Genomic DNA, 576716 nt, shown 5'->3' with positions numbered 1-576716 from the left:
AAATACCTCAAGGGATGATGACTCATCAACTTCCCTGGGCAGCCTGTTCCAATGCTTTATAACCCTTTCAGTGAACAATTTTTTCCTAATATCCAATCTAAACATCGCCTGGCACAACTTGAGGCTGTTTTCTCTTGTCCTATCACTTGTTACTTGGGAGGAGAGGCCGACCCCCACCTTGCTACACCATCCTTTCAGGGAGTTGTAGAGTGATAAGGTCTCTCCTTAGCTTCCTTTTCTCCAGGCTGAACAACCTCAGCTCCCTCAGACACTCCTAATAAGACATAGAGTGAGATGGAACCAAAGGGACAAGTAGAAACCTGCAGACACAAGAAACTACTTGGTATTCTTTCCATATTGAAAACAATATTTTCAATATTGTTACTATTCTTATTGTTTTCATTACTATCTCAACACATTCTGTAGGGCATTACAACTAAGAATTCCATTGCATATATAACACTGGATCTGAAGTATTGCAGGTAAGAGCTATATCACATCAAACAATTCTGAGTCTATTTCTTACAGGCATCATTTAAAATGTATAGTTCCATTACTTCCAACTGGGTTTGCAGATTGAGTACTAGTTTATGAAGTATTAATTCTTGTTTTATTTTTAAAAATACTGCTTTCTTATTTTAAAAAAAAATCAATATATAAATAGCAAACATTTTCCCACTAGGTTACAAGCAATTAGAATCCACCAAGAGAAAAGTCATCTATCAATTGCAAACATTGTGCTTAAAAACAAATCCTCAATGCTGTCTGACTAAGCCAATGTTTAAGCAAACAAATATATTCAAATATTCAAAGATATAGTTGATGTAGTAACACTTTTTGCTGAGCTTAATTCAAAAATCATTGCAGTGTAGTAAACAGAACACCCCCTAAAACAGAGATTAAAACAAGCGATGATAGAACTGCATATAAATGACAAAATAACCACAGGTATATGAATCTTTATTGCTGAAGGAGACCACATTTCACAGTAAACACAAGAGGTGGAGGTGGGATGACAGAAAAAATAACCATTTAAATAAAAAATAATAGAATATTATCAATCTCTGGCATGATCACAGAGTTTGACAATGTTCAGATCATGCACCAGACCAACAGCGTCTCATTCTTATGGACATATATTATATTATAAATATATATTATATACAGACATAATATTATGCATTTGGCTGCATCTTATTGATCATAAGATCATAAGACAAAGCATAAGATTTACTTTTTCATTGTTTTTTGAGTCTATAGGGCACACTTGCGTCACATTTTCATGCTTTTCTTCAAGGTATTATGGGCCTGAAAATTCATAGTTTTAATAAAAGATGAGGGTTTTTTCTGTTTTCATGCAACTCACATTAAATCACAGGACTTGGGAACATTGCTATAAATTTCTAGGCATGCATAAAAAAGATTAGAAGGCGGCACCCTGAATTTGTTGTCTTTGAACATATCTTTGACTTTCAAGGTACACACTTTTATTTAGGGATCTCTGCATTAAGCTTTAACCTCTTATTTCTTTTCTTCTTTTTCTTTTTCTTTTTTTTTTTCTATGAAACTGTAAAGCCCAAGGATCCTGTTCTCTGGACTGGTGTTAAGTGCCCGATGTTAAAAACTGTACTGAACGGTCAGCAGCAAACCTGCCTCCCATAATTTGTATGCAAAGCTGCAGCTCGTTCAGCAACGGCAACGAGAGGTTACAGTGCCCACTGCTTGGTTTAATTGGAGTTAAGTAGATCTATTATGTCGGTGTGCCCCATACACTAGCTGTTTATTTTGATTAATGCATGCATTCCTATGAGTGAAATGTGTGTGAGAGAGAAAAACTTTTAGAAAAAGTAAGTGAACAGTAAAAAGAAGTTATACAGACTAACTTCCTCAAGAGATACGTGTATTTTTAATGTTTCCCCTGGCTGCAGTAAACAACTTCAGACTCTTTGATTTGCTGCTTAGGATGAGAAGTACTCAGCAATTTTTATATTTCCCAAGTTGGGACCCTGAAAATTTAGACACTCAAAATCACCAGTCTTGCTTAAATGTTGTTATTTCTAATTTGTGACAAAAATAATAGTGAGTAAACTATGAGTGGGGCTCTGGCCAAAAGGGATGTATGAGCCTTCAAATGGGCAGTTTAAAAATAAGATTTTAAATAAGACAGGGAAAAAAGCAGCTGGGAAGAAACTTCTTAAATTTCCTTATAAGCAAAGGATATACAGCCTGCAAAGGTACTGTGACAGGGGAAAGAGCAAAAATTAAGGCATTAAATAAAGAAAGGAGGAGAAAGCTACTGTCTATAGGTATCAGATAGTAAGTTTGAGGGCTGTCATCTTCCTGGACTATAACCAAAAAAAAGTGGGTTTACTTTGATAAGCTCGCAGGAGACAAGATGACTCTCCTGCAGAACACAAAGGGTAGATGAACCTAATTGAAAAGAAAATGTGAGAACTGGGACAAATTCTTTCCAGACAAACTCCACGAAGGTCGGGTAATTTCAAGTCCCTTTCAACATCAGCTGAATCTTCCTGGTGGTCACAAAGGGAACCTAAATTACTCGTTTATGTTAAATGTCTAAAACCAAGGCATCAACCCTGTATCATCTGTGAATGTTACCAGTCATGTGTGCTGCAGGAAACGTCTGTACTGTGGCCTCGGACTGAAGGTTATTTAGAGAAAGTCCTTTTGTGATCTTATTTACTGCACTGAAAAACTCAGGAAAATGTAGTGCCCTCAGCAGCCAGAACCTGCTCAGAACCTCACAGAGTCACACCAGCCACATCTTGTGGAGGGAAACAAGGACAGAGAGATTACCTGGAAGAGATTTCTCAGGAGGAGAAAGAGATTTCTCAGGACCAAAAAAGAAAAAGATTCCTGAGGAAAAGATTTCTCAGGACCAAAGAGACAAGTGCTTATTAGAAAATAAGAATAATGGCCCAAGTTGGGATAATAACTCATAAGCTTCAAAAGTTTCTAGATGCTTATCCTAATGAAAATTGAACCCCTGAACCTTCTGAGGTTAACTTGTCTCCACTTATAACATCATTAGGAGATAATGTCAATGAAATGGAACGTTGTCACAGGACAGCAGTTTCCCACTGCTAAATAAATGCTGAGCCAAAGCCAAGGTATTTATTTTCAAAGTGGGAGATATTTACCCTGTAAACATGTTCTGTTCCAGTGACTTTATGTCTCTTACACCAAACTGCTAATGAGGTAGATACTGCCTGATGCATGTGGTTAAACTAATAAGAGTTTCTCCATGTGCTCCTATTGAAAATATGTATTTTTATTAGATTAGAGAACAGATTAGCTCAGCATTTCAGATAATCTGGAAAACAGTTGATTCACTCCAGTGCAATTTCTGATATACACCATACTTCAGTGGCTCCTCAGTGTAAACAGCTGGAAAGCCCTGTTGCCATTCAGCAGCTATAGAGCTGTAAATTAATTGTCTTCCTAAACTAACAACTTGACAGATACAATGCAGCACTAGCACTGTAGATATCACAGGAACCAAAATTGCAGAATCCCATTAATTTCAACAGGAAAGGAATATCATCAGTTTCTGGAGATATGGAAAAGGGGGAGGAAGTCTGGACCAAGAAGCTGCTCTCTGCACGCACCTAAGAATTTCCAGGTCAAACCCCAAGCAGATGCAGGAATTTGGAGAAAAGCATATCTGCTCAATGAAGCATGGATAGTATGGGTCCCAGAAGAAGGGGATGGATATAGGGGCAGGAAGTATAGACTGTTTTAGTAGCCACTTCTATTAAACCAAAGCTGTATCTGATCTATAGACTGATTTCTCTACTGCTTTGGCCCTCTCAGTCCTTGACTGCTGACCACCTGGGGGAAAAAGAAAAACTTTGTAAAAAAGACCTTTATTTTTAATTATTGCTTATATTAAGAGAAACCAAAGCTTAAATTAGAAGTTCTAAAACTCAGGAAGTTCTTCCTTTCTGGCCATTTATATTAAGCAAAGGTCTAAAAGTATGACTTAAAAAATAAATTTCTAGAGAGAAAAGAATTCCATTAAAGACACTCTCTTTCCCAAGGGCACTGAGTTCCTAAGTCATACCGATATTAGCAGGATATTTGTTATTTCAGAGGTTTAATGCTCCTTAGTACTTTTGTGGATCTGGATCCTTATGCCTTAAGCTTATCAAATCAGTTTCTTCAATAGTGAGAGTTGAATACTGCATATTGTATAGGCCTGAACTGGAAGTTGATACAAGTTGTAAAAAGCACTGACTGTTAAGGAATACATATATATTCCAATGAAGCATCTCTTATTATTTACATTTTATTATTTCACTCTTATTATTTACATATATTGTCCTTATTACTTTTACCTTGTGGGCTTTTCCTTAGGCAAGGAATTTGGTTAGAATCACCTAATAAAACCATTAAACCATTGCCTAGTAGTTTGTAGTAAGGTATTCCCAGTGCTTCCAGTGAGCACTTTCTCTGCTCCTCAGTGAGGCCAGGATATTTTAGTGCTTCAGAACTAAAACCTGCCTCAGAACGTTAACCACAAGGGCACACCTTTATGACTTACTGTAGTCCATTTTCTTGCTTTTGTTATGAACTCTCTCAGTGCTTTATTCTGTTCTGAAAATTATTTTTTAAAAAAGGAATGTATTTTCCAGGAGAAATCCTAGGCAAACCCAAAATGTGTTTGAGTTTGCATATTGAGAAACCTTGCATTTCTGCATATATCCATAGCTCCACAAAACTCCTTCCTTGGACCACATATGTCAAGCTCTACAGCTTCCTCCATATTCAGGTTGCCTCAACATGTTTTTTCTGTAGGTTTATTTCAATTCATTTTAATATAGGCTCAGAGCAGATGTCATCAGGATCCAATAATCACAGTTTATTGGGTGGACAGAAAGCAGGCAGTGAAGTCTCTATTGGGACCTTCAGCATCAATTTATGAGGTGCATTGCAAAACTAAAATCCATCTGATTTCCATCAGCTTAGCTATAAATGTAGGCATAATGATTCTGTCCACTTATTTTCAAATCAATTTAACATAACTATCTCCCAGAATTAGGAGACATGGATCACTGCACAGTTTAGGCACTAATATAGTGGTTTCTACTCACCAATGTCCAATAGCACAGATTAGTTTAGCGTCCCACTCCTGTATTCGCTCCACATCTTTAACAACTATTGGAAACTAGATTTGTGTTGTTTGGGCTTTCCTACACAATCCATGCAATTCAGAGAGCAGAAAATGCAAAAAGTTTTAATATCAATTGTTGCAACTGATAAGTGCTTAGTGCACCAGAATGCTTAAAATGATTTGGTGCTTTGGGGATAAAAATGTCAATAACTTTAAATTTGGAAATTTGGACTGACACGTTCATGGAAAACTTGGACTGAATAAAAATGTCCATTTTAGAAGCAAAATTGAACTTTTTTCATTTATGTTTTCTTCCACTTTTCAGCTGTCTGATCAGCTTTGCTAGAATACAAGTGGTTTACATCAGTGTAGTAATGCTGATGGCTGAAATGGGGGCAAATCCTAAGATAGACAACCTATTAATGGAATTTATATGAGTATGTAAATATGCATAGCAACATTTCAGTGTACACATTATTCCAGAGAAAAATTCAATTCACCACATGTAAAGAAAGAATTGAGACATTAGTTTGGACGCATTTTAACGTGGAAGTTTAATTTGTATTTTCTATGTTTATTTATAGGGAAGGCTTTATTATGAACAGGATGTTCATCTGATCAAATGAAATGATGCAATTAAATTGCTGCTCGTTACAGGTTTTATGGTGCTTATTAAAAGTAAATATAAATAAATGTTTGAAGATCTGTGTGATCAGAAATGCCTTTTGATATTAGATGGAAATACATCAGTGCATGAAATGCCTTAACTCTTTAAAAGTGGCAGATGAGTGTTTTTAACATCATCGCACCAGACTACTATAAACACAACTGACACAACTCATTTGGTTTTTTCAAAAGCTTTTGTAAGAAACCTCATGGGAGGCTATTAAAAAAACAACACAAAGTAATCACGGGCTACATCAGAAATATCCAGGTCAAAGACAGAATCCAGTATGAGAATACACTTCCAGAAAGTTGGGCAATTCAAGAAAAACAAGAAAAGACTTGTTCTGCTACCAAACAGAGTGGGAAATCTATGGACAGAAACAGCCAAACAAGCCATAGTGTCTCTTTTGCTTCTGCCTTCACTAAAGAGATTGAAGTGATGAAATGGCTAAAGCAATTAAAGGCATGAACAAATGAGAAAATCTGAGACTAAGATAAGTGCTTATATTAGTTATCTATTTTCATGGTCACCGAGCCTCAGGAAATCCACCCCAAGGTGAGCACTATCAGAGAAAAAGAGCTGTCAGGACAATCATCTCAGAGCTGTCACTGGTTATCTTGGGGAGCTTATGGGGGGGTTCCAGAACACTGGAAAAGTGCAATTATTGAGCCTATCTTTATAAAAGGGGGAAAGGAGGATAGATTTGTCAGCTTAACTTCAATTCCTAGAAAAATCCTGGAGCAAATAACCAAGCAAACAATTTGTAAGCCCCTAGAAGATAACAAAAAGATGAGTGACAGCCAACATGGATTTGTCAGAAACAAATCTTGTCAAACCAACTTCATTTCCTCCTGTGACAGGGTAACAGGCTTTGTAGATAGGGCAGAAGCAGTAGATGCTATATGTCTTGACTTCAGTGAGGTTTCTGACAATGTTTCACCTGATGCTGTCATAGTAAGGGAAACATTGGCCAGAATAAACTACTATAGGATGGGCAGAGAAATGGCTGGAAACTTGTACAAAAGCCATACTGAGGAAAATAAAGTGTATTTATTAAGAAGAAGACACCAAGTAACTGAAAAGAGGTCCAACCACTTGGGAGGATGAGAATTCAGAATGAGCTTGACAATTTGTAGGAACGGTCTGAAACATCTAAGATGACTTCAGGGAACAACTGGCTAATCAGCAGCTCTGCAGAAGAGAACAATGTTGGAGAACAAGGTAAGTGAGGATCCCTGAAATTAATATTATCAGCAAAATGACACTTTTGCAGAAAAGCCAAACACTATTATGGGATGTACAAGCAGGAATAATCTCTCCAAAATACATGACATGATCTTTCTGCTCTATTTAGTATGAATGAAGCCGTAGTTGAAGCACAGTGTTGCCTCTGCAGTTTGTGTTTCAAGAAATATTTGGGTCAGCTGAAGGCAGAGCAGAGTGATTAGGGGTGTAGAAACTTGACCTATTAGAAATCAAAGAATTGAGGTTGCTTCCTCAAGAGAAAAGACCAAGTAGAGACAGCATTAGGAGTCTTCAAATACATAAAATATTGCTGTAGAGAGGAAAAGAATGAGTTGTCCCACATACCCATTTTGTATGACAAGAAATAATATGTTCTAAATTGCAGAAAGGGATATTTATGTTAGGCACCGGAAAAAAAAAGTAATGGTAAGAATGATTAAGCACAGAAGTACATTGCCTGAGCAGATTGTGAATCTCCATCACTGGAGACCTTAAGAGCAGTTTAGATAAATATATGTTAGGAATAGTTCAGAGAGAGCTGATCCTGCCTGGGGTGAAAGAATGACCCCTTGATGTTCCTTCCACCCGTTTAACAGGATGGCGCACAAAGGTTCACCGTTAGAGTTGCGGAGCTGAATGCGTTTGCTAATGATGTGCACAATGGATAAGCAGGACATTGGCAGATGATAGAATATTTTCTCTAGTTCAAGTTTACTCAGAGGAACTTTTGAGAGTACTAAATGGTAAGAATGACAGCAAAGACAGCTTGAAATACTTATTCACAGTGCTGGCTAGGCTAGTTAGCAAGCCAGAAGATCTAGGTGACTTTGTGCATAAGACACAAGAAGGGCCTGTTCAGTCCTCCCCAACGGTGAAACCGAGCATGAAAGAAAGGAGTCCACACTAACACTCATAATGCTGTTATGTAAAGTCAAAGGATTTTATTTTTTTTTAACCTGGATTATTATAGGAATTTGGGTCACTCTTTAGCAGAAACAGAAGTCCAAGTTTGCATGGTTTCCTTATTACAGAGGAACTGAATGACTAGATTGGTTGGAGATGTGGGGAATATTAAAAAGCTAACAAGAATAATTATATACTAGAGTGTATTCCATTTTATAATTCAAGATCACATGAGCACCAATGATTACCTGTCATTTAGAGTAGTCTGGCTTGGAGACAGGAGTGTATTCATCAGAACAGCAATAGAGAAAGCCTCATAAATAGGTGGCATGTTTTGAACTTCATAAGACCACTTCAGCTCTCTGGACAATAGAGGTTTGTATTCTGGTAAAGGGTTTCCTCCTTGGTTAATAACTGTGCACCATTATTAGCCTCCAGAGTCTACACTGGGCCATTCTTCCCTTGCAAACATGTAATCTATTTTAATTTGCCTCTTTGTAACTGGTAACTCTTTGTTGAAGCGCGCTTATATGGGCAGGTTTTACCTAATGGCAGTACATACCACTTCTCAGGGAGATGCACAGCATTGGATACAAGTCTACCATATCTTTTAAATTAACCAAGGTGTTACCTGGAGTCTTTACCATGATGACACACCAAAGAAAATCTATGTGCACCAAGATGCCAGTGATTCCTTGTAAGGAATGTTGTCTTCCAAGTACCAAAGAACAAATCCATTCTTCTAAATTCACAAAACATAACACAACAGCACTAGGTTTTCTTGATTTTTTAAGATGAAGAAACAAGATCTTCCTATCTTCCTAGAGTGTCAAGGAGAGAAACTTCACTGTTTGTGTTTCCTATTTAAATATATTTGTCTCATATTAATATAAAATGATTGTCATATTTCCCCCAGCTGCAGTTGTCTTCACAAAGTGGATAATTGTGCCTCAGAGTCTCTAAACTGTGTTGGTGTTCTTCAGGATATAAACTGCTAGACAGATAACCAAAAAATCATCTACTTTCATGGCTTAGGTTTGATCATAAAGGAAAGACGATTGTTTGCAAAACAATTAGAGGAGGAAAAGTTATTAGCAGAGTTTAAAGGTGTTACTTGTTGGAATACAGCAATGCAGACTAGACAATTTGAAATTACTATAAGCGTCACTAAATAAAGTAATGGGGTCAAATCTCATGTGTCTCTAAACTGGTACAGGTCCATGGAGTTTAACAGCGCTGTGCTAATTACATCAGCAGAGAATTTGCCCTCTAGTTTCCTAAGGCCTGTCACAGACAAAAATGCTTTGTACACAGGACTTTATTCTCACTCTGATATCCTTGGATGTGCTTGTTTGTGTTTATACAGATGCAGAGACTGATGCAGGAATGAATCTGTGCAGTTCTCTGGCTCTGGCATGGCTACCAGCAATCTGTACACTTTCATTTTGAACTCTGGCACCTCAGAATAAGCTGGAGAAGAACTAATAACTTTGCCTGGTGTCTCCAGGTCTAGAGAGATCTGAAACGCTTTTATTGATAGATGATGAACTGTGTTTGTGACTGAGGAGTATGGGGAGAGTTGGAAGGGGGGTTCTGCTTCTGAAAAATATAACTATTGAACTACTTTTACTGAGGAAGGGGGAAAAAGCGGGCAAACAAAACAACTTTATGTACTGTGTATTAGGCCTGAATTCACCTTAGGCCCCTTTATCTACTTTTTTCATCCTGTTTTCTCTCTGCTTTATTCCCTGCTCCAGCCTATGAGGATTTGACAGCACTGCTGCCCTTTAGCAATGCTTGCTCTACATGGGAGGGCAGCAAAATATTCGCTAGTTTAATGACACTCTCTGGCTCCCTAGAAGAGCAGCATTCATCATCATCACTTAAGAAAACACCTTATCTCAAGTAGACAAGCTCAAACAGGTTATTGCATCCACATCCATTACAAGGTTGCAACATCTACACTGAGGTTACCAAGAGTCAACATATGTTTTACTACTATTTCAGAGAGAATTAATGTATTGAACCACAGTGCTAGCTAATTATCTATATCATTGACCCCGACACCTTAATGGAAAATATTGTTCGCCTATTGAACAGCAGCTTACACGGAATTAGTGTTGTATTGAGCATATTGTAATTAAGGCCTGAAAGTACATACACGGTTAGAAAGAGGAAAAGAGGCCACTCTTGGTCTGCCTTACTCCCTCTCTCCTACTCCTCCTTTAGGTGCAACTCTAAGTGGACTTTGAATTCATTTATGTGTGTTGCAACCTTGTGCCACACAGTAATATTCAAGCCGGTTTTGTCTTGGGATCCTAGGATCATAGGCTCCTTGGTTAATGCAGACTAGAAAGGACCTCATCTAGTCCAACCTTCTGCTCACAACAGGGGCAGCAAGAGGGGCAGCAAGGAGGTCAAAGCAGGCCCCCTGGGGCTTCCCCAGCTTTGGGTAACAGAAGCAATGCAGAGTGTGAGAACAGTGCTCCACCTCTTGACTGGCTTGCTCTTGCTGATCACTGAGGCCACTGCACTGCTCTGAGGACCACAGCTATCTCTGTTTTCCCATGTAGCACTAACTCCACCATGCAGAACGCTTGACTAGCTATGCCTACTTCCTTTTAATTGTACTCCTTACTAACACCCCATCACTTCTCCACCATACTTATAACACTGAGGTAGTAAGTTCCAGAAAGGAGTTCTAAATATATAACTATTTGTGGTTTCTCAGTCGATACCCATTTTCTAGTTTCTTGTCCATTATTAATTTGCTTCCTCTTTGCTTACTAGTCAGTTGTCTTAAACATTATTCTTTTAAGTCTCCTTGGTGTCCGATGAAAAAGAATTAGGCTTCTGAGTGTGTTGTCAGACTTAATCTTGCAATTATCATATTGTTCATGACTCTTTCTTTAGGAAGGTTATTTGGCCTGAATAAACACGTTCACGGTTTGAAGACTCAGTTTCAATAAAGTTTACAGAGGCTTTCATCTTTATTGACATTAAGAAAGCCTGCAGTGTGATTTTTAAATTTAGTGGCATAGAGTCTTCCTTGGGCTCATAAAAATACTTAAGACTCAGGAAAACCATAGTAACCACCTTTTCAGTATTTTGATTTTTGTCTTTCTTACTGGACTCAGAAAGTGGATTTTAGGGTATAAAGATATGGAAAATGCTAAGACATGGGAAGATCAATGTATAAGACTGAAAAGCGGGGATCCAAAGATTATATAGCACAGTTCAGATGGCTACAGATCACTCACAAAAGATTTGTTGCCCTGACCTTAAGTTTTTGGTGTATTAACTGTGGTAACATCTGTCTTTATGCAAAGTAATTTCAGGTAACTATCAAACTTTTAGAAGTGCTCACAATTTTTAAATCCTTAAAAATGAAGTTCCCCTGAAATGAGTAAAAAAACCACCATCTCACAGCAAAACTTTCATGAAGCAGTCAGAGACATAACAAGACCTTCAGAAACTGAGATCCCTTAGGAAACACGCCATCATTTCAAAGCACCAATGCACAGATTTGCTCAGGATGCAGCTGGCTGTTGAGAACACGAGTCCAGTTTTGAACCTTTAACCGAATATCAACATGAAGGTTTAGGCACCAAAACCAAGACATTGTCCATGGAAAAGTAAGCCTGATGTTGACTGAGCTGGAGGATGGACTAGATGACCTCCCTGGGTCCCTTCCAACTTGTGATCCTATAAACCATGAAAAAGAGCTTTTATTATTATTTTTTTTTTTTAGGATATATTCTTACCTATTTAATTGTCAACTTTATTATTGATTGTTTAAAACTAGGAATTTTCTGAAGCAATTAACTAAAAAAACCCCCAGCAACAGCAAAGAAGCTGTAAAATTAAATTACACATCATTTTTAATATCTAGGCCCGAAAATACAAAGTTTGTAAAGTAAACACAGTAAATCTATGTACATATTTTAATGGATTAGAAGTATAATACACGTGGATGACTGTCCTATGTTATGTTTTATTTGCTACACTAAATGCATCATATATTACAGACCACAGAGAATTGTGCTGCTGTATTAATTACATTTTTAAGTGATTTTCTAATCTTTGGACCATTTTAATCTGACTGTTGCAGAGAGGGTGTATTAGAATTTCACACAGCACTACTGTTTGAAAGAATTTAAATAGTAAGCACAAGCTCTCATTTTTTTGTGTTCTTTCAGCCATTTATTTCTATTAGTATCAACATGGCTGTTTTACATTATGCAAACATTCATTGCAAGAGCAAGTTGGATAGTAGCTTAACTCTTAGAGAAGAAATATATGCTATGATAACATTACCCAGTGTGGATGTGTTATACTTAAGACATTAACTTCAGTATAAATCATTTTTCATATGAAATAAAAGTGCTTTATTGCATTACAGTAAGACCCTAAAACACAGTAGATGGATGTTGTAGGATGTATTCTGGGTGCTGCGAGTCAATTGCTGCTCTTTTTAAAGTAAAGAATGGAATTGTAGACAATGGTATCCAGAAGAACATAAAATTCTGATGTATACCCACAAAATCAATGACTATTTAGAATGAAGCTTGAAAACTTGGTATAAAACACTATCTTTATCTCATCAAGCTAGGCCTACATCTTGTCCCATTCAGGGGATTTATGGAGGCAGTACAGCAGTATCTTTAAATGAATGTGAATTCCCTTGCTCCTTCAGGTCTAAGACACACAGTGGAACATTATGACCTGTTGAGATTTTTCTGAGCAGCAGCAAAGGTAATAACAGCTTCACTTAGAGGGATATGGGAAATCAACCAGTCTTTCCTTTTAAGATTCTCTTTGCTTGTGAATAATATAACCATAATATAAAAGTATGTTTAGCAAAATAAGGAATTAATTTGTTTTCAGAGCTTGCTGGAATTTTTCCATCTATGTTTTTTCAGTAGAAAAAAAAATGTTCTAAAAGTGAAAATTTCATCTGGAAATGTCATTTTTCGGAGAAAGGCATTTTTCCTGCCTTAAAAACATGTAGTATACATTTGGACTAAAAAGCATATTTACCGTTATTTTTTTTTTTCCAAGAATTTTCTTTCTACATTACTAACTAATGTTTAAGTAGCAGTTTTCATCAGTAGCTTTCAAATCAGTACAAAGGAGAAAAATGTCATTGTTCCTCCTGAACCTAAGGCACAGCAAGGGGGAGGAAGGAGATGCTAAGTGGCATGCATTAATCACCCAGCATGCCAGTGCAGCAAAACCCACCTCCCAAACCCTAGGACAGTTTTCTACCTACTTTTGCACAACCAGCCAGCACTCCCTTTATGCCCGCTCTTTTGGCAAGAATCCCACTGAATTCCTCAGCCCAAAATACCTTTAAGTATGGCAGAATATGGATTTAACCTTCATATTTGAGCAGCTCGTCTGCTGAAGAAGGAACTCAAGGCTTAATTAGAAAAAAATCTTTCCTTCCTTCTCAGTTCATCAGCTCCTGAGTACTGGAAGCCAAATCACATGAATTTTTGTGCCTTGAATGTTTATTGTTTTACTTTGTAGCTCAGCAGACAAAGAAGAAGAGAGCAGGTGTGGAAGGCAGGGAAGAACAGTGGGGCTCCTTCAAGACAGGAAAAAATACTCTCAGGCATGGGGAGAAAAAGAAAGAATAAGTTGCTTTGTGCTACCAATGCCTACAGTGGAGGAGCTAAACTACATTCCCAACAGCAGTTCTGCCTCTTTCTCTGTACACCTCATTTTTTGCATAATAAGAGAAAATGATACTTTGTCATGCTGTATTAAAGATAATTATCTCCCGCAGCCCTTGCAGTTTTCTACAGTTCTATAGTTAACCCAGTTATAGTCCTTGATATTTGCGCAGCAACTGGTTGTTATTGCCTCAAACCAGAAATTCTTTGTTTGCTCCTGAAGAACTCCTTATCAGTCCAGATGTTGACCTTCATCTCTGGTCACTCCATCAGCAACAGCATGGCTAAACTCAAGGAGGGCTTCAGTCGACCCTTTGACTAGTTTTCATTCTTGAGAGCCTCTGAAAAAGGTCTGCATGGTTATGACACATCTTTGACCTCTGTCCCTATTAGAGAAAATGACCCACGCCATGGGCCATCAGGGCACAAGAGGGGACAAATATTCACAGAAGTTTTACTGACTTCCACATAGCTGTGGGAGTGGAAAAAAAGGCTGAATCTTTTGGGGCTTGATTTACTGATGGCGACCAGTCTCTGAAGAAGATGTCCAGAGGACCTATTCTGGAGGTCCTGTAGGTCTGTACATTCACAAAGCCTGGAAACCTTCTGATGTCCTTGAGCATATCATGGGGCTCTTCATGTACTCTGATGCAGCTGAATGGATGGCTTACAGACAGATAGATGTGAGTCACAACTGTGAGAAGAGACCAAATAGATGAAAACTGGACCAATAAAAGAGATTTCCTGACTGAGGGTGAGAGATAGCTATAAGTCTATCATTGAACGTCATGTGCCTACCAGTGAATATCTTCGGAAAGCCAACAAGATGAAGCCAGTATTGGAATACCTGAGACATTCCAATGCATTAAAAGGCTTGCAGATTGGGAAATATAAAACCTCATACTCCAGTATTTAAGCACCCAAAGGTTTGGCTTTGCCTACAAGCCAACACTGTCCTCCTTGGCTCAGGGCTTTCATTCTCGGACTTGCAGGAGGGCAGAGTCACAAAACAGAGCAGCATACCTAGATCCCTAATAAGTATTTTTACCTTATGGTATTATATAAAAGCATCAGCTGAAATAACTGCTCTGTGCTGTACACTGTATATCACTATAAAAGACAGTAGGATTCTCAAGCCACCTATCATTTAAATAGACAAAAGAATGGGGGAATGTAAATATTATCATTCCCTTTGAGCAAACAAAGCACTGGTATCACTCAGGGGGGTCAGGCGGATTAAGGAAGAAAACCCAGATCTTGCGACTCCCAGGCCAGCATCTGAACCACACAACCACAGTTCCGCTCTCGACAGAGCTGCCGTCTCTGAGTTTTGATCAGCACATATTGCTTCCAGCAGTTACCCTGTCTCATTTCCATATCCCTATTAAATTTTCTATAAATGATGTAAAAGGTCAAGGGAAAAAAAAAAAAGCACATGCAAACGTGTCGAGAAAAACGCCTTCCCTTTTCTAAAGCTTATTGTAAAATAAATAAATAAAATAGTATTAAAGAATGGAAAAATTACCAAGGGAGTCATAAAAAGTTAGCTTTAGGCCAGAGAAATGTTGCTTTTCATTTCTATATAGTACATGAGAATATTTTGTGGACTAACAGCGCATGAATAATGTTTTATTAAAATGTATATCTTTACAGCTTTATTTTATCAGGTCCTTCAAGGCTTGGCATAAAAAAGGTTTAACAAGTTTGACACATGCTGATTTAGCATTTATACCACAAACTGAATCTGCTGCTTTGTGAGCGAAAATAGGCCAGCTTTCAAAATACAAACACTGTGAAGTATTCAAAGTGAAACAAAACAAAAGTAAGAAGTGGGAAGAAAAAAAAGAAAAAAAAAAAAAAAAAGAAGAAGAAAAATGCAAACCATGATCATTCCAAACCTGCTGTGGAAAGATTTTGGACCAACTTAGAAAATATATTGCATTAAATGTTGCAGCACTTCTGGTGTCAGCATCCTAGTTTCTTTATAGAATGTGCAAGTCTGATCTGTAGAATTCAACTAAAAGTAGCCAGTGAGGTTTTTTTCTCTTTTCTTCTTTCAAATGAACATTTGATCAGGCCCTTCCTGAGCAATCTTAACACTTTCAGCTACTAAACATATTAGCCAAAAGAAAATATTTCTGAGAATGTAAAAGAGTTTTAAAATTTTAAGTTAATGTCACACCATCAGTTGCAGAAGGAGGTATTTTAGAAATCTCCTTGTTCAGCCTTAGTCTCTAACCCAGAAGAAAGCTGCCCTAATGTTCATTAGGGCTGTTATTTGCAAGCTAGTTTACAGGACAATAATTATGTATTGCTGTAAACCCCAACACTTAGGAGAAAAAGGGCTTTTCCTGTGCTACGTGAAACTGTGACCTAGATTCCTGTGATACCGAAGTTAGCTAAACCCTAGCTAAACTCTTAGCTAACCTGTCTTGTACAGGAATTTTTTGTAATGTTTTTAATCACAATTTTTCTTTTTGTACAAACCCTAGATATCTGGCACGTTTTGTAACTTTGCATTTCCATTATTAAAATTGCCAGATGGAGACCAGTTAAAATGATTTTTATTTCTATTGCTTTGATATTTTGGTACTTCTGCTTTTAAAGTAACCAGATGGGCGTTAGCTAAATCCTCTGAGCTACTTGTTTATACAAATGGACTGTAGAAACAAGTATATAAATCTATATACTAATCTTGCTGGAATTGCTACAACACTGCAATAGGCAGAAGATGGGTAACATATCCTTTTTGTTAACAGGTCATCATCTTTATAGAGTTAATCAATAAACTAATTAAGATTTGGAGCTGTAGCGTCGCCCAACTTCACAGTAAGGCTTTTATGTTCTACCTACATTTCTTCCACATTTCCTCCATTTCTGCCAAATTAGAGACAACAGAAATTTGCCTCTCTCATGACACATATCTGAACTTTTATTTTGTGGTATATTGAACAGCAGGGACCCACTCTACATCATAATTTAACACGTATGTTAGAAGGAAAGCTAGTTATATATGCAGCTGCTAATGTTTTCTCTGATAAACACATTCTTATGACATTCATTTTATCTAAAGATGATTTTCCTGACCTCTGTGTTCTCTTTGTTTTAAAACTTCCAAGCTTTCTAGTAGCCTAAAATCCTTTCAGTAGCAATCATTCCAGGGGTAATTAAATTATTTTTTATTTGTATAGCAATTTTCCTACCATTAATTTTTGAACTTCAGGAGATTCCAAAGCTACTTGTAAGGGATATTTCATTTTCCAGCAGTGTAAGTGGACACAGCCACTTTCTGCAACAATCCAGGAGAAGGAAACAGTGATGGTTGTCACATTCCATTGCAATTTCCGAAACATATATGTCAAAAAGTAAAATTAACAGATATGTAAATTTAACACATCAAGATTTTGATGAAACTTACAGTACTTTACTTACATGCATCTGCTTGAAACAAATGAATATGGAAAGTATATATCAGAAATCCTGTAATTTATTAAGTTTTGTGGAACCATCCTTTGATCCTCTAGAAACAGAGTACTTTATAGTTTTAGCCAATTTTTCTCTTAACTGTGTCAGCTAGAAAAAAATCTTTCCTTAACAGTCTTCATAGGCAATACAATACTGGGGGGGGAGGGAAGGGAATATGTCTCTTGTGGAAACAGGTGTGGTAACATTAACAGAAATTTTAAGCCAATTTTTGCCTTTTTAGGGTATATTTAGTATGAGACAGGCTCATACTTTCCTGAATAAATAGCATAACTCTGTACAACAATTGCCAATTTCTCTCCATTGTATGTTTTATTGCTGGGTGATTCAAAACTGAAAAAATGCTGAAATTGTCCTAGGGAAAAAATAGTTAGGTTGGGTAATAGGGCTAATGGAAAGTGATAATTGGGGAAGCTATAAAAATTGGAAATTTTTTAGGCTAATAATAAAGGAACAAATGTTAATTTTGACTGCTTTGCAGTAATCTGCACAAGAGAAGATTTGTATAGCAATAGAAATCTGATCAATGAAGAAATTGTCTTGGGATTTTCATACAAATTCACAAGCTCTGTAAATCTACATTTTCTGATGACGTATTATCCTGTTTGTTCAGTTGCCTCTCCTATGAATTTCCATTTCAAATTTAACTCCTAAACCCTTTGTGAATGCAGTAAGGTAGAGTGACAACAGAGCACTCAGAATCCTTACAGCACTTTCTACGCTGCAAATTCTGTGGCAAATTTCTTTTAGCTTCAACAGCAATGACTCTGAAAAAGTCTCACAGATTTAGTTTAACGTCATCCTCTTCATAATATCAGCTTCTTTATAGCACAGTCTCCTTCATAGTATTTTCTTCTTTAGTTTAATCTTTTTTTCCCCATTTGGAACATGGAAATAAGGGTTAATCATTGCAAACGCTCATTGATATAAAATCAGCCGATAGCTGCTGATGAGCGTATTTGAGGAAGGTCTGTAGAGAAAGTTGTTTTGCTTTGTTTCCTGCTAAGCATTGCAGGCAGCCCAATCCTCTCTGCAGGCCTCTTCTCCCACAGAGTTGTCCAGATGGTCTGGCTCTGACCCTCTTTCCTTTCATGTGAAGGTGGGGAGGTGGTGGGGAAAGTTTGTGTCTGGCTTAAATGACTCATCCCCCAGATCCCCGGGCCTCAGCTGCTATACAATCCTCAGAAGATCCCAACATGTGCCTTACACCATTGTTTTGGGTTTTTTTTTTTAATAATCTCATCACCACCTCTTGCTCCTTGAGCCCTGGAAGGATAGAGGGGAGCAGATGTTGCCCCCCCATATTAGCTCTACGTTGTAAGGCAAGCTGGAGAGTGAAAGGCAGGGCACGTCAGGGTGGCTCTGGCTGGGTACAGCAACAGTAGAGTAGAAATTTCAGTGCTTTTGCCATGTTGGAAAAAGGCCAGTTTTCCAGGTTTGTGGAAGACACAACCTGGTTGAGACGTGTTGAAGATCGGTCTCACCCTGTTCCCCGCTTGACAGCTGGTCCTAGCTGTGCTCAGGGCTGGCTGGAAGCTGTGCTAAGCACAGCCTGACCCTCAGCCGATGAACCATACAGCACAATACTATCGTTTCAGTCAAATTATAGCTGGAGCAGCCAAGAGGTCTTTAAACTAGGTTTTTTTAGTAGGGTATTGTGAGGGTCCAGGCAGTACAAACTCAAAGTGAAACCTGTGCAGCAATGAACATGAAATAAATACATTTTCTTCCTGCTTACATGTGAGTGCCAGTCCTATGAATTAAAATCAAGGGAACTGGGAATTTATATAGAAAAATCTGATATAGTTATCTTGTTGAAAGACTGCTGATTTGAATAAACAGATTTAGTAGGAGAAAAATTCTGAATGAAACTGATTGGAAAATAGAAAGTTGTTTATTCATGGTTTTATTAGATTATCATAATTCCACAGTGAGGAAAGAGAATACCTTTAGCTAAAAGCTTATGCCATCTCAGTGGTATGAACAGCAATTACAGATTTATAGAAATACAGCAAGAGAAAATGAGGAAAAAAAGGGGAAATAGGGGTAAATGAAAAGTTATGATATATGTCAGGTTGTAATAGAGAAACCAAAGGCATAGCAGGGGGTAGGGGGTGGTTTTCAAGACTAAGACCAAGTGGGAGAAGCTGAAGGTGCGCCAGGAGCAAACAGCAGTGCTATAGCTCAGGGGACTGTGAACATTTATTGCCACATACTGGTATTGTTGTTGGTAAGGCAGTAACAGTTTTTGGCTCCAGGACAGACTATTTACTTGAAAGTGGTTCTTATATCACTCTTTAATTTGGGAATTCCTGCCTTTAGGAGCCTTTTTCTTGTATTATTGAAAACGACATAATTTCTAAAAATCCAATGTATTTTTCATTCACTGGGTTATTTTCTTAATTATATTTGCTGGAGATAGTTTCAATTGCAGTTTTGTTCACCTTCAATTTATTTTCTTATTTCTAAAGCCTTTGGCAGTCTTTCAAAGAGTATCCATACACACTGAATTTTGTCTCTCAGCTTTAGATGATAGCTCTCAATAAATCCATGAGCAGCGCTTGCAGAAGGGAGAGCACCTTCCCTTCTCTCCTCCCCTGAGCAGAGCTCCAGAATAAATCATGATCTGCAACACTTCATTGATCTTGGTAAAGCTCTCCTTTCTGCCAAATTCAATGGCTGATGAAGTTGCAGCTACTATTTCTCCAGTCTTGTGCCAGGTTTTACAGCAGTTAAAGCAGAAATTAAAGAATCTGTAGTATATTAACGCTTAAGTGTTGTTTTTCTATTCCAGGTATCCAAAAGCTGTCCTGTTGCCTATGTCAAGACAGCTTTCCATGATAGTTACTTTGCTTAGACATGAGTTTGGACTATGATAGGCGTATCAGTTCAGGTGGTTTCACTAAAACTGTTGTCACCTCTGACGGCGGGAGGGAGTGGCCAGATGGGAGCTGGGAAGCAGGAATTTGCTTCCACAAGAGCTGGCAAACTTTGAACATGTATGGGTGGCATTGCTCTCCTGTACTGGGCTGCACACTCTTTTACAAACACTTTCTTTTAAAACAGTTTCATAACACCTTCTGTATATGATCTCTTGGTCATTGCTAGCCAGAGATAAAAGTTGTTAATAGCACTGCAGGAAAGACAGAGGTGGGCAATAGGGTTTGGACGCCCACAGTGATAAATATGTCCATTTTGTATTTGAAACGTAGCAGGATGATTTGCTCACATCATCTAAGGATAATGAAATTTGTTTCAAATTTACAGAAAATTTAGGTAGCTAGAAACATCTCTTGGGAATGGACCATTTTAAATGCGCAGACTGGGTTAATCCGCACTGAAAGGGAAATTTTAATTTGCCATACCATGGCCACATTAAAGTTATGCAGTTTCAAAAAGGGCAGGTGGGCTGCCCCACACACCCACAGGCTGCTCAGTCTGTCCACAAAGGGAAATACCAGAAAGGATACAAAACATTTGGCTGAAAAATATTTGGCTAATAGGAATGTAACTAACGAAAACCAGGAATTCCTTCAAAAATACCCATTTCATTCCTTTATGACACTACAATTGAAAAGTAATAACACTCCTAGGCTCTTTACTTTGCATCCCTTGGCAGTCTAGGGTAGATTATGGCTATTCATTACCAGCAGAGAACAGGTTAACTGTATCAAACACAGGCCAATTAACATCTCAAAGCAGGCCTCATCTGGATGGTTGTATTTTGGGAGACATATTACGCCCAGTTTTGTCAACAATAATGTCAACATGAAGCCTGACCTCACTACTGCAGTCATGAAATGAACATGAATTTTAGATCCAGCATCCATAATTTGAAAAGAAGGTTATCTGGAAGCAACCTTTGAGTGCAATTCAGGATCTTGAGGGCAGGGAGAAGGGTGAAAAGCAAGCTCAAACCCTGGACTTCAAGAGAACAGACTTTGGCATCTTCAAAGATAGGATAAGGCGCTGGAAGGAAGGGTGGCCAAGAGAGCTGGTTCATATTCAAGGCTCACCTCCTCCAAACTCAAGAATGTTCCATCCCAACAAACATAAAATCAGACAAAAATGTCAGGAGGCCAGTGTGGATGAAAAAAGGAGCTCTGGGCCAAACTTGATGGTGACTAGGAGAAGTGGAAGAAAGCAAATGTCACTCCTTTCTTCAAGAAGGGCAAGGAGGAGGACCCAAGGAACTACAGGCCAGTCAGACTCAATCCCTGGGAACATGATGGAACAACTAATCCTGAGAATCATCTCCAGGCATGTCGAGGACAAGAAAGTCATCAGGAGTAGCCAGCTTGTGTTCACCAAGGGGAAATCATGCTTGACCAACTTGATAAACTTCTATGATTATGTGACTGGCCTGGTAGGTGACAGAAGAGCAGCGGATGTTGTCTACCTGGACTTCAGTAAGGCCTTTTACACTGTCTCCCATAAGATGCTCATAGACAAGCTCTTGATGTGTGGGCTGGAGGAGCAGACAGTGAGGTAAACTGAAAACTGGCTGAACATCCAGGTCCAGGGGATGGTGATCAACCAGCAGTGCAAAGTCTAGCTGGAGGCCAGTAACTATGGATGTACTCCAGGGGTCTGGACTAGGAACAGTCCTGCCAAATATCTTCATTAATGATCAGGATGATGGGGCAGAGCGTACCCTCAGAAAGTTTGCCAGTGAAACAAAACTAGGAGGAGTGGTTGATACATGTTGATACATGAGAGAGTCATGCTGCCATCCGGAGGGACCTCAACAGGCTGCAGAAACGGGCTGACAGGAATCTCATGGAGTTCAATAAGGAGAAGTGCAAAATCCTGTGCCTGAGGAGGAACAACCCCATCCACCAGTACATGCTGGGGGCCACCCAGCTGGAAAGCAGCTTGGCAGAAAAGGACCTGGGGGTCCTGGTGGTCACCAAGTTGAACATGAGTCAGCAAGGTGCCCTTGCTGCAAAGAAGGAGAATGCTACCCTGGACTATATTAGATAAAGTATCGCCAGCAGGTCCCCTCTACTCAGCACTGGTGAGGTCACACTTGGAGTACTGTGTCGTTCTGGGCTCCTCGGTACAAGAGATGTGGACATACCAGAGAGAGTCCAATAAAGGGCCACAAATGTGATTGAGGTTCTGGAGCATCTATCCTATGAGGAAAAGCTGAGAGAGCTGGGACTGTTCAGCCTGGAGAAGAGAAGGATCAAGGGGATCTTACCAATGTATATAGATACCTGAGTGGAGGGTACAAAGAGGATGGAGCCAGGCTCTTTTTGGTGGTGCCCGGTGACAGGACCAAAGGCAGTGGGCACAAACTGAAACACTAGAGGTTACCTCTGAACGTCAGGAAACAGTTTGTCACTGTGAGGGTGACCAAGCACTGGCACAGGTTACCCAGGGATGTTGTGGAGTCTCCAGCCTTGGAGATATTTGAAAACCATTTGGACATGGTCCTGAGCAACTGGCTGTAGGTGACCCTGCTCAAGAATGGGGTTTGGACTGGATGATCTCCAGAGGTCAATCCCTTCCAACCTCAACTACTCCGTGATTCTGTGGGAATCAAATGATCAGAATCAGAATCAGAATCAGAATCGTAGTGGTTGGAAGGGACCTCAGAGATCATCGAGTCCAACCAACAGTAAAAAAAAAAAAAAAAAAAAAAACAAACAAAAAACAAAAAACAAACCACCACAAACAAAACCACCACCCACCACCTGAACACACAACAACAACAACCAAACCAAAAACCATCACCCACCCACACAGCACCCCACCACAAACCAGTAATCTTGGACACTAGAGCATGCCCTGAAGAACCATGTCTATTTCTTAAATACCTCCAGGGATGGTGACTCCACCACCTCCCTGGGCAGCCCATTCCAATGCCTGATAACCCTTTCAGTAAAGAAATGTTTCCTAATATCCAACCTGAACTTCCCCTGGCGCAACTTGAAGCCATTACCCCTTGTCCTATCATCTGTGACTTGGGAGAAGAGACCGACCCCCGTCTCTCTACAGCCTCCTTTCAGGTACTTGTACAGAACAATAAGGTCTCCCCTCAGTCTCCTCTTCCCCAGACTGAACAACCCCAGCTCCCTCAGCCTCTCCTCGTAAGACTTGTGCTCCAGACCCCTCACCAGCTTCGTTGCCCTTCTCTGGACCCGCTCCAGCACCTCAATGTCCCTCTTGTGGTAGGGGGCCCAAAACTGGACACAGTACTCGAGGTGGGGTCTCACCAGAGCCGAGTACAGGGGGACGATCACCTCTCGGTCCCTACTTGCCACACTGTTCTTGACACAGGCCAGGATGCTGTTGGCCTTCTTAGCCACCTGGGCACACTGCCGGCTCATGTTCAGCCGACAGTCGACCAACACCCCCAGGTCCTTTTCTGCCAGGCAGCTCTCCAGCCACTCTGCCCCCAGCCTATAGCGCTGCCTGGGGTTGTTGTGACCGAAGTGCAGGACCTGGCACTTGGCCTTGTTAAACCTCATCCCGTTGGTCTCGGCCCATCGATCCAGCCTGTCGAGATCTCTCTGCAGAGCCTCTCTACCCTCCAGCAGATCAACACTGCCACCCAGCTTGGTGTCGTCTGCGAACTTACTGAGGGTGCACTCGATCCCCTCGTCCAGATCATTGATAAAGATGTTGAAGAGAATTGGCCCCAGTACCGAGCCCTGCGGGACACCACTCGTGACTGGACGCCAGCTGGATTTAACTCCATTCACCACCACTCTCTGGGTCCGGCCCTCCAGCCAGTTTTTAACCCAGCAGAGGGTATTCCCATCCAAGCCGTGGGCAGCCAGTTTCTCCAGGAGGATACTGTGGGAGACTGTATCAAAGGGTTTGCTGAAGTCCAGATAAACAACGTCCACTGCCTTTCCTTCATCCAGCAAGCGGGTCACTTTGTCATAGAAGGAGATCAGGTTTGTCAAGCAGGACCTGCCCCTCGTGAACCCGTGCTGGCTGGGCCAGATCGCATGGGTGTCCCTCATGCGTTGCATGATGGCACCCAGGATGATCTGCTCCATGATCTTCCCAGGCACCGAGGTCAGACTGACAGGCCTGTAGTTCTCTGTGATTCAAGTACTGAAGAAAACGCCTTAAGTTAGCAGTATGGAGTTCAATCTGTTCCAGAGGATTTTAACGTCTTTTTTTTTTTTTTTCATTTGTGGAGCCATGGGAGGTAAAAAACCCAACCTTTCCGAGGTAATTTAGGTCTGTTCATGATTTCTTCACTTTCTGTTTACTTTCTAAGGAGCTGGTATCTAAAAGAAAAATTAAAAAGGAAGACTTAGGGGTATCTAAAAGCGGGCTGGTAAGTGACTACACACTTATTTCTGCAAGAGAAAAGAGTTTTCTCAAACTACTGGATAAAGAATAATTAGCAGCAGCTGGAACTTCTCATTTGCAGACAAGCTACAAACTAAAACAGAGAAATACAACTTATTTGAAGAAACTGTTATGAGAAGCTGCAGCATCTTCCCCTCCTGATTTCCTCAGACAGAGACTGAACTCCTTCCTGGCTGATGAGGAAAAAGCATAATTCGGTCCTCTAAAAATTCTGTCAGACCAGGGGAGCAGTGAAACCTAAGGCACCCATACAGGATGATCTACTGAACTCTTCTTGCCAGACACACCAGGAATCTGTGAAAAGAAGTAAGATTCCCATGGACACCCCATAGGTTATTAGCAACCAACCCAATCCCAGCTTGGGGGACCCAGCCCACGGTAGGTCCTGCAACTTCCAGAGAAGCAGGGATTTGCTGAGGTTATAACAATTGACCATCCAAATGAGAAAACAGAGGTATTTCCCTTGCTCCCCTATGGGCCAAACCATGCAATATGCAATTTTTAAGACATCCAATGTCTAGAGGGCAGTGTAATGTTCTAGAAAGTTGGTTCTATTAAACTAACTCTTTTTGCAGTTTTTGTTGGTGGGCTTTTGTCAGAAGCAGCAATGAATGTTTATGCCCGAGGTTTAAAAAGTAATAAAAATGTTTTATTTTCAACATGGGGACTTGTGCTTGTCTTTATTGGAATCACAGCCTAGGCCTTGTCTGGGAGAAAAATCACTACAGTGCTTGGGCTTTTGTAAATGAGGTCAGCAAGAACGAAAGTGTATGACATGAGATTTTGAATATTTTTGAATGGGAGGAAAGGATCTCTTGTAAACAAACTGCATGTGTGAATATGACCTGTGTATATAAATAATGTAATCCGGGCTACAGTAACTATTAATGCTTTGAAAGGTATAAAACTTTCATGAAGAGATGTGGGAAGTAATGGAATCACTGACATGGGAATGAACAAACACTTACATGATGTTTTTTTTTTGAAACGAATAGTCCTTAGGAGTAGAAAAAGCATGGTACAGCTTTTTCACATGTAAAATAAGTTTCTTTAGGCAAGTAATTGCACTCAATAATTAAGCAAAAATAAAGTTTTCTCTGATTTCCTTTGCATTAGAACAAAGTCCTTTTTAGTGTGTTTTTTATATAGGTAAGTTACATTTTAGAACTTAATTTAATTCCAGCCTTCTATTGATGAAGTATGCTGTTATGAAACTCTCTCCTGTAGTGTTTTCACAGGGATGGCATTTTTTTTTTCCTCAGGAGAGCAACAGATTATTTGAGTGTGCTCCATGGTGCTTTGTTTAGATGTACACATACACCTGTACATGGATTTGTAGATGCTTGTGCCTAAGCAAGCAGATAAGCACTTCTAAACAAAGGCTCCAGGGGAGTTACATGCCCAGAATCAGGACACTTAATTGTTTTTTGTGCCTATAAAAATCTCCTGCCAGCTGTTATGGCAAAAAAGTAGTCTTTCCATTTCGTCAGCTCTCCCTGCCTTTGTAAGAGGAAGGGAAGATGAAACAGTGTTATCTCTAGTGAGTCCAGCAAATCTTGAATCCTGAGCAGTGTCAGCCTGTGCTGGCACAGTTCATACACAGGCTAAAAGGATGCTTCTTCATGCCTTTAGATGAAATATGTATGTGATTGCTCTGGCATCTAAGCTATTTTCTCTTTTCCTACTTGCATGTCATCATCTTTAGGTCAATAGCAAAGCACACTGTCACAGGAGACCTTGTGTGTCTCTCTCTCTGTTTAAAGGATATAAGCTCCATGTACAAGATAGGTGCTTGTGGTTGGTACTTTCAAAATCATGTGCCTGGATGTAGCTTGATAAAAATGAATCTCAGAAATGGAAGATTTATTTCACCGTTTTCTTAATTTCATAACTATTCCCTTCTGCTACTTTCCCTTTATTTCCCTCTAGGACTTTGGAGCTTTTAAATTACTTTCATTTTAAAGTCTATGGTGTAGGTGACCATTTTTCGAAGCTTCAGGGGTTCGTTGCTTTACTACAGCAACTCTTAAATTTTTGAAGTGGTAGAAGCCATCTGTCTCAACAGATCATGTTCTTTTACACTGAATGATGAACCAGCATTTCAGTTGATTCAGACTTGAAACAATCTTGGAAAGGAGGGAATTTCATAAAGCTGCCAAATTTTCTGTCTTCTACTCAGTTCCTGGTGTTCTTCTTTGTAGATTGCTAGGGTGGTATCTATCCCTCCCAGATGGGAAAGTAGGACACAGATAAAAAAATAGTTTTCGCAATGTTGAGAAGAAAGACTGAGAAGAATTCACTCAATATCTCCATCTAGTCCCTTACAAATAATCATCCTATCCTCTGGACTTCTGCGATGGATAGAAAACCGGAGGTAAATATTTGAAGAGTCTATTAAAGATGCATATGGCTATGAGACCACTGGTTTTCCTTTGTCTCTTTGGAAATATTTTCCTAAACATTTTACAGTATGCATTCAACATAATCTAATTACTTTTAGATTTATACTTCATTGCTGCATGAGATGGCATTCAGACCGTGTAAATGCAGCTGTGGTCCAAGTGAAAACATGGCCTTCACAACAAAGCACTTATTAAGGTCATTACCAATGTTTTTATTTTCTGGACTATTTTACGGAGGCAGCCTGAACAATAACCTTTTCATAAGGATTCATAAGGACCTCTTGGTGTTCACTGTATGACCTGACATGAAAAGAATGGAAATGAAAAGACAGTGTCAGCTTTGGCTTTTCAGTCTGCTCCAGCGCCAGAACAGTTAACGGCTGCTATTTTCCTCTCTCCCAAATTTGACCCATGACTCTCCCGAATGGAATGAAAGAAGCAGATTGGGGTGTGCAAGTAGCTCTTTTTGAACATGTCTGGCAAAAACAAGGAGCTTTTCTTTCCTTTCATTCTTTCATTTGGGTTAGGAAGGGCAAGCCCTGCTTAGGACTACAGAAGTGTTCTCACTCTGACAATGCTGCAGAATGAAGAAACCCTCCTGATAGCCAATAAAGAGAAATTTAGCACAGGACGTAAATGTTTGGCTTATATGCTGGCTAAAGTAAACCACAAACACCTTAAAAACAATTAGGATGATGGGAGTTTGGGGAAGATTGTCATTTCAGAGAGGCTGGAAAGCATTTCTCCCATAATAAAGTATGCCGTAATAGTAATTTTCTGCTAGGTGAATAGGCACAAAACACATCTTTGTTCATAAGGCTTTTTATTGTAGCAGTTGTCATGAGTAAAACCTGAAAGTACTTGAAAATCCATTAAAATCACAATCCATATAAAAAAAAAAATACCATCTCTTGAAAGTTTGTCTCTACAGACTTCGTAAAAGTGAGGAGTCGATAAGTATGAGACACATTTATGTAATTTAAGATTAATGATTAACTGTTAAAGTGCAGGCTTTGTACAATCAGGCCTGCTGTTTAGCAAAGAAACAAAACCTTTAAATCTCTGCAGCTGCTGGATGAAGCCAACTTCTAAGTCTCTGTGTGTGATAAGATGCGCTGAATCCCAGACTGGTTGGCCATTGACCGGCCATGAATCAGCGATTACTGACTGTCTCCGGGGTGGTGTGGTTACAGTACTCTTTCCCAAAGGGTAATTGTCATTTGGATTTATGCCTGCTTGTAACTGTTTTTTCTCTGGTTGTGTTTTTTTCTCTGGTTGTGCACTGGTGCACGACTTTGTGCATTTCTTAAATTTAGGACTTATAATTTCTTGTCTCCCAGATCACGTATTTCACAAAGAGAGAATGGATTCGCTGTACAGATTCGTAATACTTGGGTTTACTCATCCCAGTTCTAGAAGTGAGATTTTTAATTATTTTTTTCCAGGAGAATTATTGAATTCAGCCAGATTTTTTTTCACACATCCAGACCATGAACAAGTGCCTGAGTTCCCAAGTTAAAACAGCATCTTGCCAACTTTAAAACATTTGGCTGGTCAGCAGGAAAGAAAAAGCTGCTTGTAAAGCACTGGAATGCATTTTCAATTAGTCACTCCATTGCTTAAAAGGCGAGGCAGTAGGCACTGGGAGGAGAGGCGGGGGGGTGGAAACGATGGCGAGGAGGGACAGCATGAGACAGTCTGGAGAAGAACTTTTATCAGCCCACAACAGCAGCCCTGAAGTTGGAGGCCACTCTTTAATAGATAAGCTTTTGTTTAACAAGAGGCTCCCTAGGGAGACTGAGGTTTTCCTGGTAAAAGACCAGGATTTCTTTCAAATAACTTAATATTGCTTTGCATGAAAAAGTGGTGGAAAATATGTGTTGGGAAGATGTTAGAAGGTTATTTATTCCCCTACTATTGCCTGATAACCAGGCTGTTGGGCATCCTGACTAAACAGTTGTGCTTTGGCAGACCTTCCTTGGCTCCTAAAATATTTTGAATGAGATAACACCCTTGAAAGAAGATTAAATAACCAACCCAAACTGCTTAGTATACTTGGTTTATTTTCCTGCCCAACTCTATGAAGTCCTCAGTCCAATAGGTTTCTGGTAAAGAAACAGTTGGGGAAAAAAAATCTCATGACATAAAACCATCTTTCTAATACTCAGTAGCCATCATTGCTTATGCCTTTTTAAATGCTTTGTCCTGTACTTGACCTTCAAATGTTTGTAACTGGCTGATCTGGAACTTTTTTGACTCCACAGCTGTCTAAACTAAAGAGGATGATATTGCTTAGAGATCCTTTTGTGTATGTGTGTGTATATACAAATACTGTTTTCAAGAGTATATATATATTTATTTTAACGTGACTTAAAATCTTGAAAAGCTTGTACTTCTTTATCATGTTAACTGAGAACTGCTAAGCTCTCGCTGGTGGGAGACGTTATGGCATGAAAGACCCAAATTATACAATAGGCTGGATTTCAGCAGGTAGAGGAAACTTTCAGGGCTGTTGCCTTCTGGCTAACCGTAATAAATTTGCTTAGGTAATATTTCACAGATGTGCTGGCTGTTTCTTGGCAAACAAGCTGAAGATCATAGGATATTTCTTCACTTAAGGTATAAAAATAAAAGTTTTGAAGACAAAGTCCTTAACCGCAACAGAGAAAACATTTAGCTAAAAGATGGGCTGGAGTGCCGCTATCCAAGAACAAGAGGTAAAATAATCTTACAGTGGGTTCCTGTTTCTCTTTTATTTGTTTTCTCCTACTATAGCTACATGCTGTATGAAATACGTGAGGCTGTTTTGGAAAATCCATTGCCTGTTGCAAGTTTCTCTGTGCTAAACTTAATCTTCTAGTTTTATTTTTAGAAATCTTATAGTTGCTTTCTTCAGTGTTGTGGGAAAAGCTGGCAAAATGCCAGCCACGTCCAGCAAAATGGAGACATGGCTTTCTTTCCAGACAAGAAAAATTTAAGACGAAAATAATAAGAATGACTGTAAATAATTGCAAATAGGAAAGGAATAAGAATCTTTGCTCCTATGGTATAGTTTTCATGTGGATATGTTGGAGGAAATAAAGGGGTGTTTTCTGTGGGAAGGCAGTGAAAAACGTGTCTATGGAAAGTATAAAATATACTTGTTAGAGACAAAATTCTTGAAATGGAGATAGTTTGTGAGTTTGTGGAACTTCTGGATGAACAGAGTAAGAAATGCTCAGCATCTTGGTGCAGTGGAGCTCTGGGTTGGTTTGGCACTGACCTAAAGTTGGGGATGGGCTATGTTTTTTCTCTTGGCCTTGGTTTTTCCATCTACACCAAGGGAAACTATGGTCCTCCACCTTGTGTTTCTAGTCCTTAAAGTTAAAGGATATAAACAGCATCCAACATTTATGTAAAGGTCTCTTACCTTGTAGCTCTCATTCAATCCTGACCCACACAGAAACTGGAACCAGTTAGTTCTCTAAATGAGGTATAAAGGCAGAGCATCATTGCCTCTTTCTCATCTTGATGTGCAACAGCAGATGGATAGGATATGACAATGACTCAAGCAGGGCTTGCCAAGGAGACACAGAGATGTAGAACAGTTTGAGTTGGAAGAGACCTTTAAAGGTCCAAGCCCCTAGGACGAGAAGGGACATCTTCAACTAGATCAGGTTTTTGAGATCCCCATCCAACCTGACCTTGAATGTTTCCGGGTATGGGACACCTCCCACCTCTCTCGGCAACCTGTGCCAGTGTTTCACCACCCTCATGGTAAATTTTTTTTTCCTTATATCTAGTCTGAATCTACCCTCTTTTAGTTTAAAATCACTACCCTTTGTCTTATTGCAACAGGCCCTACTAAAATCTTTCTCCCCATCTTTCTTATAAGCCCCCTTTAAGTACAGAAAAGGCTGTAATAAGACCTCTCCAGTTCTCCACGCTGAACAACCCCAGCTGTCCCAGCTTTTCCTTATAGGAGAGGTGCTCCAGCCCTCTGATCATTTTGGTGGCCTCCTCTGGACCTGATCCAATAGATCCATGTCTTTCCTGTGCTGAGGGCCCCAGAGCTGGACACAGTACTCCAGGTGGAGTCTCACAAGAGTGGAGTAGAGGGGCAGAATCACCTCCCTCGACCTGCTGGCCACGCTTCTTTTGATGCAGCCCAGCATGCCATTGGCTTTCTGGGCTGCGAGCACACATTTCCAGCTCATATCCAGCTCTTCATCCACCAGTACTCCCAAATCCTTCTTGGCAGGGCTGTTCTCAATCCCTTCATCCCCCAGCCTGTATTGAGACTGGAGATTGCCCCAACCTGCACAGGACCCTGCACTTGGCCTTGTTGAACCTCATGAGGTTCACACAGACCCACTTGTTGAGCTTGTCCAGGTCCCTCTGGATGGCATCAGGCATGTCAAGTGCACCACTCAGCTTGGTGTCATCCACAAACTTGCCGAGCGTGCACTCAATCCCACTGTCTACGTCATTGATGAAGATATCAAACAGTATTGGTCCCAATTCGGACCCCTGAGGGATGCCACTTATCACTGATCTCCATCCAGATGTGACAGAACAGGGTATTTTGAAGTTTTTTGTTTGCAGACTAAGCTTGAAGCCTTTCTTACTTTGAGCCTGATCATTTATATAAAACATTCAGTGAGAAGTTTACATGGGAAATTATGTGAATATAGCTCTAAAACAAGCAAATGTGACAGTAAGTTAGAAAGGAAAGAGAAAAGTTGGAGAAGGGGAGATTTAGATTGGATATTAGGAAAAAGTTCTTTACCATGAGGGTGGTGGAACACTGGAACAGGTTGCCCAGGGAGGTGGTTGAGGCCCCTTCCCTTGAGATATTCAAGGTGAAGCTCGACGAGGCCCTGGGCAACCTCGTCTAGTTGGGGGTGTCCCTGCTGACTGCGGGGAGGTCGGACTAGATGACCTTTGGAGGTCCCTTCCGGCCTGGACCAATCTATGAATCTATGAAAAGGCAGTGTAATGTAACCACTTATGTCCTCCCCAGCTTCAAGTGAGGGCTTAACCTGTGTAACAGTGGTTTACAAACTTTTGGGAAGAAAGGACGAGACACTAGCCAATCTCTTTTTGATTGCTTACCACACTAAAAATGAAGGTTTCCTCAGCTCTACAAAGAAACATCTGACAAGTGGCAATTGAATTTCACTTTTTGTGGCAAGCATCTAACCCTTCTCCTGTCCCAAAGTCTCCAGAGGTGGATATATCCCTTATTTACAAAGAAGTGCTCAGAAATATGTGTGTATCAGGTGAGAAGCACCCTGTACCACAAGGGCATTAAGAGGAAGGTGGAGCATCTGTAACCCCCAGCTGTCCTCCACCCTCTTCCCCCAGATCTGCACCTGCAGGCTCTGATGTGTTTATCCTTGTTACACCCCTCAGAGACAAAGCAGAGCTTTTGGAGCCATGTTCCAGGGGAGGATGTAAAATCCGGGGATCTGACTTGCTAAAATGATCAACTGGTGTGGCCCCACATGCTGACCCAGGAGCTTCAGAACGTTGAGAGGTGGAAAAAGAGGCAGGAGAGGACTTAATATACATTTCTCCCAAATGAGGGGTCAACAATATGCTGGCCTTTGAACAAAGGAGGCATTTTGTATCTAAGTAGTTTAAAACTGGTTGTTTCCATCTGACCACTGTCTCCTGGCAGACAAAAGGGTCACAAAATCTTTTTGGGGCCGTGGGAAGCCTCACTGCCACCTTCCGGCAAGGGCAAGACTCTGCTGCCTTTGTACCACAGGGCCACCAGAAGGGGAAGCTCAGGCTGCCCAAAACCAACCTACGGCGTAAAAGGGAGCTCCTAAACCAGTTTAGACATAGCTTGAGTTTTATCTCACCAAAGGAGGAGGTGGTGGAAGACTTCAACCAGACTCAAAAGTTTAGTAAGCCTTATTTTTACCCTTTATTATGTTTCCAGGAGTGTGTGATGTCACACCACCACATCTCTACGTGACCATCATATAACTGCTTATTTTTAATATACAAGAGCTGATCTTAACTTTTCTTCTTTTTTTTTTTTTTTGAGAACTGGTGACAGAGAGAAACTCAGAGCATATGCCTGTGGTATAAATAGCAAAGTGGAAGTATCTGTCATTTGTGATAGTTTTGCTTTCCCTCCCCTCCAACCCCCCTAGAATTTTAATTTGGGAATTTCCAGAATTCCCAATGAATCCATGGAGCTCAAGGAGAGGGTAGTCATTCTCAGGATGAGTGGAAAACATTTAGAGGGAGGGGAAAAACAATGCAGAAGAGAAATATTTAAATGCAAGGAAATCAATGTCAAAAAGTGTTACAGAAACACAAAAGAAGCCAATCATCTAGGTTTTCCTAAATAAACATACACTAACAGCAGTTACACAACTTTTCATATCACCATAGTGATCTGGAGCATGCTTTACTATTTATTTTTTAAGTAGCAACAAAAAGAAGAAATGGATTTAATGGAATTCTATAGACACCTTTTCCTCTTTCAAGCATCCAAAGGGTTACATCTGCCTTTGCATCATTAGGCTTTTTATTATTCTACATTATTATTATTATTATTATTATTATTATTATTATTATTATTATTATTATTTGACCATAATAGCAGTCTTGCTATAAATCAGACTGCTTTCAGTCACAGCTTCAGCTTACAAGTCTACCAAGTATAATAGATTTTTAAAAAAATAAATAAATAAAGGGGAAAGAAAGATGGTTCTGTATTCAAAAGGTTGGGAACTGTTTTTAATATGTGTGTGTCTGTCTCTATGAGGGTGAAGGGAGGAGGGAAGGGTGTGAGAGGAGTTGCATTAGAAAGTCCCTCCTTTAAAAGCATCAAACTCCAACCTGCATGGAATAGGGAAAGGGAGACCCCCAACAACCTTCAGAAAATAATATAAAAGCAAACCTCAGAGGTAGAAGAAAATACCCAAAAGGAGAAGACTGCAGCTTGCAGTAATCTGTAAATGATTGCTGGCAAAGACTGGAGGCTTCAAGCTTGAGCTGTGTTTGTTCCAAAAGAAAGCCAAGAAGGACGGTGTTAATAAAGAGAGATTTAACTGAGGGCTGTGCTTGGAATAAAGTGGGCTACAAAAAGGTCAAATTTGATCAGTTGGAGCAGATTACAAGGGCTTTAAAAGGTAGTGGTGAAGAAATGAAACTGGGACTGTGAAGCAATATAGCACAAGATTGATTTTGGGGGTGGAGAGAAGCTGGGACAAGTGCTTATCAGCTTGAGAAGGAGGAAGAGCTGTGCTGGGTTTGTTGTCATTCCCACACCGAGTAGAGTACTTGCTGCTTTTGTGGTTAGGCTTCCCTGCCGCGGGCTTTTTTTCTTTTTTTTTTTTTAAATATATATATATTATCGTTATTATTACTACAATGGTGTCTATAATCTCTGACTTGGATCCTCTGAAAAGCTGGAAAGTTTTAAGGTAGGCCTATGTTTTCTTCTGTTTGGTACAGGCATTTCTGGTTTAGCCCTAAATTAACTGGAGCTTGAGTTATAATCGAAATGTGAGCCCTGGGCTTAAGTAAGAGAGGAGTTTCTGGTAATTAGAGCCCTTTTAAGATACAGCAAACCTTTAAGCAGATGTTTAGAGAGACCCGAGGGAGATTTTTAAAATATACTTCTCAGTGTTACAGTGCAGGGAGGAATTTTTTTTTTTTTTTTTTTTTAAGGAGAGATTGCTCCGTAAATTTAAGTTAATAGTAAAGGCTCACACCAGTTGAAACTGCAGGATTAACTCTCTGCTTTCCTTGCTGTGCTTTGCAGGGGAATGGGTGGGAAACTTCAGAAGAGCAAAAAAACATACTGAAAGTTGATCAAGAAGTGGAAAATAATCTTGGGGGAAGGAAGGGGGGCAAATGTGCTTGTTTTGTTTTGTTGTTGAAACTTCCACAGTTTGTTGTCCCTCTAAGGCATGTATTTAATACTTAAGAGTTGCTACTGATTTTTACCTTCAGCACTGCTATTTTTTTCTTTGAATGGTAAAAAATAGTAACTCAAACTGCTAAAAAGAAGGAGGGGGGGGTGGAGGGAGAGAATCACTGTTAATGCCTGCTGCAGATATTAAAACTCCACAATGTTAAATGTCCATGTTTAATGCTGCTGTAAGTGCCTCGTTTATGCCTATTGAGAATCCGGACGTGTAAAAAGTTTGCAGATGGTTTGCAGAAACTTCACTAAAACATTGGAACCATCTGGGAATGTAGATGGCAAAATTATACAATTAGTTATATATAAAGTTTATTTTCCTCAGCTGTTAAGCAAAACATGAAGCTGTAGCCAATACAGTATTATTTTTTTTTTTAAGGGAGTAAATTATAGGGATTTTGAGGGGGTGTGTAGATTGGGATATTATTGTTATTAATATTAATATAATAATAAATATTTTAAAGTATACTTTAGCTTCTTGCTACAATGTTTTAAAGTATACTTTAGCTTCTTGCTACAATGTTTTAAAGAACTTAACGTGTCCTGAGCTAAAAGAGGAAAAACAACCCTTCAGAAGTCAAACTATAAAGTCTACTTACATGACTAAGGGGTTTTTTCCTCATATTTGCAGAGAGCTGAACTTTCTTTTTCAAAAGTTTAAGTTTCTCTGACCATCTTCTGAGCCTGTATGTAGAAATGTGGACTAAGATCCTTTATCCTTGTCTGTGGTATGAGATTTGGCATAGCAGTCTTACTGCAAGTTTATTTTATTTTATTTTTTGGAGTCACTTAGGACTGTCAGCACAGAATGATGAGTTTCTATTTGACTTCCAAAACTTCAGTGCGGATGTTAGCTCCAAAGTAGTGTTGTGCAGGCTGGGGGAGTGCAGGGTTGTGATTGGCAATCTGGGGTGGGTGGTCACGCTACATCGGACCAGAGCTGGGGTGACTTCTGTGAGTCATCACCAACGAATGCCAGTAAAGTGCTTTTGCAGAGCTCCATATGTGTTGTCTTACAGCGTGTGTGCCCCAGAAAAGATATTCTAGGAATTATTTTAAAAGTTTATCTATCTCTGTGAGACTACTTCTGATTCCTCTGTCAGGTGATGCCTGCTTTTGCTGACACAGAGGACTTGAAAGTCGAAGATTTGAAAAGGAGACACTGTTGCCCTCTCGAAGAATCTTGTTTTCTTAGAAAAATGGCTTGTTTACATGACTATAGAAGAAATATTTTCCTGGCACTTTTCCTCTAAGGCATGACTGAACTTTCCCAACTTCGTGTGTGAATCTGGAGATTAAAACTGTATGAGCACAGAGTAGGTCAAAGATGTGATTAAGTCCATTTTACTGGGCTTTTCTTCATGTAGTTACCATGTACGATTACACCAGCGACATTGTGCAGATCAACTGCAGGATGCAGAGGGTTAAAAGGTGGGGAAAGGCAGTATGTAATACAAGTGCAATGATCACCAAAAGTTAAAAAAAAAAAAAAAAAAGCAGCTATAAGCCAACATGCAACTTGTGAGACTTGTTAAACTGCAATGCCACTTCCACCTTTTCTTGTAAATTTTAGTTCCTCTTCTGCAGGCCAGTTTCCAGCATGTTTGATGCCTCTGAGCTTACTGGTTTTCAGTGTGTCCCCTCCCATGTACCAAGGGAGCCTGTAGCTACTATTTATGAGAAATAGAGCGAGTGTTTCTGTGTGTGTCTCTTAGGTGGCACAAAGCAATTCTTTAAGACCCAGATGAAACGCTGTAGCAAGTGCTACCATCAGCTTGAAGGTGGTGTCCCGTGGTGGCAAATTCGAAATGTTGGTTTCCTTGTGCACCTCCTGTAATTTATTCTTTGACTACCTCACTGTTTGAGAGTGAGCTAGTTTAAGAGTAGCTGGGAAAAGACCGAAGGACACAGATCTCATGGAGGCGAGGGGAATAATTGCATTGGAGCTTAATAATTCCCAGGGGATCGGGGCAGCTATGGGCTGCCTTGGTGCTGGTTAGCCCCGTCTGGCTCCTCTGCCCTGCTCCCCAAATCTCCTGGAAGTACATCCTCTGCCCCCTGAATAAAGGTAATAATAAAGGAAAAGGTACAATATAACAACAGACAAGGCTGTGGCTGGTGGTGGAGCCTAATGGGTGGGAGGATGGCAGGGTATTTTGCTGAACTTCACCCAGCAGGGCTGGGAGAGCTAACGGAGCTATTAAAATAAATAAATGGCAATATGGTGCGTGTATATATATAATATTACATCAAGCCTCCTTCTTTCGCTGTGTCTGTCTGGGGTAGGACAGCGAGAGTTGTGATACTTTCTGGCAAGTCTCAGCGCCCCCTGGGTTCACGTTACAGCAAGGGGGGGAGGATTTCAGGGTTTCTGAACACAGTTTAATGTCCTGAACAAAACCCACTTCAGAAAATATTTTCATTCACTGGGTTTCTTGATAGTGATCTGAATATCAAAGTTATTGGAAAGTAATCTGTCAGAGCTCGTGGATTGATTTTTATTTTTTTCACCTCCTGTTGTCTCTTCTCAGATAAGCTCCCAGTGTAAGATCTGTGCTTTGACATTAACACACTGCTGCCTGAGCCTCCCTTATAGATGCCTTCTCACTTTTCATAGTGTGGCTAGAATAAGTCCCGTGTCTGCTGTACTCCTTGGAGCCAGGAGACTGGCAAAACTTCAGGCCAATTTAAAATCCTTCGGAGCCTTAACCAGCAAATGGGGCTTGCCCAGCCCTCCGCGGACACAGAAATCCTATTTACCTGTCTCCAGAATTATATGGGAATTGGAATCTAGCCCCTCTAGTACATAAGGGAGACCAAGATCAGCTGCTGTGACTCTAGAGAGATCTCTAATCCTTGTTCAAAACTTTTCCTGTGCTTCTGGGACGTGGTTTTTTTCCTCATATGTGACAGGGACAGCTTTGGTTGCTGTTTCTGAAGGCAGAGCCTGTTCTCTGGGCCCCTACAACAGCAACAGCAGAGCAGTAACCTGGCAAGGAGAGGCACAAAAATGAGGGGGGGAGGGGAGGAAAATATATCCCTGAAGGCCACATCTCCTCTGTTTCTTTTCTCCCTTAATTTGGCTCCAACAAGGCTAAATACAGCCTTATAAATCATATGAGTTACCTATACAGGGAAGACCTTGTACCCCTTTGCATTCCTGTCTGAAGAAGTATGTGACCTTTCTGTGGCTTATTGCTAGGAAAAAAAGTTGTTTTTAGCTTGACTTCCCAACCTCAAGGTGAAATCCAAGCAAAGAGTAGGAGTTTTCACTCAGATGAGAGGTCAGCTTACAACCTGTGAAGCAGTGAATATGGATGCAGAGCAGTCCAGCAAGATGACCCAAATTTCCAAAGTCCTGTCGCACTGGCCCCTATGACTTGGCTGGTGGAGCTGGGAACATCTTGTTTGGAACACGGCATGTGTCAGGCGGATGTACCAATTCAAATGTTCTCTCCAGAATGCCTTTTCCCACCACGCATCCCATCCAAACAGCCTGTAAATGGTTTGGCTTTTCAGTAAAAAAAAAAAAAAAAAAGTGTTTTTCATGCTTGGCAAGTCAGTCCAGGAGGAGCAATTTCAGCCTTGTTGGTGTTGGTATTCTGAGCTATTTTGGGCTAATAGTCCTATCCCCACACCCCAATCTTGCTATTGCTTGTGAATTTAGATGTGTTAAATAGCTTCAAGGTGTTCAAATTGGGGAGGAGAGGAGGAAAATATGCACATACACACAACAACTCAAATTCAGTTGGTGGTACAGAGCAATGAACTGAGGCAACTGTTGTGGTGCAAGTTGTTCTTGATTTGGCTTTTGCCTTTCCATCTTAGCAAAGCTTTAGGTAAGGCATCCTGTGCTGTACTTGGTATCTGAACAGAATAGTTTAGTACGTGGACCCGCAACAGAGAACTACTGTTCAGAAAAGGGGGTAAAAAATGTCATTTCACATGTGCTTTACTCTGAGGACCTGAAGAATGTTGTCTCCACCCACTCCTCAAAAACAAAACAAGCCCTGAAAGTCTGGCCCAGGGACATAACACTGGACTCCATCACCACCATAAAATACAGATAATGGAATTTCAGCTGTCAGCAGAGAATACTAATTCCCCCATAATTGCCACAATATGATCCCTTAAAAAAAAAAAAAGCATGAAAAGAGGGTGTGTGTATCTTACAATAACTAACAGCACATTTCAGAAATGGTTTTTCAGTTAACCCCTCCAAAAATACCAACCGTGTCAGAGATGACACTAAAAGGGATGGTACTGAGGGTCACAGAAGTCCCAAGTGGTGATGCAGATAAGTATCACTGGGGGATGAAGGTTGTTACTAAGCTCCGATATGTAAAATATGAGCAGCAAAACATCATCTGGATTCTTCTGCTTTCAGGTTGAATGTGTAACTCTACAGTCCCTCGCGTGAGTAATACTGGGATGAAAAATTAGGGCCAGATACATTAAAGTAAGAGTTCTTAATCATTTTTTTCGTCTTTTGTGCCTGCTTCCTCTGCACTTTGTAGAGGACAATACTGGCAGGTTTTTCTTGTTTAGTTTGTTGTGGGTTTTTTTCTTAAAAAGGCAGGATATACGGGGTGATTGAAAAAGTAAAAATAACAGAAAATAGCAGATTAGGATGTAACACACTCCTGCATCCATTGTTGATGGCTGAGAAAGTCATCTAGTCCTTCTCTAAGCCTGTGCAGATTTATTCTTGCATCTTTATTTTCCCCTGATTAAAATTCAATGTCACTCTTTTCAATAAGAGGTTATTCTCCACTGTTTTACTAAAAACAATCCACTTTTCATATCAAGCCTGTATACAAGCTTATTACATCTTATTCATTTGGACATGAGTTGTTAAATCTTCCAGGTGCTTTATGGTGGATTTAACCATCCGATTCAAATGAATGCTCTGTCACAAAGAGGTTTACTTACCATTGCTGCTATGTTCCTTTGCCTAATTGTTTAAATTGCCCTAACCCCTAAAATGTAATATAAAATTAGTGCACCAGCGACACAGATGACAAGCAAGAGTCTAAGATGGTAAGTTTATAGTAATTCTCCACCAGCCACCAGTGATTTGCAGTTCAGGGACTTCCTGTGCCGGCATTGATGTTTTTTTCTTGATGAATGTTTCCTTCATAAATTTATCTGCTTGGTTTTGCAGTTTTAACTTGAGTCCACAGTGTCTTGCAGTGAAGAAATTCAGTAGTTGCATCTATGCTAACAAAGCAGTGCGCTGGAAGGGCTCTTTATATAAAAAAAAACTTGTCTTTTGTCTGTGTTTGGGGACATGTGGTAGCTGTTTGGAGTGGTTTCCCTGCTAAAGCCTTGAGATGTTGAGTTCAGGTTCCTTTCTTTTGAAGGGAGGGAGAGGTTGGGTTGTTTCTGCATCTATTGTATCCCAGAGTTTCATTCCTGGGTGGTGATTAGTGACACCCAGTTACATGGATGTGCGTGTTGCAGGATGCAGGTAAAAACAGGATCTTCCTTTCCTACACACATTGCTTAATCCTACTGACTTTCATCTACCACTTCACCATCTTCATCTCTTTCATTGATTCATTCATTGATTGATTTCATGATTGATTTCATTGATTTAACGAAAGTCCTAATGTTCTTCTGCAGATCTCTGCAGCTCTTTCACAACTATCCCACTGCAGATTTTAAGTTTTGTCTAGTTCTACACTCGCTCAGTGGAACTGAAATAAGGAGGAAATTGCCTGTAGAAAGGAAAGGTAACTGGGCAGTGGCAGCGCTACATTGTGCCTTGAGAGATAAGGTTATAATTTCAAGCTTTTCCCAGGCTTTCTGTGTCAGTTTGGATGAGTTACTTAATCTCTGTGTGCCTCAGTTCCCACCAGTAAAATGGAGTTGTTAATACCTGTCTTATCTACTTTGGCTATAAACTTTTCATGGCTATAGAGATGTATGGCTCTGTCTGCACAGAGCCCACAGCAGTGAGGGCTCAGCCTTGGGCTGGGTTTTTTACCACCTGCCCTCATAAAAATAATTTGGTTAAATGAAACTAGAATTTAACTCTTCTCACTTATTTACTAAAACCCTTTCTTCAGTATTTCTGCCTTTGCAAGGCAGCTCTGCAGATGAGTTGCTCAAATTCCTTTCACGCACCAACTCTTTTTCCAAGAAGTTTCCAGGTTGAAGCTGGTTGAAGCCCAGAACCCAGAGCTGAATGGTCTGGCTGAGCTTTGCCTAATGACAAATTACATAGCTTGGGAGTTTGAGTTTCTTATTCTTCCTCTTTGGGGCTGGGGTTTTTTGTGGGTGTTTTGGGGTGTTTTTTGGTTTTGTGTTTGTGTGATGCTTCTGTTCAATAACCCTCTATAAAAATTTGTAAGCTTAGTTACTGTTCTGCTCTATTAATCCCCGCCCCCTACCCCCTTTCCCCAAGCTTAGTCTCCCCTTTGGTATGCAGTTCTTCTTCTGCATAGCTGCTCTTCTCATGTCTCGTAGCTGCATATGTGAATATTTCTTTTCACAGGCTCACTTCTTGCTCTCCTTCATTTTTTCTAATCCCCTCCCCAGTTGACATGCAACTTCACTCAGCCATGTTTCACCACCTTCGTTCAGCGACACCTGTGCCACATGGCAATTTCCCAGCCATTGATGGCATACCCTGCTGTCCCCATGGTGAGGTGTAATTAGAGGAATGAAACTCTTCTAGTAGTTATTATTCCAGCAGTCGTTATTACAGCATTGCCTGTGTAACAGGCTGTGTTTTGTTCAAGAGAGTGCCATTAAAGATCTCTTGCACCCCTGCTAATCTCAAGATGCCACATCAGGTATGGAGCAGAGGAAGGTGAAACCAGGGAGATTTGTAGTGTCCCCTGCTGGGCCTTACAATCCAGAAGATTTTTGCTTTGCTTGACCTGAGCAGGAGCTGAATTTCTCATCCATAGGGAAAATGCTCTAACTGTTCCCAAAGGGTGTTGTCTGGTGGGTACCACTGTCTCCCAAAGAGCCTGTTCAGACTTCAGGAGCTCTAATACTTCTGAAGAATGTTTTGTGGTACTAAAAAAATTCTAAGCATAACTTAAATGTTACTATCCAACCTCTTTTATATAAACAGCTAAACATTCTTATATTGATTATAGTCTACTTTTCCTTAATAATAATAATAATAGCCAACCAAACTCATATGAGTTGTGTTTCTATATAGCTTTCCCAGATGTTTTTTTCCTTGATTGTGTTTCATCTCCAGTGGAAGAGGTTCCTCAGTTTCTTATTCCTCATCTGGGAAAGTCTATGCATCCCTTGCATACAGAGTTTGTTCTGACAATTCATTACAGGATACTTGTTTTTGAATTGGTCCGGAGCTGATATTAATGGGCCACTTTGTTTACTGGACTCCTGTTGATCTGCAGATACTGTTTTTTTGTTGTTGTTTGGTTGGGTTTTTTCCAACTGAGATTTAAAACAGAATTATTTTCTAAAGGTAGAAATATTTATTATAACAATAATTGTACGGTCTCTCTTTTGTTGAATGTGTGGATTTCAGATTATTGGAAAAATCTGTTGTGTCAGTTGTGCTGGATTTTTTTCTTTTCTTTTTCAGATGTCAAGTTAAATTGTCTGTAGCCAGTTATCTTCAAGAAATGCTTTATATAGATAATTTGTATCTGAGAAAAAAAAAATAATTTACCTGTTCAGGTAACTTTTCAAGAGTCTTCAGTAGTGGAAGGCTGATTCTCAGTTAACATACCTGAATTGCAGATTACATTTATATATTAAATTAGTAGATCAGTAGAGCCAGAATTTCGTTGGGGTTGAAAATCTTGGTATGACTTTTGAGTGGCTTGATTAAGCATATTCCTTCCAAGAATTTGTAAGATACTATGGAAAGCTTTAAAGTAAAAGGTGAGAGAGGATAACTTTTTCTTTAATTTTAAGTCTTAGTTTTAAATAGGGTTCGTGGTTTCCAGGTCCCAAAGAAAACAGTGATGTATTATAGAAAGGACTTCAAGTGAGTTTTTGAAGCTGTGGACGTTCGACTTCTGAGAAATATGTGGACTTAATAATCTTTCTTCATGAAGAATAGGTTATAAATTTACAAGTGAGTTAATCTAGATGTGTAACTCCAGCACTACTTTTCCCATTACACTCATCCTGAAGCAGGAGGCACTGGCAAATTTGAAGCTGAGACTACCTAATTCTACAAATAGTAACTAAATTCACCTTCAAGCATTCTGTAGGATGAATTTCACTTCTCAGTCTCTTAGGCTGTAATTAATCTTTGCTTTAAGCAAGCCAGAGGTTACTGCACATTAATCAGAGGTGGTTTCTAGTCGCTGGTCGTTTTGCATGACTTTCCATGCAACTTCCTTCAAGAAGTACCAAGTCTGTAATCCATGTTATGTACTTGAGCCTTAATTTTTGTGTGCCCTGTCTGTAGAGCTCCTGGGAATCTTTGCTAACTTGGCACTCCAGCTGGACATTCTTTCTGCCTGTGGTCCTAGGGGAGAATTTCAGTCCCACCAGTAGCTGGCACTGCTGAGGCTGGTGGGTGTCCCTGGATCCCTTGGACTTCCTCCTTGTTGGAAAAACTGACTTTGCCAAGAGTTGCAAAACGTTGTTGTTGACTGGGGTCAAGTTTCAGCTGGACGTGCCAAAATAAAGGATTTATGTAGCCTGGGAAGAATTACGGGCTTGGAAGGGGGAAATAGGTATTAAAGGTCTCAAATGGGGTGATGGGGAGAAAAGTATTTAAACACTGATGTAAACTTTCATTGACTCCAACAGGAATTAATTGGCAGGGTCTCTTATGTGACTTTTGGGGTTAGATTTCCAGCTGACATAAACTGACAAAGCTCCGTTGAGCAAGATCTACTGACTTAGAGTAACTGAGAGTTGGACCCCATGTGTTTTGCAGAAGACTTGATATCTTTCTTTTTCTACATAAAGTTTCTGGATCTAATAGGAGAAAAAATGTCTTGGTCAGAGCACTTACTGTATGAATTACTTCCAGCCTGCTGATGCTCAGTTTTACCCTGTCTGAAGTCTGGGCTCTAAAAGCTCTTGGGAATAAGGCTACATTAAGTTTTAATTTTCTAGTTATTTTTCCTGTATTTAAAAGAAACAGATGATCTAGCTCTTTGCTCTTTAGTCAGCATTCAAGTCGACCAATAAATTTAGCATAATCTATTAACAAACCTAAACTTATCCTAGGTTGGAGACAAGCTGTGTAAACCAGCTATGTAAGTTGCATATTGACTTTAAATCATTGGCAAGTGGTGATAGGAGAAACCAAACTTGCCATATTGTAGAGTAACTTTGGGGGTTTTTCTGCCCATTTCACTGAATTTCACTGAATTTTTTAGAGTTGGAAGGGACCATAAAGATCATCTACTCCAACTCTCCTGCTGAAGCAGGATTGCCCAGAGCATGTCAGAGCATGTTACTCAGGACTGCATCCAGGCGGGTCTGGAAAATCTCCAAAGGGGACTCCACAACCTCCCTGGGCAGCCTCTTCCAGGGCTCTGTCACCCTCACCGTGAAGAAGTTTCTTCTCATATTTGAATGGAACTTCCTATGTTCCAGCTCGTGCCCGTTGCTCCTCGTCCTCTCACTGGCAACCACTGAAAAGAGTCTGGCTCCTTCCTCCTTCAACCCACCCTTCAGATACTTATAAGCATTGATAAGCTCTCCCCTCAGCCTTCTCTTCTCCAGGCTAAAGAGTCCCAGCTCTCTCAGCCTTTCCTCATAAGGGAGATCCTCCAATCCTTGAATCATCCTCGTTGCCCTTCGCTGGACTCTTTCCAGTAGTTCCCTGTCCCTCTTGAATTGGGGAGCCCAGAACTGGATGCAGTATTCCATTTGAGCTGAAAGTTTTCTGATTTTTGTGAAGAGACTTTTTTTTTTTTTTTTTAAAGTATTCCTGCAAAAGCAGGTTGTATTTTTAACCCAGAACAACGTGGTTCCCACATATAGCTCTGGGACTGCTCAAACTGAGTTCAGATCTCCCTGCTGTTCGCTGAGAGTTGCAGCTACATCTGTGGGCAGTAAGTTGCTGTTTGCCATGATATTCATTAAAATCTGTGCTTAATGAGAGCTTACATCATACACGCAGGTCTAACAAGTGCAACTGCAGAGTCTTGTTACACAATGCCTCAAAACTGGCGAGTTGGCTATTCTATGTGGACTTTGAGGTCTTTTCTTGCATCTTTACTCATTTTTCTCATGAGAAAAATTTAAAAGCAGTCACAGTTCTCCACCCTGACGTCCCAGAGAAAAAAGCAGACTGCTCTCTTATTAAGAGGTCCCCTAATTCAAAAGTACCCTCTGTATCAATATTTTCTATTCTAAACTACAATCGGAATTTTTCTATTGGTATGAGTCTGGGATGCACTTTACATCCTTTCTTCTCTATCTTATCTAGAGATACTGTACAACCATGCACAGCAGAGTGCCCAACAACAAAAACAGGTAATTATTCTTACAGTGACAAAATAGCGCAAAGACTTTGATCCGCTGCAAAGAAAATACATGTTGTTCACATTGGTGTCGTTGCGTAAAAGCAACAAGAAGAATGATTATGGATCCAATTCCAGGTCCAATTCCGGAAGGCATAACTACCCTATTTACATGCAGATAAGAAGTTACCTTTGCCAGAATTATTTTTGCTACAGTTACAGATGTTTACTGGGCAGGCATCATAGCAGAAAAGTCCTGGGAAAAGACTTCAGTTAATTTTCAGAAAAAACATCGTAGTCGCTGTTTAAGAAAAATAAAACACCCTAAAAAAAAAAAAAAAGCAAACAAAAAAAAAGTCCTGTAATGTACAGAATCCTAGCTTGAATGTACTGTGTACCTGTAATAATTTGACTGCACTCATCATTGCCTTGTTTTCCTATTATGCTCTCTGCAAGTTATTACAGGGTTGATTGTACATCATGTATTGGCAATTCAGGTTAAGGATTAAATTTAAGCAGATATTATGAAAATGCAGTCTATAACAACAGGGGGAAAACAAGCTCGGTTGATGAAAATGAGCTGTGTATGGAGTAAGCTTGTGATTTGGACATGAAAGAATGTTGGGCTCCAGGTTGCAACACCACAAAACATGACAATTTGGAGGAAATTGTCTGCATTTATTTATTTATATTTTTTTTTTGTTTCCCCCCATTTGTTCTTATAATACACAAGAGCAGTCAGACCACACAGGAAGTTTGCACAAATCTACATGGTGAAAGTGGGGTGGGAAAGCAGAACCAGCTCAGCAGCAAAGGGCTGGGCATTTTTTATTTCTTCAGCAGCTGGAAGCTTAGTGTGGAACTACTGAATAGAATCAGCTTTGCAGGGAGGAAGCTGTATAATCAGTATGTATGACGGTTTCTTAAGATGTGATGGTCTGAAACAGAGCAGTTACCTATATATGGTATCTTTGTATCTTCTCAGTAGTAGCAGCCAGTTTTTAATTCCTTCAGGAGGATGATAAAAAAATGTGCTTTAACCGAGGGGTTCCAGCAATAGTTAGCTAATAATTTCAGACCTAGAAGGACTTCCTTATGAGGAGTGTTTAATTACAGAGGCAAAGAGTTGTACAGAATAACAAGCACTTCTCAGAAATGGTCATTTAGGCTTTTGTTGTTTGAATTTTGTCATAATACAAAGGGGGGGAAAAAATCTTGCAATAGATTTGAAACCAATAACCCACATGACAATTAACTCGCAGGATACTGTGCCAGTAGATACCAGGGAGGCTAAATACTTAGAATTGGAAAAAAAAAATATTTTTATGGATGATGGGAACATCTACAATTAGATGGGATTAAAATGGATGGGCAAGGATGTAAGTCCTCACGCTTTGGCCAACTATTATCTGAGGCTGAGAAGAATCTTTCCTTATTTGGCAACATATCCCTATCCATGTAGGCTTTTTGTACCTCTGAGGGATGGAAGGTCATATAAAACAAACTCCCGTCTGATCCCATGAGACAATTCCTGTGTTATACAAGAGTGTTAAAATCCTACTAATTGAATTTTCCTTCCTAATGCTGAATTCTAACAGCATTTACTTTATTGATGCAATGCATGAGTCAAAAGACAGAACAAATCTTTCAAGCTTTGTTTTACTAAAGAATATACCTTTATTTAACAGTATTATATATATATATATATCTCTTGACCACTTCCTGGACCGATGAGTTCCATGGGGCAATTTTGCATTGCATTAAAATAACTGTCCATTACCATTTGAACTTTATGTACTCTCAGACAGGTAAATTGTATACTTTAGCAACCCAGTATGCATTCCAAAATTATTATGGGAAAGATTTGTATTGGGAAAATGTAGAATTTCTCCCCTTCCTTCCCATGATAAAAAAAAATACTCTCTGTACACAATAGCTGTACTGCCACATGTCATGGGGACATTGTGTAAATTGCAGAGTTACAAATTTGTCAGCCTAACCAAATGCCTGAAAGAATAATGTCATATTAGTTATATTTCAGCTGTAAGCCTGGCCTGTTTTAACCTTGATTTGTGTGGCAGCTAGCCATACCAACAGCTTGTGCATGGTTGATTATAAACAACTTTGTTTTAATGTAACAAGATTCTCATTTAATTCCTGGGAGCTTGATGCAATGGTGATCAAAGATAAATTCAGACATATCCCTGAGGTAAAGGATTAGATTAGACTGACCAGAAAAAACAGGGTCCTGAAGATTTCAAGATCATAAGATCTTTTGTATGTTGTAATTCAAATTTTCTGAAGTTGGATAGTGCACCTGAAAATATATAGATGGAGAATTGCATTATGTGCATAACAGGCCTTGATATAATTTGGACCAGTTCTGATTTTCACTTAATTCTACTTTTGTGTGGAAGGACCTGTATGTTCAACTTGGATTTCTTTTTTTTTTTTTTTTTTATATATACAGTTGTTTTTTTTAAGAAAAGCTTTATTCATTTGGGTTTGCAAGTTATTTTTCGTTTACATTATCTTTACACATTAAGGATGAAAAAATTATTCTGGAAGATCTGGAACCCTTGAAATCTGGTTGTTTTTTTTGTTTGGGATTTTTGTGTGGGTCTTGGTTGGATCCTCTTGTGCTAAACCAGACACAGATTCAGACTTGGGGAGGGGCAGGTCCTGCTCTGGGTTTTTTGATATTGCTGGTGGTTTCAGTGTTGATGGAGGTCAGTTTCTTTCCTATTTTTCTCTTTATTTAATTTGTTTTGGGGTGGATTTTATTTTAGTTTGGGAGTGTTTTGGTTTGGTTTTTTTGTTTGTTTGTGGTGATTTTTTTCGATTGCTGAGGATTAAAAGTGTCCTTGTCTGAAGAAGTGTACCTGAGAGGCTCTCTGTCTTTACTTGACTGCCTATTTTCAGGAGGCTTAGGACAATTTAGTATTTTTGAGATTACCACCTCCTTGCCAAACATCTCAGAAGCTGGGCAAGAAGTTCAAAAAAGGTGGGAGGGGTTAAGCTAACATTTGTATGTGACTGTACTTACACATCTGCTTCCTAAAGAGGGTGGGAATGAATTATGATGTTCACTTTATTTTGAAATCAGCAATAGTCAACTTAGGTCTGTAAATGTCAAATTTGAGGGGTTTGGTTACATGAGCATCAGAACCTGCACTGAACCTTTGAGTGGTTCTTAAGCTTGTGGAGAACTAAATCAAATTGCAGGAATGATCCTTAACTTAATCATCCCAATAAACTCCTGCTACTTTGCAGCTTTATGTTCTTTCTCTGTAAAAAGCTGATTTTGAACATTCCCTCTTTCCCTCCTGCAGAAAAAATACGACTCTTGCCTTCAAACAGAATCAAACCTTTATAAAAACATGGTTGGTAAGGTTGTGAAAAATTTTGTCTTTTCCTCTCCCCTCCCACCCCTCAAGTCTTCAATGAAGGTTTTTGTTTGGCTGTTTGGTTGTTTGGGTTTTTTTTTGGTTTGAGGGAGCAACAATATAAACCATGAGCTTTAATTTTCTGTGCAGTGTTGTCAATGGTAAGGGAGGGAAAACAGGAGCAATGACCTAAGGTCCTTCATTATGAATGTATTTGTATCTTAGGGCAATATGGTGTTGCCCATCCTGGATTGGGGAATCTTTAGGATTAAAGATAATGAATCCAGTGCTACCAGTTGTCATAGTTACAAATTTCCTTGGCTCCGGGAAACATGAATATATGAATGGGGATTTCTAGTCTAGAAACACACAGGTACAGATGCTCGCAGGTACACAAAGACTTTGAAGGTCAATAACCTTTTGTTCAGTCAGAAAGTAAAAATGCACAAATTTCCTAGTTTTTTTTTTAAATAAAAATCATAAATAAAATCATATAGTGGGGTTTTCTTTTCTCTGAGATAATTGCATAATCTTTGGACTTGCTTTGAGACCCACGCTTTTTTTGGTGGTTGTCAGTCCATGGGTTTTTGAAACAGGAACTTCACAAAGATTTCTGACCTCACAAGATAACAGAAATTACTCTTCTAAATTCTGCATGAACTTACAACCAAACGTTCACTTCTGCTTCAACTATGATATTGCCCCCTGAGTCCAGACTGCTTGTACTACAAATGTTTCTTGACTCCAAATGGAAGCATCAGTCCTGTTCCTGGGGCAAATTTTCATGGTTCTTTTAAATTCCTACTATAGAAATGAAGTAAAACTCCTGCCCAACATCCACAGAAGACATCAGCTTGTGAAAGTTTCTGACAGTGTGCTTGAGGGAAAGGTTTTAAGTAATTTTAAAATAGTTTAACTGTAGTTCTCCTATATTCTCATGCTTATGGATTGCTGTTTTAAAGACCTGTTATTTTTAAGACTTCATACCAGTACTAATCAATCTTAGCTGCATGTCCCCAGATTACATATGAAGACAATGTATTTATGTTTTTATTTGTCAAAGACGACTCTACGCCAAACCAAAGGCTTAATAATCAGTGAGTGCTGGGTGGGGAACTTTTTTGTTTAGCTGTGTTTGTCCTGGAGATTGTTAGGCTGAACTATTTGTTTAAAAGAAACAAAATGAAAATGAGAGTCCTATAGCCAAGTTTTCAAATGATCCTCTTGCTCACTGGCACTTGCTGAGACAGGAAAAGTGATGGCTAATGCTTCAAAAATCTTCTGTGCTCTCATTTTTTAGGATTTGAGCTCCTAAGAGAGTCTGGCCTTTTGCCTGTATCCTGAGACTAGCCTGAGCACCAGGGGTTTTTTTTCCAATCTGCACAGTTTAAAATTAAGACATCGGTTGGGAAGTATTTAAGCCAGTTCTTGTTAAAGCATCTCCTTCGAGGTACTGGCCACTTTTAACTGGTCTTGACTTCAAAGGGTGTCGATGATTGGATTCCATGCTGGCATATCAAATATTTGAAGCAGACCTCCAGCCTGGGAAGATATGCTTTTGTAAGGTTTCTGAACCTCTCTTACCATTTCTTCTCTGTGAATCTCAGTTGTTCCTAATACTGTGTTTAACTTTACCGTGAACTTTTGTTTGGCAAAGAAGCATGTTTGCTTGTTTGGGGCAGGCTGAGTTTTACTGCTTTGCTTGAATTTCCTAGGGTTCTCCAAAATCACAGTGGTTTGCTTGGGAATCTTGCCAGAGTTTTAGACTTCAAATAGTGATAGTAAGATAGTGTGCTCATTTGAGGCTTACATAAGACTAAAGCTAATATTTGTGGGCATGATTAAATGTGTTTGGTATTTTGGGGGAGAGGGATGTATCTAGCTTATGAGTTATGCTTCCTACCTTGTGGGGGATTCATATGAAATGTAGCAGCAACTCAACAGGTTCTCTAGGCAAGGGAGAGCTAGTGCATAGTGCTGATACTCGTAAATCAGTAGATTAGTGCCTGCCTTACACCTCTTAATAAAAATAGCAGAGAACAACAATCTTATCAATATACACGTAATCAGTAAACAAGTGTCGTATTCCTATACAAAACAGAATTTTTATCATTCTTCTGCTTCAAAGCACATGACTGTGCAGTGAAGCACTTGCAGGAGATGAGTTAATACATGTTTGATGACAGTTACAGCCAAAAAAACCCCAAAACAAAACAGAAAATCATGAATGCTAACATAAGGCAGATAATTAGGATGTGGGGGGATGAATGTCCACATTTGAACTTTTGACCCGTCGAGCACAAAAGCCTAAAAGCCGGCTGCTTCCTCTCTGCAACTGGTAACAGGGCTATTGGAAATCTTGTGAACACCTGGACTAAACAAAAGTGATGTGTGCCAAGTCTTCCAATTAATAAAGAGATGACACTAGTCAAAAAATTAGCAGACTGATCCCTTGTTGTCTTTCTGCACATAGACTGTTTTGATTGGTAAATGGGAAGTTTGGGGGCCCAGAAAGGAGGCTGAAAAGATGTGTTCCTAGGAAGAAGTGGTCTTAGAGAGGAGGAGAAAAAGAAGGTTTAGAAAGAAGATGAAGATCACAACTGGAGGAAAGATCTGGGAAGTGAAGCAAGTCCTGGAGACGAGGAAAATAGGTAGAGATGAATGTTGGGGATGCCTGGAGACCTTGGCTGATGATGCCCAAGATGGGTAACCACAAGCAGTGGCACAGTATGGACCAACACAACATCCTACCCAGCCTTCCCGGAGCAGGGATGTTGATTCATTGTGAACGTAGCATGAATGTAGTATGTGAGGTGTTCAGGTAAGGTAAAATTGAATGTCCTTGGCTCCTAAATAACTCCTTGCATTGCCATGAATGGTCTGCTGAAACATTAACAGATCTTCAAGCACACATATATAGGGGGCGCTCCTTAGGGTATGTAGCACTTTCCAAGGCCCAAAACAAATTGTTGGGCTTAGATTTAACAGATCATGCATATATATGCATGCACATGATATACAGGCTCAAAGATGATGTGGAATTACAGTAATTCCATAAATGGTATGTATAGTAGGTTGCGAGACTGTAAGCAGCAACGTAATCGTACATATTGTTGTTGCCATTTCAATGCCAGTCCACTTCCAAAAGGCATAAATAAGCTTGAAATATTTTAAATTAAATGGTGTTCTGTGAAGAGTGGGTAGGATTCATTACACACCTTCCTAATTAGGTCTTTGAATATAAATGATTTTATATAGTATTAGATAACATATTTTGCTTTGAACTCTCAAACCTCACTCTAATCACCTTCTAGTTTTCTTAGATACTCTTGGGTAGAAACTACCCCCCTCTCTCTTTCCCATAATAATCCATCAAGGGTTGTTAGCTGTGGGAAGAGGGTCCTCAGAGAAGGGAGTAAGTCAGTGACATAATTGGTTTCCTCTCAAAACTGTGTGTGAATGAAGATAGTCGCATCTGTTAGCGAGTACAGAGATAAACTTTCCACGCTTTGATTAAGAGACTTTTGATACAAATTATTACTGTATACATTTTGCAGCTAACCCATTTTAAGGAAAAATTTGAATAAATATGGTATCTGTGCTTCTTAAAAAATGAGCCCTTAGTAAAAGTGAAGGAAATGATAAAACCGTTTTAAATGGCTTAACTTTGCCCAGGAAAGACATGGAAAAGTAGGTGTAAAACCCTGGTCTGTGTCTTGAAGCTGGAATAAAGGCTGACAGGCATAGTTATTATTTTAATATCTTCCTACATAAAGCTAATAAACCATTATTTATTTATTTTTTTAAACTCCTCCTAGCATAGATGCCTCTCCTACAGCAGGTCCTCTTTATAGCCTTCGTCACTGACGGTTTAGAAATTTAGTCTCCTGCCCCTATCTCCTCACCATCCTTAGTCTATCTTCTTCTCCAAACATTAATTGAAATTAACAATGAAACATAAATCTGAGCAGAACAGACACCAAAATCTCATCCTTTAGGTTAGCTTGAATATACAGTAACTGTATTAGCCCAAGCAGAGGAAAGAAATCAATCCTATAAAGACAGTTTAGGCACTGAGCAGAAACAATTGGTCTCTAGACATACATAGGGAGCTCTCAAACTATCTTATGAGAAGGAGAGTCACAAATTGTTATAGCTTCATATGCTTATGCTTGATGGAGTTGAAAGAGGTTGGATCGTGTGTAGTCAAATTCCAGTGGTGATTGAGACTCCTAATGCCCAAACCAATGCTGCCATTAAAAGCAGACCAATGTTGGCTCTGACGCAACTAAGACTAGGTTAGATTTTAAAATATATTAATATGTCTATCAACAAAGACCTTTTAAATTATGTCAAGTGAAGTTACTCTGTAACCACAAGCATGGTTCTAGTGCAATATAGGGTTATTTTTTTCCTTTATGCAAGTCTCTGTCTTAGAGATTTGTACTCATGTAACTGCTGGCCAAATGCCTGACTACAATCTCTTTCTGTCAAATGAAGACACAAATACAAGAACAATTTAATTTATATGGCATTTGTGTGTGTGTGTGTGATTTACAGTGATTTTAGAGAGGTGCCCAAGCAGACAGTGGCCCAACTAAGTTCAATGTGGCTTTCAGAATCTGCCAGAAACACTGGCAAATACTTGAGCAGATTTTCAAGGCTCAGTTCTTTGCTGCTTAAAAAATATGTAAACACATATACTGTTATCCTTTTTCAAGTAAGTTGGGTACATTAGGATCTATGAGCTGGACTCAACTCATGAAGGACTAAAGGATTCGGTGTGTCTTTAGTTTCTGTGCTGCAGCTATAAAAGGAGTTCGGCAGGCATGATGTCTAGGTAGGTGTATTATTAAACTGGGGGGGCAGATGCATGTGTGGAAATAATGTGCTGCACACAAGGATTGTTTTCCACTACTACCTGAAATTGGTGAAGGCATAAAGTGTTTGAATTTTCTTGTATTATTGCGATGGTTGTACCACATCTCCTTTCCACTGATTGCTGGCTGAAAAAAATAAAATATTTGCTGTCACAACTGCTGGGTTCACAAAATGCTTCACTCAGCGAGTCACACCATATGCATAGTATAGTTATCATCTGTCGGGGTTAATTGATAGAGAACTCTTCAGAAACAGAAATGGATTCTTAACTCTTCTGTTTCTCTCTTATACAGAGATGACAGGAAAGGAAGAAAATCTTCATGAAGAATCTCATTGAATTGATAAGCTTATACAAAACAGTAACAGATACAATGTATGGGTTAATGTTCATAAAATATGTTGTAAAACCTGACAATTCACACGTGCATATTTGGGATATCCAACATAAATTCCAGAGGGTACATGTAACAAAAACCCTGTGTGTGCTCTCCCTAACCCCTTCCTCCCCTGGGCTATGCCCTGCTGTTGAGTTGAAGCCTTTTTTCATCACATCTTGATTAATACTAAGTGCTAAAAGCAAATTGGTGATAACTGCTGGTCATGACAGCTATTGTGCAAGCTCTTGCCAATGGCTGTGCTAGTCCTCTCCTGTTCTTACCTGCAGCAGCCTTCAGATTTTAGTCATGGGCCCCAAGCAGAAATTGTCAATTAGATTGAGCCTTGTGGTTGTCTTTGAATAAATGTTCTTTAGCAGATAGATTTAGTGCCTTGCTACTCTATTCCCCTGGTTTCTATGTGCAATATACCTTCCATATACACTAAAATGAAGTATCTTCCTGGGGAGAAAAAAAATCTATCCAATCACATACCAGATAAAGTGGCTACTCCGCTGAACTCAAGAAAGAAATGAGAGGGCTTGATGAATGCCTTGAGGCCAAAACAATGATTCTCTTGCTGCTTTCTCTTGGAAAAAAAAAATTGTAAGATGGAAAATCTGAGTTATTTCAATTTAAACAGTACAGAGAATTGTGGTAAAAGAGGCAAAGTCACTTCTTTTATCCTGTCTACATTTGATCAATATTTCTTGAACAGTTTTGTCCCAACTGGGATAAAGGAAACTGGGATCTTCTATGTAGCTGGATACAAATTATTGATAAATGGGGCAGGGCCTGTGAAGATGCAGGGTGAGTTTCTCCACTGACTCATGAGAGCTCTGGGGGGTGCTGGATGCAAACGCAGCTCAGTTGTGCTTCAAAGGATGATTGCATAATCAGAAACTTGCCCCTCTTAAAAAATCACAGACAATTTGAACATAATTATATCAGTTGGACTTGAGTGGGCTGTGAAAGGGAAAGATGATAGAGTCTGGTTATGTCTAAGAAAAGTCTAGCCTAAGATTGGGAGGGACAGAACGTCATCTTGTAACAAACTTAAGATTTTTTGAGTTTGATTGGGTTTTTTTCTTAGTTATCTTTTATAGTGGAAATGACTATATATGTAAGACACTCATACACTGGACGAGTGAATGAGAGAAAACATCCCACTTGACGGGAGTGTGGTGGGTACTAGCAGGGCATCGAGACGTGTCCAACATCCTACAGCGCTCCATGGTGCTGGGCCAGGATATGGCCATATCAGCTATAGGAGACATGGGGAGGACTTCAGGAGACATTAGGGCCAAGAATATGATCAGAGGGCTGGAGCACCTCTGCTATGAGGGCAGGCTGAGAGAGTTGGTGTCGTTCAGCCTGGAGAAGAGAAGGCTCCAGGGAGACCTTAGAGCCCCTTCCAGTACCTAAAGGGGCTACAGGAAAGATGGGGAGAGACTCTGTATCAGGGAGTGGAGCGATATGATGAGGGGTAATGGTTTTAAACTAAAAGAGGGGAGATTTAGATTAGATATTAGGAAGAAATTCTTTACTGTGACGGTGGTGAGGCACTGAAACAGGTGGCCCAGAGAAGCTGTGGATGCCCCATCCCTGGAGGTGTTCAAGGCCAGGCTGGACGGGTCTTGAGCAACCTGGTCTAATGGGAGTTGTCCCTGCCCATGGCAGGGGGGTTGGAACTATGAGCATGTTTAGTTTGGAGAAGAGGAGGCTGAGGGGGGACCTCATTGTCCTCTACAACTACCTGAAAGGAGGTTGTAGAGAGGTGGGTGTTGGCCTCTTCTCCCAAGGGAATAATGACAGGACCAGAGGAAATGGTCTGAAGTTGCGGCAGGGGAGGTTTAGATTAGATATTAGGAAGAATTTCTTTACCGAGAAGGTGGTCAGGCACTGGAACAGCCTGCCCAGGGAGGTGGTGGAGTCACCATCCCTGGAGGTATTTAAGAAACGTGTAGACATGGAACTTCAGGGCATGCTCTAGTACCCAAGACTGTTGGTTTGTGTCTGTTTGTGGGTGGGGTGGGGTGTGGTTGTGGGTGTTTGTTTTGTGTGGTTTTCTTTTTTGTTTTGGTGTTTGGTTTTTTGTGTTTTGGTTGTTTTTTTTCTTTCAGGTTTTTGGTTGGTTGGTTTTTTTGTGGTTGGACTCGATGATCTCAAAGGTCCCTTCCAACCAAGAAGATTGTGATTCTGTAACTAGGTGATCTATAAGGTTCCTTCCAACCCGAAACATTCTATGATTCTGTGACTGCTATTATTTACCTAATAGGTGGAGTCCAGAACTGAGACTAGTGACTGGAAACTGTGGTTGAAATTTTCACAATAATTGTTTGTTCTTTTTGGGTTTGTCTTTTTTTTGTGTTTGTTTTTTTTTTTTTTACTAGGTTTGTTGTTTTTTTTAATTTGATTTTTATTTCTTCATTCCACCAAAGAAGTAAAAAAAGAAAAAAAAGAAAAAAAAAAAAGAGAAAGAAGAAAAAGAACGCCAGAATAAAAGAACCACAGGAAGAAGTTTATCTTACATATATTTCAGCAGTTGTCCTGACTGGCCCTGAGTGCACACACAGATGCGAGTTGCTGACCAAATGAATGAAGTTCGGGATTGGAGGTGGACAACAGGATTTGTTGTGCTTGGCAGTGTACGTGCCTGCTCTAACACATGCTTTTCTGTGAGAGCGTATGGCTGGAGGAGGCAGAAGAGGAAGGGAATAGTTGCTGCCGTGATATGAATGGGTATAATTAGGTGCCTTGCCCAAGGTGACATGGAAATCCTCTGTCAAAAATGAAAATGGTAATCCAGGTCTTGTGGAGAAAAGCCCGCTGCAATAAACACAGTTATCCTTCCTCTTCTAGCTGCTGCTTTCCAGCTAAGCCCTCTCCTCCAGGGCCGTGGGCTTTGGTTTTACCTCTAGTAACATAATGATTGGGGGAAAAAAAAAAAGGTGCTTGGGCAAAAAGGATTAGTAACTCTAAGCTTCTGACCATGGGCAGTGCGTAGAACAAATGCCTCTTACTGGCAATTAGTTTAAAAGTCCATCTTAGGTTGTGGGGTTTTTTGGTGGTTTTACTATTAATTAATTTTTTAATAAATATTTAAACTTCTTTAGAAGGGAAAATGCTCCCGTACAGTGCAAACTCTAGCAATTTTGCACTGAATAAAATGGAGGCAGCATTTCCCTGTGCTTCCCCTTGCAATTACAAAGCAACTCTCTTGTTTTGTTTGAATTTCCTTTGTCGTTATGAAACACAACAGGCTGACGGCTTGATATTAAAAGCAATTGTGTTTCCATTCATGCAGATGCCAGCCTGTTTAGGTGAATTTACTAAGTCCCTAGACGTACATTTTTATATTATTGCTGTCTGTGGGCCGTGCTGAGCATTTTAATTCTCTGAAAATAACCTCTGTTTTCCTTTCATCTCTTCATTAGCTCTTTCATCATGAGGACATGAATTTAAAATATATATATATCTTTAAATTGTATGTAATAAAGATGTTTTTATCATTCCAATTTGTTGAGCTGTGCTTTTAAAGTTGCACGGCTTTCACAACCATAAAATGGCACAATTATTTTTGTGTTGTATTGCTTTGTACCCTGAGGTTCCATTTAAAGCAAAGCAGAGAGATGTGTTTATAGGCAGTATTGAAAGCAATGTATATGGATCTTGATGTCAAGCATATTTTATTGAAGTAAGATTAGAAAGGGATCTGATGACAAGTTCTGCACTACTGAAGTGAAATCAGAATGAGGTTTTGTGCCAAGCTGCACACTGTTAAATCAAAATTAAAGTAATACCAAGCTCCGTTGTTATTTTTGTGGTTTTTTGATGGTGTTTTTTAAAGATGAACTTTATAGCCAATTATGAGTATTTTAAAGTAAATATTCTGAGCTTTTTGGACATGTTGGTACATCGCAGCCAGCGCTCGTGCTATCCCAACCAGGCCTTTGGCTTGGGGGGAATTTCTGTAGGTGTATCAGATATCTGAAGATTGTAGTTTCCTGCTATATATTGTGCATGTATACTTGGATTAAATCGTTACAAGGAAAAGTAATTTCCTTTCTATATAAAATTGCACCATTAAGTACATTTCAGGTGAAAAACCCTTTTTATTTGATCTCTTCATCTATTTTGTTAATGTTCTGAAAACGGGCTGAGAAGGTTTGGGTTTGTTTTTTTTCAAGAGGGATAGGCTTAAATTCGGTCTGTTTTTAAGTCAAATGCCTGGGGTTGGCTGTAGTTAATATCTGCAGTACAGGAAGGAAAATTAGCAAAACTGTGGATTTTCTTTCTGTATACAATTTTGCATTGTGCTGGGAGTGGATTCCATACAAAACGTAGTTTTGCTTTCAAAGTTGCATTTTGGATTCATACAGGGAGTCCTTTTCTGATTAATAGAGGGGACACATTATTTGTGCTTCAGGATGTGAAGGAGTCACCTCTTAAAGGATGGTCAAATTATATATCTTGCTTCAGTGTTTTATGATGAGTTGCTCTGCAGGAACACCTTGTGGCTTGCATGAGCAGTAAAATTTTTTGTGATGCTACAGTATTAGTGTCTGGAAAATACAGTTACTTGAGTTTTTTGAAGCTATGAAGTACTATGGCTCAAACTTCTTAGTGTGCTTTTGCAAGAACTTGAGTATGTAAGGGAACACCAGGTTCTTATTTTAACTGCCAGCTTTGCATGTTCAGCCTGGGCTCTGAATGTCAAGCTGGAGTTGTTTTGTTTTTTTTTTTAATCATCACTGGCGTTATTACGTCTCTCACCTCTCCTTCCCATGAGACAGTAATCTTAGCAATATATGAGCTAATAAATATAGATGACTTAAAATCCCATCTGCCTTTACTCCATCTAGTCATGGTTTAGCCAGTGCCTGGTATGTGTCACGTAGTAACTGTCTTCACCTTTTTTTTGGCTGTTTCCCTTCCAAGTTTTTGCTGCTTTTATGTTGAAATTGCAAAGGATAGAGACTCTCCTGCAATGTGTTTTATGCAGCATTCAACACAATCAGATCTGGTTCCCATTTTAGGCCTGGCATTCCAAACATATTCCTACTTGCTATTATTATTTCTTTAACATGTGGGATTTTATAGCTCAGTCTCAGACTCCCTTCACCCACAAGGGTGAATAACTTGGAGCTACTGTGCAAAATATACTTCTTTGGTCAGGTGGGATTTCTAGTTCCAATACTTCTGTTTTAATCATTGGGCGATGATTCTATATAATAACGTATAACATGATTATATAGAGGGAATCATATAGAATATGATTCTATATAATAACCAGATCTGTGGTACAGAAATATGACTTTTGCTTGTGCACTGAAAGACTATGGATTTGGTTTTGGTTTTGTTTGTTTAATATTAACAAAATCCATCTACAGATTAAATCCAATTTGTAGGACTACTACTAGGTGAGAATTAGTAATCTTTAAAAGCTAGTTTTCTCAAAACATGTTTAACCAGGAAGAGGAAGGAAGAAAAGTTGCTTTAATTTAGTTTTACATTTCCAGTCATTTGGGTGGCACAGTAAAATCTCTTTTGCTAAGCTCAGAGGGGGAAGATAGTAAATGAGTTGTTTTAAATTTCTGGCTGTTACAACTTGAGTATGCTAGGCCCATGGATTTTTAGTTAATTTTTGGAATTTTTCCTTTTGTTTCAGTTTTTATGGAGAAATTTGATATGTGGAGAAATTGAGGAATTTACCACCCAGTGAAAAAAAAACAAGCTGAATGTATTAGTTAATACCAACTCCACAGTTGTCTTGCACATTTTAAAAGGGGTACATACTGCTTGGGCTTGAAGAATGAATCAAAAGGAAAGACCAGTATGATATATTTTGGGGAAAACTTTGCAGACAATCATGTTTCTGCAAGTTTGCCCAAATGGGCAGGACCATGTCCTGGGATGCATCAAGCACAGCATCGCGAGGTGGTCGAGGGGGTGATTGTCCCACTCGACACCCCACCTCGAGGTCTGTGTGCAGTTTTGGGTGCCTCAGTAGAAGGAGAACTATTGGTGTGTCCAGAGGGCGACCAAGATGGTGAAAGGTCTCGAGGGCAAGGCAGAGGAGGAGCAGCTGAGGTGGCTTGTTCAGCCTGGAGAAGATTGAGGGGTGACATCCCAGTCTGCACCATTCTCACGAGGGGCAGCAGAGGGGAAGATCCTGATCTCCTCTGTCTGGTGACCAGCAACAGGACACATGGTTGAACTCGATCTGAAAGGTCCCCTTCCAACCTGGACCATCCTATGATTCTATGACTGGGGAAATTTGTAGCAATGACCTTCTCTGTCTAAAAGGCACTGCTCTTGTGTTGCTCTGGTGTTGTTCACTGTTAATAAAAGAATAAGAACTGGGGGAAGCTACCGTCCTGCAAATAATGGATGTTAGTGAACGGTTGGGGAAACGCACAGGACACTCTCTGAGATCAAATTACCAGCTTTAGCAGAGCTGTCTGTCACCCGCTGCAGGTAATACACAGAGAAGGATGTCTTGAGGGAAATGATGTTATCCATTTTTGCTTGCTTTTCTTCTGACGTTGGTATGAAAGAAAACAGGCTTCATAAGATCTGGGGGCTTCTGGCTCCTTGTTTGCTTTTTAGTGCCAGGAGACCTCTACCCTCAACGCTCAGTGCCATTCTCAGCCAGGTACGCGGGTGCAATACGTGTCAGCAGTTGCACTGCTTATATTTTTTTTATTATTATTTATTTTTTAATTTTTTTTTTTTTTTTATTTATCCTTGGGACATGCACGGTGAAAGACTTCTCGAGCCCCTGCTGAAATGCAGCATGTCAATTTGGCAGCCTTGTTTACACAGGCGCTCGGCCTCTTCCCTTGCTCGCCCATTCAAACACTCTGTTTTGGCAAGTGTGTCAACAAGTGTGACCAGGTGTAAAGAAGCATTGCGGCACAGAAGTGACGTAGCTGTCACATAGGATGGACTTCCCGCGGTGGAGACGGCACCTCCTGTGGAATCGTGCCGGCTGCCCGTACGCAGCCCATTGTCACCCGTTGCCCCCATAAGAACCGCTTCACCAGCGAGGGGGTAGCCTTTATGTCTTCTAGTAAATGTTCATGTTTCGACCCTGGCGTTGCGGTGCCACCGCTGCGATAGCTCAGCGGTTTCCTTGTTTTCCCCTCTTCTCGGCGTGGGAATGTGCTGTCGTTCATCCCTGCTCCTATTTCGGAGCCATTTGGAAGCCAGCCAGCCAGAGGTGACTTGATTCCGGTTGTCAGCATCAAAATCTGCAGACAAGGAGACATCGCCGCTTTATTGGTTACTGCCGGGAAATCATCCCGGTAGAACAGACCCTGAAAGTAATTTAATGGGACTGCTACATTTCAGACTGTTTCGAGGCCTCCGCTGAAGGCAGGTCTTGGTTAAAGAGAAACTTCATAAAACACGGAGCAAAGTTAACTGCAGCAAGTACTGCATGTTGTGTTGGCCTTCCCAGCAGATGAGGAAGCAGTACAAAAGTGCTAAATACTGCTGGAAGAATTTATCAGAGACGAATGAAAACATGATTTGGTTAGTAGGAGTTAATGAAACATTTGGTTTCAAACACTTAATTGTCCAACAGCAATGTTTTGAAAAATAGTGTACAGTTGTATTTTGGTGTTTTGAGGAGATTGATAGCAAAAGGTGGTTTAATTCAACGACCTTCCTTTGCACCTAGCACAAACCAAACCAGCTGGAGAGGTTTAGCCATCAGAGGTTTGACAAGCTGGTAGGATCTGAGACAACTTCACAGAGGCTTTGATGAGAACCCAGGCTGGATGTAATGCCCTTGTGAAACACGTCAAGTCTCAGCCCTGTCTCGGAGGTTGATAATCACAAAAAAAATTTTCCCTACCTCAGAAGAGAGACCAAGGATGGGTTATTCCAAAAATCAAGGCTTTTAGCTGCTTGTTGAGCATCGGCATTTCTCTGCTGCCTGCCCATGATGTGCCAGCACTGGACTCCACCAGTAACTTCCAGCTGTAGAGCTGTCAGTCTTTCACTAGCTCAAATTCAACTTTAAAATAAAGCCAGGGCTCCTCCGTAGCTATGCAGGTTATTTTTGATGGCTTCTACCATGGCTGAGAAGCAGGCAGGTGTCTGTACTGTTTTGCAGTGGTTGGGACAAAGCTTTGTGAGTAATATGGAAGAAGGAAATGAAGAGGTGTCACGACAGGGTTGCTTTTTGCTGGGCTTGCCTGTCCCCTCTCAGAAGTTACCCTCCCTCTGCCAAACACAATTCTTTCTGACTTCCGTGAAGTTATAAGTAATTAAGGGTAGGAATCTAGAAATCCCAGAGCGTGAGAGCTCAAAGCGTTCAGATCAAACAGGGCATGGTGACAAAAATGTAGGCAAAGGACGCGGAGCAAAATTCCAACTGTAATTGCAGTTCTGCTGTATCAAGCAGTTATTCAGACAATGAACAATTGAAAAGCTATTCACATCACTTCACATTTGCTTGGCCTTGTGGCTAACGTGGCATTTTGGCTATTGTTTGATGGCAACCAAAAGCAGTGAATAGTACCTACTACTTGGGAAAGACTTTAAAAATCTGAGTAAATGAATAACTCCTTCTTGGATGCCTCTTATTGCCCTAAGTTAGACATGGAAGCGTCAGGTGAAATCGACCTGTTCTCTGCAAGTGCCTGTCCATGGTATATGTGGAAAGCCAGGGGAAAATTGATTGGAAAGGATGCATCTAATTTTTACACAGTGAAAGCTAAGTAAAGCAGATTCATGCATGACAACAATAAGGTACAAGGAGACATCTCTTGACAGGACTCTGTGTCTGCTTGCTTCAGAGATTTTCTCCCAACATGAATACAGTTCTTTTATTTCTGACTTTGGATGAAACTGAAAGAAAGGCTCCCTTTGCAGTACCTATCTGAAGCCTGAACAAGAGCTAAATCAAACTTCTTTAATCTAAAGAAAGCATCTGGTTCAACTACTGGCTTTGAATTTGGCTGCTGCTTCTTCTACAGATGCTATTAGACCTTCTCCAAGTCTGACCTGGGGCTGCCAAAATCTGAGGGTTTTTTCTCTTTGGATTGCCAGTGGCAATTCCTCTTAACTGTTATGTTTAAAAAAACAAATAAGCAAAAACCCTCACAACAACTGAAACACTCTGATGTCTTAAGTCCGTGCTACAGAGAAATGACGTGTTATGTCTTTGTGAAGCAGTATAGGGGAAACCAGCTACGCAGGAAAGACCTTTGTTAGCCACTGAGACTTGCAAGGACATCAGAATAAAACTGAAATTAATATTAATCAGTGCCAACGCTATTATTTGGGTTAACATTTTACTTGATGCAGAACAAGCACAGACAAATGAAAGAAACCTGTTCATGACAAGGAAAACTCTCCCAAATGCCCTAGCCAAGAAGAATCAAGCCTGTTTGCCCAAATTCTTGAGATGCAGCATACTTTAATTGTGATTATTTTTTTTTTTAACTATATTTCCACTTTTCTGCTGAGTGAAAATCAGGCAATGCCATGGAGTTGCTTTTTCTATGACTGTTAAGGGGTCCTTCTGGATGTATTAATGTGTGGCCTGACACAGTGGTTAGTATGAGACAGAAGCAATGTCCCAAACCTTCCTTTTACAGTTTCCAGCTTTCATGAGTTTTCTAGAACATACATCAAAAGCACTAACCAAATAGGGTTGGCTGGTTCGATTGTTTTTAAATGGCATTCAGTTCCTTGCATTGTTAAGCACCAGAGCTTAATTGCTTATCTGTCTAATAAAAACAAAGGTGCATAGTTAATAAATAGATCAAAAGAGGTCAAGATGTAGGACTTGGGAGTCCACAGGGATTGGGGATCCCATCCCAGGATGGCAGTAGGCATCTTGCTTGACCCTGGAGAAACCTTTTAATATCTAGGGGCCCTCTGTTCAGTATTAGTTAGAATCATCCTGTTTTTCTTAAGTATTATGAGGATATAACTCATTAGCACTTGCATGGGGCTTGGGCATTGAAAAGATGAAAGCACTTTCCTGATGTGCCCTTAACTTCAGTTAGAGTAGATTCAGTCAAAATCCAGTCTGTCCTCCAAAATACGACAAAGTCCAGTTCTTTGTGCTCTAAGGGTAAGAATAGACTTGGAGTTTTCTTTTGTTTTGTTTTGTTTTGTTTTGTTTTTTTCCATGGTTCTGCCAGTTCCATTGACAAGGTAGGAGTGAAAAACCTTTTGGAAATAAGGGATGCTGTGCTTGGACTGAATGAAACACTGTATCATGCAAGCTAAATTACTTCATACAAATAACTAACTCGATTATGTTTTTATATTAAAAACAGTAATTCATAGTCACAAAAGTCCATTCCCTGAAGACAGCTTAATACAAAGAGGCTGATTTGGCGGTTGTGTGTTCTGCCAAACCTTTTTTAAATTAGATATTTATTTTGTAATTTTTTTTTTTTTTTTTTTTTTTTTTTTGCATAAGTGTTCTTCAGAAAAACAGTACAGGGAAATATAAATGGGTGTCTCCTTCTATAAATTATTGTGTAAACAGCTAAACCCAGACAGGCCTGTCTGCCACTGTGCTAGACTCTGTACAAATGCAGCTAAATCCAGTCCATATTACAATTTAATTAAAATAAACTGCAATGAGTACAAGGAAATCATTGAAAAGCAAAAGGCAAGAGTCTTTGGATATAAATCACATTTGTCACTTAGAAGCACTTTCAGCACAAGTAGGGGGTTTCATGTCTTCAAAAATCAGTAAATGTATGTAGCTTGGGAAGCTGCTAACATCTTCCAATTAAGAAGTGATAGTTTCTATATCAGAAGTGATGTTACAGGAGGGATCTTTGTAGCTGGAAGGAGTTTCCTAGGAATCTGAGCTGGCTATAAAAAGAGTCCACTTAACCTGTTACAGGTAGTTATGTCCCTTCCTGGAGGACTAGTTTCAGGCAGATACTCAATTTTGAAGAAGTGAGATACTGTAATACCTATATGAGTGAGCAATGAACATCACTTCTGACAGAATGGAAATAGTATATGATGCTTTAAAATGAAAACAAAGCTTTCTTCATATGAGAGTTGGGCCAAAGTCATTAAGCAGCACAGGAGTTTTAATATTAAATAATATTTGCTCTCATTTCCTGAACTGTTCACAGCTCAGTTGTAAAAAATCCACTAATTCTTAATATTGTGTTGTTTATGTTTTTCAGGAAAAAGTTCCTTTTAGTATAAATTCTTACTCTTGGCAGGGGCAGAGGGTGTTAAAGAGAGTACTTTAATGTAGCATTTATTAATAGCTAATCCTTTTTTGCTTTTACCTGCAGATTGTTTTCTGTTCAGAGAGGAATTCATAGTTACGTCATCTAAGAGAGGAAAATTAAATTCCTTATTAGAGATTTTTTTTTTTAACTTTTTAGGTCTAACTTCATGAGTGTTGATGTATTGGAAAAGCAAAAGTAGAACTACTGAAGTTGCTTGCAGAGATAGATATCAGCAGGCTTGTAGCCTCTGTTTATCAGGGTTATCCTGTGCGGCTGCATTTATAACATCGAGCATTTATGAACAGGCCACAGGGCAAATAGTTTAAAATGTGTTGTAATTTGAGAGGCTGTTTCTTCTTTATCCTCTCTCTAAAACGGAATTGTAATGGTAGGTCCCAAACAATCTGAAGAAATGTGTGGTTTTATTATTTTTCTTTAACTTGTCTTTCTTGGACTCAATATAAAGGTTCACTTTAAGTTCTGTGATGAGTCTTAGAAACTCAAAGTAGCAAGTCCCTCCAAGAAAAGAACATCATCACAACTATCTATGCAAAAGAGAAGCTGAAGTGGAATCTATGTCATCCAGACAATCTCAAGCCCTGAAACCTAATTTTAGTCTTTCAGGGAGTGGAGAGGGATGCACAGATCTACTGACTCCAACATTAGACCAGCCAGAAAAGGGCACATGTCATTTGAGACCTGAGCCTGTAGAAACAATTTGGAATGAAAATGTAGGAGGAAACTGCTTGCTTAATCATCATCTTTCCACATCTTCACTGAAGAAGAAGAGGGAAGTCAGATAAATCCAAACCGCATCAGATTTTCATGCATGCAGCTCCTGCTACGAAGTAGAAAAACATTTCCTCTGTGTTTGGAGAAGCCATGGTACCGGCCAGTGGCTAGTTTAACACCTGTAAGCCCACCCGACTCTTAACCAAGTCCTGCAAATCCAAGCAGATAAAACAATCTTATTTGAAATATAGTAAGTTCAAATCTAGCGGCTGCACATACTCTTTTATCTTCCATGCCCAATCTATTACTGTGTTTTCAGCAGTTATTTATCATATATCATACCTAAATAGTCTAAATTGAGATAAGTTTCACTATAGAGGAACTTGCCTGAGTAGTAGGAATAGCTTATTAAATTAAACACATTATTGCTATCAGTGTAGAGGGTTGCTTAAATACTGTCACTTAGCATATTCCAAAGGAGAAGGTATGATAATACCTGTTTTTAATTAATGATTTCACTAGCTGTTGCGTGATTTAATAGTTTTTCCAAATAAAGCCCCTCAAGGGCTTTCTAACATTGTTAGAATTTTGGGGAGGCAAAAGGGCAGGAGTGCGCGTTTTGCATTGAAGCTTTCTCATCCTCTCATCCTTTAGCTTTGCCTGCCTTTGTGATTAAGGTGCATAGCATATCATGTAAACCTTCTTCTGTTTTCCTTTTCCAGAGCTTGTTTGAATTCATAACTTAGTGGATTGCTCCAAATAGAGTTGGTTTAGCCAAGGAGTGTTATTACACCCTGGAAGAGCTGGAGTTTGGCAAAGTTGCAATCAATTGGTCATGATGGGAGCTGCTAAGGGAGTCTTAATTCCAATTAATTTTGAGGTACGGCATGGGGACAGTCATTAATCTTGTTGTTCCATGTCAAAACAAATACTGATAAGGAAGCTTCTTCTACTGATGGGAGAGGGAGGCCTATGTGATGTAAGGGGATGGTTGGTGCATATTTTCCAAAGATAAGGAAATGTGTACTATTTAAAGTCCTTGAAATACTGCTTCAAATTCTGGAAAAAACACCCTGGATGTCACTAATATATCTAGAAAAGCCAAGCACATGGGAACTTAAGTATGTAAAGGTGTGGTGTTGCTTCCCGTGTGGTCAGCAAGAGCAGAGGACCTATCCCACCCTGGAAACTCCTGAAACCTTTTCTCAAACAGTAAACTAATAGATACTGGCGAGTGATAATTTTCTCTGAATAAACCTTCCAAGAGATGTAATATGGAAAAGCACAAGCCCTCCACATGACTTCATCTAGCAATGAGAAAATGTTATTATCTGGAAGTGAAAAAATTGAACTTTGGGAACTTTGTTTAACAATCATTTCTCTTCCTGATTGAAATAAATGAGCCCAAAGATTTAGCCCCATGTTCACTCTTCAGAGAAAGGGCTTTTACATTGATTTCTTTCAATGAGCATAATTTTTTATTTTGATGTGCAATTAGGGCAAATTCAACTTATTTTTTTCCAGCTCTTACTTCCACACAATGCCCCTTAATTAAACGCACTATGCAGAGATGGCAGGTGACTTGACGTGCAGGGCTGAGACTCTGCTGTGATCAGAATTAGAGCCACAGTTCACACCAGCCAGAGGCACTTTCAGGAACAGAAAGCCGCAAAATTGAGAGTAAGAAAGCCAAATCCCATAATGGCTCACTACAGAGCCAGTGAAAGCCGAGCACGGGCTGGCCCTCCGCTGTACCTACGAGTTGGTGTGTACAGCAGCATGTTGACTAGCTAGTGGTCAGATTTAGCAAAGGGCATGTCTGAACCCCTAATTTGCTTTCAACTTGCTGTTCAACAACAAACCCTAATAAGTAAAAGGAGCCCCCACTTGTCAGTGAGGGCTGCGCTAATGGTGTTTAATGGGATTCGGTTCCTTGCCCTGAATCCTGGGCTGAAAACCAGGGGGACCTTCAGCTCCTCCTCTGGCTTTGGGCATTCTCAGTTTCTATTGCCCTAATACGTGAGTAATTCTTCCGTCCCGTACCAGCGTGTTAATTCTGCAGAGCACACTGCAAATCCCTGTGTGGCCAGTTCCAGCTGGCTGCTGTAGAAGCACGATGATTTGGATGTCTACATGTGGACACTTACATGCCTAAGCAATGCTCGAAATTTATCATGCAAACTGCGTCCCAAAGTATCTTCTGATGATAAATGTTATTTTAGAGCAAAGCAGGTGTGAGAGAGTATGGAAGATACAAAGAAATAACTGATTTTTTGACTGTGGTCAAAAGGTGGAGAATTGAGAAAGCAAGAGTATCTGAGGAGACTTGTCCAGGTGGGTAAAGGACCATCTAAAGTGACTTTCCTGCCAAATTCTTTCAGACTTGTAAGGATTTCAGTTTTTCAGACTTTGTGATTTTGGTTTCTTTCTATAATATGCACTGAAGATTCTTGACACTTAAAATCAAGAACATACTCAAAAGCTTAAAAAGGAGATCAGTGTTAGACCAAGGGGAGACAGGGAAGTGACCTGAGCCTTTGAAAATGGGCTTGAAGACAAAAACTGGGCAAATCCCAGATTCTGAGATCTGCTGGTATTCCAGCAATAACCCGTTTTCAGATGCTACGTGTTTTGCTGAATATGTGACAAGGATAGGTATGACACAGAGACTTGAGGATCCTAGGAGAAAAACATAGTTAGAAATACTTCTGGGTTTGCAGGACTTTTTTTTTTTTTTTTTTTTTTCCTCTCTCCTTTTTAATATATCCTGACTGCCACAGTCCATATTTTCTTTGTTCGAAACTGTATAGTAGCTGTCTACAAACTGCTGTAAAGTGCAGTTACCTGTTATTGCCCTGTAAATAATTGAATAACCTCTTCCAGGCAACATGGTCAAGATGCAGATTTAATTTACTTACAGGCCAGGAGTAAAGATGGTTGAATCCGTTCGGTTCACTGTCTGTGTCTGGAGGTGTTGCGTTCAGGTACATAAATAGTTTACTGAACCTGTCAAATTCTCTGCCAGGAATGAGCATGCCCTCTGGTCTGTTACATGTGCTTATATGAAACAGTTCCCCTTCAGTTCTCAAGCAGTAGGGAGTAATATATATTCCAATACTTTTGTGGAAGTAGGTAAAAGACATAATGAATCATACATATAGTAGTAGAAATGGACACAGGGTTTGGGTTTGTGGGGGGTTTTTTGGTGGTGGTGGGTTTTTTTTGCAGGGGGAAGCATGGTCTGAGTTTGTTTTTTTTTCTTTTTGTCTCTCTGCTCTCGTGAAATGATATAACGTAATTGGAAAGGTGATGTTTAATTGTCTCTGCCAACATTTTGATGGTGATAGACAGTAGGGCTGAAATGCTTCCTAATGGAATGTTCGGGTTGTGAAATGAAGTGGAGGAAAATCAAAATTCGAAATAGTCGCCATAAAGATGCAATCAGATGTGCATGGCCTGCAGCTTGCTGTGGCTCTTTGAGCTGTGACACTGGGGACGAGCCAGTTGCTTCATACCCAAGTCAGGCTTCCAGAAACACTCAAGGGGCTGCTCCCCATCACCAAGGCATAGGTTTGTCACATCTCTAATAAGGATGTCGCATTAAAACTGCTTTTTGGAGAATTAGTACCATGGTAAGGAGTGTGATCAAAACAAGAGACCAGCTTATATTTTCACTTGAAGCCAAGATCCAAAGTCAGTAATATCTGCTGGCTAGTTACTTGAGCCTTTCAGAATCTTTCATGTCTAATTTTCAAAGATTTTATATTGCTTTCTGTTTAAAGGAAAAAAAAAATGCTTTTGACTGTGATCTGCACTCATTAGATAAAACTTTAATTGATATAATTTCTTCCTCAGGTTAGTATGTTTTGAATTCTTTAGTCACTACCATATTTTAAAAAAATTAAAAGACAGATGAAGAGAAAAGTGATTTTTTAGGGGTGGGAGACACTGAAGGGAATAGAAGAGAGAAACCTTCCTTTTATGAAGAAAGTCATGGTAAGATGGTGAGTGTCTAACTCACACACACACACACACACGCTTGCAATGTCCTGGCGATGTTCCAGAATGGATAATGATTTCCCTGTCTCAGTTCCCTTACAGTTTGGATTAGATACAGTATTTTTCTACTCTTGCTGTTGTAAACTCTTTCTGTATCGCATGGCTGTGCACTGTTAAACAGCTGTTACCGTCCTCTCTAGAGGCGGACGCATGAAGCCGTGCTGTTTGCAGTAATACTTTAAGTCCTTTTTTAATGAAAAGTATAGAGGTGGGGAGCCACTGTCCAAAACAATGATATTTTCTTGGGAACTGCCTCTCTTTGAAGGTCACTGAAGATATTCTATTGTTTTGGATGGGTGGTCTATAGTCTTTCAACAGTCCGTGTGTCCCGTTTGTGGTTGCCCTCCATCCAAGGACAGTGTGGTGGTGCCTTCCTTCAAAGTGACCAAAAAGCGACTGTCCCCAGCGTGTAACCAGTTGTGTAGCCATCACGGAAGTAGTTTTCCATAGCCCTGACCAATAAAGACAGTACCAGACAAGACAAAGTGAAGCCAGAGCTGGTATCACAAAGATGACCTGCCCAGTGGCAATACTGGTGCCCAATGATTCTGCTACTGCATGACCTCAGAGTTTCAGGAGTTGCTTTCACTGCCATGGCAAGGCAGCAACTCCTGACTTGAAGTCTGTTAGTTTTGAAAATAACCTTATTGTACAGATAGATATAAGCAAAGGTGTTATATCTGTATATAATAACGTGCAGCTTATATTTATAGAAGTGCTCCATGCTGCTTAATAGTTTGTCACTTTTGTTGCGAGCTTACATAAAATCTATGGCTGCTGTAGGGCAAAGGTATAAAACTTTCATGAGTAATATAAAATATACAAAATGTTGTTGTTAATATTTAATACAATTTGCAGCAGTCAATGAGCACAATCAATGTTTATTAATTAAGTTGTTCTGTTGCAATAGCAATTTCTTCTTTTCTGTGTATATGTGTCTGCGGGGAGAATTTAGCAAGCTTTTTTGACCCTTTCGGGGAAAAAAATGGCGTGTTTAACAATAGTGTTGGCAATGTCTTACATTACTTGTTTGCCTTTTTTTCATCAAGTAAACACCACTCTTTTAGTGACATCTATTTAAACACACTACATGATAAGAGAACTGGGTTCTGGCCAGCGTGTTTAATAAGTTGTGTCACAATTCAGGCTGTTTGTAGCAGCCATACTGACGCACTGCAGATAATCTAGCATTTGGAGGGGTAGCGTTTTTTTGTTTTAACCCTGTTTCCTATATGTTCCTGGGGGTTGCAGACAACAGTATGCAGAGTAGGAGCTGAATTAATTCAGCTGATACCCGTAAGAGCACAGCATGGTTTGGGTTGGAAGGGACCTTAAAGATCATCGAGTTCCAACCCCCCTGCCATGGGCAGGGACACCTCCCAATAGACCAGGTTACTCAAAGTCCCATCCAGCCTGGCCTTGAACACCTCCAGGGATGGGGCATTAATCATCAGATAACTTGGTGTGTGTCTTGCTGTACCTGCTGAATCTGGCCATGTACTGTGTTGTCCCAAAGGGACAGCTTTGGCCCCAGGCACAGACATGCCCATGTTGGGGATGCTCCCCTTGGAGCCTACAACACCATGGGGTGCTTCGTCTGAAATCACAGGAGGAAGGTAATTCCCTGACCCAAATGTTCTTGCAGGGTTGAACTGGTCAGCAGCAGGATTTTAAGTAACCCTTCCATAGCTCAGGTTACTCTGGTTTATCAAGATGGCATGAAAAACATTAGCTTTAAGGTCTTCATATTACCAAAGACGCTGGTTGTGATGGAGAACCACCAAGGGCTAGGGCTTGTTTCAGCAGCAGATGAGTGTTTGATTCAAGTGGATCCAGGAGATTATTTCTGTCACCTGAAGTAGGTGGTTAATACCTCACTGCAGTTTTAATCTGTTTTCTCCATTTTTTCCGTGTTATGTCTCTCTTAAATAAAACTAAGCCATTTTAAGATGACTTCTACATACTAAAAAATGACTCAATCCACCTATCAAAAAAGTTTTTTGTGATAGTGCTTAATGCCATATCCAAAAATTTTGTGTAGTCTGTGAAGTCCATTCTTTCATTTTCATCCATGGGCTGTACTGGTTGAGAATTGCTCAAGTATATTTTATTTCTATTTTTTTTTCCCCTAGACCATATTGAACTTTCCAACTGCATTAGAACTGAAGCATGTCATGGTTTGGGCTTTGGTGGTATTTTGGCTTCTTCAGAAGCAAAAACATTTTACAAGATAGTCTAGAGCAGTGCAAGAAGTGGTTCTGCAGCAGCTGTGAAGTGGTTAAGTCATTAATTTATTTGTCTAAAATCAACCCTAAAGTAAACATAAAAGCCATGATACTTTATTTAATTTGTCCTCTGGGCTAAAAATGTCTTGAGATTACCAATGATCTTAGTTGTAATAACTTTCATATATATATATAAATAAAACTATGCCACATTATTTTGAACTATACTGCTAGGGGTTTATTGAAATATATCAACCTTATTGCTAATATTTCACAGACGGTTCTTCGTTTCAGCAATATAGAATTCAATTTAGCAGAAATGTGATATTCCTTCTGAAATTTTAAATTCCCAGCAGATGTATAATTCAATTAAGTCCAGAAGATTAAAAAAATTGAAGTCATTCTCTATACATACACTCTTTCTGCTCAGTTCCAAAATAATGAAAAACTACAGCTGTTCAGTTTTGGTTCATCTATCGCTTTGTACAATTTTTATGGGTTTTATGTGTAATCACATTTGCAGAGAGAATTTTTATACAGCCTGCTCCATTTTGCACAGTTATTATCTTTCCACATTAAAAACAGATTGTAAAAACTGATACACAAGCCTTGGGCCCACTCCTTAAGGGAAGTAAAGCACGGTCATTAATCATGGATGCATGGTGGGGGATGCAGGGGAAAAAGGAGCTTGTAAAACTTAATTGTTCTGTTTCCCTGTGCTTTGGGATGGCCTTTGTCTCCTTTTCTTCCTTTCATCAACACACACTTTTTCTTTGATATTTATTTTAAACTCTTTCCACTCTGTGTGTGGAACTAAAGGGGTCATTTATTTGTGTGTGACCGACTGCGGCAGAAATTGGACACACACATTACTGAAAACAGTAATTCTCCTCCAAAGGTAAGGAGGTCCTTTTATGTAAGTACCTGCTTGCTGAGAGCCTCACCGAACCCTCCCGAAGTTCTTGCCTTCTCTTCCTAGGCCAGTGCTTGAGGTCAGGGTTCCATCTCAAATGTCACGGCAGTACCTGTGATCTCTGCAGAATAACTTAATTTCCTGTGCCTCAATTTGTCTGGTTTTGAATGCAGCTGCAACACAGACCGTTTTCAGAGGGTGCTACTTATACCTAAGCAATAGCTTGGTTTGTTAAACTGGGATGCCTGCAACCTTGCTACTCTATGGGTATATGTGAGGTAAACCTTGAATATATTCAAATAACTTCTGCCTTGGAGTTTGCCCATTTCTTTTTCTTCTAATCACATCAGTCTATTAAAATATTACCTCTCTCTGAATTCCTGGTCCAGAGGGGAATGAAAATCTCTTTCATCTTGGCATTTCAAGCATAAGACATTTTTATTCAAAGTTCCAAGTGTAGGGTGTCAGAGGGTATTTTTAAAAAAGTTTACCCTATGATTCCTTCCAACAAGAGAGCATTTGCAACTCTCCCTAAGCAGTCACTCAAAGGTAAATAGCTTAAGCATTAGTGATCACCACTGCATCTAATCAACTACCTGATTGCCTATACGAATCCTACGCTGCTCAGTATTGACCTCCATGAAGAAAAAATTGATTCACTGACCTGTCAGTAGATCGTTTTCCAGAAAGTATAAGGGACTTACCCATGCTAGTTGAAGGTGCTTCTTATCTGTAAGGTGTCTTGCCTTCAGCAGATAACAGCAGGTTTTTTTCCTTTCCTCCTTCCCCAGCAAAACTGGAATGTACAGCTGTTGAAACAGGAGAACAAGATGATTTCACTTTGATTCTGTTTTAGCTAAAGGATCTGGCTTTGGGGTGAATAAATCAGCTGAGGGAAAATAACTGGCAAAAAATTAATGTTGGCAGGAGAGCAGTATTGGATGGAACTGTGAACAATCACACTAGGTGAAATATGATGTATCTACTTGCCAATGCATGTGCAATAACACAGCTGTCCTGTCCATGGTTACTATTTCAGCAGCCATGACAAGGTTTTCAGATCAGACCACACTCATCTGTGTTACAAATTGATAATCAGACCACCTTAATAATCATGGAAGGAGAAAAACTTATTTACTGTTGACCTGTGGTTCTTATGTATCTGGCAGCATGTTAAGACCGATCTCAGTCATCATTTGGGTATTATGCATTCCTCTTCCTCCTCCTCTTAATCTATATTTTCGCCTATGAAGTTTGTAGAGAGTTTGTTTGCAGCATTGTAGAGATCAGCTTGCAGGTTTGTAGTTTTCTCAATGGCCAAAAATGCCAGTGCCATCATGAAGCAAAAGGTATTAGTACACACTGTAACTTTTCACCTCCTTCTGAATCGTGTTCTATAAAACATGAAAATCTTTGAGCTGAAGTTGACTAATTACTTCTTCCCTTCGTCTTGCAGTCTGTCTTCATCACAGATGCCTCCCTACTAGATGCCCCCTAATAAGCCACTAAACCTAAACACTGTCCTCTTCTGATGTTGACTCTTTTATAGTAGAGCAGTAGCAGCTCTAGTATAGTAGCAGCCTTTCTTCGGACTGTAAGATTTGACTTCATACTTCTACATATGAACTGGAGCTACAGGAGATACTCTAAGGGACCATAAGGAAATTCAGTGTTTACTGTGATCTGACCTCTGTGCTTACCTATGACACATGTAACATGCAAGTCGGACATCTACCATTAAATAAGTCTAGTTATGTCAATTCTGGATTCCTCTCACTCTGGACATGGGAAACATATCATGCTCCTCTTTTTGCAGCATTCTTTTCTGCATTTGCAGATATTGAAGCTCTCCTCAGCCATCTGCTCTCCAGATCATCCCAACTCCAGTTCTTCCTCCTTTTGCTACTTGTAGGTCATAGCATCTGGAACTTACAGTATTCTTGTTGTTCTCCTCTGGGCTCTCTCAAGTTGGCTCATAACTTTGTGGTAATTTGGTGGCTGAAACCTCAGCAGCGCCAGGTAGAGTGTGTTTTGATCAAAGTTACTTTGGAACAAAAATTCCCATTTCCCATTGGACTGTGTAAATGGTAGTGGCACTGGCTTTATGTTTACCTTTCCTGTGATCAAGGTGGTCTTCCCACCCTTCTCTTCACATCTCTGTATGTTCCTTTCAAGACAAAACACCTTCTTCCCACTATGTCCACATTGCACTGGTGTATGAGGACCTAACTGCCTGCAGAAAGAACTCCTTAAGCTTGGCCAGTCTAAGCTGTAACAAAAACAAATAAATATTGTCCAGTTGCATGATAAATTATCTTCAATGTTTTCTCATTGAATTTGTTGTATTGCAAAACTTTGAGTCGTGTGCCTGGAGCCTATGTTTTGGAAGCTGAGCCTGTTGATGTAGGAAAGGCTCAAGAAGAGCATCCAGAACAGAAGATGTTGAGAGATCCTATTCATCTGGCTGACTGATGGGACAATAAAAGAAGGTCAATTTGGGCTTTTTGCTGTTGCCCAATCTGTGCTCAGACGTTATCTGCATATCCAGACACATTCCCTTTTTCACAAGAAATCAACATGTGAGAATTTTTTCATAGTTCTCCCATTGCACTGAAAATTTAGTGTCCAGTAGATGGGATGGCATTACTGAGATACTGCATCTATACATAAGAAGTTCCTTGAATGAATATGTAACACTTGTCAGTAAACACTTCTGGGGTTTTTGTGCAAAATCTGTATTTTCTTCATAAATGGGTTTCCTTCTCTTAGATTATGACATGAAACAGCCATTTAAATTTGCCATTTAATTTGACTGGGCAATAGGTTATATGACAGAGGCCAGGAAGGAAATGGAGCTGGTTTTCTCACCTTACCATTTTACTCTTTTTATTGCAGTGAGTATGTTTTGTTGTCAGCTTATATAGGTTTTCATGGCTAATGCCCCACAGCAGTTCATATATAATTTACAATTCATCAGGGTCTTAATGTAATTTCCTTTGTAAAAACTTGATGAAAGTCTTGAAAAGCTTGTGAATTTACCCTTTCTCAGGTTCAGGCATGAGTCTCCACTTATCCTGCCTGAGCTGCAAGCGAGCAAGAGTCTGGATTGAGCTTTGAAGTATTTTTTTTTTTTTTTTGCAACTTGCCTATGGTTAAACACGACTCTGTTGTCCTGCGAATGATGGACTGATTCAGGCAGACTCAAGAACATAATGCCAAATTGGTGACTTACATCACCCCCAATTTGTAAGATAATTTCTCCTTTGTTTTAAAATGTTAAATCCTTTATCTCTGGTAACTGGACAGAATAAGACTGGCTAAAGTGTTCGGCTACAGGCTAGGTTTTGGGGTTTTTTTGGTGTTCTTGGTTTTCTTACTGCTGGGTGCACATTAGGCTTTCAATTACTTTCTTGTTTACATCAAGAGAGGAAAACAATGCTGATTGTACCCACAGGTGGTCAGCCTTTAGGTAATCAAATGAAAGCAATTAATTCCTTCCATGCACAGCAATGTGCTTCCTCCTAATGGAAAATAAACACTGCCAGTTCCCATAACGCAGCCAAACACCAGGAGAAGGACCTGGGGACACAGGCCTTTCTCAGCGGCCATGGTGCTTTCCTTTCCCCCCTGAGAGGGGAGAGGTGAGGAGTCGGACTTAAGGCAGGGAGGATCTCTAAATGGATGTTTTATTTCCCAGCTGCTCCCTTTTGGGGGAAACGGATCAAAATACTCAAATCCTGGATGTGGAAAACATTGGAGTAATCCATATCCCATAAACTCCAAGGAAGGAGTGTTTTCAGGGGCGACTTGTGGTTTACTGGACTCCCAAACTCTTAAACAAGCAGCAAATACATGGGGGAAGTGATTGAATTCCCGCAAGCAGTGCCTGTTCTGCAGTGAGCTGGGGTCCGAGTACCCCGTGACTCAGATCCAGGGTTGGTGGCATCACAGGGTGCACCCTGCGATCCTGTCCAATTGAAAACCAGCTGCTGTCTTTAATTTGGTGTCAAAGAAAAGCATCTCTTTTTACCCAAGTGATGGCACAGCAAAAATCGAGATGAGTAAAGTAGGCGTTATCTGGATGAGGATAGGAATCCATCCATCCCAGCACAGGTAACCAGGTATTTAAGAGATCCTCGTCAAAACATTATGGCATGGGCCTGCAGAAAAAACAAGGAAGATGGTCTTTCAAATGCTTGAAGGTATACAAAGCTGTTAAATTGTTACTTTGGTTTGTGGCTGTTCATCGTTGTTGTTTTTTAATCTCCATTAAAATGAGGCTTAGAAACTTGCTTGTAAGACAAACCAAAAAAAAAAAAAGCATCCTGCTAAGAAAATTGCTACAGTGGGATTTGCAATAAAAGTGAAGGAACAGCTAATCCTGTATCCCATCTTTCCAAAACATACATTTGAGAATTTTCTGACTTTGACCTGGGTAAGCATGAAATCTTACTCACCCCTAGCTTGAAACTCTTGTGGTTTTTGTCTTGAATTGCAGTATGGGTGAGCTGACAGTTCAAATTTAGGTATAGTTAATGTTTTGTTTTGGTTTTATCATCTTGAAATTAAAATGTTTAGTATTCCATTATCTACAAAATGTTTCCTTATGAACTGAAAATGAGGGGAAAAAAACCCTCTGTAGTTCATTTTTATTTATTCTGTTTATATGCATAATTGGTCAGAGTGATACTCATAAGAGATCCCAGCCTAAGTGTGTCCTAATCCAAAACAAATTTGGAGAAAACTCAGCAATGGACAGGGCAGTGTTTTGTTTTATTAGGGGTTGATTTTATTATTTTTTTTTCCTGATTAGTTTATGCTGGTTTAAGGCAGGATGAGTGACAGAAGGAAGACGCTGTAAGGGACATGAATTTAATGTTATACCTAGTTTAGCAGACAATGATTACTTAAAGCATTTTTTTTAAACTTTATTTAGGAGTTACTAGATTTAAAAATTTAAAAAGAAACACATCAAGAACAATTGTTGCAAAAGGGAAAAAAGGCAGCCATCACAGTTCTCTGAATTTATCAGACCCACCTCTCCTGTGCTATGGCAAGTTCAGTCCTATTCAGCTTCTTATGCAAATAAATACACTTGAGTAACGTGAGCTTGATAATACAAAGACTATTAGTGCTAATCACTTGGAAGCTTGTGTGGCCCTCTGTCGCGTTTATCTTTTTCACATACATCAGAATGAAGTTTACCTCTTTTTCTTAATCTCTCAACATTTAATCTCTGTGGTTGGACAATCTCTACTCCCACTGTCCCCCAAGATGTTGCACAATAACTAATATCTGCATTCAACAGCCTGTTCGTCCACAACAATCTCAAGAAAACAAGCTTTCTTTTTTTTTTTTTTTTTTCCCCCCATACAAGTGTTAGTGAGACCTTCAAACATCACCTTTTCTGTTCAGTTTTGTATAAAGGGCATAATTGTCCTGGTGCTTCAAGTGCCCATAGGAGCAACCAAAGCCTTGAAGTCCATTTCCTCTCTTGAGCGGGAAGACCTGTGGTTTGTGCGCATCAGCTTGGCCTCCTGCTACCTAACACGTGAGTTGTAAATGTGAAGTGTCATGACTCCTTCAAATGGCTCGAGTGCTGGGAAGCTGCCTTGAAAGCTGTCAAACCAGCCAAAGCGTTGCTCCTCAGACATGATCTGTCACTAAAAAAATCCATTCAGCCAGAAGTTGCCTCAAATCGCAAACTTGCTGCGTGGGCTACCTGACCAATTTCTATTCATAGAGTGGGAGAACAGGAATGTACAATACTGGGAAGATTACTTGCTGGTAATTTTTTGTTGTTATCCTGTTCATTTCCCAGTCTGCTTTCCTTCTTTTTCGCCTGTCTGGGATGTTGCTTGACAGATGTTTCCTTCTTATCTCACTCTTTATTGCTCTGCCAGTAGTATCTGATTGATAGAAAGTGGGCAGGCTGGTACTTACAATACCATCCTTCGCTGATAGCTCTTTTGCCACCTTTTTTAAGAGGGCTGGAGTCATTGCTCTGTTTTGACTGACTTCTGCTAATAGAGCAGGAAAAAGAAAGTAGGATATATTGCCCTGTGGTAATTATTATTCTTATTTTGCAAGGAATTTTAGTAAAGCCTGAATAAATTTGAGCAAATCCTTGAGTTTTAAGGATCTGAGTGATCCATTTTACTTTAAACATTTAGCTGGGCTGGGACCTGGATTGAGCTCAGACAATGATGTAAAAAGATTTAGGGCAAAAGTTTAAGACCTTCCATCATCTCTGTGTAAATAAGCCCTACTGAATAAATTGCTGGTCATATCGGATGTGTCACCCTTTTGTCTGACTCCTTCATTCAGTTCATGTGAGGCTTATCCTAGCACTGAATATCTCTTGTCCTGGTCTTAGTTCAGTAAAACATCATGGAAGTCGACAGCACCGTTTGCGCGAAGTAGGACTATTAGTGGGGGTATGGAGGAGACCTAATGGTCCTCCTAGGCATAGGGGAAGCATATTTATTGCTTTCGTTGCAATTTAGTAGACAATTTTTGTCTTGATGGCTCTTTAAACTATCTGGAACCTATAAAACCACTTATGTGGGGAAATTTTGCCGAGTAAGAAATGGAGACCAATCCAAATTGCTACAGTGCCTAATGCATTAGGAGTGATCTCTGTGAGGATTTTTGTCACTGTATTTCTCTTTTATCACTTTATTTACTATATGTCATTGCCAGTACACCCCATTCATCTGTGATTAATAGGATAATTTCATTCTTGACTTAACTGGGACTCTGCATAGTAAGAAAAATGTGGTGGTTGTATTGCTTTATGCGATAAGAGTTGTGTCATGTAAGCAATTGGGGAAACAGTCTGCCTGCATGTGTTTATTAAAGTGCAGTACTTTGTAAAGTCCATTTGAATTGAACAAGGCTTTTGAACTATCGATTTAGCTGGCACTTTGTGCATTGAGAATAATAAACAGTTGTAGTATGTAGGCAGCAGTCCATAAGAGGTATGAGTCTGTCTGCTGGCATATGTAATGCAATAACTGATGTCAGCTGCACTGATGGGAAGCAGTAATGAATATGGCAAAGCATAAGTTAAAAAAAAAAAAAAAAAAAAAAAAAAGAGCTTAAATTCAAACTGTCTGAGCAGGAACATACAGGGCATTTTGTCCTGAGGCCGGCTTTAAGTATACCGGAAATCCCATAATGTGTTTTGCAACGATGTATACTTTGCTGAAATAATTTACACTGTTCAAACAGACTTAGAAATTGATCTAATAGGAGAATAGCATATGTATTTATATTGGGTAGATAGATGTTTGTATGGTCTAACCTTCTCCTTCAGAGAGATTTACCTGGAAATAAAGAAATATAAAACACAATGTCTGGAAATTTTCTAGCCAGTTTAAGTATTTGTAGATTATTTACGAAGTTTGCAGCATGATGATAGAGCTTCACATCTTAAATCTTTCTGTTTACTAATGTTTCTGAATTGACTTTTCCCCTCTGACAGTGAATGGAAGAGAGGGTTGCACCCAATAAGATGAAGCAGACATAAGAGACGGTAATGCAAAGCTTATGTGGGGATAGGTCAAAATTGCTGCGGAGTTATGGAGTGTCTTGATTTCAGCTGGGACAGAGTTAATTTTCTTTCTAGTGATTGCTGTGTTTCAGATTTAGTATGAAAGGAATGTCATTAATACATATTGTTTTAGTTGTTGCTAGGTGATGTTTATACTATTCAAGGACTTTTTTCAGCTTCCCGTAGAAGCTGAGAAGGAGCATAGAGAAAACAGTGGAATTGCCAATGGAATATTCCATACCATAGACATCATGCTCAGTATATAAACAGGGGTTGGCTGGGGGGGCAGGAGTCCACGATCACTGCTCGGGATGGGCTGGCAGACCAGCTCCCCGGTGGAGAGGGTGACTTGTGTTGTATTACTTTATCTTGTATGTTCTTTTACCATTATTATTATTATTATTTGTTATTGTTCTATTAAACTGTCTTTATCTTAACCCACAAGGTTTTGTTCTTTCCTTTCTCCTCCTTTTCTCCCTCTTCTCCCTGCCCTTCTTGGGGGTGGGGAGCAGGGGCGGGAAGGGGGAGCACTACACGAGCGGCTGCATGGTCTGAGATGCCAGCTGGGGTTAAACCATGACTTGGGCAGAATCTTTTTGTCTTTGGGAACTTGGATGAACACAGATCAAATCCTCAGCTCTGCATTCACCTAGTTGGTTTGTGGGGTTTTTTTTCTTTTTTGTTTTACCTCAAATGCCTCCCTGAAACTACACCTATTAAAAGTGTAGACGCCAGCTTTGTAGAGGACGATGGGCCACATCATGCTGTCACTTTGGAGGCAGAACTCCCACGGACCTCAGCAAGCGCTGCTGGGAGCCAGATGGCGTGTCTTGGCCCAGCTGAAGCGTACGACACCGATTCAAGGCACGAGCAGCCTGTTCGGCAAATCCTTTTGGAATTGGGGTAAATTCTCGCAGCTTTCTATGATCTAGCCTGGATTTCAAATAGTGGGATTTTTTTTTTTTTTCTCCTTTTATTCTGTAGCGTCCTGCCAATCCGCTGTGATCAAAACTGGTGCTCAAGCCTCACTGCTGGTGGGAGGTTTCATATGGTACCTCCACACACAGAGTGGATCCTCTGCTTAAACCTGCAGCAGGTGGAGGGAATAAAGCGGTGTGTTCACCTGGTGTACGTTTTCATATATTTAAACATAATGGTTTATGACAGAATTCAAAGTAACCAACTTTATATTCATAGAGAAGCTCGGAATTAAGACTGGTGAGGTTTTTTTCCTTTCAGATTTTGTTTCTCCCCTCCACAAAGGCCCAGAGGCAGCAGCAAGATTAACACATCGGGAGCTTTTAAGTGCATGAGCATTTTTTTTTCTTTTTCTTTTTCCCCTTCATTTGCGTTCACCACGTGTCTAAAGTTAACCACATGCTTAAGAGCTTTGCTGGATCAGGGGTGAAATCCAGCATGTCTGACTATCATTTCTGGCACAAGTGAACAGAAGTTAAGGACTGTCGGTGGAGTTTTGGTAGCCATGATTGTTTGGGGCTCTGGAGTCCCTGGGTAAAATTACTGGACCATATTGGGTGTGCAGAGTTCACAGTGAACCTGCAGTAGCTGCTCTAATCTTTTTTTCATTTGATGATATACTCTCCAGAGTCTGCCTGAATCATTGACCACAGACTGATCGGTCGCCACCTTGACCCAAAGCGTGTCGGCTGTGGGCCATGGAAGAGTTCTGGGTTTTCCTGTGGCATTTGAAAGCTGGTTCTGGTTTGTTTTGGCACTCCTCTTTGTATTTGGGTTGGCTTTGTTGCCCTCGTTTGCTATAAGACGCTCTGTATCCTTTGACCCTTCCAATGAAGGGTTTGCTATAAATGACTGACCACACAGGAAAAATGTGCTGTGTGGTTTTTCCTGTTGTTTTGTGGGAGCCAGGTTTTAGTTTGCTGCTCCTTATTTTTTTTTTCCTTTTTTTCTTCCCTTTGTTTCACCGAAGAAGCAAGGATTATATAGCTGAATTGTCTGTCAGCCCTTATTTTTTGTCTTCTTGTCTCTGTGGCTTTTTACTCCAGTGAATACATTTTAACCAAATTTGACAGGCACATAGGTCTCAGATATATTTAATTTCTGCCAGTTTCATGAAAATATCAGGCATTACAGAGGAGAAAAAGTAGTCTCTACAAGGGAAAGTCAGGAGATCAACCCTTATTAGGTATTCAAAAATTCGCGTGGGAGGGCAACTTTGAGACATAAATCAATAGGCAACGAGGCCCCTTTGGTTCTGCCGCTCACGAAACCCCTCGTCTTTCTCCCACCTCTACATTTAGCTGAATCATTAGGAGCAGATCCGGCATAATTCTCTGTCTGAGCACACTGTGGGGTGACATAAGATGAACGTGAGCTGTGATAGCGTTACACTGAACGCAAAAGGCAGTTGGAAAACTAAATTTCAGATTCACTTATTATTTGTGGATGGACTTTGCCGCCAGGGAGGGCAAGGAAAGGGCCGCACTTAAACGGTCCGTGCGGTTAAAGTGGTGGAGCACGGGAGCAGGTCGGGCAGGCTGCTGCTGCCCGTCTGTGTGTGTTTGCGGTGCCAATTAATTACACTTCTTTGTAGCCTGGTAGCGATTTCATTCAGGGGAAATGAAAGGATGTGCAGTTAAATGATGCTGTGTGTGTATATGTAATTTCTGGAGCTGCCTGTGAATGCTAATATTGTTACTCGACAAGTTATTTCTCGGCTCTTGCAGCCGCCTGGCAGAGCACGAGTCGAAGTTTTGTGAACTTCCAGGTGATTTGCCCAGTGAAAACACAGCAGGTTGGTGAAGGCACAATCTGCTTTTGTCTGTCTCCTCAGTTCCTAATCACAGGATAAAAGTCTTCATTTATTTTAGGGAAATAATAGGGAAAACCATGATCTACAACTTGGTGGGGTTTTTTTTCTTAAAAAAAAAATCTAAAGGAATAAATTATTCATGTATATGAATTCAACTCTAAAAGCCAATCTAAGCCAAGGAAAATTTTTTTCAGTCTGAAATCTGTGGATTTGCTTTTTTGTTGTTCTCTACTTCTGCCTGCTGTTCTGTGAGATGGCGCCTGTTTGGAGGTGTTAATCTATACATAATGAAATTTCAGAGAACACACGTACTATATCTGTAGTGCCCCAACTGTTCTTTAAGAACCCTGCAAATGCATCTCACATAATAACTAAAGAAAATAGCGGAAAGCCTGCGATTAGAAACCTAACAAGTAGAGCTTATATAGCAATAGCTGAAAAAGCTACCATTCACACAAGCCGGTTTTCTTTATGCAGCTCAACGAGACGTATCTGTGCCTTTGCCGGGGTAGAAAACACTTTAAAACAGAGTACAGGAATTTATGATTTCCATGGCTTACTTTGAAAATCAATCTTTTTCCACTGTTTTTTCTTTTTTTTTTTTTTAATACTGAAAGCTCTTTTTGAAGTTGCAAGACCTGTTACACTAGCCAGCCTAATCTTTTTTCCCCACGCTGTAAGTCAGTAACGTGAGAACCTTTGAGGTGAACAGCACTGAAAGATTAGTACCATTAAAAGCATCGCTAGTACCTGTGTTGAGTCAATAACGGAGCATCTTACATAAAATCACTGACCGTTCCTTATGTACCAGCTTCATGCTTAGTTTTATTTTCTGGGACATTGTGTGTTTGTTGCTCACTAATTAGGAGAGAATGTGCAGTCTAGGTCATAATAACTTGTACCTAAGTAGTCTGTGGCATAGAGACATGAATAAGAGCATAGTAAGAAGTAATTGAAGTGGCAATTGGCTATAGCTAAATATTGCAACATATCGGTAACTTGGGTGATAGGTTGTTATGTATATTCCAGGTTCACTACTCTATGTGGTCTGGGGAAAATTTTGGCTTTTTGAAAGAGGCCTGATGTACTAAAAAAGTTTTGTGTAATGGATAAAATACTTGTGTTTGAATGTTATTGATTGATAGTAGAGGAGGTGAAATAGGAGACTGTATTTCTGGAGGCAAGGGTATGCAAACAGATCAGAATTGCCAGAATAAAGTAAGCTGGGGCAGAGGAAGGTGAGGTAAAAAGGGAGTGAAAAGCAGGAGGAGGTGACTGTGAACTGAATGCAGTAAACCAGCCTAGAAGAGACTTATAAAAATAGAAGTTAAATTGACACATTACTGGCAGTGAAATAATGAAGGGTCACTGAGACTTTTGTGAGGAAAATATGTGGAGTAAACCTCAGCAGTGGAAGGGAAAAAGCAAGAACATCAGTCAGCTTGCCACTTTTTGTCTTTTTTTTCTTTTATAAAAAAAAGATGCATAAAATCTCATGCATGTTCATAGTATTGGAGTATGAAGGGAGACCTTCAATAGCTGACAGATGATAATGTCGCTGTCACTGTTGTGCATGTGGGGAAATGTCCCCAGAGCTTATAAAAGTGTTTCTAATTTCTAGTCCTTCCTATTTAAAATTCAAAGCTTTCAGGAACCTAGTAGTCTTAGTGTCACTGTGGGGTGTGGACTTGGTGTTAACTCAAGGAGCGTTACTTGTGAGAGGCACCACCAAGAACTTCCTGAGGCATCTGGGGTTCCCTCAGAGGTGTCTCCAACTGTACCAGCTAGACCTGGCCCCGTTTCACTTATGAGATCTGACGAGATCATTGCCCGGGGTGGGAATGGCTCCTGCAAAGAGCTCCATAGATTTGGGGAATAGGACGGATTGGGGTCAGGCTGACAAGATTGAAGTTGACACACGTTTCGTGAAATGAAAAGGTCATGTTTCAATGAAAGAGGAGTGGGGGTTTTGTTTGTGGGATTTGTCTTTTGGGTTGAATTTCACTGATGGTAATCTGGTCCACAAACACAAGTGAACGTGGGCAACCCTTGAGTATCAGAGCTTTGGTAAGGATTTCAGGTGATTACAACTCAGTCAACTGATATGTCCCAGTTGTTTGAATATGCCAATTCACTCCACACCTCCCACACCCTCAGTATTTCAAGAGCCTTGCCCATGGCTTCATAAACTAATAATATCCAAGAAAGCTTTGCACTTCTCAGTGGGGTGGCAGAGCTGCTCTGATACCCCTCCTTCTCAAGGGATTCAGCTAGGGAGAAATGTTGAGATCTCTGCCTGGCTGAGAAAACTCTCCTTTTGTCCCTGCCATAAAGTTTTAAACCTAAACAAGCAAGGATTTTAAATGGGCTAAAACTTCAATAAGGAAATTTTTTCTTGTATTGAAACACTCCTGTTTTTTTGTCTATTGAAACACTTAATGACATTACCTCAAAGCCCTAACTGTGCTCTGTGCTGTCTGTAAATGCAACAAAAAAGTTGCTTCTGGCTCAAAGAGAATGTAATATATATATAATATAATGCAACTAGAGGGAGTTCTCACTAATATGGGCTCCCCAGCTGGAAATAAACAGTTGAAGATATCTCTACTGTGGACAGGAGGGTTGGAGGTTTCTGTTTTCTGCATTTGGGACTGCTTTTAAAGGCCTTCTGCCGATAGCTATTTTTATTCTTCTCAGTACTTTTCTCTTTCGCATTGATTTGTTTACAGCTTTTGTGGTTGCACCCAATTTCCACCTGTCATGGAGGTGCGATGACTTTAGTTGGATCTCGTAGGTAGGGACTCCCTAATACCAGTTTGAAACACAGTACCCCCTAAGGTGTATGTGTTAAGACCCTTAACACTTTCATTCACTGGTCATACTTTTTCCCTTGTGCAGTTGATGTGGTCGCCCTGAGCAGTTGGTACCAGAAAGATAAATCTTCAATTTTCCTAAGCACACCTGCATTACAATGCTACTGGAAGCTGTTTGCCCAAACGGTATTATTGATTAATGTGACAATATGTTCTTCCACCTACGCTGCAGGACTCCTCCCTGGAGGGGCACCTCCATTTTTGCCTTCTTTGAGCAGAGCTATCAGCATGCCAGTAGCATCTAAAGACGAGTACTTCCCTACTCAAATGAATGTGATAGCAGCCAATCTCTACTCCATGGGCAAATTAGTTGTGCCAGGCATTTTAATGATGAGGTAGGTTAGCCAGGTTATAATAGTCTTTAATTTGCACTTGCAGAAGCTGTAACATTTACCGGAACATGATTGGCACTGGGAGAAGTAGAAAATTCTGTCACACTTTTGAAAAAAAAAATAATCAAAGAAACAACTTCAGATCTCATATTTGAAACAGAATATCCTGCTGATTGACCACGCATGTTGGTATCAGTAGGATTTTTTGATCCGTAGTGCTGAATGATCACTGCAAGTAGTGAACACAAAAAATCAGTTCCATGGTGGAAAGCATGTAGTTTTGCTTTTATTTTATCTTTTTTTTTTTTTCTTTCCCAGAGCATTTCAAAACGCTCAGCCTTTTTCCCTGCTGAATGGCACGTTCAATTCTTGTTCTTCACTTTGCTGTCCTCAAAGACTTGGAAAATTTTTTAACTGAGGTTATCTGGGGTTTTGTCTAGTTTAGTTATTTTTAATAATGGAAAGAAGAGGCTGTCCTTCCCATCCCACCCACTATTGCACCTTTTTACTGTACAATATAATTTCCCTCATGAGTGAGAAATGAGTGATGAACATAACTACTGCAGGCCTGTGCACCAGTCCTGGTGCTTCTCATGAACTTGTAAACCAAGGTTGCGTTTTCTTATTCTGTTGTGTCCTGCAAACTTCCCCTCTTTCTTTGCAGAAGTTCTTGCAGGAAATACCCGTAGGCTTTGATTTCATACTTACTGCTGCATTTTTTGTTATTTTTCAACTTCTGTGGTGAATGGTTTTTGCTTTCAGTGTTTCTGTTCTGTAGGAGGGAACTGTGGGTGGTTACAGCTGTAACGTGCGCTCCATAATCTTGAAGCATTTGTTCAAAAATTTCCCATTTGCTCTGTTTCAATTTTTAACCAGTTGAGTGGCGTATGCCAGTGCCCTGAGGGAGCCTGGCTGCTCCAGCATCGCAGGCTCAGTTGCATCCCACCAACACTTGGAGCACTTGGCAATTGCGACAGGACCCTACAGGACCCCCAGCCTCCAAAGAGAGGATAAGATGAGGGATGAAGGTTGTATTGTAAGCCTAGCAGTTGCTGCAGGTTGGAACTGAGGGGAGAGGCTTCTGAAGACTTTACTTTGTGTCTGGCTTAGATTTTTCCCATAAGTTTGTGGCCAGCCAGTCTACAACCTACATTTCTGCCGAGGTCCCTGGGGGAAGAAGGCATGAGGACATACTAGGGAACAGTGTCTTGTTGGCAGCCAACAGCAGAAGGGCCAAAGTATTGATTGGGAAACATGTGAGAAAAGGATACTGCTTCCTAAGAGGGAGCAGAAGGTTTGAACAGCAGGTGGTTTGGATGGGAAGAGGGATTTTGGGTTAGGGGCAAGGAGGAAAGGGACCGCAGCTTGCCTTGGTTTTCATCCATCCTGACTATTTGGGAGCAGGTGGATATTACGTCCTCATGTTAACACTCTCCACAAACATGTTCTTTTTTTATTCTTTTTTTTTCTTTTTTTTTTCTTTTTTCTCCTTGTTGTGATGACGTGATATTTGCAGTGCAAGTTTCCTTGATACTGTTGGGGACATTTCTCCCCTCCTTGTGCCAACTATTAAGAGCCATCATGTGCAATAGCATTTGAGCTTATTCTTCTCTTGGCATTAGCAGAGAGATTTCTTCTCTTTGTAAATGTTGAAATGTTTTGCAGCTTAGTTATAAATATAGCAAAATCATGTTGCTTTAGTTCCAGCATCTGGTAGGATCACTTTAAAATATAATTGAGTAAAAATTAGAATTTAAACAGCAATTTTATCCCTATTTTGCTACTTTAAAATAAAAAAATCCAACTTTTTTGTTATTATATATATAAACAAATGTCTTCTTTCTTTCATGAAACTAAAAATAACTACAAATGCAGTCTCTTTCTCAAATTGCCTGCAATTTATATTAGCAGTGGCTTCAAGATTTGAAGCGTGGATCTGCCTATTGAATAGTCCCTGAACTGATGGATATAAGATTGTGGGCTTAGTCAGGGAGACAGCCAGACGTGAAACCCTGGTTGCCTCTTGTTTACTGTTATGTATGTTCACTTTTTATAATTTTGTAAAGAAATGAAAGCCAAGTGAAATGTGTGAATCTCACTGGTGTTCATACAGGTTCCTGCAATGTGTAGGGTGTGCACCAGGGATTAGGGCGCCAGTTCTCTGTGCTGCTAGAATGAAGTATTCAACCTCTCTTGGGAAGTATATGGTAGGTTTGTGGTGGGGTCAAAACTTGAAATAAATGATCTATTGATTCTCTTCCTAATTTGGGGGGTTTTTTTCTTTTCTTTTTTTTCTCTTTTTTTCTCCTTTTTTTTTTTTTTTTCCCCTTTCTCTCATTTTTTTCACTGTTTTGTTTTTTTTGGAAAAGCCTTTGGACCAAAAAGTCTTTGAAATTCTGTCTCAGGTTTTGCTTTTTCAAGTCTTGTTTTTAGTGAAGAAGTTTTGCTCAGCACTAGTGGTAGGTACAAACCTCTGTTGAGGAAGAGGAGGCTGCTTGGAAGTAAGTTGCAAGCCTCACATTTTTCAGAACTTTTCTGTGAGCCAATTGTGAGTTTAGTCCCTCAGCCTAACCTCCTCCTGAACATAAAGTGGAGTAATCTTCCCTTTTACAAGGTAATTCAAACCTCTAAATCCTCCATTTATTTTTAAATCAGTTGATGAAACTTCTCTGATTCTCTGCAAAAGAGTTTGTTTATACATACAGAGCGAGCCCACCACTTCACTACAGAGCTGGAAAAGGGAAATGCCTCTTTCTTTCTCAGAGCTCCTCATTCATTATGTTCATCTTTGCAATACTGAAATATCTTCATTAGCCCTGTTTTGCAGTTTCTATTTCTGTGTAAAAGTAGTAAGACTATTGCTTGGCAAAATAGCTAATCCTTGAGTAATTTCACTATTTTTTTTTCTCCTGGTCACTTGAAGAAGATTGAAAACATTCTTGGAGAATCGTGGCTGTGTCTTGAAATGCATTTCTTTAGTCCCTGTTGCTACTTGAGCTACTTTGGGGGAGGCTCTTGGCGAACAATATCTGTGCTATAGAGGTTTGTGGCTGTAGTCAGGAACCCGTTGCATCTCTTAAAAACATGTAAAAGATGGACCCTGCCACAAAAGCTTCTTCTAAACCTAATCAAAGCAGATGAAGCAGGCAAAGGATGGATATGGAAACAGTTCAACTGTGATCCCGCTCCAGGTTTCCCAGTTCCTATTAATTCAATTACACTGTTCTTAATCTGTTCAACAGCCTCACCCCTTGGAAGACATGGCCAGTAGAAAAAGAAAACTTAACATGACTTCGTGGTTGTAGTTTGCTATCTTTGCATCACAACACTTATTTTGCAGTGTTCGGAAAAGATGCATTACAGAGTGAGAGAATGTTACATGCCATATCTTCATTTAAAAGCTGTGGCATGCATTAAATTTAATTACTCCCCTTCTATGGCTTAAATTGAGGGCAGCTTCATAAAATGAGGGTGGCTTCTATTAAACTTAATTACTTTTCCCTGCAGTCTGCATGGTTAGTAATCGCGGGTAGATTCTAAACAAAGATACAGTAGAGAGATTCTTTTATGAGAATAGGGCTGGAAAGTAGCCTGTAAAATATAGAGAGATGCCAAATACCTTTTATGCCCAACTTTAATTTATTATTGTTATAGTTAACTAATATAATAATAATAATAATGTTTCAGTGTGATTAAGAAGGTATTCCTGGGGAAGGGGTGTTAGTTGAATTTGGCCTTTAAATGTTTAAGCAATGAATTCTTCAATTTCTTCAAGTTCTTTTGCAGATTTATGGGGTGAAAAAAGGTTAATGATAGAATTTTTTTTACAATGTGTTCTATTGACTATAGATGGCAGATCTGACAGTTAAAATGAAAATTGTTCCAGAAGAAACTTGAGTCAAACTAATTATTGTAGATGTTATAGGGATGTATAATTATATTCACCTTTAAAAAAAAAAAAAAAAGAGGGGGAAAAAAAGTTTTATTACAACTGTGCTTTTTAAAGAACAAGTGGAGAAATAAAAGCTGTAATTGTTCTTAATTATAGCTAACTGTAATTGCACATGACTGCAATATGCAGCACATCAGCAGCAGATTAAGAGATCCTGGCATATGTGTAGTGTACAGAGCAACTTTGAGCAGAGGTGTAGTTTTATGAATATAGTTATGTATAATTTACATCTCCTACTTTGGATTCCATCCGTGTTGATTTTATTTTATTTTTATGGCCATTGTGGCAAGATAATTGTCACTCAGAAAGTGCTGCTGCAGTGATTTATCTGTTCCAAACGAGTCAAAAACCTTCAAAAGGAAAACTTGTTTTCTTTTGCACCAATGATGTGATGTGACCAGGAGAGACTTGCTCAAATGCCCTTGTGTATCTGCTGATGCAGATAAATGGCTAGCAGGATTTTTTTTTAAGCATCTCACTATAATCAACACTGAGCTCCCAAGGATTTTGCAGCATGGTTGAAAATCTTTGTTAGCCATCTACCCACAAGTTTTTTACATTCAAACCCCTCGAAAATGTAACCCATCAGTCTTCAGCCCATGTGAAAATGCTGCTTTGAACAAAATCTAGGGATGCAAATGCCTAAAGGTAGACTCTGATTCCTCTTCTTTGCACCTGATTCACAGTCTGACTTCTTTTTTTTCAGCTGCATGCACACAGCTCCCGTTTCTGAGTGCAATTTTGCCTCTAAAATTCTAAGCTGTTGTTACATAGTGAACTAAAGAGGGAACACAGGTGCTTAAAGGAGGCTGTTGAGCTTCAAAACTACTGGTGATATTTCCTACTGCAAAACAGATCGTTGCTGAAAGAGTGAGGGTCAGTGGGCACTGTATTATAGATGAACACATGCATGTTCTTGTGATGGTAATTTCTGCATTTCTTGAGTACTTCAGATGCACTCAGTCTTTGTCTTGATGTGCCAGGATACTCTCTGATGTTCCCAACCTCTTTTAAGCTGTTCCTTTTACCCAAAAGTAAATAAAATCCATCTGTCGCTGAATGCCTTCCTTCCAAAACATAGTTTTGCAAAATGTTTCAGTCTTGGATCAGCAGCAGAGTTGATTCAGCCTAAACTTTGTGGACCAGAAGGGGTGTTTGAGGCTGCTGGGGTAGGGTTGGGTTTTTGCCCTGTTTGCTGGCACAAACTGAAGCTGTATTTCTAAGTTTGTTCGACTTTGGGAGAAGTGTTTATGCCTACCCCAAAGCAGTAGAGAAGGCTTTAAGAAAGAACTGCGTGTTTCTAAAAAAGGACAGTGATGCACAAGAAGTGTAAGGCAGATTTCCGAAAGTAAGAAGCAGCATCAAGAAGCTAGGAGAAATCACTCGCAGCAAAAAGAAGAGGTAAAATGGATGGCTCATTACACAAGCAGGCACGCAAAGATATAGGCATAATAGAAGTTAAAGCTCATTCTTGCAGGTACCAATGAGAAATCAAAACTTGTTGTTTCAAAAGATTTACTGCATGGAGAGTCTCCTGATAACCGGCATGTTCTAAATAAAGCATTCGCTTCAAATGGCAGCACCGTAGCAAAAATGTGTCTATTACAGGACTGCTAATAAGCAAATGTGAGCAATATTTCTTGACAGCAGGCTGTGGGTGTTTTTTAATAAATCTGTGTTAAGTAGAAAAGGAATAAAAGCTGAAACCCAAATAGCAAACCACTTTGGCTAGTGTTTTCTCACTCCCAGTATAGATGGATGCATTGACCCCAATCAGAAATTCTCAAAGGATAATTCTGGTTAGTAGAAGCTAATGTGGAATTAAATGTGTATACATTTGTGTATGCGTTCCCAGAAAAACTAATGATACGATTCCAAATGCTGAACATGTTCCCCACTCCTCTTTGTTAATAGTGTTGCTTATGCTCGGCAATAAACTATTATTTCTGTGCTACTTCTGTAATTACATTTAATAATCAGCTCTCACAGTCCAATAGTATTAAACGTAGGAGTCTTTTCAACAAACTATGATAAATAGCTCCTTGCAGAACTGTTGTACTTGAGGAAGCTTTATGGCTCTCTTTGTAAGATTTGTCATTTTCTTAATGCAGCTTCAAAAAGCTTCTGAGCTTCGTTATGGACCATCACTGTATTTTTCCCTTCCCCCTCTGCCTGTGAGTGTAGCTGGGTAAATGAAGCTTAATGTGCCATTTCCAAGCACTGTGACACTCCTCCAGGGCTGGTTACATTTACCATTGCTAAAGTCTAAATAAGTGAGTTTTAATGAGCAGGAATGCTTGCTAATAGCTGATTCAGGTACTTAGTAGTCCATGTTATTTAACTGTGGTAGAATTACAGAACATAAATGGTCTGATGATTAATAGATGTACCTGCTATATGTTGCAGCCTAATAGTTTTTGCCATTAAAGAACTATCTTAACATCTTCTGGTTTGGATGTGGTTGGGGGGAAAAGGAGTTGCTGGTAGATTTATATCACTGGTAACTCACACCTTAAAACACTTTATATAATAATTTCACAACACCATCAATATACTGTTCAGTAACATTAATGAACTCGTTACAGAATGGTGATACTTGTGTGCTTCAGCTTCCCGAGGTGGCCAGCTCAGCAGATTTGGTGACTCTAAAAATAAATTCAACCTAACCTTTTAAGGTCAGAAATATGAGAGTGAATTAGATCTTTATCTCCTTTCTTCTCTTGTCCCGTTAATTTTGGGCAGTGGTAGAGGGACCAGTAAGAACAGAGCTTGACTGTGTTGTTTTAAACACTTCTGATTTGTGGATGAGCAGGTGGCAAGAGGCAAAAAAAAAAGGCAAAAAATAACAGATGAACAACAAATGAACAAGAATGAAGAAATAATAGCGTCCAACATCTGTTGCGGTTTGCGCTGAGATACTCCAGAAGACGCTGCAGTATTTATGGAAATAGTATAAGGACTGTTTTGAACTGCAGCTAGTGGGACACAGACTGCTGCCTGCCAGGCTTGTTCACAGAGTCCCTTCTGCCTTTTTCCTATTCCATCCCACGTTTCAACCTGACATCGCTGGTTTTTGGATCATAAGGAGAAGATGTCAGGACAGAAAGGAGCTAAGTAGTGACTTTATCCCTTACTAAGAGGGAGAGGCAGTAACTATTTCAGCAGGTGGATTAAAAGATAATACATGACGTCTGAAGGAGATGTTGGCACCACCAGTGTTCCAGGTAGAGATGAGCTGTTTTCAGTAGTTCCTGTACATATCCGATGAAACCTCTGATAGAGAAAAGCATCCAAAATGTAGGCAGGATTTTCCAAAGTCATGGAATGCTTCCTCAGAGTTGGGTTAAGGTAGCTGCAGTGTTTATCAAAGCTGCTTTCTGTTTCCATAGCTGTGGGGTGTAGACAGAGGAGCTTGCATCTGCCTGCAGTACAGCATGTGGTCATGCCCAGCATCCCTCCTACTGCGTGACACTTCAGCAAGAGCTGTCCTTGTGAGATTTCTGGTATTTGAGAGTTCACTGCTCTCAAAACTGGAAGTAGGAAGCCCCCAAAGCCTGGAAAGCTGTGGGGTTTTGGGGGGAGTTGTTGTTTTTTGATTTTTATTTTTTTTCCTCTGGTAGCTGCCAAGGCAGTTCCTGTAGAAAACAATTTGTTTGCATATTGAATTGGGCAAGCAAGGCCATGCCCTTCCTCAAGAATGTTAATTCTTCCAAGGTGCCCACATTTTAGCATCTAACTTTGTTCCAGAAGCTCCCTCAGCTTCACAAACCTTCAGAGATTCCCAAATGCAGGTGTCTGCCTGGTCTGCATTGGGTAAGAAAATGAATAAGTATTTGAATACATAATAGCTGAAGTATCCAAGTTGTTCTGATTCAGTAAAGTATTTTAAGACCAGGATGAGATGCCATTCCAAGCTTGGCGTTTCTTTGTGGAGAATCAAGAGTTAGTTCTCTGAAATAAGTTTAAATAAAGCCTCAAAATTCTTTGAGTGTCTTCAAGTCTGTGTATTTTACTGAAAACATCCAACACCGGGGAATACCAAAGTTTTGAACTGTTAGCACTGGTGGGAAGGACGGGGGGCAGGGAGGGTAGAGGGAGGTGTGGGCGTTCAATGGAAAACAGTTGTTAGCGTGGCTTTTCCTTTTTGGCATTCATCACCTAAGACATCAACATTTGACCCAACCAACAGCTGCTACATGATAAAAGACACTTGTGTAGATGGTACATATAACTGCTCCCCACACCCTACACAAATATGAGAAAGTCTTAAATATCAGCAGACATTTACTGCAGCCCTGTACAAAACATCCTAGAAACTAAGGAAAGAACCTAGGCCATCACTGTCTATAGTACTTGAATAATTCCCATGTTTTTCTTCATATATTTTATGCATCCTTGTGATTATGACTTCTTTTGTAGAATTAACACACGACTCGGAGTTCTCCTTCAGTTCTACATTTCCTCAAATTACTGCTGAGACTTCAGGTGGGATTCCCCTCCTTTCCTTTGTGCAGCAGAAAAGAGATGGTGGCAAAGTAAAACATTGCAACCAACAGAAACAGTAGCATGAGCAACATGTCAATCAAATACTAAGTGTGCAAAATTTTCTACGCAGTGAGGTTACAGTAGGTTTAATGAACATATGGGGAGGAATGTCTGCTCTGTTTTGGATGGTCTTTATTCTCATCTTGGAGAGAGATGGCAGGTATTTTCCTCCCACTGAGCTCATACAGCTCCCTGAGGCAGAAGCCTGTGCATCACTTTTTTTCTCCCTGCACTAACAGGGTCAGGACGTTGGAGTTGGTACCATGGTGGATTCCCCTACATGCTCTTCCTGCTGCTGGCTGTGCCCCAGAGAGCCAGATTCTGTACCCATGGTGCTTCCATCCTTCGTTTCTGAGTCATTACCTTTCACAATGAGACACTTCCGTGAGAAAAAACAGGGCAACAGCGGTCCGGGCGCTGCCACAGCTGGATCTGCATATGCACGATGCCAGGGAACACCCTGGAGTGTAGCCTTGGAGCAGAACACCAAAGTGGAATCTTTCTTCATTTCCCCTCTATGCTCTGGCATTTCCCCCTGCTGACCCTGGCTAAATTACACCCTATCTGTGTCCCCATTTGGCAATCTATAAAACGGACACACTGCTGTGTTTCTTCCACCTATTCATTTTTATCTTGGTCTTTAACACTAGAACAGAAGATATAAGAGAGAAGCTTTCATCTGATGTCCTTGGTGGGTACTTAGACAAGAGGCCAACATCTTAGCTGGGTTTTGTAAGTAAATTGCAAGGAGGGAGAATTTGGCCTGAATTATGCTTTAACGTACTTACAATATTGCTGCCTTCAAAGATGTTGGAGGAGGGGGGTAAAATGAAACTTAAATTTTTATGAAATATATAAAATAGTCAAAATGAAGAGGGCATGTTTTGTGTGGGGTATTATTTGTATACCGGTTGTACACTGGACTTACTGTTTTGGTGGCGGGTGCTCATCACAGAACACACAGATTTCTTTCCTTCTTACATAAGGAGGAACAAAAAATTCAGAAGTAGCAAATTTAGAATAGTGAAAAATGCAGCTTTTAAAAATAATCATGGGAGAAAACAACAGGCATGTTTGCTCATGTCCTTTATCTCAGTCAGCTAATCTTGCAGAATGTCAGCTTGTATAGAAATAGATTTTTACATATGAACTTGTTACATCACTTCCTAAAAAAAGAGTATTTAGCTTGTACTTAAATAGCACATTCAGAGGCTGTTTATGCAGTATTTCTGCTGCAAATGTGTGATCCTTGTTAGGTAGCTAAGCTCTGTGTGAAGTTTTAAAACTGCAATGTATTTATTTGTTGCTTACTGTGTGAAAGATAAAATACTAACAAAAGAATCACTTTGAAATCTTGATTGTTTTTTTTATAAATTAATTTTTTTTACAGATGAAATTGTTTACTACCATTTTTATGTTTAATGGTCATAGGGAACAATTATAAAATAAAGGATATGCTAAAAGTATGTGATGTAGAGAAAGAAAGCCTTCTGTGAAATCCATCAAATTAGTCATAGCAAAACTGAATTCAAAATTTAAACCCCATATTTTATCCAAACGTAGCTTGTTTATTGTGCTGCACTCTAACAAAGCTGAGAAACTATCCAATTTAAAACCAGTGAAATATCTTGTGTCTCACAATGGTATTTCAATACATGCTATTAATTCCTCCAAGTCAACTCGGATGTAGCCCCCCCATGTAATTTTAGGAAGAGCAGAGACAACAATGTGTCTTTGGAGGTGCCGTTTTTCAGCTGAAATGTGAAATCAATGTCCTGACCATTTGTGGTCATTAAAAATCCCATGGCACTTTTCTGCAAGAGTAGAGGCATTGAATCCCAAGTCTCAGTGAAATTCCAAGGAAGTAATTATATTCCTCCTGATACAACCTTCCTTTTAAAGCTAATTTAATGTTCCTCTTCAGCTGTTCTCCCTTGCTTTAAGTGGAAAATTCTTCATTTCCCTTTGTAAACTTTTCTTTAGTTCTGCTTTATACTGACAATTAGTAGCCGTCTTTTCTCTTGCCACATCACTGATGCGTGTCTATGCAGTAGCAGTGAGCGTGTGTGCAAGCACACACCCCTACAATTTAAAAAGCTGTTTATTGATGGTCTGGTTAAAAGCCATTGAAATTAAGGGGATGTGTCCCTTTGAGTTGGTGGTCACGGGAACCATCAACGCTGTAGCTGAGAGCTGTTGCCCAACTAGGTGTTTTGGACCCCTCTCTGCCTTGATTTTCCTGTGTAGCAGAGTCTAGTGTGGAGAAACTCTTGGTGGCAGGATCTCTGCTCCCCATCTGCCTGTAGGCAGACCCAGGAAAGAGCAGTCAAAAGCATCAGGTGCGTTGTTTGTTCTGGCAAGCCCAATTTGCCCCTGGGGCAAAACAAAGAACAACTTCACGGTTATGCAATATTTGGAAATATTTCAAGGTAGAACTTCCTAGTTATCAACATGATTTCAATTTGTTACACACACTTTATCTGCACAATTGGCATATCCAGTTATGCACACAGTGGATGTTCCTGGAAAATGCATCACTTTTCAAGCGGTCCTCTCAAATACCTAATTTCTCTTCAACTTCTACTTATTTCTGTTCACAAATATATCCCTTCTGGTATGATTGATGCTTGTGCCAGGTGTAGGACTCTGTTTAGTAAAGGGTTGAATGTTTCACCCAAATCAGAAATATCAGCTTAACCTTTGGAGGTTTTTTTGTGCTTCGTGGAAAATGAGCAGAAGTGATAGAACTAAATGCTGCTACATGTCCCATGGAATCAAATGGGTCACGGTCTCTTGCCCTGGAGATGACAGGACCTTCTAACCCTCCTGGCTGAAATCACAGCTGCTGGCTCTGATGCCTACAACCATGACCCCAGGGTTTGGACACTTCTCTTCACAGGTTGGAAGAGTCTCATATTCTGCATCATAAGGGTTTTCAGCTTGAATTTGTGTTACTTTCTGAATAGCACACCATACAGATCTCTTCTTCAGCTTCATCCTTATCCTTATGTCCTTATCCTCATGTGCCTCATGCGCTGTGGGCGGGCTTTATCCTCTCCCCAAAGTGTGAGATAGGAAAAGGAAGAACAGTGACACGATTGCAGGAATGTGTTGCTGCCTTTCTTTTCGCATCTTCCCTAGCACCCCAATGGATTCCTTCGTTTGCATCCATATGCTTTTCTTTTCAGAACAAAACTTGTTCTTGATGGAGACCTATGGCTTTCCAAATCACTAATGGCCATGATCCTGCAGAAGCAAAAATTTTTCCTAAGCATAGTCTTGACTCACATGGTTTCAACTCGGTTCTTGCTAAGTTTCCTGGCATGCATCCAGCAGAATACACACAAAATTACCTCAGTCGCCCTTTAAACCTCTGCCCTGTCTCTTGTGCCTCAGTTTACATCACTGCAGAAGCACAGCACAGAGTATTAAACTGGACAAAAATGTTGCACAGTTAAACCTCAGAGCTGTCTTGTGCCAAACCCTGCTCGTAGGTGGGCAACAACAGCTGCCAGTCAGCCTCCGAGGGAAGAGCACCATATGATCTCTCAGCGAACAAAACATTTAATACAAACACAACACTCTCCAAATATTCTGAAGAGTTTTCCTGAACAACTTTCTTTAAACAAAACTAATAGGCAGGAAAGTCTGTTTGCTGATCTTTATGCAGATCTTCCCACTTCCACTACACTATAAGGTTTTGACTAAAATATTTATACTTTTCTGCTTTGGTACACATCCTACTTCGATCCTATGGGAAGGATTTCTCAGCCTGCAGAGAGAAATGACAAAATGTGTGTGTGGTGCTTGGCTCGCCCACACTGGCTTTCTGGGTTTTGAGAAGATCTATATAGTCCTCTCTGGAGGGTGCAGAGCCTCGTCAGTAGGTTAAAGCTCCTCACAGGCCTAGTGAATAATTTGCAAACCTGCAGTTTGATTTTTTTTGGGGGGGGGAGACCTCCCACCCAGCACCCTCCTGCCCTCAACAGCACCTTCACCTTCCATATGTACAGACCACGCTGCCCCAGATCCATCCTGTGCTGCTGAACACACAACACTGGGAAAATCGACCTTCCTGGGAATGCTGCGACTGCACTTCGTAATGTCACCCTCCACCTAACAGCTTCTCCAGGGTCTTGGCCTTGTCCTCTTCTGCCCTTAGCGTTGTTGTGCATTAGCTTATCCCATTTGCATTGGCACTGATTTCAGTGGAATTCGGGGCAGCCCTGATGAAGCATTTACGTTTCCATCCTTACTCTTTTTCAAGCTCATACTTTCATATCATAGGTAGGACGTGAAAATACATGGTCTTATAGTCATTTTCCCTTTGACTATTGTCCTTCTCTTGTTTTTATCCCTGAAAAAATAAAAATACATTTTTGCTGTAGATACATTAAATTATGAGGTATGTTTATTGTATATGTCATTTGGGAGTACTAGGGATCTGAAAATTGGTTGTGTAAGTCTAGCTTCAGTTTCTTGAAATACTGCAGAATGAGAATCCATTATCTTTAAATAAACTTTAAGGGTTTTCTTGATGAGTAATTTGCTCCATAAGATTTTCCTTTTTAAACTCCCATGAAGTATATTTATAGAGCAGTGTTTCAATTCCTGATATTTATAGGACACTTACAGTGGACATTAACCATCTTCAGCAGTCCATGTACCATTTATTTTGAGTGTCATTGCAGGGATAATTGTGTTTGTTTTCTAGGAAAATGGTATTTTTAGTTTAACAATCTAAAGGGGTTTTTGAGGTTTTTTTAAGGGTTTAGATGTTTAGTGAGTTAATGAGAAAGTGATATCTTTGGATAGCTGGGAAGTAATCAGACTTCTACTTGTGAGTTTTACAGTTTTATTTGAGTTTGATCTATATTGCAGAAATCGTTACCTTACACGTTTGTTTTTTTTTTAAATTGGAATTTGATCTGACCAAATGTGAAACTGGCAACACAATTAATTACATTAAAAATGTATATGTTAAAGGCCTGCAGCATCTTTGTTTAAGATTCTGAAGACATTCCGATTTTTTACCACTGTATCGACTACTTAATAATTGTTTTCATAAGGCCAGCATCTCTTGTAGGGAGGGTTATTTAACAAAAATGAAAATCTTTAGAAATCTAGATGCACCAATCACTCATTGCTCTGCTTAGAAGCTGACAGTGTGTTTCCAGTTTAACGTTCTCTTTTAAACATAGCTTCTTCTGCTTCTTGATGCTTCCTGAAATACCCATCTGTGATTTGCCTGATTGTCTCTTTAAGTTGGATGAGCAACTGCTATTTTATAAAATGTGCTCCCTAAATAATATATATAAAAACTAAATACCCTAAAGCAACAAAGTTTATGCTATTATGTCATTAGAGCGATAATAGATAGCTAAAGACTAGGGAGTCTCTTTAGAAGAAGAAACAAAGAAGTGTCCAGCCTGACTTTTTCATCCAGGTTCTTTCCCCAAAAAAGCACTTCAATGAAATGAAATGGTGCCTATGATTAGTGGTGGAAGGGAAAAATTTCCTGACTGTTGGAACCATTTAGTCATCCAGTTCTTTGATAGGTTACAGAAAATATCATATTAATTCTCTGAGCTGTATAAGTTATGAGTAGGGCTTGGAAAATAAGGTGGCATGACACCAATGTGCAGGAGAGTTTAATGAAAATAAAATATCTAAAATGTACAGCTGTATCAAATTACCCCATAGAAACCAAGTCTGTATTGCTCCACTACAGTTTTCTTATCTCTTTCCGTTCTCTTCCTCCTGCTCCTGGCTCTCACCTTTGATGTCATTTATATCATGGACTTTGTTCATCACAAGCACTTGTGAAATGCGTACCTGTCTGCCTTTGCTGGGGTGGGAACTGGCTTTTCCGAGAGGGCATATATATCTGTTGGTCTGGTGCCGAACGGTGTGCGCAAGAAAAGGGTGTGAGACATCTCTTTTATTTTTTGCTTATTCCTCTTTGCAACAACTGAACACGGTTCTGCTCTGTGCCTTTTGAAGCAAAGCACTGGGAGGTATAAGGCAACTTTCCATGACTGGCAAACTGCACAGCTTGAAGAGAGAGACTCAAGGAAAATGCAAAGCCATGCGTGTTTAGCGGGACCATTTTATCTTCTCTGACACTGTAATGGAGTCTACAATTGCCAGCGTCACCATTAAGGAAAATGCCTGGGTGTCACTGTGGGGTGCTCAATAAAAAAAAAATTAACAATTAAAAAACCAACACCCTTGTAGCTACTCATAGTTCATAAAGTGCCAAAAAGCGTAAGGGATCTACAACTAAAGAGGAGCTCTGAATTATTGTGGTTTTAATATAACTCTGTAGTTGGCCCATCAAAAAAAAAAAAAAAAAAGTGGCTTCAGAACATGGTAAAGCTCTAAAAAAGCCTTCAAAAATATTTTTCTTTTTTCTTTTTTTCTTGGGATTCATAAAGAAATTAGGCTTGGGGGTTCAATCTGTATTTATAAGGTGTATACCCTCGCAACAAAAATGTGTAGGCTTGGTTCCATTCTTAGAGATCGCTAGATTCATGGGTTTGAGAATTGCTAAGGCAAGGAAGATTTTGGGACCTGTCTTAACTATCACCACCCCCCAAATAAAAGATTAGATTTCCTTCTCGACCCATATGTAAAAATGGGTGGAAGTATTTTCTGTTCCTCAGCTGTTAACAAATAGAGAGAATTATATTGAGAATTGTCCCATACCACAAGTTCAAGCTACAGATGTGAAATTTTGCACTTTGGATCTCGGCTGAATTAAACAGGGTATGACCCGAACAGCTTTCTTTCATGTAGTGAATTTAAGCATAGGGCATAGATTTCATAACTGGATGAGCAAAGTGTGCAATGAGATGGACCTCTGGTCAAGTGTAGGACAACGAACCCCTTTATGCCTCCTTGTTGGCTTTTTTAAGGTCTTATACATGGGAGAGAAAGGAGAAATGGCACTATCCAGCTGTTTTCCTGATGTTTAGATGAGGTCTAACCAAATGCATTCGGGAGGGGAGCAAGGATACACAGTGGTGGTAGATCTGGGATGTGTTTTAAGGATTATGTACATCGGTACTATTAATGTATTTAATCACGCTTTAATGTGATGTACAGGTCACATTAGCCCACTTTCACTCTCTCACACTGAGTTTCCCTCAAACAAGGTGCAAACCCACAAAACAGATTTAAACGAGTAAATTGGATCAAAAATCACATATTTGAAAAATAACTATTGCCTAAAAGCCAATATAAGAAGATTTAACAGTACCATGGTATTTTTTCAGTGCATGACATAGTTACAAATCTGTCTGATGTCTTGCTTTTGCCGCAGCACTGGAAAAGGGGAACTTCTCCTGCTGGAAAATTGGCCCAGTGCTACGTTTTGGCTATGTAGGATCACGCAGTGCTGGCATTTGAAATGGTGATAATTTTATGCTGAAAAGATGAGTAATTGAACCATTGAGAACTTTATTCTGATGAAATCCTTAGATCACACTCCATCATCTGTTTTCCACATTCTTGTGTATATGATCATGCAGACATTGCATCTGCAAATGACGCATTTGCGTATAAAGCTTTGTATGTGTGTCTACGCTCTTACAAAATATAAGCAGAATAAAGGCATCTTTAAAACTTTATAGCTTCTTTAAACGCAAGCTAATTTTTCCTTACTTTGTGTCTTTCAGAGAGACTGCCACAGAGTTATCTGGATCATTACCCAGGTAAGCAAGTTGCTCTAAACTGCATCTGTGTATCAGTGTCTGGAAGGTGCTGAAAGAAGCACGACCTTTTGAGCTGGAACACGATCCTTTTCCTAAAGAAAACCGCTGGGATATTGAGATCTGGGGGTACAGAGAGGAGAACACACACTGCGCGCCGTAGACAGACTAATGACTATGAAATACTGATGCAACCCAAACTCCCCAGCTTCAAGCGACACGTTGAAGTTGCTTTGAGGCTTAGCACGGTTGTGCACCTGATGAGAAAAAAATCCCAGATGTGGCTTTCCTCCAGCTGTGCAATTATACCCATTCCAGGTGGTTTGGCTTTTGCTTTAAATTTCACCTGAGGGGTGAGGGGAGGGAAACTTGGAAGTAGGAGGAAAAACCACTGTGATCTTAAGGCATTTTCATGTGGAAAGCAGCTTAGACCAAATTCTTCTATGCTGAGAAAGCTTTTCATAAAATAATAGAACTAGACAAGACTCCCAGGCTGCAATAGAAGCTTTTGAAGAGAAACCTGCCTACGTATTGTCAGAGGATGCAATAAAATGCTATAATCATGCAGATAGAGAAAAGGGTGGAGAGAAGGGAAACAAAAAAAACCTGATATGGTAACCTGTCACTTAGGAGAGATGCCTGGTGAGCAAAAAAAAAAGTTGCATCTTCTCTTGCATCTTCTGCCACCAGTTTCGCTCCTTGAGGTGCAGGGATTTTAATGAGATTGTGGTTTGGGGTATGTTGTAGTTCATACAATAGATAATGTTAAAAGGGCATTTCAACAAGAAAATCAGTTTTCTTTAAGCATAGTAATACATACAAGTTATTTCTGCTTCTAAGGATGAGAAAAAATATCCGCCTTTTTTTGTGGTACGTGTGGAGTATATTCGTTGGCTTGACTGTGTTGTTAAGCTGTAAAAATGTAGATTTTCATGTATGTGATGGTTTTTCCCCCTTTGTAATGCATCACCTTGTTTTGTAGGTACAAACTAGTACAATTTATATCAGTTGTTCGTTTATTAGATACCTTTCTTCTTATGACTCACCATCCTCAGTTGTGCAATCAAATATGCTGGTGAATGTTTGCCAAGCATTTGAAGTGCTGACCAATGATCAGCCTACCTGACACGTAAAAAGATTTTATTAATCTTTATTGCAAAAGAGTTACACTTCATACATACAAAAAAGAAAAAAAAATAAAGGAAATAGAGATTTAACAGGATAGCTCTCTCCTTGATTAGGAATGTCAATAACACTGGTTAGCTGTATATTTTACTGGTTTCATTGCTAAAATATTTCCAGTTTGACTGCATGCCCCTAATTGGGTAGGTATTACATGACTAATATACTGGAAACATGAAGTCCTTGTACTGCAGAAATGAATTCCACTTTAAATTAAAGTTAAAATGAGAGATATAGGTGCTTGAGTAAACACCCACTTTTGTACTTGCCATTAATGATTGCCTAAATGTCTTTTTTGAATTATTACCACAAGGCTTTAATTTCAGCTGTGGCAAGTTGTTGCAAGTAAAAATCAGATTATACAAGCAGTGTGCACAAGGCATTGTAATTGTGTTATAAATATTAAAACCAATGATCTTGTCTTGATTTAAAACAAATGTTTACAGCTGTGTGCAGGTTGGCTAGTCCTCCAGCCTTCGCAGGTGTTCACCTGCTCCTGCACTCCTCTAAACAAGCAGTTCCTTGGGGTTTTTAGTCTTATGTTGTGATGTATTAATCTAATATTTTTGGTTCTTCTCTCGCACTTCAAGTGAACCATTTTGCTATTATTAATTCATAACAGTGAAACAGTCTAATTTCCCCACCAACACCACATCTTCTTCCACTCTCACCCTGCAACTACTTTAGAGCATACACAATTTTAGGTGTTGCACCTTGAAATGATGAAACTAATAACCACTTTCCCATAATCACTGTGCTCATTGCATTGTGTCTGATGGGGCAGAAAAAGCTCTCTGTAATACTAGAAATCTCTCATTTGTGCAGGCAAACACGATGCCTTTTCTCAGGGCAATAATGACTTGTGGATATATTTGAGCCAGGACTGACTAAATCCATTTCAAGCTTTCACAAACCTGGTGAAAGGGTTTTCGCTGCAAGTGATGTAAGTGTGAGCAGTTGTATCTGTACTTGGAATATTTTGTCTGACTCTCAGGAAGGCTTATGCACTAGTGGCACTATTTTTTGTTGCCATTAGAAAAAAAAAACTGATGAAAAAATATTCCCCAAAACCCCTTCTGAATTTTACGCAGTTGAATTAAAGAAGTTAGAGATTTGTTTCCCAAAAGCCCTGTAAATAGTGAGAAGTTACAGAAGAGAATATTTTGAATATTTTCTTCTCCTATAGTAACCAGGAGAGGTTACTTATGTGCATTTTTAAAAGAGAAAATATAACAAAGTATCTTGGTAAATGCTGAATTTTTAATATAGTAATTTCCCTTTAAATGCTGCTGATTGATCTCTAATGATTGTATTTAAAAGGAGGAAGAAATTGTCTTACTTCTTGCCACTGAAGAATACATATCATTGATAGGCAAAAGTAGAAATATCTGAGTTGGTGGACATCATTTAGTAGGAAAGCTAATATATTAACTTTGCCTGTAGAAAGATATAAAAATATTCAGCACGATTATATTGTGTCAGTTCTAATTTACCAGTTATTTCTGATGATTTGGGGAAGCCCAGGCTAGAGAAGGAATTGAAAATTTAAACTTAAAATATGATAAAGAAGATTAACAATTTTTATATTAAATGACATTATTATATCTATGAATGTATATTGTTTTTTTCGACGAAAGGCTTTCTGTATGCAACAGCACATCAAAGAACGGATCTTCACAAGGAAAACTTTGTAATAATATTAAGTTGTTCATTGCATGACCTATTTAGAGTACTCGGATACTTCTTGTTGTAGACTACATAATTAAATTTTAAATGGAACATGATAAAGAAATTATACTGGTGATCTCTAGAGATTTGAATACCCTATTTGGATCTTTACAAGACTGTAGTGAAGGCATTCTTTAAAATTTAATAAAGGTCTGGCCTATTTTTTTTTCCTTTTAGAAGTTCTATAGCTGCTATGGCAGTCCTATTTCAAACTGTATTTGTTCTCAACATTACGTAGATGGTACCTGCGATAACAGACCAGACTAAAAGTACTAGAAGAAATATAGCTTAACTTGAGAATTCCACCATTTAAATATGATACAGAACAATTAATGAATGAAGATATGCTCCTAAAATCTTGTGGTACCAAAGCTTGTAACCACCCTTCCACAGAGCACTGTCTGAGCTAAGTGGTGGAGGGGAGCAGTAAATCAGCGAGGTGGAGCGTTGGAGCACAGTGCAAAGCCCCGTGGGCACGAGGGAGATGATGTTTGGAGCTTAAACGAGAAAATGCTCAGCTTCAATATCAAAGGAGTGATTTCAGTCTCTAGCCACTTCTGTTTGTTTCTGTGAAAGTTACTTTATATTTAAAGAAGAACAAATATTTTAAATATAGACTAACCACATGGATTATTTATTTGCTTAATACTAGGTTAGTAATGGTAACAGAAGTAAAATTTGAGCTACTTTTCCACTTTTATGTAGTGGCTCAATTTTACATTTCACTCAGGGATGGGCGTAAACTTTGACTGGTCACTCCTCTAAGCTGTTCTTCTTTACCGTTAAAAAATTAAAGAGAATAATTTGCTTAGATATTTTTTGGAGAAACTATTGTAGAAAGATCTCTGCAGCCCTTGTTTAAATCATGAGCATAACTCAGGAAAACTTGTATTTTCAGGTAAAGGCCATCTTAAAACTGACATTTAGAAATCTTTTTAGGAGGGTGGGAGGAAATCTGCAGTGAAATATAATGGCATTGGATACATTGATGTGAAAACTATCAAGTATGTTCAAAATGGAAATTTAAATCTTTAGCTTTTCTTAGAATTGTAGTAATTTGCAAACTTTATATATTTGAAACCGCTGGTCTGGAGTAGGGTACAAATTTTAAGCCCTCCTGAGTTGGTGTTTTATTCTCCACCTTTCCATAAATTTCTTTAATAGTGTCTAAGTTCCATTTACTGTAGAGACTTACGTTCTTGCATGTCTACGGCATTTTGAAAATAGAATTTAAGTACTGAAGTCACTTTGGTACTTTTGAAAAATGTTAACCTGCAACTTCACCATTATTTAAATCTAATGCAACTAAGCTTTTATCTAAAGGGAAAAGAAGAATTGACAACCCACCATATGACAAGCAAAATGAAATCTCTTGATCACTAACTGTCAGCAGTCTTTCTAATACCATTGTGTTAGGGAATGATATGTCTTCCAAGGAGCTAAGTACACAAGGTTTTGAATCATTTCTGTCTTGACAGCCTAACCCAAGTAACTACTTGTAAGTGCTTGGATGAATTATAAAATCTATGTGGCTCTGTGGAGTGAGTTAATAAAACATCTGTGAGCATTTTAATTACTATAAAATGAAAAGGATTTTTTCCTGACAGTAATAGGGGCATGGACTAAAGACCAACTTGACATCTCAATTTCTGTCTTCAGTGGCTTTGCATGGATGGTGGGAGCTGGGGTTAGCTTCTGTCTTTGCTCCTCTGGTCCCCTTCAGGTCTTCTGCCAAGCAATTTCTCTCACTCTGAGAACATGAGGTTATACCTTTCCCCCCTCATGCTTCATATACTGTTGATGTTCTCTCACGTCACTGGTGCTGCTTTGCCAGTTGTGTCAGGCTTGAAGACCCATCCACCTACACCATACGCATCTGCCAATCTATGACAGAATTTTCCTTACCTTGATATAACATTTACTGAAGTTTTATTCTCCCTTAAATAAAGCAGGGATTTGGTGTAGTCCATTTGTGACCCTCTCTTCTAGTGCAGAAGTTCCGCTTTTCACTTCTAAATCCTTTCTCAAAACTCACTTTCCTTTAGAGTCATATAAATAATAGGTCAAGAAAATGTTGTGCATCCCGGGTGGCAGGCAGTGTTGGCTGATAACATTAAAATCTCTTGAATGTCAAACTATATGCAGCTAACCAGAGTTAGTATTTGGAAATGATATCATCTTGTATCTTTTCTGAAACCACATCTTTAAAAAGAAAAGAAAAAGATTCCAGCCCTCGATATTTAAATGTTCTCAAGTCAACTGTCTTAAAGAGCAGGTTTTCTGTAATTTGGATGCCTGCCATTTTCTGAATAAAATAATTATTTTAAATTGAGACTTGAATTTAACTAATCACTCCCTTAAAAAAATATGCTTGACCTTTGTCTATGCCTCAGATGCCTATTTCTAAGTACTGTTTTCTTTCATCTAACCTTTGAGCTGTTTTTCTGTACCGCAAGCAGGATTGCCTGTTACCCATTGTATGTATTGTATAGGAATGCCTCGATGCTGTTTGGTCTTTCTGAGGCGCTGTAATATAAATTACAGTAATTATTTGGAACAGTAAAGGGTTTGATGTTATTGTAAGTAAATCTGGGGTTTTTTGAGGAAATAATACACTAGTTGCCTCTGCATTATTCTGATTTTTGTTTTTTTCTAAGTAAAGCTTGGATATCATTAAAATGTGACATGGAGTTATTCCTTCTAGTAGCTGTCAGCATTTTTTTTGTTGTTTTACATCCATTTTGAAATATGTTTTTTACAGCTAATGTTAATCTTAAAACACACTTATGTGTGTTCTGATCCCTTTCTGAAGAGATATTTTTAAAATCTTAAGAGGAGCCTAAGAAGTATAGAGGTGATTATCCATATGTGGTTACTGATGACTTGCATTCAAAAATTACTACGATACCAATGACAGGATGCACATTGCCTAAATTTAGCTATCACAAAAGTCCTCGGTCTAAAGAACCAGGGGAGAAATGAAGAGAAATAGGTGCCTTATCTCAGGACAGGGTGAATAACCTTGGGGAATTGTTTTTCTTTCTCCATTGCCTGAAAGTGGAGCCTGCAGGAATAGCATAGACTAGATGTTTCACCTGATGATAGCTTTAATTTAAGGTGAGTCCTAGCAGCCTGAGTTTTATAAGTGTTAAAGTGGCAAGTGACGTAAGCCGATGCCTACTAGAGTTTTGAGGACATTGGCATGCTTAACCTCAAAAAAAACTTTCAATATTTGGTACTTAAGTGCTAAATATAGACCCTGGGAAGGAGGGAGGAAAGTCGAACAAAAATGATTGTTGGACTTGATATGACTCTGACCCAGAAGGCAGTAACTCTTCGCACAGTGCAGAGCCCTCCGAAATCACAGCTCGCGGTCTTGAAACGGCTCCTAACTATATGGAGCCCCTGAATCTTAAAATGAGTGTAAGTGATTTTACTCAGTGACCCGGGTTTTGAACCCACAACATTTTTCACCAGCAATTGTTAGCATCTCTCACAAACGCTAATGAATTTGACAGCAGACCTTTATCTTAAAAGTCTGGTAGGCTTTTATTTTTATTCCCTATTGTAAAACTCTAAAACTAGAGACATATTCCCTTCTCTTTTTTTCTGTTATTCTGCTTTACCAGACTTCCAAGCATCTTTTTAACTTGTCTTACAAAGCGTTGCCATCCAAACGTGCCCGATGAGGATAACGTGCAGCAGAAATGAAAGGACTCAGATCTCTTCATTTCCATTCCTGAAGGTGAATTCCAAGATCGTGATTATTTTTATTTATACAGTGCCTAAAGAGTGCTAAATACTTTATGGAACAAATAAAAGACCTCTTGTAAAAAGCACGCATTCCTATAATCTAATTTTAGTCTCAAATCAGGCAGTATGAATGCTAAGCAGCAGGGCTTGAAGAAAAACGGAAGGTATATGAGGGCTGCACTAATAAGATTGAGCAGTTATTTAGGTTCATTATCTGTTCCACTTAATAGCGCTAGAATGTCTTACTGGTTTAAGTTAAATTTACATTGGTCTGCAGAGAACAGTTGACTGATGCAGGAATGGTATTTCTTGGTTTTGCTCAAAAAAATGAGCCTTTCAACAGCAGTTTAAATGAAGATGGAGAAATAGACCATCGCAGGTGGATTTTGAGAGGCCATTCCCATGCAAGAAACAACAAAGGAAAACCTTTTTTTCCCCTCCTCGCTTCATTTCCCAGTGTGGCTGAAATATTGGTGTTCCAAGTTAGGCATTGGTGTGTATCCTTTGCTTAAGTGTTGTTTTAGCACTTAAGATCATCAGAAAAAAGGGTGAAACTTGTTGTGGGCGTAACTTCAGATGGGAATATGCATTTGGGGTATTCACAAGTGCCTCTGGAGAAGCAGCCCAGCACCTGTGGTCAAGGAGAACTTTGTTAACATGACAGAGTTGAGCAGCTCTCTCTTAGTACCGTTGCTAAAGCATAGGCAAGGCATGTATCATATATTCTGATATAACACAGAGTATTATATCATATGTTTTATAAATATGCAGAAGTGAACTGCAGATACACAGGATTTTTTGTGTGTTGTCCTTACCATGGGTCCCAGAAGAGCAGTAGCAAGAGACACGCACGGGACAGTGTCAGGAAAACCACACCGATACCCTAGAACAGCAGTGTTCACTTTAGTGCTCTCTTCAACGTTCTCTGCCATCTGAGCATCACTTTTATTTATGAAATAATAGCTAGTGTATCATCTACAGAAATTGCAACTATTTGAATGATTCAACAAGATTTGCTATGAATTACAAGCAAATCGTAGACAATTCTTAGTAAATTATTTAAGGAGGTTAAAAAAACCCCAAGAACCTAACACGTTCCCTAGTGTTCAAGGTTAACAGTTTATACTTCATCTACATTGTATTAAAAACATTTTTACTGAAGTCCATAAATGTAACACCGTTTTAAAAGGCAATGATCACAGTGGGACTAGATAGGTTACATAAAGCCAGACACGAGATCTGCAAGCAGTAATTGGTGACTGTTTTTTATTTTTTGAGGGTGCTGACTTGAGATTCCTCCTGTGAGACGAGGCAAGTTTTCTCATCTGTGCCTCACCATCAGAAGCAGGCAGCCCCCAAAGCTTGTCTGTGGTCAGCAAAGGAGACTGTGAGCCCCAAACTCACGTGTTGGGAGCAGCATCTCATAGCGGTGCTGTAACTCTCTCACTCACGATGATGTTTTGCTGGTTTGGAGCCACTGAGGACCTACCCCACTTTCTGTGTATGTTCTCCCAGTATATTTTGCAAGTTGTGCCCTACACAGCACTTCTACAACAGCAAAGTGCAAGCGCAGCGCTTCTCTTAGCTGGGCTGTAATGGAAAATATTTTTCATTCAGACCCTTGGAATTTTTAGAGCTTTCGCATCATTTTCTGCAGGGAACATTTAAGCCTCAGCAAAGGCATGATGTTGTAGAGCGGATGCAAATCATGTCTGTTTGCCATAATCTAACCTTAATGAATGCCCATGGAGAAGAACGAGGGGAAACAAGATGCCAGGCTTCACCTAACACAAAAAAAAATAGAGCGCTGACTCTCAGCCCTTTCTGATTATTTTACTTCTGAACTTTTAGATGCTCATCTCACAACAGTTCACGTGCTTAATTTTAGAGAATAGTCCTGCTGCTATCAAAGTGATTGCACAAGTCAGTGCAATTTTAGCATGAGTATTGCTGCTTACTCATTGCTGTAAAATGAGTATCATCTGATTTGATCCTGACATTGTCACTAAGACTATAGACAGCTCTACTTGATTAAGAAAGAAGAATATACACATAGAAACTCAGTTTTGGTAGCATCCTCTTGAAACGTGAACAGAGATTCATAAAATGGAAGCCTAAAATAAGGGCTGAAATAGTTCCCAATGCTATTTAGATGTAGGGTCTGGGTTAATCAAAAGTACTGGAGAACTGCAGGTGCCACTGACTTCTGTTCAAAGGCCAAGTGCGCTTTTCTGAATCAGGCCATTGATTCGAGCTCTTAAAAGGCGGCTGTGACATTTAAGAAATCTGCTAAGGCTTGGAGCTCAGGAGCCCATCTTTTAACTAGATGCTCAAAAATTATTTTCTATATTAAGATTTTTCTGTTGGGGGTACAGATGCCAAAGACACTTTGGTTTGTCGTGTCTCAGTGGCCGGTAGCTTTCCTTCCAGGATAGCATGGTGAAGTAAGCAGAAGTCCCTGCAACTAAAAAGTTTTATTTAACAAAAATGAAATGTTATTATTCATGTCATGAGTAATTGAATCCCCAGATGTTCTCATTCTGTATCAATGGCTGGGGACAATATGACTCTAGATAGACTATGACAACATGAATTGATTTCTTCTTTCTCTTTTTTCTTTCTTTTTTTTTTTTTTTTTTAAACCTGCAAAGTGACTGTAGGGGTTTTTTTTAGCTGATTGCCTGGAGCTGACATTACAGGCTGTGCAGCTGTAAAAAAGACCTTCTCATTTTCATTGAGAGTAAATAAAATAAAATATTGCAGAAATAGCATTGCTTTTCCCCGGTCCTGCCCCTGCAGAAACAAACAAAGATAACTTGGATAAAGCAATTGAATTTGGAAAGGCATTCACAGGAAGAGATGGTTGCTGCTAACACTGAATATTCAGAATGTAATAATAAAAGTAATCTGCTACTAAAAAGCCACCTGTTACTTTCTTCAGTTTTTATCTAAAGCTTAGAGTTCACTTTTTTGTTTCTGAATTTATATCAGAAAGGGAAGTCCAGCTCTTTAGAAACCTTATTATATGCAAGGCAGTAATTCCTTATTGAAGTTAAGTAGAAGAAGAAACCACACTCGCTAACATTTCTAAAGCTGTTAAAGATGGATGTTTCCATGAGGGAACAGAAGTAGAAAAACTTTTAAGTGCTTGTTAAGGCGTGCACACACAGTGCGTACAAGCAATAAGTCCATTTTGCTGAACTGTGAAATTGCACTGAGTAATTTCTCTAATAACAGAATAGATATTGCACCTCTGACCCCAGAGGAGCTCCAGGCTCGGTGCAGCCACTGGCCCTGGAATCAGCAGAAAGTCGTGCAACCAAAGCACAGGCTGTGTGCCGGGCAGTGGAGAGACAAGGAAAAAGGTGGCAACAAAAGAAACTTGACATACAACTTGTAAATGTTCTGGCTGATCTGAAAATTCAGAAAATGATTAATGATGAAGGTACTTTATTTATTGATTTCTTTCCCCTTGTGACCTATTCTTCAGAGGAGCTGCACAATTGTGTCCAGAGCTGTGTGTTTGACAGCTGCCTCCTGTTTCCAACGAAAGTATTCAATCCACTATGAGCACACAGTAGCAGAAACTTTTAACTGGCATTTCGTGTTAGCTTTCTTTTATAGAAATGATGCAGTGGTGATGTTTTTCCTCCCTGTTATGGAGAATGCCTGTGAAAATAGCAGTTCAGTAGCTGGAGCAGGGGAAAAAAACACAGTATCCCTCAGGATAATACTGCACGAGTGGAAACAGGAAAAGAAATCACATAAGAAAAACATTCAGTTAAAGCAGCAACTTATATCTTCTACTTCAAAACTTGCAAGGTGAAAAAGAGTGATGTGGTTTAAAGGGGATATTGATTTAGCTGAGCTACGCATGAACTCGTGCCACAACCCCAGTACTTCTCCAGTCTCTGAACCTCTCAGAATTAATGCAAGGGGTTTAGATTGATTGCTTGAAGTTTTTCTGTAAAAACAGTGAGTCTGATGAATGGCAAGTACTCGAGGTGATTAATAAATAAATAAATAAATAAAAAGTTACTCTAAGGACTGAGAAAGATTTTGTCAGTTGTACTTTCTTGTAGTGCTGTAGAGTTAGAGCAAGGCAGTGAGAGACTCCACCTCATTTTTTCTGCCTTCCATTTTATCTTGTGAGTGATTGACTTTCTTCAGCAGCTCCACAGGTAATGAAACACATAAATGGGAAATAAATTCCCATCATGAATTTGTCTCACGGTGCCAGGGACATAACAGACATTTTTAGATACTCACCTGTTGGGAAAAAATTCAGAGCACAGGCAGATGTTGAAAATCTGGCAGTCAAGTTTGGCTTGCTACTCTAATGCAGGTTTTCAAATTTTGATCTTAACTTGGTGATATTTATTAACTTGTGAACCACTGTGGGGCCTTGGTAGTGGGTAAAGGACAATAGAAAACATGTGGCAGGAGCTGTTTGTCTTTGCAGCACCATAAGAGTTGCTGTTCAAGAGGAAGCCAGTGGTTCATCTCTTCATCTGGTATTACCTAACAGCTGGTTTGAAAGACAGACTGGCAAAGTCAAGAAGAGGCAGCTATGGAAAGAAGTATCTGCAGGAAAATCTTCTCAGTCCCTAACCCAACCTCTTTTCACCCCAATAAGAAGATGCTTTATATCATTGTTTTCTATCGGGCTTAGGGATTTTATAACTCCTGGTATTCTACCTTTTCAAGAGACACAGATGTCCATTTTTCTTCTGACTTTCACTGTGATGCTGTCTTTAGATGAACCAAAACCAAAAACTTGTTTTCTTTTGTAAATTCAACTTTGAATTAACTTCATTCTGTGAGACAAGGCACAGCTTTAAAGAATTATGGCTAGAGTTCACAAAACCAATATATAAGGAAACAAGGATTACCAATAAATAAGGAAAAGCCCCAAATTCCTTTTTTTTCTCCTGCTTCCCTGTATTTTGCATGCATCGAAGCTTGTCTCTTCTGACCTTCTAGACGCTTATGAGATTTATAGTCTCTATAAATATTAAGGTGAAGCGTCAAGTCTAATATAAGAAAAAACAATCTGTCCAAAGCAAAAAGAAACATAAAACAAAAGCCCAAACGCTCCACCAAGCCCACCCTGATATTAATCTTTCTGTGTAAGAACCTCTTAGAATAGCTGAAGGCAGGTGCACATGACTTTGCTGCATCCAGTATTGCCTGTGCTCACCAGCGGGCTGCTGCTCTCAGACATAGAATCATAGAATCACAGTTTGGGCTGGAAGGGACCTTTAAAGGCCATCTAGTTCAACCATCTTGACATCTTCAACTAGATCATGTTGCTCAGAGCCCCATCCAACCTGGCTTTGAATGTTTCTGGGGATGGGGCATCTGCCACCTCTCTGGGCAATGTGATGCATCAGTCATTTTTTGCTTCTCTCACCAAGTTTTTTAGTCTTCCTTACATTCAGAAATTCTCAAAATGTGCTCTCAAAAAAAAAACCTGCTCCAACCACCAGTCTCTCTTACTGGTATTTCGTGATTGAAAAAAAAAAAAAGGGCTTTTATCACATATCCCATATGTGCTTTATGGTGCTGAGACTTGATAACTGAGATATGATTTTATAATGAAAAATCCCCCAGGGAGGCGTGCAGATGTACTGTAGAAAGATATTGACACTTTGTGCTTTATTTGTAGGAAGGGTATGAACACTCTCTCCCCTTCTTTTTAACAGAACAGAACATTAAATTAAAAAATAAACTTTTGTCTCTTGTAAAACTCCTGAAGATATGTCCAAGTGGTGGCTGAACGATGTACACATGTTAAAATCATATTCTGCAATGCATCAGGCTAGAATTTGGAAAAGATAACTGATCATTGATGATATCACTGTCTCCTTTATTTCAAGTAAATGTGGAGCCTTTTGAATTTGAAGTGAATGCTGCAGCTAGGGAAATTCAGCAAGATGCTAGTAAAGGGGGCTATTGATGGCATGCTCCATACTGGAAAGCTGTCTTGTTATTGAATGCAAATGTGACTTAGATATGTAAATTATATTCAAAATTTCATCAGTAAGGCTTTAATATATCTAGAAACTATCTTAAAGCATTTAAATAAAATGTTAATTGAAAGTATGGAATAGTGTTAGCAAGCTCTTTCAAAGAAAGCTTCAATTCCAGGCACGTAACAAGGAAGCAAGCACTCTGATCTATTCAAACAGAACCTCCCATGGTAAAAACCTATAATTGTTTTAAAGTTCTCTAAAAACCTACATCTCTGTTCTCATCTCATCCCACACACTGTGATATTCCTTATGTTCCTCACTCTTATCTCTCAGTGCTGACTTTCTTTGTAGCCTTCTCCCACTCCCAGCGTGCTGCCTTCTCTCACCTCCTACGCTTGGAGCTGCCTCCTGCTGCCCATACAACAAGCACTTTTCTACACATCCCAGCTCTTTCCTTTCCTTGAGCTTGTCTGCGCTGAATTCCCCACGAAGCCATTGGGATGTCTTGCCCTGCATCAAAATCCAGAGGGTGAATTTTGTTTCCAAACTCTCAGGAAAGCTCAGTAATCTGCCAAGCAGTGAATTTAGTTCTTTTGAGGGTGAACATCAGATGGAGTAAATGACTGATCTTTGTATTTAAAAATAAAACCAAACCTTTTTTAAAGAATAAAGAGAGAGTGGTTGAGCTAGACTGCATCCCACTGATGCTTATGGAAATGCTTTCACAAGTGGTAAGGCAGCTCTCAGCAACATTGACTTCAGTGGCTCAACTTCAACCAACCCAGCTCCAACTCATCAACAAAAGCTTGAAATTAATCCTAAGAGCTAGAAGCGTGGGAACGCAGAAGCATGAGCATCTCTTGCTGCAGCTCTAGTTTTTATTGTCACTCCTTACCTACTCATTAAGCAGAGGGATTTTGGAGGTATTTGCTAAGATACCTTCCTATCTGCAGATGGTCTGCAACAGTGACAGCAGCTGTTCCAAAAGCGAGCATGAAGGGAGGTATTATTGCTGCTTAGCTATGTTTACAAATTTGTAACAAGACTACTATTTAAAGTATGTTCTTTTGTGACTGCATGCAATATGTTATCCTCTAAATGTTGCTGGATTGATGGAGGGCATCAAAGGAATGCGGCACAGAGAGTTTTCTGTGCTTTGGAGTGGTTTCTTTCTTCCAGAGCTTGTGGTAGTTTTGGGCAGAGGTTGCATGGATTAATTTTATAATCTGTGACTTGCGCTCCCATGATCAGGGGTAAAGCAGGGCAGCCACATGATAGTGTTCAGCTGACAGGAGTTTGCTGGGGAAGGCTGGGGAAGTATTTGAGTTCAGGAAAGACATAATTCTACACTGAAAGGCAAAAAATAAGTACAAATAAAGCACGTTTAATTTTTGCATGTTGAATGCACTTTTGATGGTAGAGGAAAATTGCCAGCTAGGAATGATTTTTATGGTCTTTTTTCACAAACCACTACATCCACAGACTGAAGGAACCCGGCTGTGTGCTGTGCCTCAGGGAGGCCATTGGATGTCTGGAGTGCTGTTGAGTGGCTCCCAACCACCTCTCCAAGCAGCAGCAACTCGGGCGGGCTGTGCTGCTTTAACCACGATGCTCCACGGGTATGACCAAAGTCCACAACCCATGCAGGCAGGACCCAGCTCCTGAAGCTGTCAGGACCTTATCGACCCCAATCATACATGAGGGGTGAAAGCTAAGGTCCTGCCTGTGCTCTTCTAGTAGAAGCTTTTTAGTTTCAGTGTACCCTTTCTGTTGAGCTTTGTATAAAATGGTTGTCATTGAAAATGTGGAGGTTTTTTCTTTGCAGTTTATCTATGAATGGAGGTTTCTGACTGTGTTTTTCTATGGGAAGTGTTCACAGAAAAAGGAAGAGGGGAAATGCATGTAATCGAAAATTTAAATAAAAATTCTAAACTTTTCAGAAGGGAAGTGAAAATCCAAACTGCCTCATTTCCATTGGAAACATGTTGAGTTTCCATGTGGCTCCCCACTTGCGTGACTCAGTGCTGGTGTTTGTGTTATTCCCACTTGGCTTTGAAATGGTTCTCCACCTTCTCAGGTGAAGGGATTCATCCCACAGCCCTTTACAGATCCATATTGGAGAGAGATGAATCATTCCTGTCTGTTTTCACTCCTGACTTGAAGGACACCTACACAACAGGGTACCCATGGAAAAGTCCATGTTGGAGACAGGTGAAGTTACAGGGAAAAAGTTTTGCTGTTGTCTTTGCCATCATTTTAGTAAGACTGGGATTATAATTCTCATTTTGTTGAAATAATATGTGGTTGAGGGGAACTGTAGTGATGTATAGGTTCCACTGCATGGTGCCTTTTAGCAAACCACACAAATTAGGCTGATTGAAGACTATGGTAAAGTTAGAATATGTTGTGTGGTTTTGAGCATTAAACGTTAACAAATAGATTATGTGAAATATAATTAGTGAATATATTTAGTGAATATATGAAAGTGAAATATAGTTAGTGAAATAGCTAGTGAAATATATTTCATTATCTTTCTAGGAGTAAGTGATCATAACTTCTTGATATTGTTTGCATGTTGGGAAGAAAAACTAGAAAAATGCATTTAAAAATTTCACCTTGCTGAACTGGTTTAATTAGAGGTCAGTAAAATGTAAATGGGAGGAAAAGAGCTCATGCAGATGTTTTGAGTTTGTTTAGATTGGGCGTAAATACAGAAGGTTCTTTAATGTAGAGCTGAAGGTTGTACTTGGGTTCACTCAAAGGGGAAGTTGAGTGTACTGTGGCTATTACCTATTAGAGGAGGTAGAAGAAAAGATCGTCATTCTCTGCAAAGCCAAAAAGCCAATATTTGCAAGACTATTCCTGCATGTATTGTAGTTTACAACTGCTCTGTGTAAGTTTTCCTGTGTTCCAGTCTGCTGTCATCCCCCTAACCTTTGAATACACCTGTGTAATCATATCAGAAAGTAAAGGTCTATCATTTACTTCTATTAATACCCTTGGACAGATTGCTGTCTCATTAGAAAGACTCAGCAAAGTAATTCAAGAACTGTAAGACGCTAATAAGACGCTGTCTTTATAAATGGATTGGCTGAGTGGAAAGTCTGGCAGGTCCCCAGAATGAATATCTGGCCACAGGCTGGAATTATGTCTGTGCTAATCTGCTCGGTGTGTTCAGAGGATCCACATGCATCTTGTGGAGTGGGAGGTTTGGAGGTTGCTGACCCATGAAGAGCTCCCATATGTGGATCCAGTTTGCTGCAACGATGTCTGGCGGTGGCTGAAGGGTTTGTTGTTTTCTGCAGCTACAGTCCATGGGCCAGGGCACACTCTACGAGCAAAGGCATATTCTGAATATGCCCAGCCCTAAACCGTATTTCCATTTTGCTAGGGTGGTGTATAGGCTTTATGTAGCTCTGTTTGCTGCCCTGAAGTGAGCTGTCAGAGCTTATCACTGTAAATTTATTTTTTCTACGCATACTTGGGAGAGAGAGCTTTGGATTTTAGAAAGGGAATGGCAAAGAGAGAGCTGACAAAATCAGAAACTGTGCACTTCACTGAAAAGTGACTGGGCACAGCTCTTTAAAATACAGGATTTGCAGTTGTACAGAATTGATCTGGAAGAGATGCAAATTCCATCCAGACTAAATTCAGATTTAGATTTAAAATGCAACTCGCATGGGCACCAGCTAATACACCAGCCAAATTCACTCCATTATTAAGTTAAGAGACTATCAGGTGACCCCCATGAAATGTATTAACATAATGTCAATAATGAGCCTTTTTATAGGAAGGTGTTGAGGAACCGCAAGCAGAGTTTATTATATGGTACCACGCTTCCAGCCTGGCTCATTTCTCGTTTCACAAAGCTTTATGTGATGGATCCATCTGTTCCCAGGAGATGAGAGTGTGTTGATGCCACTTTCATGGGAGACTTTGTTTCTAGGTTGAAGCTTTCTGAATTCTCTGGAAGTTGCCCGAGACTTGGTATTCGTTGCCTGGGGCTAGCTGTTGCCAAGCCTCAGCACAGCCAGCAGAGATTGCCTTCACAGGCTGGGTGGGGCCTTTACTTAAGTCGATCAAGGCTCATTAAAGCTTCAAATCTCTGAATGCACATTCGAAATTGAGTGACAGGAACTTCTGGGAAAGTTTTGTTGAAAAGCCTGGCATAACTGAGTAATTATAATACAGCAGTAGTTCATATGCAACTTGATTGTCACAGCCTGTGTCAAGAGAACTCATAATTTTTGAAGGATAAGACCATATGTTCCAAAAAGAGCTTTCAGAATGTGGGATACTTGTTTTGCAAGTTATTTTTTTCCTCTTCATAAAAAACAAAGTGTTATGAAATGAGATTAAAAAATCCCCCACACTTAATTAAACTGATTCTCCAAGAAGAGGCCTCAAACCTGTTGGATAAGCATGTCCTGATAGCTGTGGTTTCTGATTTACTTCTGGGTGTAGCTGAAATAAATTGCTGCAAAGATAGTCGAAAGGACCCTGTTATCCTAAATATAAATCTGACAACGTATAAGAATTTTTCTTTAAATTTGTTTTTCCACTTACACAGTCTAATGCACTAATTAAGGACCTCATCGCGTAAGATAACAATCACCTTCCTGGTTATAACTGGCCCCTGAAACAAAGTATGGCCAGGAAAGTCTACCAAATGTCCAGACAGATTTGTGTGTAGCAACTGGAAATGTTACATGCTGTGGTTTACATCAGCATCGAATATAAATGTAGGTGACTTCATCATCTTCCATTTTAAGCTGTACCTAAATCACCTGTATTGTCCTGAAAACTTCTTGCTTCTTGACTGTAAAGGTACCTTGGGCATCACTCGTGTTTAAAAGTCAGAACTGAACCCAAACTGACATTTCTGAGAACGTAAGAATTATACAGAATTCTGCTCCAACAGGAAGGAATTATATTGACTAACAAGGTCTCGGTCTGTTTTTGGAGACCCTGAATATACACTGTGGTTATATTTTTAGAATTTAGGTTTTATTTTCATTAGCAATAATATCCCAATAATGGAGTGGTGAAAACCAACTAGGGTCAGGTCGGTGGGCTGGGATATTTTTATTCCCACTAACGGACAAGCGCACAGGGAGATATGATTATTGCTCCAAGAGACTGTAATATCCATAGTCACAAGCACAACTTTATTGGCTAATTAAGGATATCCCAATAAGATTTCCTAATAGATTTTTTTTCTGCATGTCATATTGAAGAAAAGTGCCATACAGCAAGCAACGTTTGGTTGCCTTGCTAGGGAGAAGTCTTACTTACATTGTTGTGATAAAGTGGGATAAAAATCACTCTTGTAAATATTTCCTTGACCTAGCTGGAAGACAGTCACATCATCTTAGCTCTACTTGCTCAACCTCTTCATTTTACTCTTAGCTTCCTTTAAATAAGGGTAGCATCATGTAAAGTCTGTCTGTAAATTAACTCACTTTAAATACTTGACATTTTCTAAATGTTTTATGTGTATTTAGTTTTTCCTGTTTTCCTAACATTACATATTTCAAATGTCCTCTCCTCACTAGGTTCCCAGTGGATACTTACTAAATAAGTGACAGATACCTGCACTGGAAAGGATCTATGCAGATTTGGCATTTGTTAGGCTTGTAATGTTTGAGGTTTGGGGAACGATGTTCCCCATCAAGTAGTGGTTGAGATATTAGATGAATCCTAAAAAATATGTTGTAATTGCATATGAAAAACCAACTTTGTGGATGTACTTATCTGGGCTGGCCATTCAGTGCTTCCTTTATGGTCAGTAGAGAAAAGCAGGAACTTTTCCAAATAACTTTTCCCAAGGTAGCTATTTAAAATAGGTTGTATAGATTGCTTCCTCCTCAATGGGAAAAAACAGGCATTACTACACAGGGAGTCTGAGTTAGTGGTTCAGGTGTGGACACCTTCTCCAAAAAGGTCTAAAGTCATATGAAATGGCTTGTACCAGTTTGCCTCTTGTCTCGTTAAGGGGAGGAAAAAAAAATTCCTTCCATAAATCCTTTCCATTATACTGTCTCACAGAATAGCTTACAATGGACTGACAGATGCTAAAAAGATCACCCATTTTCCATGATCTGTCAAGTTAATTAGACAGATTCTGCCTAAATTCTTTTTATGTTCCAAATCCCAATGATTTGGTTGCCTGCGTTTTGGCTGGCCGACTTGCAGTGTCTGCAGCAGACCATCTTGTCTGTAAAGGCTTGGCTGACTGGTGTTGAGAACAAACTGATTCTGTGGAGTGTAGCCTCCATCAGGCAGCTCTCTGGTAAATGCTAATGAGTGAGTAGAAAGAGGTGTTCCAGAAGTGATGTGAGCTGCCTCCGCTTAACAAAATACCCACCTTTTTCCTAGTTTTAGCTTGTCCCAGTCCTCATTTCCTAATCTAGGCAAACCACAAGAGAACTGTTTAGCTAATGAATGATTGAAAAGTATGAACACCAGATTCAATAAGTCAAGAAGAAAACAAACATAAAACCCCACAGAGATAACAAAATGTATGCTTAAATGCATCATTCAATTACTCTGCTCACTCTTTGCTTCCTATTACACTCTCCTTTGTCAGTGCACAGTGTATCTAAATGGCAATCTCTTTGTGACAAGAAACTTTTCTTCATGCCTTTACCTGCTGGTGCAGAACACTGTTGGTACTTTGCAAATATCAAACAATAAAAAGAATTGATTGCAAGCAACATATGAATTGCATGATGGTTAGTGAAGCTTCTCAGAATTTTCGCTATCCAGTACTAAGGTAGCCACCAAACTTTGCAGATTTGGACTGTACTTGTCTCTATGAATGAGAAGGGCAGTTTCAGGTCAGCTGCCACCAGGCAATTTTAGTTTCTTAAGTTACCAAGGGCCATACAAGTCACAGAATGATAGAGATCGATACAGCATTATTCTTTGGTTTTTCTTTCAGTATAAGTCATCCAGGAATGGTACTGCCATTATGTCCTTAAAATTGTTCATCCCCAAGGATGTAAGTTGTATCAGGTTTTCTACTCAAGCTCTTCTTTCTTGAATGTTCCTAGAAAGTTGGTTCATCATCCTGGTCCAAATGGAGCAAACCAGCTTTTCTGCTCAGAGGCCACCCTTACTGTGGAATACAGAAATTCCCTTGCCTCAAAGAACCGAGCCAACTGCTTTGTCTTGCACCATTCTTAGCAGGTCTTTTTAACTGCCTGTGATGTGAATAAGTGCCAGGCAGAGCTAACGTTTGTTTTATTTGGCTGCATGGCATTAACACTTCTTGGGATCTCAAAATCCTCATTTTCAGTGTACTAGCATCTGAAAATGATTGTATGATTCTCCAGAGACTTCACTTGGATATTGCAAGCAGATGGTAGAAAAAACTTGAAATGGATAGTGGTATTGATGAGTCCCATCATAAAAAGATAAAATAAAAATGTCATTACCTTTGCATTGCTGTGTAGCTTAAGATGATGAAATGCAGCAGTTATTATGGAAGAAATGGTCTTTTTGCATCCTCCAGCTATAATCTATTGCACATTATTAACACCAAGAGTCTTTACTAATTAGCTTTTATGGTCAAACATTTTTCATGAAGTTGGTTTCAAAGAAATCAAAATTAAACTCCTTATAGCTCTGAAAGATAGAATTATGGAATATGAATGCATAGATAATCTTTACAAGCTGGAGGAAAATGATTGTTGGGCAACAAAAGCTACATAAAAAGACCCAATAATATCTCAGGTATTGCAATATAGTGTGTACGGGTAAGTGATGACGCTAGGATTTTATAAATACAATCTGAGTAGATTGGGGGATACACAGGGTTATCTTTGGTATGATCACAAGTATTGATGAAACTTTACATGTTGACGCTGTGAATGCAAGTGGTATAGAATCGATCAGCGCAGGATGCAAAACTTCACTCTTTACTCATCCTTGTAAAATTATCAAAGATAAGCATAGGATGTGGTGGGCTGACTTTATCCCATCAGAAGAACAGTTGCAAATCAAAATGAGTAAATTCTCCCTCCACCATTTTGCTCCTTAGTTTCTCTTCGTCTTGTTTTGTTAGTTTGCCCTACCTTCAAAATAAAACACTGCTTCGACTGACTGCATCCCGCAGTGTTGCGCTGTGCCTTCTATTTGTAAGTGTAATGACGAAAGAGCTTTTAAAAGATGCTTACACTGAAACGTGGTGGTTCTTTTCCAAGTCAAACCGCCTTAATTTACCTGCGTGTTTGTGCAGATAAGCTTTACTAAACTGTGGCCCAGAAAATATCCTCTCTTCAGTGAGCCTGTAGCAATTACATTTCACAGAAGGAAGGGGAAGCACTGGATTTAGTACAGTTTTCAAAACAACTTAGTTTTATAGCAGAAAGACATATAAACATTTAGAGGCTTGTATCCCAGTCACAATCAGTGAATTTCTTGCTCCCAGAAAATTTAGCAACCCAAGTACTTTTGAAAAATCTATCTTTTGCTCACTGAATTTCGTAGATGAAACAGAACCGTTTAATTCTTTTATGGAAGGGAGGCCTTAACTCTTTTTTGGGCTTCATCCTGAAATCAAGACCTGGAGACAAAAACATACTACTCCAAAAGGGCTGGATCTCATAATTAGTTTCATGACATTTGCTCGATTTGTGTATCATTGATCCCTTTGACAGATGACAACTTTATGTCAGAGGTACTTAAACAATTATTAAACATTGGAGACATAAACAAAAGAAGAAGTTCTCATAGGTTGTCTTTTTTTCAGGATGGCTTCACAGGAAGGTTTTTTTTTTTCTAGCTGTATTGTGGAGCCTTACAACAGAGATTTTTGCAGTTCTGATATTGTTTACATATTTGAGATTTCCCCAAACACTGCTTGCTTTGGTCCTATTGTTAATGTTTGCCTAATTAAATAACAGGGTGAAGTTGAGGATGATTCTGCCCTAGGCTACATTATTCCAGTTCTGAGAACCTGCAAATATTTAGTGTTCTCCTGAAGTAGCATAGGATGACCACGAGATCCTCTCATTTGAGTTTTGTCCTCTTGTGCCAGGGTTTGGGGGGGGCGAGGGGGGTTGTTGCTTTTTTTTATATGGTTTGGGGGGTGGGTTGTACCTAGTCATACAAATTCCCAGTAGCATTGTTAAGAAATAAAGCATGTATATAATGGTAGAATCTTACCCATTCAGAGAAGCATCAGACTGAAGGCATTGGAGGCAATAAGGTACATACAGGCAATTGATGTTTTCAAAGTGTCTTACCAATTCCATTTCAAACTCTGAGGATGAGGCAATCCCCATAGTCCATCTTGGCTTCTTTTTTTTTTTTTTTTTTTTGACGTTGTGAATATAGACCCATAAATGTAAAACTTGTCTTGATTTTGAGATGCACTCTCTGTCCTAAAGATACACTGATGGCTGTCATTTCCTGTTAAAGACCGCACTGTCCGGGAATAAATGCATCTACTACTACACCAGATTAAAGGATGTAAAGCCTTGGAAATTCAACAAAGGGTTAAATTATGAAGTGGCCCAGATGCACTCCATTAATAAAAGAAACAAACCTACTATTCCAAATGTTGGGAAGTTTCTTTAGTGGTTGTAAAATAGGTTCTATTGCTCAATAGATTTAATACAAGAAAAGGAGGTGGCCCTATTATATCATTAAGAGAATCCCCTTCTTATTTACAAGTTACGATTAATTTTTACTGAGCCTTAAATGCTATAAACCCTGTTGTGTGGTGGAGACTGTGACATTCTGTTACAGGTTAATTTCTTTCCTTGCAAATTAGAAAATAGTGTGACTTACAAAACAGGGGGAGGAAAAGGGGAAATACGCCAGCAGCTGTGCTTAGACTTTTTTGCCTTTTGGCTTCTTCTTTCATTTTCTAGTCTGCTGCACTTCTTCTTTCAGTGATTTGGATGCTGGATGCCAATTTAAATTTCCAGTGCATTTAGCGTCCTACAACACCATGGGATTGAAAATAGAATTAAGAATGTACACGGCATAAAAAGAAGATGATATATTTTTTTCTTCAAAGTCCTTTTTATCTTTTTGCCTCTCTGTGATTGCAGTGGTAACAGAATCCAGCAAACTACAGCCACAAAAACCCCAGTAGCATGTTTATTTGCAAAGGTGTGTTTGTAACGGGACTAGACGTGGCTCGCCCGTCGCTCACAATCTGTAGAGGGCTCTTTCACAGATCAACAGACTATAAGATTGCTTTCCTGGATATGAGCCACTGATGGACCCATACAGGCTAGTAAGAGTCATGTAAGAGTCTTTTATCCTGTCTCAGCAGGGACATCTTCCTCATGGGCTTCACGAGACAGTGTTTTCCTAGCAGTGGATTTAATGGGGGGAGAGAAGGGAAGGAAAGAAGATTAATGCTTCTGCCAGTTCCTCGCAAGTTCACAGAAAATATTGGCTAGAGCAGGAGTGGCCCGACTCCGTTGTGCTCCAGCCTTTTCTGTGTACTCAGAGTGGCATGTTTTTAATCAAATGTGAAATACAGCTTTAGCAGGTCGAATGGATTAGCCTTCCTTGTAAGTAACTCTGTCTGCTTTAGTCAAGAGTGTAACTTTTTTTTTTTTCAAATGTTTCGCACTTAAGGTTGTCGTCTTTAACTTCCTCAGTTTAATGGGTCTTTGGAGTTTTGATTGTTAAAGGTGGGAGCTATTTAATAACCATATCCAACTGAGCTTCGAATTATGCGCAGTGAAGACAGAAAGGTAAGAAACTTCTCAGCCAGTCTGCTGTAAAAGCTTGGAAATGCTTGAGACAAATGGGGAGCAATCTTTTCCTTTTCTAATAACATATCCAGATTACAGCACTTGTAAATATTTAAGTTTTTCTTTATTTGGGCTTTCAAATCTGCCTACGTTTAGAAAGCTAATATCCTCGTATTCAAAAGCTGGAAAATCTGTTCATGACAATGTACATAACTGATTTCCTTCCTCTAACGCCAGTTGTTATTTACCAGCATCTCATCAGTCTCCTGTTCTTATACAGCGTTGAAGTTATCAAAGAACTGGGGGGATTTTCAGCTGCCTTATTTCTGGGCCTCTGAATCAGCTGAGCTGCTAATAAAGTTAGGCTGTTCGTATCAAACCATCCCTTATCAGTAATGTACTTTGAAAGCTGTTCTATCTGATTAAATCCATGTGAAATAATAGACCTCGTACCTGTCACACCCTCAGGCTGCTGCAAAGTGTTGTTGCTCCGCTAAAATAAATAGTTTAGGTGATTTCCATGTGCAAAGAAATTGATGTAAATATTAGAAATAATTTTTAAAATAGTTTGATTTTCAGAGTAGCTGAGGATTTTTTAGATGTATTTCATCTAAATACATCTATTTTCACTAACTAATTTAGATGTATTTCAGTGCCAGATATGGTGTAAAATTGCTCTCAATTCTTCTTGCAACACAGACTTTGAAAATTTTCATTTTTCTTTCTGGTAGTATTTGTAATTATTTTTTACATTTTTGACCTGTGTTTTAATGTGTTGTTTAGACAAGTTTCTAGGGACTTGTTCATTTTACTAAGTACAGTTATAAAAAAGTAAGGTAAAAAAACCACCACAAACAGAACAAAACCTAAAAACTTTTACAGCTGTCTTTGTAGGAATTCATGAGATTTGAAGACTAAGGAGAGTCTGCAAAATAAAAATATATGCAAACATTCATGGGCTGAACCAGGTCTCTGCAATACTCTTAAGACCAGTTTAATTCTGTTCGCATTGAAGCAGCTGGGGAATTCTAACATTCTGGTTAGTTGAAATCAACACCGACTTCTCTGAAGACCCCATCCTAGATGACCACCTTCTCGTCATTGCAGTCATGTTGAAAATCCTCCTCCTGTGCTGCAACAGCCAGCAATACAAATGCAGACAGCAAAAACTCCAGTAGTCAAGATGTTCTGCAAAAATTTCAGAGAGCAGAGAACAGGAGAACACGATGGCTCAACCGTATTCCATTGTATTGAAAATGTAAGACATAGTCCTTGAATTTCTATGAGGATCATCTTCCAGTCATTGCAGTGTGACAGAATTCATTACTTAGTATAATAGATTTATATATTTTCTTAAAAAAAAATAATAATATTATTGTAGCCCCCAGTAGTATTACAAAACACATTGGGACCAGATCCTCTGGTTCATATTCCCAACTCCTTGCATGTTCCAATCTCATATCTTTTCTGTTCCTGCGCCTCTCTGTCCGTTAAGTAGGAATAAAACTCAAAGGGTGCCGGCTGTCTTCTGTACATTTTTTTTTCTTTTTTAATTTGAATGTTGGTTCAAGGCCATGTTCCAGTAAAGCATGTCAGCATTTGTTTAAGTCTTGCTGACATTAGGGATGAGAGCAGTGTTTTGAGAAACCGAGGCCTCTAAAGTTATGCAAAAACAGTGCGTCCTCACTATAAATAAAATCTCTTGTTTTATCTGATTAGCGATGGGCTATGCCTTTTTTTGCTTTTTAAAACAAGCGCCTCCATTTATCACCATCCAGGGACCTATTTGGATAGTCAGTGGACAGAAAACAAGGCGTGAATCTGTTGGAAAAATCATTTGGCTTGTGTAGTCCTTTCTAAATATAACTCTCTGATCAAAGCGCAGAGTGTCTTTTGTCCTACCCAAAACGGATATTAGATGAAGAATATGGTGAAGCCTTCTGATTTTTGACGGTGCCTTTTCAAAGGCATGCCATCCTGAATGTAGCATCATGTGATGTTGTTTGAACTGAGCAAACATTTTACCTTCAACTTCTTTCTCTTGCATTTGTGCCACTCTACAGAGATAATTGTATATACGACTTAAAATAAAAAAAAAAATCTCCAATTAAATTGCTGGGGATTTTTGAAGGCTGCTGGAGAAAAGCGGTTGCAGTGTTATGTCTTAGAAGTCTTTTTTTTTTTATTTATAGCAACTTCTGGACATAAATAAACATAAATTGTTTCAGGGTTTTGTAGTACGTTCATAAACATAAGGGTCCTTGCAGCTGAAATGGTATCCTTCTGAAATGACAGTTAATAAAAGCTATTTTTGATTTAGCTTCTAACCCATTAATATTGTAACTGCCTTTCAGGTGACTCTTATTGTCTTAGCAGGAGATGCAGGTGTAGGCATAAGCACAATATGAATAAACCCTGGTGAATATTCACCAATTACTAGTTGAGCACTGAAATTTCATTGCATTGCTTTTCCAATGCTGTGGTTTTCTAAACCGAAATTGTTATCTGTTCTGAGGGTGCAGTCACAGGAGAGAGGGATGGGCAGAGACATGAGTCTTCCCTGCTAGCGCACGTTGTAGGAAAGGGGGCCAGGGAGAGAAAGCTGTTGTTCCTGTGAAACTGCCACAAACAGCGCTAATTAATACACTGATTTTACAAGTGATGTAGGGAATTTATATAGACAGAATTAATTATTAAAATCTGTTTCTTCAAAACACTGTTTCTAAGGTGCTTTGCATGATTTAGAATATGAACCTGCCCTACAAAGAAGTTGCAGATCTAAGATCGGATTCAGACAGCAGTCATGTACTTCATCAACAGTTGGAAGATGAATGAATGTATGCACACCTCTGGTAAAATTAGGGAGCCTGGTTCTGAGCGACGCCATCAGGATCAAAGCCTGGGGAGTGCGACACAGTGAGTGAAGTCAACACTCGTCAGGGGAAAATAAGACTTTACTAAGTCAGTCACAATTATGGGACTGCTCCCTCGCTTGCTAGTTTTTAAAGTATTAAGTTTTTTGATAGTTTTATGAACTTTATTGTGTCATTTTCATCTGAATGCAGAAGGGGACGTAGTAAACAAATCCAGCTGTGATTATGCTGGAATTGCACTCTCTTGGTGCTGGATTTACTCCTAAACTACCTACACTAATCAGCAGTAGCTATTCTGTAGAGATCTGGGGGGTTTTTTTGCAACTATCTAATTGGGGTACATGCTTCAGGGACCTATTTTTAGAGTTTTAGTGAAAATCAGACTTGCAGTGGAGAAGAGTTTGCAACAGAGCAAAGGCCAAATTGTTATTTCTAATGCTGGTTTTATTCTTAGCCCTGCATAGTGATGCGCCTCATGTCTGAAGCACAGATAAAAATGAGATATTGACGACTTTCAGAGTCCAAAACCCTTTTGCTTGTCTAGAATGCAATTATATAAGTGGCAGTAAGTGATGCCTGAATGAGATTAATATAGGCTGCCTTGCTTCTCATTGCTACAGGTAGGAATGAGAAGATCTGGGGAATGACTATTGAAAGTATTAAGCAATTAAGGTGGGTAGTAAAAAGGGGAGACTGGCGGTTTTTTTTTTCTTCTTTAACTTCATGAAAATCTGAAGTAATGAGTAGCTCCGTAACATAAACCATCATGTATGATGATGCATTACATATATTTTTCTTATTTCACTTAAGAATAGCTTCAAAATATATAATGCACCTTCTCAACCTGATTTTAAGCAATTGGAGAATATTTAATGGTGCCAATCTCTCTTTCAAGCCTAAATGTTTATATCCATCTAAATTAGTAACATTAAAACCAGAGTTTGTGCAATTCGAAAGCAATTTAGTCTACCAAATAACAATAGTGTACAGAAAGAGGCTGAGCCTCCACTGATAGAATCATGTCTTTGTACTGGTTAAGTTTTGGGGCAGAATCTGTTCTCTTTTACACCTCTATAAACTGATTTCATTAGTGCCATTATACTTAATCTGTGTAATTCAAGTAAGAATTGAGACCCTGGAGGTTGAAAAGCACAATGTCAAATTGCAATAACTATGAAGTCAATCACTGTATAATTTCCGTTAGGTTTCATGGGTAGTGAGGTCTCTGGATACCTGGATAAACTTTGAATAATTGGGGGAACATAGATTCAAGGGGTGGTGTTGAGGAACTGAGCTTTCAGGGAGGGAGATGTTTGTTCAGTTGGGTTTTTCCTTTTTTCCAGAGAAGGTGAAAAGATTACATTGATTACATTGCTGTAATTGATGTGTGGCAGCCCATTTACTGAAAAATAAAACACATCAGAAGAAAAAGAGTTGGTCCCTTCTTGAAAGTATAACATTAAAATCTATTGAACTTAAATAAATCCATTGAATTTCATTGCAGAAGAATCACTTGCTTGAAAAGTTACCTAAACTGACACTAACTGTGTGCTGGGAAATGAAGCAACAGAACCAAATTCTGATCTCATTTATACTGATATAATTAAGGAAAATTGTAGGCCCTTTGGTCTTTGAGGTGATCCTTGTGCATGAGTAGGGCCAAGAGGGGCTACAGTAATAAAACTAATATATCCAAGAAAATTGCTGACACTGGTGTAAAACTGCTTTGTGGCAAGAGTAAAGCTGATCAACACATAAAGCATCCACAACACTTTTTTCTCAGGAGGTTGTTCACATAATACACAGGCAAGCGTGGGAATGAGGAGGGTGATTATCTTTTACATTAAAGTCTTTTTCTGTCTCTCTGGAATATAAAGCAACTGTAGGAAAGAATTTACACCTAGGTTCAGTTCCTTGCATACGATGTCTGCAGCATAGAGGGGATATATGTGTGAGTGGGAACAAGGCCCATATATTATATATCTTGGTCCTGAAAAGGGTTTTGTGCTTTGCAACTCTCATAGGACAGTTCGAGCACAGGACTTTGCCCATGTGACCCCCAAATTGTTCTGCTGCCTTTCTTAGGAGTGAGTTTGTCCAAGGCAACATGAGATAACATCCAGTAGCCTTGTCCCCACTGCAGACGGAGGAGGGAAGGTGGCCTCCCTTTCTTCTTGCAAGCTATTCAGCTCTGCAAAGAGAAATCTGGGGTGTTGAGCTACCAGCTGCTGCTGCCGCAGGTGCATCCGAGGATGCTGCGGGGGAAGGACTCCGATTGGGGCCAGGCGACATGGATCAAGCAAAATATCTGCTGCAAACCCTTGTGTGGGCCATGTAGGGCAGCTGGTGTCACCGGTCCCTTTTTGCTTTTGTGCCTGTTAGGGCTCTGTGGAAAATCCCATCTATTATGTTAACAAAAAAATGGATGGGTATATGTCTGCAGCTCTTATATCCAGAGCAGCATTCTGATAGCCGTTTCATCCCTAACTTCTCTAGTGTGGATAAAGCTGCTGCTTCTCCTCTACTAAAAAAATAAAAAGGAAAAAAAGATATGTTTTTTTTTAAGTGTGGCAACCGTGCAGCACGTGGTTCCTGTGAAACTCTTTTGAAACGCCCAATATGTCAGAAGTATCCACTAATTAGGGCTGCCCAATTGGTCCTGATTTTTCAGATCTTCTGAGTGATTGTTGCTTTCATTGATCTTTAACAGGAGTGGACGGTCAGAGCATCAGAAAATCTGCGAGGCAGGCGGGTGAATGTTGATGAACCAGAGGGGGAGTGTGGAAAGAAAATGCTTTGTTTGATATTGCTAATTGTTTTGTTTTGGCAATTAAGTATTTTTTGAAGCAAGTGATTGATTTGGTGGGAGATGAAAAGGGATTAAGTGTGACCCACTGAAACTCATTTCTAGCCCTAGCTGCTTATTACGAAATTAGTTTTTGTTTCAGAATAAAACACGCAGACAGACTTGGTGGTATGGAAACTATCAATTAGCTGAATATACAGAGAAGTCCCTTTCTGTAAGATGTCATCTTCTTATATGACAATCTCCTAAACATATTCTTTTGAGAGTTTGAATTATTTGGTGATGCTTTTAAAAGTAGCAGTAATAAAGAAAATAAACAGATTGTGATGGAGAACAACTGAAAATACTTGTTTATTCTTTTATTTCCCAAAAAAACATCCAGAACAAATTCTTTTGGCAATCTTAAAATACTGCTGCTGGTTTGGTCAAGGGGAGTATAACCCTTTGTCAAGAATTGTTTGATACTGTTATCATGAAATATTGATTTTAGTGCCTTTGAGTTAAAATAATAATAATAGTACCATGTTGTTTGCTTCATTTTTTTCCTCAGCTGAGGAGCAATTTCTATGAAGTTAGGTGGTAGACACAGACTCAAGCAGGAAAGTGTTTGTGTTACTGTGATTATCAAGAGCACAGACACTCTATAGAATGAGCTTAAGAAGACTCTGCAGTATTTTGGACATCTTCTTTCCAGACCTTTTCTGCAACAAACATATAGTTGAAATGCAATCTGATATACTTCCAAGGATTTGGGAATTAATTTTCCACGCAAAACAAAATTCAACAAAAAAATCAATCTGATCTTACAAAGTAGTTACTTTAAAGGAATGATGGGGCTTCCCAAATACTAAAATCACTTTATAAAACATACAAGAGAGAAAAAAAAAATCTAAGATCCCCAAAATTTTGCACCTGTTTTTAGGAACGTGGAAGGATTTCACAGGGGGTTCAGCATGGCTGGTGTAGCCCCTTCCACAAGGTTGATTCTTGGCCGTCCTTGGGTCCCCAGCCAACCACCAGCTCCATCTCTGTGACTTTGTAGATGATCTTCCTTTGTAGCTGCAGCTCTCAATGCAGAGAGGAGCAGCAGAAGAGCAAACACAGAAGGAAGCAAAGAAGAAAGAAGAGGGAGGAATAGAACGGGGCTCTTAACAGAACAGCTTGATTTGATGTTTTGCCTGAATCTTCACAAGTGTAAATATTTGACTGCAGTTTTGGTGCTTTTTTTATTCCCCTTCAGGTAGAGTATTTGTTTACACAGTATAACATTTCCTCCTTCCTCTCTTCTGTTCTTTCACTCCACGAGTGAAAATCTGCAGCTTTTTTTGGCAAGGGCTTAAAGGTAATAACAACAGTGAGTGAAAGCTCTGCTTTTTCTTGAGACTGTATAAATCGCTTCTTTTACTAAAGGCTCCCATGGGAAGGGGCATTTGAGTTTTGACCCATTTTTTTGCAGTATCCACCCCATTGAGCATCAAAATGGACCTGGAAACCTTGGTTAACAAAGCCATCAGATTTTTTAGCATGAACATCCTCGTTTCACATCCTTGCTCAGGTGAGACCTTCCTTACAAAGTGGAGGGCAATTTTGGAGCTAATGCTGGAAGTCTTGTGCTTGAATGAATACTAGGACTTATATACAGGGAATATTGTCTTCTTTTACATAAGAATAGTCAGCACAAGAGCCCTATTCCCAAGAAAAAAAAAACCAACACATGGATATGTCCCTACTTCTAGGAATCACATTCATTTGTTATTGTTTCATCCAGGCACCGTTGCCTCCAGCACATGCCATTACACGTGCACGTGGTAGGATTGTTCATGTTTGGGAGGGTTTACCTTCTTTTCGGAAGTTTTTTTTGCAAATAAGTGAGGAACTCTACCATAGGTTTTTATTTATGTTGTTTGTTTAGCGGGGGGCAACAAACAACTAAACATATGTTCTTTCAGATGTGTAGATGTAGAGACATTTGATTATAAACCTTGTCTGATGCTATATGAAGGTCGCTTTTAAATGTCATAAAAGCAAAAAAAAAATAATAATTTTACCCTTAAAAATCCATAAACAAGAACACGTGTTGACATTTGGCAGATTCATACCCCATTTCTGGGATCCTGCACAACAAAACAGTCACAAAGGAGATTTAACATTGCAGCATCTCTGGCATTAAAAATCTCTTTCGAGTGACTTTGCTCAAGTAAAGTATATAGTTGTAAGATTTAGGAGTAGCTTAATTTAAGCATATTGAAACCTAATGATTGAGTGAAACAGCTTTTCCTAATGAGTACCTTGCTCCCAAGGTAGAGAAGATGACTTGCAATTTTTTTTCTTAATGAAAATGGAATAGGAAGGAATTAGGTTTCATATGCCTGTTTCAGAAGTGCTAATGCAAGAAGAAAATCAGTAATGAAAGTACAGATTTTTTTTTATGTCATGTAAAGGAAAGTTACTGAACCTGTAATGACTGACAATGGCCGATTTTCACATTACTAACAATTTTCTCTGTGCATTTTATTATGAAATTATTTGACACTTAAATACCTTAATAAAATTATCAGGTTAAAAAGACCAGCATGGGAGAGTGTGGAAGATGTCATGCTGTCTCTGTGCTGTTTCCCATAAAGGATTCAATCTTATTTATTTTAATTTATGAGTTAGGAAAGAAAGTCTTTTCTAGAATAATATGCAAACACCTTGCAATTAGTTGTTCACACTCATGACATCTCCAGGACAGAAGGTACCAGCTAGGTCAATCACAGAATGGTTTGGGTTGGAGGGGACCTTAAAGAACATCTGGTTCCAACCCCCCTGCCATGGGCAGGGACACCTCCACTAGAGTACGTTACTCAAAGCCCCATCCAGCCTGGCCTTGAACACCTCCAGGGATGGGGCATCCCTCTGGGGAACCTGTGCCAGTGCCTCATCATCCTCACAGTAAAGAATTTCTTCCTGATATCTAGTCTAAATCTCCCCTCTTTCAGTTTAAAACTGTTACCCCTTGTTCTATCACCACAGTCCCTGATAAAGAGTCCCTCCCATCTTTCCTGTAGGCCCCCTTTAGGCACTGGAAGGCTGCTATAAGATCTTCCTGGAGCCTTCTCTTCTCCAGGCTGAACAACCCTAACTCTCTGAGTCTGTCCGCATAGCAGAGATGCTCCAGCCCTCTGATCATCTTCTTGGCCCTCCTCTGGACTCTCTCCAACTGGTCTATATCCTTCTTATATTGCGGACTCCAGAGCTGGATGCAGTACTGCAGGTGGGGTACCACAAAAGCTGAGTAGAGGGGCAGAATCACCTCCCTCGACCTGCTGGCCACACTTCTTTTGATGCAGTCCAGGATGCGGTTGGCTTTCTGGGCTGCAAGTACACATTGCCAGCTCATGTTAAGCTTCTCATCAACCAACACCCCCAAGTCCTTCTCTTCAAGGCTTCTTTCAATCCAGTCTCCACCTAGTCTAATGATTTTTCTGAATTAAATTGGTCATATTACTTCACTTATGGGACAACAGATGAGTCAACTGTAGAAGACTGTTGAAGAACTATTACAGAAGACTGTAATATTCTTTTAAATCACAGAAGACTCTCAAAATCTACTCATTTGGATGGAGAGGGAGTAGATATGTGTTGAAGAGTGTAGCAGAGCAATTGAAGTAAATGGAAATTATTTGGGGGTGGAATTTCTGTCACCCAAAAATATTTTCCTGATCTTAGCTGTAGATGTTTTGAATGCTATTAAAATGTTTTAAGCTATATTTGGCCTCTATAGGGTCAACTATCTATGAAACTATCTTTCTCTGTCTGTGGAGACAGGAATCCTTGAAAACCATATATAATGTCTCCTTGGTTTTTTATACTGAATTAATCCTTTGGGAATGTCATTCTCTTTTCAGTTCAGCCATTTCAGTCTTTGGGAATGATTTCATACTGTTTGAAGAATTGAATTCAACTTCTCTTAACACTGACATACTCAATACTGTGTGATCTTATATAAGTGCTGCCTGGAAAGTAGTGTGTAGCTAGACTGAAATATGGACAGTGTGGGTTCCCATTAGCTGAAATACCTAAAGAATTTGTTATATTTAGAATTTTGTTCACTTATGCTTAATACAGCTCCGCTTTAAGTTGGGGAAAATTGGTTTCATTTTCTTTTCCTACCATTAATAGCTATTAGAGTTGAAAATAAGGCTTTAAACACATCATTAAAGTACACTTAAGTAACTTGGAATTGACAATTAACTCAGCATGGTAATACATTATCATAACATTTTCCTTTGATAGGTTTGTCTCTTAAAAGATACAAGGAAAGACAAAGGATGCCTTTGTAAGATTCATATTGAAGTTATCTCTGTTTTAATTGTGCACATTGTATGTGTTTAATCAGTTAAATGTGTTCCATCATGTATGTTCAAAAAACCTTTATTTGGTGTTTGATATTGAGCAGTTGTAACGGACTGTGGTGATGAGGTTTCTGGGGTTTGTTGATTTGTTTCTCTGAGTACAGTGGTCAGGCAGGATGGATACAGAAGAAAATTTGCTGCACACTTCATGGACCTCAAAGTTTGGGAGTTTACTTTAGTAACCGAAGGAAGATACAGGCAGAATTCAGGTCTACATTCCAGCATGTTCGGCTTTCAGGTTTTATTAAAATCCTCTTCAGCAGAAGGCATGATAAGTTCTAGGAAAAAACCTCTGATTACCAACACCTCAGCATAACGTAACATGTTTTCCCTTTCAGGACAACAGTAAAATATAGTACCGCACTTAAATTGAAAGCACTGTTTGTCCTGTCTTAAGATAGAGTTAACAATGAACATGTGAGCGTGCAGCTCTTCTGCACGGTGACCACGGAGTGCCACCTCCCAAAGCCGAGTTGGAACGTTACTATGACAATGGCAACACCGATGACATTCTCTGTTCCTTGCACAGCCAATGGGCATTGACCTTATCCTGTCAAAGCATGTAAAAAGCGGTGGGCAACACTGGCTTTGTGAAAATTGGACACATTTATCTAGGACATTTCACCACATTACCATATATTGAGTTGTAGAAGTGTAGCTAAAATAGCTGCTGTATTGTAAGTTTTTTGCAGTGAAGCTAGAAACGCAACAAAGGCAACTGTAATCTGAGCGAATGTTTTTTCTAATGCTTTAAAAGCAAAACCACCGGTGCCAGGCATGCAAAATCCCGTCAGTTCTATGCCCCAGATCTTCTCTTCTCCTGTTTTCTTGTAAATCCACTCTCAAACGTACAGGTTTGGAAATTGTACATCTTAGGGCTCTGTTGCCTGGCAGTCTGAGTAGTATGTTTTATCTTGAACACTTTCACTATGCTTAAGTCTGCAGAACTTAAAGAAATCATACTGTTTGCATACATCCTGCTTAAGTCAATAGCGGCACAGCGTTCAAGTGTAGTATTTCCTAGCTCACTCTCCTCCCTTTTCCTCCTCAATCATTTCTTGAAAATTCCTTCATAATAACCTTATCCAAACCATAAATATGAAAGTCAAATAAGCCCAAAGGAGATTTATCATCCTCTGACTCGGCACTCCTTTTATGATTAATAATGACATTGATTCCTTTAGAAATGAAACAAAAATTAATTTAAAGGTTCTGATTGGTTTTAGTATTAGGTAAACTTAACATATTGAATGAGCGTAAAACAATTATCAGTCTTATTAACAAAATTAGCTACAGCAAATTTACCAGAAGGAAACTGTTGCTATTTAGCTCCCTAATTATGTCACCATTCTTTGTGACCAAATGATATAATGAAAATAATTTGATCTACTGGTGCTGCATAGAGAATTTCCAAGGAGTAGCTGAATATCATAGCTGAATATCATAATCTGTTTTGAACGTATGTTTTCCTACTCTTCTTCTGTTTCAGAAAGTAGAGGTCAAGGGCTTCAAAGAACTTTTCAGTAAAGCGAAGTTGAACTGTGCTGGGCAGAATATGGAATAGATTCTTTACTATTATAAAATGTTAGATAACCCTTTCCTCGAGGCCAGGATCCTTTGACTTCTCCAACTGATTCATGGTGTATGAATTTCAGGCTCTGGAAAAGCATAGGATGTCTTTTATTCTGCTTGGCACAGAGGCCAAGAACTGGACTTTCTGTGCTGTGCTGTTGTCTACATATTTCGTTGTACTGTGCCTCAGTCCAGGCACTTAAACTTGGCAAGTTTTCCTTTTCAGCCCTGAGAGTTGATAATGCAGAGAGCAGTTGGATGCCCTCTAGCCGTAGGCATTTCAGCCCAGAGGGAGAGTCACCTGGCCAACTTTGAAGGCTACCCAAGCATTGGTGATATGAAGAATTTGGGTTTAGGTGCCAGCTTTCATCTATTCTGTGCGAGTATCGTGTGCTCGTGGGTTAGCAGTGCAGTGAGGTAGAAGCAATGAGAGCTGACAAAGGTAATGAGACAAATCATACATGGTCTTGGAAAACTTCTTGGAAAATATCTCTAGTGGCACTACTGTACTCCTACCCCAGCAAGCATCTAAATGGTGGGGTCTCAGAGTGTTCCCTTCCTCCCAGATCTGTCTGCTTGTCCTGGCTGCATCCTGACTTTGTGAGGATATGACCCTCACAGTATGTGTTCTCATTTCTTTCTTCCACTTGCCACCTGTCTTCCCTGGATTGCCATCAGTGGGCAACTTGGGTTTAGGCACATTTCCTAGTGCCATTCCTGTAACAGCTGCTTTGGGGAAATGGTATCGTTTGTAAGTAGAATCTTTCCCTCTCTCCCTCCCAGTGTAGCTTTATGAACTGGAAATAAGGAGATGAAGACATTTTGGTACAGTAAGAACTCTGCAGCACGAGTGTAAAGTGTAAGGTGCAGTAAGAACTCTGCAGCACCTGCTTATTGTAACACTGCCTTAGATTGGAACAATGAGCTTCAACATGATCAACTCTCATATCAAACTACACTGAAGAAGTGAATGGGAAAGCTCCCGTGGAACAGAAACCCCTTGGGTCCGTCCTCTGGCTGCTTGCTTAATGCTTATGAAGATGCTCTGAACTACACAACTTGTTTTCTTGCTCACTCTACAACTTTACAACTTTACAGTTTGCACCCTCTGGGAAACATTTTTATTTTTGTTTCATTATTTAAAGCAAACCTAATATTAATGATGGGTCTGCTGTGCATTAAAGCACTGTGCTACCAATCCACATCAGCGCATAACTTTTGGTGAGGCTTTCTGCATAATTTATGTCCAAAGGAGAGTATGCTGACACAAAATTGAGGATTTAATCATGTTTACTCCTGCTTGCAATAATTAGATCACTTCATACTGGAACTCCTAAGCAAGTGTAACAGGGTGGGCTTCTGAGTAACTGTTAAATTGACAATCTTATTTGTAACTGGTCAAACATAAAGAACTTGAAATAAGTTTTGTAGCCTGCTCTTTATCTAGCATTACCAGAAAACCCAGACGCTTTAAATAAGATACTTGGGTGTCATCAGATAGATCACTGCAACCACTGGTAAGCAAAAATCATGTCCAAATCACTGGATTTGCCCAATCATCCCTAAATTGCTTGGGTTTATAAAACTTCATATGGTATTTCTTGGAAGAGTTGGGTAAGAGCTGTGTTAAGTTCCAAATATCACAATTTGTTGACAGTTTCAACACTTCTAAACATGACTGGAACATAAAGGGCTTTAGATGAGAAATCAAATCCACACGTGTGTGCTTCTGTTAACCTCTACTTTGGCACATTTTAAATCTGTGTGCTGTCTCTTCAGCCATGCTCTGGTATCTGGTTAAAAGTGTGTACCAAATGTAAGAAATAAATATATGATGTGTGTGGTGTCAATGTGAGAAATACCTAGAAGACTGAATAGGCACCTAGTTCAAATGGAGCACAGAAAGATGATTTGAGGAAAAAAAACCCCACATTTTACAATTATTTTAAGTGGAAAACAAGCATTTTTTTTCATACTGATGGATTATGATAGAATTATAAGAAAAGTAAATTCAGAGTCGTGCAGCCATCTAAAGAGAGTTACATCCAACAGCACTAAAATCTTTACTGTCTGGCACAGGGAGACTGTAGGAATACTTAATCCTTTGCTTTGAAAGGCATTTTCCATCAGTCACTTACTCTTATGGCTCCTTCTCACCTTCCTGTTCTGCCGTCTGATGTTTGACATCCCGACTGAAGGGGAAGACTTATATTCAGAGTGGTCCCATCCATCCATTGATAGCACTGAAGGATTTAGGTAGCAGAATGGTACCCTTCATTTAGTTTATATTTTCTTTTCTATCTAATTGACTTCTGCAGATTGGGGTGTGGAGGAGAATCAAGCAAAGCAAAAATCTGTCTTCACAGGTTGGGAAGAGTTGGGCTGGATCAAACTGCTACATGCAATCAAGTCAGGCTGTTTTGAGACATCAGGTGGTTGCTAACCTCTGCCTCACAGAGGACACTTTAAATTATTAGACCCCACAGATCAGAAGGGAGAAGGAGGTTCCCATACAATCTAAGGGTTAAGTTTGGGTGCTCCTTGCCACATTTCAGAGAGCTCTTTTGATTTCCTAATGGTCACTTGTTTCTTTCCTGAATCAGACAATACCTGTTATTATTTTTGGAGCCTTTCTAGCAGCTCACCTTGTTTCTCTTTAGATATCCTGAAGTGACATGTAAGGGAGGTGGACTCTTGCTACGGTGCTCTGTTACATGTGAATGTATGTTGGGTTGTCCCTGAGATGACAAGAGGTCATCTAGACCTCTAGACATCATCCTGATTAGTTTTGGATGGTTCTTCTGAAAGATGGGTGTTCACTGGTGTATATATATTACAGATTTCAGAAAAGGCATCCAAACCCAAGCACTCCACAGTATATACCAGTGAAGATCCATCTCTCACTCACACGAGGGCATGGAGACTGCAAGAGAAGCCATGACTTGGTTTTTGTGTGGGCTTAATACAAGCTCCCCAATTTGCACCCTTTGCTGGGAAAACAGAAACTGTTCTTCCCCAACTCCAGATTCAGTTGGGCTGAGCTACATCTTTTTCAGTGGGTCAGAGTGCGCCTTGCTTCAATCTTAACACAGAAATTTCTGTTTACAAATCCAGTTTTCCAGCCCCTGATGCAAAGTGATTAAGAAAAACACAGTTCCCGCATACGTTACTCCTGCACTTCATTTCTTCAGTCATATCCACGAGTGAAATGCATTCAAATGCCAAAAATACGTAGCACTTCTGAAGCTGATTGTTATTAATATTGTTTTGTTTGGGGTTTTTTAGCTGTAAAACCTTTTTGAAGTGCCTAGCGAACAGTGAGAGGAGCAGCTTTGGAGGGGGGAGACAACTTTGAAATCCACAGAGCAGAAGCTTTAATCTCCAGTTGTGACTGACATCAAACAAAAGTGCAAAAACTCCCTTTGTTCTTGAGCACAAAGGGTGTGTTTGTTGTTTGTTCAGGGTAAGTGAAAGGCCCCCATGAAGTCCTACTGAAGATGTTTAATGAATCTGGCAGCCTGCAAGCTGTCTCTTCTACAGAGTAATCCTAAGGACAGACCCATCACACGTAATTTAGCAGAGTGTGACACGACAATGTCTGCTCAGGAGAGACTTTGGAGGGGGAATACTTTTATTTCTCAACAGCACAGGCCCCTTAGGTTTGGTGTTGTGGAGCAGAACTCATGTTGGTGGTGGTCACACTTTGGTCTCTGAATTGAGGAGATTTACGCACTCAGGTATCGGTTATTAAGCTCCCTAAATACTGACTTTGAACTCATGGTTAAAACCAAATGAATTTTACTATCCCTAGTGCAGAGGGCCTGGGATTTTGGCAGCCTCAGTTTGTAGTAGAAGTCAAAGTCAGGAATATCTAAGAAAGAAGGTCTGCTACCAAAATCAGGCCAAACAGGGACATGGATATTAGAGGAGGAGGGAAGAAACAGCATCAATTAAGAGTGGAACAATAATGGAAAAGACTATAAAAAACCCAAACTGAACATTTCTTAAGCATCAGGTCAGTTAAGGGTAAACATATGTATATATGCGATCTTTTTATCAGTTCATCTTACTTGATCAGTCTTTGGATGACTAGAATAGGAGTAACAGTGGTGTGTGAGTTCAACCTCGATTGTCCTTTCTGTGGTCTGTAGATGTTGGTATTGCGGAAGCTGGGTTGTTTGCTGCCAGGTCGCATGTTTTGTTGGCAGAGTAGGAATGTTTTGTGTGTCTGGGAGCATGGGGAGTAGGTGGTGTGTGCCTTTTTGGTCTAGGCATCTGTTGCCCATGGATGAGGGAGATAGGACTCAGATCCTCTCTAGACTTCAGTACTCAGGTGGAAGTAATATCTGAGCACATTGTTCTCTCAGCAAAATCTGTTTTCAGCTCTGCCTCATGCTGCCTGTGTAAATTTGGGCAATTCACTTAACTTTTCTGTGACACCGCTTGTCCTATAAAATGGGCATAATCTTGTTTACCTACTTGGGGATAAGGTATGGCGTGGAGCGTGACTACCTAGGGCAGCAGAGCATGTGAAGAAGAAACAACTGTTCTCTTGCAAAACACCATGTTTGGCGTTCTTTTTTTCCCTAGCTTCCTCATGACATAAATCAAATTTCATCCCCACTGTTGGACAGAAATGCAAAATGCATTTGTACTGTAAATGTCAGCTGCTCCAGGGACAGCTGAAAAGCTAAGCACTACCTACTGTTGCATTTGATCCCCATGGCAATTGCCAACCAAAGCCCCAGCAAACCATCACAGATCAGGTCTGATGGCTGGGATTCAGACTCAGTGCCAAAATAATACTGATATCCTGAAACACAATACAGAGTCCCTTTCTCAGAGCTTCTCTGCCAGGAATCACTGTTTGAAATAATTCCTTGTTCTCTCCTGAATTGCAAGAATATTGTAGGATCTATCTAAAATAGCAATCCCTGTTTCCCTCCCTTTTTCTCCCACCCCTTATCAAATCAGACGTCCAAAATCAAGTGCCTGTGTACTCTGCTGACAAGCACAAGGGGATTAGGGAGTGACGGGTTTAACAAAACTGGCTCAAGGTTTTGTAAAATGCATCTTGGAGCTTGAGCTCTGAACGAGCCATAAAATTCCTCCCATGAGGTAGAAGAGAGGTTTCTGCAAGACTGGATCAGAACTTAATAATGCTTTTTTTTTTTTTTTTTTTAGGTTATTTTTTCTTGCTTTCTAAAAGGGGCTACAAAAACATCTGATTTTTTAAGATGCTACAAGGCTAGCAATGACCTAATGTAACCATTGCGTAAAAAAATCACAAATGTGTTTTACCACCGGCAAAAAGAACTGATTTCTGGGCTGCATGCAAACCATTTGGGGCAATTAGCATGTAATTTAATTTGCATTAATCAGCAGAAGGTCAGCAAGAAATTAACTTTGGGTGTAGATTTTACATATAACAGCGTATGAGAAGAAGGGAGGAACTGTTTTTACGGGGTGTTAATTTGGAGTTAAGTTTTGCAGGGCTTGGCCTTGCAGAAGAAAGATGAATGATGTGGATTCGGGAACACACAAAAGGATGTGGCGATTTACCAAGCATTTAACGTTGCAATATGTGAACGCTTTGAACAGACTTCTTGGCACTTGTAAAGATCAGAGCACAGGTTTTGCTGAAGCGTCGACCACGCTGAAGGGCTGCGTCTGGCTGAACATGGACGGGGTCCCACGAGGCTGTGTGCGCTGACCATGTGTTGCGCCAAATCATTCAAGAGCACAGGCAGATATCCCAAAAGCATAGACCAGCTCCACAGTATTACCTTACTCAGCTCTGAAGTGGGAAGAATTTAGGCAAATGACTCATTTCCTCATGCACTCCTTTGGCCTCCCAGCCTTTCCCTCCACTGCCATTTTATTTCACAGTCTTCTGGGGCTCCATGAGCCTTCGGTGCCAACAACATGGTAAGTGTTGCAAGAAATCCACTGCTGGAGACAAAGAAATTGGTTTTGACAAGTGGTGTCTGAGCATCTGGTTATGGGAAGTGAGATACTGAGAAGTCTGGTGGTGTTTGGCTATGGTAAGGGGGTAGATAAAATGTATATGGCTGTTCTTTTTCTCTGAATGGAAGGCATTTGTCAGTTATGGGGCATGGAAGGTGTCTGAAAGTGAGTCTCTTTTGTTACCTGCTTTTTTCCAAAAGATATTCTTAAGGCGTGTTGGAGGTGCCACACGTACATCTGTAGTCCACGTACATCTTTGTTATACCACGGTTAGAGAGAATCATGAGCAGCATTGCACAGCCCATTTCAAGAGAGGATGCCATTGCCAGGTCTGCACCCATTGCCTAAATACTCTTCTGGGAACAGAATCTGTGGGCAGAGTAGACATGGAGACCTCTCATCCAGTTACTTATGCTTAACTGAGATGCTGAGGTTGACCCCATTTCACCTCTGCTTCTTGCCTAGTCTAAGGGAGATCCATGATGGGTTGAACTGTAATTGTTAGGGGGAAAATCTGACTTTCTCCATTGACTGTTAGAGGAAGCGAAAGGTGACTGTGCTCATGGGCTGCTTTGTTAAGGACCCAAAGTTAGGTGGCATTAATCAGGCCAAAGCATGTCGGAAAGAATTGACTATACAAAAAGTTTGGTCATGCAAAGTGTGGTCACTTTGGGACTTAGGACCCAATTTGTTCACAAACTGAGATCATATCTTTATGAGATAGTTTGATTTTGCTTGAGCCCTCCTCTCTTTGTGGCTTAGGATTTGCTCACATCATCCATTAAAACCATGCAACCTAGTGGGAACAGTCTGCCTGCCATGCACGGCAAGAAGATGTTTCCAAGTGGACTTACCCTACCTCTCATGCTCCTTCCTTTGCTTTACTAAGATTTAGGTAGCTCGACACTCTGAAATGTCAAGATATCCTTAAACAACATTTTCCCTAGTTAGCTCACTGTTTTTAAAAAAAAAAAAAAAAAAAGTGTGTTTAATTTTTGAGTTATGTGACAGATTAATAAAAGCAAATTCAAACTTGGTATCTTTCTCTTCAAAAACTTGTGCTGTGACATTTTAAGGAATCCCTTAGCCTTGAACTTCAGTTTGGCCAAGTTTTTATCATGCTTTTTTTTTCAAATGCCACCATCTTCTGGATGGTTCTCACAGGGTCTGATTTATCTCTTTCTCCACACAAATCAACATCCTAACTCAGAACTACAGGCCCTATGAAACTGTGAATTTGGGCACTAGAATCACCAAAACTGTCTAGCCATTTTTTAACAACTTGCACAAAATTGTCAAGTGTCAGATGACATGAGAAAGGTCAAAGAAAAACGTTTTGTGTAGTAAATTTAACTGAAGATTTATATCCCAGCTCTTTCTTTTTAATCAATGTTAATAGATTTTTAAAGACAAAAAAAAAATAAAAGGGAGAAAGGAAGAGTATCCCTTGGATAAAAAATGCTAGGTAGAGAGTTTAAAGTATTAAAAAAGAGACATGATTTTTTTTTCTATCATGCAATAAAATTAATTAGGGAGGGTAAAAGCTGCTAAAACAAGTGTGTGCTAATTCATTTATAAAATAATAATTTTTTTTGTAGTTATTAGGGGTTTTTATGGCAAGTGTATAGAAATTGATCCATTTCCTTCCCTTCATAGCATATGTAAGAGGAAATATATATTCTGTAAATACTCCTTTCTTCAAAGTCTGACTCAGTATTATCAGATAATGAATCAAGAGTTCGCAACCAGTATTTGCAACCAAAGATCACTTCATCTGATTTGAATTATATGATGCTCAGTTTGTTTCCCTTCCATATAGGACAATCATAGAATCATAGAGTGGTTAGAGTTGGAAGGGACTTTAAAGATCATCAAGTTCCAACCCCCCTGCCATGGGCAGGGACACCTCCACTAGAGCAGGTTGCTCAAAGCCCCATCCAGCCTGGCCTTCAACACTTCCAGGGATGGGGCATCCACAACTTCCCTGGGCAACCTGTTCCAGTGCTTCACTACCCTTACAGTAAAGAATTTCCTCCTAATATCTAATCTAAATCTCCCCTCTTCCAATTTAAAACCATTACCCCTTGTCCTGTCACTACATACCTTTTCAGGCAACTTAATGGGTGATGAGTTGTTCTAATGAGCCTACATTTCATGCTGAACAGTGTAGGAGTAAGGTCCACTTATCACATCACGTTCATTGCTAAAGGTTCTCTTGGTAGATGCATCACTCATCTAGATGCCATATCCGAGAAATTAAACTGCTTCCTTATTTTCACTTGTACATGAGTTTCTTTTGAACATAACTCTCTCTGGTGATATGTTGTTTTTAAATAGCAACGTTTATGCCTAGTGTTGGATACACTTCATGGATGTGTGAGATGAACCTTCTGTGTAAGGCACCATAAGTTCATTTTAAAATAGGCTCGATAGAACTGTTAAATGTGGTTCTAATTCTAATTTTAACTTAAGAGGATGAGTAGCCATTAAATTCTTAACTGAAATTATTAACATTTTTCACATTCATTCATATGTGTTAATGTACACAGTTTATACGTTTCTATGTATTGCTTAAGTTCACTTTCTTTAGATTGTGCTCACAAGACCACAAGGTCTTTGATATTCCACATGGCACGTCTAAAAGTGATGATCTTGGCATAACTACAAGTGTAAAATAAAGACATTCCTGTTTAGACAGAGTAGGTTCTACTTATACCCTAAATAGACTTTAAATTAAAGCAGAAAAGAAATTATTCTATAACCAGCTGTGTTTGTTCTCTCTCTCCCTTCTTTTCTCTCTCTCTCTCTCAGATCTGGTGCTCTGTTGCCTCCTCTCTTTCTTGTTGCTCTTTTGATCAGCTTTCTCCTCCTTCCCTTTAGTTGCAGGCCAGATGTTCTTATGACATGTAGATCTTTCCATATAAATTATTTGCTTTGTAGAGTAGCCATGTCTGCAATCACAACCTGGCCAGTTGTAAGCTGTTTCAAGGGATGTATTGTCTTCTAAAAAGCACACCGATGTGTGTTTATGTGTTAGAACTTGTGATTTGCACAAGCTGCAGTTCTTGCCCCTGCCCTGTTGAGGGTCGGGGAAGCACCAGACCATATCGTTTAAGTAAATCAGGGGGAAGTTGTTCCTTCTGGTGCCTCTGCCTTCCAGATGCTGAGACGCACTGAGTCAGCACTGCTGAATGCAAGAGAGAGGCAGCGCACACCTTTGCTAACCGAGAGAAGCAGTGGATACCAGTCTTGCTTTAAATACGAAACTTCTTGTTCCGCCGCTGCCCAAATATTAATCTTCAGCATTTTCGCAACATTTTGTACTTTTGTATTTTCTGTCTGTGCCATTTAATTTTCATGATGCTCCTTGGATGCTCCCAGGTGAAAAAGTATAGCTAGGAAAGACCTTTTGCATCATCCAGACTGACCTGTAGGTCTGGAAGTAATTGCCATCCCCATGACTCAGATAGGGAAGGTAGGCATATAATCTAAAAGATCTACCAAAACAGACAAAAGAAGATGCAGGCAAATGTTAAACTGTTTTTCTTTCCCACTTAAACAAAAAAAAAACCCTGTGATTTGCTGCATCTCTACTGCAGGAGATTGAAAATAATTTGCCTTTCCCTGCACACAAAGATGACACCCGCAGATACTGGGGGTATGATTAACGCACACAACGCGTACAGAGGTAGTATCTGTCCTGAAGACAGCATGGTCTACACAAGTGCAACTGCCTCTAAACCTGATTTATATGGTTTTACCATGAAATTATATTACGATACATAGTGGTGAGGAACTGTGTCTCTACGTCTTGTGTTTTCATAGCCTCTAACAGGAAAGAAACTTTTCCACCTGCATGGAGATCCATAATACAAATAGCAAATGTGGGACAGTCTAATACCACATGGATGCTGCTCTCCTGATAAAAGTAGTATCTTAGATGTCAGATTGCTGGATTTCGGGACCAAAATTGATCTCCCATGTGCAGCTATCTTAAAGGCTGTATAAAGAAGAAAACCAAATCAATAGAGGAAACAGAGACAAAAATGCAATAATTTGTTCTGGATAAAAACAAACAAAAGCCTCAGTAAGAGCAGAGATAAAGCCTAATGAGATACAGCCTGTTGAGTTATAGCCCATTTCTTGCTATTCACATTCACCAGTGAAGTGGTTCAGAGCACTCTGGTTCTAGTAACACCTGGTCTCCTGTTCCACAATTTCTAATAACATAAGAGTTCCAGGTGATGAGTTGTTCATTTTTCTAGGAGATTTTAGGAGGAGATACCTAAATGAATGTCTGCTTTCTCAAAGCACGCTGGAAAGGCTTCACATGCCGTGCTTCTGAAGCTGATGCTGATTTCTTTTCTACCTCAAACTTTGCATAGGTTGTATCGTATAGGTCTGCTTCAGCCCTGGAAGTCTTGCCTAGCTCTGACATAATTGGTATAGACGTCCTGCAGGCAGTTGATGGCTACATCTGGAAGTGCCTTTGCTTTAGGCACATAGGTGGGATTCATCTTGCCTAATATATGTATCTAAAAGTTAGGGATCTAATCCCTTTGTAGTCAATGGAGAGAGATGGTAATGCTCTTTAGTATAACTAATCTCTCCTCACTGACAATAGGGAAACCCTAGATGACTAGCTTAGACTAATTGCTCAACTTCAAAGGTGGGATTTATCCGTCTGAAACAGTACAATGCTATCAGATTAAAGAGTAGCTTTTCACACCTATACAAAACAAATGTGATTTCAGCCAAAATAACTGCACAGAACAGCAGATAACCGAGACTTAGACTGCAAGTCCCTCTGGTGAGGAGAAGACATATTTTAGATGTTTGTGCGACTCACAATAATACACTTTTATATAGCTTTTAGTGTTCTGCATTATTGTCACACTGCTCTGGAGTTTATTGGGTTTTTCCATTTTAAAGATGGAGATGTGAGCAAGAGGTTAATTGGCTTGCATAAGATCTGACACGGGGACGTGTGGTGAAATGGGAAAATGAATCAAGGCTTTCTCTTCCTCTCATGATTGCACTCATGATTTTTGGGCTGTTGTTCTGGACACTTGTCTAACATTTCTCTGTCATTATATGTAGTTCATTGCTTGACTGGTAGTATTGCTTTAGGGTAGCAAAATGTCATCGTATTTTGGGCTTCTGAGTATTTAAAAAATGCCATAAGCAAATGGAATGGTCAAAGAATACTCTGAAGTAGAAGTAGAGAGCAGAAGGCATATTTTTAATTGATATAAATTGCTAATTGTTACTGGTTTTCCACGGAAGTTTTGATCATTTTGCTTCTGCAAATGACTGGTATTCCTGTGGCCTTTCAAGGATTTGCAACATCACATAATTAGTGTAGCAAACACATAGGCCACATGTAGAAGGATTGGGTTTACATTAAATGCAGGGCAATGAAACTATTACACTTCTACCGTGTGTAATTTGTGCAGAACATTCTGCAACATATACATATGAGTTATGAATCTACAATCAATTTTCATGTTAGATGTTGAATTTAAACTCCACAGCTGGACTTTCATCTTGAAAGAAGCCAGATAGCCCTGTGCATCTGGTTTAATCTTCCCTTTAGCTGTATTATTTTAAAGGCACTCCTGCTTAGTACATCTTACAATTGAAAGATAATACTCATATTCCCTCTCATGCTCAGCAGCTGTGATCCCTCTGCAGATGTTGTTCTGTCAGACGTTTCATTATGTGTGATAAAAAGCATAGGTTCTTTTTGTCTGTCTGTGTTACCGCTTTGTGGATTTTATTTTCTTTTTCTTTATTTATTCCTTTGGCCATAGATGAGTCCTTCCATAATGCTTCACTTTATTTCCTATTGCTGCTGCTTCGCCTTCTTTCTAAGTACAGAAATGATCAAGAACTTGCAACTGCACGGAGCCGCCCAACAGAAGCCCATTGATTCCCCACCAAGGGGCTCTGTGTGAGCCATTCTACTCCAGCCTGAAAAGAAAGCTTTGTTCCCTCAGCTGGTAGTGTCTTAAGATGCTGATCCTTGCCATATTTTTGGAAAACTGTAGCAGTTCATCAGACTGCTTGACACTTCCCGTTCAGCTGTATATTCTGTAGCATACTCTGGTATTTGCCTCTTCTCATCCATCAGTCTCACGAGCGCGAGACTGGTCTTGGAGCAGCCCAGGCGTCACGGTGAGTTATGCTGGGCAAAAGTCATTTGGAGGCAAACAGTGCAGGAGGAGGAATCTGGAGTGCTGGTGGCCATGCCCGAAATGGTAGTAATGGATTTAGTATTTGGGGCAGGAGGTATGGGATTTGTCATGTTGGCTGAGTATTTTCCTGGCCGCCTTCCATGACTGTTCAGATATTTTTAGCATGAAGTACAAGCTATGTTGTCTCAGTTGACCTTGGAGCATGACATTTTAACATGGAATTGGTTTGAATTGCTAATCATTAAAATGATTTATTATTTTTTATTGCAAGAGCAACTAGAATCCCAGTCATGTTTTGCAGATGAAAAGGGAAGCAAATTGAAACCTGTCTTCTCTTGACTTGCAGTCCTTCATGATATCCATGTTTCCAAAACTACCGTCTTCAGTTCTTTCTCTCTGCATCATTAAAAGTAGATTATGCCTAGGTTTGGGGTTTAACTTCTCTTTTGGTCATTTGACAAATATTATATCAGAATGGATGAAACTAATCCCAGGGTCTCAAAATGCTCAATGAGAAGCGTAGAACAAAAGGATCGTTTCTGTTGCAAACAATTTATGGCCTTAATAGAAGTTTACAGCTGCTATCAGAAAGGCAAGATCTTGCTATCAGTATATTTATACTGGTGATTGCTCCCTCTTTGCCTTCATTCCCAGCAAAAAGACCAAGCCCCTAAATGCCAACTTCTATTAAGGAATTAGAAGCAGTAGCACTGCATCAGAATATTGTAGCAGTATATTTTAAGGCAGTAATATATAACGTAGGGAAAGACGTTCAGAGACAGACATACCCAGAAGCCTATGAAAGTTTGAATCCAAGTTTGGAGGTCCAGATCTATTTCTAGCTCAGTGTATTTGACTCCTACTGGGCTTTTTTACTAGTTGTCAATTTTGGATGATTCGTGTTTATTGAGTTTTACATGTTCTTATGTTAACAGGACCTCAGAGGAAATTGCAATCATTTTTAAGATGCGTTTTTACTGCCACAGTGGTGCAGAGAAGCCTTTGACTGAAAAAAGTATCAAGGTCTTGTTGACTTTTTCAGTCTGCCAAATAAGCACCTATTTAAATATCTGATATAGAACTTTTAAAAAATAAATAAAAATTAAATTTTAAAAAAATAAACCAAGCCTCCTCCTGCCTCAAAAGTAGCTGCATGGTTTAAAGATTTGCTCAGCAGAAGTTGAAACCAAGATATGAAAATAAACCTCTCTGACTACCTTGGCAACTGGGAAGACCACAACCTGTTTCTACAAAGTACATGGCAGATCTCCCAAGTAGGGCCGAAGAGGCTGTTTCCCTGAAATCAGTGTCACACTGGAGTTCCTTTCGTACGTAGGAAGTGAGTAAATCATTGAATAATGCAACGCCCTTTCCAGTCTGCGAGAACTCTGCCAAAGCCAAGCCTAAGGGTCTGGGTTAAAGCAAACTCAGTTACTTGGTGACTGTTTCGTGTTTTGGAGGGGTTAAAATTGGAGGGATTTGGACTTGTGTTTTGGAGGGCTTAAAATCGCCAAGAAAAACTGCAAACTTGGAGAAGATCCCCAGGTGCCAGCATTAATACTCCCCAGTCTCTCTGATGTGAGCTGGCAGGTCCCATAAAGCCACTCAGCCTTGAAAAGGGAAGAGAAGGAGGGACAGAGCAAGAGCTCCAGCTGCGACTCCAGAGCCCCAGAAAGAGCCTCTAACCCAATTCCCTTAAAGTGCACGAGCCTTACGAGCCACGGCATCTGTTTGCCACTGTATTCACCGAGTTCGCAGGGCAAACAAAAGATCCATATCAAGCATGCATCATTCCAGAGGGGGAAAGCCTTCCCTCATTTGCCCATAGATTTTTTTCCCCCCTTTTCTTTCAGTTATATACATTTTGTTTTGTTGTTTTTTTTTTTTCAGAGGGGAGGTGGGGGGGATGCTGCTAATTTTTTTTTTTTTTTTTTTTTTTTTTTGGATGGTAATTAAGAGAGCTAACACCAGCCAGGCTGGAGTGAACGCAAACAAGACCCCTATAGGCAGCACAGTGCATTAATGTAAAATATGCCCAGACAACATAACTTGTCAGAGAGGATTATTTCTGCTTAGTGAATCTGCAGGGGCCCCTTTGCTCCACCACTCAGCGTCTGACTAGAGAGAGAAAGAGAGAAAGAGTAGCCATTAGTGAGTAGCTACTGTGGCATTGATGTTTGAGCGCACTTCTGAACTGGCTTTTGTTGAGAATATCGGTGCAGAAAGCATGCGCTGTCCCAAATCCGCTGTTACTATGAGAAATGAGGAGCTGCTTTTAAGGTATGTTGTCTCCTTTGTTTTAACGCGTGCTTTCGAGTTGCCTGGGCCCGCCGCAAGTATAACCGTGTTGTGTATTAAGTAGTTTCCCTATTTAAAGGAAAAGACGGGCATTGCTGTGTGCAAGTAGCGTTTGCCACTAGTTAGAATCGCACATTTCATGTATGACGACAAATGTACGGAGAGGGCAAGGAGGAAAAAAAATAAATATATATGTCCTTTTTTTTTTTTTCCTAAATGAGAGCTGATATTTCTTTTATCACCTCCTTTGCAATATTTCTGCCTGCTTCATTATTATGCACTGGGCATGGAATAAGCATGGAAAAAGCTCAGGGAGACTCCATATTAGAGCTAGTGCCCTAAATACCACTTTAATTTTCACTTAGCCTATGTAAATAGTTACTAATGCTCTACCTGGTCTTTACCCCTTGAAGACGTTTTACAAATACCTAAATACTCCCCTATGTGGGATTACACATATATTCTTAATGTTCCAAGGTTTAGCGGGGGGCCGGCACAGACTACTCTTTTCAGAGAGAGACACACACACACACGCAGACACACACGCACACACGCACATACACAGACAGAGAATTATGCTAGAATTGGCACCCCGCTTTGAAAAATGTAGTCTTTTGTTTATTTGCTAGCAGACATTGTAGCATTGAATACATCTTTTGGTCTGACAATGGGACAGCTGAACAATGGTGCTGTCAAACTAGCTTAATGTATGTCTGGCGGTGGGGTGGTTTGGGTTTGGTTTTTTTTTTTTTCTTTCCTTTTCTCAACCCCTTTTTCATTTCCCTTAATCTTTTTGTCTGTACGGTAGAATATGAAGTGTATCGCCTATTTTGTGACGGTTGCTTCATTTGATATCTGCTGCTAATAGTGCAGGGAGGGGGAGGTTTGCATCTTAACAATTATGCCTATTGCATTAAGTTGGAGATTTATTACTAACCTCGCCTTTAACTGTGGTGAGAAAACTTACTGATTCTGAAAGCTTACAATACTGCTGTCAATTTGGCAAATACATAGTTGCCAAATGTGCCCTTGCCTGATTTTATGCCTGTTCATATCAACTTTAACTGCTGTTTTGAAGATACTGTTTCTAATTTTGTTTAGGTAATGAAAATGCAATAAAAATGATAAATCAGATCTCAAAGTGGGAGCCCATGCTACTTTCCATTTTTATAATCCAGCTATTAGCATACGTTAGAATTTTTAAGGTCAGGCAGAATAATTTACCTGGATGATTCCTATCCCAAAATCTAACAAATTATTCATATGACATTTCCTGAATTATCTTTCTGTTTAGACAGCCATAGTTTAGCACTAGAACAGTTAACATTTTGGGGTTTGAATTTGGCAAAATGCTCATGTACCTTATGCATAACGAAAAGAAATTGTTACAAAGCTTTTGAAAAATTCTCAGTTACTACTTGGACAGCAGCTTGTGTCTTAAATGAAATGAATTGTCATCAGTCTGTGGAGTTTCTGAAACTGTTTAAAGTCTTTAACTACTTCACATGATAAATAAATATATTACTTTTAGTAATAATTTTAATCATTTTCTGAGAGAAAAGAGAGATATTTATCAGTGGTTACTATTTTTTTCTTAGATCAATTAATTGTAGGGGTTTCGTGCTTTTTTTTAAACTGGTTTCTAGTGCATTATTTATATGGGTTGAGGGGTCTCTTTGACCCCTTAATTAAAAAAAAAAAAAAGACATTAAAGATTTATTGGTAGTCGTCAGAGCTCTCTAAAGCATGTATTTTCAACAAAAAAAATGTTTGGGGGGGGGGTCTGAGTTCTTGCTATGCTTTTTTGCATTTTTTTTATTGTTGTTGCATCTCCTTCCCTTGTGTGTTGAGGTGGTATAAATCAATAGGAAAGAGTTTACGTGAACAAAAAGGCAATTTCTCATAAAATATGCTAGAAGCCTAGAGGTTATGGATTACCAGGTAGTACTTGTGTGCTGTGTGTTGTGCATAAACATGAAGAAAGCGAGGATGGTGTTTAATATAATGGGACCATGCTATAATTCACTTTCTTGGAAGAACTTCTTTCGAGACAAGCATTAACTCATTCACAGCTGCTCTGCTCTGACAGAACTAGAGTTTTTGGTTGGTTTTTTTTGTTTGTTTTGTTTTTTATCAAGTTATCCTCCTTCAGCCTGGGCTTTCTAGCAGCTGCTGCCCTTTGTGAGTGGCAATAAAGTGAATCCCTCGCTCTCAGTGACAGGGAAATGCCCCTTTAGTGATTGCCCAGAGTAGGGTGAATGCCACTTTTGTAGCAGCCACCACCAGGCACCTGGGCAGCAAACCCAACTGCCACTTTTAAGGACTATCCAATACTAAACCTGTTCCCTAAGCGGTCTTCTCTCACAGGTGAGTTCATGCTAAACTTATAGCAGTTCCTATGTTTTCAGATAAAATGCTGCATAAAATACATATACTACAGACTTTTGTCTTGGATTGCCAGCTACTTTGTTCTTTTCCAAGGGTATTTTCTGACATTGCATTCACTTCAAAGACTAATTTTTGAATTATTCTGTGTGAACCCTACTCTAAGAAAAAATGAAAAAAAAAAAAAAGAATATTCTTTGTATGCATATTTACTGAGATATTGCTTTTTTGAGCCATAACAATTATTATTAACATCAAAGAAGGTGAAGCAAATCTGTAACACAAGCCATTTCTCAGCATGCTTTAACAAAAGTGTCGGCTTTTGAGAAGACTGTATAGGTTTAGAGATCCTGTGCATGAGCATCGCAGGTGTAACTTGGCGCTACCTGCTTTGCATCGCACCCATTCACAGAGCAATGTGGTGCCTTGCAGTTGTCAAACTTGGCAACATCTGTTGCCACAACATTAGCTAAGAGAGCTAATTCTGACTCCGCGTGAGTTGTTATTTGCTCTTGCGATGACCAGGTGTAATGCCAAAAAGAAAGAAGGTCCTCAGTCCCACCTGTCAGAGCAAGAGCAGGATGGGTCTTACCCTGGGAACTGGCTTTCCATGCTGCCGTAGGAGATGGAAGTGAATGATATTTATTTATTAGCCTGGAGTCTTCGTCTATATATATTTTTATTGTTATTATTTTCAGATTCATGAACCACAATCTCTAACATCAACATGTTAATATTCTCTTTGTTAAATGAGAATAAAACTGAAGTGTTTCTGTTATCAAATTTAAGTATATAAGATTGCAAACTATACCTTTGGGGCTGAAAAACAAAGGAGAGCATTCAATTAATATTCATATCTAGAAGTTTTACTGCAAGTGTAGATTGTGCTTGAATACTTAAGAAGTCATTCAGGAGTGAATCAATACTAATTATTGTAATCAGGAGGGTTAATTAGCTGAAGATGCTGCTGATGGAAAGTTCACTGCTTACAGCCCTGAAAACACCTAAGTTGATGAAATCTGAAAGCAAGATGTCTAAGAGGACTTTGTGTGCAGAGAAAAGCTCGGCTTTCCTTTGGCATTTCAAGAGCCAGTTGTTCCAAAGGGGAAACAGAGCTTGTACTTTGTGTTTTGCATGCTATTAATTCAGGGGGTATTAGAAGATGCAACTAAATCTGTCTTGAAGATATTTTGTGGTAGTTTCTCATTAAATGCAAGTACCATTTTGGATAACCTGTACTGTCTCTGCAGCATTCATTTGTAGATTACCATAAATTAATATGGATAATCTTATGCATTTGAAATCTTGTTCCAGCACTGTTATTGGGAACAGTTATTTTATTAATTATTTCTTTTTTACCATTTGTGTGCAGACATGGGGGCTTTATGTACATAAATTACACGTGCTCTGCATCTAATATGCAGGTATACATCTGTGTGCATATGTACACACATACACATGTGCACATAAGTTTAAACGTCTTTTGCACTGAGGGTGTTTATTTCTATAGTCCTGTGCCCTCAGAACTCCCACTCAGCTTCCATCTGCAAAAAAGTATTCAACCACATATAATTCAGAGGACAGGTATTGAACAAGTAGTTCATGAAATTTAAGTTAGATGATAAGGAATAAAGACTGAAAAGAAACCATCGAAGAAAATCCTTTTCTTTGCCCTTAATTAGAGCAGTTGTGTTTCTTAAAGTGAGCATTACTGAATTCAAGCTAAATCTCGCTAGACAAAATCTTTTCTCACAAGTGAATTGCAAGAAGATTTTTTCTTTAACGCTGACTGTTTTGTGGGTATTTTTTCCCCTTTTTCCCTGGTTATATCTATTAAGGTTAGAACCATGACGAATGTCTGGATGTTTGTTTGAGGGGAAAAAAAAAACAAAACACACGCCAAAAAACCTCCTCGCAGTCACACACACACTCACACAAACCCCCCCAAAGTCAAGCAATGCTTTCAGAAGAAAGAAATTCTGTTCCAAAACACATCCCTCTTTCCTCTCTAATGACATTAGAGATTATCACGTGCAGGTGCTATTTATCTTTGCAACTGCTTTCCTATGACTGTTTTACTGCTTCCAACACATTTACTTGTATGTCAGCCATAGAAAAGGTAACTGAAAATGGCAGCTGTTGAGAAAGCATGTCGCCATGCCTGGAATGACATGCATTATCGGGGCAGCAGGAGTTGCTGGCTCCACAGCCCATTTCTACTTGACCTGCGGAATGATTGGCTGCCTGGGATGGTGATGAATCACTGGAGTTTATGAAACAGGACTGCTGGCATCCTCACAGAGGAAATAAAAACGGGATTTTTTTTTTTTCCCCTCTCTGTCTCTAACACTCTTGCCGTGGCAAAAAGCGCTTTTTGTGTGTGTTTTGTTTTGCTTTTGTGTTATTTCACCCTGCAGCGGAAGCAAATGTGTCAATTAAAGTCGCTTTAATACTGTTCTTGGCAAGTTAATGATGCACGGAAGGTTAACTATCTTTATTGGATGGAAGGGGACAGGAATTTCCCCAAATTTTGTGTAAATCTTGATCTGGACCCTAATTTTCTCATCTCTCACTCCGGTCTTGAGACTAAGATAGCACAACTAGTAATCAGCTCGAGCAGGATGTAAAAAGGATTTTAGCTGTTGTCACACACAACTTTATTTTCTCTGATAGTCTAAGGATCAGGGACCATTTCATGGGCTAACATCAGACAGATCCATCTTCAGGGTTTCTGAACTAATGGCTAAACTGACGTTTCTGGAAAGCATCGGCTCCCAAATTTGCACTCCATTTCTAGGTGGTTCGTGAAATTATATTGTGCATTAAGCCTACATTACCGGATTAGGCTCTTAGAAGTCGGTGCTTGTAGGCAAGTATCGTAGGTCTGTAAACCTGCCAGTGCGCCGACAAGACTGACACAGTGTGGATCACAAGCTGCCCTGCAAAATGCAGCCAAGTAAAAATGATCCTTCTATTTCAATTAAAACCCCCCAAATTGTGTTTGGGGGTGGGGAAGGGAGAGAATTACTTGCTCGTCTCTCCATGTAGCACACTCGGTGGCTGATGTGTTAGCCTGTGTCCCTTGCTCCAGTAGAATAACCTAATTTTGAGTTAACTCTCTCTCATTCAAAGGAATAGGGTTACACATGAAATTGGTTGGGAAGTTTTAAATATGGCACTTACACGAAGATAATGCTTTCTGCCATTACATTAGAGAGGGTTTTTCTCGAGTCTCATGCTTTGCTGCCTAAGCTTTTTTCTCCACTAGTTTTGAAAAGCAATTTGCATGCTCACATATCCCATTAGACTTTTTCACCTTCCTCCGAATTATTCAGCAGGGGCTGCTGCTGGACGCTGGAGAGGCTGCAGGACTCCTGTTCTTTAAGGCACAGCCTTCCGATGTCCCTTGCAAGGCGTCTGAAATAGAGGAGGGCAAACTTTTACCCGTGAGAGGGGTGGCACAGGGAACTGTTGCTGGCACCCTTTGGTGTGTGAGGGGTAAACGCTGTCCTCGCACTGGAGTTCCCATGGCAGCAAATCAGCAGGTCATCTTCAAGAGCAGCCTTTGAGGATGCCAGACAACAGTCTGCCACCGGGAGGAAGACAGAGCAGAGGGTTGAAGGGAGGGGGAAAAAACCTGATAAAAAATCAGAGAGAGGATACGGGAATTTAGTGTCCCTTTTAGACAAATAGAGAAGTGAAGAGAAAAGCAAGGGCACCGGAAAGTAGATCATCTGGAAATTGAACCTTGCAAGTGTAGATAGCTGTGGATGATACGATAGCTGTGCTACGGAGTGAATTTAAGATTCAAATCCTGCACCTGCTCTCCCTGGAAGCTGCAGGTCAGCATCTGAAGAATTGAGGCCCTCTAGAAAGGAAATGGTGAATTATCAGAAAACTTAAATTCTTAGAGACTCAATTTTCAACTGTAACAACCTCTTGGTTTCATTTTCGTTCTCTCCTGCCTAAAAATCATCTATTTTCAGGCTAAACTGCAATGAAGAAGCTCACTCTAAAGCTTGAGAATTTGCCTGCATCATTTCAGCCCACATTTAATTTTAATGAGAGAGTTATATAACCCCCTTTAAAAATAACAAAACACTAACAGAACTGCATCGGCAACATCAGGTGTTCTGCAGTGCTGCTCCAATGAATCATATGGAGATTTGTCTGTGCACGGCTGATGAACATACATTTAACTCACTTAACCCCCACCCCCGAATATAGCAATCCAGAGTGACCAAAATTTTCCCTAAAGAGCCTTTCTCACAAAAGGATGCCAGACTAACTGCCTGCCCTAGGAACCTCACGGTTTCAGCATTTTTTCCCTTACAAAATTGTGTTATCAGTGGGTTGGGTTTCTTTAAAAAGTTGCAGATGAATTATTGTGGCTCTACTGAAGCGAAACATTCTACGTTAAAAACTAAGTTTGGTTTAACGTTTTGCTTTAGAAAAGAAAGCCAATGTTTCTATTAGTTGTACTGAGCCCCAAATCTCTGAAGTTAAGAACAGCCCATTTAAGAGGCAGCTCTGGGAGTAATAAATATATGACTTCATCAATGTCCCTTTCAGAGGGAGAATTTGGGGGAAAAATTGAATCAGCAGTTTTGAGCCTGTTAAACATCTTGGTTCGGGTGCAGTCCTTGACTTTAGGAAGCCCCTCAGCCATGGATTGCTGGGAGGCGGGAAGGATCATGATACACTTGCCACACTCTTTCTCTTTGCATCCATTACAAGCCCTGATCAGAGTGAAGGTCATGGACTAGCTGGACCTTTTGATCTGACCTACATGGCAATTCTTACACTGTCCATTTAGGGGAAGAAAAAAACCCAAAACCAGGCACGGTGCAGTTTCCTGCATGTCCAAATGCCTTACAGTTACTGCAGGAGCCTTTTCTTTCTGTTCTTCATGTCTGAGGTTTAATGGGTTCTGTCTGCAGGAAATAATGTTGTCAAACAAAGACAGTTACTTTACATATTATCAAGGTGATTGTTTGTTATTTTTGAGGACCGAGATGTATGCTGGGCACTTCACGAACAAATTAAAAAAAAAGACCTGTGAAATTTCCTACCTTAAAGATTTCCTACCTTAAATTTCCTTTTACCTTAAGTGTAAGGTGAAATCCAGTCATTTCCAGTGAAAAGGAATGAGAAACGTGGCAGAACTGAATGAGAGGGAAGATGGTGGTTAACAGTTGCAGTTAGTCAGAAGTTAGTCAGAAGTGCAGTAGGTTAGTTCAGAAATTGTAATAAAGGCCTCAGATTTCTTTATAATTTGTTTTTAAAAAGAAATCTTCTTTTGGCTTCCTGTCCCTTTCCATGTCCCTTACCCATCCTCTTGCCTTGCTGATGCCATGTTAGAACTTCACGTTTGCCTGTGCCCATTGCTTTTGGAGTTGGAGCTGCCCTCCAGCATCACCTCCTGATCCAGCCTTTTGCCGTGTTCAGCCCATCCTCACCATCCCCTTCCCTGGTCCTTCATCTCTCTCATTAACCAGACACCCTACTGGGCAAAAATCTGCAGAAATCTCAAATTTCTATAAAATGACGGAGGATTTTGTGTCTCCTAGTAGTTGTTCCTGTGGGTTTGGGTGGGGGGAGGAGGGTTTTTTGGTTACAGTGGGCTTTTTCCCCTGCCCTGTGAAGGCATAAGTGGGGCTTTTGCACATTGGGAGGATGGAGCAACACAGACAAGAGCACCAGAGGTGCGATTCCCTCTATCCCAAGTAATACAAGATTATACTTTTTCACGTGAAGATAATATAATAGCCAAATCCAACAATATTAAGTTCCCTCTTCTAGGGTTGTTTGGAAAGGTGCTCTTTTTGACCACAAGTAATGTGCCTGCTGTCTGGTAGGAAATCAGGTCTGTCCAGTGCATGCAGTGCCCCAGTTTCTCTTCTGGTTGGGTAGTGGTTGCTGATGGAATCAGTCAGTGGGTGAGAAGATAAGGTAGTTCATAAAAGAAAAAAAAAAGGAAAAAGAAAGAAAAAAGGGAAAAAAAAAAAAAAAAGAGGAAAAACCAGTCAATGCCTGTTGTCAAGTTGAGATAGGACAGGGTTGACAAAAGCCTTGGTCTTGTGTCTATATGGACAAGGCACTACACAAAGGCAACACCTTCAGATCAATAGCAATGCTCTTCAATAGGGCTGTAAATAAATAACCGGACAGTAAGACTTGGTTTTGCAAATATTTACTTGTTACTCCTTTAGTATTTGCTAAATACAGTGCTGAGGGCTGTGGATAGCCCAACCGGAGCGAATGGTACTGGGCAGGTCCTTCTCAGCACTAGCACTGTGCAGGATTGGACCCGAGGGTCGTGATTGACTGTCCCAAGTATTTGCATGCTATTAACAAAGTAGGGTGCTCCTCCAAATTAAAGGCCTTGCCTAAAAGCCCTCCATCACATGTAGCGTCTGCCTTGCGCCATAAAATCTTGCCTAATTGTTTTCGGAAAGATTGAGTTATTACCCGCAAAATGGAACAAAGGCTTTATACCCACAGTGGGATGAAATCACCTCTTCAGTGGTATAAAATAGGAAGGGAAAAAAAAAAAAGAAAGTGAGTGGGAAGTTTTACTATAGCAACCAAGTTTACATAATATCAATGTGCTTCAAGTGAAAGCTCTAGAAATGCTTAATTTGAGGTACCTTTTCACAAGGCTAATTTTAAATGACGTTTCTTTCTGAAAATTACTGATTAGCTCAAATAGCCTACGGAATTGGGGGGGAGCTTCACAAGCAGCTAAGACTTCAATCCTTAAAATTCATTGATCAGCTTTAACCAAAAATTTAATTTTCTTTTTAAAAGGATTTTGGTTCTACGCAAATTTTTTCATGTCTTAAAATAAGATAAAGGGAAGACTGTTGTGTGTTTTGTTTCGTAAATAAAAAAATCCTTACTGAAAAGTTACGTAATGCAAAACTTTATTCCGATGTTAGATCTAACTGGCAAAGGTGGATTTGTTAAAAGTAATACAAATCTTCACAAATGGCAAAACGGTGCAGAATCAGATCCACTACTTTTTGCCACTCAAAGAAATGCGCTACTTTTTGCTTTTAATTGCTTACGGTGCTTACACCGTCCTTCAGCTCTGCCCAAATGCTTTGTGCAACTTGTGCTCATGTGCTCTTTTTTTCTTTTTTTCTCTTTTTTTTTCTCCCCCTTTTCTTGTCCCTCCAGAAGTCTCCTAATAAAAGTTAAGCTGATGGGCTTCCTCGTTCCCTTATAGGCAGGTAGGCTCACGTCCCGCCGCACAAACCAAAATGCTGTATTTTCTGCTGTTAGCCCTGCTACTACTTTCAGGCTCATGGTTTGCCTGGAAGGTTATTTCTTTGTGAAAGATAGCGAACACCTCATTTGCATTCAGGAACACTGCCTGGACCAGATTCCTTTTTCCCCTCGCATTAGTGGAAGATCCTGAGTGATTCCGCTGAAGTCATTTGAGCCCGCTCCAAATTTACACCGCCGTCGCCGAGCTCTGCTTCTGCCGCCTCTGTTAGAAACTTGCTTTGATGCCAGAGATAAGCTGAATCCCGAGCATGTTCATTGGCTTAGGGGGGAATAAAGCAGAGGATTTGAACTCTCTTCATGCTGCCTTGCAGCCTTGGGAGAGAGTGAAGTCATTCGGAAACTTTCCCTTGAAGTGCTTCCAACAGTAGCATTTCCTTGGCCCAATCCTGGGCGGAGGGGGGGGGGGGGGGGGGGGCAAGTTGATTAAAGGGATGGCAATTAAGGAAAGGGTGAGGAGGGGGTCCGGAGAGGGGCCATGATGTGAGCTCCACGCTGGATTTGGCTGTGGGATCTGGAAGGGAAGGGGGTGTCTGCTCTCTTTGTCACTCGCCGGATGAAAGCCACGGGCAGTGATGTCAGAGTGAGCTCATACAGCTCGACAGCAACCCACCGCTCAACCCCGGTCTTTCTCCGGCTGAACTTTTTTGCAGGTTTGGGGGTTTGTTCTATTTTTTTTTATTTTTTTTTTTGCTCCGAAGAGGTGTTCGGTTTTCAAAGGTTGAGTTGTTTGGAGAAATTGCACGTAGCTCTGTGTTCGAAAAGCCGCTTGAACGGTGACTAATCGGCAAACGTGAGGTGGAATTGCTTCATCTGCCCTGCTTAGACATCTGGAGAAACCGAGGCACAAAGAGTAAATGATGCGACTGCGGGGGCAAGCGGGGTCTGGGCCTCTAAAACGAGGAAAGGATGGATAGGAGGCGACATTTGTAGCCGGAATAGGATTAAAGCCTGAGAATTGCTGATTCCAAATTCCAGGTTCCTTCCTCAAAACTGCCATATGCTCCACCAGCTGAAAAAGCTTAGTATCGGCAGGCAGAGACAGCGCAGCAATAACGCAGCTCCTCTAAGCCAGTGTTTACATCTATTGTCTGATTTATGCCGTGAAAATTAATGCAGCTCCATTTGCCATTCCCCCTCCCCGTTTCCCTCTGTACTACAGTAACGGACCAAAGCTTCCATTTTTCCTTCATTTTTAATAAAAGTTGCTAATTTGCGCACATGTGCCAGTCGAGGAACTGGCATTAACATTACAAACAACAGAGCTGAGCCTGTAGCAGTGTGAAACATTCAGGGTTGGTTTGGGGTTTTTTTTGTGGTTTTGTTTTTCACCACTTACCCTCTGCGTTCAAGGGTTAATTCATACGTAGGCGCTACGTAATTTATGTTTGAGAACCAAATTATTCGAATGCGGTTTCTCCCCATAAGCTCTCCTTGAGTCACATCTCGATATCTTTTATAGAGAGGGTTTCTTTTTGCATTTGACCCTGTCCCTGCCTCTAACTTTTAAATGGCAAATGCAAATGTGCTTTGAAAAGTGTGTTACACTGTAGTTGTTAAATAAAGCAATAACCTATGCACTTGTAATGCTTTCTCTATGACCTACTTACATACTACTTCACCCTCCTTATAGTATGATTAAAAGCTGCTTTGAATCCACTATTCCCTCAAGGGATTTGAGGCTAGAATTTAACAAACTGCTGAGAAGGCTTAAGTCAGTAAGAGGGCTTCCCTACAGCTTCTTCCAGCTAATTCACATGTAATTAAAAGGAAAATAAATATTTCAAAAGAACATACGTTTTAATGAAGCATTTTTAAGCACTTACACCTTGTGAAATGGGGCAAATTTATAAAGATCTCACTGTTCCATATGCAGATTTTAAGCAAAATTATTTGTGATCCTCTTCTCCTTCCACCTTCGCATCCTGTGCAAAGCGTGGATTTACTTTTCAGGCAGCAGCAGTGGGACCGTGGTCCTTAAAAGCGACAAGCTGGGGAGACTGAAGTCCCTCAGATTAAGCATGTACCAAAAAAAAAATGATGATGAAGAGGTATGGATCCAGCCGCACAGGGTGAAGTGGGGGTGGAGACTTCTTACTTAAAAGAATATCTTCATCCTCACTGAGCTGCCTGTATTTCTTCTGAGCTAAAACCTGCCCCTTCTGCAGTGGCAAGATTTTGAAATTGAAAGTTAATCCAACTCTGCTCTGGGCTGGATTAACCACCATGGAGGCCTCAGATCAAAACCCAGGTGGCTGCATCCAGCTGGAGAAAGTTGTGCTGGTTTCTCCTTTTATTGCGACTTTGCACTTATTTTTTTATCCGCTGTACAGCCTTATGCTGCAATGGATGGGTGGCGTAGAGGAATTGCCATTAATTTAGTAAAGAGGAGCCATAGCTTTGCTTTGTGCATTTCTATGTGGATGTTTAGGTGCCATGGTGATGAGGACAGTATGTGAACATATAGAACAGAGCAGATTAATAACACTATAGATATCTGTTCAGGATTGCAGCTGTCCTACGGGGATTATGCTGAGGGCCAAGTGAACCTTTTCTTTCTTTAGACTTGCAAAGTGGGCAAAAATTTTAGCAGCCTGAGGGGTTTTTCTTCCTTTTAGCTGTTTAAAATGGAAAAGTGTCTTGGTGCAATAAACCGGACACTGAAAATTTGCCTGGTCTGTATTTTTATTATCAAATAGAAGATGGTCAAAATTTAAATAAAACTTGGCCTGAGCGACAGCATATTTATTTATGGGTCAATTTAATTTTATTTTAGAATACTCTTTGAGAAGTTGAAGTGTAGTAGTTCTAAATTCGCGTTTGTTACTATTTTCAAGTGCTGATTATCCAGAACAAATCAAATTATAAAACCTGGAGAGAGCTTCAGAAGGAGAAGCACACACAACGCAGAGAGACGTTTTCTCTGTCTAGACTGCTCAGATCACCCACTAATCTTCGTAAATATGTTAATATTCTTTCGCCTGGAGCTGCTTTGTATTGAAGCAAGTAGGTTTGGGAGATGCAAAGGAAAAATTATACAGATTTTCAGGGGGCGGTAGTGTGGAAGGGGGGTGGCTCCAGCTATTTGTATGTGTGGAATTTTGTGTGGGTCTTGGTGGTGTGGCTGGTTGTGGCCGGCTCCGGGGTTGGGAAGGGGTTTTGGGCCGGTTACAGGCGTGAAGGGAGGATTTACCATCGTTACTTACTTAAATCCCAGTTTTTAAATCCCAGTTGAGAGTTACAACCAAGTCCCTCCCGAGCCGGGAACATCCCTTGGAGGGCTCCAGGGGTGACGAGGTCCGAACGGCAGGAACCTGGGTAGAGACACCCTCTCCCGAGCGACCTGCCTGAACATTCCCAGCGCTCCCAGTACGGCAGCGGCGACTTGCGCCTCCCGCCCGTACTGGGAAGAACTGGGTATGCGCAAACCACTGGTAGAAACCGAAGCGGGGGGCTCTCCGCCGCTGCCTGGCTCTTCGCTCCGCGGGGAGGAAGGCTCCCCCTCATCACCCTCCCTTTCCCCTCATCCCGCCGTGGGCGCCCACCCGAGCCGTGAGCGTGGGGCGGCGGGGGAGATGTTGAGGGGTCTCGGCCGGCTCTTACCTCCCTCCCACGCCGCCACCCTCAAAGTTTGGCCCTGCGGGGAGCCCCGGGAGGGGTGCGCCCCCCCATCCCAGCGATGCTAGGCCTCTCCCCGGGGCCGGAGGGGTTAACGGGGAGCCGCAGCGGGGAGATGGCTCCGCCTCCCCGCTCAGCACCTGGCGCTCCACCGACGGTTGCCTCAGCAGTCGATTTCGGAGGGGATTGGCGGAAAATAAAAAAAAAAAAAAATAAAAAAAAAATAATAAAAAAAAAATAACCCACACCAAGAGAGAGGGAGGGGGGGAGGGAAAGAGAAATGTGACAACTGCCGGGGCTGGCGGCTGCCGCGGGGAGGCCTCCGCACCTGTGCCTGCCTCTCCGCCGCCCGGCGCAGTTGTGGGATCCGCCGAGCCCCGCCGCATCCTCCCGGGAGCCAGACCGCCGCGGCGCCCCCGGAGCCCAGCATGACTTCTTCGTTCAAGCTGGATTTCCTTCCGGAGATGATGGTCGACGGCCGCTTGCTGGTCTCTGACAGAATGTGAGTGGTGGCGGGGCTGCTGCCGAGTAAACCCCCCACCTCCCCCTTCCTTCCCTCCCTCCCTCCCTCCCTTCCTCCTCGGTACCCCCCGCCGCCGGGCGCGGGGCTTCGGCCGCCCCTCCGCGGCAGGAGAAGGGGGTCCCTCCCCGGCTCTGTTTTTCCCCCCCACCTCCTTCTCAAGTCACTTGGTGGTCTCCGTGCTGTGTGTCCCCCCCCCTCTCCCGAAACGGCGGCAGCCGGGTGTGTGGCGTTCCGGCGGGTCGGTGAAGGCGGAGGGGCGGCGGGGTGAGGGTGAGGGGAAGGGGGGGGGGGTGTCTACACGCTGCCCTTCCTCGGCAGAACAAAAATCCCCTTGCAAAACCTTCCTCAGTTTTCAAATGAAACGCTGAGCATCCGCCGGGAGTAAGACCAGGCAGAGAGCAGGGATTTTTTTTCTTTATTATTATTTTTTTTTCATCCTGTTCCCGATAGCTGCCTGGTACGGAGAGTGTTAATTAGGGTGAGGTGGTTGTTTTACGTGCGGTTGAACTGGGGATAAGATTTATCGGAAGGCGCTGAATGCTGGAATTTCAGAAAGAGAAGTATTCCCCTAGCCCATCTCTGCTCCATTAATCTCGATCTGAAAGTTTCTATTATCATCCTCTTGGGCATTGCCAATTGACAGGGATTTTCAGGTAACCTAAGCCTTTTATGAAAAAAATAAAAGCGAGAAACAAGGCAGTAGCCACTTGCTGAAAGCTCCGAGAGGCTGAGGGCTGTGCTGCGTTTTTACAGTATCCAAAACGTCTTTTATTTTGTTGCTTTTTCTTCTTTCATCGGGGTGACAAATGTGGTTTGAGTTACATTAGAATGAAGCGAGAGGCTTTGGCATTGACTCTGTACTGGAGCTATTCCGGTTGAGGCAGCGCTTAAGTTACAAGTGTAAATAAACCCGTGTGTGCAGCAGAGACTGTCACCTGCGATTTGCACAAATCAGGTTGCATACTGTGCCCCCATCTGAGACTATTCAGACTTTTATTACCTTCTTTACTGGCAAGCAAACTTTCTCCTAAGGCGGAGGGCTCTCCCTTGCACCAGCGATGCTCGGCGTGGAGATATTTGGGTGGTGGGCAGCTGAGATTTATAAAGTGTGTGGGAGAAGGGAGAGGGGCAGGGGGAGAAGCTACTTGGTGCCGATGACTTAAACTATTTTTACAGTCCTTGAAGGACAGCAAAGCGTTTGCATAAATGCTGCCCCGTGTCTCGGTTTCGCGATCTTAAATTCAAACAAGTTCTCTGCTGTGTTTTGTTTTTCCCATTGTAAGATCCCTGTTTTTATTGGCACGGGTCAGTTTTGGAAGAGGTGCTGTATTTCTCGCCTTTTGCATAAAAATGGCCCAGGTTTGACTATCAGGGTACAAAGTTGCAGCTGAGCATTGGTATCGCTTGCTTTGCAGCCCTCTGTAGGGACTTGCCACGGCCGAGCTTCCCCTCGTGTTCATCCTCTCAGCTTTGATTAGACTTTCTACCTGCTGTCCTTCCAGGCAGTCGGAAAAGATACTGCTAACAAACATCTCCAAGCTCAAAGGCACTATTAACTGTGGCTGACGATGCCCTGTTGTCACTTAGGCTTATATAACTTTATCTCCAACTTGCCCCTCGAGGGGGGAGTACCATGTCAAACTCTTCCTTCTGCCTTGCTATCTTTGTACTCCTCTTCTCTGGGAAGTGTCCGTAATATATTTTAACACAGCTTGAAACGCAGTCAGCGTTCATCAGACACAGATCTTAATGTGTGTCCAAAGAAACCAAAATTATTCTAGAGATACTCCAGCTTCTAAGCGGATCTCTAAATACGGAAGGTTAATAATGGAATTGTTAAATACGCACATCCTTGTAGGATTTGATGCTGGTTCTTCATATATTTGGGGGGGGAGGGGGGAAACTTTGTAATCTCTTGAAGAAAAAAAAGTTTACCTCCTGCATTGTCAGTGTTGTGATGTGCTTCCTTGTATTAACCAAGCTTTGCTTTGCTGCTGATCTAAGTAATTGTGAAGATGTATGTTTTCGAGGGATCGTGTGTCATGCATGCAAATTAATATTGAGCCTAAATTGCTATTAACTAAGGGAGCTTCTCCTAAAAAAAAAAAATAAATATTGAAACTAGATGCTGTCTGTGGAAGCTTTGCTACCCTGCCTTTCTAAAACTCTGTAATTTGCTATTTCAAAACATATTTATTTTGTCCTTCTAGCCAAGTGGTGACATAACATTTATTTGCAAGTCCCCAACTCTCTGGACTAATCAGCGCTGACGAGGATGCAGTTTGATTACGCGTAGGGGGTCACGGGCACGTATGCACCTTCCCCTTATACTGGCCCAGCCCAGCCGTGCAGCGAGCCGCCAGCAGCGTTCAGTGGGGTGGCACAGCGCGGCGCGGAGCCTGCTCCCAGTTACGACGCTGCACAAAACTTTTAACCTCGCCATCTGGTCGAGCCATTGAGTATAGCTCCGTCCAGTCTTTAGCATTCCTATTTTAGAGTGAGGCAATTAGCAAGACGTACATAAAAATATTTCACAATGAAAATTTGCAGAACTGGATTTTTTTTTTAATTTTTATTTTTTTATGTCGGTGGCATATCAGATGTTTTAGGAAAACAGCACCATACAGTATCGCTTCTGCTTCCGTTGTTTACACATTTAAAAGTTCTTTGTAAATGGATTTCTTTTCACTGTGATCCATTCTTTCAACAAGCAACCGAGAAGGAGAATTTTCAAGGAATAACTTTCAGTGCATACCTATTGTGAAAGTTAACTGCCAGCTTGATAATTGTCAAAGTTAAAGCACTCTTATCTCTGTGAGACTGTTAATTGCTCTTAAATGTTGCTTGCTTCCAAATTTTGCTGCTGTTGTTATCTAGCTAAATATAAGTGAAATAGAACATCAGCTACTTTGAGTATGACTATTTAGTTACTTAAACTGTATGCATGGCATGGGTGTACCTGGTTAGTAACTGAATGGCAATTTCAGTAATAAAAATTCATTAATGACATGGCATTGGAAAATAGGCCCTCGAGGATATGCAGCATGATTGTTCTTCAGGGCGGATGGCAAGTTGGATGCTTTAGCCCTCGTCAGTGCTTGCAAAGGGGCCACTTGGTTAGTGCTATGGTTACAGGACCAGAAATTGTTTGACTGATGTTCTGCGTAGCCCGTGTGTGCTAATTGTGTGGAAGAAGCAATTGTGAAGAGAAGATGTAAGTGGAAACTGTGTGTGGCTTTGGGCAGGGTAGGAGAGGGTTAATGGTTACTAAGTGCGGTTATAAAATGTGAGTTCAATGTAATTTGCTTAGTAATTTCACTGCCTTACATGTACATGCCAACTGGATGGTTGTAAAGTGGTTGCTTTGAGGATTAAATACTCACCGTAGTTACCCCCCACGTTGATTTCTGCAATACCACCAAAGATTTTTCTGTTCCATGATACACATTCCGCTGCCTGGGATTACCTTTAATGTAAATGAGTAATAGTGTGTGTTACTATCGAGACGAACTCAAAATTTAACTTTAATTTTTGATAGCTGTGTATGATGCCAATTAAATATGTGATGCTTAAAGCACCGCACATGCGATTGCATGGGTTCCATGGCAATTACGTGTAAAAGTATTTAGTCTTTGAATTGCTGCCTCTTCTTATCCAAGATGAGTCAAAATCGGATATATGTGTAATATGCTGATTAAAAAGGCAGTGAAGATCAGTTTTCAATACTCTTTGTTTGTTTGGATTTATTGCTTAATAAATAAGGGATGTCATCATTCACAGGCATTCTTGCACTTTACAAAACCAAAGCTGCCCTTTCTGCACTAAACCTGCAAAATAGGACTTTTTCCAGTGTAAAGTGGAGGTAATAAAAATAACTTTTTTTTTTTTTAAACTTCACCACAGGGAAAACTCAACGTGCTGCCAAAAATAATTTCTCAACTATTTTTTTTTTTTTTAAATATATGTAGAATATCAAATGATGAATTGCTAACTGCAAATTGATAGTTGGGTATCAGCTGTTTTTTAAGTCCATAGTCTCATCCTTATACTGGCATTTTGTTCTAACTTTGATTTAGTAATACCTTTATTTTAAATATTATGATTTGTTACTTGCATGACAGATTGCTTGGGCCACTACTGAGGGAAAGCAAAGCAAAAGAAGAAAATTCTTGACTCTTGACAGCTGCAGAAAGGAAAATAAATCTTTGGATGTTGATTAAGTAATATGATTTCATGGTGTCTTTCTCCCCATCATCTTTTCTAGTAGCTTCCTAGAACCCCATCCAGTATTTAACCTACGATAACTCTCAGCACATTAATATTTAAATATATCTTCCACTTCCTATGATGTGATCTCACAAGTTTTTAAGCCTCCCCCACATGTATTCATCATTCAAATTAATCATCAGTTATGATTGCTTTAAAAACTTTGATAACTCTAAATATTTCATTGGCATTTTCAGATGTTTGATATCTTATGAGCATTTTGACTATTCAAATTTCATAATTAATTCATAGATTAATATAAAAAATATTTGACCCAACTGGTATAGGAGAGAGGTGTACAAAATCTTTCAGATTTTAGAAGTTCCTGGAATGTAAAGAATACACTTTGGCAAGACATAACTGTCTAGAGAAAAGGTATTGTCTTACAGTTTAAGCATATAAAAATCTCTCCCCTTTTAAAGCGGAGAGGTGATTTTTATATTTTATTTTTTTATTTCTACAAACAGTGTTTCCTACAGTGTGTTTGTATAACTGTGAAGTATGTTGCATCTCCTGACACAGTTTCCTTTGATTAAAACAAACTTGTGGCAGGTCAAGGTTAACCAGAGGCTAAAGTCACAAAATAGAGAATACACGTAGGGAGTGAGGCTGAGCTTTCCTTCGCGAAGAAGTGGGAGAACAGGAAAAACCTTCATAGGTGCAAGAAAAATGCAGGAAACAAGAATGCCTATTTGGAAAATAAAAACTAATTAGAGCAATAAATGTAATGTTCTCGAGTAATTGTGAAATAATTATTCCCCTTTAGAATCATCATACTTTAATTGCTTTCCCCCCGCATTCCCGCATTCTGCATGCCTATGGAAAGGGAGAGAAGTGCTTGTGTTCCCTCCAGGATTTCATTTTTCATTTGCAGTAAGCTGCTGGCTTTATCGTAAAGGTTTTCAGAAATATGTTGCCTTAAACGCTGTTGTGTTCTTCCATATGGTGTTAAATAGAAAAGGTGAATGGCAGATGCTGAAGCTGTAAATTCACTCCTATCGTCCAGACAAAGCACCTTGAGATTTAGTTGTGCTGTTTATCCAGCCTCTGTATCACAGATTTATAATCAATCTCTCATTTTCATTGAGACTGTGTTACGTAAATAGGACACACTTCAGCAGAGTATTCTCTTTGCTCACAGCTTGATCCTTGAAAAATCATCTGACAATAGTTTAAAATTATAATATTAATAAAGAGGAGATCATCTGGCCTTCAAAATGACATCTGAAAGCAACTTCTGTTTTGTGTTAAATCTTAATTACTGTATTTAAATGAATGCCTAAATGAGCCAATTCACAAAGGAGTTGCCTACTGTACCAATAGTGCCTGTTTGGTGATTTTTTTTTTTAATATTTTTTTTTTCCTGTGGGTTTACACAAATATAAAAACTGGTTTATACTGAAGAGAACAGCTATGTTCTCTTGCCTCTTAGAACTCAGCTGAGGAAGACTGAGTATCTTGCATCTGGTCTCTGCCCCACGACAGCTTCTCCCTTGTCCTTCAAGTGGTGGCAATACTTGAAGCCAAGTTCAAAAGCAACGTTCCAGAGGAAAGATGGGTGGGAAGGACTCCGTGCTGGCCTCCTGAGTGTTATTTTGCGACTTTACCCATCACTTACTATCCGGGGCAGCATATTATCACAGCTGAGGGAAAGAGTCGTGGGAAAGAGTTATGGGGAGAGACTTAACACCGTGCCTGTAAATGCACCAGCCCTGCTGGAAGGGATGCGCCCGTGGTCCAGCTGTGCCCAGGTGACTCTGGAAAGGATGGGCTCGTGCCCGGCTCATCCCGCTCCCTGCTGCTATCTGGGATGCACTCATCCTCTGCAAAGGAATATGTAGGAAATTTATGTCCTTTCTTTCCCTGTCAGCCAATATGAGTTGAGCCACTTCAGGTTTCCCAGGAAAACAACAGCAACCTGAGTGTTTTGTTTTATGATTTTCATGTCCTTGTTAATTTCTTAAATTGTTCTGTGGATCTTACTCTGGGGTTTTAAAGTTTATGACTGTGGTTATTTCAGAGATGCAGTCATTGATCTTTCATGAAAATGACACTAGTGATCTGCTGATTTTTATTATTAGTAGTATTATTATTTTCCTTTTTCCATGTACATTAGCATCATAAAGCAAATATAGTCCTGACAGAAAGGCCTAACACTGACTGTCTCCCAGCAGTGGTGGTAATTCATTGCAACGCTAATTTACAACTTTTTTTGGTTTCTTTTCACTCAAATATACTGGACCCCAGACAACAGTGGAGTTGCTGTATGGGTAAGAGAGAGATGTCCAGGTTCACACCCCCTTTAGCTGGTGCGTGTAGCTGGATATCTCTACGATGGGAGGACAGACAGTTCCTTTTGAACCAGCTAAGACCCTTTCTGTCCCAGACTATACTGTGCTTTTTCTTGTGCTCTGTTCCTACATCCTATATCCTTTGAAGCAGTTCCAGTCTGATTGCAAGTCACAGCTGACAAGAGCTATCTTTTGTTTCATAACTCTGAATAATAATGAAGATCCTTCATCTTATTCCAAAGGCGTGACGCTGTCGTCTTGTTTAATATGCACGTGCTCTTCCCATTTCTTGCTTCCCTATAGCTTCACATCACTAACTTGCTCAGAGATGCAAAAAAAATAAAATAGAAAAAATACAGCTTGCTTGACCCACCACTTGTTGTGTCACTGACTCCAGAGCTCAGTGGCGCCTGGTCTGGTGGCAGCAACGGTGCCTGGTGTGAGATAAGTACACTTCATTTGCCTGAAACAGACCCAGGTAATTGAAAGTTATTAAGTTCTGGCAGAGGATAACTGTATTTGAAAATCTGTAAAATCAAGTGATCTATTCCTTTCTATTTAATTTTTTTTTTTTTCTTTTTTTGGCTCATTCAATTGCTTGGATCTGTCAGCCTTCACCTCCAATTCATTGCTAGTGAGAGAGACATCTGGCTATGCCCTTTATCAATAAACGCTTGGTTTTTTAAATATTTTACCACAGATGGATCGTAGAACAAGCATTATGAGTCTGAAACGTTGTCAAACACACTCTATGCCCAGTGGCTATCTCTTAGAGAAAACCCTGTTTGCTACCTGGCTTTCATACAAAACGCTGTAGAAATTGCACGTTAGATGGCTGCGGTTTTGCGTGATTTCACCCTGTGTTTTAGTAAACTTGATTCCCTTGTCATGTCTTTCAGGAGGAAAAAACAATCTAGCATTTTGTTTGCAATGTTCCTATATAAGCATATAGAAAAAGTTGATCGTTTCATTAGCCAGTAAATGAACTTTCAATTTTTTTTTTAATTCAGTGTAATTTCTTCTTCCAAAATCTTATTGCTTAGAAACCTTGTTTTTGTACTTTAGCTCCCTTATCCAAACTACTCTTATACCCTGCTGTCCAAAAAACAAAAGACAAGGGAGAGAGAAAAAAAGTTCAGGAAATTACAGTGACTGTTACTCTAAATACAAATTTTATTGTGAAAATTCCTAGTGCTTTTGGATTGTTTAGTCTTTAAAATTGATTTTTGAAAATATCCTGATTGGGGGCTGCTTCAGAGATTTTACCACACAACCATAAATGCCCAGTTAAGGGATGGCCACAGGTGGAGATGATCTCTCCAGAGAAAAAATTGCAAACGTTGTTCCCCTTGTCCTAATCTGACCCATGTAACGTAACTTCTTCCTTGAAGCACTGAAATTTTAGGATTGCAAGGTGAATGCTGGGTTTCTCTGGCAGGTTCAGAATTGCCAGCTCCTTCTGGAGATTGGTGTTGAGTGGGAGGGGACCAGGGGGAAGAGGAAGAAATAAAATTAGCATTTAATTTTGCAGGATGTCGAAATTAGATGACAAGTGAAGCAATTCTTAGAGAAAGAGAACGTCCCTGGACACGTAAAGCACTATTATCTGATATTTTATTACCAACTGTAGCCTGCAGTCCGTGTTCGAGCCAAACTTCCAATGGGTTTACAGCAGCTTGGCTTGAATGAGGAATGCATAATGCTGGGCTTTGCATCCCGTGCCAGGCTGTCTCGCTCTGAACTATGAATTGCAATCATATAAATGTTTTTTGTAGTCTATTTTTTTTTTTTTTTGGTCGCTCACTTCAGAGTGAACTTCAACATGGAAACAAGAGGCAACTAACTTTTCAGATACCATTCTACCTGGCTGGCCAAGTAGGATGCTATCTTGATGGTGGAGTGGAAGATAAATCAATTTTAATTTGGCATGTATTCTTTTGAGGGATCTTCACACATCTCAGGTTGGGGCAGGGGGTTTCTTTTGTTCTTGATGAACCTTTTCCCCTTTGCCAGAAAGGAGGATTCATCTTGATGCCTGAGGGCTCTCAGCTTTCACTGACATTCATCTCTATCGGTTGGCTGCAGAAGATAGAGTACAACTTCTCCACAGAGAGCAAGCTAACTTAAAAGGAAAAAACAGTAAATGCAGCAGCTTCGTAGCAGTACTCAGATGTAGTCAAAGAAAGCCCAACAGTATATTACAGATTTTTAAAACAATTGTGTTTGCCTGATTTCATTGTTGTTTAAGTGTAGCCTAGTATCTCACGTGCTAGACCACATTTATTTATCTTCAAGACAAGGCTGTGTAGAATAGGAAAACCTCAGAGTTTTAATATCTTCTAACCAAGGTCAACGCCTGTGCTGTTCCTGGGGTATTTCACTGGAATGGAACAAAGCTTTGTATGCTGTGTTATATATCGTAGAGCATAATGACTTTGAGGCAGATTCTGTGTATTTTTAAGCTTTCTTTTTCTGCAGTGGCCGTTACAGCATGGCCCTATAGGTGTTGTTGTACAGTTCCTAGCTGTCATTGTAAAGTAAAACGGAAGCAACTCTTCAACGTCCTATGCAAACCCTTCCTTTGAAACAACCACGCAGCAATTCATAGAGGAGTCAGATCTGTTTTCCAGCCGGAAATATTGTTTACAAGGCTTAGTTTGGCCCAAGCAGCCTTCAACAGCACTGGCTGATCCCTGTGTTTTCTAACTATTATTCCAGACTTCTTTAGGTCATTTCTTCTTCCCCCTGAGTGTACAGTTTATCGGATTTGGGAAGAGGTCCTGCAGCAGCAGCATTGTTGCCTGAGTATCTTTGTCAAGGAACAGCAGGCTACTTATAGCAAGAGATACACGCCGGGATTCAGAAAGGAACAATTTTCAGCTTGCTAAGATGCCTGTATTGCTACCTGGAAGCTCTGCAGGAGCTAGAGACTTTTTGGCTGTTTCTGTGCCTCTTTGCTCCCTCTGTCCTCACCTCCACATCAGGGGATACTTAGACTTCTTTACTTTGCTGGCCTGCAGAGGATTTGAAGGTCTCTGAGCTTCCCCGGGCTCTCAGTTTCTGCTCAAGTGGGAAGGGAAATGGAGAGGACTGCTGCTGACTTTGGCCAGTCGGGTCTCGGATTTTCCTGTTCAGTTTGAAGCCACAGATACAGAGTGAATTTGGAGTTGAGATGCCAGGCCCCTGGGTAAGATGAATATTGTGGAAGGGAGATGTGCAGAAGAAAATGGGGGGAGAAAGGTGTGTATTTAGGCAGACTTTCATAAAAGATGCAAATTCAGGATTACTTAGCAGAGACAATAATAATTTAAAATTAATGTTATATTTAAAAAGTGGAGCGTCATTTGTGTTAACAGGAACAAAGATTGTATTTTTAAGCCCAGAAAAGCCTCAAATCCCAGAAAATGCAAAATTGCTGCTGATAATTTCTGAATGCAAACCTGGAAGGCTTTGTGGAAACTTAGAAGGAAATAAATCAACTTCCTTCTCCTTCCCCAAAACTCTTTGGGCAAAAAAAATCTGTAAATATTTAACAGCAAATAATCACATTGCCAAGAACCAGCAAACAAAGCCCTTTTATCCAATCCTATAATATGCTGTAAATAATGAAAACCCTCATAGATCTAGCTGAAAAACCTTTTTTTTTTTCCATCAGTGAAGAAGCTTAGCATCTAGTACTTTAAAAATCCATTAACAAAGCTAAAACTTTTTTTTCCAGTCTCTTACCGCTTCGTGTCATATTTTTCTCTGTCCTTGACATATGCAATTTGCCCTGCTCATGTCTGTTTAAAATGCTGGGAGCCTGCAGCATGCTCTGCTCCATGTTAACATGCCTGGAAGAACCTTCTCCCATGTCCTACCTTGCCGTGTAGGATCTACCCTGCTGTGCTATCTCCACTTCGCCACCACTGAAAGGTCTCTTTGATTGCTGGGTCATCCCCTTATCCTATGTTTAGACAACTCTGTGATTCCTCCTCAGCTTATCTGGTGGAAGAAGTTCCTATAAATATCTGCAAAACACGTAGTTTATGTTCCTCCATCTTTGATAAGATGGGCAAGAGAAACCTATTGATCTTGGAGAACCAACTATAATTTAGATCTGAACTGCTTAATGATTTTATATTCTTACTATCTAGCTTGTGTCTTGAAAGTTCCTGGAAGTCTGACCATCCTTTTTTTGGTCTGTGCTCGCTGACCCAGCATATTGGAATTATCAGCCCTGCCTGTGATTTTTCTAGGTCTTCTGGGAATCTGTTGTTTAATAAATATGTTGACTAACAAAATATGGTAGGTTTTCTTGTGGTTTTTTGTAGTGGATGTTTTATTAGGTAGCTCTGTTTTTTTTAAACAGCCTCATACAACAGTTGTGAACCAAATACAATACTATCATGTTGTTTTGTGGTTCGTTTTTTTTTCCACAACCACAAGTTGCCCTACTTACCCAATGCAAATCACTGTGGATCTACGTAATATGCCTTTCTCAAGGGCATCTGTTAATTCCACGTGATAAGCTGGGAGTTTCAGCTAGGAATGTTGAGTATTGAAAGAAGACCTGGTTAAACTCAGTAGGACTTAAATTTAATCAAATATTAAGCAATTCTCCCACACTGTAGCTTTGACAGACTTTGTGTCTGAGCAGTTGCTTCAATGTTGACATGTTTAGGTGAAATTTTTATCATTAAGGGGAATGGTATTCCCCTATACAGTAAGTATATGCAGCTGCAAGTTGGATGATGCAGCAGGAAAATAGATACAGGCTTCAGCACAATATAGTCCTTTCTTTAAACGCTTGACTCTATACACACTGAAACTGGTGGTGAAGTTCAACTAACATGAGTGGTTTAGAATCAGCTTGGAGATTCCAATTCCAGAAAGACTGGTTTTTCTGAATAAATTAAGGGCTGAATCCAAGGCTTGTTGAGTCAATGGGCAGACTCCCTTTGATTTCAAAGCGCTCTGTATCTGTGATCCAAATGCACCGCGAACAAATAAAAACAAAGAATTTATGTTGATTGGACATATTCAGTGTGACAAGAGCTTAAGTCTGATTCTCCTCTTTGCTTATGAAACACAACTGTGTGCTTCTCCCCGGGGTTGCTGGAAGATGAGTATTTTGGTAGCTGCATGCTAGGACTCCCAATTAGTGTAAGCGCTGGCTCCTGCTCCTAGTGCTGAGAATCACAATGCTCTGTGAATGGAGAGGAAGTTATGGTTGATAACAACATATTTTTGGGGTTATACTGATTTACCTTCAGGGTTTTAAGGCATTCATTTTACCTTTTTTTGTTTGTTTGTTTGTTTTCTTCCTTTTAAAAAGAAGTCATCGCGATCTTTTATGGCAGTAAGTTTAATGGCATCACAAGACTTGCAGTTAAATTGTGGTCTTTAGCGAGATGAGGTTCTCTGCTTGCTGACCGCCCTCTGTTCTCATCTCTTTGTGCTGTTTGGGGAATATTTCGTGGCATCAAGCTCTGGGTCTGCCTGCCCCTCACGCCTAATTGCCTGTGAGATTTTGGGAAGCTGTGTAGGTTCTTTGTTCTGACGTGCAAACATGCATCCTCTTCTGTGTGAAGCGCTGTTTTCTTTAGAAAGCAGGTTAATTTTGTTAGTCAAGGAGCTCAATGCACTCCAAGGGATGGATATGTTCAAAGTTGCACCAAAGCAGCGTCAAGATCACTTATGCCTGAGGCTGATTCTGGTTTACTACTGAGGCAGACGAGTAGTTACACTGAATATAGAAGTAAAAACCACTTTTACATAGGATATGACTAGCTTATATGAAGCGGAACTCCTCTGATGTGGATTTCATTTTTAATATCAGATACATGCATTTTGTTTTACCCTAAAATAATTTACTCTGGGTGGATCTTCTGACCAAATCAAATGCTTGATTTCTCTTCCTGAAATTGATGACCATGTTATCTTTGAAGCAGCCTTCAGTCTTACTTCTAAACCGAACCTGGTTAGTTTGTCTCGATGTGACTTCCCCTCTTGAGACATCAATAGCTTTTCACCTGCTATCTTTTTGGGTTGAACTTGATTTACTTTTGCAGCTGCAAAATGCATGGTCATTTGAACAATGTGTGCTGATATATCTCTATATTTTTAGTTACTGTATTCTAAATTCTTTATAGACATCAGACTTTCAAAGTAACTCTGATAAATCTTTATTCTGGTTTATGTAGGTTCCCCTATGCAAAGAGTAGAATAATAGAAAAAGTAAAAGCAGAATGTATGTATGGGTTAGTATAAACCACAATCCTTTTCATAGTGAACGTTAGCTTGTTGAAATGCCTCCACTCTTGGCAGAAGACAAGCTTCGTAACCTAAGAGGATGTGATTTGAGTGGAGTTTTCATGCCCCATGTGCTCATTGTGTTCTTGCCACTGATGCAAACATTATCTATAATTACATTTTCAAGAGACTGAAAATTGCAGTCTTTGTGGAACAAAAATGCAGCTGAAGAATGGAATGTATATCCTCTCCACCCTCATTAAAAGGCTTATAAAAATCAAACTATAAGGCCCAGTACCGTAGCTTTCAGATACAGGAAACCGGCACCATTAGCCTGTGTTAGAGTATTTTTCACTGAAAATTATGGCCTTTTGATGATCAAGCTAGTGCTGTTATTTCCAATAGTTTGCACTTGAAACTCGTAGAACTAAAATTTGTAATTTAGATCAGTATAAATAAAGTTGGAGTAATTACTCTGTTTGCTTATTTATAATATTATTTTCATGGATTTGAGATTTTATTCCCAATTGGTGGTAATGTCAAAGATTTATTACACAGGTCATAACATGGGTGTTGAAACTTCCTACCACACCATGCTGTGGAACAGCCATGTTTTTCAGGAGGAAAACAATAGTACTGAAAATGCTGATTTTTATGATGTTCTCCTGGACACCAAGGGCTTTTAGTGTTGCAGCTCGAACTCTGCACATCTAACTAAAGCACCTCTTCCCCACAGCAAAATCTTACCGTTTTCCGTTCCAGTGGCTGAAGTACCAGAAGTAGAGAGGAGAGAGGTATCCTTGACTTCCTAATTGTGTAAAACAAGCACTGGAAACTTAGACAAAAACTCCTAGATGGAGACAGCTAATCCTGAACTTTTCTAGTATGCTTTTTAGAGTAGAAATTCATAGAATCACAGTATATCAATCACCTGTTCATACCACCCAGGCGTTCTTTTTCCTCTCATGAGCTTTAGGTTTAAGTGTTGGCTTTTTTCCCCCCAATAAGTGGGGCATTTGAGTTCTCTTGGAAAGTGGAATTTGACTCTCTAGGGATGAGCCCAGGGAGATAAATGCATTTGAGAAAAGCACGTGCAGTTATCGGTTCTGTGATTTACTGCATTGAGGAGTGTGGGTAGAGGTGTTGAATGAGCACATGAATGCTAATAAATAAATGAGGGATGGTCCTGAATGCCTATACATCCATGAGCAATTAGTAAGCGCGTGCATGTAGGTCAGTGAATTTATTGCTAGAAGCACAAATAGTCTGGACTAAAATCAGTGTGTGTCCACCACTTTCCTTTCAGTCTGGCTGTTCTTTTTAATTCTAAAGAAAGTGATAACTTGGATGATCTTCATAGCTCTTGGTAGGTTCACAGTTATTTTTAAAAGCAATTTTAAAAATAATTTAAATGAAATAATATGAATCTTAGTACATATCTGTTTATGACCATCTAGCTTTCTGTAGAAGGGGCTCTGGGCAACTTCATATTGCAGCCAGGTGACAATAAGGGCAATTAGATCCACGTGCTTTATGCAGTTGCTGCCCAAGTTGGTAATTCTGCCTCCAAATTCTGCTGCCTGATTGCTGCAAGTTATGCACAGGAACACCACGGTGATTGAGTGCTGGAGTTCCCAGGACGGCATCTATTCTTAGTGGTCCAGCAAAACTTATTAAGAAAAGTAATTAGAACAAAGCTCAAGTACATTAGCCTCTTTAATGCTCCTGAATTCTCAGAGCTATCTTCAACATTGGCAAAGGCTGTGTTTCCAGTAGAGAAATTGAAGCAACTTTCTTTGCTGAAGTTAAACCCACTTTGGTTTTTAGCATCGTGATGGGAGTTTCTTCTTACATAATAGTATCAGGACCCAGACAGATAAAAGGGCAGTGATATGTCAACTAGTGAAAATAACCCACCTTTGATTTTATTTTTATGGTTAATTTCTATTGAGATGCAAGGTTCTGTGCTTCTGCCTGCCGCTTATGCGTGATGTTCTTCTGTGCCGTGTCACCTTACACCTTTCTGTCAGCTCCTGAGGCCCGAGAACTGTAACATGGCTATATAGCTAACTTTTTCCCTTTCAAGAATCTCTTTTTTTTTTTCTTCCTCATCGGTTAACTCTGGTAAGCTAGAAATGTATTTTCTTTCTCTGCTTGCAACATCACCCGCCATTACGTTTGCTCAACAAATCATCTCCACCATCCTCCTGAATATTTGTTTCTCCATTGGAATCCAAAAAGCAGACTCAAGCCTATTCAGTCTTGTCTGGTGAATCAAAGCTATGTTTCCGTAGGCCTTCAGGATCTCTTTTGGGAGATGTCTCTGGTCTTCAAGCCGTGCAGAAATGAGACCGGAACACCCATCTTCCTGGTATGGGAATGTTCAATGAATTTGAAGACCTTCAGTACAGGGAGAGACGTGTTCTATTGAGTGGGCTGCAAGGAGAGCTGCTCTTCATTTTTCTTATTGCATACTATATATTCATATATATTGTATATTATATATTCAGCTTGGATAATTACCCCCTTCCCCAGGCATCCCCCTCCCTGCTAATGCTGATACAGATGGACAAGAGTTAGCAAAGTGTCCTTTGCACTGCAGGATGTCCAGTTAGGTAGGTATGGAGAGTTCAAACCAGGCAGGAAAGTTGATTTCTAGGTTTTACAGGTCCAGACTACTCACATTCACTTACCGAACAAACAGTCTTTTTATAAAAGGAACTACAAGTTATTTTTTCTTCCCTTATGCCAGTTAGTGACAATTTTTAGGTCTTCTCTTCTTCCACACTTAGATTTTTATTTTTTTTTTTGGTCTTTATTCTTCAGTCGCCTTAGAGAGGTCTTTTGATGCTTTCTCTACTGTTGCCTTTTAGGCCAGATAGTCGTGTCTGGTGTCGCTCCTGGCAATGTGCAATCTGTAGAGTAAATTTAATAGCATAGCACTCACTTGTTCTTTTTCTTAAAAATTAATTCCTTGTTCAGGAGAAGTTGCTGAATTGCAAGGATTGCACGGCAGCTTGTGTTTCTGTGAACACCTACAGGACCGTTGAGAAGACCCATCTCTGTGACCACACCAGTACTCTGGCATTTGGTTTTCCTTCCTGGCAACCTTTAGACCTATGGAGGAGGGAAACAGAGTTTTCAGTAAATGGCTTGTTCCTGTGTTGAATCAAGCTTGGGACATTTCAGCTCTTCGTGTCTTAAATTTCCAGTGGCACTGAAAATATCACTTTTGTTAATTTTAGAAGAATTTCAAGATGTTCCCGAGGATGGAGAAGTATGTCCCGTAACTCCCAAGGAGGCTGACTTTTACCTGGCACTGCAGACAGGACTGATGTTAGTTTCACAACCAACTTTTTAATAAAAATACACTGTTTGAATATAAATATTGCAGTAGTCAAAAAAAGAGTCTGCCGTTACCTGCCTTAAAGTGGCTGCTTCCCCACGCTGAGGAGTTGGATGCCGATCCTCAGGCTATTTTATTCTGTGATGCTAATAGCGCTAATACAGTATCATTGTGTTTGAGGCTTCAAAGATACTATACAAGCATTTTCTTATGATTCCCTGATCTTTGCATTTATACCCAGCTGTTTGTTATTCAGTTCAGCCATCAGCATCTAAGTCTCAATGGACCATGTAATATGCAGCTGTAGCCAGATGTAATGCTTCCTATTCCTAAATGTTTCTGTTAGAAGCTAAGAGTGGCAGGCTAAAGACTACTGATAACAGTGTTGCTTGCATTAATTTAAACTCTAGAGCTACACTGATTCTGTTTGGCAAATTTATTCCACGGCCAACAAGCAGAGCAATATTTCCAATCTCCATCGTTGCTAGCAGTGTTGACATTAAATACATCGAGTATGTCTACACTGATACAGAATGTACTTATAGCGCTAATTCAAATAGGAGAAGGATGTCCAATTTGCATAAACAAATATATTTTCTGATACAGTTCCATTTAAGAGAGAGATAAAGACAGAAAGGAGCCTGTTCTAAACAATGACTCGCAATCATTTAGAATAGTTCAACAAATCTTCACGTTCTTTAATTTTTCGTTTTCTATGGATAGATGGGAAGCCTTTACAATATCTTGTTCAAGCTGCAGGCAGGTCTTGTTCTGCTCAGCTCTCCTGGCTTGGGTGCTGATACCAAAGAGAATCGCAGTGTTTGAGTTTTCTGCCATAGATCGCTCCGAAGCATTTGGCAAATCACTTCAGCAGGTGACTGGGATTGCACACATGCTCGGGGGGCAGGGGAGGGGCGGGTGTTAAGCCCTTCACTAGAAGTTGATGCCAACACGTGGTTCGAGACGTCTGAGAAACTTTTGACAGGAGACTTCTTCACAACTACAAAATGCCCTGTCAGTGGGGACTCAGCATACTACAAAATCTTTCTGAAAATTAACTTCTCTCGAGGGATTTTCATTTTTCATTGGCACTGCATCTTTATAACACATGCTTTAGGTTCTTCTTTGTCGTTTCCAGATGTATAGTTTAACTCAATGTAAAAATGAAAACAAAATTAGATGTATAGTGGTGGCTCCTCATTTCTTCTCTTGCTCAGTCTCTGTCCCCACCCCCAGCCTGTTTTGTCTTGTTTATATTTTTGTTATTACTCTGCACATTGAGTAATCCTAATCCATGAAGGGTGCTCAGATTATGAGCAGTGCCTTGCTCTCAGCTCCTCCCTCTGCTCTGTGCACGCCCAGGGCAGTTAGTGCTGGAGAGCAGCAAAGGTTCTGCCCCACGTGCTGGGCAATATGGGCTGGTGTTTTGATTCCAGAGCGAACAGCATTACAGGAAGGATGTGATGCGATCGTAATGAATTGCAGAGGGGGAAGGGCTTGTTTGAAATCAACTCCATTAACTCTGAGCACAAACCATTGCAAAGTCAACAGTTTTTCTGAGTGGCTACCGCCAGCCATCTCTTTTGAAAACACTAATGGGCTGTTTAATTAGGTGATGAAAATTGTTTACAGTTGGTGATCCCAAGTTTTGTCATTTTAATAATGGTTAAATTCAATCTCTTGTTTGATTCTTGGCAACTCTCTCATTGTTTCATAACCTGCTTATGTCTAGTTTAATTCATTTGCGTGTATTAAAACCGAACCTCTCTCATGCAGCAGTGGTGTTTAGTTAACTGCACTGTGTCTTTATGATAGGTGGGGGATGACTAATATACAGCAGTGGATGTTAAACAAGTGTAGCATCGCAAGAGTATATTTACATTTGTGGAAGATATATTCCTTTTGAGCTAACTGTATATGAGACCTAAAGATCATCCTGCCAATACCATCTAAATTTTATTCCCATGCATCTGTTACTCCTGGGGTGTGCTGGCTTCTCTTCTCGAGAGCTTAATAATATCTGTCACTTTGAGAATCTAAGAAGGGACAACTTACAGAAGTGTCCTTATGTGCTTGGTTTTTGGCTTCGGTTGTTGCTTTAGAGCAACCAAGAGCAGAAGTTTTCTTTTTCTCTTAATTTTGTGATGTTGATCCTTAGAGAAGGTGGACTGGAATTTTGGGAGGCACTGAACTGACTCGTAATTTTTTTGAATGTTGATAGCCATGTGATGCCTATGGGCTCTTTTTTCTCTTCAAAGACCCCGCCAAAGACCCGTAAGTCCCTGTTTTAACAAGCATGCAGTGTAAACAACATGAAAAAAAAAAAATGGTTGGGAAGTGAAAAATGAAGTGGAAGTACACCTGAATTACAGGAAGTGCCTCCAGACTCATTGGATGGCACAGGCAGAGGCCAGGAGATGCCTGGTTCCCTGTCTCTTGGTCCTATGCCCTCTCAATGGCCTTGGATTTTGGTTTGGTTTGTGATACCATTAGTTATGTGCCACATATTTTGCAGATACTTTCTGCCAAGGAGCTTAAGCACGGGCAGATAGACAAACTGGCAGATGCTGGGGGAGGAAATATCTTTTGTGTTTTGGGTTTTTTCCCCTTTCTATTTCAAAAGCATGTCACATATGGTTCTTTGAATTCAGAAGGGGTAACAGCCTTTCGGATGAGTTTTGGATGCCACCAGGAAGGAAACACAGAGTGGGTTTTTTTGTTTGGAGCTGGTGACTAGTCTGTTCAGAAATCACACTGTTGTTGGGTTGATACTGTGATACGAAATCCAACAGTATTTCTAAACCTCTCTGCACATCCTATTTTTGTGTTGCAGATGTGAACACATCATTAATATAAGCTATGCTGCATGGGTAATTAAAGCATTCCTGCATAGCTTTCCCTTACAAAGTAATATCAAAAGTAACAACCATATGTGACCGCACCTAGATAAAGGTTGTGCTTCCTGGAGCTCCGAAACTATGTAGGAAACCCAATCCCATCTTCAGAAGGCACTTGATGGCTTCTGAGTCCCAGTTACTTTCAGCAAGTCCTAGTTTCCTAAGATGTTTTCAGAGAAAGTCCTCCTGCAGATCAACTGGCTCAAGCGTTCTTTAACCCTAAAAGTCCACAAAAAAGGACAAAATCTTAGCTCTAATTTTAGAGCAGGTGTTACCATGGCAGTTGTACATGAGTGAGCAGCTAAGCATGTAAGAACCGGAATGGTAAGAAGGCTGTACACAACAGGATAGGCATCTTCACACATGCCGGTACTCACTTAAGGTGTTTTCCACTGCCATCGTGTGTACTCAGCTTTCTGAAATCAAGGTAAATAGGCAAGTTGTGGATTGTCATACTCCTGTGTCTCTGACATTACTGGACTTGTGGAAAGTATTGTGATGTTGCTGTACTATAACAGGTGGTCTATTATATAAATAAGAATGGCTAAGGAAGAAAATGTTTATGTTCAAGGAGTAGAACTACATAAATAATTCAAAGGAAATGTGATTTCTCCCATTTTCAGGCTGCTGTATTCTTAGGAAGTTCTCTAAATATGCATAGAAAATGCCAGCAAAATAGGTTTTTTTTAAAATTTCTAATTGTGTATACTATTTTCTCTCCAGGGAGCACACAGATGAACCAAAATAAATAAAGTTTATGCTACAGCTTTAGTGAGAAAGATGCTTGACCTGAATAATGGTGGAAAGTAATGAATGCAAACGTTTGCAAGAATCTGTCATGTATCTTTATTATGTAATCAATACATAATAGTTGGGAATACGTTCACGTAGCACACCCTATTAAAATATTATGGTTCACCACAAATGTAATTTCAAGACCACCACTCAAAACCGCTACATATAAGGGGTGTTCTTAACAACTTTTTCCTCCTTACCCTTGTGTATTAGTTACACGTTCAGAAAAGTCTCTCCTTTGCTTCAAACTTTGTATAGCAAACTGCACAAGAAAGCAGTTTGATGAAAAAACCCCAAATAAACCTCAAAGTTGTATTAGCTTGGCTATTTTCAAAGGTAGAAAGCAAAGGGTTAAAAGGAGACTTTGTATTTCTCTATTCCCAAACCAACATTTAAATTGAAACATAATTTTATAAACATTACGTCTGAACACCATTTCTCTTTACAGGATCTTTTACCTCTGGGACACTGGCTTGGATCAGGATTTTTTTTTTTCCTCTTGCAACAGCTGTTCAGTGCATGAAATAAGCCAGTGGATGTGGTCCAGTTTATAGTGGGAAAGTGTCCATCTCAAAACCACCATCTCAGTTGGCACTGAGTAACATCCTTCTCTCAGCAAAACGGCCAGAAATTGAATGAGCATGAATAATGCACCCTTTGCAATTGTCCAGGTCAGGTTGACAGCAATTTTGCCTCTGCGTATTGATAAACTTGGCAAAGGTTCTGCATTTCCAGGCGTGCAGAGGCCTTTCTTAATGATTAATTCTTTAAAATAAAATGCACGGAGTTTAAAGTCGCTGTAGTTCTTACTGCTGGTTAATACGATGATGTAGTTTTGAGAACATTTTAATACAGAGATCTACTTCTTACTCTGAACAGTTTTCATTTTAAAATCACAACTAGAGGAACGATACAAGGTGGCTTCGTGTTGCAGTAATCCAGGATATGAGATTTAAATAGTATAGATTGTCACATGACCTACATTTTCAAATTTGGGTATCTAAAGTTAGACACTGAAAATCAGGCCAATTATTTTAGTCTTCCTACCCATTTTTGCAAGCACAGAAATATATTGTAAAGCCTCATATTCATTTTCTATGGAAGTAATGATGGTTTAGTTTTAAGTTAGTGCTTTTTCTCTGAGGAGCGCTGAACATTTTTATGAAGTATGTCAATGTCTTGGTAAAGAAAATTTGATATTGAAACACAGGGAAGTTGAATCTGTGTTCTCATCTTAATACACAACTGTCCTTTCAACCTAGCCTGGAGCCTTTGGAGGTATTTGCAAGGAGGATCGTCTTTCTTGGCTTCCTCCATAATCAGTGGAGAATGAGAGGCTCCGATTCTGAAATGTCCTGTTGCAGCCAAGCGTTGGTGCTTTGCGTCATCCGTCTGAGGAGCTTTTTGTTTCGTGTCTGTGAGGGATCCCAGGGCACTGCATTCCTATGCCTAAAACTAGCTTTGTGAGTGCCTTCTTTTGGGGGATTAGTGCTGTATACAAAGATAGCGATTCTTCCATGGTTGCCACATGGAGGACTTTTGTCCTTTCAGGTCCTGCTTTTTCTTATCGTTGCGAGATCCACAGATAAAACCCTATAAAATGCATGTGTGGGGCTGATTAATCTTGGTGTTGTCAAGTATTTACTCAAGAATAAGCCTTTGCCTTTGAAGGGCCTGGTGGGACACCCTTTTGTTGCACAAAAATGAGACCAGATTTTTCCATGAGGTTTGTCTTTATGTAGTCCATCTTGATGTGAGGCAGGTTAGGTCTTGCCAATTGTCTGATCGATTTGTCCTGGGTGAGCCCTAGAGCTGCTTTCAGCAGCTCCATCCAAGCCAGCTAGAAAGCGGTAGGCTCAGAGAAAGCAAAAGCAGCATCCCAAATGCAGGCTTGTCTCAAAAGTTCTTCATCAAACTCTGAAAGCGACTTGGAAATTTAGGTTTATGTGGTTTGGGAAACTTCCAGTGAAAATATTCTCTTTGCAAAATGTCAAGTCTTTGTTATCACAGTTGGTTTTGTAGAAGTATGCCAGCTTTCTGTCAAGGAGTAGTCCTTTGCTCAAGAGTGGAAGTGGGTAAAAGAGAGATTGATTTAGATGATGTAGCAAGCTACCAAGTGGGCCACTGTCTAGACTGACCTGGTTTGAACCTCAGTGTCTTTATATCAGCTGAGTTCCCTACCTGCCAAATTGTTTGGTGATTTCCTGTGCAACAGTGGAAGAAGTAGGGCCTTTCCCTCCCTCCTGTTCAAAGCTACGCAGACGGTGCAAGACAGATCTAGTCTTCAAAATTCAATGTTTTCTGGCCTGTAGATATCATAGCAATTCTTATGTGTAAGTCTCATCCCATGTCATTGCTGCTGTCCCTCCCCAAGATGGACTGTAATAGAACATCCAGTTGATCTACGCATGCCTTTTCTAATCTTAAAGTAAATATTGTTCCTTTAAAGGAAGGCTATAGAGCTAGGTCTGCATTTCTGTGGTGATTAGTAGAGTAATCTAACTATTTATTAATGTGCTATACAGCTCAAAGGCTGCTTTGCAGTGTAAAAGCTATAGAAGATGGTCCACAAACTGACCACTTACAATCAAGAGCTCACCTCTGTCCCGAACTCCTTTTACTGAACAAATTTGCTTCTCATTTCAGACTCATTTGAGACCTTAGGCTGTGTGAGGTCTTCAGAGAAAAGACCATTTCCTTGTGCTGTGTTCATATAAAACCCAATTCTAGGGACCCTGATCCATGAAAGATCTGAACAGCTCCTACAGTGCAAATAATCATTTGGGAAATATAGGCTTAACCCCTGCAAAAACAAATGTATTTGCTGGTTGTTGAAGGGTGGAAGAAAAAAAAAAATAGTGTGCATAAAGAAAATGGCATCTGGTGCGCTGCCGGAAAATGGACCGGTCTATTAGGAATTAGTGCTAACAGGGCTCTAAGTTTCTTTCATCAAAATTACTGCAGTCAAAAAAAAAAAAAACCAACAAAAAAAACCACTTCACATTTGTGCTTAATTTCACCTCTGTTTATTCTCCTCTCCTGTTCCCTGAAGAATGTAGATGAGGTTTAAGTTAGTCTTAATAGTAATAGGTTTGGAATCTAGCACACTTTCACAAAATTAACTTTGCTTCTGTTGATTTGGGAATTAAAATGCTTCATTAATTTAGCGAGTCCTGGTTTGACAGCCAAATAATGCATTTTGTGACTTGTACTCTTTAAGTCTAAAATTCTTATCTGCAGTTCTCCCTGGATGTCTCTGACATTCAGGGCAGCTTGGAGATCTGCACGGCCTGGAAAGGAGGAAAATGTGCGTGAACATATACACATATAAGCACTTTAATACAGTTTATATGAGTGACTATTCTGTGTCCAAGCATGTCTTTAAACGTGCTTAAACCTACTGTGTGAGTAGGTAACTATCAAGAATCCTGTTTCTCTCCTTCTTTACAATATGCACTTGATTTTTTCCTTTGTTTTTTCTTCTCCTTTACCAATGCAACTCAACACAAGGATGTTTCTGGTGAAGGTAAAAAGGCTTAGAGGCATGATGGATTGCTGTGCTGTATGCTGGGGCTAGGGAGCAAAAAAACCCCAACATGTCTATATTAAAGGAAGAAATTTGTCATCTCTCTTCTATACATTGGCACGAGGTGCTAACAACTCCTGGGAAACCGAAGAGATGCCTATACGTATTCTATAGTCGTATATTAGAGAGGCTGGTGACTATTTAGAGTGTTCTCATGTTGCTGGTTCCAGTCATTCTGCAAATGTTCTTTATACTATAGGTGTTTTACACTAAAAACGTCCAGGAGCTACGTGAACCATGCTATGATCACGTAGCAGGCTTGGGGACTGTGCTATTGCATGATACACACGTGCAGAGGATTTGTATGGTGCTTTTGGTGTTTTCCCCATCAGAGAAAACCAGTCTCTTCTTCACATCTCTTATAAACGTATGTGATGCCCCCAAATCACATCTATTTGTCTTGTGGTATATCTCAAGTCTGGTTCTGGACTGTAAGACTGTGCACTCAAATTGCATGGGCACAACCCAGGCAAACAGCCACAGAACACAACTACAATAAGACCCCAGGATCCTCAAGGCTCCATAAAACTAATGGTAAAGCACTGAAATACAAAAGAAGTTGAAATAGTTTTGCTGTATTGGTGTCTAAGAATGCTTTTTCCCCTTTGGTGTCACCTCAGAGTGGTGCAGTCCAACAGCTTTGCAAGGAAATAATATAAAAGCCAGGGGCAGGTTCCCCAGCATGAGGCATCCCTGGATTCCAGGTTATTAAAGGTGAAGAGATTCATCCAGCCCAGTAATCCCGCCAGCCGAATACCCTCAGTGTATTGTAGCACACTAAAAACCAACGCAGTAGATGCAGATTAACACGTGCTTTGTTTTTTTGCATACTCCCAAGATTTATGTTGTATCGGTGCCCACTGAAATGTTGCGCAAGGACGATCAACTGCAAAATTCTGTTTGTGTGCCCCGCTGAAAAAGCAGGGATTTTTACCCACACTAGATGAGTGAAATTTTTTAGATTTCTTTTCTCTGCTTTAATTATCATAAGAGGAGTCTGTAGATTCTGTAGCTAATTGTGTTTTGTTTGGTAAAGGATGTGGAGTGAAAAGCAAAGTATGTTTTTGTGACATAGTGGTATGACACTTTCTTTTTTAGCCATGCATTGCTATATAACGTTGGTTATTTTAGTGGTAGCTCTTCCTTAATATGGTTCAGATAGCAAAATTCACTATTTCTGCTTCTCTTTTGGGAGGGGTGGGGGAAGAGTTAATTTTGCTCTTCTGTTGTCTAGGAAACAGTGGTTGTACTTACTTCCCTTTTGAAAATAGATAGTGAATTCCACATACAGGGAGCAATGAATAAGATAAAAAGCCACAGATTAGAAGCTTGAATTAGACACCATTTGAGAGAGCAGAGATAAGTTCATGGGCGATGGAAACTTTTAGGTTGCACTGAAGTTAATAGGAGTGGGGCTAAGATCGGCTTTTAAAGAAGGTGCTCAGGGCTTTAAGGCTCTGGATGTGTTGGCGCTGGTTCAGCAAAGCATTTAACTAAGTGCCTAATTTTAATGATATGGGGCCCCACTGAGTCCACGGTTAAGGACATGGTCCGGTTTGTACATTAAGTACTTTGTCTCCCACCACTTTGACAATTCAACCCTGTGCATGTAGTGCTAAAAATGAAGAGAGAGAGACACCGACAACTGCAATTTGGGTCTCTGTGCTGAAAACAAGCTATCCATCCAATTTAGGGCTGTAAATAAATACTAAAATTGGAGACGGAGTTAATGACTGAGAACAACAGAACAGGGAACAGGATTAAAAAAAAATAAAATCCAACAACAAAACCTTAACAGTTGACACAATGGGCAGTAAATGACAATTGCCTTTCAGTGCAAGCTGAAGATGATTATACTTGGAAGAAGGAACTAAAATATAAAGCAAGGGCTGGATGCAACACTGCACGTTCAACTGGAAATGTAGGTTATGTACTTGGTACTAATTCATGTCCCAGCGAACAGAAAAAAAAAAATCTCTCTTCAGTTCAAATGGGACTTGAGCTGTAGATTTTTCTGCCTAAAAAGCTCTGGATAATTCTCTTCTTATGTATTATTAATAGTTCTATTACATTAAATCTTAGGTGCTCAGAATGATCCTCCGGAGGTGTTTTCTCCCCCTCTCTTTCTCTCTATTGTTCCCAGCTGAAGTCTGGGGTAACAGTGCTCCTGGGTAGGTGAATCTGGGTTTGGAGAGCAGGAACGCAGATGCATATAAAGAGAGACACAATTTGCAGGACTAATTTCTTGCAAGCAATTCAGCAGATGTATTTTTCAGGAGGGATTTTATTGTAGTCAAGGAGGTGCTGCCCTCCAAAAGGAACAGTTTGAAAAATCATGGAGTCCTGGGAAAGAAATACTAAAACAAATGAGCAGGAAGGGGGAGGGAGTGATAAAAAAAGGAACATGTTGGAAGTGGTGAAGCAGAAAGATCCTGGCAGGGAGTGAATAAGGGGTGTTCTGGATGTGTTTGAGGGTGCAAAGAAGGGCAGTGTCAGAGACAGTAATGCAGATACTAAATCTCCTCTCAGGATTTGTGACTACTGTATTGTGATTAAAGAAAAAAAAACCAACAAACAAACACAAAAACACTCAAAGTCAAGACACGCAAAAAAAGTCACATGGAAAATTCTCCTGGCTCTTCTTTTGTGTTATTGATCACAGGTGGTCCCTTGTGAAAGCGGTCAGTATTACTGTACAAATATGCATGCCGTGCTTCTGACCAGCAAATTCCAGCCCCCCTTGAGGGGAGTTTTGAAAGAGGTTTTGGAAATATAAATACAAAATCCAAAAACCGAGAAGGAATATGAAAAATGGAGAATGCTCAGGAGGATTTGTGACGGCTTGGCAGAGGGGAAAGTAGGATGCGAACTCCCAGGTTGGAAGAAGTTTCTGAAATGGCAGTCAATTAAAATTATATGTGATAGGGGGTTGACAGTCTGCATGTTTTCAAATGATCCAGTCATAGCTTGCAGTGCGGTGGGTAAGGTGCAGAGCTTAGTTGGATGTCCTCCTATGGTAGTCATTAGTCACCTTTTCCTTCCTATAGAGCAGAGAGAGCCCTAATGACAGTTGGATATAACGATGCCTTCAGGGATGCTTAAGGAGTAACACAGCTGCTATAGCAAGGTGTAGCCTGATTCCCTTCATCTCCTCTGTTTCACCAGCATGTGGAGGAGTCGAGGACATGCCTCAGAGGGGTTGTCAGCCCCCTCGTCACCCATCCTCCCCCTTGAACATCCCAGAGCCGATAGAGAATCAGCAGCTGCTTTCTGCGCTTGGCCATAAGTCAAAAGGGAGCTCCACCTGCCTTGCTTAGGGCCAGCAGTCGTTTGGCCTCCGCTGTAGAGAGCTGGGAGATGCGAGTTTCCCGCTCAGCCTGAGCTGTGCATTTCACCGTAAAGGGTTACCTAGCGAGTCCTCTGCGAGGGGCATCCGTGTCTCCTGACGAGCTTTCCTGGTGCTGCTCTCACCTCATCCCTCTCCGACATCAACTTTCCCGGGCTGCTGCAGCCTTATGTAACTGCCCCAGCTCTCCCAGTAGCCTTTCTTTTTGGGGGGGAAAAGCTGCTGATTCACCCTGCGGCTTTGGTTGCAGCTTTTGGGTCAGGCAGCACCAAACTCCTCTCCTGAGCAGAGCTGGGGGAGATGTAAAGAGAGGGGAAAAAGTTGGAGCTTGAGGAAGGTCACCCTACAGCATCCATGTTTCTAGCTCTCCCATAGAGATGCTTGCAGGGAAAAGACAAGACAAACCTGATGGATGGTTGTATTTGCAAGAGGAGGGAATACAAAGCAGGTGGTACTGGCACTTAATAGACCCAGGGTTGTGTCCATGCTGCTTTCGGAGATGCCTCCAGCAGGCTTTAATCCTGGCTGCTGTGGGTTGTGCTAACAAAAAAGACACAATGGCAGAGACCACAGGGTGAATGACCCACGTGCCAGGCCCCAGCAGAGTGGTGCATGATGCTGAATGCCAGTATTAGTGCCTCTTTGCTGTCACGGTTGATATTGTGGTGATAATTAGCAGAAGTCAGCGTAGCATCGGTGCATCTTCCCCAGCCACGACACCATCTCCCTGCAGTGGTGTCATGGTAGCATGCAGTGGTAGCAGCATTCACCCTGTGCGGTGCTAGGTTGTGCTACAGAATTGGTTTTCTACTTATGGATCCTCTCAAGGCTGTAATCTCGGGTTCTTCTGTGCTCCTTGGTGGAGGAGTAGAGGTATCCTGGGATGTTCATCTCTTCCTGAGCTGCGGCTGCATGGCAGACCAACCAAATGGCCTTGGAGGGCCAGTTTCTGTCCATTGATGAGAGAAGGAGACAATCCTGTGACCTACAGAGCCACAGATATCAGGACTTCGTGCATCTGAGAGGGACAAGGTGATGTGCAGAGAGATCTAGGGACATGAGGAGAAACCATGGAAGGGAGGCATTTAAAGATTGTGCTGTTTTAATGAGTGTTTTCAAAGCAAAGCAAAGTTGAAGTCCTGGCATAAGGCAGTCTACAAAGATGCCTGACTTCAAAAGCCAAAAAGGAGGAGATACCTGGTTTTCAGTGTACAGAATACACAGTATATAAATATATATATTTGGAAGGCTTTTAAAAATTCAGAAATTGGTCACAAAAGAAAGGGAAGAAGAAAAGAAAAGGTGAGTTGAAACAGAACAAAGAGGGGTTTCAGGGTTTTCTTTGTTGTCTCAGGTTTGGGTTTTTTTAACCATTCATCAAAGCGGGAACTCTTCATCAGTTGGCTCTAAGAAACTGTCCAATGAAGTGTCTCATCTCACAGGGATTAGCTGCTTGTTGTGAGTGTACTAATTTCTGATGATAGCCCTGAAAGTGTGTTTTCTTTCCTTGCTGATAGAGACCGTATTAGCCAATAAAAATAATTAAATTTATATTATCTAGATGTAATTGGTGATTATGCCCTCTAGGTGGGAAAAAAATGCTTTCAGATGAGCAGAAGCCTATATCCTCTGTTCAAATGACTAAACTTCTTTAATTTCCACAGAAGTGGACTGCAGGGAGAGTGATATCCCCCAAGCCTGCACAGAGAGGGTATTAGCAGCCATTTCCTAAAGTAATTTATAGTATGGTTCGCTGTATTACGCCAACTCTAACAAACTCTCTCCTCCTTTACTGCTAGCATGGCTGTAATTCCGGTTACTCTGCTGGGAATTTGAATCTTGGAAAGCTAAGTGATTTATAAATTTTTAAGGAGTGATGCATACACCTAATCTAAAGGAAAATGGGCTCTTGCAGCCTGTGCACCTGCTGTCTGGGAGGGGAGAGGCTTGCACGCAGGATTCCTCTGTCAAAATGGGAAAACGCTGATGATCTTTAAGGTGGCTTGTTTTAACTTAGCGTTGATGAAAGGTCATTGCCCCTTGAGCCTACGGTCATTGGTTTACCCCAAACCAGTTAAAATTAAAGATGAGGATTTTGCAGCAGTGCTTAGTCTTGGCTTGTAAGTATGAATTTCCAAAATACTGGCTACTTTGCTGTTGATGTGGGGATGCAGTTGGTTCCGAAATCATGGTGGCATTTAGGTAGCTCAAACTTGAGTCTCTTCTCCTCACATCCCTCCCCAACAAACCTTCAGAGTGGAAAACAATGTCTTGCTAGGAAATAATCTCTGAAAAGCCTCTTTTTCTTCCATCTAGGACTTATGGGCAGTGGAGAACAGAATTGAGGTGCCAGGAGGGTTGCGAGGCAGGGAGCCTGAGAAGAAGTCCTCCTCGGTGAATTCATACTGTAGTAATTTGATATTTGATTTCTGGAAGGCTACAGTTAGTCGTGAAGTTTGGGAATTGCCTCTGAAAGACTTCATGTATGGATACTCAAGATAAACATACGCTTCAAAATGTGACTTAAAAGAATTTAATGCTAATCCATTTTCCCTTAGTCCTCACCAAGGTCCAGGTCAAAAGTTGCATGGTGTTTCTGCTCCCCCGACGTAGTAGACAGATGGAGAAGCTGCTGTCTGCCCCTCTTCAGTTGTTAGTGTGTCATTGTTGCTAGAGAAACACAAAACCTTAGACTGGGATTCTGGCAGAATAAAAGCTTTTCAATTCATATTTGATCACATTTAAAGGAGGGGGAAGGAGGGACCTTGTAAAACCCCTGTTCATCCACTAGAGAGCATATAGGCAGTGCTTCTCCTTGGAGAAAATAGAAATGTCAAGCTCCTATCATACACAATAATGCAATGCAGTTTAAATGTTTACTGCAGTTCTACCTGTCGTGGTTATATATGGAGAGGAGAGTAAGTGTAAACTGGAAGAAGACTTTCAAATATATAATTTTCATGTTTAAAAGCCTCTTACCTCCTTGTTAGTGTTTAATATCCTCTTGTTCTTAAAGAGTGTTCCTATTTTCCCCATGGAAATATTAAATTATTTACAAAATTCCTGAGAAATCCAGGAGTGGACTGGAGAAGGTGCAGAGCAGATCTCTGCAAGGGCATTTTATGGCTTTTAGAGAATTCAAGTGTTTCATTTCTAGCTGATGTGGTTGGGAAGAAGCTTCTGCAAACAAACTGGTGTGCGACTGCTCGTTCCACAGATGATCAATGCCAGAAGCTGGTGCTGAGAAGGTGATATCCTTTGAAGTCTAATGATATTAATGTTGACTCTTAAATATTTAATAGCTGCTACTCTTTTGTAGTGATTTTAGTGCTTGAGTTATGGAGCACACTTTTTTCCCCCAATCTAATTTCCATTTTTAACCTCTAAACAGACTCCTGCGTGTATACAATACACCTACGTAACTTCAAATGTAAACCACAGGGATTTGCATGTGCTAAATGAATGGTGGTAGACTCCACTAATTAATTAATTAAACTTTTTTTCCCCCCGTGGGTATCAAATTTACTTTTTCCAAAGGCAATGCTACTGTGTGTTAATATGGTGTGTGTTAGAGGCACTTTCTTCCAGTGGAATAAGTCACCAACTTTTTCTGCTGCCCTAGTTAACCTTATTCCCTCCATCTGTAGGTTACAGATCATTCAACTCACACTCGTAACCTGCTGTGAGAGCTAGGTGTGAAAAATAGTATGTAAACCCCAGGTAACTCTTGTGATACGTATCTTTTCCTCTGGTTTCTTTCTCTATGCTTGTCTTACTCTGTGGGCACTAAAATCCTTCATCGCTATGTTCAAATAGAGCAATGTGGTTTTGGTGCAGCTCGGATGTGGATTCATTACGTGGCATTTCCAAGCACTTGGTAAAATGGTATATTTTTACTTTTTGTGAGCCACAAATCTTACTTAATAGTTGGCAAAATCTTTGTGTAGCACTTAGACACTGGATGGATTTCCATGGAGAATAATGGACAATCTGGTCAGGATTTAATTTGCCCTCAGCATCAAGCAAAACTTTCTTTTTGTTGCCTTTTGCAAGTGATCAATGGATCCACTTACATTATAACCTGGAGTTAGGAGCAGAATTGTATGTTAATATCTCTCATTGCAATAAAACGACTGTTAAAGTCCATTACTTTTCTGGGAAAAAAAATGGGATGTATTTAATTTTAACTGCCTCAGTAGTGTACTGGTGCATATATAAATCCTGATGAATGAAATCAAGCAATTAGGATTAGAAATGAATAACACAAGGCATCTAGTCATTTCAGTGTGTTTGCATTTTGATTCTGATTGATTTTTCTAATATTTGCTAAGTGCATATGTAACAGCAAAGACCCTGTATCCATATGTTGTATTTTTAACATGCTGTCATGTTGACTTCTGGGACCTAGATCTGTTATTTGACAGCATATTCTGATTTCATCTCAGTTATCTGAAAAACTGCACCATTAAAATAGCTGACGCAGAATTTAAGCACGTCTGTTCATTGTTATCTTTTTCAAGGTTTTTTGAAAATTGCACTTGATGCCTAACACTGCGGAGTCAGTTTGCATTTCAGGCAAGGTTACTTTCCCTCTTTGAATGACAGCAAGTATTTGTGTGCATGTGCGCAAGGGTGACATGAAAATATGAAGATAGCTGCCTTACAGTTTTGTTTTTGCTTTTTAATTGATATTTGGATGATATAAAGCAAGCAACTGCCATATGACAATAAAGCAGACTAACTTTCCCAGCTGGATGTCATATTTTACAAAGTATGTAACCAGAGAAACTGTGAATTATGTAAACTCCTAAATAGGATTCTGGGTGTAACTTATTACCCCGCTGGCTGGAAGATACTGCTTGTTACTTGCACTTTCTGAAGCAATATTGTTCTGGCTGTTTCTCAGAAGTGCTCAACTTTGTTATTGGGGAAAAAAAAAAATATAAAAAATTTCAAGGAGTGAGAGTCTGGTTTCCTATAGTGAAGGAGTGGGAGGTTTTGGAAGGCTGGAAGTAACTAGTATTGAGTACGACTTCGGAACAGTTGGCTGCCGTGCCTCGCATGCGCCTGATCCGCTGCCTCCAGGTAGGGACCGGGATGAGCTAGATCGCCTGATATCTCCTGACAAGGATGGATGCTGTTGTCTGGGTTGGCCGAGATAAGCGTTCAGTGAGCCAGTTTAGGGTGGTGGGTTTGTTTTATATTCTGTGTTACTTCACCAAGGGATGTTTTATTTGCTTGTCGGTTGTGTCCCTTTGTATTTTTATTCCTGTCTTTTTTCAATTAAACTGAATCATGTCATGTTTTTACATGTAGTTCTTGAAATACCCCTTTCCTGGCATCATGCATGTGTTTTGCTGCATGAACCTAATGCAACTTCACCAAAACAGGTATTTTAAATTTTATCCTCAATATAAAACTTGCTACTTTATTTTTTCTGCCTTTCAACTTTGCTGCTTTTCATGCGGTGTCTGCTGTTCTTGCTCAGGGTCCCTGGATTTGCTGTTGGACCCTGTGGAGCACATTCTTATTTATCAGCCACCATGAGTGTAGTAGGTGGAGGCAGCCAAACTTTTTACAGTAGCATTCGAGTTCTGTCAGGAGGTTGTATCTATGCAAGGGTGTGCAAGTCGGTTTGGTTTTAGGAGGAAAAACTCTTTGGAAGGACCAGATTTGGAGAGGAGCTTTGCTGTTGTGCTAAAAATTGTGTTGCTCCATGGTAATTGGGCTGGGCTTGTACAAAAACTCACTTCTCAGAGCAGAAAACTGGAGTCATAGTAGGTGTGAGATTAGCATTTGTGGAAGGTTTGCATGTCAGAAAAATGTTCACATCCATATGTAGTTGGGTTTTTTTCTTAAAATGAGACAATGTTTGCTGCTGGCATGACCTAAGTTTCTTATTCAAAGGCACCTTACGATTCAGGGTCACCTCTTGAATGAAGAACAGTCCAAGAAGACTGTGTGAAGAGGTACAGGATGTGATGTTGAACTTATCAGGCCTGCTGTTTGGATTTTAATGTTAACTTTCTTTACCTCCTCCAAAAGGCCTGATGTGTCAGGCCTAATGAAACATTTTGAGGAAATCCCCCACAGCTTCTTTTCCTGTTCACCTTGCTGTCAATTAGAGCTCAGGCTACAGGCAAAATTGAGGTAATAGGCAGCAGGATCAGGCCCCAGGGCCATGATCCTCTCTGCTTTTCTGGCCCTGGAGGTGAGGGGACAGTCCAGGGGACTTGCCATGTTTCCATCTGCAGGTAGAGACAGCTCGTCTTGCATGTCTCTTCATTAACTGGAGGAGACAAAAGTTGGTAAGGCAAGTGGTGCTTTAAATATTAAAGTTTTGAAATGAATACTTGAGTTTTAAAATAAATATTTTCATGTTTCTTCCCTTTTTTTTTTTTTTTATTTTTTACTTCTGAGCTTTTAGGTTTTCTCTTTTTTTGTTAATGGTGGGGTTTTTTGAGTCTTCCAAAATTGACAATTCTGTGCAATGGGAGAGATGAAAGTTCTCTCCTCTTCAAACCTTTAAAGCATTTCTTTCTAGGACATGGTTTCCCACACTCTTACATGTGAACATTGTGCAGGGTGAAGAAAGTACAGGGAGAGGCAGCAGTGCGGCTGGGAGAGGCAGCCATACTCTTGCCTTGACCTCTACCGAATGGCAAACCTCCTCGTTCCTAAAGAGATGGCCAGAGACTTTCTTGCTCTTGTAGCTAGCAAAAGGCACTCACTTTTTAAAAATCCCACTGAAAGAACAGGAAAATACCAAAAACTAGAAAACGCTGGCATTTTTCCCCTCTTACAGAACCTTCCCAACTTGTTGGCAGATGAAGGAAAGACCTGGTGCATGCCTCCAGAAAGTGTTAGGTTTCAATTCATGGGTATTTTGCTGGGTAAAACCTTGTTTGAGATACGTCGGATCAGCTTATAGAGTGGGCCTGTTGGGTACAATACACTGGGAACTGCTCTTTCCCGTAGTCCTGAAGGTTTTGGGGGCTAAAAGGAGTGTCGTTGTGGTGCTGAGTCACAAGAGTCTCGTGGTGCTGCGTGCCGTGACCTTCATGCAGGAAGCTCCGTTACAGCATGGAGACTGAGTGCGCCGTGGTACAGGTGTATGCAACCATGTGCATGCCCCTTCCTCGGTGTTCGTTCTTGTTTTGAGCTGTAAGGTCTGCAAAGCTGTGCAAAAATGACAAGAGAAAATCGGTTTATATTGCTGTAGGGGGAAGGTCTTACAGAACCTCTGCAAAATGCCAAATTTTGCATCAAAACCTTAGGAAGCTAAAAATACGTAGACAACTCATCCTTCTCCAACCTTCCCCAAAATATTTTATTTTTACATAAATTCCACATTCTTCCTGTTAATACAGCCCAATTACAATTCTGTGATTTTCCACTCCCCATACAAACCTAAATCTCAGTTTAATATACTAGGCAAACTGGTAATATGCCTAAAGTTTTTGAGAATGCAGAAATTTAAAAATTGGTGTTTAAACTTAGGTTGATCTGTCAGGATTCAGGAAATGATGTGTCAGTCGTTGCCCAGCGATTCCTATTGTACAATGCAAAACTATCAGGCTTAGCGAGAAGGTATGAAAAATGCAACAAAAATGAACTTTCATTTTCTTTCATGGTTTTAGCTTTTAGATTCAAACTACAGTGTGAATGTAAAACTTCCTGTCTAGGTCTCATATTTAAAAACTAAATGCGATAACATATTTCCACTTACTCACATCACTGTAAGATCATAGGCTTTTAGAAAAAACTCAAACAAGTAACAAATGGGAGACTCAAGAAAAAAGTGAGACTGATGTTACATGTATTTATTGCATATGCATAAGCTTAATGAAGAAATTAACTGTAACATTTCCCAGTCAAATGTCTTGGGCTGAAAATTGGAAAATTTTATAGACTTCAGTACTCTGTATTCAAATGCTGCTTTTAAAACCTCAAGGTAGGAGTTCTTAAAAAGTCAATTTGCTGATTTCCAGTAGGTTCCCGTTCCCGGTCCCAAAGATCCTGTTTTTGTAAGGTTTTTTGAATCTTTTCCTTTTATTATAGTTGATCTTTGTGTTCTGTATGCAATTTGTCAGTTATGGGGAAGAATCACCAATATAATTCTCTACCAACTCCAGTAGTATCTCTGCCCTTCACAAAATAATGCAGAGAGCTCAGCCTCATCCCAGGTCCTTTTTAAAGAACTGGTTCTGCTGGCTGTGAGGATACTCAATAATCTCACTTTTGTACTACTTTTTTTTGTGTGTGTGTCTTGCAGTCCTCATGCATCCTCATGCTTTCAGTTTGCAGTTTGAATTTTAAGTCCGAGTGATTTTTTTTTTTTTTTTTTTTTGTTTCCAACATTTGGTCTGTACCGAAAATGCAGCCTTTTCAACTTTTCCAAATTTCTTTTCCCAACTGTCTTCTGCAGTGAGTTCAGTCCCACTTTTCTGTATTAGTTAACCTTTTGCCCTATAAATATTTGTTGATGGAAATTTTTCTCGGTTGGCTTAGGGTTGTGATAGTCAGCGAGGGGAGGCTGATAACGAACCCCTGCTGCCGGCGTGCCGAGGAAAGCATTAAACCCCAGCTGTACTCCTTCCTGCTCCTGTCTTTACCTGCCCCTAGCGCATACCATTACACTTGATTTATCCAATGTAACGTGATCCTTATGCAAAGCCAAACTTGGTTGTCATAAGACCGTCCGTTTTTATGCCTTTCTTGTCTCTTTTCCAGCTGCCTTTTCCCCAGTTCAACAAATAGCTCTGATACAAAACTTCCAGAGTGAAAGGAGCCAGGACTAAATTTGGGCAACCTGGATTTGCATGGGACTCTGAGGGATGAATGTGTAATTTATTTTTTTTTTTTTTATTTTTTTATCCTTCCCACTTTCAGATTCTTTTTTTTTTTTTTTTTTGTGATTTCTTTTATGTGATATTAACTATCTTGGTTATCTCAGTACCCAAGAAAGTCAGCAGTGAGATGCAGCGCTGCGTAGCATATCCCGTTGTCTACGTGTTTTCTCGGTCTGTGTGTAGTTGCCTCGGGAGCCCAACTGCAGCCATCTCAGGTTGGCTTTAGGGGGATGCAGGGGGCAATTTTGCATTTCCATGAAGCTGAGTGCTTAAAAGCTAGATAAAGTAGTCTGGGCAAAACAGGCACAATTCTTCCATATTAAGTCCCTCTAGGACACCTTCCTCTTCGGCCATGGACATAAAACAGCTCTTAGTGCTAATCTTTGTGTTGGATTCAGCTTACAGTGAATTAAGCAAAGAAAACATTTATTCATGTCTCCTTGCAAATTTAAAACAGTCAAAAGCCTTAGAGTAAGATAAAACAAATTGCAAAATTGGGAGGTATTGCTAAATTCAGGTCATTAAAAATAATATCATGCCTTTGGAAATCTTTAAATTGACTGAAAAATGAAAGATTTCTGTGAAATAACAAAATCCTACCTAGATACATATTTCTCTATCTCTAGGATACTCTTGTTTCATGTTTTAAATTTTTTTTGTTTGTAACCACGTTGTCCGTTTTTTAAAAGTGGAACCTGAGCATCCGCAGTGATGTAAAAGATTGTGTTCTTTCAGTTTTGATTTTGATTTGTACTGAGTGTTTTGGATGCATCAAAAACATGACTTGCAATCAGAATATGAGCGTCCTTGTCAACGTTTCAATAAACAGAGGTCAAACTGGAACATGAGAATATAACTTACATATTCATAATTGCATAAATTGTCCCAAAAGGTCTTTTATTATACACTGTCCATTTGTGTGCTTAGTTAATAGTTTAGTGGGCACCATGAAGATGTCAGCTGCTCCTTTACTCATATATTTTATTTTATTTTGCATAAGCCTACATACTTTTTCAGACAAGAGTGTTAGTGTAATTTCTTTCTTTGTGTTAGGGACATGAGTTCAATGCCTAAAAGAAGGGATGGTAGCATTGTATATCTCTTAAAAAGGAAGATATATTCCATTCACCTATGCAGATAAATTGCCTAGAGATTCAAACAGTCCTTAAAACACTGAGGCAACTTCACTGTATCATCTAGAAGTCTATGAGGACCTGCCTCCAAAAAAAACCCTAAAAAAAACTGGCAGAAAAGAGAAAGTTAGTAAGTATGAGGAGCGATTTGGGGGTATTTGAAAAGATGAAGCAACTACAAACAGTTACTGTACTGAAGGTAAGGCACTTTTTAAAAAGTATGGAGAAGGGAGTTGGGGCAAGCAAATCATGTGAAAACTAATGTAAACTTCAATGAAAACTGATGTGTTTTCCATTATCAGTTTTAAGGTTTTGGTGAAAAAGCCATATAGTGAAGGGGGGAAAAAAAAAAAAAAAAAACCCACAACATAATTAATGGTGGTGAAGCCCATAGATACAGCCATCTGAAGATGAAGAAAACAGAAAACCAGGTGTGATCCACTGATGCCTTGGTTCAGTACCTGGTGAGATCTTTGTCATTGCTGACTGTGCTACAGGAATGTTTGAGGGTGTCAGCTTGGATCAGCTCCATACCACCCTCAGCACAGTGGAAAAATGCCCTAAACTGCTTAGTCAAAGGACAGCCCAGCTACACCTGCCTTCAGTTGGGGCAGCTGCAATGGTGAATCAGGCCAACACCTGAGAAGAGGTGACAGAGTTGCAGGGAAAACAAAATACCAGGGGTGGAACAGAAAACCCACCTGATTACTTGGTTTCCCCTTTTTTTTTCGCGAGGATGTGGCTTAGCAAAATTGCCACCATGTCCCTGTAGAGGTGATGAGCCCCAACAGAAACTGCAGGACTTGGAAACAGGGGGGCTGCACAGAGCATGGTATCATCTGGGCAGCATCATATGAGGTATGATAGCTCTGGGGGGCAAAAAAAAAAAAAAAAAAAAAAAAAAAAAATCAATCCGAGAGGCAGCATCTACGTACTGAGAAACACAGGGTCTCCGCCAAAGCCCTGCGTGGGTCAAACGCATTTGCGCTTGTAGGAAACAAGAGGCGAGTCAAAACCAGAGCAAGGGCAGCGGCAGAGGCCCGGGATGGGTTTGTCCTCGGGCAGCTCCGAATTTCAGGTCTGCTGCCCTGTGACGGTGCCTCCTCCCTCTCCCAGCGCAACCTCATGCCAAATGGGACTGTAATTTTTATGAATGCCTTGAATTGCAGCCAGGTAATTACCTTCAGGAAATTTTCATTTTGCTAAATGTTAATCTATAGAGATTGAGTGAGGAAGAGGGGGGGAGGGGAAAGCTACAATTTAATTGCATGATAAACAACCATCTCGATTTAGAAGCTCTAGGTGTGATCTTCAGGGAAATACTCCATTTCTGTAAGTCCTAATCCCAGGAGGACACTTTGCCTTTGGTGGGTATAAACAATGTCCGATCCAGGGCCCAACATGTTGAATTTTGTTCCTGACCTACCCTAAATTAGCTTTGAGCAGCATCGGCCTGCTGTCACAGTGCTCAGTGTCAGATTGTTGCTTGTGACTTTCCAAAAATCAAAAAATAACATCTCTGCTGAAGAGGCTGTTTCCTCAAGCTGTCTTTCAGATTTATTTTTATTTTTTCACTTCTTCTATTAATTTATTTCCTGCATTCCATTAAAAATGGCATTTACAGGTCAAGGAGCATTCAAATGATTTCATTTGCAAAAGAAAAAAAAAACACAAAAACAAAAACAACAGCAGCAAGAACCTCTTTGCCTTTGTTGATTGTGCACTTTACCAAAGATTTACATTTTTCACATCTGTTGACTTCCCATTATAGTTTTCTTCTTCCATGTAAAATTGATACAGCAAGATAAACATTCTCCCAGTGGCTGGAGTAGGGGATTTTAATAATGGCTCTGATTATTTTTTTTTTTTTTTTCCAAAAGAATACTAAAACAGCCTGTATTTTTTATGATGTCACAACTAGTGGAGAGTTTGACATTATCACATTAACTGCTAATGTATAAATGCAACACTAATGTACTAGAATTAAAACATTGTATAATGACCTCCCCTTGGTTCAGCCATTAAAAATACATTAATACTCTTTCTTGCAAATTGGGCTTGGCGCAATTTATTCATTGATAACTGGTTTGTGGGTTTGGGGTTTTTTTTGTATGGATATCTGTGTTTATTTTCTGAAAACTTCTTCTGACTTTGTCTTCGTAAAAGCCGTCAACATCTCTGGTGCACTTAACACAGCTTTTATTTTATTTAGAAGAATGGTAGCCAGAACAGGGAAACTCGGTCTCCCTCCTTCTAGCTTGTTTTCCAGTACTCGTGTTGGCTAGCTTTATCCAGCCTTGTGTGCTTCAACATACCCATTTGTAAAATTAGTATATTACCCTTCTCACATGCAAATTGAGACTTAATTAACAGATGTTTGTGACTGCTTTCACATCCTCCTAAGAATGACACTACGTGAGTGCAGAGCAGTTGTTGCTGGGAGATGGGAACAACACCGGAGCAAAGGCTTTATTGGAGATGGGGTGAGGGTTAGATAGGGCTTATTTTTGGCTAATATTGTTTTAAAGCTACTTTGGTCTCTTTTTAAAAATCCCTGTTTTGAAGTAGGTGGGGCACAAGACAGCAAAAGATAACTCCCATGTAGTAGATGCGACTTCCCACATCCCCCTTCTACATCCCGCGTGCATCGAGGTTTTAAAGCTTTAAAAAGCAAGCTCGGAGCTGAACAAAAAGACTGCTGGGACAGCAGTGGGCTTGTTGCAGCACACTTGAAGATAACAGCTGTCAGGACACAGGAGATGAAAATGCAACCAAGTATACAGGCTACAGGAAAACTTGGCCTCGGGCATTTTGCTTTCATGGCAGTAGTTTTAACCCTTTGCACACCAGAAGCCATTTTTAAAGTTGGGGGGGAGCACAAAGGAGGAGAAAATCCTTTATGAGTTGTTTCTGAAAATTGAAAATACGCAAGTAACTAGTAAATAGCTGCTGGGTCACAGTTATAAAGTACAGGCAGTGCTACAGTTAGACAGCTTGGCTTTTATCTGATTGTGAGCCACGTGTTTCCTCATATGGGAACTACTGCCGACCCAATTTTAATCAGTTACAATTTTGCTTTTACATCTAAATTAGAATAGTTTGGATTGAACGGGGAGGGAAAAGAAATGTCTGATCGGAAGTGTTTCTATAAAGCAATACCTCTCTCACTTCAGTTTCATCGAGCGCCTCCGGTCTGATATTCTTCATTTTACCCAAATATTATCAGGGCTGTAACTTGAATGTATTTTACATCAGCCTTCTGGTTGCAAAGTTAAATAAACAGTTCATGAACCATATGGGAAAGTCTCCCTGAAGACCTCGTTCTTTAAAATGTGTGAGTACAAGTATGACTCAGGAGATTGGCGACGAAGAACGGAAACTTTCAGTTCTGTTGTTGTCTCCAATCCACCTTGATTTGGGAGCAACCAAAAATACTCCTTCCTGATGGGTGTCCGGGGGCCTGCGTGAAAGGAGTCGGTGGTATCAGTTACTGCAAGTAAGCAGATGCGTATTTGGCACATGCCTCAGCAGAGAGCAATATAACCTCCCGGCCAAGCCGAGGTTCGTTAGCGGGACAGCGCTTGATTTGTGGCTAAAATCTGGTCTGTGACCCAACAAAGCCTCTCTCCACCGAGCCTGTTGCTCCTGCCCTTCCCACCTGTATTAAATCCGGTTAAAACAAAACCAGCTACAAACAAGCTTCTGCTAGATTCTGTTTCCATGCTTGTTGTCTGAAACAAAGCCTAATTATCACAACCCCTTCCTTGATATTTTCTTTTGACTCGGCCAATTGTCTACAGCCTTGATATCTAGAGCATAAACGCCAAGGCTGAAACATGCATTCAATTAGAAGATGACTCTTGACTGACCTACATAACAGTTCATTCATGAGATAATGTGACCTGGAGTCATGGAGATAGAAGTCAGTTGATTGAGCTGGGTTGGCTGTGTACACTGCAAACTCTCCAGTGATTGAGAAATCATCTAAAATTAGACATACGCTGTACGTTATCCAGAGCCTTTCAGATCCGGCTCTGTTGCGGTGATATTTCTTTTATGAGATGGGCGTATAATTTGGCACATTGTAATCCTTTAATTCTGAACTTTATTAGCATGAAGTACTTAGGTATCAAATAAAATGAGCAATTAAGTGATTTATATTGAAGGTCTGCTCTCAGTTCAGGGCTTAGGTGGGCAGCCTCCCATGAAGCGGCGAGGGCGAGCGCAGTATTTACCACTTCCTTCGGAGAGCTACAAGATGGTGCTTTTTGAAGATGAACCTGGTTGTGCATGTAAACCCCAACTGACTATTACTGCGCCTCAAGTTAATACATATATTTATATTAAGGGTTATTGTGTGTTTGTAGTGAACTACAGGATATTTTTCCTCGCTCTCACCTATAAAATTTACAAATGGGTGAACTCGCAGCGTTCAGCTGCAGGGGGAGGGGGGGAGGAGAAGAAAGTTAACCAGCCAGCGAATGGTTTAAGCGACACTTTTTGTATTACTAAGCCACAAAGGAAGCTCAGATAAAGGTTGTAGGTCGGAAAGAAACCTTCAGGAGCATGCTCGCGAGGCGAGGCGGTTCAAGAGAGGCTGCAGCTGTCACTTCCAGGTCTAAAGGGCTGTGAGGTATTTCAACGATTTTCTTCTCCTATCTTGTCTTAGAGATTCATTAACAGAATAATGCGAAATTATCTTGGGTTCTCTAGGGTATAAGTTCTCCTTTTTTTCTTTTTTTTTTTTTTTTTTTTAATTTTTTTTCCCCTGGGCTGTAAGGGCGGTAGGAGAAGTCTCTGTCACATCCAGCCCCGGTTCCTCTCGGCCGAAGGCGCCTCGGCACTGACTGACGTTGTGAGGAGGAAGGGGAGGGGGGGTACATTTTGTGCAGGGAGGCTCTGTCCTCTTCGAAACACATCTGGGGCACGGCACTCCGGTTTTTAAGGCTTTCCCAATTAGTAGGTGCATCTCGTGGTTTTTACATGTGTGTTTAAGAAGCAGGTTGCGTGCTCTTCCCTTCGTGTGGTGTTTAACTCCGTGCTGGCGGTTACAATCCTCTCGAGGGGAGGGCGAAGATTAATCGGAAGCGCAGGAGTTTGCTGTCAATCTGTCTGGCAGGAGGGTGCCGGAGAGGCTTTTGTGAGCTTCTTAGTTTGTTTTGGAGTTTTATTTTTGCTTTACGTTGTATAAGGAAATAATTAAGGAAGCGACTACCTGGACAGGAGTAAAAAGGCGTTTAACTTGATCTTTCACTTTGTATGCTCTGCAATGCTTTCGGGCGATCCATTTTTTTTTTATGCTGCATACCTGTGGTTCGGCTTTGAGTGAAGGAGTTGTTGGGGGGGCTGGCAGAGGGCAGCAGGAGAGAAATTTTTTTTTTTGGGGGGGGGGGGCGCGATTTTTTTTTGGTTTAGGGGGACCACTCTGGCTGCAGGCTGAGGCTGAAATTGCACAGGGCCCAATTAGCGCCTGGTACGTGTTCTGTTTGCTCTTGATTGGTTGCAGAGTCAGAGGTTTAATTAAGAAGAAATGGGGATGTAGAGTTAATGTTCATTATAACTAAAATCGAAACAGCTGTTTACCTTGCCGAAGCCTTGTGTTAATGTCCATAAATCTCCCCCCGAGGAGAGCTTGGAGGAACCATCCCCGGTGAAACACTCCCTTCCAGATATCGTGTTATATCATTTTTGCAACATTTCCTAATCATATTAATTAACACATTAGGGTATAATTCTCATTGTCTACAGAATTACTTCAATTAAAACTATTAACATATTATCATGATTGATATATTATTACAACTCTCTTTGTTACTACTCAAAAACTAGCAAACACGAATGTTTGAAATTAGCATAAACTGCCATCTTTGTGCTTTTTCTCTTAACCGTAAACTCCCTGAATCATCTCTGGTTCTGTGCTGGGGTTTCTACAGCAAGAAAAGATGTGAGGGGCCATGGCTGTCCTACAAGATAAGGCTAAAAGAGTTTGTCTTCATTAGCCTCAGCAGTGCCTACCAGGTTTGTGACCACTGTGCAGGACCATATGGAAAGAGTAAATGCTACAGGGAAGCACAAGACAGTAATGGATATAAATTAGCCATATTCGTGCTAAAAAATGAGTAGGGTGTTTGTTTTGTTAGGTGGTTTTTTTTTGGTGAGGGCTGTGAGTTTTTGCATTGGCTGTCTTGTAGGAGGAATGAAGGCAAGAGGCATAACTAGTTTTAATATTGATCATTGTTACACTCAAAATCTTTGTACAAGCAAGACTAAATGTGCCCTCTGTATAAAGGCAAAAATTTATTGTTAGCGTAATTGAAATCTTAATGGCCTAATCAAATAATTATTATTAGTCCAGATCTACTTAGTAACTGAAAAGAAAGAATACTGTTATGGGGGAGAAAAGCTTCAATAATGATGCAGTTTTAAATGGCTATACACACATTTCCGAGTTTCTACCCCTTTCTGTGGTGTTTTGCTCACCCTTTCTCCATGGGTCATGAGTCTGTTGGCTTTAATTTTTTGGAGCTGGGGAGCAGTTATGGCAAGTTGTCGGGTACCGAGGCCTTCACTGAGAGGGGCGGGGGGGTATGTTGATAGCGGGGGTTTCTTCTTCCTCTTTGCCAGGAAGACCACAATGCTGGTCTTGATGATTTCTTCCTCTTTACTCTGAGCTCTGCTTCTGGCTATTTTTATGGTTTCTAATTTGCTTTTACACCTAGCTCTTTCTTCATTGGGTTGCAACACCACCTTACCCCTGAATTCAGTATGTATGCCATGTCTTACATAGGTGGGATGCTTGCTTTCTTATGCCTAAACCCACAGGTTTGCATTTCTTTAGGCAGCTGTGGGTGAGTTTTTATAGCCCTGGGGTCTTGGGGAGTCACTCTGTGCCCCGTCTGATATCAGCTCGTGCTTCCACTCCTCTGCACTGCATCGTGTGTTGCCTCTTCCGAGGCCTCTGCTGTGATCCCATGTCTGTGCTCCTCTGCGCTCTGTCATTATCCTGGGATCATAAATATTTCATCCGATGCAGAGTAACTACTTGTTACTACTGCCCGTATAAATATTACACTTAAACCACATCGTTATGCGAAGATAAGCAAAAGTAAAATAAATTAGGCGATAGCCACCTGGTCATTAGGAAAATCGCTGCTGCAGCTAAAGCAGCTGAAACGAAGCTCCGGGCTGGGCAACGCAAGTGTAGGCAAGCCTGAAACGCTTGCTTCCTGCGGCCGTGCAGACTCAGCACAAAGTTCGTGGCCTATTAGTGGCACCAGCAACGCCGTGTTTACTGGACTACGAGGCTCAAATGTGATGAATGAGATCATTATTTGGATTTACCCATGTTGGCTGGAGACCAAGCCTGGTGACGCGGGGTGTCCGTTCTGGTTTTAGGATCCTAGCAACACCTTTAAGTGTCGAAATAGGAAAAGAAATACTTTGCCTTTACAGAGGAGATCTACATTGGTGTACTATTAGCAGGAAAGTTGAACAGAAAATAAGTTGATCTAACTGAAGTAGATAATTGCTGTCATTATTCTAAGCCATATGTATTCTATTCATCTTCGTGATAGTGCTGTGAAAAAGCTGTTGTCCTCCTTTACAGATAGATACTATTTACCTACAGTTGCCCTCTGATTCCTCTGTAGTCAATGGAAAGACATTGCTACCTCCATTTTACTCCACCTGAAGCCTGAATTGCCCTCTAAAATGATTATTTCTCTTCACGGACTAAATAGGAAATCCTGCACACATAAATTTAATAAATCTGAGCCAAAGAGATTAGAGATTTGTCTGCAGCAGATGAGTTTCCGAGCCTGTGCTTTCACAGCTGTTACTAGTAACTAGCTTAGCTTAAATTTATTTTGTATATGGTCTATATAGGCGGCTGCCGTAATTTAGATTGTGCTGTTACTATACCCCAAATGAGACATGTCCACAGAAAGCCCATGACTAAGTGTGGAATTCCGTTCTCATATTTCAGGTGAGAAGATAATGCCCTAATCAGTTCTCATCCATGTAATGCGGTCAGTGGCACTACTCAATTCTTTTCAGTTTGGCTGCCACTCCAGACTGTTAAACCATCTGCTGGCGGCAGCCGAAAACGTGACAGTATAATAATAAATTACTAGAAAAAGTTAAGATGCCTCACATCTGCTCTCCACCAAGCTTGAGCATCTTCCCTGTATTGCTGTTGTGTCATCTCGTGACATAGTAAGAGAAGATGCCTGCTCTGAAGTTCTTGCAAATTCAAATCATTTGCAGCTGGACCTGCATTCCAGGCATCCATCCTCTTGTGAATTTTAGGCCTAAATAGGGAATAACAATAGAGAAGGGAGAAGACAAGCACAGGAGAACAAATAGCTTCTTAAAATACTCTAAGAAGTTCCTGGCACACGTAAAGGCCTGCATCTCCTCATTGTTCGTTATGATTGATGAAGAAATACCTAATGATGGCAAGCAGAATTTTGCAAGACAGAAATAGAAACTGCTACCTTTTAAGAGCCACATGTCTCTGTGTCCTGGATTTATGTTCTGCATAACGTTTTAATCAAATAACAGTTTGCTTTGTAGCATGGACCTCGTTGGTTAGTGCAAACAGTATGCAAACATATTCTAGATAAGATTATGCAGCTCTGAAGGTGCTTGTAGGCAGACACTGTTGAGAAAATATACACATAATATTTACTTAATACATTCCTGGAGCCTCCTTTTGGTGTTATTAGTCTGTCATGAAAATCTGCAAACATACACTTATCAAAAACTCTCTGCAAAACATTAGGCAGTTGGTGAAGTCAAATACAGAGGGGTGGATGCCATAGCAGAGCACAGTTACTGGTTGAGCTGTGACTTAACTTATAGCCAAGTGCAAACATAATTAGATTAGAAAAAGTCCTGAACCAGACGCAGGAGGTGTAGCTTGCTTGGAATGCAAAGACAAACCTGGATCCTATCCTACTGCTTCAGTCTCCTGAAGTAAACCCGTAGGAGACAGAATTCCAGAGCTGAATCCAGGTTAAAAGGTGTAAAGTGGCCTAGTCATTGCCACAATGTTCTGCTCGGTATTTCCATACAAACTTGCACAAAATGACATGATCTAAGAGAAAAGACTTCTGGAACACAGGGCTCGTGGAGGTTGGTATGGCACTAATTTGGGGGATTTCTAAGTTTTTCTCTAAGTTGATTTCTAATTTACTTTTCTAACTTTGAGTCTAAAAATCTCCTCTTAAGACATGATTTCTCTAAGCATAATAATTGATTTCTTCTACATTCTTAATTTCTCTCACGTACATGGCCCCAGCAGTTTATTACACTGTGAAGAGGTGAGGGAGGAGCAGTCAGCACAGATCCCTCTGTAGCAGATCTCCCATGATTTTAAGCCAGCTCAGTGAAATTCCACTGGATCTGAGTCCACCTTGAGCAGAAATATGATCCTTGTAAATAAACATGAAATAATATAATGTAGTTATAATTACTAAAAGAGTACAAACATAATAGCAAAGAGTGTAAATACCTAAATACTCCAGTAGCCATCACTATATAGTAAACCAACTGGATTTGATCCTGGGGAGTATCTTCCAGAATGTATTCCTATGAGTCTTGTTCTGCCACAAATCTCTCATCCATCCATCCATGAAAATCTATTCTTGCAGATCTAGAATTAGAAGACATTTCTCCCTGTTTTCTCCTTGCAACAGTAGTGTTCATCGTTCACTCTGCTGCTTCTCCTCATCTCTTTCTATCTCCTGATTAGACCTTGGGGCTGCTGGTTTGTGTTCCCTAGGACCAGCAATATTTTTCCTGAGCTAGCCCCAGTAGAAGTGGTAAGCAAGCTGTATTTTAGCTTATTTAAATTGGCAAGCACCAGCTATGACATGGTGACAGCTGAAATAAGGAGCCAGTGGGCTAGCAGTGGAAACCTAATTAAAAGAGAGCATCATGGTGGTAGCTAAACTGGGATACCTGCCATGAAAGCACCTGGACGTCTGTCTAGGAATGGGCGCTCAGGTTTATGTCATACTGTACCAGCCTGGAGAATTTCTGAGGGGTTACTTGGATGAGCTGGGGTGGTTTGTATGGACCAGTGCTGTTCGGAAAAGATGGGAGAGTAAAAGACTGTGTGCCTGTCCCCAGCTGACATGTTTAACCTAATGCAGAAAACTGAATTAAACCTGTAGCTGTCACTGTCTCATCCCAGCATGGTGACCAGCTGTGACTGACTGATTATAACAGGCTGTTTCCCCTTTTTAAAGGTATTATTTATAGCGTTATCTTTTAGAGGAAGGTGTGAGACTGGTGTATTTGGCTGGATAGCAGTGTCAGTGTGTTCGTCTACTACAGGGTAGAGGTGATGTTTCTAATCAAGCTAGGGCTGAATGGACTTTCCAAGAGGAGTAAGGTGAGGTTTCTAAACAACTTAAAGGATTTGGTTCAGAGCAGTGATTAATCAGTCATTAAAAAGCAATTGCAAATGCCATTACTTTCTGTCCATCTCTAGTGTTTCTCAAGCATGCCCCCAAAAGCTCGACACCATTCTGCAGGTTTAGCAGTAATTTGAATGCAACAAATTGTACCTGCAAAGCACAGATGTTGAAAGCTGAAAAATCTGAAGGTGCCGTATGTTTCCTGTAATTGAAAGCAGGTGCCCTGAAGGAAGCAGAGATTCTGTTTCACTTTATGAAGTATCTAGTTGGCAGAGCAGGCAAAAAATACCCTCTAAAGCTTCATTCGCTAGGACTGGATAAAACAGATTAAAGCTGTTGTTTTATGATAGCTCTAAGGGGCTCCAACAAGGGATCGGGGTCCTGTTGTGTTGGGCACCATAGACAAAAGGAATTAAGTCGCGGAACTGCATGCATTTAAATGATGGGATGAAGGGGAAGGCCGTAGTAACCCTGCTTTGCTCGGCACTGAAAACCAGGCCTGGCATCTCCAGCACTTTGGGTCTATCCCACTCTGCCTTGGGATGGATGTTGCATCCCAGGTCTGCGTCTCCCAGTTGCCCCAATTCTGAACACTTCTGTCGTTGCTTCGGTGAGTGCTCAGTATGGTGGGCTACCAATCTACTGCCTCCGTTGTTGTATACAAAGAATCCAGGCCTAAAAATGCATAAAAGCTATGAAAAAGTATGCTTTCAAGGATGACTTTTTGGGAAATGGTCTGTAATGTGAATCCTGCAGGATGATGATTGGGAAGAGAAGTGCCCGGTGTGTTCTAGCTGTGGTTCCACCTGCAGATTTCACAAGGCTTTCGGGAGGGCATTTTTGTGTGTCTGTGCCTCAGTTTACTCATGGACAGTGGTAAAAGCCCCAAGGGTCCTCAGAGAATTATTCAGTTGATGTTTGTGGGGCTTTTTGTGTGTTTTGTGGTACTTTTAAGACATGTAAAAGCCAAATGTTATTGCCCCATGGAATTTAGCTGCATTCAAGCTGAGCATAGCTTGTGGGTGTGGGTAGTATTTGATACTTAGAAAAACAACATAACAGAAAAGCACCCCAAAGCGTCAAAAACTTACTAATGCTGCCAGCCAGCTTTGCAGTGCTGCAGGTTTGAGCAAGCCAGGACTATTTCCCCTTCCGTTCTGTGTTTCGGTAACTGTAGCAAGTGTAGAAAGAGGAAACAACTTTGATCAAAACAGTTTGCAGCTCTAATGAAACAGATAGCGCCCAGCACAGAGCATCGCCGTGCAGTTATTTCATCTCCCCCAAAATACTTTTGTCAAGTTCTGAAGGTGCTGACTGACCTGTGTGCACCAGGCTCAAGGCTCTTCCTCTGAGTCTTCAACTGCCCGTTAGAGACTCTGTAGCACTTTCACAGTACTCTCTCTTTCTCTTTGGATTGCCCGTGATTGTTTTTTTTTTTCTCCTTCAGTAGTAGGCAGACATTTTCTAGGAATTTTTCTCCTTTAGCCTGTCGAACCACTTGAAAGAAAGAAGAAATATCTTTTGTCCAAGTTGTGACAGAGATCATAGATTTGCCTAGAAAATTGAGATTTATGTTTACCGCCTTTCACTAATGGCCAGGAATAGATAGGAAAATCTGCATTCCCAGCAAGTGGAAGAAAAGGCCTAATTTTCAATAGGTATTAGTCAGGTTTTCATTCTTTTTGACAATCTTATTTAACTGATTTAATATTGGATCTCAGTTCCAGCCAAAATTTTAAAAACTAGGAATTTAATGACTGTCCCCATCATTTCTCTCCGTATGGCTTCCTATACATGAAAGGTCAATGTCAGTCAGACTGTACCATTTGGCATGAAGATGAATATAGAAGCTAAAGAGGATTTAAAAAATACATGATCTGGCATTTGAAGCTGAAGTCTGGGAGTTGAGTCCCGCTTTTATTCCTTTATCTGCTAGTGACCTAGCAGTTTGTCTCTTATGGGGTGTGTTTACAGATTTAATAGTCTTCTTGTCCTAACGTATGACAGTGGAGAAAGTCCTGCAGGGGTTGAGTCAGATTTTAGGTAGGTGGGAGAAGTGTCTGGGTGATGCTACCACTCTCCCTAGAGGCATCTATGTGCAGCAAGTACAGAACACGGAGTTAATGCTCTCCATACCTCACAGAACCCAAAAGAGGAATCCATTTACCTAAAAATCCTTGGCAAGGCTGTCTGGTCCCCTTGTTTCTTATTATTGACTGTAGAAAGAAGGGAAAGTGGCTGGGTTACTAATGTGGTACTTACTCAGGCTTCTGTAGCTCAGTGAAATCAGGCTGACTGTTAGTGTCCTAATTTTCCCATCTGTGAAACGTAGGCTATGTCTCACAGTGGAATCGTGATCCTTACTAATTCTGTGTTCAAAATATGTGGAGAAAGAAGGCAAACTTAAAAGAAAATGTGGTATACCGATCAGTGTGGTGTTTGCTCTATAAAGGCAATATACAGCCTGAAAGTATAGCGCAGATACATATTATAGAATCATGGAATGGTTAGAGTTGGAAGGGACCTTAAAGATCATCAAGTTCCAACCCCCTGCCATGGGCAGGGACACCTCCACTAGAGCAGGTTGCTCAAAGCCCCATCCAGCCTGGCCTTGAACACCTCCAGGGATGGGGCATCCACAACTTCCCTGGGCAACCTGGGCCAGTGCTTCACCACCCTCACAGGAAAGAATTTCCTCCTAATATCTAATCTAAATCTCCCCTCTTCCAATTTAAAACCATTACTCCTTGTCCTGTCACTACATCTCCTGACAAAGAGTCCCTCTCCGCCTCTCCTGTAGGCTCCCTTCAGATATTGGAAGGCTGCTATGAGGTCTCCCCGGAGCCTTCTCTTCTCCAGGTTGAACAACCCCAGCTCTCTCAGCCTGTCTTCATAGGGGAGGTGCTCCATCCCTCTGATCATCTTCATGGCCCTCCACTGGACTCATTCCAACAGGTCCATGTCCTTCCTGTGTTGAGGACTCCAAAGCTGGACACAGTACTCCAGGTGGGGTCTCACGAGCGCAGAGTAGAGGGGTAGAATCACCTCCCACGACCTGCTGGCCACACTTCACTTGATGCAGCCCAGGATGCGGTTGGCTTTCTGGGCTGCCAGTGCACACTGCCTGCTCATGTTGAGCTTATATGTGGACATAAACAGTATGAAAGTGTAGTACAGAAAAAGAAAGGAGTGCTAGATGTCTTATGAGCCATATTTCTTTGTGCAGTAATGCTTTTAGGTGTTACTGTTAGACATGTCTGGAAAGCAGTTAAATATTTCCAATCTTCGAAATACCCATTTTAATGTATCAGCAAAGGTGGGACACCTTTAGTTATGATTTGAATATTTGCAAGCAGTTTGGGCTCTGCGTAGTCCCTCTGCACCTGCTGACTTGCTCTTCTTTGTCTTTAGCTTCTCACTTTTGTTAATTGCATGAAACTTTCAATTGAGAAATACATATATATATACACACATATGTAACCTTATTAGGCATCGTTAAACAGTCAGCAGGCAGCCAGTCTGCAGAATCGACCACTAGTTGTTCTTACAAACATCATAACAAATGACAAATTTCCAAACTTCACAGCTTTGTATGAAATTAAGCCTGTCTAGATAAGCCACATCTTCATGTCATCCATTTGTCTTTCTCTGGAATCACACAAAACTCTCTTTGGACACGTATGAGCCTTTTACTCTTCTAGTGCCACGTGTTGTACGTTTTCCTCTGTCCATCTTGCCAGTTATGTGGCTCCAGCATAGGGTTTGAATTGTAGTGAAAGTATTAAGATAGTTAAAAAGATCGAGAGTATCACAGTAATTAGATTTTGGGAAAATGTCTGTCTTAGAGGATATAAAAAAATATTTTTTTTCTTTATTGACTCATATAGCTTGGAGATGATTTGTAAGTTTGAGCTGTTAACTGATGGTTCTTGGACTTTGAAGCACATTGTTATTTAGATAGTCTGGTGGTGTCTCACCATCTTATCTGTTTTTTAAGGTGCTTAAAAAGTTAAGTTGAACCTTTGGAATCAAACAGGCCAACAGCTACAAGTTAGTAGCTTTTGTCTCAGGTTGTTTGTAATTTAGTCTCTGTCTTTCAAGTTGTTTCAGTGAGAAGTGGTTCCAAACTACACATTTAGCATTCACTTGTGGGGTTTTTCTTTCTTTGGAAGCAGAGCTATAAAGGGTTTCTGAAAGGTTGACCTGATTGGTGCTCATGGATCCTACACTGAATACCAAATAACTCTAACAGCACTTCCTTAGGGGCTGCTAAAAGTTTTCTGTACTTCAACCACTGCGATGTGGTGTTCTGGATGACTGCCACTCTTATACCTGCATGTTTAATTGCATAGCTTAGGGAGTGGAGGGTGCTACTGTGTAGGAATGTTTCCCTTCAAATGTATGTTACCTTGCATTATTTTTCTCTTTTATGGTTTTGTCATGCATATATAATATCAGTTCTTCTAGACTAACTTTCCTGTGTTTATAGTATGAGCTGATTTTGCAATTTTATATAAACTACATAGAGCTTTCTCTTCTGTTTTCAGGTACAGAGAAATCAAGTATCTACTTTCTTAGGATGCCTAGGTTATCAGGTGCTATAAAATATCCATCGCTCATTCCTACGTGGTATGTTGTCATATGCAGAGAGCAAAAATCTCAATCCCTAATTGCCACAAATCACCATTTGTCACAAAGGACAGGTTTTCTGAACGAAATCTCAGATGATCTGGTGATGTTTAGCCTCTGCAAGAAAGTTGTTCTTTGCTAGTAAGTGGCTCATAATTTATCAAAACCAAAATACTTTGATACTCCCTCTCCTGTCACATAAGACTGAGCTGCTGCTGTGGTGCACGAGATAAGGTTATGCTGCCCCGGAAAAAGAATTCACTTTTTTTTTCATACTCTCTGATATTTCTGTTTCATCCCTTCATGATGTGATGGCTTTCTGTTGTCACTTCTCATTTCTGTAAGGTATTATTAATTGCTCCTGCTGCTGGTAGTAACAAGATCATGTGATAACTCAGGTTGGAAGGTCCCTCAGGAGATCTCTAGTCCAACCTCCTGCTAAGAGCTGGATCAGCTGTGAGGTCAGACTGGGTTGCTCAGGGCTTGATCAAGTTGGGTCTTGAAGATCTCCCAAATGGAGATTGCATAGTGTTTCCGGGCAGCCTGTTCTAATGGTTGACTGTCCTCATGGGGAAAATGCTGTTCTTTATATACAATAAGATACTTGTAGCTTATATCTGTTGCTTCTTGTCTTCCCACCTTTGTGCCATGCAAGGGAACTTGTCTTGTTCAACCTGGAGAGCAGAAGGTTTCAGAGAAACCTTCGCATACTTATGGGAGGCTATTGAAAAGGGAGGGCCAAGCTCTTATGTTGGTAGATTTTCCCATACCATTTTATCAATGAAGCTTGATCACTCTTTGAGAACAATTTGGGAGAAGGTGTTTTAAAGAAAAGTGATATAATTTCTGCCAATTGGCCACATGTGTGAATTTAAGGGATTCTGTCCCTCCTAGGGACTGTCTTTGACTTTTAAGTCTTCCTCCTAAGTCTTTGACCTCAGGAATTTATTCTTCATCGCATGACATGTTGCCTGTCTCACGACTGAAGCTACATACCATTGCTTTATTCTTTGAGCATCCATAATCCATTGGCAATCTGCTAATAGATGCAGTGAGACTTGTTCTGCTCCAGGTTTTCTAAACAGGTATAACAGGTTTCCCCCCTCGATTGCCAGCACTTGTGTATGCAAAAATAAGAATGGCTATCTCAATTTTTGCATATTTTCTCTCCAAAAGAATGTTAACTTACTCGCATGTTAACTTACTGCCTGAAGTTATACAAATTACTGCTACAAATGGTTAACACTTAAGGAAATGGGGAAATTGTTTGTTGTTCAGACGGTACCTATCAGTCTGGGTAGCAAGTATACAAAAACTTGTTGCATTGTAAGGCAGAGTAGCACCCAAAGGCAAATTATTGCATCCGTGTTCTCTCGCTATTTAATAACACGGTTTCTTTTTTTCTTAAGTCTGCCAATAAATACACATCTATTTGAGCTGATTTTTAAAAAACCATTTGGGACTATGCTGTTATTTCCTTGTTGTATATTTCCAGGTTTTTGCATTTTTTCCGTAATGTTAAGAGAGAAATAAATGCAGATTTCTAGTCAGAGATGACTCTCTAATTTGTATTTCTAAATCTTACATGACCCTGTTCCCCCAGCATGGCAAATTACCTTAGTCCTAACTGCAGACCTAAATGAAAGAAACTTCTATTGTATTTTATTTCTGATCAGAAGAAAAATGAGTGCATGTAGTTATTTAATGAAAAGAATATCCTTCTCAGTCCTTTCAAAGGACTTGCCACTTTTCTCATTTTTGAATGTTTGTTACTATTGCTAATGCTACTTGCAGTGTCTCCAGAGCACGCCTGCGGATTTCACAAAGACAGAACAACTTCTTAACCCAAAAAAAGTTTGTCTTCTGTATCTGGAGAGTCATGAAAGTAAGGAATGGGGAATAGAGAAAGGAGAGGGTTTGAGTTTTTATGGTAAATTATTTTCCAGGAGAGAGACAGGGGGCTTCTGTTCCTGGAGCAATGCTTGGTAGCTAGACTATCATGCAGTTTAACTTAAGATATGACTGAAAAAGAGGATTAAATCTTTTTTAAAAGCTCTTTAAACTTCAGCACTAGCTATGTAAAAAGCACATGAACAGCTTTACCAAACTAAATGTTGACTTAGCCTAGTAGCCTGTCTTCCACAGGCACCCATAGAACCTGTACTAGTAAAAATAAACAAAATAATAAAAATAAACAAAGTAATGCTCAAGGATTATTTTTTTCTTCTGTAGGCTCTCCCAGATGTTTTCAAAGTGAAACATGGTAACTTCCAAACCTGAAGTTGCACCTACATGTTTGTCTTAAATAGCTTTTGTTTGGTTTCTTTTCCACCAGGGAAGAATTCAGTAGGTCCTTCCAGGTCCTCATCTACTGTGCTATTTTGAGAGAGAAGAGCTAGATATATTTTCATGATATCACTGTTTGCTGCTACATTATTATACCTCCTGTACATTAATAGTGCTGAGCTATTAGCATCATCCCACACATTCTGTGTTTGCGCCAGCATGGTGAATCAGAAAAACATCTGCCTGGGAGGTAGAAATGTGTTTTTTTGTACGAATGCATAAACACAAACACTGTACACCTTATGATTTGAACTCACACCAGAGTGCACAGGAGACACCTGTGAATGTCTGTGGTTGGAAACTGGCCCTTGTGAAAATCCCGTGTGAGAGGGTTGGAAGGGGTAAGGTGTCTGTCCACATCCATGTTAATGAAGAAGAAAACTGGCAGAGTGGCGGCTTCCTTGGAGAGTAAAGCTACAGACGTCGTGACACTGAGATACACATGCTGTTATTTCATTAGCATTCGTCATTAATTTAGGTCAGTGTTGCATTGCCTGAACTTAAGAATCAGTGCAGGGGATATTTGAGGTAACATCGATCCTTCCATGTTAATTTTTTTTTTCCAATGGCCTTTTTTTTTAATTTTTGAAGTATTTTAATTTTGTCCGTTCAGGATGAATGGTATATGCTAAGCATGGCGACTCCTGATCCGTGTTCAGCTCAATGATATTGGTGAAGAGACTCAATACGGGGAAAAGATTACTTAAAATAAAGGAGGAAGTCTTCTTGCACATTTGTGCATTCAGAGAAGTGCGGCTACCTAAAGTTCCCAGGACACACTGAGCTTTTAGTAAATAACTTAATAGGCTCAGGGGTCACAGTGATCCTCCTGTTGATACTATGGAGTTTGCTGGGAGCTGACACCTCCACGGAAAAGCAGGAATGTCAGCAGATGAAAGCAGCATTAGCATCTTGACAGGTGCATGTAACAATGGCATCTTTGGACAGGTTTGGAAGTAAACCAGGCTCGTGTGTTTCTTAAACTTATTTTATGCCACAATTACTGGAGTTTTTAAAGTCCCAGAGCTGGCTGCCCGGACTTTCAGGAAAAGCCCAGGGCTCTGTCACTCAGTTCTGCCCAGAGGTTGCATTATTAAGACTAAGCTGGGCACAGATTCCCCTTCCCTCTTTAGTCTCAACCCTTTTATTGTTTTAGGCATTTTTTAAAATTGCATTATATACCAAAATAGAAAGTTCATCAGAAACCTTGCAGATAAGAAATCTTATAGCCGGTGAAGATGCTGTACAAACAGCAGAGTCGTAAGTATTTAGCAACATCACAGTAGCCTAGTTCCACATTTGCAATTAATACACGTCTGTGTTTGCATTTGTTATAGGACTCTTGACAGCACCAACATAACAAGAAAAACGAACAACCTGAGTAATAAATCTCTGGAGGCATTCAGCAAGTGCCATAGGGCTCATTAATCTTGATTATTCCCTGTAATAGATAACTTCACAAATCATCTATTCTCCCCAATCATGCACATAAGGATAATGTATATATTATAGCCTTCTGTACAGTAAAACCCCAAATAGAATTTCATTTCTTAAATATAAGTCTTGACAAATGCAAGACAAATATTTATAGAAAAGGGATGGGTATGAATAACAATGAACTGGACTGAAACAAGTCAGGCAGAGACTGTTGTGAAAAGAAGGGAACACCTTTTCTGGGTTTTGGGTTTGGTTCTGCACACAAACACTTCATGATGTCTTTATTTGAATCAAGGAATTCATTTATTTATAGCCTGAAGTAGATGGGATTTTCTTTCTGAGAGTTTTGGCCGGGGAGATAAAGGAGTCTGCAGCTGCAGCCTTCATGCATGCTCTTTAAGTAATGTAGACAGAGCGAAATAGGAGCCGCTGAGAAATATCCTGAATTCCAAACAATTTTGTATTTATAATTTATACTACTGATTCTTTCTTTTTCTTGTACTCTTCCCAAAGCCTTCCTTTGAAAAGCACCAAAGTTAGAGAAAACGACAGTTCTGATTTGACGTGGTCTTTACCTGTTTGTCAGGTTTTCTCAACTGCAACTTAAATACGCCAGTGCAGCATAAGAGATCTGTGAAAGACATCACATTTAGAGTAAAACTATACAGGATCCTTTTGGTACGAGAAATAGAGATGCTGTAATACCCATAGTTGACACTGGACTGCAAGCTGTGCTCCAGCTCAGAAATACCTTGGTTATCTTAAAGCTAATTATGAAAAGAAAAGAAAATATAGGAGACACGTTAATTTTTTAAAAAATGTAGAAAATATTCTGGGTTTAATGCAATTGGTGCTAAAGAAGGACAAGCAAGTGGAGTAAGGAGGAAAATAGAACTTTTTTTCTTTTTCTTTTGCGTAGAAGTGAACCAGTACCTTTTCTATCTTCATAATTGTAGTGACCTTAACCTGATGCTTAAAGAGTAAGTTCTGCTGATTGAAGTTTCAAAAGTGCAAGGCTGTATTCACAGCTGATCCTTCCTCTTATACAGTATGAAGCATGAGATCTGATTGCCCTCATCTTTGCCTGCAACCCCATTTTGCCACCTTTCTTCTCCCTCCCTCCATGTGTCCAAATGCTCTCAAAACCTCAGGATTTTGTTCTGTGACCTGGGGCACTAAAATAGCAGTTTTGTGTGAGTGGAAAGGAATTAAAAGAGTAACAACTGAACCGCTTTAAGGGAGGGTTTCCTCTTCTTGTTCACTGTCCCTCCTCCATCCTTTGTACCGAGTACTCAGGTTTCATTTTCCTTAAAATTCGATAGAAAAGAGAATATGTGTATAATCTTTCAGAGCTGAAATAAGAACAAACTGAGTTTTGGATCCATTACTTTTTCTAAAATCTGCTGTGCACATCACTTGAGCAATTCTGCCGCTTTAATTCTTTTGCCTGTGAATGCAGTACACATCTATAAAATATCTTGGTCCTTTAATAGCCTACATTGTGCCCCTGTTCCTAAATACGTACACATTAATCATATCCACAGGCAAAATACCTTCTGGCACTGAGGTGAAGAATGGGTCTTACCTCTAAGAAGTTTTAAAAAGGGGAGAAAAAAAATGGAAAATGTTCACTATCTTATAAGTTTGATTAGATTGATTCAGAATCTTGTAGATTTGGTTTTTGCGTTTAGACCCATTTTTCTTCAGACCTCTGCAAAGAACTTTCTAAGACAGTGTCAAACAGCAGTGCATTTTGGTTTGAAATTTTTCTTTGATATCAGCACACTCTGGTAGTTTGAAGCACAGTTTCAGAATCAGGATAAATGAGTTGTATTCCTAGCTGTCTGAGAAAAATTCAGGTAACTCCCTTATTCTCTCTTGGCCTCAGTTTCTCCCTGTATAAAACTATATTAATAATGCTTCACCATCTTTGTAAAATGTTCCACAGTCCTCTGATGAAAGGAATTATTTTAAGTTCAAAGTGTTACTCTTAATGAAAGAATGAACTTGCTTATTCTTGAAGAAATACATTGCATAAACATCAAAGAGCTGTTTGTACCAAGTGTTAGTCTGCCATAAGGTGCTCCTGTGTCTCAATTAGCAGTATCGTCTCTTTCACTTTTCCATGAAAAGGAATTTATTTGGTGATCTGGGTGGCATGTGATACAATTCCATGAATGTCAACGTGTGCAGTAGAACTAAGTGTGGTGATTGGCATTAGCCATAATTTCCTATTCTGTCAAAAAATTAGCATGCCAATGGATGCAAAGTGATGTGCAGTCACTTGTAATCGTTTTCCTTCCACTGCCCTGCCTGGTTGATTTCTCCAAAGAGCCAGGAGTCAGCACTGGAGAGCAGCTTGAGTTCTGCAGTTCAGGTTGTGCCTGAAAGGCTTACTGGACTCATCCTTAGGTAACGCCACTTGCAATCACGTCCAAAAGTGGCAGTATCCTCATCTTTTGTTGGGGGAGATTATCAAAATGTAGGGGTTGTTTCTTTAGAAGCTAATGCAGGTTACCTGTTCAGGTAACAAATTATAGTGGCTGACCACCAACAAAAAGGCATCAAGCAAGTGGGAAAACATGATACATTCTTTAATGGATTAACACACATTTTAATATTTTTCGTGCTTGTTGAATTTTTCTACCTCCGGCTAGTCTCAGCTCAGCCACATGAACTTGGTTACTTCTCTGGCTCTTCTCTCTTTGATAAAATGCAGAGCGACAGCAGCCCGTCTGCTTTCTGCATTTACCCAGTGCAGCAAGTTATGGGTTAATACCTCTTCTCAAAGAAGTGCTTTTTTAGGAGGCAGCTGGAAGATGAGGAGGGAGAAGGATAACACAGTAGAGTAGAAAGTGGCCCTGGTGTAACTTGCACCTCATCTGGGTTAAAGGAACAAAAACCAAGAGGGTTCATAGTGACCCTGAACAACGTAAGTCCTGAACGTTCATGTTGCTTGAACAGCACCAGTTCTGACTCTGATACTCTTGGGTTTTTTGCATCTTGAAAAGGCATTAGAAAGCCTTCTCTTCTTTTTTTATTTATTTTGTTGACATAGTGGTACAAAAGGGGATAGTGACCCTTCTGGTTTAAACGGGGATAACTGGGCTTAAAACGGCAAAGAATTGAGTTCAACAAGGCCAGAATATGAATATCGGGATGACTTTGCATCTCTTTAACTGATGATGGAAAGAGAGAGGACAGTACTGTATTAAGACACTTCAGTTCAAGTACATGAAGGGTTACAAGGAGAAGCCGGTCCCTCTCCAGGCCTTGTTGAGATGGAACTATAAATACAAATAAATAAGTGGCCAGGGCATTGCTGGAGGGGTCATTTCCATTTTCCAAGATGACATCTAGTATTGTGAGGAGGCAGGACTTAAAAACACTTACACTGGTGTCTCCTTTTACCTGAGAAAACGTCTCCGTAAGCACTTTGCCAATAGTCCCATGCTTGCTTCAGTGAGATCAAGTGACCAAAAACCTGTTCCCAGTGTAAACAGAAAAATACATTAGCTGGCTTATTTTTAAGTTGTTTGGAAACTTGACAAGTGAAAGCAGCTCTAAATGACATCCAGATTCAAAAATATGTTACTCTGAGTATTGGAAATAGAAGTTGTAGTTGTGACAGACTCCCAGTGCTCACATCTCCAGAGCTTAAAAGATGAGAAACACATGTTTAAACTCAGATGTCCAATTTAGAAATAAATTCATACAGGCTCTCAATCACTAGACTAGGACCTGTGTTATGGAAAAAAAAAAAGTTTATGTAATGCTGTTTCCATTATAAATAGAGACTAATTTTCTTGAAAAGACTCTTAATACTAAGCAAACAAGTAAGTTTAGTACTAAAAAAATTCTCAGTGCTTCATTGCCTTGGGTTTACAATATCATTTGCACGTCAAATTATATTTCATCTTATGATTTAGTAATGCCAGAAGAATAGATCTAATTCTGTGTCTCATGATACCCTTAAAGATGGAAGATTGCTTTCCATGGAGTGTAAAACTCAATTTGTAGTCATGTGTATAAAACATGACTTTATGGCAGATTAGCTTGCTGTAGATTTAGTTCTCTCTGACAGTGAATTGAAAAATATTAGCATTTCACTGAACACAATATTAATGGCAAGAAGAGAGCATTATTATAACATAGAAAGTAGAATGGGAATTTTGAAAGTAGAACCAATAAGCAGAAGAAAATGTATTTAGAGATTTGCAAGGAGTTTAGATAGAGTTGGTTTAACTTTTTTCTTTTCTTCCTCTTTTGGTTTGTTTTTTTTTCGCTTCTCTGTGAGTCATTTTAAGAAACAAAAGAATATTTGCAGTTCATAGACTGACCTGCCACTGATTTTAAAGAAAACAATGATTACAATGCTGGAAAACGCCTTTGACCCATGTCTGTTTCAGATGACTGTAGTAAATCTGAATTTTAAAAATTTTTTTAGAGGGTTCCTTTTTTTGATTTGCAAATGTCTTGCTTAGGGGTCAGATGTGGTGTTTGCTTTTTCCGGTGCAAGGAGAAGGTATAAGCAGAAGATGAGAGTGATGGTTTCGATGCAGTTGTTATTTATGGTAGTGTGATGGTGGTGTCAGTTGGCTGAAGCGGGTAGGCATCACCTCCCGGCTGTGACCAGGCTGTCCCTTGGCGTGAGGAGTATATGTGTTAAAAATGGGCCCGAGCCAATTAACGTACCACTAAAATCATTACATCCATTTGTTACACTGAGGACTTTAGTTGAAGAGATGGAAGAAGGAAAGAAACAGAAAAAGAAACCCAGTAGACACTATAATTAAATGGTGTTCAAGAGGAGAGTGTTTCATGGAGAGTGCTTCATACTATTCCGTATCCCACTCTTGAATTTTTCCAGCATATCTTATATGGATCTTCCAGAGAGATCCAACGTGTTTATACAGAGTCTGCTTCTATAATGTGACTGATAGTAATGCAATTCTTTATGCCTAACTCAAAGTCAATATATTCCAGATATAAATGATATCTGAGGGCATAAAAAGCACTGCAACAATTTAGCTGCAGTTGTAGAAAGGTTCCCCATGCGTCTATTTTAACAGGATACTTTTTATTTATTAATTGTATTCATTTTAATTCCATAGAAAGTCAAATAAAAATGTGTGAAAATGGCATAATTATGCTTTGATATTTCTGCAAAAATAATAACTGAATTCGATCTGCTTTTAATCTTTCAAGCTTTTCATTGTATCTGTGCCTTATTCCTATAGTTATCTTTTTCCTTATTCAGTTCTCTTTGATTAACAGGCAGTGGGGGTCTACCTGCTTTCTTGGGTTAGGCAGAAGCTCTGCTTTCTTTTAAAATAGCTTTCAGTGTGATTACAGTTCCTTTGTTTCCATTTAGGAAAGCATTTAAGATTGTAAATGATGTGCTAAATTGTACCATTCTCTACAGAATATTTTCCACATATTCCAAAGGTTGAAAATTATGACAGTGTGCTTGTTCTTAATTATGCACGCTTATATTAATTCATATTTTCACTAATTTTCTTTCATTTTTAGCTACAGCTTATACTGTGTGGACCCAGTCCTGCAAATACGCATGCAATTAATTTTTCTTGCCAGAATTGGTTTTGTTGCTACTGCTTTTTGCAGTCTCCATAGAATCATAGAATGGTTAGAGTTGGAAGGGACCTTAAAGATCATCAAGTTCCACCCCCCCTGCCATGGGCAGGGACACCTCCCACTAGACCAGGTTGCTCAAAGCCCCATCCAGCCTGGCCTTGAACACCTCCAGGGATGGGGCATCCACAACTTCCCTGGGCAACCTGGGCCAGTGCTTCACCACCCTCACAGGAAAGAATTTCCTCCTAATATCTAATCTAAATCTCCCCTCTTCCAATTTAAAACCACTACCCCTTGTCCTGTCACTACATCTCCTGACAAAGAGTCCCTCTCTGCCTCTCCTGTAGGCTCCCTTCAGATATTGGAAGGCTGCTATGAGGTCTCCCCGGAGCCTTCTCTTCTCCAGGTTGAACAACCCCAGCTCTCTCAGCCTGTCTTCATAGGGGAGGTGCTCCATCCCTCTGATCATCTTCATGGCCCTCCGCTGGACCCGTTCCAACCGGTCCATGTCCTTCCTGTGTTGAGGACTCCAAAGCTGGACACAGTATTCCAGGTGGGGTCTCATGAGCGCAGAGTAGAGGGGTAGAATCACCTCCCACGACCTGCTGGCCACACTTCTCTTGATGCAGCCCAGGATGCGGTTGGCATTCTGGGCTGCCAGTGTGCACTGCCATCTCATGTTGAGCTTCTCATCCACGAGCACTCCCAAGTTCTTCTCCTCAGGGCTGCTCTCCAGCCATTCTCCGCCCAACCTGTGTTTGTGCCTGGGATTGCCACATCCCGGGTGCAGCACCGTGTCCTTGGCTTGGTTGAATTTCATGCGATTTGCACGAGCCCACCTCTCAAGCCTGTCCAGGTCTGAGAGGATGTGCTTTGCAACATATACCACATACAGCAACGTGCACTTGCTGTGGGACGAAGCTTTGTTTAGAGTCAGAATAGGGCCAGAAGTGATGGAAGGGGAAACTGGTTGCAGCCCCCTAATGTTGACTGGTTTGTAACTGGGCGATTGGGAAGAGCAGACCTGGCAACACAAAGGCTGGCTCAGATGGCCGGGCGGTCTCAGGAAGCTGAGATGCTTCTTCCCAGATCTGCAAGTAGCTGCTGAGCTCAGAGTTACCACAACCACATTGCTAGCAATACCTGAGCTCCCCAGTGGAAACCAGTCACCATGGTGGTGGAGCCTCAGATGAGCAAAGTGAGTTGTACGGGAAGACAACAGGGGCACACGACTCCTCTTTCCCAAGCCATCCTGCTGTGATGCTTATTTTACAAGCTGTCATAAAAAATATTTCTAATCTATACAAGATGGACTATGTTGTTCTTTAATCTCATGGTGGTATCCTTGTCTTTGGTGGTAGCATAGGAGGTTAAGTGGGTTTACTTGGAGGTAGAGTCTATCTAGACTGAGAGTTTGGCCCTAAAATTTTGTCTTTAAAATAGTTTCTTCATTGCCAACAGACTTCTGCTTACCATTGCAATGAAGCAGAGATTTCAAGGAGGAGACAGAGGGACCTGTCTAGTGTGACTTTCTTTCTCTGTCCACTTATGTCCCCTACCTCAGGCAGAGGTGGGGGGTGCACACAACTTTTCCTCTATGAAAACCTCAAAAGTAAAATAAACTTTTACAGTTTGGCATGTGAGTTGTACACAGTTGGGTGCGTGCCCCACGCAACCCATCACTCACGTTTGCAGTGCACACATGTGCATCACGGCCCTGTGGTTGCTCTTTGGCTCCGTGACCCAAGTGCAGCTGATATCATCACAGCCCTCAAAACCAACCTGCTCGACATCGTGTTTCCCAGCTGGGGTTTGTCTCCTCCTTCTTTGTGCCCAACACAGCCGCTCCCTTTGCACATCCCCAACTATTTAAGTGGCACCGTCTGCTGTGGCAGTGGTAAAAATGCATTTCTAGAATAAACAGGGACAAAAAAGATGGGGTTGCTCTAGAAATCCCAAGGAAATAGAGACTTAATGACATCTTAGCCTTGATGGGACCATAGTGATACCAGTTGTTAACCCTCTGAAGCAAAGTATTTATTGAAATGTTGAAATTTATTTTAAGTTGAACAGGCCAGTACAAATACTGAGGGTTTCCTGTGGTTTATCTGGCTTACTGACGTGCTAAAACTGAATCAGCCAAGCACACCTGAGAGCTGTAAATAGGTCGGGTCTTCAAAAATACGTCTTATTCCATTGCAAGAGCAGTGTCTTTTTGCCTCAGCTTTTAGAAAAGCTCGTATCACTAAACATGGTTTTCTGTCTTGCATAGTTAACAAAAAGATGCCTGGAAAAGACGTCTTCAGTTTGTGGTGTGTGCTCTGTGGTACAGGAAAAGAATATCAGCGATGGTTTGTCTCTTAGCCAGGGCAAGGAAACCACCCTTAGCCATGCGGTGCTATTAATAAGAGCTAAGATGTTGTTACTGCATGGTACAACTTAGATATTTTTACTGTGTAGTGCAACAGAAGTTTCTTCTTTATATGCAAGAATCAAATTTTTCAGTTTTAAGTATTTAGAAATACATGCATGTATGCGTTTTTAAGGGCTCTCAACAAGCCTGACACAAGCACATTTTGTCCTAACACTTAATGAAATTTTGGCAGTTTTGTTAAGCACCTACGAATCACTTGAGGCTTTAAAGGTTATTTGTAGGAATTGCAAGAGGCATTCCAAATACTAAAAAAAAAAAAATAGATGTGGGCTTTAAATAGTTAATGAATGCACATCATTTACCTAAACAGTGTTTTTATAGATCTTTGCAAATATGACATTAATTAAGGAAAGTAACTAAAGCTGAAGTGCCACAGAATGTTAATCCTCAGCATCAGTAATTAGCTGTGGATGAGGATTTTTAAAAATATTTCCAGTTTATATCATTTTGTTTTGGAAGAAACACAAATATGTGGGTTGAATTATTAAGAAAACAAATGAGCCCTGAAAAAAAAAAAAAACAAACTCTTAAAGAGTGGATGAACGTAACAGTGCTATTGCAACGAGCCTCTGTGGGTGTGTGGTGGTAGTGACTCTGTAATGGAAGATAAATCTGAGATAACCCTGAGACATCCCCTTCCCCCTCTCTCTCTCCCCTGAGCCCACGCAGGGGGTGCTCTGTGTCCTTTGCTCCGCACCAGGAGAAGCGGGCGTCCATCAGCCCGGCCGAGGATACCGTCCCATCCTTGTGTTTGCAAACAGCCAGTGAGACCAGGTAGCGCAGGCAGCTCCTCGGTCATTAATTTGATTGTGTTTTTAACAAACTGGTAAAGGCAGATCTTTGAATCTCTCCCTCCTGCACACCCTGATAATTGTTTTGTTTATCTGCACAATTTTACTCGCCGCAGCGGGCAGTGGAAGGGCTGTCTGTATTGTTTGTTGTCTTAAATTGTTAAATGAAATGACTCAGAAGATTCAGGAAATTAATTTTTGTAGTCTAGATATATGGCGAAAAAAGAAAGCTTTGAAGTGGCTATGTCAGCGTAGCCCCTCTGAAATTCATGAATTGGCCTTTGCAAGATTTTCAGAGGCTTAAAAAGTGAGAATATTTTAGAATAGTTGCATCCTTTTTAGTTACCTATTGATATCTGAACCCTAACAATTCGTGTCACTCCAAGCTTTATTCAATGCACATTTTGTATGAAAATGAAAGCCAAGATACCCATATAAATACGACTTCAAGAGTCAGAGCTTTTAAAACAAAGCATAGCGTTATTATTAGACTCATATTAAAATTGTGATAATAGCCACTGTTACCTATTCTTTTTTCTCTCTCTTTTTTGTTTTTTTTAGGATGATTAATTTAACAGCTACTATTGAAATAGCCATAAACAATTTAATAAACCTAGTAAAACTTCAGATGCTTCTTTATTATGCATTCAAATAGGATTCTCAGCCTCTTGAGTCCTACTCTACACCCTTGAATGCTGCTAAGTAGTGCCATTAAAACAGCAATACGAGGAGACCATTCTCATTTATGTCGATTGTGAAATTGGGCTAAGGCACTGGTTTGGATTTAGTTTGAAAGAGATATGTTTCAATAATAAATGCTAAAGAAAATACAGAACAAACTGCAGCGTCTCTGGTACCAAAAGGTTCACTTTGTCCTGTTGACATGTGTTAATGCTGTCTCTGAATTTCCTGTGTTCAGCTTGAATGTGTGTTAGCAAATGGTAAAACTGGATCTTCCTACCTAGAAGACAGTCAGAATTGTGGCTAAAGAATGGTTTTGTCGTACTGAAATATCATTAATTTTTTATAGGTTGATTTCTTTCGAGATCTAACAGGTTTTGTTAGTTGAGGATGTTTAAGGGGAAAAAGTTAATAAAATAAAATATTTTGTATTGCATGCTTGTGAAGGAATAGTTTTTCAAGGTATTTGATAAAAAATTATATTTTGTCTAATCTCTTGAAATTCAGGCCTTAAAGACATTTCATTAGTTGAAACACGTTATGCAGGATCTTACATATTTTCCCCTCATTTTTGTGCTATATATTTACAGCTAATAGCTCAAGCTGCATGACAGCCAGGTGAAATGTGAGCCTGGGGTGTTCTCCCCGGGTGAAAAAAGTTGAAGCCATCAGCCTTTGATTTCTTGGTTATTTGAATATACAGATACGGGTGTATCGTTCAGAGGCGTAGTCAGGAGTCATCTTTGCAGTTGTAGAGATATGCAAGAATTGCACAGGAAGTGTCCTTTGGCTTAAATTTGTAAGGAGTCTTCTCTGGGGACTATGGGCAGAGGTTACTGATGAGGAGCAAGTGGACAATCTGGTGCACTGCTCCTGCCTCCAAGAAGTCAGCTTGCCATTCCTTTCTGACACCTATAGTGTTGCTTTGCATTTTTCAGGGGTTTTCTGCTTCAGTGATGAAGCTGGAAAACAGAGTTCACAATCAGTGATTGCAACAGACCCACTGCCTTTCTCTTTCTGAATAAGACGGTCAGGAGTTGCCGAGTTCTTCATCCATTTGGTTGAGAAAGTGGATTTTCAGAGATGGCTGCAGAACAGCGCTCGTGTCTCTGATAGACCCCTCCTTTGCTGATGAAATTTGTTGTTCTGCACAGTGACAAGCTGATTAAGAGCAATTTTCTAGAGAGGAAATAAAGCTACCTACAGTAGATGGAGAAGAGAAAAATATTAGGCTCTTGCGTGAACGTCCTTATATCAGTGGTTGTGCTCCAGTAATTAAATTCTCACAAACAGATGAACAAACAATCTCCAGGGGTAATGAGGCTCAGTCAATGAACCACAAGTGTTCACAAGTACTAACAATAAGAGAAAATACAATTGAAACCCCTGCATATGTGTTACTCAAAAAGCAAGTTAAGAACTAATTAAAGGGATTTCTGTTTTCCTCTGCATGCTCTGCATTTAGAAATAGATTTACAGAGCATATTCTCCACATTCCAGTATTCCAGGATTCTTAGATAGAAGCATGAAAGTTGAATTTAAACTTGTTTATTTTAAAAAGGAAACTTAATAAATTCAGTAACCCCCTTGACCAAAAGTTAGCACTAGCATTATGGGCTTCTTTTCAACAAACTTGAAAACCTGTAACCAGAGAAGTGAAATCCTTGAAATGCAACGTGCTCACCCTTTGCTTAGGATGCATGAAGTGCAGGCTCATGAAAACGTGGTCGTAGAAATTGAATACAGTTTCTCCCAACCTGCTTGGTGATAGCATATTTCACAGGCCAAAATGTAAGTACCTTTTCTGCTCTTCAGGAAAAATGATAACATATGCCATCACCTTAACTGTGCAATAAAGTAACTCAAATTGGTCATCTCTGTATAAAAGTGCTTTATGTCATGTTATATAAATATCTAGATTTTTTTTTAATGTCCTTTTTCTTATCACCTGTGACAGAGGGCTGTCCTCACCACTGTCAGAATTGATTTTTTCCCTTTGAAGTATTGTTTCTCAGTTCTTCAAAATATTTTTTCCAGCAAAAAAAGATTGGCAAAATGACCATTTCATATGACAAGTATAGATGGGAAGTTGACAGTAAATGGAATATCAGCTTTCCCCTTTGCTGCCGCTGTTGGGCTGAGAGAGTTAATCCCATCAATAATGACAGTCACGTTAGTTTTATTGATATTTTGAAATCTGTCTTTCCTTTCTCTCCGTGGTTCACTGCAACCCGCTCTTGGTTAGTGACCTGCCACATGCTACTTGGTATTTAAGTGCTGCATGTGTTACTTTTTTCATTTAAAATTGTGCTTTTAAGGATCGGGTGAAGTATCTTGATGAACACTGTCAACTGGTTAGATATAAATTATTTTTTCCCCTCTCTCCCTCAATGGATCCTGTGTTTAAACTGTATTCATCGGGGTGCTCTTTGGCTGCTGTAGATAGTGGAGATCACCAGTGGCTGATGCTTTCAACTGCTTCCAGAGCAATGGACAGAGGACCTTTTGGAGAGATTCAGTAATGCATCCGTAGCTGCAGAGAAGTCATGGTGGTTTGGATTGGGCCAACTGATAGCATAGTATTAGGTCCATGATAACCTTCTATCACCAACAAAGAGTCTGCTCATCATCTGTGGAGCCTGCAGCTATAATGTTTTTTTTTTTTTATTCCTCTATGGCAGAGCCAGCCATAATGAGTACCAAGGTCTTTAGCACAGTAAGGGAAAGTCCTAATGGTTCAAAAAAACAAGAGCTGAACTGCAGTTAATATGCAAAATGTCAAATGTGGTTCTGACATCCCAGTCCAGAAAAAGATTTCTTTCTGGGATTTAGTTTCATACTCATTCTCTCTCTGTAAACAGGAAGAGTAATTTGAAAGCGAAGGGAAGGTGCGTGAAGGTTCATCTCCGTGCACAGGGGCACGTGGAACTTGTACTGTTCGGCAAAAATGGGGTAAAGCAGGGGTTTGGTCTTTCGTTTTTGCGTTTGTTTTTTTTTTTTCCTGTCTTTTATTTTATTATCTGTGTCAAAATGAAATGTCTGAGTTCCTTGGGTGTAAGACAGACAAGTTTCTATCTGTCCTCTTGAAGATGCAGCCACACTGTCCTTAATACCATGGGAACTTTCATGTACTTCTCTTGATTGGGTTGGCACTATCTTTGGCAGAAACGAGGGGCTGAAGGACAGTATGATCAGGACATTGCTGTTTCCTCTACTGGCACCCAAAGATGGGCAACAATAGAAAAGAAAATTTAAGAGTTTCCTTCTCAAATGAGATGCTTTTTCCTACTCTCCATATTAGGCCTTTTTTAGATAGAAAGGGAAGAAAAAAATCATACTAATTTTTATAGCTAATCTATTTGCAAATTTAATTTTTACTATTTAGGTAATACTTGCTGGTGAGATGGCCTGGTGTGGCCACTGATGTGACCACTGATGATGATGTATTTTACGTCTAGAATACAGTGCTATCCTTAACCTTAGATTAAAATCTCCATCGTGGGCTATGGATATAGTAAAAAGGACAGAGAGACTGAATTGGTAAGGCACAGAGATTTCAGAATTGCAAAACACATTTTAAGAATCTAGTATTCATTGATCCAGTCACTTAAAGAGGCTTTCTGCAGCATGGAACATTGCCATAAAATGAATTTTTATGTATAACTGGTAATAATGGCCTAAAATCTGGCAAATTTAATTAGTGAATTTTTACTAATATCTTACATTTTAAAACAGTGAACTTGAGTAACTTATAAACTTGTCAGTAGATATCATTGAATAAAAAATAGTAAGTATAGTTGCATGAAGGTCATAATTCAGCCATATAAAAATTGTCCTTTATTTTTAATAATACTAGTTGCTGTTGTGGTGGTGTTCACACAAGAATCTCAAACTCTTCCTTAAATGTTAGGTAAGCCTCAAAATTCCCTTATGCAGTTCTGTAGTCATTTTTCACATTCTTCTGTTGTGGCACAGGGAAGTGAAGTAATTTTCCTTCTGCAAGAGCCAGAAATAGAACGAAGATTCCCCAACCAGTGACCCCGTTACTCACTCTCTTTGTGCTCATCAGTTACGACATAGTCGCTTATTGTCTTTGTATATTCTAAATGTTTTAAGTCTTTTCTGAACTGTTTGCTGTCTGGGGATTATATTATCGGGTGTATGGTATAGCTATGAGTGGGTATTTCATGGTCTGTAGGGAGTTTCTTCCCCTTGTATTTATATTTCCTTTTTTTGTTGTCCCCTTTTCTGCCCCCCCTCCCCTGAAAACAAGTTTCTAAGCATAAATAAGGCCTATGTGTTTTGTCCTCTTGACTGATGTACAAAGATGTTACGTGCTTAGTATTTTAATTTAACAGAATTAATTAAAAAATAAGTATTTTCATGACTTCTCCCTCCTATGAAGGAAATCCCCTAACCTGATACCTTTTTATCTTCCCTTGGAGATAGCCACCCTGACATCTTACTATATTGCTAAATATACCATTTTTGACAGCTAGAGGAAAATTTCGACTGTAACTGAGAGGTTATTTATGTACAAATAGGCGCCTCCGTCCTACCCGTCTGTGCACGCAGGCGCGTGGGCATGAGCTCTTTTACTCTCCCATCCTCCCACAGCATTCTTCCCTTGAAGAGCTCTCTATCTCTGAGAAATTAAGCCTCATTACATATCCAGCTCCAGTCAATCCTGTTATCATTAAACTCTTCTTGTGGGATGCCTAAACGAGCTAACTTGCATATAGCGTGCTGTTTTCCCAGCATTAAGCAGTCCCCATTTGTGTGGGTTTTCTTCTGCCGTGGAGCCGTAGCCAAGAAAGACAAACTTCCCTCCCACAGCACAAGAACAAAGCATTGTTTCCACTTTGCCTGAGATTATTTTTCTTGAGATAGTCCTACAGGGACCAAAGCCATTTTGCCATTACCCCATAGTGCTACTTTATGTGGGATTTATAATGAAATTGCCTCAACAATTTGGATAATGATGGAGCAACGCAATAATTGATGGAACATTTTGGGGTAGAACAATTTCCTTTGGGAGACATCAACTTTTGTATTAAAATTGTAGTCCTAACATAATACACTGAAACTTTAAATAATAATAATTAAAAAAAAAAAAAAATCATCTTTGACTGCATTACTTAGTGTCTCTCACTGATTTTAGTTTCTGGTAGTACTTAGAGCAAAATTGAAAAGGGCTCCAGATCAGGAAAAGCCATAGCTAAAGGTTTCTATCTCTGCTCATCAAATAATCAAGGAATTACGCTGTTTGTATAAGTTCCAAGATGGACATTAATAACATAAGTAATAGTTTTCTGTACTTTTCACTAAGCCAAGTTAAATGAGCTTGGTGAGACAGCTTTACATTATGCTAACAGAGAGAGGGAGAGTGTTTTATTGTGGTTTTTAGTAATTTCCCTCAAATTCTTAATTTAAAGCCTATTCCCTAAGATAGTAATATGTTTTACAGTGTCTATTTTTTTTTTATTGTCCAGCTAATGCTTTTTTATTTAAAGATCTCGGAACATCTGACTTCAGTTAGCTTATTAACAAGTAGTCTCAAAGAGCACTTAATGTAGATCAGATAATTATATTTACTACTTCTGGAATATGGTTTTCTTCATGTGTAGATCCAAAGGACCTAATGAAAGTGGATCGCCCTTCGTATCTCCAATTTGCAAACAGGAAAAGTGAAATTTAGAGACCTTGAGTGCCTCAGCCAAGACCATAAAGCAAGCCAATGACCTGATTCATATATGCTGTATACATTAAACCCTGTCTGAGTACTCAGGCTTGTTTAGCAGAACAGTCAATCTCTTTCCATTACAAACATAGGACTATTTGCATGAATGGATTTTTGTCATGCTAATTTCCAACACTTAAATTCTTTCAGGTAAAGCAGTCAGATCAATTGCTAACAAAGGAAAAAAACCAACAAACTCTTCTGAGAAAAAAAAAAAATTTACAGCTGAGCTGTGAATTCCTGGAAAGGGAAACTGAAATCCTTGAAAGCAGAGCTCCGCAGCCCTGGAGAACTCCTCGAGAGCGCTGCGTCGGGTAGATTTATCTACTAATCAGAGCAGGTTTTTTGCCGTGAATGCTGTAAAAAAACCTGAACTTCAGCTGTGGCTCTGACGCTTGTAAAAGAGATGTTGAGTTAAAACATGTGACATTACACCAAACAGATATGTTAAAAATTGTACTTAAAGGTTAATATAATAAAAGTGTAGTTCATGTGAGAGTGATAGAAATATTGATCATAAAAATAAGTAGTGGCCCAGAAATTCAACTGAAAAGAGGGGGAAAAAACCTACTTGATATATGAAGAATTTGAGTTGTGACACTAAGATCAATGGCTGTATTTTCACCCAGTGAAGCATGAGAGCTTCAGATAAGGGCAGTTAGTCAGTGAAATACTGACTGACATACCCTTTTACTGTTGGCATTTGGTCTGCAATATTGATCTCGCCTGTCACTGCCAACAAAGTATACTGAGGCTGTATTTATGTTCAGATAATGTTGTGTTCGGTGCTTTGTGAATGATTTCTAAAAGCTCAAGGTCTATAAGGAGTTAATTCTAGCATCTGCCTTCATTTATTTGATTGCATCTTTTATATTGCTACAAGCCATTATAATCTTCTGCCGATCAGTCAGAAAACAGATAACATGGTATAATCTGCACAGGTTCTTTAAATCTGAAGATTTCCCATTCCTCTGCTGAGAAACGGTGTACTGTAAACAACAATTATATAGCGCAGTCATTCTTTGACTGTCAGTGGTGGGAACACTGTTCCTGAGTGTACAGAAGGTAGCAACTAAACTGGTTAAAGAATAAATCTTTAGGAGGAAGGCCATTATTTCTTCTGTCGGTTTGGTAGAGCTGGAAGAGTTAAATTCAGAGCTTTTGGAAATAGTAGTGATATTACAGCAAAACATGTTTACTGAGAGACATACATCAAAAAGTTTTGACGTTTTATTTTCCTTTATTTTTTTCTGCTGGCTCCAGCTGAAAATCATAAATGAACAAAAATTTTGGTTCCACACCTGGAAAATTAACACTTGAGTCAGAAAGGCTGAGAGAATTGTGTGCTTGGTTCCCAAGTGTGGTGGCTTTCAGCTTTGCTTCAGCCACCTTGGCCAGACTGAGGGTCAAGCTCTCGCTCCATTGCAGTCAGGAGCTTTTGCATGTTACGAGTTATCTGTTGGCTGCTTCAAAAAGACAAAAGGATTTATCTAGAGAAGAGTAGCTCCATCCAAATCAAACTATTTTTCTGCCTTTCTGAGAGCATCATCCACAGAGCTGTAATTTGTTGTTCATTTTTCTCATGTTTGGTCATACCTACAGGACCCCCTATGGTTATCGTAGTCAGCAGACCCAACGTGGTTTTTATTGTAGCCTGGCAAACCTTAAACTTCAAGGGAAGAAGAGACAAGGAAAGAAAGTCAAGCCCAAGCAATGGGTTCCCTGCCTGCTGTGAAGGTCTGGTGTGCCCTGCTTAAAGGTAGACTGGGGTGGGTGAGGTGGCTCTATCTACACAGTGACTACTTATTTCTGGAGAAATAGTCAGGTGAAGTTGAGTTTTGTCATTTACCCAAAACAGCTTATGTCAGTCTTAGCCTTTGACCTCTCATTCAAGTTCATTTGCTTTCTTACAGCCAAGTAACTCTCTGGGTTAATCCTAGCCAGCAGAAGAAACATCACAAGAATGAGTAATGAACTTAGAGGCTAGAGACTTGGGAGCGATGTCAGGAGCAAACTGAGAAATTGCATCAGGTTTTAAGAAGAATGAGCAGTTATCATAACAGTAATTTAAGAACATAACAGTTAAGACAAAGTATTTGCATGCAAAATTCTGTACCAGAAGCAAATAATACTGGAGAATCACTTAATCTGACTGTGCTGCATCCCATACTGGTAATGAAGCAGTGGTTAAGCCACTGTGAACTACCAGCCAGCCAGCTTCACTTGTTTCTCCACAGCCAGTTAGGAAAAACCTGCAATTCAAGAACAGAAGTTTGATCTCATTTCTACCTGTCTTTGCTTCAGATTTTGTTTTCCACACCCCATAAAGTTTTGCGGTGAATACCAGATAGTGCCATCACGGGTGCTGAGTTTTATGATTACCCACTGAGCTGCATGCAAACACGAGCTGGTTTTTGAGTTATAACTGGGTGTTTCTCTGATGGGATATTTGAAGTTATGACAATACTTCAGCTTCTTTAAAACTCTAGAGTTACACTGTACATGTCGATTCTAGAGATACTGAAAGTGCTAAATGCATAGCAATGATATATTTTTTTTAAAGTAATGAGCATTTTATTTAAGCAGAGTGAGGAGCCACGGTTGAGGTACAGATCTACAGTATTACTCAGCTTCTCAGATTGGATTGTAGTGGTGCACCTCTTAATATGGATTTCGCTGGAGTTACTGAGGGAAGTGTGACCTGTGACCACCTTTTAGCTCAAAGATGGTGAATGAATATGGTCGTGAAATGTAATACAGCATATTGAAGAGAAGAAGCATTCCCAGGTGTTGGATGAAACCAGCTGATGTTCTTTTTGCATTCTCACCTCAGGGATGGGGATAAGAAAGTTAAAATTGGGAATTATGATGCTTTACTTATTAAGGCTTTTACAGTACAGATGAGTATGGGGCTAGAAGGGGTGTCTTCTGGATCGTAAAAAGCAATTCTTAGCACTTTGAGATTTCACCTTTTCCTGAAATGGGGAAATCGTTTATGCATATTACCAGTTGCTTCCTAAAAGACAAGGTATTTTTCTGCAATAAGCTTGAAAAATGAGACATTTTCAAACTTTTTGTTTCAGTCAATCAGCTTTGATTTTAAATCATGAAATTGCTTAGATGTGGGTGAGCAAAACCAAACACCTGTGAAATACATCAGTACTGAGCTAATGCCTCTCTGATATGAGCCCAAGTCAATCAGGATCTGGTGGTTGTCTAAAGCAAGCATTCAAAACTTTGAATTTGATATTCAAAAACCATGTTTTATTAGAATATATATTAAATGTCTTTTTTTTCCCTTTTTTTTTTCTTTTTTTTCCTTCTTTTCTTGAATGGCATAAGCAAACAAGATGGACTGGAAACCAAAAGTGGATATAAACTAAGCTCCACTTTTCACCATGAGTCTTGCGGGCTGAGACCTTGTAGTCAGCAGAGTAGCTCTCTGGGTTGTTGGAAAATTTCCAGAATCCCTTTCATTCTCAGTGTGTCTGTCCTTCCATCATGTCTGTAGCCTGCTCTTCCCTGTTGTTTTCTGCTGGCCCTCTTGTCCCTTGCTGCTTCTATCATGCTCTTGCCACAGTGGCTAGAAGCATCTCTCCCAAATGCGCTTTTTTTCACCCAGAGAGCTCTGTCTACCTGTTTACAGGAGCAGGGGAGCAGCCTGAGAGCAGAGATGTAGCCTGTTGCAGACACCAATCATGTGCCAAGAATCGACCCCTTGGCTCCTTGAACATGTCAGGAATTTGTCAGGGGCTCTTGCTCCAGCCACAGCGTGACCCCCAGGTACCCTGTAGCCAGTGATCACACGTTGACTTGACTCTTTCTTTCTTCTTGGGTGAGGGTTTGCAGCACTCTGCAAAGCCTATAAATTATTGGGAAGCCCCGTACCACAGATTTCAAAGTTTTTTCAGGAAGCACTTTCTGTTTTCAGAGACAGAAAAGGGGAGCAAGGGGGTATTTATGGGGCTTCAATGTATTCGTTTTTGCAGTTAAGGGTCCTTTGCGAATGCTCTCTTCGACACTCTTTGGGGATCTGATGCAGCAGGTGTGTCTTTGGACTTTGTTTCATTTTCCCTCAATCCATCTTTGTCATGATTTACGAAGAGAACAAAGGTGGTCAAGGCTGAATGAAACCAGATATCCAAAAAGAAAAAAGGTAGAGCACACTTCAGTAGCATTTTACGATGATATGATCAAACAAACTCATACACTACTACTGACATTAACGTGACGGCAATTTAAGAGCATTAATGATCTGTATCAGCATCTTCAGCAGCCTGCAGAAAATAGGCAAAAGGAAATATTAACATAGCTTGTTACAGGCTGACTTCTTTTCCCATTTCACTTTATTTTGACATTCTATGTATCCTGCCCACCGTGACTGTTCACCTTCTCACCATCATCTTTCCAGCTTCACTTAAATTTCAATTCTTCATTAAATGTTGCACTAAAAAGAATAATGCTGTTAAGTGTTTGGAGGGATTAAAGGTTGTTTTCAGTATCTAAGGTAGATCGAGCTAGTACTATAACCAAGACTAATGACTTTATTTTTTCTTTGTTTCTTTTTTTTTTTTTATATCCCTCTGATATATTTTGATGACTGTAATTTTAGAGGGCAATTTTATTGTCATAATTTAGAACCTGGGTCCTGATGTAAATATATATGCATACACACACATATGTAATATATATGTTAGTGTGTATATATATATACACATTTTTGCATGTGCATAAACATAGAAATACACAGAGTAATCCATGTCTCCCCTTCTAAGTGGATCTCTAGATATACTCTTGAGTTCAGAACCCATCATTTCTATTCTCCTAGGCACTGTAAAATTCATTAAGCTAAGTAAAATGGCAAATTATTTGCTGCTGTTGAAGGACATAGAAGCATGCTTGTTTGATTTTTGGGCTCTTGTCTATGTTGCTTACCGAGCAACGTTGCCTCTTATTAGAAGGGTCGTGATTTCAAAAGACTCTAATAAAGGCAGTCATATTATGTGTGTGTATTAGAGTGTAGCAAAAAGCCTTTGTTCATTTTGACTGCAGTGGAGCTGACTTAATGCCCTGTTTTGCAGCTGTTCTCTAACTACCACTCACTCCAGTAGTTTTTCCTTGCAAAGACCAGTTTTGTCCATCCCATGGGTTCATTCAAGAGTGTTTGCCGTGATGTCTTTTGAGGGTTTGCTGGCCTGTGACACGCCTAATGAAACAACTGGATATTTGCTAGTATAGAAAGCTGAGGAATATTTTCTGCACATCAATTTAAGAGAACAGCAGTAGTTTTACATTGGGGTTTGATAGGTCGGAGTATCTGTGCAAATCAGCCCTCAGCACATTTAGAGAGCAGAAGCATTCATGAGTTTACTCTTTGCATCTTGAGCTCCCTTGTTACAACTAAAGATATGCCAAATCATTTATTTAAGGGTTTAGGGAATGATACTCAAAGGGCTCAACTTCAAAAGAGCCTGTCATTTGATGGTTTGTATTTTGGCACCTAAAGAAGCAACCCTAGTATTGCAGATCATTCAGCATTCAACAAACTCAATTGATCTTGTTCGAATTGTTTGCGGTGAACACTTCTGATAACCTGACTGTGTCTTTCAGATGGCTAATTGGGTGCTGAGCAGGTTGGATCTAGCTTGGGCTGGTGAGCTTATGACCAGTGAAAACCCATTCTGGGATCTCTTGTTTTCCAAATGCAGCTTGTTGGTACCCGTGTCAGTGCACTTGGCAGGCTTCTAGGCTTTGCACGTCATCCTTTTCTCCATCGGTCTGCTCAGCAGGTAGTCCTTGCTCAATAGCTGATGGCAGACGCTAAAGGTGAGAATATGCTTAGACCTCCTCCCTACCCATACGCTAAGTATAAGCAGCTGGCAAGGAATCTATCATTCGTCCTGGGTTTGAAAGCTATAAATAGCCAGATCACTAAAGGTGTCACTTACAATAAGCCTTTGTCCCCGAAGCTATTTATGGTGTGGGCTTTGGCTCTGTACAGGTTTCTAGGATTGCCAGAAGCAATGTTAATCTACCTGTGGCAGTCAGGCTGGCAGAGCTGGTAGTGATTGCCTCTTCTCTTTCGTGTGTTCTTCAGTCTCCTCAAATCTTGAAACCTGTGGGGTTACTAGAAATTCATCTGAGTGTAAAGGAGAGCAAAATTTGGCCTCATGTTTTTGTCACCAAATAAAAAAGAAAACAAAATGATCCAGTAACTGCCAAAAATTTTCACAGAAGTATTTTACATAGCGAACTAAAAATATTCCCCAAATCCTTAGTGCCCTTCAAGGGAAAGGAAGGAAATGCACTTTTTATTTTAAAGATTTCATTGGGTTCCTGCTTGCTGTCTGGGGAACAGAGAATGCCACAGTCCAAAGCCGAATACATACGCTCAAGATGAGTTGTAATGAAAAGATACAGGGATAGAGTGGTCGGTAGTTACGGGGCTATTAAGAAACTCGGCAGACCCAGAATGATTTCCCTCCTTTGCCATGGGCTTACGTTATTACCTTGGTCAGGTCACTCAGTCTGTAAAGTGAGAATTATGCTTGCCTGTCTCTAAGGGTAATGTCAAGATAAATGTATCAAGCTTATGAGTCACCCAAATACTGCTCTAACGAAGGCCATTCAGTATGGATGTGTGCAAATGTTTCGGGGATGTAAGCACCAAAGGAAAAATAGTAACAGAAAACTCAGGGCACATATCTTTAAGAGTGAACACTGCAGTTTTTTAGGATGGTGTTTCAGTTCAGGAGGCCCCCAGATATGCTGGAATCCTTAATTTTGTGCTGGGAGGATTATGGATTAGGTGCTGCTATTATTTCCCTAGTTTTCTTCTGTAATTCCAGTGTTAACAGCAAGCAACACGATTTGATTTCACATCAGCGAGGTCTTTTCCATTAGCCAAAGCCATTCAAATCATGAAGACTTTTTTCTTTTAAAAAACACAGAAGCAATTGTTACTCAAATCAATTATTACTGAAAAATGCTTTGCTAATCGAGTTAGGAGAGACTGTGCCCATTCCATTGTTTCGGTGATTCATTGAATATGACAGATTGGTTTGACTGAAGTCAGGCAGCGTATATATGTAAAAATATATGTGTGTGTGTGCGCACGCCCATGCTTGTGTGTAGCACAGCTGATGCTTGCTGAAAGCTTCTGTGCAGTGAACTGTGACATATTAATAGTGAAATCAGGGTTCGCTGGCTGACAGACATCAATTTGCCAGGGGCCAGCCCTCTTCTCCACCCTCCCTGGCACATTTGTGCACTCATACACACGCTCGGACGTATATAATCTCATCCGCTGTTTTCTGGCAAATCCTATGGATACTTGGAATGTCTTTTCTCAAGAAATTTGCCAGCCAGCCTCTCATTCATAATGTCTTGTGTGCATTCCTGCAGGCTAAAAAAAAAAAAAAAAAAAAAAAAAAAAAAAAAAAAAAAAGGAAGAAGAAGAATTACAGATGATTCAATTAAACTGATATTGTACACAACAAAACTGAGAGCAAATGCAATTTGGGTCCTGTTCATATGACTTAATTATCTCTTACCTCCCTGCTCCACCCCCTTTTTTAGAATTTAAAAACAATTATGACATAATTGCCAATCTGGAGATCCCTAGATATGCAGTAAATACCCTTTGTCTCATCGAATGCTCTTTTCCTCTATTCAGAAATGGGACCTTATTAAAAATGCACATAGACAAAAAAAATCATATAAAGTCATCAAATGACCTTCAGGAGATAAAATTCTATAATGCTGTATACCCAGAAAAGACATACCCGTGTATTATGTGAGCAAATCAGCTAAAGTCATTGAAGATAATTAGCTGTGCGCATTTATAAGATGCGCACACTTTCAACACTCGAGGCAAATCCCTAGAAGTCAATTGAGGCCTTCTCTGATAGAAGCTTGGAGGTGCATTTGAAGACCAAACATGCCTTTTTTGCTTGAATTAGTAACATGTTTCAAAATTTACTAACAGCTTTTTAATGTGTAATCAGCTTGACTTAATGGGGAAGAAAAAAATCACGATCATTAAGCAGCCCATACTGAGTGTATATATTCACACGGTGGGAAAGTGCCTCGCAGTATATGGTAGTTTGGAGTAAGTAGGATCCATTACCCATATCTGCTGAAGGGCTGTCAGATATGAAGTAAATTTAGAGACCTGCTTGTCCCTTTAGCTATTCATCACCACTGAGTGGCTCTAGCGGCAGCCGGTGGTATTTTTAGCGAGGGGAATGATACGGAATTTCTCCATGTGCCGAACATTAGCTGATCCCATTACTCAGAGCTCCTCGGAAAGTCACAGCTGACACTTCAGGTTGGTGGCAGAGAAGAGCAATTGGCTTAGAAGGGAAAACACAGAGGAAATGTCTGAGGAGAGTATGTTTGTGGGGACACTGCCACGTTGGGGCTCTCGTCAACGGCGGCCTGGTGTTACTCGGAGTCAGCAGCAAAGTGCAAAGATAATTTTTGAAATGTACGTTTTCCCAAGATGCAGAGCAATATTGCTGAGGCACCTTTTCACATCATATATCTAACAGTTTGAATAATAAGAATAACAACTCTTTGTTAACTCCATAAAGCATCTAGCTGTCGAAAAAAGGTTTGTCCTGAGCTTGGGGATATTTTCAAAACAATGTGGGCAACTGGCTATGAATAAGCTATTTTGCAAACAACCAAAGTCATCTGTGTTATTATTTATCATTATTTCATCAAAGAAAATCCATTTAGTTTAATGTTCATTTGAATTGCTTCTCTTTAAGACCTCCAAATCCTAATAATGCGTCGAACGCACTCCAGAATGTCAAAATAGTAAATTGTATGTAATTTTCTTTGACAGTAAGTGGATGAGTCCTTGCCAGAATGGTTCGTCTTTACACCCGGTGTGAAGTCATTGCTTTTTTTGTTTTCTTTTTTTCCTTCCCGTCAAGTGATATTTGACTTCTTAAAACCCACTAACAAGAACACCGCTGACCTTCTCGTAACCAATTCGGTGGTGCTGGATGGGACGGGGAGGAGTGGGCAGTTGTCTTCTCCCCGCTCTGCTGCAGCCCTGGCTCCACGCCGCTGAGAACCGAAGGTGGGCTTGTGTGCCAAACATTTAAAAACCGGACGATTCTTTAAAGAATGTACTTTTTTTTAATAGCTCTGGTACTGACCCCCAAGCACTGCGATACTGAACTTCCAAAGCTTTGGGCTTACAATGAATAGCATTCATCTTCGCTTCTGGTTCTGATCTTGTAAAAGCTAACTCATGCATGCACAACATGATAGACCATGTTACGCCTCAGAGCCTTTTTCAGAGCTATCATCTAATACATTTTTTATAAGCCAGAGTGCATTCACAGAATTCTGCCTCAAAAGGCATTCTGCTTTAATGGCTGCACTGAAATGTCTAGTCTGGGTACTTGTGCCTTTTGGAACAAAAGGGTAATGAAAATGTTGAAAATTTTTATAGTAGTCTTTAAATTTCAGGGTTTTTTTTTATTAAAGATATGATGTGTAAAGGTGGACGAATGTCTAGAGAAAAGCTGCTTTCTGCTGGTCCTAAATGAAAAGGGTCAGAATTTTGGCTGTCAAGAAGGCGTATGCTCTTTCTGGAAATAGCTGTTTGTGTATATTTTATAAAATGTATGCACACATGCATACTCAGACTGAGCTTGAAACAAATTAGATTAGGAAAAGTATTAGGAACAGCTTTCGGTTGTCAGTCCTGAGACTTAGCTCAGGTTAGCTGCTGACAACAGAAGTGAAAAGCAGAAATGGTTCACAGATTTAATTTTGTAATGTGCATCAAAGTGTGTGTGTGCTACTAAAATTTCCATTGAGAAAGGAATATTTCAAAATATGTATTTACACTTGTTGGATACATTAGTAGATGGACAGTTTTGTACTCTGAGAAATTAATTTTCTGAAGGAAGTTAGTATTGAAGTAAACAACAGTGCTCTTGAAGTTTTCTAGTGTTCCTCAGGCAGGAGTCCATTCATTTGGCTTTCTTTGACGCATTTTGAAGATTATTTTCCTATTGATCAGAAATTTGATTTAGCAACTAGAGTTATTCTTGGGTTTGTCTGTAATTGGAAGGCTTGTTTGTCTTCAAAATTGGGAAGAAATCTGTCTATAGCAGTAGAAAAACTGAGATTTTACATTATAAAGCTTTCTTGGAGTCTCAAGATAAAATTTCTGTTGAAGTAATTTAGAAAATACTTTGTCTTTTTTTAAGATATTTTTGAAAGGCTTCAAGATAAAAATTCTGTGAACTGTTTGCTGTGTATGAATGACTTGTAAAAGCTGAGCTTGGCTCTGTGTTTTTGAAAATCTGCAAAGATGGAGAGTGTGTCACAATCTGGGGCTTTGACTGACTTCTGTGTAAGAGATGGAGAGTGTCTTTTGCTTTGTCTTAAGACAGAATAATTTGTTCTGACACTATTGTCCTCAACTGAATTTAAAAAAACAGAATGTATGTATTTCTGAGTCAAATTAGAGTTAAAGACAAGATAATTGAAAAGTGTCTTTTGTGTGCAAATTTGCTGCAAAAATTGTCCAGATCTTTTTTAAAATATTTTTTTAATGATCTAGAGCCTTTGTAGAGGTTGCCACACTTTTGCTTAGTATCTTCTGCCCTTGGTCTCATCATACAGCCATTTAGCCACTATGCTTGTAGGTTTATTTTGATTCCAGCAGTGATTGCAAGCAGTCTGACCATTTGTGCACAGATGTCTTTCCATGGGACTTGAGTATCATTTGCTTTGCAGAAAAGACCCTGGGGGACGCTCTGGCTGGACAGCAAGTTGTGTGGGAGTCAGCATCGCACCCTGGCAGCACAGAAGGGCAACCGCATCTCAGGGTGTTCTACCAAAAGGGTAGACAACAGGCAATGAAAGGTGGTTACTTCTCTATTTGGTACCTGTGAGTCCACATCTAGACACTGTGTCCAGTTTTGGGCTCCCCAGTGCAAGACATTGGCATACTGGGAGGAGTTGGATGGAGGGATGCCAAGATGATTGAGGATCTGGAATACGTGATGTACAATGAGGGGCTCAAAGAGTGGCTTTGTTATCCTGGAAGAGAAGAAGAAGGGGAAATCTGTTCTTAGCTACTTATTGAGAAGTTACAAAGGAAACAGAGCACAACTTTTTTTCCAGAGGTGCACAGAGTACGTAGGACAGTAGGCAACGGGCCCAAGTTGTTAGAATGGAAATGCAGATGTTGATTAGATATAAAGAAAAAGATTTTCATCATGGTGGTGGTCAAACACTGTAACAGCCACCCAGAGAGACTGCCCTTGGAGGTACTGAAGTATCAGCACAGCCCTGAGCAACCTGGTCTAGTTGGCCCTGGTCTGAGGGTGGCTTGACCAAGTGACCTCAAGATGGTCACTTCCAACCAAAATTACTCTGTGAATCTATGCTGACACAGGCTCTCTCTGTTTAACAATGTAGTCATGAAATTTTAATGCTGACAGAAGGGAAAAGGTCAGTTCCTCCTGCTTTAGAACCATTTGTGTAAAGTTAAACAAAGCAAAACAAAAAAAGCCCTTGTTTATCACTTGTGAGTTTTGCAGGGCTTGTGACCAAAAGTGAGCAAGTTAGAACTTCTTATGTTACATTCTGCAGAAGTAGAAACCACATGGCTGTTTCGCAATGATGGCAGTAGTAATTCATGGCTCTTGCAACCCATAAGTATTTGTAGTCACCTCTGTCAAGCTCTAATTTTGTTGGAGAGTTGTTGAACTGCTTGGATCCTATAAGGAATGGAATGAGCCAATGGTGAAATATGACTTCATAATCAACTAAATGCCCACCTTTCTTTCTGCTCCTAAGACTGTCAGGACATCTAGGAGCAGATTTAACATATCTAATGTTTTAAAGCTATAATTAGCATTAATTTCTATTGCAGTAGTATTCAGAGAGCTCAATCAAGGTCAGTTGCTAGGTGAACAAACATATAAGAGAGGCAGACTGTGCTTCACCCTCTCCAACAAAAACAATTAATTTAAATGTTAAGCTGCCTGTGTGACTTGCGACGATTCACCCCACTTAATTGTAGCTGTCTTAAGTGTTCATCTACCATGGGCCTTTTACAGCCAATGGAAAAAGACTGGGTCCAGCAGAAGACTGTCTCAAATGCTTTAGGTGTTACTAGAATAACACATCTGAGATTTATCCCAACAAAAGGACTTGTCAAAGACCAAATTACTAGTACTATACCAAGGCCTGGAATAAGACCCAGGTCTTCTGAATCACGGTCCAGTGCCTGTGTTATTTTTATACTATATCTACCGTGATCCTGAAGGTACCCATCTACCTGAAACATGATGTGCTATTTCATAGAATATTATTTGCTCTGTTTTCTCCAGAAAAGTGTTTTGCACACCTGTATCACTTCTGAAACAGACAGTCTGTCATTCCAGACATTTTCAAAAGCAGCTTACAGCAGCCTTGCTCAACATTTCTGCAATAATGATGACAACCACTGGAATAATATAAACCACTTACTAATCAGTTTGTGAAGGCAGGACATCTGCTTTACACAATACAGAGACAAATTAAGGAGGCTTTCACAGTAGTCTGAAATTGTGTGTTAGAGTTTAAAAAGAGAGAGAGAGAGAAAGAAACTAATGGTAAATAAATTGGACCATAGTGCTAGTTTTCATCCAGCTGTACACAGCTCTAAAACAGCTCTCAGAAAGGTACCTATTATTTATTAATTCAAGATGACTCCAGAAAGCAATTCCTCCATAAATTTCTTTCCAAAACCTTTCTAATCTCAGTAAGTTGTTGGCAGAAGTGGTGCTGGGAGAGTATGTCCTCAGTCAGTCTTCGCTATTCTAATTCCAAAAGGCACTTACCTGTAGCCACTTGGCTTTTTAAATCATGAAGTTTTGCATGCAGGTTTATCATGTCCTAGATGTTAACTCCAAACTAGCCAGTCCTACCTTGCATTGCAGAAGAAAGAGAGGGAGTCTGTGATTCATAGCATTCCAGGTATGATGGGTTTGGTTTGTATGACTTTATCAAAGGTTCCAATTCGTACCTGCTTTTCCATCAACTTCCTGGTAGCAGCTCCAAAGCCAGTTTTCACTACCACTAAGAAGCTCCATACATCATCTCCTGAGCTAAAACGTTTAATATTTTTCATGCATGGAAGGCTGTCAACTTGTGTTCTGAGATGTAGTATCTGGGCAAGGGGGAGACTACCTCAGCTACCTTTGGGGATTAAGTGTCAGAGCCAGAAGTAAGACAACTGGGCAAAATTCAGATATAGATTTGATTTAGGATAGGCATTGCACTTCAGCTTGGAAGCGGATCTCTCTATTTAATTTCCTTTCTTGGATACATATTTCAATAGACAGCCATGTCTAGCAAGGTTTAGAATGAATGTGGACAGAAATCTTAAGATTACTTTTTATCACTGCCTGGTACATGATGAAGATGCCAGTTTAACTTGTTCCTTATTTGCTCTGAAGACTAGTGGGCTTGGGATCTGAGGTTATATTTCCAGAAGTTGGCCACATCAATGCCGTTTGGTTAAGCATACTCATTTAGAATTGGGGGACTACAAGTCTGAACTACATCTGATTGCACAGAGAACCCAGTGGTGGAATATACACAATACCGTGTTTTGAATATTTTAGATGGCACAACATGCAACCAAAATCTGATGGTCCAGAGAAAATTAGTCCTTTTGGGAAATGCAGATGTTAAAGATCTGAACGCGTTGCAGCCTTTAACTAGGAGAAAAATACATTTTAAGTTCATCAATATTTCTTTTTTTCTTGAAGCGGGAAATGTACTGATTGGCAGAATTTCTGTAGAATTTGCTGGCTTTGCTAATATTAAGAGTAACGCTTCCCCACTTGAAAGAAAAGGGAAGGACTGAATCCAGTTGTGGAATGTATGTACGTTATTCCTTTTACTTTTTCCTGCATGTGCAATTCCCGCACTTCTCTGAGAGTTGGAAAGTTTAAGAAGTAAAGCAAAACGTAATGCCATTACAAAAGATGTTTAAAGATTTTTCAGGAACTGTTTTTCATTGAAGTCCAAAGTAATGATGTGCAGGTTTTCTTTCATCTATTTATTCTTAAAGGTCATGAAATATTTAGTACAAAGTGTTACACTTTTTCCCTTTCTAAATTAAGTGCTATGGATGCCCATCATCTTTGAACTGAAATGGCACAGCAAAGTAATAATGAAGCAAGACTCTACAGTCTTTTTCTAAACCAAAAATGTGAAAAATTATGGATTTTTGGGAGCCACTTGGTGTTTCTCCCTGCTGATCCTCTCAACAAGGATGATGCCAAAGGCTGGTCGTTCTCAAGAAACTGTGGTCTTCTCTCATGTTCGTGGGTTTCATCTGTCTGCCCTTAGCCCCTGATAATCAGCTTGTCCAAGAGCAGAGCTGCAGTGAAGCAAGAATGGGGGGGTTCCTCTCTCGTTAATGTAACAGCTCACTTGAGTACTCTGTTGTCTCATGATTAGCTTAGCATTCGCTGAAAAGTGTGGATTCTTTAGATCTATTCAGACTTGTTACTAATATGGAACACCGCTGGTCTGCACGATACTGGCTACAGCAGCCTTAGGACCTGCTGCATAATTTAGGCTAATGATTCTTTTCATTTCATTTCATGCAGCCCTCTATTTCTGCCTGGAAGCAGAGACACTGCAATGCTGCTAGAGCATCTCTAGGAATCACCGCTGCTCCAGACACTCATAGCACCCCTGTTTTGTGAACTCTTAGGTGCACATTACAAGATTTTTGTACTAGATGTTCAGAGGGAGCCCCTGGAATAATATTTTTGCAGTAATTCAGGATTGAACTCCCTGTGGTTGGGATATACTAAAATATTCTAAGGATGGCAGAGATTTGTGCCTTCTGCACAATGTTTCTCAAACCTCAAAATGTCTTTCCCTCAGCAACTTAAAGGTTGCTATCGGCTGTGGCTGCAGGGGAAAAGACATTACTGTTTCTGCAAAGAAGTTAGCTGTAAACATTTAAAAAGCTTCAGTAATTTCTCTAAGGGGAGGCACCAAGCCTCATAAAAATATTGACTGAGCTTACGCAATTTTCTGCACCTTGTTGGTTATAAATAAAATCAAGGCACCCCGATTACATTTTGTAATAGAAGAGAGGTGACCTGAAAAATTTCTAAAGGTGTGCGATAATTAAGAATGATAATTTTCAGTTAACATTTGAATGATACGGCTCCATTTAACACAGATGCAAATGAATGCATCTGAAAAGGGAATGTTATATTTGTGGGTTTACCATAATTGAGTGCAATATGTATTTGAAGGAGTTGGTAGTAGGGAAGTGAAGGTTTAAGGCTAAATGTGACTATTCTGCTGAAAATCCTGAAAATGTTTTAATCAAGTAGTGCAAACAGGCCCCTAAACAAATAGGAATTACAGGAACATTGGGGTGCTCTTTGGGGGCATGTGAGGCCACAAGATCTTGAGTAGTCACAGGATTATAAGGCAATGAGAAGAGCCCCACAAATTGTCTTTTTCTACAGCAAACATCAACAGCACAGTCTCAGTTCATTCCAGATCCGATATCCACAATGATCTCAGAGGAGCACAGTTGCTCCCTCCTCAAGAAGTTTGGATGAAAAGGTGCCTTAAAAGCCATCAGTGCCCATGGAAGAGGGGAAGAGACACCACCAGCCCCTTGGGTTGGCTTTTCCTGGGGTGGGTCTGCCCCGTGTCTTGTCTGCTGAGAACAAATTAGCTGTGTTTGAGGGACAGAAATGGCACTAACTATACATAGAGCTGCTGAGCTGGAAAAACCCAAGCCCAAAAGCCCCCAGCCACTGAAATCAAAAGGAGCAGCAGGGTCAGGGGCATCTGGCAGAGCGGCAGGCCAGAGCAACGGGTGATGAGAAATTCATTAATTAACCTGACAAATCCTGTTCAAAGACAGAAACGACAGTGTATCTCCTGGTGAAGCTGGAAGATAAATATTGCCTCATGATAAGTGAGACCACGTGAAGGCGTCTGCTGGCAGATCTCACCACAGTGCTTCAAATATAAACGTTTGTGGGGATACCTTTAAATGCTGGTGCTCTCCTCTCTGGGAAAACACTGAAAATAGCATTTTCTAGCCCAGAGCTGCTGAGCAGAGGTAAGCAGTTGCAATCTGTTGACATTGTATGTTAAAAGCCACAATCTGTATCTGGCAGACGGGCTAGAGATTTTGAAGTTGGAGATTGTTGAAGTAGCTGAGGTAAATAGACAGGAATGGGTGCCCTGGACTGTGGTTTGTATTCAATTTTAATATCATTTAATTGATTTTTGAAGTCTATTTGGAGCTTCCAAATAACTCGTAATGGTCTTTCAGAGCTTTAGATATAGCGCATCATATTTTCAATTAAAGAATCATTATTTAATTAATGTGGCTCAGTCAAGTCCTGATAAATATGGGCACCATCAGAGCTATTTTTGTTTCCTGATTCATTTCTCCAACAGGACTACTGCCTTGAACCATGTCTCTAATGGTGAACTCATTTCCTGCTGAATAAATACACTGAAGAGTAGCATTATTTACATGTATTCCTCCACATAATACAGAGATTAGTAATATCACTATATTTCTTCCCTACCAAACACCTGACTTGGCTTTACTAAGCCACACACCGTACATTAGAAAACCTAATGTTGAACAGAAATAGTAGATAATATGTAAAAAGAAGATTAAGAAAAGAAAAAGAAGAATATTTTTAGCTCTGTTTTGGCTGTGCTGCTGTTGTACCCCAAAACCAAGCTCTGTTTCTAAAGGATTTATATCCCGTTTGGCTATTAGCATTGCTGCCATTCAAATCTCTCTCCTCTTCCTTCTCTGTCCTCCCCCTCACCCTCCCCCACCCCCCCCCAGTATTTCATTTTTATACCTGTCATGAAATGGTTGGGGTCGAAAGTCAGCACAGAGTGCATCATTTGTACATTGTGTCTCTTTTCCTCATGTGCCTCTGCTGCCAGAGAAATTGAACTTTCGTCCATTAAAAATCCATTTATTGTGTCTTGACTTTGCTGAACTAAAGAACAGGACATTTCATCAAACAGTACAGTTTAAAATCAAATTAAATTGTACTAGGGCCCAGAAAATGTGACAGGATAAAGACCCTAGTCATTTAAAAAATCTTTTTAAAGACCTCCCTGATTGCACTTATTGATACTTCCACATGTCCTTTAAGGTCAAAACTGGTCAGTGACTTGAGGAATTGTCATAGGACACCTAAAAGGACCCTTCTGAGGGCTTTTTTGGCTTCTTTCCATAAAACAGGTGCTGAGCACTTCTTCCAAATTCATGATCACTCAGGTCTGACACCTGCAAGCTGAGTTTGGGTGTAAGTGGTCCTCAGTTGCGATGTCCTTCCAGGTGAACCTTTATGTTGGACATCACCGCCCTAAGGTGCTGCCATCTACAATGATGACTTGTGTTGAAGCGTGTAGCATGTGTTTAAGGAACTCGGTAGCAAACCCCATGAAAAATCAAGGGAAGCACGCTGGTCCAGGAAACTTGCTGGATCGTCTTGCAACTTGATTAAACATATTCCCCCCTCAAAAGCGTTTTACATCGTATGTTCTTCTTTTGGCAACCTGGTCCCTTTATTGCCATATGCAACCAGAACATGTGGAGGAGAGCCTCATTAAATATGTTTCTTACCCTAGTTACAGTTTCCATAAGGTTGATGTGCCACTGGAGTCAGAGAAGCTGGGGTTTCACAGATGGATTACAGAATTAAATTGTGTAACTTGCAGGGCTACATATGTGCAGAGTTTCTGGAAGTCCAGAAATTAAACAGAGGGCTGAGAAAACACCCTTCTTCCAGACCCAATTGCATGGGCAACAGCTGGAATTTGCACGGCTCCTTATTCAATTAATATTCAGAAGGCGCTATTGCATTTTCCCAAGAGCAAAGAGACAGTAAAAGCAAGCTGCTACATCCAACTCCGCTATTTGTCCTGCCCCTTATGCCGTGTTGGGTTGGTTGGTTGGCTGTTGGTAGTGTTTTGTTTCTTTTTTTTTTAGCCTCTTATAAATATGTGTTACATTTGGCAAAGAGGCAACTAGGGACCAAGAAGAGAACAGCAAAGTGGTTGTTTCAAAAGCCAAGAGAGAAGCACGTTTAAAGGGAATTGCACCAGCTTTTTGTTCATATGGGAGATGCTTGTATTGGTTTTTGCTTGACTTGCTTCCATGCTTCCATGCATAGTAAACTGCTGAGATGCTCATTTATAGTTTAGATCTTTCTGAGGTATGGTTTGGGTTTATGGTCTAACCAACAACAAGGGGAAGGTTTACTACAGTGATAAATATTTATTTGAATGTAATGCTAACAAGGTTTATAAAATATATGCAGCAGATGTTATCACTGCCTCTCATTTTTGAAAAATTAGGTATATCCTTTCCCTTTTGGAGTGTACTGTATATTCTAAGTGGAACCAGATTACAAAATTGTATTTGGAAAACACTTTTTAGAAACCCTTCTTTTGTTTATATATACATAAGAGGTGTCCATTTTCTTTGTGCGCAGAAGGAACGCAGCCAGGATGATGGTTTTCTTGGCTCCCAAGCTGCTCAAATAGAAAATCAGGCCAGGGACTGTATTCCCTTACGGAGCTGTTTCTGGGCTGAAGCAGGGCTGGCCTATGAGCTGCGTGTTCTGCATGGGCTCCAGAAGAGTCCATTCTCTGGCAGCTTTTTTTCCTTCTCAAGGCCAGCCCTGGAAATACAGAGGTGAAAGAGAGTTGCTGAATTGCTTAGGTTTTTACTTGCTGGCTTCAAAGAGTGGTTTCAATCTAGAAATGATTTGCCATTTCTTATGAAGTAGTGACAAGTGACCAAAAGCTAAAAGGAGACTGTGGAAGTCAAATTTTTAGTTTGCAATCAAAATGAGAGGCTTTGGGGATCTGGATTCCTTCTTTTTTTGACCCATCAATTTCAGAGCAGTGAGAGGGGGAAGCACTGCAATATTTTCTTGTCAACTTGGCTTTGCAATACTGAGCTCAAATATAACCTTTTAATCATTCAAACATAGGCTGAGGAGGTGCAAAACAATGGTCTTCAGTGTTTCGCTTTTTGATTTCAGGATTTCCATGTGCATCAGTTGTATCATTTTAATAGCAAACTACTTTTTTGATACTTCATCATAGTTTAAATAATTGATTTTGGTTTAATTTGTAGCCTTTTTCCCATTTTGACAAGTTACGATTATAGTGTACAGCTTTATCATTGTCTCATAAATGATATAACAACTGCTTGTGAATGCCCATAAGTTTTTATTGTTGTGTGTGCATGTTAATAACAACATTGTGGAATGGCACAGAGAAGGTTTTAGCAGAATAATGTTTGCATTTCCTCTAGTAAATTGTAATACCATAGTACAATTCTTCTATAATAAATCCATAGAATCTGTCTGTATCATGGTAATGATTCAAGTACAGATCTTCTAAACAGAAGGTGTATGTTAGAGCTGTGATGTGGATAGATAGTTTGAGAAACAGAAGGGTTATGATTCATCCAAAGTCTGAGAAAATTATTACCATGCCCAGAAATTCCAGCTCTTGCTTTCCATGACTGAATGGGTATCATGGGCTCCCTGATCCTTGGGCAAATCACGCTATATGTGTGCTGAGTGAGCAGCGGTCACAGAGTTGAAATGCAAAGTGCTGGAGATTTGAAGCATTTTAGGGGATGGAGGGAACATTCTCTGTACCACCTTTTCTGGGTTGTAGAGTCAGGCTTCACTTATATGTAATGCCACCTCTAGGGAATAAATGATATTACAAAGAAAAATTTATATCAAGTCCTATTGAAAAAAATATCCTTTTTCTCCAAGGAAATATACTTTATTTCCTCCACTTCCAGCAAATTTTCTTCTGGGTGCTGATGTCTAGACCAGAGAGTAATGTAACTTTGGACCTTGGGGTCGTCTGCTCCTACGTCTAACTCGAAGCAGATCTGATGAGGTCAGGATGCTCAGGGGCTTGTCGTGCCCTTGCGCACAAAAATTCTAAGAGTGAAACACCAGATTAATTATTTTAATTCCCTCTTCTTAATAATGTGTTGCTGTCATACTTTTCTCCTTTGTTTTAGTTTGAGAGGATATTAATACGTGTCTGAATGGGATTAAACATGTATAAGCCTTACGTTGACTGGCGTTTTAGGAAATAGCTGTTTTCTTCAGCTAGAAGGTTTTACTCCTGTGAAATGCTCTTAATATTTTTTGAAAGCTTAGACAAAAGCTTAGAGCTAAAATCAGGGAACAATATATGTTTTACTAAAAATTTATCAAGTGTTTATTTCAGTCATTTTTTTAGAAGAACACAAAAACCTCAATGAGACAGCTTACTAGGAGTGAAATGACCAGCTCAAGCATGGAATCTATTTAAATTTTCTGCTTATTTTGTTGTGGAATGGCAGGAACGTGGGACGAATGGAAAGCCTTGAGTCCGACCCAAACCTGACTCGGGAGATGGGCGAGATGGCAAAGCAGGAGTAAGACGTGGCAGGCTCTGCAAGCTCCGCGTGGGAAGCCAGACACAGCTCCCATCCCTTTCCTCCTCCCTTCCCTCGAAAGCCAGCGCTGTGACGACCCAGCCTGAACCAGCACAGGCACGGGTGGCTGCTCCCTGTCCCTCACCCCTCGGTCTTTCTGCTTCTCTGGCCCCTTGAAGGTGGAGGAGAGTTCAGTATCCGGGTGGTTTTTCTCTCCTAGGAAATCCCAGCAGTCAGGGAAACAATGTTAGCACTTTTAACACTAATGAAAGTTGAAGGCAGTAAACAAAATCATGGACTAAATCATCCAGTGCTGACACGTCTTTTGGACAGCGAAGAGCCTTTCATTCGAAGACGTGAAATAACATTTCTGTCGTGTTTTTGCTAGTCTGATAATTAGAAGTGATTTAGGATAGCAGTGAAGGTGCCTCTAATGGGCACCTTGTGGGTGTTAATAAAAGGAAGAATACATTAAACGTAGTGATTTGTGATTGGGCTGATGGGGTTAATATTTTCTTAGAATATAGCTGGCCGTTTTTCTTCCAAGTAACAGTGTAATGTAATTATAAGTACCTTAGTAGATGGACTCAATTGCTCCTATCATGAAAATTAATTTCAGGATCATGCTGAGGCTTTCTTTCCTTTCTTCTTTATTTTCTACACCGTGCGGGAGGGAGCAGACACATACAAATGAAATTATGTTTGAACAGACCTATTCAGGGAGGCCTGTCTGATTCCTATGAACGACTTAAATTGAAATCTATGGGAAAGGATTGCATTTCTTGCTACATTCCTTCACATTTTCTGTACTTGTATGACTCCCAGTTTCCTCGCATGATCTTTTAAAGTACTCAACAAAGCTAGACGGATATCTCCAGCTTATAGAAGGGAAAAATGAGATATGCTGAGTTTTCCCAAAATGTTTTCCAGAAGTACCTGAGCTATGATTACAGTTTTTCCAATAAGTTTTGCCAATCAAGCTACTTGAGCACAGGTAAATGTTACTGCTGTAGTATTTTTAAACACTCAAATAATAAATAATAACTATTATTAATATTCTTGTTGTTCTTATTAAACTTTTACATTCTCCATTTTTTAATGCATAGCAATATACACAATCCTGGAAGTTATAGTCTGAGGATATACATTTCTAAATTTCTGTGATACATGAATATACGGAACTGTTGCAAATGTTTTCAAAGGATAAAATAGACAAAAATCTGACACGAAAATCTGTGTTTAGTGATATTTTGAGCTCTTGCCAGTAACTTTAGCCTTGAAGAACTTAATGGAATTAAATCAAATTGGACTCTCAGAAATTGCTCTGAAAACATACACAAATTTAGAGAGATATCGGCAACATGAAAGTGTTGGATTGCTGCTGTGTGGTTTGAAACCTTAATTACCAATACTCATTAGCAGATATACATCTGACCTATACTGATTTAAAGCAGCTAAAAATAAGTCCTGAACCCATGAAGGAAGAGGAATGTGTAATAGACCAAGTAGTGAGTCTTGGTCTGGTTGAAAGCAGTTTGTTGCACGTTTTTAAACCCAAAGCAGACACACCCAGGATTAGGGTTTGTAGGTGTGAAATTGGGTCCTGATTTGAGTTTAGGATGTAAATCCGTATTTGGGTAGAATTTCAGTGGAAGATTTTGTACCAATGGTATAGATATTTCAGGCTCAGAGAATTGACTGCTTTATGTGTCTGTGCTTTCTCACTTGCTTAGTATTAATATTCCTTGCTATCTTCACACAGGCTACAAAGTGTTAATGAAAGAAAAAGGCTGGAAATTCTTTTCCAGAGAATCCTTTGCATGGTGAGGGAGGGAGAAACACAAATGTACTTGCAAGTCCAAAAAGAACTATGCTGGAGTTCATCACTCCCCTTCCTTCGGTTTTCTGGAGAGGTACTTAATGGTGTTTGAATATGACTGTATAGTGCCATTAATGTAACAATTTTCATTCGTACAGTGCAACACCAGAAAGATAATCTCTGTGTTAAGTACTTTTCCTTTATAATCCCCGGAGAGTCAGAACTCTAAAAGCAAATATTGTATTTACTGTAGACTGCAAAAGGGAAGAAATGAGGCTAAAATGCAAAGCAACTAAGATAAAATAGGATTTCCTTTTGTATGTCTGCAGTAGTACTATGAATATATACATACACACTGCTACGCTTTTTAGGCCAAGTGCAAGGTCCTGCATGTGGGTCACGGCAATCCCAAGCAAAATACAGGCTGGGCAGAGAATGGATTGAGAGCAGCCCTGAGGAGAAGGGTTTGTGGGCGTTAGCTGATGAGAAGCTCAACGCGAGCCAGCAATGTGTGCTCACAGCCCAGAAAGTCAACCGTACCCGGGACTGCATCACCAGCAACATGGCCAGCAGATTAAGGAAGGTGGTTCTACCCCCATCCTCCACTCTTGTGAGACCCCACCTGGAGTACTGCATCCAGCTCTGGGGCCCTCAACAGAGGAAGGACATGGATCTGTTGGAGGGAGTGCAGAGAAGTGCAACAAAGATGCTCAGAGGGCTGAAGCACCTCTCCTATGAGGACAGGCTGTGAGAGGGGATTGTTCAGCCTGGAGAAGAGAAGGCTCCAGGGAGACCTTATAGCCTCTTACAGTACCTAATGGGGCTACAGAAAAGATGGGGAGAGACTCTTTATCAGGGAGTGTAGTGACAGGATGGGGGTAAATGGTTTTAAATGGAAAGAAGGTAGATTCAGGAAGAAATTCTTTACTGTGAGGGTGGTGAGACACTGGCACAAGTTTCCGAGGGAAGTTGTGGCTGCCCCATCCCTGGAGGTGTTCAAGGCCAAATTGGACGGGGCTTTGAGCAGTCTGGTCTAGTGGGAGGTGTCCCTGCCCATGGTAGGAGGGTTGGAACTGGATGATCTTTAAGGTCCCTTCCAACTCTAACCATTCTATGATTCCATATTATCTCTGATTTGAAATAAACAACATGATTACAGATTAGATCGATCATGGCTTCAGTATTTCTGGCCAAAGCAAGAAAAGACTTGATGTCCTAGCTAACCATGTAATTTAAGCAGAGATTGTTTCACTGTTGGTGATTTAAAGATTTTAATTTACAGTCATGGGTATTCTTTGTTGCATTGTAACCTGGCTCCCCATGTCTGGCTTTGGAAAACAGTCATTGCTTGTATATACCACTGGAATGATGATGCGAGACACTAAACACCAAAATGGAGCAGCCTGACATCTCTTTTCCAGAATAGAGTGGGGAAAATGGATGCCTTGCTGTCTTTACTTTGATTTGCACAGGAGCTCTGGTGGGAGCTCAGCCACTGTTGGGGACTGGGGGAAATGGAAGTGGAGCGTCCTTCAGAATTCTTCAAGTGAGCAGATAACCAGTGCACTCCGGAGGACAGTTCTGCCTTGGCTGCTGGAAGGACTGAAGGATAACATAACTTTTTCCTGCATCTGACTCTCGTGTTTTTCTTCTTATGAAGTTAAGCAAAGGAGCAAGAAGCGGTGGTGGCTGGAGAATATCACAGGTGCTTGAAAGCAATTTGACAAAAACAGTAAAGAGAAAAAGAGATCAACAGTGTACAGCACATTTACTGTTGCACAATAGTTATTCAGACTAGAAGAGAGCTGTTGGGAATCCAAACAATGTTCAAAAAATGATGAAACGTGATGCTAGAATCCCTATGTTCAAACGTTTTGAAGTTGCTGTCACTTATTCTGCTTTTGGAATGCTGTCCAGGAATGAAGCAGTAATGAGGACTAGCTACCATGGTTGCCGTCCTTATTTTTATATAGTTGGTGGATTTTTGATGGAATCATGAGTTTAATGAAGAGAAAATGCACTAAATGTAAATAAATGATGTGTTAAGGACAACTGAAACAAGGAGTGATAGGAAAAAAACTGTGAATGCAAAGGGGACACAGAGGAATAGAGGGTAGTGTGAAGAAGAAAATGTGGTGATGCTCATAAAAAGTTATTTGAATGTCCAGAAAAACAAGTTTGGTTGCCTGCTCTGGATGGACAAATGATGCCTTTTTCCTGGAATTCCCTCTAGGGACCCCATCCATGCTTTCAGTGCATATCTAAGGAGCTTCAGGGTGTCTGGAAGCCTTGGCCGTATGTCAGGATCCTCTTTCTTGTGGGTAGCTCAGTTGACATTGAGAGTAAAAGTCTGTTTTTCAGTGAAAGCTAATGGCATTGTTCCTGCAATCCAAAATTGGAGATTTTGTGTCTGAATTGAGGGACTCCTACAATCACCAGGATTTTATTCTTTTTGGTTTTTTTTTTCAGAAGGCTGTTATTTAGACCACCACTGCTACAAACCCATGCTTAGTTTGCTCGTTGATAGTTCAACAGTAATTGTGTTTATGGTTCATTTTGTTGGGATGCTGGTGACTAATCTTTCAATAGTGTCAGTGGTGCAATTCAGCTCTGACATACGGATTCATTGTCCTGCTAACTGGAAGATCTCATTGCAGATATGATTTCTGTCATCTGTACAAGAGTTAGGAGAAAGTACGTTGTGGATGTACTATGGAAAAAGAGTGGTGGCATGGTGGCATGAGGTAGAAACGGAGGTTGTGACCAAATCCTCAGTCTTCTCCACTCTGTAACTGTATTTTCAATGCGAATCTGTATACATGAAACTAATCATATGGTGGACCTGTAATTGCTAGAGGAACTGAGGTATTGGTTATGGAAAGCAATGCCAAGGTGTTGTGCAATACTACTGGTAAATGTAATAAATGACATGGAAAATTGAAATGGTCAGGGAAATCCAGGTAGCTGCAGTGTTGCATACTTCTGTTTAATTTTTCAATGAGACACTTGGAATTACATATTTTCTTTTACAAATGCCAAGAAGCAGCATTTTCATAGAAAGGGTTACAGAAGAACACAAGTCTTCCATTTCACAGGACTTTGCACCAAGTAGGAACGTTAGTAGACTAGTCAGAGGGAAGTAGGGCATATGAATTAAATCTTCATTTTGTTTCTGTTGAGCCTCAGCAACTGAACTTTAATGATTTTTAATTACATTCCTTACCTGGCTGGTGAGAGGGGCTGTATTAAATCACAAATACCTTAACATCTGGGGCTCATTTGTTCCAAAATGAACACCATCTCCTTTAATTCCCTATTTGTCTCTCTCTGCTCTTACAATATTTGCCTTGTACTGATTCCCCTTGCTAATTGCAATCCATCCAGTGCTGTATGTGAAAAAGCCATTTTAGTTGCATGATTTAATGCTTTGAAGTTGTCTTGGATTTGCTGACTCATTGGTCAACCTTGAAAAATCATAACAGTGCAAACATTGCAATGCCATCAGAGGACTAGCAGGTTGCGCAGGGGACTGTTACTGATTAGTGTCATTTTTTTTTCCGAGTTGAAAGAGCTATTGTGTTTAAGGCCATGAGATTTAGCATTAGGAGTAATTAAAAACCAAGGCTGCTGCCTTTATATTTTTTTAAATATGAAGGGCCCCAGGAGTCTCTGTAGTCATTAGAAAATCCTATTCTCGTGCTAAGCTTCTCCTTATAAGTGGTTCTGTTGTTGGCTTTCCTGAATGTAAAGCAGGATCTTGTTCAGAGTAGATGTCGAGAGGGGGTACGATGTCGTAAAGGCAGGGGAGAAGCAAAGTGTGTGTGTGTTTGGGGGGCAGATATTCAGTGGTTGCGTGGGTGCTTTGTAATGTGACCTTAGCAACTGGCTTTCTACTCTAATGGGAAAAATAGATGGTGGGAAAGCATTCAAGGAAAGTGGGTCACATTTGATCCATGACCTAAAAGGAAAAGTGGGGGGAGGGAGTAATCAGCTCAGATCATTAATGAGGTGAAAATTTAGCCTTATAAGGCTTATTCATCAAACTGGGCAAAACTGCTTTTCTGGTGTCTTGGTTATGTGATAGAGAACACAAGTCCCACTCTCTCAAAACACTACAATTGCTTCACAGCTTTTTATATATATAAAAAAAAAAAAAAAAGGAAAATAGTTGTTTGTTTTAAACACTCAAGCAACACAATGATTAGACATGACAGTTTGGCTGTGGGGCCTTCCTTTCAGTTCAGGAAAATATAGAACATAGCTGAGCTGTCCTTTCCTGGTAAAAATGAGGTCATTTGTAAAGCTTTGTGTACATTTCTGCAGCACTCGTAGAACAGAGCTAGCAAAACAATTCTCCTGAAGTCTCAATCCTACCTCTACCAATACTCCCATTTTTAAGAAACGCAGACCCGTTGACCATGTAAGATGAGAAATCACAAGCTGTGATTTAGACTAAATCACTCCTGGAGGATGTATAGTTTTGATTTAACTGTCGGGGCGCGTACACTGCAGTCGTAAGTGCACTGTCGCTGCTGACTCTGAGCCTCTTACAGCTCCGTATGGCTAAGGGAAAGCTTCTTGAAATCTGTTTCCTTTTCCATGACAGCTGTGTGTGTGTTCTGAAATAAGCAAAAGTACGCTGTCAGGCTTGATTTTTCTCTTGATACATATACAAATGTATTGTATACATTATATTTGTTAATCCCCGTTGTTCATAAGCATGCCCTAGGCAATTAAAATTTATTATACAATAATGTATTTTATGTAAAAGCTAATACTAATTTTCATACCCAGCTATTTTTCTTCAACCAGTCAAATGTTATATAGCTGCTAGTATTTCAAGGTAGTTTTAATTAGCATCTCAGTCTAGTTCAACTCTATCAGAGAATGCATCATGGAATTAAATAAGAAAGGATAGCAAAGGATGTACTGGATAAGTGACTGGAAAAAAAGGAGTAATGCGAGATGTGAGCTGGCGCATCAGAGTTGCATTCCCTTCTACTTTGGAATTTCAGGGAATATGTTCCCATTGTGTCCAGGAAACTCTTGATGTTAACCCCCAGATTCTGTGACCCTTCTCAGTAAAGCATTAGCTGTTTCAGTCAACTGTGTTGACATTCAGTCCAATCGCAGAAAGATGGAAGCACAGAGAAGTAAAGGAGCATTCAAGATCTTGGGCGTCTTAATGAAGATACGTGGTATCTGACTTTGTAGGCTAAGTGAACTTAGACCTGCTGTGTCCTCTTCTCCCCTTTTTTTCTTAACCAGCTATTAAAATACTCTGAGAGTGTGTCATTTTTCCTAACATATGAAAATAGTAGGAAAACATCTGGGCTTACTAATAAAATTAGGTCTGCTACTTAAAAAGCAGCCGGCATTGTTTGGGGCCTCAGAGATGCTCCTGTGATGCAAATAATAATAGTGGCTTTGGAAAGTTCTGCTGTATTGCATGATCTTCAAATTCTGCTTTTAAAAGACGAAATAGAATTGCGTGAAGTTAAAAGCAAAAGTGTACCATGAAAGGGTTTTGGGTTTTTTTTGTCTTCAATAACATAATGGTTCAACATTTATATGGTGCTTTCCTCTGAGTGTTTCAGAATACTTCGTTGGGATGGGAATATAACGTACCGATTCAAAGGTGAGGGAGACAAGCACAGCAAAGGGAAGAGACTTATAAAAAAACATGTCTGAGAAACGGCTTGCTTTGTTTCATAGTCCTCTGCTCTTCGGCATTAGAAACACTTCCCAGTTTTGTTCTTCTATCGGATTTCACCTTCTCTGAAGGGTGGTTACAGCAAGAAAACCAATGTGCCTTAAAATAATCTGCAAGTAATACTTCTCTCAAGGAATTTGGAATTGCTGGAGTAAAGCTCCACATTTGGTGTTCGGAGCTGACCTGCTGCCCAGCTGGGATGCAGTCTATCGTGAGTGACTGCTTGGGCATAAGGTACAGAAATCCTTCCCCACATTAAACCGAAATGAGCAGTTCCCTAGTGGTGGCAGTCAGAATGAAAATTCAGGCTTCCCGTTTTTTCTCCATATCTCTTACTTACAGTGACAAGCCCAGCAGGTTCAGCCTTCAAATAATTAAAATAAATGTTCATATTTAAAATCCCATATTTGATGCTTGGATTCCCCTCTGTTTCCTGTATCAAGCAATTGAGACTTGTGAGCTTTGAGTCTATGTTCTCCCATCGGCAGTGTCCAGGTTCCTCCACCTGCCCTGGGGCAAGTTTCTTCCCTTTTTCCATCTGTTGAGCGAAGGTGCCGATGACCATACAGAGAGGGGTTATATGCAAAAGCAGTTGGAAGAGAGCTAGAGATCTTAGGGAACCACATGGTGTTACTAATCCTCCAGCTTTCCAAAGACTTGTCATCACAAATAAGAGTTTTCCACTTTCAGAGGGAGGAGGGAAAGAGAAAAAAGAAGGAAAGAAATTAACCCTGTGGTGTGATGACAGAGATTTCTATAAATCACACTGCGTTTCACACTGCTGCTGACAGCCTGCCAAACCTGAACTGGCCAAGTTTCCACAGGTCGAGTACATTACAGGGAGCTTAAAAATACATCCACAAGTGTTTAACTACCTTTTCTGTTGCATGAAGCTATTGAAGTTAAGAGGCTTTGTACATCATGGGATTGCCAAAGGGAGGTGGATGGTATTCCCACTTTTTCACATTTCCTCCTTTCCTGTTTCTTCTAGAAACGTGCCAGCAAGTCCCCAAGATCTGGGGGACTGGTTCATTTTCACTTGTCAATAAAACCTCCACAGCAAGTAATAACCTGCTAGGATAAGCTTTTGTCCAAAATGTACAGTTAAGAAGTTATCTCATCCTTTTAAATTTCTCCTGCTGCAAGTATTCACCATGACCTTAAAAACGTGAGTTTTGACACCTTTTCAAGATATATTTTCCGGTTGATTTGGCCAACAAGTTCCAAATGGCAGTGCTCTGCTGTTTTCCCGATGCTGCATTTGCAAAAAGCGCCCTGGAAACTCGCAACTAGAAGACAGAGGTCTAACTTTGAAGCCAGAAGCATCCCCATAAATGACTCCCATATGACTTGGGAAGTGTGTGCGTGAGGGTGTGGTTTTGTCAGGATTGTTCATGGTATGTTTATTCAGGAAATTTAAACCAGTTTTTCTGAGGGTTGTTTAGTTTCTTTGAATGATGCCTTTAAAGGAGGAGTTGCTCCTTTCCTAATCATGTGTGGTTGTTTATTTTCTTGTGAGCCTCAAATGAACAGCATAACCAGCGGAGCAAAATAACTTATTTCCAATAATAGGGTAAAAATAAGAAAGTAAATAAAATCTTGTATTATAATGACAATTGACTTTAAAGATTCAGATTTGTTGTTGACTACTTGTGTGTCAGTGCTACGTAGCCTTTTATACAACTGTTCTCTCTTCAAGTGTAAAAATATAACTGTTGGTAACCCAAAATAAAAAGGAAAATGAATCCTTATTCGAAGAGCTTAGAAGACACATTGCAACAGGATCTAGAGGTTTCAACAAGTGCGAGATGGAGACAGTGTGGCCCGTTTTGCTGTGTGCAGGGCAGTGCTTTCCATCTAGCATGCGTAGTGGTTTTTTCATTAAAATCTGCTTAGTGTTCTGGCTTCACAGCCAGTTTCCCTTCTGTGATCTCCGTATCGTGGTTGCATGTGTTGATAGTGGTAGATCTGGTGGGACCTGGTTGTGCTACCGTTTGATGCTAGCAGTAGGGTGTAAGACTTGCCCAGCTGAAGGTGAAACCAGGCGCCAGCTTAACCCTTTATTCCATCTTCTGTGAAGCTGTTATAAGTACTTGTGCCATAACATTGAATCAACTACCAGTAATATTAGGGTTTGGTGTTTTTCCTCCCCCCCACAAAAGCAATAAAGTGAGTTATAAGTATGTTGAAAGTCACTGGGGAAAATCACTTTCTAACTATTGACATTTTAGTAACAGTCTGATGAGGTACTTAGATTTTTCTGGTATGTTATATTGAGGACTAGTTAGAAAAGATTCAGAAAAGGATTTTTTATTTTTTTTTTAAGCTTCCCTGTTATACAACTTGAAAAAACCAGCTCTATTGATTTTGTTGTTGTCCAGCAATCTGATCAGAGCTGAGGTCTGCTCTACGGAAGGACTGGGCACTTTTCCAACTCCCTTTTCTGCCCCTGAAAACCTGTCTGGGTAAAGATGATTTCCACATTCCTCTCTGAAGAACTGGGAAGTATTTCCCAGACAACATTTATGTTTTCCTTTACTAAACAGGCAGAACTTAGAATAGGTAAGAGGAACAGAGGTGTTCTGCAGAGAAGAAGGGAAAAAGAAAAAACCTTCTGTGCCCAACCCCACACCCTGCTATATTTTCCATTTAAATGGCAAGGTCAGCTTGTCTCCTGCAGATGTTCACTTGAGCCACAGTTTTATAAGATTATTCATCCCAGTAACATTTGAGAGCTTTCCCACAATTCCCAAAGTTTTTCCTGCCCACAGATTTTACCCTCAAGCCTTGGGAAGGCTTGGGAAGGATTTTCTTCTTTCTTTGCTTGTATGTTTAAGATTTTGCCCTCCTTTGCCACTAAACCAACCCTGATCCTGTTTTTCAGTTTCATTATTTTATCTGTAGCCTCTCTAACCCTCTTTTCCAAGACCCTGTACATGAGGATTGACTCTACCTGAAAGAGTTGCAAAGGCAGGCAAGAGACTAAAATTCCCAAGGCCAAATAGTGGGGTGAGAAGAGATGGGAAGAACCTTTAGCACCTCTTGGTTCTCCAGCCAGAGGCAATACCTCCTAATGAATAGGCACTGAATATCTTAACGCTTTTTATTCACCTGCAAAAATTGCCCTCTGGGGTGAGATTGCCCCACTCTTGCCCTACTCCTTCTGGTTTCTGATAGATTGCCAAAATGAAACCGCAAGTACTGGAATAGCCTAATTCCTTCCCCTTCCCCTGGTGGAAGTTCACCCTGCCCAACCGAAACATTTGATTCATTGCAATAAAGCATGACGGTCTGCATTTTCCTCTGTGCTTTGTCACCTCTTTGACCTCCAGGTCACCAAAACCTTTCCATGTGTGGAAAGCAAAAAGTTGGCTACAGTCCTTCACAGATGACTGACAGCTTCTCCATGCTTCCTGCAGGCTTTTTGGTGCAGGAACAGGTCAAGAGCATACCGTGCTGTAGTCTGAAGTGCTCACGGTTGTCGCCCCAGCAATATCACATTAAACCCATCATGTATCAAGACGTGGTGGACGGGCCACCCTAATCTGAGCATGTATGATACCCGGGAGCTCTCGTGCCATGTGCTGTGTTTGTGTATATGCTATTAGTGTTTCCACTGAGGTCTGCATCTTTCTAACAGCTCGCTGCAGCTGTATTTGCGCATTAGAAAATAGCACGCTTTAAAGTGCCTTGTGAAGCAGATCCTTCCAGCCTCGCCGTTGTAAGGGAACAAGAGTCACACCATGCAAAAGTGTGTCTGCGCGTGTCAGCAAAGTGCTCTTTCAGCACGATCGCTGAGTGCAAAGATTTCAAGACAAATCAGGCAATTAAATTTTGAGCCCGCATCTCTTCTGTTTGTTAGGAATTCATCATCTCGCATAGATGCAACATTTCGTTGTGTGTCTCCTATCTTCCATAGACACAATTTCATTTTAATTTTTTAATATTGTCTTTCCCTGTTGTTGGGATTTTTTTTCTTTCTTTTTCTGGACAGGTTATACATATGCTAATAGAAATATGCCTATTATTTGAAGCATAGTTCTGCTTGTCAATGAAGCTTCATTAACACCGTTATCACTGCCTGACATTTATCTTATAATTTTCCAGAGTTGACTGTTACATCTCCATGGAAACCCAAATTGCAATTGAAACAAGTGAGATAATAAAGGCATCCATAGAGGATTGACAGTATGCAAGCCCACAGTGTTTGCAGGCTACATTTGTTTATACTTCCTTAGATAAATCCATTGCAGTGGAGATTTTTATTACCTGTCTCCTACCTTTCTATGACTGCTGCTTATTGCAAGGTTTAGAACAGCACCTTTTTTTTTTTCTTTTTAATTAGAGCAATAAATTTTATTGGACTCAGCAAGGGAGGCATTGAAGATGTAAATTCTAGAGTGATTTTTCTGGGATGAAATATGAAGTTTTTTATATAGGAATTTGGCACTATATAGACCAATGCATTCTTAGGTCGGTTTGGGTTTTTTTCTGAAGCAGCCAAAAGTTAACGATCACGGATTCTTTTGATTTGCTGAGTCTTTCAGTATGCAAGGAGGATCTTTTCTTTTTCTATACCTAAGGACTTGAGCTCTCTAAGTTCGTGACTCTAAATCAATTTAGATGGTGCCTCAAAGCATAGAGTCATGAAACTGGAGTGGGTCCAGAGTGAATTAATCTGAAATTAATTTGATTTTGAAAGGCTCCATCTGGCAGTGTTTGGAAAAGGCATTTAGACAGATATATAAACAAATGATCATCTGTATTCTATAAGCCAGATGTGGTGTCAAAAAAATTGAAGAAACGGTTTAAAAAAAAAAAATCAGCTGAGGGGGATTTTGGTGTAACGATGCTCAACTTGTTAAATTACAATTGCATCACACTTTGGACAATAAGCTTTTCTTATATTCAGATTTGTATAACGGGGGAGCATGGGTGAGCTTGATAGGATATTTTGTTTTAAGTAAGAAAATTGAATGTTACAGCTTTCTTTAATTGTCTATCTGACATCTCACATAAATAAGCGCAGCTAACTGAAATTGGCTGTGCCCTTAATACAAGCAGTGCTGTGATCTTCCATTCCCTTTTTAAGGAAGCTATTTAGGAAAAGCAGCCATGTCAGGCACGGGCCGTTGGCCTCCCTCTCATTGGACATTCGCTTTTGGGCCCTATGAAAACAGCTCCCTGCGCTTTGTGGAGCTCGGCTGGGAGCGGGTCTGAGCGAGTGTGCACACACGTGGGTGCCAGTCTTGAAATAGGTTGGACTGTAAATTACTTCTTGCAATAATCGATTGACTTTAGCACACGGGACCAGCTGTGTTTCCAAACAAATGTTTGGAGGACACTTTTCCCCTGCCCTCATCCTCCCAACCCCAACTCCAGGATGCAGTTTGCCATAAACTAGACAAGTCCTTGCAAACCTCAAAAGAACTTGCAGATAACTGCCAGCCTGGAGATAAAACTTGCTGAAATAATCAAAACATTAATTATCAAGTAAAAAAATAATTTTTTTTGAAGCCTTCATTACTGCCTTTGAAGTTTTTTGGGGGCAAAGGAAGAAGGAAATTGAGTAACAACTTTGTAAATTTGGAGCAGTAAGTGTTTGGAATGTGGAGAGAGAGACAGGTTGTTGACAAGAAAACAGATGGTCCTACATGTCCTGAATTTTAAAAGCCTGGTACTGTTCTAATTCAGTTGTTGACATGTCACAAATGTATAAGCATTTGGGTGTAATCAAATACTTTTTTTTTTTTTAAAGTAATACCGATAAATGCTTCCTGCCACACAGAAAGAAGTATGCTTCATTGCAAATATGCGTAATCAGTAAAGCAAGGCATTAATAATCCACACCATTAATACTGAGCAGTCAGCTACTTCAGACTCAACTTCACATGAAAAATTGTTATCGGTCAGTGCTCCAAACTATAATTGTGCAAGTGTATGAGTGCTCTCTCATGTTACTGTCCAGTTTGCGGCAATGCAGAGAGAACCCCTTTGCAGTTTGAGTTCCTTTGAGACACAGCACAGATATTTATGCAAAAGGAAAGCCTTTGCCCCAAAGAGATTACAAAGGAAAAAGTTGGTGAGGAGCACAAGAAGAGTGGAACAGTAAGTTGCAGTTGTTACTTGTGAGCATCGTAGTTGTGGTGATCTGCCAAGGTTCTCTTCCTGCCATAATGAGATTAGTTTAGAGACAGAAAAATTATAAATTAGAAGTCTTTGTTAATGCTAAGCTCTCCAGGTCAAAACCAGATGTGCTGGTGCCCATCTGGGAGCTGGCCAACCGAAAACAGATATTTAAAATTCATGACTTAGGTATTTATTGGACTATTACTGTACTTTTCCCTGTCTGCGTAGAGTTAGAAATGCACCTACCTTACACCTGATGAAGACAGACCTTATCTTGTTTGAGCATTTAATGTACAGAATGAATTCTGCTCAGGAAGCAAAAACGACTTATTTGGTGGTTGCCTAAGGTGAGCTTCGTGTTGCAGAACATTATTGCTTGGTGGACCTCATCTAGCCTTGAACTAATTAGTTCCCAGAGCCTACAGGAGAGCCTGGAAGAACAAGGCTAGATGTTAATATATAGCCTCTTTGTTTAGATCTTTGAGCACTTATTTTAGTCATTCTTACTATGTATCCCTAGAAATTTGTGATCCCCATCCATACTTGAACAAGAGGGGAAACAAACTCAGGACAGTAAGGGCTGGGGTGAAGTGGGTTTAGCTTTCTCCAGCCATTAAACGGAAGGTGTCTCTCGCCGGCTGTGGAGCTTCTACCATTTTCAGTTTAGTAAAATCTATAGGCAGTGCATCTTTAAGTATCCTTAAAGATAATGAAAATAGACCGTTATCAGTTTTATCAGCATAAACAAAAAGATGCTGCACAGTTCAGACCTGTGCAGATGGTCTGTTTAATTGTTTGCCTCCACTATTGGATGAACTAGCAATGAGATTTAATAGGTTTCAACAAGTCCAATAGAGGACTTGAAAAGAAGCAAACCTCTTTCTCTCCCTGGTTGCCTTCACTTCTGCACTCATTCATTGTCTTGTTTACATCTATTTTAATTTGTACAAGTTACTCCACTCATGTCTGTATACAGCACATACAATACACATCATTTAGCACTACTACATGTTCTAAAAAATAATTTGTTTGGTAAAAAATAGGTCCATACACCAGTCGTAAGAGCTGAGACAGTCTGAAATGCAGTATTGAATTTGAATGTAAGGTTTTTTTGAAGGTGTGATGTAGCAGATGGACAAAGCATTTGCAAAGTTTCTGTTGGTTGACTCTACGGTTCTAGGCAGCATTACCAAAAGCAGGACATTAAAATAACATCATTTGGTAGTTTCAAACATGTATACAAGGGGTATCCAGGGTTTAGGTTGAAACCCCAGCCTTAAATCAAACTGGTTTGTAATGGAGGTGGTGCAGCAACACAGAGGCAACACTTTAAGAACCACCCACCTCCAGAAGTGAATGATTAGGAATGAGCACAGGGGTGTTGCAGCCAGGGAGGGACGGACCCTCTCTCATTTCCTTTAGTGAGAAGAACTCTGGGGGCTAATTTTAGGAAGTTAAGAAGCCTTAGCACATAGGAGTGTGTGTGCTCTAACATGTACCGTGAGCTGAAAGGGTAATTGCATTTTAACGTGGCTCTTACTATGATTTCCCTTTGTATCTTTGATTTCTTCCTGTGATACTAATGAGGAATCTGCATCTATACCTCTACAGAATAATGTGTTTTATCTCAGATGTGCTCAGCTCTCCTCTGATGCTTCTCTAATGTGCATATAGTTCAGTACTTTTCCCAGTTCATATTGCTCTTAGTATCTTGCATGCTGACCTACCTGTTTGAAGGATAACTTCCCTCTGCTGTTCCTTCTCCCAGCCCAAATGTATTCCCTGTCAAAATATGTTTTAAGGTAGGAAAAGTTTGGGGTTTTTTCCCCAGATTTTAAAATCTTTTTTCCTGTGTGACAGGGTGCTACCTCCTTACCTTACCTAAAAATTACATTTAAGGCATTAAAGTGATCACATGTACTAAACATGGAATTAATCAGGAAACAAGCATCCCCTATAGCAGCAATGGTTTGGCACGGTTTGTATGATGTAATATGTGGAGAGAGTTAGCAAAGCCGAACTACAGCTAATCACTGACTCCACCAGAAAAATTACACGGAATTTTAAATCATCAGGGCAGTAAAAAGGACTCCATTGTCTTAGGCAACATTATGCTTTTACAGACAATTTCTGCCAATGTGGAGGCAACACAAGAAAAGCATCTTTGCATTTACCATTCAGTGCTTACACGAGCACTTGAGGGTTATTAGCTACTGAGAAGAATAAAATCTGAGCATTGCATGTCAGGTATTACAAGCCATCAGAATTGTTCCTGTCGCTAATGTGCGTGTGTGAGTGCAAGTGTGGTTGCTCTCTGCTGGCTGGATGAAGAATTGCTCAGCTCTTTGTTCAAGGCTTCGTGGGTCTGTAAGATGGAGCAAGGGAGGATGTTTTGCATGCTCAGAGTTTCCGTACCCCTCCTGCAATTGCAGTTGGCCTTCAACTGTAGGAGAATGGCAGCTTTGCAAGTCTCACGGCTACCCGGTTGTCAGCCCCACCGATGGGTGCAGGGAAGCCTGGAGAAAATAATTTTATAGACATTACTGCATGTGTAGGACCGAATGTCCTGCCGTACGCTACTTTGTTCATTGGGCATGATGTCAGGTTCATTTAGCAACTGCTGTTATGGATATGTGTTACTTAATGATAATTAGTATTAGTATTTAATAGTTCTGCCAAAACTGTACAAGAAACTACAGCAGGAGCAGTTAATGTTTTTCGAAACATCATCTTTCCTTTGAGCTGCTTTTGAGCAGCTGTGCTGTGAAAATGCTGATGGGCCAGAAAGCTTCTGGAGATGCCTTTTTTTTTTTTCCCTCAAAACACAGAGACCTGGTCATTTACGGCTTAAAAATATGGAACGGCTTCTTTTTTTGTTTGTCAGAGGTTTTGGCCCTTATTTTGCTGGCCAAAAGCCAATTTAGGTAATTACATTCTCTTGTCTATAAATCGCAACCCCCTGCAGTTTTCAATTGGGTATAGTATTGTTCTACCCTTCCTGGCTGAAATTGTTGTGCGATAATGCTCCATGTCATTAAACAGCTGCCGTCTGTCACCTTACGATGAAGTCATTCCTCTCTAAACAATGAGTTTATAAAGCCCTTTTGGGTCCTTCCAGATAAGATTTGCTCATAAAACAGCAATTAGGATCTTTCAAGTACAGTAAGGTGATGCTTGTTTGCCTCTCTTGACAGCAGTTGGGAGTCCTTCAAATGGGTGTTGTCCCTTTTGTCAGCTTGTGTGATAGCCTGGCAGCAGCTCAGGTGTAAATATGTATTACTGTAAAACCCTGATGCCTGTAAATGCCTCTGCACTGGGGTGGATTTAGTAGTCTTTATACTTGGAACCCATTCGTTTTCATGTTCTTGTTGTTATGTTGGCTTTTAGAGGGAGTTCAGTGTTCCCCTACAGATGTCTTATACCACAGAACATGAAAAAGGCAAATCCCCAGCAACACGGTAAAACCACTAAAATAGGAGGAAGGTTGAGACATGAATGAGCCCAAACAGAACAGTGAGAAGGGTTCTGGGCAGGGTTAAAAAGACATTTGAAAAACGGGTCTCATGTAAACCCATTTGCTCCCCGTTAACAGCTGTTTTCCATCACCTTGCTTGGCACCTGGTTCATTAATGGAAATGAATGTGGATTAATGCCAATGTTCTTAACAGTCATGAATTTAAGAGAGTCCCTTTTAATCCAGACTTTGTTTCTGAAGTCTGTCTCTCTCTCTCCTAAGCGGTCAGTTCACTTTTAGCAGTCTTGCTGTAATTACAGACATGAATGGGAGAGAGAGAGAAGGCGTCTACCAGGTTTTTCCGGTGCTCCTGCTTAAGCAGCAGTGATATTAAAACAATTTCTAGCTCCTCAAAGAGTGGCCCTGTCAACTTGCTGAAATGATGGAGTGGTAGTTAGGTTATTAGAAGGAAAATTGGCACAAATTGAGAGAGAGGATGCTCTGGCAGCAACCACAAGCAGCCAGCAACTCAGTGGCTTAATCTCTGCCCTTGGGCTGCTCTCTATGATATAGATGACACCTTGTCAGTGAAGATGATGTGTTGGGTCACGCCTGAGTCCAGTGGGCTAAATTGGCCATGGAGGGAAGGATTGCTGCTGTGTAGAGACAGCAAGCCTCATAATCTTTTTTTCTTTCTTTTTTTTTTCCTTTTTTTAAATGTATGTCATCATTTGGGTAATGACAGTAATTGTCAAGGGATCCCATTCTCATTTAGTGTCCCTTAGACACAGCTATCTCTGTAGCTCATGCTTTCAAGAAATGGTCCTAAGCTTTCGTAAGGATTGCTTTGCCTCCTCTTGGAAGGTTTCACATATGGTTTCTCTTTTGCCTTGTTATTTCTTGGATAGAGCAGGAGGGGAAGATGGGGGAAGAGAAGAGCCACTTCCTCTGAGAGCCATAGTGTTGGTGAAGAGAAGTAGCAAAAAACTCGGCAGCTCTTGGAGGCTAAGAGGTCTTAGTGCAGGGCAGTCACGTCCATTGGGTGAAGATGAAGGCTGGAAGAGGATAACAAAATTCATCTTTAGCAGAGATTATTTGTGAGGGATCAATAATATTTGCCTGGATTTTGTATTGACCCAACAAGCTCTGTGACAACTGAACCGTCAGGCAGGTGAGCTGTATGGTTGTGTTCCTCAGTGGAATCGTCAAGTATGCTGCAGGGATCAGATCCATAGAATCTGTAAAATTGGAAGCGGGTGTTCCATTGTTATCTTTCTTTGTTTTCTTTGCTTGTTGTTGTGGTTTAACCCCAGCCAAAACCAGCATGCTGCTTCAGTTTGTCTGCATTAGCTGTAGTCCTATGGCTACTGCCAAAGCTGGATGAGGATGCTATCGCATGTGCCATTGCTGTGACAGCACTCATGCACTCCTCAAAACTCCAACAGCGAGGGTGGGATTCCTCCTTTGAGGTGCTCGAGAGCCTTTGTTTGCACTGAAGTCAAAGGAAATGCAATTCAGAAGAGAGCCCAGCTGTGCTTGTAGAAATGAGTGCCCTCTCTGTGGACTGACCTTGCCTATCAACCCCTCAACATGCTGGGAGCTCAGTGAAACCCCTACCTTGTGGTAGAAAGGGATTATAAAGAAAACTCTGAGTTATATTTGGTTTTTTCCCAAATCTGCAGGAGTTGGTGGATTGTCAGAGCTGTCATTGGATGGTGGAATTTAGTCCGGAGAAGTTTTACTGACTTGCCCAGCTTAATTCAGGCAGCGAGTGTCAAAACCTGTCCCCCGGAGCTTTGCATCCCAGCATACGATAGCCTATGCCTGGAGTGAGAGCCTTTAACTGTCTTTATCCAATAAAGCATTGAAGGAATATGATCAATGTAATTTGACTTCAGTTCCGCCAAAGTAAAGAAAGGCCTTAAGCATTTCGTGGAGTTAGAAGAGATCTTGGCCTGTGCCTAAATCTGTAGCTCAGAGCAGGAACTTGATGCTAATGGGATCTTTAACCTGAGAAAACAGAAGTGTTCGGGTTTGTGGTTTTCTAAAAATTGGCTTGTTAGCAATGGAAATTGTGGTGTTCTCGGTGGTAGAGGTGGTTTGTGTAAAAGAAAAAGCAAAGGAATAAACTTGTTATTCTTTACTAAATATGACCTTTGTTGTAATTTTGGGCTAAAGTAGCAATTGTGTATGGATTTCTTAAAGAAGGGAGCCAACAGAGAGAATAGATGAAGGGCATAATTTAAAAATGAACTCAAATCATTTTTTAACGTAAACAATGTAGAGAATAAATGAAGTGAAGAATGAAACCGATTTCTGAAAGAAAAGAGTTGACTAAGTCCAGGGCAAAGCTGGGGGCTGCACAGCTGAGCTTCTACATTTTCTTGTGTTTGCAGGTCCAAACTAATGGGTAAGCATTTTCCTTAGTTATTTTAAGCTACAGGTAAGGCATTTTTCATCCTCCCCACAAGGGATATTGTTTAACAGGTTGGCTTTTACATAAAGGAATAGGAATTGGAAAGAAATCATTCTAGAGGTGTGTCATGTAAAGTCTTCATGAAAGTCTTGAAAGTTTTTCCCGTGGAGTATCATTCAAGTGAGTCAAGTGGGGTTTTTCTGTTTCTTGGAGACTTTGAGGGGGTCATTCTTTGCTGGGTTGGTTTGGTTTGGCTTAAGTGTTACGTATGTATGGAAAATGCAGTTTTTAAGTGTGCTTGTGACCTGTAGAACATCTTCCAAACAAAGAGCATATGTAAGACGAGAGAAACGAGAAAGGTTGGACCAAATCATTCAGTCTCTTTCTCAGGCAAGACTCCCACGAGAATCAGTAAGAATTTTGTCTAATAAATGGCTGTGATAAATCCTGTTGTCTGCTGATCCGTGTTGGAGACACTTCACAAGTGATGATCAAACTTCTTGAGGTTGCTTTAAAATGCGCCTTTAATTTAACTAGCTCCTTCCTGCTGTAACCAGAGAAAATGCTAAGGTTAATACGAGCATACTAATGTGTTCAGGTGAATTATGCTTTCAAGGAGATGAAACACGTGAAACTAAATAATTTGTCTTTGCACAGGTTATAGCTGTGAGACAGGGGAATTACACAGGGTTGGTTTTTTTGTTGCCATTCTTAGATATTCTTCACATGTAAAATATGATTTTCATCTGGTTGTGCAGATTTTGAGCTCTTCCAAGTCATCCTGTGGGCATTCTCTCCTGAACAATCATCAAACAGAGAAATTGTAATTAAGGCCAAGTTTTTTGAAAGTGGCAGGTGGCTCTGAAATGCCTGAATTCTGCAATGATCAACTTCTGACGTTGCTGAACACAGGCTGTTTCCCCCCTTTCCCTATTGGAAAGATGGGGGGAACGCTCTAAAAGTCATGTCTCGTTAGTGTTCTTTCTTGAAACTGAAGCATCCAAAAATTATCATCACTTATGCAATTTCTAGCCAAGTAGTTAGTTGAAATTGCTGTCCTTAATTACCAATAATGACATGGGGGGAGGTGAGGGCTGTTGGTGTTGTATTTTTACTTTTATTCAGTATTTACAATGATTTGTTTTCCTTATAAGACTGCAACTCTTCCTAAACCATGTATCATTTATCTCAGAGTGGGTTATTTTTTGTTACTAAGTTCTTTTCCCCTGCAAAAGTGTGTGGTTGTTTTGAACTTAGATGTACATCTGGAGATCAGATAGGGTAACAATTTACAGGGTGTGAAAAATTTCAAAAATTTCATGTCCTTTTTTGGGGGAGAAAAACTTTTTGAAGCAGCATTTTGATTTTGGCAACAAAGTAGGCAATTTTGCCACTGCCTTCTCCTTTTGAATTGTGCTTTTTTTTTTTTTTTTTTTTTTTTATGCCAGGGTGCAATAAACAATGTGCTTTAAACTGGAGCTCTCCAGACTGCTTTTCCTTTTTAAAAAGCGTAGGCAACTAATCGGCAGCAACCAGCCGCATAGCTGGAGTGTTTTCCATTCTAGGCAATATCATACTAATTTGATGCACACATGGATGCTTCACACAATCTGCAAATTCATCGCTGGCATCTTGCATTAGTCATCTGACAGATTGCCAAGTGTTTCATATTCCTTTCATGTGACTTTATTACAAAACACACACACACACACACACGCACTGCCTTATTCCTGCCAGTAGCCAGTTTAGTGAGAATTCGCTGCAGTTCTGTTTACAACAGCCATGGAGAGAAATCTGCACTTATTTGCAACTATTCTCTGCTTTAACATGCAAAAGTCCCGGTTCGCCTTGTGCCGCTCTCCTCTTATATAATGACATTAAGCAGCAGCCTGCAGAGAAAACCAGACTCAATGAAAAATGTAATCGCATTGTTTTTTGTTCATAATACTTATGCTATTAATTAAATACTGATTTTTTTTCTTTTTTGCCTGCCCTGTGCCAATTGACATCATCTTTTGCATCTAGCGCACATGAAAACTGCGTAGTCTCCTAACTTGCCTTCTCTTTTTAATCTGCTTTTCCACTTTCTAGTAACGGCACAGCTAACAAGATGAATGGAGCTTTGGATCATTCAGACCAACCAGACCCAGATGCCATTAAGATGTTTGTTGGACAGATTCCCCGTTCATGGTCGGAAAAAGAGTTAAAAGAACTTTTTGAGCCTTATGGAGCTGTCTACCAGATTAATGTTCTCCGAGACAGAAGTCAGAACCCTCCCCAAAGTAAAGGTACAGTAGTTGCGCTCTCTTTGCTTTCAGTTTGTTGTTTTTTTTTTTTTTTTTCTCCGATGATCTTGCTTGCCTTCAGGATTTCCAAAGAGGTTTGCATCCGGGCAGTCTGTTTTGAAGCACACTGTGTTGAGCTATGCAGCAGTCTTAGGAGAAGAGGGCTTCTGAATACCTATCGATTACTGTCTTCCTCCTCTTCTTAAATTGCAGTTTCAATGTCTGTTATCTGGAAGCGTGCATTCCAACTGTGCAAAAAATAACAAAAGATTGCTGTCCTTGTTTAAATTATTATTGCCGAGAGACATGGAAACCTGAGCGGTCACTTCCCCAGGATTAGATTGTGAAAAATAAAATTTTCTACTTTCTTTCTTTTACTCTCTTTGCACCCCAGGTGGGAATAATTTTCAGGATACAGAAGGGGAGAAAGGATTGCAGTGGGCTCTTGCTACGTCATTGCTCCAGAGGCAGTAAAAGTTAAAAATAGAGTCGCCCTGCCCTTTTTCCAACATCTGATTTCTTTTCTGTGGTCATGTTAAAGGACTGATTTTTTGGCACTGGTATTTTTCAAAAAGAAAGAGCTGTTTTTCCTTCCTGTGTTTTTTTCCATACTGTTGTAAAGTATTTGTCATTAACTATATTGCTGTCTTCAACTGTGTGTCTATGCACATTTAGGCACGTGAGAATTCTGTGTATTATAGCTATGTAAGTATAACATAGGCTTACACGTAGACTGAAAGTGAATATTTTGTTTCATGGAATGCATTTTTCTCCATAAATAGCTGCATACTTTCATTTACGCTTTGAGTTCTTCAGGTTTGGAATATGAAAGTGTTGCAAGCATTACAAATAATTAGTGCAGCCCCAAGGCATAACTAGCTTTGCATGTGTGCCTGGCTGGAAGGTTACTAGATATTTATTCATTCTTACTGCACTCCTGCCACTGCTTCTAAAAACCTTTAAAGCGCACATGCTAGGGAGAACATCAGAAAATGATTTTGTGGGTTAGCAGCGAACTAACGGTGCAAAACAGCCTTCGCTTGAGATTTCCAGTTGAGTGAGAGGTGATTGCTGTGGCGTGAGGCGGCACAACTTCGGGGGCTGTTGTGCAAAGCGCTGCCAAGGCTCGGCGGTTCCACCTTGCCCTGATACGGGGCAGAGGAGCTTCTCGGTGGGCTCTCCTTTGCTGTCCCGATGTAAGCAGGCTTGTGCCATGAGTGGTATTAGTTCATTTTGAGTTGCTTGCATACTTCACTTCTGGTCAAAGGACTTGGCGCCAACGACAGGGAGGGGATTGATCTCACCGCACCGCTAATCAAGTCCCCGTACTAGATTTCTCTTTCCCTTCAGAAGCAGAAGGCGGTTTTGGTTGGAGTGTTTCGGTGCAGTTCTGCTTCCAGCTCCCTCCTTTCCCCAGGATTGACGGATTGTATGTAGCACGTAGCCCCCTGCTACGTTAGCACAGAGCCCTCACCAAGTGTCTTTTTCTTGTAATGCTGGATAGAAGACAGCATTAAGAGGTCAAGCAACTGGATTTTCTGCAGTCCAGGCCGCTATGGATGAGCAAACTCCTACTTAGTTTAAACCACTAAAATGCTGAACTTTGAGACTCGTCCATTTAGAAAGAGCTGATTCCTGGGCCACAGAAATGCCTTCCCACTAAGCAGTAAATGAAGTGAGAATGATATTGTGGTTAGACAGAAGAAAGCCATTGATTCCCGTTTCTGTAGTGTTTTCCATTATACTGTACCTGTCTGTCAGGCAGCTGGGAGGCATAAGGATTAAGCACAGGTCATGCAAATCGTTGTAGACTAATTATGAAGGCTTGTAGTCCCCATATTCAATATTCTTTTTGAAAGATGGTTGGTGGGTTGGTGGTTGTTTTTTTTTGCTAGGACTCTTTTCAGCCACGCAGAGACGACGCTTTCATGTCGCTTCAGGCATTATATGTTTTAATGAGTAAATGAAATTAATCCTCAAGAAAGACAGAAGAACCTTCAGACTTATATTTCCCTCACACAGCAACAAGCTCCTCTGGTGGTCAACTTTTCCTTTTTAGTCTTTGGAGGAGTGTATCTCCATGCTGGCTCTATTCTTCCTCCTGGCTGAGTCTACCAGTAAGGTCGCTAGATGTAGAAACCTCTTGAGTTTCTTGTGGCTATCTCTTGACTAGGATTGGTCTTTATTTTTCTTAATCCAGTAGCACAAAGGATTCTGCGTGAGAGATTGTTAAGAATGTTAGAAACAAACAAACAAACAAATTGCCCTGAAAACATCTGGTAGTCTTGTTGTCATCACAATGCGTGAGAATACTTGGCCTGTGTTGTCTAATTGGCATTTAATAACGAAGCTGAGTTTTGACTTCTTGTTCGGAGGTGTGGTCGAGGTGCGCACTCTCTTTCTGTGTAAACACCCACACAAAACAACCATTTTTATTTTATTTGAGCTGCATGGACTAGGGTAATGGGAGGCATTTTCCTGCCTGCTGCCTCACCTCCAGTTTTGCATCAAGAGGACTTTGTGGTCAGTTGACGCCAGAAAAAGTCCATTTTTCGTCATTGCATGGTCGTGGCTGTGTGTTGTGCAGAACATTCACAGGCTGATATCACCCAGAAGTTTTCTCTGAATATTCTGCAAGCCATGAATTGCAATGACAAAAATGCAAGTTGGTGTTATTACACCATGTGGGGGGGTAGGGGGGGAGAAGGGCGGTGGCAGTTTGGTTTTGTTCTTTGGAGAAAGGCATTTTGATTTTTGAAAGATCTCTCTTACCAGACAAGGGCTGTGTATTTCTCTTAGCTTGGCCAAAGGGGCTTCTCCAATTTGGACAGAATTTTTCTCTGATGAACTGTTTATGAAGCTGCAATCTGAGTCTCTCCCGATTCTGTCAAAAATAACCATAGGCTGCTTCTCTCTCTCCTGCTGTTATTAAGACTGTCTTTCATACCCTCCAACGACAAACGGCCTAGTTAATGTCTTTCCTTCTTTTTTGTGCTGGTTGCCAGCTCCACAAGGCTGAAGCTGGAGGAAGAGGAGGAAGAGAGGTAGAAAGCCAAGTTTTACTCACTTTGGAAAACTAGAGGAAAGCCATCTTACTTCCACAGATATATTGCTGTTAATGCAAATGTTGAAGCTTGGCTTTATTAATTGGGAACTGCAGGAATGGCTGCATTTCAATGGGTGAGGGCTGGAATATCCTCTGTCCTCATTCCATCCAGAGTTTGCAGTTCTCCAGGTTTTTCTGGATGTGTGAAAGAGCTCAGCAAAGTAATTTGACTTTGTGTTTATCCCCTGTTTTTTCGTAAGGCTTTTTCCTCTTTCTGCAACAAGAGAAATCCGGGGGATTAGGTAAACTAAATAAAATGAAAAAAAAAACCTAAACCAACCAAACAAAAAAGGCAGGAAATCCTGTAACGCTGAAATAAATGGCACTTTCAGCTTCTAGGGGCTAAGGGGATTCAAAGTCTCAGCAGATCAGCCCTCTCTGTTCCCAATCTAGCTTGCTCCCTTTATATAATTTATTCTGGGTGGATAAATGACTGGGGTTTTCTTTCAGAGTAGTTGTTAAAGAGAGCTTCTGTAATACCTCAAATACAGCGAGCTCTATGCGAAGGCAGTGTCCACTGCCACCAAGATCTCTCTTCTTCCCCACTGTTCTCCTAAGCCGGAAAGATTTCCTTGGCTGCTCTCATTTTGGAGCCCAAGTGCTGAAGCAAGCAGATGGCACGGGGCTACTTTTGCCTTTGGAAATGCAGCAGAAGAGTCTTGGGCCAGATCCACAATGTCCTTTTGGTACCGTGCCCCTGTTTTCAATACCTGTTAATTCTCCTTGGGATCGAGGTCCCCTAAACCAGTCCAGTACCTAAAGGGAGCTACAGGAGAGATGGGGAGTGACTCTTTATCAGGGAGTGGAGTGATAGGATGAGGGGTAACAGTTTTAAACTGAAAGAGGGGAGATTTGATTAGATATTAGGAAGAAATTCTTTCCTGTGAGGGTGGTGAGACACTGGAACAGGTTGCCCAGAGAAGTTGTGGATGCCCCATCCCTGGAAGTGTTCAAGACCAGGCTGGATGGGGCTTTGAGCAACCTGCTCTAGTGGGAGGTGTCCCTGCCCATGGCAGGGGGGTTGGAACTAGATGATCTTTAAGGTCCCTTCCAACCTGAAGCATTCTATGACTCTAAACCAGCTTTGTAAGCCAGAGCCTGCTTGTGCTGCTGCAGGAATGGCCTTGCGGAAAGCAGGGGAGAGGCACCCATGGTACAACGAACTCCGTGGTTCCTTGTAGCCTTTTACAGACCCTTTATCAGATTAGAGGGAGGCTGCTGAGTGAACAAGGATGTGCTGTAGTTAAAGGCCAGTGTTTATTATTATCCTATTTAACATGGTAATTTAAGTCTACTGGGAAGCAAGCAGAGGAATCTGATAATGAGGTATTCATCTGCTGCATACAGGAGAGACCAGATGGGCAAGGCATGTAGGAGGCAGGAGTTATGTGGCTTGTTTGGGTACCATTTTGGCTACAGTTTAGCACTTTAGAAATACTCTTGTGCAGGCAGGAGAAGCAGTTCCTCCTCTCCAGCAGGTCCCTGGTCCCAGTGCCTGTTATGCTTTGAGGAACCCACAACAATTTATTGTCTTTCAGACAATTATTCTATCACCCCATGACCCCTCCCCACCCGGGAAAGGGAATCGGGAAAAACAAGGAAAGACGGGGGTTGAAAATATAAATAGATTTAATCAGAGAAGACTAAATAATTAACATTAATAATACTAAAGGACCGATATGGATCCCAATACCAATATAGAATATAGAAGGATTACACTCAGCCATTTCTATCAGTAGGAAGCTGGGCACTGCGGCTTTGGGAGGAAGGTAAGGGCTCAGGGCTCTAGCACTGGGGCAAGAAGTTCTCTGAACCGCCACCAACATGGGAGAGAGAATTCATGTTGAATGTGATGCTCATGTTATGAAATAATCCTGTTGGCAGCTTGGGTCAAGTGCCCAGGTCTCACTCCTCCTTATCCCTGCAACTGGCAAGGCTCGAAAATACTGCAACCTTGAAACCCACATCCCATAGCGTGCTATGAAGTAAATATTTTCACAAACTCAGACACTAGAGTCTTCTAAAAGTAAAGTTTTCCCAAGCAGCATTAGAAGGGACTTTACTGCGAAGTAAAATTACTGAAAGAGAAATTAGTCCTGTGTCGCTCAAACCAGGAGAGTGCCCCGTTTTTGGTGGGCGGTGGAAGGAGAAAAGGGAACTCGGGCAGTCCTGCATGGGGCAGAGCTGTGGTGCTCCGCTTGTCACACAAACCCGTCCTGACTGTCCTAATCAGCAGCAAAGCCGTTAAACCAACTGTTCCCTGCCTGCCCTTGCGTCACCGCTCAGCCGGTTGCATGATCCTGTTCTCAAAGTGATTTCAATGCTCTGTGGTTTGCAAAACCAGTTTAGATGCTCTTTAAAAGCTCCCTTCAGCCAGCGCTCCAGGAGTCAGGGTTTCTTTACACATTTTGACTTATTTTGTGTTTTGGATGCTCTCACAAGTCCACATGAACATTGTTTAGCTTTTGAGGTCTGATGAGTTGCATCAGGAGCACATGCGCTGTCAGAACTGCAGCACTTGGACCACAGCCATTACGCATGTGTGGTTTAGACTAAATTTTAGTGGTCATGCCTGGGAGATCTTCTGTTACAATCGCAGACTTGAAATCTTTCATGCACTGAATGAAAAAGTGTCTTGCATATTGGGTTTTTTAACAGGTGCTTTGTGCACTACATGAAGTTTCACACAACAAAGACTGGCAAAAGCCAGGTGTTGCCATTAGATACAAGTACAACGGGGAGGAAGAGCAAATGATAAAGAATAGTTTTTAACTTTCAATTTCTAACTTTATGATGTTTAAATTTAAACCTTAAAGAACCTTAATTCTATAATTTATATGATTTATAAGTAGGATTATAAAATATATTATAGATGTGAGCTGATTTTTATAAAAGGTAATTCTTATTCAACAAATCTGCTGGAGTTTTTCAAGAGGTTTCTCTGAAAGTGGACAGGTGTGAAATTGTGTATATAATCAAGCTGGATTTCCCAGGGGCATTTCACACAGTGTCACACCAGAGACCAATACATACAGTTATGGGTGAAGCAGAGAAGGGCCCATTTTCAAATGGAGAAAGGAGCTGGTTAGATGATGGAGGGCAGATTAGAATGGGGAGAGGTTACGGGCCAGGGGACGAGAGGGGATGATGATTGGAGAGCAACAGGGACTGTTATTGGAGATCAATACTTTTTCACTCTCTATGTAAATGGCTTTGGCAGAATGAACCACCAACTTGTTATCCAACTTTTTGGATCATGCAGAAGGGACTGGATGGGGGCGAAGGTACCTGATAACTTGGAGAAAGCAATCCAATACAAAGAGATTCAGCTGGGTAAAACGAATCATGAGCAAGAAGAGTAAATTTGAGTTTTGAGTGAACACATATGTTGAATGAGTATATTTTTCAAAGATTTGAGAGCAGGAGAGGATTTGAAGAGTGCTCATATCATAAAAGGACTGACATGATGTTTTGTATCTGTGTGGTCAAAAAGGCACAGAAAATGCGAAGCTGTATAAATGGAAACATTGAATATAGCTTTCAAGGAAATATTGTAGCACTTAAAGAAGGATTTTTTTTTTTGATCATGTTTAAACTACAGTTACCAATATTTAGTACCATTCTATAGAAAAGGGCAGAGGTCCAGAGAAGAGCAGCATGATTTTATATGAAGTCAGGAAGGGTTAAGCCATGGTAAAAGGTCTAAGAAGGTTAACTTGTAAAGGGCTTCAAGCACTGACTTACAAGAAAGCTAAAAGGGGAAAAGCTGAGGAAGAATACAGGACTGTACCTTGGTTTGGAAAGAGAAAGTTATAAGGGGATACGATTGAAGTTTCTGCAGTATGTTGAAGTGCATACTGAAGGCAGGAATAGATAAGCTCTTTCAATTAATATTAAACCCAGGGACTGCACAGCATAGACTTAAGATTGAGAAACAGCAGGCCAACTGAAAAAAAAAAATCCAACTTTTAAAGTCAAACTTTCTTCCTCCACTTGCAGAGCAGAGAATGGTCTTCCAGAAGCAGCAGTAAGAAAAGTTCCAAAATAAACTTTTTTCTTGCTTCCATTTACTGTTTTGAAATAACGTGTCTGGAGCAGTATGTGACACGACTGCTCCCCACGTCCCAGTGCGGTTTCACCCTGTAGGCAGGACCAGGTGCCAAAGCTGCAGTCGACACAGCTGACAGTGGCTTATTGATGTCCAGCGTGAAGAGGGTCTGAGATTTCTGATGACCCCTGATATTTTTGCATTGCTTTGAAGAGAGGGAGCAGATGAGGATAAGGTCCCATTGCGCACTTGACTGCAAACCTGTTGCTCACATAAATCAGTCTCACTGTAATATTCCCATCATTGACCATGGCGAGAAAGTCAGCAACTTTAATACCAAAAAGTATTACAGCAATTGCAACCCAGTCTGACTGAGCAGAAGTAGGGGTAGATATTTGTGAAGTTACTGTAACAGGAGTGGGGGGTTGTGATTGCAAAAAGGAGTAGAGGACGTTGGGTTTTGGTTGTGGTATTTAAAGAGGGAGAGAGCACGTAAAACTTTCCTTAGCCTTATTTCTGAAGTTCCTATATATAGCATGTGAATGACTGGAGCTGTAGCAGAATTAAGCTGCTTCTTTTTTTTTTTTTTGGCATTTTTTTGCTCAATGTTTTTACAGTATTTATCACAGTGGGGGCTTGGTCCAGAAGTGAGGACTCTAGGTGTTGCTGTAAGAAAGTAATAAAAATAACACATCTCCAAGGGATTAAAGTAGATTGCTTTGGGGCTCATTGGTTACAGTTTTGTAGCAGCTTAACTATCATCTACAACTGTATATGAATTTTCAAAATTAAGCTAAGACTGTATAAGCACATTACTAATTACATCTCTGCTGAAAAGTTCATAAACTTTAACAACATGAATTGGTTTAGTTAAATTGATAGAAAACCCATATGCAGACCAGCCATTAGAAGAGTAGGAGTTCATATTCCAGTTGTTGTTTTCTTAATTGATCTCTAATTTTCATGTCTGATAAGCATGTCGGGAAAAGGCGAGTTAGGTAAAGGGAAGTTTGAACTTCAATTCAGGCATGAAATAAATCCAAGCACTTTCCAGGTACATTCAACAACTCCAAGAATACAGATGAAAATATGGGTTCAGTTTTCCTGACAGTTCAGGAAAAAAACAAGAAAACAAAAAAGGAAAGTAACTGTCTGCCTTTTTTGTTCTAATTATACTTAAAAACAGTTGAAGGCTAATAATTGAGAATTAGGGGGCTTAAACAATAATGGTCTTTTGTCAAGACAATGCTGGGAAAGACTATTTTGCATAATAGTTAGAAAAGGCAGGCAATTTTTTGCTGTAATGTTGACTTCTTCAGCACACCAGCATTTACCCACATAATAGTTTAGAACAACTTTTCAAAAAAATCCCAAGTGTTCTTAAAACATAAATGGGTAATTTGTTTTTCGTAACGCCATTATTACATCAGGAGAAACACGTAAACAGGCCCTTAAAACAGCCTGAACTTTCAACGAAATTGAAAAAACCAGCTAATCAAATTGCATTGTTGAATCTGAATAATATGCCAAACCTCAAATATATAATCTCAAAGGCAAAAATTGTAATGCATGGAAAAATCTAAGTCAAGTCATGCACGCACTTACACACAGGAATTAATCAATGGATATAATACTCAGACATAAAATCACATGCATGTTTAAGTATTTTCAAGATTGGTGTCTACATGTAAAACATATACCTCCGTAATAGTGCCAGATACTGTCAGTTTGAGATTTATGGTATCCAATTTCTTCAGTTGCATATTAAAGCTAACATCAATGAGTTTCGATCTTTTTATGACATTGTTGTGGCACTGAAATTCTTTCCTCTTCCAATTTTCTATTAAATGAATAAACATACAATATTTATCTGCTTGCCACATAAAAAAATGATGTGTGTTTTTCTTAAATAACGATGGCTTCAAAAAAAAACCCCACAACCCTTCTCTCATAATATAGTGTTTCTAATTCTGTTCAGCTCTAATGTTTGAATCATTTGCTCGTAACATAGGAGGAGGTTTTGCAAAGGATTTGAGAACTGGTCTGGAATCTTCACACACTTTGGCGTGGAGCTCAGAGGAAGAAAACGTTTGACAACTGAGCAGTGTCAAAAATGAAGTGTAATTGGGGAGCAGCCTTATGAGCATGTATTTCAGCTGCACTGCAGCTTCCAAGTCTCTCATTTCCACCACAAGAATGGCATTTTATTGCTTTCGTCTTCTGCTCCTGGCACCCCACTGAAATCATGCACAAGTGCACATGCACACATATGCACAAATACATAAAAGTCTAAAATTAAAACCCACAATGTAAGAAGTTTTGCTCATTAAAAGATAGAAGAAGAGACTTGAAGGAAGTAAGAATTTCTCTCACTGTTAAGATGATGTGAGAGAGATGTAAATACTACAATGATGGGTCACAATAAAAAGCAAAAACCCATGTAAAATTTTTTAGCATAAATATGTCATAAATTTTACTAGTTCTTAACATCAAATTTAAACCCCAGGAAAGCCTTGAAAGGATGTCTGTTATCCTTTATCATTTTGAAATACGTTACAGAATGGATATATTTGTAGCATTTGCAGTGTAAATTAATAACTACTTCATTAATTCCATCTTCCCCACACCAGACCTGGTGACCCTAGATTTTCTGCTGGAGCAGGGTAGCAAGAGGACAGTATTGGGCAGACTTTGGCTCTGGTACGACCCACAACCTACTCGGTGTCAGACTTCTGTGACGCAGATGCCGGGAAAGGGTGTGCTGTGAAAGTAGTAGTATTAAATTTTTTTTTAGACATCAGTTCCATCGTGCCCTGTAACCGTCAGCATTACATTTAGAATCATAGAATCATAGAATCATAGAATGGCTAGAGTTGGAAAGGACCTTAAAGATCATCTAGTTCCAACCCCCCTGCCATGGGCAGGGACACCTCCCACTAGAGCAGGTTGCTCAAAGCCCCATCCAGCCTGGCCTTGAACACTTCCAGGGATGGGGCATCCACAACTTCCCTGGGCAACCTGTTCCAGTGCCTCACCACCCTCACTGTAAAGAATTTCTTCCTTATATCTAATCTAAATCTCTTCTCTTCCAATTTAAAACCATTGCCCCTTGTCCTGTCACCACTCTTCCTGACAAAGAGTCCCTCTTCAGCTCTTCTGTAGGCTCCCTTCAGGTATTGATAGGCTGTTATAAGGTCTCCCCGGAGCCTTCTCTTCTCCAGGCTGAACAACCCCAGCTCTCTCAGTCTGTCTTCATAGGAGAGGTGCTCCATCCCTCTGATCATCCTCGTGGCCCTCCGCTGGACTCGTTCCAACAGGTCCATGTCCCTTCTGTGTTGAGGACTCCAAAGCTGGACACAGTACTCCAGGAGGGGTCTCACGAGCGCAGAGTAGAGGGGCAGAATCACCTCGCGAGACCTGCTGGCCACACTTCTCCTGATGCAGCCCAGGACACGGTTGGCTCTCTGGGCTGCCAGTGCACACTGCCTGCTCATGTTGAGCTTCTCATCCATAAGCACTCCCAAGTCCTTCTCCTCGGGGCTGCTCTCCAGCCATTCTCCACCCAACTTGTATTTGTGCCTGGGGTTGCCACGTCCCAGGTGCAGGACCCTGCACTTGGCTTGGTTGAACTTCATGCAATTTGCACGAGCCCACCTCTCCAGCCTGTCTAGGTCCCTCTGGATGGCATCCCTTCCCTCCAGCATGTCAACTGCGCCACCGAGCTTGGTGTCATCAGCAAACTTGCTGAGGGTGCACTCTATCCCACTGTCCATGTCTCCGACAAAGATGTTAAATAGTACTGGTCCCAGTACCGACCCCTGCGGAACACCACTCGTTACTGGCCGCCACCTGGACATTGAGCCATTGATTGTAACCCTTTGGATGTGGCCATCCAGCCAGTTCCTTATCCACCGAGTGGTCCATCCATCGAATCCATGAGTTTCCAATTTTGAGACCAGGATGTCGTGCGGGACAGTGTCAAATGCTTTGCATAAATCCAGGTAAATGACATCAGTCGCTCTGCCCTTGTCTACCAAGTCTGTGGCATATTTCAAAAGAATAGCAAGTATCTCCCAAAGGATGAAGTCTGGTGGTGGCTCCTAAGCCTGGTTTGAGCTTAACTCAAGCCGGTGAGCTGTGGGTGGAAGGTTGCATATGCCATATAAATCTCCTGGTCCATCTGTCTCAGGGAAGAAGGCATTTTCAGGAATCTGTGTCTTTCTAATTGCTTGTAAAAACACTCTGAGACAAGCGGGCGAATAAATTAAATTTGAATGTTTCCAGTGGATCTTTTCAGGTTTTCACTGAACCTAATTACTGTCTAATCTATGCCTATGAGTATGCAGTTTTAAGTGGGACGTTAGACTTCCACTCTGCAGATAAAACTCTGTGGTGCATAAATTCATTATTATTTGCAGAGGAAAAAACTTCAGTGTCATCTACCTTGTGGTTTTAATTTAAAATAACTACTACATCTGAGGCATGCAATCTTTTCGAAGAAGACGACGAGCTGTAAAGAGGTAGAAGATCTTTTCTAATAAACCATGTCTCTTATTTGCCTAATTAAAATGAGAAAATTTATGTTTCAAACAATAATTAAACTGTCCTAGTAGCTCAAGATGTCACACTTGCAATTGCAATTTTAGGGAGCTGTACTGCAATAGGGAGTAGATTAATATAATGTACTGCATGAAAGTTTTTAGCTGCAAGGATGAGCGTGGCACGGTGAGGAGCAGCGCTGCTGCTTCAGCCGTACATCTCCAAGTGCTTTGCAAAGGGAGACAAATATCATCATTCAATTTTTATCAGCTGGAAGAAGGGAGATACAGAGGCCTGGGGGGACCCAAAATTTTTTAGTCGCTTTGAGCAGACAGAAAGTAACGTTCTGCCTCTGCTGTTGTTGTGTCACCTAAATCAAATCTGCTCCCTTCATTCTCAGGGCTTGAATCCCTGGGCTGGTTGGCACAAGGATTTTGTTATGTTAATACTGCCCAGGTGAGATCTGCATTAGTTTATCCACGTATAAATCGAATCTGATGAGGACTGCAGTTAGAAAGGGAGTGTGGAGCAGACCCGTAGGCACTGGCTCCCATTCTTCCTATGCCCCCCCCAATTAAAACAATGAGTATTAAACAACAGGCTTCCTTTATTATTTGCAGATCATGGGATATAAAAATCATTGTAGATTTAAAATGGACTATATTAACCTGAGTAATTCCACCAGGACTTCAGTTTCTACAGTGAAAAGTGTTGTGTTGTCTCTGGCTCAATTAGATTTTTCTCAGTGTCAATTTTAATTCACTTCACTGGAGCGTGGGGGAACTCTCTGTGGAAGGGAAAATGTTACTTCTGAATGAGAGCCTCCTGTAGCCCACATTTTATTTAAGAGTTTTAAAATGCTTCGCAGTCCCACATTCTCTCCCTTGAACGTCTGCTATTGTGTGCCATAAGAGCTGAACGAAATCGCTTGATGCTTCTTAATGCGACAGGCACCTGGGCTCGAGTGGGAGGACGGAAAATGGGAAGAGCGAGATCCTTGGTTCCCTATTTTTATTTAATACTGGAAAAAAAATTAAAACCTTGGCAAGCCTTGATGGCTAGCCATAGACATAGTTATGTCAAATGTTTCTCACCCTTACGAACACCCACCTGGCCACGCGTCTAGAGAACTCAAAACCAAGCAGCAGGTTTTTCTTTTGCAGTACTGAGTCCAGGGAAGAGGTTGAGTGGCCAGAGAAGTTGTTTTCTCTCCTTTAGACTTGGCTTTCCTCACGTGCCACCGGCACTTAGGCGTGGATTGCTCGGTTACGCTCTGTTTGGCGCACGCTGCTGGAGTAGCCCCAAATGTACTGTTTCTTCCTTTTTTTAAAGGGAAAAATGGAGTAGATCTTTAATTTGAGGGTGTGTCTCATTGTGGAAAGAGAAGCCAAGAAAAAGAGCCTACAGTAGAGTTGTAGCGGAAGGTTTACCGTAGACAAGGGGCTGAAATGTTAGCTGTGGGGACATTTATGAGAGGGACTTTATGAAATTCAATTATTTAAATTTATGATTTTAATTATTTTAATGAATTTAATTTGTGATTTTAATTTTAATGAAATAGCTCTCAAGACATTCGATTTATGGATATTTGTGCACGCTGAAGTTTTGCTTTGGTATTGGGGTGGGTTTTTTCGGTTTGTTTTGATTTTTTTTGACTGACACCTCCCAGTTTCCAATTTTATTAAGAGTGATTTATGCTGCTTTCCAGTATATCACTGGGGTCCCTATTGGAAAGCACCTGAGAGTGTCACCAAAACCAGTCAATTGGGTTAATAGATATGAACCTCTTTTCTGCTTCAGACAGAAGATGATACCACAGCATGATGCTGGAGTGCCCCATAGCTATTGGTAACGCCAGCTTGTGTATGAACAAAAAATACAGCATTATCTCAGACGAAAGACAATTTTATGTTTTTCAAAAGAAAAGGGCAAAATGCTCTACCAAAATTCTGGTTTCCGAGTGTGTCATCTCCCAGCCTTTCCATTTCCAACAATGTTATGTTACCTTTCCTTTCCAGTGATGAGCTGTTAGCATGCAATGCCTTTCTGTCCTTTTTCTTGCTAGTTCTAGCCTGGGTATATATTGAGTTAAAAGGTGCTGAAAATAGGGAATTATTATTATTATCATCATCATTATTTAGATGCTGCAGTCTAAGTAGTTCAAAAAAATCTCACAACTAAAGGTCAGCATAGCTTGTAGGTTTACACATGCACAGTACAAGTAACCTTCAGAAATTTCCTCATGACAAGATAAGTGCAGCAATTATATTTAAATGAGTGCCGGAGAAAATTTCACTGTAAACTACATTAGCTGGAGAGTGTATGCTGTAAGAGGATTTAATTGAATTAATGTTACTTACTATCAAATGCTCCATCTAGTGTATTACCAGGTCTCCTTATTGCTAAGAATAATATTTGGCTCATAAAGACCCCTGTTCAACTAAGCACCCAGCGCTGATGACTTCAGCAAGTGATTAAAGTTAAAGCATGTTCTTCGCTGCTTTGCTGAATAGGAATGGGCTTGAAGCTAGAAACAGATATCGGTGTGTGTACGTAAAAGTAATCACTGAGCTCTTTAAGAGGGCTGTTTCTGGCTGAGATTCCTCTTACAAATGGTTTTCCCAGTGTCTAACTATGCTGTGATTTTGGCAGAAGTGTCCTTCCCAGTTTGAGCGTGGCTGTCATGGACAACAGCTACACCAGCGATGGGGACAACCAGCCTGAGCGCAAGTCTGGGTGTACAACAGGGGGGTGTCGGGGTGATCCGCGCTGGGGCTCCAGAGCCCTCTGCTAATGAGAGCAGTAACCCATCGTGATGGCAGAGGGATTTCATTGAATAATCCTGGTGTTATTTTTAATGCCCTTATTAATGCAGGATTCTCACTTGTGCATTATATGGAGATGCCACAATGAGATCCAGGAAGGTATTTTGTGTGACTTTCTACATAAAAGCAGAAATGCAAATAAGCTATGTTAACATATTCACATTATATAAATGGAAAACTCAGACAGATGGAAACACGGTGACATAGCCAGAGACACGCTTCAAGCCAGTGATAAAGATATCCACGGTTTTCCTACTCTGCTCTTATGTTTTAACTATTAAGGATAAAATGTGATATATTCGATGTTTTTGCAGAACGTCAAAAATACCACTGAAGTATGCATCTCCTTTATGTTTGATATTATTTTATTTTCCTTTCATGTGCATTCTTTAAAAAGCGAGTACATGAAATCTAGCAAAAAATTCTTTTATTCTCCATTCATTCAGCAACAAAAAACAACAAAGAAAAGGTTTTGAACCACTCTTTCATGGAAATTGGAAAACAGTGGAATAGTTTCTACAGCAACTTTCTGTATTGTTGGCCGAATCAAATGGCAAGTTTTCATTCACCTACGCGTCTTACATTTTAATGATCCACATGTCACTCCTGAACTTCACCCACCCGTGTTTATGCATGCAGTTGACATTCTGGTACAATCAGTAAGGCACATGCCATTCAAAGGAGTTACAATCTCCTCTTTATTTTTGTGGATTTGGTTTTGGGGGGAAAAAGAAAGGGTAATTGCCCATGTCAACTGATGTTCATTACACGGAATTGTTTAGCTCTCTTAAAAAATCATTGGTCTGCTTTTCCCCCTTGAAAATATTCAAGGTCTCCCTTCACAAAAGGGAAGTCAGCATGTAAAGCAGCAGACCAGCAATCTGTGCTGCAAGGAGTGAGAGCACGATGTTCTGTGCAGCAAATGTCAGAAGTGCTTGCTATCTTTAAAAAAAAACAACAACAGATAAATATCCTTAGTAAGGGTGAGAAACGTTCTTACTGTTGCAGACCGATGTGATTTTGGGGCACGATCTCTTTTAAAGTATGGATTTTTTCCATACATTTGTATGTAGCATTTATGATTTAACGTTTGTTAGGTAGCATCTGGCATGAACTATTCCTCTTTCTCCCCAAGTTTCATGGCTTTGTTTTGTATTTAAGGAAGGTATTGCAAAAGGTAATTTGATGTCTTATTCCAATTGGTGTGGTCATGGTTTTAACTTTTTAATTACTCCCTTGAAATAGGAGGAAGGGAGGAAAAAGAAAGCATTTGGTGAGTTTTTTGTAGGGAATATATAGAATTTAGATTTCATGCAGAGTTCCCATGGTACATTGTGCGCACGCAGCAAGTCAGAAGTGTGGCCGCCTCTGCTGTGGATCGGGGTCTGTGCGCCACGGATAACAAAGAGACCCGAAATCTGGGGCTCCAGTCTCGTCCACATGCTCTTATTATCAGTTGCTGTTTGTGTTGCAGATGCACGTAACAGATTGTACAATATGCTGTACAAACAGATTGGTAAAACGATCTTTGTCCTGAAACACTGACGGCATAGATGGACGAGAAGGGCTGAACATGTGCCTGCACTGAGAGCTGCACAGCCCAGATGCCAGAGTTTTGGACCCATGTCCTCAACAAAAAGGGCTTTGTGCATCTTTATTGAAGCAAAGATCTGTTCTTGCTGATCTGACTGGAAAGGGCTGAAGTTTTAAACAAGATTTATAAGAAAATAGCACAAAGATCATTAGAGAGTGAGTAGGAGAAGGGAATGTGCCTGCGTCTCTCTCTTTTTTTCTTGTCTTTTTTTCTTCTCATCTAACAGCATTTCTCCTACACTTGCCAAATCCAGCGTGTCAAAGGAGCAGACTTGCAAACTTTGGGTAGTTGCTCACAGAATTGGAACAACGCCCTGAAAAAAAAAAAAAAAAAAAAGCTGGGGGATGCAGGGCTGAGGCTTTGATGCCCTGACTCTGGGATGTACTTGCTCATGGAAACTCTGACACTCTGGAAGTGACAATGAGAGCAAGCCTGCAAACTTGGCTTGCTCTCACTGGGCTACTCAAACAGGAAAAATTCCAATACTTAATGTCTTTTTCGTCGTCCAGGGCATGTAAAGAGATCATCCACTTACGCCCTGTGTGGTTAAGAAAACCAAGAATTGCTCATCTTATTTGTTGAAGTAGCTAATGTGCCTTTCAAAGTTAGCGTGTGGGGAAAGGAGGAGTGAATTTAAGATTAATTTCAATGAAAATATTTTTGTGGGAATAGATTGCTCAGTGAATATAGATGAACTACAGCTGGTACAATAATGATATAAGCCTAGTTTTATGTTTTATTAAGTCAGTAAACTATTTACATGAAAATTGTGGTGTCTGGATTGTGAAACAGCTCTTTCGGAGGAGCTCTGCTTAAGGACGAGAAACAATTTTGCCATTTCGAAACACTTATGTTTCTCTTTCACGTGGAAGTGCTCTCTCACTGAAATTATTAAAGAAAACATTTTTCAACTGTGAAGTATTGCTGATATTTTGGCAGTGGCTGTGGCCAGTAGTCAAAGTGATGAGAATTGCTGAGCACTCGGAATTTGGGCAACTTGTGTTGACTTTATGGTAAAATAAATTTTATGCCTGGACAGGACATAAAACATAGACCCATGTGGTTTTCTGGGTTTGAGGTACAATGGTACCTGAAGGTGCCGGGGGCCAGGGCTCGATGTCCCTGGCTGCTCATGGCTGAGCCACTACGGCCTTGGTCAAGAGAGGTGGGTCTCTAGATCAGGCAAGAGATCTCCTGTTCCAGGACACAAAGGTCTCAGGTTTGGAAATGTAACAACTGAAAAAGGACCTGCCAGTTCATCCAGTTTGTTGGCTGCCAAATCCGTGCTTGCTCTGTTTAGTGCATTCCTAAATGTTTTGTCCAATTTTATTTGGAAGTGGACCATGGGATGCCGTTTCCAATTCCCCCCTCCTCCAAGACTAAATGTTTTATTGTACTGTAAACACACACAGTCCTGACATTTTTTTGGTATCTGGGTCCCCCCACTTCATTTATTTTCTGTTGTATAATCCTGGTTCTGTGCTAATACTGATGAATGGGAGGGATGCATTTTCTGTCGTGTAAAATAGTATTGGGGATAAACTCTGCCTAAGATTTTGGCTGACCCCCTCATCAGGCTTAGCTCAAAAATTAATTTGTCATTACCCAGGTGCTGTGCACTAAGCTTTATTGGCATAGAGGAGTGCCACATACTGTATGTTCTTTGGAAGGAAAAAAAGTGGTCATGTAATCACTGAGACAGTAAACAGTCATTTCCAATCTAGTAATATTTTATATGAACTGGCACTGTATGTTGTATATCATCCATCTTGCTAATCCTTGTTCCACATTGCCTCCCACTTGAGGCCAAGAACATTACAGCTGTGCCAGAGAGTGGGTGGAAAAATAGCCTTATTATTAACCTAAGTTGAAAACATAATGGTTTTTTGAATGTCTTCATTCACAGATGCAGTCATACTAAAATATTAATACCCTTAAGTATAGAGAAACAGAACTTTCATTTAAAATCTATTGTCCATGTATGTTGCAAAAGTGAAAGCCTTAAAAATGTGTTACGAATGGCCTGTGCTTTTTGCTTTATGTTTTATCTTGTAAATTCCAGTATTCCATAACAAAGGAGCCAAAATATTCTTCAGAGTAAGTTTTGAGCAGTGTAGCTGCCATCACTAGCATTGTCTTGTAGCACTGAGAGACATCCAGTCTTCTTGTTTCTTTTTAAACACAGGTAATAATTAAATGAATATTGAAACACAGATAATGACTTTTTAGTAACATGATCAAGCAGAGTTGCATTCCCAATGTCAGTGTTTGTTTAAATCTCAACCCCAGTGCGATCAGAAGTATTCAAGATGCATGGGTCTTCTGGGAGCAACCATCATGAAGGGTAGAGGAGAAAATTGCAAGTCTCACCTGATTTATCTTCATAGCACCCCAGAATCCTCAATTTACAAGCAGAAAGGAGGGAGTTAACAGTGAAAGCTGAGTAAATCTGCAGCACAGCATCACTGAAAAGCCACAGAAAAAGGAGATGATGCTGTTGTTCTGCTGTAGTCATGGTTTGCCTTTCCTAGGTCTGTAACTCACTTCTGCGTCTTCCCACATAAAATCTTCCCAGGTAAAATACGAATCTTCCACAAACGTCTTTGGGAGGTGTAAGAGTTGCTCTTGAGTATTCAGGAAAAAAAAGAAATAAATCTTGATTGTACTAATTTAAGACTAGCATGAAAAAATGTGTCCCCTTTTAAAAAGCAAAAAAAGGATTCAAACCTACATTGTATCAGGACAAGTGTTGTAAATCAGCCTAATTGTTTTAGAATTCAGAAGTGTTTCATCATTTTAAATTGGGCTTGTCTGATATTTAGTTCCACATTTTTGATAACTCTGCAGGACTAATCTGAAGCCTGCTGTTGCACATAAAAAGCTTTTCTTATCCTATCTTTTAAGACTGATGGAATGAGAGGAGGTTGACAAGTAATCGCTTAGTTATCTCTGTGTCAAAGCTTATGATATGCATTGTAGAGAAAACGTGCAATATGCAGTTCCAGAAACAATTTTGCTATACATTAAGGTTTATCTTTCTTGATACAAAATGCAAGAGTGAGTAACACTGCAGTCTGATAGAGGATTTCAAATTGCTTGGAAATATCTTTAGATTTGCCTTAATAAAGCTTAGCAGGAGCCAAAATATTGTGCAAGATATGGGTCCCAGTCTTACCAGGACTTCCCTCCGAGCGCATCCTCGTTCCCCTGTCCACTCATCTCAAGTGGGAAAAGAAATTTCACATTTTTAGGACATAATTTTGCAGTTTCTCTGTTGACCCACTGCACTCCGTGGATAAATACAAGTCATGTATGAGTAGAGGGTTTTTTTGTGAAAAGACCAAGCAATCCTTGTTCCCAGTAAGAACTGGTGGTTGCAAAGCTCATTTGACAATCTAACCTCTAACCCACCGTTCCTCAGTTCTCCTTCAGAAAATGTTTGCATAGTTTTTCTTTAAACTAGATATTTTAAGCGATAATAACATGTTGAATAAAAGACAAGAGCACATGGTAACCTTATCTAAAGGATACTGCTACCAAAATATTATGTTTGTTCAGGTTGGTCTTCATGTGGAATGAACACTGATTAAAAGAAGAACCTTTTGTCAGAGAAGGAGCAGAGCCTGAAGATGAAATACTGTACAAGGACCCCTTGGATTTTTTTATTTATTTTATTTTATTGGGGTTTTTTAGCTTTCAGATAAGACTGGGGACTTTGTTCTAAAGCTCTATGAATTTTTTGGTAGCGAAGCGCCGTTAAGCTGCACATCCGTGATATTTTGTTGGACGTGTTCCTGTGGCTGCCATGGTGACCTGTGGAGAACGCTGTACAGAATCGTGCTACTCCAAATGTGATGAGATACATTCAGGTTCTGCACGCTATTGATGCCAAGGAACACTGAATAGTTTCATCTACTTTGCAGACAAGCTTCAGTGTAAGCCCTCCTGCCACTACCTGTTCAAGGCCACCTTTGACAGCCGCAGGAGCCAACACATAGCTGTTTAGGCACTTGTTTTGTTCCTTTTCTCTATCTTTCCTTCTCCCTCTGATTAAGTTGCCAATCATCCAGCTTCTTTCTCTTCTTGTCTTGATAAGTTGCCAATCATTTCATACAGCCTATACCTCTCTAGCCAAGTATTTCTCTTGTCATAACTTGGAAACACACTGCTGGAGATTTATTTTAAATCTTGATCTGATTAAATGCCACATCTTGATCTTTGGAGAGCCATAGGGTCTATATATCATGGTACTATCTTGGTTGGGCTGCTCCGAACTGGTATTAATTAGAGGACTTGAGATGTGCCCCATGGGTCGTCCAAAATACTCTCGATATTCCTTTCCCTTAATGCTTATTAAATATTGGTGAATAGGTTTTTTTACTCAGTTTTCCCAGTCATACATGGTTGATAGTATCAAGAAAGAAACCATCTATTGTATGAAGACTTCTAGGGGGAATAACATATTTATTTGTATGCTACATGGGTTTTACTGTTTTGCTCTGGCTAGTGAATCATTTATACAAAGACAGCAAAGTAGTAGCATTATTTAGGAAAGTTTTCAAGAAATAAATAGCAATGGTAAATTAAGCAAAGCTGAAAGTGTTTACCATGAAAATTGTCTTTAAAATCAACATTTGTAAGATTGCAAAGTATTTTTCTGCGGAAATTATGGGAAGCCTGATTCTGGGAAACCTACAGATAGAAGCAGATAAAACTTTGGAAGAATTACATGTGGAAATGTAATGCTGTCCTCTCTGGGAAGGGAGCTTAGCTGAATTTTCCTGTCTTTAACAGTTTTATAATTCTATTAAAACTGCCTTCTTAGATTTGCAAGATAACGCTTTCCCCCGCTGTTTATACTTCATTAGTTCATTTTCCAGTCACAAGGAGAAGACTGTATGAATCATCTTATCTTCTCTCTCTCATTTTGGAAATCCATGTGTTACACATGTATTCTGCATCTCCCTTCATTGATTTTACATTAGTTAATCACCAGACAAAAATAAAGAAGAATAATAAATTGGGATAACAATCTCTTACTACAAGTATTTTCCTTGCTCCTGTGAGACTGCAAAGGCAAGGTGAAACATGAGCTGTAATTAATTCTTCATCAGGACACTATTTATTTTGACAGTGTTTGTCTGTGCAAACCGAGATGCTGTACAAGGGGCAAACATGAGTCAGGCTGGGAGGCTGTTGTGAGATACCTCTCAAATGTCTTTGAGCTCGAGCTTGCTGAGCATGGATCCCCCACACGAAGTGTGTTCTTCGTTCTCATCGCTTGTGCTCATTAAACGATGCCATTTATTTTTGTGTGTCTGCACAAATATATGGCTTTATTACTAAAGTGGTTTGTTTATCTTTGCTGCTGCTGCATTTATTTTAGCACTCATCTAAACAATTAATTAGGGAAACACTTGAGTGCTGAATACACATCTTCAGATACCACTCAGTTGTGTTTTTTTATTTCCAGGAGCATCAAGCATTTAAAAAAACCCATCTTTTGCTGTTTTTTTCTAACCATGCCTTTTTCCCCCCTTGTTTGAAGCTTCCACAGGCAGAGTATATTGCTTTGAAAGATCATGGGCCCTGTTGAGAGTTCAAAGCCAAGTAAAGATGATGCTTAAAGTTCAAAGGCTCTGTGGAGTTGCATCTTCATCTGCATAAAATTTTTTCAACCAACTAGAAAGAAGAGTTGCCATGAATTTCTTCCATTTCTTTTTTATTATTATTATAAAAAAAGCTTAATTGGGGAGTAAATGTGTCACTGCTAACAAGTTCAGGGAAAGTGAAGCTCCTTAGATGAAACACTGCTTGAAGGTGTACACAGTGTAGGAAAGATTTGACATGTGCTGTGACCCTGTGAGAATGAAACTGTGAATGCCTGGAAATCAATACGAGATATGTAAGGGTTTATAATGTTGAAGTCAAGAAAGAAAAGAAAGTGTTTGACTACATCTTGGGCAAATGGAGCAGGGAGCATGACGTGTTCAGACAGTGGATTTAGACCCAAGTTTTAAAGATGGGAAAAAGTAACACATTTCTAAGGAAAAAAGTTGTCAAATAGATGAAAATTTGCTCCTTGAAAATAGTGTGTATATTGTAACAAATCAGAACTCAGAGTGGAGGCTTTGTCAGTTCTTCAACTGGCCCCTATTAGGTGGCTTGGCCAAAAGCAGTAAAATATGGGGTTGAGTGGTGTTGGGGGAAAATAGGTCTTTGTTGACTGAAGCTCAGGCCCTTTCAGGCAATATTTCACCTAGAATTTCTTCCCATGCTGCTTAAGTGCCCCTTAAGCCAGCTCAAATGTCTTGTATTGATTTCTTCCATTTCCTATGAGTTTTGGAGGAAGCGTGCCAGACTGTAGTTGGTTAGATGGAAGGAGCACTTGCAAGTATTGCTGTGCTGTTACTGACGTTGTTATTGTTGCAGTATCATTTTACCTCATTCTTTCTTTTTTTTTTTAATGGTTTCTTCACAGTTTTCCTCAAGCTCAGGACATTTTGTTCTTTCCAAGGAGAAGCTGGGGCACAGGGGGATTAAAGGCCAGATTGTTCAAAAGCATTTAGGTATCTAAAGATTCAGGTAGGCATTGAACATTATTTTCAGGAGAACTTCAACAGTCTGTTCCTAGAAAGGAATTATCCAAGGGCAGATTTAGATTCTCTTGCAAAAATGGTATCCAAGTCTTCCAGATCCAGGTAGTGTTGAAATCAAACCATGCACCATCTTCTTACCAAGTTTCTGGGTAAGGGGCAGGGTTGGGTTTTTGTTGTTCTTTTTTTAATGGGTTTCCATTAAGTGTCTGCATTAGTAATCTTTCCACTCTATGCCTTCTTTTAGAACTCTCTCTCTCTCTCCTGTAACTCCCTCTTTGTCTTGTGTCTCTTTATACTTCTAGATCTGACCTTTCCTATGCTTGTCTTTAGAAGACACAAGCTCAGAGTTTTAGAGCTGGCAAGGCTGTGGGTGGGTATGTGGTCTTGTAATACTGAAGGAATGTGTGGAATTTAAACAAAACTTCATCATATCAGATACAACAGGACCGGATAAACTATAACTTAAAATTGCATCATAATATCAGCTTTTGAATTCATAAATCTCTGGATATATTTCTGAAAACAAGGTGTGACACAAGACATTTTTATTATCTTCCATGTCTGTGGCAACATACGCCACACTGAGATTTAAATGTCTCTGGTCTGTTTCTAAAAACAAAAAATATTAATTCCTGCGTACTTGCTATGCAAAAACTGATCTTTTGTGTGAAATTTGCTAGTGAATGAGAGCTGGTTCCCAACCGATCAGTGCAACAATAAAACAGTAATTTAACTAATGTTGTCTGCTAAAGTTAAATAAACTTGCAATATATTTCGGAGGAAGTTAAGCTGTGTTAATAGGGGTTTTGTGGAATAGCCACTTAAATTCCTTCATTGCCATTTCACAGAATCACAGGCTGGCTGAGGTTGGAAGGCACCTCTGGGGTTCATCTCATCCAACCCCTGCTCAAAGCAGGGTCACCTACAGCAGGGTGTTCAGGACTGTGTCCAGGCAGGACTTGAATATCTCCAGGGATGGAGAGTCCACAACCTCGCTTGACAAACTGTGTCAGCACCTGATCACCCTTACAGTAAAAAGGTTTTTCCTTATGTTTAAATGGAATGGGGGTTGGACTAGATGATGTCCAGAAGTCCCTTCCAACCCCATATCATTCTGTGATTCTGTGAAATTCCCCATATTTTAGTTTGTGCCCATAGGCTCTTGTCCTGTCACTGGGCAGCACTGAGAAGGCTCCATCTTCTTTACTTCCTCCCCATCACATATGCATACACATTGATAAGATCCTCCTGAGCCTTTTCTTCTCCATGCTGAACACTCCCAACTTTCTCAGTCTCTCCTCATGTGTGAGATGCTCCAGTCCCTTCACCATCTTCATGGCAGTTCGCTGAACTCCCTCCAGTATGTCCACATCTCTCTTGTACTGGGGAGTCTAGAACAGGACCCAGCATCCCAGACATGTCTCAGCAGGGCTGAGCAGAGGACAAGGATCACCTCCATTGACCTGCTGGCAGTGGTCTGCCTGATGCAGCCCAGGGTGCCATGGGCATTTAACCAGTGAAAATAATTTCCAATACAGAACATAGGTTTTTGATAGTGGCAGTGTAGGTTTATAAATTGCAATTAACTCTCAAATTCAAAGATTTGAAGATTTTAAAGGGATAATTTTATGGTAAAACTATGCTATTCTCAGTATTTTTCACTACAGACTTGCCTCCTAGTTGAACTAGAACTTGAGTGGCTTCTCAGGAGTCATGGTGCAATTAGAGGTTTCAGCAGAGCCGTGGTCTGGAAGTCTTATCAGGGAAAACCAGTCTTTAGTGATCTTTCTCAAGCATTCAAGTGAAAGAAAACATAGAAGGAAATCTGGGACTATAAAATGTGTGTGCTAGGAAGTTTGATTTGCTACTACTGAATATCAGGGTTGGAGACTGTAGGGCTTTTGAAATGTCATTAGGGAAAGATGTGTCTCTGCCTACATTAATTTATGTAAACATGATCTTTGTAGAGTCTTTTTGAATTGAAATACAGTGTCACACCAGTTTTCTGCTGTAAGAATGGATTAATGAGGGAGGACATCTTAATTTTTCATTTCCATTTTTTTTTAGCATCTGTGCTCTGAACTCTCTTTATCTACTAAATCCAAAGATGAATTTAGCAGATGGACAAACTTGGGAGTTAGCTTGCACAGAGGACATGTTAATTCATTTCAAAGCCAATAAACTCAAATCGTTAATTGTTACCTGGCCAAGGCCAAAAGGAAACAATGACCAGCTGCTCGAAAAAAAGAGTAAGGATTTTGTGTCAGGGGAGGAGAAAGTGAATTAGAGACTAAGGAGAATTAGTGTGAGAAGGAAAAGAAGAAAGGAAAAGGTAAAGGGTAAATGGGGAGAAGGCAGCATAAGAAGTAAGTGATTATTTGTGTTGTAGTAGACATTGAGATGTCCTCCTCAAATTCAAGATTTCTTTGTGATACAATGTATCCACATAATGACAGGACTTTTTTAGAATGATTGCCAATTTTAAAAAAAATATAAATTTTTGTTTCTCCTGTATTTTGTTTATATTCTTTTCTATACTTTACAGGTAGGAAGTACAGTGACTTCCCATGGAGACCCCTCACAGAGCTAGAGATGGGAATATCATCTCCCCACCCTCTTCCCCCTGCTGTCCTACTTAATTGAATTTTTTTTTTTTTCCAAAAGCTCTGACTGGCGGTTTATATTGTAAGCCGTATGGACTGATGTATAAGATCCCAATTATTCCCTGCCTCCAAGATCTAGAAATGTAAATGGACCAAATGTGAACTCGAGAAGAGATGCTGAGCAGCTGCTTTGATTTTCTCACTGGTGTTGATTGACCGATGGCCTTCCATCTCAAAAAGCAATGACTCAATTAGGATTTAGGCTGGGAGGGTACATGGAGAGGCTGGCAGAGGAGAAGCAACGCAGGCAGGCCAGTGGTGTTTCCATCAAGCTGCAGATCAGGCTGTAGATGCAGTACTGGTGTGTGAGTCCAGTGCCACCAATTGCTTATCAGTATCTCCACAGCACTTTCTGAGTTTACGTTTGGACATCTCTCATCCGCCAGTCAGCCCAGACTATTACAGCTCAGCTTGTGCAGTGGTGGTTTCTTTAGGGACAGCCTAGTTAGTAATGACATGAAATTGCCATGTTGCTATAAGCCTGATTTGTATGTATTTATTTACCCTGCCACCACGGATATAATCCAGTACTGCATCTGCTTACGCACACACACAGCTTTTATCAGCATCTAGTGCAAATATCTAATAAGTATTATCAAGCTGCAGATGTAGAAGTTGACCCCTTTCTTCAAAAGTAAACCAGAAAGCCCCAACACACTGTACGGACGTGCTGGCCATTCTCTTCCCAGTCATTACACACGCAGCGGGAGAGTTCAGGAATTTGCTAAAAGCTGTCATTGTCCTATACAAAAAAAATGTACATTGAAATTCTTCAGATACTTTTACAGCTATTAGCCATTTAAAACTGTTTAATATAAGTGGCTTATTTCAGAGAGCAAGAAAAGCAGATTCTGGCAATTCTGCCCTTGATATCTTTTCTATCTGTGTCGCACTTTAGTCAAAATTTACATAATAATGGGTAGGGAAGTGTTGTGGCACACGAACCGGTGCATATTAGTTCTTAGTTGCTTTCCCAAAAGGTTTGAAAATGCAGCAGATTTAATCTAGGTCAAAAAAAAAAAAAAAAGAAAAAAAAAAAACACTTCCATTTTGTAGGCAGAGGACATTTATAGAGAGCATTTGTATTCACAAGGGTACGGGAATGACAGAGTGCGACTCCTCCAAAAGAGCTCCCCGGTGCAGCTGAAGGCTGACAGCAAACTAGGACTTGTGGCCAATTAACAGAAAGGCCGTCATAACTTGCAAGGCATAGAGAGAAAAAATTGAGCTCCGTGGGATCATTTTTCACTGGCCATTTACAGGGCTGTTACCAGCCTGGAGCATTTGTGCTTTAATGCGGTAGGGGCAGTTGGGGGCATGCTGGGGCCGGTGCGTTGCCACCCTGGATGTTACAACTGGGAGGAAAAATGGAGCACAGGGTGGAATTTGGCACGTCCTGGTTGTGAATCCTTCTCGCATCCGAGCCCCTGCCTACCTTCAGCTAATGTATTAATATTAGAAGTGGCATCGCTATAATATGTGCTGTCATTAGAGTGGCGATGCGGTTTCCTGGCTGGTGACAGGATTGGTAATACGGTTTCCATCAGGGTGCCAATTATATCAAACTATTAGCAAACTTAAGCTAATTGGGAGGCAGCATCGTTAAAGGTTGATTTCTGCAGTATATGGCAATTCTATCAGGGATTGCTTCGGGAGTGAATCATTGACATCGTTCTCTAGTGCCTCCATCTACAACAGAGCAAGAGGATGGTGCAAGTAGGAATCAAAATGCATCCCTGCCTTTACCACCCTCTTTTTCTGTTCAGCAGAATTACAGAAGTAGTTGGATTTGTATTTCTGGAAAGGTTTTTTGCTCTCCTTTGTCAAGAATGTCTGTATTTACTATTCAAGCAGTTCATGTTTCTCTCTGTTTTTGTATGGAATCACCCAACCAAAATCTCTTAAGACTTTGATACACCTCTCCTAATATGAGACTGGTGTTTTCCGTGCAGGTTAGCTAATTGCACTAAAATCTGTAATACAGAAGAAACGCCAGACAAGGCTCCCATTGCACTGCACCAAATTTAACGAATGTGAAAAACTTGTTGCCCAACCACACACCTGAGCTCCTGTAGCAGTAGTTCTCTTCAGTGGCTTTACTGGAAGAGAATTTTTTATGTCTTCATTGCTTTTTGGAAAATGACAGTGAAGGTCATGGTGGGTTTGGTTGCAAATCACACTGTTCAGGCAGCTGTTTGTGATTTACAGAGCACGTATTTCAGCATTCGGGTGAAGAGCTGGAATGCAAGAGACCCTTTTAAAAGGCAGCTCCATTAAATCGCAGTGTAACGTTTAAATTTTGGTAGTGGAAGAGTGAATGTGGAAATCAGGAGAGGAACATTTGGAGGGGAAAAATAAAAAGAAATCCTGCTTAACTTAAACTGGCTTGAACTGCGCTGGATTGACAAGAAGCTACTGTCCCCATTGAGATTCTAAGCTTGTATGAAGCCAGCACCTGTTCTGCTTGCAAATGCACACACAAAAATGAGCTTCATTCACAGAAAGAAAGAAACATAGCGGGACTTCACTCATTTAGCCTTCCAGGGCCTTCAGTCCCTTGATCTGTCAGCCCCTTAGAATTCAAACGCAGCCTTTAAAGGAATTTTCAATTCACAACATGATGACTTTGTTGATGTCCTGAATGTGAATGTATTTTGAATTGAATTTGTCTGCCAGGATTCCATTACTTGCTAAAAGAATACAGAGTTCAATCATCAGATAATCATTATAGCTGTTTTGAAGTGTTTATTTTATTAGTCTAGAAGGTAAAGCAAATTTCATACTTTTAAGTTGTTGCAGGCTTTGCAGGCGCACTGATAAGCTCTTGTATTTCTATACCCTGTGGTTAGGGTTCAGATACTGGCAGCAGGTGATAATATGCACAACGCAGGAGAGATCCAAACTGACAAATTTTGACAGTTGAAAACTATAGAAACTCATAAATCAGACCAAAGAATGTAAGGGTGGGGTTTTTTTTTTCCTCCTGCATCTTTTCTCTTTTAATTCCCCAAAGTTAAATTTTCAGGCCTGGGAAAATTGCAGCACGTTTTTCTTCAAGAAAATCAAAACCTCACAGCATCTTGTAGAATAGCGCGTTGTAATTCCTGTCCACATCCAAAGGTTATTTTCTTATATTGATGGACATGTGTAATTCCTGGTAACTTTAACCTCGGAACCGTGTATGCAGTTTAGAGAGCTGTAAGAGACTCAAAGCAAGATGGAGGTTGCCGTATTCATTCAAGCATGAAATCCTGGCTGAGAGATTAAGCCTCTTAAGTAGATCCCAGTGCCGTTAAAAGCCAGCGAGGACCGTGTAAGCCATATCTCCGAGTGGAGGAAAGCTTCCTTTTGTTAGTTGTTCAAAATTAGGAATGTAAACAGCTCTCATGGAGTAATTAGTCTGTGCTTGAATTGGGAGAGAGTGATAAAAATAACAACACAACGGAGCTCCTAGCGCTGTCGTACGGCTGTATCTGACAGCCTAACAAAGCCCTGTCTGCTCTGCCAGGTGGATGGGGGCAAGGGTTTCACAGGTGGCTAATTTGAGTTGTAGAGCAGAAGTCACACAGGAGGAGAAGTCCCGTTGCAGGAGGTCACTAACAGCTCTTTGAAAAAAATCATCTTGCTCACAAGAGGAGTGGCATTTTTTGAAGTTTTGTGGTGAAGACACTGCAATTTGTTTAATTCCACAAGGCATACAAATGTCCCCCAGAAACCCAGGTTCGCTGTTCAGCAGAAATTCATGGGTACGGTGGTTTGAGAGTCCTCAACATTTGCTCTTTCTTTGCCCATCCCTAACTTCTAAATGGTTGCTTTAGTGAAGCCGTGGCTGCATGATCCCCATGAAATCCGTTGCTGCCATCTCTGACAGTGACTCAAGTAAAGCTGTTTCTAGCCATACGCAAGGCTGTTTGCCCCTGTCGGTGTCTTGCTAAACAGGTTTCTGTGGAAATTAAATAAATAAAATCTCCTCCACTGGTGCTAATTGGTGCCTTTGGCAGCCTGAGCAGGGGCTTGTGAATTGAATGTGTCATGGAGAATTGAATGTGTCAACTCTCTCCCAATGGCTGGGACCTTGAGGTCTTTTTCTGGCACTAAATTTCCTTTGAAAAAAAAAAAAAAGAAAAAGAAAAAAAAAAAAAAAGAGAGAGAAAACAAGCTGAAATCAGAGATCTTTTCCCTTTTTTTTTTTAATGAGGTGTTGAAGTTGATCATTGTAGTGTACACACCGCGGCGTTTTCTCATCAGATGCTTTGAGAAGTAGGGCTGGTTTCTGCCGTTGTTTCTCAGGCATCCCATTTGTTGCTATCAGACGCTGTGCAGCGCGGGGTGGCAGGTTTTATTCAGTCTGTTCAAGCATCTGGCAGGATAGCCATGAAGTTGTTGCCGATGTCCTTAAGGGACTGGAGGGATCCGCATGATTCATTCAGTATTTTTTCTAGGTACAAAGAAGAGATGTCTTACACTGTAGTAAGTACAGTTCCAAGTAGAGCACAACCAGCGTACCAAAAGGCAGGAGATTTGCTGCTTTGGAGGCACTGACTGGCAGCACAAATTCCTGTTCCTTTGGTCAAGAAGCTACTAGCCCACATGGAGTTAAACTGGGCTATATTTCAGGCTGTTGAGGATCAGCAGAACCATGTCCACAAACCAATTCACCTTCTAAGTTGTCCTGACTAGGAGGGGAGAAGGTTATCACTGTCAGGCTTTGAGTTATTTGGATGTCAGAAAAGTTTAGTTGCGGTTCAAGCTGCTGTCAGGTTTGTTGGTGATGAAGCCAAGATTATGTGTGCAGGGGGCTGGAGGGAGGAGGGTTGGGTTTTTTTTCTTTTCTCTTAGTAGGAAATGTACTTTTTCTTTTCCAGCGTTGTCACCAATTTGTCTTTGGCAATATTACATTTTCTTAGGGAAGATGGAGGAAGGAAACTCATTTCCTAGTTGTGTTTCAGGGGGGGCTAGCTGCAAGTCCTAAAGCGTAGATTAACCCTGTACTCTTACATGGGCATCTTCCCTTCCTATGTTTTGGCAGAAAGGGCTGAATTTGGTACTTTCTCCAATGGGTCGTGGTAATGAGCCAAAGGGATTTTACACTGGAGGCATCTTCAAAGCCAACCCACTGGAGCTGCAGCGGTTTGCGTCACTTGGCAGCAAGCACCTCTGGAAAGTCCATAGGCTGAGCTATAGCATTTCCTGTGACACCATGTGCACTTTTGCCTTTTCTGTTTTTCTGCATTTTCTTTTTTCCTTTTTTTTTCAGTCCAGCCCTGACGTCTTTAGCAGGATAGCTTCAGAGTCAGGTGTCCGCAACTGTTGCCCATCCTCTCCTCAAAGCACAGCAAACCGACTCTTGTTGTGTTGTGGTTTTTAAGAAGATACAAGCAAAATGAGTCCAGAGACAGATTTTACCGATATGCATTTTCAGATGCGTTGGTCCGTGAGCTTAGAAGTCTCCATTTTTGTCAGGGTCCTATGACCTGCCTGAAACATCTGCACGTTTCCCATTAAACTACTGTTTTCTCCCAGTCCTCATTCACAGAGACATTTTTCTCTCCTGCACTATTACTTCCCCAAAATGACTAGTTAAAGGGTATTTCACAGCATATTCATCTTTCAAGTGCGGTTCTTTCAAGTAGTGCCAAGAATGATAAACCAATAGATTTCAAATTTCTCCTTATCAGAATAAACCCGCAGAGCTGAAATCTAAAATGAAACTCTTTGGACCCATGGTAAAGGACATGGCAATTGCAAAGTCATTACTACTGCTTGGTATTTATGTTAAAAAGCTAATAATCCAAATGAAGAAACAATAAAAGACAGATTTTGGAGCTGACTGGCAGGATAGGAAAACATCACAATGCTTTTTCAAAGTCACACTGTTAAATATCACAAACTCGGATTTGTTTCCCATTTTAATTCCAGAGTAAAATAAAGCAATTTTTCAGAATTTGCTAGTGAAATAGAAGATTTAGAAACACTCACAGGAAGCACAAACCTTAACAGGCTGTGGCCATCTTTAATACTCATCCCTCCCAAACAGTGTTCGGCTCAGTGAAATAATTATTAAACCATCCCTATCGTACACTGTGAAATTTTAAGGAACCTGTTGGCAATATGGGAAATGTTTCTCCCAGCTGCATTAAATCTGCATTACCTGCCCACCCATGCATTGTATTGCCTGCAAGTGTTGGGGATAAACTCGCTGCATTCCAGCTGGGAATACGTGATTACCTTTGCTTGTTATAAGGATGATGGTCGTTGCTGCCCCGGCTGCAAAGCCAGAGGGAGCATTCACAGTGCAACTCATGGCTTGAGCCAAGCGAGAGGCAGCGGAGGGGCAGTTCTGGATCCAGCCCTCCCTTCCAAGGTGTGCTATGGGCCACCTCCACGTGGTTACTGGAGATGTTTGCTGGCTGTGTGCTTCTCTGCACGCTTTCTCCTAGGTCTCCTTTGCTGTTATGGGGTTGCTGCGAGGTTGAACAAAAGCAGGCATATCAGGTGGGACGTGATGCTTCACCTTGGTTAACATTACGGAGCGGGTGCAAGCAAGGGCTTTGCTTACTGCCCAAAGGACAGATTATTTTATTTGTCATGCTCTGAGGGAACACCGAGGCTCGAGACCTCATGTTTCTTCTATTTACTGTTTGGTTTTGGTATTTCTCTGGAGTGGCAACAAATCTCTGTGATTAAGAGAACAGGATTGTTTTCTGATTAATTAGTAAAATCTGCATCGTCTTCTTTGGTATGAAGTCAGTTTTTGCTTCAGTAGCTACCTCTCTCCCAGCCAGTGTTACCCAGCACATTTTCCCCTCTCCCTGTTGCGACTGAGTCATGGAGCACCCCATCTGCAACTGCAGAGCTCCATAGGAGTTTTGGAGCCTCTTCTTAGTGTGACATGGCTCCAAAGCAGGCGCTGCTCATGTCCCCATTCAGCCCTGCACTTATGGACGGAGTAGAAGCAGATAAGGACGTGTCTACATCACTGATTTACTGTGTTGAGTGGGAGCTATTTGTGAATTTTCCTTGTTTCTATGCCTGCAATCTTGTGTTATCCACATAAATGCACAAGTGATGCTCTCAAAGTGGTTTCCCTCCCACTGGAAGTAAAATTGAAGTCACAAGCTGGAATATCATGTTGAGCATCCCACCTGCAACACAGGTGCTAGGTCCTCCCACTGTAAGCCATCCGCCCATGCTCCATGCATCCCTGGGAGCCGGCTTCATTACTGTGGGACATTACAGACTGCAAGTCAAATTTTGGTCCTTGTTTCTTTGTCCCACACCTATCGTGTTATAGCTGTCTCCTGAGGATCTACCTGAGCCCTGACCTCTCCCTGGAGCTGGTGTTGAGCTGCCTGGGTTGCGTGTGCTGCGGGAAAAGTTACTTTCCATCTTTGCAATGCAGAAAGTGGCAACAGCCTGTGTTTGGTCCCCCAGACCACTTAGTTGAATCATGCTGCCAAAGGGATAAAGAAGAGATTAAGGCAAATAAAGCTGCCTGCTTTATGCAAGGTTAGACGGATGCAGCCTCACTTGGTGCTGCCAACCATCAGCAGCCTCCACCCTCTCACCAGTGGCGAGTTCTCCTGTAGGTTATCTTGCTTCTTGCAACTGAGATGAGTGTCCTATCTCCAGTCCTACCTGGTTTCAAATGGTGGGGAGCAAACCTTAGCTCTTACGTATAAGACTCTTAAAATAAGGTCCTGCTTTAACCTGATTTTCTGCCTGGGGTGCAGCAATGAATTCCTGCTGCTTGAGCTTGCCATGTTGCTTATATTCAAAGTATAATGGGGAGCCCTCAGAAAAATATAACCTTATTTATGCTGTACAAAGCCAATTGGATTTTGGTTAACTAAGTGATTACAGTTCACTAACAATGTAGGTGTACTATAGATGCAATGCACAGGGGGTGACTTTTTATTTTAAACCATACAAGCTTTCTTTTATTCATGTCATTCAGACAGCCTCATGATAATTCACATTTCCAGCTTTCATAATGTGTTGTTCAACCACTGTTTTTTCTCCCTCCCTATTGTACTCTCACAAATCATACTCACTAATTTCTGAAAGCTTTTCATTTCTCTCTATAGGTTGTTGTTTCGTAACATTTTATACAAGAAAAGCTGCTCTTGAGGCACAGAATGCACTGCACAATATTAAAACTTTACCTGGGGTGAGTACATTTACTTTTGATCCTAATTATTTTATCGCCAGAAAAATAGCCCGTTTTTGCTCAAGATGCTGCTCGGTGCCCCAGATGACCTTGATCTCTTCAAGGCAGGGTAGCTAAACCTGATGGTCTGTCCTGTAACGGTGCCAGTCCTGTAGCAATGGCATCATCTCAAAAGGCAGTTGCTCTTCTGTAGAAAGTCCCTTGGCTGGAAACAGTGCTGATTCCTGCTGACTAGAGGCAGTTACTGAAGTGCAAGGTAGATTCAATTTTATTTATTTTTTTTTTATTTTAGCGGGAAGGAGGGAGGGAGGAGGAATAAATATATGGCAGAAAGCCACTGCACCACTGGGGCTTCCAGTTTGAAAAGGGAGAGAAAAGGAAGAGACAAAATGCACCCAGCTTTGTTAAATTCAGCCTTTATCCACCCAATTTCTAAGCAACCTGACTGCCTTGGTGTGATGGCTACACATCGGGGTACTGTAGAGCCTGGTACCACGTAGTGGCTTGCACAGTGTCACCCTGTTCCCTGCCACTGCCTCTCCTTAGCAATCTGTTCTCACCAATATATGACACCGGTGGTCAAAACAGTTGTGGTTGTGTTGTGCAAACTGTAGCTTGTGTTATCCTACGGTTCTTCAGGTAGAGAAGTATATCACTGGTAATTGCATGATTTAATGCTGAAATCTTGTTCTAATGTTTTCGTTTCTTCTGCTGCATGTAGCCAAATACTTTGGGAATGGGAAAGGAAAAATATAAAAGATGGAGGTACATTCCCTCTTGATGTAGGGGAAGTGCTTAAGTATATGGTTGGAGTGTATGGTTACAGACGTAAAAATAAATAAATGTACACAACACCGTGTAAATAAGTAGAACATTGGTTGGACTGACGGTTCTATGGCCAATATCTCCTTTAGTTCCTATGTGCTGTATGTGAAATTGGACACTATGTGTTTGAAAAATTCACATCTGGCCAGCTCACTTTATGCAACTCCTGTTATGAAACCCACCTCATCTGTCATGGAAATGACCAATGTGGAGAAGCATGTCAGATAGTTACCTGTGAGTCCTCCTAATTCTCCGAGGTAAAATGAGAGTCCTCTGTCACTTGCAAGTGAAAATGCTGGAAGAGGTGGTACAAAATCTGCAGAGGTAGGCCAGCTACAGGAAAATAAAAATTGTGCCACTTCAGATTCAAGTGATTTTTCCATCAACTGGACCTTGCAACTGGTTCTTACAAACCCCCAGTGGCAGACTTAGTTTTTGAGGATGTAGAGGACAGATGTGCCAGCCTCAGGCAGAAAGGAAGGCCCTGAGGGTCCCAGTACCCTCTAGCTCTGCAACCCCAGTTGTGGGTTCCCATCCCTGCTGCCAGAAAATGCTGAGTCCTTGGATGAAGAGCTCTAACCCAATTCAGCTAAAGTTGCAGTTAACCCAACTCGTTGTGGAATTGCTCTCCAACATACCTGTGCTGACTGGCGGGGTAGGATGGACCTCTCCCCCCAGCAGAGGTGTTCCCAAGCTGCTGGAGCAGCACCCTGCCCAGCCAGCATCCCTGGTCCAGATGGGGTGTGGGACCCTACCCTGAAGCTCTACCACGAGATCTATGCTTCGCTCCCCTTAAAAGCAGAGAGGGTCCTTCTGTTTGCTCCTCCGTTCTTCCCTGAGCCCTGTGAGCTGGCTGCTGTGTTTGAGAAATCCTAGTTATCCTTATCCCAGTGGGTGACTCAGAGGAACAGACTCCTTCACTGACCTCCCCGTGTCCATGTGGCAAAGCCGGCTCAGGCTCTGCATTGCGTCTTATTTGAGCAGGGCATCATTTCTCCTCCACTTTTGTACAGCTAACAAGCATGCAGCAGTTAAAGAGACTACCATACCTTTTGATTATTTTTTTTAACTAAAGCTCAAAAATATTTTTTTTTTTTTCCCTAATGCTACCTCTAGCTCTTTGTCATTTAAAACTTACCTTTTCAAGCTGTGTTTTTCTGCCCTGACTGTGAGGTTACAAACTTTTCTTTTAAGGAAATGTGAAAATTGCATTCCCATGACTCTGGGGCCTGGGCTTTAAAAATATTCCTGATACTGCCAGAGATGTTAAGATTTTACTTTGAGATAAGTTGTTGTACTTACTTCTTAAAGGGACACCTCTCATAAAGAGAAGCGACTCACATACAGATTTGTTATTTCTCTTTGAGAACAATTCAGCATATATTATATAACAGATTCTATATTTTGCATGTGCTGTATGCTGACATTCAGCATATATGGTGATACCGCTAAGCTGCATCTGTGTATTCCCAAAATAACTTCATTTAAGCACTCTTTCAAGTTGTGGCACACGTACTGAAAACACTTCACATTAGCAGGATTCTCCGTATATGAATTTGAGCAATTTTTATGTCGTTAGCTCTGGCCCACTAAGCAGCTTTCATGGAAGAAGCAGGAATCAGTAGTGGATAGGTTCATGTGCGAAACAGTCCGGGAGCAAATGGAAGCAGTCATCTGGCAGAATTACAATAAGGGATGAATTTGGATCAGGTTGATTTGGGCATCGTCAGCTTGCTTCCAGTAAACGAGGTATGGTATGTAGGAGGTGCGGTAATAAGGTGTCCCTAGAAAGAAAAGAATCTGTGCCTTCCACTTTTACTGTAACACCACCACGTGTCAGATAAGAGGCATCCTTACATACCCCAGGAAGACAACCTGAGGCAAAGGCAGGTGACTTATTAGTGTGAGGTAAGGAGCGGTGGCAGACGCAGGAGCAGGGGGCTGCAGGGATGCTGCGGTGCTTGGAACTCGCCTGTGTTTCACCTGCGCGCAGGTATAACCCGCACCGCTGTGGAAAGGTGGAGGGGAAAACCTCTGTGGTCATTAAATGATAGAGGCCAGATTATTCCTGGGCTTAGCCTCCTCATTTCTCAAATGCGGACTAGCTCCACCTGGCTCCATAAGCAGGTTTTGGCTCAGCACTGGTGAAGCCAAAAAAGTGGGGTTTTAGTGTGAAATTTATCCCCCTTCCAAGACTGCGTGTTCAGTTTAATTTAGGTAGTATTTGAGCAAAGCCTCCAGTGCTGTTTCTGTATCTACTTTTTGCACGGACCTCATCCGTAACAGAGATATGAAAACACGAGCGCTTTATCTGCTCCTTTGAGCTGCACCCTTTTAGTGGACATGAAGAAAATAAGACCAGACATAAATGATTAATGCAGAATCTTGGAAGAAAATATTGCAGGGTGCCTTGCTGTTTGATTACAAGCCTTGGAATTAGTCAACATTTCCATAATTCTAAACCAATATACACCTGTTTTCCCACTGTGATGTGAAGGCACAACTTAATTTAACAGAAACCCTGCTGTGCTAAATCTCTCATTAAATACCAAGCTAGTTCTGTAATTTAAAGTTGCAGCACCACTATTTTAACTGAATTGCCTTTGTATTATAAAATTAATAAGAAGTTAATGATGCACTTTGCTGTATTCTCTCAGATTTTTTTTCACAGCAACAACAACAAAAAGAAAGATAAAGAAGAAAAACATGTCACCAGCTGACATCTCAAGGCTTTTCTGGTTTTAATCATTTTCCTCGGGATAAAATTCATTTAAAAGATTTTTTTAAAATTTTTAAAAACTTTCAGCATAAGTAGGATCAAACATTGTCTTTTTACTCATGATTAGTATAATCTCTCTGTTAGTCATAATATTCCTTGTCATATAATGGAGCTTTTATCTTTTGCCCAAAATGCATTTAGATATCACTTGTTACGATAGGATTGCTACTAGGCAGAGAAAAAGATATACAGCGTTTGAGAAATACAGGCGTATTGATATATATGATACATATCAACAAAATAGGAACAGTTCTCTTCTATTTACTTGGTGCTGGCATCATGAGTAGCTTTTATGTCTTGTAAATGAATAGCGTTAGCTTCCAGATGTGTCTTTTCAAATATAACATGCTAGCACATAGCTCATATCCGAGCTCACAGGGATGCAGTTTGTATTATTCAACTTACAGTCAGGTTTTCTCAGAACATTGGTCTGAATTTTGTTTCAGAAGGCAGAAGGGAGAAAAGGCAAAACCTCGACTGGAATGTAGTAATGATCTTAGAGATGTGCTTCTTTGGGATGAGATGTAGAACCGAGGCCTTAACTAGTCTCATCTTCATTAAGAATCTCATGGCTTTGTTAGAGGTGTTTAACTTCTATTCCCTAAACAAAATAATCCAATAAATTCCTCCCATCTAAATTTATTCTCTACCTTCAGTTAGATGTAATAATCTTAGTCCCCATCGTGCTCTAATTTGCTGCTTAGTGAAAATTGGCTTCTGTACAGACAGCAAACCTCGAAGAGCTCTATGCAGGGACTTCTTTAGCTGCCTTTGTGGCACTGACATTTTTTGTTTGTTTTACTTTTAAAGTGCATTAGTTTTAAAAGAGAATGTGCTCTCTTTTGGTAACTAGTGAACCTGGTCGGATTTCCTGGCAAGAGATAAGTGCAGAAAGATAACACAAGAACACTTTGTGTTGGTCAAATTCTTGGAGCCCAGTTACTGAATAAATACACCTTTAATCTCATGCAGAACCCATTTGAAGTCAGGAATTGATGGGAATCCATTGGTAAAATCCACACCTAAAACTCTTTGGAGTCTTTGTTTTGTATTTGAAGTTAGGTTTAGATTGGTTTAGTGGTGGATGTGGCAGTGATTATCTTAAAGGTCTTTCCAACCTAAATGATTCTATGATTCATCTGACAATGCAATGATTATTTGTTGCCTGTATGTATATTTTTGCATAAATCCTCATAGCGAAGCTTATCACAGAAATAATTAACAGCCCGCACTGATTTAGGTCTCAGCACTCCTGTGTGTTCAACAGACTAATGGTTTACGTGGTTCTTATTTCAAGTGGGATACACATATTCCAAGTAGCACCAAATCGTTTGTATTGAAGTTCTGGCATGAAATTAGGACTTTAGGTGTATGAATCAATTTAATTAAGGGTTTAACAATGGAGAAATACAGTTTTGAAAAAGCTCTTAAAATTTTAACAGCAAGGTGGAGTTTGTAAGATCTAACTGTCTTGTAAAATATTAATGACTTCCTTTTTTGCCAGATGTTGTCAAGGGAAAGATGTTTCAGTTTTTACGTTTTAAGACTCACTACTGATTTTATTAAGTGCTATTTACATGATAGGCAAACAGGACTGTCTTAGAGGGAACTTCACCCTAAGTATTCTGCACTGGCTGTAAGGAAACCTCAGGGTCCATTTAAGGCTGTAGAATATGAAAAACTGATTTTTTAAAGAGGAATTTAGATCATTCTTTTGGTGCCCGTTCACAGTAGGGTTCATTCTGCCCTACACCAGGCTGACAATAATCAGCACGATGCCAGTCCATGTTGGGGCTTCCCCTCACCCCCACAGACCAGCTCTGGTTTCACATTGAGTGTCAAGCACACTTGATCTCACTACGTGCCACGGTGTGGGTATTGCATGTACCGGCAAGGCAGCGCCCGATGACCCCCCGGGGGCACAGGGCTTCAGGGGTTGTAACATGGGAGAGAAATCTCAGCACTGTGCTGAATCAGTTTAGCAGGTTATTTAACCTTCAGAATAATCTGCTTCAAAATGCAGGCATCCATGACGACTTACTGCGAATCCACGTTCACTTTCTGATAAAATACCGTTTGTCCAACAAGAAGCAAAAAGCCAACTATATTTCTGATTTTCGCTTTACATCATGAGTTCATTTCTAATGAATATCCTGGCACTCTTCTTTCTGGAGTAGCGTTTTAATATCCAGTTCCCTTCTCTGCTTTAGGCCTTATAAGTTGTCAGTACTGTGTGAACATTATGTAAAAATTACCTGTAATAAAAAGGTAATCATCCAATATGACTTGAATAATAGCCTGACTATGAGATATCAGTGACTTTGAGAGATTTTGACAAACAGAAAGGGAATTCAAAGAGCAATTAAGTTAGTTACGGGATTGGAGTGATTGATTTATGATGACAAATTAAACTAATTCAGTACCCATATAGCATGGCCAAATGCTGTTTAATGGAGGATCTGAAAAGTCTAGAACTGTTTAAATGATAAAAAATAACCAGATGGGAAAGTGGAGAATTCCCAGGGAGCGCCTGTTCCTAGGAACTGAGCTATAAGACGTTGAATGAGGTTGAGAAAGTGAATCTGGCCCACTTCTTCCTTTAAAATACTATGCGAATGGAACCACTTCATAGTACATTTTGTCCAGCTCAGAAGACATTAGTTTTTTATTACGCAAATATACCACTTCCACCTCTGCCCTCAAAAAAAGTTGCACTGACTTTAGTACTTAATTGAAGAATCAGTATTTGCACTAAATTCAGGTACCTTAGTAGAAGGGTTAGGTTTGCATCTACCATTAATGTGGAAGACAGAATAGATCACCAGCCCTGAGTTCATAAAATAGTAAAAAGTGACTTAGGAGCCCAATGAAGTCCCTGTAAGCAGCTGAACTTGCAGCTTAATGGCAGAACTATGGGTGTTGTCCAGGGGTAGAGAGAGGAAAATATTGACTAAATGACAATAACTTCTCTAAATTGAGCAAAACATTTAGTACATAATTATCTTGTCCCTTTTACTCAATGAAGGATGGGGACAGGTTCACCTTCCCACACAGCCTGGTCAAGCTTTCTGGCATGCAGGAGAATGCAGTTCATATCCTCTCTGGCTTGTTTGTTGTAAGGATTTAACTTGAATTGACCTAACAGAGCCTTCACCACTAGATCTAGCTGAGATTGGAGGTCACTGTTTCTCCTCTTGAAGCAGTGTACAAAAATATTAAACTCTTGTGGAACTGAGAGAAAGCAAGTAAAAGCACTTGGTTGCCTAGTACTGAGGGCAGTGACTCAAAAATTGTGATATCTGGATATGAGTCCGTGCTGCAATAAGTATTTTTATTATTTGGAAAAGCTTCAAATGTTTGGAAGATACTGTCCAAGAAAAGGGAAGTGCAGGATGATCCATTGACCTGAAGCACTGGGAGAAGGAGGCTGAACCTTGATTTGCCTTACTTGCCGGGGGTGGGGGCGGGGGGGAGGGGGTGGCAATATGCCCCAGCCTAACCCCTGGGGTATGTCAGCAGGGCGCAGAGCTGCTGGGGGTGGGCATCAGTGAGCTGTTGCAGATCTTAGACATTCTTATATCAGAACTGTTGCTTTTCCCTGGTGTAGCAGATCAGCTGACGAGCAAGAGCACATTAGCCCAGCTGCAAATGCAGTTAGACGCACACTAGCTTTTTTAGATAGCTCTTTTGGAGTAGTTCAGGATTCTTTTTTGCACAGTTTTGCAGTATAATAATATTGGGATGGAAACAAAGTATTGTATAATACAGGCTTAACCTCAGAAAAATTCTCTAATGTGAAGCCCATCCCCAAAAGACCAATCTGTTCTGGCGTGTGACCTCCAATTTCCATAACCCTGGGCAGTTGAGGTCATTGCTTTGTGCAATGCCTACAGAATTTTATGTCCAACTTAGAACATCTTATTCAGGGAGGATCTCTTCACAGGATATGGCTTTCAAGCTGGGTACCCAAAACTCACTGACTGGAGAACCTTTTGCTGTGCACTTCAGAACGGAAAGCTCTGAACAAAATTGAGAGGCCATCACTGGAGTACTCTAGGGTATTGCAAAGCTCACCAAGATTTAGGTGGGATGCTTAGCTAAGGGTAATAGCCTGGGCGCTCTGTTAAACAGCTCTTTATCCTCCTGCTGGTGTTAGCTGTTTTCTGTTATCTGAAACAGAAAGTACAGGTGCTTCAGTCAGCCTCATTAGCACCATGACACAAGCTATTAAAATTGTCTTCGTAATGAAAAACTAGTTCAGGGAGCCTTCCTAGCTGTCTGACTACTCCTACAGCAGTGAAATTAGAAAGGCAAATCATAAACAACATTGCAGGCATCAGGAAGTAACATCATTAGAGGTGCCCTTGGATGCCATTTACCTGCCTCAATAGCAATGTTTGGTGCCCATGGATCTGAGTTATGTTATAACTAAAGAGCCTGGGCTTCGTGACATGTTTATAACAGAGAGATTGTTTGTTCAGCATTCTTCTGCCACGGTGTCCAACCCTGTGAGCTGTGCGGCTTCTTTCAGAGACCTCTGCTGTGTCGTCTGTGGCTCTGTACATTGCTGTCCAAGGGATGCAATGTTGGCTCAGTTAGTGTTTGTACTCCCAAGGTGGTGCAGGAAGCTGAGGAATCCCTAGGTAGCTTCCTCCCATCTCAACTAGGTAATGAACCACGCTGTTTAGATACTCTGTGCTGTTCTATGTGACAGCATACATGGTGAGAGAGAAAATGTAAGTTCTGTCTTCTCTGTGGTCATTAGAAACCCCATAATATGCCCTGGAACACCAGGTGAAACTGGGTGGCTTGATCTTTAAGGTCCCTTTCAACCTGAACCATTCTATGATTCTATGACTGAGCCTCCTGCTCTAATGACACACTTTGGGCAATTATATTCTGTCTAATTAAAAATACTCTTTACAGACCCAGAGAGGTAATTGATTTTTTGCTCGTTCTCCAGAAGAAATTATCATCTTCGTCAGCTTAGTTGGAAGAGCCACTTCTTTGTCTGCTCTTCCCCCATGGTGCACAGAGCAATCCTTTCTCCTCTTGCCAGTAGGGTCACTGAGGCTGCTAGAAATACTCGGGGATTCATTTGGGTGCAAGCACCTCTTTGGGGTACAGACGTATCCATCAGATTGTCGTGGTAGACACCCAAAACCTTTAGAGACACTAAAAACGGGCTGTGAATTCCCACCCTGAGAAGTTAAGGAAGACCCCTAGCGACAGAGCTTGTATTTCAGGCTGTCAGTGTACGGAGCAAGTGATCAGCACCCTCTAAACCATAAATAAAATATCATTAAAGGGTTAAATAACTTTTAATGGGAAAAGCGGGGCCAGGGTGGGCAAGGCTGTTTGTCTTACTTTTGGAACAGACCATCCTTTCACTTGCAGCTTTGCTGAAATCAGTAATGGCTTTGCTCCCAGAATGTAGCCTGAGTATCTCCAGGAGTGGAGCGAAGCAGTCATTGAAAAACACGCCACCATAACTCCATTTATTAATGGAAGCCTATCTCTATTGCCTTGTGCCAAGGAAGTTAAAAAAGCAAAAACTGCAAAAGAGAAAAAAGCATTGAACTAAACAGAGTCTTAAGCAGTGGTAAACAAAATGTAGCTTCCTTTGTGGTTGATTTTTATCCAGCTGCAGACAAATATCAAAGCGATATCAAAGGAAAGCTACCCATTAATTAATTCAGACTGACTTCACAAAGCAAGCTGGAGCTTTTGCTGATATCTGATTCTGACAACTTCCTAATCTTCACAAGTTGTCATTAAGAGTGGCATTAAAGCAGTCTGCAGTCAATCCCAGCCCTTGCCCTATTGTAACTCTGAGATGGGCTATCTCCCATCGCGGGAGCGGGGGGTACACAAGCAGGGGTTAGAATAAGCAACTTTTCTTCTTTGCAAAAGGAATTTGCAATGTATCAGGGAATCTCATGAATACATTGCCTCTGTCATTCATTCTAGGAATGCTCACCCAATCCCACTTGCTGCCATTACAATTTACAGCGAGTGGAAATTTTCTCTTCTGAAGAAGAAACACGGGGCGGGGGGGGGGGGGGGGACAGAGAAAGAAAGAAAGAAAAAAAAGCAGCTCATGTTTGAAAGGAATAATTGGAAGTCTGCAACGATCTTTAAGAAAGTATGAATAGAGCCTTATCATTGATTTCAAGATAGAGAACATAGGATTCTAGGTTGAAGAAAATAAGATTGTGGAAAATAAGACGCTAATCAGAGGATAAGAGGAGTTTTAAAGTAAGAACTGAAAGTCAGGTACCTCCATAAGTGAAGCTTGTAATTCCACTGTGAAAATAAACAAAACACTCTAGTGTTCCTTACCGCTGCCAGGATCTCTCAATGGGATTACAGCCTCATGCAGAGATGCGAGGTGCATGATACCGTTCTGTTTCCCTTCAACTGTGAATGGCTCAAACGACTGGAGTTTGTGTTCTAGACCACCACTTGAGCCAGTATCCGCCAGACAGCGACTAATATTATTTCGTGGCTGATTCATAACAATACCTTAGAGGAAGATGGGCTGTGTTATTATACGGTATGTTCATTTCAAATATTGCGAGGAATACAGAGAGGATAAATGCTGTTGTGGGAGTACCTCACCAAGCATCCACAGCAGCATGGCTGTAGATGGTGCATTTATTTGCTCCAAGGCCAAGTACTGCTCAAATGCCAGTGACAAATGGGAATTATTTTTGATTGTACACAGAATTGAGGATTTAGCGTTGTAAGAGGTGAAGTAAAACTTAGATCAAGTATCAGGAAAAAATGGGATTGTCCAATGAGAATAATCTTCTGAAAGAAACAAACTTAAATCCCAATCCTTAGGGGCATTTGGGGCAGGAAAGAATTAGAAAATATATGATAGGCATTAATCCTGTATTGGCATTAAGTCATTCAAGATGAGCTACTGGATTTTTTCATCTCTCATTTCTGCAATTGCTAAGAAGTGGCAGAAATTGCTATGCTTGTGTGAATATAGAGTCCTCCTATTTGTACAAAAATATATGATTATCCAAAAAGAAAGATGTTAGTAAGTAAGAGCTACAGTCAGTTTAAATGCTGTGCTTATAAGCTTGTGTCTGGAGGGCTCGGAGGGTTGCTCAGGCAGGCGTGTCCCTTGCCTCTTGCAACCCTATTCATTTTGCAAAGAATGACATGAATTTATCCCAGTTTAAAACTAGCCTGATAGCTAACAGCTCTTATGTCTGGCACTTGTCTTCCTCCCTGTTGACATGAGAGCCAAAAATAGAGGGTGTGACTTGGTGAAAATTTCTTTTCTGGTCCCATGCCATCTCCCCCTGTGCTTTCATTGCCCTCCTCTAGCTTCCCTGGAGCTGCAACAACCCTCAGGCTGCATTAGACCTGCTCAGAAAAAAAATAGCATACGCTGAGAAACCTGGAGTTCAAGACTTTGCAGTAGCTCCAAATGCTACCTTTGGAGCAGGTAGGATGAATGATGTAGGAGCTTTGAGCTCAGCTGATTTTATCAGAGGACCTTCCTGATAGCTCTCCGTGGCCTCCAGCTGTTCCACCTGAAGCCATCTCTGCAAAGAGATTTCTTTGACCTTTAGGCAAGTCATGCATAAAGATGTTACTCGTAGGGCACAACGCAGAGAAAACTTCTAATTGAGTAGAATAGCAATATGAAGAATAAGTACGAGAAGACATCTTTTCACATCCTGGCATTTATAGTCACTAAATGAAGATTGTTGGTGCTTCTTTCAAGGGAATCAAGGGGCTCAGTTTCTGGAAAAATGCACTGAGGTTCATATTTGGGGTCAGATGCTAGTTCAGAGCTTTGCTGGTGGGTGGAGGCAGGTTGATTTTGGCCTTACTGTTCCTGATACTGTCCCTTTTACTAATGAAAGCTTAATCACAGCTCGGTCCAAATACCACAGCCAGCTGGAACTGACTCATTCTTCAAAAATATATGTTTCTGCTAATGTTGTGCATTTATTTTTTTGTTTGTTTAACTTCCCATGTACCTATCGAGGGAAATATTTAAATACATTAGAATTCCTTAAGATTAGCATTATAAATGTATACTGCATGTTTAGTATGAATAAAAAATACTTTCCTTATTGCAAACAAAGCACTGGCAAAATACATTAGCTAGAGAGATGCTAAAAAATTAAAGAGAATGAATTCATACAAAGAGTGGTTAAAAATTACATGGTTACTTAATGTGATTCTTACTGCTGTTTGTAATTGTATGTATACACAACTAGATGTTCTTATTTTCGTGTGGACAGTGTGTTTGTGTATGGTTGTGGCTGGAGACTGCAGTAACATTCTGTTTTCATAGATAGATCAAATAGTGAGCTATCTTTTTTCACTCTCTCTCCACCGCCAGATTATTTCACCACTGCAGAGTATTGGCATAACACCGAGAGCTTTTATTTGGATGCTGATACTGGATAGTTGTGGAAAATTCCTGTAACTTCAGCTCATGGAGAGCTTAAATAGAATTTATGAGCCATATCCTCATTTGGCGTAAAATATTATGGCTCTGCTGGTTAAACAATAAAACTGTACTACTTACCCCAGCTGATCTCAGTTGGGAGAGTAGGATTTCTGACACCTTCATTCAAAACCCCTTTTCTACCTGAGTGCTTTGGCTATTCCCTGCAATATTTAGAGAGGCATGCATGTTGACAAGTAGTTTGGGGCTCATATCTGACTTTTGAAGAAATCTGGGTAAGACTGTGTTTGGTAACTGGAAGGAATCTGCCTGCCTGCCTGACTGCTGGAGAGGTGGGAATTGTGAATCAAGACGTGTATTCTGGGCTCAGAACTGCTCTACACCTTTGCTAAGTGAAAACGGCACATCATTGGTGCCAACTCTTCCTATAAATTGTACCTTTTGCTCTAATTTAAAAGGTAGAATTTCAATAGAAGTTATAATTTGGATGCTTTAGGGGCTTTTTTTGGACTTACCTCAATCACACTTTTTAGCTAGAAGATGTTCTTGCTGGTACATTGTAATGCAAATATGAAAGCTTTCCAACAAGAACTTTAAAAAAGCCTTACATTAAAAAAAAATAAAAATCCCATAGCCTAGAATTTGAGTTTTGTACCAAATAATAGACTCTAGTTTCTGTCAGAAGAGGAGACCAAGTGCATCACTGGATCAAGGTGACCTTCCATGCTGCAGAAAGAGTCAGGCAGAAGATCTGCTTAGGAAATGAACAGAAAAATCTGTGATGTGAAGCCGAGGGAGTGGTCGAGCCTGGTTTCTCTCTTATTGAATGAAAGTCAAAAATGGAGAAGATAAGTGTAGATGAGATAGCTTTATGAAAGAAACAGAGGACCCCTGACTGTGCTTTCTTGCCTTTCTAAAATCTTGCTGTTGCTGGTCATTCCCTTTAAAGGGTTATCTCCTCAATTTCAGCTTGGCAAAGGTAGAGGATATTGCTGAGCATAATCACATGGTGTTTTCCAAGAGCATAGTTCACATAGAGGAGACAGTACATGCAGGCACAGAACATGGTAAATCTTAAAATAAAACTTCTGCAAAACAAGCGTTTAATATCCTGGTAGTCATGCCCTCGGTCACAGCTGAGTTTGTGTTTTGCATTACAAAAGCCATTGCATGTTTTTAAAAACCTTGCACTAAATTTCTTCACGGTCATCGGTAGCTTAAAAGAGAATTTATTTTGGTTTTGTTTGGGATTGTGCTTTTGGGGGAGGAGGAGAAGGGGGTAGAGGATTGCTTTGTTTTCTTGATAAATTTCTAAAAGTCATCCTAGATGTTCATGTGGAATCAGAGGGATTTATGTGGAAAGAGGAGTTTTGTGTGGACCAGGCTCAAACATTAGCGTCCTAAAAAGGTGCCCACAGCCTGAGCTACTTGAATATTTCTGTTTGGCAGCAGGAGAGGTTTTTTTAAGATGGGAACATCATCTTGAGTCTTCAAAGACCCTGAAGTCATAAATGCAGAGTTCCCTGAGCACGCCATCAGGAATCAGTGCTTCCTAAGCTAGGGATTTGACTTTTGCTAGGCGAAGAACTGTGTGATAGGCCTCTGCAGAGCACTCAAGTAAGCCCGAGCGTCTGCTGTGCTGCCTTCCCCTTCTGGGATGGTTAAGGGACCTCAGTTTTATTCCTATGGAAGGTGGGAAGGCTTTTCATAGAAAATGAGATAATAGGAAGCATGTTTTGGCTTTGCTTTGGTTCCGTTTTCCAAGTACTAATACGGAGGAGAGCGGTGGTGTTCTTAGATTTGAAGGAAAAGTACTCCTTTTTAAGTCTCAACCTCCTCTTGACTTCTGGAAGCCAACGCCTGACTAGGAAGATGGAAGAAAGTACGGCTTCAGAAGACTTGAGTCATGTCCAGCGAGACATTGACTGTAAGGCTTGTGTCATGCTGGGAATTGAGTCCTGGCATCATAGGTCATGCCGGGCAAATCCACGCAATGCAGCTACAAGACTGTTTTAGTTATTAACTGAGGTCCCAAAGCCATCACAGCTTGGCTGGCATTTGGTTCCTCCAGCTCTCCTGGATCACTGCTTCAGGTTCTTATGTTGCCTCTTGAAAAGGGTATCTGGGGAGTCGTACTGTAAGAAAATAAATGCTTATGTGGAGTACGATCGCTCATTACTGCCTCACCTATATCTGGTGATAAAACTACAAGATTTCAGCTCGAGAGACTTGGCTTCGGTTGTGGAATAATTCCAGATGAATCCCATTTAGCCTCTGTGCCTTTTTCCCCCATCATCTTCCTTTCTGCTAAGAAGAGATAGCAGCAGTAAGCACCTCGCAGTGGTGTTAGGAGGAGAAATCAATTAGAGCGTGAGGAGCTCGGGCTGTGCTGCGGTGCGGACAGCTTGGCTACCTCCCATCGGATAGTCATTCTGGGCCGTGCGGTGCCTCCCTGCGTGACGCTGGGCAAATCACCACTTCACCGCCCTTCGGTTTCCGCTCACAAACGTGGGCAGTAATTTTTGTTCCTCACAGTTACCTTGAACGGGTGTTAAAACTCATTCAATTAAAGTCACAGAGAGACTTTTGTTATCTTTCTGTGACTTATCATTTTAATGCAAAGCGGGGGGGGGGGGGGAACCCCGCATTGGCACGCAAACTTCAATTGGCAAAATGTCAACAAAAGTTATTGCCGCTGCGGATGAGATGGATAACTCTTGCTGTTAAAATAATATCTGGTGTTTTGCTCAGATGTCTAATGGGTTTGCTTTTTAAGCATGGATGATACAAAATATCCCCAAGGCATTATTCCCAACAAGATATAGAATTCGACTTAATGTCTATTTTTAGGATTGAATAGGTTCTGTAAAGGCTCATTTATTTGAAGAAAAGACTGTTAATCACTTCGTTTTCCATGTGATTTTGAGGACAGAATTTTGGTCGTACGTCCCCTTCCTTATCTCCACTCCGTTTGGCTCTCATGTGTCCTGGAGTTGTTGCCATTTGTGTGGGTGGTAAGAAATGAAGGAATTAAATAAATGGAGTAGAACTGCTAACAGAGCAGCAGCAGTTATTTGTACATTAGAAAGTGAAGTTGTCACTTCTAAGACCACCAACTTTTTCATTTCTGTATGAGGGTACAACTTTTAAAAGAGATCAAGTGTTATAGCCTAATTAGTAAATGTACAGGAGGAACAGCAGGATGCGGGGCTGACTGCAGAAGGGATCACTAGAATATTATTACTATTTTAAAGCGCAGCATTGTTTTTAGTCACTTGAGCTAATGTTCAATTTAACTTGAATTTAAAACATGGAGTGTAGTGGATTGCAAATGACTAAGTTGGAAAGCTTCCAAAAGGCATTGAATTTCAGCAGTTTTAGTGTTCTCTGGTAAAAGAAACAACTTGTTTTAAGCAAGCTATATGCTTGTTTCTGTGCTCTAAATAGAAAATAATGATGTTATGCATTACTGCATGAACTATATTTGGCACCCACCAGCAATATTCATTTTCTCCTGCTTCTCTCTCTTCCTCCTTCCCTCTCTCCCTCCCTCTCTCCCTCTAGCTCTCTCTCCAAAATATGCATATATATATGCCTGACAGTAATCTAGGAGGCCAAGTAACAGACCACATTCTTCCACTACTAAAATTGTATGAATACCTAACACAGTTTAAAGCCCTTGAATTGGGATTTATGAAAGGATGACAGCAAACAATCTCCTGGCTGTGCCATCGCTCAGGCAGTTACAGCTACTGCTTTGCATTTATTTGTGAGACTCTATGTGATGGATGCACATTTGTGGTCTTTTTACCTGCAAATAAACTAAGGTAAATGACTTAAACCAATAGTGGCAATCCAAAGCTCTGCCTGTGCCGGTAAAGCGAGCAGGACCACGGCATTGGTCTCGGTGCTGGTTAGCACTTTCCTGCCTGGTGTGGGGGCATATTTGGGGGAATAACATGGCCTAGACACTGTTCCCACCAGGCAGTGTGGAAAAGGGCATCCGATTTTGAGAGGAAGGAGAAGTATAGCTGTGTAAATGGAAGCTGTGCCATGCCACTTCTCTTAAGAGCCAGAGAGTGGTCCCTTACCTCTTTTATTCACTAGTATTTATTTGGCCTCAGAGACTGTCCCCGGTTCCCGGAAGAAGTTCCCTGAAGCTGTAGCCAGATATTGACTGTGTAATTCAAGTTAGTTTGACCCTAGAGAAGTCGTTCTAAACAGTTCTCTTGGATAGGAAAATACACCTTTCAGTTCTGGGAAACTTGTGTTACTTGTGAGTCACAAGGGTTTAAAAAAGCAGAACCAGTTGGCATTGAAGTGATGTGAGAAATATGTTCAAGAGCTCCTCCAAAAGGATCCTACTGAAAAATGTGGGAGCAAAGAGCTGAAATGAGGGGCTAGGATGTGCGTGTAGAGATGTCTGGACATAATAATCTAGAAAAAACAATTATCTCTGAAGACACTGAAAATCATTTAATTCTCTGGTGCTTGTGGACCATTTTTTCTTCTTCCTCTGGCCTTTTGGTAGGTCAGTACATTCCTTCCTGATTTCCAGAGTCAGTAAAGATGTTCCAGAAACTGGCAGGTAGAGATTTGGGTTCTTCTTTTCCTTGGACTACCGGTCTAATTAAGCTGCACTCACTAATTGGATCAGGAGCTTGGAGAAAACTTTAAATTCATTCCCAGCTCAGAGTTAGGCAAAGAATGTAAATTTTTCCCACCGTTTTTTGTTCTGGTGCCTCTTAGGTGCTTTTCTTCATCTGTGCTGTTAGCCTGTCCCTGCTGCTCCTTAATATTTTTTTCCTCTTTAGTTTTCCTGTTGGGTCCAGAAAGTCTTTGGATTTACAATCCTTTCACCGAGAAGAGTATTAGGGTTTTATTAAGGTCTGACATCTCTTCTCTCTCCCACATTCTCTCCTGCCTTTTTACAATTCTGAGATGTACAAAATGCGAAGGAAGTCCCCTTTGGCTTCAACAATGATTGATGCTAGCAAGAAACAAGTCCCAAAGTGCTAGAAATGACAAGATACATGCAAGCTGTCATCATTTAATCCTTTTGCAGTTCGTTTGGTTTGGATGTTACCCGAGTAACCCAAGTTCTTCAAATTTACCCTTTGCTTGGGGGAAGGTTTAGCTCAATTTTGTGTTGTGTTTCCGCGCGATACGGTCTGCAAGGGTGACAGATAGGGGACAAACTCAGCTGGGGCATGGCTAGAAACTCATAGTCGTGGCAGGTAACAGGGAAGAAAGGAAAGGGACAGGTCTAAAGAGGGCTAAGAGCTCCAGACATCTGCTCATGGCTTTAACGGGTTGTAGAAAGATGATGAGAGGGATGGTAAGGAGTGAGGAGCCGTGGATAATGTCCTACACACACATCCCCTAAACTCCCGTGGTGTAAAGGCACAGTGTGCTTAACTTTAGAGGACTTTTAAGAGGTGGCCTTTGACTGATGTACTGAGCTGGGTGAAGGCACGGGCAGGTTTATGTGCACTCACGGTCTGTTCTTGATGAGTGGTTTTCTTTGCTGAAGGCACAAGGAATAACAGGAGGGAGGCATATGCAGTCTGCGGTGGCAGGAATGGAGAATAAAAGCTGCTAATAGATGTACTAATCATGTATGAACGTGGGTTTTGCAATGGACCATAAAATAATGATTTTTCATAGTCTAATTACATGGCCAGAGTTTCGGAGGTGCTGAGGACACCTGAATTTCCCAGACTCAACACAGCTGCAGCAAATTGAGCCCATCAGCTCCTTCATCTTCACTGAAAGGCATTTCCTGCTTTTTAATCACCAAAGTCCTCTGTAAGGCAAACATACTCACATATATAACAAAATACCTCGTATTTATCCAGCCGATACAGATCATTTAGAGTGTTGACTGCCTCAGCCTACAAACCTTGCTTCATTCGCAGAAATTACTGCTCACAGGAAGTCTTTAGCCTACCTAGAACATCTGAGTGCCCATTTCTCTTCAGAGAATGGATGGAAAGCAGGTGCCCAAAAGCCTTTCCACCAAATATGCTGACAACTCTGAACTGAGATTTAAGCAATCGCTGGTGACGCGGCGGTGACTCAGAGCGTGACAATCCCACGCTTGGCCATGCCTGGAGACAGTTCTTCCCCATTCAACCTGAGTGCTCCAGGCTTAAGATTACACCTGATTTAAAGCATCCCCTGACTTAAATAAAAAAAAAAAAAGTAAGCTGATGGAGTGATGCAATGTGCAAGCACACAATAGTAATCACAGCTAATGACTTTGCTAAATGCTAGGCTGCACACACCTCCTTGTTTGGTGTTTGTTTTGTATACAGAAGGTAACATCGACTGAATAACGAGGATGCCAAGTTACAGATGGGGTTGTGGAATCGTATTTGACAGCCGATTAGAGTAATCTGACAGAAATGATGACTTAATCACCACGACAGACTCCAAATTCCCAGATAGAATTCCACCCAGGTTAATCTAATTTCCTTGCAATATTTTTGCCAGAAATAGACTCTTAGCCGGCTTGTTTTCTCCCATGCAGATGTCACATGGCTTTGACAAGAATGTAAATAGGTAGCATTATTATTGTCAAAAAGATGACTTTGGGGCTCTAAAACTGGAGAGGATGCATGCCTGTGAGAGGTGTTTGGGTTTCTTGACTGTATTTTTTTCTCTAATGAAGTTATATTTACATACAGTGGGATGTACTCAGGAAAAAGAGGGGAAAAAAAAAAGATGTAACTAGTCCATTGTAATTCTAGGCCATGACTTGGTCCTGCTGCTGCCCTTGACATAACCAGTGGACAGATTCCCATTGATTTCAGGGGGATTTTCAGGATTGTGTGTTTGACAACTCTTTCTTTTCCTTTTTGATTCCTGCGGACCACATCAGCATCCCTGCTGGGGGTGCGCCCAAGGAGAAGCGGTGATGTGCTTGGCCTCGGGCTTTGCGTGGCCTCCATGACAGCGCAGGCAGGGGACAGAGACCCCACTTTGCTGCCAGCACTGCCCCAAGGCACCGCGCCGCCTTGGGCAACAGCCATTCCCCTGCTCTCAGCCCTAAAACAGTGGCAATGCTGTGTTCTGAGACCTATGGCTAGAGAGCGTGTGCCATGACTGGCTGCACAACTACATCCCGTAGAGCGCTCTAAAATATTGCCAAGGAGAGGTTATTCCTTACAGCCTGTTCTCCAGTCTGGGTTAGATATCCCCATGCATGGTGCTCGCCAGGGGAAGCTGCCCACACTCAGAAAGAACTTGCCTGAGAGCTGCCTTGTTCTCTGCTGCTCTAGGGTCTGAGCACAGGATGATGTTAATGTCTGTAAATTATTTACTGCAGTTCCTTTTCTCACTCTTGCCTATTTATTAATTGCAACTGTGCATTCATAAATACTGCATTTTTATAAGCAAAGGTTTCTCCAAGCACAGAAGAAATGCTTCCTGTTTTTCTGTGTGACAACATGACACACTGAGAAATCACTTACCTTGAGATCCATAAGTGTATGGCTTTGTGATGTATAGCTACAATAACAGCTTTCTGATAAGACATGAAATCCTTCATTTCAGCAGATGACATGATTCTAGTGGGTGGCATCTAATTTGAAACAGGTTTATATCATCTATAATCTTTTGGAGGGCCTCGGAAAGCACAGCTATTTTATTATTTTATAGCCTGCAGTTATACAAGCAAGATATAAACCGCGCAGATTATTTTCTCTTTTGCTTGTTGTAGAGTGAAAGGATAGTACCTATTTAGCCTTTGTCTCTGCCCCTTTAATTTTCTTATTCACTGCACACTTCTTTGAGATTCATTCTTCTCTTTTCTTTTTTACACTTACTTTTAAATATTTTATGGGTAGAGAGCTTATAATATGTATTGTCACGGCAGTTGTCTCTAGAGGTCAGCAATGAGTTTAATAATGAGATGCGAACCAGTGACTCTGTAAAACCCATTTCAGGTTATAGATGGCATGTTTTATTGAATCTAGTGTTAAAGGTTGTTAACGTATCAATTGGTGATGGTCAGGGTTAAACAAGCTTCAACACGAGCCCTCTCATGTTAGAAAACTGTCAGTAACGTATTTTTCCACCTTCCCCTTTGCCGGAGCCATGTTTGTGTATCGCATCCATTTTATCATGGGTGTTCTGTGCTTTAAACCCTCCAAGCCTGATCTGAATCTTTTATTACTTTTGCACCGATATAATTTTGTTAAGCGTTAACGGCATCACTCCTGACTTGGCTTGCTGCTGTGAAGAGAATTTAGACCATGGATTTTTTAGCAGGAACCTTTGAAATCAAGTCAAAACCCAGTTGAAGCATCTTGTTAAATCTTGCCTCTTGCTTTGCCAACATAACAGATTACTGACTTAATGAACTTGGGGTAATTATGCATAACAGAAGAGGATGATTTCTGATGTGGTAACTGTCAGGTAACACTGATCTTTATATTGTGACTATGGGGTTGCAAAAATAACTTCTTCACATGAATTTGGTTTAAAGTTGGCTTCTCTGGTTCAGGCAATTTGAAAAGTGAAAGGGTTTTAACATTGTTAGAATTGCCTTCCTTCAAAATATCTCCACTTAGGGAGAAACAAATGCAGGTAGATACAGGGAGAGATGGGTCCCTTCCAACTTGAGATATTCTATGATTCTCTGTCCACGTAAGGTCTGGATTTGCATTGGGTTTTTCTTCTATATTCCCAGATTTACAATATTCAATTTTCTTTCCTCTATTTTCTCATCACTCCGTTGCTCCGCAGAGACGTCAATACCTGCAACGGGCCCATGGAGCCAGTTCCACCTTTTTTCTTCTTTCACTTTTTGCTTGCTGAGTGGACATGCTGCATCACATTCCCATGAATTTAAAGTCTCCTGCAGCGCCCAATGTATTGTTGATGCCAGGATAAATGTTAAGCAGTAGTTAAAGAAGATGGAGTACAGTAGAAGTTCCCTTTTTCCTATAAATTAGATCGAATGAGAGTGGTAGCAGACAAGTGCTGGGCTATTAAAGTCCATTTGGGAAACAAATGATTCAAAGAGAACAGAATTGTTAAAATTGAAGCCAATTTATGCATCCTGGTGACTACATCTACCTTGTGGCTTTGCCTTTTCCTTGGGGCACAGTGGGGAGCTTTGCAAGCAGTACAAGGAACGCATTGATTTGCAGGGGCAGGGAGCGTTCTGGACTTTGAGTAAATCTTACAGAAACATTCACAGCAATATTTTATATTTTCTAAAGAATCTAGCAACTGTGTCCCTGGAGGTTAAATGACTCCACCAAAAAGCAATGTAGATTTGGTTTTCTGTGCTGCTTTGAAAGCACACTTGATGTGAGTGCATGGATGTTCTCTCCTGCTCAGCTGTTTTTGTTTCCCAAAGTTTGCCATAATAGTCTTTTATTAAAAAAAAACAGAATTGCCTCTGACATTTTCAGGCAATACTTGGCTCTGCTGCACTGAAAAATGATACAAAAGCGAAAAGACCATAGATTTTTTTACATGCTCACGTGAAATGCTGAGGAGTTGCTGAGGAGAGAAAAGGCAGTGGCCCTGCTGCTGTTGGGAGGTTTGTGCAGTCAAATCCCAGCAATTCTGCGGTGCCCTATGGAAAAAAAAAAAAAATACAAGTGGGTTTTTTTGCAAGCTTAAACATCTCCCACACTGAAACTCAATGTAAGGTCAGTTCTGAAGGCTTCTGAGAAGCTGCAACAAAATTTACCTGAATCCATCACAGTGGACACAGGGCTGGCTGTAACCAATGTCCAGTGGAAACACCTCACACTCTGATCAGAGGGAACTGTTGTGGAGAAACAACAGAAAACACCATTCAAAACACCGTTGAATACTGCATCCAGTTCTGGGCTCCCCAATTCAAGAGGGATAGGGAACTACTGGAAAGAGTCCAGCGAAGGGCAACGAGGACGATTCAAGGATTGGAGCATCTCCCTTATGAAGAAAGGCTGAGAGAGCTGGGACTCTTTAGCCTGGAGAAGAGAAGGCTGAGGGGAGACCTTATCAATGCTTATAAGTATCTGAAGGGTGGGTTGAAGGAGGAGGGAGCCAGACTCTTTTCAGTGGTTGCCAGTGAGAGGACGAGGGGCAACGGGCACAAGTTGGAACATAGGAGGTTCCACTCAAAATGAGAAAAAACTTCTTTCCGGTGAGGGTGACAGAGCCCTGGAACAGGCTGCCCAGGGAGGTTGTGGAGTCCCCTTCTTTGGAGATTTTCAAGACCCACCTGGATGCAGTCCTGAGTAACATGCTCTGACATGCTCTGGGCAATCCTGCTTCGGCAGGGGAGTTGGACTAGATGATCTCTGTGGTCCCTTCCAACTCTAAAAATTCACTGAAATTCAGTGAAATTCATAAAAAAAAATAATTGTTGGAGTTATCAAGAATTCAGTGTGGGGAGAGCAGCATTTCATAATGAAAGCTGAGGACACACCATACCAAGCATGCCAAGGTGGGATGCCGTGTGGCGTAGGGCGTAGCGTGCTGCTCACAGGCGCTGGGCTTGTTTGCAATAAGGGAGAGATGAACGGAGAAAGAGGTTGAAAAGGAAAAAGGTTTTATGGAAGCCCGAATTGTGCCATGTTGCGATGAAAGCTTTATGAATGAATGCATAATATATTCTAAAAAAAAAAAAAAAAAAAAAAAAAAAAAAAAAGATGAGATACTAAACAGTTATAGGAAGCACGAGTCTCTTCCTCTTCAGTCCTGAAAGAATCAGCACATGTTTTTTTAATTACAAGCAAAGTTCATTTGTCAAACTCAAATCCTCTGAGTATGTTTGAAATGCTTGCTAGCTCTTAAATTACTTGAAAATTCCATCTCGGTTTTGGCAGTGGTTGTGCTCAAGGAAAAAAAGTTGGTAAAACAGAAACCAAGCATGCCATAAACTAATGAGGGCTGTAACTTTAGAGGTCTTCAGAAACTAGATACAGCAAATTAAAGTTTTATATGAGTCCTGTGGGCCCAATGATCTATTTTTTTTAATCTTCCTGGTTATAAAATGCTCCTTTACCATTTTATTTTTTCTTAAAAGCCTATAATATAGTGTTATTTTGAATTTATATCATTTCAACATGTTTCATATTAATCATGTATCTTTTTAGCCCTTCATTAAAAACATGACTCTTGATTATTTATGACTATCCAACCTGCCTTACTCTTTTTCATTTTTGTTTTTAGATGCATCATCCTATTCAGATGAAACCCGCAGATAGTGAAAAGTCAAATGGTATGTGTTTAATCTATTTTTACTTAACTGTGACTCTAAATTAAGGTAAACACAACACTGTGAGAGTTTTTGCTATACTCCTTGTGTGGTGAAAATGATATGAGGCAGTCTCCCAACACCTGACCTGTGGGGGAAGATGTTGACCTGCTTTGAACTCCCATTTATCCTCAGCTTTAAAGAAGGAAGGACATGTTCTGAAAAACGGTCTTCCTTGTTCCTGCTGTATGTCATGGCCTGCCTCGCTACATACGTCTTTCCCATGCATCCTCCTGGCAGCGAGGTGATGCAGGAGCACCTGATATTGATAAGATGGAGATGAAAATTTAATGGAGAAAAGAAAAAAAGAAAAGCAACAAAAAAACACTCCCATGTTAACAAACCGCGTAAGCAGCAGATGGGCCTTAAACATGTGCCTAAACTTCCTTTTTATAGAATGATGCTGTTCTGACTCTCAGCCAAATTTAGCTTTTAATCATGCGCTTGGTTCTGAACTGGGAAACCCACCTTACAGCTCGCTGTATACTTATTCCTCTCAATGATTGTAAAGTGAATGCTATAATGACAGTAATATCCATTCAGAATACTAGGGTACTGCCTAAGTGGATGTATATGACATGCAAAATAGACAGCGTGCTAAATCTATTAAACATGCCAGGTTTGTATATTCAAGGAAATAAGATAATCGGATGGTAACACAACCTGGCTGTGTGTGATTCTTTAAAAATATATACATGTGTATATTTTGCCCCTTGATTTGTTCCTGTAATTTTCTAAAATATATGTTAAAGATATCATCTGCCTTCTTAGATTGCAAGAGCTTCATTTTCCCACAAGGCCCACATAATCAGAGCTGGTTCCTCCAACAGGCATCTTTGCACCTCATTAATTAGTAATCAGGGCAGAAGCCGTGCACTTAGAGATCTACATACCTGCAAATGTAAATTATGATTGGGCTCTAAATCTCTCCGCAAGGCTTTTTTAAGGCTTCTTTTTTGCTAATTGTAGTGCATCCCATTTTCTGGCTTCTCCAAGGATTATAAAGTTTGGAAGGAAATTAAAACTTTGCATTATGCTGGGTTTCCTATTATGACAGCTTTCAAAACAAAACTGGCCACAAGCACAGGAAATTTGAGCCTTCACCCATTTGTAAGGGAGTGGTGTTCTCTCTCTGGGGTTGAGTTCTAGCAGTGATTTGTTGCTGTCTGTGAATGCTCAGAAGAGGGGCCAACTCGCCTGCATGGGCAGAAGGACCAAACTTTTCAAGCGCCACTGTAATCAAGGAGAACTTCGCTGTTGTAATCCAGACTCCGCTCCTTAGTATTTATTGTGCTTGCAGCGGGAAAAATTTTCCCTTACAGGAACACTGTAACCTGGACCCTCTGAACTAAGTATATCCTCTGTAGTTTCTTCTTTCAAAGATAAATTTCATCTCGAGTTCCTTGGTAAATTAGAAAAATAAGAGGCAATGGTCCAAAATAGACCCCCAATGAGTTCGTTGTACATTGCCTGAAGTTTTTCTTCCTAAAGGAGATTGAACATATTGGCAAAGTGCTATGGGGAATTGTGCAAATTCTCTCTTGCTCTGCAAATAGCACCTGCTTGGAAAGCAGGGTAGGTTGGCTCCTTGCTGCTGCTGTTAGACTGCAGTTATCTGCATGATACTCCAGTCCGCACTGTGGGAATACTCTCTTATTGCACCTATCCCTACCATGAAAATCATGAGAGACTGGCTTTTTTTGCCTTTTGTTTTTTTCTTGCCTTTCTTTATATTTTGGGCAAAACACATTGACAGATCAGAGGTTGCAATTGTCAAATTAAATACTTTTTAAAATTTAGAAGAGTACTTCTGGTAGGCATGTTCTGGGGGTGGTGAACTCTTCTTTTTTAATGACTGGGGAACAGAAGGCAAACTAATACCGTGATGATTGCAACAATGGTACAACTCCTCAGAAAGACAAGGTGTAGGCGTGAGATCCATAGAGGAGGTGAAAGTTTGCAAGCAGCTTGGAGAGCCAAAACAGCGGCATGGGGGATGCGGAGGCCTGTTTGGCACGTGTTTCCCATATGCTTCAGGCTATCCATCTGAGGAGGTATATTATCTGTGCCAACAGCAAATTGTAAACTGCCTCTTCAACCAGATTGGTAAGTTCAAAGGGGAAAAGAAAGCAGGCATGCCAAGGCATCTTGGTTTTCATGATCTGTGGTGTTTGAGCTTATTAGGAATGCTTGCAACCCTTTGATTTCTGAGTAGCGGGTGGATCCCACTACATTTTATAAGGAAAGTGGTGTTTCTCAAGTTTTAAAATGTTAAAGAGGTTAAAGAAATTCTCTTGGTCAAAATTTCCAGATAGCTTGTGGAAAGATACGTAGGAGAGGTTGAACACTCATTGCAATTTTTCTGAGCTTGCACGTGTTTGTGAAGGCTTGAGAGACCTGTTCAAGTTCCACAGGGAGGAAGGAGAGGTCCCCTCATTCGTCTTACATAGGTTTTTAATGAACAGTATTTGCTATGGGATAAGATGTCCCCTCCCCATTTTGAGTCCTTTGCAAAAAGGTCTGAATGAGCATCTAAGCCCAGGAGTACCAGGATGAAATTCTCCTCCTTCTCCGTCCCTGTTCCTGTCTTTAGAGGTAACATCACTTTGGAAACCTGTCCCTTAGCACAAAAAGCCAAGCTCACCTCCTGGAAACTAAACTGGGAGATGGGTATGGAAGAGGTACCTCCTGCACACATTTGACTAAATGCCTGGGCACTTTTGCGGGATGAGGGCTTCATTAGCAACCTGAAGATCTCTTTTCTTCTGGGTAGAAACTGGGTGTCCAATAGGTCTATGCAATCATATCCATCCCTTCCCCGCATACAATAGCTCACATGTCTGAGTCATCTCTCTTCTTGTGCAGATGAAGCAAAGCTTAATTTCTTCCCCAAAACTTTTAGCAGCTGGAGTTGATGGGGAAAGACTTGCCTTTAGATCTAACTAATTTGTCTACCCAAGAGGATTCTGAAAAGGCTTTTATTGTTGAGAAATGTAACATCCCTGAAAGATTTTCAGATGATGAATTTTGTAGTGTGCCCTGTTCTGATCACCCATTAGGTCCAGTCTTGACCCCCTTTATATTGCTAGGTGGTTATTTTGACCTAATTTTAGCAAAGTTTTGGTTAAGGATTACCTGCCAGAAAAGCATGGTTTCAAGACTTTGATGGCTCCACCATTGCTAGATTCATCTCAACTTAATCACTCGCAGTATTTGTCCGTTTAAGGATGTTTTCCCTTTTTCAAACAAAGGTGGTTCCTGCACTCTAATGCCAAAACGCACATAAACACATGCTTGACTCTTAAGTTGTCTGTGGCCACTCACATGCTACAATTTAGCAAATGCTTAAAAGTTTCTTGGATCAGGATTTGAATACAACCAATACTGTCAGGCCCATATCCTGAGAACAGTATGCTCACAAATGGATCAAAGCATCAGGGAAAATTACAAAATTCTCTATTAAACCAAAAAGGGTGGGAGGTAGGGGGTGTAGCTGAGTGATCTTATGATTTATTTTTATTTATTTTATTAGTGAAAACTTGAAGAAATAATTTTGAAATTCTAACTGGCACAACTTTGCTGATTTGGAGGGAGTAATTAAATGCCATATGTTAGCACTAACACATAGAAAAGTTGATAATTAATGCAGGCAGCTCTGGATCCAGGTGTGATTTTAACAGATTATGTGCAAGGGTTTTTCACAGGCTTACAAATAGGGATAAAAAGTCTGTTTTCCCCCCTTCCCTTCTGGATGAGAGAAAAAAAAACAATAAAAACATTTATACATAATTAACTATTTCTTGATTTGCTCAAAAGAGAAGGCAACTTCTGGATGGAAAGTGTACTCTTTAACTGAGTGGACTCCTCAAAAACATATAATAAAGGGATGTAACTGATTTTTTAGGACAGAATTTTGGGGGTTTAGAATAGAGAAGAGGAAAATTTGTTGAATCTTCAGGGAGATTTCCCATGATTATTACAAGGTTTAATTCTTTTATAGCAGACAGAAAATAATCTCTACTCCTTTATTCTCCTGGGTTAGCACAAGCAATCTAATACAGCCTGCAAGAAATGCTCATTACTGAAGCAAATTGAGTAAAGCTAAAAAATTAGACCCTTCAGGACTTTATTCTGCAAGTTGGATGTAGGGCTGTCAGAAGGCAGGAGGGTCTGGTTTGAAAGAAGCTCCCCTGGCAGAGGCAGACTTCATCTCGGCTAACTTCTGATGGCTAACATAGCTCTCTGGCTTCAAACACGATACCTAAGGACCCATGCTAGTGCTTGCAGAGCTAGTCTTGATGGAGTTAGGAGAACAACATATGTTATCTTAAAACAGATATCTCCATCACAAAGTGGGTTCCTGCATTCAGTCAAAAGATTCCCACCCCAAATCCAGCAGGCTTAGCACTGGATGTGTTGCACTAACTGCCCGGGCAACATAGCTGACTTGTGTTTGCAATGTGTTTGGATGGATTAGAGGTGAATCCCATAATTATTTAATCAAGATGCTGTGCAGTTTCACACCTTCCTTCATGTAACTAGAGCTTCAGGCCTCTTTCACTGTGACCTTCTGGCTGCTTCTGCTCCATCAATGAGGGGTACTCAGCCGTTCCAACCTACTAGATACTTACAGATGGTTGAATCTACTTCATGTCCCCAGAGTGGTGCAAAACAGTCAGAAAGTACAACTAGGTCTATGAGCAAAGTCCAGAAGTAATGTTATCAAACACTGACCAAAAAAATTTTCATTAATGTTCTGGATTTTGAATTATTGAAACCTACTCCTAGTGTGGGAGAGCGAATTACCAAGCATCACTGAATTGCTTATGAGTTATGTGTGCACAAGTGCTGACCCGTGAACCCTGTTGTCCTTCCCACAGCCACCTTCTTTGCCTGCTCTCATTACCCAAAGCACTCCCAGCTCCCAAGCTTTGCCCAGTCCCTCAGAGCTCACTTATTCCTCCCATCGCTGCAGCTGGAGCTCACGATATCTACATGATGACCAAGTGTTAGGAGTTAGCTGGAAGGTAACAGACCTGTCTATAATTGGGGGAGAGACTCACATAAAAAAAGGCCATCCCGTCTTTCTGGGAGAGGTGCACTCTTTGGAGGAGCTGATATCTTGGCATTGACAACAGCTAGTCAATAACATTTTAGCTGAGACTAAGACTGGACACCTAAATTGTAGATGACTAAAGTTAGGTGACATGGCTTTAGACTGCCATCCTTTCTCCAAAGAGCAGCTGGCAGTGCCTTTCCCCATCTTGACGCTTTGTTGGGTTGCATGTGTTTAATGTTGGGCTCCTCATTTTACAGTCTACGGGGGCAACCAAACATGCACAGGCAAATCAGCAGGCTTGGCTTATCAAAATGGAAGTTTGCTAACCTCTAAATATGTTTGACCCATACTTCTTGCTGTCTATTTAATTCTCAAACCATGCCTGCATGGCAGGTAAGTATTCATTCTAGAAAAAAAGAAGCGAAGTGGCTGACCAAAAATCCAGAAACAAATCCAGAGAGACAGCCTTACGGAGGTGAAAAAGCATTCCTTTCTCTGCATAAGAATATATAGTTAAAAACTCTTTCAGCCTAATAATATCAGATGTTCTATCAGATGGAGTGAAAACATGTCATTTTGATCCTGACAATTGTCCCTTTAAATGATTTTTATGCTGGGCCCCTAGCCAAAAAAGAATAGCAATTTTCTTAAGCTTCAACACAGATCAGCACTGACTAATAGCACTGAATGCAGAGCACGTCATCATATCAATATGTTTTCTGTACTCTGAGCATTCTTTGTGAAATCTGCATTTTTAAGATGTACAGTACATGGGAGCTGGATGTTTAATTTACTATAAAATCACCCTCAAGCTGAAAACCTGCAAATCATGTGAGTTAAATGGCATATTTATAGGTTTACTAGAGAAACTGAAGGAGGCCGGTGGGGAGTTTGTCGTCTGCTGCTCTTGGAAAAATTAAAACAAAGCCTTCCCATTTGCGTCTCATTTCTTTTGAATCTCCATGTGAATGTCTTTGGTTTGAGTCTTTGTCCTTGCACCTAAGCAGGACCCAAGGGACCTCCTTTTGGATGGTGTGACAGGCATTTGTCCAACTCAGCCACCAGCTATTTTTAAGAGACGGTTGGGATCTAGTCACCCTTAGGGTAGACCTGCACTGTATTTCAAGCCTAAAATCAACCCAAATTTAAACTGGCTGGTACTACCTGAAACAGAATTTCCAAGGCCAGGCTGGATGGGGCTTTGAGCAACCTGGTCTAGTGGGAGGTGTCCCTGCCCATGGCAAGGGGGATGGAACTAGATGATCTTTAAGGTCCCTTCCAACCCAAACCATTCTATGATTCTATGAAGTTAAGAGGTTTTAACACATAGCAGAAGGCAATGCATGGACCCGTGCTTGGCACTGACACTTCCCCAGCCTGACTCTGTTTTGTGGTACGGAGAAATCCATACCAGGCAGCTCACCTTGGTCCCTTGCCTCATACCCTTTCCTACACCCAGGCTGTAGTGTGTGGCTGTTGTCAAAGGGACAGGCTGGCCAGGGACCTTCCTCAAAGAGATTAACCAAGGCAATATAGGAACTTTAAGCAGCCAAGTTACAGGCATCCTTTCCCCAGTAAAGGTGAGTACCCAGACTATCCTTGTGGCTGTGAGCAAGGCAATTTAGTTTCACCATCCTTAAAATAATTATTATCAGCATCAAGGCCAATTATACATTGTGAATCAGATGTCAAGTTTCACTGTAAGACATAAATAAATATCCCAAGTTGCAGGTCTTAATTGCAACCCCACACCTTCAGCTCCTGATCTGCACATAACTGGCTCATCCCATGCATTCATCATTTGTTAACCCTTTCTGGAGGGTTAACCTTCCTGTGGAACCTCAATACAAAGTGGCAATGAAAATGTTGAGTCTTGAGGAGTCTCTGCTAAGGAAAACTTCTGGGAGCTAAATTCATGCCAAATTTCTTGCAAGCTTGTAGATTGAGAACCAGCAATTGTAGGGGCTGGTCTCTCTTTTGGATTCTGCAAAATGCGTGATCTTGGTGCTTGCTTGTATAAAAGCTACAAATAGTTTTTAAAGTCAGTGATTCTAAGGAAAAAAATACTTCAAACACCTCTGTTGATCAATAAACATGAACCTCTTCTTTTTATTGTTGAAATTATTAAATGCACTTCAAGTGTTGAAGTATAACACAAATAACATCCTGTGAAAATAGACACAGTTTCTTCTTCCTCAGCTGCAATTTATTCCATTTGACAAACTCCTACTAATACAGGAGAGAGAGTTGGGGAGCAAGGGAAGATTCATTATTTCTTTTTGTAAGCCCAGAAATGAAAATACTTCGTTACAAAAATAATTTGCACAATAATAGAAATAAGTAAGTGCACTGCAGAACTCTCTGGAGTAAAGCTTTCCTTCTCTCTTTGCTTCCCTGCAAACTCTGACAGTCTGCTCATTAACAGTGAATTGGATTTACATGCCATTTCAAGAGAAGAAAGCACTGGTGTATATACTGTATAATAACCACTTAGATTTTTGGTTTAATATAGATGGGAGGATGCGTTAATGTTTTTAAGTCTTTCCAGGATGAATTAAGTTTGATGACCTATTTCATTTTTGACAAGAATCCACAGCTTTAGTCCTGTAAATTTGAGTTTGATTAACAGGACTGTGCATCCTGCAGCAGTCCAGCTTTTGCTGGTTTTGGTGACAATGCAGGCAGGAAATATTCTACCAATAATTCAGGTAAAGCACCCACCCTTTTCATGGTTTTTTTTGCAAACTCAGCATCATTATGAATCAAAGGATTTGGCTCTGGGAAAGCATTATGAAGCCCCCTTGTTAAAGCGATGCCCTGGAATATGCCTTGTGTCCTCCTGGAGGGGAGAGGGCTGTGTCAGTCTGAAAAAAAACCAGGAAAATTCAATGCATTCTTTTTTCCAGAGCAGTTGTTACACATCTGCCTTTCGAGTGCCATGCATTAAGTTGGCTGAAATTGAAAGCTCAGACAGGAGCCGCTCTCTCAAAACATTTCTCGGGAATATTTTTCATTAGCTCATATCATTACGCACACAATCCCTTCTTCACCCTCACCCCTGTCATGATTTCTTTCATACATGAGGGAGGTGAGGGAATTTATCTGAATTAAAATCTATGTAAAGATATCTTTAAAAGACTAACAGAGGACGCTTTTCTCTTAGAAGCCGTGATGGGGAGGCATATGCAGAATGACTAAGGCAGCCAATTAATATGTTATATAAACAGCAAGCACCACTAGAAAAAGGAGAGAGAGAAAGAAAAATGAGAGATTTGGGGTGGGAGAAGAAGGGGGGAAGGGAGGTTGTAAGTATAAAGTGTTTGCCTTAGGACTTGTCTTCAGTTACAGAGCCAGACTCACATGACTGGAGCTTGGTTTGATGTGGTAATGAAGCATTGATCACAGGAAAAAGATGAAATGGCCTTTGCTCATTCATTATTTTTATCTTCTAGCTGTGGAAGACAGAAAATTGTTCATAGGAATGGTTTCGAAGAAGTGTAATGAGAATGATATCAGGGTGATGTTTTCTCCGTTCGGCCAGATAGAAGAATGCCGAATCCTTCGGGGACCGGATGGGCTGAGCAGAGGTGAGTGTGCAGTCTGTAAAGTCTCTTTCCTTAAGTGCTAATTGGGAGCTATATGTCACAGCCAGGGTAGGCATAGCCGCTGTCTGCAGCTAGAGGTTACGCTGTAATACGTCCCACGTGATAAAGGTATCCACATGAACTTTTCACAGTGACTGAAATTATCACCTTTTATTTCCAGTGTCAGAAAGGTCTCGGTGCCAACATATTAACTTGTGTTATCACCCTGTTTGTCAGCTGGAAAGTTTCCTTTGCACCCTGAGAAAACACCCTCAGTTTTCTGCTCTCACAAAATCAAAGATCCTTCCTTGACCCCTTTCTGCTTTGTAGCATAAGGCCAAAAACAAAAACAAAACAAAAAAAAAAAGGGCTGTAAATGACTGCTTGAAGGCATACAGGGTCATGGGAACTGGCCCAGGTTGTAGCACTATCTCCTCCATTCCTGTGTTTTCTATAACTATATGCAAAACATAGGTCTGCTGTAACTCAAAAACAAAGAGGTTAGCTTGAACCTGAGAGCTTTGCCTGGACAAAAGTTTGTAAAAAGAGCTTTTTAAATCTTGTGCCTCTATCACAACCCAAAAAACAGGGCAGAGGTGTTAAGCAGCACCACCAAGAGCGGTCAAGGCGGCTGACCTGAACTTTGGAAATGAAGAGCAGCACGGACTTCAATAGCCAGTGATCCCTTTTGAATGCAAAAGTGCCTTTTGGGGAAAGGCCCTCTGAAAACATATTGAAAAGGAAAATAAATGTATATTGATTACCCAGGCTGCATATTAAGTTCATGGTATATGGACTTGAAGGAGCATGAACCTTCTCAAAAAGTCAGTGTCAGATGGTGCTGAGTGGAAAAGAAAATAGTGATAGGGGAAAGATGCTGTGGTACTGACCATGGCCATTTAATGGCACAGGGAGTAAAGTAATTTTAAGTGTGGAGCTGTGAAAACATCACTTCTGTTTCTATAGAAAAAAAATACATAGAAAGCACAGTTTATGCATTTTATTACATTTTCAAAAGGCACAGAAAAAAATAACAGTATCCATTTTGCATATAGATATAGGTATAGATATTTTTATTTTTGGATCTACTTGTTTCCAGGAGGCTATGGGATCCTCAGTATTTTGTGTAACAATTTGTGCATGGGGTTTTTTGTTTTGTGTGCAGCCCAGCTTCTTTAAAATGCCTATAAATTTCAGCAGGGGAAGTATTCCTATATTTCATGGCACTACTTGAAAGCACTTACTATACTACTACTGAATAATAAGGACTTGTTGAAAAGATACTTTGACATTGCATAGGGAGCCCCAACAAAATTACATGCTTACATTTATGCATGCTTAGTCTGCAATCCCAAAACTTTTGGGATGGGGATGCAGCAGTCCCTCCAGGCAAGGAGAGCCTCAGGATCATGGCTTTTGCCTTGGGGAAGACTAGGGGAAAGGTCTGAGGTTGGTTCCTGTAGCTGAGTAATGAATGTAAACTGATGGAGTCGAGTGCTCTCATTATCTGTCTAGACCCAAAATTGAGGCAAACCAAATATTTCTCATTTTCACTGATTTCACTTTGTAAGTAGCACAGGGAAGGGGTGATGGAAGACACAAATGGGAAAAGAGCTAAGCAACTGCCCAGATAACAAGATCTGGGCATCAGATGTTTTGAGCCCCAAAAAGATTTAAATGACTCCTCTGCAACACCCAACAAAGAAATGGATCCTTCCTGGGGTCCATAGAAATCCCACTGCGTACCTGCTTTTATTCAAGAGACATTGGGCATAGTACGGGTATAGAAAAGCAAATTACGAAATCCAACAGGGTAAGTAAGGGTGGCGGGGTAGTTTTGTTCTGCCATGAATAGCAATCTCATGATAATCAGAAGCTGAGATTTTTTAGCCATGCCACCGATGTATCAGGCAGGACAGTGTCATCTGCTGGACAGCAGAGCCGTAGAGTTAATGTGCTGCTCTCTCCTGCTGAAGGCTGAAGATCTCAGTCCAGGTAGGTCACACACCAGTAGTCGTAGCAGAGCTGTATCCTCTCTGCCACTTGGGTTTATTTTGGTCACAATCACGACTGATATTCTATCATGCCCTCATGCATCATGCCTTGTTAAACTGGAATTGCTTTCTACACACCCATGTTCACACTTGAAAATGAGTTCAGCTGTGCCAACCGGGTTTTCAGGCAGATGTTTATCAGCTTTACAAAACCACCACTCCATGAGAGAAGGCAAAGTATTGGGAAAATGGTTGGTATTGCAGTCAAAATGAAAAGTGCTAAGGGAGGTTTGCAGTGGAGGGAGCTTGGCTGAAAAAGCCCAGGGTGAAAAGCCGCTTCACTAAAGCAAGAGGGAGAGTTTTGCCACAAAGAGTATTTGTTTTCCCAGCACCCGTTGGGATGTGCTTCCTTCCCAGCCACAGACGGGTGAATGAAAAACAGTCACTGTCTTAGTGACAGTGACTGTCCTCACCATGCCAGAGCCTTCAGGAACGCACAGTGCTCACAGCAGTGAGGTGGAAATATGGTCCAATAAACTCTGTTTGGCATCTTTTTCAATTGCATAACAAGTGCGCATCATGGTATCTCAGAAGAAAAGAACATGAAAAGTATATTCATTGGTATTTATGCCAATTTTTGAGCTTTTGTTAAAGAGTTCAGGCAAATAATCTTTATTACCAGCAGATAACTGCAAGGAATAGCTCCAGGGTACACTGCTCAGTAGAACAGTTTTGGTTTGTGCTGCTTATTTTTTCTTAGTAAAGAGTAAAAAGCTTCTGGTTGACTTTTAGGCCATGTCTACACTACAACAGCAACCTTACCACTGGTACAGTAACGGTTTGCTGTCAACCCATAGGCAGGATGTAGGGTTGTAGTGTGCCACAGGGCTCCAGCAGCACAGAGAAATCCTGTCCCGTGGCACCAAGGGAAAATGTAACACTTTGTGATGAGTGTGATATAAGTGCTAAGATAAAGAGAGAGAGGGAGAGAGATTGAACCTTTTTTTCTATTGTAGTTTCTAGCCAAGAGTTGACAGAACTTTAATAAAGTCACACCCATAGCTGTCATTACTGATAATGGACCATCAGCGTTTCTACTCCAAATTCCTATTGTCAGCTGTTTGAAACTCATCTGTAAAATGAGACTAAAATAATGATACAAAGATGATACAAAGCTCCAGTAGTGGAGCAGTATAGTTTAAAGAAACTGAGATTTTTTTTCCTGGAAACACTTTTTTCCCCACTCTTGTTCACTCCTGCATCTAAGAAATAATTGTTGTTTATATCTGTAACTTGTTATATTCAGGCTAGCTACAAGAAATAGGCAGCAACCAAAAGACATTGCCTTCCAAAGGCTCTGGGATGGTCCCTGTGAAATTAGTTGGCCAGCAGAGAGTAATTCCTAGCTGTGAAAAGTATTAAAAAATAAAAATACCTTGTTGGCTGTAGAGATAAAGAAACTAGGGACTCAACAGACATGGAGTCTGGCCTTTGCTTTAGCAGGGTTCATGGGACTATCTAAAGAAGCTTGCCACTGCCTGTACTAAATTCAATATTCAAAGAGATGGATTCAGCCTGCAGGGTTGTTTAATCCAGCACTTTTTCTGAAGAGCTAAGTATGCTTTACAAAAATTCATGATTGTGATATCATGTGCTAAGCTTCATTATCATGAAAAAGCAGAAGTGAACTGCCTCAGATGATTAAGATTTTAAATCACTTATTGTAAATGGCTTAAGGAAAGTTTCAGACCTCCTGACTCCTAGCACTGTGTAATGTCTACGTGACCACAGATGCCAACACAGACAGCCATGTGAGGATAGCTGGAGTGTGCAAAAATAGCCAGAAATACCCCACTTTTGATTTGTAGCTGTGCCACTGATGTGCTGTATTGACAGTAGGTGAGTTGGTCTCAAATCAGCTCTCCCTTATCCCATTCCTTAAAATAAGGACAGTGATGCTCCTCTGCCTTTGTAAAATGCTTTTTTTTTTTTTTTTTAGATCAGTGGATCAATATCTCTGTATCACTCTAGGAATTATTACCGTCCATAATGATGATAAAAAAAATCCTCTTATCCTTATCACAGGAGCAGCACACAGCAAATTATTCTGCTGTATTGCTAAGTGCAGATTTATATAACAGATACCAGAAAGATGTCAACTGGGTTAATAGGATGCACTGAAAAAACCTCTAATAACATGTACAGACCGTTGGATATACCATGAAAATTGTGGAATTGCTCTACATGCATATTCCTACATCTTCTAGGCTCCTAATTGTATGATTATTTTTTTTTAACAAAACATCGCCAGGCACACGGGACAAGTGAACATTTCTGCAGACATTGATTACAGGGGATTTTTTTTCTTGCTTTGCTTTAAGAGCAGGTTAGAAATGGCATGGAGAGTTATACCATGGTCAGGCAATTTAATTTCATGAAAATCCATTCATAACTTTCAGATTCAGGGGTTTTCTAGATGATTTAGTAAAAGAAAATTAGTATTTGCATCATAATTAATTGCAGTGAATGGTAGATGAGGAGATTTTATGCCTGTTTGGTTTTTCTTATGGATATTTACTGCCCTTTCATGAGCTAAAGTAATGTGAAGTGCCAGCCATGGGAAAAGCCTGGATTAGGGGCCACGGGAAACAAGCGTGGTGGAAGTGCTGTATTTTTAGTTGCTCTTCAGAAGTACCTCCATGCCTTATTTCTTCTGCTGTTAAATGGTAACATTTTAATTTTTTTCAATCATTATGGCACATTCAATTTTCTTTTTTTCCCCTGGTGAAACTCTTTCAAAGCTGGGCAGGAAGGAACGCATCCAAGTGACTAAGGTCTCTGCTGGCCTTTAGCCAGGAGCTCTGCATCTCAGGTCTCCATTACTGCATCTTCGCAGCAGTCCCTCCCCAGAGGGAAGTCTGAAATGAAATCATTTACAAGAGTTTTTTTTATTCCAACAAGAGGATCATCAAGGCATTGTTAGACAGTGTGGTCTTTGGTACCCGTTTGATTCTGGCTTTGTGTAAATTCCAGTTACTGAGACCTATACTTTGCAGGGTGGTTAATTGACTGTCCAATTAGAAACGCTTCAAGGGAACCATGAACTTCAGGAAATTTAAAATCTAGAATCTGTCATCTGGTCGATAGCCAAGAGAAGTCAGTAAAGCCAAAGGGATGAGGCATGTTTACAGGATGTGCCTGCTGTTACCTTTATGTGCCTGATACGCGTAAGCTAAAGAGCTTCACTCTTGACTCTTTCAAAACACTTTACTTTGGGCTGAGTTGTTGCACTTGGTCTCAGACCTGTCGTTGTGTGTCTTAAGCGATACCTAATGACCAAATGTCTGTACAATAAACAATTCAATGTCTTAATTTGTAGCTGAAATGTGTTTTAACCACTAAGATTTTTGTGTGATGTCTTCATTAGAAGGCTGTTTCCCAGGCTGGTCCTTCTTCCTTCAGACTGTGCTATATTAGCATAGCGTAGAAAAGGGAATGTCTACTTTGCAGTCTCAGCTAGAAATATTTTAACACAACTAGAGCTTATTTTTATCATGCTTCAATTTCCATAGCTTTTCATTTGAGCCTTATCTTTTCTTTAAATAGAAGCTTTCATCTCAGAGGATCCCAAATACTTCTTGCAGGAGGATTCTGGCAGCTTTTCACTATTGTTTCTTCACAGAAAGTGAAGAAAAACCTTGATTACTGTGAAGTAGGAAGTTGGAATGCAACCATTTCACCACTGGCTGTGCAAACACCATACCTAGTACTGCGATTGCTCGGATGACTTTGAAAATCGCTTGAGCCTTCTTCTGTGTCAGAGGGGTCACTTTTTCTTTTTTTTTTCAAAAAATTGATTACATCTGCCGTTCTTTCATCTCCAGAACTTTAAAGCTATGGTTTTTAAACTTCCATTTTTATCTCTAGGCCTGATTCAAAAATGTCTAGGGGTTTTGCATCTCCCTTTGGCTTCACTGAGGGTGTGGGGGCTTTAAAACCTCTGGTAGACCACAGTAGTTTTATGTGGGAGGTTTCTTGTGTATGTACAAAATCAGACCACTTACCTAGAGGCCTCCATACTTAAAAACGTTCTATTTCACTTGCAGTTCGCAAGTATTGACGTGATGTTAGACGTGCATGAACTGCTGACTGAACATTTCAAAACAGTCTATGAAAGCCTGAGATGAGAAGAAGTGAGTGAAGCAGGAGCTGAAATAGGGCAGTGATGAGCATTTTTAAATATTTCAAATAATTCAATCGTTCGAGCATTGAGCCCTAGGTTTGGGACAGCACGGGTTGAGGAGGAAGCTTTTCTAATTTTGCATCCTTTTCAAAATTCTTTTTCATTTGAGGGTGGGAGGGGGTTAAGGACTAGCCCTGTGAGTTTAGATGTTCTGTCAGCCGAGATGGCAAATGTGATAATGTGCTCTAAAATCTCCTCTGCGGCAGGGCTGGGTGCTTCCCTCTGATTCTGCCCACAGGAGGAAATTACTTTGAGAAGCCTTTCGCCAGTCAATCATTTATCTGGTGCAGGGGATTAGAAGGCAGCTTTGGAGAAGCAACTAAAACTCTTAGAGCTCCTTTCTCCCTCCCCTTTTGTTTCTGTTAGTGATCCCTGACATTTTGAAACCAGAGGTGATAAATAATTGCAAGGTGACTTGCAGGTTGGCCGTATTTACAAAAGGATTTTTCTTTTTTTTTGAGCTGAGGTAGCTGGTGGTACAAAACAAAATAATTTCAAGGCATTAGCTGTAAAAATATCCCTGTCTCCACATTTTCTCTCCCAGAGAGATTGGGAGAAGAAGGGAGTAATTGAAGTATCAGAATTCAGTGTGGTAGAACAGAAGTAGTTTGCTTGTAGCTGTTGGTCAAGAAGACCTTGGCCCATGCCACGACAATCAATGTAGTGTTTCACAGGATGAGGTAAGAGGCCACAGAAAACTTTCTTGTTTCCTTGCACCATGAGGCATGAAATCTGATTAGCCTTGTCATCTTATATTGTGATTTACAGTCCTGAAACTGGCAGTATGTTCCCAAAAGATCACCTCTATCCATGAGATATAGTGAGTGAGACTATGCTGGAAAGGCTTTGCCCAACCCCTCAGAAACTGCTGCAGCAGGAGTGCAGGATGGTCCAGGCAGAGCTCATCTGGCTTAAACAAGTGAAATCTAGTGTCCTTAGAAAATAACTTCTGATTAAATTCCAGGTGCGCAATGAAACCATCCTCTTAAGTGCATATGTACCCCATATAGGAAAATAAAGGTGCTGCGATTGACTGTGGCGGAGAATACAAGCATCTGAGAAGAAGCTTCTCTGAACACCTAAATTATATATGCAAGTTCAGTAATTAAGTGGACTGAATCCTGTAATACAGGCTTAGCTCCCCTCCAGCGTGGCAGTCTGGTCATGAGGGAAAGGATCCCATGGATCACACATAATAAAATAAATATGATCCCATGTTTCACACATAATAAAATACATGTGCACACATAATAAATATACAAATTTTGTGTGTGAGTGTCCAAGTTTGATAGCTGAATAAATAACCCTTGAATGTGAATACATGTAATAATGTCTGGAAAGATGGTTAAATTAGCTAACATTTAATTGGGGTGCTTGATGGTAACAACTGAAAGTCTAGGTTTTCCAATAATTTAGAAATAAGGTTTTCTACTGAATTTTTACCATAGTTATTGAGGCAAATCGGGTATTTACTGTGCAAATGGCCACTGTCCATCGGTGGGAAATGGCCTGCTGACTGGAGATAACAAGGGGACCTAACCTTGTAGCCTCTGGCTGGCAAACCGTAATTAAAATGCAGTCCCGTCTTCTCTGTGGAATGCTGTTTCCAAATGCTCATATTCAAGCCACATAACCTCATTCATCAGGCATTCCCCTTGCCCAGAGAACAAGTTTCTTTTAAATTGGTAGTGCGCTATATGGCGCTTTACAGAGATCTGCTACGGAGGTCTTTTCACTCCACGACAAAGGCAACGGCGTCCACGCAAATGGATTTGGGCTGAGGAATGAGGAGGGAGGTTTTGCGGCAGCGTTGGGCGCTGAAAGTCCCCAACAGCTGAGCTTTGTGGTTAAAAAGAGAAAAAGCATGGGGGAGGGAAGAGAGAGCCTGCTTTATCTTGAGAGGAGTGCAGCTTTATTTCTCTGCTGATTCACATTTCTTTTGAGACCTGCTAATTGCAACATCTCTCAGTAAGTTACTTACAGCAGTACTGCTGGGTAGAAATTGTGATAAATGCATAAACTGTGTCTTATTGATTTTTGTTGACATTTTACATGCTTCTTATGCATTCTAAACCTCCATTCAGTAATTGTCACTATGGTACACACTCCTGGATAATGAGAGCGAAAGAAGTGAATGAAGCAGTTTCTTGACCATTATAAACAATATTATTCAAGGCTCTGTATGGGGTTTCTTGCCTGCCCTCCATTATATCTCTATTTGTGCTCATCCCCCATTGAATTTGCAAGACGATAAATGAAAACCCTTGGTGTTATTTCCTCTGTTAATGATAATAACAAAAATGGTTTTAAGAGAGATTACTTTGATGGTAAATTTGGGCCTTTTTAATTTTAGTGCACAGCAGCAATATGGAATCTAGCAGAGGTACTGTAGTTTATTTACCCTTCTACTGCACATTTTGTCTAGATTGCTGTACAGAAAGCTGTTTTGTTACATCAGTTTCTTTGACAGAAATTTGTTGATGAATAAGGATAGTACAGCAACACGTGGTGTGGCTAAACAGCAGTAAGACATCATCGGCTGTTGTGTTACCTGAGAAATATGTAGAGTCATAACGCTACCATGAAGTTTGCATAAAAGAATTCTGACTTCTGAATTTATCATGCTCACTTATCAGCCAGAGTACGCAAGCCAGTTCAGGTTCTCCTGTATGAAGGGCCTTTACATTAAAGAGAAAAAAAAAAAAAAAACAAAAACAAAACCGCATGATGCAAAAATGCATTGACTTTATTTTCATGACTAGATGTAGTGCTTTTGGGTAATGATCAGGCATTGCTTTCTCTTACTGTTGTTTGATTAAAATGTGAATACAGTCTTGACTTGATAATCTTACCAGGTACACAGGGAGCGAAAAAGAAAAGGTATTTTATGCCTCAAATTGATTTGCATAAACCAAACAATCTGTTGCTTGTTGGATTGCAAAATGGTTTATTTTGCCCATTGGCCACAGGGGCAACAATATTGTATTTTTGATGCCAGAGTGTAGCTTTCATGCATTAGCTCTAAAATGACAATATGCTTTAGCCTCTCAGTGCTTAGATTTGCTTCATTTGGAAATCTTTTAAGTAGTAATAATAATAATGTTTTGAGGAAATTGAGTGGAACACTAAATTATTCTCTGAAACCTAAGTTCAAACTGTGCAAGGCTAAGGGAGCTGAAAATCAATGCACTTTTAAAGTCATTAGAGATCACAAGTGAAATAAGTCTGTGTTGCTTCAGCTAAGCTTTTAGTGTGCCATGGTATTATTACAAAATCAGCCTGAATCTGCATTAATTTCACAGTCTTTTTCTTTAAGATGCCCAAGGGTGCATGAAGAATAAAATGTAAATCTCAGAAGGCAATGTTTTTATTAGTCAAAAGGCCAGTGAGTCCTGTACTAAAAAAAGTTGACCTGTACCATGCCCAATGTAGGTATGACTGACAATACTAAAAGGATGGAAAAATAGCCCAGGCATTAGCCTACTGGCTTTTCATTATGATTTAAAAGGCTGAGGAGGGAGAAAAGTGATTTTTCAGTTATTCATGCACATAACTTCAGAATTGTTCAAGTTGGTGGTAGCTTTCATAGAACAAAGAATTCGACTTGTACCTAGGACTCCGAGAAACAAAAATCATAAAGATTTTTATTTTTAATATGTTTTTTTTCTTAAGTGTTGAGATTTGTCCTGGTTTGAGGTAAAACAGATTCCACCTACATTACTGATTTTTGTCTGAGTCTTTTCACACTTAGTCGCAGGCTACACAGTGGAGTTTTTCTCATCCTTATTTGTATGGTTGTTCTTGGTGCATCACAGAAATATGTGACATTATGGACACCTTTACTAAATTCCCAGTTCAGCTGCCAGTGATGCCAGTCATTTAACTACTATCCACAATTTACCTTCACAAAAGCGATAGCAAGCAATTGTTAATGCATGGCCTGAATAGACTAAACTATGCAATCCAAGCTGTACATAAAAGCCTTACTTACGTGAAACCCTGTGGCTAAAGAACCAAAAAGAAAAAAAAGAAAAAAAAAAAAAAAACACAACCCAAAACAACAACAACAAACAAATTAAAGGAAAAAACCCTTTCTCCTCACCCATCCCCACCTAGGTTTTTTTTCTTTCATCTATGGTCAGATTAGCAAGTCAGCACTGTCGATAAATAAACTAGAGAAGTTGTTTATTTTTATGTACTACTGAGAACAGTGTCGTCTTGTGGCCGTTCTCGTAGACTGTGTTGGTTTAACAAGCGTCCAACCCTTTTGTCTTGTTGTTTTTTGTCTTTCCTGCTCCCTGTCCCCTTGTTCCCACAGGCTGTGCGTTTGTCACATTTTCTACAAGGGCAATGGCACAGAATGCAATCAAAGCCATGCACCAGTCTCAGACCATGGAGGTACAGTACTGTATCATTTGCCCTTTCTTTGTTTTCTTTGTGCAAATGATTGCGAATGGTAAAGCCATGCTCTCCTGGACCAGATCAGACACATGACAATCACAGATTTAAACTTTTTACCAACTCACTCCACCTCTCTTTGTGCAGCTTATTTTTCTTAATGACCTGAAAGCGCACGATAAGGTTGCTGTGTGGTATCCAAACATGGCTCTTCATCCTGTTTTCGGTGGCATTCAGCAGAAAATAAAAATGCTGTGAATACCGCTCCTCAGTCATATTCAGAGTGTATCTGATGAGTAAATTACCTTTAATATTAACATACACACCCCCAAAGAAAATAAATCTTAGTTTCCTTTAAATAGATTTTTAAGTATTGTGGTTTGCGCTGCTCTGAGAAAAAGCTCAGGAGATTTCACCTGGCCACGCTGAGTTACTAGTGCATGTGTTTTTCTGCAAATAGAATCTCTTTTTAAGTTAATATAATTTGTCCGTCTTCATGTAGCCAATAAAAATGCTAATGATGACAGAGCATATTGAAGTGTGGCACTTTCTGCAGAGCACTGTTGTGGCCAGCCCCTCACAAGCAACACTCTGTTTCCTCCCAAACTGCCTTTACGGCCTCGTGTTTTGTCGTGATGAGCAACACAAAACTTTAAACCTGTTCACTTAATGTGGCTATAGCTGCAGGCTAATGGTCCATTCATTGGAGCGGTTATCGAATGCCACGGCTTGTCTGGCAATCTCAAAATTTTTTTCAGTCTGTGATTTTTGTCATGGTCTTTCAGAATTTTGCACAAAAAACCGCACAAGTATGAAGTCTTTACTTACTCTGGATCTTCTAGCTTATCATTGGAGAGTGCATGTTATACTGTATTATGTATACTGTATCTTTGTGTAGTGATGATTTTTCTCAGAGGTGGCATTGATGTTATGTGCACTTGTTTCTTTTTTTATTTATTTTTTCACCAGGACCTTTCAATTTTTATTTTTATTTTTTCTCAGTGATTTTTCTTTGCAATGCTCTAGTCTCCCAAAGCATGCTGGGTGCTAAACAATCATTATTGCGTCATGTCGTTGAGCTGCTTTGTGTAACGAGGCAAGGGGGGAGAGCAGGGGTGGGAGGGTGGAGAGAGGAGAAGGAGGAGAAGATAAAAATCAAGCCAGTGCATGAAAATGTCACTAACTGTTTCCTGTATACTACAAGTAATGATATCGGCATTGCAAAGCTATTGTCTTTCCAAACATCACGTTTGAATTTGGTTGAGCTTCTTTTATAATCGATGTGTTTTCTTTTCAGTGCAATGCATTTTTAGACCCTGAGCATACAGTTTTAGATGAGAATCCGCCAATGAGATGAGAATAATTGAAATGATCTTTACTAGGAAGCTGATGTTACACAATCTATGCAGTCTGACAGTATATTGTGAAAAAAATGCCACTTTGAGTCTCGAAATGATACTCGTAGTAATTTGTCTGCCATGCACTGCTCCATTAATTCAGATCTATATGTTTTGCTGGGTTTGATTCCAAATAAAAAGGAGATGTTTATTGGTAATATTGTGCTTTACCTATATTTTCCATGTGTTTTAATGTATTTTTCTGTCTAGCAAAATGAATTTTACACAGCTCTACTTCAGAAGATGGTAAAATTAAAGAGATAATACCTCCTAGACAAATTCTCCCATTTTCCTGTTGTGTGCAGTACTCCACAAGAGGCTGCGTTTTGATGTGATGTTCCTGTTGATGTTAGTTCTGTAGAATAGTTAGTCTTGGATCAACATACTTCTCAACACCTTTAGAGATGCCATCAATTAGATCCCCAAATAGGCAAGACAATTCCAAATATTTTGCACTTTGAACATGTGGGTCTTAGCGTCAGTTGAGCTTAGGCTGAGAGTCCCTTCTTGGAGAGAAGCAGTACACCCTCCAGCTCTGTGGGCGAGGGACTCAACAGGGTCTCTATGTCCCATCTTGCCAACACAAATAAAAATATAAAGGTAGCACCAGCTGTTGGGAGCAAAATGGCACTACATGGGGTGGAGATACCGTGCCATTGAATGAGGAAAGGAGATGCACCTTATGTATGTGCTGGGATCTTCCTCTCAAGACAGAAAATGGAAGAGCATAAAACAGAAATCATTCTTTAAGCTAAACAATTTTGCTCATTTTTTCCCACACTAACCAACTTGGGTTAGCTGGTGTTAAATCTCAACCCCCAGCCTGAAAGAGTGGTCCTTGGACACTTTTGTTTCATGCGTTTTACAAATGAAAGTGGGCTGAGAGAACAATATGTAGTACACAATTATATTTCAACTCAATTACTGCAGAATTCTTTTTCCGATTTCATAATTTTCCATTCTTTGGCACGCATCATTGACCAAGATGAATTTTCAAAGTGGGCTATGGAAGAACAATGGAGATGTTCATGTCCAGATGAACACGTCTCCTAGAATAATGAATTCTCTTAGTGCTCTTTCCACCTGACTTTCTGACCTGGTTAAATCAACTGATTTTAAAAATATAATTGCTGCTCTAAGTTTTTGCTCTTCTGTCTCATTTCTGTGGAGTTTTTTTGTTTGTTTGTTTAAGGCATTCAAATGCAGCACCAGTAGAAGACACTAATTTGTTATCATGGAGTAAATTTGATGCAACAATAACAACCCTTTTCTCATATAGAGCCACTTGCTACATATAATTTCAGTCTTCAGAATGTTTGCTCTCTTGAAAATGATGAAGTGATGAAATATAGAGCAGACAGTGAAAAAATGAATTATAGATTCATAAATTGCAGAGATATTGTTTTTATACGATTTACTGACATTTAAGCATTCATAAATTTGATGTCAGCTGTAGAGTTGAATGCTGAGCTGCTGGACTGATAACTGAAATAGCCATATAATATTTCTTCCTTTGAAATTCATTTCTATTTCTTTGGAAATAGACTTGATTCTCCTGTACATCTAGGTAGAAGGCAGTAAGTTCTGGTTGTTCTTAGCCCAGTGCTACCAAACCTACCATACTAAATAGAAACAACTTGCTTTTTTTATTAGCGAAATCAGAAAAATCTCTCTCACACCCTCCACTCCCTGGTTCCTTTTTCTTTCTTTTTTTTTAAAGAGTCTTGTTTTTAATGTTAGTATAAAAATCACTGGAGAGAGGTAATTGTGTAACAAGCTGACTCCTTCATAATCTTTATTTGATTGCTGGAGTGGTACGTATCTCCTTTCTTCTTCACTGAAACACTGAAAGACATTTTCACAATGAAATGCACAGGAAAGGAGTTGGAGGTGGAATAATAAATCGCAAGTGATGATTTCCTAAGATAATTCGAAAGGAACGGTATTGATGGGAGGTCTTCATACAAGAGATTTTATTATTGTGGTTTATTTCATCATTTCGTCTGTTGATTGTGAATATTCTTATCATTTCTCTTGGTGTGAGGTTCTTCAGAGAAAAGGTACATGGCTGTTTTTTGTAAATAATAGAGGGCAGGAACTTTTCTGAAGATGTTCACCATGTTTTGAGAGCAGCCATGGGAAGAGTTGGGTTTACTATAACCCCACTCCCCATCCCACACTATACACTTTGGCTGAAGTGCTGCTGTGGTTTTTGGACTTGAGTCACCTTTCACTCCTACCGTTGTGTTCAGATTGAAGTTAGACAAGAAATGTTAAACAAAGCATGGCGGGTGGAGGGAAATTATTCATTGGATCCTATGAAGCTGGAAAACAGTATGAAATGGATTGACAGTTTCTATGACTCACAAAATGCTTGAATTAATTTGAAGAATTGAATCATTGTAGTATATAGTTTGTTCATTTGATTTGAAAAAATGAAGACTTGAAAGGTTAAAATATGAAAACATATTTTTATATGTTAGCGGGGGAAAAAAACAGAGCGAGCGCAAGAGAGACATCTTTCATATTCATGTCTCGTTCTCCCAGTGACTTTGCCCAGGAATACTCAACCTGAAGTCCAAGGGAAATACCCGGGTTACCTCAAAAGTCCATCTGGTCCATGACCTCCTGCTTCTTTCTCAAGGGTCTCTCAGACAAGGGTGAAGAGTAGGCTGCAGACCAGATGTCCAGTTCTCTCTTACAGCCTCCCTATTTCCTGAGATGTCTTACAGCCCTCCCATATCATGTAATAAGAACCTTGTAGAAGCGATAGAAGAAATGGTGGCAATCAGGAATGGGCTGCTGTCACCAGAACTAGTCACTTTGAGTCTGCATCCTGCCCTTTGTTCAAATCTCAAGGGTGCTTGATACAAAGCGTTTCTGGGAGCAGACCATGCGTGGGTGAATTGTCCTAGCAGCATCACCCTTTGTGCTGACTCGGGACTAAGGGTCCTTGATATGCAAAGGACTGGCGACCCACTGAGGATGGCCACTTCAGTAAATCAGTTGCTCACAGTCTATTTATGTAGGGTACACAAGCCAGCTGCACCGAGTGTGACTGCACAGCCAGACCGTGGTGGCAGGGCGGTGTTGGCTGTGTGGTCCCTGGCAGCAGGGAGGTTGGACACCTCCCCCTTTGGCGATGCCTTGAAAACAGACTGCAGACAAAGCATCACGTCCATCTCATCAGCTGTGAAGCTTAATTAAAGAGGACTGGTACACTTAGCTGTCTCTGGCAGCAATTTTGATAGCTGGAAGGAAAAGAGAGCCTGAGGAAAGGTGCTTTATAAAAAGAACTGGGGAATCAATAATTTCTGCGTAGCCTCTTTTCCTAAGAAGCTGAAAACCTTAGTCCTTGTGGTCCTACGTATGCCACTCACAAAGAGAGGGTGAGCAGTCAGGTCATGCCATTGCCAGTGGCCCTATGGGACATGGCTGAGCTCACGATGCGAGAGTGACTCGGTGTGATTTAACGCTTCTGTCTTTCCCGATCTGTCTAACCGCAGGGCTGCTCTTCGCCAATCGTGGTGAAGTTTGCCGATACCCAAAAGGACAAGGAGCAGCGGCGTTTGCAGCAGCAGTTGGCACAGCAGATGCAACAGCTCAATACTGCCACTTGGGGAAACCTCACAGGTCTTGGAGGACTCACACCACAATACCTAGCTGTAAGTTCATTTTGGAGGAGGCAGCTATATTATGCTGTATTTATTTTATAACCATGGCAAATCAGCTGTAGTAAATTCCCTGCGATAAATTAAGTCCTCCAGGATACGTAGCATGTCTTCTTCTGTATAAAAAACTCTGTGTGTTTATCACATGGTCTAAAAATAAATAACAAGAAACAGAATTTGAATAAACATTTCAAGATGTGTCCGTGCTGTCCAAGGCAAATGTTTAAAGTTTACTCATGCTGCAAAATCAAATTTGATTCCATTAGTTTTATTGTTCTTTTGAATGTTAGGGTCTGTTTTTTATAGCTCAAATAAAATTTAAGTTCTTCCTTAGGGGAGGACAGATAGGCAGCTGAACACTAGAGGGGCCATATCTATACGGTGCAGCCTCTAAAATAGAATGTTGTGGTTTGGTCCTCTAATATTCCACATTTTCATTTGGAAATGGCTTTCACTTTAATGTGTGGTCCTGTCAGTGTTAAACATGCATGGTTCGTTCTACCTTGTACAGAAAGCAAAGACGGCAGGGGAAAGCCATTTGTTTCTAATAAATTTTGAAATGGTATTTTCCTTGGTCTGTTCGTAAAATGAGAAACAGACATTGGCTGCTGCCCCTGTTGGAGAAATCTGAAATCCACAGCCATGTCCTTAGGTCCTGGGTGACCAAGAGAGACTCCCCAGCAGCACGGCTGAGAGGGAGTCTCTGTGTTTTGTGGCTTTGGGCTTGGGATGTCTGGTTGAGCAGATTTTGGATAACTTGGAGAGTTCCTGGTGGTTCCGACCTAGACAAATAAATGCATCAATATATATGTACTGTCTGTGCATAAATACATAATTTGTATGCATACAATGATTTGGTATAGTGATATAATTTTAAACAGTAATTTACCTGGCAATTAAAAATATATATATTAGTACTGAGCTAGGCTAATTAATACTGAGGTAGGCTAAATTGTTATATATAAATACCAGTCTAATGAGTGTCTGTGTGCTTGATTCATAAAGATAATAAAGAAAAAACTGAATTCAGGGGGGTGGGGGAGAGTGGACTGTGATTGACAGAGATGAGTTATGGTAACTACTAGACTACAGAGGGTTGTAATTAGTCACGCTATGTTGGTTTAAATAGATTTAACACCTGGTTGTTAAAAAGAATAAATTGATTAATTGTTTTAAAGCAGCAATGTTATTGAGTTTCCCTTGTGTCTCTGTGTTTCTTAATAGAGATTAGACATTAATATGGATTTACAGCATTGACTCTAGGGATGTTCATTCCAACAATAGACAGAAACAAGAGACTATATAAATGTAAAGGAAAGCATAAATACTCCAAATGTGAAATGATAGCTCATTTTAGTTTTATCTTCATTTGTTACATTAATGTCAGATAGATTGCTGTGTTGTGTTGTTAATTTGCAGCTTCTGCAGCAAGCAACTTCCTCCAGTAACTTGGGTGCCTTCAGCGGCATTCAGCAAATGGCCGGTAAGTTAAAAACCATTTCGTTTTGCTCCAGCTATGTTTTGTATTCTTAAGCTATTGAATTCTGTACCTCTAATAATCACATTGGCGGGGGGCGGGGGTGGGGGGAGCATGTTGTGTATTAAATGTGGCAGATGTACTGGCAGGGGACAGCTCGCGGTTCAACGTCAATAGAAACACTTTCTCCCCTCTTTCAGAAACTGAAATTAAACCCAGTGCTCCCAGGTTGTGCAAACAGTTTGTCTTGCATTAGTCACCTGCCATTTGTCCAAAGTAACCAATTGTAAATTGCAGGAGAGCTCTTAGTCCCCGCAGCCGTATCCTACCCTATGAAAAGTGTCAGTAAAGCAACAGCAGGATTACATTCTAATTTCCAGTGAGATTTCTGGGTCCTGAAAAAAATCAAATTAATGGCAGCCCTCAAACATTTTAATAATAGGTGGTGAGTAAAAATGTTCTGACCTTTTTAATGAAACCCAAGATTACAGGCCTACCTTCAGTATGAATTTTCAGGCTCCTTTTATAATCATAGAAAATTAACTGGGTGCCTTTTTGACTTTGGAACCCTAGTTGACAAAATTACACAACAGAAGCTTTTATGTAAAAGTATAATCTTTAGTCTGGGGGAAAAAAAAAAAAAAGAAAGAAAGAAAAGGGAAAAAAAAAAAAATCAAAGTGTAAGCGGATTTGAAAGCCAGCTAGTTGGAAGGTTTCTTAGTAATGAGCGGTGTGCCAGTAGTAACTGATGTGTAGTGATTAGCAAAAGGTCGCTCCCACTGTGTGACCTACCATGCTGATACCCTAACTTAACATGATGCTAGAGAAGGCAGCATGTGCAGTAAATCAGAGCACAGATGCACATTATGCCTGCCGCGAGAAACTGTTAAAAAGCTTTTTTTCTTGTTAGAGGGAAAAAAAAAAAAAGGAAGCACAAAACCCCTAAATTGCTACATTAGTTTATTTTAATCATGAACCCACTGAATCAATGAAATACAACATTGTGCTTGCTTCATCATCACAAAACAAGGGCTGAAATATTCAGAAGTCTTTATGAACACCATTTTCTCACTCTTCTTTTAATCCTGGGCTTCTGCTTCTGCTTTGAATGAATCCTGAAATACTTTAACAAGTATAGATATACCGCACCGTATAGCTATACCCCACAGGTATTCTTTGCTCAATTGTTATATTATGCCATTATTGCAGTGACATCAGAGACTAATGTGAACCTGCTGTCTGACAATATAAATTGGCCTACAGATGACAATATCTCTGAATTATTCTCTCTTCCTCAGACCTGCTGGCAGTGCTTGCTGGCTCTATTATGTTACACTTGCAATCTAGCATTTTTTTCATCAAAAAAATGTATCTTAATATGATAAACAGAACAGAGCAGCTCAGTAACGGTTTTATACTTGGCAGTTTTAGAAGTGGCTTTGAGCTCAGAGATTGTGTTTAATGTTTTCATATTTGGTTAGGTCTGCAAAATGAAAGAATTGAGGCAGCAAGGAAAAATAATGTTATATCCATTGCATTATGTGCACCTTAGAAGTTTTCTGTTGTCTGTTCTCTCTGTTAGTGTAGATTGAGCTTTATGTCCATGAACTGTGTTGAAACTAAGAATTTTAGTCCAGTAATTTCAGGATGGGCTCTCAATCCGGGGTGTGATTTATTCTCTGAAAATCATATGGTTTTGAGTTTCTAGTAGAAAATCATCTTAAGAAAATGTAGTGGCTTGTCATTGTTACTTGAAGGATATGCCTTCTCGACTACAGATTAGATTGCTAATGCTCTCGTCTATGAGATAATTTAATGACTGACTGCCTCTGCTAGAAAATATATATTTTTTATATTATATTCATGTTATCAAAATAGCTTGAAGTTTACTCCTTTCTTTTCCCAAAATATGTAAGTCTTACACCTTGATGTTCAAGGTCAAATTAGTGATATTAAATTTCTCTCCAAGCTGCAGTTCTACACGAAAGTGCCAAAGACTAAGCACTATTTCATCATTAGGACAGAGAGTTCATGTCCTCTGCTCAGAAATCATGTGGTACTATGTTATGCTGTGCATCTAACATTAAAGATTCATTTATTATGTTTTGTTAAAGGAATAGAAAATACTCATGTGTCTGCAGCAAGATCTTCCTGAAGCCATCCTTGAATGTTTGTAAAGGCCCAGAGTTTTTTAACTTAAGCTATATATACGTTCATTTTACGAAAATGAATCTAATAAGTATTTCCATATTGGGTGTAGTTTGCCTATTAAAAAAGTATTTCCAGGTGAGGAGTAAAATCTAGACACAATTGAATAAGGTGCTAAAGAAGATCTGTCATTGCAGCTTGCAAGTTCTTTGACTTTTGAGTTTGAGGGGTCCTACTTTTATCTTTAAAGTCAATGGGTGTCCTTACCACTGAATTCAGACACTAAAAGTTTCATCAAAAGCCACACGCGACATTGAAATTTCAGTCTTACTTATGTGTCAGGGCTCTAGCACCTCTTTTGTGCTTAAGTCTCAATGAAGTCACGATTTGCTAAATTAGGAACTTCTAATACAGCCACCCCCTTGTCCAAAATTAGGGACCTTTGGATCTGCAAGTATTAATTTGTACTGGTAAAGCCCATGTCATTTCTGTACTGAGCAGAAAGGACACAACACACACCCCGCCACACATGTGAAGAAATGTTTGCTGTGCAGTCCTCAGCAATATTACTTCTTAAATCAAAGCAATTTTCTTTCCTAGCAGAGCAAAGACACTGATCTCCAGTGTGAAGTTTTAAATTCCCTTTCCCTAATAACATGCCTCGGTCTGGTTAAAGTAGTTTTTATGTGGTTTTCTTGAAAGGAGTGGGGGTTTCAGGCATTTCCAGTTGAAGAGAATTGGAGTTTGTTTGTTTCTTTGTTTGTTTGTTTGTTAGCTGGGGATCCAATCCAAAATAAAATGGGGATTTTTCTCAAGAACTCACTAAAATACAGACATTATCACGCAGAACACCAGCTCCAAAAGTGAATGCTGTTCTTGCTGTAGCAGCCCAGTGGCCCTACTGTATCTTCAGCGTTGCCTTTACCCTATGTTCATAAACCAAGTCCAAGCAAGTCATGAAACTGATTTAACTAATATTAAAATTATTAAAATCTAAGAGGCCAAAAGTAGTAGTTTGCCACCTAGCTTTCAAAGTTTTAAGGTTCCACATTTGGTTCACCAGCTTAGGTTTTTTCATTTCTAGTGAAAAATTAGTTTTTCATGAAATTGTTTTATTTCAGGAGCCAAGCCAAAGTGTAATATGTCAAGACAGGTAATAGAGTTGGGAGAGTTGATCATGATGCCTTTGGTATTATAGTAATCCCCTGAACTTGATTACAGGAGCTAACCCTACCTTGCCAAACTGCTTCACTTTCTTTTGTAAAACGTGCAAGCACATACCATCGTCAAGTTTATATTTTATAGTGAGCACTTCCTCACTTTTCCTCCCCTCCTCTGATATCTGCTAATGCTAATTTAAAGGCAATGCTTTCTCTCACATTGCCTCTCAAGCCTCAGTGTCTAGCCTGGGCTTTGTCTTTGGGGAAGGCTAATAATGTAGATGAATTACATTATGTGATTTGATTGTCTTTAAAAAGACAATGCAAGCTACATTAAGCACTAGCAACCTTTCAAGCAAAAAAGATTCCTCCTTCAAATATATACAAATTATATGGGAAGCTTAGTTCAAAGGAGATCGATGTCGCCTGAAAGTTTGCATTGAATTTGGCTGGCACTGGATCAGGTCCTAAAAGCTGCAGTTATTTAAGCCAACCTGTCTGTTTAAGAACCTGGAAAGTACTATACAGACCGTATAAACAGGGAGGTTTTATATTATATAGGGTGATTGTGGGAAATTAAAATGTTCAACAATACACTATCTATGAAGATTTTCTATTGTCCATTAATGTAAAGTGTTTTGGCAGGAATAAATATTTGCTCATACAGAAATATTTCTGTATGTGTGACCATTCAGGACATATAAACATGTTCAGTACTCATAAAAGACACAAAGGGACTCTCTTAATTTCATTGAACAGACAGCTGATTTTGCTTTCTGGACTCATGCAGGAGAAGAAACCATGCTTTTGGCTTTTCTTGCTTTGGCTTTCAGATCCCTAAACCCTCTACAGCTGGGACTTTTTATATTTTTCCAATGTATGGGGTTTTTTCCAGTCCTTTCCAAACTCTCTCACAGTTTGGTTGCTCTTTGGGTTGAACTTCTGGCCTTTTCTGAGCCCTGTTCAATCCATTTCACCCTTCTTCTGTTACCCAAGCCAGATTTCCTCCTGTTGCAGAATCTGTAGGAGCAGATGGGTGAGAGAAACTCTGCAAGGTTCTGCTTTCTGAATATTTTCCTCTAATTGTTGGATTGGCTCAGTGGATCTGGAGGGACCGGTTGGAAGCCAGGACCATCTGCACAAAAGCTCTATACTTTTGCATTGGCCCAAGGATCCTTTATATCCTCTGACTCTTTGGTGGCTTCATTCCAGCAAAGCCATACTGAAGAAGGGCTTCTCCTGCTATGACCTCTTTAGGGATATTGTATTAAAAGGAAAGGTCACTGAGAAACTGTTTCCAGCTCGAGGGAGATAGCTGTTTCTCAAAGATAACTACCAGTTTTGAAAATGTTGACCTCGGGGACTAAAAACATTGAGCTTTTGTAACAGTAATTCCATTGAAAGTCCTATTTAATTTAACCCATACAATTAGTTTTGGGGCTTCTTTGAGCTAATAAATTAAACAACTCCATTTAGCATTTTTTGGAGAGGAAGAATTTGAAGCAAGTGAGCCTGTTCTCAATCCACGTGTCGCTCCTTCTCACAGGAGAAGGAGAAGCACCTTGAGACGAAAACCAATGCTCGGCAGTTTACAAGACGTGGCTTATTCAGGTGGTAAAAGTGCATGGTTGGCCGAGTCTGGGCACAAGAACTGTAGCTCTGGCTGAGCATCCCATGGACGGCAAAAGGAGGGAGAGGGGCTTTTATTGCCTCGGTGCCTCTGTGGGTGGAATTCATCCCACTGAACCTCAGCAGTTTGGAAATTAGGCGCCTGGTCTCCCTGTGATGTCAATGAAGTCACTCCCAGGCTGTAATTCATCCTACCAAGGGCTGGGGTTAATCTGTCTATTTTAGCGTTGGATGAATCATCCACTCGCTCTCTCTTTGACTATAACAAGAGCCTGGGCAAGTAACTTTTATTTGGATAAAGTTAGATTAGATGAATCTTCCCCACTAGGTCTGGGGAAGTTTCAATTGGGAAAAGCGTATTTCTTGCCAGGAATGTGTTTAGAGCATGCATAACTTGAAAATGTGATGAAATCCTACGCGAGTCAACTAGTAACTCTAACTTGCATCTGGATTTAAGCATGTACTCTTAAAAAACAGGGCAGAATCAAATGTGGACTTATAAGTTGTTTTAAGGCTTTGCTAAATCAAACACTAAATGGTCAGGGTACCTTAAGCACTGTTCCGATAAGCGGCTTTTCTAAAGGTAGGCACAGAGTATATAAGGTTTCATGGATATAGCGCTCAGGTCTCCTGTCTACTTCATTCTTAGAATATTGCTGGAATAACATCACACTCATTCAGACACAGGCAGTGAAGCCTCTACCCCCATTTTTAACATCAGCTTCCAGAATGGCTGATGTCAGTGTTAGCAAATAGTTGCTTTTTGGCCTGGAGATGATCAATTTTACCTTAATCCACATTTTTTAAAGTGCAGCCAGTCAGAATTTAATTCAGAAGGAATAAATCCTAATAATTGGGAAGGATAAAATTTCCAAAGAGAAGAAAGTCAAGTTAGTGGGAACTGCTTATGAGCTATCCAGATACGGCTCTGATAATCACCGCTGACTTTGATATTCTCCATACATATATTGTCACTGAAATGTAGCCAGTGCCTTCCTTTATTAAGAATTTGTTCAGCAAGCGAATCTCAACTATTTCCTAATATGATTTTATTACGGTTTCGGAAACCCAAGAGCTGATGAGGTCTAAAAAGTCTTCAGGAGCGGCTCGTGACTCTGTTGCCTCCTCTACAAATACCCAGTAATTCCAAATTTACAAGTTATCACAGGAGAAAAGCTGTGGTGACTGAAACGAGGCAAATTGCTTCATTGTATGAAAGTTTGCAACGGAGGCAGCACAAGAAGTTGTAAAATGTAAATCCCGTGCTCTCAAATTTCCCCGTGTTTTCACAGAACTGCATCTGTGACTGTGCAGCACTACAAAAATTTCCTGCGAATGTGCTAATAGGCCTTATGAGAATGTTCTATCACCACCCATCTGTCACTTTTTAACAGGCCTGATTGGCAAGCACTTGTAACAACTGACATCTGTTCTCGCTTATTGATATGTAGATTTATGGTAATTGCTGTGAACAATAAGACACAAAATTACCTAAGGTGAACATTAAATTAAATTTTCATGCCCCTATCCTTATAAATAATTTTTTTTTAAATCTTAAGTTTCAAGCAAGGCATACTGTGCATCTGTTTTGTACATAATTTAATTGTTTTTTTAATCTGCCAAATAACAAAATGAAAGTTGAATTTCCCTGCAATCTTGAATATTTGCCAAGCTGATAGCACATTGGTAAATACATGTTATTAAAAATGGAATCAAACTGTATTGTGATTCTGTTTTTTTAATCATTTCCCTTTAATTCCCAACATCGTCTCCATCATGAAGATCAAGAGTTATTCCTTACCCAGAAGTTGGTTTTTTTTTTTCCCCTACAGGGGGATTTTATTTTTCATGTGCAGCTCTGCCTATGAGGCTGTTCTTCAGCATTAAGCAATTTGCATTTCTTCAGAGAGAGGCGCATTTGCTGAGTGAGCAGCACTTTCAAATAAAAACGATCTCCTCATTTGCGGTCCAGCTCTGTTGCGGGATTTGGGACTGTTTTGAAAAAGCTGTAGTATGTGAACTGTGTGAAGACAGTGTGCGAAAGGGGAGAGAATGAGAGAGCAGATTAGTCCCACAGAACTATACCTTGGCTGAAGTTCAATTGAACCAAAAATCCCCATTTGAAAGCAAAGTACTTTCTGGGTCTGGGACTTGAGAGCATTTGGTTTCCTCTTCCAGGTTTGTCCTAGCAAGTGAGATGTTGATGCACTTGACAAGTTGATGGGAGAAACCAGTAAAGAGGGAGCAGAGACAGTAAAAAGCCTGGGGAATGTGAAAGAGTGATGACAAGACTTATTTTGGATATGTTTGAGCAGACAGAGGATCCTAAAGAGGCTGCATATTAAGTGATAAACCTGTTGACACAATCAGCTCTAGACCGTGCTGGGTGACAGTGTGTGCCAGGGGCCCTCGCTGACAGTCACATTCGGGTGCTCAGTTTGACGGGGCTCTTTGCTTTCTCTCTCTTACGTGTGTGACAACAGCAAGCAGTCTTTTTTCCTTAAGGCACTGAAGCTGACACCCTATAACATCTGCAGAGCTGGTTTGTGGCCAGTGTCCTTTAGTCACCTCTACAGTCAAATGGACTGGGTGGGGAAGCGACTTCGTCACTGCCTAGCTCTTGTTTCTTAATCTTTTTTTTTTGGCATTGAAACTCTTTCATCAAGTTGATGGGTTCCTCTTGTGCTTCCACAGGAAATGTCCCACTATTAAAAAAATGTTTCTGTGGGATGAGGCAGGGCTGGTGTTTGCTTTGCATCCACGCAGGCGCAGCCGTGGTTCGTGAGCCCGGAGAGAGCAGTTGTTTGTTCCACCGCCTGTTGACCTCGTCTCCCCTGCCCCGTACTTTTCCTTGAGCGCTGTAGAGTGAGTGTGTGCTGCCTTCCAGCTTCACGGCCCTCTGTGCTCATAGCCTTCTGCAGAGCCAGGCACGTAAAATGCAATAGAAAAAGCAGTATTAAATTGCTTCAAAATCCATTTGTGTCTCAACTGAGGTTTGGAGAAAAGTCCATGCGTTTTCCAGAAGTATGTGGGATTTCATCTTGGTGACGCTATTTTGCAGTCTCTCCTCTAGGACCGTTCTGCATTTGTTCGCTATTAGTTAATCCTGCCATGTGTGCTGTTTAAAAGTCCAAAGTGGAAGCCTCCCCACAGAAGAAATATAAGCTGATTATGACTGATCCTTCTGATGAATAGAATGAAAAATTTCTATCACCCACTAACCAGTGGGTGACAGAAAACGATGCTGCCATGGTGGAGAGCAACCCACTGCTTTCCCAAATCTCAGCTACAGAATGGCACGAAATATGGCCTCAGTGAAGACCAGCAATGTTTGCTGGATATTCTTTGCTGAATTACTTATACTTCTTATGAAAGAGGAAGGTAAATAATATTTGAGGACCAAATACCAATCCAGGATGAAAATAGATTCCATAACTCATTTTGAGAACCACTGTCTGCTTTGTTTGGACTTCAGCTTAAGTCTTCTCCATCCCTAAAATCTTGTTTGAAATAATGTGCAGAATCTCACTATCAAAGAAACAGGATTTTTTAATGGATTAAAAATAAATTACACCTGAGGCAAGCAAGTAGGTCAACTGAGTAATTAAAAAAAAATTAAAATTATGCTTGCATATCTGAATTTGTCTTAATTGTACTTTTTGATTGAAAAGTTCTCAAGTTAAACAGAGATAGGATTTGAAAACTGCTGTGAATTTCCTTACCATCTCTGCTTTCAGAAATGTATTTGTTCATATGATGCTGCTTCCAAAACTTAGCTATAGACAGATAGTAAAAATAAAAGGTTTTTAAAATATTCAGTCAACTTTTCCTGCTCTAGAAGATGACTTTGTTCAGGATTTCAGATGTTTTAAGCAATTTTATTCTATTCATATGGGTATCCAATATATAATCCTTTAGTATTTATAAAATATCTGTGTAACTAAGGTACAGTTTTGCCATTTCAGAGTTATCTTTGTATTTTAAGCACTTAAACTTTGTGAGAGCCAGTTTAGAAGATTGACCAAATTGCAACAATGACCCATAATCACTTACTTGATTTAGTAGTTACACCTAATTGTCTAGGTTAATAATGACTTGTGACTAGAATAGCTTTATTGCACCTTGCAGAACAGTTTGGTTTGGTTTGGTAGGGTTTGAGAAAAGACTTATTTTTTAAGATGGTCATTAGTCTTCAAAAGAAACCCGAAAGAGCTGGTTTGGTCATGAAATTCCTCCAAGTATGTTGTGCAGATTCCAGACTACAAAGTGGTGGGTCATGGATCAACTAAAACCTTACTCCTAACATTGTCATTGTGTCATGTTCTCAAAAACACCAACACTTGAGTTGACTTTGGGCATTTGACTGAGGCACAGAAGTTAGAACCTCAGCCATGCTAGGTGCTCACCTGAGACCTGACCTGCCTGTTGGAATATGCTGTATTTAAATTTGGGGATTTATTCACAAATAGAAGCTTATATCAAGGTTCATCTCAGAATCCCTAATTCTGGGACAGTGAGAGAACCTCTTTATGGGGCTCATTGATGGTACCAGCCTGAGTCTGTAAAATATGCATTTGAAAGTAATATCACTCTCCATTATTGCAGTTCTCAATTCCTAGAAAATCTCTCTCCTTCATTGCATTTCTTTTTCTCCTGAAACATACTTAGAAAGTATTGTGTTTAACCTCTTTTTTTTCATCTTCACCAAGTTGTTATTAAGTTTCCCTGGTTTGAGCAACAAACTGTTCAACAAGAAGTAATATCTCTTGTTAGACAGACTAACATTCAGAAAAAAATGGACACGTTTCCAGGCACTCAAGCTCTTCTTTGGGTGTTCCCCAAAACTCATGCAGTCTTCCCAGCTCTATCACTTGGTCTAAAAAATGGTATTGCTCTTCCTACCACCTGACCTTTTGTGACTACTTACATTATCAGGACTACAAGAACATAATAAAACTCTTTTAGTATTTTGGGTTTATGCACTTTGCCAATTCTATTGAGGGCTCAAGCAGCATGCACAGATCTGCCTCATGCATCCAAACCAAAAAGGATGATCTCTCACTGGCATCCAGACCATCTCTCTCTCATGTCTGTATGTAGATACTCAGTCTGAACATCCCCCTGTGGACAGCTGTATCTTATTCAGAGGATCCTGAGAAGGATCCAGGCTGGTTAATGCTAGCACCTAACCTGTGTCTGCATTTTAGTCTCTTACTGAAGCAGTTCACCTTAGAGTAAGTACCTAAGTGCTAAGCCTAGTCCAAGGCAAAAGGTAGTTACTTTTGAAGGCCTCTGGGGAGGCAGACTCCTGTCACTCTGATTTAAGTCAAATGAATGCCATTTGCTGTTCCTTAATCATGTTTGGTTTTTTTTCCATTTCACATAAATTCTATTTATTGCTTGTCCTTTTTTACTTGCCATCTAAATTAAAACCTTTACTATTTAAATGCATCCATTTAAATACCATTCAGGTACGTCTGCCCCACATCTTCTGAAATAGTTAAGTGACAGATGACTGAGTAAACTTGGTACCACAGTCCAGACCTTTTGGCCTGAAAGTCCCTCCCTCGGTGATGGCTCTGTGATCAGACTGATACTAATTTGATGTTCTTAGTTCACATGTGTTTTTTTTAAATGAACCATCAAAAGGAAAATCAGCACAATTATTGGCTACTGCATGGTGTAGCTTAGTAGATACATTCAGAGGAGACACAGGAAACAATTGTATTCATCCCAATTATATGACCCTGTCCTGAATGTGTTTTAGACGTCAGTTATCTTCCTTACACCCCCTGTTGTGTCAGGAAATAGTATGGTGCCTGGGCTTCACACAGAGTTTAAATTACTTTTAATTCTACACTCCCGTTATAGAAGAGGCACAAAGCAGATTTAATTTTCCTGAACTATAGGCTGGTGGCTTTGCTGTATTCTCTCAACTCCAAGGTAGAGAGGTGAGAGATGCTATTTGAGGACTGTAAGAGGTGGTTCCCACATTATAGATGGGAATGAAAAGAAGAATTGAATCTCTTGGCAAGGTACATCCCGCACTCCACGTCCATTGAACATAGCTTTTTTTTTTTATTTTTAATTACATGTTTTAATTAACTCTTTTGCTTCTCCACACAGGCATGAACGCTTTACAATTACAGAATTTGGCAACTTTAGCAGCCGCAGCAGCCGCCGCCCAAACCTCAGCTACCACCACCAATGCAAATCCTCTCTCCACAACGACTGGTGCTCTGGGAGCCCTCACAAGTCCCGGTAAGAGCAGAGTGTTTGCTTTCAAAATACAAACAGGAGAATTAACTGGAAGATGATAGTTACACCCGTGATTCCAGGTTGTGTCTAAGTTCTGTGCTCATATAAATCCTGAAGAGCCTTTTAATAGCTGAATACCTTTTTTGTTGGTGTTATTTTTAAGCAAATAACTAATTTTTCAAGTGGTCCAACATGGGCATGTTCACCTTTCCAGACTCACATTAAAGCCTAATGGACCCGTCTTACAAAACTACATGAAAATTATAGTTGCACAGGAAACTTAAGCTAAATTATACTTTTCAGAAAGAGTTCAGCACACGAACCAATCCTTCCCATCCTACAGGAAGATCAACTGAGCTGGTTCTTTTTAATCTCAGAGAGACTGATCTTTGATTCCCAGCACATCATGCACATATTGTGTGCATGAAATTTTTGTGAAGTCCTTCTCTCTTTTTATCCTTCTCTTTTTCTTGCTGTAGCTTCAGTAGAGCTTTCTTCTGGTCCAAATGGAGAATACAATTAAAGAAGTGATATTAGGTGCGCAAAGAGTAACACAGCCAGGTTCTGACTTTATTACACTAAGCAGAAAACAGATTTATGGGGGAATAAGGGCCAGGATAAGAGGTGGTGGTACCTCCATGACCACCATGTAGACTTTCAGCCATGCATCTCCAATGTCTGAAAAACCCTAGAGAGAAATCAGGGCAAATCCAGAGTTCAGTAACACTTCAGCATCTCCAGAATCCACAGAGAGATGTTGATTCAGTGTACTTACTCTGGATTTACAGTGATGTAGCTGAGTCAAGAATCTGGCCGTTTATCTTTACATAAAGGCTGCAGGGTGTAATTATTTGCATCATGAAGTGTGTTTATTGCTGTTCTAAAAAACATTCATATTATTCTAGACACCACTAAAGAACATTTGTGTTTAATCTTGTTTAAGTGTGTATTTATTCCCCATGAAAAAGTAATTCATGGCAGACGGTTTGAGCTCGTCAGTAAGGAAAACAGTCTTCACTGCACAATAGAGCTGGGACCGAGTGCGTGCCGGGTGTTAAAGCTGGCCAACACTTCCCGTTATATTACAGTTTTATTGTTTGTTTGGGGGAGAGGTTAAATGGAAGGCAGCTTGGCTAATATTAAGCTTGTGCAGCACTTTCCTGTTTCTGGTGTGAGCCTCATCTCGACCTAAAAATATTCATTCGCAACATCTCAGAGAAGCAGGTTGGGTGAAAATAATTTTGGTTTGCTGAGATTTTTTTTTTTAAACCTGAGCGATCTCTTCCCTCCGTCCTGGAGCTGGGGCTTAACACTTTGCTAAAGGCTAGTCTCGGTGTCAGTTCTTCTGTGCTACTGCTGTCTAAATGTCACCCGTTTATAGAAGCGGAAATGTTGTGTTTCATGCACGCTCTGTAATATCTCTGCAGTTTAGCTGCTAAATGTCTGAGAGCCTGTCCTGCCAAAGCATGCTCAGCATTTCTTGAGCCGTACTGGCAAGACATCTCAGGACAACTCAACGTACTGCACTGCGGCGCAGAGGGGCTGGAAATGAACTTTCCTTATCGTTGCTGCTCCGCAGCAAAGTGGCACCAGAACTCCAGGCAGCAGCATGTTTCCATTGTGCTCTTTGTCTTGCCATTTTAGTACAGGACACAGATTCATCCTTAAGGTCCACATTTTCCTCTCTCCCTCTCCAACACAATCTTCTTATCCAGCCTGCCTGACTTGCTGTTTCCTCTTCTAACCTGGTCTCGAGGCTTTCTGAGTTCCTGGAAGGTGGCTTCATCTGATGTCCAAGTCTGCAGAGGCATGTGGTTAGAAAGGTGCTGGGCAGATACTTCTTTGGGATAACTAGAGCTTAATATTGCTTAGGGGATGGTATTGTAGAGCAGCTACCAAGGTGTTTCCAAAGAGATTAATTATTTTGGCTAGCACATTGAAGATGTGCTATTTTCAAAAAATTCTAGACATTTAGCCTTTGAAATAGTGTAGACAATTGCCTTCGCAAGTCTTACAGGTAGTAGCTGTACACAAGTGTTTCTAATATTAGACAGCTTGGTGTGTCAAAGAGAAAGTCTATATTTAATAGGTCCATTGACCTATTTATGTTGCACAACCAACCTAAAATCAAGCCTTATTAAAATGTCCTTCAGTTTAACCTTTCTTATCTGGTTCCACATTCTCCACCCTATTAAATATTTTGTAAACCTGAATAATATCTTCAATGATTCTTCTCTGCTCTATGGAAAATGAATTTAGTTCGATAAAGCTTTTCATAGTAGCTCAAAGTATTTCCATTAAAACTTGAAATATGTTGGCAGAAAACATTTAAATCGGCCTTTCAACGTGTGGATATTTGGAGGCCTTGAGGGTATTTTTTTGGTCTAGTTTTCTTTTAATAGAACACTTCAGTTTGTTGTGTTTCATAAGTGTAAATTATTTTGTCTGATTTCAAAGCCTGCACTAAGCCCAGGAAGAAATGTTTGTGTCTCTCCAGATAATGCATTAATTTAATATTTCTCAGTTCAGAAAACTGCCCAAATTTAGGAGTGCAAAGGTACATGTTTAAATTTAATCCTTTTCTTGATTCTGTTAAAGCCAAAATACTGCACGGAACAGGGGTGGGCATAAGCATGTACTTCTAATATGCCTTAAACCATGGCAGCCACATAAATCATATCCATGTTTCTACCCATATATAACTATAACTCTCCTGAAGATCTCTTCTGAGTCAATCTTTGACCAAGACCTCTTGTTCTGTCCTTTGTAGACATGTGTCATAAGAGCCCCAAAAGGTGGTTACTTCAGTTAAAATTCATCTTGCAGCTTAATTTTACATAGATAAGGTTTAGCAACCTTCGGTGCATCAAGCTATTATGGAGGGGATGGTGGTCAGACCAACTTTGCTGCATAGGCAACACAGAAAAACAGGCTGGGAAGTGAGGAGCAGCTGATATTTGAGGGCATCTGATATTTGAGGATGTCAAGTTTTGCTGCTGGCTTGTAATTGCAATATATTCAAAAAGAAGAGAAAAATATTCAGCATTTAATAGTGGCTGTTCAATCTGTATGAAAGTCCTTCTTCAAGGTTTATGCAATCACATATTTCCAAACAAATTACACTCCAATGATCTTTCCCTCATACATTCTTACTAAATAGCTTTGACCGCAAGAGAGTCTAAGGACACTCATTCTCCTCCATGTGCTAAATACTTTCTCTTAGGCTTGAAACAGTATTCATTCAGAAAGAACAGAGACAATGCAATCCCCCAAACTATTAATTTTTTTATAATTGTAAATTTATAATTTCAATTTTGCATACCCATGGAAGTCTCTCCCTACAGCATTGTTAGAAATGATTTTTTAAAAGCCTTTGCTTAAAAAAACATGAAAGATTAAGCTTTCATTTTAGTAAAAATCCCCTCAGGCAATAAATAGGTTCTTTTGTCTCTTGGCCCTGGAAAAAAAATTTAAATGGTTTAAATTGCCCATGGTTAAAGTAACTGTTTCTTGCAATTATCAGATGGTAGTGAATAAAAATGAAAATGAAATCATGAAAGAATAAAAACCAGGTAAATGCATATTATGTCTTTCATGAGTTTCTCACGGGTCTTTTGAAGACTCATTTAATCATCTTTCTTGTCTTTTATTTTGATATGATAATTGTTTCCTTTATTTACTTTAATCACCTCTATTTAGTTAATTAATTCTTCACTTTCTCTTCGTTTCACTCGCTTAGAATACTTTCCTGTTTTAAAGGCAGGTACTCTGTAATATTTCATAACATAAGAATTTGGGCAGAGGTAGCTTTTACCTGACTCCAGGTTGTCTGAGCCAAACTCCCTTTTGGTTGGGCCCTGGAAGTTGGCTTTTCCCAACTGGGAAGGGATTTTGGAGGCACTACCTCAGGTGTAAGGATCAATACTGTAAATTTCTCAATTTGGGCAGGATGAATCTCAGCTGTGCATCAGGAACCTTGTCCTCTCCTCAAAACTGTCCTTTTCATGTCCTCCAAACGGATCGACTAGCAAAGAGCTCAAGGGAGGTTGCTATTCCAGAGCCTGCAGAGATTTACGGTTAATTCAGTGGGTGGTGGGAACGCCTGGAGGTGGATGTGAAGGAGGGACATGCAAGCTCAGGATCAGAGTATCTGCCTCTAACACTGTCTGACATTTAATTTGCCTCAGTTGACCCGCTACCCTAATTTTCCCAAGGATAATAGTGTTTATTCTGACTGTCCTGGGTGCTGACATTGTGCTGTAAAACATTTCCTGATACCAGGAGTTATGAAGCTGAATGCAAACTGATATTAAGCAATGGCAGAAAAACATTTTGTACTCGTAGGAAGAATATGGAAGTTGGGATTCAGACACCAGCTTACTTTTTCATCTTCCCCTTTTCCATCACTGCACGGATTTCTATTGTTTAATGCCATAATGTTAGAGTCACAGAATCACATAGGTTGGTAGATGCTTCCCAAGGTCCCCACTCCAGTCTCCTGCTTGCAGCAGGACCACTCAGAGCAAACCGGTGAAGGCCATGTCCAGTCGAGGTTTGAATATCTCCAAGGACAGAGATTTCACAGCCTCTGTGAGATCATTTCAATTTTGTTTCTTAAAATTCATGCATAAATGGTTTTTCAGTAGCCACTAGGAAAACCCTTCTGTGTGCAAATGAAGAGACGAAACATCTAATTATACATCCAAATTTATCTGCATAAACATACACAATATAACTTCTGAGCTGTGGGGGGATAGAATTGCTAAACCAGAAGCTAATTCAGTTTCAGACATGGGAGCCTTGATTTTCCATGACATTTTCATGATTATTTGATTCTCTAAACTATTATTTATTCACACAGCTGAACTAGCTATTCATGCTTCGGTAAAAAAGCTCTTCAGGTTTATCTGCTGTGTAAACCTAGGAAGAAATCTTTCTGAAAAAAAATACTGTCAGAGTAGAAAGTAAGACTTTTTTCTTTAACAGCCTCTTAAAATCCAGCCCAGCTTTTGCCATATTATATCAGAATTCAGCCATTAACTCTTATGTTGGAGAAAAGCTCTCCTAAGCACAAAAGTCTAAAAATACTCATTTTCAGACAGATGCTGACATTGAAGAATAGCAACCCCCTAAAAGGAAGTTTGTTAAGTATAAAATAAACTGAAAAAGAGAAAAAAAAATTCTTACAGTGTCTGTCCTGTAAGAATTAATTCACCCTTTACCCCTGCTAAAAGCAGAGAATTATAGTTAGCGTCCGTGGTTCATTATTTTCTCTACCCCCTAATATAGCATGAAGATTGTCTTTGTTAGTTGAAGGTATTCATGTTGTGAACACAATTGTTGAAATGTTAGAGATTTTATAGAATATACAGGATGCTTCAGCTGAGAAGCGGTGAAGAATGTTCAAATAATCATTCTTAGAAGATTTTCTTTTTGTTCGCTTCAGTACAATACATTTTTCTCCAATCAGTGGTGCAAGTCTGCCACCGTGACATTTTGTTAGAGGCCAGTACACCCACTGAGATAGCTGTGATTTGCTTCCAGGATGATCCAAAAATAATCTTACCAGTAGGTGTGTAGGAAGGTTTGGCAGTTTGCTAAAGAATGAATTGAGGTAGATGTTTCTTGTTGGAAAAGATAAGTTTAAAATGCAGAATGGCATTCTTCACGTAGTATAAATTGATTATTTTTGGACCATTTCATGTGGAATTAATGCAGGTTCCATTATTATAAAATAATTTAAAATCAGGCATCATTATTATAAAAATCATTTAAAATAAGCTTTATTAGGTTTGTGCTACATCAGAAACTCCCCTAGCATAATGTTCATTATTTTTAGGATCAAGATACAGTTGATAAATATAACATGTATCTTAAAGGTTTATAAATAGAGTATACATGCAGTACACATACCCTGCATGGATGCTTAAACAACCCAAGTGTATGATTTTCAATTTAATATTTAAATCTACTTACATTATTATTAGCACGATTATCTTAGCACCCTTAGTACAGAGCAGCCCAATGCCTTAACCCTTGGTCTAAGCACCAATTTTTTAAAAGTATGTGTTTGCAAGGAAGCCATGGAAGAAAATTGTGCCTTAGCGTGCCCACCACCTGGTGCCTGTCACTTGGCTGCCTAGTTCAAGGAGATTTGTGATGAGAGAAGTGTATTTCTGAACTCGTGTTCAGCTGGGCTTACCCACATAGTGTTAAGTTTCTGGGTCTGTGGTTAGGCTCCTAAATAAGTGAATTGATTTTGACTGCTCTTAGTGCCCAGAGATTATGCTGCTTCTTGGAGAGATACATTGGTACTAAGCCCATCTGATAATTAGGTCACCCTTAGGCAGGCATCCAAACACAAGTTGGGGCCAAAAATAGGAAACTGGGCATGCATTTTTGACCTGTATTTGTATTTTTAATAATGCTTCAAAATATCTTAAGTGACTAAAGAAGAGAAGAGTAGTAATTGTGGCTACAAATCTCCAATAGTCCCAGTACAGTAAAAGGAGAGGTGAAGGGTGGTGAATTCCCACGGAGCCTCCCTGGAACAGCGCTCGCTCTCCCTGGGCTCCTCATTTGGAAAAAATGAACCAGCGATAACCTGAAGGACGCCGATGGCAGGAGACAGGCCATCAATTAACTGGAATGACTTGTTTGCAGATTTGTCCCTTAAAACGTAGCAGGTCTTTGTATATTCTCCTAGCAAATTGGTTTCTGAACAGGTGTGTATCAATGCAGCCTAAAGGCTCTGAGGGAAGTTCAGTTACTAAATGTCTGGGCTCAGGGTGGGCAGAACCTGCCAGTGAAGAAGGGTGAGGCTGCCCCACAACTGAAGAAGGAAACATTTTGCAAAAGCTCCTTGCCTCTTCTTTAGAATCGACATTATCAACGTGTCGATTTTTGACACAGAAATCTCTGACTATTTCCTCAGAATTGCATAAGTACCAAAGTTGTATGCGGAAGGACAGAAACACATGCATATTTTTCAACGAAGCTCTGTGCTAGTTAATTCTTTGGGGTTTTTTTTTAGGAAGCAGTGTACAGTGCTAAACCATGGATTAGTAGGATCTAATTCAACAGGATACATGTTTGTTTTTTAAACATTAGTACATTATCGTCTTCCTAAAGTATTAAATCCATTGCCTTAGCACTTTTCAGGATTTACTTTGCTTGCAGTATACAAATAACGCTTTGTAATACATTATATTTTGAAAATGTCTCTCTACCCCAATCTTAATCTATTTCAAGCCACAAGAACCCCAGATTGTAAAAAAAGCTATTTTTCTTTCTGTTGGAATTACTATTTCAAGTTCATTCAGGGTTGTTTTCTACTAAAGAAACATGATAATATCAGCTTGGCTACACAGGTAGATATGTGTGCTTATATGCTATATATCTTACAAGAAGTTCCAAGCCGAGAAAATGCTGGAGTTCATAGTATTCAAGAAATAGTATACATCGTAGCAAAACTCATGGACTTGAAAGAGCTTTCAGCTATTTAAGGTTTAGTACTGCCAGCGCTGATCCTTCAACCCTACGGAATTGTACATATGCCCATGGATACTCATAGTCTGTTTTCCTAAGGCAGGATAAATTGTGGAACATAATAGGAATTAAAGTTTGTGATTTCTTTAACCTAATTATTTCAGCATTGTCTGAAAAGAGCTGGTTGGTTGAATATGAGGCCGCTGATTTATTTTATGCATTGGCCAAACAAAAATATCTCCAACTGCAAACTAAATAAAGTAAACCCTTGGCTGCCTTTGCTGTTTGCAGAACAAAAAGTGTGCAATATGAACAAAAAGGAGCAGTGCCACATTGATCTACATATGACTTTACAAATGGTCTGCAAAGGACCTGGCTGAGTAATTTTACATGAGACAAGATAATCCTTGAGTTCTGCAGCTTACAGAGGTGAATGGCTATATCTTGTGGTATGCTATTACAATAAGGTTGTGTTTGTACACCCCACTAAAAATCCCTTCTTCCATGGAAATTATTATTCATACGCTTTCTGGACTCATAACTCCCTTACCTACAGACTCAAACTTTCAAGATATAGTTTATCTCATCCCTATTCTAAAATACCATGGGTAGGACTCCTAAGTGTCTGAAGTAAAGAAATCTTTTAGGCACATCTTGCAGCAATGGAAAGAGGAACACTTCCTAAGGAATATTTACGTGATCTTGAGACAGATTTGTTAGAGATGTGAAAATGAAGATGAATCAGGCCATCCTCTCCCATATACTAGAATTTGAATTGCCACATATGCCTGTGATTAGCACTCTTGCAACCAAACCATTGCTTGCCTTGAACTCTACCGACACTCTTTTTTAATGTAGAGATGCAACTGCTTGTTGTTTGTTATTGCTTAGTGGTGAAAGTATGTCAGAGACGTTGCAGGCACACGGGGGGCAGTGTGAAGGAACCTGTACTCTAGGCAGGAGATCCTGGCCTCAAGTAGAGCCTTATTGATTCTAGATCAGAAATTCTTTGGAAAGTGATTTAGAAGCAGTTGTATGCTGAAGTGGCTCCACGTGGAGGTCATTTCAGCATCAGGGCACGTGCCCTTGAACAATAGCTCGTTCCAAATAGTATGAGATAGCAGTAATAAATATGAGAGCACAGCTGGAAGTTCCCTGTAGAAATGCTAATGCTCTGGTTTTGATGTGAACTCAGTGGTGCTTGATGAACAGAGGCCACAGCCCTTGGCCCCACTGAGTAAAAGAGAGTCATAAATGCTCAGTAATTATTCTTTGTTTTCTTCACATTATGGGGTTTCAATTTGGTTCGATTTCAGTTTGAGTTAAGTTGGAAATGTCTAGTGGGCAGCTATAAAATTTAACCCAAGCCAGTCCAGTGTGCCCTATCATTCTCTTCCCCAGCCTCTCTTTAAAGTACTTTCCACCCAAAACCAAAAGCTATTTATCACTGCGGTCTGCTGGGGAGAACGCGTGATGCTTTGCAGGCACAGTGCTGAAATAGGATATGTGACGTGGAGTTTATGCTAGAGCTGGATGGTCTTCAGTGAGCAAGACATTTCAACAAAACAGAAGCATCAGTGTGGAATTGGCCCAGAATATTAACTTGCTTTTTACTCTGTCTCTCTATCTTCATAATCTCACAGGGAAATGAACCCTTAAACACAATAGTCTAGATACACAAAGATATACCCATTCAATAAACCCTTGTTTCCTAAAATACCTTCTGTTGGATAAATAGTTTTGGAGGAAACTTACAGAACATAAGACTAGAAAGCTACAAAAATAGACAGCTGATAAGTTTGTCTGCCATACCTGTAGTACCTTTACTTGTTCTCTTTGCTCCTTCTTTGCACTTCTGTGGAAGGTCCTCAGTGTAGACGCTGTAATTTCAAGACAACCAGAAATATCAAGTTAGACTATAATATAAATGACAAGTGATCAAGATAAATGACCCTGATTTTCACTTGTCCCAAGCTCACAGAGCTTCCTTAGCTCTCAAATACCCACGCACTACTGGAAGAGTATAGATTTATGAGTGTAAAGTTAGTCTCCAGTTCTTGAAGACCTTGGCTGCTTCTGAATTTGCAAATTGGAATGAATTGGTTCACGTCTCTATGTTTTCTTTTTTTCCTTGTGTAAGTGGATGTACTCAAAGGACTTTGTAAAATATTTCTGTTTTCAGAAAGCTAGCTTCAGCCTGAAAGGATTGCCATAGGGAAAGACTCTCCTCCTCTCCCCCTCTGTCTTGCTTAGTCTCATTTGCACATGCGTGCACACAAACACACAGAAGTGGCCAGATGTTGAGTGGATGCTGCTCTCCCCTCCTCCTTTCCTCACTGGCGCTTCTCTTTTCCTGTACCCTGAGAAGATATGGACAATCTTTCACAGGAATTGTTCACCTGTGAGTAATGAAGAAGTAGAGAGACACTGACTTATTTGAGAAAGGCTGTGCTATTAGTAGATGTCTTTCTATATTGTCATTCTTGTTTCCCCCTGACTCTTTCCTGCTCTCTTGCTTTTCTGGTGCTCTTTCCCTGGAGTGTGTCTGTCACTTTTATTTTATTCTATCCAAGCACAAGCAGAGCACTTAAACTTACCAGAATCTTCCTTTTTGACATGTCAGACAGCACTTCCAAGATACCAGAAAATGAGCAAGTTTTTACTTCTCTCTCTCCCCAAGTGGTAATGTGTTTGTCAGAGTTACCTTACGGAGAATTAACCTGCCCAGACTAGGAAAATCCACCTCTCCTTTGCCAAAAATTGCCCCAAGAAACAGAGCTGGCACCTGCTGGTGCTATGTTAGTGACTGGGAGACCACTGGTTTGTGCAGGGGTGAATACTCGGATTGGCTGGAGATCACCATAAAGGGCAGACAATTTAATGCCAATCACACATTCTAGTTAGATTAGAATACTGATGAGCCCTTTTGAAAGGCCAACTGCATCTTCTTTCAGCAAAAATATTAAAATGCCCCCTTTTCCCCTACTTCCCCCCCGCTCCAGACTCTCCACAAGAATAAATTAAAACTTGGAGGTGTGGTTATTATCACAGAATAATTAGACCTCATGGGATTAGAGACACTCAACGTTTGTTAATGCCCCTGGGTTGTGATTATCTAATAATGATGATGCCTCTGTCATTGCTTAATTATTCTTCCCCTTTAAAATGTTCCTTATGCAGTCAGAGCCCGTAGAGTGTGCTCATTTCAGACAGAAACGCAACTGCAAATTCCTGAGAGCGATGTCACATGGGTGGTGTGATTGACTTCTCCACTTCTCCCCCACGCCCATGTTTATAATCCTCATTTCATAAGCTCCATCATTACTATACTTGAATCGCTCCTCTTTTCCGTAGGAGACGTTTAATTTGCGAGTTTAGGAGAAAGATTTGGAGCCTCCATCTCTTTAAAACAACCAGTTGTTGTTAGTGCTACATGAAGAGGATACACCTTAATCAATTGACCTTAAAAATTGAAGATCAGATCTGGCCAGAATCCCACATAACACCAGATTCCCTGCTACATAAGAACCTCCTACAGTTGGGTGCCTTTCTTCTCTTTTTAAGAGACTATTGTAAACCAAAATAAGATGTGGTAAATCAGACCAAAGTTGGAAGCTTTGCATAGACTTTGTCCAACACAACTAAACTTTGTCTAATATCTTTAGTCTTTCACTCAGGCCAGCAGGTGTTCGTCTTGTTTAGATACAGTTTGCAAGATGTTGTTCCAAATATCATTGGGTTTTGCAACTACAAATTAGAAAGAGAACAGGGAGCACAGCCTTAATCTGATTATCCTTAAATCCAATGTTGTCTCTTAGCTTTATTATCCCTCTTGTACTAACAAAGGGACAAAGGAATATTCTGTTTACCCAAAAGATTTTGGGTAGTAAACAAAGATTTTAAATTCAACTTGCTAAAATTAAAGATTTCTACTTCGGGTTTAATATTTCTTTTCCTTTTGTACCTAACTTGTATATTATTTTTTTTCCGTCACTGGCTGGGGAGATGTGAGAAGTATTAAAATATTCTTTGTTTTATTTTCTTACTGCATTTACTTTCTTTGCATAATTTCTTTATATGCTTTCTTTCCATTCTACTAAGATTTTATTTTCTGTTGCACATTGCTAAATCTAAAGGAATCATCCAAGGTCAGGACTTCCTTTTGTTAGATGTAGGTCTAGCCCTGGAAATTTTACACGCAAAATAGCTGTGGCAGACTAAAATCAGAAGCACAGCCAAGAGTTAAGTGGCATGTTCAGTGTCAACCACTATTCCTGCAAAGAGACCCAAGAACAGAAGCCAGATCTCCCGTTCAGTTTTTCTGCCAACACATCTTCATTCTTCAGCTTTCTTTCACTCTGCCTCAGTGTTACCTGACTATTTTCTACTTTGCCACTACAATGTTCTATTTTTCAGAGGTTCATAGAAAAATCAAGGTTGGAAGGTCCCTCAGGAGGTCTGTAGTCCAAGCCCTTGCTCAAAGCAGGGTTAGGTGTGAGGTGAGATCGGGTTGCTCAGGGCTTGATCCAGTCAAGACTTGAAAATCTCCAAGGACAGGGACTGGGCAGTCTGGGTAATCTGTTCCAGTGCTTGATAGTCTTCATGGTACAAATGTTTTTGCTTACATCTGGACTGAACCTCTCTTATTTCAGTTTACCTCTCATCTTCCCACCATGCGCTACTGCTCTATCTAGCTGATGACCTCCTCGTAAGTACTGGAAGGCTGCTTTAGGTCCACATGAAGCCATATCTTCTCCAGCCTGAACAAGCCCAGCTTGTTACAGGATGAGTGCTCCAGCCCCTGACCATCTTGATGGCCTTCCACTCAACTCTCTCCAGCTGATCAATGTTTTCCTTACAATGAGAAGCCCAAATCTGGATTAGTATTTAGATGTGATCTATCAAGTGCTGAATAAAGAGGAAAAATCACCTGGGTCTCCTGGCTCTTCTCCTGTTCCAACAGCTCAGGATGCTGTTGGCTTTCTTTTCTGACAGGGCATACTACTGGCTTGTGGTCAACCCCCACCAGGACTCCCCCCAGGTCTTTTTCAGCAGAGTTCCTTCCCAGCCCATCCATCCTCATCTCGTGTTACTGAAAGGGATTATTCCTCCCCGGGTGCAGAACTTTGCATCTGTCCTTGTTAAATTTCATAAGGTTCCTGTTGGCCAACTCTGCCTGTCTGCGTCCCTCTGAATGGCACCCATTAGTCAGGAGCAGATTAAGTCAGATCTATTTTATCTAGTCCTTGGAGTCAGTGAGCTCAGGAAGGCAGCAGAAAATGAGAAATACACCCAAATTCAGTACAAGAAAGAGGATTCTGGACTCAGACAACTGCCAATACAGATTTGACAGGAGCGTCTCCCAAAAGAGAACATGTTTTCTCTGCAATTTCTCATGCTTAAAGTCATAGAGATACTGAACATTAAATTTGTGGGTGACATTAATCCCTGGTGCGCTACTATATCGTCTTAACTGGAGAAAAATAAGTACTTTGAACACTGAGTTATTTAAACTCTCCATTAAGTAAAACAACAAGAGCAAAGTTGTGGTTCACAGCCGAGCGGTGTGGCTTGCTTTTTAACACAGGCACATCCTCTACAACTGACTAAGCAGGATGTGACCAGAACGCAGATAAGCGGATAGCCGAAACCAAAGCGAACGTTGAGCTTCCTGTCGCGCCGTGCCTTAGGTAGTGACAGGCAATTGTGGAGTGGAACTGAGAGCTGCCTAAAGGAAAGCTGTCAGCAGGGCTGACACAGTTACTGTTGTGAATCTCTATGTGGAAAAACCCAGTGTAGTGAAGCCGGTCTTGGAGCTGCCCCAAAGCCCTGCAGCACCAGAAAGCTGGTTCTGCTCCAGAAACATGAGCTGCTGTCTTCACATGGGTGGGGTGGGTGAAGGTCTACAGCAGCCCTCCACGCAGGCAAAGAGCTAAAGCTGCCCTTGCTTTTCTTTGCCCGTTCTCTCCTTTAGTCCTACCCCAAAACCAGAATAATGGTTCCAAAAAGAAACTTCACTTAAGTTCTTTGAAATGCCTCTTTGATAGTCTTAATACCTTAGTCCTAGGCCTGGAGTGTGACTGTGTATCGTTTCCAGACAGTATGCCAGCGTTAGAAGAGGAGGAAGGGAACAGGACAAGGCAAAGAGGAATGGAGAGAGTGCACAGCCTTTGTATGACCACCCAAAAAATAGTGCCAAGTGAGCATATATGGTATGGAGTTTCCAAGAGACTCCTTTTTTCTGTGGTATGTGACTATGCTGAGAAGTCATGGGACTTCATTATTAATTAGATGTTTACCAAAAAAATTACAGAAAGAATGGGGTCGACTACACTCTGCAAACCATCTCTCTGCTAAATCATATCGATACATGTGTGATTTGAATAGGTCATTTTATACAAAGCAACAGTGAGAGGGAGTGTTTATCTAGTACTTTTGTTTCACCGCTAAGTGCTCAGGCAGCTTCTCTGGACCCTCCAGTTGACCTCCTCTGTTGGGAAAGAGGATTCATTTTATCAATTGGCCCTAAGACATGAGAGGGTTGGGATTTGCCAAAGGCTCTACAAAAGACAAACATAAGTGTATGGTTTTCTTACTTCAGTAATACATAGGATTCTAGGTATTCTGGTGCCCCTATCAAGGGCACTTCTTAGTCTTTGGTGTAGGAAGTAAACAGGCATGACAAGAATGTGCCTGTGCCTCCAAGATGCCTTTCTAAGAGACAAGCCAGCAATTGGGAAGTAGAAGAATTAGCCCTGTTTTGCAGCAAAAAACATAGCGAGTGCTTTATCCAGGGCAGCACAAGAAGTTTGAGGCAGAACTGGGAAAGGCATCAATAACATCTAGTAGTTTAGCTCATCCCGCATGGTTTTGTGTGAGGCCATCCTGCTTTGTGTGACTTGTACTGCAACACCGTGTAGGTCCCTGCTGTCTGGCTCCTTTCTCTGACAGGGTGTGCTTTGCAGAATAACGCACATCTTCTGCGGATCAGCTCAGAATTGCCCAGCATCAGGCGATTCTCTGAGCCTGAGATTTGATTGCAGTGATTACATTCAAACTCCTGAGTTTGCATGGTTTGGCATTGGTTCTGCAGGCAGGATGAAAGCACATCCGTCCCTTTCGGATCACAGGCTTGTATCACAACGTGTGGCTGACAGGGAGGGCAGGATCCATACTACCACACATTTCCTCTCTGGGTGGCCTACATCTACTTTGAGTTCACCACCTCAAACAGTGGAAACAGGGGCACTTCCAGAGGCCAATCCAGCCCATCCTGAGATAGAAATCTAAAGGTAGGTGGTTTGACTTGGAGGTCTCTTAACCTCAGAGACAGTCCAAAAGAATAATTTTGACTAGACTAGCTTAAACTAACAAGGCAGCCAAAGATGAGGAAAATAATCCCATCCACAGTGTGCACAGGAAAGCCAAAGAAATATTTACACATCATTGCCTGTGCTAGATGCTCTTATCCTGAATCCAGCTTTCCAGCTGATGTAAATCCAGATGACGTAAATCATGACTCTATGGACATAAACTAGCCAAAAGAGTGGCCAAAAGTTTCTATGCTAGTACCAGTTGTTTTCCAAGCTTGGCATATTTCTTAAGAATTGTGTTGAAATGTTATTTAAATTAAAAGGGAAATGGCTTGTTGCTAGTTTAGATTTCTATTAAAAAAATATCTGACCTAAAAGGTGCTATAAGCTTTATAGGCGGGAATAAGTGTGTTGAGAACAGTTGAAAATGCCAGCTCCTTCCAGACTTAAAAATCTCTATGAATGCAACATTCCTAGTTAAACACAAATATCTACCACGTAGAGCAACAACTCCAAATGAAAATGTGTTCTCTGTATCAAAGAGAGCTCTGTTAAAGAATGTATTAACCAAAGGCCAAATCTCTTCATTCATAATGAAGCTGATAGCAAAAATTTCATCAATTAAATGGAGGAAGCATAGTAAGATCAAGTGGCTGGGGTGGGGAGTGATTTGGGGGTGTATTGGGGGAAGGCTGCAGCCATGCCTGTGTCTACTTCACAGCTTCTTAATAATATTATTTGTATTATTTGAAGTTTTCTGGATGTTTATTAAATTGGAGTTGAGTTTGGAAGAAAGAGGAGGAAGGTTAACAGACTGACACAGAAATATGCGAATAGAGGGGTCAGTGAAGAAGAAACAGTAAGGACTCTAATAGTAAAATAAACACTTTTAATCTTCTCACCTTTCATGATTGGAGATGCTGAAGTGTTCTGTATGTGGCCTGGATGGAGAAGACAACAGGTAACCAGCATGCAGTGTACCCGCAGGAAACAGAGCAGATTGTCCTACAGGTTACAGGACAACTCTTTAATCTTACAAGTCTAAACTGACCTCTTTATCCAATGCTGTGATTTTATTTCCACATATTAATGGGATTTTAAGGTCAGTGGGGAGTATGATGAACATCTTGTCTGAACTCTTGCAACAACAGCCAAAGGATTCAACCCCGTAACTCCTGCCAATAGCCTCTAATTGAGCAACAGCCTCTTTGAGAAAGTTGTCAGATTATTGCAATAACTGATGTTAGAGAGGAAGAAGTTCCTTTGAGTAGACAAAATCTTATCTATCACGTTCTGATGTTTATCCAGGGCTTAACATTGTGAGGGAATGATCAGCACAGCTGGTAAAAAGCAACTCTGTACTTCACCTACTGTTGTATATTCAGCCAGTATATTCATCAGGCTGGAGCTCCAGTCTGCGGAGTGTCTCCCCCCAGCTTCAGTACTGGCCAACTCACTTAATGCTGCCCCAGAAACATATTGAGTCTCTGACATATATAGGTCTTAAGGAGGCAAGGATAAAATTCCCAGTATAAAGAGAAAAGTAATACACCAAATGTTATGAATACAAGGTGAGCCATACAAAGTGACACCAGAAACCCAGGTCACTTGCATTTTTTTGTGTGTTTTGATTTTCCTCACTGTTGCACTAAATGCTGGTGCAGTAACACCAGTAACACAAGAAGGGCAATTCCTAGCAGCAGAGCAGCTCCATACATCAAGCTGTCTAAGTACCTGGAGACAGATGCCTACTGTTTATTTAGCAGCATGATGAAGTGATTCGATTCAGAGTAGCAATATGCTGGTGTGGAGGATGGAGGGAGTTGTGAAATGTTTTCTTTTAATTTATTTGGTGGCAGGTGAACCTGGTAAGAACCAATTTATAAATTCTGCAGGTATACAATCTGTTTTTGTCATCTGGACAACTAAAAAGCATAAATATAGAATAACGCTATTCCGACAGTGAATTATACTTCCTTTGCCATTACTCTGAGCAGTTGTGGAGCCCAAGAGCTTTGCTGACATGAGAGAGTTATACAGATCCCCCAAAGTAGTACAGTCATCTACTGTTACCAGGAAGCACATGATTTTCTTTTTTCCCTTTGGTTCAATATATGTTACAATCTTTTAGTTGAAAAAAACTAGAAAAAGACAAAGGAGAGGAGAAATATAGTCCTTGTCTTTAGATGGATTTCAACATATTCTGGGAGCGCACAAGGTAAAAACTTTCAACTGGCCTAAGCATCCACAAGTTCCTTGTAGGACTTTCTAACTTTTGTTTCAACTCCCTTTAAGTTTTTTGGGGACAAGGTATACCATTGCTTCATCTGTTGCTTTTCTCCATCATTTTGTGAGAATTTTTCACCTCTCTCAATATGTTGAACCTTTTATGGCCCCTTGATGATAGTATTTTAGCTCATCGCTGTCTTCATCTTCATTTCATATGAACAGGAGGTCGAAGAGAAGGAGGTAACTAGTGTGGAGTCGCTCAGGAAACCTCACCCAGCAAGGTGCTGGATCTGTCCTTTGCAAGTGCCCTAACAAAAGAAGCTCCCTTATTTCTGTTCACCCCATGTTCAATAAGATAATGGAAACCACACAATTTGTGCAGTTTCTTTCTCCTCAAAGATATAATAAGCCAAAGAGGAAAAAGCATGTCCCAGTAGATCTGTGAGACAGATCACTGCTAAGCAGAAGATATAGCCACAACAAAATGTTGATTTCTGAGGTGCTTCAGTGCTCCAACTAGTATTTTACATTGATTATATGCCAAGTCATTATTTAGGCAAACTAGATAATCTGCATTGCAACTTCAAATGGTAGAATCACCGAGGCACCTGCTCCATGTTTGTCTGATGGAATAGAGACACTTGATATGACTAAAAGAAGAAAAGAGATGTTGGCCTCAGATACTGGCCATCCCTGGAGCATGTGTTTGAGCATAGCGTGAGACTATGATAAGAGCCACCACAACTCACTCTGTGGGCTGTGCAAGAGGGAAGGATTTAATCAGGTTTTTCTGCCTTCTCCAACAGATGTGTTGACAATCCATAAGCGTATGGCTCTCATTCGCAGGAGTTATTTGCCCCCAAGAGCCTTAATGTAATTTTCAGGCAGCTTCCTAGCCCCCATTTCTCTCATTTCTTAAATATATGTGTTTCCTCAAGAGAAAAGGGTAATAATCCTCTGAAACAGAAATGGATGGAATTCAGCCCAGTCTAAACCAATCAGATTTTTCAGATCTGAGGTTTATATACTTCATTTAAATGATCTGCTAATGAACATGAGCAGAAACACGGAGCAGTGTTGGTCACAGGGAATTCACTGACATTCATTCACTTTTATTTTTTTCTCTCTTCTCTGTTGGTGCCCACATTATCTGACAAAAGTGGTTTTTTACTTGGGTTTTTTTTATTACTCTTTTTTTAAATCAAAGACATTATTGGCTTCTTATTGCTTTGTGGAGAGAGATTGAATAATCAAAGCTGCTTCTATCTGCAACGTATAGAATTATTCAAGTTAACATTGCAGATGGTAGAGAAGTGGGGACAAGGAATGCCTCACAGAGTCTGGAACTCTCTCCTCACCCACACCAAGAGAGTCTTTTTTACTTTGAGGCCTCATGAGTGTGAAGGCTTCTCTTTGGTGGGTCTTGAGGTTGTAAAAGTGGGTTATTTGTAGCTTAGAGCTTTGAGGTTTACCCACAGGGCAAAAAAGTTGCTTCCTACTTTCCTTACTGGATCCTGCCAATTGCCGAGACTTCATTTTCTTGAGGGTTCACTGAGTAATCTGATGTGTTTGACAGCTCAAAAGAGCATCAAGATAAAAGCAATCTTAACCATTTCACAGCTAGGGAATGAATAGGAGAAAAAAAGCATGGTGTAGACATGATGTGCCTCTGGTAAATTATCAACAAAACTCTGACTTTAAATGCTCACTTTTCAGAAGATAATGCAACTTTTTAAAGGAAAAGAAAGGAAGTCGTTATGATTGATGCACTAAAGTAGGGCTCAGGAGACAAGCTAAAAACCTAATTGCTTCCCCGGCATTTATGAGTGCGATTCAGCTGGTACAACTTTACCTACCTGTAAGTGTTTAATCTACACTGGTTATTCAAGATCCTTCTATGAGAGAGATATGTATTTCTATTTCATCCAGCCTGTCCTAAATGATAGCTCTTTCTAAGGTTCTTTATCACTTTCCTATGACAAGAGACTGAGTCTCTTTCTCTTCCTAAATATGTGGTTTAGATGGATCCATCTCATCTGCCTTCATCATTCCCTTGGCATTGTAGCAGCAAGGACCTTTTCTCCCCCTGAGCCTCAGCTTCCCTTCTGGCAGAGCTTTTGGGATGCATATAGTATCATTTATGGGTGCATATACATGACTAATTTTGTACAAAGGCCTGGCTAAAAGCCTGCAATAAAATGGATTGTAGTTACATTTTGTATTTGGTGGGTCATTCTTCTTTTTGTAAACTTCAAGGCTTTAAATAATGTTCATACAGTGTCCTAAAGAAGAGCCATAATGGCATAGTGTTTCACTTAAAATAATCAAAATTTCTCTTAGAACATTTGGGCCCCAGAACAGAAAGCTGTTGAATGATAAAACTACAAAGTAATTTTATCCTTTTTCAATAACAGAATTTTAAATGTGACAAAATCTCAACAGCCTGGTTAGTTGGTCAGCCTGGGATGCTCAGTTTGATTGACAAGCTTTTGAGAAAGTGACTGATCCCATACTTACTGTTTCTGCATTATGTTTGCAAATAATAGCACAATGCTGAATTTTGGGATCCAGTCTTTGCAGTTCAAGGCTTATCAACAATCATACTATTAATATCTTGAACAAAGTTGGTCTATTGGTCTCATTTGCTGTTTTTCTTGTGAGTAGCTCTACTGTTGTGCTCAGCATTATTGTAAGCTGGTTTGTGATCAAAATAAAGGAAAATATGGCCTTAATTTTGCCTTGCTCTTTTTTCCTTTCAGTGGCTGCATCAACTGCTAATTCCACAGCTGGTGCGGCCATGAATTCTTTGACTTCTCTGGGTACTCTCCAAGGACTGGCTGGAGCCACTGTTGGACTGAATAATATTAATGCACTAGCAGGTACCGTAAACAGTGAGTATTTATTGCTGTGGTGGACAGCCTTCCCCAATAATCATGCCACAAAAGCTATTAATTGTAAGGCAATGATATGATTATTTTTAATCTATACATGAAATAAGGGCGTCAAGTTGATCTAGTTCCATTCGTGGTTCGTATGCAGTTCTGGAGCCTTTTAGTTTCACATAGGTTGCTCTGCAAAGTGAAGTCCCTTGGGACAAAGACTGCTTTTCTTGCAGGACATATGGAAGGTAAAAGAAACATCACCAAGGATTTGGGTTATCTAATCTATGTTATAGGAGAGGCTCCTTTTTCATTTAGGGAGGCTGACAACAGGTATATCATCCCCATGTACAAAACCTCACTCAGAAATGTAGTGATAAGAAAGATGTTTGCCATGGAGGTAGTCCTTTTAAAAAGTCTGTAGGAATTATCAAATTGACTTGAGAGCAACATACTTTAAAAATGAAGGCAAGTCTTTGGCTTTTAATTGACAAGTATAAGAGAATAATGTAGTCAGTCACCTGTAATACCAGAGCATGCACATCTATCCTCTGCCATCTTAATCAAACCCTGGCATCTCCAGCTAAGTAGATGCTGGTAGTTGTTAGAACATTCTTCCTTGTTTTTAGCCTTGGACAAGATTTTCCTGAAGAAGAAGGATTTATTTTTTTTATTGTTTCTGCCATGATGACTTCACCTTTGCCTGCAATGGAAGAGATTTGTCCAGCTGCATTTTCCCCCTCCCTTTTTTTTTTTTTTTTTTAGCTGCTGTTGCTCCTTGCATTTCCTTTTGCAATGCAAGGAATCTATTTGGTCATTGCCAGTCCATGACCCTTCATAATGTATCCCCAGGAATGGATGTCCTCCTCAGTATCTCTTGCTCACTCTGGTGCTCTGCATGATGTCCTTTTTGTCACTGTTACTTGGCTGCTCACTTGATCTTTTTGTTCTGTGGTCTCTGGTTGTCATTGTTGGGAGCTGGGAAGGAAGGGGCTAGTGGATGTCCATGTAGCAATGTTAAGTGGTTGCATGGGGTCTTGTGTAAAACAGGTCTTGCTTCTGGCAAGGACATGCATATTTCACACAAACAACCTCATAGTAAATATGACTCAAGAACAACTTAAGAAAAGTAAGTATTAGGTCCCAAAATGGCAGATGTTATTTTCCTTTCTCATTATTACATTAAAATTTAAGAAAACCACTGAAAATGGCATGCATGAAAAGCTAACATCTCCGCTCATGAGCTCTCGTACTAAGAGAGCTACCCTGTCTTAAGTAAGCAATCATTAAATGTCCTTTCCTGGTAAACAGTTATTGTGCTTTACTTGGTTTAGAAGAAGTCACAATACCAAAAGTGGAGTATGGCATCCCACTCCTTCCCTCCCACAAGTGCTAAGAACCCAGGCACACTGGAGCACTCCAAGATAACGTCCCCTTCATCAAGACCGAGGAAGAATGAATTACCTTGCTCTTGACTTTGCGTGGGAGCCCTCATGTTGCACTTCTTTTAACACCTCTCACTAGGCTAAAAGCAAAAAGTTTACGTTTTCTCAGCAAGTATTTTGAGGTGATATATTTGCAAACTTATCTGCATGTGTCATTTGGAGTATTAATGACGTATTCACAACCTAGGACCAAATTTCAGCTTGTTTTGAGCCACCATTACTTCTATGGTCTTGTGCCAACAGTAGCTTCAGTCCCGAATCTCCTTCATGGATGTTTTTATGGACACAAAGAGTTTGTGTGCCTAGAATATCTGTATGTGTATAGCACTTACAAAATGTATGTGGGTATGTCTGTCTATGTATGAGAGAGATCTAAAGAGGGGAAACTGCTTCCCCACCACAACGGTGCTGTGGCACTGTTTCTTTCAAAAGTGTTACATGTATTACCCGTTTCAGGTACTTGTGATGCCAATGAGAGCGAAGCATCATTCAAATTACAACCTGCCCTGCCTGTTTTAATGACGAGCCAGTGCTTTGCCTATTGACCATGTCTGATCCAGTTGCTCACACTCAAACCTGCGGAGGATTTTGCCTTCGGGAAACCTCACGTTCAATGACTCTGGTGTTTCACGTTATGCCATGGTCATAAGCACTCCAGTAAAAACATTCAAATGCCATTTGGTCATGGAGGTTCCTGATGTAATTGTGCAGATAAGTTGGAACTGAGTGACATGCTTCTAATTGGGGAATTAACAAGGGTGATCCAAAGCACAAGTTGAGCAGACCTTAACCCAAAAACGAATCAGAAGGTGGCACTGGGCTTGGGCATTGATTTACACATGTTGGAAGAGGTACTATTCTGTTGAAACCATGTCCTGCTCTGTGTGTGAGAATCACAAGGAGAATCTCTTCCAGGCTGAGCAAACTGGGAGACTTTTATCTGTTTTCTGGATCCTGACTGGGTCCATTAAAAAGAAGTTGGGCTATGGAGACTGATAGTGCTCTCATTGTAGAGAAGTATTGTAGAAAGATTTCTAGAGGCCTTAAAAATTAAAGAAAGCGGAGTATGGTAAGTTTAACTGTCTCTAAGGGTTTCGCAACAGTTGTACATACATTTGGGGATTCAGCCAGTCTTCCCTCAGTTGTGCTTGAAGCATCCAAAACCTTAAATGACAAAACATTAGACTGTCTCCTTTGGGCACATAAATTTAAATAATGCAACTAACAAAAATAATTATGACTAATGAGGAAAAATGAATGAAGAGAGAGGAAGAGGTTCTTTGCAATTAAGAAAAAACACTGTGGATTTAGGATACTGGGCAGCTATGACACAGTATTTGTGTGTGAACGCAAGGCAATCACTTAGCCTTTCTGCCCCCATATTTACATCTGTAAAATGGAGATAAAACTATTCGTGACAGATTTGAAGGTGCTTGGAAAGCACTTTAAGAGACCTTTGGACTTGCCAAGCATTGTCACTTCTGTTTTATGTAGAGTAACTCAAAAAAGTGGAAGGCCGTAGATGAAAGACTCCAAAAGGTTATTTCACAGAAGTGAGGAAGGGACCAAAGTTCAATATCAGACTGAGGTGCATTGGTAGAGATAATAAAGAGATGGCAGAGATGTGTAATTGCAGCTGGACCTTGTAGATTTCATAAAAATGTAAAAAGAAAGAATAGAAAAAATGTCAAGAGCTTTCTGCAGGTCTGTTTTGCTCAGGAGGGAAGCGTACTTAGACATGTGCGCTGCAGTAGCAGTGCCCTTCCCAGAAGCAGCACGGAGAGCCGGGGCTGCCGGGCTGCTTGCTAATCTGAAATCATTTGGTGGGAAAGGGCTATTGATTCTGGGTGAAAGAAGGGGGAGGGTGCTGCCCACTGCAACACAAAGCATGTTTATCTAATAGGCTGATGACTCACAAAAGATAACATGTTATCCTAATGCTTCCTCTATTATCAAGTTATTGGAACACTATAATAAAAGGAGAGATACAAGCTGCTTTATCAGGAGCCTTTACCTGAACCAGTGCTGTGTGTACACCCATGCAGGCAATGACACAGACCTAAGTACAAAAACATCAGAGCAGGTTAAGGTCAGGCTCAGGATCAGATGATGATGATGGTGGTGATGACGATGATGATGGTGATGATGACAACGAAGAATCTTAATTTTCCAAGCTTTCCTGCCTTTTAGATATATTGCTTCACAAGTTATCCTGGTTTGCAAGTTTTTGTGTTATAACTGGAACCATTATACAACAAATACCTGGCTCTCCTGTGCTCTGACAGAGGCTTTTTGTTCAAAGTAGTGGCAGCCAGTGCCTCCTGTCAGGATACAGCGATGCTCTGAAGGGGGGTGGAGGGGAAGAGAAATCTTTAAAGTGCAAGACATTTTATTAAGGAAAGGCTAAGAATATCACATCTCTGTCAAGTGTTTAGTCACACAAATTATAGTAATATCAAAAGGTATAATTTATGCAGCACAATTCTCTTAATTGGCACAGACTCTGGTGGAGCCAGAAAGGTGCCACTTGAGCAATTGTCCTGATTATCAGAGACTCATAGGAATACACTTTTCAAATCTACATAAGAGATGGAAGAAAACTAGTAGGTCAGCATCTTTATCCTCCTCTGTCAATGCAGGATAATTCCCTGCAGTATTCTTTCTATCTCTAAATTACTCATGTGATAAGGTTTATGCCACTTCCCTTGAAGATTGTTTCCCAGTCTAATAGATTTCATTGTTAATTCACTATAAAGTGTCCTCTGCTTAATTTCCTCACTTTTCTCCCATTTACATATAACCCCTTATTATTGCTCTGAAATTAAGCTCTTTCCTTCTTTTCAATGTTCATACCTTTTGGGTCTTAATATGGCTCCACCAGTCACCACTTCAACCATCATTTTACCAAGCAAAACACTAAACAGTCAATGTCTAAGAAATGGTCACTGGTGGTTCTGGGTGCCCCATTTTTCTGGTGACTAATCTGCGGTACCCCAGGGGGCCTGATTAAGCCCTTTTAAGATGTTTGTGAGCTGTTCACCTAAAAACTGGAGAGCATGGGATAACTAGTTGTGCAGAAAACATGGCCTAACCCTCAGTCCTGATGAGCACTTACTGCGCCAGGTGACACAAGTGCAGGCAATGAGCAGGGCTCTGAACTCTGCCACCCCTTCAACTGCCAAAAAGACTGTAGCTCTAACAGAAAATTCACATTTTCTGGGATTTCTGAAAAAAATAAGTGTTAACACTGTTAACATCAACGTGGCTCATTTAGGAACCATAATGAGGAACAGAAGCAACGGAGAGATGCTGTAGCCCAGGGATTTGTCCACCATCAAGTCAGAGCAGTAAAACTTCATTTGTAGACCACGCTGTTTGCACGGATGAGAGATGTCATTCTCCACAGAGCTAGCAATCCAGTCTGAGATTTCCTCTTTGGCAGTCATCCCAGTTAAATTAATCTGTTATTTATCAGGATGTAAAATCGCTTTAAAGAAAAAATAATTAAGCGACTCTGCTTCCAGAGAGAAGAAAGGCATTGCTAGAACCAAAGGCTTTTGTTTCTTCGTGAAAGATGCCTAGTCTGGAGGAAGCGCTTTTAGTCACTCCAGATGTGCTGTTGTTCATCTCTTCTGGAGTAGCTGGAGTAACTGGAGGAGAAGGGTGGAAGCACAGGGGATTGCAGTCCATCTTCCTATCACAAACCTAAGGGGCAAAGCCCATAGTTTTACAGAGCGTTGTTTCAAAATTGCTGTTAATCATGGTTCTCTGCTAATTCTGTATAAATGAAACGCTTCTGATATGGTGTGGTCATGGCCTGTTGCTAAAGACCCTGGCCAGAAGGAGTGGGTTTCCTCGCAGACTGCTTCATCCCAGTGGCCAGCTTGCAAGGATGCAGGTCAAATAGGTCCCACCTTCCCAGCTTCGGATACCCTCAGCAGAAGCGTGGGTGTCGAGGAGGGTGGGCAGAGAGGCTTTTAAGGAGGAGCATCCCAGCTGTCGTTCTTGCCAGTAGCAGGCTGCATGCGAGTCCGTTTTGACTGTGCAACCCTTGTGCTGAAGTGATCCTGGCGCCAAAGTCGTGTTTCTTTGTTTTCAGTCCCATTTGGTGAAGTGCCGAGCTGCATGCCCTGCCGTCGTTGTCAGTGTCATTATAAATACCAACGACTTTCGGAAAGCACTAATGAACAAGTGCAATTTCTTTTCTCTATTGTTGGGTTTTTTGTAAAGTTGCTCAAATGCTCTCAGGTATGGCGGCCCTGAACGGAGGACTCGGCGCGACAGGCTTGACGAACGGTACGGCCGGCACGATGGACGCCCTCACCCAGGCCTACTCAGGAATCCAGCAGTACGCCGCCGCCGCGCTGCCCACCCTCTACAGCCAGAGCTTGTTGCAGCAGCAGAGCGCTGCGGGCAGCCAGAAGGAAGGTAAGACCCCGCTGCCGGCGGAGCAAGCTACATACGGCCAAGTTTAATTCGTGGGTCCTGGGTTTGTTTCTTAACAAAGAACCTAATCTTTGAATTTTTTTTTTTATTTTATTTTTTTTCCCCAGTTTTCTCCTGTTTAGTGCTGTTATTTGCTTTGAGCTCTAATGGAAGTCACTGTGGTGGGTTCCCCCTGGCTAGAAGCTCTATCATTCCCCCTCCTCAGCTGGAGAGAAAATATAACAAAAGGCTCATGGGTGGAGATAAGGACAGGGAGATCACTCAGCAATTACCATCACGGGCAAAACAGACTCAACTTGGGGGAATTAATTTAATTTATTACCAATCCAATCAGAGTAGGGTAATGAGAAATTAAACTAAATCTTAAAAACACCTTCCCCCAACCTCTCCCTTCTTCCCAGGCTCAGCTCCACTCCCAATTTCTCTCCCTCCTTCCCTACAGCGGCGCAGGGGGACGGAGAATGGGAGTTGTGGTCAGTTCATCACACCTTGTCTCTGCCGCTCCTTCGTCCTCAGGGGGAGGACTCCTCACACTCTTCCCCCGCTCCAGCCTGGGGTCACTCCCACAGGAGACAGTCCTCCATTAACTTCTCCAAAGTGAGTCCTTCCCACGGGCAGCAATTCTTCATGAACTGCTTCAGCGTGGGTCCCTTCCACAGGGTGCAGTCCTTCAGGAACAGACTGCTCCAGCTTGGGTCTTCCATGGGGCCACAAGTCCTGCCAACAAACCTGCTCCAGCATGGGATCCTCTCTCCATGGGTCCACAGGTCCTGACAGGACCCTGCTTCAGCATGGGATCTCCAAGGGGTCCCAGCCTCCTTCGGGCATCCACCTGTTCTGTTGTGGGGTCCTCCACGGGCTGCAGGTGGATCTCTGCTCAACCATGGACCACCACAGGCTGCAGGGGAATCTCTGCTCCAGTGCCTGGAGCACCTCTTCCCCCTCCTTCTTCACTGACCTTGGTTTCTACATAGTTGTTTCTCTCACTCCTCTCTCCTGGTTGCTGTCACGCAGGGTTTTTTCACCCTTAACTATGTTAGCCCAGAGGTGCTACCACCATTGCTGATGGGCTCAGCCTTGCTGTCTTGGAGCCGGCTGACATTGGCTCTATTGGACATGGGGGAAGCTTCCCGCAGTTTCTTACAGAAGCCACCCCTGTACCCCCCCCGCTACCAAAACCTTGCCACACAAACCCAATACATTCATTTTTTAACGATCTGTCCTTCAAGTTATACTTTACCAGCCATCCTTTCTTATATAAAAGCATTTACCAACTACCACAATAAAAGGCACCGGTAACAAAAATCATCCCTTTATGGGTGCCATTCCCTCTTCTGGTTTCCATTTTCTGTGATAATGGAGTTAATCTGATTAGGTTTAAGGTTTTGAGTTAATGACAAGATCCGTTTTCACTTTGAGTGGTTCTTTGCTTAATTGTGGGTCTTGCGGGGAAGCAACTAAGTGAATGATTGCCCCTTCTCCCCGTGCCAACAGCAAATAAACCTCAGGAAGTTACTGCTAAGAATAAATGAATACTAATTACAAGATGTTTAGGAAAATGAGGTTACCCTTTCCCCCTCTTCCGTTCCCCTGCACACTTCCCAGGCATTTGGGGGGTTTGTTTCTGTTTTCATTGCTTTCTCTCATCTTGATTTCCAGCTGATTCTGGAAGGATAGGAAAATACTGCATGCTTTCTAAGATTGTATCTATATCGTCACTCCTGTTCTTGCCAGGGCTAAGCTTTGGAAATAAACCCAGTGTAATATCCTCAAGAGAAATTTTTTTATCCTTTTTTAAAACATCTTGTACTGTGATGGGAAGTGTTTCCTAGGAAGACAAATTTGGCATTCCCCCAGCTGGCTATTGTATACGGACACTGGAGTTAAAATGTATATTTTCTCTGAATTGTTTACTTCATTTACTGCTAACAGCTTGAATTATTTAAAGTGAAATAGGTTTTTTTAATTAGCTTGTTTCCCCTCATTTTTTCGTGTTCTCTGCATTTATTTTTTGTCTCACTCACTTTGGCCAGTGACAACAGATTATTTGATGCCAGAAAGAAATTGTTTATTTGGTGTCATTTAAAGATACATAGTGGAGGACAGTTTCATTTTTTTCTACCTATTTTAATTTTTTTCTGTTTATGAACATTTATATCAAGTGTAGGTTTAGTTTTAATTCTTATGAATTGGCAAAGTCCCTTTTAAAATAGTCTTTTTTGTTATATGTCTTGTTTCTGTTAGTAAGGGGTTAAGTTAAAGTGAGTAAATTCCATCATTGAATACTGACAACTGTGTTTTGTCTCTTAACATGATTTGTGATGGAATGGTGAAGAGTCTGAAGTGGTTGAGGATAAACAAGTATCAGAGAAAAATGCTATATAAATATTAAATGCTGAAGCACAGTGAACTGCCTCATGCATATGCTCTAAACTATTGTTTGATACATTTTTTCTTACTATTTTAAAAAACAGTACTTTCTGGATAGGATAGTTTACTTGCAGTAAGAAGAAATAAATACCAGCCGGCCAATTTTTTTCCTCTTTTTTTTTTTAACCTCCCAGAAATGTTTTTCCTTATAAAAACTTTTTTTTTTCTAATCCATTTATCCCCTCCTTTTGGGCAAACATTGCAACCTTTTCCTTCAGGCTGAGAGAGAGCAGCCAGCCTCGTTCTTCTGTATGGGAGAGGTGAGGCTTCATGACTCTGTTGTGAAAGGTACTCCATAAATCTGATGCACACTTTCCTCTTCCTCTCCAGAAAACCAAGGACATCACATCTGAGGCACGCTTAGGTTCCATTAAGCAAGAAAATACTTACACAGGTTACTCCGATGTGTTTTTCCAGAAATGTTTCTTCCCTTTATGTACCGCTTATACTCCTGGTATCTGCATGGGAAGGCGACATGTCTACCTCCATCATACATTATGTTCTCTCAGGCATCCATTGCTCATTTCCAGTATGTTATTGTAAAGGAGAGATTGATCTAGGAAAAAAAAAAATAACCTACTAGTGCTAGGATGAGTGTTTAAGCCAACAGCACTAATGATGCATATCACAAAGTTTGGCTGAAAGAAAAATATTCAAAGCACCTTTGCGTTTGCATTTTTCTTTGCAAACTCAGCTTTGTTGAAAGCCACTTTAATTTCAATCCAACTACTTTATTTTGAACTTTTTAAAAAGACTTACTTTACAAAGTTTCTTCCAGGAGACAGAGGTTCCTACGGGGAATTTGTATTTAAAAAAAAAAAAAAAAAGAAAAAAAAAAGCTGTCATTTTGAAATGAGTCAGTACAAATTTAATTCTGAGTTTCTTTCTCTCTCTGACTTCCCTGATTTCCAAATCACAACGTTTGCTTTGTCTTATCCTTTTTATTCCCATCTCCACTAGTTTCCTGCCCTGTAAGTTTACATATGTGATACTCAAATCTGAGCTCAGCTTATTGCATTTCCGTAAATTCCCACAACTAGAATTAAACCGACAGACCCATGCAGGCATTTGAAGCAGCAGAGGACTCCTGGTGCGGTTCTTGGGGTACTGTGAGAGAGTAACACATTGTGTACCTGCTTTGCTAACCTTAATTATACTGAAACACACTTGTATAAATTGAAGAGGCTGCAGTTTAACTTCTTCTGTAGTAGAGTTATCAAGTAAACAATTTTCAAGATAGGATGTTCTAAAGAGCTGCATTTCAGCTCTGTTCCTTTGATGATCCACTTGCTTTTGTTCCTTCAAAGCTGGAAAGTGAAATGCTTTCTGACCATCACCTTCAGTAAGTATTATGGAAAAATAGATTAAATATAACACTTGTAATAGCTGTTTTCATACTTTTGTTTTGTTTTGTTTTCCTAAAGGTCCAGAAGGGGCAAACCTCTTTATTTACCACCTCCCCCAGGAGTTTGGAGACCAGGACATTCTGCAGATGTTCATGCCTTTTGGAAATGTTATCTCTGCTAAAGTCTTCATTGACAAACAGACCAATCTGAGCAAGTGCTTTGGTATGTCAAATTTAATAAATCCAATAGTAAAAACCACATGCATTGTTCTGAAAAGGGGCCAGGAAAGAAAATTAACAGCAATGTGAGAAATGTCATACTGGAATCTCATTCCAAAAATAATGGACTGTTAATCCTCAAATGAGCAGGAAGATGCACAGTGAAACTAGTTCTAACTAAAAATTGGATATGAAAAAACAATAATAATCTTCCAGTCTGACATCTTGCATGAATGTGTCAAGTACATGAAACTAATTACACCCTATGTGGGGGAATGTCATTTAGTATACTATTAAACTGCCTTATTATGGATACCTAATTATTCTCTATTGTATAGCTGGGCCACTTAAAAACACTCTGTGTTTAACCCATTACTTCTACATTACAGGAATTTCTTTCTTCTGAATTAAGCACAAGATTTTGCAATTAGTGCTTGAATGGTGTGTACGTGTAGTTCAGAACACTTTACAGGCAGTTGACGTCTAGATACGCAGCTCCAGCAGCTGCGGGCGGGCTCCAGTGTATGATGGAAGGTAGCATCTCCCCTTACCTTAGGGCAGGGATGAAGGGAGCTTCACAAGATCAGTGTCAAGTTTCCCAGAGAAGACTTCAAGCTGCCAGAAAATTAGATCACAACAGAGGAGAAGATGATATGTCGGTATAAAACAAGCTCTAGGGTTGATTAAGTGGGACTGATGTCTTTTGAATAGCATAGATGCGCCAGTTCAGTGCTTTGATGGAGTGGAGTACAGAATGTAAGCAGCAGCAATCTATTAGAGCATTGGTCTAATAATTCTGGTCTTATGCAAGACGTGAGGAGGGTCTAGGAGTAGGAAAGAATCTCTTAAAGTAATTTTTATAAGGTTTACCTAAAATATTGGAGCTTCCATAAAAGTGACGATTCTTTCCCAGAGTGAAGGAACGCAACTGTGTGTATGACAAAAGAGTAATCAGTCCAGACAACCCCCTAGTTTCCAAAAATCCTTTGGACCGACAGTGTTGCTCTTTGCCCAGCACCATCTGTTAATTCTGAAGTGCCCCCATTTCAAGTGTCCCCATTAACCATAATACATGTTTCTTAGCTTGCATATCATTACTTGTTTTTTAAATCTAGATTTTGTTAAAATGTGTCTGTCTAAGGATTTGTCTACACCAGGGCCTTTCACAGGCCCCACAGCTATTGGGCTTTAACCCACCTTGAAAGGGTTTGCATTTATCTAAACAGACAGTACCCAAACACGAGGAGAATTCATCAAGTTACTCAGAAATACCTCCTGCACTGGAATTCAAGCCCTGCCACATTCTGAGTGCTTTTCACCTGAAGACAAGCCTGTAGCACACTTGGAAAGTTAATTTGGTTCAGAGAAAGGGTGTGTCAATCTTTCTGCATTTTTCCATGGTCTTTCAGTTCATTATTGAAGCATTCACCTCTTTAAGCTTTACCAAAAAATGTTCATAACTAGACTAATATATTCCAGCATGTTTTTGCAATGGGTTAAACTGGTCCCTGAGGCTGTAGCAAATTTGAAAAGTGGAATTGAAATGGACTCCCTATTGATCTGGAGCCAATTCAGTTAGTGTGTTGGGGTGACAAAATCGTTGTTGAGGTCTCCAGGAATCTTGATGAAATGTCAAATCAAGCTATATTAATTGAAACACAGCAATTGTGGTGGCTGCTGAAAGAATGTAGATCAGTTTGGGCAGGCAGCTCAATTCATCAGCTCGCTTCCCACACTTGCTTTTGTAGGTTTCATTTTACTCTACTTACCTTATTTTTACCTACTTACACATTTGTCTGGATTTATGGGACACAATTACCTAGCTCAGAGCGATGCACTGAGGCTATCTTATTTGAGGGAAACTGTCAACACCCAACAGATGGAGGAGTCCTCTGTCTTTCTGGCATTAGCCAGCTTTCACTAACATTTCAATTTCTCATTCTTCCTCCCCATATATTCTGCCACCAGTGAGAGAGTTCTGCTTAAAAAAAAAAAAAGTACTGCAGTGGCAGAGGAAGTTGAGATTCAAGTAGGTGACAACTTGGTGATGCTGCTAATCACAGGCAAAGCCAGAATTAATCCTGCTTACTTAACATACTAGCATAGTCTGTATGTACCTCCTCAGCTTTATTAGTAAGAATCCTCTATTTGTTGTTTTGGTCCCATTAAAGAGCTTTATTTTTTCTCCATCCTCCCACCCAAAAACTAGGACAGCAGTGCCTCTGAAGAACCCATTTCTCTCCCATATCATTAATGGTCATTGCTCTTGGTACAGTTTGGGTTTGAGTTTTTTCTTTGCTTGGTTTGGTCTTTTTTCCCCTTGTAATAATAACAATAATAATAATAAATGGTAATGATGTTTTGCACATTTGGTGCTTTCTACTGTGGAGGTCCTACTCTCTTGCCCAAGGGAGGAGGACGTCAAATTACAGATGAGGTCGGGCTGAACAGCAGAAAAGTGAAAAGATTGTCCCAGGCTGTCCACTGGTAGGACTGGGGAGGGAAGGTGCATTTTGAGTGAGTCGCAGGGTAGTGATATATAATGATGAATTTTCATGTACCACTGCTTCTCAAAATGAGAAATTACTTTTCTTTGCAGAAAATGGACTTTGGCATTATTTGCTTTCTTGGCCACCTCAAATGAATGCTCAAAAGCTTAAATGGTGGTGAGGATAGGACAGTCTGTTTACACCTGGGAGTGCGCTCCCATGAGTTCTCATGAGCTGTAGTTGATTCAGCAGACAAAGGGTTTCACTCTTCAAGCTTATCTCTCGCCTTTCATAAACCCTAGGATAAGAGAAATGAGAGATGTAAAAGTAAGGCAGGGGAAGGGGGACACCAGTGCATAAATGCAGTCTGCCTCATAGAAAAATTGCTACTCGAATGATTAAAAATATTTATCCTGACTATAGAGATACCTAGAGATTAAAAACAAAAATCAGAATCGTCATGACAGGGTCTTTGAAAAGTGGTAAGAAACATCATCCCATCCTTATGTAACTCGCAGTTTAAAATTCAGACAAAAAATGATGAATGGGTGCAATCAGAAAAAGATAAATAAAGGGATAGAATGCCAGATTCCTCTGTAAGCTTTATAAATGAAGGTCCTCTGAAAGGAAGAGGGTGAAAGTGTAACAGGTTAATGTAGATATAGCATTGTATAAAGAGACAAACTGGGAATCAGAATAACAACTGGATGATAAAGGCTGGTGTCACGGGTGCAGCACAGAGGTTGTATGTTTGAATGTGTGTCTGAGTCAAGGAAGCCAATGAAGAGATCTAGAATGAGGTGACTTGTGTCATACACCCCCCCTGGAAGGTAAGCATAGCCTGAGCTCATTGTTCTTCTGTCATCACTGGAGGTGTCTAAATTGGTGACATGAATGGTGGGTGGCAAAGCCACCTCCAGGTGTGCTTACTTCACTTCATTCACCATTCATAGATACCATCTAAGTGACTAGTTTAGATCAGTTGCTTAACTTTCAGGTGGCTAAAACTAGCTAAGAAGAAAAGGAACTAAGGTGATGAGAAGTTCATAGCAGAAGACTGTTATGAATGCACTTCACAAAGAGAAGGCCAGGAAAGCTGTAAGGGACAGTGCTGAATTGTCAAGGTAGGTAAGACTAGCTGCATCTCAGTTGTGAAACACTTTCCTGGAAGGTTCTACAGCTGCCTTCCAACTCATGGTAGATCTCTTTTCTACCCCTGAGGCAGTCCTGGAGATCAAGGAGCTGATGGAAGTAGAGGCAGGAGTCAGTGCTAAGACAGTGATTGGAGTCATGTGAACAGATAAGATCTCCTATAAGAAAATAGGGGAGAGGAAGAAAGGAAGAAAGTGATAATCTCCTCAGGATGTGGCAGTAATATTAAGAGGAAATGATTCAGTGGAGAAAGTGAGGAAGTGACAAGAGTTACTAAGCCCTAGGAAGGTATGGAGGAACATCTATTATCCCTTAAGGAGGTAACAAATAATCAAGCACAGAACGACATGAACAGAGCATATTGGCTTTGGCCAGGAGAAAGTCTGCAGAGAATTAAGTAAGAGGTGGTTTTGAGTGGAAGAAGCAAGAAGTTAGCCTGAATTATCAGAGAAGAGTCTTAAATTAAATAGTTTGGTGAAGTTGATTTAAGGTGAAACCATAGGGATGGTCTATGAAGGAGAACAGCTGGACAAGGACCAGATGACTTGATAAGAAGGGTTTTTTCTTTACAATGGGGAAAGTGTATCATTCTGACACTGAGGGTGGAAGAGGGCAGCAGTGCAAGATAAACAAGAGCCATAAAAGAACAGGTTAAAATGATGGTAAAAAGAGGTTATGAATCAGAAAAGTACAAAGGCACTAAGCACAAATGAAGAAAGCTAGTAGGAAAGAAGCGCTGAGAAGCCTGCGTGTTAGGACTGAAAACAAAGTGTGTGGGGTCCATGCTTTAACAGAGTGAAGGGATACGTGTTAAGGCAAATTCAAGTGGAAAGAAGAGGGAGCATTTCAAAGCAGATGCATAATAGCAGGCTGAGTACAGTAGTAATTAGCCGGAGCTGAGGCAGAGCAGCAGTTAGGCGAGCTTTGCAATTACAAGTGGGAGGCCCAGATATGAAAATGAATTTTGAGCTTCCAGAATCAGGGAGATTTGAGTCCATTATGAACAGAGCATTTTTAATCTCCCAGGGAAAAGGAAGCTGAGCCAGGCCAGCCATTCTGAATTACCCGACAAGCATTATCCCCCTAGTTAGTGCTTGCAACCGAGGAGCAGAAGATCTGGAGTTCTCATCAAGCCCTGCCGTTGTCTTTACGATGCTGCTTAATTTTGATGCTTGCATACCCCTTTGGGGACCAAGAGGCTGAATTAATTAACATTTAATGTACCTTGAGATCTTGAACTGGAAGGAACTGTGAAAATACAAAATATTAATATATTGCAACAGTTCTAGGCTAAGCCCAAGGAGATGTTTCATAGCACACAGGACCAATGCACATGAACTCACACTCAGGTGTGCAAATGCGTGTAGACATCTAAGTTGGGGGGGAGTTGTTTCTGTAACCGGGCTTTCTGTTTCAGCTTCACATCTGCAGACTGGCCTAATAGTTTTTCCTAATAGACCGGGAGGTATGTAGATATTGCACTGAAAAGTGTCACTGTAATAAAAATCTTCAGTCTCTAAGGTAGGTAGATAAATAATGGGTTGGAAACTGCATTGCACCAAACCTGGCCAACTGCAGCCCAGCTAGTAAAGAAATATTACGAAGGTAAAGGGGGAGGCAAAGGAAGCGGGAGAGGAAATGGGATACGAAGTGTGATCAAAGAACTAACTGAAAGCGGGGTAAATGTGTCAAATAAATAGTGATAATGAAATCCTAACGAAAAGCCTTCTGACATTTGTTCTAACCTATAGTTCGCTTTCTCTCCCGCCTCCGTTCTGTGTCTCGTAGGTTTTGTTAGCTATGACAATCCAGTCTCTGCACAAGCTGCTATCCAGGCTATGAACGGCTTTCAGATTGGCATGAAACGCTTGAAGGTTCAGCTGAAACGCTCCAAAAATGACAGCAAACCTTACTGATCTTAACCCCAGATGCTTACTGGTCTTATTTTAGCTTTCTTAGGGTAAGTCCCATGAGCAAACCTGTCCTCTGCAGGGGGGTTAAGAAAGAACATAGAGCCAACCTTCACCAAGAGACAGTTATTTTTACAGTTACCACTTCCATTTTCCCCACTTGTCCTTATTACACTTGGCTCCCATTTCCTTGCCAAGTAATTACCGAGTTGTGTTACTGTATTTTGTTTTGCAGCATAATTTATCTCCTTTTTAAAACAAAAATAAACGTCTTGAAATTCAAAGCAACACACACACACACACACACATACAAAAAAAAAATATGTGCAATTTAACTCTGTGAACCCTGGTGCCATTAGCACACAATAAAAGTTGTTTTCTATGGATGGATCATATTTTACCAGGGTGGCACCAGCAGTTTATAGGTTAAACAAAATGGCCTCATGCCAGTTGAAGCACTTATTTTGCAACAAAAATTGAAACAAGTCTTTCCACTACATCAAATTGTTTTTTGAGAAGATTTGATTATTTTTTTTTGGTTCAAATCAACGTATTGTTATATATTAATCTGATTTTACACTGGTCGTCTTTATATTTCACTTTTTTTTAAGTTCTTGTTTTTTTGGAAAGGATTAATGTAAAAAAGATTTAGAGATCTGTTTCTAAAGCTACAGGGTTTAAAATAAAAAAAAATAAAATAAAATGAGTGACAATACTTGATGTTTCTTGAGAGATAAATTTAATAATAATAAAAAAAGAAAGCCACAGGCCTGTAAATTTTATTTGTAAAAAGCATTTCTATTTTTATACAAAATTTTTACTGCCTCAGAAATAATGGAAGTTATTTATTGCCTATTGTTAACTTATTGGATACCTAAAGAGCAGCTCTCTATGCTAGCTAGATCCTTTGAAGTAGTCTCTAGAGTAATTGTGCCAGGAATGGGCGCTTTTTCACTGTTGAACCCTACACCCTTTACAGTTCATGCTTTTATCCTCTTGTTTGTATTTGTCTGGTTATTTTGTTCGTAGTTTCCATTATCTAGTTTAAAGTTCAGTTGTCTGACCCCCTTTTTTCCCCCTCCCCGTACCTTTCTGTTACATTTGTAGAAACTGGTTCTTTCCTCTCTTTTTCTCCCCAAAGAGGAATCCATTCTCTCTGACTCCTTTCAGATGGATTCTTTTGGGGTTCCATTGTGCTCTTGTTGACAAGTATTGTAAGTTAATGCAAATTATGTGAACGGCTCATAGACTCTACTGATAAAAGATTTGCATTAGTTTTCTCCTGCACCCATAAAAGTGATTTCGTTTGTGCTGCATAGATTCTGTGTAACTTTTTTTCCTCTTCCTTGTTTTTTCCCTAGACATCTCCATGCCCGTTAGCCCATCGTTTGCCTAGCATGTCCCTGTGGCGTCTCAAAAAAAAAAAAAGTTTCATCGTCCCGTCATTGTTTCTGATGTCTTTCTGACCTCACATCATATTTGGTTCTCCTACTGACCTTTGATCTAGTTTGACCTTTGAAATTTGCATGTGACCTCATCTAGCTATGAATTCTGGGAAGTCAATGTGAAAAAACATTGCTGCATTCATGCAAGACTGAAATTTATTATTAGATAAATTAATGATAGGATTTAAAAACAACCTGTGGCAAAATGTTTTTTCTTTCTTTCCTTTTTTTTTGGTTTTCTTTTTTCCTTTGGGTTCTTTTTTTTTGGTTTGGATTTTTTGTTTGGTTTGGTTTGGTTGTTGTTTTTTTTTTCATTTCGTAAAAAAAAAATAAAAAAAAAAAACAGACTTGAAAGTATTATACAGGGATTGGCATTCTGCCTGGTCACTGGTGACAATAGCAATATGTGTCCAGAGGCACAGAATGTTGGTTTCTAACAGACTACTTCCAAAACAGTTTGAGAAATAAAACTGTCTGATTTTAAGTCTCTAGAGGTCTGTAATAGTTTTTACATTTTTCAGGCAGTGTAAAGTTTTTTGATAAGGCCATTTTAGGTGGCTCACTTTCTCATTAAAGTATATATATAGAACCACTTTTTGTAGATTAGTATAAGAAAATATTTACCCTGTTTTAGGGCAAATGCTACCTACTTGTGTCACCTTTTGCTGAACTGACTCACAGTTAGACAATCCATGGTTTAATGCACATGAAATTACCTATATTTTATACTGTTTCAATGTACAGAAGAAAGGTTACTGTAAAATGTGTTACGTTGGTGCTTCTGTGAATTAAGTTGTGGTTTCATCATGAGTCTTATGGTCTTAAGTGTTCTATGTTTATAAAAGACGAGTTTGAAATTGGTTTACTTGAACAACAAGAACAAAAACAAGATTCAAAAAAAAAAAAACAAAAAAAAGACAAAAAAAAAAGTTGTTTGCTTAAAAAAATGAATTTCATGTGAAAAATGAAAAAATATTCCAGAATAAGTTTGTGTTGGCTTGTGACGCATTGATGTCATTTTTTTATTGTGAACAATTTAGATGTGTTTGTGTTCAGCAAAATGTGATCGGTTTTTCTTTTAAAGAAAAAAAAAATCAGTGAAACTATAGTGCCAAATTCCAAAGGTACTTTCTTCCTAGAGCTTCAGTGTGTTTCTTGTGTGAAGTAATTTGATAACATGGGTATTTTATTATGTGTTTTGTATAAATCCCTAATATTTAAAGAAAAAAGAGGTTAAAAAGTTTGTTAACTTGCTATCCTGTGGTCTTGTTGCCTGAAATTGTTATTGTTTGTTATTTCTCTTTGATGTTTTTTGTAAAACATTGTATAAGTGCCCATGTTTCACTTTTTTAACCACTCTGCACACATCAATGCTGTGAAAGCAAACCTCACTATGTATTTTCTTCATATTGTATGGAAACCTCTAAGGTGAGAAAGTTTTGAACTTTTAACCCTTTCCACCCAGAGCTGTCTTGAGTGTTAATACCTTTTATACATTCACCATTTTGCTGTTTATTTTTATATATATATCTATATCTATAAATATATATATACTTAGTTTTTTGTGGTTTATTTAATACATGGTTGAAATCAGAACAATGCACAGGGCAGATCTGAAGGACAAAAATATTTTACTGCTGTCTAAATTTCTTCTGTATCTATAACTAAAATTATTTAAAACCGTAATTAACTTGTGGGTTTCCTTTTTAGATTTTGGGGATTTTGTCTTTTCTTAAAGAGCTTTTAATATGCTGCTGGAATATGCTATTCAGTATTAATAAAATAAAAGAAAAAGAAAACAATTCTTTAATTATCTATTGTGTGAGCCGCTCCCAGACAGGAGTGGTAAATCCACCATTTGAAAACCTTGAGGAGAAAAAAAAAATAATATTTTTGTAATTTAAATAAATGAACTTTTGCTTAAATCAGATGCACTAGATCTTCCTGGGTGAAAATTCAGTGTGCACTGCAGTTAAACTACTTTTTATGGATAAAGTTTACATACACTGTAATGTTTGGTGTTATCTGCCATTATTTGTAACGGCAATATATTGGCTTACTCCTGCAGACACTCGTATAGAGAGGAGTAACTTTACTCGTACAAGTAGTCCATGGGAATATATTTGTGACCGATGTGGGTGTTTGCTGGAGGAAGCTCTGTGTAAGGAACCAGAAAAGAGATGCTGGTAGCCCTTTTCACTGCCTTGTAAGTCTGATTAGATTGCATTTTGACCTCACAAGTAGTGGCCAACAACCAAATTTGGTTTTTTCCTACCGGTATAGAGAATTCATTGCCAATCCAATGCGTGCAAGCAGCAGTACCTGCTACTGATGATAAAGTGCCATACCTTCTTCCACTTCCTATTTCTATCTGATTATATTCGAAGCCGCCTAAAATTAAAAACAAAGCCCTATATGAACAACATCAGCTGGTGCACTCTTGTCTCTCATCCCCAACTTAAATGCTTCTTTATGTAGAGCCCTGGGATGGAAAGGACTAGCCTCTAGTGATGCAAAAAAAGTTTCCTTCTTATAGCACATGCACTTATAAATAAATGATCTATACTTTTCTCACATGTTTTTACTACTGCTGGGGCCTTCCTACACCCTTTGAGGGCTATTTTGTACTACTTGCAGCAATTTTGCATATTCAAAGTATCATCTCACGTACGTTATATTATATATATGTACATATATATATAATATGAGATCATCATTTGGATTGTTTAGACTGTTTCACTAATTTTTCTCATTGTACCCACCGTATAAATCTCCAAAGCTTTTTTAGATGCCCTAGTGTGTCCTGCGGGTTTACCAGTCCAGTCAGAGCGGTGATGCCTTTGGTCCTGGGGCAGTGTGACTCAGCATCGGGCTGCCCCGAATTACTCTACACGGGACATTGGCTTAGCAGTGGGAGAGGAGGAATGTTTCTGTACTTCCAGGCAATTGAGATGGGTCATGGCTGAGAAAAGTGTCCATCTCAAAATAAAATTAAAAGAAAAAATCAAATAAAAACCAAAAACCCAAACATACACCTCCTTGGAGACAAATTATCTACTAGTTCTCTTTCAAAATATTGAAAGGAAAAAGCTGCAAGGGTGCAAGGGCCTAATAAGAGAGGAAGAAAAACAAGGGAAATTGCTTTACAAAATTCTAATGAAAAGACTAGACTAGTTATTTTTCAAACAAATTAGCTAATTGCGATGAAATGGCAGTCCTCAAAGGAGTAACAAGTTCATCTTTCTTTCACCATAGGGGTTACAGTTCCTTGGCTTGTGCTACTCTGGAATCATTTTACTGTTTCTGTTTTTATTATCTTAAGTGCTAATTAACAAAAGGAAAAAAATATCCTGTAGTTTCATTACCTTTTTGGATAATGTCATACAAAAAAAAAAAAAAAAACAAACCTATGTATTTGTGTTCTTTTTGTGCTGTGAGAATTGTTGTTTGTAGATTAATAATACTATCATTTTGTTTAGAATTACAAACTAGTTTTTAAGTATTGTCTGAGAAAAGCCAAAGTTAATGCAATCTAGTGGAAGCTGTAAGACCATTTGAGTATTGTTTCTGTTTTATTGATGCATTTGGATTTTGTTGTTTGATGGAATTTGAGCCAAAAAAAAAAGAACAAAAAAAAAAGAAAAAAAAAAAAGCAGGCTTTCCTATTTCTACAACTTGATTGTACTTATGCATTTTGTACCAGTGGAACTTTTTATACTGGAGATTAAAAAACAAATGGAAATTTTTGTGGCTTACTCTCGTGGGCCCCCTCGATCATGACTGATTTTCAGGTTTGATTTCTGGATGGTAGAAAGAGAGTTGGTTTTGTTTAGAGAATTCAAAACTTTGGCTTGATTTCTTTTTTTCCCTTTGCTTATATCTAGTGTTTAGAATTTTGTCTTAACAAAAGCGGTAAGTTTCACTTTTTATTCTGTATCGTGCAGTTACACAATAAGGTAATTAGAATTAGGAGTACTCGGTCACTTTGCGTGGATAAATGTATTAGTTAAAGCGTTAGGGGTTTGCTTTTTTGCTGTTTAGATCAGAGTTTTTTCTGATTCTTCTGTCCTCATTGTGAACATAACCGTGTAGTTGAAACAGTCAGACTTATTTTTGTAACGTATGTTATTGTGTGATGCAGTTTTTTGCTTCTGTCTCCAATATTAAACCATTTTCCTAATACTTGTCTCTCTACTTTGTGTGTTGTATTGTTGGTGGTCATTCTGTGTTGGTAATACATCTACACACCTCACTGTTTCACGTGCCTGTTTTTTTTTTTCTCTATTTGTTGGTTGTGTACAAAAGATACAGTCGATTCCACCTAAGTGAATATCTGATTGGGGGGCAAAAGAGGATTTGTACATTTTAGACATGTTACGGTTTCTTTGATTTTTTTTTCTCTCTCTTCTTTCCCCTAGTCATACCTTATCACTTGGATAATCTATCCGAGCAGGAAACATTTTAAATGAGTTTCCTGCAAAGTCACATTGAAGGTAGCTTTTGTTAGCCTTCTAACTGCAAAAGGTTCTGCACACAAATACACAGAAGCCACCTGAAAAGATTTTTTTTTTTTTTGCTGTGACATTTCAGTCAGTCTGGAAAATGCGGATTATGGAGATCAATTCTTCCTAGTCATTAAAAAAATAATAATAATATTCTGTTGCTACTTCGCAGAAGCATATGAAACATTCAAGAAAAGGAAGATATAGCCTTGGGATTTCTTCCAAATTGCACAGTAATCTGATGGCATATGGTGTTAGTCAAACTCTCCTTAGAAGCTAATCACATCTTAACTAGGGCTGTGAGAGCCTACCAGGTGATCGAGCTTTTTATGTGCAGTTATACATATAATAACTTAAAAAATAAAATCCAAGTGAGCACAGGAAGACTTTCTATTAAAGCCAGTAGAAGTTTTTAAAAAAATAAAATTAAAAAAAAAAGATAAATAAATGATGGGAAAAAAATCCTCTGTTGTTCAAATGGGTGATATTTTTGCTGTGGGCTTACAAAGCAGATCATTCCCAGCATTGGCTAATAGTATTACACAAGTCTCAAAAGGAACAAAAGAAATACCATAGCACTTTTTTTTCTTATTATTTTTTACGGTTGGCTTTAGCTTTTTTTATTCTTTCATTTCCTATAATTTTTTCCTCCTCACAAGAATCTCTCTGCTCTCCCCCAACTGGTGTCTACCATGATGAAATACAAGCTGCAAAAGAAAAATCTATGTTGTTCTGGTCTACAAGAAGTCTCTCTTCTCTGTCTGATCACAGACACAAACCTTACAATTTGGAGAGGGAGAAAAAAAAAAAATAAATAAAACCAACCAAACCAAACCCAAGGAGGAGAGAGCAGCACCGGCGAGTGCTCTCTGGAATTCAAGCCATATGCCCCCGTCCCTTTCCTTTGTCCCACTTTCTTTGATGCTCAGGAATCGAAGACCACTTAAAAGTGCTCTTATGAGACCCAAATGACACTCCTCCCTCATGTCTCCTCTCCCCTGGTCTTTCTGGCACTCTGGCTTTGGCTCACACACACAAACACACACACCCCCCCTCAAGTGATGTCCTACGAGGTCATGGTGCACTGGGTGTTTCCGTGTTGGCTCCTGCGTTTGGAAGAGTTTTGAAATTTTATGGTGGCTCATGAGTTGGCCTGGTTGTTGTTGCTCAATTTTTTTTTTCCAAACTACTTTTTTTTTTTTGGCTTTTTTCACTTTTCTGTTTCCATGAAAAGCAAATAAGTGATGAGTCTGGAGTCCCAAACAAGCTCAAGTGTCGTCTTGCAGGGTCTGTTGTCAGAAGTCAGGGGTCCAAGCAAATGCCTTCTGTGCAACTCTAAGTTTAATCTAAAACCATCTGTAGTGGACAGCCCAGGCAGGAGAGCAGAAACCGATGGCCAGACTATATCCTGGGTCTTTGACACCTCTAGAGTTTATGATCCTGAGTTGGATAATATTGACACCAGTGGATTCAGTTGAGTAAGTCTTGACTTGCGTGATGATAAATCAGAATTGGTCTCTGGGTTTTTTAGGTTGCTGTGAATGTTTTCTTCTTTTTTTTTTTTTTCTCCAAAACTTGGTCTTAGGAAAGAAACTAGAGCTTTGTGAAGGGTCTTTTCTTCCAAAAATACGACTGAAAAAAAAGACTTATACTGCAGTTGGGTTTCTTTTAAATACTCAGGGCTGAAAGATACAGGTTTTTCTTTCTTCTTTTTTTTTATTTCAACAATGGGGAAAAATGAATTCCTTAAAGCAATGCAGCTGAACAGTTTGTCCTGCTTAAATGCATGCTTTTTAATTTCAATTATGTAAGGCACCTTGCAGTGTTAGCAAAATGTCTCTTTGTTAGCTATATGTGTATCGCCATGGGAAATTACCAAACTGTCGCAAGACTTGCTGATTAAAGAATAGCCTGCCAGAGTGTGTGTGCCTTTGCCCAGTGTGACTCTTAGGTATTAGGCTAAGGAAAACAGTTTAACAAAATGTAGTGTGAATCATTCCTGATAAGTGAATAAAGCATTGTGACCAAGCAATCAGATTATTCACTTATCAGGAATCGACTGTACTGATAGTTTGCCTGATTGTTTTTGTTCTTCATCTCTGTTGTAGTTTCACTACTTTGCTGTGTTCTGTTTTTTCTCTCATGCTCTTAGCAAAATCACTGGGAATATCCCTTCGTGTGATCATGAAACATGCTACTGAGTAACAAATAAAAAAAAAAATTTTTAAAATATAAAAATGATATCTTAACAAAATCTATGCACTTGCTATCAGGAACACAATACTGGATGTGTCTTATATATATTGAACTATAATAGTATTCGATTTCTTAAATAAAGCTTAAGAAAGGATTCTGTTGTCTGTAAAATTTTATGAGCATTAAATGGAAAAAAAATAAATCATGTTTCTAGGGTTGGGCGCTTTTTGTTGTATGAAATCTTACTGGGTACACGGTCTTTAACCGTGCCCAGGCAAATGTTATATAATTCGCTTGATAGTTCATTAAAAACAGAAACCTTGAAAATTAGGCTTACTGAAGTCTGTGGGGAGAAAAAGTCTTACCATTCAGTGACTTGCAGCAAAAATACTAAAATGCAGAAATGTCTAATTTTTTTTCTGTATTTGGAAAAGCAAATGTACTTGCTTTTGCACTAAAACTAAGAAAGAGCTAAAATATGTGAATCAGAAAATGTAATGAAACAATATTATATTACTTCCACAAACAATACTATACTTCTTTTCGGTATGTGACTTTTTTTCCTCCTGATTCTAGACAGATTTAGAATAAAAAAAGGAAACCCCATATGCTCAAAGTCACAGATTCAACACTGGAGGTCAAAGCATCTTTTTGCGGAAGATGGGTGGCTTATTGTACAGTTCCTGTATCTGAGCCTTCTCTTAGGAAAAAAAAAATTCACATCAAAACCCATTAATTAAATGGGAGTTGAGTAGCCAAAACTGTTGAGTACACTGAAAAATTTATTCCTTCGATGGCTGTACATTTGCCATAAAATTGTAGCTTTCAAACAATCTTTTTTTTATGGAAATACCCGTACTTCTTGTGTTTAGCAAACTTCCAATAATGTCAGCCTTTGGCGAAAGATCCAGGAGAGTGGTGGGGGTTGCTTTCTTTTTTTCTTTTGAACTGCATTACTGCCTCACTTTCATATGCCATTATATTATCTGAAAAAAAAAAAAAAAAAAAAAAAAAGAATTAAATTGTGGAAATCTATCCGTTGCTTGTATCATTCTCCTCTATTCATATGCATTTCACAAATGTTCTTGAGCTCAACATCCAATGGCCAGGTTCGTTAGACTCATAAACCCAAAATACTGCTCCTCCAGAGAGGCCGTGGAGAGGGTTGACTTGGGTGGGCAGCAGGATGGTCCTGTCCATCCCATGTGGGCACAAAGTTCAGGTGGGGACAAGGCCCTGGTTTTCAGGGGCTGCTGATGTAACACAAATATTAAGTAATAACAACAATTAGCTCATATTTGTATTCCCTCTGATTTTTCTCATTATCAAACTTTCTTTTTTTTTTTTTTTTCCATTAAAAGGAACTGGAAAGTTGCAGTCATTTTCTGAACGTTCGCCCCTGTTGATAGCCTAATTGTTTTACATGAATGCTAATATTTCCCTCTCACACATTTATATCTATCAGCTAAATCAGCAGTAAAGTAAACTCTTCTGGGATACATTCCTATATCAATTAGCAAGGATTTATGCTCCAAAGCACCATTAACATTAATGGGAGTGTGCTCTTTAGCATAAACAATTGGCGATAGGTCTGGTGGACTTTATTTCATAAACAAAGAAGCATTTGAATCTTAGAGACTTGTTTCCTGAAGACGGTACTGCTGGGAGCGATGTCCCAGCCTGCCCAGGCTGCTCTGGGGACATCTCACTCACAGCACATGCATAAATTGTCAAGTTCCCAGCGAAAAGAGACAGAGTCGGTTTGGAAAGTGGGTTAACTTCTGGTACAAAGTTTTGCTGGCGTTTTCACTTCTGAAAACCTGCCTGAGAACACACCAGGCAAAATTTTCAGCATTATCTCGCATCCCTCCAACTGACGGCTTGAAAAATTTCTCTCGTCTCAGCCATGTCGCGTGGCGCCCCAGGGTGGAGACCACAGAGGTGTTGGAGGGAGGGATGTTGGAAAGAGGCAGAAGGAAGACCAGAGATGAAGTCCTGTGGGAAAGCAAGCGGTGGGTTTGTCAGCTCCCTGTACTGTAGGTTTCACAGCTCCATGCCTTTAAGCAGCAAGTTAGAGGGGACCAATAAATCACTAAGTCTTACCCTTCACATGTAGGACAACATCGTTCCCCCCAACCCCATGCTTGATCAAGTCAGCAAATAAGCAACAAACGGTTCAGTCGTAATCCAAAAATCACTGGGGGGAAAAATCCACCACTTCCCAGAAATGCACAATCTGCTGAATCCCTGCCCATGCTTCTGCAGATGTTTTCTCTGTTGGTTCTGGCTCTGCTCACTTCCACTACACTAAAGAGCCCTTTTGTATCTACAGTTTTCCCCCCAAAGACACTTGTAAGCAGGTCTTGAGTTGCTTTTTATCCACTTTTTTCATAAAATAAATATATCATGTTCTCATATATTTACTATATACACTATCTACATACAATAGTGGGGTTTTGGTCCCTGAATAATTTCTGTGGTTTATTTCCACAACTTTCTTTTTTTATTTCTTTCTTTTCTTTTTCCTGACATCCTTTCTAAATTTGGGGTACCAGAGCCGGATTAATTATTTCAACATCAGGTCTAGTGGTGCAACATGCAGAAATTAAAAATTTCATCCCTATTCTACTCCTCTGAATCACACAGTCAGGGATTGCATCGGTCCTTGCAAAGAATAACACGCAAAAGCCACAAAACATCATACTGGGAGAATTATTTTGGGTTACTTCTTTAGTAAGGCTAAACCCCTCTCAGACGTGTTGTACACCAGGTTCCTCTGTGTGTGGTCTGCTTGCCTGTTCTTAGACTTGAAAGCTTGCTTACAGCCACACTAAGAGCACTCTTGTATAACTCCTAGTCCTCTTCATTATTTTCCAAAGTTATCAGCAGATTTAATATTTACTTCCAAGTCATTAGTGAAAATATTCAATAGCATTCAGACCTATTACTGATCCCTGCAGAACCCCTCTAAAAAATACTCTTCTACAGTGATTCCCCTTTGACAGCTTCTTTGTTGACACGTCAGCCAGTTCTTAATCCATTTTATGTGCCTTGTATTGATAGGGTAGAATGCTAATTTTTTTTTTTTTTAATCAGGATCTGCTGCGCTGTCAAACATACAAAAGTCGGAGTAGATGCCGTCTTTGCAATTACTTTTATCAGCCAAAACCTACAATCACATCAAAGAATGAAATAAAGTTTGACAACCTTTCCTCCCTAAAAAGCACGTTGATTGGCATTAATTGTTTACCTCTTCTTTAATGTCTTCTACCCCTTTATAGCCATATCAGTATTTCCATTATTTTGCCAATGTAATGTCAAACTAGCCTACCATGAGCTGGGTCATCCTGCTTGTCTTTTATGAATATGAGCGTGAAAACGGCACGTTCCCCATTGTCTGGGATGCTGCTGGTGTGCTGAAAGAGTCCTAAAGATTCGTATCAATGGATCAGAGCTTTCTATCCCATTCTCAGTCCAAGGTACCTGGGGCACCTGCTGGGAAATATTGTATCTTTAATAGCAACAGTAGCTAAGTAGATTGTTACAGAGTTGGACCAGAAACCATTTTATTCTTTTCATGACATGTAGGTATGTGAAAGAAGAGAATTTTTGACATTTCCTCTTTTTCTGCATCATGACTAACAGTTTTCCCATCTCCATAAGCTAAAGTCTAATGCTAAAATGAACGTCCTTCAAGAATTTTTTTCAGTTATCCTGCCCTGCTCACCCAGGTAGAGTTGACAATGTAGTGGCCAACCATGGGATAACACATATTTATTTATAAGTCAGTAGGAAGCATGGGTGAGGGCAAAATAGCTTTTCATTCAGTTATCATCCTCTGAATAGATACTGTGGTGAAAGCCCAGTGGAGAAGAGTCAGTATGACCTGGGCAGTGATACCTCCATGCACAGGACCTATTAGAGAAGACAGGTCAACTAGAAATCAGAAGAAACATGTCAGTCAAACTGACCTGACACCAGTGTCATTACAGATAAAAATGGATAAGCAGCAGCAATAATGGAGGAAGGCAACGGGCTGTTTTATGCAACAGCATAGGCACAAGTGCTTTTTCAGGCCACAGTGATACGATTTAGGTCCCTCATCAGGTTTCTTGGGCGTAGACCATAAAGGTCTGAGATACTGTTGTATCTGCTCAACCCCAACCTCAGCCCAGCAGACCTCAAAGCAGACACATACCACTGCTTACCCCTGTAGACATCTCTGCTATCAGGGTAAGATAGGTGCATCCTGGAGAAAATTATTCCCACCTGAACCAGTATGCCTAAGACCAGAGAGTGGAGCAGCTGTCTGGAGGTTTTGCTGACTTTCCATTGGCTGTAAGAGGAGAACAGGAGCAGTATTCAGTTTTCTTAGTAGAGACATCAAGTATTGAATCACAGAATCACAGAATCTTCATGGTTGGAAGGGACCTTTGAGATCATCGAGTCCAAACACAAAAAAAAAAAATAAAAAAAAAAATACCCACAAACAGACACAAACCAACAATCTCGGGCATTAGAGCATGCCCTGAAGTGCCATGTCTACACATTCCTTAAATACCTCCAGGGATGGCGACTCCACCACCTCCCTGGGCAGGCTGTTCCAGTGCCTGACCACTCTCTCAGTAAAGTAATTCTTCCTAATATCTAATCTAAACCTCCCCTGCTGCAACTTTAGACCATTTCCTCTGGTCCTGTCATTATTCACTTGGGAGAAGAGGCCACCACCCACCTCTCTACAACCTCCTTTCAAGTAGTTGTAGAGGGCAATGAGGTCCCCCCTCAGCCTCCTCTTCTCCAAACTAAACGTGCCCAGTTCCCTCAGCCTCTCCTCATAGGACTTGTTCTCCAGACCCCTCACCAGCTTGGTGGCTCTCCTCTGGACACGCTCCAGCACTTCAATGTCCTTCCTGCAGTGAGGGGCCCAGAACTGAACACAGTACTCGAGGTGAGGCCTCACCAGTGCTGAGTACAGAGGCACCATCACTGCCCTGCTCCTGCTGGCCACGCTATTCCTGATACAGGCCAGGATGCCATTGGCCTTCTTGGCCACCTGGGCACACTGCTGGCTCATGTTAAGCCGGCTGTCCACCAACACCCCCAGGTCCTTTTCCACTGGACAGCTATCCAGCCACTCTTCCCCAAGCCTGTAGAGCTGCCTGGGGTTGTTGTGACCGAAATGCGGGACCCGGCACTTGGCCTTATTAAACCTCATCCCATTGGCCTTGGCCCATTGATCCAACCTGTCCAGATCCCTCTGTAGAGCCTTCCAACCCTCAAGCAGATCAACACTCCCACCTAGTTTGGTGTCATCTGCAAATTTACTGAGGGTGCACTCAATCCCCTTATCCAGATCATCAATAAAGATATTAAACAAGACCGGCCCCAAAACTGAGCCCTGAGGGACACCACTGGTGACAGGCTGCCAACAAGATTTCACCCCATTAATCACAACTCTCTGGGCACAGCCATCCAGCCAGTTTTTTACCCAGTGAAGAGTACACTTGTCTATGCCATGATTCACCAGCTTCTCCAGGAGAATGCTGTGGGGGATGGTGTCAAAGGCCTTACCAAAGTCCAGGTAGACAATGTCCACCACCTTTCCTGCCTCAAGAAGGTGGGTCACATGGTCATAGAAAGAGATCAAGTTGGTTAAGCAGGACCTCCCTTTCATAAACCCATGCTGGCTGGCCCTGATCCCTCGGCTGCCCTGCACTTGCTGTGAGAGCTCACTCAAGATGATCCTCTCCATGATCTTTCCCAGTACCGAGGTCAGACTGACAGGCCGATAGTTCCCTGGATCCTCCTTCTGGCCCTGCTTGTAGATGGGCATTACGTTGGCCACCTCCCATTGCTCCCAATGCCTGAGAATACCCTGCTTTAACCACTAACTGCAACCACTGCAGGAGAAGGGTACAAGGCTTCTTTAGGTCTTTTTTCATATCTGCCAGTCCCCTGTGGGTGTCTCAGACTACTCTAGGTATCTCAGATGGCACTAGGCATCTCTGTTTAGGCAATTTAGTCAGGATGACTACCTCAGCCAACTCAGAGACCCAGGATGAGGTGTTTCCAGGTGCACCAAGAGTCTTAGCTCCCATATTGGGCAACTGTAAACTGATCAGCACAGCTATTCTGCTCGCCCTGAAGTAGACAAGTATGGCTTAATTTGTTTGCTAGATGTGGGCATCTAGTGCTGTTTGAGATGTCCTAGAGTCTCTGAAACAGTCATGAAGGCCATGCAGACATGATGCAAGATGAATAGGACATGTGATCTCCAAAGTGGGGTACCCTAGGCCATTTCAAGGGTTCTAAATAGTGTAAGCAAATGAGTCTGGTGCCTCAAGATACCAGGCTGAGGATCCTGAAGCTTAGAAGGATGAGTCCGTGAGCTGAATCCCACTTGAAGGCTTTTATTCACTTTCGTAAACCTGAGTTATGTTTGATACTCAAGGGCAACTCAAATGGCATTGATGCCTGCAGTTATAAAAAAAAAAAAGTTGAGGTCTAGGGGTCTAATTTGTAGACAGCTAAAGGTGAAATTCAGTGAATCCTATTGTTAACAAATGAGCCCCAGATGACATCCCACAGGCCCTAAGTGGGAATTCGGCTGAAAAAAACACTGACTGCAATGGGAAGCCCTTTCTAGGGGATATGTGTGCACAGACTGTCCCTGTGACAGAACAGCCAGACCCCCAAGGAGTTGTACTTACGTGATCTATAGAGCACCTCTGGCATTAGTTTCATCCAATTCAACTTTTGGTGCTGAGGATCCCCAGGAACCAACCGCTTACCTTTCTTGTGGATGTGGCCAAAGTATCACATAATTTGTACCACACCAACCTTGGTTTCTGATCCTGGTGTAATCACACCATACACTACAGCACCAACTCTGCCCCAGATCCTGGATCCTCCTGCTCAAAAGAACAATTAAATAAAAAGCAGGAACCTTCACAGCCTCTTTGGGCAATTTGTTGCACTACTGGACTGTCCTCATGGTGAAGATGTTTTCCCTGATATCCAGCCTGAACCTCTCTTGTTGCAACTTGTGCCCCTTGTCTCTCACCCTGCCATATGCCGCTGCAAAAAGCCCTGCTAAACCTTCTTGATAAGTTCCTCATAGATATCAGGGGAGGGCACTGCTGTTAGGTGTCCCTGAAGCTGTTTCTGCTCCAGGCTGAACAAGCCATCAGCCTTTGCTGGTAGGCAAGAGCTCCAGCCTGCCCAGCCATGCTGGTGGCTTTTTGCTGAACTTCCTCTCGTGTGTCCATCACTTTTCTGTCCTGGAAGAACAAAAAATTGGATGCAGTATCTAAATGTGGTATAACACATCTCTGGGGTAAGGGGTGACAATCACTTCCCTCATTGTCCTGCCTCTGCTGCTCTTCATGCAGCCTAGGATGTTGGCTTTGCTGCAGGGGCACACAGCTGGCTTATGGTCACCTCCCATCAGGTCGCACCCGGGTCCTTTTCAGCAGTGCTCCTCCCCAGCCTTTTCCACTACAAGAACCTTTTCCTTCCCAGGTGCAGGTCTCTGCATTTGTCCTTCTTGAATTTCACAAAGTTCCTTCTGGCCCCTTCCTCCAGCCTGTCGAGGTCGCTGTGAATGGCAGCCCTGCCCTTGGTCACACCCTCCCATCAATTTGATGTCATCTGCAAACTTGACGGGATGGGCTATGAAGTGGTGCACTTGCACTTGCTTTGGGTTGCGCTTGTCCTTCTATAGGCGGCTGAACCTAATGCAAGTCCAGGCTGAGGAGATAGACAGCACATTATGGTATCTCACCCACTCCTCTTTTACTTTCATGCCAAAATGAGAATAAATTAAAAACAAACAAAAAAAAAAACAAACAAACAAACAAACAAAAAAAACCAACCCAAAAAAAACCCAAAGAAACTCCAGAAGGTGCTAAGAAAGGAAACAACATTTCTCCAGCAGGTATATTGTAACGAGTCACACAGCACTCTCAGAGCCCACCCTGGGAGGCAGGACCGGGATTTCTGCTCACTGCCATGCTGTGAAGCACACTCTTGGGCAATGTTTTCACTGGTCCAAACAGCTACTAGTGATTATGTAGGCTCCCAGTAGTGACAAAGCCAAATCTATGGCTGCACCACTTCCAGGATGGCCAAGATCCCTGTGCTTGCAGCTGGCAGGAATCCATCCATCAACCCATTGCTGCCAGCAGCCAAAGGCAATCTTCCTTTCCACAGGCATGAGAACAACTTGTGGCACAAGTTTTGGGGCTGCCTTCTGTCCTGTCTTCATCCTTGCTTTTTGTCCATTTCATCCTTCTCCCCACACCCTCAGCAAACCTTAAGTTTCCAGAAATCTTGTGTGTAGGGTAAGGGAAAATAGTAACACCAGCACTCATTATGGATTGAAAACATGCTGACTAGAAAGACATGAAGACCTTGACCAGCATCTGTGCAGGGAGAAGAAGGGGTCATGAAGGGCCAATTCTCCTCTCTGTCCCACATCTGAGGTTCCCATCTCAAACCATGGCCATACACAGAAGAAGGAGAAACAAGCCCAGCAAACAAGGTTGTATAAACAAGTCCACTTTCGGATAACTATTTATTTCTCATACACCATCTGCCAAACCAGTGGATCCTATGGTCATCTTCATGGGCCTTACACAGTCAAATGCTATCACAAATTCCCACGTGAGATGCCCCACCTCCCTGTCCCCTTCCAAGCACTTTCTTCATGACTGGGGATGCTTGCTTACTAGACAGATATTATTTGTGCCAAAATATATTTCCCAATAAAAATAAACCCCTAGCATTGTCCCATCCCAACCCATGTGCTTCCCTTTTAGAGTTTCTGCTGCCTTACAGAAGAGTTGTAGCTGCATCCAACTTCTGAACAACAGCAATGGGGCTGTGGGGTGGAGTGGGAAGTGTAAGTGTTCTCACAGCTGAAATTGTAGCCACGCTTATGCCACAGCCTGACTGTTTATATCTTCAACATCTTGGCAAAATGGCTTGTCACCGGGTCAGAATGCAATTACTTTGCCATAAATCACCTCCCTGTGCCTGATGCAGGAGCAGATGCCAGCCATAAATTTACTCTCAGTGGAACAGAGCTCCAGGATGAGAGGTCATGTTCCCAGGTGTGAATAAATAAAAAGTGCACGATTCATGGAAACAACACCAAGTAGCTGGATTGTAACTTTGCATGGAGGGCAAACAAGCTCAACAGGAGGCATTCACAGTGTCCTCTTCTCCTCCAGCCTCATTTTCTTCAGCTCATTTAGCCTTACTCTTTTCTATTAACAGTTAGCCATCTCCCTGCTTGCTGACTATCCTCTCTTCCTTGGGCAAAGCACAGAAAAGTTTCTTACCTACAGTCCCCAGGGCTGTGCAGTTCAACCCAGGGGACTGGTGCCAAGTTGTCTCCTTAGACATAAGAGCTTCTGTGTGGCCAGCCCTTGGGCTCAGTCAACCAATGTGTTTGGTTGTTTGAGCATCTCTGTACACCTGTAGGGAAAGCTAGAGAGATATCACCAGATGGGGGTCAGACCTTAGCTCTTGTCTGAAGAAACTGCTTGTTCTCTGCTGAAGGAGAGCAAGGAAGGGATCCCGGTGCAGAAATTTTAGCATCCTGGTTGGGTGTTCAGCTTGTGGTAGCTGGACACAGTGCACTGGGTCATGCCTTCTGCCAGGAAGGAGCCTTGCAGTCTAAGAGTGCATTTCTGGACTTGCTTAAAAATTTGAGATCTTCAGCCTTCAAGGTCTAAGGAAAGAAAATACATAGAAAAACAAAACAAAACCAAACCAATTCCCTTCAAAATAGATTTTTTGTGCAGCAAAATCCACCCATGTCCTTGGGAAAGCAAGCTTGTGAGGAACATTACTATGAGCGCTGGAAGCTCTCTTGAGTCCTGCTTATGCATATATGCAGAACTGCCTTCCCCTGAGCAGCTTTCACCTGCTGAAGGCTTGCAGGGCATCGAAATGGCTGCAGGGCTTGTGTTCGTGGTGCACTCACCACTTCCCATTCTACATTTGTTTGCCCAGCCATGCCTGGGGAAACTGCCTGCACGCTGCTGCTGTCTGACAGGCATCAAAGGATACCTTCTCCTTCTGAGGAGAACACTTAAGGTCCCACGAGGAGCCGTGTTTTGCCTTCCCGAATTAATATGCAAAAGTAAGCATCATGAATCAGCCATGAGGCACTGCAATGCTCCTGAATCCCTTTTGCTCTTACCAGCAGCTTGGATTTTATGCTTGGAGCATCGTTCTTTCCCCGTTCCTCGCCTCTCAACTGGTCCTCTCTCATCCAGTTCCCATTCCTTTTCTTCCTATGAGCGATTCTTGTTCTCTGCTCTGTATTCAACAAGTGTTTGAAATGAATGAAGGAGGTGATTAATTATTTAGGATTGTACAAGGGAATTTAACTAGGTGCAGTGGGAAGGAATTAAGCAAGTGAGACATAAAGGCTGAAGATCAGGAAAATATTTCCTTAAAGTGAAATGTAATAGAGGGCAAGCCTGCCTCTGGGGCAGCATGGGAAATTTCTCCTCCCATGGGATTTAAGATTGCAAAGAGCAGAAAATGGTCTTTAAGAGCAATCCTTCTGGGACAAGGTTAGCCAGTCCAAAAGTCTGTACTTGTCTCTCCCTTCTAGGCACAATGGTAGGACACAGCATGTGAGAAAGCACTGAAACGAGAACACAAAGAGATTTATTCATGCTGCAAACTTAAAATGCAGTGGGCAACTTCCCTTCAGTGCAAACAACTCTTTGTAACCTGTTTGAAGATATTTTTTTATATATCCTTATTACTCAAGTAATTAATTTTCAACAAAGAATGTGAGAGGACACTGCATTAACACAGCAGGTAAATTTGGGACTGAAAAGAAAGTGCACTAGCCCTTAAAATGAGAGTTATTTGTGAAGACTACATCTAAGATTTTTAATAGTACTGTGAGCAATATCAGGGTTTTCTGCTTTCATTTGCTGTGCTGTCTCCTTTCATTACAGAATGTCCTAGCACGAACCGATCTGCCACGCTCTTGAATCCTTTTATCTCTTGTTAACTCTACTTTTTTTTTTTTCATTGATCACTTCCTTCTCATGCAAAGACGTGATATGTTTAACCTTCATAATCTTCCTACTTTGCAGTTGTGGATGTGTAATTACAGGCTGTTTGAGGGCTCACCTAGCAATAAATCAAGTTGCGCTAATTGAACAAAAACTTGTTCAAAAACCTTCTCACTGAAGTGATTGTTTTGCCTCCTTTGGAAAATTTTATAGCTCAGAAATAGCACACAAACTTGTTGCTTATGTGAAGTCTCAGCATTATTTTGGCAACTCACAAAGCCTATTCTGGCTGCAGACAAAACGATACTTTCAGCCAAGCTAGAGCAACCCAAGGAAATTCTAAGTGGCCAAATGTTGGCTTCAGTGAAGCCCATTGTTAGTGGGCAACTTTGTCATGTACAACAGTGTGACATTTTAGTGCTACAGACATCCATTCCAGTCTGTCTGAGGGCATTGCAACTTAGCTGTTTCACTGAAATGGCTAAAATTTTGCTGCCTTTTAATAGCTTCATTAGCTGTGTTCAACGCATAAAGTACATCTACAGGACACAATGCAGTCTCTGGGGCAACTCCCACTCTAGTGCTGAATTAGTTACCTCGAGCCCTTGAAGCTGCTGGAGCATCGTGTTCCTCTTGACCTAATTAGAAAGGCAGAGCACAAGATCATCTCACACAGCAAAGACCTGCCCATGTGTTTTGTGTGTAGCACACATAGCCTGTGGAATGTGGCTCCTACACACGTGGGTCTTATGAGTTCATAGCGACTGAGCCATGTGCCGACATTGGTGCAACCATCAGACATTTGGCCAAGTAGAGGCACGTGTATGAGAACACCTGGCAATCGGGACTCACAGGTCTTGAAGCTTTTTGGGTGCCTGATGGCTGTGTGAGTTGATGGAGATATCTGCTAGCACTGAACCTCCAGTCTAGATAGTCTTGCAGAGCAGTACTGGCTAATAATTAATGCTTTGTAACTTGGTGGTAACACCAAAACAATTTATCTTTGTTTTCCCTGAATTATCACATTGCATGGAACTCCTGGCAATGCATGTTCTTCTATTTCGTCTAATATACTGCTGTTGAGGTGAGGACAGCCTGGTAACCCCCGGCAGAGGCTGCGTCTTCAGACCTTCAGTGTTCCAAAGAGGTGACAGTGATTTCAGATTCCCACAAACGCAGGCTGAGGAAGCAAGAAAAATAGTTTTACACCAATTGCAGTACAGGATCCTGATGCTTCAGAGCCGTTCACAGGAAAAGACCCAAGGGAAGGGGAAATGCAGAAGTAACACAAGGGGGAGGTTTCTCATCACTTTTCGTTCCTCCCGGAGGACATTAGCTGCACATTGAGGACAAACAATATTGTGCATGTTCTTTACTTTGGCACACTACCTCCTGCCTTGCTCTTTATCTGATCTCCTGGATAAATCAGCCAACTCATATTCCAGATCCTCAGCTGAAATTTCTCGGTGTACCAGTAAGCAAAACAAAGTTTGTGCATGTCCCAGTGGTTTCAGACTCCTCCTCTCTCATTTAATTAGTTCTTGTAGTAGTTAATGGCCACCAAGTCAGCTCTCTGTTTCTCCCTGTGTATTATGAGATTCTCATTCACAAATGATCTCAGGAGGCATCAGGTAGAAGAAGAGGGCTTTGCCACGGGCCCTCAACATTTTATTTATATTTTTGCTGAATCTTCAGTTCCAGACTAAATGTTGCAACCAGCTGACACCAGTGGAGGATAACGGAATCAGCCTTTCCTGCACAGTGCCATTTTTTTCATAGAATCATAGAATCATCTAGGTTAGAAGGGACCTTCAAGATCATCTAGTCCAACCATCAATCTAACCCTGACCAAAAAAAAAAATAAAAAAATCACTAAACCATGTCCCCCAGCACCATGTCAACCCATCTTTTGAACACCTGCAGGGATGGTGCCTCAACCACTTCCCTGGGCAGCCCATTCCAATGCTTGATAACCCTTTCAGTGTAAAAATTCTTCCTAGTGTCCAACCTGAACCTCCCCTGGTGCAACTTGAGACCGTCTCCTCTAGTCCTGTCGTCTGTGATTTGGAAGAAGAGACCTCCTTTCAGGTAGTTGTAGAGAGCAAAGGAACAATTTTTGAGGAACAATTTGAGACTGTTAGGCCATATCACCAAAATTAACTTCACCAGGTATTGGGTCTGGGTTTCCCATCTCTAACAAGCTCCTCTTTGATCACAGCAATGTGCAGCACAGCCTGTTGAATATAGAGGGACTTGTGACCAACCTGGTCTTGAACAAACAGCTATAAGCTTTAGCAGCTACCCATATGCCTTAGTGTCCCCACAGATGCCTGAATGACAGTTTCCTTCACAGAATATCAAGGAATAATGATGGGCAAATCTGTGCATCCCTGAACAGACTTCTAATTGATGGTTGGTAAGCAACCTTTAGGAGAAATGATTACGTGCCTTGGATTAAAGAGAAGCAGTGGCGAGCCCTTGGAAAGTCAAGATTTTGTCCATATAACATTTCAATGAGCAAAGCATTTCAAATGAGCAGGGGAAAGAAGAAGGGGAAGCTTAGCAGTAAAAAGCAGCAGTTTTCAATTGCATTAGGGAAAAAAAAAAAAAAAGAAAGAAAAAAAAAAGAAAAAGTAGATTCCATGAAAATATTTAAATGTCTTCTTGCAGTGAAAAACCTGAAGTGAGTCTTTCCCATCTGTTTTTTTCACATTTTTAAATAAGCGTATGATTATTTTTTAATGTTTTCTCCATGGGGTGTTAAAGTGTTACTAAGTGACGCTGGTTCCTGAGCCTCTATTTTTAAGACCCCACCACGACTGCTTTGCAGGAAAGATGTGCCAAGGCTTGCATTTGACTCTGTAGCACTTGAAGACTTCAAGTTCTCATTATCACTATGGCAACTATTAATCATTGGTTTGTTGTAACATGATAAATACATGCCCTCAACTAGAAAGCATGGTATAAATCACTGGAGTACCCTCAAAGCTGCTCTGTGTAGCACTAAGTCACCCAAAGGAAAGCACAAGTACAGCAGTGAGTGTGTGAAAAGTGTTGCAGCAAACCTTGTGATTTGGGGCATCTGAAGAACAAAGTAATCAAGTTCTCAGTTAGGTTTCTGTTTGATTTCTCAAAATAGTAAATGCCCGCGGTGTAAAGCATTTACTCTGAAATGTAGACGCTTAGAAGTGTGATAGTCATGCATGTCCCTGCCATGCACTGGCAGATGGCACAATGCCCCACCACATCATTACCTCCAAGGAATTGGACCCACTGTGCAAGGATGAAATTTCAGGTCTGGAAGACAGAATAGGCATGTCTACAAGGATCTCCATTCTCCAAGTTTTTTCTTGGGCACAGATCTTTACTGACTACACTGTAATCTTGGAGCTACCATGAGAGTATCTCCATCATGCTACACGGCATGAGTACATCCTTTACATGGTTACAACACAAGAACCAGCATAAGACAACCTTGGCTCTCCTCCCTCGTTTTTCTAGACCCCGTTAGACTCTTTCCAGTCACCAGTACCAATCACAAGCAATGCTTGAGGGCAGCATCTACAAAGAAATCTTAGCAGCCTTATTAGCACAAAGCAAGACTCAAAAGCTCTCCTAGCCACACTACTACATCACTGGCCAAAGCAAAGCCACCTCACCAAGAGCAGTTGAGGCAGACTGCCTTATACCCAAATTGCCTGGGGTTACCATCCTGTGGAGCAGATGGGCCAGTGTGCACACTGGTCAGCAGGCTGACTCAGGTTTCCCATGTGATGCCTTATGGCCCTCAAAGATTTGGGGATTTGGGGAGTGAGGACCTGTTCATATTTCACAAGCTGTTCCTGTTATATCTTTACAGTGCAATGCTGAGGGTGAGTTCAATATCCCAGACCAAGGGATGGGGAGATGTCTGAGGGTGCAAAGCCTAGTAGGAACATTGGAGAATTGGTCTGGTCTTATTTCCAGAGCCTACACTGAGTTATCATGGCAGCTACACCCAAGAGCCTTCTCTAAGTGACTTAACTGACTTCCTCCAGAAGCAGCTCCTGCAGCCAAATAGCATGCTCATGGCATGGAGCAGTGAGCATAACTGTGTCAGGGCAAGAAGTGTAACTGGGAGCAGGAGACTGCCAACTGCCCTGAAAACCTCAGCCCTCACCCTGACAGGCCACAATCAAGACTAAAAGCTACCATCCAAGATCACTTAGTCTTTGGACCTCTTTTGAGACAACTAGTAAATTTTTCCTGCATCAATGTGAATTTTATATGGCGAGAACAGGCCTAGGGCCATCATTTATACAAGTCACTGGCAGCTGGCAGAGGCTTGAAAAGGCTCTGCAGTATCAGTACCAGTGGTATCCCAGAGTACCTCCTTTGCTCCATAAGCAGGACAAGGGAATTGATTATTCTCTTTTATTTGGTTTTTGCGAGACCACATCTAGAGTACTGTGGCCAGTCTGGGGCCACCAAGAAAGTGATCAGCCAATTGGAGTGAGTCCAGTTTGGTGACAGTCCAAGACGATGAGCGAGCCAGAGCCCATGATATATGAAGTGATACTGAGACAGTCAGTTTGTTCGTCCTGGAGAAGAGACAGCTTCAGAGGAAGAGGAGAGGTGGAGGATCTTATAGCTGTCTTCAACAGCCTAAAGAATATGGAGTCGGATGTTTCTTAGGAGCGTACAATGAAAGGACAAAAAGTTATATGGATGGGATGGGCACAAGAGTTTGCTAGAAGAGCAATTCCTATTAGAAATAATGAAGGAGAAGTTCACCGTGAAAGGAATTAAGCACTGGAACAGAGGCCCTGAGAGGAGATGGGAGCCCTGTTCTTGGAAACATTTAAAATTCAACTAGGCCTAGCCCTGACTAACCTGATCTAACACTGAAGTTGTCCCAATCCTGAGCAATGAGTTGGACTAGGACCTCCTGAGATCCCTTCCAGTAAAATTGTACTATGGTGCTGTGATCTTTTAGTTAGGTGATTCCTACCTAGCTAATCCCCAGCCGCACGTCACTGCAGAATACATGCTACTTAATCGACTGCTCTTTGATCCTTAGGACTGGAGTCAGTGAGGGGATCACTATATGAGCCCAGCTCTGGAGAGATCTTGTCTCCAGAGATTTATGACAGCTAACTACATTCCTCGCTCAGCCTACATGGCATTTTATTTTCTTTTATCCTGCCCTCCCAAATCCCTGTGCCCAGCGTAGCAATTCTCCTCTGTGTTGTACAGAATCTGAAATAAAGAATTCAAAGATGCGTTAGTACCACCAGGAAAGGCTTTAGAATTAGCTTGTTGCTGTATGTCTTTTATTCAGATTAATCAGGGAAATAATCACACACAATGTTCATAAATAGATGGATCCTGTGCTCCTAACAGAGGCTAAACTTGCAAAAAAAAAAAAAAAATCAAAGGACGGTTTGCGTCGGAGAACAGCAGGCTTAGCGGATGGAGAAGGAAAATCTTCTCATGGTATTTCTATTCAAGTCCAGCCTCAGCATAAGGTGATCACGTTATGTATTTAAAAATGAAAAACTCCTATTTTTCTGAAGGGAGCTTTATCACAAGGATTATCTACAAAGGCTACACAGAAAGATGTCACAGCAAGGAATAATGTGCCAGACTGGATAGGAGCAGCAGTAAAGGGGCTCCGTGATGCCCGGCACCGTCGAGATACTGAGATAACGGCCTCTTTGTTCCATAAATGTTTTTCCATAACGTTCATTGCTGAACTACCAGAGCACTTTAAAGTCATGCAGTAGGCAATATGACTAACATCTGTCATGTTTTTCCCCTTTCATCCCATCCCCAGGGGCAGAAGCTTGTGCAGTCATGGGGAGGGGGAGTTAATTACATCATATACATACATTTGTACACACACATACGCACCCACGCACATGCACACGTATGTGCCGATGAAATCTCTTCCTTGCACACGTTGCTTTATTTTGCTTGGTGTCAGTAAGGGGAAGAGCTAGAAGATGTACTTTCCACAGCAGAAGGGGGGAAGATTTGCAACACATTTAAAAGCAGGGATGCATTTCTTTGAAGTTCTGAAATTCAAAGGTAGCACACCCAAGATTGTGTCCTACAAGTAAAAGACAAACATTATCTTAAAGAAAAACATAAACAAAATCACCCCTCCTCCAAAAGTTCCAGCCCAGAATACCCTTCCCTCTTCTCAAAACAAACAACTTTTGGCTGCAAAAAGCAACGTGAGATGTGGCAACACAAGAGCTGTAACTGTGTTCTGTTCCAAAGCAAACACTCAATGCTTTCATTACAGTGAAAAATAATAATGGGAGACAGAGTGTACATGATGTAAACACCTTTAATGCAATTCTAATTTTATTGTTGCTTCAAGATCACAGATTGTTATGGCAACTAAAGAGGGAAGGGGGGGAAACCTGATCGCAGAATTAATTTGATATCAGATTCATTTGTTCCACATTTGTGCTTCAACACATGCATAATAAACAATCCCGGTTAAAGAAAAATAATAATATTGAAGGTATAATAATGGCATAATGTAGTATCCACTTAACCCACAAGTCTGGTTAAAAAAATAAAAACAAAAAATAAATCCTTTATGAGTCTATTGCAGTTCCAGCTGCACTACAACTCACATTATAATCAATAACATTTGTAAAGCAGGAAAGCCAGTTTTCAGAAATACAGTCTATCAAAGCACCGAAGACTGCTAAACTGGCAACCGCAGCAGTAGCATGATGGCCCGGCTGCAACCTGGGCGGGCAACTCAGCAACAGCAGTAGATCCCACTCCACTCCCTCAGATGGGATGTGGGCACTGCACTGCCAAACGTGGGGATGGATTCCTTGGTGCTGATGTGCCTCCTCCCAAGGAAGGAATCACAACCCCTGGGTGCAGCCCTTGCCTGGATGGGGAGGAGGCATCTCTTGCGCTTTGTGAACCTGAGCTGAGGCAGATGAGCTAGGATTTGGTTCCTAAAGCTCAGATTGAGTGTGAGAAAACTTGTTGCAGACAGGCAGCTCCCCAGCATGATCAGAGCACTTGCCATGGATGTCACAGACCCAGCTCAAAACTCTGCATTGGCCATTAAAGCCAGGAACTTGAGCACACATATGCTACCTTGGTTCCCCATCCACAAGGACTTGGGCAGAGCTCCATCTGGGACGGAAGAAAAGTGTTTTACGTTGGCTGAAAATCTCCTGACTGGTGTCAGGATGTGCAGGGGGACAGGAGAAGAGGCTGAACTGCTCAGGGTGGACCTGGAATCCTTTTCTTAATGAGTTTTGGGTACCATGATACCATGACTTTTAATCACAGCCACTGGTAAACATTTAAGTACTCAGAGGACATTTTGTTAACTAACACTCAGATTAGGTGTTTAAGGAGGCGGAGGGCCTCTAAGTATTTTTGAGGTTCTGTGGCAGTTTCTTGGTTTGATTTAACAAGTTCTGGAGAAAACCTACCTGGGGCCCTACCCAAGCATGGTCTGTCCAAGAGCATGAAGTCATTTCCTACAGTCACATGCAACAACACACAGAGATGGTTGATAAAAAGTTTTGTTACAGGGAATACTCTCAAGTTGGGAAGATGTGGACTGGGGGCAATAGCAGAGACAATAAGCCCAGACAAGTGATATTGTGGTGGCTCAGATCTTCACTCAGGCTCAAATCTAAAACCAGCACGGGTACTGGATTTTTTTCCTTCTTTCACACAGATAAGTGCCTCTGTTACCCACCATACATATAAAGCTGACATAGGTAGGAACTGGAACATATACATTTATGGGTAAAGACACACACCCCCTCTCTATCAACAGGTCAAAATTCCTCCTTTCATCCTTCCTGAAAATAAAAACTAACTGCAAACCCCTAAAATTTTCCACTAACCAGAATAACCATCCTGTCCAGATCAATAAGCGTAAAGTGAAAAAAGATTGAAGCTACTTAAATGAGGATTCTTAAGGGAACTATATCCACCTCTGATAAAGGGAAAAAAATAAGCAGCATCAGAGAAATGGAAGATACAAGCTATTGCCCTCCAAGGAATGTGATGTCTGCAGTTTACCCAAACATAATTCCAGAGGCTTTGGGGCATGAAGTGTGGCTTCACTTTGAAAAGGACCCATTATTAATAGTGTCATGGGTTTCTGGGATTACTGTGTCTCAGAGGTTTATTGTATGTTCATTTGCTCTGTTTACTAGCAAAATGTTTCTCCTCCAGATTCTCATCTTCCAGGGCATAAAGGCAGCTTAGGATCTGAAAGTCAAGATGAGCTCTTCCAGGCTCATCCATCAAGAGTAATAAAGTGTCTCCTGGAGGTTACACATGGGTAAGCAAGAGCAAAATCTGACGGCGGTGGCATTACACCATGTGTCCTACAATTAGAAATTAATCATCAGTTCTTTCAGATGATGTAGAAGATAGAAAAGGCTCCAGTTCCTGAGTTCTGATAGTGCACCGGGGCTGATGGCAGTAAAAATTGCCCATTGCATGCTCTATGTCCACCATTTTCAGTGTAGAAGTAGGTTTTACTCCTTTCTCTGAAGAGGTGAAAACAGTAAGGCAGGATGCAGCCCGAGGGTCAGAAATATAAACACCCCTGTTAATGCGGAGTGAATTAAAACATGAGAAACAGTTTCATACAATTGACTAATAAATGTAGAAACCAGAAATTAATTTGTTCTGTTTCCAGACAGTAGCCTCATTCAAATGTGAGTCTGTAGCACAGCATTCAGAAACATCATCCTGTGCCTGGGAGCCAGGTAAAACCATGTTTGAGTCCAGTTCTTCCAAATGTATCCATATGATTCTTTCAGTGACAAAAGTAAAAACAATAGGTCTCTTTACAAAGGATTCCCAGAGTCAGCAGTACTTGCATTTACAAATCATAAAGAAACAAAGTCAGTTCAGCAGCAAGTCTCACGTACCTACCAGCTTCCAGTTTAGTGTTATTTAATTATTGCCAGCACCATTGCTTCTTTTTTTTAAGCTTATTTCTGGCTATTCGTACTTTACAAGGAAAACCACTGTCATGAACTAACCATATGTTGTGTTCCCCATCATTGGCATTTGGTGCACAAGATGCAGCAGTAAATTCTTGTCAGAGCTACAGACAAATCTTTTTATCTCCTGTGTTAAACTGTCATCAGTCACCCCAAAGCGTGGAGGCAAAGACTTTTAATGATCTTGGTGATCAGGGGTGACTAACCTGCAATCTTTGAAAAGGCTTCGATCTTTACAGGACAGGCCATCTCCAACAAGTTGACCACACAAAACCTGTGCTCGGGCTTACACCCGGGCACAAACATAATCTTCGAAGTTTTTCTGACCTGCCAGTGTAATCTTTATTAACTGACATGTCATGCAGATTCGTAGGAATTCGTTCACATGGTTGAAGCAGCCATAAGGGGAAGTTGAAACCTGCCAAAACCTCAAACAGGAAACAGGGTGGAAACGATGGGCTTCCTACAGAGGAGAACAAATTAGATAAGACAATGATCCTTTCTGGGATTTCAGGCCAGGAATTGCCTTTATTTTTCATAAATAAACATGCAATTGGTGTTTTGCTCATCCAGGTACTTGGATGTTTTGGTTTTTTGTCTTTTTTGCGCACAGACCATCATGCAAGGCTAACAAGGCGAGGTTATTTGTGCAGAAATGGAAATATTTGTCCTTCATAGTTCATTTCTCATTTGACATTCTTTATTCCTGATTGTTCTGCTTTAAAAGATAGAAGCATCCAGCCATGGAGAAGCAATAACACCCAGCAACAGAGGAAGCTTGATGACACAGCACAAACGTTGCACTTTTCGCTTGGTGCCTGGCACTCAGCAACACCACAGGAGCTGAATCCAAAGGGTTTTTTTGCATAAACCCATTTAGCAGATTCTTCAGAATAACAAACATGTTTAAACAAGGATCAGCCCAGAAGCAAGGGGTAAGAAACTGAAAAAAAAAAAAAAAAAAAAAACACCTGCTCACATTGAGATTTTGCAAATATTGAAACTGGGTCATGAATTTTGGCTACACGTGCTTGAAAGGAGGCATTAAGCCTCCAGATATAACCTTCAGTCTTGTTCTGGGAAAAAAGACCGCTGAGATTGGGAGTGCCCGTGCTGCCTACAGCCTCCTGTGTTCTTTGGGACAATCTGAAAATGCCTCCTGTAATAAAAAGGTCAATGTCCTGGTCAGGTAGATAAATACCAGGCATGACATGTCCCCTTCCCAGCAACACTGAAGCGTAAAAGATCTCTTTCTGTGAGTTTTAAAGGGTATAGTTACCATACTGCTATTTCCCATTATCCTGTTGCTGATCTTTTTCCCTGCCACCTGTTGCTGTTCTGGCACGGGAAAGAACATGCTGAAGGAGAAAGAATAGTCAATTTAGGCAAACTCAGTTTTTTCCTTCATCCCTTCTTTTCCATATGGAAATGAAACTTCCAAAACGTCTTTTCCAGCCAAAAAACCCATGGATTTTCAAACTCCCTTCACCATGGCATTTTGCAGTACTGCTGCCCAGAGCTGAATATGTGAATTCAGGTGTGATCTTTGGGTTTGGTCAGTTTTGATCAGAATGCAGCCTTTAATGTCTTCTTGATGATACATCTTGGATGACATTGACTCGAGCTAAGAGAGAGCAATCAAGCAAATACAGTGAGCCAATAGAACCTGAATCCACTCTTCTCTTCCATCCATGAGATCTGCCACAAGCAGCATAGAATAATTATAACTTGCAACCCTGAAGTTGATTTTTGCAGTGATTTTGAGTTTTTCTTGTTTAAGTTTATAACGTTTAGAATATTTTCCTCTTTCAAGTGCTTTTCTGCCTGTGATCTCTCAGCAACTTATAATGATTAATGGAAGCTCCAGTATACTCTGGTATGACAGAGGAGACACAGCATTTCTGCAGTTTCTGCTTCAAGAAATGAAAATTGCACTCTCTAAGCCACTAGAATAAAGTAACTGCTGATGAACGTTGACTTTAATGGCTACTGGGGATCTCTTACTCCACTACTAAAATTCAGCCACTTGTAGGATGAGAATGCAACTGCCACCCAGACATCTGCAGCCACGGCAAAAAGCAGTTCAGAGACGGTTGTTTCAGGGTTGCAATGCAACAGAAATGGTAGCAAAATGTTGTTGACATCCAATGAAAGCAATTTCTCTAACTTGAAGATTATTTTTACGTGAAATTTAAGAAAAAAAATATAAAAAGACATTTTAAAAGGACTGACCTTTTTCAGTTAGGAATGCTTCAAAGCAAGATGTTTTCACCAAGCTGAAATTAAATATTTAAGGAAGTTATTTATTGGGAAAATCTCATCGTTTGTTTTTAGATTTGATCCATTTCAGCAAATACTTTTGGACTTGCAGTGTTTTCAGCGCAGTGGAAATGCTGCTTATAACACTTACAGCACAGGGATGAGCAAATGGATGGAAAGAGATATCCCATGTCCCAAACAACCTGGGGTCCAAAGAGATGAGTCAGGCAAAGTGTGGAAAGAGACGGTAAAGGCCAACAGCTAACCCAGGCCTCCCAAATCCCCCTCTGGTGTCTCTTTTATTGAATCCCACCTTCTGACAGTATTTCCATGCTTTCACTTGTGAAGGACTCTCAGCAGGTTGAGCTGCACCTTATATGGCCAGACATTAAGGTAGGGCTTTAATTCCTGACGTTTCATTCTTTTTTATGATTGTAATTGGCTCGGGCTTAGAATGAAAATAAATGAGCAAATGAGTTGTACTTATTGTGTTTGGCATCCGTTACCTCACCCAAAAAGATAGCTCAGGTGAGTCTCCTGGCACATACAACCTGTTTTCTTTAAAGACGTAAAAGCCATTATGCAAATCTTGGGGCCGGAGGACTGGTTTCTCCCTCAGCCTCACAAATACAGCCAGCTCCACCGAGTGCATGGCTCTGTGGGCTGCCCTGATATCCTGCTGTTCGTGCTCTGAAAAAAAAAAAAAAAAATAGAACACAAAGCCCCGTGGACATGGTTAATGTGGCACAGATTAAAGACATCCTTTGCTAGGCAGCTTTCAGCCAGTGTGGCAGAGCTCATCCTGCCTGAAAACAGTTCTGCAAAAACACCTTCAGTGACCCAGGCAATACCCAACCACCCCATGGATTCATTGCCCGGGGAAAAGACCTCGTATCTGTGAAAAGCGTGCACGGCGGGATCAGTTTTAAATATGCTAAGATCCTTCTTAACATAACTGAACATCACAGCTCGAGTCCTTCGGCCAGGATTTCTAGGATCTCTGAACGCCCTGCTCTGGGCTCACGAGGAGGCAACACTTACCCCCCACCAGCCCTGAGCCTCTGCGTGTTGCACAAGGGAACTCTCTGGAGAAACAACACATCACTCTTAAGCGATAAAAACGTCTTCTCCTGCCTTTCTTCTTAACAGTAGATATGCCAAAAATACCTGCTCTGCACAATCAACAAGTGATAGGTGTTTGCTGGGACACATCTTCCTCTGTGCACACAAGACCCTGGGCTACTCGCAGTGGCTGTGGGATCCCCAGGCGGCCCCCATCCCTGGGAAGGGTTTCTCTGTGCTGTCCAGGGTCTCTGCAACATCACCCAGGGATGAAGCTGTCAAGTGAAAGAGACGTGCTAGAAGGCATCAATTTTTATCCTCCGATGAAGCCTCATGTAGAAAATTTCCTGCAAAAAAGAACCAGTCAGAGATAAGAGAGACTCCTCAACATGAGGCAAAAATACCATTCCCATCTCACATTTCAGCTGAGCCTTGAGCCCAATGGGGTGTGTAGCTGCACTGGGGCACCCAGCCCAGCATAGGAAACACTCCCGTGGTCGTACAATGGTTGTGGCAAGGGAGGCAGTTGCCTTCCCCCATGGGCACAGGGCTGCTGGGCACCCTGTGAGCCCACGGTGGTGGGCTCATGCCTGGCAAAAAAAACCCAAGTGACTGTTCAAAGAGCTTTGCCATGATTTGCAGTAGACTACCCACCATTGTGAAGGTGTCCATGTCCTCTGTCCTGGAGGAGAGGTGGGCTCAGCCCCCAGGTCAGTGGGACTGGGAGGGGAGGGAAGAGGGGTGCTTAGTTAAAGTCTAATTATGGTTTTAGATGTCTAAGGCCTTTATATTGAATGGGCTTTCAGCTGCAAAGACTGGCCCTTAGGAATCTCAGAGGAGAGGCAATCCCGACTGCTGGAGGCCAAGAGATGTTGGTTTCTCCCTATAGCTGTTTCAAGTAAAAATAAAGAGGCTGGAAGAACAGTTGGGATGGTTTTCACCTCTACATGTGCATGTGGTGAAAACAAACCATCACGTCCCTGGCCCAGCCAGCCTCCCCGTGCCTGTCGCAACCCAAGGTGGCCTTTGGTGCCAGCCCACCCATCGTCAAGCATAGAAGACATCAGGATGGGGCATGATTAGGTAGCAAAGACATTAAATGAGGTTGTCTGGTGAGAGCAGAGCCAGGATTTGGCAATCCAGGGCCAACTAGGGCCAGTGAAATGTCTCAGAAGAACAGCAGGGGAAATGGTGGGGGCTGAAGTAACAAATCTGCCAACAAGAAGGTCGGTGGGTGGGAACTGATGGAGAAGATGATCTGCAGAATGGACAACCAACCAGTCAATCAAAAGACAAGGAATCACTGAGCGAAATAAAGGTGGGAGCAATTAGGCAGTGGAGGCAGCAGGGAAGTCAATATGAGACAGGACCTGACAGGCAGGATGGGTGGCCATGATCCTACTGGGCAGAAGGAGGCAACTCCAGAGCACCAGTCTGTCATTCCCATCCCCTTCCCCTTTTCAAATAATTGCCTTTTCATCCAGAATCCCCTTTTGCCTTTTTCTGCATCCAAATATCCATGCCCTATCCCCATCCAAAGTCAACCCAGAGCTCCTGCAACCCCGCATGCTCCCATGCTTTTCCCCACCTTGCAACTGCGGCACCACCTCACTAAAGAGCTTTCAATGTAAAATAAGGGACACGTTCCTGCAGTTGCCATATGTTCAGGAAGACTCAGGCTCTAGGAAAAATCAACCCCCTGTGAAATAAGAGTATTTTAGCTGAATGTGCGTTTACTTGGAGTAACCGCACCATTTCCATTGGGTACAGAACAGTGAGAGCCAAAGCGCAGAAGGAAGACCTGATTTTCGGTTCCTGCCAAGGGAAGAAATAGAAGAAAGAGTTAGAGGCAGCTCTTGCCCATGTAGCCAGGGACAGGCCTGCGCTTGTCTCCAGAAGGTTGCCTGGGGCTCCTTGAGCTCTCCGTGGGCACCACCAACCAAGCCAGCTTGGTGTGAGCGATGTCTGCATGGGACCTGCATGGCCTTTGGGTCAGAGGGGCGGTGTGTACAGCACAAGAGCTTCATTATCGCCAGCCATTACAACAGCAAACATGGAACAGCTAGTAAAAAAATAAAAAATAAAATAAAAAATAAAATAAAAAATAAAATAAAATAAATAAAAAAAAGACCTGTGACATTTGGGATAGCGTGTTTCCTGACAGATGAAAAATGTCACCACCAACTTTCTGTACATCCATGACAGATGAGCTGGCAACTGCTCTAGGTCACAGCCAACCTTTGCTAAACTTACACTAGCCCCACAGATATGAACCCCCCGGCCCTAAATCCCTGCCCGCACACCCTCCTGCCTTTCCCACCACAAGCCCATGAGCTTGCAGGGGACAGTTTGCTCCCTGAAAAGAGCAGAAACAGGTAAAACAACATTTTGCAGTTTTGAGTAGAATCCAATAAATAGTTTGGAATCAGTAAAGAAAGAAAGAAAAAAGAAGCAAAAGAGCTTCCCCCAAGGCTCACAAGAGTTTAATGTTTCCTTTTCTGAGATTTCCTAATTTTCTATTGTCATATAAAGTTTTAAGACTCCAAATACAAGCAATACCATCAGGATGATAAAAAAGCTTCCTTGTGATCTCAAATTATTTTTGAGCAGGGACTGAACCAGTCTTATTAGGAAAGCTTGTTTGTTCTTGCTCAGGACAGACCTAGAAAGAACGTCATTTGGAATTATTATTTGGTTTGGCCACATTACTGAAAATGGAGAAACTTCTTCAGTGTGATTCACAACCATTTTATAAGGTTTTTGGATAACAAGAAGGAAAAGATACGCAAAACTTTTCCTTCTGCCACAGATGGCTCTTCAGGAGAGTAACCAAGGCAAAAGCAGGACAGGGAAAGAAAACTTGAAACAAACTGAATTTTTAAAAAGTTGCCAAAATAGTTATTGGGGTTGTTTGTAATGAAAGACGTCATGGCTTCTTTTTTAAAATATGTTCTTGAAAATGCTCTAAAAACAGACTTTCAGTCACTAGAAACTACTTTTTTCCAAGTACCATTTTCAAAATTCGAAAAGATGGAGAAGAAAACCACCCGGTTCAGCCATTTCAAGATTGGGATTTTTGCCACAAAACTCTGTGTTCAGGACATTTAGGTCCTGGCAGATCTGTGAGCCACAAGGCACTGCTCGGGACAAAACATTCCCATTTCTCAGATGCAACAGATCTCAGTTGCAAAGGTGCAACACCATGAGCCCCTTTTGGTGCTTTGCTCCAGCACCCAGAGAAGGAGAGAGAGGAAAAAATTATAGAGGACAATAATTCACAGGCTCAGCACTGAGAAAGATCCAGGACATACGCCGGGAGCTGGGAGGATGGAGCTGGTTGTGACACAGCACTGCCGTAGACCAACTTAACCTTAATTACTTAACCTTCAGGCAACGGGCCACTTACCAAGGTTCTCCCCCAAACTCAAGGAATTGTCCTTTCCTCCCTATTTTTCACCTTTAAGGAAGCTTGAAAAGGGAGAAAAATGCCCTTGGGTGCCTTTTTGTGCTACATGCAGAAGGTGGTGCTCGTGGGGACAGGTCCCACCAGGGAAGAAACATCACGGTGTTTCAGCTGATGGTTTTCATGGGATAAGGAAAATTTCTAATTCTCAGCACCTGAAACCTGCAATTTGTTTTAATCCAAAAGGGCAAAAAGCTCAGCCTTTCTCCTTTGCCTTAGTGAAATATTGCTGGAAATGAACATAGAAAGTCCAGTGAATGCGATGGAAAATTTTCTATGTGACTTTTTGTTTTTTAATTGGGGGGGAGGTGGTTGAAAGGGAAGTTTAAAAAAATAAATTTACCACCTGTCTTTTAGCTTGTGAGTGTCAAGCTTACGAAAATATTAACAGCAATGTCACAATCATAGCCAAATTTAGAGCAAACATCATTTTTCATATGAACTAACCACATTATTATGCAACTTTTAAAAATGACAGATGATAGCAATTGAAAGTAAATTATAATGAGAGTTCAGATGGAAGTGTTAGGAAAATGCATAGGCAAGCATACAACTTAAACTTGCAAACTGTATGTGCTGAATAGAGACTATAAACTACATATTTTAAGTGAAATGTTCCCTAGAAGAGCTAAGCCCTATGAGTTCAATTAGCCATTCACATGCTGAGTTCCTAAATAGATGTCAAATTTCATGTGTATGTGTATGCACATATTATAGATAATTATAAAAATTAACATTTAATTTCATTAAACATTTAATTTCATTAAATAATATAAAATAATATAAATATATCAGTGTGTGTATATAAATATAGGCATACACACATATCTGTGGGTTTTTTTTAAATATATATGTGTGTGTGTGAACATGCAGAGGCATACATATCAATACAAGTTGGAGGGCTGCATCTTGTGCACATATAACTGAACATATTTTGACATAATGGATTTGTAAAATAGAGTGGCAAAGACCTAAAAAAAAATGAACCCTGCAGCAAGGACAAATTAGCATATTGTGAGATCCCTGCAGAGGAAATCAAGCATCTATACATTTCAGCCTACAATGTCCTGCAACAAAGAGATCGCTCCAGTTGCCTGTAGCCATATTTTTAAAGATGAGAAACTAATTAACAACATTATCAGCATATCTTTATCAAAAATTCTTTATCTTTCCCAGGTTGAAGAATGCTGTGCAACAGGGAAAACATTGACTTTAACAACATAATAAGAGGGCCTCAGTGGGTTCTTAGCATTATAATAATAATAATAATCACAGTAGTAATAATAATAGCAACCACAACAATAATAGATAAGATAGGTTTCCCTTTTTCCACACTGGTTGGCGACAGATCTAAGGTACCTCTTCCTTTGGCCTTCCTCTAGAAATAGAAAGAGCTTAATTTAACCCCATCCCAGTTGACTAAAAATACGTGGTTCTTATCTTGGAGCCGGGTATAGAGGGATGTGAGGGCAGAGAGGACCAGCCTTGGTGGAGTGAGGAGAAGATGTAAGTAAAGGTCCGTGGAGCAAACTATCCTCTACATTGGGGAGAACAAGATGGTTGAAAGCTGGGGAAAGAACCTACAGCCATGCACACAGTACAGATGGCCCAGGGGCAACCAGAAAGTCAAACCATTTATGCAGATTCACCTTCAAGGTGAAAAAAAAGTTGGCTCCTCTTCTCTTTTCACTGTAATGAAGACGAAGGAGACTTTGTGGTCTGGCCATTGACAGCCCGCACTCTCAGTGAGGGTCATCAGAGACCTCTAAAGCCCAGGGAGGGCAAGAGTCACTTTGTCTAAATTTTCCCAGCTGACCAGAGATTTTGAAAAGACACAGCGATATTCAGGCCAGAGAAGTGCAGGCAACATTATCACACTCAGAAGAGCAGCTGGGTTTACGTAGCTTGTGTTTGCTGCTTGGTGTTGTCAACTGCTGTGATTTTACCAGGAGACTCATAGTATGTGGTGTTTTTTCTAAGAGCCAGCATTCCTGGAGCTATATGCATGTACTTTATGTATCACTGAAAGCTTGAAAATTTCAGTCCTGTACATACATCTACCTAAAAAGAAGGCAAAAGCAGTTTTGATTTTCTTTGTAGTCTTCCTTTTTAAGTCATTGTTGAGATTTGCAGGAATGAAAAATGATGCTGGACCTGGTGCCACTGAGCACCCAATGACGGAGGTTACCACCATGGGGTTTAAGGTTTTACATGAGAAACCCACCCCCAAACTGTGCATGCCATGAGCTGCAGAAGTCAATGTATTCAGTTCTGAAGGGTCAAATTATCCCTTCTGGGACATGGTCCAGGGCAGGGTAGATGCTCAAACCTGAGGCTCCAGCAACTGGACTTGGGAAATGTCACAGAAGCCTGAAGAATAGTAAAAACATGGAAATATTTCCTAAGGGAATGTGTGTCACTCACTGCTCCCGTCAAGGAAATTGCAGAAAAATTTCAACTGACAAACATACGCACCCCAGGAGCAACCTTTCCATGGATGACAAACACATCACGCTGGGGAACAGTGATTGTCGTACCCCTTCAAACAACGTCCTCACTGCTCCAGGGCAAAGCCACTCGCAGGAGACAAACAACCCCCAGTCCATGCAAACTGCCATGTTCCCTGCAAAAAGACCCTTCCACAAATCCCAAAATCAGGAATGGCCCTTCGCCCTCCCAGGAAGGGGAACAACATGCTCTTGCCCTTCGCCTCCCACCCAGATGCCACCAGGAGAGAGGAACTAACTCTCCTCAAAGAGTTTTTCCATCCAGAGAGCAGAAGGCAGCCAATATCATTTATTGAACAGGCCTCTAGACTTGTGTTGTGTCCTGTCTGAATTGAGTGAAATGAGTCGAGAGGGAGCATGCATTGGCCAAAAGTAACCATAGTTGCTGTGGTGACTTCATTGCTCACACAAAACCCCTTTTTCACTCTGGAGGCCACCAGTTAAACTGAACCTTCAAACAGTGCTGCCTGTAGCATGGCCAGGAACAGGGCAGGGACTCGAGCAAAATACACAGATTCCTTCAACTACCCCTATGGCTTTTCCCTTGTACTGCAGCCCAACAGCTGGCCAAAAGCTGAGTCTGGAAACGTGCCTGGTTGCATGTCAAGGTAAAGGAGCTGCTGGAAATCTATGTAGCATCTACATTATACCTAAATTGTTTTCACTGTGGATTTAATCAAAACATCCTCCAAGCCCCACACATTTGGAGCATTTTATCTGAAGGTGGTGGTCAATGTCAGAGCTCAGCTCTGATGTACCAGATTAAAGTAACGTTGTGTGATTTTGGTGTCTGGGCTCCCATCAGAGCCAGCGGAGCCCACAAAGCAGGTCACCTTGGGGCAGATATGACATGGGACCTAAGAAGACCTCTGCTCCTCTGGATTGACATCTGTGTTTGATAGAACAAATCAAGCCCTGACTGCCTGGTCTGTTGTGATGCTCTCCAGATTGAGTTCACCTCCACTGAAAATAACACGGACTTAAAGACTATAGCACACACATGGAGACCTAATGTAGGTGTCATTTCAGGCTGAATCCCACCCTGAGTGCTAGAACATAAAGGAAAACTCATTCTTTGTTACCCACCTGCTTTGTATTGCAGATTTCCGTTTTCCCATCCCCAAGGATGGGAGAGCAGCCACAGGACAAAGACAGACATCAGCTGGGATGGCCACAGTCCAGCAAACTGACAGGCATCACAGATAGATGGAATCAGTTCATGGCAATTACCAAACCAGCTCAGCAACTCCTGAAGCTGCCCAGAGACTGCAGCCAAAGTAAAGCTGTGGACTTGGCGATCCAGGATGTGACTTTTGATGAGTCCGAAGGATGCCTCTGCTGTGAAGAAAGGGCCATGTCAACTGCACAAGTGGTTCACGTGGCAGGCAGGCATTTGGCTAGTGCAAAATAGAGCCCGAGGGATTTACACTTCACTCTTATCCCTCTGCTCACCACAGAGCTCTGGTCTTGTGAGGAACTGGAGAACCCACCAGACACTGGCTCAAGGGTTTGAATACAGCCATTTTGCAGATCCTTCCAGTTGGGTGTTTGCCAAAAGGGTTATGCAGCACTTGTACAAAAACAGAGATGCTGTCATTCTTCCTGTCCAAGTTGCGAACTTGTGGTCACCTGTAGATGATGCTGAAGAAACCATCCATGAAAGAGTAGAGGGCCTGAGAGTTGCAATATTGCTGAGCTCGAAGGCACAGTGGCAAGGACTCTGCTGAAACACCACCTAAAATCTTCAGTGCTCCCAGGAAGGCTGGAACAATTAGGAAGTGCTAAGACATGCGTTTTTTAAAAAGATAGCCAAATTTTCAGAGACCCTGAAAATACAGTGTGTTAGGAAAGCTGGAAAGCCCAAAGAAGCAAGAACTCCCAAGAGACAAGGCAACAGCCTTCTGGCACATGAAGAGCACGCTGCAAAAAGGCAAGAGACAATCTGTTCTCCATGTCCAGTGCACATAGGACAAGAATTAATGGGATTAAGTTAAGATGGAGATTCAGTTTAGATACGAGGAAAAACTTTCCAATGGTTGGGATAATACAGAACTGGAATAAATTTTTCTGACAAGGTGGACGCTACATCATTAAAAGCAGGTTTTAAACAGATTTTTAAAACAAGCCAGGAAAAAAGCAGCTCTCAAGAGTGCTACTGCCATAGCCGGTGCTCTTTCATTCCTTCCAGCGCTATAATTCTGTAAGTCAGTGTAAATACCTGTTACAAATTGTACATGCTCTCTTGAAAGCTGGCTTTTAAACATGGTACAGAGAGTAAAAAAAAAAAAAACCACCAGAAACTTGTATAAGGGAAGAGTGCATAAGGAATACTAGGAGGTTTATGGGCCTATAGCTTTGGGGTTTTAGAATAATATAGTCTACAATGGGTAACTATTTACAATGTTGTGTTATTTACATGGTTTTACATATTCTAATAGTGACTTACCAGCAGGATGCCTAGCTCTTTTTGAAGTTGTGAGCTACTAATATTCATTTATCAAAATATTGTGTATAGGAATGATGCTTAAGTCTAGAAAAAACTTTCTGCACATCCCAAGTGGACAAAATTCTGCTCTGAGAATCAGCAAAAAAATTTGCAACTGCTTCTGCATATCCTGTTTCAGCACTTCATTGGTATGAGCTACGGTGGCCTTGGGAACATGGGATCTTTCAGCAACCTGCTCACCTACTCCAATGCAGTTCTTCACCTTGATAAATCTCATTTCTTTTATACATAGACACAGGCACACACGTATGCACAGAGATATTTAAAAAGTCAACCCTAGCAAGTGGAAACAAAGAATACTATTTGAGACGGGTCTAACAGATTGGATTAAAAAAAAATATAAATTCAAACAGCCCTTGAATACCCATATGCCAAGTTTAATCCCCTCGTTAATTAAAAACGGCCAAATTATAACCCCTTTCAAAAATTAGGTTTACAGTGGAAATGCCAACTGAACAGACCCTTCACTGTAACAGCCCTGCTGGTGCCTCCAGAACACAATCGCAGAACGGCGAAACATATTGGCACCTCCTGTACGAAGCAACTGAAATATTCGCTCGGTGCTGTCTCTTCCTGTTAATTGCTGTGTGGAAAGTGGTCCCTGCACAGCCTCTTTATCTACCCGCTTCAGAAGCCTTGCCTACCGCCGCGCGCACTCAAGGGGCACGGTTGGCCGGGCTGCCGGGCTCCAGTGCCAAGCTCGGCGACGGGGCCGAGCCCGTTCTCCCCTCCCCGAAAGCGGCAGCTGGATCGCCGCTTGGCTCCCGGACCGGCTCCTTGGCTCGCTCTGCTCTTGGCTGGCATGGGGCTGGGCCACAGTTTGGACGCCTCGCCGGGCGGGATGCTCGCTGCCACCGTGGCTGCCAGGCTGGCTCAGCAGCCTCTCCTTGCTTTGCAGGAGATGAAGCGCTCCCGAGGTCCCCGCTTCAACTACCAGCTTTTCTCCTTCAAATACCAGCAGCACACCACTACAAACCTCACCTGCTTTGAAAATCAGTTTGTTTTTCCACGCGTTGTGTCCTCTCCTGTCCGTTTTCTCTGTTTTTCACTTAAATCAAGAGCTTCATGCAGCAGGGTTGCTCTTAATTATGACTTTCTTCAATACCTTGTAGGATGGAGCAGCACCCTGATATCAGCTATGAAAACCCATCAGGCTGAGGGTAAACGCAGGCTGTAAAATGGCTTCTCCCTTTGCAGATGGATTCCCTGTACGAATTCAGGACCAGGGGCCAGATCGCCGCTGGAGCTGTGCCAGTCCACACCAGCTGTCAGCACAGCCACGGAAGATGAAGTATTTTTGTTCCACCCCGTCTCATCATCACAACTGTCAGCTCAGGCCCCACCATAGAATATTTATTAGCGGTGACAACAGAAAAGAATAGACATATCAGCTCCTCGGTTGACTTTCGCAAAGTCAGTAGGTAAAAAATTTACACTTTGTCCTCATGAAGTGATTAAACATGTTGGGAAAGACAATGGACAAAAACTTCAGTGGGGCCTAGGTTTGCTTTTTGTTAAATGAAGGATTGGCAAAGGACTCACACTGTAGGAAACCTGACAACTCTCTCAGATTCATACACAGAATTAGGCAAGAGCAATCAGTGCAAGTACCAAAGTATTGGTGTATCTGTGGGTCTGACCATGTAAAAGTTAAAACCAGTGAAGCGCTAAGGTTTGCTCTGTACTGAGAGACAGTATAAGTCTTTGCATTTACATACCAGCTGTCATCAAGGCTTAATCAAAGTGTTTCCAATTCCTTTTTATTGTATTTTGTATTGTGTTTATGTGTTGGAAATCAAGGCACAGAGCCTGCAAGTCAGGGTGAAAAAAAGGACAAAGACAACTGAAATGAGGTGCAAGCGGAATTCAGGTGCTTAAATCCACAGAAAGCAATACTTAAAACTCCCTGCTCTGCTGCTGTCTAAACTCAGAGCTATCTAAGCACCCGAAGTATAATTCTTCATTAATTGAAAATTTCTTCATTTCTCTTCTCCACAGGGACCCAAACTATTCACACCCTCATGGCCAAAGGTGTGAATGGCCCAAGCATGGCCCCCTCCATCCTGCAGCCAATCCAGTCAGAAAGATATCATAGAATAGAATCATAGAATCATCTAGGTTGGAAGGGACCTTCAAGATCATCTAGTTCAACCATCAGCATAACTCTGACAAAAAAACCCATCACTAAACCATGTCCCCCAGCACCATGTCAACCCATGTGGCAATGGCCAAGCTTTGCCATGCTCCAGCACCTCCCCTTCCTGCCAAACTGGGGCCAAGCCCACACCAAAAGATGAAGGACTCCCTGTGTCCCTGGCTGTGGACTGTGGCTCCAACTGAGGTTGGAGGATCTTCCCAGAGACCCCACATTTGGGACTAAAGGGTTGATCTGTATGGTCTGTCCTTAGCCCGGCAACCACCCACAACTGACTTAGAGCATCACCTGGAGGCTGGTTGAGTCTGACTCTTGTTTGGAGTCCCTAAAGCCCGTCCAGCAAACGAGGAGTAGAGCCCTTGGGTTTCCTGCTGCGGAGACGCATTTCCAGGCACTCCCTGGGGTCTCCAGCCCCGAGCACTCTGCCTACAGCTGTGAAAGCACTCTGCATCAGGAGCTCGTATCAACTGATTTCCCATCCGGGCTGCTGCTAACAACGCCCTTGACTAGGAAGACACCACGGCAGAGAACAGAACCATCTCCTGCTGAACTGATTATATTTACTGTAAAACACGGAAGCAAATGAAATCTCTGATTGAGAGAGAAGGAGAAAGCTTTTAATCCCACTCTATGATGCTTGCCAGATTGACAAGTCTAGAAATACAAATGGAAGAGTAATTATACAAGACTCATTTATGTCGCTGTTCAGAGTTATTCTTTCAAATGTAAGAAAGAGAAAGAGACAGAAAAGGCCTGGCTCGTTATATTGGTTTCCATAGCTATTAGTGTAAATTGATTAGAAATCTAAGTTCAAGATGTACCAAATCTTCTTTGCTTAGCTGTGGCACAATCACAGTATTATGGATTGATACTGAATTTCACTGAATTTTTTTTAGAGTTGGAAGGGACCATATAGATCATCTAGTCCAACTCCCCTGCTGAAGCAGGATTGCTTAGAGAATGCTACTCAGGACTGCATCCAGGCGGGTCTTGAAAATCTCCAAAGAAGGGGACTCCACAACCTCCCTGGGCAGCCTGTTCCAGGGCTCTGTCACCCTCATCGTGAAGAAATTCTTCCTCATATTCGAGTGGAACCTCCTATGTTCCAACTTGTGCCCGTTGCCCCTTGTCCTGTCACTGGGAACCACTGAAAAGAGTCTGGCTCCCTCCTCCTTCAACCCACCCTTCAGATACTTATAAGCATTGATAAGGTCTCCCCTCAGCCTTCTCTTCTCCAGACTAAAGAGTCCCAGCTCTCTCAGCCTTTCCTCATAAGGGAGATGCTCCAATCCCTTAATCATCTTTGTTGCCCTTCACTGGACTCTTTCCAGTAGTTCCCTGTCCCTCTTGAATTGGGGAGCCCAGAACTGGATGCAATACTCCAGTTGTGGCCTCACCAGTGCAGAGTAGAGGGGGAAAGGCAAAGGCAAAGGAAACAATAAAAGGAAGAAAACAGGAATCTGGGGCAAAGTCATAGTTTCATTGTTATGAAGTCCTACAACTCTTTATGGATGAAGGGTAAAACATGTATGCTATCTGATCCCAATCATTTTAAAGTTATGGGAGGAATCTCTAAAAACATCCATTACATCTTTGAATTCAGTTGGTAAACAAAAGTGATAGAGAAGACCAAACACTGAAGTGTCTGGCAATTTATAGCCACTAAATATTAGGAAAAGATGACTTTGGCTCAGATGACCTCAGCATCAACGCACTTCTTCAAGGGCCCTTGAGGTCACTGTACTTTTTAATTGGACTTGTACTTCCTATTTGAGACCCAAGTATCCATCACATGAGGATGGATATTTTTTTTAAAATGGATGGATATTTTTTAAAAATACAGCATAGACAGGATTTGTCTTGCCTAATTCAAAACATCTACGCTGGAGACATCTGTGTTTTACTAAGCCTCCCATCCTTTGTAGCAGTGAAGAGAAACAGGCACTTTTACAGCATGCTCAACTGACCTATTTTAGATACCGGCTTTTGGGCAATATGAATCATGCCTTGAATGTGCCAATTTCCCTGTGGTGCCAAAGCAAGACTAGACAACCAGTTTATTTGCTCAGATGAATCCCACGTGGCTGGGGCTGATAGATTTGTGCTATGATCTGGCTGAATGTGAACTGTCTCTGGTCCCAAGTCTTACCTCAGCCTACAGAGAGTCCTGTGAGTTGGATATATTAGCTTGATTAGCTACACACTAATTCCATGTTGTACCACCAGTAGCAGAGATGTCTTGCATCTGGCCAGCTAAAAAATTAGGTGGAGGAAATCAGCTCTGCATATACCTACCCATTTACATACCTTCAACGCAGTGAAGAGACCATCACCACTTCGGTGTTGCTGTATAAATGGGAAGGGCCAGGGAAGCAAAAGAAACAGCAAATCATGGAACCATAGAATGGTTTAGGTTGGAAGGGATCTTAAAAATCATCTAGTTCCAACTCTCCTGCCTTGGGCAGGGACACTTCCCACTAGACCAGGTTGCTCAAATGCAAAAGCGACTTGCCCAAAGTCATACTGGAAACACAATGAATGTAGGACTAGAAGCCACTTCTTCCAGCCCCCTTCCTGCCCAGTTCAGTATTCATCAGCTGGAAGTTAGATCACTTCTTCTAAACACTGTCATTATCTTTGGAAATCTTTCACCCTCTTCAGGAAATCTGGCCCTTTGTGCTTCAAGAGTGGATCAGTTATGAGAAGTCTTCAAGAGCCTCCAGGTCTCTTGTTCCTCTTGGAACGATTGCAGCACTGGTCTGTGGTCTGCAGTGGAGCAAGTGTAGCTGTGCCTTGGTGGCCTTTAGAGGTGAGTCTGTCCCCAGATATCATCAGTGCTGCCATGACAGTAGTGTGGTGACAATTGCCATAGTCCGCTAATGAATCTGGATGGTTTCCTTTGAGAAAAAAATCACCTTAAACTTTTAAATTGTCTCCAGAGCTCTTATTTTATAAAGTCTCAGCCAAACAATGGCAAAGCCAGTCCAGCAATGTTGGTATGGATTTGTAGTGGGATTTACTGCATATCTTCTATATTTTCAGGTTTTCGTTTCTTGGTGGATGTATATTAATGCCCCAGATCGCAGTATCAAGAAAATAATTTACATTCTAGTCTTTCTTTCTTTGGTGAGGACTTTTTCTGAAAGGCAGCTTTATACGTAAAGATTCAGATTGCACAGGGACACTGAATATGGAACAGGAGCTTTCCTTCCAAATTTTGTTTCCATCAGGGCTTAAGAAAGATAACTAGAGTTTTATATGTCTGATTAAAAAGCCAACACTCCAAACAGTGCGTATGTAGGTTTTTGGCATGATTTCTGTTATGGTCATAATCAGCTGCTTGCCCATTCCAGCTGCTAAAGCACAGTAGACAAGACTTGAATTCCAAATATTATTCTCATCACCATGGTATCCTGTGCACAGATCCTCAAAGGTAATTAAAGAAGTTTGAGGCTCTGACTCCAAAGGCCAGGTCCATAAATAATTTCAGCTCTTACAATTAGGTGACATCGTGTTTTGTTTCAAGACTTTTATACTGCAGGGAGTGAATCCAGAAGCTGCCTTGCCTCCAACAGACAGAGAGAGATTAGTGCACTCCAGAGAGGGAGTGGAAAATAGTCCCGTCCCCCCCCGGCAAACCAAGCACAAAGCAAAAAGTCATGTTAGGCCAGGCCCGTAGCAGATGCTGCACACAGGGATGTCTCTGCCATCTCACCTCCCCTTAAGGCTCCTGACCCAGGCTTTCAGGGAAGCAGCTCCATCTCCTCAGGCTTTTTGGACAGGATCATCCTCCTCCTCTGCTGAATGTCAATGTTAAAACCTATGTGAAACACAAACACAACCTGCACACAAGCAACAGAAGAAGGCGTTTTGGCTACTCCCTTCTTCACCTGCCAAATTCCCAGCAAGAGCTTTAACTGCGAGGTGACAAAGCAAAGACCCTTTGCTATGCTGACTGCTTGGCTCAATATTCCTACGAACATCCCAAATCCCACGTTATTTTCTAGATGGCAGCTCAAACAAAACTAAGCCCCTCTTGCAGGAGATGGCAGAGGAAGATCTGAACCCCTTAAGGATGAGGGATGTGAACCACACTGGCATACACTTCCATGTTTTCAGAAAGGGAGATACCACTACTTTCTTTGAGCAGTGTAATCTTATTGATGCCCATTAGGTTTGCTCTGAGAACCGGTGCCAGACTGGATAACCCAAAGGATTTACGTTTGTCTTTAATCCTCGATCCCATGATAAGCAGAAAAAACCCAGAACTTCAGATCATAGCTTTTCATGCTTTTACTCAACATAAAAAAGCATGATTGGTGAGACTGAACAAACCTGCAGGTATGGAGGACTCAGGTGATGTAAGGAGACACATGATCAAATTAAGAACGTCCAGAATTGTGTAGTGGTTGGAGATAGGCATTATGTGTTGTCATATTTTACTTGCTTCAGTGTCACTTGTACGTCACTTTAACTGCTAGGTCCCTTCTGGACCCCACCCTTATTGCCTCCCATGCGAACATGGCTAACATCTGGTTCCTTAGTTTTCTTTTGGGAGTAAGGAGAGGAGAGCAATTCATAGAGATTTTTAGAAGTGGTTAAAAGAAGAAACGGCAGAAGGTTGTCTTGAGATAGGAATGGAATGTACTGGGGCCTGACCTGATTTTCAGGGCCTGCAGTAGCTCATACAGTGGTGTAGGACCAGTCCCTTGGAAAGTTACCACCTTCTGTATAAGGAGTAAAAGATTAGCTTTGCCTGAGGAGCAACAGCGTTTGCCATTCATCTTTGTCCTGCTAAAAAGAAATAGGAATAAATGTCTTTTAACATGTAATTTTACATACTTTTAAAGATGGCATGAGAGGCACAGGATAGGTATTATTCAGTTGCATGTTTACTGCCTTTTAGATCCTGCAGCTCCAAGTTTTTCCTTTCTGTCTGCTCCAAGGCTGAGTTGCTGGTGACCCATCTCAAGTGTCCTGTCAGTCCTAAGCACAGCCAATTAATTGCCTTCCGAGGGAGGTTTGGTCAAGCTGGCTTCTCAGTCGTGAACAACTTTCTTGCAATTACAACCATAAATTATACCATTTGCCATAATGTAAAAGCCGTGAAGAAAAAGAGAATAAAACCATTGGGAAGAAGAGACACATACTTCTCCCTCAAGTTCTCTTCTGTCCCTGGCATCTTCCATCAGTCTGACAAAAAGCTGTTTGCAAGAGCCTCTTGAAATGAAGAATCTAATATTCAATCACAAAGAGATTAGCCTTTGACTGTACTTCACTTTGTGCTACACTAATACAATCAGCATGGGAAATGTTATCCAGTAAGAGGTTAGGGAGAGGATGGAAGACCAGGTGGTCCTGGAGACTTAAATTATACAGGTTTATTTTCCATGAAGCATGACTTTTATTTGCTTCTAACTTCAGGAAGTGGCAACACTAGAGATGAAACACACAGTATGAGATGTTCGGCCACGTACTGGAGGGCAGGCGCGCTGCTGAGTCACTGCTTACAGCGCTCCCATCACGCTGGGCTTGGGCCGAACTGTGAAAAGGAGACAAGAAAACTGGGATTACTTCAGAGAAGTTAATTCAAAACTAAAGCAGCCTGCACATACCATGCCCAAGGTGCCACTGAAGGCACGAGGAACTGCAGGAGACCTGGACAGAGTTTGGGCACTCAAATGTAAAAGTGCAGTCCGCAAAACGTTTATCACCTGAGGCTCCTGAAGGGCCATAAACACATAATTTTTGCCACTGTAATTATCCAGCTGTCTGGAGTTTTGCTGCTACACTTAGAAATGTTGTCATCTCAGCAGGACTGTGTGGCACAGCATCTATGTCATGTACATGCCTGTTGGGATCTGCAAATTAGGTCTTTCTCTGCTTAAGTTCCCCAAGCAGCCTCGGCTTTTTCTTAGGTACGAAGCACAAGGGAGGAGGTGTTGCACAGATTTTTCTCTTGTGACCTCTTTCAGAGCGGGAGATAGGACACAACACCTCCCCTCCCAAAAACGCCTCCGCACAGAAGGAAATCCAAAGCTCAAGAGAGAGAGGACACAATTGTGCAGCCCACCAATAAAAGCTCTGACGCTGCACAAAGGACTTCAGCTTTCCAGTTTCTTTTATAAGAACCACGTCTGCATTTTGCTTTATTTTCAGTAAGTCATATACTGATTCTGCACATTTGCTGCCTCAGCAGCAGAAGAGACATCTGATTTCCTACAACATAAGCTGCCCTCGTGGGATAAATACATCATATTTTTTTGATGTGCCTTGTCATATGCTCTTTCGATGTTAAGATAAACCAGAGTTCAAGGCTTTGGAAAACAGAACTGATGACGATTATCATCAAATCTCCAAGTAACTATTTTATTTTTTTCCTCCTGAGATGTCCTTCCTGAAGCCACAGAGAAGGACATTCGATACATACATGTGTCACCACTACTTACGTCAGTAATCTAGCAGACAAGACCATGGGATTGACATGATGGCCACAGGGCCTGAATTTAGGTCACATACGAAATAAATTAAAAGCTTCTCCTTATCTCAGTGCAACATCTCTCCCTCATCCGCAGCCCCGTCTTTGGCACCGCTGGATGTATGCAACAAAGACAAGAAAAACTAACCTGCTGCTCGCCAAGCAACTTCTATAGCTCCTAAATCAAGGTAACACACCACATTAAATTGGTCTAACTGCAACAGCAAAGCTCTGAATTGTGTTTGTTCCCATGTAGTTACTGCAACAGATCTCAATGACAAAGATCTCTGTGTGAGCTTATCTTATTTTTAATACCAAAAAAAACCCACCCAAAAACAAAACCCCCACAACAACGAAAAAAGCACACACACACACACACACACGCAAAATTTGGGCTAAATCTAAGTCAATCAGATCAAACGCCCTGTGGAAGCCCTGCTTCCCCACTTCACCTCCTCTTTGACAGTGAACTGTGCAGCAGAGAGATGGCTTTGGTTGACTGAGAGACTGCAAGCAGAGACTACCACTCAGAAGTGCCAGCTGAGCCCTCGGCTAGGATAAGAGCTCCCCCATCCCCTTTTTAAGGGGTTTATGGTTTTATAAGGCACATCAAAGACTCCACACTGCCCAGATTTGCATGCGGTCATTGCTTAAGTCCAAACAGAAACCTGCAGCCAACACAAAGGCGCACATCCCCATCCAAAACCAAGGCATGTTTGAGTCTTCTCGGGGTTGAAGGACAGCAGATAGAGGGGTTTTTCCAGGTGTTTGGTGTGTACTGTTGCAGGACAGGGTGGAAAAAACCTAAACCTGGCTGCTAAAGGAGCCCAGATGCTTCAGCACTCAATTTGTGGGTGCTGGAGGGATGGACAGCAAACCTAGTGAGATGATGCTGGGGTGCTGACAGAAGAGGTCTGGAGCTTTAATTGGGAAAATTTCTTGTGTTTGATTCTTCCTAGGCACCTAGGCACTGACTCTCAATACTTATCATGTAAATAAATACAGTACCATCAAAGCCAATGATCTCCTGGGGTTTCTCTCCTGAGTCAGCTTTGAAAAACTCTACATTCACGCCAATCGTTCCGATGAAAACCAACAGCAACACACTTTGCTGCACACCTCAGAAACAAAGCGTGATCCCAGTGTGAAGCCTCCTGCTTTTCACAGGGCTGGTAAGGTCCCAGCATCCCCTCTCTGGAGGCTGGCCAGCTCAAATGAATGAGTCACGGAAGAAATTAAGCAGAGGTTAGGATTACCGAACAACAGTGTGCATATACTCTGGTGTGCAAAGAGGATGAGATGAAATGTGTTGGGTTGTTTTCCTGTTTAGGTTTGCCTCTTGTATTTTTGGAGCTTGTTTTTTCTTCTCTTCTTGAAGAGCTTTTCAAAAAATTGCCAACAGAGGCAGTAGCACATAGGTGTGCAGGTACAGATGTAGAAGGTAGCATAGACCATGAGGAGACAACAGGATGGGATGTCCTGCCTAAAGACTTTTGCCTGCAAAAAGGGAGAAGCTGCACGTTAGAAGCAAGTGGGCAGTGAAGAGTGTATGTTTGTGGGTACGGAGGCAGGAGCAGGTGCTGGACATCCACAGATGCCAGGAAGGGCAGTGGGCCAAGGTCAGGCGGAAGGAAGGAGATGCTAGCGGGGAGGTGAGCCACTGAAACCTCCAGTCCCCAGCTTTGCTTCTGCAAAAACATAAGCCAGGTCAAGGCGGTCAGGACATGCATGCAGATGATACTCAAATGGTGGATTTCTCCTCTCCCCAGCATTTTAGAGTCGATTAGACCATGGATTAAGACAACCAATTTAGGCATGCCTTTCATTGCACTTTAGCCTGTTCCATAATCACTGCAAGACAGAATTTGGCTTTAAACCCATCATTTTTCATCCCAGGGACAAAGCCTGTTTTCGCCCAGTGTGCCAAGACATTCTATGAGATTAAAATTATGTCTCTTGCAAGATTGTCAAGATCCTGCCTTCAAGGGTCTCTTTCTAATTGTTTTCAGAGGCTGCCAGCCTCACAGGGCGTAGTGCTAACTTCAAAAGATGTGGGGCGGAAAAGTCATTTTTAAAAATGATTTTTAAAATCAGAGGAAGAGAGGAGGCTATTTAATTCCACCCAGAAAATCACTTCTTCTTCCTGCCAAGCAGCAGTGGGAGCACAGGCCTTGGAGTTCACGGTTCAAGAGTGCAATCATTTGACATGCAGTCACTGCCAGGAGGGAAAAGGAGGGGAGACCAACCTGGGCAGAGACCCTGCAACTCTCACCTTCCAAGAGAAAATCCCAATTTGCAGAGCTATCCTTCAAGGACCCAGCTTCACAGACGTTCATTGCTTTCACCTTCACCTGAGCAATCAGAAAAATAATGATAACAAAGTTATCAAGGTTGAAAAGTTTGGACTCAAGCCTGTAAGGTTGAGGAAAGTAAAAGGGGGACTATTCCCCACCACCAACAATCCAAAAAGCCCTCCATGTGGAACACTTGGATCTTGGAAGAAGCTTTAAACCTTTCATTTTACAGTCTCAATATTTAATTAAGACACATAAAAATGCAGAGGAGCAAAATGACAACAACAACAAAACACAAACACACCCCGCCCTGGGATTAGTCTGATGCCTGGCATTGAAAAAGCCACCAAATGACAGACCCTCTGCAGTAATTCATGTCCGTGACATTACAGTGATTGGCTTTTAATGCACTCACCAATAAATTACCACTGCTCAAACAAAGCGCTCTGAGGAGAAAGACAGACGGAAAGGAACATTCAAGGTTCTTGATTATTTATCAGTTGGCTGAAACATTCGGAGACCAAAGAGAGAGTTATATATTCTACCCAATGAATCACCTTACGGCGAAGGGTTTTATGTTCCCATAAAGTGAAGTTCCCACTAAGGGCTGGAGAGAAAGGATGTGGAAACAGCTCGACTTAGCCAAGGTAGCATTAAGATAGCATTAAGAGGCCAAAAGCTGTGGAAGCCAACAATAAACCACTGATTTCAGCCAAGCCCTGTGTGACACGGAGCGGTTTCAGCAATGCAGGCAGTGAACTCAGATCCCCAGAAGCTCAGCAAAGACGCTTCGTTAGATGGAAGACATCAGGGTAAATGCATTTCCAATTTCAGTGCTACCATCTTTAATTAAAATTAAGGATATTTAAACCGCCTAATTTATTCTCCCCTCCTTGCCCTATACTTTTTTCAGGATGCTTTATGCCACCACCTAAGCAGCTTAAAGACTTTGCCTTTCATGAGCTCACATTTTGGCTCTCCCACGCGGTACAAATGTTACACCATGAAAATACCACGCTGGAGAACAGCTGAACAGGACTTTGTCTCGGATGACATTTTAAACCATTCAGGAAACACTGGTTCCAACTAGATTTTTTCAGTAGTCTTTTAAATAAAATAAAATAAAATGTTTCCACCACTAATCCCTTATGTTCATCCATTAGTAGCTAATAACTCCAAAGTGTAATGATTAACTTGTTAAGTGTGGTGTGATGGGAAGCACCAGGTTGGTAGAAGAGATAGCAATAGGAAACAAGGTACTAAACTAAGGTTTCTAAGAAACCAAACTGAGAGGCTTGTAAACTATTGCAGTACTTATTTTTTTCTCCATCATACTTACATTTGCTTTGCGTTACAAATTCACTGCTAAAGAGCGCTGTAGATTTGGTGCTGGGTTTTTATGAAGCCATCCTTAGAACATTTCATACAAGGTGAAAAAGAAACCTAACAAAAATCAGAAGGCCCTGCATGTGATAGCACCCTTCTCGTTGGTGCAGTCTCTCAGACTGGATTTGGTCTGTTCTTGACGACAACATATGCAATAATTTCTGCATGAGCCATGGGAGATAAGGACCCCCGCGGTTCTGAATTGCCACCATGCTGGACTGCATGAGAGCGATAATTCCACACTAGCACTTTGGGATAGAAAATTACTGCGTATTTTACTGTCTTGTGACCTTCTCTTCATCTTAAACTGTCTTTCGTATGATAATTCGAAATATTTTTCCCTAGACCTTCTATCTTTAATAAGTTAGACGAAGCCTGAATCATCCTGTAAGTCTGGTAAATGTTTTGCCGCAGATGCTTTTTTAAATAAACATATTATTCAAAGATCCCAGTGCACAGTGTTAAAGAGGGATACGCTGCTGTAATTCTTCCCATTTCTACCCAAATATCTCAGTACATCTGTGATGTTGCTGCGTCACCTAATGTCAGTATGTGCGATTTATAGGCAAGAAACGGAGAGAGAAAGAACGTGCTGAAATAACTTGCCTATAGCAACATGCAGAGAGCCGATGCCAGGGCTGGGAATTAGAGCTCCATTGATTTCTGGTATCCAGCCCCTTGCATAATTCACTAGGTCACAGTGGCAAGGTTTAAATATGGGACTAATTGAATGTTCATATAGGAACTGCTGCTCTTTCGGTCCAGCTTGGAGAGGGAGAAGGGTACAGAGGAGAAACTGAGGTCCCTGGAGGAAAATGCAGGAGAAAAGTATCTAGGCATGTAGCTGGAAGAGAAAGCTGCTCTGTCCCTCTCCTGTTAATTCAGTGCCAGGTTAATTCTGGATGACAATTTAAACGTCAAACACAGTCAATCTATTTCACCAGGGAAAATAAACCATCTCCTCAAATCCCTGGTGACGCGGGGGAGAATAGAAAGCACCTGGGCCTCCGGTGGGTTGTTGTAAGGGAGGACACTGAGCTCCCTGAGAGCAGCAAAACTGCCCTCAACAGCGGGGCCATCTCCAAAGGGATGCGACCACACACCCAAGGGACACTGGAGTCATCCTTGAGTTACCAGGAATAAGCAAGAACATGTGAGATGATAACAAATACAAACGTTAGGGTGAATGTCTCCAAAGGAAAATCATAGAATCATAGAATGGTTACAGTTGGAAGGGACCTTAAAGATCATCTCGTTCCAACCCCCTGCCATGGGCAGGGACACTTCCACTAGAGCAGGTTGCTCAAAGCCCCATCCAGCCTGGCCTTAAATGCTTCCAGGGATGGGGCATCCACAACTTCCCTGGGCAACATGGGCCAGTGCCTCACCACCCTCACAGGAAAGAATTTCTTTCTGATATCTAATTTAAATCTCCCCTCTTTCAGTTTAAAACCATTACCCCTTCTCCTGTCACTACATCTCCTGACAAAGAGTCCCTCTCCGGCTCTCCTGTAGGCTCCCTTCAGATATTGGAAGGCTGCTATGAGGACTCCCTTGAGCCTTCTCTTCTCCAGGCTGAACAACCCCAGCTCTCTCAGTCTCCTCCCAAAGTTCTGAAAAAACAATCCAAGTGAGTCAGGGGAATTACAGCTTCCCCATTTCACGGGCTGCCCATCACATCCAGCCCAAGATTCCTCCTTCTATTTATTGGGAAGATGTTTTAGGTCCTACCTGCTTTTCTTTTTCTAGCTCCTGAAGGTAGTGACAGTGCTGTTAGACTTGCTGAGAAGATGCTTTCTCTTATGAGCAGCTTGTGGTACATAACACAGCTCCACTGAACCACGCTGGGTTTGCTGCATGCATAAGCAGATGTACTACAAATATTCCTATCTCTCCCCGCCAGAAAGCCAGGACCAGCCTCAGACTCCTGGGGATCTCCATCATTCTGCTGGCGCAGAAGAGGACTTGCATTGCTAACTACCCTGACCATGCGGCTCATCCCTGGGGATGGATCCTGAAACAACTGCCCGGATATCTTTTCTTACCTTTGCAGTATCAAAGCATATTCTTCCCAGGACTTTCTCCTGCAAGACAGCAAATGCCGGGAGCTAGGAGTAGTGTGGAGCATTAAATGTTTCATAATCTCCAAAACAAGCCATTTTTCCTCAACTACATTGAATTCTTCAACCTCCAATTACTTTATAAAGGACATCTGGCATCCCCGGGACGCCTGGAAAATGTTCTTACAGGTACGTTTCCCACCATAAGGCCTACAGCAACACCTGCTTTTCCTCCCATGCCATAAATGCCACACGTTCTCCATCTGCTCCCCTCTTCAGGACATCTGGGCTCTGGGCTCTCTACCAGATACTACCAAATGAGTGAAATGGTGGAAAGACGACACGTAAGGAGGTGAATACTACCATACTGTCTGTTTTCCAAAGGTGGTTGCTATCAATTCATAGAATCACAGAAGGGCTAGAGTTGTAAGGGACCTTAAAGATCACTGAGTTCCAACCCCCCTGCCGTGGGCAGGGACACCTCCCACTAGACCAGGTTGCTCAAAGCCCCATCCAGCCTGGCCTTCAACACTTCCAGGGATGGGGCATCCACAACTTCTCTGGGCAACCTGTGCCAGTGTCTCACCAGCCTCACCGTAAAGAATTTCTTTCTAATATCCAATCTAAATCTCTGCTCTTTCAGTTCATCCTATCACTACATTTCCTGACAAAGAGTCCCTCTCCAGCTCTCCTGTAGGCCCCTTTATGTATTGGAAGGCCACTATAAGGTCTCCCCAGAGTCTTCTCTTCTCCAGGCTGAACAACCCCAGCTCTCTCAGCCTGTCTTCATAGGGGAGGTGCTCCATCCCTCTGATCATCTTCGTGGCCCTCCGCTGGACCCGTTCCAACAGGTCCATGTCCTTCTTGTGCTGAGGACTCCAAAGCTGGACACAGTATTTCAGGTGGGGTCTCACGAGCGCAGAGTAGAGGGGTAGAATCACCTCCCGCAACCTGCTGGCCACAATTCTCTTGATGCAGCCCAGGATGCGGTTGGCTTTCTGGGCTGCCAGTGCGCACTGCCGGCTCATGTTGAGCTTCTCATCCACGAACACCTCCAAGTCCTTCTCCTCAGGGCTTCTCTCCAGCCATTCTCCACCCAACTTGTATTTGTGCCTGGGATTGCTATGACCCAGGTGCAGGACCTTGCAATTGCCTTGGCTGAACTTCACAAGGTTTGCACGGGCCCACTTCTCAAGCCTGTTCAGGTTCCTCTGGATGGTATCCCTTCCCTCCAGCGTGTTGACTGTGCCACACAGCTTGGTGTCATCGGCAAACTTGCTGAGGGTGCACTCTATCCCACTGTCCATGTCACCACCAAAGACGCTGAACAGCACTGTTCCCAGTACTGACCCCTGAGGAGCACCACTCATCACTGGCTTTCACTTGGACATTGAGCCATTGACCTTTTGAGTGCAGCCGTCCAGTCAGTTCCTGATCCACCAAGTGGTCCATCCATCAAATCCGTGTCTCTCCAGTTTACTGACCAGGATGTCACGCGGGACAGTATCAAACACTTGGCATAAGTCCAGGTAGATGACGTTTGTTACTCTCTGCTTGTCTACCAACGCTGTAGCACATTTGTAGAAGGCCACCAAATTTGTCAGGCATGACTTGCCCTTTGTGAAGCCGTGTTGGTTGTCACAAATTGCCTCCTTATTTTCCATGTGCCTTAGCAGTGATTCCAGGAGGATCTGCTCCATGATCTTGCTGGGCACAGCAGTGAGTCTGACTGACCTATAGTTCCCTGGGTCTTCCTTTTTTCCTTTTTTGAAAATGGGGTTATGTTTCCCCTTTTCCCATCAGCAGGAACTTCACCAGACTGCCGCAACTTTTCAAATATAATGGAAAGTGGCTAAATTCAACATGGTTTCATTTCCCAGTAGTTAAATTATCACCCAGTCTTCCTAAAAGAGCATCTAAGACAAGATCTCTCAAAAAAAAAAAAAAAAAAAAAATCCCTTTTTTTGGACTGCCCCATGGAAATATTTACCATTCAGAGCTCATTCAGGAGCGGGAGCAAACAGTTGTTCCCATCAGCAAAGGTGAAGGCTGCTCAGCTGCAGGTCTGCAAACCCTATTCCATATTTTGTAATCCCCATCTAGAAGGCTTTGTTAAACTCGATAGTATTTAGGGCTAGGGATTAACATTAAAATCCTCTGAGCTTCCCACCCACCCAACCCCCTTCCAAAAAATGTATCTCCCAGTAACTGACCAAAAGAAAATAAAAAGTCAATTTAAAAGGTGGGGATGTCGGGGAGGAGAAGGAGAAAAGTTTTTAGTGTTTGCTCTTGTGGCCATATAATTATTTTTTTTCCATTCATCCAGCCAAATATATCCAACAAAATTATTTCAGAAAAATTTCTGGCCAAAAGCTTTGTTGTTGTTTTTAAAAACCACAAACTATTGCTAATCACAGAATGGTTAGAGTTGGAAGGGACCTTAAAGATCATCGAGTTCCAACTCCCTGCCATGGGCAGGGACACCTCCCACCAGACCAAGTTGCTCAAAGCCCCATCCAGCCTGGTCTTGAACATCTCCAGGGATGAGGCCACCACAATTTCTCTGGGCAACCTGTGCCAGTGTCTCACCACTCTCACGGTAAAGAATTTCTTCCTGAGATCTAATGTATCACCCAATACTAACAGGAGAGGTGGGTGAACTGAAAGAAAGGAAAATCTTTGTGTCCTTATTGAATGTCACCAGCTGGGCTGTTTTGCCTCTTCTCAGCCAGGCTGTGCTGATCCCTGTGCTGGCAACAGGGCTGGAAACTCTGGACAGGCCGGTGGGGACATCCAGTTCTTCCAGATCCCTCACGCTCAGATGCCTTTTGAAGGTGGGATCTGTTTATGGAAACATAAATCCCTTGGCTGGGCTCTGAAATGACTTAAAGTGGTTAAGCAGCTTCTGACCAAAGTCATTACAAATCTTGCTCATCTTCACAGGGTCATTTGGAGATGAGCAGACACAACTCGCCTTTGGGCTGTCACCAAAGCAATATTAATAATTATGAAAAATAACTTACGCTTTGTACGACATAGCAAATCTACAGTGCCACGTCTGGAATTAGCCTTTCCTCGGTGACAAATTCTAAACAACAAACATTCATAATACAAGCCTGTGAACTATTGACTGTAAGAGATAATAAATCCTTCAGCAATATGAGGAGGGTAGGAAAAGCTTCCCGGTACAAATATCGTTAACTCCGTCTGTGCATTAGAATGGCAAGCTGAGGCAGCGCTGGTTAGCAAATACAATGGAACCTTTTACATAAAGGGTTTTAGAGAAAGGGGAAAACATCCCAAAATGCAATGCAGGGCGGTTTTGTGACAATGCGGAAAGGTCAAAAACACTCACAACCCACTCAGTGGAAGCGCTGAGGGGATTGTTCCCAGAACCAGCCCAAGAAGAAAGAACAAGTGCCCACGTCCAAGCACAGGACGGGAAGCGCATATGGGTAAGAGCAGCAGCGAGAAGTGGTGAATAAGTGCTTTCAGCCCCGCTCACCTGGAGGAACCAAAGGCTGCAGAGGGTTTGGAGACACAGCTGGACAAGGCGCCCGTGGCTGTAGTTTGCATTGAAACATTGATTAGGGTTAAAGGTCCTCAGACACGCCATCACCCCCGGGGGCAGGAACACAGAGTGCTTTCATGAGGGGTTGCTTCAAAAGCACCATTGTCTACAAGGGCTTTCACAGCTCTGGAGGAGGGTGTAAACAAGCCCAGCAATTATTATGCAAAATATTTCAGATAAATGCTAGCTGAGCCATACATCCACCTACAGTTCTAAAAATATTTACACCTGTAATAGGTAAAGAAATAGATATTTTTTCCCCTAATCTCTCATATATAAGGTTTCCTAGCATCACTCTACCAGCCAGATGTCATCTTCTGCCCAGGTTCACAGTCCTGGGTAGGTGGGAAAGTTTTTTTAATACTGCTTGCCTCTCAAAATCATTATCAAGTTTTAATTCAAGTCCTCATGGACAAGTGCCCACCCTACGGCCAGGTCCTCCGAGACATTCAGACTCGGACTCCTAGGGGTTTGAATACTCAGGCAGTAAAAGACTGGCCCCTCGTAACACACAATCAAGTGTCATGAGACAACAGGGTGAATCATTCCTTAAAAATTGGTCTATAATGTAGAGAAAGGAAAGCTAATCTATCACGAGCGAGCATTGCTGGACATAGCCTGCGGCTACCTAACAAAATTTAGAGTTTCTGGGGGGAAAAAAATAAGTTTCATGGCACGCGAAATCAAGGGACAGTTTGATTAAATTCCTGGGACTAAATAATTTCTAGGACTAAATTATTTATCAAGAAATTAGCACTGCCTCGGTGTTGGGAATTGTGACTTAGTGTCTACACTTCGTGTAGCCAGACACACAGTCGACACAAGAGTATTGGGAATTTTTAAAGGGCTGATTTTTCAAAGCATAAGGGAATTGTTGGCATATGTAACTGGGAACATTACATTTAAAGTGGGAGATACGTAAACAGTAAATTGTTCAAGGTCTTCCACCTGAGAGCAAAAGAAACCCCAAATAACATCAGACATGTAAAAAGTTATACTCTGCAAAAAAACCTATCTGGTTAAAAGGAACAAATACTTCAATAAAGAAAAATGATAAAAAGCAGAGCAGGAAATGGCAAAGAGTTTCAATCAAGTTGAAAATATAGACAAGTAATAATGGAGACTACAGAATTCAATGAAAACTTTATAAACTTCAAGAATCAAGCATAATAAAGAAGGCAACTTGAAACAAAGAAATCTCAAGAGCCAGGTACAGCTTTATTGTTAGATGTTAAATGTTAAAAGTTGTAAACACTGATATAAAAAGGCAACCTTATGTAATGACATTAGTGGGAGATATGAATCGGTGGGGCTTTTTCCAGCAGATTCTCCCAGAGACTAACTCTTGGTTCAATATTATTTAATATTTTATCAATGTTCTAGATGTTCACATAAAAAAATCTCTGTAGATCATAAATAGATGGGATGGTAGCAAATGATCAGAAGCCAGTTTTACGAAATAAACTGGTTTTGGGGTTGGTTTACTGGTGGATTGTTGCTGGTTTTTTGAAGGACCACAATACAAGCCAATCGACTCAAACATAAGGAAATCTTTCTGGGAACCAGGAAGGGTGACTTGGGGATTCTATCAACAAAGAATTAGAAGCCAAAGCAGTATGAATTCTCCTCTGTCAGAGGGGTCCCAGTTCAACTGATCTTTGCTTGGGGAATAAGAGTTTAGTTTCATGAGCACTTCATATTAACACATTTATTGAGCCAAAGGATTTGAGTTTGGGATTAAAAATAATAATTATAAAAATAATTAAAAAAAACCCCAACCTAAAGACCTGTGATATGTAGCACAAACTCACCAGTCTAACAACCATTAATTACATTTCCAAACAACGCAGTTTGCAGATACAGGACAGCAAATGTCCAAGGTCAAGGACAAGTAAAGGCTTGTCTACGTGGAAAGCAGCTGGGCAGCCTGCGCAGAGCTGCTCCCCGGGAGCTCTGCATGGACACTCTACAGTGTTTACAGTTTACTCTCCTCTAAAACATGAAAAGCGCATGCATATCCTCAATTTGGGCAGAGAATGGCAAGAGAGCAGCCCTGAGGAGAAGGACTTGGGGGTGTTGGTGGATGAGAAGCTCAACATGAGCCAGCAGTGCACACTGGCAGCCCAGAAAGCCAGCTGCATCCTGGGCTGCATCAAGAGAAGTGTGGCCAGCAGGTTGCGGGAGGTGATTCTACCCCTCTACTCTGCGCTCATGAGACCCCACCTGGAATACTGTGTCCAGCTTTGGAGTCCTCAACACAGGAAGGACATGGACCTGTTGGAATGGGTCCAGCGGAGGGCCACGAAGATGATGAAGGGATGGAGCACCTCCCCTATGAAGACAGGCTGAGAGAGCTGGGGTTGTTCAGCCTGGAGAAGAGAAGGCTCCGGGGAAGACCTCATAGCAGCCTTCCCATATCTGAAGGGAGCCTACAGGAGAGGCGGAGAGGGACTCTTTGTCAGGAGATGTAGTGACAGGAGAAGGGGTAATGGTTTTAAATTGGAAGAGGGGAGATTTAGATGAGATCTTAGGAGGAAATTCTTTCCTGTGAGGGTGGTGAAGCACTGGAACAGGTTGCCCAGAGAAGCTGTGGATGCCCCATCCCTGGAGGTGTTGAAGGCCAGGCTGGATGGGGCTTTGAGCAACCTGGTCTAGTGGAGGTGTCCCTGCCCACGGCAGGGGGGTTGGAACTCGATGATCTTTAAGGTCCCTTCCAACTCTAACCATCCTATGATTCTATGATTTTGCAACCTACAGAACTAACAACGATAAATTCACTAACTCTACAGCAAAAAGATACCACTTTTCTGCTCCTCTCTTTTAAAGAAGGAATAAGCCACCATATTCTTACCTGCGTGCAGGGAGCGGCTCTTTGGAAGTTACTGCATTTGTAAATCTGCTCTCTACTCTGGAAATTTATTCTCTTAGACAATATTTAAGCACTTCAGCTATAAGTTTTCAGACAAGTCAACTAGAAGCAGAGAACTGGGAGATGTCTAAATTCCCTTGATTTGTTCCCATTTTTACAGCCAAATAACAGATATATTCTTGAAAGTTTTTGTTACCCATGAAACAAACATACATCAAATATTGCGGAGAAAAAACTCATAGGCAAGGCAGGTCAATAATTTCTATGTATGTGTATACAACAGGTACACACAGCCAGATTCCGCCTGTTTAGTGGCGAGCGATGACCTTACTAGGAGACCGCATTCACAAACACAGATTGTACCTCATATGACAACTGTCCGTGACTATGTTTAATTATCAAGGGAAAATATCCGTTCGGTCTCAGAGGCTAGAGACTTGTTCAGCCTTTGTGTTCAGAGATGTTGCCAAGTGTTTTTTTAATTATTATTATTATTACTATTATTGGTATTTCTCTGACAGATGCCTGAGTGAAGAAGTCTCACTTTCATAGGAGGTCTGGGTCCTCCATCTTCCACAAGCTTTTGTCGGCATCTTCGTCCTTGATTTCAGTGCTCCTTTATATCCGAGACCTCTGAACCACAGCTGTAAAGAACTTTCAGAGATATAATAAGTTTCTTGAAGTTTGTTAGAATTAATACAATTCATTTCCCTTCTGCTACATCTTTGCATTGTACTGCCACTTCAAACACAGAGCCCACTTAGCTTCTTCTGGAAGACTTCAGATGTCAAGGCTATGAGGTTTTTGAGCCTCTTGGAGCAGTTACAATAAAAATCTCATTTCAAATACATGCTTTTAAACAACATCCTTACAGAAAAAAAAACCTCCCACAAAAAATAAAAAAGTGTTTTTCAGGGTGAATTAATAAGTGTGTTGCAGAGCGGCAGGTTCATCTAACTTGAAGAGATGAAAATATTTGGTATCATGCGCAGGAACTCACAAAGTACCAACACTTAGTTCAGTATTTCTGTAGAGACATAAAAGCATCATCCCACATCTGTGTATGAAAAAAAAAAAAAGCTCCGAATGAAATTAAAGATTAAAGAAATGTAATTTAAAAGAAAAATGGAAATGAGACGCAGGAAGAGCTGTTCGTACAGTGCCAACTCTGCATGAAATGCTTTACTAACAGGTACGAAGACCTCCCCAAAGTTTTTAATCTCAGGCACCAAACATGCAAAGACTGATGGGTTTTTCACTTCGCTTATGAAAAATTATCTCACAAATAAAATATTCCAGTTCAGCTGAGCTCAGTGGGCTTGTGTACTCTCTATGTAGTCTTGGAGGACTGAAGTTCTGCTGTGGGAGGCTTTCCTCTCCAGGGTAGAAAGACTGAAGGAGGTCTTGAATACCCTGGAGGCCTTGAATACCCTGGAGGTCTTGAATAGATGTGTAGATGTGGTGCTTAGGGACATGGCTTAGTGGTGGACTTAGCAGTGTTAGGTTGATGGTTGAACTTCATGATCTTAAAGGTCTTTTCCAACCTCAAGGATTCTGCGATTCTGTGACCTCTCCAGCCCCAAGCAAGCATAAGCTAAGAAGCAGGAAAGCTCGGGCAGATATCAGGCAAGAAGAGCCCTCCAAATCCGTACCAACCTTTGCTGTGCACCTGTGACTGGTGGTTTCTCAGGTGGTTTGGTTAAGAAGGGAGTGATCAGGGTGGGTAGGACACAGTGCCACGGGGATGATGGCTCCTGGGCTGCCTGTGACCCAGCATACACAGAAGAAAGCTTCATGAGTGGAGGGTGGGCTGGCAGCTGAAGGGGCTGAGAGCGAAAACTTGGCAAGGAAAGACTAGGCAGGGCTGCAGAGAGACTAAAGAACTGCTGGGAGTAGACATCCCATGGTGACAACTCTCTGTGGATGAGAGGGGGCTGCTTAGAGCTTGCAGCAACCCAGACAGACCCGGCTAGCTTGACTTAAGTCCTGGAGGAAAAGACCTGCACAGGAAGAGACTTAATGGGCAAGGGCAGAGAGCACTTAAATATTTAAGAATGCTCTTCGTCGCCTTGAATTCTAATTAAGATAATTAAGTATTCTAGCTGACATTCTAATAAAGCTGTTCGAATTCAAAAAGCCATCCTCATTTTCTTTTGTAGGCTCACTGTAGTGAGAGGTTCAGGTACACCCACCTCACAGCACCACCAGCATCCTCCAGGTCTAATTCGGTTCCTCGTTGGTAGAGAAACAAAGCAGCTAATGACCCAAAAACCATTGCCTCAAGCCCAAAAATAAGTCTGAAAGGTTAGACTAGACTTGCCACGAAATGATCGGATAAAAAAATGCTTGAGAAATTCTGTTCAGCAGAACAAAGCGTAGCTACAAAGATGTCTTAGGAATTAAATGTTGCAAAACATGGGAGACACCTTACATCTTGTCGGGCTGACAAGCATTTATTATTTTTTCCCAGCAAAGGCAAAAAAAGCAAAGAGGGAATTTCTCCCTAAGAGTTCCCATCATTAACACATGGAGTTAAAAATAAAAGGGCTGCAGGTTTTTCTTATAAACACTAGAAAGGAAGCGTCAGAAGATGCAGGCTGGGAAGGTTTTATAAAGTGGCTCAGCCATGGGCTAATGGTGAAACTGAGCATCTGTTAAATGCCAGGGATATAAAGAGAGGATTCTTCCTTGCCTTCGTAAGCAATTTGGACCTTGGCTCCTCAAATTCTATGAAGAATAGTGGTGCTAAGTCACTTGAAAAGTTGAACACAAGCTCTTTGACCTGCTTCAGTCATTTAAAATAATTAGACCCAACTCCCTCACAGGAGTACCGTCATGGAGAGTGCGCTTCCAGCGCTGCATAAACGTTGAGTGTTTGCTTTATGGCTGGAAACAATTCCAACCCCACGGCAACTGAATGCTACCACATTGCTTCAAGAGAAAGAGAAAAGAATTGCAAGACAGGAGTTCAGGCAGTTCACCTTCCTTAACTGAATATAAAACCCTTAAAAATTACTTATAGGCACCCAGTGACCTTCACGGCTCGTGGCTTCGGCTTGTAGATGGAAACACAGTCTTCGGTTTACCTCTGGAGACATCTGCTGAGGTGGCCAACTCCTCAACTAAGATTCTGCTGAACCCCCTCCAGCAAACGGTGCACACAAGGGTGAATCCATCTGCGTGTGACGCTCGGAGGACGATACACTAAAGGTAACTTAAAAAATAAGCAAGTCCAGTTCAACTACCTCGCTCGTAGCTGACATGTCTTTTCAAAGGTATAGCAAACTCGCCATCTTTGGATAGGTAGTTAAGTAATTTTCCTTTATTAATCCAATCTGACGATAATTAGAAGACGTGGGAGTTTGGCTTCCCTCCTACAAGCCCCATTAGTCCAGCTGGAAAGGAAATTTGAGATCTCAGCTTAGGGTCATTCTAAATATCAGAACATGATTCACTTCTAAAAGGGGAGGTAGACAAGGGAGTCTATCCTTAGAGTTAATAATAAAGTAATTAGCAAGGTTGCACGAAATGTTGCTCTGGAACTTGAAGGCCTCTGTAAGAAACCACTTAAATCAACAGGGAAGAACACCGCCTGACCAGCCCTATCGAGTATAACAAGAGGGTTACAATAAAAGCGATCTGCTTATGTGCCCAAAATCACAAGTTTTGAAAGCATTTCCAAGCCTTTCAGACATAACACTTACAATGATAAATGTGTGCACAGCGTGACGCCCCACCCATTCACTGAAATCACGCTTTTCTTATAATGGCATTTAAAGAGCAAAACTATTTTCTTCCTTGCCCGAAGTTTTGCCATCAGAACTTTTCTCCGCGGGGAGCAGATAGAGCTGCACAACTTCCAGCAGGTCGAGTCTGCAGATGTTAGAAGCCAAGGAGAATTGATGATCTTCCCCTCTCCGTTAGCGCGTGGCATAATTTGGACAGAGCAGGGAGGACCGGGAGAGGAAGATGTTGTGAAAATTGAGCAAGTCCTCGAGATTTGTCACAAAACAAACAAAACAAACAAACAAACAAGAACCCCCACCCCCCAGCACCCAGGAGGAGCCATGAATCCTTAGAGGAGACAAGGGGCTTATTTCTTTCACTGTGAGCCGAGGCGTGCTCAACAGAAATGGAGCACATCGGTAAAACGAGCGCTGCAGGCGGGACGTACGCTGCCAACCTCGCTGAGCAACCCCACGGCAGAGAGAACACCCGAGTTGAACGCCACATTTTTTACACTTTACGTAGCAAGATTACAATTTACAGCATGGAAAAGGCTGAGGTGTAACTCCGCACAATGGATGAACTCCAGCAGCTATAAATGACTTTCTATAGCTGTGAGCGTACTAACTCTGTGGCTTCGAGAGGCTCCTCTTTTCTTCACCCTCTATATGTGATCAAATATTTACGAAGAGCGCTGCGCTCAGCCGCCCGGTAGAGGCTGCCTTGCTCCTTCGTGGTGGCCAGCACAACGTTCTCCAACCACGGGCATAACTTCCCACTCAAGCAAGGTATGGCCGAGGGGAAAAAACTCAGCCACTCGTCAGCCCAGTCCACCCAATTAACTGGATAATACGTAATATAAGCACCTATATCACTTTTCATGATGTAGGTACTTCCCACGATACAGGCGCTGCACGCTGCGAAGCACAGCACAACCACCAGATGGGCCCTTCTAAAGCATTTGTAATTGACTTTTACGCTCGTTAGTGCCAGTTTTTACAGTCTCCAAATCATGTCCTTCGTCCTTTTTTGGAGTGATTTCTCCAAAGCGAAGTGACAGCGCCGCAACTCGAGGACAGACTTCGAGATGGATTGGAGAAGGCAACGAATTGACAGGGAGCAGGTAGCCCATGACAAGGTGACATAAGAATTGGAAAGGAAACTCGAGTAGCAAACAGGCGGACACCTCTACTGGAACTGAAATAACTGTGAGGGAAACAATCTGATTGACACGGTAAAACAGAGGGGGACAGCGCTGTGAAGGGTATCGGGAGTTACAGACAAAAAGCTTGAACAAACGAAGGATGCCCGATGCCCAGAGCGCTAGCTGACATCAAATAAAGATTTTCTAACACAGCCACTTTCTTCAGAGAGTGAAAGGTTGGTTGGTGAGTCGCCTCAGATGAAGACTGAGGCCAAGAGGACTGTTTTAAAACCACTTTAAAAAAATACAGTGACACGCAGCTCATTCTAGGTTACCTTTCGGGAGCACGTGATGAGTAATCTGAAGCCTGTTGACTTTCAGAATGTACCCAACTCCTCCCTTTCTGAGGGTATGGGGTCTCCATCACGCACTTCAACCAAGGCAGTGCTCAGTTTTTGGAGGAAGAAAGCTCAGGGGTTACTAGAAACGGGCTTTATACAGAACTCAAGCTCCATTCCCAAACTTAGTTTAGGGATGCCTTAGTTTAGGCAGCTAAGCACCAGCATCTTTGAAAATCCAGTCCTTTTGCTTTTAAGCTTTGTGAGTTTTAGTATAAAAGCCCACATTACTGCTGGATTCAAGTAGAGTCTTCAGCCAGTGAAGCTGTTCCGCTTACCTGTAATGCAAAAAAAACCCACTTCTGATAGCTGGGTGCCAACTTGCCTGGAAACGTCATCCAACCTACCTGATGGTAGCACTGGAGATCACTTACTACCTTTGGTGTCACCCAGTGACCCACAGCCCACCCTGACAACCGAGTCATCTTTGGGGAAAAAGTCCAGGAACAGCTTAAAAAGAAGGCACAGATCGGACAAAATCATCTACCTTGTCTCTTTGTTATCAAAACCAAGAGAGAACCGGCTTTTCACAGAATTACAGAATCTTCTTGGTTGGAAGGGACCTTTGAGATCATCGAGTCCAACCAACAATTCCTACGGGACAATACTGAAAACTCTAGAAGATACTGTTGAACCTGCAAACATAATGCTCAAAGTAGATGGTTTGAACCAGAAGCCACAGCTCTAGGGCTCCTAAGGACGGAGGGGAGCCCGGGCGTCCCAGCTCAAAGCACAGCCTTCAAGTTCTCTGCCTCGGCTCATTCCGAGCAGAAAATCCGACGAAAGCAACGTATTATCAGGAAACGAGGGGGTATTTACCTGACCAAATCGAGCAACGTTGTAGCTCCGTCTGACCTACTGCCAGCCTGAGCTGGCACATTCCTGGGACACGATACCAGCCTTTCGCAAGAAAAAAAAACAACCCATGCTCGCTTGGCCCCGCGTGTGACACAGCTTTTGCTGCTCGACGCCGAGCAGAAGCACCCGATGGCTTTGGATTGCAGAGACCGTACAAGCACCTCCAACGCTACAGCGTCCTTCCCCAATCGTGAAATTAAATTCCTTTCTGCCAGGAAAAAAACAAACAAACAAACAAACAAACAAAAAAACCCAACAAAACCTTTCTGGAGAATTTCTGACCAACTATAATATTGAGAACGTAAATGATTGTTTTTTTTCTTTTTTAATTTGCACATCGTCTGGAGAGAGGAAAAGCTGAAGAGGCAAAGAGTAACCTCTGATATTAACTGCTTTATCACGTTCCCAATGAACAGCAGAAGCAGCAGCAAAAAGGGCATCACAAAACCTCTGGAAAACAGGAGTTGGCACGTTATCAGAGAACGTAAAGGGACAGAGAGAAGAACCAAGCACGGCTCACCTTGACAAGGCTGGCAATAAAATCATCACTGAAATAAACATACTACCAAACAAAAAACCAAAAAAAAAAAAAAAGCAAGAAAGAAAAGCCAGAATAAGGTGTGTTCATTTTCAGATCGTTCAGAACGTGTGGGTTTAGATCTTCTGAAAGCACCATTGATTTTTTACTGACATATTAACTCTGCAAGGGCAAAGACAGGCAGCCGGTGCTCGCAGAGAGGATCAAATCCCTCAGGAGAGGGACCTCCGTGTCCCCTGCTGCAGCAAAAAATCCTTTTGGCACGAAGAAGCCAGAAAATGGTGTCTTTCCCCGGCTCACCAGATTTGGCAACCACTTAAAGGCTATCCTGAACCAACTGCGGTTATATTTGCAATTTCAATCGCTGGCCTCGTCATCTCCTTGTTGCAACTCTGCTGTTAAAAGCCCTTGGATGATCTTAATATTCCACCCCCCAAAAAAAAAAAAAAATTTAAAAAAACAAAAAACCACAAACCTGCAGCAAACCACACAGTAGCTTTGTGCCATCTAAAGAGGAACCTGAACGACACTTGGTTAAGCAACTGTTAAACCGTAACCATGCTACGTTTACAGAGCTTTGCAAAAATGCGGTACTTAAAGGACTACAAAAAAAAAGAAAAGAAAAAAAAAAAAGACTATATTTTCCTCTCACTGAAGTATTGAAAGCAGAGTGTACCCTGCTGGAAACGAAACGGTGGGCGTTTGATGGCATATTTTAAATAGCATTCCTCTTTGTGCGTGCGGTGTAATGCCACCCAGGGGGAGATTAAAAAAAAAAAAAAAAAAAAAAGTAGTCTGTAATTTGCAAGTCCATTTCAAAGTCATATTGAGGATGATGTGAAATTCGGGATAGGATTCTTGAGAGAAATCTCCCTGGAAAATGTGTACGTACCTCAGGGAAGCTTTGGATTTGCTTCCCCACACTGGAGGGCTGTTCTGTCTTTTGACATTTCAGTGTTGTTTATTCTTTGCATCTAATTTTGGAATTATTGAGTGGTTTATGACAAAGGTGTATCTTTGACTCACAATAAGATATTTTTCCTCTGCAATCTGCAAGCTCTCTAAAAATCCCTTACTATTAGTCTTGAAACTTGTACTGGAAGCAAGGATATAGCAGTTACTTTGGCAATATGGAATTAATCCTGTTGTCAGGTGTTATGGAGGTACCAGACACTTACAAAGGACGTTCCTTCGTGGCCCTGGGAAAAAGTGGTCAGACCGCTGTGGGCAATCCTTTCTCAAACAATGGCAAACAGTATCACGCTTTAAGGCTTCAGGCAGTCAGCGGCGGAGATTAGGAGGGAATTCTCTCCTTAATAGACTCCTGGCTAAATGGGTTTTCTCTTTCCTCTGTGTCGCCTTCCCTGAAGCGTTACAGAGAGGCCACAGCTGGACCTGGGGGCAGGAAAAGAGTGAGATCATTTTCCTGAGGCCGGATTCTCTTCTTTAGATGCCCGAGGGGATTGATGTTTGGATTGAAATTCATCACTGAATTCGATGTCAAAAGAATCTTCCCCTGGCCAAGGTGAGGAAGAAGCAAGGACGGCTTCTGTCTTCTCTGGTAGTGCATGACATGGCTTGATTATAAGGATAAGTAATTTGCTTGTGTAATCACATCCCACTCATCAAAAAGTTTAGGAGTGCCAGCGATACTGTCATCCTTCCCGGCTTTTTGCCATGGCCACAACAATTTGTGCTGCAGAAGACTGAAATGCTTTGGTCCTTTAGATTTAATCTAAGCATGGCATCAGGGTGAAAGAAAAAGCTAAAACAGAAGACCACAGCATGCAACTAGAGTGATTTGCTTTTCCTCTTAAATTCTAATTAGCTTAATTTCACTTAACTTTTGCCATACAGAAGTTAGACATCTATCCTCACTTAGTCTTCTGCGTGTTCTGCGTTAATGGAGAGAGCGTGGCATTAATCACTCTCCAAAACCCCACACCTTGAACTTGTCTCTCTCACCACAAGGAGAGCCACGACAACCAATCCGGACAAAACCCCTACGGTTCGTACAGCTCAAGGCAGGCGAATTTTGGAAAACTATGAAACCACGGGAAGAAAAGGTCTCAAGTATTTCACGTGGATACTTACCGCTCGCCTGCTTTCAGATCAAAGAAAACAGTGACAGAAAAGCGCTTTATGAGGATACCTAATCCATTACGTGAGACCATTCCCCCTTCCAGCACGGCACTGGCACAGCTGAGTCTCACTTCACTCTGCATCGAGGGGTTTTTTGTTACTGGTATGAAAGACAGATTTCAATCTGGCAGTACCTTTAGTTGGTTTGTCCAGTTAAATGAAGATAAAAGTGTATTATTTTGCACTACAAACAGCTGAGACAGGGCATTATTTCTTTTGTAAAACTCTATACCATCCTTTAAACATGTGAGAGACACACAGCGGCCGCACTCAGACTATTATTTTGCACTTTGATCAATGCAACGTTGCAAGTCCCTCATGCCAATAGCCCTCTCCTCTTCTGAACTGGTATCGGGTGAGATTATTAGAACAAAACTGGGAAATTATGATCACAGTTTATACTCCTACCTTTCGCAAATGATAGGTTAAGGCTTAGCAGTGTAGTAAGCTATAAGCAGTAATCTCATTGCTTCTATAATAATACAAAAGCACAATATAGATTGTATCCACGGTGCTTAGTCTGAAAATAAGCAAGTACAAATTAAATAGGACATATATCAAAGATATAGACACATACATGATTCACTATGGAAAAACAAGTATTTGTGCTGAAAAGAGCAAAAGTCCGTTTTTGAGCTAATCAGGTAATTAAAAATAAAGACAAACAACATAAGCTTAATTATTATTATTTTAACGTTAAAAATACAGTCACATCAAAATAGGATACACAGTTATAAAACTGTTGCAGATGACATAAGAAAATAGTGTGTATATATTTTATATATAAAAATCTACAGTATTTACTAATGCTGATACATATTTTGGAGCCTTGTGTTGCTTGCACAAATAAATTGTACAGCTTTGTTATGAATTACAGAACCATCATTAAACACGGAGATTATTACACTTAGCCACATTATTATATACATACATTTCTAAGCTGCTGTAAGCAATCAGAACTAAGGTAAAGCCCAAGTCACATTCACCTTCACAATTTTAGTTCAGAGTTCTCAGTGTAGTGCTTCGCTACTGTTACTTCGCTGCAGTCTGCAATTTTTAAAATAGAAAATTGCCCAGTTCATTAAAAATTACATCAGACACATTATATACACAAAAAAAAAAGTTTTTGAAATATACTAAGTAAATGTTACTTCCATTTGTAAAAATTGTTTTACTTCTGTACCTTAAAACTTACAGAGCCAACCTGCAGCAATTATAGGCACTAAAGCTCATTCTTTAAAGGAAAAAAATAAAAATAACCCATTTCTACGTTTTCAGTTAACAAATCTTACAAAACAGAAAGATAACAGGACAAGCTTCCAAATCATCCAAAACTGGTGTTGATACCAATGTTTGGTACTTAATATTAGAAAAAAATATCTCTGTTAAGCACTCCAAGGACCTCTTCTGGCGAGATCCTTCTCTGCCTCCCCTCCTACTGGTCTCCGTGAGAGGTCAGCGCATTCCGCACTCGCTGACCGGATCCTACACCTGCCACTTAACCTGCATATTTATTTTTCCACCCCCAATTCACAGTCAAGGAAAGGAAAAAGCAAAGTAGAAAAGGTTGCAAACACTAATTAAAAATACTTACATTACCAGGAGTCTAAGCTTCCTATTAACAGTCAGGGTCATTTTAGTGTAAAACACGGCACAGTCTCTCAGCAGCCTGACAGCACAGCAGCACATGCCCCATCACAGACATGAACCTACCGGCTCTTTGGGGTAAAAAAGGGCAAAACAACACGGAATTGACACGACAAAGCTTAAGAGAAGGGACACCGCGCACTCACACAGCTCAGGGAACGTCAAGCCTCGACCAAATCTCAGACTCCTGCAAGAGTCTGAGGCTCCTCCAGACACGAGAGTGTGGAGGAGCTGGTCGTTCTCTGATACTGGTGAGCTTTGGCCCTGCAACCAGTTGGTTGAGTTTGACAGCACAGCGTGGCAAAAAGCAAAGAGTGCAGCACCACTTCTGTATCTGGCATTCCTCTCACCGCGCTCCAATATTTTGCATATAGGATGACATTCTGAAGGTAGATTTGGGTGAGAAGGTAAAAATTCTCCACTTTTGACGCACCTGAAAAACTAAAACACTGCCCTGAATTTTAAGCACCGTTTCTTAGCCAGATTAGAGAGACGTTTTTGGCTTTCTGCTTTTGCCTGCCTGCTCCTTCTTGCTGAGGAAAATGACAAACAGTAGTCAAAGGAGAGGAAATTAACTCTCACATAAGATTAAATTAATAATCCCAAAGCATCTCTCATGCCCAGAACAGATCCTGGGATGCTGAGGCAGCTGTATAAAAACGACAGAAATTCCCATTCAAAATGAATGACTTCTCAAATAAATTACAAAGAAAAATTAATATGAAATAAAAGTACTTCACAAGCTTTGCCCAAAGTTAAATGCATTTACATTTAAACTCTTTAGCTCTTTTCCATATGCGTTTGTGTATTATAAGTGCACCCTCACACACGCGCGCGCGCACACACACACATATCTATACAGTGCATTAACAATGTCAGTCAAAAATAAACCTTGTAAATGTGTTACAGATTTTAGGCGGAAAGATCGTAACACGAGTTATTTAAATGTAAGGAACAACGACAGTATTAGCCACATTGACTACAGGATCTTATTGCTACGTCTATGTGCATCAGATCACTCGCAATAGCTTCGATGCCAGTCTAAGAACTCAATTAGCCTTCAGTTAAAGTCTGAAACGTCTTTGAACTAGTGTTGTTATTTTTGAGACTCCGCATTTCAGAGAAGAACTGATGTGGCCTACGGACTAAGACGGTCACGTTTAACTGCTTTTGGTTCTTGCCGTTTTACTAAGCATAGCCAGATTCTCAGAGAAGTACGGATTCATGCATAGACAATCCATCGTTTCTATTCCGATAGTGTTGGGCTTGAGCCGAGGGCCCTGAATATTGGTATTGTGGTGAACCATGCTCTTCGAGGGTTGGTGAAGTCCTGTATCTTATTGGACTATCCACAGAAACAGCAGGAAGACTATGGTCTTGAAAAGGTGTTGGCTGAAAATGCGGATATCTCTGGTAATTATCCAAGTGGCCTTTGTTAACGTCTTGGCTCCAGGGCTGCCTGTAGGGTTCGTGTCTGTAAATATACGCAGCATCTGGCCACTTTCTATCTTCTGGTAAATAATCTGCTGGAGGGATTATGAATTTGACACCTGTGGGGGACCTGGAGTTGCTGGTATAAGCATCAACAGGGGCTACTTCTATCTGACCGGGGGCCGGTGAAAGAGGATTTTGGCGACTGGCAGGATAGGAATTCATTTGTAGTTTATCCGGAGAATAATCTACTGAAATAAAAGAACCATATGGCCTGCCAGAAGGGCTGGTTCGATTCCCGTGGTAATGCAGAGGTACAGAACTTGCATTGCCTATACTGGAAACGTGCTTTGGAGAATTTCCATGGTAAGTAGGTGGATTACTGTAACATGGCAGTGGCTGTTTTACATTTAGCCCATGAGGTGGTCCATCAGATTGTGATGAGTATTTTGGAGATCTGGGTTGTGAATTGAAGGCATAGTTATTGGGTATTTTTAATGGAGTTGGTATTTTCTCGGTTTGCTTTCTTGGACTATTAGAATATGTTACGTGCCTAGGGCTCTGTGGGTGAGCTCTCTCAAGCATCTCTTCAACAAGATTCTCATTCTCAATTTCCGGAACATTGTCATACTGAGACGCATTAGACCCTCTCTTACCTTCATCAGCATCCAAAACCCTCATCTTTTGCTTTACATTCAAAGGCTGTGTTTCTCCAGGACTTGGCGGTGGGCCCAAAACAGAATGGTTTATTGGCCCTCCTTTCACCTCTGCAGTAAGTTTCATTGTCTTTTCAATTATTTTGATATCAGACGGTTTATTCCACTTAGGTACAAATTCCCTTCTTGTATTTGAAGTAGCATTAGAATTTTGATTAGCAGCTGCATTATTATACTGTCTCGAGCTGTCTTGCTCTGTTGGCTGAGGCTTTCTTCTGGTATCTACCTCGTTCTTAGATATAGCACTTTGCGTGTCTATTGGTCGAGTCTTCTGCTCTTTTAAGGAAGGTTTCTGTTCCAGTGAATTAATTCTTTTTCGGTTATTTGGTGAACTTTCTGGTTCTTCTCCTGGGGACGGTCTCCTCTCTGTCCTTCTCACTGTTTGTGTACCAGTGCTGTTCTGTCCATTAAGCATTGGAGTGGAGTTAAGCACAGCAGGCTGAGGTCCTGGTGGAATCTGTCCCAAAGGCTTCTTTGGAAATTCATCTTCTTTACCTAAAAAAGAACAGTAATAACATAAATTCACTGTTTTACAGAAGTCTTCTTTGATTTGTTGGTCATGCAAGCAAAAATAGCTACAAACTCTATTACCTGGGCCTCTCTCTGGGTCACCATTCTGCTAAAACACCTCAAAGCTTTATCTGCATACTGACATCGAACAAAGATTTTGTTTCGGCTTCATCTCAACCAGTTACTCTAGTCTTCCTTCCCACAGCTGATGCAATCTTGTCAATCTTTTGCTCATTCAAACTGATGCAAAACACTGATGCAAAACCCCATCTTCCTAGGTGACATTTTGCTACCATACCTACTCTGTGTCTATCCCTCCTCATGCCATCCCTATTACATTAAGTAAACTACTTTCCCGACTTTAAAAATCCTTTCCAGTACCTGTCTCCCAATCTATTGTCTTCCATTCACTCATCTTTTAATGTTCACCTTCCAATGGTAAGCAATACTATCAGCCCCTCACCAGCTTCCTACCAGACATCTCTGAACTTTCCCTCACTACTTCTTTTGGTGAAGCTCCTCATTAACATCTGCACAGGTAAATCCTTGCTCGCCCTCAACCCCTTCCTAGAAATTTCATCCTCCGTATTAAAAAGCTACAGCATAACTAAAAGGCTCTAAAATCATATTTTTTTCAGTTCAGATTTTTATCGGTTATAGAATAATTGAAGTAGCTAATGCTGTTACTGGCTACATCATGGTTTCCATTGAGTGTTCAATGAACGAGTTTTGCTGAACACAAGGACACCATTTACAGAATTAGGACATGAATGAAAAGTTCTCCCAGACTGGAGCTCAACACATCCCAACAGCCAGTGGTAAACATCAGTTATGTAGGGACCCAGAACAATCCACATTGTCACTACAGAAAGAATAAAGAAGTGTTTCATTGCTCAATGCTGCTCATAGAATAATTTACATCAAATTTTCCACTGCAGTCTTTCTCCTTAGCAGTCAACGCCTTTCGTATTCTCAAAGTCTTTTATCATAGACACTTGCATACAACTTATTTGTGTAATACATTACTTTCCCATTATAAGCAGAAAAGGTCACATACTTCTCATTAAATGTATTAATCTAAATTTATTTGATGTTCAGTATTTCCCCAAAAATAAAAAAAAAAAACTTTTGAAGTCAGCATAACCAAACAAATCCTACTCATTCTGTATCTATTTATTACGCAAAAGCTCTGTTGTAAGGAGGAAAAAATGAAATGGCTTCTCTTGCTTAAACATTATGCAAAATAAATTATATAAAATGGCTGTCGGTAAAATAATTGTATTTAATCCCTGCTTCATGAAACATGAACTGTGGAATTATTCTTCATCATCAAAGATCATAAAGTTAGCAGCTCACTCTTTCTAGCTATTTGTAATTAAAATTCCTTCTATATGGGTTCACAGGAGCCTCTATCCCTGACACGAGTGCTGTGGTTACAAGTGAGCTATGTTCATTTTTACAGGCAGCAGTACGAGTTCAATCTTTGATGGCTGGTTCATGATAGAGATACACAGAGGAAAGCCAGCAGCCAAGGCCAGTATTATTTTTTATAACAGCATAACAAACTACCGTCGCACATCAGTTGCTATATAAACTAAACGAAAACTCACGGTTTGTGCCAGCTAGGATATAGCAGGAGGACAGCAGAGAAGAATACAATGATGCCATGTGTCATGACAAGATAACTAAATAAAAAGTACTTAACAAAAACAGTCTCGTTTTGCCAAACAATTAAATTAGCCTTTTCTTGATTTTCAAAGTCTCACATGAGGCCAAAGGTCATATGGAAAGCTACCCTTTCCTGTAGAAATAAACAAACCTCTGTTTACAAATAATAAACACAGCCTACCCGGGCTTTCTGTAGAAAAACCTCCACTCTTATTTTCCCCTACTTACCCTCTGCTCAATTACGATCATGCAATTATTTAGCTACACAAACCCATGTTCTTACACTGAAGGTACTCATTGTCCACCTTGGCAAGGGAAGACACTCACGCTGAGCCCTCTCCCCAGTTGCTTGTCCCCAAACGGGAGACTCCACGTTAAATCATCTTACAGGATTACAGACCTTGCACGCTGTACTCTGTGACGGAGAACACCTACATAAGTGGTTGCGAGACAGTACAGCAGGTTACGTGGTAGGGTAGGACCTCAACATTAGGCTCCAACGAGTGGCTCTTGGAATCACAAGCCTCGTGGTTTTGTTCCCTCTCACTGAAGGGCCCCACGATTCTCAAATCAGGCTAAAATCTCAAGCGTGGATTTGTAAACTTGCATTTCCCAGCAGTTCACCATTGAAGGACCAGACGAGGGGACAGGAATGAGCTGCGTGGATGCTGTAAATGGATGGTTTAACAGCGCTGCAATACCCTCTCTGGTGCATCAGCCTCTTCAAAATTGTTCTTTACTCTTTACAAACAGGAGTTCACTTTCTGAACTCGCTTTGGTTTGGCAAAAGGCATTTGTACCATTTAATTCCATTTGCATCCTCAAACACAGTGTCAGGCAAAGCTGAAGATCTTGTCTTTTAAATAAAAGTGAATTTTGCCCATAATAAATATTCCGGACATATTACAGTGTTTTCTTTTTACTAATTTTGAATGTTAAAATAGCATGAAATCTGAACTGTGAAAGTACATACCAAAAACTTGTCACCTAAAATCGTACAGAACTAGTCTTTATATGCTGTTAATCCATTTATAACCTCCAGGTAATCCACAGTAGTTATGGGATAGCATAACAAAATGTCTCCTCAACATCTGTAAATTATTTAATTTCTGTCCTTGTATGCAGTAACTGTTGTAGAAAAATGATTTATTTTTTCCATGCTTGAAAGCTATATAAAAAAACCTGAAGACAAGTTCCTCCGGTAGTTGCTGTGCCTGCTTCATTTGTACAAAGATGGTCAAAGGACAAACTGATTTCCTTTCTTCCAGCTTCTACTCTTTAAGAAATGCACACAGAGCAATACCAGACCCTTTGAAATATACTTGGTTGTACAATAAAGGTGGGGTTTGTGTGAGGTTTTTTTGTTTTTTTAATTTCCCACACTTAAGGTTTCTTAATTACCATTAAGCTCTAATAAAATCCAAGCGAGAATACTGCAGACATTTTTTTTTTTAATTCTATCTAGGCTGCTTTGAAGATTACTTTCTGTCATCTTTCCTTCACATTTCAGCGTAAAAGAATACACTACAACTAGGTGGACGTGGGCTGCACTGTCTAGATGATGTATGCTATAACATGAATTACAGCTGTAAATTGAGTGCCAGAGAAGTTTTACTACGTCTGTTGTGAAACTGTTGAAACTCGACATTAAGTCATGTACTGAGTAACAAGCAAAGCCTTTCAAGGCAATAGTACATTTAGAAGAAAACCTCCACATTCTAACAGCACGATACCATGTTTATAGGCTGGTAATACCAGAGCTTAGTGCTTTCAGGGAAAACAAAAATACGGAACAATGAGTACGTGTGGAAGGAGGGTCAGTGGGGAAAAGAAGAAATGCAACTTTAAATCTTAGCCACAGGGCTTCCACAGAACTTGGTTTAACTTGACCTCAGCCAGAAAGGACCGACACAGCTTGCTTAATCAACCACATCTGCATGTGAAACTATAGGCAATGCCACACAACTAGAGGTACTCGATTCAGTAATCAACGCTACCAAGCACAGGCCTTGTTCTGGTTCAAAAATGCTTCAGCTCCATCATCTCCTGCCATAAAAAGCACTGGGAGGAAAGGAGCTGTGTAAGGATCTGTGACGCTGCAGCACAAAGACATCCTGCAAAGTGGCCACCTTCTAAAGGAAAACCAATTTGTTTTAAACAGCAAAACAGATGTTTCATCCCAATTTAGGTACACAGATCATAGATACACGTACATACATACACACAGAGATGTCACTTCCAGTGGAACTACCAAGTACTTTAAAAACAAATGAAAACCTTCCAAAGTTCAAAAGAAGTGCACAAAATTAAACAAGTGGAGAATAACCAAATCTATCACCATGCACACGAATAGGAGACATTCCTTAAATCCACAAAATATCATGCAAACTATGTCTGCGAATGCTTTAAGCAGTCCACTATCAGCAAGAATAGCAAGAAAACCACGATGCTGCACGCTGGCAAGATAGAAAGAAAAAAGGTAATAAAAGTAAAAAAGCTGAAGAAAAGAAACCAGGATGCAAAGGCAAACAAAAGAAACCAAGTCACAACAAACATCTCTACCATTAAGAGGTACATAAATAGCTCGGCAGAGAGGCATGCAAAAGCACCAATTCTTCTTACAAGCTGCATATCCTTCATCTACCAATTTTCCACTCCAAATCTACCTAAAGCCTCACACGCAGCTCTCAGCCATCATCTCTTCTACTTCAACTAAACTCACTCTTGAAAATCCTCAGATCTGAGCATGCAGAAATTTTATTTGGATGTTTTCAAGGACATTCAATTGAAAAATCTGTTTGTGCTGTTGATCCTAAGTCTGAGCTAATTCATGTTCTGGACATACCTGTCTGACTGAGGAGCGGAGAAGCTTTTGAATTCTACAAAAAATATTCCTGGGACAAGTGCTTTTCTACACAATCCATGATGTTTATGTACAAGGTTTAAGAGCATTTTAAAACCAGAAGACAAAGCTGTCCAAGTTCAGCTGTGATTGTTTTGGCAGCGACCTCTACATTCATCAAACGTGCTTTTGTCTTCTGAAGGGAACTGGGCAATCAGATTTTTCCCAGCTTCCCAGTATCGCATGAGATGCAGAACTGGGGAACTCATCCTTCTCTCCCCCTCTTCCTTCAACACAACTGGTTCCTAAACAGAGTTTAGTTATTGGCTTTTCCTAAAGACAAACATAATAGCTTATATCAGAATTTACAGAGCTGGCACTATAGAAAGGTAGTCGGCTTGTATGCAGTATAGCATAAAATAAGCAAACAACAAAGAAAATAGGGTGAAAAATGGGTGAGGAAGGAGAGAAATGGAAGTAGGGGGAGACAATTTAAAGCAAAACAAGAACAATCAGGTGCTTGTTTGCTGCTGGTAAATATATTACCTGACAGGAAAAGGAGCAAAGCAAATATGAGCAGATCTGACTTCCCGAAAAGATAAAAAAATTCAAGTTGTATTAAAGAAAGTTTTAGTTACTGAGTTCTTCCTGCTCTAACAAGTCTTGGTCACCACCCAGTGGAAGTCGGTCTCAACTGCAAGACTTTTACAGATAATTGCTTCAGGAGGCACTAACAGCCTCATGCATTGAACAGCAGACATATAATTGGAGTAAAGTGCTTTAAGTGCTCTCTCCGGTGACTAACAGTCTAGTCCTTAATTTCAGTACCAGAATGCATGCACTTTGACTGTTCTAACACAATGTTCAGGGATGGCAATGGTCATAAAAACAACTCTTAAAGTGACATCTTGGTATTTTGTGTTTATTTTCCATCGGTGACGTCCCATCTTACTTGTTCAGTTTACAAGTCCAAGAGAATTTTAAAGGACTTCAAGCGCCTGCACTAGAAGCTCGAGCTGCTGTTGAAAAGTCAACCTCTGCTCCCCGTCCTTGAGTTGCCACCAGTGGCAAAGGAGTCACTAAAATGAAACCTTGCCTGACAACTTGGAGGTAGAACAAAATACACTGTTTGCCTTTCTGCTGCTGTGTCACTTCTGTAGTACTTACAGTAAGGAAAACTCACTTCATAAACATCTGCATGTAGATATGCAATAGAAATGTTAACAAATTTGGTCATCAATCAGAAGATACAGACGGGCAGCTGTACGGTTGTAAGATGCCTTTGCAAAAAAAAAAAATTTCTAAAATTAACCACTTTGCTTTACATCCCTAATTCCACATTTCTTCCAGAAAATACAACTTTCTTGAAAAGTCAGTTTAAAATAGGAATATGAACAACGACCAACATAACTATCTGGATCATATTTTTAACAAGCATGCAAGTTTTAAACAGTAAAGATTTTTACGTGATGCAAAGCCAATGCCTAAAACTGTGGAAAATAATATACTAATTATATTAGTATAATTTGATATATTAATTCCTTCATAATATTGCAAAGTAGTTTTATCACACAAGAAACAAGGCAGAAAAATTAGTCCATTAAAATAAGAAGTGCATTGTATGAAATAGCTACTTGTGTATTCTTCAAGCACAAGTGAAAAATCCAAAATTCCTCTGAAACAAAACACAACCAAAAGAGAGATATCATCAGAAACAGGAAAGTCAAGCTGACATATATTTCTATTGTTTTAGTTGTGAAAAGGAGTATTAACAGCAGAGAACAGACATTATTTAATAGATTATTATCCTAGTATATACTTCTGCACTGTCACCCACGAGTATTTAAAGTAGGCAGATATTTGAATAAAAGTTGTTGATAATCAATTTAATAACATACACCTTTTAAAGATAAATAGCAGATAAACATTTAAAAATTTATGGTAAATGCAAGATTCAAGTAGTTTTCCCTGAATACAGAAAAGGTTGGGAGACCTAGAAGAACTGAGTCCGAGTTTAAAGCTGGTGTTACCACGCACAAATATAGTTAAGATGATGACAAAGACAGATTCCAAATTTGCCAATATTGTTTTAAAATTAAAGTACAAGACCTTTATCTCTGATTTAAGGTCCTTAAGGTCCTCTCAGCTGCTATAAAGTCTATTAAACTTTCAGTCATAAAAAAACTCCAGCCCAGGATCCCTCTGCCCTCCCTTTTCAGGCCACCTTATATCAAAACACAGGTGAAAAATTGTCTCAAGAACAGAGCTCAGAGCCTTCAGCCTTAACGGTGGGTCTGACTGACTTGTTTAAAAAGCACCAGATTAATACACTGTTTTCAGCTACATATTTTTAAGTAGAACATGAAGCTTTCACTTGTAAGCACTTTTGTTTATTAAAGTCAGACACTACACAAATTATATGTACTAATATATAAACATTGTTTATTAAGCATTGTATTATTTATGGAGGAAATTCTAGTCGTATTTTGTGATCATTTAAAGAATTTTGCTGCTGTTTTAAATAACAGCCAAGGAAAGAGTCTGCATCAAGAAACTTTGGAAATCAATGGTGTGTACCAAGAAAATTCCTTTCAGTGTGCTCTAGACATAGAATCATAGAATTGTTGAGGTTGGAAGGGACCTTTAAGATCATCAACCTTGAATTAAGGCAGAAATTGTCCACTCTGTGTCAGATCTGGCTCCTCGAGAAGACGGAACCAGGAGTCACACAAATTTAGATGTGTGTGCTGTCCAAGAACCTGCTGCGGTGTGGACACCCTTCATAATGTTCCAGGCAATCCAGAAAATACCAATTGCCTTTCGATGGAATTTACTTGAGGATACGTCAGAGGAGATGTACCTTAAAGGACAGTTTCCACAGTACAGCTGTCACAGCCTGCCTCTCTGGGGCCATGATAACCAAGCAGCTTGCCAATAAGAAGTGCGCTTATCGGCACAGTTTATCGTCTCCGTAGAGTCACTGGAAGGGGCATGCCTACCCCGGGTGTTGAGAACAGCACTTAAGTTGCGAGTCATCCTCTGAGGTTGTAGTTGCCCTGTACCGGCTGGCAGTTAGGCTAGAAACCACCATAAAGAGGAATGAAAATCCACAGTCTGCTTTATGAAAAAGAGCCCTAGTACTGGCAAAAGCATTTCACTGACATCCAAAATTAGCATGATCCCCTTAACGTCCGTGTTCTGGCTGAGCATTTTAAGGGTTTTATCAGTAAGAAAGTGTTAAAGGAAGTCCCTTCCTTCCTCTCTGCTCTGAAGGGAACAAGTTGCTCCTTAATTCAGTGGGAGAAGCCATGGAGGAAGCAAGCCAGAGACAGTTACATCAGGCATAAGCAGACATCCACTTTAAAGTAACGCAAAAGTTATTACCTCTTTTAATATCCTACTGCAGCTTACCCTACTAGGGCAGGAAAATCTATACAGCCTAACAAAGGATGCCAGATGGAAAATTCCACTGAGCCTAATTAGCTCACTGCTATTCCTGGATCACTGATACTGATGCAACTGTAAGATGGAGATTTTTTTTTTCTTTTTCCTAACATGCATTTTTACATTAGATCTTAAAGGTGTAATTGTTGCTCAATGAAAATAAGAAAACAGTACAAGTAGTACAAGAGCTTTGATTTCTGCTGAGAAAACTGAGATAAACACTATTTTCTCAGGTTACAGTGGATATTTAAATGAACAGTCTAGTATTTTTTCTGTGTATTACTGCATGACATACAATGGTTTCATACGTTTTACATGAAATTAGAAGAAAAATAGTAAAAAGAGACTGAAGGTAGTAAAGATAGTAGAGTCAGACACGTGAGGAATGATGAATGTCTAGAGAATGCTGAGAACCTGTAGAAAAATATTATTGCCTGAAGACAGTGATTAGTAAAACCAAAATGAACATCAGAGCAGGAAAAGGAAAAAAAAAAATAAATCAAAGGCTTGTGAAATTCATGAGAAGAACAAATGAGGCAGACTCACTCAACTACAGATAACAGCAGAAATATCAGCTAGATTCCCCAGGATTAGGATGAAGGCATTTTATATTTATTCTGTGAAAGGTTAAGTAATGTTCCCATTTACCCCTGGCAAAAAATATACCACACACAGAGGCTTTTCCAGGCTACTTTGAAATTAAAAAGAAAAAAGCTGAATTCTTCATCCAGCATCCAAACATATCCGACTTTGGCTTTGCTTTTCCTATTTTACTGTTAAACCTCTCTCATTCATGCTCGGGGGGGGGGAGGGGGGGGCGCATTTTATTGTCACTGATGTTGCTTTAGCTCTCCAAAAGAGAGAGTCAATATGGCTCAAAACAATTACCATCCTGTCAGCTACTCATAGCAGAAGTTACATTTCAGTGTACAAAATATGAAACCAAACAACTTGCATTCCATCGCCAAAGTGTCTTGGCAAGAAGATACATTCCCATCCTTTGGTGTTGGTCTCCACGAGAAGACTCCTCGTGTCTCACACTTTCTGTTACTGCATTGCCAGGTGGATGGCTCTTATGCCACCTAAAGCTCCCTTTAATTTTCTGTGAAAACCCAGAGTATTCTCAAACAAAATTTGACTTGAAGGCATTTTACATTCTCCCAAAAAAAAGAGCCTTAAAACATAAATAAGTTAGAAACAGAATTCCTGCCTTCATTTTTTTCCTGTCAAGAAATTTTCCGGTAAATTCTGTATTTTCTGTAGAAACTCTCAACACAAGTCATATGCACATGATTTTCTAGGCTGGAAGATACATTAACTCCATCATGTTGCAAACTGCAAAAATCCTTCCCAACTCTTCAGCTACCACAGTTCGAAGTGGAAACTAGAAACTTACCACTGATGAAAATTTACCACATCCATGAAAAATCTACCCATCTACAAACAAAGGTTTTTTTGATAACCCTCCCCCCCTCCATAATCATGGAGAACTATTTAAAATTTAACAGAAAGCATTCCCATGATCTATCTTCCTTTTACTTGATGGAGTGGAATTGATGCTAAATGTTGCTCGTTGACATATTTGCTCACATCCAGTCCCCACAACCAAGCACCAGCTGCAACAAGTTGTCTGGCAAAGCACAGAGCTGAAGAGTAGGGCTGAAAAGAGCAACCTGCTCTGAAGAACAAGTCAAAACTGAATCACAGCTTGTGGAAAAAGGATGGACAGAAGGCAGGATGGGAAGGGTGTGATTAGGAAGGGGAAGGAGTAGTGCATACTGTAACATGGAGAAGAACTGAAGGCTCACAGAACACAGTGTGGAAATGAGAAGGACCAAGAAGACTGAGCAGACAAGAGAAGAGCAGGAACTAGACTTAGACCTATCTTGGGTGGAAGAAAGCGTGCTGTAGAAATGCTACAGAAAGGCAGGAGGGTAGAACACAAGAATAGGGAGCAAGAGAAATGGGAAACTCTGACAAGAAGCCAAGATTAGTCCTGGAACAGCCCAATACTCTGTGCAATAAATAAGGTCTACAGAAACTGAAAAATGAAGTTCATTAATCAAAGAGCTTCAGGAACAATTTATGGCAGCAATACTACATAGACAACCTTTGTCCTGACACCCCTTAGCTTTGCAAAGCAAACCATAGCAACTTAATGAAGTTATTTTAAGGCAATTTCTGCCTTATTTCTAAAATTTAAAAAAACATTTATTCTTTCTCACATACTATTTTACAAGTAGCAAGAATAAAGAAAAAAGGACTCTGAATAATCACAAGAAAAAATTTAAATAAAGATGTGGCGGTAGGGATAGAAAAGATAATAGAATCTTAATACAGAAAGCAGAGATCCTATACACATTTCGTAAGTAGTGCCCCAAGAAACAACCATCCCCACTCTGCAACCAAAAAGCACAAAGGCTGAGAAGAAATGAAGAAAATAATTCTGTTAAACACCCAGAAGGTCTATCATCTGCAAACAATTAAAAATCTGGATTCAACTAACAGAAGAAACTATTTGACCTGAAGTTTTTTCCATAGCTAATCGAGCTACAAAACAGTCTGGATTCTCAGACAACGCCATTGCTTCAAATAATTTGAAACCCCCGTATTTAATCTTTGATATTAAAGATTTTATAAATCCAAGTTAATAAAATTAGCAGAACATGGGATGTTTTAAAAGGCTTTGCTATTTGCTTGCAACCAGTAAGCAAAACACTCACACAAAGAAGAGCAAACTCATGACATGAAGGGTGTCGATTTTAAGCTGCAAAATAGTTTGGAGAGAAAAAAACCCAACAACTATGTGGTGAAGACGACAAACGTTTGCGTAATTTTTAACAGAATGAATTAACACTTTAAAAATGAACAATGTGTGAATAGCTCCAAATATCTAAATCTGCGTGTGTGCAAGTTTCTTACCAGCTACCGGTAAATCCAGCTTTGCTCGTTTCAATTCTGATATAGAATTTTGGAGCTGGTCTATTACAAAGTCATCTTCATAGAAGAAATCCTTGGCTAAAGACTCCTGCAGAAATTCTACAAGCTCTTCCATTTGTAATTTCATCAGGTGCTCTATATAAGAAGAAAACATTATACATAAAAATATCGTGATAATGAACATTAAACTTGGAAAAAGCACTTAAGACATTAGATACTTTTTGTTTCAAGGTAGAATGAAAACTCCTTATTAATTAAGCACGTAACAGAACTCTACCCTAGAAATCTATAAAATGCATTAAAAATTCACTTGCAAATCAGTGTGGAAATCCTTTTTGCTTATCATTCTCACATATTTCCCAAGAAGGGGCATATTCTGAAAACTTAACTACAAGTCACCCTCCTTCAGTTGTCTTATGTCCAACAGCTTCAGATCTTTAATTTTCAGCCCACATTCTCAACTTACAAAACACTGCTGTAGATGTGTACAACGTACATCATCTCTCTTATTAAGAGCTTTGGAAAGCAGTAAAACATTTTAAAAATTGATATTCCGATGAAATGATGACGGCAGTTCACGCTTCATAACTATTGCTTCAGGCTCTCTGAAAATTCAGGTACTTTTTGCTAATTCAATCAAATTCAGGTCATATTTTGAAGGCCATATTACAGTTATCAGATTACTTCTCTTTCCGGTTTGAGACAGCACTAAGGCCATGTTTCCCACACAAATGTATCTGGCTTGCAAGGCTGTAACTGCACACCTATGCAGCTTCTTTAAGAATATGTACACCATCAAAAGTTCCAGCATGTACCATTTCTCTACAGAAAGCATAAAAAAAAAATGGTTTTGCACTGTAATAAAATGCTTTTGGCGTGTGTTCCAAAATGGCATTTTCACTGGATAGCTATAGAATCACAGAATGATACGGGGTTGGAAGGGACCTCTGGAAATCATCTAGTCCAACCCCCCTGCCAAAGCAGGTCCACCCAGAGCAGGTTGCACAGGAACGCATCCAGGCGGATTTTGAATGTCTCCAGAGACGGAGACTCCACCACCTCTCTGGGCAGCCTGTTCCAGGGCTCTACCAGCCTCAAAGTAAAGAAGTTCCTCCTCATGTTTAGATTCAAGTTTGTGCCCATTTCCTCTTGTCCTATCCCTGGGCACCACTGAAAAAAGACTGGCCCCATCCTCTTGACACCCATCCTTTAAGTATTTACAGACATTGATCAGACCCCCCCTCAAATGTTTTTAAGGGTAGACAAATAGACTGGAAAACAAATTAGAATCACAGAAACATAGAATGGTTTGGGTCGGAAGGGACCTTAAAGATCATCTAGTTCCAGCCCCCCTGCCGTGGGCCGGGATATCTCCCACTAGAGCAGGTTGCTCAAAGCCCCATCCAGCCTGGCCTTAAACACTTCCAGGGATGGGGCATCCACAGCTTCTCTGGGCAACCTGTGCCAGTGTCTCACCACCCTCACAGTAAAGAATTTCTTCCCAATATCTGATCTAGATCTCCCCTCTTTCATTTTAAAACCATTACACCTCATCCTATTGCTACACTCCCTGATAAAGAGTCCCTCCCCATCTCTCCTGTAGGCCACCTTTACGTATTGGAAGGCTGCCACCATCTTCTGCCACCTTCTCTGCTAGTCCTCTCATCTCTGCTATGCTGCCATAAGGAACTCTCGGTGTTTTGATCATGGAGGGATTTGCTGTGTACTTGCTAACCAAGCAAACCTGCACGTTTTCCTCAGGTCTTCCCATAAAACCAGTAGTGAATAAAAAATATTTCAAGTAGATGTCTATTTGCAAATAAAGAAGATACACCAAAAATGCTAAGCGTGACGACTTGCCTCTAAATGTTCTGCTTTCTAAGTACAATAATTAAACAAGTAACCTTTTTCATTTTTCAAAGCAGTTTATGAACAAACTAATGAATACACCACAGTGAGATAGTGAGGTACCATCACAGTTCAAGGAGGGTAAACTAGCAAGCAAATTAAGACATCAATTCTGCAGGCTCCATGTAGACCTCGGAACTTACAGAAAGTTCAATGACTGCACTAAGAAAGCCAAAGTCCCAGAGTAAGACTGCATTAAACTCGAGCTACAAGTTATCATCCTGAGAAATGCTGAAGGCTATTCAGGTGCTAACATCCATCCTAGAAAGGTTTTTGGATCCTTTGGTACTCAAGGTGCTAAATAGGGAACCAGGCATAGATGGCTGGACAATTGGACAATTCTTCTGTTCAAAATCTCAAATTTTACTTTAGTGGAAGCAAGAGATGGCAGAGAAGGTCACTCAGGCAGACCTCAGAAAAATCTGAATTTTAATTACATTCTTGGACAAACAACCATGTAAAGAGAGACGTAGACTGGTGACTCCTCATTGCCGAGTTGTTTGCTGACAGTTTCAGGTATTTAGCGGCACACGCTGGATTCTTTGTGCACTTTTTTGATTAATTTAAATCCTGTAGGGTCTAATAAGCCATTTTCAAACTGTGAAACTACAACATTTTTTTCCCATTGTTTAATCAGAAATTCAGCTCACCTCATGTCAATGTTTAAATAACTTTCTTACCGTAATAAATATTTTTCTTTGGCAATCACACACATTAATAAAGCAAAGATTTTGGTCTTTTGGGGCATAAGGAAAGAAAAATACCTGTCAGAAATAGCATAAAGCAAATGGGAAACTAAGATTTTCCACATAAGCCCAAGCTACACAAAATAAGACCAAAACCAGCTGAATCTCTGTTTAGCATTCAAATGTTTGAAAGATTTCTTACTTCTGTGTAGTTTCAGAATTGTGTAAGACATAGCAGTGAGAATCCGCTCTCCTTCAAGTATGTAGATATCCCATATCCTGAGGCTTAACGTAAAGGGAGTCTGCAATGACAGAGTCAGGCAACACCGTGAAACCGTCTGCCGCAAGTCACACTTAAAAACAGAAACGGAACACGGAAAACGTACTCACACGATCAAGGAAACACTGGAAAAACCACTTTGTTGTGTAAAAGCTAGTAGACATATCCTGGGAGTCCTGTAAAAAATGCAGAAGGTTAAAAATACTCACAAAAATCAAGTAATGCCTTGTGCTGTCCATGAAAAACATTTTCACCTTGAGGTCAAGGTACTCAATATGCACCATAAAGAATTAATTTAACTACATGAAACACTGTTGCTTCAACCCAAGAAATACAATTTCTGTCTTTCATAGTTTTTCTCCATCAATTTCACCACCTGAAGAAACATGCATTTGGAGATGCAGAGGGAATTAACACATCTTAGACCTCCACCTTATTCTTGGGACAGAGGTAACAGAGGATTAAATCCTCTCTCAGGAAAATAAATCAATATTCTGAAGCTACCAAAGCTCAGGCTCTGGGTCCATTTAGTCTTTCATTTCTCTATAGCAAGGCTGCCAATTCTTGCCAAAGGCTGAAAAGATTTTGTGACAAAAATACCTATTGACCAGAAACCAGCCTAGAACAATCAAATTCTTCAAACACAGGACCTCAAAACCCTCAGCACTTAGACTGATAAGCAATTTCATTCCTTAATTAAAGGGCCTAATTTCCCCGAGAGCATAGATGGCCCATCGGGCATATCACCCCATTCAAAGATGGCTAAAGCTGCTTTGCAGTTTCACGGAGGTCTTCAAAGTTATAGGAAAAGCCAAAGTGAAAGCTGAAAAGTTAAGAAATTCTGAATTTTAAATTTAGGATAACATCATATTCTATTCTTGCCACATTCAGCTTTTCAAAAAATTTCAAGTATACAAACACTGAAAGAGCAATGAACCAAATCCAAAACTTTCAATCATACAAACACTGAATAAGCAACGGACCAAACCCCTCTGATCTATCTGCAGGCTTTACCTTCATCTTTCAGTGAGTTAAAATGGGCTCATCTTAGTGATATGTTCACAGTAAGAAATGAGGAAAAATAATTCATAAAATGATTTAAATTAACTTTATGAGATTTTCATTTTGAGAGTCTTTTAAAAAAGCAGACAGAACAAAAAACACCTTATTTTGGTATTTTTCTAACCTGTAAGAATGGCCATCAGCCCACTGAAAGATAGATACAATGGATCATGCCTTTCCCTGACAAAAACTGATTGTTATTAAATTCAACACCACTAAACAAATTCACACAAAAATAGAACTATGTTCTGATTTAAAACTGAAATGAAAAATATATAATAAATATATATAGTGAATGTTCTCTGGATCCCTCTAAAAAAGTGGCCAAGACCTCTCTCAGAAGGGAGCTATCAAAGAATTTAGTTTAAATTATCTTTTTCAATTACTAAAGCAGCTTTCTTCACTTTTCTGAAATTTTCTTTTTCAAGTAAACCAAGGGAGAGGAGTAAAAAGAAAAGCTCTTGATTATAAAATGCAGTAATAATGGGTATACAAGCAATATAAAAAAATAAATAACACGCCAGCCTTAGGGTTGTATCACCTCAATCTCAAAAATAAGATGATATTTCTAAACAAGAATCATCATCTTGCATGTACTGCAAAAATCAAACCCACAGCTTTCATTTCAGAGCCAAGTTAGTTAAAGAACTGGTCTTTATTACTATTTTTTTTTAAAATATGACAAGATCATCTTGCATGACTAATTTTGACTTGACCTTTTAACAGAAGAGTGGTTTTTTTCCTAACCAGATCTGCCTATCTCTATGTTATGAGCAGGTCTTACAGCATGTTGTTAAAAAAAGACATTAAATTCTATTTTATAATACAACAGGCACACATTAGATGCAATTCATCATTGCCAAGGTGCCAGCCTGCTCCCAAATTGTTCTTTTTTTTTTTTTCTTTTTCTAAGGAGATAATCATACTAAACAGAAAACAATATAGTCCTGGGAAGGTAACATCTGTAAGCAGCTCTCGCTCTTAGAAGATGTTGCTGCAACTGAGCATCTCTTATACTCCCTTTTAAGACCTGGAGATGGATTCTAGCAGAACAAATGGGATTGTAAAAGAAAATTCTTGATGACTACAGGAAGGGCATTTCTCTCCCATTAGAAAAATAAATTGTTCCTTATAATAAATACAGCCAATACTAGCAAAGGAATAAAGAGCATATTATTTTCTATTTAAGAGCATTAGAAGAGATAACACTCAGCATTTAGCTTCGTGAAAATACTACTGACTATGTGCAAATTTTAAAAGGACCATTAACTCCTCTTATAAAGGTTACTTCTTAAACAGAGATTAAAAGTGCTTGGTTGCAAAGTCACCTCTGTCCAGAGATGAGCCACAAAGCTTTACAAACAATAAACCCTCAATAAAATGTTTTAACATCGGCTTGCTAAACAGCAGTTTGCACAAGGCCAACTATAGAAGGACCACATATTTTCCTTAACTCAGAGGTCAAAGTGAGACAGACACACAATTTAATTACTCTTAGGATCCAATTTTATCATGACTCTGCCAAGGTGCACCATAACTCTGTCTACAATGAAAACAACAGCACTTCTGCCTCTTCGAGCTTTGCGGTTTTTTTCCTGGGGTTTGAGGTATCCTTAACCCAGTTGGGTTAACCTGAACTGAAACAAGGTAGCAAGATGTGAATTACTATTGCTTTTATTGTGATACAAGTACTTACCAAATGCTGCTTAAGTTTGGACAAAAACTTTTTCAGTATTTTGTCATGATGCTCTTGAAACCTCAGCAGTTTTGGAAAACCAGGAATAAAAAAACCTAAGAAAAGAAGTTGACCATGTAACAGGTGTATGTACTACGAAAATGACATTAAAAAAGGCACTCAGAGCTCTGATAATATTATCCTTCTATAAAACCACTGGATCTGAACATATATTCATAGAAATATTATGATGTCCATGGATATGCACATACTCCTGCCTAAATGACTACAGCAAAGAATCAGTATGTTCCCTTAGTGACTATTATTATATTAGTAATGGTAGATGACAGCACATCCATCAGTCCTACATTAGTCTACCCACTATATGATTATGAGGAAACCAAATCTATAATTATTCTTTAAACAAAACAAAAACTCGCAACAACTAAAACTTTTAAAAGCAAAAAGACATAAATCGGGATTATGCCCGGCAAACTCATGACAGAAGGACAAACAGCACAGGCACCTACTTGAACTGTCTGCAATGAAGACCATAAAAAAGGACAAGAGGGATATTCTACCAAGACAAATACGAATATATAGTATAAAGTAAAGATTATGAGCTCACACTACTGAAACTGATGGCACACTAAAAACCTTGAATAATTTTATTGATCATACACTGGAAAAGGAAAGCACTAAGATCCCCTTCCAACTGAGTTTAAAAAAGGCTCAGAGCAAACATGTAATACTAGCCGAAAAACTTGAAATGTAAAGGAAAGCTAGTACAGCTACACAGCAGGAAAAGAAACCATTCAAAGAAGATCTTTCAAAAAGCCAACCTGTGTTCAGATCAGAAAAACAGAGATGATCAAACACTGGCAGTACAAAAATGTGAAAAACAAGCCTTCCCAAAAAAAACAGCTTACAAAAGACATTAAAAAAAAATACTAATAGACCTATTTTCTAACACCTTGGAAGCAGAAAGCCCAACAGAGAATTTGTAGGTTCAACAGTCTATGAAGATTTTTAGAAGTGCTCAGAGAAGATAAAGTCAAGACTAAAAATAAGTTAATTTTTTTGCATATAAGACACTGGGGAGATTCCCAAGGCAGAACCCCAAACAGCTCTAAAAGAACTCAAAGACAACCAGGTGAAATGTCGATTCTATGAAACCTCTTGCTTAAAATAACAGGAGCCTGGAAAGTGGCTGACATGATGTCAGCTTTTCTTAAACTGGTTTTCAGTCCAATACCCAGAGAGGAATCCAATAGAAACCATAACAAAGTTGAGGGAAGCAGACATCCAGATGGATGCAATGCACCAGAGAAGAATCAACTCAGTTTTTATAAAGAGAGGTCATGTCTCTCAAAACTACTGGGCTTCCTTGAAGCAATTAGTGAATATGTAGGTACAGAGAGCAGTGGATATTGCCTATTTGACTTTCTAAAGGTACTTAATCAGGTCTGTCACTGAAGTAGTTTCATCTCTTCGGTCCATCTCCTAAAGTAGCTAATCCAAAGAGTTAAAAGACAGTGAAACAAAAAAGGACAAAAAGGCTTCACCCATGAAGTTGCGTAGGAGTTGACTTCTGGAGATTATCTGGTCCAACCTGCTGAAAGCTGGACCTTAGATTAGGTTAGCAACATTTAATAAGCACTAAATTTGGAAGATTTGAGTTAAGGTTTTATCAGCGTATCTATAAATGCAAACTTCCTTAACGGATGTTGCCAAGACAGCTTCAATGGGTGTATAAACCTGTGGCACGATGGTTTGTATGCCCTGTAGAGGAACTCATCAAGTCTCTTGGGCTACTCAAAGCTCCCTCCTTCCCTCTCTAATCACTTCCCAGGTACATGGCCAGTAACATGGGGTGGAAAGGAGAAGGGAAGGGACAAAGGAGGGAGAGAATGAGGTCTGCATGGGGCGTTCAGCAACAGTTACACAGGCAGTGAACTGACTCCCATATGTACACAAGCAGCACCTGCCTGTGTAAGTCCATCACCAGCTACCAGATGAACGCTCTTGTTCATCACAGCAAGTTCAAATGATGACTACAAAAATCAGCCTGAGAAATTTTTGTTAAGGGTTCTCCATTAGCATCACATTCCAAGGTTAGGACTGTTTCCTGTTTTAAAAAGAGGTGAAATGGACAAAACGCTAAGGCATAAAATCTGGGAAAAGTTTTAAAAACCTGTTTAACAGTCTAGGGCACCTTAAAAAGTCAACTACACCTATGCAAAGCTCCCATGTATCAAAACGAGCTCAAATGGTTTGGTATATAATGAGTTGATTTAGACTTACTCCCCAAAACACCTAAAATTTTCTATGACCTTTGAGGAGCTCAACATTCTACACAGTTGTATTTGCAGTGTTGTAGCTGCATAGCTCTTGATTATTATTAAATCTATAGATTTGCTGTAAGATGCTTTTGGTCTGTGTTATCATTATGTAAAGCTCCAAGCAAGTCTTTGACTCCTGATGAATTCAAAATTTCACTTATGACAGTGATCCTCATGTCAGACTGCATTTTTTAGATTTTTTTTAAAGGTGACAGTTTTGCAGAAGTATAAGCAGAAAAATAACCAACTGGCACTTTGTCTTGGAGAACATCTGGGAACACTGAAAAGCCAGGGAAGGAAGATATCACAGTATGAGAAAGTCTTAAGCAGGGAAAAGGAGCTAGAGCCTGCTGGAAATGTGCTAAAAAGCCCAAGTTCTAGATAATATTTACTTGTTCAGGCTTCCAAGAACTACAGCTTTTCTGAATCACCACATCACTAATATCTATGAAAGACACTGGAATTCCTGGAGTTGTTCCATACCAATAGCCATGGAATCTGCATAGATCATAGAGGGCAGGAAACGTTGTGCGAGGCAGAGATAAACCAAGAAACCCTAAGTCAATGCCTAGATAACAGGTCCATTTGTTAGTGTGGATTCCTGTCCTGCCAAATGCCAGCAAAGCTACAAAATCATTTAATACATTCTGTATTAGGTTTCCACTACTACTTTCTTACTATATAGATGTCTACATAACCAGCCTTCCATTGGTTGCATTCCCTGAGAGATTAAAAGGAAAGAAAACATCTGATTTTCATTAAGAACTATTTGAAAGATTTCACATATAAAACCAGCTACTTACAATTATGGGAGAGCTCCAGTAACATCTAACAGCCTCCCATTATGTCTTATTTTGACTATACAGACAGAACAGCATAGCTCAATTTTCAAATAATTTACAACTTAAACAGGGCAGGTTGAAACCTAATATATACTAAGTGACATGAAACTCCGTACCATGCATAGCGTGCTTTGGACCAGAGAGAAGTTTCACCAAGGCCCAGAAGGCATCTTCTTCATTCATGTACATGAGGAGTAAAGCTGTGATCTGGCTCATTCCCTGACAGTAGCCAACTTCCTAAAAATCAGAGAGTAAGAAAATTAAAGGCTGAAAACAAAAGCCTCATAACCATGAGTTTTCCCTTGAGCCGGGGGAAGAAAGAGGATGCCTGTCCTGATGCCATAAATTCCCTATGTCACCACCAAACACACTTAATAATTAAACATCTAAAATACTGATAGATAGAAGGGATGATACACAACCCTCCAACTGAAAAGTAAATTGGAAGTCTTGATTGTTCATTACAACTTTCTACTAATGCACAAAATCCTTGTCAGTACTAATCATTTCAAGTAACTGTATCATATTATTCTCTGAATGGATGTGTTTTCCTTTCAGTTGTAATTCCGGGTTTTTTTTGTGGGGAAGGGGTCTTGCTTTGTTTTGCTTTATAGACAGGGCACAATCTGATAAACACAGGGCTTTTCAAGAGTCACCTATAACTACAAACATGCTCAAATTTATTGTTCCAAAATTGAACTTGAGTATTTCCTCTGCTATTAATTTTGACTTTTATGGCAGGAACCAAGTGTCACTATCATTTAGCTGCTCAGATAACCCCACCGATAAACCATTTGTAACGACGACTTAACTGTTGGATAAGGTTTTTCAGGTTTACAAGTTCTTAGCAGAACTTGGCTCTAGAGATAGAACCAAAGCATAAGAACTGCTATACATTAAGAGGAAAAATGCAACAACATAAAGTGCAAAATAAAAACCTCACTACAGTATTCCCATCCTTACACTTTAGCAGTTGATTTTAAACAATATTTTTCATGCAACTTGAAGATATTATTCCAATGTTCTACAGGGGATATATAAAGGTTTTTCCAGAGTTTTATTTTTCAGTGTGTAAAGGCTGCTTACAGTGAAAAGCTTATGACAACATAACAAGTGAAAGACAACAAATTCCAGTAATGTAAGTTCTTCTATGGGCCAACAATTGGGAGGAGGCACAAACTGAAACAGGACAGAAAGGTTACATTTCCTAGAACTTTTAAAAATGAAACAAAGTGGTATTTAATTAGACTAACTGCTTAAATTCACTTTCTTCTTCTTAACTTTACATATTTTTACACTGAATTCTAGGGAGCTGCTGATGGATATAAAACAAAAGATGTACAAAAATGATCAAAATTGGCCCAAGTGATTAGCGGATGGTACATTAAAACCACAGTTAAATGTGAACATGATAACACTGCTGTTTCTTCTATTTTTAGCATGCAGCCAAAAGACATTACAAAATATATAAGTTTCTAACCCTTATGATATAGTCTAGAAACCCTACTGTCCTGCTTTAGTCGTGGTTAAAGAAATCCTCACTCGGGACCAAGCTTAGCAGTGGAACGTACTTAAACACATATAATGGAGCACACCTAGAAGAGGGCTTAAGTAAAGAAGATGCAACCTTTAAAAGCATTTTCTGTTTGTTAGAACCCTCCAGGTTATGAAATAGGCCTCTTTACACCAACATCCATCTTTCTGTAGTGTTTTCCCTTCCGTCATTCAAATAATCTTAATGGGAGGTATATAATGAAATTGGGGAAAAAAACCCCATAGTATAAAACTCCAGTAGAGCACAAATTCATTATTCTTATTAGACACATATTTAAGTTTCAGTTGAATTGTATGCACAGTTCAGTCTGTCCAATAAGATACTCATAAACAAGATGCTTTGTTTTATTTTAACTTGAGCTCAAAACATGTCAACAAACAAGTAATTTATTCCTATGCACTTCCAACAGACCCTGAAACGCCTCGTTGGTTTGTTTGGTTTTTTTAGGGAGAAAGAAGATACAGAATTGCAAGTTATTATCTTATAGCATGTTCAGAGAAACCATATTTAAGTGTGAAGGTACACAACTTACCGTATTATATATGGAATATGCAGCTAGAACATGGAATAAAGATTGTTGCCTGGAGAAATAAGAGTAGAAAAGGAAAATAATGTAATATTGTTTTTTTGTAAAAACAGAAAAACATAAAAGTAGTGAACTATGTTTTGGAAACCTGTTTGCCCAATTTAACTCGTCTAGAACTAAAGAACAGGACAAACCACACTTTACAACGATACACTCTTCTGATTTCAAACCAACATTGTATTTAGCACTTTTCTGATGTTTTATGTCTTGAAATGTTTCAAAAAATACCTATAATACTTGGAGAAGGCAACGGTGTCAGATCATCATTTTTACAGGCAGGTAAAGCAAACACGGGATGGGCTACATTTCAAACACTAATTTATTCTGAATGCCAAACTTTAAACACCCCAGACGCGATTTCTGTGCTTGAACACTGTTGTAACACCAACAGCTGTTATTAATTTCAGAGATGTAGGAGAGCTGAAATACACAAAGCAGCCACAGAAGTGTCTGAATCTCGGCACCCAAACTAAAGGCTGCTTTAGTGACTGCTGCTGCCGAACCAAAGGAAACCAAAACCAATTCTGAGTCAGCATCCCATGCTCAGTCCTCCAGAGCTTACTGATCTCCACGTACTTAGAGTTAGAATTACAAAGAGCTTTGCATGTGCCCTTTGCTTTCTGTAAAAACAGTCTAACTTGTGAAGGTAGAAAGATCAAAAAAAAAAAAAGAAAACCCAAAAACCAACAAACCACACAACCAAAACAAAACTCTGCTCTTCCCAAATTGAGATATCAAAGTTTTGGTTGGAGAGTTCTCCTAAGGAATTTTTAACCTCACACCTACTTTTTTGTGATTTGTTGGGGACAGGATTTGTTAACCCGAATGCCTACTTTCACCTAAAACTCCTAAAATGTAACTGCTGAGCTTTGCATACTGTCCTTTTTCTGTCCAGTGAAATTCCCTCTGCCTGTCAAATGTATAGAAATAGATATTAGTAGGTCAAAAAAAGAAAGCATAAGCAAAAAGCTGAGTATTTTCTCTTGGGAAAAGGATGCATACTTGGATAATTTTGCCAAAACATTTAGATTATGGCATTTTTGTGTGTCCCCTTGCAGAACTGAAGCTTAGCCATTCTTCACTAACCAAAGGAAAGTGTAACCTGAAGTACTAGATATTAAGCCGGAATCTTATTTTACAAGGACAAACTAAAAGGTCTCAAATGTACAGGAACTTTCTATATCTTCAGTTGACCGTAAGAAACTCAACATAAGAGCTCAATCTCACTGACAGTAAGATACATAAAATAATGGTAATTTTAGTACTATTTACACTAGATGATACCACTAAAGACCTGAAAAATAATGAACCTTCAAAGACATACAGTCTACTTAAAAGTCAAACAAGCTATCGATTTACCAGGGGGACTTTATTTCATTGCTATGTGAAATAATTTCTGAATTTTTCATTGAGGCATCACTGGAAATACATAATATATGTACAGTAATTCCAAGATCTATTCCAAGTGTGAAATTGCTTTATGCAGCCAAAGGCTTTCCTGTGGACTCTGAGGACATGCTTACAACACAGTTCCAGGGACTGGAGCTGGCTCTGCTTGTGTTAACTCCAAAGTGATAGGGTAAGAAGCTGCTGCTAACACCAAAAAATGTGGGCAAAAAAACCTAACTGAGGCCCAGAAGCAACACAGGCGTTTTTGCACAGCACCGCGTCAGTACCACCCAGAGGCATATATAGATAGCACCACACAAATACACCTAAACTGCAGTGGCTGCACAGAACAGCTCTCAGCCTGGGAATTTCTGCTTTATACTCCATCCCATGTTGCAGCCAGCAGAGAAATTCCCCATATTTAGAATCTGTCCAACAAAATACCTAGAATAATAATATAAGAAAATGTTTGCTTTATTATCACATAAAAGTCCAAAGCTCTTTGAGTATTGCTTTTTTGAAAAGATCAGACTACTATAGAATCTGCCCTGGAAAGAAAAGGAGATTAAAAATTGAACTAATACAGCCACAGAAGAGAAAAAAATACCCTCTTCATCTCAGCAGGGTGCTGATGCTGCAAGCAAGCAACAATGCTGATGTCTGTATCGCAACTTATTTCGCTATTAAGCATTTTTAAAGACGACAGCTGCCTAATATTCCTCAGCCAATGACAGTAAATAAAAAAAATAACATTTTGAAGAAATCCAAAAGCATTAGGGCCTACATTTGTAAATAATTAAATGCTCACATCTAGAATACTGCTTTATTTGGGTCTGAATTAGATACTAGGAGAAGAGGAATATGAAATCCAAAGAAAGGCTAAAATCTCTGGGAAGACAAAAGTTATTAGAGATGCAAAAAGTTATTTTTTAATTTATTATTTAATTTTTTAAATTTAATTTTTAATTTATTTAAAAAGTTATTTATTAACCATGATTGGTTAATAAATCATAAATAATTTATTAGCTTGGAATTCCCATGCTTTTGTAGACACAATATCTGAGACTGTTTTTATTAAATATAAAACAAGATGAGAACAATTTAGAAATGGTTTCCTTAGGAATGCTGCTGACCACCTCATAGTGAGGGAAAACTCATTGGTTGGAAGCAACCACCTGATTTTGCAGTAGTGATGGTAATTACACCATTAGACACAGACAATCCTGCTTTGAGTGTCTGGAGCTTACATTCAATGTTCTTGCATAGGTCAAAGAGGTCCGAGGCAGATCAGAAGCCAGTTTTAAGACAAAAAAAAAAAATAAAAACCTTTTAATTTACTTACTTAACACCGTATCTGTCTCGAAACATGATATGATCTCTATACGTTCGATTTACATCAAGATCAATTTGCCTAATATCTGGTGAAGACCCTCGTGCTTGATGCTTCAATTTCTGGGAGAACAGCAAAGAACAGAAATTAAGTTTAAAAATGCAATCTCTAAAATAGCAGGAATCTGCCTGACTGTACACCCATATTAAAGTATTTGTCATCTCATGATTTAAAACACTTACTATAGAATAGCAACTCACAAGCTAACAATTTTAACTTCCAAAATATACATATATAAATTCTATAGAGTCAGACACATTAATACAGTATAGATGCAAAAAGACCTATCCCATAATACCCCTTTTTGTGACACACCATTCACTACCCACATTCAAGGCTACATTTCAGCATCTCAAATCTCCAATTGCTATTTCTCAGGTAGGCACATCACGGGAGAAAGACAGAAAGTGAATTTTACTACTGAGGAACAAGAACCTAAGATGCAAGTGCTCCAGAACGGACTTGTAGCAAATCATTTTGTGTGGTTTTCACACTTTTCCTGTCTTTTTCTCTAAGCAGAACTAATAGCTACAGAGCTGCCAGTTATTATCTAAGTATAGATAATGGGCATTTCCCTAGTCATTTCCTCTGTCTTTCAGTCTAATCTCATTTAGTTGTAGAGTACCTCTACTATAGCACTTGGTTTAACGTTTTGTAATTAAGTCCATTTTTGCAACTGAATACTTAGAAAGCCTGCACAGGTTAGATTGCGAAAAAAAAGGTGGCACTTAAAATAATTTTCTCTTGACATTCATTCATTCTGACTTCTTTCCCTAAAAGTTGAGTTTGCAAGACGTTTCTAACTGGATTCAACGTGGTATTTTCAAAACATTACACTTGAGTAGGCATTACTAGAGAACACCCCAGACAATCTAATCTGCAGAACTACATGTTCTGGTTGCAAGAAAACAAACAAACAAACAAAAACGGTTTAAAGCCAAAAATAAGAAAAACAAAGAGATCAAACAGGGAACAATAACATCCATTCATTCTGTTCAATACAACCAGAAGCTTCAGGCAACTTGGGAATTACCTGTAAGTCATTGCATCAACTGGGAGCAGCCATTAACCAGCACAACACTAACCACAATCTCAGCTTTCTGCACCTTTCAGTATCCTTTAGGATCATAGGATCATCTATGTTGGAAGGGACTTTTAAGATCGAGTCCAGTCATCAACCTCACACTGCCAAAACCACCACTCGATCCCCTTAAAGTACTAACATCCAGAATGACTTGTCCCCTAGACAGGCAGAAAAGAAGGGAAGACAAAATTTATAGTTTTAAGGTGGCATGAGGACCCAGAGCCCATGACTTGTTGGAATAAAGGAAAAGAGGAACCCTGAGTCCTTGCTATTGGTGGGAGCCTCTAACATGAGTGAAAGGAAAGGGTACCTAGAGGTTGAGAAATGGAAAGGAGAGAAGATTAAGAACTGCTAATTACCCTGAACAGAGAACTGAAAGAAGCTGTTTGACCTACAGCAAAGCGTGTATTTTCCTTCTAATTTTAAGGTGTGCAATTTGTAAGTGATACTTATAATGAGGAACATTAGTATCTCTTCGGGAAACAGGAAAAATGGAGAGCAGTAAAATGAGCTTATCACAAACAAACAAGCTAGGATAACGATGGAAGAAACTCCTACTTCTGTATCTGAACTACAAACCCGGTTTTGTTTTGCATTGAGCACTAGATGGCATTAATCATTTCTGAAGATTAATACACCTATTTTTCAATGCTTCTATTTTTACTCAGTATTCTTTCCCATAACTATATTATTCAGCATGAACTCTGTTTTATCCCTCTTGGATCTGCCACTGGTCTTATTTACGAAGTTCAACAAAATGTAATAGTCAGAAAGAGCAGCCTGTCAGAGTAAAGAACAATAAATAATTTAAGAGGAAGATCAAAGACATCAAAATTTAGGTAACATCAATGCTAACATCGATCTTCTTTCATGACCTTACAAGATTCCTTGTCTACTTGGACCTAAAATCTCAGCTCCAAAAAAGTGCTATTAGAAAATGCCAAAATCAAATAATCAAAGATTTTTCTTAAAACTCTGAACATTATTTCTTTAAAAGGTAGTGAACATTTAAATTCCTGTGGGGGAAAATTCAAACATTCTATAATACTAAATTGCCTTTCTGTTAGCTAAACTCTCCCTATAATCCTTTAGCAGATTGAGAGAGACAGAGAGGAAAAGACAGAATTTTAAAGGATTAGATTCCCCTTCTGCCTAACTTACAGATGAACCTCACTCTTCACTCTTGGGTCTCGAGTTTATCTCTGATGGCCATCAGCTGGATTCACACCCACAGAAACACTAGAGTTAGTAGGGAAAAATTTAGACAAATGTAACCACAACAATTCAGAAGTTGCTTTAAGGGCTACTCAAGGTGAGGATGGGGTAACACACAGCAATTTTCTTTCTCTCCTAAGTAGGAAATATATTTAAGTGGTTGATTTACACCTGTAGAATTTTGGGGGGTTAACATCCTGTCATTAGTTTAATCTCTGAGAATACAATCAAGTAACCAGACAGTGCTTTGTATGAGATATCCAAGCTTCACTTGGAGATGAGACCGCAGAAAGCAAGCCAGCTTGTTCTGGCTTTTACAAGATTAAGGCACGAACTTCCATCCCTTCCAGAATACTGGAAGTCCTCTTACTGATATTCAGCTAACAAGGTGCTTGCTTAATAGACATTTCTCAAAGAGCTGTAGTTTCTGCCTTCTTACTGGTACAAGGGTATTTTTTATTTTGTTTTGCTTTCCTTTTAGAAGGCTTTTGCAAGTTTTTGAGGGTGGGAAAAGAAATGGAAAGAAGATCAAATTAATTACATGAATTACAGAACCAAAAAATAAGCTGGAAATGTGCTTTTCAATACATAGCCTATTTCCTAGCTAAAATAAGCAGTAGAGGTCAATACAATTTCTAATCCTCTTTTTTTTTTTTAAACACTGCATAACAACAAAAGGTTAATAAAGCCTGTATTGTTAGCATCCAAAATTTTTTAATTAATATTAAAAGGACATTCTACAAACTCACGTTATAAAAGTCTTTCATTTCTTCTTTCATTTTAGGGACGTCAAGTAGTAATGACCAGACTTGCCCTCTGAACTGCAGTGGGATTCCTTTGTAAATTCTCCTATGAAACTGTAAAAAGAAAAGAAAATATAAATGCAGAACAACCTACAATGTTCTGAAAAAAAAGGAACAGTGACACACAACATGCTACACAGAGAAATGCAATTGAATCAATTGTCCTAGTGAAGGGATGACCTGCTGGGGACAAAGTGTTCCAGTGTCTTTTCTTTTGAGGGATGGAAAGTGTCCAGTGAAGCCACCTGGGACCTCTCTTGATGGAATCAGCAGAGGGACAGGGAAGACAATGGACACACAGACCAAAACATCAGGTCATGCACAGGCGATGCTCACAAGCCAGGACTTTGGCATGTAGGAAGGTCTATCAAAATTGTATTACCTCTGCTGAGCAGCACTTATTCTACAAATATTGGAAAGACTACTCCAAATTTTGTAATTTAGACTCCCAAAAATCGGATTCTTAGAAACACAATATTTCAGGACAAGCCACAAATAACTCACTATAATTACAAACTATAAATTGAAATAGTGAAAGGCAATCAGCAATATCAAAAAGCTTTAAATAAATATTACCAGTAAAAATAAAAAAAAAAAAGCCTAACTGATTTTTGAATTCTTGTAAAACTGCAACAGTGTGCTGCAATGTATGTATGCATACCAAATAAACACATTAGATCACCAAAATATCCAAGATGTGCCATTTCTAAAGCTAACAGATTTCAGGTCATACTACTAAACCAATAATCAGTTTTCTAAGTTCATATTAAAACGTTTGCACAAAAAACAAGGTATAAAAGATATTTTAGCTGTGGTTTCTAAGAATACAGAACAACCTACCAACACTGCATGCAGTTCTTAGCTGTTAAATAGAAAATTAAATTCCCCATTCTTGACACATTCTGTTCTGACACATAAAGCTTGTGTTAGAAGCAGGTCAGGAGGGGATAACTCAGTACCTGTGCGTAACTAGAGTCACTATATAAACTGTTTATCAGTCTTGCCTCTGACACGTCACTGCTCTTGCACTCTCATTCAGTGGTTTGGTTCTTACTGGGCTTATTTGAAAAACTCAGGAGCACTGACAACTGTCTTCCTCAGTTCTCTTCTGATCTGTATCTCTTTAGGCTGCAGCAGAGAGATGGACTAACTGTCTAAAGTCCTGGCTTTACGCAGGCAGGAGAGACTCAAGATAAGCAAAGCCTCAGAGCAATTGAATCCTAGTGAAAACACACAAAAAACGTTATCATCTTTCAGGAGACGTGTCTGAGAAAAGGAAAAACAGAACTCGAACAAAGCAAACAAACCTTTCTGAAGTTCTGTTTTTACCATTATTTTAATGATGGTAGTACAGGGAGACAATTAGGTTTAAAAGAGAACAAAACACACACAAGCCCTCCTCAAACAATTTATTTTTTGCATTTAACCTACAATGAAAGTTAGACCTTAAAAATTTCAATTGACAAAGCTATCACTTCCTTGAAACATTTATGAAAGTAACGTGTTTGCAACATAAGAAATATTTTTAAAGAAATGTCCTCCTCAAAGACAGGATCCTGTTTTTTTCACGTACTTCATGTCACAATTTCGGAAGATTAATGAACCCCTCATTGCAGTATATTTGCAAACCTCCTGCTGTTTGGGGTATATCAGGTCTCTGAAGGTGTTTTTAATGCCAGCAAGGATTCATGTCTGGATTTTAGAATGTCCTACTCTTACACAAGGATTTCGATGGTTTTCTGATTCTGATGCAAACAAAACTTAGAAGCGTTATGACTTTTTTTTTTTCCCTGACAAATTAAAATTCTTAACTTATACAAGGCGCAACAGCAATCCTGGAGTCTGTCCACAAAAAAAATGTTGTGCTTTTTAAAGAAAACTTTGCTGTTTTAACACTATTAGGATTGCTTTAGTAGCAACACTTCTAGTGTGAGCACCGTTAAGTCAGTACAGTGTCTTCCATAAGGATAAAGAACAAGGTTGGGTGCTCCAAAGCCCCCTTCTGGACGTGTACTTCTAGACTTCAGCTCATGCAGAGAACTTCAGTGTGTGTCAACCCAGAAACAAGGGTAACTGCTTGCAAGAGAGAGGATAATTCTGCCTTTTGCAAGCCAAGCGACACCAACCGCAGCGGAGTCATTCTGTGAAGAGAACAGCCTGTTTACTGGAAATCAGAATGAACCAAATTTGTGAAATCTTTTCTGGCAACTCGAAAGACAAAAAAAAAGGCAGTATTGTACGTCTGCAGTGACACGTCGCTGTATTCCTCAGACCCATGGTACAGCAATAGTGTAACTTGATAACAAATATTACTGCCAGTTCATTATCATTTACTAATTCATTTCCAAACGTCTCCGCCAACCATAAGGTTATTAATGAAGAGAATTGGTTGAAAAATAAATTCTCAGGATGACTTTTGTTCTAAAGGAGTATTTTGGGAGGTCAGGTGGGCATCAAAGGCCAAAATAACCCTTCATAATAATTTCTTATCGAAACAGAATTCAAACAAGTTCAAACCATCCAAAGTGTGGGGTCAGTTGGGATTTTTTAGCAGATAAAGCTGAAGGAGAACAACCACCAGTTTCAGAGGACTTGACGGCATTTACAGATTTCCCATCTTCTGCGCTTCCCAGACTGAAGCAGCCAAACAACAGGAAAAGCCCTGGAAGTAGTAAGTAAAAACTGAGATAGGGAATTGTGGAAACACTTTCAAAAGAACAGCCGAAAAAATGAGTTGGCGAAAGTATCTTTTAAAAGAGCAGAATGCGCAGAGAGATCAGCAGTTCCACCGGCCCACTATAGTTACGCAAAAAAAAAAAAAAAAAACCAAACACAGAAGGATAAAACATTTTCAGTAGCTAAGATCAGAATTATTGCACTACCCGACAGAATAAACCTAAATAATGTTCAGAGCTTCTTGCAAACCATTTTAGATCTGTATCCAGCTGACTGCTGTTCCAACTATTCTTTTATTTAGGCAGAGAAAAAAAGGTCTCCATCATCCCAAGTTATTACAACAACCTGCAGGCTCAACAGACACGAGACTGAAGGCTTTCACCATCTGCCCAGTATATGAGACAGAAACAGAACCTTTCACAGCACAGGCTCCATTACACAAACGGTAACGTGGAAACAAGTCTGAACAATTTTATATACAATGGAAAACTGGGAGGAGCGCCTGATACACCAGAGGGTCATGCTGCCATCCAGAGGGACCTCAACAGGCTGCAGAAATGGGCTGACAGGAACCTCGTGGAGTTCAACAAGGAGAAGTGCAAAGTCCTGCAGCCAGGGAAGAAAAACCCCAAGCACCGATATAGGCTGGGGACCAACCAGCTGGAAAGGAGCTTGGCAGAAAAGGCTCTAAGGGTCCTGGTGGACACCAACTTGGACATGAGCTAGCAATGTGCCCTTGGGGCAAAGACGGTAAATGGTATCTTGGGCTGCATTAGATATAGTACAGCCAGCAGGTCGCAGGAGGTGATCCTTCCCCTCTACTCTGCTCCCTTGAGACCCCACCTGGAATACGTTGTCCATTTCTGGGCTTGTCAGGAGAAGAGAGACACAGACATATGGGAGAGCGCCCATCGAAGGGCCACAAAGATGATTAAAAGCCGGGAGCATCTGTCCTATGATGGAAGGCTGAGAGAGCTGGGACTGTTCAGCCTGGAGAAGAGAAGGCTCAAGGGGATCTTATCAATTCATGTAAATTCCTGAAGGGAGGGTGCAAAGAGGACAGAGACAGGGTCTTTTCATTGGTGCTCAGTGACAGGACCAGAGGCAAAGGGCACAAACAGAAACACTGGAGGTTCCCTCACTCTGCCACTGTGACGGTGACTGAGCACTGGCACAAGTTACCCAGAGAGGGTGTGGAGTCTCCATCCTTGGAGATACTCAAAAACCATCCGGATGCAGTTCTGGGCAGCTGGCTGCAGGTGACCTTGCTTGAGCAGAAGGGTTGGACCAGATGACCTCCAGATGTCCCTTCCAGCCTCAACAATCCTGTGTTCCTGTGTGATTCTGTGACTTTGAGAAAATTACATGGCTGTGCTGCATCTCGGGGAGCGTGGGGAGGTGAGAACCCACACATACTTCACAGAAAAACTAATTTCTGATAATCATTCAGTCACTAAACAGTTAAAGAACATCCAAATGAGCAAACTGATTATTGGCTAATTAAACATCTTTATCATAAGTACCATACTACTGCCCTCTGGTGTCTTTTATTTCCATACGTAATATATAGTTGAAAACATGTTGAGAAACGCTCGGTTGGGTCTATATACTCGCAGAACCCTAATCTTCTCTGTTCTCCCTGAATTTAAAATAAAAAGTAGAAAATTCAGCAAATTAACTTTACTTTTTCTTCTACTCTGGGGAAATGAAATCATGAATCAATCTTCACAAATTATTTAAAATTAAGGCTTTCTTAAGACAACACCTCGACATAAAATACAAGTATATAGACTCAGAGTTCACATAATAGTTGTATGAAAACGTGTATCATTCAAAGACTGGTGTTCTGGAATCTGGGATGTTTCCATCAGCATAGGTCATAGAAAAAAAAAAAGTCATCCTCGGTAGATATAATTATATAAACACAACTTAAATAAAAATACAGATTCAAATTCTGTATCACATCTAAGCTGATATTCAGCCATGGATAGTTGTCAAACTCTTGCAATTATTACTAATATTGTTGATTTTGAAGCAGACAGGACAAGCACACATTAGATGAGGCCCTACCACCTGGGAATTCAAAAGGAGCTTCTCACGCAAAAAAAACCTGGACTTCAAAATTGGATCTTCCCATTGTGAAAAAAAGAGAATATACAGAATGAATTTAAAAGCTTACAAAGCAAGAAGGTAAAAAAACCAAGCTCTCAAATTTGGGATATTCCAAATTAGCCATCATCTCAAATAATGAAGTCCATAACGTCCAACATTCAATGTGGCCTCCATGCAAAAAACTTGGAAGACATACAACCTCCCCTTCCTTCCCCTGCCCCAATGTCTTAAGCTCCTAAACCCAACTCATCCCAGGACAAAAAACGAGGCCACTGTCACACAGCACTAGTCGGAAGAATGGGAACTGGCATTCTCGCTGCTGCAAGATATGACTGGTTTTCTTGAAAATAAATCTCTCAGTTTTATCAGGAAGAGCTGCACAAGCAGCAGAGGGACTCTGCCACCTCAAAAAGAATCAGTGATGAGAAGTATGAGAATTAAAATCTGAAGTCGCACAAGAAGGTATATTTATAATGAAAAGAAAGTATATTTATAAAGGCTGCTGCCTTTAGAGGTTTTTCAGCCTCTGTGGGTTGCAGAAAAGAAAGAAAAAGTGCAAATAGAAGAGTTGCTCAATCTCATTCAAAAAAAACCTCTGGAATGCTAAGAGGGTTCTTCATTAAGGCTCTGTGTTCTGACTCCAAACTAGGTGGAGACTTTATTATATTCCGTGTGAATGCCAGAACAGCTGGAAATTGCCAGCTACCCTGATTGTTTCTCTTCTTCCTTTCCCTCTCAATTTAGGCAACTTCAATCACAGATAGATGAAGGTAGACAGTGAAAGACAGAAATACTTTGGTGGAAATACTCAAATGGGAATATAACACATAACAGTTTTATTTAATCTTTCCTGAAAGTTATGATCATACTAAGTCAGGAAGGATTTACTATCTGTGGTGGTTGATCGTACCCTGGATTATTAAGCAGTAGAATACAAATAGGAAATAAAAGCATAAGCTAGAGAAAGACCACACTGACACACAAACTTTGCTGCTCTATGATGCTTCCCGAATAAGAAATGACTGATGGGGAGATGAAAGCTGTGTTTTGACACATACCAATCACTCAAAGACACAAGGGCAGTTACACACTTCAGAGACCGGTGCCTGTAAGAATCATGACGACTCCACTGAAAAGATGCCCAAATAATCATATAGGAATCAAGGAGTTTTATACACAGTTGTGGAGTTGTACGTGGGTTCATTTTATTACGTCATCCTTCATTACTCTAAATCATTACTCAAATATGGCAGAGACTGGCTATTGCTGGTCTTGCTGTGACAACTCTTCCATCTTTTTCAGCTTTTTCCAGTTCCTCATGGTCACACGTTGCCGCCCTCCATCCACACACCCCCCCCTTTTTTTTTTTTTATTAGTTTTAAGCACAGAAGTTCTAATGGGAAAACACTGTAAAGTTCCCAGAGTCCTGTCTCTCTATTGAGAAATTCTTCTGCAATAAAGATCAGGGGAATATGTAAATTGAAGCATCTCACGTGCACACATAAGTGTGTTAATGTTTTCTCGTTAATTCCCCTTGTGAAGTTACGATGGGAAAAAGTAAGGAAGCAGCCTATAGGCAGCTCTGCCAGAGTCTTAAATGAAAACTGTATTTTGCAATTAAGCATATGACAGTTTTGGATAATGTAATCAAATATATGGATTCATTAACAGTATGTGTACAGTATGAACAGATTTCTTCAAGTGAAAACTCTCTCAGCTGCATTTATGAAGGTTCATTATAAATGGGGTGTCTAAAGTCCCAGACTTTGTACATACCTGCTCGATCCCCGGGATCATCACCTTCTCTGACTCTCCCTTGCTCTCTTTTTACGAACACTGGTATCTCTCAAGCATGCCATTTTCCAAAAACAAGCCATCACAACTATTATAATCTATAACCCTACAACATCATTACTGTTGTTGTTGCTGCAATGTTCCCTCCAGTGCTGTTTCTAAACAAAGGTGATTTCAGGAGCAGTCTGACTGCACAGAAACCACGGGAATGGTAGGTGAAGTGGGTCTTTTAAGATACAGGCTGTTCATTTTCTTTAGCAATTTGTTCCTCTAGTGTTAACCACTTTGTCCAATCAATTGAAGACAGAAAGCAAGAAGCAGGAATTGTTCTTGCAACGACTGCTTCTGTGCTTCAAGAAGGTGAGCGTGGAAAGCTGGTGCATTCTTCCAATACGCTTTCAGATAAAAAAAAAAATTGAGTTTTGGACAACGCTGAGAATATCACCTGACTTTCCATAAAGAGCTGTGGCAAATAATGTCTGACTTTTCACTGCATGTTTGGGAGGAGGCTGATTCTTTATTCTGTATGTTCTGGTTCACTCACCGCATAAGATATGAGAAAGAATAACGAAAACACCCTTGTTTTTAAAGTCTCATGTGCTTCACCAGAGTTCGACAATCGGTGAAAATTTTTCCTAGCCTCAAGCAAAGTTCATCCCCTTTATGAACATATTGAATTATTCCTGCCACTATTTATAGCTCAGCCTATTTGTTACATGAACTGAAACTCTTTCTGCTCAGCCGATCTGCTATACCTTCTGCGTGCTCGGTGAACAGAGGATTATTCAGTTAAGTCACTGTATCACGGACTGACGTCACTCACGGCTGAAGAGGAATATCGCAGCTGCTTAGACAACACGTAGCTGTTGTGTTACCTGAAAGGTCATATTTAACATTCCCTTTGCAAATAAAGTAGCTGTTACACAGGTTTTTTGGATCATCCCTTTGACTTGGGAACATACTTGATCTTCAGATCAGAACAGTAAAGAAACAAAGCCACAACTGTTATGATCTCTAGCTTCTTCTTCCAGAAAAGATGGCAGGACAAAAAGTAGGATTGTAAGAAAAACTTGGGAAACAAATTATTACCTTTTCATGCATTCACTTAATATTAAAAAAAAAGTTTTAAGCTTTATGCAGGAGAAGATGGAATTTAAATGCGGGAACCTCATATTCTGTGCATTATCCACCAAACGGCTACAAGAACAGTTATAAAAACCTCCCCAGAACACAGCGCTGGGAATACAACCACTCCAGCAAGTTTCTCCCCACTTGAAATTCTTCCATAATTTTAAGATGGCCAAGACTACAATTCCAGCAAATAAACTATTCACATTAAAATCCCTACCTGGCTTTTAAAGCAAGTAAAAGCACTAGCACTTAATGGCATAACCCACTTTCTGTCATTTTCCTCGGATCATTATTTGTTGTCTGAGTAGGATAAAAATAATTCTGTAACTAAAAATCTCAAAAGCAATTTAAAGATTATTCATGGGCAATTCACTTCCTTAAAATTCACCTGCAGCTTCACATAGAAAATAATGTTACTTCTCATTTTGGTTTTTGTTTGGTTGTTGGTTTTTTTTATAGATGTCAAGAATGAGCACTGTTAAGTAGCTGCCAGCATATTTCAGTTCTTCCATATTGATTCCAAAATACAAAAAGCCTATTGAGGTATAAAGTATTCTATTCAAAAGTAGATCCCATTCATACCAGCAAAAAAATTCAGTTCTCTTGAAGATTATGAATGCTGGGTTGCATATTATTCACATTAAAAACAGACTTAGCCCAAGCGGGACAGGGCACTGAACTGCTTCCTATACTTTTTACCTTTTAACTCAGAGCAACTCTTCTTCTAACAAAGCAACCACGTATCTTGGGATATCCTAAGATATCTGTGCTGGCAAGAGTGATAATTTAAACATCAAACTATATGCCCCACGTTATAACCAATCAGTTTCTTTGGAGAGTTATTCAAGGTGTAAGCTAACCTAGGCCTTTCAGTAAACCCAGGCTGCAAAAAAGGAAAAAAAAGTAAGTAAAAGAAAAAAATATGGAAACCAGAGAAGAGAAGATTAATAATAAAAAATTCTCATATATCTTAATCAGATTCCAGCAGTACCTCAAAGGAGTAACTTTAAATCTAAATTAGTACAATATCCAGAATACAAAGGAATAAAGAAAGTAAAGTTAAAATTCATAACTCTTGAACAGGGATTTATGATTCCTGAAGAATTCAGCTGTACCCATTTAGAGGTGTCCCCTCTTTTCAAGCTCATAAAGATTTTTCTTTTTTTTGCCTTTCGCATTCTCAAAGCCTAAATCAAACACAACCTCTAGCTCTCTGCAAGACAAGACGGGCAGGTCTGATGCTTCATCCACTCCACAGATTATTTTGCAGACGGGAACAGAGAACGCTGGGTGACCCCAGTTCCAGTCCCATAGTGCCAGCCCAATGCAGTCCAGCACACAGTTAGTACTATGAATATGTTAGGAAGACTACATAATAGTGCCCTTAGAATTGCCTTGCACTTGACCATCGGTTTTGCTAGATTATTATTGTTATTGGGTTATTACATATTATTGTGTTTTGGCAGAATATAAAGCCTTTTTCTTTCAGTGTGATTTTTTTTTTTCAGATCTCAGAGACGATCTAATTTAAGGCTATACATTCATTCAGAAGTGATAGCTAATGAAAAAAGCATGTATAACTTTACCTTTTCACTATTCTTGTATTTTTCCCAGCTTTTCAGCATCTTAAGCCATTTTGTAGTTCTTTCAATTTCAAGGTGCTTTTGCTGAAAGGAAATTAGAAATACATAATCTTTTCAAGATTAATACATTTCAAATTATTTACATATTTCCAAAAATATTGAGAAAAGGTTTAACACAGTATCATCAACTTTTTATCCAGTCATCTAAGAACAGCACCGAAGCATAACATCAGTTCACTTCAAACATCCGAAAAAACAGGCAATGAAAAAAAAACAAGCAGAAACCCTTAATTTCAGCACTGTATAAAGAATTGTGTTTTGTAAGAGGAGTTTCAGTACAAGATTTATAAAAGCTCCTTCTGCACATTTTTAGCAAGTACAAAAAAACTTCCATTTGGTTTTATTCTCAGTAAATTTTCAGGCAAATAATTTCTGCTGCAACCTTTTTAAAAATTAGTTGACTCCGAAATTATTATCCTCTTTACCCAGACTTGCTCTAATCACAATTAGCTACTGTTTTCCAGCGATCACACAAACCGTTCCTTCTCGAAAGGCACAAAGTTTAAAAGGTGCAAAGTCTACCAACAAAACCTAGTGCATGCAAGAGCACCAGTGCAGGAGCAGAAATGGGAATAAGTTCTAATTCTGGATATTGAAAGCCTTGCTATAATTCTCATCCCTGGCTCAGTATTTTTTACCTCAATGGCCCTATATCTTAACATGAAGGGTTTCTTCTGAAGGTAAGATCTTAAATTATATTACTGGCAAGAATATTTCAGTAACAAAGTGATAAAATGAGAATTCAAAACAAAACAAAATCTATCTTCTCAAAGTAAATAGTTATATCAAGCAGTATAAGATGTAACATAACAAATAAGTGAATTACACGTATTATTTATATTATACACAACTTTGAAAGCAGGAGACAACCCTACTACTGTAAGGATTGCCATTCTGTCTATGAAAACCATTTCAGTTGCCATCAACTTCTCAAATTTGGGAGCCAAACAAGCACTTGGAATTAGCTAGTTTAATCTCTGGAATTTCACTTTGGTTGTATTATGTTGGCTCCAACGATAAGAAGATTTTTAATCAGTATTTTACAGCCCAGTTTTACATGCTGTAAAGTAGGAGAACTGTCTCTGATTATACTTCAAAGTTAGCCATTTACTGTATTATTTTTTTTATTTCTTTTAATGACACTATTTCAAGTCTTTCATAATGCTTTGGAGCTGAGGATCAACACTGGAAAAGCTAAAGCAGAAAAACGTATGTGTGGCTATTCCTTTCTCTTCAAGAATGAATATAAACAAATATTTATTTTGTAGAGGGCAGCCCCTCTGCCTCCTAATAAAGAGAGGAATGATATTTTGTTTCATGCGGCTAGTGATGCAATCCAGGAACAATGTAAGAGTTTAATTTCAAAGCTCTGCAGGATACTGGAAACTTATTAATACTTTCATTAACTGCATCTGAAATGTTGGAGAATAAGAGAAAATTATTACTTATTGTCTCAATAGAATTCTAATTTTACTTCTAGCTTTTACTCATCAGAATTTGTGCATTCTTTCTTTGTTATCAATGCAACAGGATGGGCAGAGGAATTCTTTAATCCAGGAACTCAAAGCCTTGCACTTGCAGAAGTACAACCTGATGACTGTTTAGGTCCACGCCAACCAAGATTCAGTCCATGAAGTGTCCTGGAAATAAGCTGGCTCTGTTTTTTTAAGTTATTTTTATTTGAATCCTTGAATCCAACTGACATAAGCCTGACATAAGAAAGTTATAGGGAAAGAAGTGCCTCTGCTCTCTCAACCTTAACTTATCTATTTATGCTGCAACCAGCTGCCCACATTCACGGTTCCGTGCTGTACTTGGCAATATCTTAACCACTTGCTCTTTTTTTTTTTTTTTTTTTAATAATTATTTAAAACACTTTTCTTAAGAGTTAGGTTAGAGGGGAACTCTAGAAAAACTACTGCTTCCCATGTTTCATAGATTTCACAACCTTGTTTCTGAATCTCCTCCCCACTTGCAAGCCCTTTAAGAAATAAGCATTTCTCAGATCTCTAAAGCAGATTCTCTCCAGGCATAGTTTGGATTGCAGGAATAACGTTGCTCTCAAGTCAGGAAAGGTCTCTGCCCTCAACAGGTTGTTCAGATAATTGGTAAGAAAAATAAAACCCTATCTGCTCCCACATTCTTTTTGTTTGTACGTTTGATCTACTTTCAAGATTTTTGGTCTTTTGAGCCAGCAGCTCACTTCAATTGTAGGTTTTTTCAAGCTTTTATGTCTTCTGTGTCAATTTATCCCAGTTCTCAAGTGATGCTACTGTAGTCAAAATAGCAATTATTTCTGTGTTCAGTTGTTGAAAACTTTTAGCTATTTTTTTCCCAGTCTGAATTATGTTCACTTTCATGTCTAACAGGTGCAACACTGAAAACATGGATAGATTTGACATGGCTCATTGCAGAATAGAGAGATGCTGCTGCTGCTCTTTCAGGCAAGTTCCATGTAGTTGTCACCAAAAAAAAAAAAAAAAAAAATCTAAAAATCCATTTATCTGTCTTCTGAGTACATTTTACACTTTGAAGCATTTTTGCCATTGGGAATAACACAATCCCTAAGTGAAGCCGAGAAGGTTTCTTACTCTCATATGTTCGTAAATGATACACTAGCAAAAGCAAAAAAGCATGAAGTTGAGTTGGCAAGGATCCATCTTTTGTGCAGCGCTCTGCCTTCCTGGAGAGCAAGTGTGCTGAAGCTGAGGCTTAAAGCCATGCTTTAGCAGAAGCCTCAGACAAAACCAGAGCCCACCGAACAGTTCCCTGGAGAATTTATAATCGAGTAAACCAAAGGCAAACCCAAACAAACTGAAAATGACTTACAAAACATTTCATAGCACTACAAACCCGGAGTCAGACACAGACTCCAGATTTCCTGAGGTCAGTTTTCCATCCACTTTTCCCTTCTAGATGATCTTTCCTCCCGTAGTTTTATCTCAGATGTGCTGTATGATTCAGCTGAAGGTTACACAGTTCATAATGTAGGACAATGATTCCATGCATTTAAGCCACCAAATGCCCAGCAAGGTAATGAAGCATCAAAATTACTCTGCATTCGCAGTAATAATGCCTAATCTGAAAGCATTACACACGTAAACACACACACAGGAAACCCAACTTAAGCTTTACACTAGAACGTGTATGACAAAAAGAGATTCAAAATTCACAACGCTTAACATAATTTGCAAACTAAATGAAAACATGACTTAGGAATTTATCTTAAAATTCACAAGTAAGTCAAAAGGAAAGTGTATATAGTTCTGCCAAATAAGTGACTTTAAAAGGTATTGCACAGAAAGCTTTTAGCACTAGCCTACATCAACATGACACATTAATTATCCTATGAATCGTATCTTGAAAATTGTAAAGATTCAAACCCTGCTGACAGAAGACAGATAAGCCTCAAACCAGCAGAGGTCAGGATACCATCAGGAGTACAACTGAGAGTCTAATGCAGAAGCATTACTGTACGATTATAAAGAGACACTGCATTTGTAATTTAACATTGATTCAATAAATACAGTTTCTGTGCTGACATTTTGTCTGAGACAGCATGAACGCAATATGGGACAGAGAACTGAGACACTATTTTCCCCAATAATTTAAGGCTAAATACAAAGCTACAGTGAATCAGAGCTTCAGAACCCATACACCACAACAATTGCAAGCTGTCTAATATTTATGCTCATAGACTCACCAACCTGATGTGTCTTTGTGATGGAAATGAAATTATATACACACTCACTATGCTATTAAATGTAATGGAACATGGCAGGAAAACACAACTATTTCAGGCTGCGTATGCAGAAACACGCATGAACCAACGCAAAACAAAAGGGACTCAGAAGTTCCCTTCTTTTATGAGAAGTTCTTACTAGCCTAAAATTGAAGCTCAAAATAATTCGTTTTTAGAAGCGCTGTTGCTCTTAACACTTGGGGGAGCTGAGCTGCCTAAGAACAAATCATTCCGTCCCTCTTCCATGCACTCTACTGATGTGTGCAGCCAAGGGCATTAACTTTAAACTTACAGCTTGAAACGTTTTATCATTAGTTTTCTGATGATACTGAAGATTAATATGGTCAAACAAGAAGGATCTGATCTAGTCTTGGAGATGACAATGGGCCTGACAGACCAAGGGGAAATTCCAATAGTATCTAGGCCCAGACAAGTAGAAATTCCATTCCCAGTGATTTTACTAAAAATTTTCCATGTTTCCAGGACACCAGTTCCCAAACTTTTCCTCCAGTACCAGAAGGATTTTTGGACTAGGGCCTGCACTGGCCGCTGACAGGTCTTGCATGTCCAGAATCCACCTGGCTCATCAACTGAACATTACAAGGGCGTCCATCACGCTTCAGTGGCAGCCAGGATATTTGTCACTATTTTCCAAACTAGAAAAGCAGGCTACACTCCTCAGGGGACGGCAACGTACACCCCAGCATCAAAGCCACCACCTCACTTGGACAATCCACCCACCCAGCCCAGCTGATGACAGTCCATGACACAGAGACAACAGCTCTCGCTCTCTCAGGGCAGAGCTGGGTGTGATCTCTTAAGGAGCTCCGTTTACTTTACCAGGTCATATAATGGGTGAGGAAAACTCATGTCTCGTTGTCACCAGTAAATGTAAGATCGCGTGGGCCCCAAGGGATCTGTGGGTGAGTTAACGTGGCCTCAAGGACAACAGTTCTTATGGGAGTCAGAACAAGTCTCTTTGGGAATGCAAATCACTGAAAAGCCGCACCTCCTCATTTCATAAGGATTTATACTTAAAAAGTCATAAATCTGTAAATGTTTACTTCCTAGTCAAAAAACTGGAAGACACCAGACTTACCTTTTCTATCGCTACATCATGGACAGGAAGCTCCTCTGGACTGAAAACAAAGACAAAGTTCATATTAGTCTTGGTTAATTTTGGCACAAAATCATTTCTGTATAGGTTCTTACAAGTAATCATTTACAGTAGCAGTATGTAGTAACGACTAAACAAGAATTCTGAACTTTAGAGAATTAAGACAATGACACACAGGAACCCATGGAATTTATTTTGTAAACACACTAAAACTCAGATTTTAAGTAAAGAACTAGAATCACTTCAATCTTAAACCTTCTAAATCAGAGTAGCTGCATAGCTTCAAAAGGCAAGGACTTAACATACAGTAGTTTGGGGTTTTTTAGTAAAAGAATTCTCTGCTATACTACTGAACTGAAACCTAAGTGAAATTTGTGTTTTATTTATTAGACCATACTACCATTAGCTGAAATACCCCGATAAATGGGTTTTCTTCTTTACTACTGTGCCCTGTGAAAGGCACTGAGACCTTGCTTGACTCCAGAGAGTTAACTTCCATTTTCTCAAAACTCTACAAAACTCACTTTGATTAACAGGGAGGAGGTCACAGAAAAAAATTACAAAAGTCAGTTTTATTACTAGGTACATAATTAATATTTAAAAATACAGTCCTTTCACTTCTACACCAAGGCGGGTTACAAATTGAAAACTTGAAAGGCAGCCTTTGAACAGACACATTTTCAGACTTTATATTATTTTAGTTTCCTTCTGAAGGCTCTGACTTCTGTTTTTCTTATCAAAGAAACTTGTGTTTTTCTTGTTAAAAGTAACTGGACCACTTTGATGCCAAATGAGCCTTCCTTCCTTTGCCTGCATCATCTGCAGCTTCTGAAAACACTGCAGCACATCTCTAAGCAGCAAGGCTCCCTTTTTTTGCTCTACAGATCAGATAAATAACACACCCAACAAAATCCTGTTTAAAAGGGACTAAAAAGCAGGCACTGTGAAATCCTTTAAAAAAAAAAAAAAGTTCCTACTGAGTCTTGATATTATGAAAAAAACCCTCCCCACATCATTATGGCTGTCTATAACAAGGACATTAAAATCTACTACTTTACACCACTATCAAACCTGTGCAAACCTGTTTTCTTTGTGAAAAGAACCACTGGAGAAGGCTACAAAAGTAGTTCTTGCTCCAGTCCATGTAAGAACATTCTGATACAAAATGCTTAAATTATATTTGATCTCATGTATTTTATTTAAAAGACGCAGTTTCAAATTCAGAAGTTATGTTTGAATAAAGAGCTACATTTGAATTACTTCATCTAACGGAAAAGCTTGCTCCGACCAACACCTTTTCAGAGACCACACACACGTCAATGTTTCCAGTGCACAGCCTAGAAACTAATTTAAAAAACCAAGAATGTTCCTTTTGAACAGCACTACAAAATGTATAATCTGTTCATTTAGAAACGCTTTCCAAATATCTAAAAGTTTTCTTGACGTACAACATCAAAATGAAAAAAAATCTGATTAACATCTGTCTAACACACTAGAAATAGCTTACAACCTCAGATAGCTCTGAATATGTGCTATAAAACCAGTGTCATGCACATTCCCATATAACTAAATTAACAAACTGAAAGCAAGCCCTTTGTATGCCAAATATCACTGCAAAATGAAGCTTATTTGAACAGAAGTAAAACAAAACAAAACCAAACAAAAAGCAAAGAGGAAGAAAAAAAATAGCAAAGGGGAAGAAAAAAATTTCAATTTGATAATCTGCTTGGGGGTTTTGTTGTTTCATTTGGTTTTAAGTACAAAGTTTGCTAAGCCTTTCCAACATCACTTGAAATTTTCAATTCTTGAGCAACACCTTCTCTCCCCACACCAAGTTTCTGAGTGCCCTCTCCTCAGTTGCAGGCACTGCCCACCTCCACCTGCAGCAGCAGCCTGGCACAGTAAGACAAGAGCCTCATCCTTCGTGGCCCTACGAGATGACACCAGCAGCTGGCTGGGTGTCACACTAGAGAGGCTTCTTCCCACAGTGCCTCCAGCAGGGTGGAATGTACGGACTGACAGCTCCGCATCCCCACAGACTCACACCGGACACAGCAACTCCTCTCTCAACTGGTACCGCCTGGCAGTTTATTTTCACATTTGCTCATCTGGCATGGAAGCTGAGCACATGAAAGATTAACCAAATCTTATTTTAGAATCATGGAATGTTTTGGGTTGGAAGGGACCTTAGAGATCACCTAGTTCCAACCCCCCTGCCATGGGCAGGGACACCTCCCACTAGACCAGGTTGCTCAAAGCCCCATCCAGCCTGGCTTTGAACACCTCCAGGGATGGGGCACCCACAGCTTCTCTGGGCAACCTGTGCCAGTGTCTCAGCACCCTCACAGGAAAGAATCTCTTCCTTGTAACTAATATAAATCCCTGCTTTTTCAGTTTAAAACCATTACCCCTCCTCCTATTGCTCCACTCCCTGGATAGGCAGTCCCTCCCCATCTCTCCTTTAGGTACTGGAAGGGGCTCTAAGGTCTCCCTGGAGCCTTCTCTTCTCCAGGCTGAACAACCCCAACTCTCTCAGCCTGTCCTCACATCAGAGGTGCTCCAGCCTCTGATCATCTTTGTGGCCTCCTCTGGACCCATTCCAACAGGTCACAATGAATTGTATCAAATTGAAAACGTTTTCTCACAATGAACCACAACTATTTATTAAGGAATTGCTCTTTTAATTTTGCTTTTAATTTTTATCTTTTAATTTTAATTGCTCTGTTAATTTTGCAAGTTACCACCGATGTGCAAAGAAAAAGCCTGGCTGAATCTATGGAAGGGTGAAAGAAGGTTTTGTCCTGGGAAGCAGATACCGTACTCCCTCAGTAAATTAATCCAGCAACAGATTTATGACATTCCTCGTTATCTCTTTAGCTGCACAGCTGTGCACTAATACCACATACCTATATGTTTTAAGCACTGAAATTCCGCCGGAGTTTAAGCCAGCCCCACAGTTCTATTCCCCGGGATGCTCTGGCAGCCGAGCACCAGGAAAACAGGGCAGAGACTGAGCAAGTTGCCCCGGGGCTGCTCGGTAACTCACTGGAACACGGGAATTCCTGGAGATCTTCCTCTCAATTAACTACATTGCACTAACTACGCTCATGTAGTCACATACAAAATATTCAAATCTGTCCTGCAAGGACTGAGGGAAAGGCACAGTGGGCAAACAAACACACTCAATCCCCTAAAGATACTTTAAATAAATACAGTTCCATTTACTGTGTTTTCTATACAGAAGCACCTTATAGATAATTATTTTTTTCCCTAAATAGGATTAGGTATGATCAGACACAAAATCTATTATTATCTATTAATCAATTTAATTTTACTGCACTTGCTTTTTTTTTCCCTTTATAATGATGAATCTTAACCTTTCCTTCCCCAGCCGATCTAATTTTGTTATACCTTTTAATGTTGAATCTTCTCCCACTGTCCCCAGCCTATTTTAACTTGTATTTTTCAATGTTTTTATCCGTGTACTTCACCAAGTAATAATGAGAAGTAGTTAATAATGAGAAGTAGTAAACAATATTAACATAATATAGTCACATCCAGCCCGAAGATGTCTGCTTTCCTTTAATAGCTCAAGTGATAACCATTTAGGGGATACAGAGAAGAAGAACAGGACTGATTAATGTAATTAGCTTGGAACCATACAATCCTTGATATCCAGAAGAGGAGTCACAGAGATGGCTTTTAACTGAACTCATGTAAATATGGTCTCAATTTGCAGCAATGAAATCTTAACACTCTACTGTCCACAATGAAGAAAAATCCAAACTAGGTAAATTCACCCATTTAATCAGACTGGAATAAAGAATCATTACGTCTGGTACGTGCCTTTGCCCCAGGCATAAAGACTCCAGCCTGAACCTGCCAGCTGGGCAGCCCCCACTGCAACCTCATCGCACCTCCAGGGCTCTGGTTGTCACCGCCAGCAGCTCTGGTGCTACAAGAGCACCAAGAGAAAGGACTGAAGATGCTGTCTGCAGGTTTGGGACCAAATCTTGACGCCAGTAAGGAGCAGGGTCCACATGAAGGTGTGCTGGGTGTCCTACCAGAAGGCTGCTCAAAGACATTCCACTGGGAGGAAGTACTAGAATTTAAAGTCTGCCCGGAACTCAGGACCTCGCCTGTGGTCCTCAGTGGTAGTGATCTGCAGCACCAGCCCAAAGTCTTCTTCCCACCTTTCAGTTTGGACTACTACCACCTTCTGGTGAGGACTTCATGTAAAGGAAGAGTAGCTTATAAATTCAAAGAAATAGGACTGGATTTCAGTTTGAAGAACAAGGACTTGTTTTAAAATGCTTTTTTAATTACATAAGTGATTAATGGATTTTACATCTTTAAATCCAACATGATGGCTAACACAGGTTTTCATGAATTTTTCAAGATAACTCATAAGAAATATTAATCTTAAATGCATAAATGTCTGACACTTCAGAACATTAAACATGCAGATCTATGGTTTTGACCATTAAGCTATGTGTTGTAATTAGCCTCCTTGAGTAACAGTGGTAGTTTTAATAAATTGAAAAGTCTCAGATTTAACAAGCTTATAGTCACCTACCCACTGCTGTAGTTTAAATCAGTCTTCTTTAAACAGCACTTTGATATATTTGTTCAATATAAACACAAGGAAAGACCTTCTTATATTAGTCACTCATCAGATTTATTCTTTTCCTACATTTGTATTTAAATCCCAGTATGTTCCCTGCTGGCTCAAATCACAACATTTTCCTGCTTCTAGTTTGGTTTAAATAAATTTAAGAAATGTAAAGGCTCCTCTATCATTTGCAGCTTCAGTGGAGGATGGACAATGTTTACTGCAATAATCAGCAGGTTTGATATGTTGATAACCCCAGAACTGTAAATTCCAGAGGATCAATTCAATTCTTCACAGTTCCAAGCTGTATAAACCCTGACACTCAATTTTTCACTGGAAAAATAAGTGACAAAAATTGACCATAACAGACTAAAAGTCTTTACCACAAAGCTTACTTGCTCGAAGAGCTGTTACATTCAAAATTTCTTCGTAAACTCTATTTTCATTTCTCATAACTTCTATTTCAAAACACACCACTTGCTTAAAAAGCCTCTCTTCTTGCTGTAGTCTTTCTTATCCCAGAAAGAATTAGTCAGGGCACTGTGAAGAACTTTGGGGTCCTTTATCGTGAAACATGTTGTAGGAATAATTGGAAGTGCAAGTCATTGTTTAATTAAAAAAAAAGTCAATTATATTCAATATTCCTATATTACTGAACTCAGTATAACATGACTATTAAAAAACTTGAACCATCATAAAACCTGTGGTGCAGTCCTTACACAAAATAGTTTCTCAAACTATTGCTCAATTATTTTCTCATGCTCTCTTCAAAGTACTACTAAGTGCAACAGCATCACCTGCTACTGCATGCACATTTTAACTGAAAAGTATTTTAAAGTCATAGTCGGTGTCACATATTGAATACAGTGTGGGAAAAGATTCTTGCAGAACACATCTTCATGGTCTCATCGACTTAATCATGAAGAAATAAATGAAAAACTGAAGACACAACATCTGTGATGCAACATTAAGTGTTCCATGAGGAAAGCACATTTGCTACTACCCAGGAGAATTATTTTGAAGGAATTATTTTTAAAAAAATAGTAATTCAGTCATTTGTATCATTTTGAAACTTTTATAAGCAAGGAATTTGTAAGTGAAACATTCACAAAAACATTAGCATGGCATAAAACTCAAAAGCAAAAGTGTCATGAAATAAATTTATGAAGAGTGATCATGCAGAGATGAGATCGGAGAAGGAAGGGAAAAATTCAGTTGACAGATTCCTGAACAAGAAAAGCTTTAGAACAAATGGAGTTGTTTTGCTGTAGAATATAGAACTCAGATTGTTGAGTAACAAATTGCAACAACATTTCAGTACCCAAATGTATTAGGAAAAAGTAAATCTTCCCAAGTATGGACAGTTTTTAGGCTGTGTAATTTGTTAGACATGAGTTGTAGGAGTCTATATCTTTACCAGACAAAAAAATTAGTATCTTCACACTGGGAAACTAATTACCCAACAATAAACATATTGACCAGGTGTTCTCTGAGGTCTGCCCCCCTTTCAGTGTCTGATACAGGGCACGTTAAACCTGTCAAAGCAACACACAATATTATGGATAGTTACAACAGTGCTTTGCAACAGAATGACACCTTATTTGATATATTTTTATATGTGTGTATATATATACACACACATACTGTTTTCAGTAGCTTTTACTGCCTCCTGTCATATAATATACATACTGATCTTTGCTCTAAAGTTAATTGACAAGTGCTTCACAATCATTTTATAGAAAGGAAGACAAATAAGACTAATTGTGTAATTCACCGGGCACACAACGTTGTTACTGATAATGACTATTTTTATGTCTGCATTATGTCCCAAGATGGGCCACAAAGCAAATTGTTTTCTGAAGTCAACTGAAAAAACCCATTAACCATTATAAGTAGAAATAAAACAGTATTTCAATGTCATGGCTTTCTTTAGACCTATAATTAAGTTATTCTACTCTTTAAAGCATGTCTAAAGCACAACTTAGTATTGAATGCAGATCCTTTAGTCCAAACAAGTTAATTTTCAGAGGAATTCTGATTATGAATGATTGCTTTAATCTTCCAACCTTTGAATGGAAATTAAAGGCAATGATGTCATTTTCAAAACCAGTAACACATAGAAAAGATTTCTGAAAATATTAAGGAGAAAGTAAGAAAACCGATTTTTAAGCTAAATGATGGGTTTTCCACAGAAAAAAAAAAAATCTATGGATCTTCCTTCCTTCCATTACACATTTTACTTATAAAATTCACAATTTCGATTGTGTGTGTGTCTATCAAAATGATTAAAGCTCTGCTACTGTAATCATCCACTTTGAATTTTCACCAAATAACCCCTGCACAGTATGGGGGTGGTGACTACAGCAGGTTAAAAAACAGCTTTCACAAGTTTTGTTAAAATTCATAAGCAAGCCAAAGCAATTAATTAACCTACAGGAAAAGCCAGTGTGATATTCCACAATATAATTACCAGCAAACATGCTGCAAGAAAGAATTTAATGCTGGCAAAAGACTGGATCATATGTGATTTTGTGACTAGGTTTTAGTTACAATATTATTTGTGGATTCTGTGGATGTTACTGCCAATATGCAGAGCACAGTGCCATGAACATGTAGCTCCTGTCCAGAAAGTCTCAAGTAATGCACACTCTCAGAGATAAGACAAAATAAAATCAAAAGATTGAGATTTAATTGAATTTGATAAAAGTGGTGACTTTTAAGTAAAGTACCTTCCTGCTCGGGAGCAGATAACTTCACTGTAAAGTTTCTATGGCCAACTTAAAAAATTATCAAGAAATTCATGGCAAAAAATACCTGTACTTCCGCTGCCATATGCTAAAATACATGCTTTCACGTGTCTTTAGTAAAAGACAAGTTCTATACACAAACTTTAAAGTTTTCCCAACTTGTAATCAGCAAACCTTTGAGAAAATCTATCATCTGCATAATTGAGTACAACAGTGTTTCCAGTGATTTCTGATGTCACTTTAATTGAACATAAACACTGAAGTTAAAAAAAGTCTTCTCAGAATCGCATTCTAGAATGGCTTTTAAATAGATAAAAATTGGTCTAAGCTGCCTGAAAACTCTCAAATGGCTAAAAGACAAATGAAAAAGAATTAATCTCTTTGCCTTGCTTCAGATTTACATTTGATATAGAAACATCTAAAAAAAAAATCCCAGATTTTTTTCCTTAAGCATATATATAGAGATTGCTTTTAAGGACTGTTTTAAGGCTAGTTACTGTAAAGATCACTTACATTATATATTAATAGCGATCCAGGACTTACATGTTGGCAGCTTCATCTGTATTAAAATTCATGCGCTATGCAAAGAGTATTCCTACATAATTTAACTAAGACGGTAGCGTCCCAGCAATTTATCTTTGTTCACTGCTGAAGCTCAATGCTTTATGTACCTACACTTACTTCTTTTAGAAAATAATCTTGTGCAGTCTAAAATTCCAGTTTGGTGGGTCTTTCACTTGGGTCGAGAGTAGCAGCATCTCTGCGCCTCTAGAAACTGTTACTCCGGACCCTTTCAGCGCTTCATAATCAGTGTCAGTGAAGCTCACTCTGGCTATTCCCTATATTCAGTTACTTTAATCTTCTCGAAATGCTAAATATAGTAGGAAATATATGTGGTAATAATGATTATGTTAAATTACATTTTAGGGCTTAAGCAGTAACTCAAAACTAACGCGTATTGTTTTATGTATGTTGTATAAATTAATTCATATATTACCGTATTCAATCATTTTTTCAGTTCTGCTACCTAATAACTTAGTAGTTCATGAATTCCTAGTACTCAGTGGGTGAGCTTTTACTCAAATCAAGTAGCAGCAGCTATTAACAAAAACACACTATTTGTCCTTAGTTGGCAGAATTATCCTGCCGCTTACTTTTGTGTTTGCAACCAAATCTGCAGGGTTGCGTTCACCTCATTTCTTTTTGGATCTGCAGAGGATCGCTGAAGTGACAGCCTGGACTAACTCAGCTGAAAGAATGGATTTAAAATTCAAATTTCAACTCCAAGCCTAAGAATAAACTAAAGAAATGGGTACAATTGTGATATTGTTTTAGGGGAAAAAAAACCCCATACCATTCTGAATGATAGCAAATAACAACAGAACACTCCTTCCTTCGATGAGAAGAACCTGCATGAAGGGAGCGTAGCAGAAGAACCATATGCTAGTTTATCATGATAACACAAGAGGAAAAATTAAAAAAAGGGAAAAATAAGAAAATCAAAAATCCTTCCAAAGGTTTAAAAATAATAAAACACCAATTTTCATTAAGATGAACAAAACTGAACTAAAGAGAAGAACATCTTAAATACTTTTGTAAAGAAATTGAAATTAGCAGACCAAACCACAGAAAAATTTATTGGTAACTTCTAGACACATAGATATTAAAAAATGATTGCAACCATGAGAGCACAGCCCAAGGGCAAAGCTGCTTATTTTCCAATGGAAGCCAAAACTAACTAGACCACAAAACCATGGCTGAGAAAGATACGCCCAAAATCCTACCATTCTCCTTTTGTGCCTACAAATACCACTCCAGGAGACAGGTTCTCCACCTGTTGTTTGAACTACAGGTGATTGGCTTCTTCTCTTCAAACAGGTGACTTCAAGCCTTCCACAAAATGAGTTGATTATGGGTTCAAATAACTTCCTTAGCTTTACAACGTTCTCAAACAAGCAAGTCTTGGGCAATGACCTAGCCAGAACCAGAAGACAGACACTTCCTCCTTCTCCTGGTGAACTTCTACCACCAAGAACATGAGTGGTGTGCAAAGGCTGTAAGATCCTATATGACTTTGAAACTCACAGGTGGTCATGTGGGAGAGAAGGTCTGGTTTAGACAATTTTCATGGAATGGCTTCTGAATAAATGACTGCTTTTGCCATCAGGCTGGCAAAAAGGACTTGTTTTAAATAGCAAGCGCAAGGAAAAGTGAACAGCAAAAGCACTGAAGAGTTCTTCATAGCAACCAAAACACATCCTAAAGCAACATTTCTGACCACATGCTATTGTCAAGTAAGACAGAGTTAAGGAAGCAATTACTGCGAATTGCATGTGCATCTCACGCTCTTAGAAATAAGTTCAAATGCATCAATGCAAAGGAAAGGATCACAACGCAACCACCACCATAAGTGGAGACCAATGCAGAGATCAAAGTCCATCCTGGAAACAGAGCTGTAAACTAAAAGGGTCAGAACTGATAACAACTAAGTAAAACTTACAGCGAGTGCAATGTATTCCTCCACTGTCAGTGAGGTTTAAATAAAATGGCCCATTTACCATCATCTCTGAAACTTAGCCCTATCGCTTCACAACTGCATTTTAAGCAGAGATTCATTTCAACTGATCAGGAGTTCCATAACTGATAAATAGTAAAATTTGTAACACCTCTTCATTAAAGTTTATTATGTACCTGTCACTTCTGTGTTTTCAAACCGGGTTTTTTCATACAGAAATGCAATTAAAATATTCTTTTAGAAGTACTTCCCTGTGAATGCATGCATGAAAAATGATTTTGTCTAATGCTAGGAAAATAGACCTAAAAAAAAAAAAAAAAAGGCATTCTGAACCTCAATTACTAACCCAAGAAAACTTGCATTCCTCTCCTTAAACAAAAATAATAATAGCCTCAGTGTGCATTAGGGCAAGAGGAAGGAACGTTAAATAGAGATGAAGTTTGTGGTAGGTTGTTTTTTTTAACAGCAGTTCCTCAGTACATTGATTAGCAATGAACACTTCTGAGCAAAATCAGTCCAGGGAAGCGTATCACGTATTAGAGGGCAGAATCCACTGCATGCAATCCAAGACTACAGTGGAGTTTTCATAGCAAATCTTTTTATGCCACATGAAAAATTCTACACAGTCATAGAATCATAGAATGGTTAGAGTTGGAAGGGACCTTAAAGATCATCGAGTTCCAACCCCCCCCTGCTATGGGCAGGGACACCTCCCACTAGAGCAGGTTGCTCAAAGCCCCATCCAGCCTGGCCTTGAACACCTCCAGGGATGGGGCATCCACAGCTTCTCTGGGCAACCTGTTCCAGTGCTTCACTACCCTCACAGGAAAGAATTTCCTCCTAAGATCTCATCTAAATCTCCCCTCTTCCAATTTAAAACCATTACCCCTTCTCCTGTCACTACATCTCCTGACAAAGACTCCCTCTCCGCCTCTCCTGTAGGCTCCCTTCAGATATGAGAAGGCTGCTATGAGGTGTCCCCAGAGCCTTCTCTTCTCCAGGCCGAACAACCCCAGCTCTCTCAGCCTGTCTTCATAGGGGAGGTGCTCCATCCCTCTGATCATCTTCGTGGCCCTCCGCTGGACCCGTTCCAGCAGGTCCATGTCCTTCCTGTGTTGAGGACTCCTAAGCTGGACACAGTATTCCAGGTGGGGTCTCACGAGCGCAGAGTAGAGGGGTAGAATCACCTCCCGTGAAGTGGCCCTGCTGGCCACACTTCTCTTGATGCAGCCCAGGATGTGGTTGGCTTTCTGGGCTGCCACTGCAGTCAAAAATCAGGCATATTCATATATTTAGTAAAAAAGGGAATTAAGAGAAACAACTCTTCTCTAACATCCAAGATATGAATTTTACTTTTTTTTTTTTTTTTTTAAATAAAGATCTTTCTGGCAGCTGAAAGAGGCTGAACTTAGCCCACTTTCTTCCTGAGGGAGGGAAAAGCTGAGCCACTCTCCTGACAAGTAGGTCTGACCCTGTCTCACAAAGCCGAGAAGAAAAGACGGGGAGAGGAAAATGACAGCAAGTCCCCAATGAATGACCACAATATATAAAATGCAGTGAGGTTTACATTTATAATTCAACTGTTAAGAATAAACATTTCATTGCTCTCTTAGTACACCATCTTATCACTTAATGTGTTTGGCAATACTTTGCCTACAAAATTAAGGACAGCGGCTGTGTGTCACTATGAACAATAACTTTGCTACTACCCTTGCAACCTTAGCGCTCCTTCCTTAAGCTTTGACGTGCAGACTTTTCCACTAAAAAATCTGAAATTAAAATTATATAAAAATCCCTATTTTTTTGAATACTGCTTTGATTATTACCAAATTACAGCCACCCTGCTTCTTTCTTTAATTTCTATTACCCAAAACTTTTGGCATCTCAGCACAACACAACTGCTTTTGCTGCCAAGAACACTCGGAGACCAGTCCTTCCATCTCTTATCAGTGGTACCTGCTCAAACCAGCAGGGATAGCTGTGCAAGAGCTATTCCTCTTGGACGTGTGGTTCGACAGGCAGGTCGTAGAAAGCGTTAAGGAATGCACACAGAATATTTTAGAGACAAGGATTGTTTTTCAGCAAGTCTATGTATAAATTACCAAGAAACAGAATGAGAGAGAGGATAACTAGTGCTCATCATACCGCTCCCTATTAAAAAGTTTTAGGGGCAAAATAGTAATACCGAAAAAAAAATAAAAATCAATAGTTTCATTTAGAGACATTTAGTGGAGTATCTCACAGTTCTTGATTGAGCTCTCCTATTTCTTTGCTCCCCCAGGTCATTTTTGCAGCAAGCTGCAGAAATGCATTACACAGCTAATAAAAATGCAATACTTTTTTTTTTTTTTTTAAGAGAAAAGTTTGATGGAGAAGAGCAGGTAGGCCTCTATCTTAGCAAAAGAAAGAATAATAAACTGTGCTATTTGAAAAGTGCCTCTGGCAACGTAATAATCTCCAGCATTAGCAAACTATTCTAAAAGCATGTTCACTGCTTTAATAGACTCATGGGATAAGGAATAAGAGTATGAGTCAGATTCTCAGCTGCTGTAAATTGGTACAATTCCATCAAAATCAGCGCAGAGCTACTGTAAGAGTAGTACAAGAATCTAACCAAGAGTTTTAAGAGCGCTTTCCTCGCGTTAGGGCGAGGAAAAAAAAACACATCTGTATTTTCTACCATTAATACTTTCATAGTACATCTTCCTTCACGACTAAAAAAAAAAAAAAAAAAAACACCACAAACTTCACTATGCTGATCTCCGGATATTTATCAACATAAGAGCATCTGCCAGAGCGCACACACATCCCCAGTTTCCATTTATGGAACAGGTAGCAAAAGAAAAACATGTTTAAGCTTAATCATCCAAGTTTGACCACAAAACCTGACAATATCGGTTATTGCTGTAAGATAATAATTATTGATACGAGTTAACATAGATGTTGATAATAACAAGACCTGAATAGAATTCACACTGTACAAACTGGAGAAATAAAGTCTTTAAAATATTTGCTGCATTTTTTTCAATTACGTCATGGCAGCTTCTGACTTTCACGGCTCATTATCAAAAGTTAACAGAACAATTCAGTTGATGGCATTCATCAATGAATGATGGAAAGAAAAAAAGTTCTTGAAAAGTTGCAGTAAATTAATTGTAGTTTATTCTGTTATTTCTACTTTATATCTATCAAGACCTGAACAATTGTAACGCTTTCCACAATATATTAGTAACAATTTATGTTTCCCAATGCAGAGTAGTAAAATTTCGCCTTGAGCTGTACCTGCCCCAAATTCCAAAAAGTCATGTTATTTTCTTCTTACTTAGAAAAGCACAACTGCAGTCTTCAAAAGTTTTCTTATAAAAGAAAACTGAACGCTTCCCTCACAGCTGGCTAATGTACAGAGCCAGGCAAATAAAAGAATCAAATGAGAATATACACACAAGTATGGCTAATAAAAGACTAGATAATATAAATCCTAATTTCTAGCTAAAAAGGAAAGATGTGGCTTTTTTTTTCCCCCACCAATACTTTTTGCTCAGTCATTGTCTGCCAAAGGACTGAAATCACTACTTCCAACAGGTACCAAACAAACGATCCCGGCTGGTGTCTGATCCTCGAGAGGGAATGTTGTTCAGTGAATTAAGAGATTTGGCACAAAGAAGTGCAGAACCTGGCAGTAAATTGAAGAAGGGCACGTTGGTGTGGAGACCCAAGTAAAGGAAGATGCCTTCTGGCTGTCAGATTTGCCCAAATTGCAGTTTTCTGTGCCATCCCAGGAAGACGCTGAGGCCACTGTGCTTACCCCCTGCTCTCTGACTTTTGGCCGGGTGCTGGAAGGCCCAGAACAGGATCAGTTCTTTAAACATGAAATCAGTGTTGACCTTTAGAGTTGCAAAATGCTGCTTTCAGCTTCTACCCTACTTTAGGAGCACGAACAAAGTTTAGACTCTTTTGCAAACCCCAAACAGCCAATGCTCTTGTGACCATTCAACCTCAACATCATATGGGGCAGGGAGGAAGGGGAAGGAATAAAGTTATTTTGTCCTTGTACCAAGCTGGACATTTTCTCAAAAAATAAATACAAGGGTAAATTCACAAAAATATATGTTTAAAAATGTGCTTTAATGATCTTCAGTTAAATTCTTATTTATTTACAAAACATTGACTGTAATTCGGATTGTTGCTTTCTTTTGTTGCTTTAAGACCCTTAATAATTTTTTAACTATAAAAATTATTCATATAATTGCCACTTCTAAATAGATAAAGTAATATAGATATTATTATTATTACTATTTAAATTGTAGGCTTAAAAAATAAATGAAGGCTCTTTTAAAACATTCCTAGGAGTAGTAGAGGACTTGCCACTGCCCAACCATTAACGTATTAATTTTAGCAGCTTTTTTAACCATCCCAAAGCGGTAACAAATCAACTGAAGAATTCAAGGAGGGGGAAGGGGGAAATCCCAGATCCCAAGGCATTACTGGAATGCCTGCTATGAGCTTCAAGACACTCAGAAATTCCTTTAGGTTTTTTTTTTTCCCTGAAGTTATTCCCCTATCATTGACTGCAGCTAGAAAAACTGCAAACACAAGTATCTACAAGGTAAAGTTTCTATGAAAGAACAGTCCACAGTGCAAAGATTAAGAACGTTTACTTTAAAATTTAGGCAGGCTCCAAGATAAAGCAGAAAGGAACTGTTTTTGTGGGGTGCAGGGTGTTTGGAGTTTGGTTTTCTGAGGTAAGGGTTTTATTTTTGTTTTCTACTTGTTTGTTGGTTTGGTTTTTTAATTGCAACATTCTGATGCTTTTTTGTCTGTGCGTATTCTCAGCATGAAATGAGAACTTTTGATTAAATCTGGAGAAAAACAAATGAGGTAGCTTGACACAACATCGACCAAAAAGACACAACACATCCAAGAAAAGAAAAAGAAAAAAGAAAAAGGAAAAAACCCACCAAACAAAATCCTTATTTTTATGAGCACCAAACACATTCTATCTTTTTCATTTCCAAAAACAGCTGAAACAGTTTTTGTTATGACTATCTGTGAGGAGATCTGAAGCATTTCTCCCATTCCTAAAATACTTGATTGAAAAAGTCATATATTATAGACCAAGGCTTATCTGAGCAGTATCATGGTCCCTGGAGATGGTCTCTGCTATAACTCGATCAGCTACAGGTATAGAACAACTATCCATCAGACAGTTCCAAATATGCACTTTCTAGAAAAGAATATTCGATCTTATCAAAACGCTGGTAGACTATAAACCAAGCTGGTGGCTAGATTTCCTGGAGGAAAAAATGTTCCTTTTAAAAATAAGTGGTATTTTTCACATCAGCCCTACCATTCAGCATTCCCGCTCTGTAATGTGGAATCAGGAGCGCAGCAGGGTTTTTACCAGAAAATTTATAGAATAAGGACCATGCCTGAAGTTTTTGGGGTAGGCATGCTGCTGCCTAGTTATTTTAAACTTATTTTTAGGATTGGAAGTAACCACAGTGCACCTGTATCGTGGTCTGTTCTCTCAAGACAATAGGATGAGGGGAAACGGTTTTAAACTGAGAGAGGGGAGATTTAGATGAGATAAAAGGTAGAAATTCTTTACTGTGAGGGTGGTGAGACACTGACACAGGTTGCCCAGAGAAGTTATGGATGCCCCATCCCTGGAAGTGTTCAAGGTCAGGTTGGATGAAGCTTTGAGCAACCTGGTCTAGTGGGAGGTGTCCCTGCCCATGGCAGGGGGTTGGAGCAAGATGATCATTAAGGCCCCTTCCAACCCGAACCATTCTATGATTCTATGAAATGATAGCAACCACCTTTGGAAAACAGACTGTGTTGTGTTCACTTCACCTCCTTACATGTCACCTTTCCACCATTTCACTCATTTGGAAGTATCTGGTAGAGAGCCCAGATGTCCTGAAGAGGGGAGCAGATGGAGAACGTCTGGCATTTATGGCATGGGAGGAAAAGCAGGTGTTGCTGTAGGTCTTATGGTGGGAAACGTACCTGTAAGAACATTTTCCAGGCATCTCAGAGACACCAGATGTCCTTTATAGGTCCCCAGACCCTTAATGTACATCGTCCTGTTTTGTTAATTTAGGGAACTATGGGTCTTGTGGGTTTTATGAAGAATAACCATTAAGGCAACTGTTTGAGGCTGTTGGTACATACTGCTTAGTTTCAAATTCTTGTAGGATAGGAGTTCTTTTCAAAAACAGTAGATTGCACAGGCTCAGTATTGCAGTAGACATGAACCCAGACCATAGTTATAATCTATAGTGCAATATAAACTGTCTTTTCAGGGAAAGACAGTTGATATGCTTTTCCTAATTATATTTCTCCCATTAGGAGAGATTTTATTTCTTAGGAAAATAAAAATGTCATTTGCAATGAATTTGCTTTAAAGAATCATAAAGCACCCTTGATGGCACTCTCAGGTGAAATCTGCCTTATAGCAAGACATCATTAGCATCTAAGCAACAAATAGCACACAATTAGTGAAGAGATAGAGTATCTACCTACGCTGTCAATTTGTGCAGAGCTCATGTGTTATAAATCTTTCAGATTTCATCCCTCGAAGTTGACTATGCAGAGAATGAATTCTGCATAGACTTTGCACTGATTACATTATTAGAAAGAAGTACGGTCTAATGGCTAAGGTCCATCTACCCTACCACATCACAAGAAGGACTACAGTGTGATGTAAAGGGTGCCCACAATAGCTTTAAGTTGCAGCTACAGGAGCACAGAAACTGGCACGTGGCGATTTGCCAAGTATCACCTCCATAACTACACCTCAAATCTACTGTGGCATTGGAGCCATGAAATCCAAGGGTCCTGAAAAGTGCCTAATGCATAAAAAGGCAAATATCACAATACAAGTAACAGGAAAAGTTCAGGAGTTCATAAGGATAACAAAATCAATAATCCACCTGCAAATCTGAAGGCACGTGATTCAATTCCCTTGGAAGCCAGTGGTGAACTCAGCAGTGGCTTCAATTAGTTTTTCACAACAAGTAATTCTGACCGTCATTCTCTATTAAAAATGCCACCAACTGCAGCTACAAACCAGGCACGTGGTGTTGCAGCTGGAGATTTACCAACACAAAGGCCTCTCTGTGTAAAATAGAACTGTTTAGAGGTCATACACCAAATTAACTCACCCTGACAAAGCAAAGGCAGTCTACAGGTAAAGATGACTGTTTTAACTGACAAATGACAACTGACATGACAAAATAGAAGAGGGAGGGGAACCAAAACACCCCCAAACCCTCCAATACTATAAAAGTACATAGATATTACTGAGCTTTCCGCTCACCACTGATTTTTCTGGATTTTAATTGCACTTCATGTATTCAAGCATAAATGCCAAACACCAAGAATGGCAGAAAGACTCTTGCCTGGTTATTATCGTAAGCAGCAAGTCCACTTGGGTTCAGTTTCTGCAAGTTGGATACTTCCATCTGCCAACCACAAAAGTCCTAATACAGTTTAATATCCTCATCTTTATTTGCCAAAAAAGACACAGACTGTTCATTACAAAGGAAGCACCCAACTGCATTTTGGTATTTTCTGATTTGACTTTATGATGCAACATTAGGTCCCAGATCAGCAGAAACTTCACTAAGGTTACTAAATATATGAAATTAAATGAGATTTATCTTTGAAGGATAGGGATGTAACCTTAAATGTATTGGAGTTTTTTTAGAGACCGTTCTAATAAAATTTTCTAAAGTCTTTCCAAGAACTTCAAGTTTGTTTACATATAACACAACTACTTAAAACCAAAATTTATCTGCAATTTAATTCAGCTTGAAATATCTTTTTTTCTAGACTATCAGTTTTCATTCCCAAATAAAATATGCAAAAATATTTCACTCCCTGCACAGGATCAAGTTGCAGAACTAAAAAAAGTTAGGAACAGAATTGAAAAGCACAGTGATAGATTACCCAAATGTTACAGAGCAGTTTCCAGAAGATCTGTTAAAAGGGATACCACTTTCACCAAACAGGCAATACAATAAAATGCATAAATAGGAATAATAGCAAAGTCTTGATATTATTTTCTTGTCAAGCTTGCTACTTACTGTAGAAACCCAAATCTGTCTGTGACTTTGTAAAGACGATAGTCAGCATCTTCCCATGGTTCAATCTGCGCCCCCTCCCGTCCCTAAAGGGAAGGAAAGAAAAAAGAGCCAAATGAAGTTTTATGACACAATAAATTAAGACATAAAAAATGGGATTCAATCACTCAAAGCATAGTCTTTGGGACACACCGGCAGCAGGGTAGAGGAGGGCAAGGAGGTAGAGAAGGGGTCTTCCAGCCCCTACAAACAGTATTTTCATCATAGGAAACCTCTTTTGGTCACTGCTATACACAGAATAAATGTCAATCACAGACTCGTCATAATCTCACATCTGTTGTTAATCTCCTCAACAGCCCATCAAGGTTCCCACACAGGGCACTCTACTTGTTTTATTTCCATAAAGTCCATCTTTCCTGAACCAGCACCTGGCAACAGCACATGCTGCAGGCACTCGAGCTCACACCCATACTGACTTCCAGCAGTTGTCAAACTGAACGCAGCACTGAGTTTTCCCCTCGACGAAGCACTCATTCATGTTCCCCTCTTCTATTCCAATTGCCAATTTTCCTAAGACTTGCAGAAATTTAAGTATATTTCAGCTATATATTCTTCTGGTATGGGCTATGCGCAGGTTACTGGGTGTGAAGAGAGGCCACCACTCAGAACACAAACCACGTGCCTTTCTGTGTTTTATTTATTTAAAAAAAACCACTTAAGTGCCCACTGTGCAAACCACCACTAAGTATAGCATGTACAACGTTTCATGAACTCTACAAACAAGTCGATTGCCCAGTACTCCAATGACACTTCTAAAATCCATAAGCGTTACAAGTATATGTGAATACAGTGTAGGCATTCTAAGCACAGCCTGTGCCAGGCTTTTACTTGACAAGTGGTTCAAGAGAAAAAAAGGTATGACTGGTGTATTTCTTCAGTTCCTCACAGCAATCTGACAAACAATGCAGTTCACTCATCTTTTAAGTTCTCTGTAATGAGTTAAATGTTTCTATTACCATAACCAAAAATTAAATTAAAAGTCAAGTAAGAGTTCATCTGATCTCATAGATATACTGAGCCTCCTGAAACACCCTGGTTTCATTACTCCTAATACATTACACTACCTTAAATTAGTCCCAAAGCAACTCGCCACGCACCTGAAAAATGAGTTGACTGAGTCATCATCCAGAATATCCCCCGTGGAGGGAGAATTTAATTCACCCAGAGGCCAGTGTATCGTGAAACCAGCAGATTAGTACTACAGAGAGCACTTGAAACAAAAGCTAGTGGCAACCATGATTCATTTTTTTAAACAGACATATTACTAGGATTAATTATAAAACGTCTTGAAAATTATTATCAAGTTCACTTACTCTGTCATACTTGGCAACTATCTCTGCTCGCTCTTGGGCAAGTTTGATAGCAGCATCCTGCTCGGCATCTGCACCTGTAGAGAATTAAAGTAACACAGTTACAAATTCTCTCCCTTGTGAGCAAAAAATTGCAGCTAAATACTTGGAAAATAAATTTCTACTTCAGAGAAACTACTTGGATGGAGAAATGCCAAAACAATTGTATCAAAGCAAAATATGACCTTGGCGCACGTCTTGAATACTGTTCAGAGTAAAATACAATTATTGGATGGTATCCGAACTGCTGAGTGTAGAATGTTCCCAGTTTTCCATCAAAGCAGATAGTAAATGAAGTTAAAAAAAATAACACCCTACAATCCACTAACTGAAAGTAGTAAAAGCTACTAGTTGCTAATTCCACAAACATTCACATAGTCCAAAAAAGCCTAAACATACACCAGCGGTTTAAAACAAAAGCATGAACCATTTCCAGGATTTGTAGAGGGATTAGAATACTGATGAATGCTGAAGAAACACTGCACGACTTCATCTGAGGAACTGCCTGAGACTTATTTCTCAGAAAACAGGGAGGGAAATCGTTACAGCATCAGAACCGCAAGTCGGGCAAACCAGAGGTGGGATAAGCATAAGGACATGACAACGGGAAGGCTGACAAGCAAGACAAAAGGGATGTGTGGGTATGCACTGGACACCAGCAGAGTTCACTACAGCAGTAGAGCTAAAGTTTAGATAAATCAAGTTTGATGGAGGGAAAGTGAAGTAGACCCACATGTGTAACTGAATGAGGTTCCTTGGCGTTCCTCCCTTAGCAGAAACCACCTCTAGAACACAGACAGGAACGTAAAGGCGGCACCAGGAAAGGAAAAGTAAGAAATATGCTGCTTGGAATATTCAACAACATGATGCACTTCAATATCCCAAATGTGATTACGATTTCAAACCAATGAGGCAAAGCAGTTTCAATCAATGATAAGTTTGTGAAAGATTCAAGAGTTGATTTGTTTCGATTATTAAAACGCAATGAACTCTAAATGAGGCAAAGCTTTGGAAAGGTTTGAAATAGTTTCCAAGCACATGCTGTTATAAAAATAACTCCAGGCATGTGGATTTTCTTCACTATTTAGTTCATGGTAACATAATGAACTTCAGGAATTGTACATATCAGCCATCTGGGCCATGAAAAAAAAAAAAACAGATGAGATATTACAGTTTTCTATCATATGAAATTATTAACACATTTATTTGGTCAAACCAAGTATTTCTTTAATAAAATTTACCTAGCTATTTCTCAGATATTTATACAAGAAGTTGTGCCGAGGTGGCCTTCAAAGCCACCTGTTAGAGATTCAGTGTGGTTTCTGCATGTTTTCACCTGAAGATTCTTTAGGGGAGCGCAGAGAGAACCTCAGGGTGCCCCGACATGGACACAAGCACCAGCATTTGGGCAATGGTGATGCTTGTCCCAAACTTCCCATGATGGAAAGTCTGAGACTGCTTCTTTAAAGCTTCTACTTATGATCTCCAGAAGTTACACTTTGTTCTTCTCACTCTGACTCCCTTCTGCTTATCACCACCATTTGCTAATCATATTACTCCCACTTATTAGCGAGGACATCGAGCTCTGTCATTTTTTCCAGTGTGCACCAGAACCAGCACACACGTATTTACGCAATTGAGGGAGGGGAAAAAATAATAATTCAGAATTACATGTGTTATATTAGGAAGTTACGCATCTCTGTGCCACAACACTGATAAAGAATTTCCTCCCTGTAGGGTGAGAAGGAAGTAGACTCATTTCACATTGCTCAGCCTTTAGTGTTGTCCAAGCCCTGTCCTGTTCCTCCTGCTCCTTCAGGTGCTGGATGTACCTTTATTCCCAAGCTTACAGAGGACCACAAGACACAAAGCACTTCAGTTTCCAGTTTGTTTGTCTCTGACACAGTTTTATAACGATTAAAGAACTCTGTCACCCCAGTTACTTACGTGAACGCTGACCAAGATGCAACTCTTACAGGCCAACCACAGCATCCTTCTAGATCCCCTCCCAGCACCGTCACCACACAGCCTGAACTCTGTGTGACTGTGTTGGGGAATATATAGTGCTTGAATGCACTCAATTATAACAATCCGGTTTTTATCCTTTACCAGTTGACATACTACGCATCCTAAACTGACAATGTCCACAGAAGCTACCAAATCTACACTGACAAAGTAGCACACGAAGCTCGGCATTACTTTCAAAGTCAGAAGCTAAAGGAACCATAACTGAAGAGACAGAAAGATCTATGCTTAGAGTAAGTCTTTACAAAGGGTCAATTATGGGTTTTTAAAAAGTAAACATTATGCTCGCTTAAAGAGCTGACATTCCTTCAGAGAATTCAAGTACTGAACAGTCCTAATCTCCACTTCTGCAATGGACAGACGTGGGGGAAAAGCTTACTTGTTTAAAGCACGATTGCTGCTGGTCTTCAAGAAATGGGGAAAAAAAATCCCACCACGTTTTCCCAGTAAGAGGGAGATTAGATTTGATCTGAGAAAGTGTGGCTGAACAGTAAGTAGTCAATATTGTAATACATAGCAGACAATACACTGAAGCAGTAAGTAGTCAATACATTTTTTTATCAAGAGACTTAAAAAACAGATTACTACTAGTATTTAAAAATATACTCAGAAGGACTGAGCTGAAACAAAAGTTTAAACTTTGGCTTAAAACAACGCAAAACTGTATTTGCACCAGAAACCGAGTCCTGATTTCTGCTGAAGAGGTGGCCGTGGCTTACCTTCCTCGCCTATGCATACGTAACACGTGAATCAAAGTTTGGCATGTGCCTCATGACAATTCAATTACATTTAGTGTGGAAATTATCATATTCATTGCCTTTAAAGTAATCCTCTCTACTTTCTGCCAGAATCATCTTAACCTTCTAGCTGCACTGAGATAGTTTAATGTTACGTTAATCCATCCATACTGAAAACCCAGAAAACAGCTTGAGATGGGGACAAGAGGTTATATTTCAGGAGATAAGCATAAAATATGAGTTTTCTTATGAGAGGAATTATTTAAATATCTCCAAGTCAGAAATTACACAATGATTCCTGATAAAGTAAAAGCTAAATATAGGAACAAGAAAAATTCTTCATGAAATATCTTCCTAGGCACAAAAATACATCACTACATCACTACGAAATTAAAGACAGTGTCTGGTATTCTAAAGTCTTAACAATTTTATTCAGTAAGCCTTATCTCACTGAAAGCAGTTAAAGATGTGAAACAAGTATGATTACCTTTTCTAATTAAAAGTTAGCATTACAGGCGGTCAATACCACATTACACCAGAAACAATGCAATCTCAGATGGGCCTGACATTACCATATAGCCAATTAACTAGTACAGAGAATTGATTTTGACTAAAAAATTGAGGAAATATTATCAATGACTGAAAAAATCATAAACAACAAAAAAAGAACACATAATCAATGGTGATAAAATTTCCCAATGACAACATACTAAACAGTGCATATAAGCCCCCCCAAAATTGGTCAGGTTTATAAGGTAACAAGATCCTGCCAAGCAAAAATCCTGCCAAGCAGCAATGTCACACATCTAGGTTTTGAAAAAGATAAAGCACAAACGAAAAAGGCCAGGACCAAAATTTTCTGAACATTTGGCCTGATACTAAAAACACTCCCCATTTGAGACTATTTTACCCTCATTATACTGACGCGTTTTCTGCATTTACAAATATTACAAACTTACAAGTTTCAAAGAGCAGCACGCACAGGAACTGTAGCTTCATTACAGTCAGAAAATCAAACAGAAAATCCCAATCTGTGATGACGTGAGACATAACAGCCAGACTATTGCTTTTCTGCTACACTTGGAAATCAGAGGATCTTACTTGTCAGTGATCCCGAGATGACTAGAAAATGGCTGGATTTAAACTTTGAAAGGGTACTTAAGGATGGGACCAGAACTGGTCTCATTTTGCAACTGGCTGATTTATAACTGCTAAAGAGTCAGACCTGATGAATTAAGACACCTGGGGACGGCCAACAGCCCTACGAAGCCAGAGGAAAGCATTGCCGAGCATCAGAACATGTTTTCTTCCCTTGTCACTCTTATCAGAGCGTCTCTTTACCTCACCAATTATCAGAGAATTGAAAAAGACACAACTTCTTCAGGAACAGAAATCAGTGACGGTACGTAAGAAATGTAAGTGGCACAGGCAAAAAATTAAACTAGTCCTACACAAGGACACAATCTAATTAGTCTCCAGTGCTTATTTTATGAGAGAGGAAAGAAGTGATCTGGAGATGCCAGCATTACTTAGCAACAAATTCACAGGTTAATTCTGGGTGCTATCCACTATTAGGTGGTCTCTGCGTGCATCATAATCCCATTTAAAATGAAACCCCACATTTTTAAAGCTAAAGGGTTGTGGATTTTTTTCCTAATTTCAAAACCCCTGTCCGGTTCAGTCAATTGATATAAAAATCGAAAAACATCCCCCTAAATTAAAATAAATTCCTTGAACTGACAACAAACAGGTTTCTTACAAAAACTTAGGAACTAACTGGAAGCTCCCAGTTGCTACCAAGCAGATGCGATTCTAAGTATCTTGCAGCTTGCAAGGAATATTGGGGAGAACAGTTCACTTTTCCATAATTCAAGATTCTTCCAATCCTAAGGAAAAAAGGCAAGTGCTGTAAATTTAAGTGAGGAAGACCTAATAATATTAATAGACATAACACAAAGAAAAAAATATATAATGTTCTGTTCTACAAGGAATATAAGACTAATTGAATGGACCAACTGCCATAAGTGACGTATTTAACAGCAAAACAACAGATCCAAGTGAAAATAAACGCTACTTAAGAGAAAATAAGGATGTACCCTACAAACATGGAAAAATGAAATTCTGCCTATTGGTAAACTTTTCTCAAGGATATAAATTTTTGCAAGAAACCAGGTACTGGTAGAAAGCTACAGTACGACAGATCTGATCCAACTCAGAAAGAAATAATCCTGCCTTACTCTTGCTTTGGTGCCATCTTCTCCCTTCTGTTTCACAGGGATAGACGGTAGCTGTAGATGTAGCCATCTACAGACTCCACAGAACCTTTGTTCCAAGGTGTCCCTATCACTCACCTAAAACACAATTTTTTAAGAGGGAAGAGGGAGGAAGGGGAAAAAAAAGGAAGAAATAACATTATTACAAAAATACATTTTTACCAATTTAATTTACCAAGCAAAACGCTGAGGATCCTTCTTGCAGCCTCAGCAGTAACTCCGTTCTTCAAAACAAATGAGAAGGAACAGGCAGCATCATCCCTTGTGTTTCCAGTGACCAAGGAGCAGCCAAACGGCCTGTGACAGCCTGGCAGCAGCTCAGCTGCGCCTGGTGAGAAGTGACTGCAACACAAACAGCCCCTCCTTACACCTGGTTTTCATCGCACAACCTGATGCAACTGAGCTGCTCCTGAGTGAGGAATTGCCAGAAGACAGTAAAATAGTAAAATGCTGGTCTTTCCCACAAGAAGAAAAGCTTCTGCTCTTTGAGGTCTACTAAGTACCTGTAGTTTGAACTCCATTTGCCTAATCCTGCTTGGCTTCTAATCCTGTTCAGCTACAGCACTGCAAAACAGTAAGGCACAGCATTTTTGAAAAGTCATTTTCATCCACAATCCACTGAGCGTGCATCTCTAGCCCATGCAAAAGTCATCAAGCAATTTATGGGAATGATCTTTGGAGTGTCTCAAACACCACTCTCACTAGTGAGATTCTCCCTGAAACAGCCCAAAAACACCCAGTGAAATACAGCACCTCACCCGGTAAAGGTAACAGCCAAGGACTAGCTCCCTCCTCGAGGCAGCACAAAGTGAGTACTACAAGAAACTAAGCATGTTCTTTATACGTCTCAAAGGAGTGTGTAGGTACAAGGTACATTAGAGTGCTTATGTATTATCAGCAGCATAATAAATTGCTTCTTACAGACATGCCATAAATTTAAGTAATGCCTCTTTCCCTGTGGATGAAGATGAGTTTATCCATAGCATCCTGTGTAACCTTACCCCAAATTCTGAAAAGGAGATTTCTCCCTTTTTCATTCTTTGACCTATCACCAGTCCCTCCTCAACTGTGGAGCAGTCTAAAAACCCCAGAAGACTTGGAACATGCTAATTTGTTTTCCATTACTTCACTCAAATTCTTGCTTGTTTGCACATTACGCATCCCACTGCACAAAGAGCTGCACTGGCACGAATTCCTGTCTGCAGGCACTACCACCAGCTGCTGCTCATCGACTCATTTCAAAGCACATATCAGAGTAATAAACAAAACATTTCGTAAGTCTCTGGTCATATCAGAAAGTCCCTTTAATACCCAGGCTCTTTATTTTCCTTCCAGTGCGCTCCCACAAACAATGAAATAAAAGCCTTGACGTACACTTAATAGTATTTTGTTGTGGGCAGCCAATGTTCAGAAAGAAAAATCTTGGTAAGTACCTGCACGTAGATACTAAACCTGCTCTGAACAGAAAAGATTAAGCGTCATTTATTATATTTTATTTTCCGCTTCATGCAGAGAGAACTTTTAACATAAAAGTGAAATAGTTACAGTTAGAAAAGCAAACCTTTTACACAGCAATACTTCCTGAGGAAAAGCAGTATTTCCAGCAGTTAACTGAGCTACGTTTCTTCCACCATTAAACATAATTATCTACCTTATTAGTATTAAGTATTTAAAACCCAGAGTTATCACTAATTCAAAATGAGAAATAAAACAGCACATGATATAAACAATTAAAGACCAGTCCATAAAATGAAATGACATTTTACCAGACTTTAGATTGAGATTTTCTGCCCGGTCCTTGTAAAACTCTGTTTTAGTCTTCATGGAGTAAATCTGTTTGTTCCTAGACCATGTTCTAAATCAGTTTAATCAAAAATGAATGGGGGAAAAGTTCTCCTCCTCCACTTGCAGCGTTTGCTCCACACAACCAAGCCACACGACACGTGCTCCTTCTTTTCCAACGCAGGGCCCCTCTGCAGTTACAGGAGCTGCAGATTCTCAAACAAAGATGCCGTTTGTTAATACCAAGTGTCACGCAGGCACCAGGCTACTGTCCTCCACTGCGGCCCGCAGCCCCGCGTTCCAGCTCATAATAAACAAGAGGATTTGAACAAACAGCCTCAGAGGACACGGCTCCTGTAACACATCACTGTTAGGCTCTTGGGTAAGAATTCTTACTGGTATTTACCAAGTGCTGCATGAAAAGCATCTTGTTTAAAGGACTTACTAAGAAATGGGGCTTCAAGTACCCTGTTTCTGGCTTATTACTTAAGAAATAACTCTAAAAATTAGATTTCTGCAACTGTCTGGCATTCCTTACTTACAAGATGGAGATTTTACATATTTTCTACTTAAAACTCCTTTATTGTTCAGGATATCTTGGTAATCTGAAATACCTAGGATGTCAGGAATTGACAAGAATGTTTTCACTGCTGAAAATATAAAAGCTCAAGATTTAATGTTGATAGAATTCATCTGCTTTTTTGAAAGCTGGTATACAGTCAGCATCCTCAAAACTTGGAAACCAGATCTCCCTGTCAAATATTCAAGGACACACACATCAAGCCATTCTCCTGCACAGATCTGAGTCCTTACACATGCTCTCTCAAGCAAAACGCCAGCTGCTCTGTGATGCTTACAGCCAGAAGCCAGCCAATTCCATCTCTGAACCTCAGCAGGTCAGAGCAGACACGCTGCCAGCCCTGGCTTGGGAGACTCGTGTGGGCTTCCAGCTCTTTTGTGAAGGCAACAGGAAGACCATCAGTGAAACCGGTCAGCCTGGAGAAGAGAAGGCTCAGGAGGATCTCATCAATAGACAGAGGTACCTGAATGGAGGGTATAAAGAGGACAGAGACAGGCTCTTTTCAGCAGTGCCCAGTAACGGGACCAGTGGCAATGGGCACAAACTGAAATGCAGGAGGTTCCCTCTGAACATCAGGAAAGAGTTTGTCACTGTGAGGGTGATTGAGCACTGGCACAGGTAACCAAGGGAGGTTGTGGAGTCTCCTTGCTTGGAGATATTCATAAGCCATATAGACATGGTCCTGGGCAACCAGCTCTGCGTGGTCCTGCTCCAGGAGGGGAGTTGGACCAGATGACCTCCAGAGGTCACTTCCAATCTCAATCATTCTGTGGTTTCCTTGCACCCTGAAAAGTATTAAAACGCCAGGAACAGGAGATCTGATCAAGTGTGTTGGACTATACTTTTTTTCCCTAAGGACTGGAAGAAAAAGAAAAAGTTCCTTCAATTGTTTTAATCTTCCTCCCTGTATCGCCTGGCAGAGCACCAAGCCTGGAAACGAGCAGCAGCTCCTTTGTCCTTACCACTGATTCCTACTCATGGATCCTGCCCAAACCCAGGTGTCAATAGTTTAGTCTATGAATTCAGTATGATTTAGACTGAGCTAGTGTGATATCCACCACCGGGCATGTTTCCCTCGAAAGTGGAATTTTCTTACAGCTAACATTCGTACGCACACAGCAGTAACCTCCTCGCTATACAAAAATCATAGAATCATAGAATGGTTAGAGTTGGAAGGGACCTTAAAGATCATCAAGTTCCAACCCCCCTGCCATGGGCAGGGACATCTCCCACCAGACCAGGTTGCTCAAAGCCCCATCCAGCCTGGCCTTGAACACCTCCAGGGATGGGGCATCCACAACTTCTCTGGGCAACCTGTGCCAGTGTCTCACCACAGGAAAGAATTTCTTTCTAGTATGTAATCTAAATCTCTCCTCTTTCAGTTTAAAACCATTACCCCTTGTCTAATCACTACACTCCCTGACAAAGAGTCCCTCCCCATCTTTCCTGTAGGCCCCCTTCAGGTACTGGCAGGCCATTATAAGTTGTCCCCAGAGCCTTCTCTTCTCCAGGCTGAACAACCCCAGCTCTCTCAGCCTGTCTTCATAGGGGAGGTGCTCCATCCCTCTGATCATCTTTGTGGCCCTCCTCTGGACCCGTTCCAGCAGGTCCATGTCCTTCCTGTGTTGAGGACTCCTAAGCTGGACAAATCATCATCCATTTTCCTCATAATAGAGCTACTGATCTGGTTTTGTAAAACCAACTACTTTCTGTTCCCTTACCCAAGAGTATATTTGTGGAGAAGATGAAAAGAACGCACAGACCATGAACACGAGCACTCGTTCCAGGTTAACTCTCTCAACAGATACCTTCACCACCTGAAAACAACTTTTTAAAAAAGCATCACTGGGACTCTTCTGTCACACGCTGCCTTCAGGCAGCCATAAGTTAAGGGCTATATGACACTGATTCATATCTTTAATGGGTTTTCAAGTTTAATATATCTATTTTTGTGGGCCTTTCAGACTTACATAGAGAAAAGGGAAACTTTTGAATTAATTGAAATTTTTCTCTATTCAGAAGGAAAAAAAAAAAGCTAAAGTTGGTGTAAAACTATCTGTGAAATCAATATTCCACTACACTCTGCACCAAAACAAACAAACCATTCCAACAGCAAAACACATGCACCCTTCCCCACCTTAGTAACCATTATTTCTTCAGAGCAGGACCTATTGTAACTTTACAGCCTGAGGAGTAAAGGGTGGGAGCTACGAAAGTAAGGTTTTAACTTGCCTGAAGAAATACGATTGAACTCTCATCTTAATGGCAAATCAAGTTTCACTACAGCAGAATATTCGCGGTTCTGCAGCATCCAGTGAGACGCCGCAGTCACCAATGGAAAATGGCCACTTTGGAAATTAGTAGAATTAACTGCTACTAAAAGCTATCTCAAAGCAATTTTAAAACAATTCCCAAAGGGCTCAAAGCAAGAGCAGGGAATCCAAAGCAGCCCTGCTAAGCAATATTCCACAGAGGAAGCCTGTGTCAAAACTTGAAATTAGAATTATAGGAGTCTAATATACATTGCAAAGAATTTAAATCAACTACTCTTACTACCTCACTTTTAAGATGCAATGACTAAAGGACTTACAGAAACTCTACTAATATTAATCACTTATTGCAATATGTCTATGACAGCCTTGCTAATGCATATTACTTAATAGAGCACTGAAAGAACACCACTCAGAATAAATCAGCAATAAAACAGAAAAAGAACATAATCTAATAAAACACAACTTGGCCACTTAGTCTTAATCTGCAATTTTTTTTTATGTGTGTTTTACATAAAAAAATACACCTTAAAATGAAATCTTCTCCATCAGCTCTGCCTACAACTAACCCAGCTGGAAGCTCCAGTTTGAATGCTCGTGTCATCACCTCACTATTAAGCCTCGTGAATGTTACTACAAGGGTTACAAAGTGGAGCGACGAGAACTGGCAGGGTTCTACTGTAATTCCATTTTACAAAGTGGTGTGTGTGCAGTCATGAGCCAGAAGATAATTAATTTGCTGAAGGTTAACATAATCAGTTGCAAAGCCAGAAGAAACCATAATTGCTAATTTGTGACAAGCTACACTGAAAAGAGTAAGCCCGATTTTGAACAATGCTCGTTTCTTGAAAGAAAAAAAAAAAAAAAAAAAGCCAGTACACAACCCACTCTCCTGCCCAGGATTCTGTCACCACAACCCAAAACATTTACAGACGCTCTTCATAGACTTAAATATAAAGATTGGGGCTGGATATAATTTGGGGCTTGCCAGTATGTAAAGACTGGTCTGACTTGTGCAACAGCCAGCTAATGTCTTATGTCTAAGCTTAAGTCATCCTTTGTTCTCCTCCTTCCCAAGGGTGTAGTTGGCACCTGGCCTTTTCACTAATTTATTACTATTTTTTTCTTTCCTCACTGCTATGAAAGGGCAGCATTATGACCATTACGAAGTGGTCATTCACCTATATATTTCATCTTTAAGGAGATGGAAACACTATGCTGAGTTAAGCAATGTCAGCCCTACCAACAGCTGTTGAAGTGGTGATCGGAGCAGATTTGCATTCTCGCTGTTCAAGGAGATAGAGGGAGCCTTGTTTCTGCAACACGTTAAAACCCAGCAGCAAAGAAACAACAAAGACAGAGCCTTCATGGAAAAAACACAGGAGGTTTTTTACTACATGGAAATCATCTTACAGTCTTGCACCAAAGATTAAATTTCCTGGAACTCCTATTGTGGCTAGAACTGATCCCGCTGTAACATGTAATCTGGTTCATCTACAGCCCATGAGTATTACTCCCACACTCCCCTTGAAATCTATGACCTTTCCCAGTACTAGCCTTTATAATTAATGTCTTAATAAAATATGCTGCAAATCAACTGCTGTATTACATGGTAAGATCAGACACTTGAGCACAGAAACAGCATTTGCAGATAGAAAGCAGGAATATTTCAGGAATTTTACCCTCAAGTTAATGTAAGTCAAGCCGTCCTTTCCACACTAGCACCCTTGCAGGTTGTGACTTTATAAGCAAATTTAGCTGAATGTCATTTTTTTTTGATCCCTTGTACTTTAAAAGTATATTATGTCTGCAGTCCCCAGAGGCTTTTGAAAACTAAAATATCCCTTCTGCACGTTGACGCTACTCATACTTCTTTTACCCATGACAGGGTAACTAAACATACAAGCAAAATCATCTTTCAGCAAGATTGAACATAACAGTTCTCTGCAATAAATTTCCTCTTCATTTTCCCAATGCCATACATCAGGCTGACTTATAAAAATCATTTTTCCCAGCAAGGTAAATCAAAAGAACATTTAAAAAAAATTACCTGAAATTTTGACATAATTTGAGACATAATTTGACATTTCCTGTACTGTACATCTTCATTAGTAGTAGACCATGAATGTTTTCACAGCACTAAGATTTGCAGTATCAATTAAAACAGTAAAATGGTTCTAATATTTTAGATTCTGACACAAACCAGAACATTTCACAAGAAGAGAGTTATGCTTCCCACACTAACAGACTTAACATTTAAGTAGTCAGATGCCACACTGCACTAATTATGTTGTCTCCTAATTAACCATTTTTATCTCAGTATTAGTCAAAATTAATGGAGCAAACAATAATTATATTTTAAAATTCAGCATTAATGATGTCAAATCAATGCCCAGCTTAAAGCATCACCAAAACAACACTCATGCATACTCTGCAAGAAGTTTTTGAAAGGGGCTCTTCATTTTTGAGGAAGCTGTTTCGTTTCTTCTCTAGAGCTGGGAGAAAAAGTTACAGAAGTTCTCTAGTTACACAAGTAAAAGTTTAGCCAGTAAAATCATAAAGGTTTGTTCCTCCAGTCAGACAACCTTTGAACTGACATACTCACAGTCCAACTCATCATTTAATTACACAGACAATTTAACTGATTAAAACAGGAAGAAAAGGAGGGTTTGTTTTTGTAGTAGATGTTATTCTGTCAGTTAATAAGACTAAAAAGCTGGGAGCCAGCTCAGAAAAGCACCAGCAGTGACTCAAGGCGGTAAGAGTAAAACTTTACCAGCGTCATGAGGAAGAAGAAGAAACTCCCCTGGACCAGCCCGGTGACCCCACGCTGTCACCTAATGGGTGATGCTGTGCCCTTGCGCAGTTCAAGAGGCCGCTGAAACCTCGACGGACCTTGCGTGATACGGAAAAGGAAGTGTTGGCAAACAGGCAGCAGATGAGCAGTTACTGACAGTACTGGCTTCTACTTACCAGCTGCACATACAACACCACTCTTTTACTTTTCTGCCTTCTCCTGGAAGAGCCATCACAAGGTACCCAGGGATTAGTCCTTCCCAAAAGCGTGAGAAAACCACCCTCTGCCAACTCTTCATCTTGAGCCTCCCAGACTCCCAGTGAGGGCTCTGTCTATTTGGGCGCAGCCTCTGCATGCGGAAACCTCAGGATTTATGTCGATGTTTTAATCCCGGTTTCCCCCGATGCACAACAGGAAAATAAAATTTTAGTTATTGTGAGAGTTCTGGCGGGACGAAAAAGCATTTCTTGATTTATTCCTGCCAAAGCATGTTACACTAGTTACTATAGGCTCCTGGACAGGGTGTTGTGATCACAGAATGGCAGTGTTTGGAAGGGACCTTTGGAGATCATCTAGTCCAACCCCCCCTGCCAAAACAGGGTCACCCAGAGCAAGTTGAACAGGAACGCATCCAGGCGGGTTTTCAGTATCTCCAGAGAAGGGGACTCCACAACCTCTCTGGGCAGCCTGTTCCAGTGCTCTGCCACCCTCAAAGTAATGAGAAATCCCATCTCAACATGAGGAAAAGCTTCATGTTCTACCTTGTGTACCATACAGCGTGGATTTAAGGTGTCCCTCCACCTACAGTGATACACTGAAGGAACCATTGGGAGTCACAGTACCAGCTACACAGGAGCTGCAAGGCCCTTCCGTATTCAACTTTAATTATAATCTTCACATATTAAAGGCATTTTCACAAAAAAAAAAAAAAAAGACTGCAAGTTACATGTTACAACTCTGTTCACTGTATCTGAACCGCTTTCTTCAGCTACTCTGTCTCCGAGCTATTCATCTTTCAGCAGATAAACATTTTACCTGCAGTAATACCCTAAGTACAAATAGGATCCTCTAAGTAAATCCTATGAAAAGTCTGAATGGCACCAAGAAGATCTTATGACACTAAACCTACTCTTGGTGACTCTACGATAAGTTTTAGTAAGACTGCAAAAAGACATCAAGGCAAATTTAGATACCTGCCTGCTTAAAATATCAATCATGTCTACACAGCACAGAGTAGAGTTGCTTTGAAAAAATCTGAGTAATCAGCTACTTAAAATATGTCATTCACTTTATTAAAAACTGTAATGAAGCTGGGGAAGGGGAAGACTGAAATTCCCTCTGAACATTTGAAATTACCTTAAGCGTCATGCAGCACTGTAACGATTTATTTTTTTTTAATGTTTATAAAGTGATTATAAGGAGGGCTGGAGGAATAAGAGACAGCGAAATGAAGGGTAAACAAGTTTGTTGAGCAGCAGCAGAAACTGGGGAAGAAATCGGTTTCTTCATCCTCGGTAGGAGAAAAGGAAGTTAGTGATAGACGAGAAGGTTCTGTTGTTTTCAGTTTCACTGATTGAGGACTGGTAAACAAAGCAAAGTAAACAGCCATGGCATTTCCCATGCGGAACAGGAACTAGGGCTTCGGAGGCTGCCCTGAGTTCTCTGGGTCCCAGCCTCACGCTGAGGGAAAACGCAGCAGAGCGGCCACAATACAGCCCATAACCTGATTTCAGTTTGGTGGGTATGTTCATACTGGTATTTAGAAATACAACTAAAAATTTTTTTGCCTCAGCTAAAACATTTATTAAAATAAAACTCCTCCAGAGTTCGGTTAAAACAACACAAAGAAAAAAAAAGGGGGGGGGGGGGGGGGGGGGGGGGGGGAGAAAAAAAGGATCTATCCCTCAAACTTTGTGGTTGTTTATCCACAAAAACACCATACCAGTAAGATAAACCTTCTGGCTACATCATATCCATCATCTTTATTTCAAATAACTTTTGCTAGATGTAACACCTAATTAGTTTTCAGATTTAATCTACACATAAATCTTAGGACAGTCTGGCAAAAAAGTCTGGGACTTTTCCCCAACCTCTGCCAGGGAGATGGGAGATACCAGTTAAGCACAGACAACGCTGAGATCCCGTTCCTACTGAGAGGCAAACGCAACGCTGCAGTAGCATAGGACCACAAAACAAAAATTAAAAAGTTTGACTATTTCGTTTTAAAAGGATAACACGGGTTAATCAGAACAGAATTCTCCACAGAGGTCATTCATCTTCTTCAAGTAAGAGATCACAGCGAGATGAACCATTTGGCTCATTCTTTGGATACTCTGAAGATGTTTTACAAATATCTGATGTTCACTTAAGATAAGAATTATTAATTTGTTCTGCTGTTGCACAGAAACAATGACTTTAGTAATCAGTCTATTAACAGATGTATCATTAAGACATTCTTTTTACTGGTTTAGAGGAAAATATAAACAGTGAGGTACCTTAATGACACTTACAAACCTACCACCAAGTTTTCAATGCTACTTCTCTCAAAATCAATACTTTTATTTCAGTACTGATGCAAGAGGAAGAGCTACAAGCACATGCCACAAAGACTTTAAGAAGTTTCTATTACAAGACAAACACAAGGTTAATTCTAGTCTAGGCCTTGTGCACAGGCATCAAGCTAAAAAATCCATGTATTTGTTAAGGCTGAAGTCGATGCAGTAAACCTACTAAGGAAGGCCCACTTTTTTTTTTTTTTAACCATTACACTATATTTTTAAATCAAAAAAATAAAATAAAATTTAAAAAAGCAAAAACAAACCAGAAAAACCTGACCATTTGTTACAGATTCTCGTATCTCAGAAGAAAATGACCCGGAATAGGTAAAAAGCATTTCAGAATTCAATACACATAAGAAAGTCTGCTTCATCTAGTCTAAACACTGATGCAATACTTAAGCAACACCTACTCCAAGTTACAAGGGCTACCTCTAGAATAATAGACAAATAAAGCCTTTTATGGATTTCAGTCCTGCTCAATAACCTATTTCATCCCAAACGGATTGCCCTCAGCCTCTGTGAATTTCCTCTCTCTTACAGAATCAAAATCCATAGCAAGTGTCAAATGGAGCTGCAGCCGGCAAACAAGCACCCTGTAAGCCGGGAAAAGCAGAGTAACTGCAGAATCCTTCTAAAGAAGGGCAGGCACCAGCCATCCTCTCTGTTAGAGAGCCAGGGGAACAGCACGTCCCTAGCCAGTGAAGCACTGAGATTTAAACATAGATCCACCCACTGTCTGCACCGGGCTTCTACACAGGCAATTAGGATATTCAGCACTTTAAGGAGGGTTGAAGTTCTCATGTCTGCAGCCGGGACAGACCAGAAGTGACTGGGCTGACTGGTTACCCAGCCATCAACAAAACATCAGAACGCAACTCCTCACAAAAAGATAGCTTTGAGCTACTACAACCAGCAGCTGGTGATAGAAAACTTACTGGTCAAAGCACTTGGTGTACCTCAATTGCCTTCAAATCCTTTCTGACTTACAGATGCAGCCACGGTGGTCAGACAGGAAACCTTCTCATGAGGCGCAACACTTTATAAAATTCACCAACTTTGCATGAAAGTTGAGCAAGTTCAAGTCTGAAATTTTCATGGGTGAAGTTAAACCCAAAGTAACTCAAGAGAGAAAAATGTATCTTGGTAATGAATTTTGGTTCCCTCTTACCTTACCAGTGAAGACACACTTCAGTACACTTAAAATCCCAACTTGGCTTTTCTGATGTTACTATAAACAAAGCCAAATTATCTCCTTGAAAGTGTAAAGCAGTAAAACACGGCATCATGTCTGCAAAGGTATTCCCGAAAGGTCTAGCAACAGGGTAAGAAATTAAGAGGTTGAACATAACAAACGTTGCTTCGGTTACAGCATTTCAGAAGGATTAAGAGTTATCACTCCAGTGGCTTCAAACCTGATGAAAATCCAATAGCTTTTCATCAACTCTTCCCTCTTCAGCAAAATTACAGTTGTCATCTGCCATCACATAAATAAGTCTGAATGTGAGTGAAAATTACCAAGTGTTTCTCCTGTTTTAGAATATTTTCGGAAATTGCTTAATTTAACAGCAAACTCCTTGTTATGACAGCAAGCTCTTGAAAGAATTTACAAAGACCTCAGCCTACATTAAGGATGAGAGGAGAGAGAGAATTTTCAATTCAAAATTTATTTTAATATAATCCACAGTACAGATGACAGCTTCTGTAATGTGTTAGCCACAAGTACAAGCTTTACTGTATTTAGTCTAGAAACTCTGCTTGCTTTTTCTTTTTTTTTTTTTTTAACTCCTTCCCTACCTCACTTTCTTCCTTGGCACAGAAAAAACAAGGGGCATAACTACTGAACGCTATAAAATTACTCACACGTTCTTTATTTGCCAACACCTGCTGTTTTGGAAGAGCACATCAAACCTAAAAATTGACAATTGGGACCAACAGTTCACATTATTGTGATAACATGCTATAAAAACGTAGAAAAATAAAAGCATCAGAGAGTACTTTGTACCTGAGGTACAATAGGCTGTTTAATCCCAGGGTAACATTCAAGCCATCTCAAACACACATTGTTGACAGGTTGCTCTGAAAAATGAGTCAGATGCATGTCCTGGGGGAAGTTCTCTCTCTGATTAAAACACTATCACAAACAGCCATTATTCTTTAGGTGCTATTGAGCCGAGATGGCGTTTCACTGAATCACAGGCTCCAACACAAACAAAGTCACATTTTTTTCAGATAAAGAGGCGGATCTTCATGGAGTTTAAGCAAAGGCCCAAGACAAATGGATTTGCAACCCAACTAACCAGGTTTTACTAAATCAGAAATCCTTGTTGGGAAAGTAGTAAAAGGCTACGATGGTTTTGAGTGGTCCAAATCTATCCTGACGCTGTGGACACAAGCGAAGGCCATAACACAAAGGTACAGCAGCAGCATTTCAGGGCTGATGGAAATACAGTCCAACCACTGTGGCTTCGCTCGAGACGCCACAACCTGTACCCTGACACACAACACACTGTAAAGAGGCAACGGCCTGTATAATTGCTTTCTGGCAATATAACACTTTCGGAGACTAGGAAAGTGGAAGAGTGACAATTTACAAGTCTTACCTAATGAAAAGCACAACTGTGAACAATACAAAAAGAGGATACAGAAGGGGGCGGGGGGAGAAATGTGACGTTTTATTTAGGGAATTGCATTTTAAGCAGCTGATGTACAAAATTGCCAGAATATAATAAGCTATCAAGTTAAAGCACACAGGAGTCACCATTCAGTAAGGGGTAAGGGACTTAAAGCCAACTGAAAAGGATTTTTAAACTATACTGTGGATCACAGGTATTTTAATGCACAAAACTACAGATAATCAAACCAAAACTTAAATTAAGGAAATGAAATAATTATTGAGCTGCTCTAAGTTTTTACTGACTTGTTACGCAACTAATTCCATCAGATTTGAGTACCAATTTTCCCATTGCCTTGCACCTGTTTTCATCCTTCACACCTGTACATTAGATCAGCATTTTATATCTCCCTGCATACATAAATAGTGCTGAAATGAAAAAAAATTAAAAAATAAAAATAAAAATCCTAAGGAAAACTCATGGAAATTTACTTTCCGTGAATACAGAGGCGAAACAACTTCACAGGCTTAGAAAGATGGAGAAGAAATAGGACACAATGAAGTTAGTGCAAAGGGGTCTGCTGAAGTAGAAGTAACTTTCTGAACGTCAAAAACCCCATAAATTGAGAGAAAAGCAGAGGAATTCTCCAAAGCCCACACAACTGAAACCTGTGGAAAAAACCTGATCAGCCCAAAAGGGATACAAATAAGGTGACTCTAAATTAGTTTCATTTTAAAATGTTACAGCTACCTTTTAGGCAGCTCCAAGTTAATCAGTGAGGATATCTTAGCTACTGTATTTATAAATTACTGCCATGGTCTGACTGCCAAATCCAACTGCTACGTGGTCACTTCAGGGAAAGAGAGGTAAATTTTATATTCTTAGGCCTCAAAAACAACTCTCGGTGAAACTGGTACACCATTGCTACTGCAATACCAAACAGCCCCCCGATATATCATTCAGGCCATTAGTATTTTAGTTCAAGCTTCTAAGTTCATATAAATAGAATACCAAACAGGTCCAGGCTTTCACATGGGACTATAGGATTTAGACCGAATTTAATTGAAGGACTTTTCAGATTTGTCTCAAAATGAGCTGCAGACGAGTGTGTTCCCAAACTGTTCTTGTTTCAATTGGGGGGGCGGGGGAATCATTCCAAATAATGAAAGAGAACCGAAATAGTTTTCATGTTACAGTAATTTTGTAACATCTTTGTATTAAAATAAGTTATTCTGAAATCTAAAGCTAAAAGATTCTTTTAATTTTTTTTTTAGTTTTTAATTGGAAATAACTGTTTTGCAATTAATAAGAAATCTATGAACTCAACTGATGAAAGCTGCATGACAGATTAAAGGTAGGCATAAATAGGTTGAGGAGGGGAAGCTCATACAAAATACTGCAGAGAAGTTGTTTTAATTTAAAAAGGAATCAGAAATTGCCAAGAAAGGCAGCTCAGTCAAATAAACAAAGCCCAAATCATATCACTATTAAATAACAATTCTGCAACAGCAGGAATGTTTAAGACATACCAAGTAAATGTTGTGTCCTCCCATCCACCTGCTCGCCCAAAACCACCTCACATTCAAGCGTATTCCCATTAATTCTAATTCAATTATCTCTTCCACAAGCTTCCCATATCAGGCCATTTCTGTGGGTAGGATGCAAGGGAGATATTTGTTGAGTTTTCCTAATCACAGTAATGACTTGTTCTAACACCAGTTAAAATTGCTCCAAGAAAAAAAAAAAATCCACTGCCATAGCAATAAATACTGTTTCAAAACCAATTACTACAGATCCGTAGTTGAAAATGTTAAGAAGGATTTTTTTTGGACAAGTTTATTCAAGCAAGTAGTACATTAAGAGAGCATAAAGGAAAATGTAGGAGGACATCATTCAGACATCCTGTCCTGGATTTACAGAGCTTGTCGAACACGTCATTGCCCTTTGCTTTCAGCTCCGCTGGAGGTTTCTGCTCTGGGCTGTGCTGGGAAACAGGCTCACGTGAGTGCACTGCAATCCCTGACAAAAAAACCCAGAACTGCTGAATTACCTCATGCCACCATCACCGGCTGTTTAAGGAAACTGGGACTGGAGAGAACTCACAGGAACACACGCTTGCAAAGTTTATGTTTGTCAGCATCCTTGGCATAGCTGTAGCAGGTTGACCCTATCTGGCTGCCAGATGCCCACTGAGCTGCTCTCACTCGCCCTGAACAGGGCAGGGGGAGAAAACAGGATAATAAAGCTCACGGGTCAAGATAGACATGAAGATCACTTACCAATTACCCTCACCAGCAAAACAGACTTGGCTAGGGGAAAAATTATTTATTGGCAAGGAAAAATAAGAGTAGGATGGTGAGAAACAAAGCCTTCTTCCCAAAGTCAACTTCACTCCTTTGGTCCCAGTTCTTCTATCTCCTCCCCACCCTGAGTGGAGCAGGGGGACAAGAAATGGGGTCTGCAGTCAGCCCATAATACTTTGTCTTTGCTGTTCTTTCCTCCTCATGCTCTTCCCCTGCTCTAGCATGGGGTCCCTCCCACAGAATACAGCCCTTCACAAACTGTTCCAGCATGGAACTGTTCCTTCCCACAAGCTGCCGTTCCTGCCAGAAAACCTGCTCCTGTGTGGGCTCCTCTTCAGGGGCCACAGCCCCTGCCAGAAGCCTGCTCCAGCATGGGCTCTCCACAGGCTGCAGCTTCCTTCAGGGAAGATATCCACCTGCTCCAGTGTGGGATCCTCCACAGGCTGCACATGGATATCTGCTCCACCGTGGTCCTCCATGGGCTGCAGGAGGACAACCCATTTATTATGGTCTTCTCCATGGACTGCTCTGGCATTTGGAGCATCTTCTTCCCCTCCTTCTTCACTGACCTTGGTGTCTGCAGAGTTGATTCCCACACGCTTTTCTCCCTCTCCTCTCTCACAACTGCTGCACTGTAGGGGTTTTTTTTATCCTTTCTTAAATATCTTATCACAGAGGTGTCACCAGCTGCACTGATGGGCTCAGCTTTAGGCAATGGTGAGTACATTTTGGAGTTAGAACCAGCCATGTCCAACACAGAGGGCAGTCCCTGGCTTCCTCTCAAACAGGCCACCTCTGCAGCCCCTGCTACCAAAACCTTGCCAGGTAAGCCAATAGAGTGGGCAACTAGGAACTTTCCCATGAATTTAGCACTTAACCTTGAGAGGCAGAGCATATGCAAATACAAGTCATAAATGTCAATCTTCAATACATTAATGAACAATCTCTTGACCCCTTTCTGCCTCTGAAATATCAACCCTACTAGAACTTCCACTTATTCCAAAAAAAATCTCAGTAAGATATTCTGTGCAATGTCAAGATCATAAAACTGGGGTAAAACACTACTGATATTCCATGCAATTCTATAAAGAGCATTTTAGTTTAGATTGGAAGAATGCTTTTGGAGGAAATCTCCAGATCATCTCTACTGTTCTTCAGTTTGCGCTGGGAAGCAACATGGAAGGATGCAAAACAAAGTTCCCTCCAGGTTTATCTCCAATATCATAGAATCATAGAATGGTTAGAGTTGGAAGGGACCTTAAAGATCATCGAGTTCCAACCCCCCTGCCATGGGCAGGGACACCTGCCACCAGACCAGGTTGCTCAAAGCCCCATCCAGCCTGGCCTTCAACACTTCCAGGGATGGGGCATCCACAACTTCCCTGGGCAACCTGGGCCAGTGCTTCACCACCCTCACAGTAAAGAATTTCCTCCTAATATCTAATCTAAATCTCCCCTCTTCCAGTTTAAAACCACTACCCCTTGTCCTGTCACTACATTTCCTGACAAAGAGTCCCTCTCCGGCTCTCCTGTAGGCTCCCTTCAGATGTTCTCCTAAGTTATGTTCTGCCGTGTAAAGAATAAAGCCAAGGTTTGATCCAGCCTGAAAAAACGCCTGAAACACAGAAGGATGTTGGACCCTCAGTTCTCCTTTCTAGATCTATCACTACGTTGCCACGCTACCTGCTAACAGGGACAGTCTATAGCTGCTGTGACATTAAACACACCCACACAGGCCCCAGCACAACCAGCATCTTTTGGTTTGCCTAAGCATATTTGCTCATTTTTCCCTTTAGAGCTTATCTGAACTATTTATAGAAAGGCTTTACATTCTTATTAGTTACCAGACAATGATTTTTAATACATGTTCCATCACTACAAATAGTCTTCTGTGAAGCTTTCTACATTATGTAAAATAGGCAATTAACACTGCACAGTTTAGAAGGTCATTCCAACGCCTATAAACTAAATAGTAATGGGAGTTGGAGTCTGTGTAGCGTTTTTCTTTATTTTTCATCTATAGATTTGGCAAGCTCCAAACTAGCATTCATCCCACATATTTTAAAACCTAACTAGGGTACTAATTCATAGCAGAGAATTGACAAAAACATTTTTTATTGATCTACGTATCTTTGATTTGTGTAACGCGTGCTCTACACACCAGCCTGCAAACATAACATTTTCTGTTAGTGAGCGATGAGACATGGTGGCTCCAGGACTCGATGCAGCTGCAGCATAGATGAGGAAATTTTTCAAAACATTTTAAAGTCTTTTCAATGTACAGCTGTTGTCAGAAAAAGGGAAGGATTAGTCAGGGTTATTTTTCTTTTTAGAAGGAAAAAAATTAGGACACAGAGCAATGGTGCAGCCATTTATCCATCACACAGCAAAGTGCAACCCCTGAAATCAGCAGTGTATCAGTGGGGAGTCCTGGAAGCATCCCAAAACCACCCAACACTTGAAAATGATGAATTGTTCCATTAATCCAAACAATATGACTTTAAATGAAACAGAAAAATATTTCTCTATGAAAGATCACAGCATATTCACGTTACCAAAGTCCCTTCATTACCACAAACAGCATTTCCTTTTCTATCAGAAAGAGGAAATCTCGGATCGAGGCAACTTCTCACATTCCAGCTGAGACCTGTGAACTGCACTGTAACTACTTCCTTCAGACTATTGCTATTCCCACTCAAAAATTAGGTTTCATAAGAAAAGCTACACTTACATTCTAACTGTGACAGGAATTCAGGAACCAAAATTATTAATGTTAAAATTCTGAAGGATATATTTCCAAACACAAACCTGAAATTTAGCCTTACCCTGTGGAAAATATTCCTGACAAAACTGTCCTCAAACCAGGACAGAAATAAAAAATGGCATGGAAGAGAGTACCCTTCAGTCAAAATATTTTTGGGGAAAATATAGCACAAAGTGTAGACTGGCAGACATGGCAAAAGTTGCCTATTCACACTCAGCTCCGTCCCCCCAACCACTTACATAGTAATCTTGCCTTGTACATTAGATAAATCTCAAAACAAAAATATGACTACTAAAAACAAGGAATAGAAAAAACAAACGCTTTCCCCTTCAATTTCCAGGGAATAAAAATATTTGTCAGTCAATAAATGCAGAAAGTTTTGTCCAACCTGATTAAACCACAGCTTATAGGCCTCTTCCACTTGCTTCTGGAGAAATAATGGACAGAAAGATGACATTTTGAACACCTCACATTCAGATATAACTGGTGCCTGCACTGGTGGAAGGAGAGGAAGGTGCAGACATCACTTATACCACTATGGCATTAATGTTGAGAAAAAAAAAAAATATTGATTTTTATATTCTTAAGTAGAAATGGAGAATTAAAACAGAGGGAAGCAAAGAGATTTCTTTTCCTATCATCTCACTTATATTTCATTAATACCTGCATTAGACTACTACCACATGAACGCCACCTGCTAATGTGCCATAGGACCAGGGCATCTGTACTGTGATAATGTGTCATTTTGAAAACACAACAGCGCCATACAAAGAACGGTTATGTTTAAAATAAATCAATAAATAAAAACCAAAAAAAAACCAGACCAATCACATACACACAGCGGGAAGGGATGGAGAAAAATCAACTACTGCACACACCTTTCATTCCCCAAGGACAAGTGGTTTCATCTGTGCAGATAAACTTTGTACCTGGCGTAAAAGCTACGAAACCTCCATAGTCTTCAGAACACCCTGAAACTAAGGCACAATTAAGTCCTATATGACTCTCCAAACAACTCTTGTAGATTTATTGCTCAAATTGCAAATTCCATGTTAAGCATGCACTCAAGCTATTTCCAAGTGGCAGTAGAACACACCTGCAATCCAGCAGCGGTTCTGCAGTGATAGCTGGCAAACACGAGTATCAAAAGAAGGCTACAAGCTGAATATCAATGAGCTTCTCCATATGGCCAGAATGTGCTCCCAAGAGCTGCGGTCAGTGAGCCCGGATTCATTTCACAAAGCCCACGTGCGCACACAGAGCCCTCAGAGCTGGCAGGGTCCAAGATTTATATCACACTCATCATCACAGCCTGCAGGGAAGTTAAGTGACCATAACTAACAACCATGACACCCAATACGGATGTCGTGCTCTTCTCCTGGAGAGGAGCGTGTGCAATCAAATATCTCCATATCTATTTTCTTTTATTTGAGTATGTTGCCATGTAATAATGCTACAGAAGACAACAGTAGGAAAAAGGAACCTACATCACCTGGGACATGATGCAGAAGGTAGAAAGGGTTTGTTCCTCAAGGAAATCATTCCCACCAAGGACCTGCCCCCTCCAGGTACAGCTAAAAAATGTTTCGTTGGCTGCTTTATTAGCAAGGAGACATCAGCAGTCTTGAGCATCTGTGTACTTATTTTCTCATTTCCACCAAGAATTTAATTAACTGACATTAATTAAGTTTTCTGTTTGATCTGGAAATTCAGTTCAAATTAACATTTTTATGGATAGTTTAATACTAATGCTGAGAGAACATTTTTTTTTTTTAGAAGCAGCTGCTTGGACTTGCAACAAGAAGGACAAAACAGGGGAACCTATTTCACTGAGAAACCAATATTTTTATTTGCTGTTAGACATGACTAACTAAAAAAATTTGAGACGTTATCTGATTTGAGAAGCCTGGATGTTTTGCTTACAAGCTATACTGAAAGACTTAAAAGCTCAACAGGACATAAAAATACTTTGGAGAAGCGAGATAAGATGTCCAGGAAAGTTGTGAATTGTCGATATGCACCACTATCTAAGCCACCCAAATGCTCTAATTATCTGTTGTAGAAAATGTCCAGCTGAGACCCTGTCACTTGGAAATATTCACCACATGTTAAGATATTAAAAACAAACAGGCGAACTTATTAGCATCTCTCTCTGCACTGTTGCTTATTCCCATCCACTGCAATTTAACAAAGTTGTCAGCTTCTTAAGCTGTAAGTGTATTAAATAAATTCTGTGCAAGCTTCCCAACCGAACATTCATATTTAACATTAGATTCCACATTTCCTAAGTATGAGGATAAAATACTGAAAGCTCAACAATTTAAGGCCAAAAAAAATAAATTAGATGATCGCTCACTGCTGTAAGAGCGCACATCCCAACAGCACAAGTTGTTCTTCAAGAAAAAAAAAAAAAAAACCAAAATGCTTTGTAGTGTCAAATAATGCCAACATTACACTTTGAGAGTCCACAAAACCAAAAAAGTTGTATATACTTGAAAATAACATAAGCACAATTGCCATGATCTCACCAAAATCAAGAAAAATACATTCACCCGAACTATGAAAATGCAAGACAGAGAATGAGGCTTGTTTTTCTAGATCCCTCATGCAGAGGGGATCTCAGCCTTTTCTCAAGCCTCCAAATCCAAAACTAAAACGTCTGGGCTTAGTTGTAAAATTCACATCACAATAAAAGTTTAAGAGCAGCTACTGAAGGACAGGTACTGGACACAAATACCTTCTTCCATGTCAGATCAAGGCTCAAGATCTTGTCTGTATTCCAAACATATCGGACAGATGCTTCAGGCAGAACAGAATCCTTGTCTTGGCTGCAGTATCACTGAAACCAGAAATCCAAATACATTCATCCTACCAGCTCAAGCTCAAAACTATGTAACCCATTAACCTTCTGAAACATTAAGCAAATACTTGACTGAATCCGTAACTCCCTCAACACAGCTGCCCTCTTCTTTCAAGAAACCCAATAAAGCCACCTTGTTTTCACTTGTCTTTGCATCCAGCTGCCAGGTTCCCTCCACTGCAGTGAAATCACCAGGGGGAGTCTGTGCAAGCGTTGCTGCTCCAGGTCAGCAATGCTCCCATGCTTTACACAAACAAAGTTAAGTTCAGTGGGATTTAATAGCACATGTCCGCATAATGCAACGGGTAAAGATTAAATTGATCCTAAATACCACAAGCTTTTTAAAAAAGAGATTTAATACAAGGCTTCGTTTCCCTTGTTTCTTACTCAGGTGGTAGCTAGGACCAAACCACAGAATTTGAATTGTAAAAAGCTCTGAAGGCCACCCAGGGGCATCCCACCACCGGTGGGATTTAAAACCACAAGATGGCCTATGACCAGAAGAGGATAAACAGCAACTTACAACCATGTATCACCACACAGTCTTTCTAGCTTGCCTGTTGCTTGCTTCCATTTTTTAATATTTCGCATCAATAAAAACTTAAACCAAAGTTATATTTGAGTTTTTTTGACATTAGCTAAAGAAGAGAGGCTCATTAGACTCCTGCAAAGTAAGTGAAACTAGTTCAGTGTTTGCAGCTCGCTACTATTTTCCATTTGACTATCCATGGATGGATTGAAAGCAACCAGAGCGGTCAGCTCCTTTGACTGTAGTTACAAGCAGACAAACTTTATTCAGTTTTTAAATCACTACTGAAGATTGAAGAGCGGCCAGTGCAGGCAGAGAAGCAGGTTTCTGCACTTCACTGCAAACAGAGACTAGAATCAAGCTGAAGAAAGATGATGACGTTGCCTGTCTGGGGAAATTGCAGAGGTTTGGGTGCTTTTATTCCTTGTGTCTTAAAACTACAGAAAAACTGTTTTTCTTCCTGGACATCAAAAATTGTGGACCTTCACCCTCTTCAAACCACCTTCACCCATCTTTCAGGGCAACAAAGTAAGACAAGAGGGCACAGCCATGCAGCCTGCACAAACAGCAGTGTCACAAACTAGCGTCTGAAGCCATAAATAATTATTTGTAATACAAGTGGTTCTAAAGCTTTCTAATGATAGTGCCAAACATCTTGTCATAAGCACTAAACTACAACAAGTAATAACGCTTTTTTAAAGCCTTTCTAGAATGTTTTCAAATGTGCCGTTTTCTACAGGACAAGAATAATGAACTCTGTAGCTACGTACAAACACACAAACCCCTAAAGAAACAAAAGGTTTTTTTCCTTGGAGTTTAATTGTTTGTTGCATTTATAAAAAAATAAAAAAATAAAGCAAAGCACACAGCAAGTCAGATCAGCTTCACTGATGCCAAAACAGCTGTGCTGATTTATACCAAACTGAATTTCTGTCCCATCCAGCAGAAACATCACTGTGAACTCTTGTGTTTTTCCCCAGTACTTGACTGCACCGTTCCTTACTCCTCATTCTTTTTCAAACCTATTTTTTCACAGGACTATTTTATGTTAAGCTGCCACATTTCCCATACGCTACAAATAAGAAACCTGAAGTTGCATTTCAGGATTATTGAGAATATTACAGTTGACAATTCATGGGGTTTGGGTTCCACCTCCACACTCCCAAAAAAACCCAACACATATTGGAATTACAAATCATGGTATGAAGCTGGATATCAGTTGTCTTTATTGTGCTTTCTTTCTTGTAAGATAGCTCATTTCAGTTGACTAGCATTATTGCATAAAGAAAGAACAAGTACTTCATGTAGTTCCTCTATAGCTGAAACAAATACAAGCTGTCTCTATTAATTTTGTTAAGCTGGAGATCAATTCCCAAGATACAACATCTAAGTACTTTGTTAAACAATGCTACCTACCTAATAATCAAAGACCAAATAAACAGACATTAAAATAAGTCATTAACAGCTACATATGGCTAAGCAACACTGCAACCTTTCTTAATCACTGCATCTGGCATCACACCAATGAGAATGAACTATTTTAAGCATTTTTTTAATAAAGTAAAAAGGCAATAAATTGTCAGGATAAGAAATGCCATAAAAAAGCCATAACGTATGTTATTACTATGTGGGTGGTGAGACGCTGACCCAGGTGCCCAGAGAAGCTGTGGGTGCCCCATCCCTGGAGGTGTTCAAGGCCAGGCTGGATGGGGCTTTGGGCAACCTGGTCTAGTGGGAGGTGTCCCTGCCCATGGCAGGGGGGGGGTGGAACTAGATGATCTTTCCAACCCAAACCATTCTATGATTCTGTGATTTTATGTATATCCCATGAAACTTATTACTCTTCAAAGTGAGAGATAGCAAATGCCAGCCACAGAAATAGAGTGTTTTAGGTAAAAATCCTCTGAGTCACTCTGGCTAAGTCCAGCTGTTCAATGATCCAGCTGCATTATTACATGCTCATGTTTGTACCATCCTGAGGTGGAACTCCTCACACTCCTGCAGCAGCAGGTCTCAGCGACGCTTCACGCTACCATCAGCCGGCACCACCGCTGAAAGGAAGGCCACCCCCACAGATTTACTCACTTCCCGCTGCTGTCTCCTCCTTTGGGCTGGCAAGCACATCTGTGAACCTGCATCCGCAACTGGATCGGTTGAACTGATCAAGTTTTAAACTAACTCAACAAGAAAGAAAAGTATAGTTCAATTCAGACCAGCTTCTCAATTCAAATCACTATTTGGCTATATGGAGGCTTGTGAGGCTCTACAGGGATTTGAACTGAGATGAGGAGACAAGACAACCAGCATCCGAGCTTCTGCTGTTTCACTAGTTACCTTGAGGGATCAACATTTGATTATACCTTTCCTCTACTATCACCAAAGGTAACGAGAGAATACCACGGCTACTCAATGTGGTACCTTTATTTTATTTTCTCTGTCTTGCAACTAATCAACTTAGTCCGTTCCAAAAGAAATAAAGCAAAAAAAAGACCGCAGATTTCTTGCCAAGTCTAAGCCTGGAATATACGGTTCTACCACGGCACCATCTGCAAGTGAATTCAGGCGGTAACTTCCGAAGTGCGAGCTGTTACTGGCACATTTAAACATGATTATCCTCGTCTGGCGCAACATTTACATACCTCGTGAGCCCACATTTCCAGAATGAAAAATATCTTTGAAACTCAAGATATCCATAAGCTTTGTCTGAAACCTCAAAGGCTGAGATAAGATATACCACCTAAAGAAATACAGGGGATTCCTGATGAGCATTATCTGGGGCTTACAGCCCAAATACTGCAGTCACCAAACACGTCTCCTTCTTGCAACCAGTAAAAAACTCAAACTATTAAGTTTTCTCTGAGATATCTTATCTCTTAACACAAAAACACTACGTGCCTTTTTAACTCTATGATTTCGATTTAGTTGTCCCATCTGTTAGAAATATTTTAATACAACGTCTCTTTTTATATCCTAACATCAAGGGGATGTTGCCAATTAAGTTCTGCTGTGGCCATCTGTAAGAGGAAAGAGCGGATAAAGAAGTAAACATGAATATTTCTTTGTTAATTTTAAACAACTCGGATTTCAACCAGAATTTTGCTGATGGAAAAAAGAAAATAATTAATAGGCTTATACTCTACATAGATTTCTCTAGAAGTAACATTTGAATTATTTTTTTAAAATTCAGAAAGGTTTCAGATCTTGTGAAATGTTTGACTTTGAGTTAGAACACTTATCAAGAGAATTTTATACTTGCGTGATTTAGGACTTTCAATCTCATAAATTGCTTAAGAAATTCAAGTCCTATGAAATAAAGTAATGGCAACCTCTTCAAAATTTCTTTACAGCTTCATGTTCACCTTCAAACTCACAGAGCATGTAATATGTTACCCCTTTGACAATAAGTGGACTAGAGACGATTTTTTTCCTTTAACTGACCTGATGTTATCTAAATATGGTAAGGGTCTGGCTTTTCCCAAAACTGAAAAACAAGAAAAAGCAAACAAGAAAAACTCTACACACTCAGCTCTCACTGCAATTGGAAGACTATGGAATACAATTACAGAGTAGGTTTTTTCTTGAAAAAAAAAAAAAAAAAAAGATTAAAAGATTCAAGTCTTAAGAAGCACAAGACTGGAAAAAAAAAAAGGGATGGAAACGTGAGACATTGTAAACCAAAACTTACTGTTTAGCTCACTGCATGTATCACTAAGCAAGAACCTAAGAGGCCTACTGAAAGTTTTTCTGATGTCAGCCTCAACAGTCAAAGACTAAATACAAAACCATAACCATAGGACCTGCAACTGGGAGACAAGGTGGATACTCGTACTCACGTTGCTTATTTGCAGGATTTAGTCTTATATTTGTAAACCGCCTATTTATCACACTCTTATGGCACAGTAAATGAAATTTAACTAGTGGCATGGGTCACAGCCACAATGAAAACAAACTCTGGCCTGTAAAAAAACAATTAGGCTCAGCCACCTTGGCAGGCTGTTCAATTAGCTCGTTAAATCCACATCTCAACCCATGAAATGTTAATAATGGGTTTCTTTTAAACAACATTCTGCAGGAATTTCTTCTGCAAGGATTGAATTTTTTCCTCCATAGTAGCTATGTTTACCATAGATCTTATAAAAAGCTTCTCTTGTTGAACCACAGATGCAAAAAGACACTCTCTTGGCAAGTAACTGGGTTTCTAGGTCTCAGCCTGAAAATAAATGTTGGGAAAATTGGAGGCCAGAGAAGTCCTTTCCCCCATGACCTTGTCTACTATTTATAAAAATAGTTATACGGTTAGGACATTCATTCAATTGTGAGTAAAAGTTTTAAACTAGGTACAATACATGAAATACGCAATTTCATACATTATACTACTTCGTAACATTTGTCTCCTGAGTGCAAGTTAGGCCCCTTCCAAAGGCTACACTTTTCCTCCGCTCCTCACGTGCGGTGACCCTTCTGCAACTATCAGCTCAGGCATTTTCAATTTCAGTTTCTTGAGTTTCTATTTTTCACGACAAGGGGACAGAGTTTTTACAGAAAATTTCCACACAAGTCAAAAACAATGAATTTCAGACTTCCATCCAACAAACTATATTCCAATGATAAACACTTTTTTTTTTTTTAAGAGGAAGAAGAGGATGCGGGATTAAGAACCTTTAGCATTTACCAACACCAACTTGTAAGCACATTGGTAAACACTTCACACACCATCCCTCGTCTCTCAATGAATTCACCTCACATTCACACTGGGCCTCCTAGCAACTCTTCTTCCTTTAGAAATACATTTTTCCATTTACTGAGAACAATAATGAGAATGAGTCATTTCTGTAGAATACAGTCCTTCACACACACCAGATGCCTAATGCTGCATGCTGTGAAAAAAAAAAAAAAAAAAACACAAACACGCACACACCCCCCAACCTAAATACAGCAATTTGAGTAGGCATTATCACAGAAGTCTGTCAGCATTTTGCATCTTTTGTAAATGTTTTCTCCAGAATGTTTGAAATTTTTTTTTCATGTTAAGATTTTAATATTGCTTGTAAAAATGTATTACCAAGATTTGTAAGAGCTAACATCTAATTAGCTCAGTTACTAGCAGCTTGAGAATACCGCCCAAACAATGACCCAAAATTACTGTCTTTTAACAAGGGAGTAAAATAAACGGAGAGAAAAAAAAACCTCCAAGCTTTAGAATGGAGAAAATGAGCATTTCCTTATGTTTTTCAAGGCTTTCCCTTCCAATTCCATTCAATCTGTTCCAATAAACAATTTTTTTTAAATATTTTTAGTGTTTTCTTTTTAAACCAGTTCTTACACTAACTCTACAAAAATCAAGCTCCACGCAGAACAGACAAGTACAACTCCTGGCCCCGTCGTTCTTTTCCGTAACTAGTGGAGCATTAAGTGCACAAATCAAAAAATGAACAGTGAACAGAGAGCTGAAATCAAGTAATTCAATCTGATGAAATTATAAAACTGTTGGGTGGGATGTTCAACCAATGACTGCAAAATCTAAAGTAGTAATTAGGAAGCTTGATTTTATGAAATCCATGCCTTCTCTTTTTTTCCAGAATAAGAGGACAACAGCAGAGCCCAGTTCCACCTTTCATCATTTTGTTTTCTTACAGAGGTGTTCAATTAACTAAGTCATTAGAATTACAGTAGCATGATGTTATTAGGTAAGTGACTTAAAATAAAGGTACTTGCCTGTAGCCGCACATTACGTGTAAGGGCAGAACAGAACAATGACATAGTAACAGGCAGACACAGATGCTGTAGATTCTAAATTATTCATGACCTACTCACTATAAAATAAAAGTTGTCCTAGAAAACTAATTCTAGTAAGAAAGGAATGCAATTTTTAAGACATCTCTATAAATTATTTAGTTCCTCTGCAAACCATATATCCAGGAACCGCCAATAATTATGATGTAAAAGTAAAGATTTTTAAAAAGTGTTTAATCAGTTCCTAATTGGATAAGTATGCCAGATACCACAAAGGATGGCACTACTTTAGCGAAGAAAAAAACAACAAACATTCAACACCCCTAAGAGAACAAGAAAAGCATTTAGCATCAATTAATTTCAAACAATAATTGAGAAATTCAAGTAATGTTTTGTACATTTGCAAGAGCCATTTCAGATTTTGAAGTTAGTTGTAATCTAGAAATAATCTCATTGTGCAACCTAAACAGCAGTGCAGCTGTGTACTTCCAGTCTCTCTCATCTCCATAAGCACTAAAGAAGCCTATTTTTGCTCTTATGCTTATTTAGAATATTAAGACTCTAAAAACTATTCTGATGGGATTCCACAGAATATAGTTGCTATTTTCACAGCCTGAGCTATCTGGACAAGAAAAACACTTTTACCACAGAAAAGATCTTTAGTACAACAGTAGCAGTTACAAATGCTGACATAAACTCCATCCTCAGCATAATAAACGTCACTGGGATTCTCTTTGGGAAAGCTGCAGTTGCAAAACGATAATAATCAGGCTTAATATAGTTCAGAGCCAAATTATGGCAGCTGTACATGCCACAACAAAGAACATTTTTAAGCATCAAGTACACAATTTAACTACAACCAAACTCCAAAATATTTCTGATTTACGGTAAATTCCTCGGCACACTAAATACATCCCAGTGCTGCTCTTACCTTTCTTAGCAGCATCTGTTCTCCGTCTTGCTGGCGACACCAGATCCTTTACAATCTGTAGCACTTGAATCATTGCTCGTTAGCAAGATCAAAGAGACTAGATGCTCCTCTAAAATTCCAACAGGTTTCATTACTGCATGTTATTAAACAGCTGCCTTCGGTAGGCTCAAGCAAAACTGATGCAGGAGCAACTCATCTACCTTCACAGAAAGATTTCTGCCTGACGACTCTATAGGCTGGGGTGATGGATTTGAAGTGACTTCAGCACGAGGAGACAAAAAGCTGCAAGCAGTCCTAAATGTATTTCTACAGAACATTGTAAAATTATTTACTGCAGAGAA

General features: G+C 40.3%; 2 protein-coding genes across 2 annotated transcripts; one reads left to right on the top strand and one right to left on the bottom strand.

Annotated features, from left to right (window-relative positions):
- The first annotated feature begins 165955 nt into the window (after positions 1-165955).
- On the top strand, positions 165956-410760 carry CELF2 (CUGBP Elav-like family member 2). The gene is made up of 14 exons (XM_074144550.1): positions 165956-166029; positions 279008-279204; positions 312663-312745; positions 335974-336022; positions 344570-344704; positions 355257-355336; positions 360240-360398; positions 361824-361887; positions 372945-373079; positions 392866-392985; positions 398661-398858; positions 402731-402874; positions 408300-408471; positions 409783-410760. The coding sequence occupies exons 1-13, from the start codon at positions 165956-165958 to the stop codon at positions 408425-408427; spliced, it is 1566 nt and encodes a 521-aa protein (XP_074000651.1). The 3' UTR covers positions 408428-408471; positions 409783-410760.
- Positions 410761-480874: 70114 nt separating this feature from the next.
- Positions 480875-576448, bottom strand: USP6NL (USP6 N-terminal like). Its single transcript, XM_074168305.1, has 14 exons — positions 576376-576448; positions 543586-543659; positions 542216-542298; positions 524234-524273; positions 519336-519416; positions 509983-510090; positions 506887-506996; positions 504102-504150; positions 502131-502251; positions 498852-498946; positions 496204-496269; positions 496016-496115; positions 493202-493354; positions 480875-482310 (listed from the first exon to the last, which is right to left on the bottom strand). The coding sequence occupies exons 1-14, from the start codon at positions 576446-576448 to the stop codon at positions 480875-480877; spliced, it is 2589 nt and encodes an 862-aa protein (XP_074024406.1).
- Positions 576449-576716: the final 268 nt, after the last annotated feature.

The sequence above is a fragment of the Numenius arquata genome, chromosome 2, assembly GCF_964106895.1.
Source record: "Numenius arquata chromosome 2, bNumArq3.hap1.1, whole genome shotgun sequence".
NCBI classification, from domain to species: Eukaryota; Metazoa; Chordata; class Aves; order Charadriiformes; family Scolopacidae; genus Numenius; species Numenius arquata.
This window is presented reverse-complemented; position numbering and strand designations above follow the sequence as displayed.

What these genes read in the sequence shown, in the direction of transcription:
- USP6NL (XM_074168305.1), bottom strand. Translation starts at nt 576,448, where the DNA reads ATGATTCAAGTGCTACAGATTGTAAAGGATCTGGTGTCGCCAGCAAGA. An exon ending in AACAGATGCTGCTAAGAAAG is followed by an intron (nt 543,660 to 576,375) that starts GTAAGAGCAGCA and finishes AATTCTCTACAG; the next exon opens with GTGCAGATGCCGAGCAGGAT. An exon ending in GACAGATTTGGGTTTCTACA is followed by an intron (nt 524,274 to 542,215) that starts GTAAGTAGCAAG and finishes CTTTGTTTTCAG; the next exon opens with TCCAGAGGAGCTTCCTGTCC.
- CELF2 (XM_074144550.1), top strand. Translation starts at nt 165,956, where the DNA reads ATGACTTCTTCGTTCAAGCTGGATTTCCTTCCGGAGATGATGGTCGAC. An exon ending in ACCGGATGGGCTGAGCAGAG is followed by an intron (nt 344,705 to 355,256) that starts GTGAGTGTGCAG and finishes TTGTTCCCACAG; the next exon opens with GCTGTGCGTTTGTCACATTT. An exon ending in GGGAGCCCTCACAAGTCCCG is followed by an intron (nt 373,080 to 392,865) that starts GTAAGAGCAGAG and finishes TTTTCCTTTCAG; the next exon opens with TGGCTGCATCAACTGCTAAT.